This window comes from Pristiophorus japonicus, chromosome 3, assembly GCF_044704955.1.
Source record: "Pristiophorus japonicus isolate sPriJap1 chromosome 3, sPriJap1.hap1, whole genome shotgun sequence".
Lineage (NCBI taxonomy): Eukaryota > Metazoa > Chordata > Chondrichthyes > Pristiophoridae > Pristiophorus > Pristiophorus japonicus.
This window is the reverse complement of record NC_091979.1, coordinates 267626394-268203109: the sequence shown is the minus strand read 5'-3', so window position 1 is coordinate 268203109 and position 576716 is coordinate 267626394.

The window sequence follows — 576716 nt, the reverse complement described above, 5'->3', positions numbered from 1 at the left end:
TGACACCAGTGTGTTTGCTAATGAGAATCTTTTGAGCTGACATGTTCAGAAGAAGAGGAGAACCGTTGAAGTGATGCTAGGCAGATCAGGCTATCTAAGAAGTGCTTCATGTTCTCCCGCGTTCCATATATTTGCAGGGAGAGGTGAATTATTTCACTTTGGCCAACATTGAGCTGGAGGAGGTTCTCAGAGGAAGCTGTGCTCGCAGACCCCCAATGGCTTCACTCTGAATACCTGATTAACTGGATCGCTCTTCGAAAGCATCTCAGTCGCCGCATGTCCTGCTGTACGTGGTACTGTACAATAGATGGCGCGTCAGGGTGATGAAGAACCAGCTTTGCCTGATTGATCACAGCCACCATGATGCCTCCAAACAATTCTGCAGGCCCTGGTGAACGTGGCTGCCAATGATCTTGGGGCCTTGTTTACATAGAACCTGGGTTGGCAGAGAGACTGTGCCAAATTTTGCTCGAACAACTGCAACTACCGTGCATCGGACGGCTGCCACATGCGATGGTCAGATGTGGTCAGAAATGTGGCGACATGTCTTTGCAGGCATGCTGCAATGGATGGTGCCATAGAATGACACAGAAGCTAACCCTCAGTGCAAGCACCTGATGGAGCAGAACCTCAACTTCTACAGCAAACAAACAAGAGAGTGGAAGCTGGGCTGTTTCTATTACTTGTCCGTAAACAGATACCTGCACCAGCGTTCCCGTTCCCTTCTGTTTGCCTACCACTGATTATTCTGTGCTCCTTCAGCCCTGGCAAAGGCTGCTGCTGGGTTGAGAAGCCTTTCAAGAGTCTCCAAAGATTTTCTAACTGTTTGTGCCACATTGTGATACTCCCGTTTTAATTGTCTGCACCTCTTTAAACTTGACTTAAATGCAGTTTTCCTCTCCCACCACCCCTCTCATCCCTCGACCCATCTGAGTGTGCACTTGATGCTGTGAATGATGGAGTAGATGGGAACGATGCGGGAGTTAGATGGTGAAGGTGGTCGCTCAGCATTTCCGATGGGTTCCCACCCCCGCCTTAACTTACTTGAAAACAGGCACAGGAGGGCCACCCGTACCGGCAGGTGGGGGCCTGCCTTACATTGGAAATTGGTGGCCCGATGATGTCATCAGTGCCACAATGCCATTGTAACTTTGATTTGAGAGGCCCACTCGGAGCCAACCCCGAAAGACGAACAATGGTGGGAGTCGAGGAGTGGCCGGAAGAGGCCAAGGTAAGTTTACAAATGTGACTTTTTTGTGGAATGCTTCCAGGATAGGAGCAGCAAACAATAGCGTGTTTAATTATGTATTACTGTTTTTCTTGACAACAAGCCTGTGTAACAAAACCCTAAATTAATTTGTGAATCTGCAAGAGTAAGTTTAAATTACAGATTGAACCTGGCAATAAAAATGGAAAAGTGGCCATTCCAATGACGAATGCAAATTGGAGTTTGGTGGGGATTGTGTTTGGGGATTGTGTTTGGTGGGGATTGTGTTTGGGGATTGTGTTTGGTGGGGATTGTGTTTTGGGGATTGTGTTTAGGGATTGTGTTGTTTGGGGATTGTGTTTGGGGATTGTGTTTGGGGATTGTGTTTAATGATTGTGTTTGGGGCTTGTGTTTGGGGGTTGTGTTTGGGGATTGTGGTTCGGGATTGTGTTTGGGGATTGTGTTTGGTAGGGATTGTGTTTTGAGGATTGTGTTTGGTGATTGTGTTTGGGGATTGTGTTTGGGGATTATGTTTGGTGGGGATTGTGTTTTGGGGATTGTGTTTTTGGGGATTGTGTTTGGTGGGGATTGTGTTTGGGGATTGTATTTTTGGGGTTTGTGTTTGGTGGGGATTGTGTTTGGGAATTGTGTTTGGGGATTGTGTTTACGGATTGTGTTTAAGGATTGTGTTTGGGGATTGTGTTTGGTGGGGATTGTGTTTAGGGATTGTGTTTGGGGATTATGTTTGGGGATTGTGTTTGGTGGGAATTATGTTTGGGGATTGTGTTTAGGGATTGTGTTTGGGGATTGTGTTTGGTGGGGATTGTGTTTTGGGGATTGTGTTTGGGGATTGTGTTTGGGGATTGTGTTTGGGGATTGTGTTTGGGGATTGTGTTTGGGGATTGTGTTTTTGGGGATTGTGTTTGGTGGGGATTGTGTTTGGGGATTGTGTTTAAGGATTGTGTTTAGGGATTGTATTTGAGGATTGTGTTTGGTGGGGATTGTGTTTAGGGATTGTGTTTGGGGATTGTGTTTGGGGATTGTGTTTGGTAGGATTGTGTTTGGGGATTGTGTTTGGGGATTGTGTTTGGTGGGGATTGTGTTGTTTGGGGATTGTGTTAGGGGATTGTGTTTGGGGATTGTGTTTGGGGGTTGTGTTTGGGGATTGTGTTTGTGGATTGTGTTTGGGGATTGTGTTTAGGGATTGTGTTTTGGGGATTGTGTTTGGGGATTGTGTTGTTTGGGGATTGTGTTTGGGGATTGTGTTTGGGGATTGTGTTTGGGGATTGTGTTTAGGGATTGTGTTTGGGGATTGTGTTTGGGGATTGTGTTGTTTGGGGATTGTGTTTGGGGATTGTGTTTGGGGATTGTGTTTGAGGATTGTGTTTGGGGATTGTGTTTGGTGGGGTTTGTGTTTGGTGGGGATTGTGTTTGGGGATTGTGTTTAAGGATTGTGTTTAGGGATTGTGTTTGTTGATTCTGTTGTTTGGGGATTGTGTTTGGGGATTGTGTTTGGTGGGGTTGTGTTTTGGGGATTCTGTTTAGGGATTGTGTTTGGGGATTGTGTTCTTTGGGGATTGTGTTTGGGGATTGTGTTTGGGAATTGTGTTTGGTGGGGATTGTGTTTGGGAATTGTGTTTAACGATTGTGTTTGGGGATTGTGTTTGGGGATTGTGGTTGGGGATTGTGTTTGGGGATTGTGTTTGGGGATTGTGTTGGGTGGGGATTGTTTCCCATTGCTGATGTTTGGGGGAAGAAGCACTCTGTTATGTATATAGACTTTATAATTGTGTATGGCTTGCCACCAAAGGGTGCACCTGTAGGAGACACAAGGGGCACCTGCACACCTCGTGCAAGCAAGTATAAAAGGTTGTCTGCCATGCTGTTTTGGCACTCTGGAGTTTCATTAAAGAGACTGTCACATCAGTTTGAACTTGCAGTATACAGTCTTGTGGAGTTATTCTGAACATAACAATTGGCGACGAGTAACAGATCACGAACTTTCACGCGCCTATGGCTGCCGTTGGTATTCTTGAGAAATTTGTTGAGGGTGATGATTGGGAAACCTTTGTTAAGTGTCTTGACCAGTACTTCGTTGTCAACGAGCTGGATGAGGACAGTAAACCGGCCAAGTGCTGGGCGATTCTCCTCACCGTTTGTGGATCCACGGTATATAAGCCTCATCAAAAATCTGCTCGCACCGATGAAACCAATGGAAAGGACATATGTGAGTTGTGCACGCTGGTTTGGGAACACCTCAAGCCGAAGGAGAGCATCTTAATATCCAGGTATCGCTTTTATACGCACCACTGCTCCGAGGGCCAGGACGTGGTGAGCTATGACGCGACCGAAGACGCCTTGCGGAACCGTGCAAATTTGCTGGATTTTTGGGGGAAGTGTTGCGGGACATTTTCGTGCTTGGAATTGGCCACGAGGTCATTCTTCGCAAGCTGCTGGCTGCCGAATCCCCAGATCTGAGCAAGGCCATCACGATAGTCCAGGCCATCACGACATGTCCACGAACGATAACACTAAACAGATATCATTGCAGCATCGGAACTCACCGGCATAAAATAACGCCTTCAGCAGGCAGTAATGTACAGGGCAGGGCCCACATGCCTGCAGATGCCAGACCTAGGATGACTCAGAGTCTGCCGTGGGGCGTGAATGTGAATCCATTAGCACCATGTTGGCGCTGCGGGGGTAATCATAGAGCCCATCAATGTCGATTCAAGCACTACGTGTGCAAAGGCGGAACAATGGGGCACCTCCAGCGAATGTGCAAACGTGCTGCGACTCACCACGTGGCAGAGTCGGCAGAAGATGACGGATCATGCTGAACGAGTAAGAGAGGCAACTCAACCCGAGGCTGAAGAGGAAGTGTATGGGGTACACACCTTTACCACCAAAAGCCCTCTGATAATGTTGAAAGTCAAATTAAGTGGCATTCCAGTTTCCATGGAATTGGACATGGGGGCGAGTCAGTTAATTATGAGCCAGAAGCCTTTTGAGAAACTGTGGGGCAACAAGGCACAAAGGCCAAAACAAGCCCGATTTATGCAAAGTTGCGCAATTGCACCAAAGAGCTCATTCCAGTCATTGGCAGTGCGGCAGTGAAGGTATCGTACGATGGAGCTGTGCATGATTTACCACTACGGATTGTACCAGACGATGGCCCAATGCTGTTCGTCAGAAGCTGGCTAGGAAAGATCCGATGGGACTAGGGTGACATCAAAGCACTGTCTTCGGTGGATGATGCCTCGTGCGCTCAAGTGCTAAACAAATTTCCGTCGCTATTTTGAACCAGGCATTGCCAACTTCACAGGCGCCAAAGTGCAGATCTATCTAGTCCCTGATGCATGGCCCGTTCATCACAAGGCCCATATATGATGCGGGAGAAAGTCAAGATCGAACTGGACCGACTCCAATATGAAGGAATCATATCGCCAGTCGCGTTTAATGAGTGGGCCAGTCCAATTGTTCCGGTGTTGCAAAGTGATGGCACGGCCAGAATCTGCGGGGACTACATGGTAACGATCAACCGAGTCTTGTTACAGGACCAGTACCCACTACCCAAAGCAAATGACCTGTTCGCAACGTTAGCAGGGGGGATGTCGTTCACCAAGTTGGATCTAACCTCTGCTTACATGATACAAGAGCTGGCTGAAGCTTCGAAAAGATTGACGTGCATCAACACACACAAAGGACTGTTCATATACCACAGATGCCCTTTTGGGATTCGCTCGGCTGCTGCCATTTTCCAGAGGAATATGGAGAATCTGCTGAAATCGGTTCCGTGCACCGTTGTGTTTCAAGGTGACATCCTGATCACTGGTCGTGACATCACCGAAAACTTGCACAACCTGGAAGAGGTTCTAAAGCGACTGGACAGAGTGGGACTCAGGCTGAATTGCTCCAACTATGTTTTCCTGGCTCCAGAGGTCGAATTTTTGGGGAGAAAGATTGCGGCGGACGGCATCACACCCACAGACTCTAAGATGGAAGCCATCAAGAATGCACCCAGACCACAGAATGTGACGGAGCTGCGTTCGTTCCTGGGACTCCAAGTATTTTGGTAACTTTCTACCCAGGTTAAGCACTTTGCTGGAACCTTTGCATTTATTGCTATGTAAGGGTGACGACTGGGTTTGGGGTAAATCTCAAGAGACAGCCTTTAATAAGGCCAGAAACCTGTTATGTTCTAACAAGTTACTTGTATTGTATGACCAGTGTAAACGTTTAGTACTAGCTTGTGATGTATCTTCGTACGGGGTCAGTTGTATGTTACAGCAAGCAAATGTGTCAGGCAAACTGCAACCGGTCGCATATACGTCCAGAAGTTTATCTAAGGCTGAAAGAGCCTACAGTATGGTTGAGAATGAAGCATTAGCATCCGTATATGGGGTTAAGAAAATGCACCAATACCTATTTGGACTCCGGTTCGAGCTCGAAACCGACCACAAACTGTTCATTTTGCTGTTTTCAGAAAGCAAAGGTATTAACACCAATGCTTCGTCCCGCATCCAAAGATGGGCACTAACGTTATCTGCGTATAACTATGTAATCCACCACAGACCAGGCACTGAGAACTATGCTGATGCCCTCAGGTGGCTACCATTGCCCACCACCGGGGTGGAAATGGCGCAACCCGCAGACTTGCTTCTGGTAATGGATGTTTTTGAGAGTGAGGGGTCACCTGTCACGGCTCGCCAGATCAGGACCTGGACTAGCCAGGACCCTGTGCTATCACGTGTAAAAAAACTGCGTCCTTAACGGGAGCTGGTCGGCTGTTCCTGGGGAAATGCAAGACAAAATTAAGCCGTTTTACCGACGCAAGGATGAAAAGACCATCCAATCGGATTGTCTCCTATGGGGGAATCGCGTGGTTTTGCCAAAAAAAGGGCAGGGAAACGTTTATACGCGACCTGCACAGTACTCACCCAGGCATAGTCATGATGAAGGCTATCGCTAGGTTGCACGTTTGGTGGCCCGGCATTGACTCGGAATTGGAGTCATGTGTACACCAATGTAACACTTGCTTACAGTTGAGGAATGCACCAAGGGAGGCCCCACTGAGTCTGTGGTCATGGCCCTCCAAACCGTGATCCAGGGTCCACGTAGATTTCACTGGCCCCTTTCAATGAAAGGTGTTCCTAGTAGCAGTGGATGCTTACTCTAAATGGATTGAATGTGTAATAATGTCATCATGTACATCCACTGCCACCATTGAAAGCCTCTGGGCCATGTTCGCCACCCATGGTTTGCCCGACATCCTTGTTAGTGACAATGGACCATGTTTCACCAGCTCGGAATTCAACAAGTTCATGACCCGCAATGGCATCAAACATGTCAGGTCTGCGCCGTTTAAGCCCGCATTCAACCGTCAAATGGTACGGGCAGTCCAAACTATCAAGCAGAGCTTGAAACGCATGACAGACAGTTCCCTGCAGACCCGGTTATCTCGGGTTCTGCTCAGCTACCGGACGTGACCCCACTCGCTTACCGGGGTTCCCCCGGCAGAATTGTTAATGAAGAGAGCACTCAAAACCAGGCTCTCCTTAGTCCACCCGGCTCTCAATGATCATGTAGAAACCAGGCGTCACCAGCATAACATGTACCACGATCGCGCGGCTGTATCGCATGACTATGAGGTTACTGACCCCTTGTTTGTTCTTAATTACGGTCATGGTTCCAAATGGGTTGCTGGCACTGCCTTAGACAAGGAGGGGAATAAAGTGTTTGATGTCAAACTTTTGAATGGACAAACGTGCAGAAAGCATTTGGATCAGACCAAACTGCGATTCACTGACAACCAAGAACAGTTTGAAGAGGACATTACCATTATTGATCCACCAACACACACCCAACCAGTAATCGACCTCGTTGTTAATCACGAGGATGAACCCACCATGCCCGACAGTCCGATCAGACCAGCCGCGCTGCAGTGCAGCAATCATCCGACTGACTCACCCATGCCAGGACTTCAACTCAGGCAATCAACCTGGGAACAAAGGGCCCCCGATCGCCTCAACTTGTAAATAACTTGTGTCTAAGACTTTGGGCGGACGGAGGGGGGGAGTGATGTTATGTATGTAGACTTTATAATTGTGTAAGACTTACCACCAGAGGGCGCACCTGTTGGAGACCCAAGGGTCACCTGCACACCTCGTGCAAACAAGCATAAAAGGTTGTCTACCATGCTGCTTTGGCACACTGGAGTTTCACTAAAGAGACTAAGGTCACATCAGTTTGAGCTTACAGTATACAGTCTTGTGGAGTTATTCTGAACATAACACAGTCAGTTAGATTTCAGATTACTATCATTACAATGGAAGCTAATTTCTGGATCAGCACTCAATAAAAATAAATCCAGAAGGAATATGTCTGACCCTTTACGAGTCGCAGTGAGAGCTGGGTATTGGAAGTGTGGAGACAGAGGTAATACCTCCTAGGTTCGTAGCAAATAATTTTAGAATACGAAGGCCCTTACCATTTTACCAGTGCTACACATCACTTTATATCCATGTTATATAACTTCAAGAAGTCTACATTTCAAAGCGAGGGCGTCATATTTGCTTGACAGAGATGTGTCCTTTTGTTAAAACAGAGCAACGCTATCATATTCAATATTGTGTTATGCTGTTTGGTGAACGGTGGCAAAATCTGGCTTTCTGCTGCCTGATTTACTATGTATAGTTACATTAAACATTGATGTATATAACAAATCAGCTGGGAAGTCTTACACTTGGAAGTCTGAGAAGTCAGAACTTTAAACATAACTCTCCTCAAAACGTTATGGAGGCGGGTGGGGGCGGGAAGGACAAGAGAGATTTTAACACATTATTAAAGCTACAAATGTGGTCACGTTGTTTAATTATGTTGAGAGCTATACATTGTATACTAAATTATTTCAACCACTTTAAAGAAAATTTAAGCCTTAAATAAATGTTTATACTACAGAGAACCCTTTATCTGACTGTTTTTTGATCCATGCTAACTGCATAAGCTTGGAGCTCAAAGAATTCTTTCGGCTTTCAATCAAACCAATTCTTTTTCATGTAACTGTTTTTCTGTGTATCCTTCTTGGTACGTGTTATAAGTTAGACTTATAGAAAAACTCCAGTGAATAATTTTTTTCTGAACTAATAGTATTTTTTTGGAATGAACTCTGCTCCCAAAAAACTCCAGGGCACAACTACAGCTGAAGCCCTCAAAAGGTCAGTGCTTCACGCTTTTTCTCTTCTGAGCTACGGTCAGTGCTCCATTTCTATATCATTGCACCAATATTTTAATGGCCCCCAGCTTTTCTGCTCAGATTTAGCGTGCTCATTTTTTGTTTTCACACATCAGGCAGTACTTTGAGCAGACTAGTAATGGTTCCATTTTGAAAAGGAGCTTTGTGCTGGAGTAGTCGTGCTATCCATCAGATGTGTCATTTCAGGAATGTGACCAGATGTATTGACTTTCTGGCAATTGCATTGGTGCCATCTGGCCTGCTGGAGGCTGAATTTGAAAGAAATGAAAACTGGAGACAAAGTTATGGGAGCCGCATATTGGCTCTTAAATTTAACATTGTCTGCGCTATGTTTATTTTAACAGTTCTTCAAGTTTTCAGCAAATTTAGAAAGGATTGCCAAGTTTACTTCATAGGATAATTGTAGATAGGGTATCCTTTTATGTTTGCATTCTATTCATTTTTGTCCCTGCAGGATTATTCCAGCAATGGTACAGTATGGCCAGGTTTAAAAATATAGACCACACAGAGAAGATGTTTAGCAAAAGTGTGGCCCATAATTGCCAGAATTGATAAGGAACAAGTAAACCGTGAAGAAGCACATAAGGATCTGATAGCCCAGTAGCTTGAGTGAAAGCACTTGACTCCTTACCAGAAGGTCAAGAGTTCAAGTCCAAGAGCTGCTTCTCTCTTGAACTTGCTTTCCTGAACTTCCTCAGTTGTAAACAAGGCTGCTAGACAGTGTCTTACGACTGAGGAAAGAGAATATTGGGAATGCCCAATTCATCCGACTTGAATTGCACTTGATGATTCTGGACTATGGGACATCGCTGATTGTGGTATGAACAAAATATGCCTGTCCTACTGGCTGTCAGAGCATATCTGTTACAAGTACTGAGCCTTCTACTGGGGAAGGGGGAATAGGATATCAAATACATTAAAAACAAAACCTCCAAAAGCACATCCATTCTTTTGTCTATGCATTAAGCAGTTTCTGAACTCAACATCATGATGTTTAAGTAAGTAAACAACAGTTTGTGAAACTCAGTAAATTCAAGACATATGCTGGATATTAGAACCGCACGGAATACAAGCCTCTGGAGACCACCATTAAAGATGATGAACCTCCCTCCCCCTCCCCCCCGCCCCCTGCTCACATACATTATTGTCAGTGTCAACAGACACACCAGCACACACGCTGACCTAGAGAAATGTAAACGTTGACCAATAGCTTCAGAAAAACTAACCATAAAAATCAGGCCTGGGTATAGGCCAATGACATATAGGGGGGAATTTTAACTTCCAAAAATAGGTGGTTTTGGGTCACATGGCATGTGGAAAATCTGAAACTCACCTCCAACCAGCTCACTTCTGGTTTTAATAGAGGGCGGGGGGGGATGTCAACCAACCCGCTCTGGATGTGGGTTGCTCATTTAAATATTATAATGAGGCTACATGCCTCAGAATTAACTACCATTTTAAATTTAGCCCTGGCTGGCCAGGCCCCTGAACTATGGGAAACCCGTCGGCTAAAGGAAGGCAAGGACTGCAGGATCCAGGAGGTAAGTGCCTTTCCAATTACTTGCTGGATCCAGTAACTTGCTTCACCCACCCCCCATGATCGGACACCCCCTTGACCCTTCTGCTCTCCCCCCTGGGGCCCTTCAGAACTCACCCCCGCCAGACGCCGCCCCCTCGAGGCTCCCCTGATCTCCCTTCCCCCCTCCCCAGGCCTCCGATCTAATCCACCACCAACCCTTCCGATCTCCCCCCCCCACCCCCCCTCCCCTCATGAGGCCTCCAGTCCCTCCTTCCCACCTCTCTCCTCTCTCCACCCCAGCTGCGGCCTGGTGCCAAAGGCCTACCTGTCCAACAGCGTGTTATGTCTTTAGTACTCTTATGAATGACTCCACGAGGTCTAGTATTGTACTTAAGCTGTTGTGACCTTAGTCCCATTTAGTGTAACTCCAGAGTGAGGCACAAGCATGGTGGGCAGCCTTTTATACTGGGCCCTGCACACCTATTGCAGGTGACCCTCGGGTGACTATACAGTTAGTATACATGGTCTACCACATGACATCACTTCCCCCTAAGTCTTTCATGCAAATTGACTCGTACATTGACGGTGACCTGGGCTTTGCTCTTCCTGGTTGACCATTGGAGGGTCACTTCTAGCTTGGGTGGGTTGGTAGTGAGATTTGTTGCCAATGGAGGTCCCTGTGATTTCTGGTTGTGAGTCCATGACTACTCCATTCTCCCCCGCCCTCCCCCCCCCCCCCCCCACACAGAGATCAGGCTAATGGCCCGTTACATGCAAGTTGCATTCAAGTTCATCACATGGGTTTTACATTTACATCTTGGTACATTTGTTGGGTGGATTACAGTTGCGTTTCTTTTTGTGTGGTACATTTACATGATCAGTACAGGTATCTCAGTACAGGTACACAAGGACAGTCTCATTCTGGCACGGCCGGATGAGATCCGGGTCATCTGGTGGCGGTGCAGCCCCCCATGCTAGTGGGTCTGTGAGCGAGGTGAGCTCATTTTGCTCCAGTTGCCGGAGCTCAGGGCTCTTGCCGTTACTCCTAGTATTGGGCAGGCCCAAAGACAGCTGTGTCTGTGACCTCCCTGTCCTTTTCGTTTGCATAGCGTCGCTGCTGCTCCCTGGGAAGCAGTCTAAGCGATGGTGGGGCTGCCTCGTCTTGTCTAGCAGTTCGCAGGGGATTGCTGACTCGCTTTCCTTGAGGGCACCGTTGTGAGCACTCTCTAGTTTGGGATCCTGGCTGGTCCAGGTCCCGTTCGGAGGAGACATTGCGGGTGACACTTCGCTCTTGGGCATTGTCATGGTGGTGAGTGGGTTTGTGGGCTGTGCCTTTTCCACCCGGTTGATGGGCGACGGTAGCCGACTGCGAGCATAGGCGCAGTTTACTGTTTCTGGCCCATGGCGGTTCATGCCATTGGGTGCCTGCAATGTTAAACTGATCTGAGGCATGGTATCGCTACCGCTGCCTCTGCTCTCCGGGGATCGTTTACTCTGCGGCTTGTCTACTTCTGTCAGCTGTGGGGACACTTTATGATACATCGTTCTGGTCCCGGGAACGCAGGCTATAGCATTGGGTAGCCCGCTTGACCTGTATACGACTGTTAGATGTTTGCCCGCTACATAAGGCCCCCAAATAATAACTTCACGGTGGGGCGGGCAATAATCAAGGGAATAATGGAGGCATGTGAAAAAGGAATGGCAGTAGTCATGGGGGATTTTAACCTACATATCGATTGGTCAAATCAAATCGCACGGGGTAGCCTGGAGGAGGAATTCATAGATTGCATATGGGATTGTTTCTTAGAACAGTATGTTACAGAACCTACAAGGGAGCAAGCTATCTTAGATCTGGTTCTGTGTAATGAGACAGGAAAAATAAACGATCTCTGAGTAAAAGATCCTCTCGGAATGAGTGATCACAGTATGGTTGAATTTGTAATACAGATTGAGGGTGAGGAAGTTGTGTCAGAAACGAGCGTACTATGCTTAAACAAAGGGGATTACAGTGGGATGAGGGCAGAGTTGGCTAAAGTAGACTGGAAACACAGACTAAATGGTGGCACAATTGAGGAACAGTGGAGGACTTTTAAGGAGCTCTTTCATAGTACTCAACAAAAACATATTCCAGTGAAAAAGAAGGGCGGTAAGAGAAGAGATAACCAGCCGTGGATAACCAAGGAAATGAAGGAGAGTATCAAATTAAAGACCAATGCGTATAAGGTGGCCAAGGTTAGTGGGAAACTAGAAGATTGGGAAAATTTTAAACAACAGCAACGAATGACTAAAAAAGCAATAAAGAAAGGAAAGATAGATTACGAAGGTAAACTTGCGCAAAACATAAAAATGGATAGTAAAAGCTTTTACAGATATATAAAACGGAAAAGAGTGACTAAAGTAAATGTTGGTCCTTTAGAAGATGAGAAGGGGGATTTAATAATGGGAAATGTGGAAATGGCTGAGATCTTAAATAATTATTTTGCTTCGGTCTTCACAGTGGAAGACACAAAAACCATGCCAAAAATTGCTGGTCACAGGAATGTGGGAAGGGAGGACCTTGAGACAATCACGATCACTAGGTGGGTAGTGCTGGATAGGCTTATGGGACTCAAGGTAGACAAGTCCCCTGGTCCTGATGAAATGCACCCCAGGGTATTAAAAGAGATGGCGGAAGTTATAGCAGATGCATTTGTTATAATCTACCAAAATTCTCTGGACTCTGGGGAGGTACCAGCAGATTGGAAAGCAGCTAATGTAACGCCTCTGTTTAAAAAAGGGGGCAGACAAAAGGCAGGTAACTATAGGCCGGTTAGTTTAACATCCGTAGTGGGAAAAATGCTTGAAACTATCATTAAGGAAGAAATAGCGGGACATCTAGATAGGAATAGTGCAATCAAGTAGACGCAGCATGGATTCATGAAGGGGAAATCATGTTTAACTAATTTACTGGAAATCTTTGAGGATATAATGAGCATGGTGGATGGATGTGGTGTATTCAGATTTCCAAAAGGCATTCGATAAGGTGCCACACAAAAGGTTACTGCAGAAGATAGAGGTACGCGGAGTCAGAGGAAATGTATTAGCATGGATAGAGAATTGGCTGGCGAACAGAAAGCAAAGAGTCGGTATAAATGGGTCCTTTTCGGGTTGGAAATCGGTGGTTAGTGGTGTGCCACAGGGATCGGTGCTGGGACCACAACTGTTTTCAATATACATAGATAACCTGGAAGAGGGGACAGAGTGTAGTGTAACAAAATTTGCAGATGACACTAAGATTAGTGGGAAAGTGGGTTGTGTAGAGGACACAGAGAGGCTGCAAAGAGATTTGGATAGGTTAAGCGAATGGGCTAAGGTTTGGCAGATGGAATACAATGTCGGAAAGTGTGAGGTCATCCACCTTGGGAAAAAAAAACAGTAAAAGGGAATATTATTTGAATGGGGAGAAATTACAACATGCTGTGGTGCAGGGGGACCTGGGGGTCCTTGTGCATGAATCCCTAAAAGTTAGTTTGCAGGTGCAGCAGGTAATCAGGAAGGCGAATGGAATGTTGGCCTTCATTGCGAGAGGGATGGAGTACAAAAGCAGGGAGGTCCTGCTGCAACTGTATCGGGTATTGGTGAGGCCGCACCTGGAGTACTGCGTGCAGTTTTGGTCACCTTACTTAAGGAAGGATATACTGGCTTTGGAGGGGGTACAGAAACGATTCACTCGGCTGATTCCGGAGATGAGAGGGTTACCTAATGATAGATTGAATAGATTGGGTCTTTACTCGTTGGAGTTCAGAAGGATAAGGGGTGATCTTATAGAAACATTTAAAATAATGAAAGGGATAGACAAGATAGAGGCAGAGAGGTTGTTTCCACTGGTAGGGGAGACTAGAACTAGGGGGCACAGCCTCAAAATACGGGGGAGCCAATTTAAAACCGAGTTGAGAAGGAATTTCTTCTCCCAGAGGATTGTGAATCTGTGGAATTCTCTGCCCAAGGAAGCAGTTGAGGCTAGCTCATTGAATGTTTTCAAGTCACAGATAGATAGATTTTTAACCAATAAGGGAATTAAGGGTTACGGGGAGCGGGCGGGTAAGTGGAGCTGAGTCCACGGCCAGATCAGCCATGATCTTGTTGAATGGCGGAGCAGGCTCGAGGGGCTAGATGGCCTACTCCTGTTCCTAATTCTTATGGTCTTATGTTCTTATGTTCTTATGTTCTTATGTTCTTATTTTCTTATTGGCTGATTGCAATTTGCACCCGACATCGCTCAACATTTTGCTCGTTACAGCTGGGCTTTTACATTGGTTACCAATTTCAAGCAGTTCATTCAAAAATGGCGGGTTGCTGGCCTCCTTTAAAATGACCTTACTACCTTTACCCCAATTGTCTTCCTTGCATGGAACCACGTGTCGTTGCTCCATTAGCGCTGCACCTCGTGGTTTGAACGCCATCTTTTCCCTGTCCATGATGTCGAGTGCCGTGATCTTCTTTCCCAGGGATTCTGCCACTGAAGCTGGGAAAGCGCCCTCGGATCCAATCTTCCTCCCCAGGAGTCCTGCCATTGAAACAGGGAAGGTGCGTTCGGGTCATCTCGGCCGGATCATCGCCAGTAAGTCGTGATGAGCGGTCTGTGCCTTGGGGGCTGCGCGGATATGCTCTCCGGTGCCTGGTCCCACCGAAGGTGGGGGCTTGCTCTGCTTCTGAGCACGGGGGACGTCGATCGCTGGAGGGATGAAGTCTTCCCAGTTCCAATGAATCTTCCCCATCCATCTTCTTCCAAGTAACGTTGATCCATCACCTGAAACAATGGTAAATTGTGTACCTCGCCATCATGGGATACACTTACATCTGCACTACCAACAACTGATATCAGTTCCTTGGTGTAGGTGCACAGCTTTGCCTGAACCGGGACCAACTTGGGTCGTTCAACTTGATCGTTCCATAGCCTCTCAAAGGCTTCCTGGCTCATTGCTGACTGACTCACGTCCACTTCCATGAAGACTGAAATGTCATTTATCTTGACTTCCATTATCACTGGAGGACAATCTGTGGTGCAGGTATATACTCCATACACTTTGTCCTGGGACTGAGCTGCCTCTCTAGCCATCTCCTCGTAATCCGCGCTGGATTCACAGCCATCTGCTGACTCCTCTTCCACATGGTGAGTCACAGCTCTTTTGCACATTCGCTGGAGGTGGCCCTTTGTGCTGCAGCCTTTCCACACATAGTCTCTGAACAGTTCAACAGTTCTGCCTGTGAAAGGCGCCATTCTATTTACAGTACTTGCCGGGTTTGAGTCATGAGAGTGAGTAATCATCTACTTGGAGCTGTAGCTTGAGGTCATGAACGCCTGGCTGATGTTGTTGGCCTTCTGCAGAGTGACGGTGGTTTCGGCAGACAGTGGCCTATGAAGAAGGGTCTTATGACTGATGCCAATTACGAAGACGTCCCGCAACGCATCGGCGAGGGATGTGCCGAATTCACACGGTGCTGCCAGCCATCTGAGGTCCGCAGCGTACTTCATGATTTCCTGGCCCTCGGGGCAGCAGTGTGTATAAAATCGATGCCTGGCCGTGAGGATACTCTCTTTCGGTTTGAGTTGGTCCTGAATTAGCACTTTCAGCTTCTCGTATTACAATAATTGATTATGAGAAAGTCCATTATACACAGCTTTTTCTCATTAAAATATTGAATGATTAATTAAGGAACTTAAATACAGAAAGAGGTCAAAATTATTTTCTTTCCTCAACCAATTTTCTCCTCTCTCTTTTTGCAGATATAGACTCCATGGATCCATATCTGGTTTAGTGCTAATTAGCTTCCTGAATGTATAGGTTGAGGATATTGTATGGGGCATAACTAAGTTTAATTTGCATTTTGATAACGGAGATATAGTTTTTTCATGAATATAAACAACATTTTTATTTCTGCCCACCACAACGTCTTCTGTTTATAACACTGAGGAAGGTTTACAATTAAATTATTTGATAAGTTCAGTTTTTATTGTATTTTGGATGAGACGTTAAACCGCGGTCCCGTCTGCTCTCTATGGTGGACGTAAAAGATCCCATGGCACTATTTCGAAGAAGAGCAGGGGAGTTATTTATCCCCAGTGTCGTGGCCAATATTTATCCTGCAATCAACATAACAAAAACAGATTATTTGATCATTATCACATTGCTGTTTGTGGGAGCTTGCTGTGCGCAAATTGGCTGCCGTGTTGCCCATGTTACAACAGTGACAACACTCCAAAAGTACTTCATTGGCTGTAAAGTGCTTTGAGACGTCCGGTGATCGTGAAAGGCGCTATATAAATGCAAGTCTTTCTTTATTTCATTTTAATGAGGTATAATTCAAGCATTTAAAGTACTTTATTATTACTCATTATCATTTAAGGTTATTTTATTTTGCTGCTATTTTGAAAGTCTCCATGGGGAGAGGGGGTTCGGTGGGAGGTGGGGGGATTTTCAACTGTCAGCTGCCCATTTCTCACCTGAAAATCAGGCGAATGGCAGAGGAAATCTAGACAGGGCCTTGTGTAGCCATTTGCCCATCTGATTAAAGTCTCAGACAGGCCTTTAAATGGGTACCCAAAACAGGCGGGCAGCTGTTTAAATATTCAAATGTAACGGCGAAGGATTAAATATTAAAATCACTGATAGCTTTGAAACCTAAATAATGCTTATTCCATCATTGAGTTGCAAAGTTAGAGCAAATTTTACTTTTGTGACAATAAAATCAAAAGGTTAAAAGAAAACTATGACCATGTTAGCTGCCATTTGTAGAGAACCCATCAAAGTTCAGTTACTTGCACACATCTTCATTTACCCGACAGTCTCTGTTGTTGAACCATTGAATGATGTTGTGCCAACTGTTACAGGCCACACGAGCGTGAGACAGGGGTTGATAGTGACTTTACTCAAGTTAACTAAGACTTTTAAAAATTGAAATTCAAAGGCTGCATTATAAAAACAAATCCCAAATAAGCTAGTGGAAAATGACATGGTATGACAGTGAGCATGAAATTGGTAACGATCTCAGACTTGCTTTATTCAATCGCATCAAGGTTTACAAACTTCTATGAGAAACGTCATTCAATAGTTTTGTTAAATCATATCAAAAGTAAGTACAAAGCACTTAATGCAATTATCTCGCTTCATAGTCAATAGTAACATATACTGAATGCCTCAGCCTGTAGACTAAATCTTCATCTTCAGTGGTTCCTTGCAGCACATTCTTTACCTGTTACCTAGAAATCCATTCTAACTTTGTAATTCAATAGTGACAATTCTTCACCTGTTCCTTATTTTCACCACACTGAAATTAATATTTACCACTGCAACATTTGCTTCTTGATAGCAATTGTTTATCTGATTCAGACGACAATTCACATTGCTTCGTTAAGTGGGAGTTATTATAGTGTAATGGTGGGTTTCCAACAGCTGCTTTTATTTTATTTTGCATTCACAGACCCTTTGTGTTGAATCCCATGACCTAACCTATAGCGTTCGTTTTCCTTGGCATGTTGATTGATTGCAATGATGATAAAATCATATTAAAAACTTGATTAAAGCAACATTTCATTTGGCAAGGTAGGATATTCAAAACTTTTGTTCCCTGTTTTACAAAGCCCATTGCCCTTCCTCAAAAAATCAATCTGTTTTTAAAAGGTTGGTTTTAATAGGTCAAACAGAATGAATTCGCTTGAAACTTATTATTACTTAACTTAACATACAGTAACTCATTAACATTAAATTGCCGATGCACCACCAGAGTGACTACATTTATTTTTGCATTATGCAGTATGTGCAATAGCAATGAAACAAAATGAAAGAGTGAGGGGAGAAATGGAAGAAAACCGCAAATGTGGGACTTCTGAAATAAAAGCTGAAAACTCTGGAAAGGCACAGCAGGTCAATGGCAGCTGACCTGAAGGTGAGGGAAGATTTACTGCTGCACATTTTCAGAGCACCAAACCTTTCGAGACATTAATAATTATGACAAAGACGCTGATGTGGCCAGTGGAATTATAGAATTCACAGCTGGAGCTGGATGCAGTAATAGTGGTGGTGGGTCAAAATGCACTTTGAGGAAAATCCAAAATGGACTATGGAAAATATTTGTTCATTCTGATAAAATTCAGTAATAACATAGTTGTATATATCATTGCATTCGGCAAACATTTCGTTGACAATATGTTATAGCAGAACCAATTAATTAATAAATCTGGACATTTTTATTCATACATTATAGCCTGGTTGCACAAAGTAGTTTGAAGGGGGGCAAGGTTGAATTTCCAGATGTTGGCAGTTAGGACCTTTTAATGGAGAAATTGTTTATACATTGCAAACTCTTTATAAACATGTAAAATGCTGTAGTTTCCTTTAGGCAAGCCAGTCATACCGGCTGCTCATAAAGTTTAGCAAAATAATCATGGGAAGACCATGATTATCACAGTTTAGCACCTTAACAAGCAGGAAACGAGATTCTTGACCCCCAGGTCCACAGGATCTTCAGATTGTTCAGGGGAATGGTGGTGGGATCATTGCCTGTGAGCAACAGGTTGAGAAATCCTTGAATAGTCACTGTCGAGTGCTCACTGCCTTTGGCTGAATCCTCTTGCGATGTGTAGCCGTTGCTCGTTGGCCTGAGGGGCAAGCTGTTGGCCAGGGTTCAAATATCCTGCTTCTTGAGGCCAAGTTATTTAGATTGTATCTGTTCATGATTTTCAATGATCTACCTGACAAAAGACCACTTTATTTCCGTAAGTTCATAAAAACCTTCCCCCTTGGTTGTCTGCATTTTCCATCCAAGGTTGTCCAGTCTGACCACGGGGCTCCTGGGATAGTAGACTGCACATGGATCACAGCATTTTGGAACCTATACTGTTTATCTCTTTGTTACTGGGACTTCCACAGCAGGCACCATGTTAGTTGTTATTCCTTCTATGGTAAACTGCAGTGCAGTCGATGGTTGAGCTACATGTCAGATATTGGGGTACTTATCTTGAGATTATTCTCTCCAAGCTTCTCAACTTCTCATCCAGTGACCAGTATAGATATTTGCTACAACACCATCAGAAGGAAGGCCAAATGATCTCTGTGCTTACTACTCCCCTCTGTTTGGCCTAAGGTTGAATCTTCAACCTATCCATGACCTCTCCAATGGACATCCAAACCAGTGGAACCATTATTATATCCAGCAGCAGTACTCTGTGATTGCTTCTGTACTACTGATTCACTAAGCTGTGAAGGTCATTCTGTCAGTGCTGGTGTCTGGTGTGATGAAGTGTGTGGAGTAGTACTATTCTGCAAATCTGATGATTATGGGTATGTTGTGGAGGGAAGGAAAAACACAATAGATATCAGTAGGTCACAACAAAAGTATTGCTCATATGCAAATTGCAAAGCAGGTAATGATAGGGCTCAATTTTCCCGGGTAATTTGCAACGTTTTTTTGGCGCACGCCATTTGTTTTGGCGAATTAATTTTTTTCAAAGAGTCCCCCTGCGATCTGCGCTGGCGTAACTGATTTAGTTACAATTTTTCTAGGCCAGTTTTTTTTTATGTCATGTCTCTGCCGGTTTTTATAATTTTTCACAGTTTGGCCAACATTTTTTCCTCCTAGGTCGGCATATCTGGCCACTCCCGAAAAAGCTTCGCGGCACTTAAGAAAACCAGCGCACATTGAGAAATCGGTGCTGAAAGACGCCATTGTTTTTAAATCGAAGATTTTGGAGGGAGTCAAGATCAATAATAAAGTTCAACTTTTTTTTTAACCTGTCAACATAGTAAATGGAAGTTTATTGGATTTCTTTATTTTTACTCACACACACCACCAGCGAACGTCTTGAATGAGGGCAGGAGGGTTGTAGCTTTGGCCGGCAGAATTGGCCCTGTGCCTGGACACAAGGGGCTTGGGGCTCGGCTCGACAACAAGCCGTGGGGGAAGGAGAGAGAGAGAGAGAGCGAGGTGCCGATCGGAAGGCTTCGAGCCCGGGGAGCGAGGTGCCGATCGTAAGGCTTATGCAGACTGCAATGAGTGGGGGAGTGGGGGGGGGGGGGGGAGTGGGGGGTGGTTGGGGGGGGCGGGGGGGAGAGAGGAACAAATAATGGAAATGATTCCGTTTTAATGTAAAATATATTTTATACAACAGTTTAACAAACAGTTCTTTTGTACTTAACTTCACTTTAATAAAATTATTCTTGTATCAAATTTTACTTTAAGATCACTCTTTAAGATCACTTAAAAACTTTAAGATCACGTATAAACTTATGGGGCTAGAACCTGTACTCTTTTTGCATGCTTAATACCCACTTAACGGCCATTTTACCACTGAAATGACATATAACGCCCATATATCGCCCATTTTGGTACAAAATGGAAATTGATGGCCATTTTTAGGAAACTTATCGCCGGGAAAATATATTACCATGCGCCCACTTTTTTTTGGGCGGAATCATCAGAATGGGCGAAATCAACGCCCATAATATTGGCCAGCGTTAATTTCCGCACTGATTTAATGCCGAGATTCAATAATACCGACCACCCACTTTTTTTTGTTGTAAAGAGCATATTTACTGAAACTAGCGGCCATGAGATCGCCCAATGTCAATTTCACCACCTCGCACACATATCGCCCACAATATCGCTCGCCCAATAAAAAGGCCCAGAAAAAGTGGAACTGACCGGAACTAATCACAGCTTTATGGACGCCATGTTCTACATCACATGCCGCATCCTTTAAAAGGCTGCTGTGCTTCAACCTCGGCGGAGTTCGGATGTACTCTGCAGGTTGTTGGAGTTGATGTGAACATCTCTACAAATATCTTGACCATACTGTGTCCGATTGGAATTTAATAGGCGTCTTCGTCGGGACATTCCTTGTTTATGACCAATCGATGGAAAACAGAGAGCTACTGCAATGGGGCCTGTCCTTTCTCACCCTCTCTTGGTAATTAATTACATGCAGCAGACTTGATATCGCCGAAGGAACCATCCACTGCATTATGTGCCCAATGTAAGATATGACAGACAGATGAGGAGGACCAGACATTATACCAACCGCATGTACAAGGAGAAGCGGTCTTACCTCGACTTGCCCGACACCACCTGCCTTCGGAGATTGCGCTTCCACAAAGAGGTTATCACTGAGGTATGCCAACTGATAAGGGCAGATCTGCAGCCTGCCAGCACTATCAGTACTGCACTGTCCGTCGAGGTCAAAGTCACTGTGACACTTTCGTTCTGCGCCTCAGGTTCTTTTCAGGCCACAGCTAGCGACATTTGTGGACTTTCTCAGCATGCCACACATCGCTGCATTAGACAGATCACTGAAGCCCTGTGTGCACACAGGAGGGACTTGATCAGCTTCCCTATGACCAGGGAGGTACAGAGTGAGAGGGCTCTAGGATTCTCCAGAATTGCAAACTTCCCCAAGGCGCAGAGAACAATAGACTGTATGCACATCATGATGCGGGCACCTTTTCAGGATGCAGAAGTTTTCAGGAACTGCAAGGGATTCCATTCCCTGAACATCCAACTGGTTGTCAACCACCAGCAAATTATACTGGCAGTGAATGCTATATTTCTGGGCAGCATCCATGATGCTCACATCCTGCGTGAGAGCACTGTATTTGACTTGTTTAACAATCAGCCACAAGGTCAATGCTGGATGCTTGGTGACAAAGGATATGGCCTCACCACCTGGCTGATGACCCCCCTGCATGACACCCACACCGAGGCCGAGAGGCGATACAATGAGAGCCACAGAGCAACTCGCAATATCGTGGAGAAAACAATTGGAGTACTGAAGGAGCACTTTAGACGCCTGATCCACTCAGGAGGCGAGCTCCAATACCACCCTGAGCAGGTAGCTCAATTTGTAGTGGTGTGCTCCATGCTGCACAATTTGGCTATCAGGAGGGCACAAGAATTGCCTGATGAGTCTGACAGTCCACCTCACCAGAGAGAGGAAGAGGAGGAGGAGGAGGCGGACGCTGACATCGGCCCAGACAATCAGGCTGACGCTGCAGCCATGCCCCCCTCCGCCTGTAAACCACATGAAAGTGCCCGTGGTGGCATGATAGCTGCAAGAGCCTTACTTCAGGAGCTCATCAATGGTCTCTTTGCCTGAAAGAACATTGGTGTTTTTTTACTGCTGGGTGTGCAGGTCATACATCAATGGTGGGCATCACCTTGGTGACAGTTAAAGTTTAAGTTGATAGAAGCTAAGTGTGATTATACCCTTTGATGTTAAGGAATCACCAGCGTGTAATGGTGCAGCTATCTGAGGCAATGCACAACAAGGTTTTGTTAAATAAAAAACATTTAAACCGAACATTAGTCTGAAATCATCAGTACTTCTGTACAAACCAACCCTTTCCCCCCCTCCTCACCCCGCTTCTCCTCCCCACCTCTACCTCTTTCCCTTCCCCTCCTGACTCCAAGCCACCTGGCCGAGGAGGTCCTCAGGTGATGCTTCATTGGGGGGGCGGCGACGGCCGAAGTGCTGCTTGGATGGATACGGGAGAGGATGGTCCCGAGGTGGGAACATGCTCCGAGCCAGAAGCAAGATGTTGCTGCTGGCTCTCATGTGTGGTTGGCAATGGGGGTGCAGCACCTTGGGGTGCAGTGCCACGCTCCGGGACCACTGGGAGCCGTCTGCCACCACTGTTCCTGGCTACCAGCTCCATCCCTTCCATGTTATATCTTATTTTTTGGACAAAAACTCGGTGCCAACTATGTTCTTGGTGCTTAGTAGGCTGTTTGCTGCTGGTGAATCTCCCTCGTGCCTCCCACAACAGTCAGACAAGCACACACCACAGCCACACACGCTTTCAGTGCCTCTGAGCTCCCTCTCTATCTGTTTCCTCTTCTGCGCAGGTCATGATGACCCTTGACCTCCTGAATCGAGCGTTGCCATGCCGTTGCTAAGGACGGCAACACTTTACAACAGAAGGTCAAAAAAATTGAACGCTTACGCCCATTTCATATCGCTCGCGGTAACGCCCATTTTCAAAAATGGAGACTAGGTGCTTTGAGAATGGGCAAGAAGCCGGCGATCTGAAAACCTGTTTTTTAACCACCCACACCAGAAAGATCGCCCATTTTGGAGTGATAAGCACAAAAGTGGAGGTTCTAGTCCATTACCTTGTAAATTTACATAACTTACAAAAAACTTTTAACTTGAGAACAAGTACAACAGTAACAACAATAATAATACCAACAACAACAGCAGCAAAGAAAGGCTACGCCCACCCATCTCTTCTCCACCTTATTCTAAGACCGCCCGCTGCTCTTGGTCTTGGCACTCCACCATCCCTGCCCGCAGTGTTTCTGGGCTTGCTGCCAAGCTTATTCTTTCTAACACCTCGGGTACTGCGCACCTCTTGAGGGTGGGGGACGGGTGGCGGGGTGGTGGGGGGGTGTCGGTAGAAGGCAGCAAGTTGGAAGGCCCGGCTTTGGGCTCTTCAGAGGCTAGTGTGGGGATTGGAGTAGGAGTGGCAGTTGATTCTGTGAATGGGCGCAGGGTCTGGGTTTGTTCCCTTATTGCAGCAGCTAACTCCATCATGCTGTCCCTCATGCGCCCTGACAGTGTCTCAGCTACCTGCAACATTCCTTCCCTCATGGTCAGTGACAGTGTTTGCACTATCTCTGACATTCCCTTTCTGATGGTCACTGACAGTGCATCAGCTACCTCTGACATTCCCTCCCTCATGGCCACTATTCCCTCACTGATGGTCCCGGACATCGTTCCCATTTCTCGTGTCGTTGCTGTTACTTCTCCCAACAGTCCCGCTACCTCATCACTCACCCCACTGATGGTGTCCAGGAGTGATCGGGTAAGGTCAATGCTCTCCGCACACAATGACATAATCTGAACCACATCTGTTAGATCCTGCACCTCAGGATAGCGCGGTCGAGCTCTCCTTCCCCCTCCTCTCCACGGGTGTAGCTCGCACCCCACTGGGACCCACAGCCTGCGACGGCAGGACCCTGGGTGTGCCTCGCTGCATCCCACCAATGGGACCCGCAACCTCGGTAGGTGGGAAACCATGGAATGTCCCACCAGCACTCAAACCACTAGTCATGGAAGGGGCTGTTACCACAATGAGTGGCACCTTCTTCAAAGTCAGTAAAACAGTGGGGGCTTCATCCAGCTCCATCCCCTCCCTCTGACCCCCATGTTCTTGGTTTGGAAGGTTGGATTGGAAGATGTCCTCCTCTTCAGGCTCATCCGTGTCTGAATCTTCTTCTGCATCATCAGGGTTGGCCTCAAATTCTGCAAAATCTAACAGAACAGACAAATGGTTATCAGCAGAAGAGGGGGCAGGATAGGTGGCATGAGTAGGCTCACACAGCACAGGCCAGGCAGCAGGCTGATTTGAAGGACCACAATGAATTTGCAGAACTTACCTTGAATGTGGGCTCAGCTTGTGCAGTGGTGGTTGCTTTTCTCCAGGCAGGACCCATCAAAGCAGTGACCCTCTCTTCCAAGGGTGTCAGTGGGTGCAGATTTGCCGGGCCTCCTCCTGTTCATGTTCTTTCCCTTTTATTATGTGCCACCTTCTTCTGCAAAGATGAAAACCTAACTTTTCAGAGAGGGTGTCTTTCTGTTGGGTAGGACATACTGATGGTCATATTTACAATTGCAATTCCAGTGAATAAATGAAAATATTACTTACACTAACTACTTGACCAAGGTCCTGCCACTTCTTTTTACACTGGCCTCCAGATCTCATGGTGGTCACCATTGCACAGAAATAGCAGCGAACTTAGGGACTGGGAGAAATTTAGAACTCAGCAGAGGAGGACAAAGGGTTTGATTAGGGCAGGGAAAATGGAGTACGAGAAGAAGCTTGCAGGGAACATTAAGGCGGATTGCAAAAGTTTCTATAGGTATGTAAAGAGAAAAAGGTTAGTAAAGACAAACGTAGGTCCCCTGCAGTCAGAATCAGGGGAAGTCATAACGGGGAACAAAGAAATGGCAGACCAATTGAACAAGTACTTTGGTTCAGTATTCACTAAGGAGGACACAAACAACCTTCCGGATATAAAAGTGGTCAGAGGGTCTAGTAAGGAGGAGGAACTGAGGGAAATCTTTATTAGTCAGGAAATTGTGTTGGGGAAATTGATGGGATTGAAGGCCGATAAATCCCCAGGGCCTGATGGACTGCATCCCAGAGTACTTAAGAAGGTGGCCTTGGAAATAGCGGATGCATTGACAGTCATTTTCCAACATTCCATTGACTCTGGATCAGTTCCTATCGAGTGGAGGGTAGCCAATGTAACCCCACTTTTTAAAAAAGGAGGGAGAGAGAAAGCAGGGAATTATAGACCGGTCAGCCTGACCTCAGTAGTGGGTAAAATGATGGAATCAATTATTAAGGATGTCATAGCAGCGCATTTGGAAAATGGTGACATGATAGGTCCAAGTCAGCATGGATTTGTGAAAGGGAGATCATGCTTGACAAATCTTCTGGAATTTTTTGAGGATGTTTCCAATAAAGTGGACAAAGGAGTACCAGTTGATGTGGTATATTTGGACTTTCAGAAGGCTTTCGACAAGGTCCCACACAGGAGATTAATGTGCAAAGTTAAAGCACATGGGATTGGGGGTAGTGTGCTGACGTGGATTGAGAACTGGTTGGCAGACAGGAAGCAAAGAGTAGGAGTAAATGGGTACTTTTCAGAATGGCAGGCAGTGACTAGTGGGGTACCGCAGGGTTCTGTGCTGGGGCCCCAGCTGTTTACATTGTACATTAATGATTTAGACGAGGGGATTAAATGTAGTATCTCCAAATTTGCGGATGACACTAAGTTGGGTGGCAGTGTGAGCTGCGAGGAGGATGCTATGAGGCTGCAGAGTGACTTGGATAGGTTAGGTGAGTGGGCAAATGCGTGGCAGATGAAGTATAATGTGGATAAATGTGAGGTTATCCACTTTGGTGGTAAAAACAGAAAGACAGACTATTATCTGAATGGTGACAGATTAGGAAAAGGGAAGGTGCAACGAGACCTGGGTGTCATGGTACATCAGTCATTGAAGGTTGGCATGCAGGTACAGCAGGCGGTTAAGAAAGCAAATGGCATGTTGGCCTTCATAGCGAGGGGATTTGAGTACAGGGGCAGGGAGGTGTTGCTACAGTTGTACAGGGCCTTGGTGAGACCACACCTGGAGTATTGTGTACAGTTTTGGTCTCCTAACTTGAGGAAGGACATTCTTGCTATTGAGGGAGTGCAGCGAAGATTCACCAGACTGATTCCCGGGATGGTGGGACTGACCTATCAAGAAAGACTGGATCAACTGGGCTTGTATTCACTGGAGTTCAGAAGAGTGAGAGGGGACCTCATAGAAACGTTTAAAATTCTGACGGGTTTGGACAGGTTGGATGCAGGAAGAATGTTCCCAATGTTGGGGAAGTCCAGAACCAGGGGTCACAGTCTAAGGATAAGGGGTAAGCCATTTAGGACCGAGATGAGGAGAAATTTCTTCACCCAGAGAGTGCTAAACCTGTGGAATTCTCTACCACAGAAAGTAGTTGAGGCCAATTCACTAAATATATTCAAAAGGGAGTTAGATGAAGTCCTTACTACTCGGGGGATCAAGGGGTATGGCGTGAAAGCAGGAAGGGGGTACTGAAGTTTCATGTTCAGCCATGAACTCATTGAATGGCGGTGCAGGCTAGAAGGGCTGAATGGCCTGCTCCTGCACCTATTTTCTATGTTTCTATGTTTCTATGTAATCTTCTGCAAGTTGGTTCCAGCGTTTCTTCATTTATTTGGGTGGAAATTTTATGTGACCTCTGCTGGTGTCCAGCTCCTGTCATCTGTTCTCAATCACAGTAACTAGTGCCTCCACTTCTTCCTGTAAGAAATTCTTAGTCCTAGCACCGCGTTGCATCTTGTATTGCTGCAGCTATAATTTTTCTAATGCTCTCACACAGCACTCCTTACAGACACAACTGGCTCTTTAAAAATGGTCAATTGCCAACTCGAAGCTGTACTGCACATGCGCGTCCATTGTAATGACATCAGAAACGTATTTTTTTTCCACGCGTGCGCAGAAGGCATCATTTTTCAGTGCAGACAGCAGGCTCCACCCCCCCACCCTCCACCCGCGAGGCGACTGGACATGCTGCGCGGCGCCAAATTCGAATTATAGATCAGGGAAACTTTGGCCAATTATTTCCGACACATTTCTGGCCTAGAAAAATGGGCGTAACTCTGGCAATATGCCAGAAAACGGGCTTGGGCAAAATTGAGCCCGTTACCTCTAAAGCAAGCAATGATGAGTGATAACATGCTTTACTTTTTTTAATGCATTTTGCATATTGGTTTTGGTAAAATGTACAAGTTGATACTGACAGGAGGACATTTGTTTTATATGGCTATTTTGGCCTCAATCACTCTCCAGGCAAAAGAGCCCACCATGGCTTATTCAGTTGATGTCAGAACTTCTTTTGGCGTTATGAAGACTTTCTGTTGTACTGAAGCTGGAGACACCTTTTGTTCAAGATACCCTCCAAAATTTATCACTAAATCCCAATAAATTTATCAAGTCCCAATGAAGACGAAATGAAAGGCAATATAGGAAAATAGTGATTCCCACTCTGCTGAGTTCCTGATTTTCACAGGGAGGATGAGAAAATCAGAGATTCAACCTCCTGGCAGTCTCTTTAGAGCAGAATTACCACTGGAAATGGAGCTACAGGCCTGGAAGCAGGTTGCCTCCTAGCTTTTTCAGCTGCAGGTGTTGTGTGGTTTAGGGAAACCAGAGAAGAGAGAAATGAGTCAAAAGGAGATTCTCGACACATTTTAAGGAAGTAGTGTGCAGTTTTTGAGGTGAAAGTGCAGGCATATTAATCTGATGAATAAATCTTTGGATCTGTGATTTTGCTTATGTGGTATTACCTCCTGCAGACTGCAGTGACTAATGATTAAACTGAGCTGAAATACATAGAAGATAGTTTTTACTCAGGGCTTTTTGTGCTTTTTAGTTCCCACTTTCTACCCTGATACTAACTTTAAGGAAAGTGAAACTCCAATGAGATCCTAGCTTACACGGGAAGTCGTCACTGTAAGCTCCTTCCATTTAATTTATCACAACAACAAACTTAAAACTAACCATGTTTTTCAACGACTGTCATGTGAATTAGATTTTTCTGTCAAACCTATTTTTTTAATAAAATTGGCCTTTTATCTATAAGTGAGACACAAAATTACCCCAATTTTTTACCCGATATCCTTTCCCTTCTCACAAATAAATTGCAGCTCAACAAACAAAGTTGTACCAACTTTGGAATTCATCTTCCTTCCATCAAGCAAGTACCGCTGAGGATCGGGGGAGATACAACACTGTTCTACACTGAGTATTCCCTAGTCAACAAATGAACTTATCATCACTCGGAAAGCAGCCTGTCCCATCTTGATATACAGGGCTGTTAAATAGAGCAACACAATGAGGTTAATTTTGGAACATTGTACTACTGGCAGGTGTCCACAGGAACAAGAGCAGAGGCAGCAGCAACTTGAGACTGGTGAAATCAAATAGTATCAGAGACAAACCAGCCACACTAGGAACATAGAAACAGGAGTAGACCATTCATTCAGCCCCTCAAGCCTGTTCTGCCATTCAATGGCGATCTGCACCTCCACTCCATTTACCCACCTATTACCCTTACTCAACAAAAGAATATTGATATCAGGCTTGAAAATTTAAATTTCAATTGACCCAGCATCCACAGACTATTGGCGGAGAGCGTTCCAGATTTTCACTACTCTTTGTGTGAAAACGTGCTTCCTGATTTCACTCCTAAATGCCCTAGCTCTAATTTTAAGATTATGCCCATTTGTTCTGGATTCATCCACCAGCGGAAATAGTTCCTATGTAGCTACCCTATCGCATAACCTTAATCATTTCAAATACCTTAATTAGATCGCCCCGGAACCACCTAAATTCCAGGGTATACAAACCATAACTTAACCCTTTAAGCCCTGGTATCATTCTCGGGAATCTACACTGCACCTCTTCTAAGGCCAATATATTTTTCCTGAGGTTTGGTGCCCAAAACTGAACGCAGTAATTTCCCTATTCAGTGGGTAAACTGGCAACTTTTAAGCCACTTGAACATGTTAGAGGATTAGCACTGAAGAAACCTGCAGCTAACTGGAGCTGCAGTGATGCACAGTTCTAACTTGCTGCAGGAAGACCTGTAGCCACACGTCACTGTCTGTACAGCAGTTAAGGCCACACTATACTTGCCTTTTATGTTATTGGCACCTTCCAGTTTCCACCAACAGTAAAACCTGCAAATTTGTCAGTTTGCTGTCCAGTACTGTGTCAAGGAAATTACTGACACCCAATTGCATCAGGCAGCCATGCATATCAATATTATCCTGGATCCACAGCAGCAGAAGAGATAGACTGACTTTGTCAACGTCAGGTTTTCTGAGGGTATAGGAAATTGTATCCATGTAGCCTTTGGAGACCCACTGACAGTCTGGGGGCTTGCATCAACCACAAGGGATTGTGCTCCCTGAATAGCTGATCATGCATGATTACGCAAGGCCAGATCTCCTGACCATTCCCATTATGCCTTCATTTTGTGACAATTCCTGCGTGCTCCTTCTTTTCAGTGACGTTCACAGGACGCAAGGATGGTCTTTGGGGAGGGGGAGGGGAAGGGCGATCGCTATGCTGTGCTAATGTGGCTCACGGCTCAGGGACGCTCTTTCTGAGAATAGGAACAATGAGGCATGTGTTGGAATGAGGTCTGTTATACAGCTGACCTTTGAGGTCTTGCAGTAGTGTCTCCACAGCCTGGACCGGTCAGGGTGCTTTATAATATACCCTTGAATATGTCTGTAAAGTCATGACAACCTGCTGTATGCTGCACAACATTGCGAAGGAGAGGCCCTCCCCTTTGTGAGGTATCACAGCTGGAGCTGGATACAGATGAGGAAGATTGTGAAGATGATGAAGAACAAACAGCTGCAGGTGATAGTTTGCCACAGGGAAGATATATTCGCCAATCAATGAATTATTTTCTCATTGAATTACATACTATAGTACAGGTTACAACCCAACTGAGAAGCAACGACATATTCATCAACTATTTATAGTAACACACTACAGGGTAAATTTCATAAACTCTTGCTCCTGCTGAAGAGCTTTGTGCACCAGGAGCACACGTGGGGAATTCAGGTGTGGAGATCATTGAGACCTGAAGGATCTTCCATTAAAACAATAACATTAACAGAATGAAAATCCTGTGGGTCCTGTAATCCTCTGCTCCTGGATTCCCAAAACAAACCCCTGCCATGTGGAGCTCTGTGATAGGAGCACATATTCATAAAATCTCTCCTTATGTTCCTTCCTTTTGTACTTTTCACCAGTGTTAAATATCCTCATACCTGATCTGGTTTTCCAATTCTGTCTGAGCTCGCAGTTTCATGAAAATGCTCCTCCAAGTATATTTTTCATACACAAAGCCCATAAAATAGCTTTCAACACCCAGGCATGCCTTCTGGCAGCTTCAACAGTCCTATTTTGCAACCACCAATCGATTGTTCAGATGTCTCCCCATTTAAGGGTAGAACTTGGACCTTGTTGCGCTCATATTACACGCTATGCTGCGCTAATGTGGCTTATGGCTCAGGGCCGCTCTTTCTGAGAATAGGAACAATGAGACGCATAACCTGGGCAGAATGAGGTCGAGTTTTGGGAACCAATGTCCTGTGCCCCATGGACACCTGAAAGTCAGCTGATCCGATATTGACTCAGGTTATTTTGCTGTGGCTGCTCCACTCCTACCCCTCCCGGGACTTATCTTCAGGACGCTGCTGGTGAGAATCATAGAATCATAGAAATTTACAGCACAGAAGGAGGCCATTCAGCCCATCGTATCCATGCTGGCTGACAAAGAGCTATCCAGCCTAATCCCACTTTCCAGTTCTTGGTCTGTAGCCTTGTAAGTTACGGCACTTCAGGTGCATATCCAAGTACTTTTTAAATGCAATGAGGGTTTCTGCCTCTACCACCCTAGCAGGCAGTGAGTTCCAGACCCCCGCCACCCTCTGCGTGAAAACATTTCTCCTCAAATCCCCTCTAAGCCTCCAACCAATGACTTTAAATCTATGCCCTCCGGTTATTGACCCCTCTACTAAGGGGAATAGGTCCTTCCTATCAACTCTACTCTATCTAGGCCCCTCATAATTTTATACACCTCAAAGAAAACAACCCCAGCCTATCCAATCTTTCCTCATACCTGAAATTCTGCAGTCCAGGCAACATGCTCATAAATCTCCTCTGTACCCTCTCTAGTGCAATCATGTCCTTCCTGTAATTGGTGACCAGAACTGCGTGCATTACTTTAGCTGTGGCCTAACTAGTGTTTTGTACAGTTCAAGCATAACCCTGCTGCTCTTGTATTCTATGCCTCGGCTAATAAAGGCAAGTATCACATATACCTTCTTAGCCACCTTATCTAACTGCCCTGCTACCTTCAGGGATCTGTGAACATGCACTCCAAGGTCCCTTTATTCCTCTACACTTCTCAGTGTCCTACCATTTATTATGTATACCCTTGCCTTGTTAGCCCTCCCCAAATGCAATGAGGCAACTGACCCGATACTCATTTTTTTCCAATGGACAAGCTGCCTGTGGAGTCACGACGGGCATTGCCGGCTCGCTCAATTAATATTAATGAGCCCCAAAGCCCAATGTTGGGCAGGCTTCAGGTTACCAGTTTGTGTCTGAAACCAGGCACTGACACATTTCTACCTCTAAATCTGCCTACAGTAGAATGTGTTACAGAGATTTAGATATGGCCACGTTCAATAAAAAGTCCGAACACCATTTCAGTGATTGTTCATGTAATGTGCAGTGGCCTTTACCTTGTGTAATATAATGGTCAACAGTGCTTCCCTTTCGTACTCTGTACTGATGTCCCATGTGGTGTCCCTTGTGCTTTGCACCGAGGTGACTATGGAAGAGGCAGGTGCTGTGGCCTATAGGGAGATCTGTTCTTTAATTCTCCTACTTTGTGATGGGATGACACCTTTAGATGTGAAGGTCACACCAGGGTCTGTAGTTGTGCCTGCGATGTGGGCTACTGCACTGGTGGCCTGCATTGTGTGTGAGTACAGAACATGGAGGCAATTTTAACCTTACCCGCCCAGCCGAAACCAAGGGGGTGAGCATTTAAAATCACCCAAATGACTTACCGGGAGCCGCTGGTAGCTGACAGGTTTGTATTGTAACCTGTTCTCTTGAGCAAGCGGGAAGGACGTCCATCTAAAGCCCTAACCCTAATCCTAACCCTAAATGCAGGGGTTCTTTTTAACCCGACTGCAATGTTTACTAGGGGGCCTGGGCGGGAAATGGCAGTGGATTTTCTGCTAGGCCTATCTAGCATGGAAATGGATTGGGGCCAGATTTAAAAAAATTTGTTTGGGACTACCCTTCATAGGAATGCTGGGTGGTCCTCCTCCTCCTCCTCCTCCTCCTCCTCCTCCTCCTCCTCCTCCTCCTGCTCCTCCTGTTCCTGCTCCTCCTCCTCCTCCTCCTGCTCCTCCTCCTCCTCCTCCTGCTCCTCCTCCTCCTCCTCCTCCTCCTCCTCCTACTGCTCCTCCTCCTCCTCCTCCTCCTGCTCCTCCTGTTCCTGCTCCTCCTCCTCCTGCTCCTCCCCCTCCTCCTCCTGCTCCAACTCCTGCACCTCCTGCCCAGGTGGTGGTAACAGCTGGTCACTCACCATCGCAAATTTATGCAGCAGATGATCACAACTCTGGCTTTACAGCCAATTCATAAGAACATAAGAACATATGAAACATAAGAAATAGGAGCAGGAATAGGCCATACGGCCCCTCGAGCCTGCTCCGCCCTTTAATACGATCATGGCTGATCCAATCATGGGGGACTCAGCTCCACTTTCCCGCCTGCTCTCCATAACCCCTTATTTCCTTATCGGTTAAGAAACTGTCTATCTCTGTCTTAAATTTATTCAATGTCCCAGCTTCCACAGCTCTCTGAGGCAGCAAATTCCACAGATCCACAACCCTCTGAAAGAAGAAATTTCTCCTCATCTCTGTTTTAAATGGGCGGCCCCTTATTCTAAGCTCATGCCCTCTAGTTCTAGTCTCCCCTATCAGTGGAAACATCCTCTCTGCATCCACCTTATCAAGCCCTCTCATAATCTTGTATGTTTCGATAAGATCACCTCTCATTCTTCTGAATTCCAATGAGTAGAGGCCCAGTGTAATCACTGTTGTAATTTGTGCAAAACTGGATCCCAGAAACAGCAATGTGATAATTACTAGATAATCTGTTTTTGTTATGTTAGGTGAGGGATAAATGTTGGCCAGGACACAAAATAGTAACATGGGATCTTATACATCCATGGTATAGATGGTAGATGGTAGATAGGTTTAACGTCTCATCCTTGGATAGTGCTGTAACCCCAAAGCACTGAGCTGAGTGTCAGCCTGGATTTTGTGTTTTTGTTATGCTGATTGAGGGATAAATACTGGTCAGGGCACCAGGGATAACTCCCCTGTTCTTCTTCGAAATAGTGCCATGGGATCTTTTATGTCCACCTGATTGAGCAGACGGGACCTCAGTTTAAGGTTTCATCCGAAAGATGGCACCTCCGACAGTGCAGCGCTCCCTCAGCACTGCACTGGAATGTTGGCCTAGATTTATGTGCTCAAGTTTCTGGAGTGTGATTTGAACCCACAACCTTTTGACTCAGAGGTGAGTGTGTTATTCACTGAGCCTCAGCTGATACTGCATGTCAGAAAAGGATAGCCCTCGTCACCCAGTAGCTAGCCTGTGACCTGATTGTCTTGTTGGAATAAAGGCGGCAAAGAGGACTAGTGCAGAATGAACGAATCATGACGGATGCCAGTAAGCCGGGCACAGATCTGCATGATGCGCTGCCTGTGGTCGCAAACAAGTTGGAAATTGGGGGAGTGGAATCCCTTTCAGTTCAGAAAGGCTGGTGATGGGGAAACATGTTGGGTAATGCGGGTGCAATCTATGGCACCTTGCACTTTGGCAAAGCTTTCAATTGGGCGAAACTTAGTGCTCTCTCTCATCCTGCTTCGCTTTGTCCATTGGGAAAGTAATATAGCAAGCCTTGGTGACCTCCCTGAACAGCAAACTGGAAGATGTCGCTGAGGTCACCTGCTGCAGCCTGGAATGACCCTGTAGCATAGAAGTTAAGGACTACAGTGAGCTTGACAGCCACAGGCAGGGCTGTCCATGCCTTAGTTCGAGGCTCAAGTTGTGGCGGCAGTTGATGGCATAGCTGGGTGACAGCCTCCTTGGTGAAACGAATTTGCCTCAGATATCGCTCCATAGTGAAGTTGAGGGACGACAACGTGCTCTCTGAAGACCCGCTGTGGGTATGGCCTCCTGTGCAGTTCCCTGCTGCTCCAGCTCTCCCCTGTGTTCTTGGCTGCTCCCTCACTCAGCCTCCAGCCTGAAAGGCAGACCAACCAGACCACCCGTGACTGAAGTAAAACTGTGGGGAAGCCAGAAAAAAGCAGTCCAGCACTAGCAAAAACTTCTTGTCAGAAGTCAGAAATGAGTTGTAGATGACAGAAAATAGGCACAACAAAAACGTTAACCAGTAGCCTAAAGGGCCAGACTAGCAACTAACCTATGTGTAGTGAATGAGCCCTTTAAGTAGCGCTGCTGAAGCGTTCTCGCTTCCTGGGTGCCACGAGATGCTGAGTGGGTTATCACATGGGGAGAAAGGTGCTGGGGCAGACCAATGTCACAAAGGAGTCCTATTACAAGCGTAGGATCCTTATTTAAAAATGATAATGAGGCCTTCCATGCACGTGCCCTGGACACCCATAAAGGAGCCCGATCCAATATGGCTGGAGGCATAAATCCGACACGGAATGAGCGCGTGTGCACTGCCCGACATATTGGATCCTTAGATGCCTGTTTTACACCTGTAAAACAGGGGTAGCACAATCGAATTTCTAGGTGCGTGAGTCTCAAACTACAGTGTCCCTGGGAATTCAAACGTAAATAGCCCATTTAAAAAGGGCATTGCTTGCTATCATTTGTTTTTAGCTACTTTAAACAAAGGAAAACCTGCGTCAAACTCATTTAGTGAAGAGGTGCTGTATTCAATATTTGATTTAAACTGTTTATGGCCAAAAGAGTCTGAAGTTTATTTGAACTGTGCCTGCTCATTGTTGTAACTGCAGAATGTACTTGTGTCACTTCAGCTAGCAATCTTTTTTGTTGTCTTGCCAAGCCACTTTTTACTTTATCACCACTGTGTTCTGGACAGTGTTAATATTTTAGACTTTTCCTGTTTAAAAAAAAAAGTTCTTAACATTTTCCAGGACCCACCAGGCTCTAGTGGAAGTCGGTCTGCATTACCTGAAATGGCAAAAAAAATGAGGCTGTTTATAGAACACTTTTATTGCGGAGACAGTAGTTATTTTTCTCTGCTCGGCATCGGCTGTCTTACAAAGGTCTCAAAAGTTATCCAAATGATCAAAGCTTATTTCTTGAAATGATTCATTATTTGTGAAGTATCAAATATTTGTTCTTTCAGAAATTGAATTTTAGTGTAGCAATATCATTTTTATTGGTCTCTGAACAAAGCTGACTGCTGATATATGTCATACTGCTGTCATTGTTCATTTAATTTACTCAAACTATGTTGAATTTTATGACAAGTCTGGGATATGTTAAACAACCAGTTTGTAGCTCTGAAATCTGAGAGATTTAATCCCTGCCATTGCAAGTCTGAAGTATTGCAATTTAACATTCGACATCCTTTTATAATTCCAGCATTCACAGAAACACAATGGTATAAGGACATAACTTAAAACTTTTGTGTATAATGATAGGGGATATTTTAAAAAGTTCCATACAAGTATTTTTACCAAGTGTATGGATTTTTCTAAAAGTAGTGCAATGAATTTAGAAGTGAACACTCCTGAATGTTGTCAGAGCAGCAATTGCTTCAGGAGCTTGCGTTACACATCGAATGAAAACAGTGTCCACTTTTTTGGGCACAGATGTGACAGCATTAAATGACTTGTGACCTTATTTTTTTCTGTAATTGGAATTTGTGCTGGTTTTAGTATAAAAACAAACCCCGCATAAAACAAAACGCCAAGAATTTACCAAGATCAAAAAAGCAAAGTAAAAAAACAAAACATTTTTCTGCCTTGAGAAAATGAAAGAGATGCCATTGTCTGAAAAGGGTCTGATCAGAGACTGGTCATGTGGCACAAGATTAGGAGGAAAAATAATAATAAAATACCCTGTATAACAAAATATCTGCAACCACCCAGAGCTGTGGAGAAGCTGCTGCTGATTGTACAGAACAACCTGCAGATCCTATCCTTGGATTCTGAAGCATCTCTAAACTAAGGGAAAAAAAAGGCACCAGAGAATTAAATGGTATGGGGAGGTTTGTGTAGCAACAAGTGCTTGGGACAGAAAAAAAATGCAAACTGAAATCAAAATCAAAATCGCTAAGGTTTGAAATCTCTGTTTGAAAAGAGGAAAGGAAAGGTTATCGCATCAGTTGGAGATCCTTTTCAGAAGAAGCAAGTTAAGAAAGCCCCTCTTGTAGCACTGACCAAAGCTAACAGTGCAGAGCAAGAGACTGATTTATTAAACAGTATCACAATGAGGCAGCTCGTTTAATAATAGGATGTTCACAAGATGGGAAAAAAGTACCAGATAGGCAAAGTGTGATAACTTTAGACACCACTACATAAGCACACACTATAAGATGGCTCTTAACAAGAACTATGATCACATGCCCTTGCCACATGACCTTTTATTATTACATCAGTAGTCCACTAGGTGGAGCTCTATTAACCTTCTCCTTCCTTATTGAAACAGTTAATCATAACAAAATAATCATTATACATAACTTGCATGGTCTACACAACAAATATATGAACTTATTTTTACATATTTACAAATCAAACTTAATCACTGGTTTTCTGCTTCGAAGAGGATACCTTCATTCTTGAACAGAACATTCCACTCTTGTTGTAGGACTTAGACTCTTAGACTCATTCTAGGCTGAGCCTGAGGAGAGTTTTTCTCTAAGGGCAGCCTTTGATCTACATTTGGACTCTCTACACCTTCAGACTGTTTGTCTGCCTGACTCGGATTCAGACTTAAATTCTGACATTCTCTTGGACTTGTTTCCAGTACATCTGATGTAGGCTTTGCTACTGGTACTCTACTTGTAACAAGACTATCTGACTTATCAAAATAAATTGAAACATCCCAACTTTCAACTCCTTCCACATCTATAGGTAAAATATGATCAACGTGAACAAACCTAATCTTTCCATGATCAAACAACTTGACCAAATATGTGCGAGGGCCACATATTTTCACTGCTGTTCTTGGTAACCACTTTAACCATTTATGGTGATGTTTCTTCACTCTCACCTTCTGATTCAATTTCACACTTCTCTCTCTTATTCTACCTGTATCATGACTCTCTTTCTGCCTTGATTGTTTCTCTTCTACTGACTGTGCCAAGTTTGGCTTTAACAACGAGAACCGGGTCTGTGGCTGTCGTTTGAGAAGCAACTCTGCTGGTGTTCTACCAGTAGTGGTATGAGGAGTATTCCAATTAGTAATCAGAGATTTTGCCAGTTTGTGGTCCAACGACATCTGCCGTTTCCTTGGATTTGAATCCAACATTTGCTTGATGAAGGCACATTTTACAATTTATATTGTGCTCTCTGCTGCACCATTTGCAGCAGGGTGGTATGGTGGAACTTTGGTATGTTTCACACCGTTCTGCTCATGAACTGTACAAATTCTTCTGAACAAAATTGTGGTCCATTATCAGACACAATGGGCTAGAAATTCGGCAGGTTTGCGCCCATTTAGCGCCATGGTGAAGCTGAACAAGTAATTTTTTTTGTGCTAAACGAGTCGCACAAAATTTAATGCCTGATCGGAAAATTCGGCAGCGGTTTTGCACCGGTGTTAAAAATGAATCGCCCCGGCCTTTTTTTTTCCATTTTTATGACCTCACTCACCATACAATGCCGTGCTATCACCATAGGCGGAAAATTCACTGATATCTCCATTTTTATTGCCGGCCTAAAAACACATCTGAAAAAATTAAATCTTACCAGGTCGGATCCAGGGGCCACTCAGCGCTAACGGTGCCATCTTGAAAAATGGAGCAGAAGTTCATTGCATAAAAGGATTTGGAGGGAAGGCTGCATTTTACACAATAAGCTTTATGTGAGTTTATAGTTCGTTTTTAAGGATATTTAAGGACATTTAAAAGAATGGGGGCTATAATATATCTGCCATTATTCCTGGCTGCTTTTTCTATGCAGCAGCGAGCTGGAAGAAGGCTTATTCAGAAGCATTTTGAGCGTAATCAAAGAGGTTGCAGACATATGGTAAGGAGGCCTTAGCCCCCATGAATTTACAGGCACAGTGCGTTCAAAGGCTGCGCTTCTGAAAACAGGTGGTCACAGAGATATGCCAGTTGATAAAGGCAGACCTACAGCCTGCCAGCACCAACAGGACTGCACTGCCCGTCGAGGTGAAGGTGGCTGCGGTACTTGCCTTCTATGCCTCCGGCTCTGTTCAGGCATCAGCAGGGGATATCTGCTCCACCTCGCAGCACGCTACATATCGCTGCATTTGCCAGGTGACTACTGCACTGTATGCACGCAGGATAGTCTGTATAAAGTTCCCAATTACCAAGGAGGCACAGAATGAGAGGACTGTAGGTTTTGGACGAATTGCTGGCTTCCCCAAGGTTCAGGCTGCCATTGATTGTACACACATCACCCTGCGAGCATCTTTAGAGGATCTAGAGGTTTATCGAAATCGAAAGGGATTCCACTCCCGGAACGTACAGATCGTCTGCGACCATACTCAGCGCATCATGGCAGTCAATGTCCAGTTTCCAGAGAGCATCCACGATGCTTTCATCTTGCATGAGAGCAGTATCTCATACCTGTTTGAGCGTCAGCCACAAGGCCAGAGCTGGATGCTGGGGGACAAAGGTTACTGCCTCGCCACCTGGCTCATGACTCCCCCTCCGGAACGCTCAGACACAAGCCGAGCATCGCTATAATGACAGCCATATAGCCACACGCAACATCGTCGAACAGTCAATTGGAGTGCTCAAGCAGCGCTTCCTGGACCACTCTAAGGCTGCCTGCAGTACTCCCCTCAGCAGGTCGCTGAGTTCATTGTGGTGTGCTGCATGCTACATAACTTATCCATCAAGAGGGGACAGCATTTGCCACTGGGGACTGCAGGACCACCTCAGGAGAGAGGGGGGAGGGATGGTAGGAGGAGGACCACGAGGAGGACGAGGAGAAGGAGGAGGATGAAACATAGAGGCATAGAAAATAGGTGCAGGAGCAGGCCATTCGGCCCTTCGAGCCTGCACCACCATTCAATAAGATCATGGCTGATGAGGATGAGGACGAGGAGCCTGGCGATGAACCTATGCCGCCACCCCCACCACCACCACAGGGGAGGCCTCGTGGAGCTTTCACCACTGCAAAAGCCTTACGTCAGCAGCTCATAATTCATTGCTTTGCCTGAACAGAGAACGGCACGTTTGACCATTGCCTGCCCACTCTATCCCACCATGTTGACTATTCCCCCTCTTATTCTGCAAATGAGACACTACACAGGATTGGTTAAGGTGAATAAAAGAATGTATTTAACATACAGGAACTGAATAAGATTTACTAAGCATTGTAAATGTATTTTGGAAACTGGAATAAAATGTATTAAACATTATTGTGAACTTTTAATAGCTTAACAGAATTGGGAAACTTTGAAAATTTTTATAAAATAGCAACAACAACAAAACAACGAAAGAACAACCCCTGCACCGAGCGTCTTTTACCTGCGGCCTCTCCTCCCCCCCTCCCCACCTCCCCCCCGCCATCCTAACCCCCCTCCCTCGCACCCTGACTGTACCCAGGGTGGTATCAAGATGTCATGCAGCAACACAGCCAGAGTCCTCCTCTAAAAGGGGGGTAGACAATGGCATGTGTGGATCCCCTGGAGAAGCTCGGGGTATGGAAGGCCCGGCTTCTGAGTGGCGAGCCTCTTGCTTGGCCTTGCCACTCACAGGTGATGTGGGTCTGGGTTCTGTGACACTGGGGACTGCAGTGCCAAAGGTCGAGACCATCAATTGGGCGTGGTCATTGACAGCTGCGACATGCCCTTGTGTCCGTCGATAGAGCCGCCGCAATGCTTGTGGGAAAAGCAACCAAGATCTCCAGGAGTTGTTGGCTGAGCTGGATGCTCTCCTTGGACAGTCCCCTCATGTCCAGGTGCGTGTCTGCCTATCTGTCAGCAGACCGGCTTTGCCGACTCACCCGCCGGAGAGACGGCAGATGGGATTCAACCCTGGGAGTGTGTGGCTGCACACATTTGGACCCGTGACCTCGGATTGGCCAAAGCCCGAGAATGTGTCTCCCTGGTCAAAGCGACTGGCCGCAGCTAACAGAGGTATCGATTGCATCGCCCCCACCCCACCGGAATAGCTTCCTGAGTTTCCTCCTCCCGTGGAGGTTCCTCGTCCTCGGTGTCTTCGTGGTCCCCCTCCTCCACCCCCATACGATAGGCTGAGGTGGAGGCTTCCATTGGTAGATTTGGCGCCTCCTCATCTAGAAATAGAAAACAACAGATGAGTGGTTAGCAGCAGGGGAGGCGATTTGAAGGACCGCAGATACTGCATTATATGTAATCCAGAGACACTGCATCACATTGCCCCAACCCTAGCCCACAGACATTGCATCACATTGCCCCAACCCTAGCCCACAGACACTGCATCATATTGCCCCAACCCTAGCCCACAGACACTGCATCATATTGCCCCAACCCTAGTCCAGAGACACTGCATCACATTGCCCCAACCCTAGCCCACAGACACTGCATCACATTGCCCCAACCCTAGCCCACAGACACTGCATCATATTGCCCCAACCCTAGCCCATAGACACTGCATCATATTGCCCCAACCCTAGTCCATAGACACTGCATCACATTGCCCCAACCCTAGTCCACAGACACTGCATCACATTGCCCCAACCCTAGCCCACAGACACTGCATCATATTGCCCCAACCCTAGTCCATAGACACTGCATCATATTGCCCCAACCCTAGTCCATAGACACTGCATCACATTGCCCCAACCCTAGTCCACAGACACTGCATCACATTGCCCCAACCCTAGCCCACAGACACTACATCACATTGCCCCAACCCTAGTCCACAGACACTGCATCACATTGCCCAAACCCTAGCCCACAGACACTGCATCACGTTGCCCCAACCCTAGCCCACAGACACTGCATCACATTGCCCCAACCCTAGTCCATAGACACTGCATCATATTGCCCCAACCCTAGCCCACAGACACTGCATGACATTGCCCCAACCCTAGTCCACAGACACTGTATCACATTGCCCCAACCCTAGTCCACAGACACTGCATGACATTGCCCCAACCCTACCCCACAGACATCGCATGACAATGCCCCAACCCTAGTCCATAGACACCGCATCACATTGCCCCAACCCTAGCCCACAGACACTGCATCATATTGCCACAACCCTAGCCCACAGACACTGCATCACATTGCCCCAACCCTAGCCCACAGACGCTGCATCATATTGCCCCAACCCTAGCCCACAGACACTGCATCATATTGCCCCAACCCTAGTCCATAGACACTGCATCACTTTGCCCCAACCCTAGTCCACAGACACCGCATCACATTGCCCCAACCCTAGCCCACAGACACTGCATCATATTGCCCCAACCCTAGCCCACAGACACTGCATCACATTGCCCCAACCCTAGCCCACAGACGCTGCATCATATTGCCCCAACCCTAGCAAACAGACACTGCATCACATTGCCCCAACCCTAGCCCACAGACACTGCATCACATTGCCCCAACCCTAGTCCATAGACACTGCATCACATTGCCCCAACCCTAGCCCACAGACACTGCATGACATTGCCCCAACCCTAGCCCACAGACACTGCATGACATTGCCCCAACCCTAGCCCACAGACACTGCATGACATTGCCCCAACCCGAGTCCACAGACACTATATCACATTGCCCCAACCCTAGTCCACAGACACTGCATCACATTGCCCCAACCCAAGTCCACAGACACTGCATCACATTGCCCCAATCCTAGTCCACAGACACTACATCACATTGCCCCAACCCTAGTCCACAGACACTGCATCACATTGCCCCAACCCTAGTCCACAGACACTGCATCACATTGCCCCAACCATAGTCCACAGACACTGCATCACATTGCCCCAACCCTAGTCCACAGACACTACATCACATTGCCCCAACCCTAGCCCACAGACACTGCATCACATTGCCCCAACCCTAGTCCACAGACACTGCATCACATTGCCCCAACCTTAGCCCACAGACACTACATCACATTGCCCCAACCCTAGTCCACAGACACTGCATCACATTGCCCCAACCCTAGTCCACAGACACTGCATCACATTGCCCCAACCCTAGTCCACAGACACTGCATCACATTGCCCCAACCCTAGTCCACAGACACTGCATCACGTTGCCCCAACCTTAGCCCACAGACACTACATCACATTGCCCCAACCCTAGTCCACAGACACTACATCACGTTGCCCCAACGCCGCCCGGGGATTTTGCAGGACTTACCCTCAGTTTTGAACAAGGGGTCAGCACCAGCACAGGTAGTTGACCTCCCTGAGGCACCGATCAGAGCTGCCACGCGCTCCATTTGGCCCCTCGAGCCTGCTCCGCCATTCAAGAAGATCATGGCTGTTCTGATCATGGACTCAGCTCCATTTCCCCGCCTGCTCCCCATAATCCCTTATCGTTTAAGAAATTGTCTATTTCTGTCGAAAATTTATTCAATGTCCCAGCTTCCACAGCTCTCTGAGGCAGCGAATTCCACAGATTTACAACCCTCTGAGAGGAGAAATTCCTCATCTCTGTTTTAAATGGGCGGCCCCTTATTCTAAGATCATGCCCTCTAGTTCTAGTCTCCCTCATCAGTGGAAACATCCTCTCTGCATCCACCTTGTCAAGCCCCCTCATAATCTTATACATTTCGATAAGATCATCTCTCATTCTTCTGAATTCCAATGAGTAGAGGCCCAACCTACTCAACCTTTCTTCATAAGTCAACCCCCTCATCCCCAGAATCAACCTAGTGAACCTTCTCTGAACTGCCTCCAAAGCAAGTATATCCTTTCGTAAATATGGAAACCAAAACTGCATGCAGTATTCCAGGTGTGGCCTCACCATTACCTTATATAGCTGTAGCAAGACTTCCCTGCTTTTATACTCCATCCCCTTTGCAATAAAGGCCAAGATACCTTTGGCCTTCCTGATCACTTGCTGTACCTGCATACTATCCTTTTGTGTTTCATATACTAATACAGTCCTTTGTTTAATGGCCCTGGAAGTTGCACGTGGTTCATGAGGAAGACATCGAAGTGCAGAAACATCTTTTAAGATCTCAAAAAGCAGTCTTAATAATGTGTAATGATCATTCATGGCAAATAAGATGCAACGCTAAGCCTACCTATACCAACATGTGTCAGATTTACAATTTAAGTAATGAACGAGTGCATGAATAAAAATATTACTTACTCTCACGATCCTGCAATGGTCATTGAACTTTTTCCTACATTGTTGATAGTCCCTCTTGGTATTATCGACTGCTCACTGACTGATGATGTATCTATCTCTTTATCTAAACCTGGCCACCATAAGTAACTGTTTGAAAACTCTTGGTCAAGCACATTCCCAGGTGTTGGTCATGAAGATCTCCTAACAATTTTGACCTGAACTTACTTGGGATAACCACTCTTGCACCCCACATTATACAATTTTTATCCGCTGACAATTCAATCCTACGAACAAAGTATGGATGAATATCTTCCTCTGATACTTAGTTTGGCCATCCATTTGCTATGTAATCTTAAACCTTTAACATAACTGGGTCATGTTTGGTAGCTCTACCAATCTCTTCAGCTGTGACTGGCAGCTCATCAATGTATGAAAAATAGAACACTTCTTATCTATGAGGCTATTAGAGGCAAGCTCTGAAACTGATCCTTGTATGGTGTGGTGATCATCGGTATGGTGATACTTCCGACAACAGGGATTTGCTCGCCTGAATAACCTCGCAGCTCTATCTTCGATTTCTCCAGTCAAAAATCACACAACTTTTCGCGATATAACAATTCCGGTACTACGCTCACGGATGCACCAATGTCGATTTCCATGGGTATCTTGGTTCCTGCAACATCTACTTGGATGACAATACTTCGCGAATCGCTGTTAGATACCTTTGTGCTCCTGATGATGTGTATCTCCAGAACTTCCTCGTCCTGATGCTTCTCTTCAATGCTATATAGTGTGTGGCAATTTCTACTTCTAGCATTGAAAATCGGTTTACTCTTCAGTCGGCAAGCTTTCACAAGATGCCGAGTTCTCTTGCAGCAGAAACACTCTGCCTTCAGATATGGACAGCTTTGAGCAATGTGTTGTCTCAGGCACCGATAGCATGACTTCAATACACTGTTACCTTGGCCAGTTGCTGAGGCCTTGGGCCCCAACTGCCTTTTACTTTTAGCCTGCAGCCGATTCACCTCATTTGTCTGACGACTTGAAATGGCTCGAATATTGGAGTATCGGTCAGCCATATCCATCGACATAGCTGTCTGATAAGCTAAATCAAAAGTCAAATTAGGGGTTGTCAACAATTTCCTTCTGATTCCTTCATTTTTCAACCCACAACCAACGCGGTCATGCAATGCTCAGCCCTGAAAGTTTTTTAAAGCTACAATATATCACTGATACTCTCGTCATTTAATTGATTTTGTGTTCCAACGCGATAACTTTCAACAATTTCCAGGAGCTCAGGACTGTCGTGCTGTTGAATCTCCATCAGTGGCGTGTCCTTTGGCTTGAGGGGAACAAGCACATTTTTCAGGGTTTAATACATCTCGGGGCCTGCTTCAGTCAAGAAAATAGCCCGTTTCCTTTCTAAAACCATCTGGTTATGGTGCACATCATCGGGGACTTCATCGATACTATTCGCGGTGAAAAACATTTCTAGCCATTCCACATACACTCCGAAAGTCTTTCAGTCGCGATGGAACTCGCCCAAGCGCTCTATTATTCCCATAGGTGTGGCCATCTGGACTCTGATGACATCACACTTGTACAGTAGAATGTCATTTCCTGAGGTCGTGGTTAAGGCATATTGATGGGGCAGAGTGAACACATGCATCTAACATATGTAGTAACTGCTGGGAATATTTGATGTTATAAGGTGGAAACGTTGCTGAAAGTTCCCATTAATGACAGCCCGCACCTTGAGCTTAAAAAAGAAAATCACAATTCTATGTTGCATTACTGATTTTGCAAATAAACAGAATTTGCAAACAAGTGTTGAGCCCTGATACATCATATGTTCAATGTTTAACTTTTAAAATTAATACTATTTCATATGGTTGTGGAATCACTCCTGTGTAAAACAAGTAGAGCAATTAAAAATGAATGAGGTAGAAATTCGTTATGGCCTGTTTGCGCAGCGCAAGCTCCGACCAGCCTTAACGAATTTCACAATCGGGTCCTAAAACAGGTGCAGGATCCTCATTTCAATATTTAAATATGGCCTGCGCTCATTTCAGGCAGCTGCCAGTACTCGCTAAAGAAGGCCCTGACAAATTTAGTCATGGCCCGAACACATGCAGATCGAATGCAGGCCGATTGATGCACTGCTAAAATCGTCATTATTGCGCCCCTTTTATGGGCCCAAGTTTCCACACGATAAAAAACGGGCGCCCCTCCGACCTGGACGCCCGTTTTTCACGCCACAAAGTGCGCCTAAAAAAACCCTCCGTATTCTCCACCTCCCTGCAGGTCCTCTGGCCCTCGGTGCGGCGCAGCAGGAGCTGTAGGGGGCGGAGCTAGGACCCTGCGCTGAAAACAGTGCCGGGAGCTCTGCACATGCGCGCTACAGTAGGCACGCAAGTGCAGAAGCTCCAGGCGCCCGAAACTGTGTGGGAGGGGCCCGAAGCACGCAGCCCCTAGCCCTGGCCGAATGGCCTCACTGGGGCTGCGTGAATAAGGCTCCTCCCACGGCCAGCTCCTGCTTCCTGCCGACTCCCGCTCCTGCTTTCCCCCCCCCCCACCCCGACCCGCCTGTTGCTGCCGCTCCTGCTTCCGCCCCCCCCCCCCCGACCGGACCGGACCCGACTCGACCCGTCTGCGTCTGCCGCTGCCGCTCCTGCTCCCACCCGACTCTACTCTCGCCCCCGGACTGGATCCGACCTGACCTCCCCCTCCCCGACCTGACCTCCCCCTCCCCGACCTGACCTCCCTCCCTCCCTGACCTGACCTCCCTCCCTCTCTCCCTCTCTCCCTCCCTCTCTCCCTCCCTCCCCCTCCCTCTTTCCCTCCCTCTCTCCCTCTCTCCCTCCCTCCCCCTCCCTCTCTCCCTCCCTCCCCCCCTCTCCCTCCCTCCCCCTCCCTCTCTCCCTCCCTCCCCCTCCCTCTCTCCCTCCCTCCCCCTCCCTCTCTCCCTCCCTCCCCCTCTCTCCCTCCCTCCCTCCCCCGACCCGAACCGAACCTCTCTCCCCGACCCGACCCAACGCCACCTGCCTCTGGTGCTGGGGACGGGCCCTGCCCGAAATCTCGGGCCCGGCCCATTCAGCCTTCGGTCCCGACGGCAAACCGCTTCCTAAAGGCCTGCCTGAAGAACTTTCACACAGGTAGGAACATGGTTTATTTAATCTTTTCTTTGCTTATAAATGTTTATTCAGGTTGGATTTATTTGTATAATATTTGTATAAGTATAACTAAGGATTTATTGTAGAATTTAATGACTTTTCTTCCCCCCCCCCACTCCCCCCCCACCTCGTTCTGGACGCCTAATTTGTAACCTGCGCCTGATTTTTTTATGTGTTTCAGTTCTACAAAAATCTTCACTTGCTCCATTCTAAGTTAGTTTGGAGTACGTTTTCACTGTGGAAACTTTGAAATCAGGCGTCAGTGGCTGGTCACGCCCCCTTTTGAAGAAAAAGTTCTGTTCCAAAGTAGAACTGTTCTACCTGACTAGAACTGCAGAAAAAAAATGTGGAGAATTGCGATTTCTAAGATAGTCCGTCCTCCACCAATTGCTCCTAAAAATCAGGCGCAAATCATGTGGAAACTTGGGCCCTATGACTGTGAAAGAAGTGCAACGATGTTGACTTTTTCCTCCAAAGACCTCAGAATGCTGATTCTGGGTAAATTAGCTTTTCTGATCGCTAAATTAATTTTCATTAACACACTATAATCACAACATTCTTATGAAATAAGAACTGACTGTGTATAGTGGATTGTAATCTTATTTTCAAATTGAACAGCTAAACATAATTTGTATGGGCGCAGATTTCTATTCCTTCCACTTTACTACTTCCTTGTTATCCTCATGATGGGCTACTGGTCTGTCGGTGCCAACAGCCCTCCAGCACTTTGAATAAATGAGAATTCTTCATATGGTGAGTGCTAGCAGGCTATTTGGCCGTGGGAAGCCATCACCACTGAGTTCAACTATCCTCATCCACAGTAGCAAAAAACATAGGTTATATAACACAACCAGCAAATTACACTACACACCAGTAGAGTTGTTTAGTTAGAAGAGTTCGTAATTCTTACCAGTGTCAATTAGAAAACGCTTGCTAAAATATACGGGCTGGTATTTTCCGCTGCGTAACTGTTAGAGAGAGGAAATAGGAGAAGATAACAGTATCTTGGCCAAGATGGGAGCAGAAAGTTGGTTCCTACAGTATCTGGTAATAAGTCCATAAGTGGTACTCATAGAGCTCTACCCAAACCTGTCCATAGTGGCATGATGAATAGAAAGTGAAAAGTATGATGAGGTTCCCAAGTTATAAGAACATTTGAACATTAAAGCAAGTTAATTGAAAATGGCATCACATATCAAGCTTGATTAGATGAGAATTATAGCAACGACATTGTCTTACTCTGTGCCAATGATACCAATCAATTGGTCCAATTTACAATGAAGCTTCATTTCCTCAGTAACTATAGGAACCAAGGGATTACAGAATTAAACCATCTCTATTAATATTAATATAATATTAATATTATTGACAAGTTGCCAACATAATTCCTGTCTGGGATTCTAATCATGGAATTTGCATTTAAAATATCCCTTATAATTCATAGATAACTTGAATTTACCTAATTCTTGCTCAAAGCTCTCTCAAAATGATTTCTGAGAAACCATTTATAATTTTCGAAACAGCTCTTGGAAATCATTCTAGAAGATTGTTCCTACCACTTTTAGAAACCTATATACATCCAAGATTGATACAACTGGTGAGGCGTGAGTCCGGGGATCAGCAGAGGCCTATAAAAGGCCGCGAGAGGCGTCGGGAGTTCGTTGGTGAGGCGTGAGTCCGGGGATCAGCAGAGGCCTATAAAAGGCCGCGAGAGGCGTCGGGAGTTCGTTGGTGAGGCGTACTTGTGCAGCTACAAGGAGAAGGCAAAAAGAAGTAGAAAGAAACAGAAAGGTGACGTCACAGCCTAGGGGGTAAGTGATTGGCTGGTGATTGGTGAGTAGTTTTTCTTTTTCTTTTTTAGATCAGTCAGTAACTTTTAACATTGTTGTTGACAATTTAAGTGTATCTAAGGGTTAAGTCATGGCAGGAGAGCTCGGTCGGGTGTTATGCTCCTCCTGTACCATGTGGGAACTCAGGGACACTTCCGGTGTCCCTGACGACTACGTGTGCGGGAAGTGTATCCGCCTCGAGCTCCTGACGGTCCGCGTTGCAGAATTGGAGCTGAGGGTGGATTCACTCTGGAGCATCCACGATGCTGAGAATGACGTGAGTATCATGTGTAGTTAGTTGGTCTTACCGCAGGAGAAGGGTCCTCAGCCAGATAGCGAATCGAAGACCAGCAGGAAGAGTAGTGCAAGGAAGGTAGTGCAGGGGTCCCCTGTGGTCATCCCCCTGCAAAACAGATACACCGCTTTGAGTACTGTTGGGGGGGATGACTCATCAGGGGAGGGTAGCAGCAGCCAAGTTCATGGCACCGTGGCTGGCTCTGCTGCACAGGAGGGCAGGAAAAAGAGTGGGAGTGCGATAGTGATGGGGATTCAATGGTGAGGGGAATAGATAGGCGTTTCTGCGGCCGCAACCGAGACTCCAGGATGGTATGTTGCCTCCCTGGTGCAAGGGTCAAGGATGTCTCGGAGTGGGTGCAGGACATTCTGAAATGGGAAGGAGAACAGCCAGTTGTCGTGGTGCACATTGGTACCAACGACATAGGTAAAAAAAGGGATGAGGTCCTACGAAACGAATTTAAGGAGCTAGGAGCTAAATTAAAAAGTAGGACCTCAAAAGTAGTAATCTCGGGATTGCTACCAGTGCCACGTGCTAGTCAGAGTAGGAATCGCAGGATAGCGCAGATGAATACGTGGCTTGAGCAGTGGTGCAGCAGGGAGGGATTCAAATTCCTGGGGCATTGGAACCGGTTCTGGGGGAGGTGGGACCAGTACAAACCGGACGGTCTGCACCTGGGCAGGACCGGAACCAATGTCCTAGGGGGAGTGTTTGCTAGTGCTGTTGGGGAGGAGTTAAACTAATATGGCAGGGGGATGGGAACCAATGCAGGGAGACAGAGGGAGACAAAAAGGAGGCAAAAGCAAAAGACAGAAAGGAGATGAGGAAAAGTGGAGGGCAGAGAAACCCAAGGCAAAGAACAAAAAGGGCCACTGTACAGCAAAATTCTAAAAGGACAAAGGGTGTTAAAAAAACAAGCCTGAAGGCTTTGTGTCTTAATGCAAGGAGTATCCGCAAAAAGGTGGATGACTTAACTGTGCAAATAGATGTTAACAAATATGATGTGATTGGGATTACGGAGACGTGGCTCCAGGATGATCAGGGCTGGGAACTCAACATCCAGGGGTATTCAACATTCAGGAAGGATAGAATAAAAGGAAAAGGAGGTGGGGTAGCATTGCTGGTTAAAGAGGAGATTAATGCAATAGTTAGGAAAGACATTAGCTTGGATGATGTGGAATCTATATGGGTAGAGCTGCAGAACACCAAAGGGCAAAAAACGTTAGTGGGAGTTGTGTACAGACCTCCAAACAGTAGTAGTGATGTTGGGGAGGGCATCAAACAGGAAATTAGGGGTGCATGCAATAAAGGTGCAGCAGTTATAATGGTTGACTTTAATATGCACATAGATTGGGCTAGCCAAACTGGAAGCAATACGGTGGAGGAGGATTTCCTGGAGTGCATAAGGGATGGTTTTCTAGACCAATATGTCGAGGAACCAACTAGGGGGGAGGCCATCTTAGACTGGGTGTTGTGTAATGAGAGAGGATTAATTAGCAATCTCGTTGTGCGAGGCCCCTTGGGGAAGAGTGACCATAATATGGTGGAATTCTGCATTAGGATGGAGAATGAAACAGTTAATTCAGAGACCATGGTCCAGAACTTAAAGAAGGGTAACTTTGAAGGTATGAGGTGTGAATTGGCTGGGATAGATTGGCGAATGATACTTAAGGGGTTGACTGTGGATGGGCAATGGCAGACATTTAGAGACCGCATGGATGAATTACAACAATTGTACATTCCTGTCTGGCGTAAAAATAAAAAAGGAAAGGTGGCTCAACCGTGGCTATCTAGGGAAATCAGGGATAGTATTAAAGCCAAGGAAGTGGCATACAAATTGGCCAGAAATAGCAGCGAACCTGGGGACTGGGAGAAATTTAGAACTCAGCAGAGGAAGACAAAGGGTTTGATTAGGGCAGGGAAAATGGAGTACGAGAAGAAGCTTGCAGGGAACATTAAGGCGGATTGCAAAAGTTTCTATAGGTATGTAAAGAGAAAAAGATTAGTAAAGACAAACGTAGGTCCCCTGCAGTCAGAATCAGGGGAAGTCATAACGGGGAACAAAGAAATGGCAGACCAATTGAACAAGTACTTTGGTTCGGCGGTATTCACTAAGGAGGACACAAACAACCTTCCAGATATAAAAGGGGTCAGAGGGTCTAGTAAGGAGGAGGAACTGAGGGAAATCTTTATTAGTCGGGAAATTGTGTTGGGGAAATTGATGGGATTGAAGGCCGATAAATCCCCAGGGCCTGATGGACTGCATCCCAGAGTACTTAAGGAGGTGGCCTTGGAAATAGCGGATGCATTGACAGTCATTTTCCAACATTCCATTGACTCTGGATCAGTTCCTATCGAGTGGAGGGTAGCCAATGTAACCCCACTTTTTAAAAAAGGAGGGAGAGAGAAAACAGGGAATTATAGACTGGTCAGCCTGATCTCAGTAGTGGGTAAAATGATGGAATCAATTATTAAGGATGTCATAGCAGCGCATTTGGAAAATGGTGACATGATAGGTCCAAGTCAGCATGGATTTGTGAAAGGGAAATCATGCTTGACAAATCTTCTGGAATTTTTTGAAGATGTTTCCAGTAAAGTGGACAAAGGAGAACCAGTTGATGTGGTATATTTGGACTTTCAGAAGGCTTTCGACAAGGTCCCACACAAGAGATTAATGTGTAAAGTTAATGCACATGGGATTGGGGGTAGTGTGCTGATGTGGATTGAGAACTGGTTGTCAGACAGGAAGCAAAGAGTAGGAGTAAATGGGTACTTTTCAGAATGGCAGGCAGTGACTAGTTGGGTACCGCAAGGTTCTGTGCTGGGGCCCCAGCTGTTTACATTGTACATTAATGATTTAGACGAGGGGATTAAATGTAGTATCTCCAAATTTGCGGATGACACTAAGTCGGGTGGCAATGTGAGCTGCGAGGAGGATGCTATGAGGCTGCAGAGTGACTTGGATAGGTTAGGTGAGTGGGCAAATGAATGGCAGATGAAGTATAATGTGGATAAATGTGAGGTTATCCACTTTGGTGGTAAAAACAGAGAGACAGACTATTATCTGAATAGTGACAGATTAGGAAAAGGGAAGGTGCAATGAGACCTGGGTGTCATGGTACATCAGTCATTGAAGGTTGGCATGCAGGTACAGCAGGCGGTTAAGAAAGCAAATGGCATGTTGGCCTTCATAGCGAGGGGATTTGAGTACAGGGGCAGGGAGGTGTTGCTACAGTTGTACAGGGCCTTGGTGAGGCCACACCTGGAGTATTGTGTGCAGTTTTGGTCTCTTAACTTGAGGAAGGACATTCTTGTTATTGAGGGAGTGCAGCGAAGATTCACCAGACTGATTCCCGGGATGGTGGGACTGACCTATCAAGAAAGACTGGATCAACTGGGCTTGTATTCACTGGAGTTCAGAAGAATGAGAGGGGACCTCATAGAAATGTTTAAAATTCTGACGGGTTTAAACAGGTTAGATGCAGGAAGAATGTTCCCAATGTTGGGGAAGTCCAGAACCAGGGGTCACAGTCTAAGGATAAGGGGTAAGCCATTTAGGACCGAGATGAGGAGAAACTTCTTCACCCAGAGAGTGGTGGACCTGTGGAATTCTCTACCACAGAAAGTAGTTGAGGCCAATTCAATAAATATATTCAAAAGGGAGTTAGATGAAGTCCTTACTACTCAGGGGATCAAGGGGTATGGCTAGAAAGCAGGAATGGGGTACTGAAGTTTCATGTTCAGCCATGAACTCATTGAATGGCGGTGCTGGCTAGAAGGGCTGAATGGCCTGCTCCTGCACCTATTTTCTATGTCTATGTTTCTAAATGCTCCTGCGAGGTGCCTTGGTATGTTTAACTACATTAAATGCAGGCTAAAACCAATCTATTCTAAACCTCCAGGACCACAAACTTCAAACAGGTCGAACCAATGAGTAAGAAATAAGACCGAGTACTGGGGTTTGATGGCCTCAGGGTCTGCAAGTGCCGCTGAAGCCACAGGTTGGACACATCTGGTCTAAATTGCTTCACTACTGAATTTTTTCTGAAGGAACAGTATTAATCTCTAGTTTAAATATTCACCGCCTTCAGCGATCAAAAACCTCCTTTTCACTGGCAGAGTTTTAGTTCAGATTCCAGCAGATAGGCAGCCATAAAACAGCTCCCAGCATTTAAACTACTAAATTCAGCTTCCTTGTCCAGCACCAGCCTCATCGACAGAAGAAATCACCAGTATAAAAGCAGTTAAACACTGACGCAAATTTGTAGTTCAGTGGTATTACTTCTTTGTTAACCCTTGTTGCATGTAGCCAACTTCTGACTGCAAATTTAAATATGCAGTAAGTTTACATTCTTTAAGCAACATCTCAAAAACACCTTTCCCAATAGAAAAGAAATATGTTCCGTCACTCTCCATCGTTTTGACCTGTAGTGATGATATTCTGCTTTCCTAGCCAATTGTCTACGTGTTTAGACAATGATTGCACGACTTGGAAGTACCTCAGTATCCTATGAATGCTATCGTGCAGCCAGCCTGCTGAAATTGCTGAATGATGTGTGGCTTCCCATTGTTTTGAATTGGAAGCAGACTTAGTTTCGTTGGACTGCAGGTTTATGAGGTATATCGTCATTCAGCATACGAGACAGATATGCACTGATCAAGTCTAATGTAGAATGATTGCCAGTTGACAATGCAAAGTATCTATATTAACTGTATCTGTGATTAGCCATGACTGATCAGAAATAAGGTATGCTAAGACTCTCGGAGCTCACAAAATCAGCTGGACAACAGGACCCAGGGAGGAGAGTGAAAGGAGGCCAAAAACCAGTAGAAGCTGCAAAGAGAAAATGAGAAATAAGGATTACAGAATCAAAATAGGAAAATAAAAACAGTAAACCGTGACAAATAAACAACAGTTTTAAAAAAACGAAGAAAATGTGAAACACTAGGAGGTCAAAAGAAAAAGACAAGCAGAAAGACAGAGATAAAGAAATAAAGAAAGACTTGCATCTATATAGCGCCTTTCACGACCACCGGATGTTTCAAAGAGCTTTACAGCCAATGAAGTACTTTTGGAGTGTTGTCACTGTTGTAATGTGGAAAACTAAAGAAAAGATGAAGGATGAGGAAGAGTAGTAGAAAATGAGGGAGCAATTGGAAAAAATAGTAAAACGACAATAAGTTAGACAAAGCAAGGAAAAAAACCAAATAAATAAAAACTATGGTTAAAACAAACAAAGACAAGAACAAAAAAAACAAGAAGGTTGAGTAAGATGAAGAAATGAAGTCATAAAGTACTAAAACAATGGACTAAACTAAATCAGCCAATGGAATGCGCATCTACTTTCAAGCATGCTTTTGTTTTCAGGTTTTTTTCTCAAGTGTTGGGATAGAAATTGGAATTAGGTTGTAGGGAGCCAGTTGCTATAGAATCAAACCATTCAACTACATGACCCTGACCAGCATTTGATTTAAAAAAAAATCTAAAAATACAAGCCCTATCCAAGGGAGCTTTGCACTATACCTGTGAGCCCATCTCATCCACAAACCATCTAATTATCTCCTGGTTTTTATTACTGGTGTTACTTACACCAGATTTTGAAATATAAAAACACCTCGGCAATCATTAAAGAAACATTTGAGTGCTTTGCTGGTGGGACTGTCAGGCCTTTATAGATGGATAATCTAAGATGTGCCAAATGGTCCCTCCTATATGTTAGAAAAATGTTGTGAACTTGTAAACTTTGGTAACTCAGATAGTATTAGTAGGGAGTCAGTCCAATTTGCTCCTATATGTCTAATCACACTTTAAAGACAACTAGCTGTCTGTTTAAAATCTTACGACAGTCAGTTTTCACCTCATTGAATTTAACAGAGAACTTGGATGATCTCAGTGTGGCTGATATTACCTACAATAGCAAAAGCAATCTGTTCCCAAAAACAGAGCCCCATCTGCTAGGACAGCATTTTGGGAAATTGTGTGTGCGCTCCCCAAAATATTCTTTCCACGGACAAATCCCCAATGTGCACTCATGGTGGGCGAGGCTCTACAACGGATTGCAGTTTTGGAAAATTACCCCTATAACGTTGGCAAAGATAGAGCAAGAGAAATATGGGAATAGACTTAAAATACCTGAAATGGAGTAGGGGAAGCATGGATGGAGATAGAGCGACACCATTGAAGAGAGGGAAGGAAAGTATAACTCCCTTTATCCATTGCACTCACTTTCACATCTGCAAATCAAAATCCCACCTCAAGAGTTGTATCAACAGCAACGTACATTGTATAGTGCCTTTCACATGCCAGAGTGTTTTACAAGAAGGTTGGGGCTCCCAAGCAGGAAGAGAGGATTAGGAGAGCTAAGCCAAAGAGGTAGGATTTAAGGTGGCATTTGAAGGTGGGTTGAGAGGCAGTAAGGTTTAGAAAAAATGTATCCTGTATCTTTCGATGAATTCATATCCCTGTGCAGACACATACCCTATTTATATTAACATTCTGAAACAGCGTTGATCCTGGAGGCTAAAGTGGCCAACGAAAAAATGGCAGCTGCAGCTGTAATGCTAATCACCTGAAGGGCTCTTACTCCCATCTGTTCAGGTAGCTAAGTCATTTTCCTGCCCCTCACCTGTATGGAATTTTCACAGACATTGGGGGAATACATTTCCCAAAAGTGGGTGCAAACCACTGCTGTTTATTTGATTTAGAATGAAAATATTACTGTAGGCGAGCTGAGTATTTGAACCCAGTTGAGTCAAGCATTGCTTCACTGCTACTTGCAGAGGGGAGCCACTGTATGTTTTAAAAAAAATCTGTTGTTGTTTTAATAAAATGCTTTTTGTCCCACTCCACAAAAGACCCACACTCTATCTGAAGCTGCTAACACCAATGATGACTGATGTGGCCCGAGGGAGCCAGGTGGAGAGACTGGGAGATCGCAAACAACTGAAACATTGATAGCAGCAGCTTTAATTTGATCAAATGCTCCAGGCTGGCACTTTCCCTTCAATACAAAGCAGTTTTGGATGTTTATCGGTACAAAACTAACAGGATTATCCCAATCTGATTCCGGAATCCGTAAAGCTGCATGATGGGACAGTTTCTCCAGGGAGTGTCTTGCACTTTGCACCACGTAAAGGACAGCTCCATTACAGCATGACGTTAAATTTTGAATGTTTTTAGGTTGGATCTCCAGACTACTTTATAAACCTTCTATTTAGTCCTTTTAATATTAATTGGAAAAAAACACTGTTCATAGTATTATGAACAGCACTGCTCATGCTCACTGAGGGGGCTAAGCATACAGACACAGAGCAGTCTGTTAAGGGGCAGAATGCTTGTTGCGCCCCACAATATAAGCTAGGCGAGGTCAGTTATGCTTCATGCTCTACAGTTGTGGCTGTCTGACAGGTAACACAACACAACATAACTGAAGCCCTAGTGGATTATCGCTGGCGATACCTTCAATGCAATCAGGTATTATTTGATTTAGAAGCTTCTTGACCCACCTATTTGGTTGGAGTGGTGCTGTCTACTCACACACTGAAACATAGAAACATAGAAACATAGAAAGTAGGTGCAGGAGTAGGCCATTCGGCCCTTCGAACCTGCACCACCATTCAATATGATCATGGATGATCATGCAACTTCAGTACCCCATTCCTGCTTTTTCTCCATACCCTTGATCCTTTTAGTCGTAAGGGCCACATCTAACTCCCTTTTGAATATATCTAACGAACTGGCCTCAACAACTTTCTGTGGTAGAGAATTCCACAGGTTCACAATTCTCTGAGTGAAGAAGTTTCTCCTCATCTCAATCCGAAATGGTTTACCCTTTATCCTTAGACTGTGACCCCTGGTTCTGGACTTCCCCAACATCGGGAACATTCTTCCTGCGTCTAACCTGTCCAATCCCGTCAGAATTTTATATTTCTATGAGATCCCCTCTCATTCTTCTAAATTCCAGTGAATACAAGCCTAGTCGATCCAATCTTTCTTCATATGTCAGTCCTACCATCCCGGGAATCAGTCTGGTAAGCTTTCACTGCACTCCCTCTATAGCAAGAATGTCCTTCCTCAGATTAGGAGACCAAAACTGCACACAATTCTCAAGGTGTGGTCTCACCAAGGCCCTGTACAACTGCAGTAAGACCTCCTTGCTCCTATACTCAAATCCCCTCGCTATGAAGGCCATTTGCCTTCTTTACTGTTTGCTATACCTGCATGCTTATCTTCAAAGACTGATGTACTATGACACACAGGTCTCGTTGCACCTCCCCTTTTACTAATCTGTCACCATTCAGATAATAAACTGCCTTCCTGTTTTTGCCACCAAAGTGGATAACCTCACACTTATCCACATTATACTGCATCTGCCATGCATTTGCCCATTCACCTAACATGTCCAAGCCCCCCTGCAGATTCCGAGCATTCTCCTCGCAGCTCGCACTGCCACCCAGCTTAGTGTCATCTGCAAACTTGGAGATATTACATTCAATTCCTTCGTCTAAATCATTTATATATATTTTAAATAGCTGGGTGTCCCAGCACTGAACCCTGCGATACCCCACTATTCACTGCCTGCCATTCTGAAAAGGACCCGTTTATTCCCATTCTTTGCTTCCTGTCTGCCAACCAGTTCTCTATCCACGTCAATACATTACCCCCAATAACATGTGCCTTAATTTTGTATACTAATCTCTTGTGTGGGACCTTGTCAAAAGCCTTTTGAAAGTCCAAATACACCACATCCACTGGTTCTCCCTTATCCACTTCCTTATTCACTCTACTTGTCAAGCACGATTTCCCTTTTATAAATCCATGCTGACTTGGACCAATCCTGTCACTGCTTTCCAAATGCGCTGCTATTACATCTTTAATAATTGATTCCAACATTTTCCACACTACCGATGTCAGGTCTATAATTCCCTGTTTTCTCTCTCTCTCCTTTTTTAAAAAGTGGGGTTACATTAGCTACCCTCCAATCTATAGGAACTGAACCAGAATCTAGAGAATGTTAGAAAATGACTACCAATGTATCCACTATTTCTAGGGCCACTTCCTTAAGTACTCTGGGATGCAGACTATCAGACCCTGGGGATTTATCAGACTTCAGTCCCTTCAATTTCCCTAACACCATTTCCTGACTAATAAGGATTTCCCTCAGTTCCCCCTTCTCGCTAGACCCTCGGTCCCCTAGTATTTTTGGGAGGTTATTCGTGTCTTCCTTAGTGAAGACAGAACCAAAGTATTTGTTCAATTGGTCTGCCATTTCCTTGTTCCCCATTATGAATTCACCTGATTCTGACTGCAAGAGATCTACATTTGTCTCCACTAATCTTTTTCTCTTCACATATCTACAGAAGCTTTTGCAGTCAATTTTTATGTTCCCTGCAAGCTCACTCTCATACTCTATTTTCCCCCTCCTAATTAAACCCTTAGTCCTCCTCTGCTGAATTCTAAATTTCTCCCACTCAGGTTTGCTGCTTTTTCTGGCCAATTTATATGCCTCTTCCTTGGATTTAACACGTTCCCTAATTTCTCTTGTTAGCCACGGTTGAGCATATTCCCTTTTTTATTCTTAAGCCACACAGGGATGTATAATTGTTGTAGTTCATCCATGTGATATTTAAATGTCTGCCATTGCCTATCCACCATCAACCCTTTAAGTATCATTCTCCAGTCTATCCTAACCAATTCACGTCTCATACCGTCAAAGTTTCCTTTCTTTAAGTTCAGGACCCAAGTCTCTGAATTAACTGTGTCACTTTCCATCTTAATGAAGAATTCTACCATATTATGGTCACTCTTCCCCAAGGGCCCCTGCACAACCAGATTGCTAATTAATCCTCTCTCATTATACAAGACCCAGTCTAGGATGGCCTGCTCTCTAGTTGGTTCCTCGACAAATTGGTCTAGAAAACCATCCCTTATACACTCCAGGAAATCCTCCTCCATAGTATTGCTACCAGTTTGGTTAGCCCAATCAATATGCAAATTAAAGTCACCCATGATAACTGCTGTACCCTTATTGCACGCGTCCCTAATTTCCTGTTTGATGCCATCCCCAACGTCCCTACTACTGTTGCTGGTCTGTACACAACTCCCACTAATGTTTTCTGCCCTTTGGTGTTTCGCAGCTCTACCCATATAGATTCCACATCATCCAAGCTAATGTCCTTCCTTAATATTGCGTTCATCTCTTTAACCAGTAACGCTACCCAACCTCCTTTTCCTTCCTGTCTGTCCTTCCTGAATATTATGCTGCTGAAATGTATGCTGCTAACCCAAATCTCAAAGATGGCCAGGAGCCAGCAGAACATTCCACCTTTAAAGGAAGAATACCTGAATGAACATGTTACTTATTTTTATGTCTGTATAAATTTTTCTGAATTAATATAATAATAACTGCCAGCCACAAGCATGTACACACAGAATTTTAAATCAGTTCCACTTCCCCTGTGATAAATGGCTGGCATTGATTCATTAATTATGAAACATTGCATTGCTGCCTAAACTTGTGGAAAAAGTCTAATTAGGGCCAAGTCAATGGATAATTCAGCACAAGCTGAATAACGAGAAGGGCTGGAGCCTAAATGAGCACTTGCCACCCACATAAGTACAATATATCTATCCCCGAGTCATTCTTTAGAAAATTTATGAAGTGCTATCCAGTCTAACAATGCAACATTATTTACTTACGTATTTTCAGAATTTTATGCGATATTATCTATTCTAATTAATTATGTACCCTTTCAAATTATATCCACTTCATTATATAGGCTCTGAAATACTCGTGGAATACTCGTGTGTAAATACTAACATATTCAGCTAAAATGCTAGTGTGTAAATACTAACACATTCGACTAAAATTAATGGTAATATGTGCAGAGCAAAACACTCCAAAAGCATAACTATCTCTGCAATTACAAATTCCGTCAGCATTCAACACAATAGTATAGCACGGTATGATTTCAAAGCCACAGTTTTCTGTTTTCTGGAGACAACTGTCCCTCATTTGTTTGTATGGAAATTCAAGAAATAGATAGTAATAAGTAGGATTTTTCATTAATGTGCCATTTTGCAACATTGTGAAAAATGTGGGAACTGACCATTTAATCAGGCCATCCACCCCCATATGCTAAAGTCTAGCCAATGTAAGTAATATCTTCATAAAGTCTTAAGCAGTTTTATTATTAAAAATATTCATCAACATTTCATTATGGAATGGTGCATAACTAAAGAGAGTGAAAAAATAACTTGCAAAACAAGAAGGACTCCCTAAGAAGCATATAACAATATTAGGAAAATTCAGCTAAACTATTAACAGGTCTGCATTACGTTACTGTAAGGACATATTTGGGGGAAAATTGCGGTCGGAGGCTTCCTTCGGATGAGCACCTCCGACCCGGAAAACTTTTGCGAAAATACCTGGTGGTCACGGAGGAACCTTTAATTCCAGTCGGAAGCCTTCATTCCATGCGCAGCGTACGGGGAGATGACTTCTCCGTACGTAGGGATATACTGGAGTCACATGGGCCTGGACCACCAATCACTAGGTAGTATTCTCATTGATAAAAGTGGGATCTCCGTTTATGCGAGATCCCATTGAGAAAACACTCCTAAAACAAGAAGCACAGCATAATAAATAAAAAAACACCTCACATATTTAAAATTAATTGAAATTAAATGTAATTAAATGTTTTAGAAAAATAATATATAAATATTTTGGAATTTTTTTAATGTGTTTTAATAGGATTATAAGTATAAAAATGTATGATTAAATTTAATTTTATATGTCTTAAAACTCTCACGCTGGCAAAAATAAGCTATATACCTGCTTTTACCAGGCGTAAAAGTTTGAAGAACATTCGCTGGGCATGAGATGGGCAAATAGCCCAATCTCTCCCGCGCGGATGTCCTTCTCCCGGGGATGGGGAGGATCTGTCAAGAGAAATCTTGACAGATCGGAAAAGCCGTTTTTTTAGCGACTGTGCATCTCGCCCCGAAAACTGGCTTTTGCGAGGCCCCGCCGGGTCCATGCACACTTTGAACGGGCCCGGCAAGGGTGGAATTTTCGGCACAATATCTGATCGTTTTTCTTTGCAGTTCACATCTGTTCATGCCATACATCATTATCCAGTCTAAAGAGTAGACAGGTGCGAGGAAATGCTTAACAATAAACAGGGTTAACTTGATTTCTACTTTTACCTCCATTCATTTTAGGAAACAAGCACGTCCCTCTGAAAGCACAGATGAAAGTAAAACTCACCATGGGTTGACATTCTTGCAGGCTCCATTTTGAATTTGCATCAAATTCCTGTGTGCATTATTTTAAAACCGTCGTTAACCTATTCATTTTGAATGATTAAGACTATATTAAAAATAGCACTTGGAAGAATTTGATGTGACTACTTTAGCCAGTGTGCTAAAAATAGTGCATGGGAGTATCTCAACTCCCAATGTGAGAAATGTCAGGCAGAAATCTATATTCCATTGCTCCATGGCACAAGGCACTAGAGAAGCACCATGTTATGCAATCACATCAGCCAGCAAAGCACATCTCTTTGTCAACAATTTCTCTTTCAAAAGCCAAAGCTTGTTATTTATAAAATTATATAAAATTGTTAGCACATCCCTTAAAAGTTGAAATACGAGCACACAAAAGTTTCCACTATAAATACAGAGTCAAATGCCAAATATAGATGGATTTCTGAATACAAGAAAACTTTAATCTGACAGAAATTTTTTTATATTAAAACAGTGTGGCTTTATGGAGAACTTCAGGAAAATGTTTTTCATATAAAAATCACAAAAAAATGACTAACAACCAATGTATTTCATAGTGCATCATTATTATGATATTCTAAATACTATTTAGATCTCATTTTAAGAGCAGTTTAATGTAATCTAAAGCCAATACAACAAAGTACTGGAGAACTTGTGAAGAAAACTTTCCCAGAGAGGATTTTGTGATGTAACAGAGTATGTCTGCAAGTTCGATCACTGGTGATGCACAGGACATGTTTAGGAGCTGATTTCCAGATGTACTAAACCAAAATGTTGAAGCCATCACCCAGAAGCTCAATAATATTAGACAACTATTAAAAATAATTAGCTAATATTGGAACGACTATTTTAGTCTTAGATGTAATGGCGAACTGCCTTCATATATGTATGTTTTTTTAGGCTTGTGTATTGTCCTGCTTATGGTATACACATGTTAAAGTACATGATACTCCACTTACCAATCAGGGCAAGTGATTGTGAGACACAGTAAAGATGGATCTATCATTTCCTATTGATGATAGGGACGATGAGCAGATCAACGAGAAGAAAAAAGAGTCAAAGTACGATAGCATGAATATGAACAACACAGGACACATGTGGACTCGAAGTATATTAACAATTCTTGGAGAGATAAATATACTACCAGAATAAAACAATTACCAAATTGGTATCAATATATACAGACAGAAATGTGTGAAAAACCAACCTTAAGATTCAAACCACGGGGTAAATTTTCACCTTAATGGCATGGTCTGTAATTTGGCAGAGAAGATCACCCGGCCATTATGGACCACCCCCACCCCCCCCACCGATTTAATTCACGTAATTTCTGACCATCGCCCATGCGGTGAGGATGAAATTCATCCCCATTAGAATGGAAACAAATCCAGTTAAATTCTAGCAGAAAATATAATGTCATTTACAGAATGAGGTCTCAATTATGTAGGAAAGTAAATAGTAGATTCACAACAAAAGCGCAAGAAAAACGGGTCTCTCAAAGGGACATATCCCACAGTACTGTATTAATGGAATCTAACAGGGAGCGAGGTTGTGACAAAAATAGAATTCTGGTCTTGCTAGTTAAACATAGAAAACAGAGAAAATAGGTGCAGGAGCAGGCCATTCAGCCCTTCTAGCCTGCATCGCCATTCAATGAGTTCATGGCTGAACATGAAACTTCAGTACCCCCTTCCTGCTTTCTCGCCATACCCCTTGATCCCCCGAGTAGTAAGGACTTCATCTAACTCCCTTTTGAATATATTTAGTGAATTGGCCTCAACTACTTTCTGTGGTAGAGAATTCCACAAGTCCACCACTCTCTGGGTGAAGAAGTTTCTCCTCATCTCGGTCCTAAATGGCTTACCCCTTATCCTTAGACTGTGACCCCTGGTTCTGGACTTCCCCAACATTGGGAACATTCTTCCTGCATCTAACCTGTCTAAACCCGTCAGAATTTTAAACGTTTCTATGAGGTCCCCTCTCATTCTTCTGAACTCCAGTGAATACAAGCCCAGTTGATCCAGTCTTTCTTGATAAGTCAGTCCCACCATCCCGGGAATCAGTCTGGTGAATCTTCGCTGCACTCCCTCAATAGCAAGAATGTCCTTCCTCAAGTTAGGAGACCAAAACTGTACACAATACTCCAGGTGTGGCCTCACCAAGACCCTGTACAACTGTAGCAACACCTCCCTGCCCCTGTACTCAAATCCCCTCGCTATGAAGGCCAACATGCCATTTGCTTTCTTAACCGCCTGCTGTACCTGCATGCCAACCTTCAATGACTGATGTACTATGACACCCAGATCTCGTTGCACCTTCCCTTTTCCTAATCTGTCACCATTCAGATAATAGTCTGTCTCTCTGTTTTTACCACCAGAGTGAATAACCTCACATTTATCCACATTATACTTAATCTGCCATTCATTTGCCCACTCACCTAACCTATCCAAGTCACTCTGCAGCCTCATAGCATCCTCCTCGCAGCTCACATTGCCACCCAACTTAGTGTCATCCGCAAATTTGGAGATACTACATTTAATCCCCTCGTCTAAATCATTAATGTACAATGTAAACAGCTGGGGCCCCAGCACAGAACCTTGCGGTACCCCACTAGTCACTGCCTGCCATTCTGAAAAGTACCCATTTACTCCTACTCTTTGCTTCCTGTCTGACAACCAGTTCTCAATCCACGTCAGCACACTACCCCCAATCCCATGTGCTTTAACTTTGCACATTAATCTCTTGTGTGGGACCTTGTCGAAAGCCTTCTGAAAGTCCAAATATACCACATCAACTGGTTCTCCTTTGTCCACTTTACTGGAAACATCCTCAAAAAATTCCAGAAGATTTGTCAAGCATGATTTCCCTTTCACAAATCCATGCTGACTTGGACCTATCATGTCACCATTTTCCAAATGCGCTGCTATGACATCCTTAATAATTGATTCCATCATTTTACCCACTACTGAGGTCAGGCTGACCGGTCTATAATTCCCTGTTTTCTCTCTCCCTCCTTTTTTAAAAAGTGGGGTTACATTGGCTACCCTCCACTCGATAGGAACTGATCCAGAGTCAATGGAATGTTGGAAAATGACTGTCAATGCATCCGCTATTTCCAAGGCCACCTCCTTAAGTACTCTGGGATGCAGTCCATCAGGCCCTGGGGATTTATCGGCCTTCAATCCCATCAATTTCCCCAACACAATTTCCCGACTAATAAAGATTTCCCTCAGTTCCTCCTCCTTACTAGACCCTCTGACCCCTTTTATATCTGGAAGGTTGTTTGTGTCCTCCTTAGTGAATACCGCCGAACCAAAGTACTTGTTCAATTGGTCTGCCATTTCTTTGTTCCCCGTTATGACTTCCCCTGATTCTGACTGCAGGGGACCTATGTTTGTCTTTACTAACCTTTTTCTCTTTACATACCTATAGAAACTTTTGCAATCCGCCTTAATGTTCCCTGCGAGCTTCTTCTCGTACTCCATTTTCCCTGCCCTAATCAAACCCTTTGTCCTCCTCTGCTGAGTTCTAAATTTCTCCCAGTCCCCGTGTTCGCTGCTATTTCTGGCCAATTTGTATGCCACTTCCTTGGCTTTAATAATATCCCTGATTTCCCTTGATAGCCACAGTTGAGCCACCTTCTCTTTTTTATTTTTAAGCCAGACAGGAATGTCCAATTGTTGTAATTCATCCATGCGGTCTCTAAATGTCTGCCATTGCCCATCCACAGTCAACCCCTTAAGTATCATTTGCCAATCTATCCTAGCCAATTCACGCCTCATACCTTCAAAGTTACCCTTCTTTAAGTTCTGGACCATGGTCTCTGAATTAACTGTTTCATTCTCCATCCTAATGCAGAATTCCACCATATTATGGTCACTCTTCCCCAAGGGGCCTCGCACAATGAGATTGCTAATTAATCCTCTCTCATTACACAACACCCAATCTAAGATGGCCTCCCCCCTAGTTGGTTCCTCGACATATTGGTCTAGAAAACCATCCCTTATGCACTCCAGGAAATCCTCCTCCACCGTATTGCTTCCAGATTGGCTAGCCCAATCTATGTGCATATTAAAGTCAACCATTATAACTGCTGCATCTTTATTGCATGCACCCCTAATTTCCTGTTTGATGCCCTCCCCAACATCACTACTACTGTTTGGAGGTCTGTACACAACTCCCACTAACGTTTTTTGCCCTTTGGTGTTCTGCAGCTCTACCCATATAGATTTCACATCATCCAAGCTAATGTCTTTCCTAACTATTGCATTAATCTCCTCTTTAACCAGCAATGCTACCCCACCTCCTTTTCCTTTTATTTTATCCATCCTGAATGTTGAATACCCCTGGATGTTGAGTTCCCAGCCCTGATCATCCTGGAGCCATGTCTCCGTAATCCCAATCACATCATATTTGTTAACATCTATTTGCACAGTTAATTCATCCACCTTATTGCGGATACTCCTTGAGCCACATTGAGCCACATAAGCAGATATGAGGAGAAGTGAGCAAAAGCTTGGTCAAAGAGGTAGATTGTAATGAATGTCTTAAAGGAGGAGAGAGAGGTAGTAAGACGGAGAGGTTTAGGAAGAGAATTCCAAAGCTTAGGGCCTAGGCAGCTGAAGACATGGCCACCAATGGTGGAGCGATGAAAATCGGGGATATGCAAAAGGCCAGAATTGGAGGAGCGCTGAGATCTTGGAGGGTAGTAAGGCTGGAGGAGGTTACAGAGATGGGGAGGTGCGAGACCATGGAGGGATTTGAAAACAAGGATGAGAATTTTAAAATTGAGGTCAGCAAAAACAGGGTGATGAGTGAACATGACCCGTGTGCTGCGAGTTAGGATATGGGCAGCAGAGTTTTAGATTAGCGCATCTATGATGCGAGGCCGACCAGGAAAGGATTGGAATAATCCAGTCTAGAGGTAACAAAATCATGGAAGAGGCTTTTTAGCAGCAGATGAGCTGCTAGTTGTGTGTTGGTGGATAAACCTAAATCATAAAACAAATTAATGAGAAAATGAATGTAAACCTGAAGGCTCCATGGTATGTACAAAATTTGGCAAAAACTTGAGCATCCTTATTTTAGACAACTGCAGCTGCACATAATATTTTACTGGAAACCACGCCAAACAATTATCGGGCAGTGACTAAGCAAAATCTTTAAACATTTTCTGATTTTAACAAAATGTATAGTGTTAATGTGATGATACCTTAGTATACCTAAAGGTAGAGAGACCAAAATTTGATAATCATGGAATGCATTCAGCCCATTATGCCTGTGCTGGCTCTGTGAAAGAGCTATCCAATTAGTCCCGCTTTCCTGCTCTTTCCCCATAGCCCTGCAAATTTCCCCTTTTGAAAATTATTGTTTAATCTCCTTCCACCACCCGTTCAGGCAGTGCATTCCAGATTTTAACAACTCGCTGCGTAAAAAATACTTTTCCTCATGTTGTCTTTGGTTCTTTTGCCAATTTCATTAAATTTGTGTTAACTGGTTACTGACCCTTCTGCCACTGCAAACAGTTTCTCCTTATTTACTCTATCAAAACCCTTCATGATTTTGAACACCTCTATTAAATCTCCCCTTAACCTTCTCTGCTGTAGGAGAACAACCCAAGCTTCTCTAGTCTCTCCAAGTAACTGAAGTCTTGCATCCCTGGTACCACTCGAGTAAATCTCCACTGCACCCTCTCTATGGCTTTGACATTCTTCCTAAATTTTGGTGTCCTGAATTTGCCACAATACTCCAGCTCGGGCCTAACCAGGCTTTTATAAAGGTTTAACATAATTGCTGTTGTACTGTGGGCTCTATTTATAAAGCCGAAGGTCAGATATGCCTTTGTACCAGCCTTCTCAACTTGTCGTGTCACCTTCAAAGACGTGCATCCCAGGTCTCTCTATCCCTGCACCTTGTTGAGATGCTTCTTATTGAGGGGACAACCAGATGCTTTTTTTTAATCGCAAGATTCAGTTAGATTCATTTCACTGTTTCTGCGGTTTTAACTCAAAAATCAAAATAGATTTTTTTTGTGGGTGGTCTTATTAACAAAATGGATTGATTTTGGTTCAAGTTCTGTTGTTCCACAGAGGCACAAATAACATCAGCACTGTGCTTTCAAAATGACTTTCAACAACAACCTGTATTTATATAGCGTCTTTAACTTAGTGAAGCGATCCAAGGCACTTCACTGGAGTGATTATCAGGCAAAATTTGGCATCGAGCCATATCTGAAGATATTGGGACAGTTTGGTCAAAGAGGTAGGTTTTTAAGGAGTGCCATAAAGGAGGTGAAGGAGTCGTAGCGGAGGTGCGGCAAGTGTTTTTGTGGCGGAGAAGCGGTGAAGGATCGTGATGGAGGTGTGGCGAGAGATTGTGGCGGAAGTGCGGTGAATGAGGGTACAGGGCCCAGAAGAGCCGAGGGCCCAGGAGCAGCACGGGCCAGCCCACACTGCGATATGTGTGCGCACTAGGTCCGTGCAGTAGAGCAGGTCTCCAGTTGTTCTGGTTAACCCTTGCCGCTGGATAAAGGCCTAGCTCTGTCAAGCCCATGTGGTGGCTGGTGTGCAACGGTCACCACACGTTAAAAAAAAATCCATGCACAGGCATCTTCCAACCTCTCAATTAGAGTTCAGGACGGGAACATCAGGTCCTTCATTGAAACATCTGTGAACTCATGTGGAAGCAAGTCATCCTCGTTCGAGGAACTGCTTATGATGATTCCTGCACCCCTTTTAGCATTGTACTATTTAGTTTATATTCCATCTCCTCACTTTCTCTACCAAAATGAATCACTTCATACTTCTCTGTGTTAAATTTCATCCACCATGTGTCAGCCCATTTCAACAGTCTGTATATGTCCTCCTCAAGTCTGTTACTATCCTCCTCATTGTTTACAACATTTCCGAGTTTTATATCATCTGCAAATTTTGAAATTATGCCCTGTATACCCAAGTCCAGGTCATTAATATATATCAAAATCATAGGCAGTCCCTCGAAATCGAGGAAGACTTGCTTCCACTCTAAAAGTGAGTAGTTAGGTGACTGAACAGTCCAATATGGGAATTACAGTCCCTGTTGCAGGTAGGACAGATAATCGTTGAAGGAAAGGGGGGGTGGGGAGTCTGGTTTGACGAATGCTCCTTCCGCTGCCTGCGCTTGTTTTCTGCCTGCTCTCGGCAACGAGATTTGAGGTACTCAGTGCCCTCCCGGATGCTCTTCCTCCACTTAGGGTGGTCTTTGGCCAGGGACTCCCAGGTGTTGGTGGGGATGTTGCATTTTATCAAAGAGGCTTTGAGGGTGTTGTTATGTATGTATAATGTATGTACTGTAACACTAGACCACTGAATGTATCTTCACACTGTATACACCATACCTGTACCACTAGAGGGTGCTACTGGTGGAGACCTAAGGGTCACCTGCACATTGCAGGTAACCAAGTATAAAAGGGAGCTCACCTCATTGTGTCCGCACTCAAGGAACTGCAATAAACGGACTAAGGTCACTACAGTTCAAGTACACTACCCTTACCTCGTGGAGTCATTATTAGAGTGCTTGCATATACTACAGCTGCCGACAAGTTTATGAATTTCCTTGCACAACATGTCTAACCTAAGCAACTTTCAACAATTCGCTGATGGAGAAGATTGGGGTGCCTTTGTGGAAAGGCTCGAAAACTTCTTCATTGCAAACGACCTGGCGGGAGACGCACCGACCTCGCTGGCTGATAAGTGCAGAGCTATCCCGCTCAGCAGTTGTGGGCCCACTGTCCATGGCCTTGTCAGGGACCTGCTAGCCCCAGAGAAGACGACAACCAAAACTTACGTGGAGCTCATAACAATAATACAGGAACAACTGAAACCTAAAGAGAGCATCCTCACAGCCAGACATCGGTTCTACACCCACCGGCGGCCCGAAAGCCAAGAAATTGCAAAATATGCTGCAGACCTGAGACGATTGGCTGCACCGTGTGATTTTGGCGACCACCTCACCGAAGCACTGAGGGACATCTTTGTTATTGGAATCGGCCACGAGGGCCTCCTCCATAAGCTGCTCTCTGCGGACACTACGGTCACCCTGCAGAAGGCAATCAAAGTGAGCCAGGCATTCATGATTTCGGCCTGCGATTCCAAGAGGATGATAGCTCACCCCCAGGACTCTAACCCGATGAGTACAGTGAACCGAATGGCGCCTTTCAGAGGCAAGGTTGCTGCTCCAAGACCCACAACCCTGAGTCTGTCACATGGAGCCAACTGGCTAGCCCCATACTGGTGCTGTGGAGGAAATCACAGGGCCCACCAGTGCCGATACAAAGAATATACTTGAAAAGGCTGTAACACTAAAGATCATCTCCAGCGAATGCGTAGAAGAAATTTTACTCACCGAGTCATTGAAGAGTTGGCCGATCACCCGGGCTCCAGCGCTGATGAAGACGAAGAGAGAGTCTATGAAGCGGTTCAGCTCCTGGAAGACGTGTACGGAGTGTATACCTGCTCCACCGAGAGTTCCCTGTGGAAAATGGAAGTAGAAATCAACAGTGTTCCTGGTATGTATGTAAACCTGTAAATACCATGTCTAATCACCAGAGGGCTTATTCCCTGGAGTCCCAAGGGATCCCACAATCCCTTGGGAGTAGCTGTATATAAGGAGGCCCCACAGGCTGGAGAGGCACTCTGAGATCTGTAATAAAGGACTACGGTCACACCTTATTTTGAGCTTGCAGTATCTAGTCTGACTCTTTATTCAAGACATAACAGTTCCAGTCTTGATGGAGGTCGACGCAGGGACGAGCCAATCTCTGATGAATCAGACGGCCTCCGAGAAACTCTGGGACAATCCCGCCAAATGACCCAAAATGCTCCCAATCCAGGCGAAGCTGCTCATTTACACAAAAGACACCATCCCAGTCATTGGCAGTGTAGATGTCCAGGTGTCCCATGGCGGCGCGATGCACAAGCTACCTTTGTGGATTTTTGCTGGTGATGGTCCAATGCTGCTGGGAAGAAAATGGATGAAGCAAATCCAAATCTGTTGGAGCTGGGAAAGCCTCCAGGCCCTGGCGATCGACGTCCTACGTGTTCCCAAACTTGGATCCATCACAGCACCTGGAAATCCTACCGTCCGACTTGACTGGATGGCGACAACACAGACTGCACAATTCAACGGCGAGATGATCCAACCTGAACGACCAGACCTCACCTTCCAGGCTCCAGTAGCAGGACTCCGAGGGAAGAAGATCGGTGCAGAAGGCAGATTCCCGGCTTCCGTGGCAGAACCTGGGGAGAAAAGGATCACCGCAGCCTAGCTCGTGGAGAGAAAGAAGATGGTGCCCGCACCACGAGGTGAAGCATCTGAAATCAAGATGGATGCGACCAGACCACAAGGGGTAGCGTTGATCTAGCAACACATGATTCCGAGCAGCGAACCAGATTGGGGTAAAGATTGCAAGGCCCTCTTAAAGGAAACCGACAACTCATCACAATTAAAGGGACAGTTCCACTCTTTTACAGCGATGCTGGTGACACTAATATGAAAGATGCAATCAACAAATGCAAGTATATAAACATACTGTTGAACAGTGATGCTGGTAATACTAATGCAAAAAATGTAACTAACAAGTGCAGGTATCTAAATGTAACCTTGCACAGAGATGCTGATAGTACACGGGAAAGTGATGTAATTGACAAATGCGAAAGTATAAAGACAAATAACAATATAAAGTTGTCTGATTGCGGTTGGAGCCAATGTATCATAAATGCTAATGATGAAATGAGATATGATGCACGCCGACAAAGCCAAAGGTAATCCCCGTGGGAAGCACCCAGGTCCAGCGGGCTACCCGATCATGTAGCCTGCGCCTCCGGGACCAATGTGATACCCCAGGGAGGGTGGCCACACACACAGTGGGAACATACCCACTGTAGGGCCAACGATCAATGGACGGCACAGGCACCACCACTGGCACCCTGCCCCAGATCGGCCCTACACCCCTGGCCCAGCGCCAGCACCGGGAGCAAGAGACCAGACTTCCACCACCGCTGAAGGGCAGCAGGGAGACCCTGCAGCCCTCAAAGGAGGACAGGGAGGCCACACACTCCTGTGGCTCTGCCCACCACTAAACATCCTCATCCACCTGCACCCACAACCCAAGGATCAGACTGCAATACCACGTATGTACCCTACCCATAATATGTACTTGCTCCACCACTGATGAACTCTAAAACAGTGACATAACCAATCTGAATCTTTATTCTCTGTACAGGTATGCCAATGCAGATGTTGAGCCACACACATGGTCTATGTATGGGGGGGGGTGGGGGGAATGGATATCTGTAGCCATGGACACATGGATCACACCCAGAGCCCACACAACCCTCACCACATCCTCCAACTGTCCACTGCCGACCACTTCCCAAGGTCATGGCAATAAGGACTGGGGTGTCCACAGGGAGAGAGCCATTCCCAAGCAAAGACAAAGTGCAAGGGCTTTAGGCACTCAAGTCAAGGCCAGACAAGTCAAGTGCAAAAGCCTGTGGCAGAAGACTTAGGGGGGAGTGTTGTTATGTATGTATAATGTATGTACTGTAACACTAGACCATTGAATGTATCTTCACACTGTATACACCATACTTGTACCACCAGAGGGTACTACTGGTGGAAACCTAAGGGTCACCTGCACACTGCAGGTAACCAAATATAAAAGGGAGCTCACCTCATTGTGTCCTCACTCAAGGAGCTGCAATAAACGGACTAAGGTCACGACAGTTCAAGTGCAATACCGTTACCTCGTGGAGTCATTATTAGAGTGCTTGCATATACTACAGGTGTGCTTGAAATGTTTCCTCTGATCACCTGGGGCTCGCTTGCCATGTAGGAGTTCCGAGTAGAGTGCTTGCTTTGGGAGTCTTGTGTCAGCCATGTGGAGAATGTGGCCCGCCCAACAGAGCTGATCGAGTGTGGTCAGTGCTTTGATGCTGGGGATGTTGGTCTAATCGAGGACACTAATGTTGGTGCATCTGTCCTCCCAGGGGATTTTCAGGATCTTGTGGAGACATCGTTGGTGGGCATTGGTCCCAACACTGACCCCTTGGGGAACACCACTGCACTCCAGTCTGAAAAATAACCACTCACCACTACATTCTGGATCAGTTCCTATGGAACTGGAGGGTAGCTAATGTGACACCACTTTTTAAAAAGGGAGGTAGAGAGAAAGTGGGTAATTATAGACCAGTTAGCCTGACATCAGTAGTGGGGAAAATGTTGGAATCAATTATTAAGGATGAAACAGCAGCGCATTTGGGAAGCAGTGACAGGGATCGGTCCAAGTCAGCATGGATTTATGAAAGGGAAATCATGCTTGACAAATCTTCTGGAATTTTTTGAGGATGTAACTAGTAGAGTGGACAAGGGAGAACCAGTGGATGTGGTGTATTTGGACTTTCAAAAGGCTTTTGACAAGGTCCCACACAAGAGATTGGTGTGCAAAATTAAAGCACATGGGTATTGGGGGTTATATACTGACGTGGATAGAAAATTGGTTGGCAGACAGGAAGCAGAGAGTTGGGATAAACGGGTCCATTTCAGAATGGCAGGCAGTGACTAGTGGAGTGCCCCAAGGCTCATTGCTGGGACCCCAGCTCTTTACATTATACATTAATGATTTGGATGAAGAAATTGAGTGTAATATCTCAAAGTTTGCAGATGACACTAAACTGGGTGGCGGTGTGAGCTGTGAGGGGGATGCTAGGAGGCTGCAGGGTGACTTGGACAGGTTAGGTGAGTGGGCAAATGCATGGCAGATGCAGTATAATGTGGATAAATGTGAGGTTATCCACTTTGGGGGCAAAAACGCGAAGACAGAATATTATCTGAATGGCGGCAGGTTAGGAAAAGGGGAGGTGCAATGACACCTGGGTGTCATGGTTCATCAGTCATTGAAAGTTGGCATACAAGTACAGCAGGCGGTGAAGAAGGCAAGTGGTATGTTGGCCTTCATAGCTAGGGTATTTGAGTATAGGAGCAGGGAAGTCTTATTGCAGTTGTACAGGGCCTTGGTGAGGCCTCACCTGGAATATTGTGTTCAGTTTTGGTCTCTTAATCTGAGGAAGGACATTCTTGCTATTGAGGGAGTGCAGCGAAGGTACACCAGACTGATTCCAGGGATGGTAGGACTGACATATAAGGAGAGACTGGATCAACTGGGCTTTTATTGGAATTTAGAAGGATGAGAGGGGATCTCATAGAAACATATAAGTTTCTGACTGGACGCGACAGGTTAGATGCGGGAAGAATGTTCCCGATGTTGGGGAAGTCCAGAACCAGGGGACACAGTCTTAGGATAAAGGGTAGGCCATTTAGGACTGAGATGAGGAGAAACTTCTTCACTCAGAGAGTTGTTAACCTGTGGAATTCCCTGCTGCAGAGAGTTGTTGATGCCAGTTCGTTGGATATATTCAAGAGGGAGTTAGATATGGCCCTTACGGCTAAAGGGATCAAGGGGTATGGAGAGAAAGCAGGAAAGGGGTACTGAGGGAATGATCAGCCATGATCTTATTGAATGGTGCAGGCTCGAAGGGCCTAATAGTCTACTCCTGCACCTATTTTCTATGTTTCTATGTTTCTCTGCTTTCTGTCCCTTAGTGATTTTTGTATCCACCTAGCCACTGCCCCTTTAATCCTATAGGCTTCAATTTTGCTAAGAAGCCTATTATGTGGTACTTGTCAAATGCCTTTTGAATGTTCATATACACAACATACACAATATTACCTTCATCAACCCTCTTCATTACTTCATCAAAGAACTCAATCAAGTTAGTTCAATCAATATTATAGAGTATTAATGGCCACCTTTTACATGGATACAAGGAAGAGGCACATGTAACTATCTGTACCAAAAAGTTTCATGGCTGGATACAGAACAACCTCCCAACAAAGCCTCCACAAACTGGATTGTTAAATTGTTTTCAAACGTTTTCTGCAAAAATGAATTTGACTGGGTTAAAAGTAATTTTATTTAGCAAGTACAAAAGCAAAATACTCCGGATGCTGGAAATCTGAAATAAAACCAGAATATGCTGCAAATGCTCGGCAGGTCAGGCAGTATCTGCGGAGAGAGAAACAGAGTTAAGGTTTCAAGTCGATAACCTTTCATCAGATTTAACAAATGTTCATTATAAACGGCAGCCATTAACATGATTTTCAGGCTACATGCAATGGAAGTTTGGGAATAGGCATCACAATTAGAAGCTTCCATAGGGGTGGTGCTCAGAGTGCTGATAGTTTGGATATCAATCAACTTGAAGGAAGTTTCAGTCATGTCTAAGCTGCAAGGAGGAGGGTGGAGATATATGGCCCAGAATGTCCGTTCGGTTGCACTGTTTTTTCAGTGCAATTTGCCCAAAATCGGCAAAACTAATGCAAAAGATTGTGAATTTTAAGTGCACATTACATCCTGCTCAAACTGAGTTTCCGCGATCTTTTGCACTAGTTGAAAAAAATATCGTGCAAGAAGCTGGCCCCGGCAACATCCCCAGGGTGAATTAATCGCCATGGGAAGTTTCTGCTATTTGCGCTCGTTTGCAGGCCTTCGAAGAGACTCTAATAATTAAGCTGGATCTTGTGGGCGCAAGGACACGAATAGGCATGTTTTAAAAGCTTTTGAATGTAATGTTTTTGATTTACTAAGAAACTGACTACTGTACCTCAAAATAACTAGGAAATGGTTCGGTATATTTTTTAATAGTCATTTTCAGTCATTTAAAACTGGGTTATTCACAGGTGATGGATTGACACTGTGAGATGCTTATTTTTTGCGATTAAACCCATTTTCAGCTGTGTTAACTTAACTGCATCAAGTTATCACTCTTAAATATACGAAGGAATAGTTTTTAAAGCAAATTTAAAATAAAAAAATTATATAAAAACGTTGCCTGATTGCATTGGTTCATGGCAGAGTTTGCGTTTGACAATATGCAAATGAGTTTGAGCAGCAACTGGAAAAAAAGCACTTCTCAAAACTAGGGCAATTTAGGGCGCAATTTGCACCAATTTTGCCGATTGCGCCCAAAGCGGAAACTCAACCCTGTAACATTTAGTATAGTTAGTAGGCGGGTAGTAGTGGGAACGTCCTCAGTTCACTCTTCCTACCAGCTTCACTTTCTGTGATGTAAGGATGTTAGGTTGCTATTCAATGAACTAAAACCAGACTGCAAAGCGTCCATTTTTCTTCTGTAGCTGAATTCTTGGAGTACTACATGTCTCCTTTCTACCTCAATGTGTGTTTATAGGGATAGGGGCTGAGGAAGTAACTTTCAGTCCCTCTGTATGTTCTTCATGAATCAAATGAAGACATGTTCCTTTCTGAGATAACGTTGTGGAAGATCCTTGAAGTGAGGTGTCATCCATTAGGCCTGCATGTCTTTGGCCTGTGTTGCAACCCTCATACAGTGACTGACCATGTTGTTACTGGATTCCTCTCCCCTGTTCCAACTTTGGCAGAGCAACGGTGTTTTTTTCAAGCTCTTCAAAGTGAACTTGGATGTTGATGAGCCAATGATCTGTGTGGGTGCAAACTGTGTATCTTTTGTAGAAAATTTGTTTTAAAAGAATTCAACATGACATTGAAAAGCATACTCCCTAAACATAATCTGAGTGGAGATAATATTGTTTAATATACAATATATGTGTTACTGTAATATCGCCAATAAATTATTTCAGTCCATAATTACATTCCTTGAAATTATATTTAGCTAATAGATTAATTGTTTATGGATATAGCAGCCTGATACAAAACATAGCCTAATGCACTTTGCAGCACTTTCTCAGTTTGCATTATATAATGGAAGTCCAGCATTTGGAATAACAGTAACAGTATCGATAGACCACCCTGGCAGCTTGTACTGGTGTTTGTCAGGAAGAGAGGGTGGAGAGGATGACATAATTGCTAGAGTAGTTGGTTAGGTTCAACATAAGAACACAAGAAAAGTCAGGGGTGAGAAAGGCAATTCTACCCATCAGACCTCACCCTGCTAATGCACTCTCCCTACCACGGCATTTTTTGTATTTTGAGTAATTCCAGTGTTTTTGCCTCTACTTAAATCGTGGAGCAACATTAAGGTGAAGGAGGTCCAGTATCACGGGTCCCCACCTCTACTTCCTGTGCTAAGTGCTTGGAGAATAAGCATTCCCCGGGTGAGAATCACAGGAGAAGTAGCCTCAGAATGTTTACTCTGCCTTAAATCAATGGCAATTCTCAGCAAACCTTACTGTTTCTAAGGTTTTATTTTTTGGTAATTATTTCTATGATTAGTGATGGAGGTTTCTCATCTCAACAGTCAAGTGTTGACTCTCCTGAAAGATGCTTTCTTTACTGGTATTTCATCACCATTTCACTCTGTTTACCATCAGCAATATTTCAGGATTGTTGATCAAAGTCAAACAGCTATTTCTAGTTGTTAACTTGATTCATTTTCATAATTTAATTTTGGTTGGATGGGTTGACTTACAGATGCATTTGACTTAGCACTACAGTGGTCATGAAAGTGGGAAAGCTATGATGTCAGACAGTTGGTATAACACTTGGGGGCCGAGTTTCAACAGGCCACCACCCGCTGCCGCCGACTGCCACCCACTGCCGCTGACATTCCTCCCCTCCTGCAGATCCGCCCAGTGCCACTTTCGAGGTGGCCTGGAGTGGGCAAGAGGAGAGAGCCACCGGGAACTGCCCGCTGACGTCAGTGGATGGCCGAGTGGTGCAACTGAGCTCCCAGCCGCCGAGCTCCCAGATTCCTGCGGGTGGGAGTCGGTGGGACTCGGTGGCAGAACGGGGCTGGAACGTTGGCTGGAGGCTGGTCTGTCCCCGATGGCAAGCCTGAAGAACCTGAAAAAAAGGTAAGTGAATGTTTTTTAAAAAAAAATTCAACAGTGACTTACCTGGATGGGGCCCCCTGAAGGTCTTCGGATAGTTTTTATATTTTTTATTTGTGATTTTTTTTTCAGGTCTTCCACCCTTCGTGGGCCCGACTCCATCCTTGGTGGCACTTGGGCGGCAAGCGCCTCTGCCGCCGAGAATGCGACCTCCCGCCCACTGCCGCCGAGATTGGCGGCGTACGTCTTCCATTTGCTGCCCGCCGACCTTCGAGGAACCTTCTTCATGAATATCCCACCCAAAGTACTGTCCGATACCTCGCCGGCTATCGGCGGCACTTTGGGCGGCACTTGGGCGGCGGAGGCCTTGCTGAAAATCGGCGCCCTGGTCTACTGGCTGAATGGTCTTAACACTTGATATTGCATAATGCAGTACTTAAAGTAACCACTACCTTGATAAGGGGAACATGTCAGCTGTGGCTCAATGGGTAGCACACTCACCTCTGGGTCAGAAGGTTGTGAGTTCAAGTCCCACTCCAGGGACTGGAGCATATGAATCTAGACTGACACTCCAGTGCAATGCTGAGGGAATGCTGCACTGTTGGAAGTGTCGTCTTTCAGATGAGATATTAAACCGAGGTCCCGTCTGCTCTCTCAGGTGGACATAAAAGATCCCATGGTACAAATGGGTATGATCTTATAGCCATTACCGAGATGTTGCAAAGTTAGCATGACTGGGAACTAAATATTCAGGTGTATTTGACAAGCCAGAAGGACAGACAGACAGAATGGAAAAGGAGGTGGGGTAGCACTGTTAATAAAGGATGAGATAAGTGTGTTAGTGAGAAACGATATTGGCTCAGAAGATCAAGATACTGAATCAGTTTGGGTCGAGATAAGGAATAATAAGGGGAAAAAGTCACTGGTGGGTGTAGTCTATAGGCCCCCTAACAGTAGCTACACTGTTGGACGGAGTATAAATCAAGAAATAATGGAGGCTTGTAATAAAGGCATGGCAATAAATCATGGGCATTTTTAACCTTCATATTGATTGGACAAAGCAAATTGGCCAGGGTAGCCTTGAGGAAGAGATCATAGAGTGTATCTGGGATAGTTTCCTTGACCAGTATGTTAAAGAACCAACTATCTTAGATCTGGTACTGTGTAATGAGACAGGATTAATAAATGATCTTGTAGTACAGAATCCTCTAGGAATGAGTGACCATAACATGGTTGAATTTCAAATTCAGTTGGAGGGTGAGAAAGTTGGTTCTTAAACCAGTGTCCTTAGCTTAAATAAAGGAGACTATGAAGGCAGAGTTGGCTAAAGTGGACTGGGAAAATAGATTAAAGTATGGAGCGGTTGATGAGCAGTGGCAGATATTTCATAACTCACAACAAAAATATATCCCAATGAGAAGGAAAGACTGTAAGAGAAGGGATAACCATCTGTGGCTGACTAAGGAAATAAGGGACGGTATCAAACTGAAAACATGGGCATACAATGTGGCCAAGACTACTGGGAGGCCAGAGGATTTGGAAACTTTTCAAAGCCAGCAAAGAACGACTAAAAAAATGATAAAGAGAGGGAAGATAGATTATGAAAGTTAACTAGCACAAAATATAGTAAGAGTTTCTACAGGTACATAAAAAAGAAAAGAATGGCTGAAGTAAATGTTGGTCTCCAAGAGGATGAGACTGGGGAATTAATAATGGAGAACAGGGAAATGGCAGAGACGTTGAACAAATATTTTGTATCAGTTTTCATGGTAGAAGACACTGAAAACATCCCAATCGTGGATAATCAAGGGGCTACAGGGAGGGAGGAACTTAATACAATCACTATCACTGAAGAAGTAGTACTTGGTAAAATAATGGGACTAAAGGTAGACAAGTCCCCTGGACCTAGTGGCTTACATCCTAGGGTCTTAAAAGAAGTGACTGCAGAGATAGTGGATGCATTGATTGTAATCTACCAAAATTCCCTAGATTCTGGGATGGTCCCAGTGGATTGGCAAACCATAAATGTAATGTCCCTTTTTAAGAGACAGACAAAAAGCAGGAAACTATAGACCAGTTAACCTAATATCTGTCGAGTCCATTATTAAGGAAGCAGTAGCGGGACATTTGGAAAGTCAATCAAGCAAAGTCAACTTGGTTTTATGACAAATTTGCTGGAGTTCTTTGAGGATGTAATGAGCAGGGTGGATAAGGGGGAACCAGTGGATGTGGTGTACTTGGATTTCCAGAAGGCATTCGATAAGGTACCACATAAAAGGTTACTGTACAAGATAAAAGTTCACGGGATGGGGGTAATATATTAGCATGGATAGAGGATTGGCTAACTAACAGAAAACAGTGAGTCGGGATAAATGGGTCATTTTCCTGTTGGCAAACAATAACTAGTGGGGTACTGCAGAGATCGGTGCTGAGTCCTCAACTATTTACTATCTATATTAATGACTTGGATGAAGGGACAGAATGTAATGTAGCCAAGTTTGCTGATGATACAAAGATGGGTGGAAAAGCAAATTGTGAGGAGGACACAAAAAATCTGCAAAGGTATATAGACAGGCTAAGTGAATAGGCAAAAATTCGGCAGATGGAATATAATGTGGGAAAATATGAGGTTATCCATTTTGGCAGAAAAAATAGAAAAGCAAATTATAATTTAAATGGAGAAAAATTGCAAAGCAGTACAGAGGGACTTGGGGGTCCTTGTTCATGAAACACAAAAAGTTAGTCTGCAGGTACAGCAAGTAATCAGGAAGGCAAATGGAATGTTGGCCTTTATTGCAAGGGGGATAGAGTATAAAAGCAGCAAAGTCCTGCTACAACTATATAGGGTATTGGTGAGGCCACACCTAGAGTACTGCTTACAGTTTTGGTCTCCGTATTTACGGAAGGATATACTTGCAACTTGCATTGGAAGCTGTTCAGAGAAGGTTCACTAAGTTGATTCTGGGGATGAGGGGGTTGACTTATGAGGAAAGGTTGAGTAGATTGGGCCTATACACATTGGAATTCAGAAGAATGAGAGGTAATTTTATCGGAACATATAAAATAATGAGGGGGCTCGACAAGGTGGATGCAGAGAGGATATTTCCACTGATGGAGGAGACAAGAACTAGAAGGCACGATCTTAGAATAAGGGGCCGCCCATTTAAAACAGAGATGTGGAGAAATTTCTTCTCTTAGAGGATTGTAAATCTGTGGAATTCACTGCCTCAGAGAGCTATGGAAGCTGGGACATTGAATAAATTTAAGACAGAAATAGACAGTTTCTTAAATGATAAGGGGATAATGGGTTATGGGGAGTGGGCGGGGAAGTGGAGCTTAGTCCATGATCAGATCAGCCATGATCTTATTGAATGGCGGAGCAGGCTCAAGGGGCCATAATGACCTACTCCTGTTCCTATTTCTTATGTTCTGATAGTAAAAGGAGGTAGTGGAGATACTGGATGGGATAAAAACTGATAAAGAGGAGGTACTAGAAAGGCTGTCGGTACTTAAAGTAGATAAGTCACCAGGACAGGATGGGATGCATCCTAGGATGCTGAGGAAAATTAAGCTGGAATCACGGAGGTACTGGCCATATTCTCTCAATCCTCCTTAGATATATGGGTGGTGCCAGAGGACTGATAAAATGCAAATGTAACATCCTTGTTCAAAAAAGAGTTTATGGATAAATGCAGCAACTACAGGCCAGTCAGTTTAATCTCTGTAGTGGGGTTGCTTTTAGAAATGATAATCAGGGAAAAAATTAACAGTCACCTGGACAAGTATGGATTAATTAAGAAAAGCCAGCATGGATTTGTTAAAGGCAAATCGTGTTTAACTAACTTGATCAAGATTTTTGATGAAGTAACAAAGAGGGTTGATGAGGGCAATGCGGTTGATGTGGTGTACATGGACTTCCAAAAGGTGTTTGATAAAGTGCCACATAATAGGCTTGCCAGCAAAGTTGAAGCCCATGGAATAAAAGGGACAGTGGCAACATGGATACAGAATTGGCTAAGTGACAAGAAACAGAGTCGCAGTGAATGGTTGTTTTTCATACTGATGGAAGGTATACAGTGGTGTTCCCCAGGGATCGGTTCGAGGACCACTGCTTTTCTTGATGTATATTAATGACTTGGACTTGGGTGTACAGGGCACAATTTCAAAATTTGCAGATGACACAAAACTTAGAAATATATTGAACAGTGAGGAGGATAGTGATAGACTTGAAAAAGACAGAGAGGTTGGTGAAATGGGCGGACATGTGGCAGATGAAATTTAATGGAAAAAAATGCGAATTGATACATTTTGGTAGGAAGAATGAGGAGAGGCTATATAAACTAAAGGGTACAATTCTAAAAGGGATGCATGAACAAAGAAATCTCGGGTATATGCACACAAATCGTTGAAGGTGGCAGGGCAGGTTGCGAAAACGGTTAAAAAAGCATACAGGATACTGGACTTCATAAATAGAGGCATAGAGTACAAAAACAGGAATTTGTGACGAACCTTTATAAAAAACTATTTCGGCCACAACTGGAGTATTGTGTCCAATTCTGGGCACCACACTTTAGGAAAGATGTGAAGGCCTTAGAGAGGGTGCAGAAAAGATTTATGAGAATGGTTTCAGGGGTGAGGGACTTCAGTTATGTGGATAGACTGGAGAAGCTGGGGTTGTTCTCCTTAGAGCCGAGAAGGTTGAGAGGAGATTTGATAGAGATGTTCAAAATCATGACGGGAAGATAGAGAGAAACTGTTCCCATTGGCGGAAGGGTCGAGGACCAGAGGACAGAGATTTAAGGTGATTGGCAAAAGAACCAAAGGCAACACGAGGAAAACTTTATTACACAGCGTGTGGTTAGGATCTGGAATGCACTACCTGAAAGGGTAGTGGAGGCAGACTCAATTGTGGCTTTCAAAAGCGAACTGGATAAGTACCTGAAGGAAAAGAAATGTGAGGAAATATGAGGAAAGGGCAGGGGAGTGCTCTTGTAGAGAGCCAGCATGGGCTCGATGGGCTGAATGGCCTCCTTCTGTGCTATAACCATTCTATAATTCTATGATTACTGAGCAAATAATAAATATGGCTAAATTCATATGTACACAGTCAGTATATTGTGAATAAATAATTGTGAGCCGACTGACAAGAACAAGAACAGGAACAACAACTTGTGTTTAAATAGCACCTTTAACGTAGTGAAATGTCCCAAGGCGCTTCGTGTGAAAGAAGGGAGAAAATATGATAAAAAAAAAAGAAAAATTCATCAAATAAAATTAACATGAACATTTAGGGCTGGATTTTCGGTTTGTTGCTCCCTCTGTTTGCGACCCAGAAGGACAGTAATGGCGGCCAAAATCACGTCTGTATGGGCGGCCAGTTTCCAGCGCCCTGTTGGGGCATTCGGTGCGGGAGTTGCAGGGCATGGAGCAGTACCGCCCGGGAGAGGCGAGCCGGTCGGTGTGCAACGCCCCTGGTTGCGACACCGTTTTGAAATTTGTTTTGGACGCAATCCGTAACGCCCCGTAGTGCGCCCTAGTGGGATCGCCCGGGAAAGTTGTCCGTCCGAATTGTAGCGGCCGCAGGGAGGGAAGGAATGTCTACCTGAGGTAAGTGTGATTGTTTTTTTACTCTTTTATTTTTGTGATTCATGTTGATGTGGTGTCAGTGAGGTATTGGGAATGTTTTTGATGTTTTTTGTGCCGACTTTTTCCCCCCCCCCCCAGGGAAGCCCCTCTTAGGGCGCTCTGAGGCCGGCTGTTTAGCTCGGAATCTTCAGTTGCTCAGATGGCCTAGCTCCCTAAAAGAGGTGTGGAATGCCTCTCTTAGCGCTCTGATCTACACTCGGGGCTCAGCTGATAAATTTTGCTGCTGCAGATGCAAGCCATTTCCCGACGCAAAACTTACCACTCCGCCTGGATTAATGCCGCAACAGAGACGTGATCAAATTTTCACCCCTTAGATTCTAAAAAATTAACAGAAAAAATTATTCTATTTAAATTGTTATTTTATTAGAAAAAGGTTCCTGGTGATTGGTGATGCAGCTTGAAAATAAAATGAGAGTTTAGTGGAGGCTCATGTCGTCTTTCCTTTGGTTACACATTGAGCCCTGTAGGAGCTGACAGTCTGACCTATCTGCCATTTCAATGATTACGGTCACAAAGCTTTGAACGGGGTGTTCCACCTGTGACAAAAGGTGGTAGAGACTTTGTTTGTCTATATTCCTCAGCTGTTCATAGAATGTAGCTTTCTCACTTTCACTGAGCATAAAGCCAAGTTCATTCAAATGTTCCATGAAGCTCCATCTCGCCAGTCATTTTTTAAAATCTAACCAAAGGTAATAAAAAGATAACATAATAATGAAATTATCTATACAATAAAAAATGTCTTGCATCAAGCATCTCTGTCACCCTTCAAAGTATCACACTTACAAATGTCAAACTTCCACTTGATTGGTTCAAATGCTATATTGAAAGAACAGTGACAAACCTCATCTACCAATAAGCAAGTAGCAACTTCTTTAAAAAAAACAAAGAAAGCCACTCAGTTTCTTTTGACTTTGATAATCTGTTTTCAGCCGAAGACAGGAACCAGGGATTTTCAACCATATGCAAATTTAGAGTCAAACTTAATTCTGAGTGTGCCTATTTGCAGCAGTTAAACTGTGTAGCCTTAAAAGAAACAGGCTTCTTTAAACACAGCTCCACCTTAGCAGAAAGCAGCTTTTCTTGAGGCAACCCCTTTACATTTCTTAGAAAATGGCTGTCAAAACATAAACAAACTTTTCATTATCATATAATACATTGTGCATTACATGGTATAACCCTCACTGTTGTTAAGCCTTCTGATTTACAGTGAGCAATGCCATAGGCAATCTGCTAGTTAAAAAATTATATTTAGGATTACATGGTACTCAATTTAATTGAATTAGTGTTCAGGATGATGAGGTTAAAAATAATCTCCTTAATAATATGGCATATATAATTCAGAATTATTATAACTTTGCCAATGTTACAATATTTAAGACCAAGTAAAATGCACCCAGAAAAAATACACTGTAGCCAGTATGAATCCAGCACATTTATCAAATTAACATTTAGGAGTCTCGGGTTGGGTACCAGGGCAGCACGTAGAATCATAAAATGATACAGCACAGAACAAGGCCATTCGGCCCTGCGTGCCTGTGCCGGCTCTTTGAAAGAGCTGTCCAATTAGTCCCACACCCATGCCCTTTCCCCATAGCCCTGCAATTATTTCCCCTTCAAGTTTTGAAAATTATTATTGAATCTGCTTAAGGGATTGCATTCCAAATCATAACAACTTGTCTCTGGTTCTTTTGCCAATGAACTTAACTCCGTGTCCTCTGATTCACGACTATTCTGCCACTGGAAACAGTTTCTCCTTATTTACTGTATCAAAACTATTTATGATTTTGAACACCTTGATTAAATCTTCTCTCAACCTTCTCTGCTTTTCGAGTATCTCCACATAGTTGAAGTCCTGCACCCCTGGTACCATTCGAGTAAATCTCCTCTGCACCCACTCTCAGGCCTTGACACCCTTCCTAAAGTGTGGTGCCCAGAATTGGATAGAATACTCCATCTGGGGCCTAACCAGTGATTTATAAAGGTTTAGCATGATGTCCTTGCTTTTGTACTCTATACCTCTATTCATAGGGCTGCTTAACCCTCAGTGACAGACATCATCATTGGCAGTCCCTCGGAATCGAGGAAGACTTGCTTCCACTCTTAACATTAGTTCTTAGGTGGCTGTACAGTCCAATACGAGAACCACAGTCTCTGTCACAGGTGGGACAGATAGTCGTTGAGGGAAGGGGTGGGTGGGCAGACAGACAATGGGGTAGATTTTCAGCTTGCTGCTGGGCATAAAACTGGAGTTATGATTGGCCGGCCATTATAGATGTTGTCCAATGTTCATTACCATTGGAAATAAAAATCAGGCTGAAACGATAATTTTACTTCCAGGCGGCACATTGAAATTCTTCCCCAATATACTTAAACACCATTATGATATTTGTGGTTACCAATGAAAATGAACAGTTATTTTAATTCGTTGACCTGTGCCCAGGGTTAAGGACCAGATTAACATTATTTTCTCGATGTAGCAGATTATTTTCCCCATTATTATACATTTTTACCTCAGTGTAATATATTACATCACTGAATGAGCCAATATTGAAAGAGCTACATGAATTGCTCTGTATGAGGCCGTTGCAGATCCTGTTCTGTGCATTATTGCACCTATTAAAAGGGTTTTACTAGAATACAAGGAAATTGAAATCAGATGCTGCTGAGTGCACCATTATTGGTATCAGTTTTCAAATTAAATGCCGTTAAAATGCAATCGCTTCCTGTTTATTTATTGAGCTGTTAAAGACAGTTTAACTCTAGTTCCATCCATTAGTTCCGTCTACTTTCATGATATTGTTTTATCTGGTGTGAAACACAGGCTGCATTGTAGAAAGTTCATGACACATGTTACAGATTTAACTGGCATATATGTATTGGACATAGGTTAATTTTAGTTTATCAGTCTCAATCACTACTGAGGAAGCTTAACAAGATTTTTTAATACTGCATTCCACTTTAGTCATGTTTGCTAAATGAAAATTATAACTACAATTTTTGACTAAAGTAATTTATAAAGTTCATACCCTATTTTTATGTTACAAAGTTTTTATACTAAATGAGTTAACTGTTGTTTCTAACTATTTGAAGCTTTATTTTCTAAAAATAGAACAGTACGATTATCTGACTTGAGCCTGTTTAAAGTTATAATAAGGAGTTATATTTAGTTGTCAGAATGTTGTTCTCACAGTTTATGTGAACTTTTAAAATTGATTTGCAACCATGTAATTCCTTCTAAATATCTATTTTTATCATATTCATTTTCAATGAATTTAGATTCCAACGCACTCCTGGCTGGCCTCCCATGTTCTATCCTACGTAAAATTGAGGTCATCCAATACTCGTCTGACTGTGTCCTAACTCGCACCAAGTCCCGCTCACCCATCACCCCTGTGCTCCTGGTTAAGCAACGCCTTAATTTCAAAATTCTCATCCTTGTTTTCAAATCCTCCATGGCCTCGCCCCTCCCAATCTCTGTAATCTCCTTCAGCCGCACAACCCCCCAAGATATCTGCGCACCTCTAATTCTGGCCTCTTGAGCATCCCTGATTATACTCTCTCAACCATTGGTGGCCATGCCTTCTGTTGCCTAGGCCCTCAGCTATGGAATTCCCTGCCTAAACCTCTCCACCTCTCTACCTCCCTTTCCTCCTTTAAGACGCTCCTTAAAACCTACCCATTAAAAAAATCCACGCACAGGCATCTTCCATCCCTTCAATTGGAGTTCAGGACTGGAATATCGGGTCCTTCATTGAAACATCTGTGAACTCATGTGGAAGCAAGTCATCCTCGTTCGAGGGACCGCCTATGATGATGATGAAAACTTACCTCTTTGACCAAGCTTTGGTCACCTGCCCTAATTTCTCCTTGTGTGACCCGGTGTCAAATGTTTTGTCTCATAATACTCCTGTGAAGTGCCTTGGGACATTAAAGGCATTATATAAATACAAGTTTTTGTTGTTGTTGTTATAGATGTCATTAACATCATATTTATTCCATTACAAATGTACATTTTGCATTTTTCTTCTCTTTCTCCCTCCACTTTTAACACTTCATGTCTGCACCTCTTCTTCAATGTCCAACTAGTAACCATTTCCCTGGATACATAAATGCTCATTGCCATCCAACTCACCAACGGGCATCCTTGATTGGAATGGGAAGTCCTAGCACAAGAGCAGATTTAGAAAGAGTGGAGCTTTATGGATTAGGCTGCACTTTGTTTGCATGACCTGTTTCTTTTAGTGCGCGGTCCCTTTAAATTTCCGCGCATACTCGGTATTTACAATGGAGAGGCCGGTGAGTGGCCTGCGCAGGGACTTGGAGCGAGTATCGGTTAGTGTTCTCTTGGAAATAGAATTAGTATATTTTAGACATGTGGTTAATCATTTCTTTTCTTTCAATTTTCTCATGGGGGGTGGGAGGGCGGTTAAGGGTTACTGAATTCCACAAGCCTTAAAAAGTAAAAAAAAATACATCTATTTAAAATATATTTTCTGAGGAAATGATGGTGTTTTTCCAATGCAAAATATAGAAATTACGGTCAAAATAGTATTTCTGATGCTACATTTATTGCAACTCTGCCTCATCACCCTCCAAAGCAATGTGTACAATCAGACCACCAGTAATGATTTGTACCACACAATTGCATTGCACAGTGCAAATACAATGCCTAAAGGGTAATATAATTCAGCCCTTGAAGTTTAGAATGTGTCACACGTTTTATAGAAAACAATGAACCACACATGACCTAGGCTGCAAATTGTGAGACATTCCTGTTTTTTGTCACACTGTGGTACTTGTATCATCGGAGTTTATTTTAACAGACAGTCTGTTTAATAAACCTTCAGCAAACTGGTATTAATCAAAGTACAGACGGCAACAAAGCTCAAATACAGTAAAATGTTTAGGCGTAGGATATTAAATTACATTTTTACATCAGGTTTGTCTCTCAAATCTCATTTTATTAACACAGCTGTTGATAAATATTATACATTTATAAATGCTGTGTATTTGCACCGCTGACACATTTTATTTCCTTAATTCATTTTCAACTCCTTCTACCTTTCCAATTCTCTGGAATTCCTTCCGTAAACCTCTCGCCCTCTTCACCTCCCTCTATTCCTTTAAAAGCCTTCTCAAAACCCAATCCATTTTACTCAGTCACACTTCTCTTCCTTGCTCAATGTCTGTTTTTCTAGCATCTATCCGTGAAGCACGTTGGAATATTAAGTACCTTATCTAAATGCAAATTGTGGTCGTTGGAATGTTGCACTTTTGTAATAGAACAAGATTTATACTTTTACCCTGTTTAACTGCCCACCGTCCACAAGAATCTGGATTTTGACAGATTGTTTGCCTATGGGGGACATCTAAGCTGACCTAAGCCCGACTTTACTCTCGAAACAAAAGATTTTAAGCTAGAAATGCAGTCAATGGAACTGAATAGCAGGCACTGCGTATAATGGGCGGCCAATCCGATACTGTCCGTTTAGCTCCTCAGCGCGATGAATTCCTCGACCTTTATGCCTACTGTTCTGTGGCCCATCGTGCTGAAGCACCAATGTGTCACGCCACTATGCTACCAATTGGACATGATTTCACAAAAAAATTCTATCCCTTGCCCCTCTCCCTGTTAAATTTAAATTTTTTTTTAACCTCATTTTGGTTTCATTGCATTCACCCGCACCATTCTATGGCTGAGCACCTTGGGATGTTTTGCTATGTTAAAGATGCTACATAAATGCAAGTTGTGGTTGTTGTTGTTGAGCAGGTAGCCAGGCAACCTGCTCCCAGGCACTGTTATTACTGCTCTTCTACTGGGACATAGACCAGAGTGACCCAGGATGACTCTTTGCTCTGTGGGAGTTGGCTAACCTCTGCTCCCTGCTGTCACCAATGACAACGTTAGGAACGCACAGTATGTGGAGTCACAGGACTGAACTGCAAGATTTTAAACACAATCTAATTCAACTAATTTAAATGGGTATTATTTCCTTCTGCAGGTGCACCATTCACTATACCAGTGACAAACTCACACTGAGTCCGCGATTTCGCCAATTGAGGCGACTCCGGGCGGCCAAGGTCTTCAGCGAGGTTCGGTTCCGCTCCTGTCTGCAGCCCGCTCTCTTCAAGTGATTTTACCTTGATGGGACTTGTTAAATCCGCCCAACAAGGTTCCCGCCAATTAAAAGGAAGTGGGTCTGACGATGTCATTTGATGACGTCACCAGCTGGTTTTCTTAAAGGGACCATGTACACATTGATTTTGACTGTTGTGCTGTCAGTGTTCTACAGCATTGAGGTGCTGCAAACACTGACAAGTACTGCACAGAGGTACACAGCTGCACCCGGGCTCTCCCATGACTCCCGCCATATGCTTATGGAGAGAATCACAGGATGCAGGGAGGTTCTCTTCCCTTCGAATGGGTGGAAGAGACCTCCCCAGGACAACAAAGCAGCCTGGCTGCATGTTGTAAGGAGGGCACAAGTAGGGATGCCATCAGGAGATCCTGGCTGCAGTGGCGCAAACCTTTCAATGATCTATTCTTGCACATCCTTACTCACAGATCAGATCAGCCATGATCTTATTGAATGGCGGAGCAGGCGCGAGGGGCCAAATGGCCTACTCCTGCAGTTTAGTTTTCATATTTCTTATGTTCTGATGTTCACACCAACTTACCTTGCACCTCCACCCATCCCTCTCTCTCTTATCTGCATAATCGATTCCTATCTCACAAGCCACCCCTCACACTCCCCCTCATCCTAGTCCAATCATACCTATTAACAACACAAGGGTATTAATGTGTTCCTAACACAGATGAGGCTGCACACAGGGAGGTTAAAGTAACAGTGACCTCAGCCTTTAATAAGACACTCCAGATTGAGGAACAGGCCTTCGGGGCCGGCTTATATACAGTGCTCCCAAGGGATGCTGGAATCCCTTGGAACTTCAGGGGATGAGCTCCCTGGTGGCGGAACATAGGAGTGCATGCTTTACAGATACACAACAGGTATGTACTTGGGTCTTTTAGCCAATGTTCATGTAAAGTTTCTGTTGATGGGAAATCTTTATTTTCAACACTTTGCTTTCTTTCACAGATTTGTGTGAATCTTTGGAAGTCTCTTAGTGAATTGCAGTTAATGGTGAGACATAATGGTACCCCCGTGATGGTGATGAGTGTGAAAGGAATGGCTTGGGATGCTTTATGGAGCTGGTTTGGGGTGGTGCCAACCTGGCGCATCATGTGGCAGCGCGTGAAGTAAATCTGGCCATGGTGAGGCCATCCCTGGCCTCCTGAGCAGCAATGTGGTCAGGTGCTAATGCCCTGTGTCCTGTGCAGCATCAGTGAATTGCGGAGAAGGTTGGTGGTGTTTTTGGTGCTGCTGGTGTGCCTGGTGGTGTTGGTGTTGAGGCTGATCGTGGTGGGATTCTGAGGACCAAGGTGAGATTTTTTCAAGGGAACCGAGGCTGATGGAATAGGTGGCAGCTGAAGTTGAGATGATAGCAGCGATCTGTCTATGGCGAGAGAGGTTGTTCCAAGGAGGTGACAGTTGATGGAGAGTTTACTCTAAGCACTTCCAACCTGCATAAAGCTCAAAAGTTTTTCCCAAATCTTGAAGGCTCCAGCTTCTAACATTGGAAAATGAACAGCTGTGAAATGATAGCCTTTATACCACATTTGCAGCTGTCAATTATTCAGAACAATGTATACTCATTGAAAACCCGACCTACATACCTGGCATTGATCCTCGAGTGCCGTGAACTGTGTAAAAACGCTGGAAAAATGGTAAGTAGAGGGGAAAATTGTCTTTAATTGGCTTTCAACTAGCTCTTAATGATATAAATTGCCTCCCCCGCTGCTTGGTGTCGGGTCTGTTAAGCACCGACAGACCCAACCCCTGGGAGACTAGTGTGGAGAAGTGTAGGCAGCGGGCTCCCGACCCGCTGTCAATCAGTTCCATTTTGACAGCTGACCCGCCTCCAAACCCACCCTCTCACGCTGGTAAAATTACAGTCTAAGTTTCTTGGTTATCCAGATTACAAATACTGAAATCAAAATTGTCATTTAGCTTCTTTAACCAAGTCCAACAGCTAATATAACCTCATAAGCCAATATCCCTGTTGTTTCTATTGAATATCATTCAGTTGGGTAGTCCAGATTTGGGCTCTATTAATGAACTCCATTGTGGACTGTAATAATAGTTTAAATTAATAACTCGCATCACAGCTTCTTCTCGTGTATAAATTATTGTACTTTTGGAGCTAAGTTTCAGATTATTAGCTGAAACTAGGCATGAGAAATGTACTCCCAACCACAATCTATGTGTACGAAGGCCATTTGGCACTGTACTTTGGAACCCTCCCTCCAAACAAACAATAGCACTTTGTGACAAAGATGGTAAGTATTTTAATTTAAAAATAAAAGGTTATGTAGCAGCTCACAGAAGAAGTGATTAGTTTGCTTCACAGCATTGTTGCTTGTGTTTTTGCTGGAGTTGTTGCTTCTAAGTGGATAAAAAGGATAAATACAATTAGTTGAAACTTGTATGGAGCTAGAAATGTGGCAAAATAAACCCAGTGTGACTCAAGTGTTGACCAGTTTGGATTCATTTGGATTGCTGTTTCTCCCATGCCCTGTTTTGGTTGACTCGGATAGATTCAGGCCAACGTATAATATTTGCGTTTTCTGAAGCTGCAACCCTTAATTCAAAACAGCTTATAATGTTGGAGACTAAAATTTAAAAAAATCTGCAAATAAGTACTGGGAATCTGAAATAAAAACAGAGAATGCAGAAATACAGTAGGTTTGTTAATAGACATACCACCATTTTGATTGTAAACCCTTCATTGGAACTGGACGCTAGGTATCGAACAAAACAAAAAGGACTAGGCACATGGGGGAATGTGTACAACAGGTAAAAAAAGTTAACATTAAGTAGTGCTGATTCTTGGTCACAGAAACACTGTTGAGAAGTTTAACGGCTTGTACACAGACTTTTTGAAAGCTGGAAAGTGGTAGAAACTGGTGGCTCATGTACAAAAGCAAAATACTGTGGATGCTGGAAATTTGAAATAAAAACAGCAAATGGTGGAAATACTCAGCATCTGTGGAGGGAGAAACAAAGTTAACGTTTCGGATTGGTGATCTTTCGTCAGAACTGGAAAAAGAACATATACAAGGATATCCAGATATCCAGATATCTCGGAGATATTTAACGTCCCTCGAACCACGGCTCTCGCCGCATCTTGCGATCCACGCTCAATGCTATGTGCTGCCATATGCACGCTCCTACCTCACACTTCAGCAGCTCCGACTCACTCTATCTCAAAGCTGCCCTGGTCTGCAGTTCCACTTCATCCTTCGCCTCATCCGGCGCTTTAACAAAAAAAACTTATTTTCTTCTTTTCAGGTGTCAAGGATCACAAGCTTCAACAACTCTTGGACACCTACGCCTCTCCGGAACCTTCTTCCCTTTCACTTTCCTCTGACCCCATCCCTTCTTTCAATTTCACCCCCTGCGATGTTTTCACTAACCCCGCTGACCTTTCCCTCTCTGACCCTAAATGTTCAGTCCTCAGAACAGGTCCGAGCTTCATCCCCTCAATGAATTTCGAGCTCGGTATGACGCTGAGCTCTTTTTCCGTTGCCTTCGACTCCTTGTCCGCTTCTTTGGCCAGGAATCTTCCCCCCCCCCCCGGCACAGCTGATCTTTTCTCCCTTTGTCAGAATTCCCGATCTACCTGGATCCCTTCCTCTGGCCTCTTGCCCGCTCTAGATCTCTTCATTGCGAACTGCCAACGGAACATCAACCCGTGTCAATTTCTCTGCTCCCTTCACTCACTCCAACCTACCTTCCTCTGAATTTGCAGCACTCTGTTCTCTCAGATCCAACCCCAACATTGTCATTGAACTTGCTAACAAGGGTGGCACTGTTGTTGTTTGGTGTATCGACCTCTACCTTGTGGAGGCTGATCGCCAACTCTCTGACACCTCCTCCTACCTCCTCCTGGACCATGACTCCATTACCAAATATCAAGCCATCATTTCCAAGACTGCCACCGACCTCATCTCCTCTGGAGATCGTCCCTCCATGACTGCCAATCTCATAGTTCCCCAACCTTGCACAGCCTGTTTCTACCTCTTTCTCAAGATCCACAAACAGGACTGCCCCGATAGACCCATCGTTCCAGCTTGTTACTGCCCCACGGAACTGATTTCTTCCTATCTTGACTCTGTTTTTCTGACCTTGCCCAGTCACTTCCCACCTACACTGTGACTCCTCCGATGCCCTCCGTCACTTTAACAGTTTCCAGTTTCCTGGCCCCAACCGTCTCCTTTTCACCATGGACATCCAATCCTCTACATCTCCATCCTCCACCAGGATGGCCTGAGGATGCTCCATTTCTTCCTTGAATGGAGGCCCAACCAGTCCCAATCCACCACCCTCTTCCGCCTGACTGAACTTTTATTTTGACTCCATTCACTTCCTCCAAATTAAAGGTGTTGCTATGGAAACTCGCAAGGGTTCCTGCTCTCGCCCTGAACTAGAAAATTTCATTCACTTTGCTTCCAATTTCCACCCTTCCCTCACCTTCACATGGGCCATCTCTGACTCTTCCTTTTCCTTCCTCGAATTCTCTGTCTCCATTTCTGGGAATAGGCTATCAACAAACAACCACTACAAGTCCACTGACTCCCACAGCTACCTGGACTACACTTCCTCCCGCCCCGCTTCCTGTAAGGACTCCATTCCATTCTCCCAGTTTCTCCGTCTCTGTCGCATCTGCTCTGACGATGTCACCTTCCACACTAACGCCTCTGATATGTTTTCCTTTTTCCTCAACCAAAGATTCCCCTCTACCATGTTTGACATGGCCCTCGACCATGTCTGTTCCATTTCACGGCCTTCTGCTCTCATCCCTTCCCCTCCCGTCCAAAACCACGGTAGGATTCCCCTTGTCCTCACCTTTCACCCCACCTGCCTCCATATTCAATGGATCATCCTCTGCCATTTCCACCACCTCCAGCATGATCCCACCACCAATCACATCTTCCCCTCCCCTCTCGTTTCAGCATTCCGAAGAGACCGCTCCCTCCACGACAACGGTCCACTCCTCAATCACCCCGAGCACCCCCTCACCTTCCCACGGTACCTTCCCGTGCAAACGCAGGAGATGCGACTCCTGCCCTTTTACCTCCTCCCTTCCCACTGTCCAGGACCCCAAACATTCCTTCCAGGTGAAACAGCGATTTACTTGTACTTCTTGCAATTTAGTATACTGTATTCGCTGCCCACGATGTGGTCTCCTCGACATCGGGGAGTCCAAATGCAGATTGAGTGACCGCTTTGCGGAACACCTCTGTTCAGTTCATAAGTGTGACCCTGAGCTTCCAGTCGCCTGTTACTTTAATTCTCTGCTCCACTTCCACTCTGACCTCTCCGTCCTTGGCCTCCTACACTGTTCCAACAAAGTTCAATGTAAGCTCAAGGAACAGCACCTCATCTTTCATTTAGGCACTTTACAGCTTTCTGGACTAAACATTGAGTTCAAGAATGTCAGACCATAACCTCTGCCCCTATTTTTTCACATGGCAGCTGTTGATAATTCTGCCATTCCCATTTACGCTTCTTCTAGACTCATCTTTTGTTTCTTTACTTGTCCCATTACCATCTCCTTTTGATTTGTACTATCATCCCTTTTGTCATTTAATCACTCCTGCTTTCCACCCTTCCTTTTTGTTCCCTTTTGTTCTTTCCTTCTCTTCTCCTTTCCCTGCACTTGCTTAAAATGTGCTACATCTTAACTTTTTCCAGTTCTGACGAAAGGCCATCGACCTGAAACGTTAACTCTGTTTCTCTCTCCACAGGTGCTACCTGACCTGTTGAGTATTTCCAGCATTTTCTGTTTTTAAATACATAGATTATCTCAGTGAGGCAATTAAGACATATTAAAACTGAAAAATGTGTGAAAATAGTTTAGTAAGAAGGTGAAAGGCCATGGACATGATATACAAAAACACACCTCCAAAATGAAAGGGAATGAAGTGCAAGGTAGGTGTGAGATATGGGCATGAAAATAGAAGTATTAACTATGGGTTGAACTGACTAAAATCTTTGTTCAGACCAGAGGGTTGCTGATTGCTCAAGAGAAAGATGAAATACTATTACTTCCCCTATACTATACTATACTGTTTCCCCACGTGGGGGAATCTAGAACTAGGGGGCATAGTTTCAGAATAAGGGGTCGCCCGTTTAAGATGGAAATGAGGAGGAATTTCTTCTCTCAGAGAGTCATGAATCTTATGAATTATCTACCTCAGAGAGCTGTGGAAGCTGATTCATTGAATATATTCAAGGCTGAGATAGAAAGGTTCTTGAACTATAGGGGAGTTGCGGATTATGGGGAACAGGAAGGAAAGTGGAGTTGAGGCCAAGATCAGATCAGCCATAATCTTATCGAATGGCGGAGCAGGCTCGAGGCCATATGGCCCACTCCTGCTCCTAATTCTGACATTCTATTCTTGAAACATATGTTGAGGCTAAAGATAGGGAGGTCAGGGTAGGAATGGGAGGAGGGAATTGAAGTGGCAAGCTACAGGAAGGTCAGGTTCACAAGTGCAGATGGAATGGAGATATCCAGCAGTATAGTTCACCGATCTGCCATTGCCCCACCTGCAATATGTAGAGATCACAAAGTGCAGCAAGTACAATATATTGTGAAGGGCTTGTGGCAAAGGAAACCCGTTTGATAGACTTTCAGACACGCTTTATTAGAAAGTATCATGACATCCAATGCATCAGATGTATCTCGTTACAGGTTTGTATGGCCTACAATATGGAATAATAATTCCTGTACATATGTACATCTAGTTGCTCAATCACCCAACACAAAATGTATGGATGCAAATTTTTCCCCAATACAATCTATGCACTGTTTATATGAGAGCTTTGTATTAATTAATACACTTGTATGTTACATATTTAAAGTTTCTTTAATGAAGTAAAAAAAATCTAGTTTATTAGTCTATCATGTATTACTGTTATATTTTTGAGACTTTTAAACTCTTTTTTACTTTTGATTATTTTGGCTCCTGTGTCTTAGTTCACTCTTCTGGGCGAATCCCAACTCCCCATAACTTTAAGACTCTCTATCTTCACCTTGAGATTCAGATAAGTCTTCAGCAATATGCCTGGGAAATAAACAGCAAATCCACCAGTTAGTTACTTTTAACTGCTGGATATATTCTTTTTGTGCTCAAGTCCCACTCCAGGGGCTTGAGCACAATAATCTGGACTGACACTCCAGTGCAGTGCTGAGGGAGTGCTACACTGTCGGAGGTGCCGTCATTTGGATGAGACCTTACACTGAGGTCCCGTCTGCTCTCTCAAGTGGACAAAAAAGGTCCCATGGCACTATTTCGAAGAAGAGCAGGGGAGTTATCCCCGGTGTCCTGGCCAATATTTATCCCTCAATCAACATCACTAAAACAGATTATCTGGTCATTATCACATTGTTTGTGGGAGCTTCCTTGTGCTCAAATTGGCTGCCGCATTTCCTACATTACAACAATAACTACATTTTAAAAGTACTTCATTGGCTGTGAAGTACTTTGAGATGTCCAGTGGTCGTGAAAGGCGATATTAATATCCAAGTCTTTCTTTTTTTCTTCACTTCCAGTAAGATATCACTTCAAAAAAAGTACAGCATCTCAGCAGTTCTTGTTTAATGAATATTTTACAAAAACATATAAGTAACAGTCATTCAATATAGAACATAATAACATATAAATAGAAGCAGGAGTAGGCCACCTGGCCCCTTGAGCCTGCTCTGCCATTTTATAAGATCATGGCTGATCTGATCATGGACTCAGCTCCACTTCCCTGCCTGCTCCCCATAACCCTTAATTCCCCTGTCTCTCAAAAATCTGTCTACCTCCGCCTTAAATATATTCAATGACCCAGCCTGCACAGTTCTCCAGGGCAGAGAATTCCATAGATTTACAACCCTCTGAGAGAAGAAATTCCTCCTCATCTCAGTTTTAAATGGGCGGCCCCTTATTCTGAGACTATGTCCCCTAGTTTTAATTTCCCATATGAGTAAAAATATCCTCTCTGCATCCACCTTGTTGAGCCCCCTCATTATTTTACATGTTTCGATAAGATCACCTCTCATTCTTCTGAACTCCAATGAGTGTAGGCCCAACCTGCACAACCTATTCAACCTCCTCATCTCCGGAATCAACCTAGTGAACCTTCTCTGAACAGCCTCCAATGCAAGTATATCCTTCCTTAAATACGGAGACCAAAACTGTACACAGTACTCCAGATGTGGCCTCAATGATACCCTATACAGTTGTAGCAGGACTTCTCTGCTTTTATACTCTATCCCCCTTGCAATAAATGCCAACATTCCATTTGCCTTCCTGATTACTTGCTGTACCTGTAGACTAACATTTTGTGTTTCATGCACAAGGATCCCCAAGTCCCTCTGTACTGCAGCACTTTGCAATTTTTCTCCATTTAAATTATAATTTGCTTTTCTTTTTTTTTGCCGAAGTGGATAACCTCACATTTTCCCACATTATACTTCATCTGCCAAATTTTGACTCACTTACTTAGACTGTCTATATCCCTTTGAAAATTTTTTGTGCCCTCCTCACAATTTGCATTCCCACCCCTTTTTGTATCATTAGCAAACTTGGCTACATTACACTTGGTCCCTTCATCCAAGTCATTATAGATTGTAAATAGTTGAGGCCCCAACACCGATCCCTGCGGCACCCCACTGGTTACTGTTTGCCAATTGGAAAATTACCCATTTATCTTGACTCTGTGTTTTCTGCTGGTTAGCCAATCCTCTATCCATGCTAATATATTACCCCAACCCCAGGAAATGTTATCTTGTGCAGTAATCTTTTATGTGGCACCTTGTCAAATGCCTTCTGGAAATCCAAAAACACCACATCCATTGGTTCTCCCTTTTACACCCTGCTCGTTACATCATCAAAGAACTCCAGCAAATGTGTCAAACATGATTTCCCTTTCGTAAAACCATGCTCACTCTGCTTGATTGAATTGTGCTTTTCCAAATGTCCCACTACTGCTTCCTTAATAATGGACTCCAGCATTTTCCCCAACGACAGATGTTAGGCTAACTGGTCTATAGTTTCCTGCTTTTTGTCAGCCTCCTTTTCTAAATAGGGGCTTTATATTTGCTGTTTTCCAATCTGCTGGGACCACCCCAGAATCCAGGGAATTTTGGTAGATTACATCCAATGCATCCACTATCTCTGCAGCCACTTCTTTCAAGACCCTAGGATGTAAGCCATCAGGTCCAGGGGACGTGTTTGCATTTAGTCCCATTATTTTACCAAGTACTACTTCTTTAGTGATAGTGAGTTAAGTTCCTCCCTCCCTATAGCTCCTTGATTATCCACTCTTTGGATGTTTCAGTGTCTTCTACCATGAAGACCGATACAAAATATTTGTTCAACGTCTCTGCCATTTCCCTGCTCTCCATTATTAGTTCCCCAGTCTTATCCTCTAGGGGACTAACATTTACTTTAGCCATTATTTTCCTTTTTATGTACCTGTAGAAACTCTTACTATCTGATTTTATTTTCCTAGCTATATGTTTAGAATAGAAATCCCTCTACCGAACTCCTCGAATGAACAAAATAATTTAAAAGATTGCAAATCTAAGAACTAGACTAACCCTTTGGAAATAACTTTAAAATAATACTCCATTGTTTCATTTCCTAGTATTTCTTACCATGATGGGAGCTTAATTAACCTAAATCATTACTTGGATATTCAAACAATTTTTCTCTCTTTCAGCAGTTTCAAACAGATTGAAAATCTCAGAGAAGGAACCAACCAGGTTCATTGGGGTCAATATTAACCTCCCCACGATGGGCGGGAGGTTACAAAATGAAAAATAGTGTAACACGACCCCAACCTGCTGTGTGCACGCCTACTGCCATTTTTACGGTGGCGGGTTGCGTGGTGTGCATACGTCCCACTTTCGAGAGGTGGTACCCTGCATTATAATATTTAAATCAGGCTCCCACAGTGCAGTTGATTTAAATTTAGCGCTGGCCAGCCGGGTTTCATGGGGCCCTGGGGCTAAAAGGAGATGGGAGCTATCGCTTCATGCAGGTATGTGCTTTTTACAAACCTGCTTATGAATCAGGAGGAGCAGGTGTGCTCTCCCAGCTCCTCAAGCAAACCCTCTGCTGATTGTCGCCTCTTCTCGCTGCCGACTCCCCTCGCCCCTGCCTACCCCTATTTAAACCAGCGACCTTTGCCTCACTCCTGATTGCTGTGCTCCGAGCCCTCACACAGTGTCCCGATTTTTTTCTGATTGTCAGGGACCATCCCCAAGGTCCCCGGCTGATGCCTTCTGCCACTGGCTTTCCCGGGGGCCAAAATAGATCAGCGAGCACAGGAGTGATGGGTGAATGGGGCTTGGTGTGTGTTCGGATACGGGCAGCAGAGTTCTGGATGAGCTCAAGTTTACATAGAAATATAGACATAGAAAATAGGTGCAGGAGTAGGCCATTCGGCCTTTCGAACCTGCACTACCGTTCAATAAGATCATGGCTGATCATTCCTTCAGTACCCCGTTCCTGCTTTTTCTCCGTACCCTTTGATCCCTTTAGCCGCAAGGGCCGTATCTAACTCCCTCTTGAATATATCCAATGAACTGGCATCAACAACTCTCTGCGGTAGGGAATTCCACAGGTTAACAACTCTCTGAGTGAAGAAGTTCCTCCTCATTTCAGTCCTAAATGACTTACCCCTTATCCTTAGACTGTGTCCTCTGGTTCTGGACTTCCCCAACAACGGGAACATTCTTCCTGCATCTAACCTGTCCAGTCCTGTCAGAATTTTATATGTTTCTATGAGATCCCCTCTCATCCTTCTAAACTCCAGTGAATACAGGCCCAGTCGATCCAGTCTCTCCTCATATGTCAGTCCAGCCATCCCGGGAATCAGTCTGGTGAACCTTCGCTGCACTCCCTCAATAGCAAGAACATCCTTCCTCAGATTAGGAGACCAAAACTGAACACAATATTCGAGGTGGGGCCTCACCAAGGTCCTGTACGACTGCAGTAAGACTTCCCTGCTCCTATACTCAAATCCCCTTGCGATGAAGGCCAACATACCATTTGCCTTCTTCACCGCCTGCTGTACCTGCATGCCAACCTTCAATGATTGATGAACTATGACACCCAGGTCTCGCTGCACCTCCCCTTTTCCTAATCTGCTGCCATTCAGATAATATTCTGCCTTCGTGTTTTTGCCCCCAAAGTGGATAACCTCATATTTATCCACATTATACTGCATCTGCCATGCATTTGCCCACTCGCCTAAACTGTCCAAATCACCCTGCAGCCTTTTAGCGTCCTCCTCACAGCTCATACCGCCACCCAGTTTAGTGTCATCTGCAAACTTGGAGATATTACACTCAATTCCATCATCTAAATCATTAATATATATTGTAAAGAGCTGAGGTCCCAGCACTGAGCCCTGCGGCACTCCACTAGTCACTGCCTGCCATTCTGAAAAGGACCCGTTTATCCTGACTCTCTGCTTCCTGTCTGCCAACCAGTTCTCTATCCACGACAATACATTACCATGTGCTTTGTGCTTTGATTTTGCACACCAATCTCTTGTGTGGGACCTTGTCAAAAGCCTTTTTAAAGTCCAAATACACCACATCCACTGCTTCTCCCTTGTCCACTCTACCAGTTACATCCTCAAAAAATTCCAGAAGATTTGTCAAGCATGATTTCCCCTTCATAAATCCATGCTGACTTGGACCAATCCTATCACTGCTTTCCAAATGTGCTGCTATTTCATCCTTAATGATTGATTCCAACATTTTCCCCACTACTGATGCCAGGCTAACTGGTCTATAATTACCCATTTTCTCTCTCCCTCCTTTTTTAAAAACTGGTGTTACATTAGCAACCCTCCAGTCCATAGGAACTGATTCAGAGTCGATAGACTGTTGGAAAATTATCACCAATGCATCCACTATTTCTAGGGCTACTTCCTTAAGTCCTCTGGGATGTAGACTATCAGGCCCTGGGGATTTATCGGCCTTCAATCTCGTCAATTTCCCTAACACAATTTCCCACCTAATAAGGATATCCTTCAGTTCCTCCTTCTCACTAGACCTTCGGACCCCTCGTACATCCGGAAGGTTATTTGTGTCTTCCTTTGTGAAGACAGAACCAAAGTACTTGTTCAATTGGTCTGCCATTTCTTTGTTCTCCATTTCTTTGTTCCCCATTATAAATTCACCCGAATCCGACTGCAAGGGATCTACGTTTGTCTTCACTAATCTTTTTCTCTTCACATATCTATAGAGGCTTTTACAGTCATTTTTTATGTTTCCGGCAAGCTTCCTCACGTACTCTATTTTCCCTCTCTTAATTAAATCCTTTGTCCTCCTCTGCTGTATTCTAAATTTCTCCCAATCCTCTGGCTTGCTACTTTTCCTGGCTAATTTGTATGCCTCTTCCTTGGATTTAACACTATCCTTAATTTCCCTTGTTAGCCACGGTTGAGCCACCTTCCCCGTTTTATTTTTACTCCAGACAGGGATGTACAATTGTTGAAGTTCGTCCATAAGATCTTTAAAGGTTTGCCATTGCCTATCCACCGTCAACCCTTTAAGTATCATTCGCCAGTCTAATCTAGCCAATTCACGTCTTATACCATCAAAGTTACCTTTCCTTAAGTTCAGGACCCTAGTTTCTGAATTAACTTTGTCACTCTCCATCTTAATAAAGAATTCTACGATATTATGGTCACTCTTCCCCAAGGGGCCTCGCACAACAAGATTGCTAATTAGTCCTTTCTCATTACACATCACCCAGTCTAGGATGGCCAGCTCTCTAGTTGGTTCCTCGACATATTGGTCTAGAAAACCATCCCGAATACACTCCAGGAAATCCTCCTCCACCGCATTGCTACCAGTTTGGTTAACCCAATCAATATGTAGATTAAAGTCGCCCATGATTACTGCTGTACCTTTATTGCACACATCCCTTATTTCTTGTTTGATGCTGTCCCCAACCTCACTACTCCTATTTGGTGGCCTGTACACAACTCCCACTAGCGTTTTCTGCCCTTTGGTATTCCGTAACTCCACCCATACCGATTCCACATCATCCAAGCTAATGTCCTTCCTTACAATTGCATTAATTTCCTCTTTAACCAGCAATGCCACCCTGCCTCCTTTTCCTTTCTGTCTATCCTTCCTAAATGCTGAATACCCTTGGATATTGAGTTCCCAGCCTTGGTCACCCTGGAGCCATGTCTCCGTGATGCCAATCACATCGTATCCGTTAACTGCTATCTGCGCAGTTAATTCGTCCACCTTATTCTGAATACTCCTCGCATAGAGGCACAGAGCCTTCAGGCTTGTCTTTTTAACACACTTTGACCCTTTAGAATTCTGCTGTAAAGTGGCCCTTTTTGTTTTTTGCCTTGGGTTTCTCTGCCCTCCACTTTTACTATTCTCCTTTCTATCTTTTGCTTCTATCTCCATTTTATTCCCCTCTGTCACCCTGCATAGGCTCCCATCCCCCTGCCATATTAGTTTAACTCCTCCCAAACAGCACTAGCAAACACTCCCCTTAGGTCTTTGGTTCCGGTCCTGCCCAGGTGCAGACCGTCCGGTTTGTACTGGTCCCACCTCCCCCAGAACCGGTTCCAATGTCCCAGGAATTTGAATCCCTCCCTTCTGCACCACTGCGCAAGCCACGTATTCATCTGAGCTATCTTGCGATTCCTACTCTGACTAGCACGTGGCACTGGTAGCAATCCTGAGATTACTGCTTTTGAGGTCCTACTTTTTAATTTAACTCCTAGCTCCCTAAATTCGCCTCGTAGGACCTCATCCCGTTTTTTTTACCTATATCGTTGGTACCTATATGATCCACGACAACTGACTGTTCACCCTCCCTTTTCAGAATGTCCTGCACCCGCTCCGAGACATCCTTGACCCTTGCACCAAGGAGGCAACATACCATCCTGGAGTCTTCGTTGTGGCCGCAGAAACACCTATCTATTCCCCTTACAATCGAATCCCCTATCACTATTGCTCTCCCACTCTTTTTCCTGCCCTCCTGTGCAGCAGAGCCAGCCATGGTGTCATGAACCTGGCTGCTGCTGCTCTCCCCTGATGAGTCATCCCCCTCAACACTATCCAAAGCGGTGTATCTGTTTTGCAGGGGGATGACCGCAGGGGATCCCTGCATTACCTTCCTTGCACTGCTCTTCCTGTTGGTTTTCCATTCCCTATTTGGCTGTGGATCCTTTACCTGCGGTAAGACCAACTCACTAAATGCACTATTCACACAATTCTCAGCATCGTGCATGCTCCAGAGTGAATCCACCCGCAGCTCCAGTTCCGCAATATGGTCTGTCAGGGGCTGCAGGTGGATGCACTTCCCGCACATGTAGTCATCAGGGACACCGGGGGCGTCCCTGATTTCCCACATGATACAGGAGGAGCATAACACGTGTCCGAGCTGTCCTGCCATGACCCTATGGAGGGTGGAATATAGGAGGCTGGCCAGGAGAACATTGGAATAGTCAAGTCTAGAGGTAACAAAGTCATGAATGAGGGTTTCCACAGCAGATGAGTTGATGGTAAAGCCGATTGATGTTACGGAGGTGGAAGTAGGCAGCCTTGGTGATGGAATGAATATGTTGTGCGGAGTTCATCTCGGGGTCAAATACAATATCAAGGTTGCGGAGTCGGTGGCTAAGGAATGGAGTTTGTGGCGGGGACCAAAGACAATGGCTTCGGTCTTCCTAATATTTAGTTGGAGGAAATTTCTGCTCATTCAGCACTGAATGTCAGACACACACTCCGGTATTTTGCTGGCACTCAGAGGGCAGGGTCGGAGGTGGGTCCACTGTCAAAATAGAAAACATGAACCCGCCTCCATGTCAGTTTCCCAATTGCCGGGCCTGCCTGTGCTTTGCAGACCTGACACTAAGTGGTGGGTGAGCCAATTGAACATAAGAACATAAGAAATAGGAGCAGGAGTAGACCATTTGGGCCCTGAGATCATTAAAAGGTTTGCACCACTGCAGCCTGGTCCTCCTGATGACATCCCTGCTTGTGCCCTCCTGGGCAATGTGCAACCAGGCTGCGTTGGTGTCCTGGGGAGATGTCTTCCACCCATTGGAAGGGTAAAGAACTTCCCTGCATGCTGTAATTCCCTCCATAAGCACATGGAGGGAGTCATGGGAGAGCCTGGGTGCAGCTGTGCACCATTGTGCAGTGCTCGTCAGTGTTTGCAACAGCTCAATGCTGTAGAACACTGAGAGAACAATTGTCAAAATAAAGTTGGCCACGGTCCCTTTAAGGAAACCGGCTGATGATTGACTGGGAAGCTTGCTGGGTGGGCTTTACAAGCCCAATCAGAGGAAAGTTGTGGTGGAAACCAGCATGGAGCGGGGCTGGAACCCATCCTCGACATCGCTAGTCTCGCTCCCGACCCGGAAGGGGAAATCGTGGCCTTACTGTGAGAAATCCGAGACAGTGGATGTTGTAACCTTAGATGCTCTAATAATGACTCCACGCTTCAATGTGTTGTACTTGAATTGTAGTGACCTTAGTCCTTTATTTGTTAACTCCAGAGTGAGGATCACACCTGGTGGCCTGCCTTTTATACTAGGCCAGGCACACCTGTACAGGTAACCTACAAGTCTCGCACTGGTGGCACACCTTGTGATAGTACCAACAGTAGCCATGTACGACACATGACAGTGGAGGGGTTGAGAGAGGTGGAGCTGGGTGTCGTCAGCGTACATGTGGAACCTGACAATGGGGGGAAAATTGCGGTTGGAGGCTTCCTTCATACGAACGCCTCTGACCCGAAAAAAATCTACGAAATTACCTGGTTGTCCCGGAGCAACCTACGATTCTGGTCATAGGCCTAGATTCGCTGTGCAGCACGTGGGGAGATGTCTTTCAGGTATGTGCGTATAGGCTGGAGTCACGTGGGCCTGGACCACCAATCACTATGCAGTTCCGTTGGGAACTCCGTTTGTGCACATTCCCATTACTATCAATGAGAAAAAAAAACTAAAACAACGAAACACAGCACAATAAATAAATAAAATACCTCACATATTTAAAATTAATTGAAATTAAATGTAATTAAATGTTGTAGAAAAAATATATATTTTGGGGAATTTTTTTAATGTGTTTTAGTAGTGTTAAAAATAAACTTACCTTAATTGACAGGGTTTTTAATATAAAAATGAATGCTTAAATTTATTTTTTATATGTTTTAAAACTCTTATGCTGGTAAAAGTAAGCTAGCGCCTATTTTTACCGAGTGTAAAAGTTTGAAGGACATTCGCTGGGCATGAGTTGGGCAAATAGCCCAATCTCTCCCACGCGGATATCCTTCGCCTGGGGATGCGGAGGATCTGTATGGAGAAATCGTGACAGATTGGAAAAGCCCGTTCTTGGCACATGCGCATTGCGCCCCGAGAACCAGCTTTTGCGAGGCCTTCCTGAGGCCTGAACGTTTGGCCCAATATGTTTTCGAATCATGTTTGCCGAGGGGCAGTAAGTAGATGAATAAGTAGATGAGAATCATGCTGCCGAGGGGGCCAAGGATAGATCCTTGGGGGATCTTTTGGGGACTCCAGAGGTAACGTTGCGGGAGGAGGAAGAGAAGCCATTGCAGGTGATTCTCTGTCTACGACTGGATAGATAAGAATGGAACCAGTCATGTGCAGTCCCACTCATTTGGATGACGGAGGAGAGGCATTGGAGGAGGATGGTGTGATCAACCGTGTCAAAGATTGCAGACAGGTCAAGAAGGACGAGGAGGGATGGTTTACCATTGTCACAGTCACATAGGACATCATTTGTGACTTTGATGATGTCTGAATTCGTACTGTGGCCGGGCTGGAAACCAGATTGGAGAGATTCAAACATGGAAAGATCAGCACAGATTTGGGAGGCAACAAGACGTTCAAGGGAAAGGAAAGGGAGGTTGGAGATGGGGCAGAAGTTTACAAAGACAGAGCGGTCAAGGATGGATTTATTTTTGAGGGGAGGGATGCTGACGATAGATTTGAAGGGGAGGGGGATAGTACGCAAGGAGAGAGAACTGTTAACAATGTCAGCTAATATGGGAAGGGAAGTTGGGTGGGCAGCAGTTTGGTGGGAATAGGATCTAAACTTTAATTGTTTTTTTAAACTGTTTATGGACGGTGATTAGATTTAAATGGAGAGCCAGTAAACTAGACATAAATAACTAATTATTGTAACAAATATCTACATGCTACTGAACCTCAGCTTTATTAATTACTACATAATATAATGTTTCATATCTAAAAATAATAATGTTGGATGCATTCTAGAAACTTTCAGGAACTTCTCTCAAATGATCAATTACAAATGGGCAGAGTAAATTACAAATGTGTTTTTTATCTGGTAAAAGGGAGAGCTACACATAAAATAAGAACTGTTACAAGTTTATAACTTGATAAACTGAATTAAGTACTTATGCCTTTGACTGTATGTAATTTTCCAGGTTGTATCCCAAAGCACACAGCTTTTTAAGCAGTCATTTTTATAGTCAAGGTGCCAAAATAGGAAAAAAAGAGATTTTAATTCTCGATAGCAAAAGGTCAGACCTAATCTGATCTTCTAAAAAGTAAAATTGATAATCTCACTCCAAAATAAATTCTTCAATGTTTAGCCATTTTGAAATGGAATTACTTTTACAAAGCACGCTCATTAAGATGGCATCTGTACATAGTGGATTTGAATTTTACAGTTTTGAAAGTCTGCCAATATAGAGTTGCAAAAAGATAAATTACACCTTTAAAGTTTTATTCCTTCAAACTCCTGGGCCTGTTGTTTGATCAAGAGTTTTTTTTTATTGAATTGTGTTGTAATAAGAGCTGTATGTTTTACATACAAATGAAATGATACAGCTACTATGCCTATGATACAGTTTCACTTCAGGTTAGAGTTCAAGTCTTGGCTGGTTGCCTATGAAAGCTATTTTGTGAAAAAAAAAATAGAAGTCAGGTACTGAGGCAGAGGTCTAGGCCAGACATTCATTCCATTTATGGCTTATTCCACCCCACCATTAATTGTAGGTCCCCTGCAATAGCTTCGAGCAGAAATGCAAACATATAACTTTATCTAATCTGATTGGCATAGAAATCAGCAGTTATGTGCCAAACCCAACGGAAAAAGTGGATCATTGTTTTGAGTTTCGACCAACATACTTATGAGAAACTCAGAACTAAATGGCTGTAATCTACTGTATACTAAGTTAACATTTATAGAGCAGGTCATGGTATCAGATTCAACATTTTATTAAATGTCAAATTAAAATAAAACAGCTAGTAAATGTATTTCTTTAAATAATGTAACATTAGGAGTAGCCTTGTTGATATACCAGCTGCAATAGTGAATTGTTACTTAGCTATTAATCAGAAATGTTAGTATGTTTACACGTAAGACCATAAGAAAAATTGAATTCAGAAAGACCATTTGGTTCATCAACCCTGTTCTTCCCAAAGCCCAGGTAAAATGGGCTCTTTGATGAACTCTATCCCTCCCATTTAACCTTCAGAGTGAAAGTTCTGCATAAATATTCCCTGATTATCAAAGGTAATTCAGCAAGCCTCCAGAGTGTATCCATTTCCCTATTTCTGGTGTTCAATGCTGGCAACTGCCCTTCATGGGTAACACTGCTCCATCTACATAATGCCAGCATCACAGAAGTCCATTGTGTCTCGTGGTGTATCTGACCATATCAATCCAGATAAATCTAGTACTGTTCCCTGCTAAATATTTATCCAGCTTCTTTTTGGGAGCATACATTGATAATTTTGGCACAGAGCTTAATTCCACTGATTGAGTGGTTATGATATCTTTTGACAAATGTGCACTTTTTTACATTCTCACTGTTAAATTTAATTTGCATTTGGTCTGCCCAGTTGCATAACTGATCTAAATCCTTCTGCAATTCCGAAGCTGAATTTTCTATGGTATATTTTCCAATTGGCACAGTGCACATATGATCACTTAACACACTTGTACTACATTTATGTGCAATATATTTAGACAGATCTTACATTCAGTTTTGATATCCAAGTCATCTATGTGGATTGGAGAGAATTGGGTCAAACCTCCTACCTCTGTAAAACACCTCACCTCATTCTGATATTATGCAGATAAAAATTCAACTTTGGCAGGCCCACAAAACAGGTAGTAATAGAAACATAGAAACATAGAAAATAGATGCAGGAGTAGGCCATTCGCCCTTCGAGCCCGCACCGCCATTCAATAAGATCATGGCTGATCACTCCCTCAGTACCCCTTTCCTGCTTTCTCTCCATACCCCTTGATCCCCTTAGCTGTAAGGGCCATATCTAACTCCCTCTTGAATATATCCAATGAACTGGCATCAACAACTCTCTGCGGCAGGGAATTCCACAGGTTAACAACTCTCTGAGTGAAGAAGTTTCTCCTCATCTCAGTCCTAAATGGCCTACCCATTATCCTAAGACTATGTCCCCTGGTTTTGGATTTCCCCAACATCGGGAAGATTCTTCCCGCATCTAACCTGTCCAGTCCTGTCAGAATTTTATACATTTCTATGAGATCTCCTCTCATCCTTCTAAACTCCAGTGAATAAAGGCACAGTTGATTCAGTCTCTCCTCATATGATAGTCCAGCCATCCCTGGAATCAGTCTGGTGAACCTTCGCTGCACTCCCTCAATAGCAAGAACGTCCTTTCTCAGATTAGGAGACCAAAACTGAACACAATATTCCACGTATTGGCTACCCCTTATACACCCCACCCGAGTTGCCTTGAAAAATTGGTCAGTTTGTATAACGGGCAACTGATCCACAACTGCCCGTTAATGCTGCCCCATCAAAACTGAATTTTAATTCCTACATCTCTCGCGTTTACTCTTGTAATTACTCTAGGGCTTCTCCCCTAGATTCCTCTGGATATTAGTTTAACTAGAAATATTACATGTAAGACTTTGACAAAAGCTCTCTGAAAGCTGAAATAAACTACATCATAGTAAGTCACACAGGATAGTTGCCAATTGATGAGTAAATTCATCATTGGCCTCAGAATCTAATTACACTAGACAAATAAACTCACCTGTGCCTTAAGGCATAAAGCCCAGGATCATGTCGTTCCTCCTTTTCTCCAATAGTGTCTGTACATCCTTCACAATGATACTTGGATTAGGTTATGAGGAAAGGTTACACAAATTAGGGTTGTATTCCCTAAAATTTAGAAGGTTAAAGGGTGATCTGATCAAAGTTTTCAAGCTATTAAGGGGAACAGATAGGGTAGATAGAGAGATTCTATTTCTGCTGGTTGGGATTCTAGGACTTGGGGGCATAATCTAAACATTAGAGCCAGACCTTTCAGGAGTGAAATTAGGAAACACTTCTACACACAAAGGGCCCAATTTTTGGCCAGTACAAATTTCTGGTGCACTCACCAAAGGTCCGCCACTTTTGTGGAGCGATTAGGGCGCCATAAATCTTCAGGCCCATTTTGGCCGCTCCCCAGCCTCTCCCCGATGGTGGCGCAGTGTGGCAACTCGATTCGGGGGCGGAGCCAGGTTCCGGAGCTGAAAACAGTGCCAGGACCTCTGCACATGTGCGCTAGAGTGTGCACGCATGTGCAGTAGCTCCTTGCAGCCCGATGCTGTGTGGGAGGGGCTGAAGCACGCCGTCCCTATCCCGGGCCGAGTGGCCTGCGGCACTCTCTGATATTGAAGGATCGCAGACCGGTGCGAGCATTGACTTGGTGCAGAGCCAGGATGGCAAGGAGAATTCATAGGACACCGAAGAAGAGATCATTGACAGCCAAAAGTGCCCAGTGTGTGCGGTCGTCTTCCCGCTCAACCTGGAGGACTTTGATTTCGAGCAGCACATTGTGAAGCACTTTGTTTACGAGTGTCCAGTGTGCCAAAGGACCTTTCCAGAGAACAGACAAGCTGCCTCTGAAGACCATGTGCAGTCCCATTTTATGAAGGTCAACTGAGGGGCAAACAACAAACCAGTTTTGAGTTCTACTTTATAAAGATGCCGTTGAGACTAGCCTTTCCTCTCCCTCCCCGCCTCCCGAACCGGCCCGCTGCCTTGCCTGGCCAATTTCAACTAAAGGTAGGATTTAATACTATTTTTTAATTGTTGTTCAATTGTTTACCGTATTTTTATGTAGTTAGTTGAACTTTTATATTGAATGTTTGCTGCTTGGTGCTTGATGCAGGTCCTACCTGTGCCGATTTAACTGCCCGCAAGGTTTTTCAGAGCTGGCCACATACGCTGACCTAAGTGGATTTGGAGTAACTTTTGCTGGCCAAAATGGCATAAATGGCCAAAACTGGCGTAAGTGTCTGGGAATGCCTGCTTTTAAAAAAAAAACTGAACTAAAAATAATCGTACCTAACTGACTTACTCTGGAGCAAATATTTTGGGGAAAATGCCATTTTTTAACTTACGCCAGAAAAAACAACTTACTCCAAAAAAATTGATGCAAGTCATGGCCAAAATTGGGCCCAAAGGGTGGTAGAAATTTGATACTATCTTCGACAAACGACGATTGATGCTGGATCAATTGTTCATTTTAAATCGGAGATTGATAGCTTTTTGTTAACCAAAGCTATTAAGGGATATGGGCCAAAGGTGGGTATATAGGGGTCATTTTTTTTGGAGCAACTAATTTAGAATGGAGTATCTTAGAAATTGCAATTCTCGGCGTTTAGTTTGCTCCAGTTCTAGTGAATTAGAACAGTTTCATTTTAGAACAGATTTTTTTTCAAAAGGGGGCGTGTCCGGCCACTTACGCCCGTTTTGTAAGTTTAAGCAGTAAAAACTTACTCCAAACTAACTTAGAATGGAGTAAGTGTAGATTTTTGTACGTTCAGAAAAACTTTGCCTGCACTTAGAAAATCAGGTGTAGGAAACGAGAGATGGGAGGGAGGGAAGTTTACAAACATTAAACACTTCACTTTTACAAATAAAGAGCCATCATCAATAATAAATGATAAATAAATCAATAAATCAACCAATAAATCAATCAAAAAAATAAAAAAATAAAAAAATCAATAAATAAAAAATTAAGTTTCTACTCACTGACTGCAGCTCCGGGAGCTCTCCAACAGCGTGCTGGGATGGGATTCCGCCAGTGTCTCTCTCTCTCTCTCTCTCTCTCTCTGTCAGTGTCTCTCTCTCTTTGTTAGTGTCAGTGTCTCTCTGTATTTCTGATAGCGAGGGGTGGGGGGAGGAAGGGGGGAAGGGGGGTAGGGAGAGGAGGGGGGGAGAGGAGGGAGGGAGAGGGAGGGGGAAGAGGGGGTAAGAGGGGGAGGGAGGGAAGAGGAGGGAGGAGGGAGGGAAGAGGAGGGGGGGAGGGAGGGAAGAGGAGGGGGGGAGGGAGGGAAGAGGAGGGGGGAGGGAGGGGAGAGGAGGGGGGAAGGAGGGAGGGGAGAGGAGGGGGGAGAGGGGGGAGGGAGGGAGGGGGAAGAGAGGGGGGGTAGCTGGAGAGGGACCTGAACGGAGGCGGGGTGGGGGAGCCGGAGCGGGACTTGAACGGGGGAGGGCAGGGGGAGCCGGAGTGGGAATTGAACAGGGCGGGGGGGGGGGGTGAGTCGGAGCGGGACTTGAACGGGGGGGGGGGGCGGGGGAGGGAAGCTGGAGCGGTACCTGAAGCTGAAGAGGAGGGAGGCCAGAGTCCGATCTTCGCCGCCCCAGTGAGCCCATTCGGCCAGGGCTAGGGACGGCGTGCTTCGGGCCCCTCCCACACAGCCTCGGGGGCCTGGAGCTACTGTACATGTGCACTGTTTTCAGCGCAGGGACCTGGCTCCGTCCCCGACCCATTGTGCTGCGCCATGCCAAGCACGAAGATGTCTTGAGGGGACCAGAGAATCACAAGGTAAGTTTTCAGCGCCCTTTTTCTTCCAGAAAGTCGGCGCACCTTATCGAGATGCGCCGTTTTTCCAGAGGGCGGAAACTTGGGCCCACGGAGTTAGATCACAGATCAGCCATGATCTCATTAAATGGTGGACTGAATGGCCTACTCCTGTTCCTATGGGCTCAAGTTTCGGCCTGAGTTGCTCCTATATTTTTGGAGCAACTGGTTTAGAATGGAGTATCTTAGAAATTGCAATTCTCGGCATTTAGTTTGCTCCAGTTCTAGTGAGTTAGAAGAGTTTCATTTGAGAACAGATTTTTCTTTTCAAAAGGGGGCATGTACGTCCACTTACGCCTCTTTTGCAAGTTTAGGCAGTGAAAACTTACTCCAAGCTAACTTAGAATGGAGTAAGTGTAGATTTTTGTACGCTCAGAAAAACCTTGCCTAAACTTAGAAATCAGGCGTAGGTTACAAATCAGGCGTAGGGAATGGCGGGGGTGGGGGGCGCGGGGGGTGAAGGGAAGTAATTAAATTCTACAAGCATTCAACAGTCTCACTTATACAAATAAAGAACCATCCTGAATAAAAAATCATAAATAAAGCAAATAAAAAATACATTAAATTTCCTATCTGTGTGAAGCAGCAGCAGCAGCCCTCGAGCTGCGGAGCTTTCGGCCTTTCATCCAGGAGACAGGGGCGGCGTCAGTCCAATGATGGCAGCCCAACGACGGCAGCAAGCAGCCTTTGAGCTGCGGAGCATCAGGCCATTCGGCCAGGAGACAGGAGTGGTGTTAGTCGCACGACGGATGGCAGCAAGCAGCTTGTGTCTCACTGCACACGCGCGCATGCTCCAGCGCGCATGCGCAGGGCTGCCGGCACGACGTCGTCTTCTCGGATGTAGCCCCGCCCCCTGCAGTCTCAGAATCGGTGCTCCGCGTTGGCCCCGCCCCCCACAGATCTCGCCACACCACGCCGAGCTGGACAGGAGCAGCAGGGAACCGGAGAATAGCTCCATAAGTTTTTGACGCGCTTTTGAGGGCGGAAATCAGGCGTGGCTTGCGGGGCAGTGTCGTTCTAGGCGCGCCCCGAAACTTGACCTCAATGTTCCTATGTTCCTCGTGCCATACAACCATAATTCTGTGTGGCTAATGATTTGTCAACTGGTTTTGTAGCATAAAGGCTTTTGTTGTATAAATAGTTTTATTTGTCAACAAAGATAAGAATAATGACTGGATCTGAACACAAAAACATGACTAATGTGTCATAAACAAACACTCAGGCTTAATCCAGTAGTATTTTTTGTGATTTATTGGCATAGTGTAAACATAAGTAGGCATTTTCAAGCCTTAATGCCTAAATTTCAGATTTGTGAACATTAACAAATTTTCATCAACATTGACAACCTAAATAGTGAGTAAAGTATCTCCTGACACGTTGAATTATCTACTGAACTGGTTATTAAAACACAAAATTGATAAACTTGTGAACAGCAAATAGATTTCAATAAATAAGATCATAAAGTTTCTTTTGAATTAGATGTAGGAAATCAGAGACACAGCTCTTTAGAGTTCTAATGTGCTGCACCACAATGGGAAACATTATATTCTTTGGAATTTAATTTAGAATGTCCTTATCTGTAAAAATGTTTTATTCCTTTCTTTAGAAAATGATAACAAGGGATACAATGTGGCCAAGACTAGTGGGAAGTCAGAGAATTGGGAAACTTTTAAAAGCCAGCAAAGAACGACTAAAAAAATGATAAAGAGAGGGAAGATAGATTATGAGAGTAAACTAGCATGAAATATAAAAACAGATAGTAAGAGTTTCTACAGGTACATAAAATGGACAAGAGTGGCTAAAGTAAATGTTGGTCCCCTAGAGGATGAGACTGGGGAATTAATAATGGAGAACAGGGAAATGGCAGAGACGTTGAACAAATATTTCATGGTAGAAGACACTAAAAACATCCCAATAGTGGATAATCAAGGGATTATAGGGAGGGAGGAACTTAATACAATCACTATCACTAATGAAGTAGTACTTGGTAAAATAATGGGACTAAAGGTGGACAAGTCCCCTGGACCTGATGGCTTACATCCTAGGGTCTTAAAAGACATGGCTGCAGAGATAGTGGGTGCATTGATTGTTATCTACCAAAATTCCCTGGTCCCAGCGGCCTGGAAAACCGCAAATGTAAAGCCACTATTTTAAAAAGGAGGCAGACAAAAAATAGGAAACTATAGACCAATTAGCCTAACATCTCTCATTGGGGAAAATGCTGGAGTCCATTATTAAGGAAGCAGTAACGGGACATTTGGAAAAGCATAATTCAATCAAGCAGAATCAGCATGGTTTTATGAAAGGGAAATTAAGATTTGACAAATTTTCTGGAGCTCTTTGAGGACGTAACAAGCAGGGTGGATAAGGGGGAATCAGTGGATGTGGTATATTTGGATTTCCAGAAGGCATTCGATAAGGTGCCACATAAAAGGTTACTGCACACGATAAAAGTTCATGGAGTTGAGGGTAATATATTAGCATAGATAGAGGGTTGGCTAACTAGCAGAAAACAGAGTCCGGATAAATGCATCATTTTCATGTTGGCAAACAGTGACTAGTAAGGTGCCGCAGGGATTGGTGTTGGGTCCTCAGCTATTTACAATCTATATTAATAACTTGGATGAAGAGACCGAGTGTAATGTAGCCAAGTTTGCTGATGATACAAAGATGGGTGGGAAAGCAAATTGTGAGGAGGACCACAAAAAATCTGCAAAGGGATATAGACAGGCTAAGTGAGTGGGCAAAGATCTGGCAGATGGAGTATAATGTAGGAAAAAGTGAGTTTATCTATTTTGGCAGAAAAAATAGAAAGGCAAATTACAATTTAAATGGAGAAAAATTGCAAAGTGCTGCAGTACAGAGGGACCTGGGGGTCCTTGTGCATGAAACACAAAAAGTTAGTCTGCAGGTACAGCAAGTAATCAGGAAGGCAAATAGAATGTTGGCCTTTATTGCAAGGGGGATAGAGCATAAAAAAGCAGAGAAGTCCTTCTGCAACTGTACAGTGTATTGGTAAGGCCACACCTGGAGTACCGCATAAAGTTTTGGTCTCCGTATTTAAGGAAGGAAAGACTTGCATTGGCGGCTGTTCAGAGCAGGTTCATTAGGTTGACTCCGGAGATGAGGGGGTTGACTTATGAAGATAGGTTGAGCAGGTTGGGCCTATACACACTGGAGTTCAGAAGAATGAGGTGATCTTATTGAAACATATAAGATAATGAGGGGGCTCGACAAGCGGGATGCAGAGAGGATATTTCCACTCGTAAGGGAAATTAAAACAAGGGGACATAGTCTTAGAATAAGGGGCCGCCCATTTAAAACTGAGATGAGGAGGAATTTCTTCTCTCAGAGGGTTGTGAATTTATGGAATTCTCTACCCCAGAGAGCTGTGGAGGCTGCGTCATTGAATATATTTAAGGCGGAGATAGACAGATTTTTGTATGATAAAGGAGTCAAGGTTTATGGAGAGCAGGCGGGGAAGTGGAGTTGAGGCCAGGATCAGATCAGCCATGATCTTATTGAATGGCGGAGCAGGCTCGAGGGGCCAAATGGCCTACTCCTGCTCCTATTTCTTATGTTCTTATGTAGATCCCAACACCTCATGTACTTTACTGGCTCAAGGCTGAGCATATGATTATTTTCTTGTCTACCTTTACATATTGCTTCAAGCACTCTTTTTGCTGTATCTATTGTTTGCTTCATTTCCTTGCACTTAACATTGCCTTTATACTTTAGTTCCACTTTTAACTATGAACACTAAATAAAGTGAAGTAGGATGAGGATAAATATAAACCACAAAGAAGGTGAGAAAACAACATGGAGAATTGAATGTTACAAATGATGAGGGGAAGGGAAGAGTAGGAAGAAAGGCAGAAATGTGGAAGAATGAGAAAAATAATGAATATATAGGTGATAGAATTTGCTAAGGGGAAATTGGAAGAGACCTGGAGATGCTAGTTGATTAGTTGCTCACCATTTCCCAACAATAAACACAATGAATGAGGTGCTGGTTTTTTTGCCAAATCAATGGAGTTTGAATTACCAGAGCATAAGACAATTGCTCAGAACCTACAGGTAGTGCAGAGAGCAAGGAGGTATCAGAGGGAGGACATATGAGAAACTCTTTGGGCTGGGGCCCTTCATCCTTGTAAAGGGATGTATTAGAAAGGCCCTGATACCTTTGCTAGGGTACAGAAAGTAAATATAAGAGCATGAGAAATAGGATCAGGAGTAGGCCATTCGGCCCCTCGAGCCTGTTCCGCTATTCAATAAGATCATGGCTGATCATTGACCTCAACTCCACTTTCCTGCCCGATCTCCATATCCCTTGATTCCCCTAGACCCCCAAAATGTATCTATCTCAGCCTTAAATATATTCAGATACTCAGCATCCACAGCCCTCTGTGACAGAGAATTCCAAAGAATCACGACCCTCTGAGTGAAGAAATTCCTCCTCATCTCTGCCTTAAATAGCCTACCCCTTGTCCTGAAACTGTGCCCCCTAGTTCTAGATACTTCAGCCAGGGGAAACAACCTCTCAGCATCAACCCTGTCAATCTCCTTTAGAATCTTGTATGTTTCAATGAGATCACCTCTCATTCTTCTAAACTCCAGGGAGTATAGGCCCATTCTACACAATCTCTCATCATAAGGCAGCCCTCTCATCCCAGGAATCAAATGCTGGAATCCATTGGAATCCCTCTAGTGAACCTGCATTGCAACGCCTCCAAGGCAAGTATATCCTTCTTTAGATAAGGAGACCAAAACTGTGCGGAGTACTCCAGGTGTGGCCTCACCAAGGCCCTGTACAATTGTAGCACGACTTCCTGACTTTTTTCCTCCTGCAATAAAGGACAACATGCCACTTGCCTTCCTTATTGCTTGCTGTACCTGCATGCTAGCTTTCTGAGTTTCTTGCGCAAGGACCCCCAAATTTCTCTGAACACCAACATTTAAAAGTTTCTCACTATCTAAAATATATTCTGTTTTTCTATTCTTCCTATCAAAGTGAATTTCGTCACATTTCCCTACATTATACTCCATCTGCCACCGTACTGCACACTCACTTAGTCTATCTATATCCCTTTTCACAGCTTACTGTCCCACCTAGCTTTGTATCATCAGCAAACTTGGATACATTACACTCGATCCCTTCATCTAGATCACTAATATAGATTGTAAATAGCTGAGGCCCCAGCACTGATCCTTGCTGCACTCCACTGGTTACAGCCTGCCAACCTGAAAAAGACCCGTTTATCCCTGCTCTCTGTTTTCTGTCCGTTAATCAATCCTCTATCCATGCTAATACATTAGCTCTAATCCCATGAGCCCTTATCTTGTGCAATAACCTTTTATGTGGCACCTTATCAAATGTCTTTTGGAAATCCAAGTAAAGTGCATCCACTGGTTCCCCTTTATCTACCCTGCTAGTTACATGCTCAAAAAACTCTAATAAATTTGTCAAACATGATTTCCATTTTTTAAAACCATGTTGACTCTGCCTAATCATGGTATGATTTTCTAAGTGCCCTGATACCACTTCTTTAACAATGGATTCCAGCATTTTTCCATCGTTTGATGTCAGACTAACTGGCCTGTAGTTCCATGTTTTCTCCTTCCTTTCTTTGAAAGCGGTGTTACATTTGCTACCTTCCAATCCGCTGGGGCCATTCTAGAATCTAGAGAATTTTGAAAGTTCAAAACCAATGCATCCACTATCTCTGCAGCCATCTCATTTAGAACCCTAGGATGCAGGCCGTCAGATCCAGGGGCTTTGTCGTCTTTTCGTCCCATTAGTTTCTCTAGTACTTTTTCTCATAGTAATTATATTAAGGGCTGGATTTTCGGCTTTGATGTTTTTGGGGCGATAATGGCGGCTGGGAAGGAAAGTTAGCTCCCGGGAATAGTTTGCGCCTTGGTAATTAAGTTGGGGCAGCTGGGCCCTGCATCAGGGGGTGCAGAGCTAAGGGAAGCATTGTACACCTCTGTTGGGCACGAGGATGGGAAACTCCTGAGCCAAACAGCCGGGCTCCGAGAGATGCCTGGGGCGGGTGGAACCTAAAAAAACCCACAAAAACATTCCCAAAACATTGCCCACGCCACCACAACACAAATCTGAAAAAAAATTTAAACAAAAAACAATCAAGCTCTCCTAAGGAGTCCATTACTCACCTCTTCGCCGATGGGATGGTTTGGGCGATTTTCCAGGCGGTCAGTGCGAGGTGCGCTTTCCAGCGGGCAAGAGTCAAAACTTGCACCGGTGCCGCAACTAAGGGCATTGCACAGCGCGCAGCTCTTCCAGGTAATGCTACTCCGTGTCGCAGCAAAACCAAACCTGAGGATCACTGTGGGGTGCTGGAGGCTGACCGCCTGGCCAAAACACCTCACCACTGCCATTGCCGCCGCTCCGGGGCAAAAAACGGAGCTGAGAAGACCTGAAAATCCAGTCCTAAGTTCCTCACCCTCATTAGACCCTTGGTTCCCCTCCATTTTAGGTATGCTTTTTGCATCTTCTACTTTAAAGACAGATATAAAATATTTGTTTAACGTTTCTGCCATTTCCTTATTCCCCATAATAATTCCTCCTGCCTCAGCCTCTAAGGGACCAATGTTTACTTTTGTTATTCTCTTCTTTTTTACATACTTGTAGAAGCTGTTGTTACATTGCTTGCTAGTTTCCTCTCATACAATACCTTTAGATACACCAGGGTGGCAGGACAAGGTGGCACAAGAGCACGTCTAGGACAGTAGGTAGTATTTCTGTACACAAAGGGGTGAATGAGCTGCCAGCAAGGAACTCTGGATTTATTTAATAAAATGCTGGATGTTACAATCATGAGGAGGTAAGGTTGGAATTATGGAAGGATGATATAAAATGGGCCGAATGGGATTTTTCATCTGAATCTATCGTGTGAAAACAATAAAAGCACAGTGAGAATAAGAGGTCAAAAAGGAACAGACATTATTTTTTTTTTAAAGGAAAACACAAGATAGATACAGAGAGAATGAATAAGGAATAATGAATGAGAAGCCTGGCCAAGATATTCAGAAGCTGTAGTAACCTAAATTCCCCGTTTAATGAAAGAAAGCTGTATTCAGTTGTCGATCAACAGTTGAATTGGTTCAGACAGGAATAGTTCCCCACCTCGGTTTTTAGAACCTTTGCTCCAAAAGTTGTACTGTAGCAGAAATCCAATTAAGTTAGAACATAAGAACATAAGAACATAAGAACATAAGAAATAGGAGCAGGAGTAGACTATTTGGCCCCTCGAGCCTGCTCCGCCATTTAATAAGATCATGGCTGATCTGATTATGGACTCAGCTCCACTTTCCTGCCCGCTCCCCAGAACCCTTATCGCTCAAAATAAGAACATAATTTAATGCTTCTTACATCCTGCATCACTCTGTAGCAGGTCTAAAATGTGAGAAACTTGAATTGAAATTTAGATTAAAATTTTTAGAATCTAGAACCTGAAATTTGGATTTCTAAAAGAGCCATCCTGCAGAATTATTACAACAACAACTTGTATTTATATAGTGCCTTTAACGTAGTGAAACATCGCAAGGCGCTTCACAGGAATATTATGAGACAAAAAAAATTGACACTGAGCCATGTTAGGAGAAATTAAGGCAGGTGACCAAAAGCTTGGCCAAAGATTTAGGTTTTAGGGAGCGTCTTGAAGGAGGAAAGAGAGGTAGAGAGGCGGAGAGGTTTAGGCAGGGACTTCCAGAAATTAGAGCCTAGGCAACAGAAGGCATAGCCACTAATGGTTGAGCGATTTATAATCAGGGATATTCAAGAGAGCAGAATTAGAGGTGCGCAGACATCTCAGGGGCGGGGGTGGGTTGTTTGGCTATTTTAAGCTTTGGACTTTCTGCTTTAAAGCACTTTAAAACCATGAAGGTTTTCTAACAATTTATAGTACAATTTACATTTTAAAGATGCTCGCAGTGGAATTGCTATACAGGTTCTTAAATAGAGCGACTTATCTTACAATTTCACCCATTACCTTTTGCAGCATTGATTTGGATTGGTTGGGGTAGACATAATCACTAGGAATTTACCTGGGGGTGTTTCAGATCAGCAGTTGTAACTTCATCTGAGTTCATGGGTAGAAACCAGATCGATGCATAAACAGGGTTTCCATCAATCGGTGTCCAAACTATAGCCTGCGGGCCAGTTATGTCTCTGAGTCCCATCAGACTGGCCTACAAAGCCCAGGCAACTCCGTTTGCATGTATATTTTACTCATTGGTTCGTCCTGTTTGAATCTTTTGGGCTTCGAGGTTTGGAATGGCTGTTCTTAGTGCTGTTGTCTTATTAGTGGACACATCTTATTGGTTGAACATCAAGATATGTCGGTATCAGCAACTTGCAATGTATGCAAAATTATAAGAACACAGACTTCAACTTTATATGTGTCTTCTGAAGGTCTATGTTATGCACCTATGTAGCCCACAAAGATAAAACTCTAGGACACCGCTGGATCATAGGAATAGTGTATGGCTTACCATTAGTAAGAAAAACAAAAGCAAATCAAAAAGTACCAAAGCACCTAATTGTGGGTGAGTTTCTCAAGTTGAAAAACAACATTTGGAAACAAAACATTAATTTTCACTTTGCATCTGTTGACAAGGCACTTCGAAGTGTGGTGTGCACAGTTCTGCTGCAATGATATGGCTCTGCCGACAATGTGCTTCAATCTCTAATTCAAACAAGCCCTCCGTACTACAGCATGCTATTTTCAATTTTTGTAGACTCAGTCCTAAAAAAAAATCAATTACCATAATCTGTTTTGTTGTTTGCCACATCCTGTAGGGCCCTCTCATCCATGTATTCACTATTCCAGACGGAGTTGAACACAAATGCGAGGTATACAGGATCAGTATGAGATGACTCATTCAGCAATTAGCCCTCCTTCCCTGTGGCAAGCTTGGCCTCTAGTCAATGCTGAAATCAAATGATTGTTGGGAAAATAAAATTGATTTCATCAGGACTCAATTAAATTTGATGCTGTACCATGTTAACACCAGGCATTAGTAATCACTAACACACCAAAGAAGATGATGATTCAAAAGGGCAGTATGTGAAGCTCTAAAGTGCCAAGCCTTTCATTCCCTACACGCTGAGGCTCCAGGACCTGGACAGTACTATTCCGTAGGTTTCCATGACTGATGAGAACTTTGGGGAATTGAGTGCATTTGTGCCCAAATTTGCCAATTGTCATTCTAAAAATGACCAGAGATTGATTTTAGTTTGGTCTGATAACCCATCTATTTCATTATGGTGCCTATGTTCAATGTGGGAAAGGGGGGTGCTTGTAGTTGTTCTGGTGGAATTGGACTTCACCCAGTCCCATTATTTACCAGTCTGCACAAAACAGGAGAAATAATAGGTGTTCAGGATTATCCCTCATTCCACATTGCAACGCGATGAGTCCAGTCAACATCAGAGAAGCCATCAGGTGGTGAGTCAGGAGTGTGAACCCACATTCCTTCACTCCATTAGTCAATGCACTGGCCACTAGAATAATTCTGAAACACCTCTGTGCTGTGGCCTAACATCCATTGGAAATTGGACGGGTTACCTGAGGTCTTATACTTGGCACCCTGAAAGCAATCTGAGAGAAAAAAAACATTCATCCTACGTGTCTAGAATGGATGCAAATCCAAGTTCTAGAGATGAGAGATTCTAACAACTTGTCCAATCCCAATTAAAAATTCCTGGCCAAGTGGCCAGTGATAGCAGCCAATGACTTGTCTAACATTCTCACCTATGTAGGTTCAAGCGCTAATATTGGTTTATACGCAGCCTGCTAGTTAGTGTGCAAAGTATCATTCATGTCGCTAATGTAGTCTGTTTTCCCATTGACTGGAGGAGGGGAGAGTTGATGAGACCCCAACTAATCCATATTCAGCCACGTGGCTAGTATTGACAGATGAAGGAAATAGTAGCAAACATTTCTGCCGCACTACTGGTCAGAACTGATTGGCTGTAGGAACGGAAGCAGTAAGAATTCAAATGTTCGAAAAGCAGAGATGTAGTTATATTAAGAAACAGGACAAATTTTTTCCTAATTTCCGTCTGAAAATAAAATGATGTGCTACATCATCTTTTTAAGGAGAAACTGGATGATGTTCAGTCTTTTATTGAGAGAGTCATAACATGCAGATCATAAGGTTAGTTCTTGCTGCCTGATTTCAGATTGACTGGAATAGAAGTCATTCTCATGGACAATGGCAGGCAGTGACTAGTGGGGTGCCACAGGGTTCAGTGCTGGGACCCCAGCTATTTACAATATACATTAATGATTTGGATGAGGGAATTGAGTGTAATATCTCCAAGTTTGCAGATGACACTAAACTGGGTGGAGGTGTGAGCTGTGAGGAAGACGCTAAAAGGCTGCAGGGAGACTTGGACAGGTTAGATGAATGAGCAAACGCATGGCAGATGCAGTATAATGTGGATAAATATGAGGTTATCCACTTTGGTGGCAAAAACATGAAGGCAGAATATTATCTGAATGGCGGCAGATTAGCAAAAGGGGAGGTGCAGCGAGACCTGGATGTCATGGTACATCAGTCATTGAAAGTTAGCATGCAGGTCCAACAGGCGATGAAGAAGGCAAATGGTATGTTGGCCTTCATAGCTAAGGCATTTGAGTATAGGAGCAAGGAGGTCTTACTGCAGTTGTACAGGGCTTAAGTGAAGCCTCACCTGGAATATTGTGTTCAGTTTTGGTCTCCTAATCTGAGGAAAGACGTTCTTGCTATTGAGGGAGTGCAGCGAAGGTTCACCAGACTGATTCCTGGGATGGCAGCACTGACATATGAGGAGAGACTGGATCGACTGGGCCTGTATTCACTGGAGTTTAGAAGGATGAGAGGGGATCTCATAGAAACATCTAAAATTCTGACAGGACTGGACAGGTTAGATGCAGGAAGAATGTTCCCGATGTTAGGGAAGTCCAGAACCAGGGGACCTAGTCTAAGGATAAGGGATAAGCCATTTAGGACTGAGATGAGGAGAAACTTCTTCACTCAGAGAGTTGTTAACCTGTGGAATTCCCTACCGCAGAGAGTTGTTGATGCCAGTTCATTGGATATATTCAAGAGGGAGTTAGATATAGCCCTTACGGCTAAAGGGATCAAGGGGTAGGGAGAGAAAGCAGGAAAGGGGTACTGAGGTGAATGATCAGCCATGATCTTATTGAATGGTGGTGCAGGCTCAAAGGGCCGAATGGCCTACTCCTGCACCTATTTTCTATGTTTCTATGTTTCTATGTTTCTAAAGAAGCTAATTATTCAAGTGTGCTTCACTTGCATTTAGCAAAATGCGAGACCTCTGATAGATAATTATATACGAACAATAAAATTCTGATTTTCATCTACACTAGAAGAATGTGCTCATATCAGTTAGCCTGGTTGGCGGGCTATATCCATATGTCTGGTCCACAATAATGCAGCCTTATTTTATCTTGGAACGAAGCTAGACAAAGGAAGAGATTACCAAACATAGCAAACAGACATTGGGCTGCAAAGTGATCCTGTGGAGGAACCAAAGATCAGAGGATAACATACAACAAAATGAGGGAATATACAGTTAAAAAAAAGTAAGGCTTTTGAATGTTTCACTTTGTTCTTCTTCACTCTGATGACTGGACACCAGTTTGAATCTTTCCAGAGGTGCTGGGTAGATGAATATTTCATAGTTTATCGATGATTCGTCTCACATAAAGCCTTCCTCTCAAAGAGAAATATCATTCAATCCATATCAATCTATGTGACAAACAACTAACACTTTGAACATCAGTCGCTGTTAGCCCACAGCTCTGTGTTCAAGCAGCTATACTTTCAGGGCAGGAATGAAGTCCAGGTCTCAATGCCTCAGCACTGCTCAGTATGATCAATATTTATATATAAGAAAGGGAGAAAAAGATCTTGCATTTATTCGCCGCTTTTCAGTCCACAGAACGTAAGCAACTCTTTGCCAATTAAATACTTTTCAAGTATAGTCACTTTTATTTTGTAGGCAAATGCAACATTTATCCATTTAATCCACTGCCAGAATAAAGCTTTAAGCTACTTTCCTTCATTCATCCTATCCTATCTGTGATATGCTGTGATGTCAAACCAGTTTATAGGTTGTTTGAACTTCCAAATGTCTGTCTGTATAACTTCTTAATTTCTATCCGGGATCGGCCCATATGCCTTAATATTGAACGTGGCATCACAATTTGAAGATGATATAACAACGCGGTGATAAATAATTTACGAGGTTGGTAAAGAAGTTGTGAATGGAAGATATAGAAACAGCATTGGGTTGAATTTAATCTCAATAAATTAATAATGTGTTAAATAAGAGTTAATTGTAACTGCTGATTTTTTTTTACTGCGGTGCCATTTCCATGCAACTTTACTCAGTGTCCAATCATTGAGATCTAATATTAACATAGCACAGAGCAGCTAATCTGATCACACCTGCTGTAAAGCTGTTTAATCACTTTTTAATCAGCATTATTGGTATGTAAGGATTACAAAAAGTACACTGTGTAAATATAGCTGTGTAGTGAGCAAACTTGAAGCGCAATAGAGAGAGTAAGGCACAGAAAGGCCAAATGTACTGACAATGTCCTGCCGATTATATTGATAGCGAGGGAAACAATGAGTGACCTTTACAATGCAATAACTCACACCTAATATACATGGGAAGTTATAAGAAAGAAAAGAGCCAAAGTGATTAAGAATGATGATTGTCAGTCATTTTACACTACTGCATATGGGTTTGAATCACAATGACCTTACTTAGCTATGTAGAGAAAGGACAAGTATCTTACTTTGATTTGCAATTATTCTATATAACTGTATATGGGTATTAAAAAAGAAAGAACTTGCATTTGTATAGTGCCTTATCATATTGTCAGGATATCCCCAAACTTTAAAACTATTGGATTACTTTTTAAGTTCTTTTGCCCACCTGGAGCTCGCTTGCCGTGTTGGAGCTCTGAGTAGAGCGCTTGTTTTGGGAATCTCATGTCAGGCTGTATGGCCCATCCAGCAGAGCTAATTGACCGTGGTCAGTGCTTCGATGCTGGGGATGTTGGCCTGAGCGAGGACACTGACGTTGGTGCGCCTATCCTGTCAATGGATTTACAGGATCTTGCGGAGGCAGCGTTGATGGTACTTCTCCAGTGTTTTGAGGTGCCTGCTGTACATAGCCCATGTCTCTGAGCCATACAAAGCCTCCTTGAAAAAATGTAACATCCTCACCGACACCTGGGAATCCTTGGCCCAAGACCACCCCTAGTGGAGGAAAAGCATCCGGGAAGGCGCTGAACACCTCGAGTCTCTTCGCCAAGAGCAAACTGAAGCCAAGCGTTGACAGCGGAAGGTGCGCACGGCAACCCAGGCACCCCACCCACCCGTTCCTTCGACCACCGTTTGCCCCACATGTGACAGAGACTGTGGGGCAAAATTCACCATCCCCGAAGGGACGGCTACCGCGGAGTTTGGGTGGTTGATTGAAAAAATCGATTGGTCACCGCGGTCGGGTACTTTTCCCTCCCCGAGCCATATTCAGTTGTAAAGGTAAGTTCTGCAGCGGTGAGCTCTGCAGCGTGTGGGCCACTGAAAAGTGGCCAGGACAGAGATTTTCAGCTGCAAAGAGGTAAGACTTTTCCCAGCAGTGCCCCTGCGAGGTATTTGATGCGGTGCTCAAACTGGACGCCGCTGGAGTGCTGCCGCGATCGGGGTCTTTTGGTAGGGAAATACTTATATTAATTTTTGTGTTTTTATTTCAGATTCCAACATCCACTGTACTTAACTTTTAATAGTTTTATTAATTATTAGTGTTTTTATTTCAGATTACATCATCCACTGTATTTATCTTTTCATATAATTTTATTAATTGTTTTGGCTCCATTTAACCTGCTGAGTGCTGCTCAGAGGTTTGCACATACCCCTGTACTTTTGTACAACTTTCTGGTCTGACTCTTTAGTGGAGGCCTGTGGGCTGCAGAGATCTGCTTGGCAGGGTTCACCCTGAGGAGTGTTGGGAGGGCGACACCTGGTACACCTGCTCAGAAGCAGGGTGGCACACAGGAGAAGGCGTCATCATCAGCACTGTGCAGAGAAGCAGCAGGCAAGGGAGGCAGCAGCCATGATTCATTCATTCTGCGCCAGAGCAGTGTGCCCGCTGCCTTGACCGGCCCGAATCAGGATTGCGGTTGGCTGCTTAGGGACAGGGGATATCCCGTGTCCACTTGGCTGCTCACTCCACTGCGGAACCCCAGGACAGCACCAGAGCATGCATACAATGCCGCTCATTGTGCCACCAGGTGCATCATCGAGCAGTGCATAGGCATTGTTAAGCAGAGGTTCTGATGCCTGGACCGCTCTGATGGCACCTTGCAGTACTCTCCTCAACGGGTCTCCATCATCATTGTGGCCTGCTGCATGCTGCACCTGAGGGGACAGCCGCTGGATGTCGAGCCAGCAGTACCACCTGAGGAGGTAGAGGAGGCGGAGGCACAGGAGATGGAGGATCCCCATCACCCCAGCGCTAGGATGCGTCGACCTATCACCACCCTGGAAGGGCTGGGTGCAGACTTGCCAGCATCCTCCTGGGAGGGTGCGTCCTCACATATATGGAGGTGCCTGACACCTCTCCTGCAATCTCCCTCCATGCATTATGTACTGGCGGTCTGCCACGTCTCCCCGCATCAGGAAACAGTATTCTTCTTCTGTCCTCCACACCATTCATCAGTGTTTCCAGCTCCATATCAGTGAACCTGTTGGCTCTCCTTGCACCTCTTGCACCAGCCATCCTTCCAAAACTCCTTGCCCCCTCAGGGCCTTGCTGCAAACCTTGGCCTTTAAAGAGGCCAGGGAGCAGCTGGCTCATTAGAAGCCCTTACCTGTATACTGAATTTCTCAGTGGTGATAACGCTCAAATTAAGACAGCCACACCGCTGAAAAATCCACCCTGGAAGGGTTCATTAGCGCTGGAACCCATTTGTTCACTTTTGGAGCTGAATATGGAGTGGCCCAGCCATGAAACAATTTTGGCACTAATGGCCCCAAAAAGGTGGGGGGAGCACCAGCTTTCCAGTGGTACTAAATTTTGGGCCCTGTAGGTCCCACATTGGACTCTTCAGTCACCTGAGAACTCATTTTTAGTGTGGAAGCAAGTCATCCTTGACTCCGAGGGACTGCCAGGATGATGATCATCATGATTACTTTTTAAGTGTAGTCAGTGTTGTTATGCAGGAAAATACGGTAGCTGATTTAAGCACAAGATCTCGCGAACAGCACATGAATGAATGACCAGGTAACCGGTTTTTGGTGGTCTTGATTGAGGATGGAAATTTGGGCAGGACATTGGGAGAAATGCAGCAGTACAAGCTCCCTGGTGTCTTTGGACCTTTAAGTAGACTTAAAGGGTGGCTGTTAGAAGTCAAGGGATACCCACTTCAAACTTGGCTTATGACACCCGTCAGAAACTCGAACAATGAAGTGCAACAGTGCTACAATCAATGCCATATGATCAGCGGATGTGTGATTGAACAAGCCATCAGCATGCTGAAGATGCACTTCAGGTGCCTAGACAGATCTGGGGGCATCCTTCAGTACGCACCAGATAAGGTCTCCAGAATGGCGTGCTGCGCTCTGCACAACATTCTGCAGCAGCAAGGTTTGGACCTGCAGGAGGAACAAGGCGAAGAGCTCACATCCTCCTCAGACGATTCGGAAGGGGAAGAGGAGTGCTATTGCAGAGGGGAGGAGTCCCAAGTGGCAATAGAACAAATTATTCTTGTGGAGTCTAAAGGAGAAGAGCTGCTCCTCCTGGCCCCACAAAAGTTACCTCTTCACCCTCTTCCTCCTGCCCTCTTGGTGTTACTGAGCAATGGGGTCCTATGTACATCATTGGACCCCAATTTTCATGGTTTCAAGAGCATGGCTCAGGCAGGTGCCTCATCACCCATGTAAACTCCAGAGGCAATATGGCGGGGGTGGGAAGCGAGCAAGGATTGGGTGGAACATCCACCACTGCGATTTTAACTCCAGTACTGCCCCATTTTTACCAGGCTGAGAGAGTTAAGATCTGCACTCATTTATCCCTGGGGATTTATTTGTTTTGAGCATATTTAGCTTGGCTCAGATTGACATCTCATTTGTAATGAAGTCATTGATTTTACTTGGGGTGCCTTTGCCTTGAGAGGGCATGTTGCTCATATCTTTTGTCCTTCTGCCTGTCTATGCCTGGCTAGATGTTGCTGTGTCCTCACCCACTCTCAATGTGGTGCCGAGCATCACTGCACATAAAGACATTTATCAATCCCTTCAGAGTCTGGCTTAAAAGAACTCTGTGAGGGTCTATGACGGAGGCTCTGAAAGCATCTGAAAAGAATCTCTGGATGCAATGACTTGATCCTTAGCTATTTGATTGAGCAACCTCGGCAATCAAGTATTTATTTTCCTCAGCTGAACAGGGATATAGCTTCTTGTTGTGTGCAGCAGTTACTCCTGTTCCACGACTTGAGCCATAAAACCTGGAAAATACAGTAAAACCTAGTCCTGTGGAACAAAAAACTAGGTCAGTAAATGCTAACATCTGACTGGAAGTTGGCATTAATATTAACATGACATTTTTCGTTTAATCTAGAATAACGAAGATCTTATTCTGCATAGTGGGATGTTTTTCTGTCTTGGCGCTATTTAAAATTATAATAGCAGCAACCACAAATAGTCCTCAAGTAAGTCCAAGATATCCTTCAGTGGATTCTTGTGTAAAGTGGAATGAGAGAGATTTGTACGGGAGATAGTACACCCACTGAGGATTGCATGCCAGAGGGGCTCTGAGATTTCAACAAAGTGACTTCCTGCAAAAATTAAACAAAAGGAAATATGTTTCTCCTCAAAAGTTACATGTTACGAATAAGGTTACATAGCTAATGAGGCATAAAACCTAGTTAGTCAAATATTGGGTCTTTTGAATGGTAGATGCTATTGCCTAATGTTATGGGAAATTATGCTTTTCTTGCCAACTAAAAATAGCCACTTACAATATATAAATGATTAATTATACAAATGATGCTAATGATTAAAATAGATCATCTAAGAAATAAGCTGCTGTAAAATCTTTGCCAAATGCCCCTGTTTCAGTGCCAGATCTTCTTGAATTAAACCTGCAGTTGTACTCTACTAGTGGTCTGAGATCAGTAGCTAGTAGAGTGTGAAGTACAGTGGCCAAGACTGGAGTTATATTTCAGTCTTTCCCTAGCTGTGAATTGCACTCTGTCCACTGGAAGAGGGCTCTGCACATTCAACAGTTATTTGTTAATGTTAGGAAAAATAGGTGACCATGTCCATCTTATTATTATGAAAGCTCAATGTCAAGGAAACAAAGCACTTGCATTATTATAATGACTTTTCATTTCCTCAGAAAATCCCAAAGCACTTTATAACCATTGTGGCAGCCAAATTATACACAGCAAAGCCCAATGACAACAATGAAATGACTGACCTGATGGCCTGTTTTTGCTGGTACAGGTATTGTTTAAGTGAACAATGTTGGTCAGGACTCCAGAAGAACTCCTTTAATTCTTGGAATATCACCATGGAATCTTTTAATCTGCTTGAGCAGGCAAAAGGAGCTTTGTTTTAAAGTCTCATCTGAAAGATTGGCACCTCTAACATTACAGGTATTTTCAGTACTCCACTGAAACATTTGCTGGGATAATAAGTTAATAAAATGTCCAAGGGAATCCAACCTGAGCAGTTTCTAAAAATGCCTTCACTTTACTGGAGTTGTAGTGCATATGGTGTTAATCCCAAGAAGTGTGAGACTACTTCGCTGTTGAACTTTAGGTTGTTCCAGAGTCCGATCAGGACCTGAATCTGGTGTTGTGCAGTAATGTTTTCAACAATGCACAGTCAAAACTGCTTCATATCAATATAAACATGGCAGTAAAACTTCTTATATTTCCGCAATTGCAAAATTATATTTATTGGAGTGTAATTTTAATTAATTATCCCTCTCTCTTCATCTTGAATTGTTAACATATTCATTTGATTGAAATTGTATAGTACAGTGTGTTCCTTCAAATCTCACTACACCGGTAAAATGATTGTACATTTTGCTCTTGTTGTGTTATAGTAATTATAGCAAACCATCGTCCTCCAGCTCATACAATTCATCAGCCACAAAGTTCAGCTATGCAATGCTTTCAATAATTTCTGACAGTTAGCCACATATAACATGTAACCAAGGGTGCAGTCTGACCATATCCTTTGCTGTTACTATTTATCACCATTCATATCTCATTTTGCCTAGTTCATTTGATTAATGCTGAGTTTTGTTCCAAGACAGATAGATGATTGCTTTATTAATTCTTGGAAGAATTAGCACGTAGCCATACTTGCAGGCTTAAATATTATAAAGTAGAGCTCCTCGATAGCTCCATGGGTAAATCCATCACATAATGTGTCACTGAGTCAGACAAACCACGGAAGACCAAAGTTCAATCCCTGTTCTATGCTGAGTTAGTAAATAGAATAGATCTCATCCAAGGCAGTAGAAGGATACTACAATTGGACTTAATGTCCTGAGCTAGAAAGGGATAAAGGCAGCTAGGGCTTCCATTCACATGTACTGTCCAGCAACGCCTGCAGGAGGTACATGTGTGTGAATATCAGATGAATACCTAGGCTTGCAAATGAAGATTGGCCACCCATGGTATCCTAACATGAGCCAAAAAAGGAAATGTAAGGCTTTCATTTGTCATGAGCTCTCCGATCATCTCCCAAGTAGAATACAAATCATATTTCATGGCTCCACATCATATATTCCATATATATCATATCTAACTAGGCAGACTAGGAGAAACAAGTATAGGGTAAATAAGATCAGAAACATGAATGCATGGCTCAAAGATTGGTGCGGGAGAAATGGGATTCGGTTCATGGGGCACTGGCACTAGTACTGGGATAAGAGGCAGCAGTTCTGTCGGGATGGGCTTCACTTGAACCATGCTGGGACTAGTGTCCTGGCAAATCGAATAACTAGGGCTGTAGATAGGGCTTTAAACTAAATAGTGGGGCGGGGGGGAGGGATCAGGTGAGTGGAAATTTAAAAAGTCAAAGAGAAAGGAGAAGGAAAAAGTGCAGGGTAGCGATAGGGGTAATGATAACCAGAGTATGATAGGAAGGGACAGAGCATACAACATAAGAATGCATTAGAAAGTGGGGTCAGAGTAGGCATTCATAACAAGATAGATGAGTTGACGGCACAAATAGAAATAAATGGGTATGATCTGATAGCCATCACAGAGACGTGGTTGCAAGGTGACCAAGGCTGGGAACTGAATATTCAGGGGTATTTGTCATTTCGGAAGGATAGGCAGAAAGGAAAAGCAGGTGGGGTAGCTCTGTTAATAAAGGATGAGATCAGTACAGTAGTGAGAAATGATACTGGCTCAGAAGATCAAGATGTAGAATCAGTTTGGATGGAGATAAGAAATAATAAGGGAATTAAGTCACTGGTGGGAGTAGTCTATAGGCCCCCTAACAGTAGCTATACTCTCGGACAGAGTATAAATCAAGAAATAATGGAGGCTTGTAAGAAAGGTACGTCAATAATCATGGGCAATTTTAATCTTTATATTGATTGGATAAATCAAATTGGCAAAGGTAACCTTGAGAAAGAGTTCATAGAGTGGCTAGTTTCTTAGAACAATACCTTGTGGAACCAACCAGGGAGCAGACTATTTTAGATCTGGTAATGTGTAATGAGACTGGATTAATTAATGATCTGATAGTAAAGGATCCTCTTGGGAAGAGTGATCACAGCATGGTAAAATTTCAAATTTAGTTTGAGGGTAAGAAAGCTAGGTCTCAAACTAGTATCCTAAAGGCAATTACAAAGTTATGAAGGCAGAGTTGGCTAAAGTGGACTGGGAAAATAGATTAAAGGGTAAGGTGGTAGATAAGCAGTGGCAAACATTAAGGAGATATTTCATAACTCTCAGCAAAGATATATTGCAGTGAGAAAGAAAGAGGCTAAAATTGGCCCTTCTCTTAAGGCTTGTTACTGCCGGAAATTAGTGGCCATGCTGATGGCCGCCGATTTTTCATGGAATAGGCACCATTTTTAAAATTTCCGCTCCTGCGGTTTCCCGGCGGTGACCCGCTCCCCACCCCTACCACTCTGCTGCTGCTGATCTGTCCTAAGTGCTTCATCAAAGTGCGCACCACCCATGTTCCCCTCCCGACAGTAAAATTCCGCTGAAAAAATCTTCCTCCCGCCGGGCGGTGCCAAAAGCTGCTTTTTTCTGGTGGTGCAGTCCTTGTAAAATGGCGGTGAAGCTCCTATTCCCGTTGCTGCCATGTTTTTTTATGTTGGCCGACTACTATATCGGCATGACAATTATGCCCCCGGGTTTGGCCGTGCCGCCAACAGGCAGCCTGGCACCCCTTCTTGGGTGCCAGGCCGCTGGCCCAGCCGAAACCCTCCCTGGTGGCCCAGTGAACCAAACGGAAACAATCGCGCAGGCTCTTCCCTTTAAGTGAAGGGGACTTTGAACAAATATTTTGTATCGGTCTTCACGGTAGAAGACACTAATAGCATCCCAATAATTGATAATCAAGGGACTATTGGAAGGTGAAAACTTAAAACGATCACTATCACTGGAGAAAAACTACTAGGTAAACTAATGGAACTAAAGGTGGATAAGTCCCCTGGACCTGATGGCTTGCATCCTAGGGTCTTAAAAGAAGTGGCTACAGAGATAATGGATGCATTGGTTGCAATCTACCAAAATTCCCTGGAATCTGTGAGGTCCCAGTGGATTAGAAAACTGTAAATGTAACGCCCCTATTTAAAAAAGGAGGGAAACAGAAAGCAGGAAACTATAGACCAGTTAGCCTAACATCTGTAATTGGGAAAATGCTGGAGTCCATTATTAAGGAAGTATTAGCAGGACATTTATAAAATCATAATACAGCATGGTTTTATGAAAGGGAAATCATGTTTGACAAATTTGCTGGAGTTCTTTGAGGATATAACGAACAGGGTGGATAAAGGGGAACCAGTAGATGTCGTGTATTTGGATTTCTAGAAGGCATTCGATAAGTTGCCACATAAAAGGTTACTGCACAGGATAAAAGTTCACATGGTTGGGAGTAATACATTAGCATGGATAGAGGATTGGCTAACTAACAGAAAGCAAAGAGTTGGGATAAATGGGTCATTTTCCGGTTGGCAAACTGCAACTAGTGGGGAGCCACAGGGATAAGTGCTGGGGCCTCAACTAGTTACAATCTATATTAATGACTTGGATGAAGGAACCGAGTGTAATGTAGCCAAATTTGGTGATGATACAAAGTTAGGTGGGAAAGTAAGTTGTGAGGATTCTGCAAAGATTCTGCAAAGGGATATAGACAGGCTAAGTGAGTGGGCAAAAATTTGGCAGATGGAGTATAATGTGGGAAAATGTGAGGTTATCCACTTTGGTAGGAAAAATAAAAAAGCAAATTATAATTTAAACGGGGAGGGATTACAAAATGCTGTGATACAGAGGGATCTGGGAGACTTTGTACATGAAACACAAAAAGTTAGCATGCAGGTACAGCAAGTAATTAGGAAGGCAAATGAAATGTTGGCCTTTATTGCAAGGGGGATAAAAGTAAGGAAGTCCTACTACAACTGTCCAATTGGTGATACCACACCTGGAATAGTGTGTACAGTTTTGGTCTCCTTATTTAAGGAGGGATATACTTGTACTGAAGACAGTTCAGAGAAGATTCCTGAGATGAAGGGGTTGGCTTATGAAGAATGGTTGAGCACATTGGGCCTATACTTCATTGGAGTTTAGAAGAATGAGTGGTGATCTTATTGAAATGTATAAGATTCTGAGGGGGCTTGACAGGCTAGATGCAGAGAGGCTGTTTCCCCTCGTGGGGGAATCTAGAACTAGGGGACATAGTTTCAGAATAAGGAGTCGCCCATTTAAAATGGAAATGAGGAGGAATTTCTTCTCTCAGAGAGTAATGAATCTTTGGAATTCTCTACCCAGAGAGCTGTGGAGGCTGGGTCATTGAATATATTTAAGGTGGAGATAGACAGATTTTTGAACGATAAGGGAGTCAAGGGTTATGGGGAGCGGGCAGGGAAGTGGAGTTGAGGCCAAGATCAGATCAGCCTTGATCTTATTGAATGGTGGAGCAGGCTCGAGGGGCCAGATGGCCTACTCCTGCTCCTATTTCTTATGTTCTTATGTTCTTGTGTAACAAGCAAGTAGTGCAGGGCTCCCCTGGGAGTGTGGAAGTCACAAACCAGTATTCAGAGTTGAATAGCAGTGAGGATGATGACACCTCTGGGTAATGCAGTCAGAAGCAAATCCATGCACCATGAGAGACTCGGCTGCATAAGGGGACACAATAAAGTGTAAAAATGCAGGTGATATAAGGGATTCAATAGTCCGGGTTGGGGGGATAGTCAGGTGTTTCTGCAACCGTAAGCTTGCATCCCGAATGGTGTATTGCCTCCCTGGTGCCAGGTAAGAATATCCAACTGGAAGTATGCCAATTTCAGTGATTTGAGAAGAGATCTAGTAAAGGTGGAAACAAAGATTGACCAAGGAACTAGTAAATGAGCAACGGCAGGCCTTCCAGGTGGAGATAATTCGGGTACAGACCAAGAATATTCCCAAAAGGAGGAAAGATGGGGCATCCAAAGTTAGAGCTCCTTAGATGACAAACTTGATCGAGATTAAAATAAAACAGACAAAGGAGGTTTATGACAAATGTCAGGTACAGAATTCAGTAGAAAACAGGGCAGAATACAAAGCGTGCAGGAACAAATTGAAAAAAGAAATAAGGGCAAAGAGAATATGAGAAAAGATTAACAGGTAATATAAAAGGGAACCCAAAAATCTTGTATAAACATATAAAAAGTTAAAGGACAGTTAAAGAAATGATGGATCTGATTAAGGACGAAGAAGGCAATTTCTTGTGAAGGCAGAGGGCATGCCTAATATACTGAATGAGTACATTGCATCTGTTCACCAAAGAAGAGGATGAAGATAATGTTGCAGTAGGGGAAAAGGGACTAGAGATATTGGATAAGCTAAAAATCGATAGAAAGGAGGTGCTAAATAGGTTGGCATCGCTCAAAGTTAACGGCCCGAAAATTGCAGCCGCTCCGGGTGCTTACAATGTGCGCACGCACCCGAAGAGGCCTCGCAAATGCCGGTTCTGTCATTGAAAGTTGGTATGCAGGTACAGCAGGCGGTGAAGAAGGCAAATGGTATGTTGGCCTTCATAGCTAGGGGATTTGAGTTTAGGAGCAGGGAAGTCTTACTGCAGTTGTACAGGGCCTTGGTGAGGCCTCACCTGGAATATTGTGTACAGTTTTGGTCTCCTAATCTGAGGAAGGACGTTCTTGCTATTGAGGGAGTGCAGCGAAGGTTCACCAGACTGATTCCAGGGATAGCTTGACTGACATATGAGGAGAGACTGGATCAACTGGGCCTTTATTCACTGGAGTTTAGAAGGATGAGAGGGGATCTCATAGAAACATATAAGATTCTGACGGGACTGGACAGGTTAGATGCGGGAAGAATCTTCCCGATGTTGGGAAAGTCCAGAACCAGGGGACATAGTCTTAGGATAAGGGATAGGCCATTTAGGACTGAGATTAGGAGAAACTTTTTCACTCAGAGAGTTGTTAACCTGTGGAATTCCCTGCCGCAGAGAGTTGTTGATGCCAGTTCATTGGATATATTCAAGAGAGAGATAGATATGGCCCTTACGGCTAAAGAGATCAAGGGGTATGGAGAGAAAGCAGGAAAGGGGTACTGAGGTGAATGATCAGCCATGATCTTATTGAATGGCGGTGCAGGCTCGAAGGGTTGAATGGCCTACTCCTGCATCTATTTTCTATGTTTCTATGTTTCTATGTTTTGACAGATCGCATGCATCCGTGGGAGAAGGACATTTGTGGGCAGAGATTTGGGCTATTTGCTCAACTCTTGTCAAGCAAATGTCCTTCAAACTCTTATGCCTGGTAAAAGCAGGTGTATAGCGTATTATTTTTACCAGCGTAAGAGTTTTAAAGCATAGAAAAATTAAATGTTATTAATTTTTATATTAAAAACCCCACCTATGAAGTTTATTTTTAACACTATTAAAAAAAATGTTTTTTAAATGAATGCATTTTTTACCCCTAGAACATTTAATTGAATGCAATTTCTATTAATTTAAAAAAAGTGAAGTTTTTTTTATTTATGTTTGTGTTTTATTTGATTTTTGGGATATTCTCATTGATAGTATGCTCGGAGCTCCCATTACTATGAATGAGAATACTACATTGTGATTGGTGGTCCAGGCCCATATGATCCCAGGATATGCATACGATCCTGGAAGACATGTTCCCGTCCGCTGGACTGCGAAACTAGGCCTCAGAGTGCAATCCTACGTTCCTCCGGGACCACCAGGTATTTTCGTTAAAATTATTTCGGTCGGAGGAGTTTGCCCGAAGGAAGCCTCCAACAATTTTCCCCCCAACAAGTCACCTGGTCCAGATGGGATGCATCCGAGGCTGCTGAGAGAAGAAAGGATGGATATAGCAGAAGCTCTGATGACAATACTTCAATCTTCCTTGGATATAGGAGTGGTGCCTGAGGACTTCAAATGTTACACCCCTATTCTAAAAAGGGGAGAGGGATAAACCTGATAACTATAGACCCATCAGACTAATGTCAGTGGTGAGAAAACTACTAGAGGCCATTGTCAAGGACACAATTAATTCTCACTTGGAGAAGTATGGTTAATTAGCAGGAATTGTTAAAGGCAAATTGTGTCCAACTAACCTGAGTTCTTTGATGTAGTAACAAGAGTGATGATGAAAGGTGGATGAAATGCAGTAGATGCTGTATATATGGGCTTTCAAAAGATATTAGATGAAGTGTCACGTAACAGACTTATTTGGCAAATAGAAGCACATGGGATTAAAGGGACGCTGATAACTTGGCTAAAGGCAGAGTAGTAGTAAACGGATGTTGAGAGATGTATGCAGTGAGGTCCCCCAGGGGTCGATATTGGGACCATTGCTTTTATTGTCATATATATATATGACATGGACTTGGGTATAGTGAGTACAATTTTGAAATTTGCAGATGATACAAAACGTGGCAACTTAACAAATAATGAGGAGGATAGTAACAGACCTCAGGAGGACATAGACATACTGGTGAAATGGGCAGACACATGGCAGATGCAATTTAATGTAGATATGTGGATAACGTGCTTTGGGAGGAACAGCATTTAGTGGCAGAATAGACTAAACAGTACTATTTTGAAGGGGTGCGAGAGCACAGGGACCAGGGGTGCATATTCACAAATCTTTGAAGGTGGCAGGGAAAGCTGCTATTGCAATTTTTTTTATTGGTTCATGGGATGTGAGCGTTGCTGATAAGGCCAACATTAATTGCTCTTGAGAAGGTGGTGGTGAGCCGCCTCCTTGAACCGCTACAGTCCGTGTGGTGAAGGTACTCCCACAGTGCTGTTTGGGATAGATTTTCAGGATTTTGACCCAGTGACGATGAAGGAACGGCAATATACTTCCAAGTCAGGATGGTGTGTGACTTGGAGGAGAACGTGTAGGTGGTGGTGTTCCCATGTGCCTGCTGCCCTTGTCCTTCTAGGTGGTAGAGGTCGCGGATTTGGGAGGTGCTGCCAAAGAAGCCTTGGCGATTTTCTGCAGTGCATCTTGTAGATGGTACACACTGCAGCCACAGTATGCCGGTGGTGGAGGGAGTGAATGGTTAAGGTGGTGGATGGGCTGCTTTGTCCTGTTATGGTGTCAGGCTTCTTGAGTGTTGTGGAAGCTGCACCCATCCAGGCAAGTGGAGAGTATTCCATCACACTCCTGACTTGTGACTTGTAGATGGTGGAAAGCCTTTGGGGAGTCAGAAGGTGAGACACTCACTGCAGAATATGCAGCCTCTGACCTGCTCTTGTTGCCACAATATTTATATGGCTGGCCTAGTTATGTTTCTGGTCAATGGTGATCCTGAGGATGTTAAGAAAACATATAGGGCCCGAAATTGGTGGACAAACCGCCCGCAGACCGCCGACATACTGCCCAAAATCACGAAATTGATCGAAAAATACCAACATACCGCCCACATACCACCCGGCAGAAAATTAATCAGTGACATACTGCCGGCCCCTGCACACTGACGACACACCGCCCAAAATTGCCAAATTGATGACTTACCACCGACATACCGCCGACCCTGCAGACCGCCCTGAAAAGATGGTTTTAAGTCGATCTTCAGTCAGCGGTTTGCATCTTCACCTGTGAAATTTTTATTTATCTGTCACCCTCCCAGTCTCTCCCACCCCCTAGTCTCTTCCCCCCCCATGCCCCACAGCGATCAGTTTCCCTCCCCCCCCACCACAGCGATCTGTCCCCCGCCCCGCAGCGATCTTCCCCCTCAAGAAGCGATCTCCCCCCAAGAAGCGACCTCCCTCATAAGTAGCGATCTCAACCCAAATAGTGATCTCCCCCCCCCAAGAAGCAATCTCTCCCCAAGAAGCGATCTGAACCCAAGTAGCGATCTCCCCGCAAGTAGCGATCTCCCCCACAAATAGCAATCTTCCCCCCAAGAAGCAATCTCCCCCCATAAGCAATCTCCCCCCCCCCCCCCAAGAAGTGACTCTTCCCCCCGCCACATACCTGCACAGCGCCCTCAGGCCGGCGATCTCTGTCGATTCTGGTCTGTGTCTCTCGGGGGGGCGGAGCTTTGCAGCAGCATGCGCATGCGCAGAACTCGGGACCCGAAGATTCCCGAGTGAAAAGGACTCACCGCCCACACACCGCCGGCTGCACTCCGCTCCGCCCATTGCACTCCGCTCGGCATACCATCGAGAAAAAACTGATGAAAATTGCACACACTCCGCCCCAGCGGTACCTGGCGGTATAAAACGACATGCCACCTGCATACCGCCAAGAAATGGGCGGACGACCAATTCCGGCCCCTTGGGATACTTGGCTTTGTAAATACGGGCATTGAATACAAAAGCGAGGAAGCCATGCTTAATGTGAATAAATGTCTGATTTGGCCCCAGCTGGAGTATTGTGTACAATTCTGGGTGCTACATTTGAGGAAGGCTATTAAGACCTTGAAAAGGGTACAGAGGAGGTTTACCAAGATGATTCCAGGGATGAGGGACTTCAGTAATATAGGGAGTTTAGAGAAACTGGGATTGTTCTATTTGGGGAGACCCAGTAAGGGTATTAAAAATTATGAGGGGTTTGATAGAGCATGTAGTGAGAAACTGTTTCCTGTGGCGTGGATTGGAAACCAGAGGTCATAGATATAAATAATTAGCAACAGAACTAGAGGGGAAATGAGAAGATTTTTTTTCACACGGAAGATTAAGGTCTGGAACCCATTATCTAAAAGGATGGTGGAAGCAGATTCAATAGGAACTTTCAAAAGGTCATGTACTTGAAGATGACTAATTTGCAGGGTTATGGGAAAAAAGCTGGGATATGGGACTAAATTGGACAGCTCTTTCAAAGAGCCAGCACAGGCACAACAGGCTGAATGGCTTCCTTCTGTGTTGTAAGATTCTATAATAACAATCCTTTCTTTGTTGCTTTTATTGGGGGAGACTGTACGGAGTAGGTCTTGTCTTCACCTCCTGGGCAGTAATCTGGCAGAGTGAATCACCGGCCCATTATAGAGCCTGCCTGCTTTCAATGCAATGAAAATCAGGTGGGTTCTATAACGGCTGGGCAATCTGATCTGCCAGATCACTGCCCAGGCAGTGAATACAAATATTTACCCCAAGTCTCAATGGTATTAGTGAGTTTGCTACCAGGTAGAAGTGTTTCTCCAGTGAAAGAGGGGATTATGAGCCATTTTCCTGTCCAGAGGTCAGTTATGTGCCACTCAGTGGCTTTATAAAAGATGGGCTAATGCAATACTGCTGTAGTTTCACCTTGCAACCTTCTACAATACTCAAAAGTATACATCTCCCAAAAATCATGTTCAAATGAATGTATGTGCCAGATTACAATGCTTCTGTTGTTAAAACCCATGAAATGAAAATTTAACTGAAAACTGCAGTTATTCAGTGTTATTTAACACATTGGATAAATATTCACAGTATTTCAAGATTTGATCTTGTGAATGGTAACTCTGTGATCACAAAACCTCTGCTGCTTTATTAAAAGGTATATATGTAGGGTCAATACAAGTAGAAAATGGATATATGTAACCCAGGGCATTATTCAAGTGCTGGCAGATTAGAACAGAGAATTGAAATGCATAACCTACACATGTGCATGCACTTCCATTGGTTTAATGACCACGGGTGAAATTTTAATTTTAAAGCTACATTATCCTTTTTGTCTACTCTGCATAGGTTTATTTTTAACATCTCAGTTGTCTTACAAAGTTCACTTGTGTGCATATATACATTAAATTTGACTCCTTTCTTTTTGCCTCCGCCTCTCACATCTAGCACTTAAGGCCGATTTTCATCAAGGCCTCCGCCTGCCCAAGTGCCGCCCAAAGTGCCGCAGATGGCCGCCGAGGTACCAGACGTATACTTTGGGCGGGATATTCATCGCGAAGTCCCTCGAAGGTCGGCAGGTGGCAAATGGATGACGTATGCCGTCAATCTGGGCAGCAGCGGGCGGGAGGTCTCATTCTCGGTGGCAGGGGCGCTTGCCACGCGAGTGCTGCCAAGGATGGAGTCGGGCCCACGGAGGGTCAAAGACCTGAAAAAAAAAACAACAGTAAAAAATAAAAAAACTATCCGAAGACCTTCAGGGGACCCCATCCAGGTAAATCACTGTTGAAAATTAAAAAAAAAAATGTTCACTTACCTTTTTGTCAGGTTCTTCAACCTTACCGTCAGGGACAGACCAGCCTCCAGCCAGTGGTCTACCCCCATTCTGCCACCGACTCCCGCCTGCAGGAATCTGGGAGCTTGGAGGGCGGGAGCTCAGTTGCGCCACTCGGCCGTCCGCTGACGTCAGCGGGTGATTCCCGGCGGCTTTCTCTTCCCGCCCGCTCCAGGCCACCTCCAAAATGGCACTGGGCAGATCTTCAGGAGGAATGTCGGCGACAGTGGGCGGCAGTCAGTGGCAGCGGGCGGTGAGTGTTGAATTTCGGCCCCTTAATAATTTTGCAATGGCTCCACTCCTGGCACAGAGAGCCTCATCGTCGATGGGCATAGGTTGGAGAAACGGGGCTATAGTGTGTTGTTCGATCTATGACCCAATGCTTGTGTCTAGTGTAGCTCTGCGCCAGCACCGCAGACTAATAACATTTCCCCCCTCCACCACCCCCGCCCCCCCCCATCACCCCGCCATCCCCACCAAGAGGCTGGGCAGCCAATCCACTCCCAAGATTGGAAAAGTGTTTTGTCTCTCTGTAGAATTGCCTCATCTCCAATTGCAGCCAGCTCCCGTATTAATCTTGCGGACTTCCGAAATTTGTGCTATGGGGATTGAGACGCGAATATTAGGCTGCGACAGGGTACATTATGCTGCCTGACATGCCCAGGAAGGGAATGGGATGGGAATTGGTCCCACTTACTTATATGCAACACATATAAATAAATAGTAATAATGCCTTTACCAATTTTCTAAGTAATGATCTGTGGAAAATTGAAAAACTAATAATGTTCAGCAGTTGCCTGGTGGGACAGCACATTAGAAAACTGATATGCTGCACTGAGGTGGTAGTACATGACCCTATACCTGCACTTCCTTCATAACCACTGCCATTGCTGGTCTTTAGTTGATTTCCCAAGAGATATCCTTAATTTTCCTTTTGCCATTGAGGTTAAGAATTACATGTAGACCTCTAGGGGAAAGTTAGTGAGGATGTGATTTAAGACTGAGATGTAAATTCTGCCTCTTGGAGTCTAATGGGTCTGAATTTTCTGGCAAAATAACAGCGTGTTTAAGGCGTTTGCCATTAGTGTGTGTAAGTCATCCAGCAATTTGTGGCAAAAAAAAGATATTCTGTGAGTTGCAAATGGCCACAAGTTGCTGGACGATTTGCACCTCCGCACCATTAACCTCGCAAAAACGGCAGCTTGCCATCAACCTCGCCATGATTGTCAAGAAATTGCTGCATTTGAGCATTAATTACCAATTAAACTTGCCGCAGAAAGTTAGGGCTGGTACTTAACAGCGTAAGGAACCTTTTAATGACGAGGTACACTTTCCTGCAATGCCACTCAACCTCTCTGGCTAAAAAAGAGAACAATTGAAACTGTGGAATTTACTTCCTGCAGGTAGTAAATTGTCCTTGGAGCTGTTTAAATGTTTTAATTTAATCTTTTTTCTTACTTTTTCTTTCTTACTCTTTTTTCTCACCCACAGTCCAGTTTTTCTTTCCCTCTCTTTATTACTCTTTCTGTCCCCTGAATTGACTCTAATTCAACCTATTTCCTTTTCCGTTGTTCCTCAGTTTCTTTCTCAATTCTTCATTTTCATTGGTTTAGGAGATATACTGTTGGCCCTGTTGTTCACCAGGTTCCAGATGCCCTGCTATCAGCTCGCACTTCCAGCAGTTTTGAGACACGCAAATTTTTTGAGCTGAAGGGTGAGGGAAAAAATTTACCTGACGGGGCATGCCGTGAGATGCCTTACTCCAGAGAATTCTGGGTCAATACTTTGTGTTGTAGTTCCCAGGCCAACCCACTGCATTCACTGCTCACCAGCAAGTGAAAGGAAAGTTTCAGTAAAGTGGACTCTCAATTGAAGTTTTTGGGGCTGGAATTTCGGCTTTTAGGATTTTGGGGCATTAATGATGGTGGTCCTGATACCGCCTGGAAAAAGTTTGCACCTCAGTCAGCAAAATTGGGTAGCTGGGCCCTGAGTGTGAGCTGTCATGTATTTCACCATCTTGCAATGACAATAGTTATGTAACTGTAACTCATGCACACTGTACCTGTACCCTTGAAATGCACACCCTGACCACAGGGGGCGAGCTTGCGGGAGACACTCCTCACCTGGGTTTCCAGGTATAAAAGGCGAGGTCCCACCCAGGGTCAACACTCCTTGGTCCTGGGAATAAAGTGAAAGTCACAGAGTGACCGTGTCTGATATATACATGCCTCGTGAGAGTTTGTAATAAGGTGCAGAGACACTATATTTGGCGATGAGAAACGGGAATCACTGAACCACGAGGATGGCCACCGGTGGCACAGAGGAACGTTACTGTGTGGGTGAGGACTGGGACGACTTTGTGAAAAGACTCCAGCAGAGCTTTGTCACAAAGGACTGGCTGGAAGAGACAGCGGCTGACAAGCGGAGGGCGCATCTACTGACCAGCTGTGGTCCACAGACGTATGCGCTGATGAAAGACCTGCTCGCACCCCAAAAGCCAGCGGACAAGTCCTTCGAAGAGCTCAGCCAGCTGATCAGTGAGCATCTCAAGCCGGCAAGTAGCGTACACATGGCCCGGCGTCGGGAGGGTCAAAACGTCTCGGACTTCGTGGAGGAACTGCGGCGTTTGGTCAGTCTCTGCAAGTTCTCCGATGCCTGCAGGGGGGAGATGTTAAGGGACTTTTTCATCGAGGGCATTAATCATGCCGGCATTTTCAGGAAGTTCATAAAGACCAAGGACCTGACTTTAGAAGGGGCAGCGTTGATAGCTCAGATGTTTATGGCGGGGAAGAGGAGACCAAGCTAATTTACGCACGCAGCCCTGGTTTTAACATTGCGATGAACCAGGGAGTTAATGTTGTAAAAGTGATACAGAACCTCGCAGGCAGGCAAGGGCAATTTGACACCGCCCAGGCAGGCAAGGGCAATTCGACACCGCCCAGGCAGCAACAAGCTACAGGGTGGGCCCGCAACATGGACAATGGAAAGGGGATCGGCAATTCACGGCATCACGAGGAACAATGCATCCCGTAATGGGACCATTAACACCCTCCATCAGAGTGCTTAGAAACAGCCAAATGGGCCATCAGAGAGGAATGCCTGGGAATAGTTCTTTTGTTAACAGCACTCTCAGCTTCATGCTGGAGGTGTGGGGTAGACACACTGCCAAAAGCTGCAGGTTCCAGCATTATACCTGTAGGATTTGTAATGTCAGTGGACACTTGGCCAGGATGTGCAAAAAGGCAGTAGCGAGGCTAGTCTGCGAGACAGAGGAACCAGATGAGGGGTTTGTAATGCAGGATGAGGCCTGGGGAACAACCATGGATGCTAAAGTTCAGAGAGTTCATGTGGCAGACGTCCATAGCTCATACACTAAAACGCCACCCATGATGATGAAAGTCTTACATGGAGCTGGATAGCTGGGAGCTAGCCAGTCACTTATGAGCGCCCAACAATTTGAGAGACTATGGCCACACAGAGCTAGCAGGCCCAAACTGGAACACATTGAGACGCAGCTACGTACGTACATCAAAGAGATCATCCCAGTGCTGGGCAGTGCAAACTTGGTGGTAACACATAATGGATTACAGAACCGACTGCCACTCCGGATTGTTCCGGGAAATGGCCCTGCACTTTTGGGGAGGAGTTGGCTAGCTGAGATGAATTGGAAATGGGGGGATGTGCGCGCCATTTCATCTGTGGAGCGAAGTTCATGCTCGCAGGTATTGCAAAAATTCGAGTCACTCTTTCAACCCGGTGTCGGAACATTCAAGAGCACTAAAGTAGTGATACACATCACTCCGGACGCCAGACCAGTGCACCACAAAGCCAGAGCGGTGCCGTACATGATGCGTGAGAAAATTGAAAGTGAACTGGACAGGCTGCTCAGAGAGGGCATAATTTCGGCCGTTGAATTCAGCAACTGGGCAAGTCCCATCGTTCCCTTCCTCAAAGCAGATGGCTCGGTTAGGATTTGTGACAACTACAAAGCCACCATCAACCGAGTGTCCAATACCCGCTTCCGAGAGCGGAGGACCTCTTTGCCACGCTGGCAGGTGGAAAGCTGTTCACGAAGCCGGACCTTACTTCGGCCTACATGACTCAGGAACTGGCGGAAGATTCCAAGCTTCTGACCACCATCACGACGCACAAAGGGTTATTTGTCTACTACAGGTGCCCGTTTGGCATTCGTTTGGCAGCGGCTATCTTTCAGCGAAACATGAAAAGCTTGCTCAAGTCCATCCCTGGAATGGTCGTATTCGAAGACGACATCCATATAACGGGTCGAGACACCGAGGAACACCTCCGCAACCTGGAGGGGTGCTACGGCAATTGGATCGGGTAGGCTTGCGGCTGAAAAAGGCCAAGTGTGTGTTTTTGGCCGCAGAGGTCAAGTTCCTGGGCAGGAGGGTTGCCGCAGACAGGATCCGGCCCACTGAATCAAAAACTGAGACGATTCGCCGGGCGCCCGGGCCCGGCAACACGTCGGAGTTGCGATCATTCCTGGGACATTTGAACTATTTTGGGAACTTTCTGCCAAACTTAAGCACATTGTTGGAGCCATTACACATGCTCCTCCATAAAGGTTGTGAATGGTTTTGGGGGGATTGTCAAGAACGGGCTTTCAATAAGGCGAGGAACCTGCTGTGTTCCAACAAACTGTTGACTTTGTATGACCCCTGTAAAAAACTGGTTTTAACATGCGATGCGTCATCCTATGGGTTTGGGTGTGTGTTGCAGCAGGGTAACGATGACGGCCGACTCCAATCGGTGGCTTACGCCTCCAGGTTGCTCTCCCAGGCAGAGCGTGGATACGGCATGGTCGAGAAGGAGGCACTCGCGTGTGTGTACGGCGTGAAAAAGATGCACCAGTACCTTTTCGGTAGACAGTTCGAGCTAGAGATGGACCACAAGCCGTTAACATCCCTGTTGTCCGACAGTAAGGATGTCAACGCTAACGCGTCAGCTCGCATACAGCGATGGGCCCTCAGGCTGGCTGCGTATGACTACACCATATGGCACCGGCCAGGCACCGAAAATTGCGCTGATGCACTCAGCAGGCTCCCACTGGCCACCACCGAGGGGGCGTTGGAGCAGAGCGCCGAGATGGTCATGGCCATTGAGGCTTTTGACACTGCGGGCTCCCCCATCACAGCCCGCCAGATCAAACTCTGGACCAACAGGGACCCCCTCCTATCCATGATAAAGAAATGTGTCCTGATTGGGAATTGGGCGCCCGCACAAAGGGCGTGCCCCGAGGAAGTCAGGCTGTTTCAGAGACGGATGGATGAACTCTCCATCCAAGCCGACTGCCTTTTATGGGGCAGCCAGGTAGTCATGCCCCAGAAAGGAAGGGAAGCGTTCATCAGGGAACTCCACATCGAGCATCCTGGCATCGTGTTAATGAAGGCCATTGCCCAGTCACATGTATGGTGGCCGGGGATTGACTCAGTTCTGGAACACGACGTGTGCTCAGCTGAGCAATGCCCCCAGGGAGGCTCCACTCAGCCCATGGCCCTGGCCCACCAGGCCATGGTCACGTATTCACGTGGACTATGCGGGCCCGTTCATGGGGAAAATGTTCCTGATCGTAGTCGATGCATACTCGAAGTGGATCGAGTGCATCATATTGAACTCGTGCATGACATCCATCAAAGTGAAGAGTCTGCGTACGGTTTTCGCTACCCACGGCTTGCCGGACATCCTGGTCAGCGACAATGGCCTGTGTTTTACCAGCCATGAATTCCAGGAGTTTATGTCGGGCAATGGGATCAAGCATGTCCGGACAGCACCGTTCAAGCCGGCTTCCGATGGCCAGGTGGAACGGGTGGTCCAAGTCATAAAGCAGGGCATGCTACGCATCCAAGGACCTTCCCTTCAGTACCACCAATCCGCCTCCTGCTGGCCTACAGGTCCCGGCCGCACTCGCTCACGGGAGTCCCGCCAACGGAATTCCTCTTGAAACGCACGCTCAAGACATGGCTGTCCCTCATTCACCCAGACCTGGCAGACATTGTTGAGGGCAAGCACCAGTCCCAAACCGAGCTCCATGATCGAGGCTCAAGGGGGAGGTGTATAGAAATAGATGACCCGGTATTTGTTCTTAACCATGCTTTGGGACCCAAATGGCTTGAGGGCACCGTAATTGGCAAAGAAGGAAACAGGGTCATGGTGGTCAGACTAAACAATGGGCAAATATGCCGCAAACACTTGGACCAAGTAAAGACAAGGTTCAGTGCAGACATGGAGGAACCGGTAGAAGAGCATGATGAGATAGCACCCACACCACTGCCAGCGCACGAGCAACAAAGACAGCCCTCAGCATGCACAGTCCCTGCGGCCAGCCCAGACAGGCCGGAATCACCTCAAGTGACAGAGATGCGTGCTGAGGCTCAGCCACCAGAGCCACAACTGCGGCGCTCCACGAGAGTGCGTCGACCATCCGATAGATTTAACCTCTGAAACTAAAAGACTCAAGGGGGGAGGTGATGTCATGTATTTAACCATCTTGCAATGACAATAGTTATGTAACTGTAACTCATGCACACTGTACCTGTACCCTTGAAATGCACACCCTGACCACAGGGGGCGAGCTTACGGGAGACACTCCTCACCTGGGTTTCCAGGTAGAAAAGGGGAGGTCCCATCCAGGGTCAGCACTCCTTGGTCCTGGGAATAAATTGAAGGTCACAGAGTGACTGTGTCTGATATATCCATGCCTCGTGTGAGTTTGTAACAAGGTGCAGAGACACTACATGAGAGGAGTGGTAAGGGAGGCACTGCACACCTCTCTTTGGGCACTAGGCTGGCTGAGCATGCGAAAATCCCGAGCTAAAGAGCCGTTCCGGGAGCACTCTAAGAGAGGCCTGGGGAGAAAGAAAACTCATCAAAAACATTCCCAATACATGGCCCACGCCACCACAACATAAATCGCAAAAACAAATAAAAGAAAAAACAATCACACTTGCCTGAGGTGGACATTACTTACCTCACTGCCGCCGGTATAGGTATAGTTCGGACCGCGGTCACAGCAGGGTGTGTTACACGGCGCTACGGGTCAGGCGGGACTCCAAAATCGAGCCGTTGTCGCAACCAGGGGCATTGCATACCGGCTCGCCTCTTCCAGGCGATAATGCGCCGCGCCCCGTCCGTAACCAGCCCCCAAAAACCGCGGCGGGTCGCTGTAAGCTGGCCACCCACCCAGAAGAGCTCACTGCCACCATCTGGGGCGAAAACAGAGGCAGAGAAGACTGGAAAATCCAACCATAGGTGTCAGTGGGGCATGAGAGAGGCATAGAGAAAATTTGGTGTATAAATGGTGCATATAGCCCAATCAAAAAATATACTGCAGCTTTTGCTAATTTGCTAATTTACTTTTAAATATTTGCTTTGAAAATCGGTCAGAAGTTCTTATAAATTTTTCAACTTTAATGTACTTATTAGTCTTGTTTTGCTGTGATGTTAGTTCCAAACTTGGCAAGAGTCTGATTCTAATTTACTGATAGAAGTTGCAACCCAGAATAACATGCCTTTATCCTTAACGTATAACAGTAGCGCAGATCTCCATAGCTTTCTTCTTTTTCTTTGGGCTGCAGTATCATTTTACAGTGAAAACTGTTCAAAGACTGAAGTCAAACAAAATTGCTCAGGCAGTAAGAGAAGCTTGTTCTGTTCTTATGTTTGCGTGTGCACCAGTTAAATAAATATTCCAGGAGAGAATCAGGTGTCAGCTACATGGACCTCAGAGCGTGCCAAGTTCACCACATGTTAGCAATGTCTGCAAGGACAAAATGCATTTTCCACCACAGTTGCACTTCAGGCGAAGTGTTTGCTAGGATGCTAAACACCGACTGGTAACGTACAGAATTTAGAACCATTGCGCTCTATCCACGAGAGCTCTTCCATCAGGTTACACCTAGTCAATTGCTGTCCTAAGGCTTTTCATCTGGTTTTAAGTATGACAGCAGGCCGTAAATGCTCAACTCCTCCTCTTTTCCAAGGTTTCAGATCCTAGTGAATGACTCTTCAACCTTTCTTAGGAAAAAGTCAAATGTCAACAGTCTAATGTTTCTTTAATAAAATTCTCCTGTATCACATTTCCCTGCTGGCTGCCCATTATTGTGAATCCCTTTGTTGGCTGGTGTAGGTTTGCTGTGACTAATAGGGCTCTTTTCAGCTCACTTTATCAGCACGAACACAGGTTAATTAAGCAGTGAATGGTTTGATTGGGAGATGTCACAACATAGCCTTTTTGAGCACTTGCACGGGCAGTGCAGCCAAGAGATTGCATTCCAATACAGTGAGGAGGCGAAATTGCCCGCGCCCCGATTGGGGGCGGTAACCTTCCGGGGACGGGACTTTTAGTGCCCGGCGCGGAAGGCCCGTCCCCGACACTGAATTGGGCCTACCGCCCCTCAAAGGAAGCGGAGCGCTATCTCTGGCGCACCACTTCCTTTGGGAGCGGGTGCCAGGGCGCTACGATGGCGCTGAGTCAAGCGCTACGTGGATGCTCCGTACAACGCACCTCCCCTTTGATTAAAAGGGAGGATCGCTGTGCACTCTGCAGGTCGTTTGATGGCTGCCACTGGGCCACCAGGGCAGCATGAGAACCAGGCCAGCAGTCCACCACCCGAGACGGAATGCCGGGCTGCACGATGGCGGCCTGGACCACACTCTGGCGCCCTCCCCTTTAATCAGCGCCCTGAGACCGGACATCTGCCTGCTTTGCCACCCCCGTGAGGCAATTTCCGATGATGTTATCGCCGGTTGCGTGGCGGCCCGGGGCGCTAACCGCGGGGTGCAGCGCAGCACCTCCGAAACCTCCTGGGCAATTTCCCGGGAGGCGGTAGTGCCCCCCCCTCCCCGCGGGTGAAAACTGCCTTGTGCTAATGGGGCTATAAAAAGGGGCACTTTCGCCCTCTAACACTATTAACTGGACATTACTTCAGACTAGGATCTGCTACCTCATCATGGGCTCAATTTTCCCCAAAGCATTTTTTTGGAGCACTTGAAGAGTTACGCCCGATTTTTTAAGACCCAAGTACGGCAAAAAAAATGTGTTGTAAGTTTCCCCTTAGGATCTCTCCATTTTAGCGTGGCCTAACCTGAGTGGGGTGGAGCCTTGATCTGCCATGATCAGCCATGATCATATTGAATGGTGGTGCAGGTTCGAAGGGCCGAATGGCCTACTCCTGCACCTATTTTCTATGTTTCTATGTTTCTATGTGCCCAAAAGATCAGGCTGCCATGGTAACCTGTCAGTTCTCCTGCTTGCCGCTGAGTTCTGTCAGTTCTCCTGCCTGCCCCTAGCCCTGGCCGAGTGGCTTCCCGGTGCGATCTCTTCATGCTCCTACCTGCCGCTGAGTTCTGTCAGTTTTCCTGCCCGCCCCTAGCCTTAGCTGAGTGACCTTCCTGTGTGATCACTTAGTGCTCCTGCCTGCTGGTGATTTCTATCAGTTCTCCTGCCCGCCCCTAGCCCTGGCCGAATGGCCTCCCTGTCCGCTCCACCGCCCCTAGCCCAGGCCGAGTGGTCTCCTCCCTCCCGGTCAAAGGCTTCCCCCCACCCCCTCTACCTCCCCCACCTCTCTCTTCCTCCCCCACCTCTCTCTTCCTCCCCCATCTCTCTCTCCCCCTCTCTCTTACCTTTCCTGCTGCTGCTGTCCGAGCATCTGCTGCACTTACCTGCGCCGATTTCTTTAACTCTCCGCTAGGGTTTTCTGAAGTGGCCACATACGCTGGCCTAAGTAAAAATGGAGTAACTATTAGCTGGCCAAAGTTGTCTAAATGGCCAGAACTGGTGTAGGTGGCTGGTAACGGCCCCTTTTGAGAAAAAAAACTAACCTTAAAAAAAACCTAACTAAGTGAGGTACGTTGGTGCAAATTGATTGGGGAAACTGGGGATTTTTAAGTTACCCAGGAAAAGCAGCCTACTCCAAAATAAACGGAGCAACTCCTGGGGAAAATTGAGCCCATTACGTTGTTACACCATGCCCATTTTGATGGTCAGTTATTTTGTTTCTTTGGACATATGTCTGTTGTGATCATATAAAACAGCAATTAGCATCTGCAGTCTAGTGTTCAGAGTGACAAAAATTGAATGTTATATTAATGCAGCTGTAATTTTGTTGTGACTTCCCCAGTGTGTACAAATGAAACGCTCCTGCTCTGATTGTGAGTGCATGGTCTGGGCATGGATACAGAAGCTGATGCTTTCAAAACAGAGGCAGTCTTAATACACTGGCAAATTAGTCATGTTTTACCATATCTGTGAAATTATGAAAATGTAAAAAAAAAGTCGGCCATGAATTAAAAGATCTCTCATTTCAACTTGCAGTTGCTCCAGCATCACAAACCATTGTTTTTATTTCAAAAGCTACTTTTAATCTATTTCACAAGCTTATGTGATAATAATGCTATGAGGTTAATAGTAGATTCTCAACTGATGTTTTATATTAACGGAGTGCTGTCATTGACAGACGCACCACCCCCCCACAGTAATATAAAGGAGTCTGGAGTCTTGACATTTTCATGAGTTTTGAATAGCGTATGTAAGCTGAGTGACTGATTGAGGATGAGAAAGGGGATACGTTGTTGGGTGATAAAGGGCATACTGCTGCAGAGCATAGGTTTAGAATGGTCAATGGCCTTGATGTGTTACCTTGTGACTCTCAAAGCCATGGAGCCACCGATGAAATATAGATTACTTTATGAATAACAACAGCTGAATTGAGATGGGATGGCTACTGTTGCAGATTCTACTGGACAGTTTGACACTTACTTGTAGCAAGAATTGTCTGTTCTTGCTATTGAGCAATGCATGCCATCAATAACTTCTGAAGGGGAGATCTCTGGCATGCAAAGTCTGAATAAAACAACAGCATCTCTCAGGAATGCTCTTACTGATGTAGGCTAGTTATTGAAGTCCATACTTTATGACTGGACCACTGCCAGCTTTAGTGGCCCTTAAGCCAAAGAATACAACCATGGATAAGAGACTCAGAAGACTCATTGAAAATCCTGGGCATGTGATAGAAGCAGCAGTGGTCATGCAGGACACACAGCCGGAATAGGACAGAATATTCCTGGCTCAGAATTATGAACATTTGTGACATAATCACATCGAGGTAGCCGGGCAATGGAATATGAGGGCTCCAAGGGATCCCTCAGGAATCCACCACCTCTACTTGTATCACATATAAGTGGAGTGCAAGGTGCCGGACTAGACCACAGGTACATGCAGAACAAAGGTTATGCACAGCGGCAGATCCAAATATTGGCATTCACTCCTTACACCTACACTATCCCTGAAATAAAATGATCAACAGTGTAAATGCTACTTTCATGTGTCATCTATTTATACTGCATTTTCATAATTTCACCTTATAGTATCAGCAAGCTCCAGTGTAGGCTGGAAAATGGATGGAATGATATATTCATAACTGAGCGATTTATGTGCCTCTATTTCCAGGCACAACCACAACTGAAAGATTCATCGACAGGATTGCGACTCCTCTGGGATACTTTGGTCTTTGCTTGGTCAGTGAAGGTCAATATCTTGCTCATCTGCTTTCCCTTTCTCCTCCTCTTTCTGAGACCCATCTCGAAGCTGCTCATCTTCTCCAAGTCTCTTTCTATGGCAATATTCTGCCGCAGGCAACCTACTACGATTACTCTGTCTAGCAGTTTAGGTTGGCACTGCAACACACCACCAAGGCAATTTAAACATGTGAAATATTGCTTTAATAGTTTAAAAGTATGTTCTACAATCCTTCTATAATGTACCTCAGTAAAATCCTTATCCTGGGAGGTCCTAGGGGTGTGGTGGGAGAAGGAGATTCTGCAAGGGATGTCAGCAGTCACATTGTGAGCGGGTAGCTCATGTCTCCCAGGAGCCTATGTGGCAATCTGCTTTCACTCTGCAATAGCGCAGCCTCTGATTCCATCAAGATGTGAGTGCCATGGACACTGCCAGGAAAATGAGCACTAACTAGCATCGTTTTATTCCTGTTGTTGCATACCATTGATACATTAAGTGAGCAGTAATCCTTTCTATTCACAAAGGAGCCAGCATTGTGGTGAGATGCACAGATAGCTTTTGTGAGTTCAATCAATGCTGCTTTATACCCAGGGAATGCCACACATGTGAAAAACATGTGTCAGTCTGCCTCTCCAATGGCACTGCACAACTGTACATATGAAGAAGCGTGCTGAAATAGGGCCTCTGTTATCCCTTTTGTGCTTTATTGAACTGCACGTGGATTTGAACATTGGCCTAGAAATTGCAGTCGGAGGCTTCCTGCGGGCGGATGCCTCCTTCTTGAAATATTTCTACGAATTTACCTGACGGTCCCAGAGGTACGGAGACTTGCAGTCTTGGGGCCTGCGTAGAGGCTCGCGTATTCCAGGGACTTAAGTGCTTCATACGCGTCCTTGGGATCACGTCTGCCGGCCCAACCAATCAACTCACCATAAGTATGACTGGGAAAATCCCAAAAACACACAAGCACTTAAAATATATCTTTTTTTAAATCACTCATTTAAAATTAGTCAAAATGTGATTTAATTCATTATTTAAAACAAAAATATAATTTTTTGAAAATAAATTTACATATTTTAAAGGGTCTAAAAATAAATGTACCATAGAATTTTAAATGTTTAAATTATGGAAAAATTGTATTTTCTGACCTTTAAAAGTCATATGCTGATAAAAGCAAGCCTTAATTTCAAGGGCATTCGCTGGGCAGAGGTTGGGCAAATAGCACAGGGAAGCCCTTTACCTTCGGATGCGGCAATCTGCCAAGAGGATTCTTGACAGACTGCAAGTTCCAGGTTAGGCCCATGCGTTTCGCATGCCTAAACCCGGACTTAGTGGGGCCCCAACAGGCACGTGCACACCTCATACGCACTCATAGGGGCCGCAAATTCAGGGCCATTGTCTTCATTTGGTGTCTTTATTTAATTGTTTAAATGGCAAAAAATGTGAGCCATTTTTGTTCCCTACCATATAGCTTCACTGCTGTTATTTGTGAGTGTTGTTATTATTATTGTACGGCACGCTGAGCATTGTAGTTGCACAGATGCCACTGATGTGACAAATTCCAAGGTTATTGCCACTTCCCAGTGCTGTTGTGTACAAGATGGTGGTGATGGTTCTGAGATGCTCGTGATGGAGAGTGCAGCCTTGTTGTGACCTCCTCTTCCTTGATTCCACCTAAGGTTGCCAACTCTGGTGGACATCTTCCCTGGAAGATTCCTCCCATGATCTCTTGCCTCCTGCCTCCAACTGCCCTGCCCCCACACTCTCGCCATTGTTCACTGAATTGCTCATCCTGATGATGCATCACTTTCCAACAGCAATCGGAAAGTGAGTAGACTCATTACCCGATTAGATGATTCTTCACTGTCAATCAACAGCCATGACCAATATTTTTTATAACTGATAAACAAAAGTCTTCAAAGACAATTTAAAGAAGAAATTCTCCTGGGTTTGCTCGCAGCAGTGTTCTGGAGATTAGTCTTCGATTACTGGGGGCCCCTGGATGGAGTGTCGGAAACCCTAATTCCGCCCTCAGCACTTAACTGCTGAAGGCCTTGGTCTCGGCTGAGGCCTTTAGTTGAGCATCAATTATGTTCACTCTACTCTTGCTGCACCTGCAGTCCCACTGCTACACAAGCAGAATTATTCTCTTCTGTAGGGCAGGTTTCTTTGTGGCATTTGCGATCTCGCTGGGAGCCTGTAGCCGGATCCCTGTAATTGTTAATTAACTAACAATTAACATGAAAAAACAATTTAACCTTGGGTTTGTGAGTTAACTATGAGTAATGTTTTGAGTGTGCGCTACAGTTAGACAGTACTTTAAAGGGTACATGCAAATTTATTGCTCCTAACCACGTTTGTCTGATGGGTTGTCATTAACTCACACAATTAGACTCCGCTGTGTACCCTCTTCTAAATCATTAAACCTTCTTGAGTGTGCGTCTCTGAGCCGAGAGCTGCTTCAAATCATGATTGATGATGATGATGATGATGATTGCTGTCATTAGGCTTATTGCCCTGAGCAACCACCCTGCTGCTCTTGGGACTTGGATGTCTATGTGAAAAGAAAAAGCATGGCACACGATGTGATATTTTACACAGCACACCACACTCACTGCTTTCCATTTACTAAAACACATTAGCACAATTAAGATACACGATTGCATAATGCAAGAGTGTAGTCATCTCCTTCACACTGTGCGTGCCCAGGCCATGCGTAGACACCCACACCACGAACTCTGAAAGTGAGAAGTGATTTGGGGAGTTATTTTGGTGAAAGGATGAAAACAGGCGCTAAATGGGTGCTGTACTAATAAGGCACGCCTGTTTGAAAGTCTGGTTTTAGCACGCAATTTTGGTCCTAATTGCTGATGTACCATAATTTTAATTTGCCTGGTTGTGCTTAAACAGACGCCTACAAGTTTAATACTTAAGCGCTGATTAGACATAATTTTTGTGGAGCAGTATATGTGGGCTCCATTCATCCACTTCCATTGAAGGTGTGAACTGTGCTGGCTGACACACAGCGGCACAGTTTAGGATGGCTCAGGGACCAAGTGAGAGGCGCACAGGTTCTCGGACACAGCACTGGTGGTCTCGGGGAGGAGGGATGTTCTGTACCCGCAGGGGGGAAGGAGTCCACCTCGCCCTCCTGTCCTTCTCTCCGGCAGTAGTTGGTGCTGCTCTGCCTGGCCTCATGTCCTTCTCCCATTCCTTCTGCAGACCAAGGGGAATCCCAAGCAAAATGCCAATGACCAAGCACTCCCTTTCTCCTGGTGACTCCTATAAGGTAGAGTAGCACAGCACCTACTCTTTTTAGGGGAATTCCTCAGAGAATTTCCAGAATAAATGTTAATAAAGTGTTGGTGAAGTCTTGACAAAGTGTCCCATAAAGTCTCCCAATGTGTTTCAAAAGTCCTCTTCAAATCTCCAGCAGCAAGTGAACAGTAAAAGGTGATATACCTTCAGGTGGCGCTCAAAATCCTCTGCAACTACTAATTTACTCCCAATCAGTTGGTCGTTGTTAGGAGAGGGCGTTAGGTCAAGCACTTTCCATCAAAATGCCATACAGCCTCCTTAATGAGCGCTCACAGGCAATTTAAATGGCAATCAGCCCGTTAGTAATGCTCTGGTGGCCGTTCCTTGCACAAGCTTCAACTCCTTTACCAAGTTGGCGTCGAGCTAAATGTGGGCTAAACTGGTGTTTCAGCTTACGACCCCATCATGGCCACTTCGGAGGCTCTTTAGCATCTAAAGTGTCCGGGGAAAATCGCCCCCTTTATCCGTCGTTTGCACCTACAAGTTCTGTTGCCCTGTCTCCTATTGGAGGCCGACTTCTGCAGCACAGAGAACAGTATGCCTTCTAGAAGTCAAAATTTACAGCATGCATTAGGTAAGGGTATCATAGGCTATGGAGCTCAGGTGGGTAAACGGATTTGAGGTACTAATCAGGCATGATCTAATTGAACGGTGAAGCAGACTTAAGGGGCTGAGTGGCCTACACCTGTTCCTATGCTCTTATGTGTACATTGAATGAGATCCTGTACTGATCACTTTACCTGCATCAGATTTTCATGGCCTTATGCACAGTTTATCAGAATCTAAATTACTTCAGGAACAGAACTTTGTAAAGTGGACAGAGTGTATTGTAATAGGCAATTGTTAATATCTGTAATGGTAACTATCTGCACCGTTCTGTTTCCCTTACTGGTCCTGCTCTACCACTTATTAACAATCTTCATTAGGTCCTGAAATGTGGCAATTTCATCAGATTGATGAGCCAATTTTCTAAAATATACTGCTTGTACAGTTCACACTTTGAACTTGCTTTGCTGCCCATAACTGCAGCCTGGTTTATTCACCTTCATCCTCATTGCTCACCCTCAGTTTTTCTTTTGGTCAGCCACCTTTTGTTCAGGTGTTTTGGGTGGGTGACACTTTTGCTTTCACTACCTGTATGATTGATTCCATACTTTGCTTCACTGTCCTCTTTGTGGTTTGACCTTCCAACTTGAAAGGAGCATCTTGCTGAATTTCAGTTGTTGGCAGGGAATTGTTTGTGAAGAGGGCTTTGTACGTTCTCTGCTGTCCCTCCTCTCGCCCAGATAAATTCTGAATTCTACAGTTGGATTGACGCACAGTATGTTATTTGCATTGTTTAAGTGCCTGTTTAGGTAATTATTAACAACAATTTACACATTTATAGCATGCTTGCGTAAAAAATGCCCCAAAGTGTTTTCTACAGCACAGAAAAGATAAATACCAATCAGGAAAAGAAAGTTGGCTACAAAGGAGAAATAAAACGTTAATCGATGGAGAATAATGGACATGTAAAAGCATGAAATATAAAAAGTAAAAGGCAAAATTTAAGAAGCTAATATGTGTTTTCTAATACAAAACATGAAGAACCTATTGTTTTTCAAAGGGACAAGAACATTCATGTAATTAAATAACTGAATAGATTCTCTCAGGAGACACATTATTAAATGATTGTTTAGGTTCCATTCAAGATATTCCCTCTGTATTATTCAGCTTTGGATAGTTTTACAAAAACATCACAAAGCAGAAAAAGTGATCTGACAATTTCTAAGTCACTATTCCTGAGTGGTGACTTGGACTGTATAGTAGGAACCATAGCAATATCGACACAACATAAATCATTGCTTTTGACAGCATTTACAGATTAACATTTAGAAACGATCTCTAAAATGGCTGCCGTCTTAACTCGGGTAAATAACTCATTAGGAACATTCCAGTAAGTTACAGAATTAACTGCTTAACCTTGAGAGACCAAGAATTCTGCACACTCGGTGCCTTTTACATCCAAAAACCTGGATCACATTTTTAGAACATGCACTTAATAAAATAACGTTCATTAACATTATTCAAAACATTCCAAGATTGTCACACAGATGCAGGGGTATTTATAAAGTCTACTAAATGAGCCATGATACATTTTGTAAACATGTACTTTCAAAATTGGCAATACTCTGATTGATATAATGTCTCCAAAATTGAAATATGATGAAATGGGTTCAACATTTGAAGTACAACTGTATATGATTTCAGCTTCACAAGAATTCACCTTGTAGGACTGCTGACTGTTTTTATGGGGGACAGAATGTTGTTATCTCTTCAAGCACTATCCCGCTTTAGTTGATGAAAGTCAATCTCCAACAGAACTGTCCATTTCTATGGGTCAGTTCCAATTGCACAGGTTATAGTCCTATGGGTCACCTCTGATATATAAATAATTGCTGTAGCAACACTTTCATTGGAGATTGTAATATGAGGAAGATTTGAAGTAATTACTTTTCTGATATTTTCAAAGATTCCTGAATGCCGAAAGAGGATAAGCTCAGTTGTGTACCTTACTGTCTGAGGGTAAAAGCGATCACATTCTGTCAGTTACTGTGTGGTATCATAGCCCATTGAGGCTTGTGTTAAGTACACTTGGCAGTTGTTTTGACAACAGAGGAGAAACATAAACCAATTAGATTTCAAGCACATTTGATTTTCCAAGTGCACATACAAGCGGATTGCTATTTCAGCTATTGGGAACATGGAATAAATGAAAGCTCACTGTGGAATGATTAACATGTCAAATAGCAGAACAGTGGGAACTTTATATTACACGTTTCAGACCAGTGCACCACCACTCTTGGTCGGAGACCAATGTCAAAACTATGGATCAAAGTATAATCGCTGTATTATTCCCAGCTTTCTTGTGACAAAACCCAACTATCCAACTATTCAACACAAGCTAAACAAATGCAGGTTAACCAACCATTTCATGTGCCATTTCTTTTTACCTGAATCTGATTTAATTCAGGATTCAGACGTAGCTTACTCTCCCTTATATCTTCACTTTACCACTTATTTGTGCAAAGTGATACTGACCATGCTTCTCTGCATGTGTTTCTGGTTATTTTCCCTCTCCAGCCATTAATTTCTTACTGTCGTAGTGGCTGTTCTGATTCTGGGACTACAGCAACAAAGACAGATGGCATTTTAAAGTCATAATTTAATGCTTAAAATTCCTGGTGGTTTGGAGTTTTGGGAAGAAGAGCACCATCTGATCTTGGTGTTCTGGTGGGAGCATCTTCTCTGGCAGAGCTCGCAGGCAGATTCAGCTGGGAATTATCTCCTTCCATTTCCTAGGGATGTTGGAGCACTGTATCTGGTTCTGATTCTCTGTCATGCAGAGGCGAGTACGTTCCTTATATTTCTGAACAATTTACTGGTGACGGCTATATCCATATTTGAAGGTAATCTAAGAAAAGGCACGATTTGACATTTAGGATCAGTCTTCACCTATGCTTTTAAAAATGCCTACATGTTACAGGCGCTGAAGTAGAATCACAGAAAAACGAGACTACTGATTTATTCTGCTAGCCTGCTGGTTAGACTGTAAGGTTTCTGACGCACACCTCACAGATCACAAAGAACTCATTTCATACTTCACCTACAGAAAATCACAGGATCGTGTTCTTTTTCAGAGGGCTGCATTTAGTTGTTGGTCAGCTTCATAATCTGCAGAAGTAAATTCAGTTTCAAGTTAAATTTATGAAACACTGTTGTGATTCCAGCTTTCTGAGCAAAACCTGAACTCAGGAAGAAAGCTAAACTAAACCAGACTGAGTCATTTATTCTTGTAATTGGAGCACCCTTTAAATTGAGCTGAATCAGTTAACTCTTGTCCCAATGAAAGCCAATTTTCTTTATTTGTTCTTGGAATGTGAGTGTTGCTGGCAAGGCCACATTTATTGTCCATAATGTGGCCTTAACCGAAAAAAAAAGCGTGGAATTTGCATTTGTAACGACGACGAAACTATCAGCGTTCACCATCATTACTGTATAAAACTGACAGCAATTTCTGGCATCGTACGTGCTCAATTAAATGCGGAAATCCAGAAGTTGCTGTCAGAGATACCCCGCTCCTCCACAGGGTGTGCTGTTGCAGTATTCGCAGAGCCAATCAACACAGAATCAGTGAATTGGCGTGAACTTCAAATTTTTACGCACTATTCTCGCTGTAAGAATGATTGAAAATGTTAAGCCTTGTTGAATGAGGTGCAACTGAGTTTTTAATGGCGTACCACGTCATAATTAGCATATATTAGCATGGATAGAGGAATGGCTAACGAACAGAAAACAGAAAGTCAGGATAAATTATTCATTCTCGGGTTGGCAATCAGTAACCAGTGGGGTGCCACAGGGATCAGTGCTGGGACCCCAACCATTTACTATCTATATTAACGACTTGGAGGGAGGGACTGAGTGTAACGTAGCCAAGTTTGCTGATGATACAAAGATGGGAGGAAAAGCAACGTGTGAGGAGAACACAAAAAATCTGCAAAAGGGTAAGTGGATGGGCCAAAATTTGGCAGATGGAGTATAATGTTGGAAAATGTGAGGTCATGCACTTTGGCAGGAAAAAAATCAAAGAGCAAGTTATTAGTTAAATGGAGAAACATTGCAAAGTGCTGCAGTACAGCGGGACCTGGGGCTCCTTGTGCATGAAACACAAAAGGTTAGTATGCAGATACAGCAAGTGATCAGGAAGGCGAATGGAATCTTGGCCTTTATTGCAAAGGGGATGGAGTATAACAGCAGGGAAGTCTTGCTACAGTTGTACAGGGTATTGGTGAGGCCACACCTGGAATACAGCGTGTAATTTTGGTTTACATATTTACGAAAGGATATACTTGCTTTGGAGGCAAATCAGAGAAGGTTCACAAGGTTGATTCCAGAGATGAGGGGGTTAACTTATGAGGAAAGGGTAGGTTGGGCCTCTACTCATTGGAGTTCAGAAGAATGAGAGGTGATCTTATCGAAACGTATAAGATTGTGAGGGATTTGACAAGGTGGATACAGAGAGGATGTTTCCACTGATAGGGGAGATTAGAACTAGAGGGCATAATCTTAGAATAAGGGCCGCCCATTTAAAACTGAGATGAGGAGAAATTTCTTCTCTCAGAGGGTTGTAAATCTGTGGAATTCGCTGCCTCAGAGAGCTGTGGAAGCTGGGACATTGAATAAATTTAAGACAGAAATAGACAGTTTCTTAAACGATAAGGGATATCGTTATGGAGAGTGGCAGGGAAGTGGATCTGAGTCCACGATCAGATCAGGCATGATCGTATTAAATAGCGGAGCAGGCTCGAGGGGCCATGTGGCTTACTCCTGCGCCTATTTCTTATGTTCTTATAATTACTGCTGAATAACCTCTCTGGCCCGGAAAAAAACTATTTTATGTGCGGAGTGTAATTCCCTCCATTCCTTAATAAAAAATTCCATGGTTTAAAAAAAAATTAAAAATATTTTTTTTAAAGTTTGTTTATGATATTTCAGCTTCTACCTTGTGTCTGGTAGAAGAATGGGTTTTGTCCCAATTTTTATTTTGCTTTCTGTAAAATTATTAAAAAGTGAATAATAATCTGTGCTTTTTACGTCTTGGATTGCTGTCTGTGAGAATTCTTCAATCTGATTGGTTGCTCAGCCTGATTAATGACTTCACTGTTGCTGGATGCCATAGATCCCCTATAGGTGGCGCCAGACTGAATGTCATATCAGAATAAGGGAAATAGACGCTCTTGAGGCCGCTCCATCTTTTTGGGCAGCTTTCTTCGAGATCAACGGCTAATGCTGTCCCTTTGCCGCTGAGCGCAAAATCTGGGCCATAGTATTCTTGTTATAAAATGAACATGAAATATTAGCAAATTATACTTTAATAGTGATTGGGAATAATGGTGCCCTACTTGAATTCCATCTTCTAAAAACAAATCAAGGAAGCATGTCCAAATAAACAGCATCTTTCTTGTAAGAAATCCCTACTATTGCCTTCAACAATTTTCAAAATACAAGAGTGGCCAGGGGCTTTGCCCTCAGGACCCCTACATGGGTCTTTGCAGCTGAACACCATCAGGGCCCTTGTGCACTCCCCATTCCCTAACTCCGGGCAAAATTTGGAGAGGCTTTCTCACTAATTTCAATACTTAATGATTGACACTAACTTTTCTCCAGACGGAATGGGGTTGCTTTTAACTCGGAGCGGGATCGGTGGCTGGGGATGGGTGTGGTGGAGATGGCGGTGAGGGGGACGGGGACCAAAGCGGGCAGCGTACCTGGAAGTCGGAAACAAAGCAAGGCCCAGCCAGTTTTAACTAACAGGCTCTCATCACATTGCAGTGATAAGAGGCCTGCCACCTCGGCGGGAATGACAAGGTGACGGAAGGGAGGAAATAATCCTCGGCAAAGGAAGTGAGGGGGAGGGTTCCTGAATGGTTGCTGCTGGGGCGAGGAGGTAAGTCTGGGGCAAAGGAGGCCCTAGGTTGCGTCATGGGACTAGGAGGAAATTTTAAGAACAGTTTAGCAATTGTATTTACCTGGGCCTCTGACGCTTGTCGCTGGCTTTCACTGGCAGCTGAGGAACTCAATGCATTCAATGCATTTGTAGTTAAATTTGCATTTGCGAAAGATATCATCGGACGAGGCCCTCGTCTGCCTTTAGTGTCAGCCTCGGCCGACTGGAAAGTTGCCAAAGATAAAATGGTGCCTGGTGGGAATGTGGTGACATTGAGCCAGTAAGTCTACTCGGCCACTTTTAACTCTTCCCATGCACCATTCCTTCCCGCCGTTGAAAATCAGCCCCAATGATGCAAACACTTTTAATGGCATGTAAAGTAATTCACCTTCTCAAAATACTAATTACAAATATCTGGGGAAATGTTTAATATTAAAGGAGCATAGTCAGGTAGATTTCATTCCTGCAACAGCCAGGGAGAACCTACTCCCAAAACCTCAACAATGCTTTAATTTGAGAGACTGAGGGATAGTTCACACACTGGAGCACAATTGCTATCTGCTTCAGCACTAGCTTTTGCAATGTGTTTTTTTTTGTCTTTGCAGCATGATAAAAATAGTTTTCTTTAACCAGATGTGTTCAGTAAAATGATATCCTCATTGCATCACTAGTTACGTCACTACTCTATAAACATGGCAAACTGTCCTGCCAAGCACTGATCCAATGACAACAAGCAGTCTTTGTGCATCTAATCTAAGGGTTGCTATGTTCATGAGATTGTGGTTTCCAACAATAAGAAGAACAACAACGATTTGCATGATTAGACTCTTTAACAGAGAAAACCTTCCCAAGGTGCTTCACAGGGCCCTTACATTTTTAAAAAGTGGATACTGAGCCAAAGAGAAATTAAGAGGGGTGACCAAAACCAAATAGAGATGGGTTTTTAAAGACCGGCTTAAAGGAGTAGAGGGAGATGAAAAAGCAATGGGGTTTAAGGAAGGAGTTCCCAAGGGTGCTGCCTAGGTAGCTAAATGCACACTCGTCATGGTGGGGTGAAGGGAGAGGGGCTGCACAAGGAAGCAGTGTCAGAGGGATGGTGAGGTCAGGGTGGGTGTTGTAGGGCTGGAGAAGATTACAGAGATAGGGAGGGCCATTAAAGAATTGAAACATGCCAATGCGAATTTTAATTTTGAGGTGTTGGGAAATCAGGAGTAAAAGTAGGTCAGTGAGGATAGGGGTGATGAGTGAGTGGGACTTGGTATGGAATATGTTATGGTCAGAATAACTCCACAAGACCGTATGCTGTAAGCTCAAACTGTTGTGACCTTGGTCTCTTTAATGTAACTCCAGAGTGAGCAAGCAGCATGGTAGACTGCCTTTTATACCTGCTTGCCCGGGATGTGCAGGTGACCCTTGGGTCTCCCACAGGTGCGCCCCCCAAAAGTCTTAGATACAAGTTATTTACAAGTTGAGGCGATCCAGGGCTCTATGTTCCTTGGTTGACCGCCTGAGTTGAAGTCCTGGCATGGGTGAATTGGTCGGATGATTGCTGCACGACAGCGCGGCTGGTCTGATCGGACTGTCGGGCATGGTGGGTTCATCCTCGTGGTTGACCGCGAGGTCGATTGCTGGTTGGGTGTGTGTTGGTGGATCATAGATGGTAATGTCCTCTTCAAACTGTTCTTGGTTGTCAGTGAATCGCAGTTTGGTCTGATCCAAATGCTTTCTGCACGTCTGTCCATTTGAAAGTTTGACAACAAACACTCTATTCCTCTCCTTAGCTAAAACAGTGCCAGCAATCCATTTGGGACCATGACCGTAATTAAGAACAAACACAGGGTCATTAAGCTCAATGTCACGCGATACAGCTGTGCGATCGTGGTATACGTTATGCTGGTGACGCGGGTTTCTACATGATCATTGAGATCTGGGTGGACTAAGGAAAGCCTGGTTTTGAGTGCTCTCTTCATTAACAATTCTGCAGGGGGATCACCAGTAAGCGAGTGGGGTCAGGTCCGGTAGCTGAGCAGAATCCAGGATAACTGGATCTGCAAGGAACAATCCGTCATGCGTTTCAAGCTCTGCTTGATAGTTTGGGCTGCCCGTTCTGCTTGACCATTGGATTTGGGCTTAAACGGGGCAGACCTGACATGCTTGATGCCATTGCGGGTCATGAACTCATTGAATTCCGAGCTGGTGAAACATGGTCCACTGTAACTAACAAGGACGTTGGGCAAACCATGGGTGGTGAACATGGCCCTGAGGCTTTCAATGGTGGCAATGGAGGCTTAAATGATGACATTATTATACATTCAATCCATTTAGAGTAAGCGTCCACTGCTACTCGGAACATCTTTCCTAGAAAGAGGCCAGTGAAATCTACGTGGACCCTGGACCAGGGTTTGTAGGGCCATGACCACAGACTCAGTGGGGCCTCCCTTGGTGCATTGCTCAACTGTGAGCAAGTGTTACATTGGTGTACGCATGACTCCAATTCCGAGTCAATGCCGGGCCACCAAACGTGCTACCTGGCGATAGACTTCATCATGACTATGCCTGGGTAGGTACTGTGATGGTCATGTATAAACGTTTCTCTGCTTTTTTTTGGCAAAACTACGCGATTCTCCCATAGGAGGCAGTCCGAATGGATGGACATTTCATCCTTGCATTGGTGGAATGGCTTAATTTCGTCTCGCATTTTCCCAGGAACCGCCGACCAGTTCCCATTAAGGATGCAGCTTTTTACTCGTGGTAGCACAGGGTCCTGGCGAGTCCAGGTCCTGATCTGGCGAGCCATGACGGTGACCCCTTGCTCTCAAAAGCATCCATTACCAGAAGCAAGTCTGCGGGTTGCGCCATTTCCACCCCGGTGGTGGGCAATGGTAGCCGACTGAAGGCATCAGCACAGTTCTCAGTGCCTGGTCTGTGGTGGATTACATAGTTATACGCAGATAACGTTAGTGCCCATCTTTGGATGCGGGACGAAGCATTGGTGTTAATACCTTTGCTTTCTGAGAACAGCGAAATGAGCGGCTTGTGGTTGGTTTCGAATTCGAACAGGAGTCCAAATAGGTATTGATGCAATTTCTTAACCCCATATACGCATGCTAATGCTTCTTTCTCAACCATACTGTAGGCTCTTCCAGCCTTAGATAAACTTCTGGACGCATATGCAACCGGTTGCAGTTTGCCCGACACATTGCTTGCTGTAACACGCAACCGACCCCGTACGACGACGCATCACAAGCTAGTACTAAACATTTACACTGGTCATACAATACAAGTAACTTGTTAGAACATAGCAGGTTTCTGGCCTTATTAAAGGCTGTCTCTTGAGATTTACCCCAAACTCAGTCGTCGCCCTTGCATAGCAATAAATGCAAGAATTCCAGCAAAGTGCTCAACCCAGGTAGAAAGTTACCAAAATAGTTGAGGAGTCCCAGGAACGAATGCAGCTCCATCACATTCTGTGGTCTGGGTGCGTTCATGATGGCCTCCGTCTTTGAGTCTGTGGGTCTGATGCCATCCGCCAAAATCTTTTTCCCCAGAAATTCGACCTCTAGCGCCAGGAAAACACACTTGGAGCATTTCAGCCTGCGTCCCACTCTGTCCAGTCGCTTTAGAACCTCTTCCAGGTTGTGCAAGTGTTTGGTGGTGTTGCGACCAGTGATCAGGGTGTCGCCTTGAAACACCACGGTGCGCGGAACCGATTTCAGCAGACTCTCCATGTTCCTTTGGAAGATGGCAACAGCCGAGCGAATCCCAAAAGGGCACCTATGGTTTATGAACAGTCCTTTGTGTGTGTTGATGCAAGTCAATTTTTTCGAAGGTTCAGCCAGCTGCTGTGTCAGAGGTTAGATCCAGCTTGGTGAATGACTTCCTCCCTGCTAGCGTTGCAAACAGGTCATCCGCTTTGGGTAGTGGGTACTGGTCCTGTAACGAGACTCGGTTGATTGTTACCTTGTAGTCCCCATAGATTCTGACCGTCCCAAAGCTTTTCAACACCGGAACAATTGGACTGGCCCATTCGTTGAACTTGACTGGCGATATGATCCCCTCTCGTTGAAGTCTGTCCAGCTCGATCTCGACATTCTTTCGTATCATATATAGAACCGCTCGGGCCTTGTGATGAACGGGTCGTGCATCAGGGACTAGATGGATTTGCACTTTCGCGTCTGTGAAGTTGCCGATGCCTGGCTCAAATAAAGACGGGAATTTGTTTAGCACTTGGGCGTACGAGGCGTCATCCACCGATGACAGTGCTTTGATATCATCCCACTTCCATCGGATCTTTCTGAGCCAGCTTCTGCCGAACAGGATTGGGCCATCGCCTGGTACAATCCATAGTGATAAATCATGCACAGTTCCATCGTACGATACGTTCACTGCCGCACTGCCAATGACTGGTATGAGCTCGTTGGTGTAAGTGTGCAACTTGGTGTGAATTGGGCTTAGTTTTGGCCTTTGTGCCTTGTTGCCCACAGTTTCTCAAAAGCCTTTTTGGCTCATAATTGACTGACCCATCCCTGTGTCCAATTCCATGGAAACTGGAATGGCGTTTAATTTGACTTTCAACATTATCGAAGGGCTTTTGGTGGTGAAGGTGTGTACCCCATACACTTCCTCTTCAGCCTCGGGTTGAGTTGCCTCTCTTACTCATTCAGCGTGATCTGCGCCGGATCGATCATCTTCTGTCGACTCTGCCACGTGATGAGTTGCAGCACGTTTGCACATTCGCTGGAGGTGCACTATTGTTCCGCAGCCTTTGCACACGTAGTACTTGAATCGACATTGATGAGCTCGATGATTACTCCCGCAGCACCAACATGGTGTTAATAGATTCGCATTCACGCCCCACAGCGGACTCTGAGTCATTCTAGGTCTGGCCTCTGCGGGCGTGTATGCCCTGCAATGTACAGTTCTGCCTGCTGAAGGCGTTATTTTATTCACAGTACTTGCCAGTGAGCTTCGATGCTGCAAAGATATCTGTTTAATGTTATCGTTCGTGGCCATGAAAGCCTGGGCTATCGTGATGGCCTTGCTCAGATTTAGGGATTCGGCAGACAGCAGTTTGCGAAGAATGACCTCGTGGCCGATTCCAAGTATGAAAATGTCCCGCAACATTTCCCCCCAAAATCCAGCAAATATGCACGGTCCCGCAAGGCGTCTTAGGTCGGCGACATAGCTTGCCATGTTCTGTCCCTCGGAGCGATGGTGCATGTAAAAGCGATACCTAGCCATTAAGATGCTCTCCTTCGGATTGAGGTGTTCCCGAACCAGCGTGCACAACTCTGCATATGTCTTCTCCATTGGTTTCATCGGTGCTAGCAGATTTTTGATGAGGCCATATATCGTGGACCCACAAATGGTGAGGAGAATCGCCCTGTGCTTGACCACGGTCTCTTCCATCTCCCGCTCGTTGGCCACGAAATACTAGTCAAGACGCTCAACGAAGGCTTCCCAATCATCATCCGCAACAAATCTCTCAAGAATACCAACGGCAGTCATAACTGCGTGAAAGTTCGTGATCTGTTATTCGTCGCCAATTGTTGTGTTCAGAATAACTCCACAAGACTGTATACTATAAGCTCAAACTGTTGTGACCTTGGTCTCTTTAATGTAACTCTAGAGTGAGTAAGCAGCATGGTAGATTGCCTTTTATACCTGCTTGCCCAGAGTGTGCAGGTGACCCTTTGGTCTCCCACAGGTGCACCCCCTGGTGGCAAGTCTTACGCACTAGTAAAGTTTACATACATAGCAGAATAGAATACGGGCAACATAGCTTTGGATGAGCTGAAGATTACAGAGGGTGGAGGATGGAAGGACGGCCAGGAGAGCAATTAAATAGTCACGACTAGAGATGACAGTGGATGGATGAGGGTTTCAGCAGCAGTTGAGCTGAGTTAGGGGGAGTGGGGAATAATGTTGCAGAGGTGTAAATTGGCCGTCTTTGTGATGGACAGGATATAGGGTCGGAAACTCAGTTTTGGCTTGATTAGGATGCTGAGGATGTGAACAGACAGGTTCAACCTGAGGTAGTGGCTCTTGTCTCCAGCTGAGTAATGAGTATTAAGGTTGTGCTCCATTAGTGATGCTGTACAATGATTATGGCACATGCTCACCCTGGATACGGAGTCCAGCTCCACCAGAGACAATGCATTGCATAGTCTGTAATGGTTACCATGACCTTGAAACTCTGCCACAGGCTGCATCTGTGGACACTTGTAACATCTTGTCAATTGTCTATACACAGATGCATAAATTGCCATTGATTTAAAAAAAATTAACCATTGCCCACTGCTTCTCCTGTATGTCACCCCAAACTTTTCAGAGCTTCCTCCTCGTGTAGTGGCTGTTCTCTGTCATTGATTATGGATCACTTTGCCTTTGAGAAGAAAGCAGAGACTGCGAAGCCCTCCATCTTTTTTAATTTGTTTGCTCTGGGGATGTGGACCAGCCAATAGTTTCCCTGAGAGTACTGAGTCAACCTCCTCAAGTGGGAGTGGAGTCACATGTGGGCCAAGCTCAGCGGGGTGGCAGGTTCTCTTCCTTGAAGGGCATTAGTGAATCGCTTGGATGTTTATAACAACCTAGCGGGTTCTGATGTAAGGTCATCGATCTGAACCGATAACTGTTTCTTGCTCCACAGATGCTGCCTGACCTGCCGAGTGTTTCCAGCTTTCTCTGTTTTTATTATAGTTCATGGTTATTTTTCTGGTGCCAGTCACAAATTACCAGATGTATTGAACATACTTTCATAACCTACCACCTCTGGGTTGCTGGGTCTAGTAGCATAACCACCAGGCTACTTGTTAGTTTATGGTAACCCACCTATCAGTAAGCATTCCATAATGGGAGTTTAAAAAAGTGTAAGAAATGTCCGACTGCTTATCTAGTGAGGCAGTCACTGTTTCCCTTCAGGTTAGGAAATGCACTTCTCCAGCAACATCACCACAACAAAAATTTAAGCCTTGTGTTCAGAGAGGGAGGAGAGAAAAGAGAGAAAACCATGCACCATGTCATAATGATGTCATGAGCAAGTAATGTAATGATCGCTTGGGTTCTTCTCTGCCTCTGTACTGAGTGACTCCTCATCCTTGGTGATTTAAATCTCCACCTGAACTTACCTTGCTATCTCTCCTCTGATTGCCCTCCTGTACTCCCTAACCTCTCCCTCCATAACAACTCTCCTATCCATATTCATGGTCACCCCTTCAGCCGTGATATCTCACATGGCCTCTCTACTCCCATCGTCTCGATCACCTCTGACCACTTCCTTGTGTCCCTCACCACCCACATCCCCCCTACCTGTACAAGCCTCACTTCCTTCTGTGTCCACTCCTAGAATAAACTTTCCATAGGTCATGGACAACTGCATTTTCCAGCTCCCAACCGTCTAGCCTTTGGCCCTTCATTCACCACAATACTCCAGCAGCCGTTGCTCTGCTCAACCACTTATTCACCTCCAGCTTTGATGCTCTTGTCCCCAGTGAAACCTTTACTCTCTCCCACTCTCCTAGTATACCTTTTAATCTTCCCTCTCTTAAGTTCAAGGGGTACAGACTTGAGCGTATCTGGCATACAACTCACTTAGCCATCCATCACCAGACCCGGCTGGACCATATTAACACAAATCTCCTCTGCCAAAACTATTAACTCCTCCAGGATCATCATGGACAGCAGAGGAGTTACAGGTGAGGAGAGGGTGTTAATGGCAGATTTTCTTTTCTCCATGAACAACACTCTCCTTAAACCCCCTCTCTCCTAATCCCTCCACAGTCAATTCCAATAACCAGCACAAGGAGCTGATGGACATCATTACCTAGAGGCCATAAATATAAGATAGACATTAATAAATCCAATAGGGAATTCAGGAATAACTTTTTTACCCAGAGAGTGGTTAGAATGTGGAATTCGCTATCACAGGGAGTAGTTGAGGCGAATAGCACAGATGCATTAGGCAAAGCTAGAGGGAATAAGGTGCAGAAGGATATGTGGATGGGGATAGAAACATAGACATAGAAAATAGGTGCAGGAGCAGGCCATTCAGCCCTTCCAGCCTGCACCGCCATTCAATGAGTTCATGGCTGAACATGAAACTTCAGTACCCTCTTCCTGCTTTCACGCCATACCCAAGTAGTAAGGACTTCATCTAACTCCCTTTTGAATATATTTAGTGAATTGGCCTCAACTACTTTCTGTGGCAGAGAATTCCACAGGTTCACCACTCTCTGGGTGAAGAAGTTTCTCCTCATCTCGGTCCTAAATGGCTTACCCCTTATCCCTAGACTGTGACCCCTGGTTCTGGACTTCCCCAACATTGGGAACATTCTTCCTGCATCCAACCTGTCCAAACCCGTCAGAATTTTAAACGTTTCTATGAGGTCCCCTCTCACTCTTCTGAACTCCAGTGAATACAAGCCCAGTTGATCCAGTCTTTCTTGATAGGTCAGTCCCACCATCCCGGGAATCAGTCTGGTGAATCTTCGCTGCACTCCCTCAATAGCAAGAATGTCCTTCCTCAAGTTAGGAGACCAAAACTGTACACAATACTCCAGGTGTGGCCTCACCAAGGCCCTGTACAACTGTAGCAACACCTCCCTGCCCCTGTACTCAAATCCCCTCGCTATGAAGGCCAACATGCCATTTGCTTTCTTAACCGCCTGCTGTACCTGCATGCGAACCTTCAATGACTGATGTACCATGACACCCAGGTCTCGTTGTACCTTCCCTTTTCCTAATCTGTCACCATTCAGATAATAGTCTGTCTCTCTGTTTTTACCACCAAAGTGGATAACCTCACATTTATCCACATTATACTTCATCTGCCACGCATTTGCCCACTCACCTAACCTATCCAAGTCACTCTGCAGCCTCATAGCATCCTCCTCGCAGCTCACACTGCCACCCAACTTAGTGTCATCTGCAAATTTGGAGATACTACATTTAATCCCCTCGTCTAAATCATTAATGTACAATGTAAACAACTGGGCCCCCAGCACAGAACCCTGCGGTACCCCACTAGTCACTGCCTGCCATTCCGAAAAGTACCCATTTACTCCTACTCTTTGCTTCCTGTCTGACAACCAGTTCTCAATCCACGTCAGCACACTACCCCCAATCCCATGTGCTTTAACTTTGCACATTAATCTCCTGTGTGGGACCTTGTCGAAAGCCTTCTGAAAGTCCAAATATACCACATCAACTGGTACTCCTTTGTCCACTTTATTGGAAACATCCTCAAAAAATTCCAGAAGATTTGTCAAGCATGATCTCCCTTTCACAAATCCATGCTGACTTGGACCTATCATGTCACCATTTTCCAAATGCGCTGCTATGACATCCTTAATAATTGATTCCATTATTTTACCCACTACTGAGGTCAGGCTGACCGGTCTATAATTCCCTGTTTTCTCTCTCCCTCCTTTTTTAAAAAGTGGGGTTACATTGGCTACCCTCCACTCGATAGGAACTGATCCAGAGTCAATGGAATGTTGGAAAATGACTGTCAATGCATCCGCTATTTCCAAGGCCACCTCCTTAAGTACTCTGGGATGCAGTCCATCAGGCCCTGGGGATTTATTGGCCTTCAATCCCATCAATTTCCCCAACACAATTTCCCGACTAATAAAGATTTCCCTCAGTTCCTCCTCCTTACTAGACCCTCTGACCACTTTTATATCCGGAAGGTTGTTTGTGTCCTCCTTAGTGAATACTGAACCAAAGTACTTGTTCAATTGGTCTGCCATTTCTTTGTTCCCCGTTATGACTTCCCCTGATTCTGACTGCAGGGGACCTACGTTTGTCTTTACTAACCTTTTTCTCTTTACATACCTATAGAAACTTTTGCAATCCGCCTTAATGTTCCCTGCAAGCTTCTTCTCGTACTCCATTTTCCCTGCCCTAATCAAACCCTTTGTCCTCCTCTGCTGAGTTCTAAATTTCTCCCAGTCCCCAGGTTCGCTGCTATTTCTGGCCAATTTGTATGCCATTTCCTTGGCTTTAATACTATCCCTGATTTCCCTAGATAGCCACGGTTGAGCCACCTTCCCTTTTTTATTTTTACGCCAGACAGGAATGTACAATTGTTGTAATTCATCCATGCGGTCTCTAAATGTCTGCCATTGCCCATCTACAGTCAACCCCTTAAGTATCATTAGCCAATCTATCTCAGCCAATTCATGCCTCATACCTTCAAAGTTAGCCTTCTTTAAGTTCTGGACCATGGTCTCTGAATTAACTGTTTCATTCTCCATCCTAATGCAGAATTCCACCATATTATGGTCACTCTTCCCCAAGGGGCCTCGCACAATGAGATTGCTAATTAATCCTCTCTCATTACACAACACCCAGTCTAAGATGGCCTCCCCACTAGTTGGTTCCTCGACATATTGGTCTAGAAAACCATCCCTTATGCACTCCAGGAAATCCTCCTCCACCGTATTGCTTCCAGTTTGGCTAGCCCAATCTATGTGCATATTAAAGTCACCCATTATAACTGCTGCACATTTATTGCATGCACTCCTAATTTCCTGTTTGATGCCCTCCCCAACATCACTACTACTGTTTGGAGGTCTGTACACAACTCCCACTAACGATTTTTGCCCTTTAGTGTTCTGCAGCTCTACCCATATAGATTGCACATCATCCCAGCTAATGTCTTTCCTAACTATTGCATTAATCTCCTCTTTAACCAGCAATGCTACCCCACCTCCTTTTCCTTTTATTCTATCCTTCCTGAATGTTGAATACCCCTGGATGTTGAGTTCCCAGCCCTGATCATCCTGGAGCCACGTCTCCGTAATCCCAATCACATCATATTTGTTAACATCTATTTGCACAGTTAATTCATGCACCTTATTGCGGATACTCCTTGCATTAAGACACAAAGCCTTCAGGCTTGCTTTTTTAACACCCTTTGTCCTTCTAGAATTTTGCTGTACAGTGGCCCTTTTTGTTCTTTGCCTTGGGTTTCTCTGCCCTCCACTTTTCCTCATCTCCTTTCTGTCTTTTGCTTTTGCCTCATTTTTGTCTCCCTCTGTCTCCCTGCATAGGTTCCCATCCCCCTGCAATATTAGTTTAACTCCTCCCCAACAGCACTAGCAAACACTCCCCCTAGGACATTGGTTCCGGTCCTGCCCAGGTGCAGACCGTCCGGTTTGTACTGGTCCCACCTCCCCCAGAACCGGTTCCAATGCCCCAAGAATTTGAATCCCTCCCTGCTGCACCACTGCTCAAGCCATGTATTCATCTGCGCTATCCTGCGATTCCTACTCTGACTAGCACGTGGCACTGGTAGCAATCCCGAGATTACTACTTTTGAGGTCCTACTTTTTAATTTAGCTCCTAGCTCCTTAAATTCTTTTCGTAGGACCTCATCCCTTTTTTTACCTATGTCGTTGGTACCAATGTGCACCACGACAACTGGCTGTTCTCCCTCCCATTTCAGAATGTCCTGCACCCGCTCCGAGACATCCTTGACCCTTGCACCAGGGAGGCAACATACCATCCTGGAGTCTCGGTTGCGTCCGCAGAAACGCCTATCTATTCCCCTCACCATTGAATCCCCTATCACTATCGCTCTCCCAATCTTTTTCCTGCCCTCCTTTGCAGCAGAGCCACCCACGGTGCCATGAACTTGGCTGCTGCTGCCCTCCCCTGATGAGTCATCCTCCCCAACAGTACTCAAAGCAGTGTATCTGTTTTGCAGGGGGATGACCACAGGGGACCCCTGCACTATCTTTCTTGCACTGCTCTTCCTGCTGGTCTTCCATTCCCTATCTGGCTGTGGACCCTTCTCCTGCGGTAAGACCAACTCACTACACGTGATACTCACGTCATTCTCAGCATCGTGGATGCTCCAGAGTGAATCCACCCTCAGCTCCAATTCCACAACGCCGTCCGTCAAGAGCTCGAGGCGGATACACTTCCCACACACGTAGCGCCCAGGGACACCGGAAGTGTCCCCGAGTTCCCACATGGTACAGGAGGAGCATATCACGTGGCCGAGCTCTCCTGCCATGACTTAACCCTTAGATACCCTTAAATTGGTAATAACAATGTTACAGTTCACTTACTGATATAAAAAATAAAAGAAAAGCTACTCACCAATCACCAGCCAATCACTTACCCCATTGGCTGTGACATCACTTTTTGATTACTTTCTACTTCTATTTTGCTTTCTCTCCCGCTGTAGCTGCACAAGTACGCCTTTATAGGCCGCTCCCCTCTCACCAACTGCTGCTGGCTCTCGATCTCCCGCTGGGCCTTTATAGGTGGTTCCCCTCTCACCAACTGCTGCTGGCTCTCGATCTCCCGCTGGGCCTTTATAGGCCGCTCCCCTCTCACCAACTGCTGCTGGCTCTCGATCTCCCGCTGGGCCTTTATAGGCCGCTCCCCTCTCACCAACTGCTGCTGGCTCTCGATCTCCCGCTGGGCCTTTATAGGCCGCTCCCCTCTCACCAACTGCTGCTGGCTCTCGATCTCCCACTGGGCCTTTTATAGGCCGCTCCGACGCTGCTCCCGCCTCTCACCGACTGCCGCTGGCTCTCGATCTCCCGCTGGGCCTTTATAGGCCACTCCCCTCTCACCAACTGCTGCTGGCTCTCGATCTCCCACTGGGCCTTTTATAGGCCGCTCCGACGCTGCTCCCGCCTCTCACCGACTGCCGCTGGCTCTCGATCTCCCGCTGGGCCTTTATAGGTCGTTCCCCTCTCACCAACTGCCGCTGGCTCTCGATCTCCCGCTGAGCCTTTATAGGTCGTTCCCCTCTCACCAACTGCCGCTGGCTCTCGATCTCCCGCTGGGCCTTTATAGGTCGTTCCCCTCTCACCGACTGCCGCTGGCTCTCGATCTCCCGCTGGGCCTTTATAGGCCGCTCCCCTCTCACCGACTGCCGCTGGCTCTCGATCTCCCGCTGGGCCTTTATAGGTCGTTCCCCTCTCACCAACTGCCGCTGGCTCTCTTATCAGTTTGGTGCAGTCCAGTCTGTGAGTGAGTTCCTCTGCTGGGCCTCTCCTCGGGATAGGTGAAGAGGTGTGTGAGGAGGTTCATGTGAAGCATAAACACCGGCATGTACCTGTTGGGTCAAAGAGCCTGTTTCTGTGCTGTAAATACTTTGTAATACTTTGTAACTTTGTTATTTTCACTAAGTTTGAGACCATCGATTCAGTTGCTCCTGTCGCATCTCCCTTACCCACCAAACCAATCGCTCCCTCTGCCCTGGTCTTAACCACACCTCTATCTCTAGTTTCTCTCATAACTCTTCTCATGGCTTCTCCAGCTCATCTTCTCTCTGAGACCCACCTCCTGCTCCTTTGACTTCATTTCTATTAACCTGTTGACCACCCAACATCCCTTCGTGGCCCCATGCTAGCTGACATTGTCAATGGTTCCCTTTGCTTCGATACCATCCCCCACCATTTCAAATCTGCCATTAACATACTCGCCTCAAAAAACTCACCCGTAACTCCTCTGTACTTGCAAACTTCCGCCCCATCTCCAACTTCTCTTAAACACGTTGTTGCCTCCCAAATCCATGCTCATGTTTCCCTCAACTCCATGTCTGAATCTCTTCAATCAGTGTTCCTCTCCTGCCACAGCAACAAAGTAGCCCAAATTAAAGTCACAATGACGTCCTCTGTGACTGTGACGTACTATTTCCCCCCCCCTCCCCACCCCCCGCCAGTCTCGACCTCCCAGCAGCCTTTGACATCGTCATCCACACTATGTTCCTCCTCTAACGCCTGTCCTCCTCAACTGAATGGGACTGCCATTGCTAGGTTCTATTCTTACTTATCCATTCATAGCCAGAGCATCTCCAGAAATGGCTTATTTTCTTCCCTTGCTAGTATTATCCTGTAAAAAGCTGTAACTGATGTAAGAGGAAGGCCCTAGCCCATACTATAGTTAAAACATTGAATAAAGGAAAATTAGACAGTCTGGCAGAAAGGAATTATTTCGTATAACCTTGATGGGAAAGCCAACAGGTAGGTCCTGCAGGTCAGGAAATAGCGCTACCCAGGCAAAAGGACAACCTTGGAAGCTCACCCGTGAGGAATGAATTGGGAAATGGCCTATCTTGGGCATATAGCCAAGGGCCATTAGGGGGAATTGTAAGGGATCAATTGTAGCAGAAAGAAAGGTGGTCAGAACACAATGCTGAAGGTGGTGAACCAATCAGTATTAGGTCTGAGAAATTGCCTATGTATGTAACACATGCTTATGTAGGTATAGCACACTTATAATGCATTAAAATTGTATCCTTAACCTTATTAACACATACAAGTTAGCAGTTACAATTTTGATTAGAAGTCTCTGAGGAAGAAATAAGACAGCCAGTATTTTGAGAACAGTTACTTCAAGAGACATGCAGACTGTGGGAATAATGGAACAACACAATGATGGGAGATGGACAGTTGCATATGCCACTCAGAGTCGACAAATCAATGTAACTCCACTGATAGCAATAGACCTATTGATGATTTTATAGGAGAGTATCTCCTCTCCAAAGCCTGTATAAATTATACTCAAAACCTTATGTATTTTGAAGGTTCCATGACCGAACCTTCCCTTGCATTGCTCGAAATAAAGCTGGTTAAACCTGAGGTTTACTTCCGTGGTCATTATACAGAGGGTGAAGGGCGAGGTGTCGATTATCTATATCAGGTAGTCCGCCCTGAGGGAGAGAAGCCTTCCTTTTACCCCTACAATTGGCGCTGCGAGCAGGGTACAGACCCTCCGACCTGGATGATGTGACAGCTAGCAATGGCAGTGGGTATGATTTTGTACCACCTGCAGCTGTAGCATTGACGGGGAAGGAGGTAATCTGTATAAAGAACTAGAAAGGGGGAATCTGTTGAACAAAGTTATAGCGAACCATGGAAGGACAAAAACCAAGGTTAGGGATAGGTGTATTGCCTGAAAAAGAAGGACTACAACCTAAAAAGGGGGGGTGGGACCCCAGGATGTTTAGGAAAACTGGCCAGTGGGATAAAATGAAGACCAAGGGGGGTCTCTGAGATATGGACCAAAAGAGTCCTGGGTATACATGCTAAAAGGAAAACAAAGCAGTATTGTTAGTCTGGCCAGATGTTAGAGGGGTCCAAAATCTTGGAAACAGCCCATGGAATCTGGTAGAGGGGTAACTGTATCCAGACGAAAAAGTGTTTGCGATTAAGTTGCTGAAAAAACATAGGATAAGCTGTATTTGGTATGAATGTCTGTCTTTAAGGGAAAGTGTTCGCGTGGAAGCTTGACTGTTGAATTCACAAAGGACAGCCTGGTTTTATCAAAAGATAAAGATGCAACCTTGAAAGCTACAGCTGTTAAAAAGGAAAACAAATTGAGCGAATTTGGAAAAAAAGTGTTTGCGATTGTCTTATAATTTTAAATTAACAATTTCACGGAGACACAAGCCCTCTGTGTAAAATACAAAAATCAATTTGAAGAAAGGAGATATAAATAGAAAAAGACGTAACTTACTAAATACTAGTTGATATTGGCTGTGAAAGAAATATTGGTTTGATTGGAGGGTAATTAACCAATGAAAGCCGAATTTTCATAATGGCCACAGTGAAATCTCAGCTTTGTTTCAAAGTGTGAATATTGGAAAAGAGATAAAAGACACTCTATGTTGATAATGATTCTAAATTACGAGAAAATTTCACTACAGTAAAGAAAAATTTAAATTTGGGGTTTGAAAAACTGTTTCAATATGGATGGTGCTTATCGAAGAAAAGTCCTGAACAGTCTAAACAAGCAGGAGGGTTTTGAAAATAACGAGAGGAAAAGATCTCAGCAATGTGAACTCAGCACAGGAAGGAAAAAAAAAGTGGGAATTAGAAAACGTTGCCGAATTTTAAATTCTTAAAAAAGATGGAACCGGCACAGAAGTTTAGCTTTTGTGCCGAGAGAAATAAAACACAAGATTTGCTCAGTGAACGGGACCTTAACAAAAAACGAAATGCTGGAATGTAAATAGCTTGTGTGAAAATGTAAAAAGTGTGGCAGTTGTTTTGACTATGATTTACAGAGCTAAGAAAAATAAGCCACAATTGCCAGTACTTATTTTAAATTGGATTTCAGTAAACAAAATAACTATTAAAAATGTGTGATCTTGTTTTAAATCAATTAAAAAAATCTTGGACAAGTATTTGAATTGGAAGTTTAGTAACAATTGGAGTTTAATATAAAATGCTGTCTTTCCTGATGAAAATGTTTTATTTAAAGCTAATTATGACAGCTTTACTAATGATTTCTGCTGTTTTAATGGATTCCTAATTTCTAAGCAAGTTTTGAAGGCACAAAGACTTGGGAAAAAATTCTGATACCGGGAAAGGTTTAAAAACTTACGTGAAGTCATGTAATGACATCAGGTCTTTTTACAAACCTGCAAATGAGTTAACCTTTTCCATTGACAGCTGTTTTATACTGGACATTATTAATTTGGGTTTATTAATAAAAGTGATAGATACTCAAACAAAACAAATTCAAGAGTTAGAAGCTAAAATAAATAAACTGGAAGAGATAAAAGACGGATAGTACAGTGCACAGCCGTAGGAAAAAAATGCAAAAATTCCTCAAGCACGGCATGTTTAAAGATGAGCTAGGAGAAGCCCATCAAAAGATAATTAAGTTGAGATTTAAAGTGGGTCATGATTACGATGAAACTTTAGAGTGGGCAGAACACGCAGAGGAGTTAAAGTCAGAACAAAGGGAGAAGATAGCAAAAATAGCAGCAGAGACGAAGGGGGAGGAGACATCCCCCGCGCAGCTCCCCTGATATGTTTTAGCTGCAATAAGGGAGGAGGCGCAGGAAGGCAAGGCCCCCCAACAGCAAAAAAGGGAGCACCCTTTTGCAGTATGTGGATGATATCCTTATCCCGCCCCCCCGGGACGGTAACAATAAAAGACAACTGTAACAACCATGCAGGATGGATCATTACGCAGGGAAAGGAGCATCAGTGTAGGCCGACAGGAGAAGACGGGGGAAGTAGTCAGGCTTGAGGAGGCAGACATGGATCTATATGTAGATGGGTCTCGGCGCTACGTCAACGGGACACCACGGACGGGATGGGCCGTGGTAGATAGCAGCGGACAGATTAGAAGGGAAGGATGGCTAGAAGGGGGCTTATCAGCTCGAGTGGCTGAATTGGTGGCTGTCATCGAGACTCTGAGGATGGAAAAATAGTAAACATCTATACAGACAGTCGGTATGCCTTTGGATTACCGATCAACATCCACAGGGGCCCAACAAGGGACCGACGGGATATGGAGGAAAGATGGTAATGTGGTGGCCCCGGAATGCATCCGGGGAGCCTACTAAATTTATGCCACAGGTATGTCCATACAGGTAGAACCAACATGATAAGCTCGATGTCCAGATGCTGGTGGTGGAAGGGAATAGGTAGAGATATAGAGGACCACTGAAGAAGGTGCGTGACATGCGCAAAATACAACCCAGGGGGGGAAGTAAAGGTCAGAATGGGACATCAGCCCCAACTGAAAGGACCCTGGGAAAACTTGCAGATAGATTTTACTGGACTGTTACCCAGCAACAAGGGGAAGACATACTACCTAGTGATAATAGACCAGTTTACGAAGTGGGTAGAAGCTTTCACCACTAGAATTTGTTCATCAGAAACTGTGGCCAGGACCCTAGCAGAAGAAATAATACCCCGATGGGGAATGCCACTATAGCTGGACTCAAATCAAGGTACACACTTCTCCCATATCATCCCGAATCTTCCGGATTGGGGGAGCGAATGAATAGGACCTTAAAAGCAGCCCTAGCCGAGGCAATTGAAAAGACTGGAAAGGGATGGGTAGACAGGTTACCCCGAGTACAGATGAAGCTCAGGGCAACCCCTAGTCGGATGACAGGACTGATACCCTTTGAACTAATGAGACTGCCAGAAGTCTTGGTTTCAGGAAGCGAGGATGTAGGACCATATAAAGACAGGATACGGAAATTTGTAATGGAACTCTGTAAGCGATTACATGATTTAAAGGCACAGGCTAGAGATCAGCAAATAATCAAGGATTTAGCGAATGACACTAAGGAACAGAAGGTCCAAATACCCCAAATGGGCAGACAGGTGAAGGTAAGGATTACCCCAGAGAGGTCCAGGCTCGCACCCAAATGGACCGGACCCTATCAGGTAATAATGATAAGTTTTGGTAGTTATAAGGGGTATCAACAAGTGGAAACACTGGACCCAGTTAAAAAAGCATGGTCACTAACTAACCGGTGACGACCAGGAAATATTGTTTTTTTGCAGGACTGTAGTGCTCGTGGAAACAACATGGGGTAACGCAGCCTCATATCAAGGACAACAGGCTGAGGGATGGCAAGGCCTGTATCGCAGGGACTCTGGCGACATTAGTTTAATAAAGAATCAAAAACACTGATGCGATGGACGGAGCAACAGTAGACTTAAATAACGGGCATTATACAGAACAAGCCTATGTAATACTTGCCTGCTACAAAGAACAGAAAAAATAAATGGTGGGATAGTCAAAATAAAAACAAAACAGAATAAGCCTTCCTTTTACCCCTACACCGCATTTCGGGAGGTCAGGGGTCATCCACACATGCGCAGAAGGCAAAGGGCGAAAGAGCAGAAAGCAGAGAGCAGAAAGCAGAGAGCAGAGAGCAGAGAGCAAAAGGAGATGACAGACAGCCAGTGACTTAATTGAGAGATATAGAAGAAAAATGTCATTATCAGATGACAACATGATGTGGTGAAGGGGCGGAAGAGGGCAAAACCCTTTTCAGACGAGGCCAACGAGGCTCTCGATCAGGAGGTGCACTCCCGGTAGGTCCAATTAACCCGGGGTGGGCGTGGAAACCTCCACCCCGGGCCTACCACAAACTGTGGAGCGAGATCGCCGATGTGTCTCCGAGGTGAGGGGGGTCAGACCAGTGCCGCAAGTGCTGGAACAGCCTGGTTGCTTCGGCAAAAGTAAGTATAGATTTTATATTGTAATGATTCAAATTGTAATTATAATGATAAATATCCAGGATTGAAATTAAGCTTGTTATTCTTACATATATTACATATATTCCCTGCTAAGATCTGGACAGGGCTATGAACCTGCACCCTTTTTAAGTCTCTCTGGCTGCTGTCACTTACACAGTGACCCAGCATGGACTAGGGGAGAGCTGCCCTTGCTCACTGTCTGCTTTGGGACATTCTCCTGTCATTGCTGAGTTCACCAGCTATCCTGATTCCCACCACCCCCGGGGGCTCTTCAATGGAGGTTGTAGTCGAGATGTTTGTGTCAAGCATTAGAGTCTAAACACGATACGCAGCAGATGCTCCGGGAGATGCGTGCGCAGACCACCTCCGTCGATGCCTTGCAGCATGCCATAGTGGCGGGACATGGCACTGAACCCCAAGGTGCCACCGTTCGACATACCACCAGCACCAGCACACAAGCGCTTCTGACTCGGAAGATGATTGCAGCTTTGTCTTCCCATCCAACACCCCAACAGCAGATTGAGCCACCGTCACCACCACCCCACCCCCTACCCCATGGCAGGAAGACTTGCCGATGCCCGCTGCACCCAGGGACCAAAACGGGCGGGTGGGGTTAAGACACGGGGGGTACAGGACCTGGAGGGAAATGTGGAAGCAGATAAGGAGGGGGTGCTTTATTGTTTTTATTATATTGTTATATTTTTGATATTATTTATTGTTGTTGTTTTTATTGTTGGTTCACTGTTGGGGTGTGGTTTGGAGGGTGGGTGGGGGGTGGGGGGGGTGTTACATTGAAATAATTAATACATTTTGTTAATTCAATAAAAAAAAATTATTTCACTTTACAATTGTGCAGTGTCTTTTAATAACAAAAGTTAAAGTAAAACATGAATGCAACTGTTGTAAAACAATGGCCAGGCCAGACCAGGCAAGGATGAAACGTAACTCAATGCAAATGCAACTGTCTTTCCAGAACCGTAATTGTAACTGTAACTGTGACTGTTCCTAATGTAAGTTTATGCAAAGCATTCATTTTGTGAGCTGCTGCACAACAGCTTTGCAGCCGCGTAACTCCCAAGGGGTTTTTCCAGTCTTGCCGCGGAGGGAGTGGGATCATAGATTCATTGCCAGGAGATTGTCCTCCCTGAGGTCCTCACCAGCCTCCTCCTCCTCCTCCTCCTCCTCCTCCTCGTCTGCCTCTTCCGCCTTCATTCTCTTCTGAGGTGGACCGGCAGCCCCATCTGGCAATTGTTGTCCTCTCCTTATAGCTAGGTTATGCAACATGCAGCACACCACAATAAACTCAGCGACTTCCTCAGGGTGGTATTGTAGGCTGCCTCCAGAGTGGTCCAGGTATCTGAAGCACTACTTCAGCACTCCAATTGTCTTTTCGACGATATTGTGTGCAGCTATGTGGCTTTCGTTGTAACGCTTCTCGGCTTCTGTCTGGGGATTATACAGGGGGGTCATGAGCCAGCTGGCTAGGCCATATCCTTTATCCCCCAGCATCCACATGACCTTGTGGCTGACTGTTAAACAGGTCAGAGACAGTGCTCTCACCAATGACATAGGTAATTCTAATAAAGAGGTTCTGCTGAGAGAGTTTGAACAGCTAGGGACTAAATTGAAAAGCAGAACCACAAAGGTAATAATCTCTGCATTATTACCTGAGCCACAAGCAAATTGGCATTGGGTCAATAGAATCAAGGAGATGAATGCGTGGCTCAGAGGTTGGTGTGGGAGAAGTGGGTTTCGATTCGTGGGGCACTGGCACCAGTACTCGGGAAAGAGAGAGCTGTTCCGTGGGGACGGACTACATCTGAACTATGCTGGGACCAGAGTTCTAGCGAACTGACTAACTAGGGAGGTAGATAGGGATTTAAACTAAATAAGGGGGGGTGGGGGAAGGTCGGTGCAGTAGAGAGCAATCTAGAATGCTAAAGAGAAAAGAAAAAGAAGCAATACAGGAAAGTGATTGTGTTAAGGATAACCAGATTATGTCAGGAAGGGACAGAGCATACAAATAAAAGAGTGCACTAGCAAATAAGGCCCATGTAAGAAAAAATCGTGATAAGACAAATAGGGCTATAGTACAAAATAATGTTAAGATGTCTAATAATGTTAAAAAGACGAATTTAAAACCATTGTATCTGAATACATGAAGCATCTGTAATAAGATAGACGAATTAACAGCGCAAATAGATGTAAACAGATACGATATAGTTGCAATTATGGAGACATGGTTGCAGGATGACCAGGGTTGGGAACTGAATATCCAAGGATATTCGATATTTAGGAAGGACAGGCAAAAAGGAAGGGGTGGGGGGGGGGGAGGGGGGCGGAGGGTGGCGGTGTGGTGTTGTTACTAAAAGATGAAATCAGAGCAGTAATGAGAAAGGATATTGGCTCAGAAAATCAAGATGTAGAATCAGTCTGGGTGGAGCTAAGGAGCACCAAGGGGCAGAAAACATTGGTGGGAGTTGTCTATAGGCCTCCAAACAGTAGTGGTAGTGTAGGGGATGGCATCAAATAGGAAATTAGAGATACATGTAGCAAGGGTACTACAGTAATCGTAGGTGACTTTAATCTACATACAGACTGGCCAAACCAAATTAGTAATAATACTGTGGCAGATGAATTCCTGGAGTGTGTACGAGTATGTTGAGGAGGCTCCTAGGGAACAGGCTATCCTAGATTGGGTATTGTGTATTGAGAAGGAGTTAATTAACAGTCTTGTTGTGCGGGGTCCTTTAGGGAAGAGTGACCATAACATGATTGAATTTCTTATTAAGATGGAAAGTGAAGTAGTCCAATCAGAAACTAGGGTCCTAAATCTAAACAAAGGAAACTACGAAGATATGAGGAATGAATTGGCTATGATAGATTGGGAAGATTCATTAAAAGGCATGACGGTGGACAGGCAATGGCTAATATTTAAGGAACGAATGCATGAATTGCAACAGTTATACATTCCTTTCTGGCATAAAAACACAAAAAGAAAAATGGCCCAACCATGGCTAACAAAAGAAATTAAGGATAGTATTAGATCCAAAGAGGAGTTATACAATGTTGCCAGAAAAAGTAGCAAGCCTGAGGATTGGGAGCAGTTTAGAATTCAGCAAAAAGGACCAAGAGATTGAGTAAAAGGGGAAAAATAGAGTATGAGAGTAAATGTGCAAGAAACATAAAAACCGACTGCAAAGGTTTCTACAAGTATGTAAAAAAAAAAAGATTAGTAAAGACAAATGTAGGTCCTTTACAGACAGAAATGGGAGAATTTGAAAGGGGGAACAAGGAAATTGCAGAACAATTAAATAAATACTTCGGTTCTGTCTTCACGGAAGAGGGCATAAATAACGTCCCAGAAATGCTCGGGAACCAAGGGTCTAGTGAGCAAGAGGAATTAAAGGAAATGATAATTAGTAAGAAAATAGTGCTGGAAAAACTAATGGGACTGAAGGCAGATAAATCCCCAGGGCCTGATGATCTGCATCCCAGAGTACTAAAAGAGGTAGCCATGGAAATAGTAGATGCATTGGTTGTCAACTTCCAAAATTCTATGGATTATGGAGCAGTTCCTGCAGATTGGAGGGTGACAAACGTAACCCCACTATTTAAAAAAGGAGAGAGAGAGAAAATGGGGAACCACAGATCGGTTAACCTGACAGTAAAGTGGGGTGGGAAGTAAAATGGGGGTTGAAGCAAAAGATAGAAAGAAGAAAAGTAAAAGTGGAGGGCAGAGAAACCCAAGGCAAAAATCAAAAAGGATCACATTACAGTAAAAGTCTAAAGGAACAAAGTGTGTTAAAAAGACAAGCCTGAAGGCTCTGTGCCTCAATGCATGGATTATTCATGATAAGGTGGACGAATTAACTGCGCAGGCAGCTATTAACGAATATGATATAATTGGGATTATGGAGACATGGCTCCAGGGTGACCAAGGCTGGGAACTCAACATCCAGGAATATTCAACATTCAGGAAAGATAGACAGAAAGGAAAAGGAGGTGGGGTGGCGTTGCTGGTTAAAGAGGAAATTAACGCAATAGTAAGGAAGGACATGAGCTTGGATGATATGGAATCTGTATGGGTAGAGCTATGGAATACCAGAGGGCAGAAAACGCTAGTGGGCGTTGTGTACAGACCACCAAACAGTAGTAGTGAGGTTGGGGACAGAGTCAAACAAGAAACTAAGGATGCGTGCAATAAAGGTACAGCAGTTATCATGGGCTAACCAAACTGGTAGCAGTACGGTGGAGGAGAATTTCCTGAAGTGTATTAGGGATGGTTTTCTAGACCAATATGTCAAGGAACCAACTAGAGAGCTGGTCATCCTAGTGATATGTAACGAGAAATGACTAATTAGCAATCTTGTTGTGTGAGGCTCCTTGGGGAAGAGTGACCATAATATGGTAGAATTCCTTATTAAGATGGAGAATGACACAATCAGAGACTTGGGTCCTGAACTTAAGGAAAGGTAACTCAGATGTTAGAGACGTGAATTGGCTAGAATAGACTGGCGAATGATACTTAAAGAGTTGATGGTGGATAGGCAATGGCAGACATTTAAAGATCACATAGATGAACTTCAACAATTGTACATCCCTGTCTGGAGTAAAAATAAAACGGGGAAGGTGGCTCAACCGTGGCTAACAAGGGAAATTAGGGAGAGTGTTAAATCCAAGGAAGAGGCATATAAATTGGCCAGAAAAAGCAGCAAACCTGAGGACTGGGAGAAATTTAGAATTCAGCAGAGGAGGACAAAGAGTTTAATTAGGAGGGGGAAAATAGAGTATGAGAGGAAGCTTGCTGGGAACATAAAAACTGACTGCAAAAGCTTCTATAGATATATGAAGAGAAAAAGATTAGTGAAGGCAAACGTAGGTCCCTTGCGGTCAGAATCAGGTGAATTTATAATGGGGAACAAAGAAATGGCAGACCAATTGAACAAATACTTTGATTCTGTCTTCACGAAGGAAGACACAAATAACCTTCCGGAAATACTAGGGGACCGAGGGTCTAGTGAGAAGGAGGAACTGAAGGAAATCCTTATTAGTCGGGAAATTGTGTTAGGGAAATTGATGGGATTGAAGGCCGATAAATCCTGATAGTCTGCATCCCAAAGTATTTAAGGAAGTGGCCCTAGAAATAATGGATGCATTGGTGATCATTTTCCAACAGTCTATCGACTCTGGATCAGTTCCTATGGACTGGAGGGTAGCTAATGTAACACCACTTTTTTAAAAAGGAGGGAGAGAGAAAAAGGGGGAATTATAGACCGGTTAGCCTGACATCAATAGTGGGGAAAATAGTGGGGTTCAATCATGAAATAGCTACGCATTTGGAAAGCAGTGACAGGATCGGTCCAAGTCAGCATGGATTTATGCTTGACAAATCTTCTAGAATTTTTTGAGGATGTAACTAGTAGAGTGGACAAGGGAGAACCAGTGGATGTGGTGTATTTGGACTTTCAAAAGGCTTTTGACAAAGGTCCCACACAAGAGCTTGGTGTGCAAAATTAAAGTACATGGTATTGGGGGTAATGTACTGATGTGGATAGAGAATTGGTTGGCAGACAGGAAGCAAAGAGTCGGAATAAACGCTTCCTTTTCAGAATGGCAGGCAGTGACTATTGGGGTGCTACAGGGCTCAGTGCTAGGACCCCAGCTCTTTACAATATACATCAATGATTTAGATGAAGGAATTAAGAGTAATATCTCTAAGTTTGCAGATGACACTAAACTGGGTTGTGGTGTGAGCTGTGAAGAGGATGCTAAGCGGCTGCAGGGTGATTGGACAGGTTAGGTGAGTGGGCAAATGCATGGCAGATGCAGTATAATGTGGAGAAATGGTGAGGTTATCCATTTTGATGGGAAAAACATGAAGGCAGAATAATATCTGAATGGCGACAGATTAGGAAAAGGGGAGGTGCAATGAGACCTGGGTGTCATGGTACATCTGTCATTGAAAGTTGGCATGCAGGTGCAGCAGGCGATGAAGAAGGCAAATGACCTGTTTGCCTTCATAGCTAGGGGATTTGAGTATAAAAGCCAGGAGGTCTTGTTGCAGCTGTACAGGGCCTTGGTGAGGCCTCACCTGGAATATTGTGTTCAGTTTTGATCTCCTAATCTGAGGAAAGACGTTCTTGCTATTGAGGGAGTGCAGCGAAGGTTCACCAGACTGATTCCCGGGATGGCAGGACTGACATATGAGGAGAGACTGGATCAACTGGGCCTTTATACACTGGAGTTTAGAAGAATGAGAGGAGACCTCATTGAAACATATAAAATTCTGACAGGACTGGACAGGTTAGATGCAGGAAGAATGTTCCCGATGTTGGGGGAGTCCAGAACCAGGGGTCACAGTCTAAGGATAAGGGTTAGGCCATTTAGAACCGAGATGAGGAGAAACTTCTTCACTCAGAGAGTTGTTAACCTGTGGAATTCTCTTCTGCAGAGAATTGTTGATGCCAGTTCGTTAGATATATTCAAGAGGGAGTTGGATATGGCCCTGATGGCTAAAGGGATCAAGGGGTATGGAGAGAAAGCAGGAAAAGGGTACTGAGGTGAATGATCAGCTATGACCTTATTGAATGGTGGTGCAGGCTCGAAGGGCCAAATGGCCTACTCCTGCACCTATTTTCTATGTTTCTACATCAGTAGTAGGGAAAATGCTGGAGCCTATTATAAAGGATGTGATTACGGCACATTTAGATAATATCAATGGGATTAAACAAAGTCAATATAGATTTATGAAAGGAAAATCATGTTTGACAAACCTAATGGAGTTTTTTGTGGATGTAACTGATAGAATAGATAAAGGAGAACCAGTGGATGTAGTGTATTTGTATTTTCAGAAGGCATCTTTGATAAAGTCCCACATAAGAGGTTAGTGTGCAAAATTAAAGCACATAGGATTGGATGTAATGTATTGGCAGTGGGTTCTGGGTGTGGTCCATGTGTCTATCCATCGCTACATGTATCCATTTCCCCCCCCACATGTAGATCATGCTTGTCGCTCATCACATTCATATACATTCATATACATTCAAGTACAGAAAAGGAAATTTGCATTTACATCATTGCATTTGTGGTACAGTTGTAAGGCAAGTACATTTGACTGGTGAGATACATTGATGGTACATCTTTGGGATCCGTGCATGGGTCAGCACTGGTGCGTGAGCACAAGCTAGTTCCAGAGCTGCTGGATGGTGTCCAGGCAGCCTGGTGGCGGCGCGTTGCCTGGTGCTGGCAGTGGGAACCCGGTTGGCTCGAGTTGTCCGCTCTCGGGGTTTTTGCCGTTGCTCCTAGCGTCGGGCAGGTTCACAGATGCCTGTGACCTCCCTGTCCTCTTCTTGCGCCCGGGTCGCTGCTGCTCCCAGAGGAGCAGTCATCTAGAAGTGTACAGGAAACTGCTGACTTGCTTGCCTGGGAGTTATTTGGTTTGGGATCCTGGCTGGTCCCGGTCCCAACTGGGAGAACCACCGCGGGTGACCCCTCGCTCCCGGGCGTAGCCTTGGCGGTGATGGGGTCTGGGGGCTGCGCCTTAGCACAGTCTGCTCTTTCAGACTCGTGGCGGTTGGTGCCATCGGGTGTCTGAGAGGTGGAGCCGATCAGGAGCAGGGTATCGATACCGGTGCCGTTGCCCTCCTGAGATCGCTGCTCTGCAGCTTGTCTATTTTAGCTGCTTGTGGCATCAGCCTGGTCCCAGGGGCACAGGCTACAGCATCAGGTAGCCCGCTGGACCTGTGTGCTTCTGATGGGTGTTTGCCCGCCACATAATCAGTTAAAATCCTGCATCGTACAACGTTTCATTGCTTATTGTAGATAAACTGTAGCTCCGATCTCAATCGCCCGACTTTTCTTTGCTTATTACATGTATAAAACTCTGATCATCAATTACAAACTTTACATTTAGCTCACAGTTGTTATTACATTGTGTGAGAATTTGGGACTGTCCCTTTAAGTGTGGTGGGTTGCTGGCTTCCTTTAAGAGAGCCTTGTTATCTTTACCCCAATCCTCTTCTTCGCTTGATACCACGTGTTGCTCCATCAGCGCTGCACCTCGTGGTCTGGCTGCCGCCATCTTTTCCTTCAGCCCTTCACCTCATGGTTTAAGCGTCATCTTTCTTCCATCCACGATGTCGGCTGCTGTGATCCTCTTCTCCCCGGGTTCTGCCACCGAAGCTGGGAAGTCGCCTTTGGATCCGATTTTCTTCCTCCGGAGTCCTGCCACTGGAGCCTGGAAGGTGCGTTCGGGTCGTCTCAGCTGGATCCTCTCCACGCAGTCGTGCTAAGTGGTCTGTGCCTCGGGTGCTGTGCTGGTCTGCTCTCTGGTGCCGGATCCAACCTCACATGGGGGCTTGCTTTGTCTCTGAGCATGGGGGACGTTGATCACTGGAGGGATGAAATCTTCCCAACTCCAATAGATCTTCTCCATCCACCTTCTTCCGAGTAGCGTTGGTCCATCACCTGCAACAATGCACAGGGGTAATTTGTACACCGCGCCATCATGGAGTACCTTTACATTTGCACTATCAACGACTGGGATAAGTTCATTGGTGTAGGTGAGCAGCTTTGCTGGAACCGGGACCAACTTAGGTCGTTCAGTTTGATTGTCCCATAGCCTCTCAAAGGCTTCTTGATTCGTTACTGCCTGGCTTGCCCCCGTGTCCACCTCCATGAAGACTGGAGCACCATTTATCTCGACTTCCATTCTCAACGGAAAACATTCTGTGGTGCAGGTAAACATTCCGCACACCTCATCGTGGGGCTGAGCTGCCTCTCTGACCGCCTCTTCATAATCCGCACTGGATTCATGGCCCTCTGCAGACTCTTCATCAACACGGTGAGTCGTATTTCTTTTACACATTCACTGGAGGTGGCCCTTTGTGCTGCACCCTTTGCATACATCGTCCTTAAAACGGCACAGGTGAGCCCGGTGATTTCCTCCGCAATGCCAGCACGGTGCTAACCAATTAGCCCCCCTCGGCGGACTCAGAGTTAAGGAACTCGGGGGCCTCTTCGCTCTCCCCTGAGCAGATTCACGTTCTACAGTCCAGCCTCTAAAAGGCGCTAGTCTGTGTACAGTACTTGCTGGGTTTGAGTCCTGAGGATGAGCCATCCGCCTAGAGCCGCAGGTCGAGGTCATGAATGCCTGGCTCATGGTGATGGCCTTCTGCAGTGTGACTGTGGTATCTGCAGGTAGTAGTCTGTGAAGAAGGCCCTCGTGGCCAATTCCGATGACAAAGATATCCCGCAGTGCTTCGGTGAGGTGTTCGCCGAAATCACACTGTGCCGCCAGCCTCCTGAGGTCTGCAGCATATTTTGCGATTTCCTGGCCTTCGGGCTGTCAGTGGGTGTAAAACCGGTATCTGGCTGTGAGGATTCTCTCTTTGGGCTTGAGTTGTTCTTGGATCAACGTTACAAACTCTTCGTACGTCTTGGTCGTTGTCTTCGCTGGTGCCAGCAAGTCCCTGACGAGGCCACAGATGGTGGGCCCACAACTGGTGAGCAGGATAGCTCTGCGCTTATCAGCCAGTGTGGCCGGGTCATCGCCTGCCAGGTCGTTTGCTGTGAAGAAATGGTCGAGCCTCTCCACAAAGGTGTCCCAATCATCACCATCGGCGAACTGCTACAACGTACCAAAGTTACATTTTCACTTGAAAGTCCGTAATCTCGTCACCAATTGTTATGTTTTTAGATGCTCTGATAATGAATCCACGAGGCAAAGTATTGCACTTGAATTGTAGTGACCTTAGTCCGTTTAATATAACTCCAGAGTGAGGATACCACATGGTAGACTCCCTTTTATACCTGGGTACCTGTGGTGTACAGGTGACCCCTGGGCCTCCACCAGTTGCGCCCTCTAGTGTATACAGTGTGAACCTTGTTAATGGTACCTCCGGTAAACAAGTCTCCACCTTATGCAACTATACAGTGACTACACAGAGAGTATATCTATAGTGTACATATATAACAAAAAAGCACTTAATTAACTCACAAATTATAAACCCCTTCTTTAAGCAGCCTCTCACTTCCTCCGACATTCAAAATGGCATCCGTAGTGCCGAGTTCTGTAAGGAACGCAGCTTTTCTCCAGCAATGCCCAACGATGTTCAGCGATCTTCTCAGCGAGTGATCAGCCCGGCGATGTGTGGGTGATATGCCGAAAGTTGCGCAGGGCGATGCGTGGATGATCACCTCGGCGATGTGACACGAAAGTCGGTCTGGCAATTTTCCGGTGATGTTCCGGCCCAATTTTCCACTTTTTAAGCGAACTGGGCAATAGCCTGCCTTTTTGGGCGATATATGGACACTGGCCCAGCGACCTCAAGTGGAAAGTCGAGCTATGGGCTCTTCCCCAGTAATTACACAGTTAAATTCCTCACGAAAAGTTGGATCCAAAGGGATTAGGTGTATTGTGTATCTGTAAAGCATGCACTCCCATGTTCCACCACCAGGGGGCTCATCCCCTGAAGTCCCAAGAGATCTCAGCATCCCTTGGGAGCACTGTATATAAGCCGGCCTCTAAGACCTGTTCCTCACTGGAGTGTCTTATTAAAGACTGAGGTCACTGTTACTTTAACCTCCCTGTGTGCAGCCTCATCTGTGTTAAGAACACAATAACTGGCGACGAGGATGGGATTCCAACGCAAAGATGCAGCAAACTGTGAGCATCCTGGAGAAGTTCTGGGAGGGTGAGGACTGGGAAGCCTATGTCGAACAGCTAGACCAGTACTTTGTAGCCAACGAGCTGGACGGAGAAGAAAGCACTGCAAAAAGGAGAGTGGTCCTCCTCACAGTCTGCAGGGCACCGACCTACAGCCTCATGAAGAATCTTCTGGCTCCGGTGAAACCTAATGATAAGTCGTATGAGGAGCTGTGTACACTGGTTCGGGAGCATCTTAACCTGAGGGAAAGCGTGCTGTGGCGAGGTATCGGTTCTACACGTGCCAGTGATCTGGAGGTCAGGAAGTGGCGAGCTATGTCGCCGAGCTAAGGCGACTTGCAGGACAATGTGAGTTTGATGGCTACCTGGAGCAAATGCGCAAAGACTTTTTTGTACTGGGCATTGGCCACGAGACCATCCTACGAAAACTTTTGACTGTAAAGACACCGACCCTCAGTAAGGCCATTGCGATAGCGCAGGCGTTTATGTCCACCAGTGATAACATCAAACAAATCTCTCAGCCCATGTGTTTACCCCATGTGTTCGGGGTAAAGAAAATGCATCAGTACCTGTTTGGCCTCAAATTTGAGCTGGAAACTGATCACAAACCCCTCACATCCCTGTTCACTGAAAACAAGGGGATAAATACTAATGCCTCAGCCCGCATACAAAGGTGGGCGCTCGCGCTATCAGCGTATAACTATACCATCCGCCACAGGCCAGACACCGAGAACTGTGCGGGTGCTCTCAGTCAGCTATCATTGCCCACCACGGGGGTGGAAATGGTGCAGCCTGCAAACTTGTTGATGGTGGCGCAGCCCGCAGACTTGTTAATGGTCATGGAAGCGTTTGAAAATGATAAATCACCTGTCACGGCCCGCCAGATTAGGACTTGGACCAGCCAAGATCCTCTGCTGTCCCTAGTAAAAAACTGTGTGCTACATGGGAGCTGGGCCAGCATCCCCGTTGAAATGCAAGAGCCAACCAAGCTGTTCCAGTGGCGAAAGGACGAGCTGTCCATTCAGGCAGACTGCCTGTTGTGGGGTAACTGCGTAATGCTACCAAAAAAGGGCAGGGAGATGTTCATCTCGGTTCTCCACGGCACACACCCGGGTATAGTAATGATGAAAGCGATAGCCAGATCCCACGTGTGGTGGCCCGGTATCGACTCTGACTTTGAGTCCTGTGTACGGCAATGCAGCGTATGTGCTCAGTTGAGCAACGCGCCCAGAGAGGCATCACTAAGTTTGTGGTCCTGGCCCTCCAGACCATGGTCGATGATCCATGTCGACTATGTGGGCCCGTTTCTCGGTAAAATGTTCCTGGTGGTGGTGGATGCATTTTCAAAATGGATTGAATGTGACATAAAGTTAGAAAGCACTGCCACCGCCACCATTGAAAGCCTGAGGGCCATGTTTGCCACCCACGGCCTGCCTGACATACTGGTCAGTGTCAACGGGCCATGTTTCACCAGTGCCGAATTTAAAGAATTCATGACCCGCAATGGGATCAAACATGTCACCTCGGGCCCGTTTAAACCAGCCTCCAATGGGCAGGCAGAGTGGGCAGTACAAACAATCAAACAGAGCCTTAAACGAGTGACAGAGGTTCACTCCAAACCTGCCTGTCCAGAGTACTGCTCAGCTACCGCACGAGACCCCACTCGCTCACAGGGGTGCCCCCGGCTGAGCTACTCATGAAAAGGACACTTAAAACCAGACTCTCGCTGGTTTACCCCAACCTGCATGATCAGGTAGAGAGCAGGCAGCAACAAAATGTAAACGATGGTCGCGCCACTGTGTCACGGAAAATTGATCTGAATGACCCTGTGTATGTGCTAAACTATGGATATGGTCCCAAGTGGATCGCGGGCACAGTGATAGCTAAAGAAGGGAATAGGATGTTTGTAGTCAAACTAGATAATGGGCAAATTTGCAGAAAGCACCTGGACCAAACGAGGCTGTGGTTCACAGACTGCCCTGAACAACCCACAGCAGACACCACCTTTTTCGAGCCCACAACACACACCCAAAGGATCAACGACACCACGCCGGACCAGGAAATCGAACCCATCACGCCCAACAGGCCAGCAAGGCCAGGCTCACCTAGTAGCCCTGCAGGGCCAACAACACGCCAGCCCAGTGAGGGCACAGCCAACACACCAGAGCAGACATTTGTACCGAGGCAGTCCACCAGGGAAAGAAAGGCTCCCGACCGCCTCACCTTGTAAATAGTTTTCACTTTGACTTTGGGGGGGCGGGGGCGGAGGCGGAGGCGGAGTGATGTTGTGTACCTGTAAAGCATGCACTCTCATGTTCCGCCACCAGGGGGCACATCCCCTGAAGTCCCAAGGGATCCCAGCATCCCTTGGGAGCACTGTATATAAGCCGGCCCCTAAGGTTTGTTCCTCACTCTGGAGTGTCTTATTAAAGACTGAGGTCACTGTTACCTTAACCTCCCTGTGTGCAGCCTCATCTGTGTTAAGAACACAATAAGGTGTAATTAGGGTTTTAACAGGGCATTGCCTATTGAACAAAGGTTGTGGCCCTGAGAAACTCATTTTAATTTTGTGCAGTAGCAAATTTAGCCATTTTAATAAAAATAATTTTTAAGAAACTTCAAAAAAAATTCATTTTTTAAAAAACGTTTGTTCATCTTTATTTCAGGTTTTTCTTTTCCTCATGCGAGAGCCCCCAACCTTTGTTTAGCTCTTTCTAATTATTTTTTTTAAATTTAGGGGGTGAAATTCATTTCCGCCCCTTTTGGCCTCGTCTTTAATCATCGCCCCGGTTGTGGCCGCCCGCCCGATCTGCGCCTCCTACAACTGCCGGTGTTTTCGTCCAGTGCTGTTGCAGGAGGCGGAAGTGAATTTCTGGTCCAGGGCGCTAACGTGGCGATACGCACAGTGTGACGTCACTATCTCTCGGCACAGGAGATCGGGGCGCAACCCCATTGTGCCGCGGCGAAGCTCCCGCCCAATATGGTGGGAGGTGATGTCAGCGCCATGCCCGGTCGCAAAGTCATTTGTGCTCTGTTAGCGCCCCCTCGGGGATACTAACGTGAGGCGCAAATGCACCCAATTTCTCCCCCTTACAAGTTTAAGAGCTCACTAATTTCCTTGTTCGCAGTCTGTGAAAATTCTGTGTTTTGATTGGATGCTTAAACAGCTTGTTGACGTCACAGCAGCTCGCGCTGTGGGATTCCCAGTGTACGACTTTGATCTGAATTACGCGTTGGAAACCCAAACTTCTCGACACAGAGATCGCGAGATCGTTGTTCGAAGCTTACCTCGGGGCCAATGGCAAACGCCTTTGCTTCGCCGCTGCCTGCAGATTCCAGGCCGTTATAATATTTGAATTAGGCTCCCATGGTGCAGTTGGCTACCTGATTTAAATTCAACGGTCGCCGGCTGGGTTTCCCAGGGCTCAGGAAAGCCAGCAGCTAAATGGAGACCGGAGCAGCTGGCTGCAGAATGTAAGTGCTTTTTAAAGCACTGATTGTGAGCCAGGAGGAGCAGAACCTTCTGCCGCGATCATAAGAACATAAGAAATAGGAACGGGGCAGGCCATTTGGCCCCTCGAGCCTGCTTCGCCTTTTAATAAGATCATGGCTGATCTGACCATGGACTCAGCTCCACTTCACTGCCCGCTCCCCATTACCATTTATTCCCTTATCGCTCAAACATCTGTCCATCTCTGCCTTAAATATATTCAATGAACCAGCCTCCACAGCTCTCTGGGGCAGAGAATTCCATAGATTTACAACCCTCTGAGTGGAAATATCTTTTCTGCATCCACCTTGTCGAACCCCCTCATTACCTTATATGTTTTGATAAGATCACCTCTTATTCTTCTGAACTCTAATTAGTATAGGCCCAACCTACTCAACCTATCTTCATAAGTCAACCCCCTCAATTTCGGAATCAACCTAGTGAACCTTCTCTGAACAGCCTCCTATGCAAGTATGTCCTTCCGTAAATACGGAGACCAAAACTGTATGCAGTATTCCAGGTGTGGCCTCACCAATACCCTGTACATTTGTAGCAGGACTTCTCTGCTTTTATACTCTGACCCCCTTGCCATAAAAGCCAACTCTCCATTTGCCTTCCTGATTACTTGCTGTACCTGCATACTTTTTTGTATTTCATGCACAAGGACCCCCAACTCCCTCTGTACTGCAGCACTTTGCAATTTTTCTTCATTTAAATTATAATTTGCTTTTTTATTTTTTCTGCCAAAGTGGCAAACCTCACATTTTCCCACATTATACTCCATCTGCCAAAATTTTGGCCATTCACTTAGCCTGTCTATATCCCTTTGCAGATTTTTTGCATCCTCCTCACAATTTGCTTTCCCACCCATCTTTGTATCATCAGCAAACTTGGCTACATTACACTCGGTCCCTTCATCCAAGTCATTAATATAGATTGTAAATAGTTAAGGCCCAGCACCGATCCCTGCGGCACCCCACGAGTTACTCTTTGCCAACCGGAAAATGACCCAGTTATCCGGACTCTCTGTTTTCTGTTAGTTAGCCAGTCCTCAATCCATGCTCATATATTGCCCCCCTCAATCCTGTGAACTTTTATCTTGTGCAGTAACCTTTTATGTGGCACCTTATCGACTGCCTTCTGGAAATCCAAATACACCACATCCACTGGTTCCCCCTTATCTATCCTGTGCATTACATCCTCAAAGAATTCCAGCAAATTTGTCAACTATGATTTCCCTTTCATAAAACCATGCTGACTCTGCTTGATTTAATCATGCTTTTCCAAATGTCCTGCTACTGTTTCCTTAATAATGAACTCAAGCATTTTCCCAACGACAGATGTTAGGCTAACTGGTCTATAGTTTCCTGCTTTTTGTCTGCCTCCTTTTTTAAACAGGGGCGTTACATTTGTGGTTTTCCAATCTACCCCAGAATCCAGGTAATTTTGGTAGATTACAACCAATGCATCCACTATCTCTGCAGCCACTTCTTTTCAGACCCTAGGATGCAAGCCACCAGGTCCAGGGGACTTGTCTGCCTTTAGTCCCATTATTTTACCGAGTACTACTTCTTTTTACGATAGTGATTGTATTAAGTTCCTCCCTCCCTATAGCCCCTTGGTTATCCACTTGATCATCTGGCACCCCCCCGCAAACGCCCCCCCCCCCCCGCCCCCCAGCCTCTGATCTTTACCGCTCTCCCTCCCTTCTGATTTGTGGGCTCTCACCCTCACAATCTTTCCCGATTGCTAGGGACCATCCCCAATGGTCCCCGGCTTTCCCAGCTGCCAGCTGACCATCCTGTCAATCTGGCTGGCTGTTGGGCGGGAAAGGGATATAGAAAAAATTATAATGGGGTCTTGCTGTTAAATTTGGGAGGAGCTCCGCATCCCTGGTATTTCCAGGTTTCCCACCCCCTCCTCCCCCGTTACCGCGTTCCCCGGCTCCCTCCCCACCTCCCCATAATCATCGGGGCAATGGGGTCAGCCTCCACATGTTGACGATGCCCAGCTCTACCTCTCCACCACTTCTCACAACTTCTCCACTGCCTCAGTGTTATCAGACTACTTGCTTGATGAGTTGCTATTTCCTCCTTAAACATTGAGAAGACCAAAGCCATTGGGCCTGAATTTGCGGTCGCGGTTGCGCAGGTTGTTCGCAAGTGCCCCTGGGATCACGTGGAGCGGCCCAACCAACAAAAGAAGAGGAATCCGTTTTCGTACGGAATCCCCATAAGCATGAATGGAGATCACATAAAAAATTACACACCAATTAAATAAAAAAATTACATATTTAAAATGAATTAAAATACAACAACAACGTGTATTTATGTAGCGCCTTTAATGTAGTGAAACATCCCAAGACGCTTCACAGGACTATTATGAGATTAAAAAGTTGACATTGAGCTGCACAAGTAGAAGTTAGCGCAGGTAACCAAAAACTTGGTCAAAGAAGTATATTTTAAGGAGCGTCTTGAAGGAGGAAAGAGAGGTAGTGAGGCGGAGAGGTTTAGGCAGCGAGTTCCAGAGCTTGGGGCCTAGGCAACAGATTTATTTACCATTTAATTAAACAATTAAAACAAAAATTACATTTTTTGAAAAATAAATGTAAACATTTTAAAAGAAAGATCTGCATTTATATAGCGCCTTTCACGACCACCGGACGTCTCATAAGAACATAAGAACATAAGAATTAGGAACAGGAGTAGGCCATCTAGCCCCTCGAGCCTGCTCTGCCATTCAACAAGATCATGGCTGATCTGGCCGTGGACTCAGCTCCACTTACCCGCCCGCTCCCCATAACCCTTAATTCCCTTATTGGTTAAAAATCTATCTATCTGTGATTTGAATACATTCAATGAGCTAGCCTCAACTACTTCCTTGGGCAGAGAATTCCACAGACTCACAACCCTCTGGGAGAAGAAATTCCTTCTCAACTCGGTTTTAAATTGGCTTCCCCGTATTTTGAGGCTGTGCCCCCTAGTTCTAGTCTCCCCGACCAGTGGAAACAACCTCTCTGCCTCTATCTTGTCTATCCCTTTCATTATTTTAAATGTTTCTATAAGATCACCCCTCATCCTTCTGAACTCCAATGAGTAAAGACTCAGTCTACTCAATCTATCATCATAAGGTAACCCCCTCATCTCCGGTATCAGCCTAGTGAATCATCTCTGTACCCCCTCCAAAGCTAGTATATCCTTCCTTAAGTAAGGTGACCAAAACTGCACGCAGTACTCCAGGTGCGGCCTCACCAATACCCTGTACATTTGCAGCAGGACCTCCCTGCTTTTGTATTCCATCCCTCTCACAATGAAGGCCAACATTCCATTCGCCTTCCTGATTACCTGCTTCACCTGCAAACTAACTTTTTGGGATTCATGCACAAGGACCCCCAGGTCCTTCTGCACCGCAGCATGTTGTAATTTCTCCCCATTCAAATAATATTCCCTTTTACTGTTTTTTTTCCAAGGTGGATGACCTCACATTTTCTGACATTGTATTCCATCTGCCAAACCTTAGCCCATTCGCTTAGCCTATCTAAATCTCTTTGCAGCCTCTCTGTGTCCTCGACACAACCCGCTTTCCCACTAATCTTTGTGTCATCTGCAAATTTTGTTACACTACACTCTGTCCCCTCTTCCAGGTCATCTATGTATATTGAAAACAGTTGTGGTCCCAGCACCGATCCCTGTGGCACACCACTAACCACCGATTTCCAACCCGAAAAGGACCCATTTATCCCGACTCTCTGCTTTCTGTTAGCCAGCCAATTCTCTATCCATGCTAATACATTTCCTCTGACTCCGCGTACTTTTATCTTCTGCAGTAACCTTTTGTGCGGCACCTTATCGAATGCCTTTTGGAAATCTAAATGCACCACATCCATCGGTACACCTCTATCCACCATGCTCGTTATATCCTCAAAGATTTCCAGTAAATTAGTTAAACATGATTTCCCCTTCATGAATCCATGTTGCGTCTGCTTGATTGCACTATTCCTATCTAGATGTCCCGCTATTTCTTCCTTAACGATAGCTTCAAACATTTTCCTCACTACAGATGTTAAACTAACCGGCCTATAGTTACCTGCTTTTGTCTGCCCCCTTTTTTAAACAGAGGCATTACATTAGCTGCTTTCCAATCCGCTGGTACCTCCCCAGAGTCCAGAGAATTTTGGTAGATTATAACGAATGCATCTGCTATAACTTCCGCTATCTCTTTTAATATCCTGGGATGCATTCCATCAGGACCAGGGGACTTGTCTACCTTGAGTCCCATTAGCCTGTCCAGCACTACCCCTCTAGTGATAGTGATTGTCTCAAGGTCCTCCCTTCCCACATTCCCGTGGCCAGCAATTTTTGGCATGGTTTTTGTGTCTTCCACTGTGAAGACCGAAGCAAAATAATTGTTTAAGGTCTCAGCCATTTCCACGCTTTACAGCCAATGAAGTACTTTTGAAGTATAGTCACTTTTGTAAAGGGGCTAAAATAACCTTAACTTATATTACAGGTGTTTTAATGTGTAAATAGTTTTTTAAAATTATTTTTATATTAATTCAAACTCTTACGCTGGTAAAAGCAGATCTTGCACTTGCTTTTACCAAGAGTGTAAGAGTTTCACGGGCATTTGCTGGCCAGTAATTGGGCAAATAGCCCAACTCTCCACCCCGAATGCCCTTTTCCCGGGTTGCAATGGATCTGTGAAGAAGATTATTGACAGATTGCAGGGTCGAAATTGCCCTCCGCCCGAAACGGATCGCACCTACCGCTTTTCAAGTGTTTCGGCCGTCCCAATGCATGGGACGGACAATCTGGAGAAATGCAGGTATTTTGTTTCCGTTCGGTTGGTGTCGGGAGAGGGGCGGAAGTGCGGGCGGGTTGGAATACCCACCACTAGTGGGCGGAAGTGGGGGCGTCATCGAGCTGGCGGGTCACAACGTTCCCCCCCACCCCTCCAGTTAAAGGGGAGGTCCGCTGCAAATTCTGCAGCTTCTTTAGTGGCAAAGACTGGGCCATCAGGGAAGGTTTCAGCTGGGCCAGCGGCCTGGCACCCAAGAGGAGGTGCCAGACGGCCTGTTGGCGGCCCGGCCGAACCCACGGGCATACTTGCTGGCCTAACCTAGCAGTCGGCTGACAATAAAAAATAAAATGGAGTCGCCAGCAATGCCACCTTCCCTTTGAGGGCAGACATGCTGCCCAGCCACAAAAAGGGCACTGTCAGAAAAAGCTGTCAGTGGCACTGACCGGCGGCGCTGCCGCTCCCGCGGGGCAATTTTGGAAAGGGTGGTCGGTAAGGAGTCGGCACGTGCATGATGCAACTGGAAAACGGGCAGGGCGGTCCCCTACATCACTCCAAAACTAAAGGAGGGCAATATCCAAAATGGCGGCCTCTCCGCGGCAACTCGGCAGCCAGTCCGCACCGACACGTGGCCGCCACTTTCAGGCGGTCATGGGCCTTATAGAAAGGGGCAATTTCGGCCCTGCAACTTCCGGATTTTTACGCATGCACTTTGCACACAAAAACCCGGAACTTGTGCGGCCCTTACAGATGCATATGTGCCAATGTCTTCAGCCTGTATCATTAACTCCGTACCTCACCACCGATTCCACCCTCCTCCCCTGCCACTGTCTCAGATTGAACCAAACACTTTGCAACCTCAGCATCCTATTTGGTCATGAGCTGCGGTTCTGACCCCATACCTGCTTTATCATAAAGACCTCCAAGTAAGTAACAGCGCCCACTTTTGTTCCGCCTCAGCCCATCTGCTGCTGGAACTCTCATCCGTGCCTTTATCTTTGACTCTTGCATCCAAATCAGAAAGTTGCACATTTGAAGCCCCACTCCACGACCTGAGCACATAATCTAGCCTGACTCTTCAGTGCTGTATATTGGTGTTGCCCTCTTTTCAATGAGACTATAAACCGAGACCCTCTCTGCCTCTTAGGTGCCACTATTTGACAAAGAGCAGGACAGTCCCTTGATGTACTGGTTAACATTTTCTCCTGTGACTAATACCATAAAAAAACAGATTATCTGGTCAATATCTCACTGCTGTTTGTGGACCTTGCTGTCTGCCAATTAGCTGCTGCATTTCTCTACATTACAGTTCAGAAGTACTTAATTGTCTGTGAATTGCTTTGGGACATCATGAAGTTGCAAATAGTGTCATAAATGATAGTTATTTCCTTCTTTTACAGGGGAGACCTCAGGTACATAGGCGACATTTGCAGTTGGAGCATCTGCCAGGAATTGTCCTATTGAGGACGTTAAGTTATTGAGGCCCAGAGTCCAAAACATGGTAAAGGGAGGTTTCAACACTCTTGGAAATGCACTAACCATTAAAGAGAGATTCAGAAATCTCGTAGTAGTGCAATGGTCTCATGCTGCACTCATTTATCAATTTGCTACAGTCAAAACTTGGCCTCCATTTGCAGACTTGAATGTAGAGGCACAGAACCAGATGGCTAACTCTCAAGTTACCCCAGCCCTTTGCCAGCATTTGCTTCTGGTAAATAACAGGGAAAGCACCCAAAATTGGCTCAAAAACTGGAAACAAAATGATAAGCTGTAAGTGGGGACTTTTCAGGCTGGAAAAGCTTACGAGTATGGTGCCTTAGTGTCTGTCTCGGGTTCCTTGGCAATTTTAATCCATTAATGACTTGGATGGGATTATATTGAGCAACATCTCCAATTTTGCAGATCATACAATAGGATACAAGCCAAATAATGAACGGTGCGAATAGGTTTCGACAGATTTAGAATTTTTAAGATAGCTAGTAGCAGATACAATTTCATGTGCCTGAGTGTAAAATAGCTAGTATGGCAGCAAGGAACCAAAACGGGGAATATCTGCTATCTAGAAGAATGGTGCAGTGCACCGATCAGGAATGAGGTGAGAAGGTTCTGATAAATAAATCTATCAAAACACCAGCACAATGCTTAGCTGCAATAAAGAAAGGTAAATAAGGTATTGTGTTCCATTAGCAGAATAAGAGTATAACTCAATGTATAATTACTGTCTAAGGCATTGGCCAGGCCCTATTTGGGGAGTTATGCACAGTTCTGGTCATCTGCTCATAAGAAGGACATTAATGTGCATTGGAGGAAGCAGTGCAACAAATATAAGAAATTTAGGGGAAGTTGGATTTGTTTGTTTAGATCTTTCTAACTTTACTCTTTGTATAATGCAGTAACAACAAAAAAGGGAACATTTTGTTCTTAGCTTCACGTAGTTAGATTTTCAGTTTTTACGCATATGTAACGTGTGAGTTATTGTCGACGTGTTACTGATAAAAGAATAAATAAGGGCAGCTTAGCAGTCAGTTTGGGCCCCCAAAAATATTCTTTTAAAGTTGAAAATGAAGGGATGTATCATTTTACTTCAGACTCAGACATGTTAGATGTTTGCCAGCAAGGTGTCGACCTGTCAGCTGTCAAGTCAAGTTCACTTTGTGGTCATGCAGCTTCCGCACTGGAGTATTGAATTCGCAACAAGGAGACCCAAATTCAGGTTCCCAGTCCCTAACAATACTTGTACTTGGGCTTCCCATGAAAGGCATATTTGTCAGTTTTGACTGGGTTATCTAGCACAAGTCCTTCACTGGTGAGCCACATCTCCAGATAGTTCTAGCAGGTTGTAGGGTTGTAGGTTGTAGTCCCCTGGGAGGACAGACGTACCAATGGAAAAATATACTAGCTTTGGAGGGGGTACAGAGACGATTCACTCGGCTGATTCCGGCGATGAGGGGGTTACCTTATGATGATAGATTGAGTAGACTGGGTCTTTACTCGTTGGAGTTCAGAAGGATGAGGGGTGATCTTATAGAAACATTTAAAATAATGAAAGGGATCGACAAGATAGAGGCAGAGAGGTTGTTTCCACTGGTCGGGGAGACTAGAACTAGGGGGCACAGCCTCAAAATACGGGGGGAGCCAATTTAAAACCGAGTTGAGAAGGAATTTCTTCTCCCAGAGGGTTGTGAATCTGTGGAATTCTCTGCCCAAGGAAGCAGTTGAGGCTAGCTCATTGAATGTATTCAAATCACAGATAGATAGATTTTTAACCAATAAGGGAATTGAGGATTATGGGGAGCGGGCGGGTAAGTGGAGCTGAGTCCACGGCCAGATCAGCTGTGGTCTTGTTGAATGGCGGAGCAGGCTCGAGGGGCTAGATGGCCTACTCCTGTTCCTAATTCTTATGTTCTTATGTTCTTATTAATGTTGGGGAAGTCCAGAACCAGGGGTCACAGTCTAAGGATAAGGGGTAAGCCATTTAGGACCGAGATGAGGAGAAACTTCTTCACCCAGAGAGTGGTGAACCTGTGGAATTCTCTACCACAGAAAGTTGTTGAGGACAATTCACTAAATATATTCAAAAAGGAGTTAGATGTAGTCCTTACTACTAGGGGGATCAAGGGGCATGTCGAGAAAGCAGGAATGGGGTACTGAAGTTGCATGTTCAGCCATGAACTCATTGAATGGCAGTGCAGGCTCGAAGGGCCGAATGGCCTACTCCTGCACCTATTTTCTATGTTTCTATGTTTCTATGTTCTCGATCAGGCCAACATCCCCAGCATCGAAGCGCTGACCACACTCGACCAGCTCCGCTGGGCGGGCCATATTGTTTGCATGCCTGACACTAGACTCCCAAAGCAAGCGCTCTACTTGGAACTCCTACACGGCAAGCGAGCCCCAGGTGGGCAGAGGAAATGTTTCAAGGATACCCTCCAAGCCTCCTTGATAAAATGCAACATCCCCACCAACACTTGGGAGTCCATGGCCAAAGACTGCCCTACGTGGAGGAAGAGCATCCGGGAGGGCGTTGAGCACCTCGAGTCTCGTCGCCAAGAGCATGTAGAAAACAAGAGCAGGCAACAGAAGGAGCGTGCGGCAAACCAGGCTCCCCACCCACCCTTTCCTTCAACCACTGTCTGTCCCACCTGTAACAGAGACTGTAATTCCCATATTGGACTGTACAGTCACCTAAGAACTCACTTTTAGAGTGGAAGCAAGTCTTCCTCGATTTCGAGGGACTGCCTATGATGATGAGTGCTGATTGCATTTGTGCAGATATTTGCAGGCTGTGCCCTCCTCAACCAAGGAAGGTAACAGAAACAGGGGAAGGGAAGATCCTACTTTTGTTTTTAATGCTTTACAGGTTTTACTATTTAAATAGTTGACAGTATTTTACAAATATATACTAATGAATTCTTTTTGTCGCCATTATCATCATTTGACAGCGCATTATTTATGTACGTCAGAGAGTAATTCTTTATTTTTTTCCCCTTCAATCTTTGTACTCATCAAGGTGGGAAAGGCCAGTTCAGATGCAAGGGAAAAAAACGGCAAATTCTAGAAATCTGCAGTGGAATCAAAAATGCCAGATACACCAGAATCTGAAAAGAGAAAAGCCTACAGACCATTTTGCCTATAGACCATTTGCCAGGACTTCTGGGACTTGGGCACATAAATCTAGGCTGACACTCCAGTGCAGTCCTGAGGGAGTGCTGCACTGTTGGAGGAGCCGTCTTTCGGATGAGATCTTAAACCGTTCTGCCTTCTCAGGTGGATGTAAAAGATCCCATGGCACTATTTCAAAGAATAGCAGGAAAGTTATCCCCGGTATCCTGGCCAATATTTATCTCTCAATCAACATAACAAAAACAGATTATCTGTCATCATCACATTGCTGTTTTTGAGAGCTGTTGTGTGCAATTTGGCTGCCGCGTTTCCCACATTACAACAGTGACTACACTCCAAAAGTTCTTCTTTGGCTGTAAAGCACTTTGAGACATCCGGTGGTCAAGAAAAGCGCTATATAAATGCAGGTCTTTTCCAAGTTCCAAAAGAAACATTATCCTGCCTTTTCTGATCTTCCATGTATTTTCAGCATTTTCTGTTTTGCATTTGAGAGCTTTTAGTGCAGGGAAATGGAGCATTTTCTACCTTTGGACACCTAATATCAGCAACATGCACTCCCTGGTCAGGTACTGTCTAACTCGGTCCTAATAATGTGCTTTGAACCAAACCTCCAGAAGAACACTTAATGTACTCGTGGCCAGGTACATTTGATGCTAAATGAATGGAATCTTTGTACTTTGGGCCCATGCCCAACAGGAACTAGGTGGACACCGCATAAATTCATTTCCCATAGAACCCTAACAGTCAACAGAGAGAAGAGACTTCTGCCCCATAGGATTGGACTGGGCTCAAACTTGGGACCCAGAGGTAAGAGGACAGTGTGCTAATTCTAGCTGTCTGGCAGTCCTCTAACCTCACAAGCAAGATCCTGCTTAGAAAGTCTGCCTTTTCATAAACACATTGATTGCAGTCATTCAATATGTAAAAATGTTTTGACCTTGCATCTATACTTAATATCCAGAGCAGAAAACAGCAAAAAAAAGGTCATGAGAGTTTTTATAAAATTAACCGTGGGATGTTAAGATGTTCCAGCTCTGAAATAGTTCCTTTCAGTTTTGCAAAGCTTCACCTTCAGGCACATGCCTAGGCATACAGGCCAAGAAATGTGCAGACAATAAGACGGGTTTTTTCCTGTTAATCTCTGCCGTTGGGTGTACACACCTTTACTAACATAAAGATTCTTTGTATGTTGGGGAGATACTTGCAGTACTGAAACATCAATCAAGACAAATTGCTTTTGACAGCAGTTTGACCTTTTAAATACCTTGCTAAGTTCTTTGTTTAACTCTTGGTACATATTATTTTAACAGTAAAAAGGATTTGGTAACACAATTATTATAAGAATTCACCAGTCAGGCCCATGGGAGCACTTTAAATGAAAATAATGTTTTTTCTCTCTCTTCTAAACAACATTTACTGATAATTTAATATGCTTTCAAATGCAATTCCAAAATTACAGATGCAGCAATTGCCTTTTTAAACAAACTGTAAAAATACTTGACGCCAGTAAGATCAGACTGGAGTGGCCTCCGATCTGTACCAACTTGCACAAAGTCCAGTCCCACAGTCTCCATCTCCTGCTGAATGCAGCTGTTGCATTGACCCTGTCCATTCAAACTTCAGTAACTTGTACACAAACCCAGCAATGTCAGAAACATTATCGGGGTTCTCTGATTTGTCAGCTGAAACTTTAGTGGGAGCACTGTGAGCGATGTAAATGGGAGTGGGCGGGATTGGGGTGGTAAGTTCAGCCCTGGGGCATCCTCCCTATTCCTGTCCAGCCTGGCCGTTTCCTGGGTCAGCTCCGGTGCATTTCCATTGGAATGGCGATTGGTGTAAATCCCGTGTAATTAACGGGAAATTAGAATGCAGCTGGTAAAAAGACAATTCTGGCTAAACACTGGAGCAGCAGACTGGGGAACACGCGGGTATGTAAGGGGTCGTGCTTGGCCCGCTCACTTGACTCTCAGCTCATTTTATTGCACGTCTCATCAATCTTTGTCTGACACTTTTCAAGAATGTCTACACACAGCCAAACAAGGCAGCAGGGCATGAGGCGCAGGCACAGAAGACAATGCCATCGTTTTACCGCGCCTGACCTGCAAGCGTTCCTCGTGGTAACTGACGTCGGGACATACAGACTGCTGGGTGAACCCGACCTCATGGGCACTCACCTGAAAAGAAGATTATTTGAAGACCATCAAACCTATGTGCAGGCTCTGAGGTTATTCTCCAAGGGTGTGCAGCAATTGACAAGTCATTTGTGGGGGATAACAGGGAAGCTTTCTCTTTGTTGCAGGCACCAATGAAGAATGTGGCAGCTTCACTGGAATCTGCAGCAGATCTCCAGCTAAGAAAAGGCCAGGAACCAGTCATCTCCACAGAAGCTCACGTTTAATGCTCTGGTGGCAATACGGGAAAGAACAGCCATCATTCTGCATAGCAGCTTCCAGACCATCATCATCATAGGCAGTCCCTCGAAACGAGGATGACTTGCTTCCACGCCAAAAAAGCATGAGTTCACAGGGTGTTTCAATAAAGGACCTAATTTTCCAGGTCCTGAACTACATCCTGAAGGGTGGAAGATGCCTGTGCGTGGATTTTTTTAATGTGTGCTGACCATTGCACACCAGCCACCACACGGGCTTGACAGAGCTAGGTCTTGGTCCAGTGGCAAAGGGTAAACCATGATGGCTGTGATGTATGCTGTTGTCTCTCGGGGCTTTCAGTATCTGCAGACTGCCATTGCCAGTATCAGCTGTGGCTCAGTGGGTAGCACTCTCTAGGTGGGAGGGGCTAGGAGTGAGCAGGTGCTGCTGATTACCGCAGGAGTTGGAGAGAATGTGTAAAAAGTTGGTGGTGGGTTTTTGGATTGCTTTTTCTTACAAATTTTAGGGCCTTTTTGGCCCATAAACATCAGCCAGATGGCAGGTGAGGGACCAGGCCCCTCAAAGGACAATGTTCCCAGTGTGAATTTAATCAGGGGAGAGAATGTCTTGAGAAGGGAGAATAAAAGGCCCAAAGATTTGGGCCGGGACCCCAGGAGGTTTGGAAAAGAAAACACGGTGGTGGTTCACTGCTAGGATAAGGAGATGCGAGCTTGGGATTTCATCCAGGTAGTACATGAGGACTGCGGTGAGGGAAGTTGCTTTGCTTGCCGACCAAAGCCGAATGTTGGATTCGAAGTGATGGTCAGTGGCCGAGAGAAGGTGGAAAGACTTTTACTGAGCCTGAAGGTTGGTGAGAAGTACTTGGATGTATCTTTGCTGTATTCCGAAGAGGTGGTAGTTTTATTCTTAAACCTGCCAGTTTATGTTGAGGACGATGTGCTGATAAAAAAGTTGGAGTTGTGGGACTTTAAACTTTGCTCAGTAATAAAGAGGAGATACTATCCTGGAACACGGGTAGCCGATGGAACCCGTTATGTAAAAGTATGGTTCCCAGAGGGCTGCAGTCATTACCCTATAGCATGAAATTCGAGACAATGGAAGGAGTGCAGTACTTCCGGGTTCTGCATGATAACCAGGTGAAGGTTTGCTATTACTGTCTTGGACATGAGCATTTAGTAAGAAACTGTCCAGGCCTGTACTGTTATAACTGTGGCAAGTCTGGACACATCGCTCGGAACTGCAAGGCAGTGAGCTGTGCAGTTTGTCGCAAAGGCCCCACCCGCTGTGAGTGTGAGGCAGAAGGAAGCTCCTTGAACGACAAGGAGAAGGAGCAGGAGGTGTGAGTGGAGTGGCCAGAAGAGCGGAGCAGGCGGAGGACACAGCCGCCGAACGGAATGAGGAAAGAGCGCAAGAAGAGGCAGAAAATTGTGGAGCAGAAAACAGGATGGAGATGGTGGAAAACACACTAAGTATGGTGGAAAAGGACAAAGTCAGCGGCGGACATCAAGGGTCAGGGACAGTGGCGAGCAATAATATGGTTCGCTTTTTGATGTCCGTGGGGGTAGCAGAGGCGGGTGTGGGGTGCGGGGGTAAGTGTAAGTACTCCAAAGAGAGACGGGGAGTTGTACATCTTGGGGAGCAGGAGGGGGCAAGACCAGGAGAGGGTGCAACAACTGCCCAAAAGGTTGGGAAGGAGCATGAGAGGCGGGAAGGGCCAGAGATTAAATGATGATGGGGGGATTATCAGGTACACTTCTTTTATTAGGAGCATTGATTACATTGGTCTCGATTAACGTGAACGGACTGAGGGGGGAGAAGAAATTGCAGCAGTTGTTGCAATGTTTTAAAGGCACTGACCTATTGTGTCTCTGTAAAAAACCTTTTGGGATGATCCTAGAAAGAGCTCGGAAGGTTTGGAAGGGAGAAGTGTTTGCAAGTTGCGCAAATAATAACCATAGAGGGGTGGCTGTTTTAGTGAGTTCGTTCATAAAAGAGAATGTTGCATTGGTGGACAAAGACACTAAGGGGAGATTTTTACATCTCAAGGTACAAATGGATGAATTGAATTATGATCTCTTTAATATCTATGCGCTGAATGACCATTGCAAGTGTCGTGAGCTTTTCGGTGGTTATTCACAGAGGTGGAAAACCCTTGTATAGTGAGAGATTTTAATGTATTTTTATCTTGGATGGACATTTCAGCCCAGGATGATAACTCCAGAGAGATGATTGTAAAAATGATGGCAAATTTAAATTTGAGAAACTTATGGAGGGATTGGAACCCCATAAAAAGGGAGTTCTCCAGAAGAGATTGTGTGAGTGATGTTTTAAAACAGAGCCGAATAGATTTTGTGTTAATGCAGGAAGGGTTAAGTTCTGAGGTGATGGAGATTTATTCTAAAAAAGTATTTTTTAGTGACCACTTGGCTTTGGTTCTTAAAATTAGGAACAGCAGAGATAAGATCGGTCCAGGGGTGTGGATTTTAAACAATCAGTACTTGAAAGAAATTGCTTTTAAAGAAGGAATTTTAAATATAATAAAGCATGCTCGGAAGGAACCTTTATTCTTGAAAGAAAAAAGAGTTTGGTGGAACAATTTCAAATATGAGGTAAAAGTTTTTTCGGTACGTTATGGGAAAGAAAGAGCAACAGCTAACCGGTGTCAAGAAGAGAATATAAACAGAAGGTTTACAGATATCTGTAAAGCTGTTGATGGAGGGGATAAGGGAGCAGAGACTAAGTGGAAGGTTTTAAAGGAAGAGTGGGAATTATTGCAAGCTGAAAAATGCAAGGGGGCCATTCTCCGCGCAAAGGCTAAAGATGCATTAGAGGGAGAAAGATGCACTAGATATTTCCTCGAGCAAGAGAAGTTGTGACAAAGGTTATCATTAATTGGAGAGTTGAAGGTTGGGGAAAAGATCATTAATGAAAGTGGGGAGGTTATGGGGGCGGTTAGTAGCTTTTATCAAGAGTTTTATACAAAAGAAGACATTTCCAAATTGGCAATGGAGAAGGTTTGTGCTTTTATTGAAGAGAGTTTAAATGAGGATGAGAGAAGCATGTGTGACAAAGAAGTAGGATTAGCGGAAATAAAAGTAGCAGTAAGTGGAATGAAGGGACTAAGTGCAGAATTTTATAAAGAATTTTTAGAGATTTTAAGTGCATTAGTCTTAGAGGTTTTTAAGGAGATTAAAACTGAGGGAAGCTTGACCCCATCTATGAGGAGAGGTATCATAAGCTTAGCTTATATAAATAAAGGGGATAGAAGGGATCTGAAGAATTGGAGACCCATCACATTATTAAATGTGGATTATAAGATCTTGGCGAGGGTTATGGCAAATCATATGAAGGAGGTGATGGCGCAGATAGTTTCGCCCTGTCAGTCCTATGGAATCATAGGCTGAGACATCGCTGACTCTGTGGTCTCATTCCAAGATGCGATAGAACTCATGGAAGAGAGTGGGAGGGAAGCTTATGTGCTAAAGGTGGATCAGGAGAAAGCCTTTGATAGAGTCTGCCACGAGTTTTTATTGATGGTTTTGGAAGTATTTTGTTTTGGGAAAGATTTCATTGAGTGAATAAGGATTTTTTATTCAAACACATATAGCAGTGTTAAACGTAATGGTTTTTTATCCAAGTATTTTCCAATACAGAGATCAGTGAGACAAGGTTTTTCCCTGTCCCCATTGTTGAACACATTGGTAGCAGAACCATTAGGTTACATGCTGTGAAAGGAGCAAGGCGTAGTCGGGATTGCGGTACCCAGTTCCGGGCAGGTGTCGGTCATACACCAATATACAGGTGACACAACCTTAACGTTGAGAGATGGGGAGTCAGTGAGGAAAGCTATGGAGTAGAGGAGGAGTGTTGTAGAGTTTCAGGAGCCAGAGTAAATTATAGTAAGTCCCAATGCCAGGTTGTGGGAAGGAGCAGGGGGGAGTGGTTGGAGGAAAGCCCTTTTAAGATGGTGGAGGTTTTAGAAGTTCTGGGGGTTTACGTGGGGTGCAAGAAGGATAAGGATGAAATGGATTGACTAAATTGTGAACCGAAGGTTATGAAAATTTAAAAGATTTTGGGAAGATGGGAAAGAAGGTGGTTGAATGTGCAAGGAAGAGCGACAGTGGTGTCAGCTCTCCTGCTATCTAAACTATCATACTTACTGATGGTGGAGGATATTCCTGAGTGGGTGGAAAAGTCTATCCAAGAGGCTTGTGTAAAGTTTTTATGGGAAGGGAAACCAGCCTTGGTTGCTTACAATACCATAATTGGACAGCGAAATCAGGGAGGACTCAATTTCCCGGATATTGATTTGAAGAAAAAATCCTTGAGAATGAAATAGGTGAAGAGATTTCTTCAGAAGTCAAATACAAGTTTTTGGAAGAGTTGTTTACAGCAGTTTTTAAAATTAAGTGGGATAGGAGGACAGGGAATATTTTATATGGAATGCAACATGTTTTACAGTATGTTTTTGAAATCGATTAAACCTCTCCCTAGGTTTTATAAGGGGGTTGTAGACACTTAGGCCCAATTTTTTTAAAGTGTGCAGTTTATGCCCAAAGGTGCTGAGGAATTTTTGGAACAGCCCTTATTTTTTAACAGGTGGATCAACATTGAAGGAGAGGTATTGTTTAATCAAGCTTTTATAAAAGCTGGTATTATATATGTTAAAGATGTATTATATGAGGTAATTCCAGGTTGGTTGCCGGAAGTGGTAGTGAGGGGCATAGTTTGGGAGGAGGATCAGGAGGTAGAGGAAAAAGCAATTAAAATCATGTATGAGAAGATTGTGAGGATAATGCCATAGGACTGGATGGAAGAAATAAATACGCAAATCTCCAAAGGAGTTATAATGCGTCCTGCTTTTCCAAGCTTTCTGCTGGAGAAACGGGAGGAGTTGGTCCAAGTTGACAATTCTAATATTTGAGATTTCTATGGGGTATTTAGAGAATGGAGATTTAAGACACCTGCTGGTCAGGAGTTTTGGCAGAATATAAACCCACAGCTGGACTTCAACAGGATTTGGAATGGAGTGTGGGCGAATTTTAAATGTCCAGAGTGGATTGAACTGGAATTCAAATTGGCTCATAACTGGATTTTTATCATGATAGTCTTATGTAAGATTGGGCGAGTAGAGGTGGCAACTTGCCCAGTGTGTGGGACGCGGGATGAGACTCTGTCCCATTTGCTGGTGTTATGTCCGCAGTTAAAGGATTATAAGTACTATCTTCGACAGTTGCGTGAGGTTTTCTTGCTGGATGAGGACCAAAGAGCAAGAATGGGAGTCCCGTGGAACTCAACTTTGAGATGGGGATTGCAGGAGAGTCTGTCCGAGTCTAGCAGAGTGGCAATTAATTTAAGGTTCAGTTTGGCTAGATTTGTGATTATGCTCTGTTTTTTAAGGGGAGAATAAACCTAAAAGAGTATTTTAAATATAAACTAAAAGATCATTCATTATAAGGCTCTGTGGATGTTTTATTCAGAAAATAATTTAAAAATAGTATTTTATGATCAATTTGTAAAGTACAATAGATTATTTTATGTTACAGGAGACAAATTAAACTTCAGTTTTTGATGTTAATATGTGTTGAAGGAATGGCCGTGCAGAGAGGCAGAATGTATTTGTATGATACAATGGAATGATCATGATGTTGTATATGTTCATAATGTTCAATAAATATTATTTTTTTTAGTGTGGGTAGCACACTCACCTCTGAGTCAGAAGGTTGTGGCTTCAAGTCCCACTCCAGGAACTTGAACACATAAATCTAGGCTGACACTCCAGTGCAGTGCTGAGGGAGGTGCCATCTTTCAGATGAGTTATCCCCGGTATCCTGGCCAATATTTATCCTTCAATCAACATAACAAAAACAGATTATCAGGTCATTATCACATTACCGTTTGTGAAAGGCGCTATATAAATCCAAGTCTTTCTTTATTACACCAGTGATCTCACTGATCAGTGGGGACACAAGTCCAGGGCCAAGTAGTATGGCAACAGCTGGAGTCCACCTGCTTCATATTGCTGTCTCTCAGGACAGTGCATGCCGGGCTTCCGGCCTTTCCTCGAAGAGCACCGCACTCAGTGGAACGTGCGAGGTGATACCAGGCTGCCCAGGAATAAGATCCAAAGACACATCTAGCAACTGCTCTCTGCCATGTGCAAGAGTCCATAAGAGAAGGGCTACCTCAGTCACCAGAGCCTTTGGTAGAGGAAGAGCAGCCAACTAGCTCTTGTGATACTGGCCCTGAGGTTGTACCTCACAGAAGCGCTAGAATAGGTCAAAGAAAGACATGTGCAGCCACCTAGGGGGAAGCGCAGTTACAGGAAAGAGTAGGTTGACCCCTGTTCATCGTGAACTTTGTTGTAATGTATTAGAATGGCACTGAGGTTGTGCATTGTTATTCATGGAGGTTATAGTCATACAGCACGCGCTACACTTATTTGATTGCTGACTTATTCATTCAGGTGATGATTATGCAGGGAAAAAAGGGTTGATGTGTTGTCATGTTCAATGATGGGTACTGGATTGAGAGAATGTCCCTTTATTTGAAAGTGTTGGATAGAAAGTTAGGCTCTGGTGTCGGATGTAGTCTGTGTAACACAAAAGAGAAGATTTCAGTGATAACCAGCTCTGGTGGCCCTTGCAGCAGTTACCGGGGAGTCCTCTGAGTGCAGGCCATTGTCATTTGCTCCTCTATGTAGTCCCAGCTCCAACAGAGCCAGGGCCTCCGAACCAGCAATATCAAATTCCAGCCTGATTTCATTGTTGAGGCTGTGAACGACCCAGCTGGCTATAACTATTCATGACACGTGATCTGGAGCATCCAGCAGAGCCCTTCCCGCCTGCCCAGACAATGAAAGCATGGTCCTCTCAGTAACCAACCTTGTACAGGCACCTGCCTCAATTGTAGTGCTTCTCTTCTGCTGTTCAGATCACAATTAATGGGATCATTATCCATGGGAACATGGCTTTGCCAGCCAGACACTATCAGTTGACTTGATTTTCTACCCTGACCAGGTCAGGAATGGCTGAAATTTGAAGGGTAAAGGCATCGTGGCAATTCCAGCATATCAGCTGAATGGTCCCATTTTGTTGCTGCCTTGCTGGGATGCCAAAGATGATGAATTCCTCAGCTCTCCTGTAAAGAGCATCAGTGATCTGATGACTGCATGGCCCGTATTGGAACCCTGCTGATAGTGTAGCCTGAAATGATCCCGTGCTATAAGAGTTGAGTGCGGTGGGCGAGCAGTGTGGCAGCTGAACGTAGCAGTGGGTCCTGTAACTCGGGAATCTATATGAAGAATTGAATGTCAGGGATAACATTGTTGTATTCTCGTGATAATTTTACCCATCCATACTGAACATTTACTATACACTGTTCCTGCTGTTTGGACTAAGTTTACGAATTCCTGCCACTGTCTTCCATGACTAGTCTTTATTATTATGGGATGGAAGTGGGATTGGAAACAGGAGCTGTTCTGATTATTCACCCTACTGATGCACTTATTGGTTGCAGATACACAGAGCTCCTTTGAAGTGAGGATATGCTCCCATCTGAATATAAAACTACTGGGTAAATTTTCGCTTTGAACTTAACTAACTTAATAGAACTGATAGCCAGCTCGTTGTAGAACACTGAAAATGGAATGAAAATCGGGTGATCTGCTCCACCAGTCTTCCACCCAGGGGCTGAACAGAAACATTATCTTCTACCATTCTCAATGAGGTGCCTGTTTATGGGACGGCTTTATTTGATATATCTGCGTGTTTGTTTTATATGTACACTTATGGAGCAGTGGGCAAGTACAGTATCCTCATGCCTTGGGCAACCGGGGTTTAAATCTAACCCAGATGCAGGTCACTACCCTTCTGCTGATAGCCAGATCCGATGTGAAATGAATTTGGCCATCTCAACTCAGGTCCCAGTAGGTTCTAGGCCTAGGTCCCAAACTGTTCATAATCCAGTACTATACCAATTTCATTCAGACAGGTTGCAGATGGGATGCTATGACAAATGGAAAGTTCCCAATAGCCTATGACTTGTTGGTTTTCTGAGGGTGGGGTTAATGCACATTTTCGGGGAAGAATAAAGAAAGCTGGGCTTTGCATTTAGCCTGTGCTATTCCTGACATGGAGCTGCTAGATACTGCTACTGAATGACAAACGTGAGAATAAGTTCTATTCCCCAGCACTAACATCCATTATTTTAATCAGCACAAGAATCCAGCAAAAACATTGAATAAATCTACATGCATATGTAGTGCCATGTATCTTACATTATTATATATAACTGTATCCTAACATGCTATACATGACTGTAATAAGATATGACCTGTAACCACCAGCATACCTTACCACCAGGGGTGCACTTGCAAGAGACAGGTATATAAGGACAGGTCTCAGACAAGTGCAGCATTCCAGAGCTGTGAAATAAAGGTGCAGATCCAGAGTGACCTTGACTTCACTACATGCCTTATGTGAATCTGTACTGAGGGGACAGGACTTTACAGTGGCGACGAGTTACGGGATTACAGAATCCACAGAATGGCGAACAATGGATCAGATGAAAAGTACAATGCGGGAGACAATTGGGAGGACTTTATAGAAAGGCTTCAGCAAAGCTTTGTAACCAAAGACTGGTTAGGCAATGATAAGGCAGGCAAGAGAAGAGCCGATCTCTTGACCAGCTGTGGCTCGAAAACATACGCTTTAATGAAGGATCTGTTGGCACCCGAGAAACCAGCAAGCAAGTCGTTTGAAGAATTGAGCACATGGTAAGAGACCACCTGAAGCCAGCGAGCAGCTTACACATGGCCAGACACAGGTTCTACAACTACAGACGCTGTGTAGGCCAGAGCATACCCGACTTCGTGGCGGAACTTCGGAGGTTGGCTAGTTTATGTGAGTTCTCCGATGAACTGAGGAGAGAAATGCTGAGAGACTTTTTCATTGAAGGAATAGGCCATGCAGGCATATTCCGAAAGCTCATAGAGACCAAGAAACTGACCTTAGAGGCAGCAGCACTGGTTGCACAGACATTCTTGGTAGGGGAAGAAGAAACGAGGTTGATTTACAATGCAGGTAAGACAACTAACGAAATATCGGAACAAGAAGTTCACAGCACTAAACAAGCTGCTACCCCCACACACAGACAAAACCGGGAGAACAGGCTCTCGACAGCAGGCAGAATCCATCAAGGGCCACAGGAATGGCTGTTCACACAATGCAAGCAATCAACTACAAACTGAGAGAAGCTCAAAAGAGATCAGCCAGACGCAGCTCATTCTTTGGGAACACTTTGAACAATGGAACAGGTCTGTGCTGGAGGTGTGGGGGTGGGCACTCGTCAAGGGGATGTCGATTTCAGCAGGCTGTTTGCAGAAATTGTGAATATACAGGGCATTTGGCCCGGATATGCAAAAAAACGGCAGCTCGGCTGGTATACGAATCGGATGGGTCGGAAAGCGGACCAGAAGATGGTGGGGACTATACCCGGGACACCGATGTACAGCGGGTCAACACGATCAATGGCCGCTGCTCCTACAATAGGACGCCTCCTATAATGATGAGGGTCCTACTCAACGGGATATCTGTCAACATGGAGCTGGATACGGGAGCGAGTCAATCTCTCATGGGCGCTCAACAATTTGAACAACTGTGGCTGCATAAAAGAGACAGACCAAAACTCACAAGGGTCGACACCAAACTAAGGACCTATACCAAAGAAATCGTACCAGTCCTCGGCAGCGCCATGCTCTCTGTCACACACAAAGGGACAGTGAACCGACTTCCCCTGTGTATTGTCCCCGGAGACCCCCCAGCACTGCTGGGGAGAAGCTGGCTGGAAAAACTAAACTGGAAATGGGATGATGTCCATGCCATGTCATTAGAGGAACGGACCTCCTGCTCAACAGTTATAAAGCGATTTGAACATCTCTTTCAGCCAGGTGTGGGCACTTTCAAAGGGGCCAAAGTCAAAATCTACATCACACAGGATGCTAGACCGGTCCATCACAAGGCCAGAGCTGTACCCTATGTGATGAGGGAAAAGATTGAACACGAACTAGACAGGCTTCTGCAGGAAGGCATTATATCACCTGTGGAATTTAGTGACTGGGCAAGTCCCATCGTCCCAGTCATGAAGCCTGATGGATCCGTACGAATCTGTGGGGACTACAAATCTACCATAAACAGAGTCTCCCTACAGGACCAGTACTCGCTGCCCAGAGCGGAGGACTTATTTGCCACATTGGCTGGAGGTAAACTTTTCTCAAAATTAGACCTCATATCTGCGTATATGACGCAAGAATTGACCGAGGAATCCAAGCTACTCACCACCATACCAACACACATCGAGGCCATTTCATGTACAATCGATGCCCATTCGGCATCAGGTCAGCAGCTGCCATATTCCAGCGCAACATGGAAAGTCTGCTCAAGTCCATTCCGGGGATGGTTGTATTTCAAGACAACATACTTATCACGGGCAGGGACACCGACTCCCATCTCCGTAATTTGGAGGAAGTACTAAAGCGGTTGGATCGGGTAGACCTACGAGTCAAGAAATCCAAGTGCCTGTTTCTCGCACCCGAGGTTGAATTTTTGGGCAGAAGGATTGCCGCTGATGGAATCCGCCCAACAGAGTCCAAAACAGAAGCAATTCGCCTGGCACCCAGGCCCCGGAATGTCTCAGAACTGCGCGCCTTTCTCGGGCTACTCAATTACTTTGGGAACTTTATGCCGAACTTAAGCACGCTGCTGGAGCCTCTCCATGTGCTACTCAGGAAGGAGTGCGATTAGTTTTGCGGGGATGCCCAGGAACGTGCCTTCAATAAGGCACGCAACCTTCTGTGTTCTAACAGTGTTTTGACTTTCTTTGACCCAGGTAAAAAGCTAGTTCTCACATGCGATGCGTCAGCATATGGGGTCAGATGTGTTTTGCAACATGTCAATAGTGCGGGCAAATTACAACCCATAGCTTATGCCTCCAGGTCACTTTCGCGGGCGGAGCGCGGGTACGGAATGGAAGAGAAGGAGGCGCTCGCGTGCGTGTACGGTGTCAAAAAGATGCACCAATACCTTTTCGGGGCCAAGTTCGCATTAGAAATCGACCACAAGCTCCTCACATCCCTCCTATCTGAGAGCAAGGCAATAAACGGCAACGCCTCAGCGCGAATTCAACGGTGGGCACTCATGCTGCGCAAAATGTTCCTTGTAGTTGTAAATGCATTTTCAAAGTGGATCGAATGCACCATTTTAAACTTGAGCACAAACTCCACCACTGTAGAGAGCCTCGCAACCATGTTTGCAAAGCATGGAATCCCTGACATATTGGTCCGTGACAATGGTCCGTGCTTCACCAGCGCAGAATTCAAAGACTTTATAATTGACCACGGCATAAATCATGTCAAGACGGCACTGTTCAAGCCGCCCTCCAACGGCCAGGCGAGAGAGCAGTGCAAATCATTAAACAAGGCATGCTTGAAATTCAAGGTCCCACGCTGCAGGGTCGCCTGTCGCGACTGCTGCTGGCATACAGATCCCGTCTGCACTCACTGACTGTGATCCCCCCGCGCAACTGTTGATAAAAAGGACTTTAAAAACAAGGCTCTCATTAATCCTCCCAGACATGCACAAAATCGTTGCGGCAAAGTGCCGTAAGCTGACTGAGTACCATGACAGAAATTCGAGGGGGAGATGGAATGAGATAGGAGACAAAGTGTTTGTACGAAACTATGGCAGGGGTCCCAAATGGCTTGCAGGGACAATAACAGGCAAGGAAGGAAACAGGCTACTGGTAGTACAAATGGACAATGGCATAACCTGCCGGAGGCATGTAGACCAAGTCAAAAGCAGATTTACCAACAACACTGCGGAACCAGAGGCAGACTACAATGTGGAACTCGCACCACACCTGGTGGACAGACAGAGGGAATAACCTGAGGAAAGGGCAATCGCAACAGACAGCCCAGGCGAGTCAACAACAATCACACCAATCGAAACAGACAACCCAGGCGAGATACCAGCAACCACACCCAAAGAAAAACAGACACCAAGGCAAACAACTGAACCACAACTCAGACGCTCCACGCGAGAGCGTAGACCACCTGAGAGACTAAACCTATAAAGACAATAAGACCTTGGGGGAGGGTGATGTCATGTATCTTACATTATTATATATAACTGTATCCTAACATGCTATACATGACTGTAATAAGATATGACCTGTAACCACCAGCATACCTTACCACCAGAGGTGCACTTGCAAGAGACAGGTATATAAGGGCAGGTCTCAGGCAAGTGCAGCATTCCAGAGCTGTGAAATAAAGGTGCAGGTCCAGAGTGACCTTGACTTCACTACATGCCTCGTGTGAATCTGTACTGAGGGGACAGGACTTTACATGTAGTACCAAAGAGAAATTGATATAGTGATCACATTATAGTTAAGACACCTTTTTGGTGTTGAAGGTCTGTTCTCATTGCTTTTTGCTGGTTGTATTGATATCTACCTGGTTAGCCCCATGTTTCTGCTTCTTATCACTTATACATTGATAGTTTCCTTGTCTGTGAGGTTTAATTTGCACAGTACAATTCCCTCTAAGCAGGACGTGTTTGAACCTGATTTGAACAGAGATCTGTCGCAACTGCTTCTGAAGTGAAGATTCAGTGTCATTGGCAATCATTTGCAAGTGCTTATTAGTTGGATGTTATGGCCATCATGCATTATTTCGAATTTAACAAATCCATCGCCTCTTGGCTGAAAGTACATTCAATGTTAAAAATTCCATTTCATCAACGTGATGGCTTTGCATAGGCAAAACAAAGCTTCTGATGTGCTTAGTAGGGTTGAGCTCAGTCATGGTTGTCAAAAACACTGATCACTGCAGTGGGATGTGAGCATTAAAACTTAAGCTCTTTGAGAACATTTGTGATTAAACGGAAGAGTTTTACTCCCCTTTTTGAAAGAATAGTTACATTTAACAAGGTGCAACAGTCGTGTTCAGACAGTCAGGAAACGCCCATCCTAAGCACTGAGCAAAACTTTGCTCTGCAGCATGAATATTTTTCCCTGCCATTTGCCTGGATTTTGTTGTTGTTTTTAATTAAAATATTACGCAGTATTTTTAGAGATGTGAGGGGTACATTTTGGTCTGGACCGCAGATCAGGTGGACACTGGGCGGGGCATCTGCTCCTCTCGTCCAATGACATCAGCGAGAGGCCCGAGCAATTTCGATGATTAGGCCTCATTTAAATAGAACAGTGTCGCTGCTGACGATAATCACGCTGTTTATAGACCGCTCGCTGTTTGAGAGGGTGGGAGATCAGCAGTGCAGATGCTCACTATGTTTTTATTTTCTTTATCTACCAGTTGTGGACCTCAGTTCTGTGCGCACAAAAGATCTAACTGAAGCCACTATTATCTGCATCCAGGGACCAAAGGAAACGCTTTTCTTATTTGAAAAAAAAAATACATGTGGAACAAATTTCTGTCCATATTGGAAGGGAATGGAAGACGTTTAACAAATTCCCGCATACATAATAGAGTTGGGTGTTGGACTTGTGATGTTTAGCTAACTCGGAAAGGGGTTGCGGGGGAGGGCTGTGAGGGAGGCTCCTGGGTTCTGGCAGTACTACAACAGTTCTGCATTGTGCCAGCACTGGGTGAGGGGTACCCGCGAATGAATGGCAGCACTATGAAGTAGGGTCCCAGGTCTGTCAGCAGTGAAGAGGGATGCTTAGGGCGTGGCAGCATTGTGTAGTTTAGGTCAAGGTCTGGAGGCCTTCTATTCCAGGCAAAATTGGGGGATGGGGTCTCGAGGTTTGGCAATAATGGGAGGGAATTTTGGGATCTGTCAGCACAGAGAGGGGGGTAACAAGGTATGGCAGCATGGGACAGTGGGCGGTGGGTGGGGTAGCTGGATGGAGAATCAGTGTCTCATCCGCCTCGATCTAGCCTTCCCACTCTACCATTATCCTCCTACACTACTGATCAGTTTCAGCTGCCTATGGGGTGGCTAGTTTTGGTCAGTGGTAGCATTCTCATGCCAGAATTTGACCACATAATCTAAGCTAACACTTCAATGCAGTACTAAACGAATGGTGCATTGTCAAGAGTGCTGTTTTTGAATGAGACATTAAATCAAAGCCCGGTCTGCTTCTTGAAAGAAAAGAAAGAACTTACATTTTTTTAAATGGAACTCTTTGAAAGAAGAGCAGAGATTTCTCCCAGTGTTTTGGCCAACATTTATCACTCAACCAGCACAAATTAATCAGTCTTCTCCTTTCATATGTTAGTAGCAAAGCAAATCAAACATCAATATCCAAGTTGGAGATCCAGGCCAAAGCTTCCGGTGTAACAGTGTGAATATCTTGTAGGCTGCCTGCGAATTTCCTCTGAGGTCAGTGCTCAATGATGTGCTCCAAGGTCTGATTAGGAGCTTCACAGTCGCATGATACAGTTGCTTTAATCTTCCATCTATGGAGAAGGAGGCAGCATCTATCATGACTGGTTCTGAGGCGGTTGATGGTTGTCCAATGTTTGCGAGGAATGTTTGATCCTTCAGGTTGTACTGTGGGGTCCTCTATAAGGAATCCATTCCGTAGGTCACAGTTCTTCCAAGCATTTCACCATCGGTCGTCAAGGCTGCGGGAAGGGCTTTGGCGATGGTGCAAAATGTCCTTCTAGAGTTGAGATGGGTTGGTGGAAGGTTGTTCAAGTCGGCCTAGATTGGCTTGTCTTTGCTGGTGTAGCAATTGTATTCTCTGGAGACTGCATATTCGCGGCGTAGGTGTGATGGTGCGATGTTTGCAAGCACGGGCAGCCAAGGTGTTGGTGTCGACAAAAGTGTGCCGGTAATAATTCTCATGGTAGAATTCAGCTGGACATCAACGGATTTGACATGTGGACTTGATAGCCATGTCGGAGAACAGTACTCCGCTGTAGAGTACACCACGGCGAGTACTGCCGTACGGAGGGTTTGAGCGTTTGCTCCCCATGTGGATCCGGCAGGATTCTGGATCAAGTTGACCCTACTCTATAGTTTCTTCCCAAGGTTCTGGAGCTGCAGTCTATATATGACCAGTTATTCATCTCCTTGCTGTTGTGAGGTCTTCCCATGTGCTAATTGGCTGCAGTGTTTACCCATAAAACAACAATGATCCCACTGTAAAAGTAATTATTTGGTTGTGAAGCACTTTGGGATATCCTCTGGATTTAAAAGGCATTATATAAATGCGTTTTCTTTTCCTTTATTCTTCTTTTCGCGGTTGGCACTAGAATGTTGCAAGCAGGCTGGAGAATCATGGCCGCACAGGAACTGTGGGAGCCAGGGAACGAGTGGGAAGTCTGGCAGCAGTGGGTTGTGAAAGGAGACTTAGTCACAAAGTATTTGTTGTGTGGTAATAACTGGAATCTATCTAAATTGTTTACAATGGGAATTGTGCTTGCAATGGTTGCCTTCTGTACGTGGTAACGACAAAAATGTATTTTGTAAGACTTATGTTTTGTGAACTGATACCTCTGATGACCTTTAGCTAACATATGGATGGAAAAGTTGTCTCCCCAAGAGACAGTGGACTTGGAAAACAATCAAAAAAGATTGAAACAAGCCAGTTGTCCCTCTGATGAGAGTGACATTTCAATGTCAATGAACTCGTATTCAGTTATGTTATTAATAAGGACCAAGTCAACTGATCTGTTGCAGGAAAATAAATGATATATTATCTGTGTTTCTTATTATTTCTTCATAACATAATGAATTTAAACACAAATATTGAAACTGGATAAATAAATTTATAGGATTTAATTAGTGTGGGAAAATAGCCTTTATCTTTTTATAGTGAGAATTCCATCCAACAACCTAAATTAAGCTGTAATTGCGCCATACTGTCACAAACATTTTTTTATCTCTTTTCTTTGGCACATTCTATGTCCAAAGGATGTGCACAGATTGGTAAATATTTTAAAAAGTAAATATTTAGCAGCACCAAATAACAAGTTAAGTCAACTCTGTTTATTTTTTCTTCAATTATGCTGACTTTCCCATCTTACCCCATTTCTTGTGCAGGGACCCATTCTGAGGTACAGTTTCAGCAGCAGTGGGAGCCCTCCAGTGCCTAAGCCGAGTGATCATTCTTCATGTAGAGACTTGAACAGCGAATATTAGTGGGCTGTTCACCCATGAAGGACATCACCGGGGAATGTAATACTACCCGAAGCTGAAGTTTATGTACTTGCATTTTCAAGTAGTGGCTAGTGATGAGAACATAAGAACAGAAGAACATAAGAAATAGGAACAGGAATAGGCCATACGGCCCCTCGAGCCTGCTCCGCCATTCAATAAGATCGTGGCTGATCTGATCATGGACTCAACTCCACTTCCCCGCCTGCTCCCTATAACCCCTTATTCCCTTATCGTTTAAGAAACTGTCTATTTCTGTCTTAAATTTATTCAATGTCCCTTCTTCCACAGCTCTCTGAGGCAGCGAATCCCACAGATTTACAACCCTCTGAGAGAAGAAATTTCTCCTCATCTGTTTTAAATGGACGGCCCCTTATTCTAAGATTATGCCCTCTAGTTCTAGTCTCCCCCATCAGTGGAAACATCCTCTCTGCATCCACCTTGTCAAGCCCCCTCATAATCTTATACGTTTTGATAAGATCACCTCTCATTCTTCTGAATTCCAATGAGTAGAGGCCCAACCTACTCAACCTTTCCTCATAAGTCAACCCTCTCATCCCCGGAATCAACCTAGTGAACCTTCTCTGAACTGCCTCCAAAACAAGTATATCCTTTCGTAAATATGGAAACCAAAACTGCACGCAGTATTCCAGGTGTGGCCTCACCAATATCCTGTACAGCTGCAACAAGACTTCCCTGCTTTTATACTCCATCCCCTTTGCAATAAAGGCCAAGATACCATTAGCCTTCCTGATCACTTGCTGTACCTGTATGCTATCCTTTTGTGTTTTATGCACAAGTACCCCCAGGTCCCACTGTACTGCGGCATTTTGCAATCTTTGAGGAAGGGGAACTCTGAGCAATTTTACTCTCCTTAGCTTGGTGACATTAAGGCTAACCATATACGTTTTTCCACACCTTTTCCAATGCCTTAACATTAGCTTCAACAGACATTTAATTGTTTGTATACTATTCTGTTCCATGCTAATCCTCCCCCCCCCCAAGAGAATTGAATACTAGCAACATTTTAGCATTGCTGAACACATTAATCTCCATTTATCTTGAACAGTGAGCCACATGACTTTTTCACCTCTGATTGTGCTGCACCCATCATTAAACACTGTGAAGAATACAAGAATAAAAACATTCTATGAGCAAAGGACATCCAAATATTAATGGTTATACAATATGAAAGCATGGAAACTATTAAAATCCTTTGTAAAACAATGCCTCGCTATTTGAATGCTAAATAATTTAGAAGTTTCCAAATAAATGGTGACGAATTTCACTCGGAGTGGGAATTGGGCAGATGGGGATCGCTCAACCCCGCACTCGGGTAAGTTGTGGGTTTTAGGAGAACAATTGGGAAGGTGGGATGCCTAAGGCAGAGGAGTCCCAAACATTCCTTGTGGGGCATATGGGAGTATTTTGGTCCTCCTTGTTCCACAAGGGACAGAAAAAAAGAGTTAAAAAAAGAACTTGGCTCTTTGGGTATCTTCCAGCCTCAAATCATCTTCCCACTAACTTCACCTAGCGAGAAAGCCATGACTTAGACTATTGGCTGAAATAGCATTTGGAACTGATGCTGTCATCGGACCCTGATCTGCATATTTAAAGAAGGATTAAGTTTTGTTGTAATTGTATGTAACTAATCATTTTTCTCGTTTCATTTTTGTGTATTACCTTTAATTTAGGTTTCTTATAACTGTGTATTCGATTTCAATAACTTTTGCCATGTTCCTAAGCAATGGTTATATCTTTATATTCCTGTTTACTACAGAGTTCATCTGCACAGGAGTATTTAACCCTTGTTTACTTTTAGTGTACTGAAAGTGATTGAATCAAAAATTCTAAATATAAGTTTTTATATGGCTTCCCAGACATTAAGGTGGCTAATGATTCATAACCCAAAGCGATTAAGGGTTGAATCCAATGATATAGAACACAAACTTTCAGTGATTCATTTAGGGGTATACTTAGTGTTAACCGGAATGATAAAGTAGATGTGACTAAGCTAGTTAGGAAAAGCAGTAAAGGACTCTTGCTTCTCTTGTTTTCATTAGTCTCAGTTCTACTCACAGCCTGAACCCCCAAAACCCTGCTTGTTCATGGCTGTGAGGGTCCTTTGCTAAATATTATGCATATTTGTGTTGGGGTAATAGAAATAAAGGCCCCAAGTTTCCACATGATTTGCGCCTGATTTTTAGGAGCAACTGGTGGAGAACGGACTATCTTAGAAATCGCAATTCTCCACATTTTTTTTTTGCAGTTCTAGTCAGTTAGAACAGTTTCACTTTGGAACAGAATTTTTTCTTCAAAAGGGGGCGTGTCCGGCCACTGACGCCTGATTTCAAAGTTTCCACAGTGAAAACGTACTCCAAACTAACTTAGAATGGAGCAAGTGAAGATTTTTGTAGAACTGAAAAAACCTTGTCTACACATTAAAAAATCAGGCGCAGGTTACAAATTAGGCGTCGGGAACGAGGTGGGGGGGAGGGGGGGGGGGGGGAAGTCATTAAATTCTATAATAAATCCTTATTTATACTTATACAAATATTATACAAATAAATCCAACCTGAATAAAAATTTATAAGCAAAGAAAAGATTAAATAAACCATCTTCCCACCTGGGTGAAAGTGCTTCAGCCAGGGAGAATGCTGCAGCAAGCCTCACAAGTTGAGGCAGCCGTTCGTTCCCAACGGCAGAAGAGAAGAAGGAAGCCATTCGTTCCCGACGGCAGGTGGGGGAGGAGGAAGCCATTCCCGACGGCGGGCGGGGGTGGGGGGGAGGGAGGGAGTGCAGGCCCGACCGACCGAACGCAGCGGGGAGGGGGAGGAAGCCGTTCCCGATGGCGGGCGGGGGGGGGGGAAGGAGACAGTGAGAAGGCTGCAGGAAGCCTCACAAGTTCAGCAGCCATTCCCGACAGCAGAGGGGGGAGGCCGTCGGGAAACGGCTGCCTCAACTTTCTGAGGCTTCCTGCAGCCTTCTCACTGCCGCAAGAAGCCTCAGTGCTGATGGCAATATGCTTTTATTAAAAAATGTTCAAAAATTAAACAGCTACAAAGAACTACAAAAATGGCCGAGTGCCAATGTTTCCTTCACACTGCGCGTGCGCGAACGCTCCAACGCGCACGCGCAGGGTTGCCGGCAGGAAAAAAACTAATTTAAATAGTACCCGCCCCCTCCCACTTACAAAATCGGCGCGAGTGGTAGGCTCCGCCCCCCTGGGCGCCACGCCAAGCTGACATGGAGCTGCAGGGCGCTCCAGAATCGCGTGTTTTTTTTCCGGCGCCGTTTTCGGCGCGAAAAACGGGCGCCCAGCTCGGAGGGGCGCCCGTTTTGTAGCGTGTGGAAACTTGGGGCCAAAGAGTCAATTCCCATTCATGACAAAAGTAACCATATAGACAGGTGAAATCAGCATAGCTAGCAGTTATTAGTGAAAATAATCATTGGTGAATTTAGGAATGATGCAAGTGAAATTGGAATTTTGGAATTCTTTGGAATTTTTTACCCTTGAGGGCTGTGGAGGCTCAGTCGTTGAGTATATTCAAGAGAGAGATCGATCGATTTTTGGATATTAGGGGAATCAAGGGATATGGAGATAGTGCAGGAAAGTGGCGTTGAGGTAGAAGATCAGCCATGATCTTGTTGAATGGCGGAGCATGTTCAAGGGGCCGAATGGCCTACTCCTGCTCCTATTTCTTATGAAACAGCTGCATTGCTGCCTTCTGGCCTGACATAACTTCAGAAGGTAGCCCTCCTGACTCCACCCTACCTATCTCACCAGACCCAAGTCTGCATAGTAGCCCTTCACATCTGATCCTATTGCTGGAGACAGTATTCCCTACTTGACTGACCTCTGGTGCCAGGCCGCCTCATTTAACCCATTTCCTGATGATCCCCTCCTCATCCGACTTAACTTCTGATGTCAGTGTTCATCCTATGACCTGATTCCCAATGGAACCATCTCACTTAACTTAATCCTGATGATAACCCTTTTGTGATCAATTTCCAATAGCAGCCTTCGTCACATAACCAGACACCCACTGTTAGTCCTCCTCACCCAACCTAACCATCAGTGGCACTTCTCGTCACCTGAATGGAGCTTTCTCCACCAACTGACTCTTGATAGCAGTGTTCCTAAACTAACTTGGCTCCCAATGATAGCCCTCTTCACTGGCTCGATTTTTACAGGCTGTTCACACTCAAACTAATGAACTTACAGAAGACAAATAGTGACAAGTTCATTCATTGCAGTGTATAAGTCATGTATTAATTTTATTCTTATCTAAAAACTGCAGGCACTTATAATGCAATCACCCATATATACTCAGCCTTTCCATTTGTGAGTGATGGACTTTTTAGCTTTAAGTTTATTCAAGTGAATCAGTGAGCTGCCAGTGGAAGTTGGATCTAGTGAGGAGGTAGCCTATGGCAGTCAAAGCTAATGAAAAGTTGGGCAGAAGTTTGCTTTGGTAAAAAGGGCTGACATTGAGAGTTAGATTGGATTAAGATGGCTAACCGTGGAGGGGAGGGGTGGGGGGGTTGGGAGGGGGGCGCTGTGGTTGGGCTACATTTTCATAAAATCTTATTTGTGCCAATCCCACTGACATTTACTCACCTAAGAGTTGGATTTAAGATATTTTGGTCCTAATTAATTTAGATGCATTGGAGATATTAAAATGCCAATTTTAAAGTGAGTCGTGAGTGGCTGGTTTTCTGTTACTATTAAATTCTCATTTCATTAATTCACTGGAGAACATAGGGTCACCAGTCATCTTGATAGTAGCTATTGATATATTGGAAATAACCATGTAAGAAAACGTTTCTTCTCAAAACAGGAAAATATCCCTTGATAGCCACACACGGTTTCCAAGCACCGTTGGTGAGTAGATTACACAATGAATAAATGTTAGAGGCAATTATTTATAGGCATATCTTTGTTTCCATCTAACTGCACTATATTATGTACCAGAGTGGATCCAATCATTCCACTTTGTTTGACAGGTTCTACAATTAAGTGCACATGATACTTGAGAAAATCAAGTTCACAACTATATATTTCAATGTATAACATTTCCATCACAGTTCTGAATGCAAGGCCTTATTGTGTAATCAGGATGGAATGACTTTCCTCTGCTTTACACCCCACGGGTGCAACTATTTTCAGGATATTATGCAGAGGACAATGGCGTGAACCCTTTATGCCAGATCTGTGCCCCATTTGCACTACACGTGCATTTCTGGTCACAGATTAGGCAGAGATGGAGTCATTGTGCCTGAAATAGGTTTTACTATTTGGATGACATTTAAAAGGGCCGCAAGTGACATTTTTTGTGTGTCCATATCCCACATTGTCACTAGTTGCAGATCATGTTCAGGCACACCCATCCATTTTAGTTCGCAATGATGCATTTCAAATGCTCGGTAATTGCAAGAGATAAGCATCAGCTGCCATTGAAAGCGAGAAAACAATTTTTGGGCATTGAGGTGAGAACATTTCTAAAGGTTGCTGTTGCTGCACTGTTGGCAGGAGTTTCCAAGGAGAGCTGGGGAGTTCTGTGCTCCCAGCATGGCTATCCCACTTGGAGTCCATTTGTACATGTGCTTCTTGGAGGACGAGGAGCTTGAGGAAGAAGAAGCATATTTGGATGCCAGGGGAGCGAAGCTTCATTGCAGGAGGAAGGTACTTATTCACTATTACTCTACCATCCAAATAAAAAGACCCTGTAAGAATTATCTGCACCTTTCAATGGAGAATGCTTTCGGCCCTATGATTCATCAGAGAGGCAGTGAAGAGCTGCACACCATCCTGCTGAGGAATTTGCAGCCCAAATTTAGGCAGGGGTGGCACCTGCAGTGAAGGTGACAGCACCTTTTTGCCTTGGGCTCTTTCCAAGGGAGCAATCAGTAACATCAGTAGGTTTGCAGTGTATCATTGCATTAAACAAGTGACTGATGTTTTGTTTGCCAGAGCATGCAGGTCCATAATTTTCTCCAGGGGGCAACAGAGAGTAAAATGAGAGAGCCAGAAGTTTTATTGAACGGCACGATTCTCAAATGTCCAGGGTGCCATTAATGGGATCGATATAGCTCGACATGATGGGCCCCAGATATCAATATCCCTGCCAGCTTCAGCTGTGGATGCATGTGACCTTACCCTCCAGCCAGGTGCTTCCTGCTCCTCGTGGACCGCCTGCTGCTGCACACATGTTCAGTGGATCCTCCAGCCTCCAAGCCAACTTTCTAAATCCTCTCGGTAAATGGAGCCGTGCTGGGCGTTAAGTGATGGCTTGTAAGGTAAGATGCTGGGACAGTGCAAGTAGGAAGGTCCTGAACAAGCTTATTCTGCTATACCTGCAGAGATGGAAAGAGAAAAAGTGTTTGGAGCACATCTTTATAACCTTATTGACAAGTATCCTTCATCAAACAGCTGGCATGAAGCAGCTGATCCATGTAAGCTTGTTTCTTGGTGATTGTGTGACTGAACAGGATGGGGTTTAAAGAGAGATTAAATGTTATATTAAGGGTGGGTTCGGATAATACCTCCTGCTTCTCCATCTCCTGCTTCCTTCTCCTCCAAATCTCAGCTCGGAGTTTAGAGGGCCTGCTCTTTGGGGTCAGAGATTGCAAGATTGCTGTCACCACCCTCCCACTTTTGGTTGCCAACATCTGCCTCTTGTTATAAGCTGCCTCCTCTTACAGATGCAGAAGCGTGCATTGTTTATGTGATATTATTAGCATGGCATCTGTGTGTGAAGGTGGTCTCTGTAGGTACTATGGAGACAGGAACGTGTAGCATGAAGGAATTGGCAGTGGGTTGTGCTGGGCAGCCTTCTGCTGAAGGAGATGGTCCGAGGCAAAGGAGATCCTGGAAAGTGCACAGTGCAACGTCATGGACGCCCAAGGGAAGATGGCGAGAACGGGAAAGAATGCCTTGATCTGAAAGAAGGGCTCAGGATTGCCATGATTTATACAGACCATGAACAGGAGCTGGTATTGCGGATACCTTGCCCCTCCTGGTGAGGTTGTTGAATCCTTCCTGACACTGCAGCAACAACCCTTGAACAATACGGCTGGCAGTATTGCTGTCCATCACCTCCTGCCATGCTCCTCGCTCTGCAGTTTTAGAGGCCCCATGGCCATAGTATGCAAATGACTTGAACCTGGAAATACGGGTAGTTTCAGGTCCATAGCCAGCGCACCACCCGAGTTGTGCGAGAGTGGTCGGGCGCATAAAAATCAGATCTGTTGTTTGTGAGTTGATTACTATATATATATGTCTGTATATTAGATGAAACAGGTTGTTAAACATGTTAAGAGGATGTGAAGGCCTTAGAGAGGGTGCAGAAAAGATTTAGGAGAATGGTTCCAGGGATGAGGGACTTCAGTTACATGAATAGACTGAAGAAGCTGGGATTGTTCTCCTTAAAGCAGAGAAGTTCGAGGGGATATTAGATAGATGTGTTCAAAATTATAAGGGGTCTGGACAGAGCACATAGAGAGAAACTGTTTCCATTGGCAGAAGGGTCGAGAACCAGCGGACACAGATTTAAGGTGATTGGCAAAAGAACTAAAAATGTCATGTGGAAAAACTTTTTTTATGCAGCGAGTGGTTAGGATCTGGAATGCGCTGCCTGAAAGGGTGATGGAGGCAGACTCAATCGCGGCTTTCAAAAGGGAGTTGCAAGAAAAAAATATTGCAGGGCTACGGGGAAAGGGCGGGGGAGTGGGACTATCTTCCATGCTGTAACCATTCTACGATTCTATATTCACAAGTTAATTTCAAAATGATTACTGTTATATATGTATACTTGTATTTACTCTGTACAACCCTGGAGACCCAAGGAATCCCATAATCCCTTGGGAGCACAGGTATTTAAGGAGGCTTCACAGGTTGGTGAGGCACTCTGGAGACCTGCAATAAAAGACTACGGTCACACTTTACTTTGAGCCCACAGTGTTCTTTCTCCATATATAACAACTGGCGACGAGATACAGATAGCGAACCCAATGATGCAGAGAACAGTGGACATCCTAGAGAAATTCTCGGAGGGAGATGATTAGGAAACTTTTGTGGAGCGACTCGACCAATACTTTGTGGCCAATGAGCTAGATGGGGAAGAGAGCGCTGCCAAACGAAGGGCGATCCTCCTCACCATCTGTGGGGCACCAATGTATGGCTTCATAAAGAATCTGCTCACTCCAGCGAAATCGTATGATGATTTGTGTACACTGGTCTGAGAGCATTTGAACCCGAAGGAAAGCGTTCTGATGGTGAGGTACCGGCTCTACACCTACAAAAGGTCTGAAGGCCAGGAAGTGGCGAGTTATGTCGCTGAGCTAAGACACCTTGCAGGACATTGTGAATTTGAAGGACATTTGGAGCACATGCGCAGAGACTTTTTCGTACTTGGCATTGACCACGAAACCATACTTCGCAAGCTTTAGACTATAGAGACCCCGAACTTGAGTAACGCCATAGCGATAGCCCAGGCGTTCATTGCCACCAGTGACAATACGAAGCAAATCTCTCAGCACATAAGTGCTGCTACAAGTACTGTGAACAAAGTGATGTTGTTTTCTAATCGTAACGTATAGGGCAGGTCACACATTCCTGCAGCTACACGTCCGCGGATCTCAGTCCATCATCAAGGGTGATGAATGCAAGGCCATTAACACCTTGTTGGCGCTGCGGGGGTGATCATCCCTGATTCAAAGAGTACATTTGCAAGGGTTGTGGAACAATGGGACACCTTCAACGAGTGTGCAGGCGAGCTGCAAAGCCTGTTAAATCTGCAAACCACCATGTTGCAGAGGAGGACAGATCCACAGAGGATCACGACGAACCAGAGCCTCAGATCGAGGAGGCAGAGGTACATGGGATACACACATTCACCATGAATTGCCCTCCGATAATGCTGAATGTTGAACTAAATGGACTCCCGGTGTAATGGAGCTGGACACGGGTGCGAGCCAGTCCATCTTGGACAAAAAGACTTTCTAAAGGTTGTGGTGCAACAAGGCTTCAAGGCCAGTCTTAACTCCAGTTCGTACGAAACTAAGAACTTACACGAAAGAACTGATTCCTTTAATCGGCAGTGATACCGTAAAGGTCTCCTACGATGGAGCAGTGCACAAGCTACCACTCTGGGTGGTACCGGGCGATGGTCCCACGCTGCTCTGCAGGAGCTGGCTGGGAAAGATACGCTGGAACTGGGACGACATCCGAGCTCTATCACCCGCTGACGACACTTCGTGTGCCCAGGTCTTAAACAAATTTCCTTTGCTGTTCGAACCAGGCATCGGGAAATTCCAAGGAGCAAAAGTGCAGATCCACCTAATTCCGGAGGTGCGACCCATCCATCACAAGGCGAGAGCAGTACCGTACATGATGAGAGAAAGGGTAGAGATCGGGCTAGACCAGCTGCAAAGGAAGGGCATCATTTCGCCGATCAAGTTCAACGAGTGGGCCAATCCTATTGTCCCAGTCCTCGAGGGAGACGGCAACATCAGAATCTGTGGCGATTACAAAGTAACTATCAATCGTTTCTCCCTGCAGGACCAATACCCACTACCAAAGGCCGACAACCTCTTTGCAACGTTGGCGGGAGGAAAGACGTTCACGAAGCTGGATCTGACTTCAGCCTACATGACGCAGGAACTGGAGGAATCATCGAAGGCCCTCACCTGCATCAACACGCACAAGGGTCTTTTTGTTCACAACAGATGCCCGTTTGGAATCCGATCGGCGGCGGCGATATTCCAGAGAAACATGGAAAGTTTACTGAAGTCGGTCCCGCACACCGTGGTCTTCCAGGACGACATCTTGGTCACAGGTCGGAACACAGTCGAGCACCTGCAGAACCTGAAGGAGGTTCTTAGTCGACTCAACCGCGTGGGGCTCAGGTTAAAACGCTCAAAGTGCGTTTTCCTGGCACCTGAAGTGGAGTTCCTGGGAAGGAGGATTGCGGCGGACAGTGAAGACGGAGGCAATCGAGAATGCACCGAGGCCACAGAACGTGATGGAGCTGCGGTCGTTTCTGGGACTCCTGAACGACTTTGGTAACTTCTTACCGGGTCTCAGCACACTGTTAGAACCACTGCATGTCTTACTACGAAAAGGGGATGAATGGGTGTGGGGCAAAAGCCAAGAAAATGCCTTTGTAAAAGTGAGACAATTGTTATGCTCAAACAAATTGCTTGTGTTGTATGATCCATGTAAGCGTTTGGTACTGGCATGTGATGTGTCGTCATATGGTGTCGGGTGTGTATTGCAACAAGCTAATGATTTCAGGAAATTGCAACCGGTTGTTTATGCATCCAGGAATCTATCTAAGGCTGAGAGAGCCTACAGCATGATTGAGAAAGAAGTGTTAGCGTGTGTCTATGAGGTAAAGAAAATGCATCAATACCTGTTTGGGCTAAAATTCGAATTGGAAACTGACCATAAGCCACTTATATCCCTGTTCTCTGAGAATAAAGGGATAAATACGAATGCATCGGCGCACATCCAGAGATGGGCGCTCACGTTGTCCGCATACAACTACGCCATCCGCCACAGGCCAGGCACAGAAAACTGCGCCGATGCTCTCAGTAGGCTGCCATTGCCCACCACGGGTGTGGAAATGGCACAGCCCACAGATCTAGCCATGGTTATGGAAGCATTTGAGAGTGAGCGATCACGCGTCACTGCCCGGCAGATCAAATTCTGGACAAGCCAGGACCCCTTATTATCTCTAGTCAAAAGCTGTGTGTTTCACGGGAGTTGTTCCAATGTCCCAGTGGAAATGCAGGAAGAGATAAAGCCATTCCAGTGGCGCAAAGATGAAATGTCTATACAGGCAGACTGCCTTCTGTGGGGCAATCGAGTAGTGGTTCCCAAGAAGGGCAGAGACACCTTCATCAATGACCTCCACAGTACCCACCCAGGCATCGTAATGATGAAAGCAATAGCCAGATCCTACGTGTGGTGGCCCAGTATCAATGCAGACTTAGAGTCCTGTGTTCACAGATGTAATATATGCTCGCAGTTAAGCAATGTACCCAGGGAGGTGTCACTAAGTTTATGGTCTTGGCCCTCCAAACCGTGGTCTAGGCTACACATCGACTATGCAGGACCCATTCTTGGGTAAAATGTTCTTTGTGGTTGTAAACGCGTACTCCAAGTGGATTGAATGTGAGAAATTGTTGGCTAGCACGTCCGCTGCCACTACTGAAAGCCTGCGGGCCATGTTTCGCACACACGGCCTACCCGATGTCCTGGTGAGCGACAACGGGCCATGTTTTACCAGTGCTGAGTTCAAAGAATTCATGACCCGTAATGGGATCAAACATGTCACATCTGCCCCGTTTAAACCAGCGTCCAATGGTCAGGCAGAGAGAGCAGTGCAAACCATCAAGCAAGGCTTGAAGAGGGTAACTGAAGGCTCACTGCAGACTCGCCTATCCCGAGTCCTGCTTAGCTACTGCACGAGACCCCACTCACTCACTGAGATCCCACCTGCTGAACTGCTCATGAAAAGAGCACTTAAGACAAGGCTCTCGTTAGTTCACCCTGATCTACATGAACAGGTAGAGAGTAGGCGGCTTCAACAAAGAGCATACCATGATAGCGCAAATGTGTCACGCGAGATTGAAGTCAATGATCCTGTATTTGTATTAAATTATGGACAAGGTCCCAAGTGGCTTCCCGGCACTGTCGTGGCCAAAGAGGGGAGCAGGGTGTTTCGGGTCAAACTTTCAAATGGACTCATTCACCGGAAACACTTGGACCAAATTAAACTCAGATTCACGGACTATCCTGAGCAACCCACCTTGGACCCTACCTTTTTTGATCCCCCAACATACATACCAATGGCAACCGACACCACGGTTGACCACGAAGCAGAACCCATCATCCACAGCAGCCCAGCGAGGGCCCAACAAATGATTCAACAACACCAGCTTTCACACCGAGACGATCAACCAGGGCAAGAAGGGCCCCAGATCGACTCACATTGTAAATAGTTGCACTATTGACTTTGAGGGGGAGTGTTGTTATATATGTTAACTTGTATTTACTCTGTACAGCCCCCAGAGGGCTCATCCCCTGGAGTCCCAAGGGATCCCATAATCCCTTGGGAGTACAGCTATTTAAGGAAGCTTCGCAGGTTGGAGAGGCACTCTGGAGACCTGCAATAACACTTTACTTTGAGCTCACTGTGTTCAGTCTGACTCTTTCTCCATACACAACAATTACAACTTAAACCGTTGAATCTACTAACGTTTTCGTAAAGAGATTGCCAAATGGTTCAATAGACTAATTCAGAGATGTTGAGAAAACAAAAGAAAATGATTTTGAGCCATGAGGTGGTATGGGAGGCCAAGAAGTCCTACTATTCTAAGAATACATCTTGAGCTGTTTTGTTCTGCTTAGCCAACTGGATGGAGATGTAGCCCATGTTCCCGTGCAATGGTTTATAAGAGAAAGCCACATGTAATTGAGGATACAGTTTCAGATTCTGCTTCTTTTCCTTTCCACATCAGCTGTGGGACAGAGTCCAGAGTTTTGTTGCTCGAGCTGTTGGCCCACAGCTTAGTCCTGGCACCCTGCCCATCAGTCACAGGGAAAATGGGTGCCTGTCATCATGAACTTTTGTCAAGCTTCTCTAACAAAATAACATTATCTACCAGTAACTTGGGACGAATTGTGGAAGAAGTATTTATTTGATTCAAATTGCCTTGCTTAACACTACAGTGAGTGAAGCCTGATAAAACTGCTCAGATCAGGTATATTGTTGAGATTATTTCCATCACCATTTGTCAGATTAATCTGCAGCATAGCATGTAGCCTGGACTAGACTGAATGATAACCTGCTTTCACTTCTGTCTAGCTTTGGAACTTAATAATAGACTGGGAATTCGAGCTTACCCTGGCACAGAAAGAACACTTTAATTTCAGGGCACTCTTCTGTGTATTTTTTCAGAAGAAGGAGGCATGCTAGTAACTGACTATATAACCAAGTTCAAGAGAGATTTGTTTAATTAAATCTTTTAGAATAGCAAAGTTAGTAAAAAAAAAAATCAATATTAGCCAACAATCAATGGATGTTATGTGTCACCTCCTAATAAGAAAGAATAATCTATTGGGAATTTGCCTTCATTTTTACTTTGTTTGGAGACAAGCATCTTATTGTTATGTCTTGGCAAATTCATTAATATTTCATGACAGTGTTAGAGAACTTTTTGAGCCAATATCTGCGTTGACGTTGAACAGGTTTTAACAGGATACAGAATGCCTATAAAACACCTCCACCAGGAATTTCCTCAGACGTTCTCCCGATCAGCCATTGCAACTTTGGCAGAAGATTGGCATTGACCCCGTTTTCATGGTGCATCGAAGGTTTTCGCTGAAGTTAAGGTGGATGATCGGGAACCCCCCCCCCCCAGGAAATTCCTGCCGTTTGTTCGGTGAATGCGATGCTGTCTAACTGTTTGACAGAATTACCTTTGTCCAGGCGTCATGTTCATATGTTCTAAGCTAGCCTGGGCCGTCAAGATTGGCTCCACAACTGCCATTGAGAAGGGTGATAGGCCTCTTGCTACTGGGCGGTCGTGCCTGCAGCTGCCTGGGCCCTAAGCTCTGGAATTCCCTCCCTAAATTCACCACCTCTCTACCTCTCTCGCTCCTCCTTTAAGATGCTCCTTAATACCAACCTCTTTGACCAAGCTATTAGTCATCCTAATATCTCCTTATGTGGCTCAGTGTCAAATTCTGTTTATAACGCTCCTGTGAAGTTCCTTGAGACATTTTACTATCTCAAAGATGCTATATAAATGCTGGCTGCTGTTGTTGGGCATACTGGCTTTCAAAGATTTTCTCCTGGGCCGTGATTGCGAGGACTTTTAATGTAGGGACTTTCCACCCCCAGTCCCCACACCCGCCACGCAACCGGCTTTGTGAGGGATGGCAAAGGCTCTGCTCTTTACAAGGCCCTGCAGGAACTCCCAGTGCAAGCCAGGACCTGGGCTATTTTGCCGCTTTTCTGCCAAACTCTTGCCAGATAACTTTTAAGTAGTGTATCTACAATTGTGCCGAAGCATTGTTAACTCATTTTGAAATGTAAGCTTCATTTCACTGTTGGACACAATTTTGTAAGCTATGGCATGATAAGTATAGTTTGTTTCTTAAAAGTAAAAGCTACTGTTTTCAATAAGTTCACACAAAAGTACATATTGTATTAAAGCAAAGATCTAACTCAAATGCTGTGCACTCACAAAATGCTAAATATCAACTACAAAATTATTTTGAGTGCATTGTCTGCAAACAATTATCAGTTCTTGGGGCTATACCATAAAACATTGCTCATAGCTCCTTGACTTACTTGGACCGCCAAGCCATATAAATACTGTAAAGTGATGACACAGCTCATATGGAAGTAGGAGGAACTCAGGCAAGTAAGGAGAACTGTTTCCCCAGTAACTCCAGCGACAGTCCAGCGAATTTGATGTTGACAACATTTCACACGGCTTCCAACTCGAGCTTATCGACCTGCAATGTGATGTATAGTCTTAGGATTAGGGGTAGGCCATTTAGGACTGAGCTGAGGAGAAACTTCTTCACTCAGAGAGTTGTTAACCTGTGGAATTCCCTGCTGCAGAGAGTTGTTGATGCTAGTTCATTGGATATATTCAAGAGGGAGTTAGATATGGCTCTTACGGCTAAAAAGATCAAGGGGTATGGAGAGAAAGCAGGAAAGAGGTACTGAGGGAATGATCAGCCATGATCTTATTGAATGGCGGTGTAGGCTCGAAGGGCCGAATGGCCTACTCCTGCACTTATTTTCTATGTTTCTATGTTTTTCTATGAAACCCTGTACCCCAGAACTTTAGCCCCAACTAACATTTAGCCCCAGGAAACAGCAAGACAGGTATTTATAGAGAACCACCGAATCCATGGTTACGGTGGACTTCACTGCACCATAACAACTGCAAGGTCCAAAAATATATAACATGAGTTCTATGTGAAGAATTACTGACTAAAACACAATTCCAATTTCAGCTTTGCCCTCATGGTTCATACCATCATACGAATCTCTTAATTACACTATCACCTTGTAATATATTTTAATGCAACTACTATTCTAGTATTTGTTATTAATTACGATTTTTTGATTATAATTAAGGCAGTGTAAAGAATATAAAGCCCTTTCCCAAAAACTATAGCATCCTCTAGCAATGATTCTTTTTGGTGTTTATTTCTGTCGCAAACTCTAATTTTAATGCTCATTTTCATATTTCAATTCAACACATAGGCCAACCTACATTTGGCAATACACGATGCACATTCCCATATGTGTTTCTTGTCTCTCTTTCTCTCGTGCTTGTGTTTTTTTTCTTGCTTTCTTTTCTCTCACTGCATAATTAGGATTCAAGAAACTGAGTAAGGGAGCTTGATGGAAATCATGCTATGAATAATCTAGTGTTTACATTTAAATCGGAAGATCATGCTTCTGGCGTGAAGCATTTTGTGAGGAAAACTAAGTTATTTGATTTGGTGATAATAACAGCTATGGACCTCATCAAACTATCCCTGTTAGTGATTAAAGTCTGCAAAATGTTTTTTTTCCCACACTATAAAGGAGGACAGGGTTAAAGCATAAGTTATTGCAGCCTTTTATTATTGCTATTCCATTGCTGCCATAGGAGGAAGTTTGACATAAATGAGCCTGAATTTTATTTTATGCAAGCAGCCATTGGAATGACACTTTTTATTGTCTTCCCATGAAGATATCTTACAATAACACATCAATCTAACTTTTACACTGAATTACTTATATTACCATCAGTACCTTGTTTTACACTATTTGGTCAGATTTGCCAGAGTTTGTTGAGAATGGTTAAGAAAAAGGGAAAGAACTAGATGTAGATGGTGATAGAATCATAGAAAATTATGACACAAAAGCAGGCCATTCGGCCCATCATGTCCATGTCGGTTGGAAAAGAGCTACTCAGCCTAATCCCACTTTCCAGCATGAGGTCCGTAGTTCTGTAGGACACTGCTCTTTAAGTGCACATCCAAGTACTTTTTAAATGTGATGAAGGTTTCTGCCTCTATCACCCTTTCAGGCACGAGTTTCAGAGCACCAACACCCTCTGGGTGACATTTGTTTTCCTCATCTCTCCTCTAATCCTACCAACTACTGTAAATCCATAACCTTTGCGCATATTTGGCTCCCTATCCTCCTTTTTTTTTAAACAGCCCCCCATCCCCACCCTCCCAAACTTATGTAACTTGTTTTCTCTCTTTTTCCCATGGCAACTGGTAATTATTCTGCCATTCACACCCTATCTAGACTAACCATTTCCTAACTTCTGCCATCACCATCTCAAGTCGGCCCATCATCCCTTTTGTCTCTCTAATCTCTCCTGTCTTCCACCCTATTACAGACCTTCCCTTTTGTTCTTTCTCCCCCTCCCCCTTTCAGTGCTCCAATGTTCATTTCAAACATTCACCAGTTCTGATGAAGGGTCATCGACCTGAAATGTTAACTCTGTTTCTCTCTCCACAGATGCTGCCTGACCCACTGAGATTTCCAGCATTTTCGGTTTTTATTTCAGATTTCAATATTCGCTGTATTTTGCTTTTGTACTTTAAATCTATGCCCCCTCGTTATTAACCCTTCTGCTAAGGGAAACAGTTCCTTCCTATCCACTCTATCTTGGCCCCTCATAATTTTCTACACCTCAATTAAATCTTCACTCTGTTCCAAAGAAAACAACCCCAGCCTATCCAATCTTCCTCATAGCTAAAAGTTTCCAGTCTTGGCAACATCCTGGTAAATCTCCTTTGCACCCTCTCTAGTGCAATCACACCCTTCCTGTAATGTGGTGACCAGAACTGTACGCAGTATTCAAGCTGTGGCCTAACTAGAGTTATATGCAGTTCTAATATAACTTCCCTGCTCTTATATTATATGCCTCGGCTAATAAAGGAGAGCATTCTGTATGCTTTTTTAACTACCTTCTTGACCTGTCCTGCTACCTTTAACGATCTGTGGACATACACTCCAAGGTCCCTCTTTTCCTCCACATCACTCAGTATCCTCCCATTTATTGTGTATTCCCTTGCTTTGTTGCCCCTCCCCAAATGCATTACCTCACACTTTTCCGGATTGAATTCCATTTTCTATAGCTAGGAGGATGTACGTTCACTTAGCTCGGGGTTTGACACATTGGGACTGAAATTCAGCTCCCAATAAGACCCATTACTGCCCTTTTGCAGCGGCCAAGCGGTGGAGTCGAGCGGCTGCTGGTCGACCATGCATGCGTCATCAGTGCGCGCACCGCTGGGACCCCCCACCTCCTGCAAAATTTAGCCATAAAAATCTTATTGCAGCTGAGCGGTGCTCCCAACAGCTTTTTCTCTCGATGCATCTTGTATGGCTCTCTCTCTGCCCTGGCTGTGCGGCGGCTATTAAAGGCAAGGGCCCAATGCCGTGGTCATCATTTTATTTTTTTTGCTGGTCGACTTCCATGTCGGCCGGACTATTGTGCCCCCCGGGTTCGGCCGGACTGCCAACCACTCTTGGGTACCAAGCCGCTGGCCCAGCCAAAACCCTCCCTGGTGGTCCAGTGTCCGATCGCGACTGATGGGTGATTCTCTCCCCTTTAAAGGAAGGGAGAGATGTGGTGACGCAGACGCGCAATGACGTCACCACTGCTCCGCTGCTGAGTGACAGCGGTACAGAATCCGCCCCGCCTCCCCTTCCGCCCCTCACCAGCGCTTACTGCCGTACTCCTGCCCCCTTTATGACCAACTTCCTGGCCAATTCAAAAAAAAACAAAGAGCTGAATGTCGCGAAAGAGGGGACCTCTTCTGAAACGGCGGTAAAAACTCTTTTAAAAAAAAAAGGTAGGTGTGCCAGCAGGACTGAATTTCGGCCCCATTGCCTTTTAGTGTTTGGGATGGAAATCATTGGGAGGAGGGGTGCAACATGGTGAAATATTCTGAAGCTCCAACACACAGTTCTGTGGATGGAATTCTTCACATGGTGAATTCCTAATCTCAATCATGTCATAGTGGCAATACTACAAGGCTAGGTACTCATTACAAGAAGATGAAAACAGACGTCCCATCACGCAATGACATTCACTCACCCTCCCGGGCAGCTGACATTGATAAAGGCCCTCTCATCCAAGAAAGTTGTGCCTTCATGAGAAAGACGAGGAAAAAGCAATGAAATATCATCTCAAAAAATAATCTCTCGGACTTCCAGAAAATCAATTGATATGGAGGAACTTAGAAGCAAAGAAAAATCAGAGAGCAGGTAAATTGACTGGAAACAATGGAAATAAAAGTACCATGTTTTCCCCAGGGAAATTCAACGGGTGATTTAAAGCAAAATGAAAAAGATATTGCTAATCGTGTATGTGAGAACAGCGCATTCCTGGCAAATAATTCAATGCTGGCAGTTATATGTATCAGACTTCAAAATAGTTGAGAGAAATGGAGCAACAGCAGTCTGATAGAGGTCAGGAGAACAGCTGTGTTTTAAGGACCCAGCAGTTGAAGATAGTGGTGTCAGATCAACAAAGAAAGCTGGACTTCCACAAAAACATGGCCCAGAGTAAAAAAATACATCAGGCTGGTTGGATTCTCAGAAGATGCGAAAGATTGGGATTCCTTTGGATTCACAATCAAGACATTGTGTGAATTATAGCCAAGCATAGGAATGAAGAAAGAAAGACTTACATTTATATAGCACCTTTCACCACCACCGGACATCTCAAAGCGCTTTACAGCCAATGCAGTACCTTTGGAATGTAGTCACTGTTGTAATGTGGGAAACACGTTTAATATGTCTCTTACCTCATGCCCAGTGCCATTGCTATGAAATGCTTAAGATTTGTGGATAATCATGCAATTTAGGGTACGAAAATGGCTATTATGTGGAACAAAGAGAATTTTCCCGCATGATTTGCCCAATGAAGTTCAGTACGGAGTTTACAGTGCTAAGCATAGGTTGTATATAGAGAATATTAAATATTCCATGTTAGTTAGAGTCCAGCTGTGCATGGAAAATAAAATTGACCTAATTAAAATCATGACCCGGATAAACTTTCACTACTTATATGCTTCTGCTCCTGGTTGGTTTGCTGTTCATCGGTATTCTATTGCCGTTTGAGTTTGAAAAATCCTTGAGTTTGCCTTTACTTCTGAAGGCTGTGGTGGAGATAGGGTTCTCAACCAAATATTGGATACTGCTAATGTGTTATTTTTTAGTTGGTTTCTCCCATTTATTGTTAGAGGGTACTGTGGCCAACTGAAAAAACAATTACATTTAATTATTACTGATCTTTTTGCGTAAACAGGGATTATTTGAGACAGAGGTCTAGGTGCACTGTGCAATCAGTAGGGCAACTGTTTTGGCATGGCATGACGTTACACGATTTTCTACCTGAGTACTGTAATTTTGCACAAGTCCTGAGGCAGACAAAATGCTGGTTATACAATATTTGCATCTGTGTTTAAGTAGCATAGATTCCAACTTGCACAATTTGAGTTGGCTCATGCTTCAATCTCAATCAATTCCAGCTAATACACAACGAGCACCAGAGATAAATACATATGTGTGCAAGCCTTCCTAAGTCTACTTCCAATGTGGAACTGTGATTAATTAAAGCAGATCTATTTAATACCGAACTGCCTGAGAATTCTACAGGCTATTGTTGGAGAGCACCGTGACATTATCATACTCCTTCTGAAAATGTCACTGAGCCAGTGCATTATGGTGCCATATGGTAGCTTTCCTCAGAATGAATAAATTCCCCAGCTGCCATGGTGAGATTTGAACTCTTGTCTTTGAGATTATTAATCCAGGCCTACTTGATTGATAGTCCAGTAACATTACCACTATGCTACCATTCTTATCCTTAATCCAATGCTTCTCCGAAGTACCACCTGAGCAGCAGGAATGCTTGTGTCAATATGAGCCTCTCAGGACTGAGATGGCCCTCATCTCATGGTAGCTATGTCCGACATTTAAATCCGGCAGCATCGTGCTCTTTCCTGCCCCCACGCAAGTGAGCTTCCAGTGAGAGGCATTTTCAATACCTGCGACGCATCATCATTGTTCTAATTACGGCAAGGTCAGAGGTCATGATGTCAGGTGGGCTACAGTACTTCTGGAAAGACTGCACTTCAAATAGGTTTTGATTACTGAATCAAAGAATGACCTGAGTGAATCAATTATTGGATGGTCATTTGGAAGATAAATGGTTAAAATAAACGTGATGTACAGTGACAGATGCCTTTCAAGATAAAATAAGAATGATGCTACTTAAGATAATTTACCAGTTTAATAATTGCAATCAATCAAATTACAAAACTCACTGAGGCAACAGCAGACAATTCACAGACATCAATCATGTGACTCCAGATGGGATTTCAGGATTATATTTATGTTATGACATATTTTAATTAATTACTTGTGAAAAAATTCTATGTACCGAAACTACATAACATCACTTAAAAATAATTTATTTTAATTCATTATCTGTATACATTTGTGATGTATGGTTCAATAAATGACTAAAAATATCCATTAACATAAATATAGTTACGAGTATGGTCTCACAGCTTTCTACAGCTGTCATCCATTGTTTCTGAGTCCATTAGAGCTGATGTTGCTCTTCAGTGAACGCCTAGTTTACTATGTAAAGATCATAACCTTCCTTAGTATGCTAGTATGATATATGGTGAGGATATAGCTTTCATGTGAATATAGATTGTGTTATCTTAAGTGTGCATGCACTTTCATAATGCGGGATAACAGCCCTGTAAAATAGCACAATTCTCCTTCATTCCTTACACATTAGAAAAAAGCCAATTTTAAACAGTTCCATTATTGGTACTCCACTAGGAACTTCCCTGACTGGCTCAGAATTAACCATTAAATTGTTACAAGCCAGCTGGAATATGAAGGAAGCATTAGCGTACCCATTCCTCACGCATGATAAAAATTACATTTAATTATACAACTACTGAAAACGTCTACAAAAAATGTTTTTTTGCTTATGTTGTACTTTGTCTTCATTATTATTAATGTTTTATTCACTGACTATCTTTATTGGCTACATGTGCACAAACACGTCGATTAGTATGGCATTTTGCACCTCCAGAGACACAAGTATAGCAGATTAAACATTAGAAGGTTATCAATAAGTTCACTTAGTAACTCTGGTATCTATTTTAGAAGGCTGGTAATCCGATGCTTCAGGCAATTACCTGTCGGTAAATGTCTTCAAATACTCCATACGCAGAAATGTGAGATGACCAATAAGCAGTAGTTTAACATCATTCTGGCAATAAATTAAGACACCCAATCAGAACTCAGCTGGGATAATCATCAGTCAGAACATTAACAAGCAGGAAATGAGCTTCATGACCTTTATACGATACCATGGAGGCAGTAATAGAAACATAGAAAATAAGTGCAGGAGTAGCCCATTTGGCCCTTTGAGCCTGCACCACCATTCAATATGATCATGGCTGATCATGCAACTTCAGTATCCATTCCTGCTTTCTCTCCATACCCCTTGATTCCTTTAGCCGTAAGGGCCATATCTAACTCCCTTTTGAATATATCTGATGAACTGGCCTCAACAACTTTCTGTAGTAGAGAGTTCCACAGGTTCACAACTCTCTGAGTGAAGAAGTTTCTCCTCATCTCGGTCCTAAATGGCTTACCCCTTATCCTTAGACTTATCCTTAGAAGTGCTACTTCGAAAAGTGCAACTTTATGTTACATAAAACAAAATGGCATGTTTTAGTGAAGTTGAGGGAACTGTCATTGTAGAGCAAGAACTGCTGAGGAGTCTAATGATCTTCAACATGAAGAACCTACCCATTCACAGTACAAGAAACATGCCTGAGGGAAAATAACAAGGTCCGAGAGGAATTTCCCAGATTTGTTTTCCCCAAATTGACCTGTTTTTTAAAATCTGTTTTTTTTTGCCTCTCCCAGGAGATCACATGGTTTTGGATGGGGTGGAGTGTATATGTTGTGATACACAAGGTATCGCAATTGCGTGGGACAGATTTGATGGACCAGATGGTCTTTACCTGTCCGTCATTGTTCGTATGTTTGTAGTTGTATACTGTCTATGTGAGAGAGCTCTTACTTTTGGTGGGCCTTTTCAATTCCATTGCCCCTGGAACTGATCCAGTTATGAGCATAAATGACCTATGATGTAAATAGGAATGTGATTTCCATATGAAACAGGATCTATTGCCTGAAACAGACAGGTGCTTTGGATACCCGATGATAGACCCCTTTGGAAATGGAGCCAGTGTATCGCCAACGTAAATGAGGCAGTAAAGTTACCGACCTTGTTTTGAGGCTGTTGGCAGTGAAAATCAATCCCTCTAACTACAAACATGAGCTCATCAAAGCTAGTCCTGACCTTTGCAACACGTTGCTTCTTGTTGCTGCTATGCAAGGACTGTCTACTCTTTCTTTACAAAACAGAGGATATTGATAAGGAGGTAAATCTTGAATTTGTTAAAAGTGAGATGATAGACATTCTAATAAAAGTATTAGTGAAGTTAGTTATGCTAAAGGAGGACAAAGTACTAGGAATTGAAGAGATATCTCCAAGGATCTTGATGCATTTTGGGGGTCCAGGTTCAGAAGATATTAAAAGCAGCAGCCGAACTGGGTAAGACTTCAAAAAAAGCTAATAGAATACTGAGTTTTATGGCAAGAGGTATAGAATATAAAAGTACAGATGCAATGGTGAAATATATAAAACATTAAAGTTCACAGTTGGGATATTGCATGTGGTTTTGGGCTCCACACAATGGGAAGGATATTGAGCCAATGGAGAGGATACAGCACAGATTCACTAGGATGCTGCCTGGTAAGAGGAAATACAAATATGAAAAAATAATTGAAAGATTATTGCTCTTTTAGTTAGAACGGAATAGATTAAGGGGTGATTTGATAGAGTTGTTTAAAATTAAGAAGGGATGGATAGAGTACAGTGAAACCTACAAAATTTACAAACTGGTGTCAGCTTTTTTTTAAGCAGGTGTCCTTATTTTCAAAATGGTCATGTACTGTAACAATTTTCAGTAAAATGGGGAGTTCTTTATCCAGCATCCATAGCGGTAGAGAAACGTCTCTATCCTTGGAATAGATTTACACAAGTGTTCAATCCCTGAGAGAGTGGTTTCTCTGCCGCTATGGATGCTGGGTAAAGAACTCCCCATTCCACAAAAGCCATTTCTTTCATAAAACCTGCTGCTGCCTCACGCTGCCCTGTGTGTCCCGTGTTTTAAGTTGTAAAAGGGCTTAGTACATTGAACGCTGTCCGTAGTCCATAATTTGTGAGTATCCCTGATTTCAGAGTGCCTCTTGTTATTTGGGGCTCTCTAAGTGTTTTTTTTTTTGCATGTGTCTGTTCTTTGGAAATGTCTGTTTATACAGGCTTTACTGTCGATGGAAACTGACTGTTTCCAGTGATTAGGTCCAGCACAAGGAAACATCGATATTGAATTAAATGTGAGATTTGGGGCAAAGAACACAGAAAAATTTAGTTACATAAGGGTTGTGAAGCTGTGAAATGTATTACTCACGTGATTGAAGCAGCGACCATATCATAGCATGGTTAGATAGGCGATTGAAGGAAAGGAGAATAAAGAGATCTGGGTACAGGGTGGGCGTGTGGGAGTAGGACTACGGCTCATGTGGAGGATACATGTCTTGTTTCAGTGTTGTATTTTCTGTAATTCTTTGTATGAGAGAGAAAGTTCCTCTCCATCAACTCCCCGCCTGGCTTCTGTGTATACAATGGCGTGGCAATTGCTGGTCCACCACTCCACCATTCCAAGTGCAGCGGATCCTAAATTGCAGCGACAGGGTAATTTGCATAGCCAGGTCGGGCTAGGGTGCCTGCAACGGCACATCAACAGTGCCCACCCCAGCTGCAGCTGATCTGAAATTTTACGGTGGAGGAGTACCTTACCATTCCACCTGAGGCCAAATAAGTTGAACAAAAAACCCCACTTTTTTTTTAAAGTCTTTGGCTCATGCAGGGCCCAAAATGCTACAAGAGAAGTTATTCTAGTAAATATCTCAATTGGCATGAGTTCCGCTGACCCCTTTCAAGGGCATGAAGAGAGGAACCAGTACCCTCACCCAACCCGCTCCTTCGATGTGGAGAGGGAGAATGATGTGCTAAAGATCTGCCCATGACCACACACACACACACCATGGAACTTCACAGAAGTAATTATGAAAGAAAATGTAAAACCGAGCCAGGTAAGATATTCGGACAGATGACCAAAAGCTTAGTCAAAGAGGTAGGTTTTAAGAAGCGTCTTAAAGGAAGAAAGAGAGATGGAGAGGTTTAGGGATGGGATTCAAGAACTTGGGGCCTAGGGAACTGATGGTGGAATGATTTTAAATCGGGAATGCGCAAGAAGCCAGAATTGGAGGGATGCAGAGATCTGAGGATTGTAGGGCTGGAGGAGTTTATAGAGATCGGGAGGGGAGAGACTATGGAGGGATATGAGAATTTTAAAATTCGAAGCCTTGTTGGACACGGAACCAAATCCAATTCAGGCCACACTGGCAAAATCTAATTTGCTTCATTGTGAATGATAAAATAATTCTAAACATTGACCGGAATCTTCCCAGTCCTATAAGTGCGAATTTGGAGGTGGGCCCGCTGTCAAAATGGCCCTGATTGATCCAACACCAAGTAGTGGACCAATTAATTAAGGTAGTTGAATGCTACTTAAGAGGATTAAAAGCAGGCACTTACAATTTTACCAATCTTTTAACGAGTTTGCCATCGCTCGAGGAACACACCAGGTAAGTGGAGTCGGGTTCTCAGTGAATAGCTTTGGCTAGTTGACAGCTACAAATGTGGTATTAAAGCTATCATTTCACAGCTGTTCACTTTTTAACGTCAGAGGCTGAAGCCTTCAGGATTTGGAAGAAACTTTTGAGCTGTATGCAGTTTGGAAAGTGTTATGTATGTAAACATTGTAACTGTGTAAGACTTGCCACCAGAGGGCGCAACTGTTGGAGGCCCAAGGGTCACCTGCACACCTCGTGCAAGGGAGTATAAAAGGTTGTCTGCCATGCTGCTTAGGCACTCTGGAGTTGTATTAAAGAGACTAAGATCACATCAGTTTTAGCTCACAGTACTCAGTCTTGGGGAGTTCTTCCATAATTAACAATTGGCAACGAGTAACAGATTACGAACATTCACGTGGTCATGGCTGCCGTTGGTATTTTAGAGAGAATTGTAGAGGTTGATGATCGGGAAGCCTTCGTTGAGCGTCTCGACCAGTACTTCGTGGCCAACGAGCTGGATGGGGACGATACAGCGATCAAGCGCAGGGCGATTCTCCTCACCATGTGTGTGGGTCCACAATATACGGCCTCATCAAGAATCTGCTAGCACCGGAGAAACCAACGGAGAGCACATATTCAGAGTTGTGTACACTGGTTCGGGAACACCTCAAGCCGAAGGAGAGTGTCTTAATGGCCAGGTATTGCTTCTACACGCACCACCGCTCTGAGGGCCAGGACGTGGTGAGTTATGTAGCCGACCTGAGATGCCTTGCGAGAACTTGCGAATTTGCTGGATATTTGGGGGAAATGCTGCGGGACTTTTTGTGCTTGACATCGGCCACGAGGTCATTCTTCGCAAGCTGCTGTCCGCCGAATCCCTTGACCTGAGCAAGGCCATCACGATAGCCCAGGCATTCATATCCATGAGCGATAATACCAGACAGATATTTTCCCAGCATCGAAGCTCAGCGGCAAGTACCGTGCATAAAATAACATCGCTAGCAGGCAGAACTGCATATGGCAGGGCTTACATGTCTGCAGCTGCAAGACCTAGGATGACTGAGTCCGCCATCGGGCGTGAATGCAAATCCATCAGTACCATGTTGGCGCTGCGGGGGTAATCATCGAGCCCATCAATGTCGATTCAAGCACTAAGTGTGCAAAGGCTGCGAAACAATGGGACACCTCCAGCGAACGTGCAAGAGTGCTGCGACTCACCACGTAGCAGAGTCGGCAGAGGATGATCGATCCGGCGCAGATCACGCAGAACAAACAAGAGAGGCAACTCAACCCGAGGAAGATGTGTATGGGGTACACACCTTCACCACCAAGAGCCCTCCTATTATGCTGAAAGTCAATTTGAACGGTATTCCGGTAACAATGGAGTTGGACACGGGGGCGTGACAGTCAATTATGAGCCAGAAAGCTTTTGAGCAACTGTGGGACAACAAGGCACAAAGGCCCAAACTGAGCCCGATTCAGACAAAGCTGCGCATTTACACCAAAGAGATCATACCAGTCATTGGCAGTGCGGCAGTTAAGGTATCGTACGATGGAGCTGTGGATGATTTATCACTGTGGATTGTACCAGGCGAAGGCCCAACGCTATTCGGCAGAGGCTGGCTGGGAAAGATTCGATGGAACTGGGACGACATCAAAGCGCGATGATGCCTCGTGCGCCCAAGTGCTGAGCAAGTTTCTGTCACTATTTGAACCAGGCATCGGCAACTTCACAGTCACCAAGGTGCAGATCCATCTAGTCCCCGATGTAAGGTCTGTTCATCACAAGGCTTGAGTGGTTCCATATATGATGAGGGAGAAAGTCGAGATCGAACTGGACAGACTTCAACGAGAGGGAATCATATCGCCAGTTGAGTTCAACGAGTGGGCCAGTCCGATTGTTCCGATATTGAAAAACGAAGGCATGGTCAGAATCTGCGGAGACTACAAGGTAACGATCAACAGAGTCTCATTACAGGACTAGTACCCGCTACCCAAGGTAGATGACCTGTTCGCAACATTAGCAGCGGGGAAGTCGTTCACCAATTTGGACCTAACCTCAGCCTACATGACACAGGAGCTGGTTGAATCTTTCTAAAGATTGACTTGCATCAACACGCACAAAGGACTGTTAATATACCACAGGTGCCCTTTTGGGATTCGTCGGCTGCTGCCATCTTCCAGAGGAACATGGAGAGTCTGCTGAAATCGGTTCCGCGCACCGTTGTGTTTCAAGACGACACCGGTCGTGACATCACTGAACACCTGCACAACCTGGACGAGGTTCTAAGTCGACTAGACAGAGTGGGACTCAGGCTGAAATGCTCCAAGTGTGTTTTCCTGGCGCCAGAGATCGAATTTTTGGGGAGAAAGATTGCGGCAGACGGCATCAGACCCACAGACTCAAAGACAGAGGCCATCAAGAATGCACCCAGACCACAGAATGTGACGGAGCTGCTTTCATTCCTGGGACTCCTCAACTATTTTGGTAACTTTCTACCCGGGTTAAGCACTTTGCTGGAACCGTTGCACATGTTGCTATGTAAGGTTAACGACTGGGTTTGGGGTAAATCTCAAGAGGCAGCCTTTGAGAAGGCCAGAAACCTACTTTGTTCTAATAAGTTACTTGTACTGTGTGACCCATGTAAACGATTAGTGCTAGCTTGTGATGCATCTTTGTACGGGTTCGGCTTTGTGTTACAGCAAACTAATGTATCGGGCAAACTTCAACCGGTTGCATACGTGTCTAGAAGTCTGTCTAAGGCTGAAAGAGTCTATAGAATGGTCGAGAAAGAGGCATTAGCATGTGTATGTGGGGTTAAGAAAATGCACCAATACCTATCTGGACCGGTTTTGAGCTTGAAACCGACCATAAACCGCTCATTTTGCTGTTTTCAGAAAGCAAAGCTATAAACACCAATGCTTCGTCCTGCATCCAAAGATGGGCACTAACATTGTCCACCTATAACTATGTTACCCACCACAGACCAGGCATGGAGAACTGTGCTGATGCCCTCAGTTGGCTACTATTGCCCTCTACCGGGGTGGAAATGGCGCAGCCTGCAGACTTGCTTCTGGTCATGGATGCTTTTGAGAGTGAGGGGTCACCCGTCACTGCTCGCCAGATCAGGACCTGGACCAGCCAGGATCCTGTGCTATCACTTGTAAAAAGTTGCGTCCTCAATGGGAGCTGGTCGGCTATTCCCACGGAAATGCAAGATGAAATTAAGCCATTTCACCGACGCAAGGATGAAATGTCCATCCAGTCGGATTGTCTCTTATGGGGTAATCATGTGGTTTTGCCAAAAAAAGGCAGGGAAACATTTATACGCGACCTATACGATACCCACCCAGGCATCATCATGATGAAGGCTATAGCCAGGTCACATGTTTGATGGCCCGGCATTGACTCTGACTTAGAGTCATGTGTAGACCAGTGCAAGACGTGCTCACAACTGAGCAATGCACCAAGGAAGGCTCCATTGAGTCCGTGGTCATGGCCCTCCAAACCGTGGTCCAGGATCCACGCAAATTTTGCTGGCCCCTTTCTCGGAAAGATGTTTTTAGTTGTAGTGGTCGCTTACTCTAAATGGATTGAATGCATAATCATATCATCCAACACATCCACTGCCACCATTGAAAGCCTCCGGGCTATGTTCGCCACCCATGGCTTGCCCGACATCCTTGTCAGTGACAATGGACCGTGTTTCACCAGCTCGGAATTCAATGAGTTTATGACCCGCAATGGCATCAAGCATGTCAGGTCTGCCCCTTTTAAGCCCGCATCCAACAGTCAAGCGGAATGGGCAGTCCAAACTATCAAGCAGAGCTGTGTACCTGTAACATTGTACATATTTCTTGTTGGTGATTATCTTGTGCCAGTTTCTCCCTCAAGCCATGCATCTGAAAGAGACAATTGGTGCAAGCAGATCTCCTGCTCTATGCATCCACCTGTGCAACGTTTTACCAGTTACCAAGGGGTTTACTAGGATGGTTGTTGTTTTTGTATCTTCACACTCTTCCCTTGGAGAACAATGTGAAGTAGTGGGAGAATTGGCAGACTGATTAACAATCTAACAGGTTGTGATGTGAGCACTACTTCATCGCAACCATCTTTATACCAGTCAGTAGGGTGGTTATCCCTGTGTGGCTGGGGGTTTTTATGGGCTCACATGCCCCATACGATGTGGGGAGGGGGAGTGTGGGACACCCACCAGACATGAGCACCCCACTGGATGTCGAGCCAAAATTTAAAGCGGGAGCTCCAGTCTCCACTCACTGTCTGGAGCGGGGTTCAAACCCTGCAACTTTTGGCTGAGAGGTGGGAATGTTAATGGTCGTGAAGACTCTTTATGAAATATTTTCCTTTCCCTGAGGTGCCTATTTCTTTTGGCCAGCACACCTGATCATCTCGGGAGTTTGAGGAATTGTGCTTGAGTCTCGCCACACTGCTGCTCTAAGCATTGTTGCTCAGTGCTATTAGGCCACCCATCCTTTAGAATGGATTGAGTATCTCCATGTTTGGAGTAGACATCGGGTCTATTCTAATGCGTTAGAGTCAAAACCTAGTGCATGGTTATCATCAACTGTCATACAAAATAAATGAAACTATTATCTAGAGAGAAATTGCTGCCAAATTCATCCTTCATCTTGTGATAGTCGAATTTGTAATTTGGAAAAGGAACCTGAGCAATATCTCACAGGATAAAAGGAAATAATTTATCTAAGTTCTAAATGTATTCTGATATTTAGAAACAGCCAAAGAACGAGTAGATCACCCAGTGTTTAAGAATAGCACTAGACTGCTTAACATGCCAATAATGACCACTGACAGTTGGATGTTTTAGACTTCCCAGCTTGGATGCTGCAGTTTACGGAGGCTCATTCCACAAGTGTAGTGTTTCACACAGCTCAACAGCAGATGCACTGGATTAGACTCTGAATTCTTTGCCTTAAGGGACATTTAGTGTTGCATAATTTATTTTCTAAGTTTGCTACAATTTTAAAACAGGTTGATTTTAACCCACCCGACCTGGTGGGTGCGGGGCAGGGAGATCATTAACATAGTGCAGTTGGAACTGGGATGGAGCGGCATATCCTAGTGCACTATTTTAATGATCCCCCTGCCCCGCACCCACCAGATCGGGTGGGTTAAAATCAACCTGTTTTAAAATTGTAGCAAACTTAGAAAATAAATTATGCAACACTAAATGGCCACTTAGGTGGCTGAGGTGCATGCTGAAATAGGCGAGAACTTGGTGAATCGAGTTCTATTATGTCAATGGGACCCTGATGGCATTTTAATCTGGGCCTGAGCGCGGAAGGTGTTGTGGCTTTCCTGCCAGGTGAAGACAGGTCGGCAGCTGTCGGGGGGAAAATGAAGAGGCCCTCCAGGGTAAGTGGGGGGGAAAACTCTCCTTTTGTGGGGCCAGGAGAAGCAAGCGTATTCCTCTTTGGGCCACAAGGAAAGTTGCGGCCTACACTGCCCCAGACTCCCCTCTCCTGTGGGATCCTCCTGAAACACTTAATCCTGCCCCCCAACTTACCTGCTTGCCGGGGAGCCTTCGTTTGGTGCCGGCTGGCAGCCTCTGGCTGCCCAAACCTCCTCTCCTGCCTGCCAGATTCAGGTGGGCTGCTGACCAAGGCCTGGGAATTAAAATACCCTGCATCTCAAACTTAAGCTTGTGAGTGCATTGTGCACTTGCCTTGCCCCTCAAATGTCCTGAAACCCACTGGGAGGTTAAGATTGACCCCAAGGATTTAGATATGTTGCGCAATACAATTGTCCCCTTTGCTGTAAACATGTGTTCCTGCATCCAAGATATGCCTCTTTCTGTTTCATCTGTTACTTCAATAAAGTTAACAATTCACTTTTTGTGAAACTAGAGTTGGGATGCCATTTTCCACCCTGTGTCGTCAGGGCAGCAGAAGGGTTTACTTGGACAGATCGCATAACTGATTTCAACTGCTCAAGCAGTTGATTTAAATTATTTTAATCAACTTTTCATCAGATGGCAGTGGACCTGAGCATTGGTGGCTGAGTATTCACACTCAGTTACCATTTAAAGAGGCTGTAAATCAGCTGGAAATTTGAATTCAGGGCCTGGTGTTTACTTCCCTTCACGTTTATGGGATCGATGCGGAAAACCTGAAACTATTCACAATTTTGAGAAACTACTTTGAAAAAAGGGCCAAGAATTCAGTCGGAGACTTCCGTGGGTGAATGCCTCCAACCAAATTTATTTGACAAAAGTACCTAGTGGTCCCAGAGAAACTGTTACGTATGTAATAACTCGATAGACGGAATACTGCAAACTCACACAGGTGCGAACCTGGCTCAACTTTATTCGGGCCCAAAGTGCCCACATTACATGGTGGCTTGCTTTATATACCTGGCCCGCACACATGTGCATACAGCCCAATGACCCCTGACAGTGGCACCCCCTGGTGGCGAGTAACCCCAAGCATACATACATGACAACATCCCCCTTCAAGATCTTAGTATGAGCTGTTGGGGAGGATTTAAACTAATATGGCAGGGGGATGGAAACCAATGCAGGGAGACAGAGGGAGACAAAAAGGAGGCAAAAGCAAAAGACAGAAAGGAGATGAGGAAAAGTGGAGGGCAGAGAAACCCAAGGCAAAGAACAAAAAGGGCCACTGTACAGCAAAATTCTAAAAGGACAAAGGGTGTTAAAAAAACAAGCCAGAAGGCTTTGTGTCTTAATGCAAGGAGTATCCGCAATAAGGTGGATGAATTAACTGTGCAAATAGATGTTAACAAATATGATGTGATTGGGATTACGGAGACGTGGCTCCAGGATGATCAGGGCTGGGAACTCAACATCCAGGGGTATTCAACATTCAGGAAAGATAGAATAAAAGGAAACGGAGGTGGGGTAGCATTGCTGGTTAAGGAGCAAATTAAGGCAATAGTTCGGAAGGACATTAGCTTGGATGATGTGGAATCTATATGGGTAGAGCTGCAGAATACCAAAGGGCAAAAAACGTTAGTGGGAGTTGTGTACAGACCTCCAAACAGTAGTAGTGATGTTGGGGAGGGCATCAAACATGAAATTAGGGGTGCGTGCAATAAAGGTGCAGCAGTTATAATGGGTGACTTTAATATGCACATAGATTGGGTTAACCAAACTGGAAGCAATACGGTGGAGGAGGATATCCTGGAGTGCATAAGGGATGGTTTTTTAGACCAATATGTCGAGGAACCAACTAGGGGGGGAGGCCATCTTAGACTGGGTGTTGTGTAATGAGAGAGGATTAATTAGCAATCTCGTTGTGCGAGGCCCCTTGGGGAAGAGTGACCATAATATGGTGGAATTCTGCATTAGGATGGAGAATGAAACAGTTAATTCAGAGACCATGGTCCAGAACTTAAAGAAGGGTAACTTTGAAGGTATGAGGCGTGAATTGGCTAGGATAGATTGGCGAATGATACTTAAGGGGTTGACTGTGGATGGGCAATGGCAGACATTTAGAGACCGCATGGATGAACTACAACAATTGTACATTCCTGTCTGGCTTAAAAATAAAAAAGGGAAGGTGGCTCAACCATGGCTATCAAGGGAAATCAGGGATAGTATTAAAGCCAAGGAAGTGGCATACAAATTGGCCAGAAATAGCAGCGAACCCGGGGACTGGGAGAAATTTAGAAGTCAGCAGAGGAGGACAAAGGGTTTGATTAGGGCAGGGAAAATGGAGTACGAGAAGAAGCTTGCAGGGAACATTAAGACGGATTGCAAAAGTTTCTATAGATATGTAAAGAGAAAAAGGTTAGTAAAGACAAACGTAGGTCCCCTGCAGTCAGAATCAGGGGAAGTCATAACGGGGAACAAAGAAATGACGGACCAATTGAACAAGTACTTTGGTTCGGTATTCACTGAGGAGGACACAAACAACCTTCCGGATATAAAAGGGGTCGGAGGGTCTAGTAAGGAGGAGGAACTGAGGGAAATCTTTATTAGTCGGGAAATTGTGTTGGGGAAATTGATGGGATTGAAGGCCGATAAATCCCCAGGGCCTGATGGACTGCATCCCAGAGTACTTAAGGAGTTGGCCTTGGAAATAGTGGATGCATTGACAGTCATTTTCCAACATTCCATTGACTCTGGATCAGTTCCTATGGAGTGGAGGGTAGCCAATGTAACCCCACTTTGTAAAAAAGGAGGGAGAGAGAAAACAGGGAATTATAGCCCGGTCAGCCTGACATCGGTAGTGAGTAAAATGATGGAATCAATTATTAAGGATGTCATAGCAGTGCATTTGGAAAGAGGTGATATGATAGGTCCAAGTCAGCATGGATTTGTGAAAGGGAAATCATGTTTGACAAATCTTCTGGAATTTTTTGAGGATGTTTCCAGTAGAGTGGACAAGGGAGAACCAGTTGATGTGGTATATTTGGACTTTCAGAAGGCTTTCAACAAGGTCCCACACAAGAGATTAATGTGCAAAGTTAAAGCACATGGGATTGGGGGTAGTGTGCTGACATGGATTGAGAACTGGTTGTCAGACAGGAAGCAAAGAGTAGGAGTAAATGGGTACTTTTCAGAATGGCAGGCAGTGACTAGTGGGGTACCGCAAGGTTCTGTGCTGGGGCCCCAGCTGTTTACACTGTACATTAATGATTTAGACGAGGGGATTAAATGTAGTATCTCCAAATTTGCGGATGACACTAAGTTGGGTGGCAGTGTGAGCTGCGAGGAGGATGCTATGAGGCTGCAGAGTGACTTGGATAGGTTAGGTGAGTGGGCAAATGCATGGCAGATGAAGTATAATGTGGATAAATGTGAGGTTATCCACTTTGGTGGTAAAAACAGAGAGACAGACTATTATCTGAATGGTGACAGATTAGGAAAAGGGGAGGTGCAAAGAGACCTGGGTGTCATGGTACATCAGTCATTGAAGGTTGGCATGCAGGTACAGCAGGCGGTTAAGAAAGCAAATGACATGTTGGCCTTCATAGCGAGGGGATTTGAGTACAGGGGCAGGGAGGTGTTGCTACAGTTGTACAGGGCCTTGGTGAGGCCACACTTGGAGTATTGTGTACAGTTTTGGTCTCCTAACCTGAGAAAGGACATTCTTGCTATTGAGGGAGTGCAGCGAAGGTTCACTAGACTGATTCCCGGGATGGCGGGACTGACCTATCAAGAAAGACTGGATCAACTGGGCTTGTATTCACTGGAGTTCAGAAGAATGAGAGGGGACCTCATAGAAACGTTTAAAATTCTGACGGGGTTAGACAGGTTAGATGCAGGAAGAATGTTCCCAATGTTGGGGAAGTCCAGAACCAGGGGACACAGTCTAAGGATAAGGGGGAAGCCATTTAGGACCGAGATGAGGAGGAATTTCTTTACCCAGAGAGTGGTGAACCTGTGGAATTCTCTACCACAGAAAGTTGTTGAGGCCAATTCACTAAATATATTCAAAAAGGAGTTAGATGAAGTCCTTACTAGAAGGGGAATCAAGGGGTATGGTGAGAAAGCAGGAATGGGGTACTGAAGTTGCATGTTCAGCCATGAACTCATTGAATGGCGGTGCAGGCTGGAGGGGCCGAATGGCCTACTCCTGCACCTATTTTCTACGTTTCTATGTTTCTATGTTTCTATGTCTCTTTACAAGTTAAGATGGTCCGGGGCTTTCCACTCACGAATTGATCGTCTCAGTTCAACTCCAGTTCTGGGCGAGCATTCTGAGTCAGTTATGACTGGAGGCTGGGTAGCCAATTTGATGGGAGTGGCAATGACCGTGTCAGAGATTGAAAGTCCAGATTCATTGATGAAGGTGGAGTCCTCTGATGAATGAATATAGGTTGGTTGTTCACTGATCGTATCTTCCTCAACTTGTTCCAATTCATCCGTGTGCCACAGCTTTATCTGATCAACATGTTTCCTGCATGTTTGCCCATTCTTGAGCATGACAATAAGCACTCTGTTACCCTCCTTGGCCGTAACAGTACCGGTGACCCACTTGGGACCTTGACCATAATTTAGCACATATACAGGATCGTTAACAGAAATGTCGCGTGACACAGCAGCACAATCATGATACCACTGCTGATTTCGACGTCTGTTTTCAACACGATCGTTCAAGTCAGGATGGACGAGAGAGAGCTTGTGTCATGTTTGTAATCTTCACATAACTGTAACCAATATGTAACAACACTGTACATTGTGTACAACTGTGAAATACACACCTTGACCACAGGGCGTGAACTTGTGGGAGACACTCCTTACCTGGTCAGCCAGGTACTTAAAGGGAGGTTCGACGCAGGCTCAGCACTCCTTGGTCTGGGGAATAAAGGTGCAGGTTATGAGTGACCTTGTCTGCAGTATATGCCTCATGTGAATATGTTCTAGAGTTGAGAACTCTACATCTGGTGACGAGAAACGGGAATCATTGAACCACAAGGATGGCCACCGGTAGCAGAGAGGAACGTTACTGTGTGGGTGAGGACAGGGACGATTTTGTGGAGCGACTCCAGCAGACCTTTGTCACAAAAGACTGGCTGGGAGTGGAAGCGACTGACAAGCGGACGACGCATCTACTGACAAGCTGTGGGACAAAAACGTACGCGCTGATGAAAGACCTGCTTGCACCTCTCAAGCCGGCCGACAAGTCCTTCGAAGAGCTCAGCCAGCTGATCAGCGAACATCTGAAACTGGCGAGCAGCGTACACATGGCCCAGCACCGGTTCTACACACACCGGCGTCGGGAAGGGCAAAACGCCTCGGACTTCGTTGCAGAACTGAGGCGCTTGGCCAGCTTCTGTAGGGGGGAGATGTTAAGGGATTTTTTCATTGAGGGCATTAGCCATGCCGGTATTTTCAGGAAGCTTATTGAGGACAAGGACTTGACTTTGGAAAGGGCAGCTTTGATAGCTCATACCTTCTTGGCGGGGGAAGAGGAGACCAAGATAATTTACACAAGCAGCCCTGGTTTTAACGTTGCGATGAACCAGGGAGTTAATGTTGTAAAAGTGATACAGAACCCCGCAGGCAGGCAAGGGCAATTCGACACCGCCCAGTCAGGCAGGCAAGGGCAATTCGACCACCCAGGCAGGCAGGCAAGGGCAATTCGACACCGTCCAAGCAGGCAAGGGCAATTCGACACTGCCCAGGCAGCAACAGGCTCTAGGGTGGGACAGCAACAGAGACAATGGCAGGAGGATCGGCAGTTCACGCCATCAAGAGGAACAATGTGTCCCGTGATGGAACCATTGACACTCACCAACAGAGTGCTTAGAAACAACCAAGGGGACAATCAGAGAGGAATGCCTGGTAACAGCCCCTTTGTGAACAACAATCTCAGCCAATGCTGGAGATGCGGGGGTAGACATACTGCTAAAAGCTGCAAGTTCCAGCAGTTCACCTGCAGGAACTGTAATGCCAGAGGACATTTGGCTAGAATGTGCCGAAAGGCTGCAGTGAGGCTAATCTATGAAACAGAGGAATCAGATGAGGGGTCTGCAATGCAGGATGATGTCTGGAGCAAAGCCATGGATGCTGAAGTTCAGAGGGTTCATGTGACTGACATCCGCAGCTCATACACCAAAACGCCACCCATGATGATGAAAATTTTATTGAATGGCATCCTGATGCACATGGAGCTGGATACGGGAGCTAGCCAGTCCCTTATGAGCGTCCAACAATTTGAGAGACTATGGCCACACAGAGCTAGCAGGCCCAAACTGGAACGCATTGACACGCAGCTACGCACGTACACCAAAGAAATCATCCCAGTGCTAGGCAGTGCAAACCTGGTGGTAACACACAATGGATCACAGAACCGCCGGCCACTCTGGATTGTTCTGGGAAATGGCCCTGCGTTTTTGGGAAAGAGCTGGCTAGCCGCGATGAACTGGAAACGGAGAGATGTGCATGCCATTTCACCTGTGGAGCGAAGTTCATGCTTGCAGGTCCTACAAAAATTCGGGTCACTGTTTCAACCCAGTGTCGGAACGTTCAAGGGCACCAAAGTAGTGATACACATCACCCCGGATGCCAGACCAGTGCACCACAAAGCCAGAGCGGTGCCGTACGTGATGCGTGAGAAAATTGAGAGTGAATTGGACAGGCTGCTCAGAGAGGGCATAATTTCGCCCGTTGAATTCAGTGACTGGGCAAGTCCCATCGTTCCTGTCCTTAAAGCGGATGGCTCGGTCAGGATCTGCGGCGACTAAAAAGCCACCTTCAACCAAGTGTCGCTGCAGGACCAATACCCGCTCCCGAGAACGGAGGACCTTTTTGCCACATTGGCAGGTGGCAAGCTGTTCACTAAGTTGGACCTCACCTCGGCCTACATGACTCAGGAACTGGCTGAAGAATCCAAGCTTCTGACCAGCATCAAGACGCACAAGGGATTATTCATCTACAACAGGTGTCCATTTGGCATTTGTTCAGTGGCCGCAATCTTCCAGAGGAACATGGAAAGCTTGCTCAAATCCATTTCTGGCACAATCGTATTCCAAGACGACATCCTAATAATGGGTTAAGACACCGAGGAACACCTCCGCAATCTGGAGGAGGTGCTACGCCGACTGGACCGGGTAGGCCTGCGGCTGAAAAAGGCCAATGTGTGTGTTTTTGGCCCCAGAGGTCGAGTTTTTGGACAGGAGGGTTGCCGCAGATGGGATCCAGCCTATCGAATCCAAAACGGAGGCGATCCGCCGGGCGCCCAGGCCCGGCAACACATCAGAGTTGCGATCGTTCCTGGGACTTTTGAACTATTTTGGGAACTTCCTGCCTAACTTAAGCACATTGTTGGAGCCGTTACATGTGCTCCTGCGTAAGGGTTGTGACTGGTTCTGGGGGGACTGTCAGGAACGGGCTTTCAACAGGGCGTGTAACCTGCTTTGTTCTAACAAACTGTTGACTTTGTATGACCCCTTGTAAGGGGTTCTCAGGGAGTGTTGTTGTGCCTTGGGTGTCTCTCTCTGGGCTTCTGCCCTCACAGCTTATGCCTGGCCTGTGAGGTACCCTGAGTGCTGCAAGAGCACCCCTGGAGAGACTGTGTCCACAGCTTATGAAGGGGGTTTTGAGACTCGTGCATCCCCATAGCTTATGCCTAGCCTGTGAGGCACCTGTGAGTGTCAAACACTCCTAACCCCTTCTTCCCTAGACTGTGACACACAGTTGAGCGTTTTCGAGGTGCTCCTAGCTTCCCTTACACTGTTCTGACATAAGACTCACGATCAGGAGATGTAATACAATAGAACTGAGACAAGGTGATTCCAAGAGGAACTTAGGCTTCCAATTTATTTGACAAGGTGTATCTCAACAAACAGCAATACACCAACAAAACAATCCCCCTAAATCCCACTAAATGGACACAATGAAAATCTTTACACAAGTACAAAGCCCAACCTCCCGCCTTTCCTGGCCTAACTGAGTTGGGAGTTCTGGGGACCAGAGGTTATACTCACTACTGCGCCTTCTGCAAGTCTGGTGGTTTGTTTCTTCTATCTTCGGTGTCTTCGGACACTGGTTTTCCTTCAGTGTCGAGAGGCTTGCTGGTTGTTGGATCACGAGGGCAGGGAACCACACACACTACGTCAGAAACCCCTTTTTATAGCCAGATTATCCAGTCCGCCTCTCCTGCTTAAATCGATTCTTCCCATTGGTGGGCTTTGTGATTTTGAAAAATGCAGCAGTTTTAGATTATTGTGGGTTTTTTTCCACTGATGTTAACCTACTCAAGGTTTGAGTAGATGTTAATTGGGTTGGCCTCCTGTAGCCATTGTGTAGGCCCTTGGTTTGTTTTGGGTTCCCGAGTTTTCTGAAGGTCTGCATAATTTCCTTCCATAGTGTAGACATGGGGAAGACAATAGTCCGATAATGGCTGTGAGTCAGTCCCACAGTTTTCGAGCAAGTGCTCTCCCATTGACTTGAAAGCCTCATGCTTCAGGCTTGACTCTGTCCCACCATTGGTCCTCCGGTGTCCTCCCCCGTCCAATCACTGCTTTGCCAAGGTCAAACTGTATCGGTTTCAATTCACAGCACAGACTGATCCCACAGCCCTTTTCCTTCTGGGTAAAATGAGGGGGTTTTCATCCTCCCCTACACCCTGTAAAAAACTAGTTTTAACATGCGATGCATCATCATACGGGGTTGGGTGTGTGTTGCAGCAGGAAAATGATGACGGCCGACTACAAACGGTGGCTTATGCCTCCAGGTCGCTCTCCCAGGCAGAGCATGGGTATGGTGTGGTCGAAAAGGAAGCACTCGCGTGTGTGTACGGTGTGAAAAAGATGCACCAGTATCTTTTCGGCAGACCGTTCGAGTTAGAAACGGATCACAAGCCGTTAACATCCCTGTTGTCCGACAGCAAGGCTGTCAATGCCAAGGCGTCAGCTCGCATACAGCGATGGGCTCTCACGCTGGTTGCATATGACTACACCATACGGCACCGGCCAGGCACCGGAAATTGCGCTGACGCGCTCAGCAGGCTTCCACTGGGCATCACCGAGGGGGCAGCGGAGCAAAGCGCTGAGATGGTCATGGCCGTTGAGGTTTTTGACACCGAAGGCTCCCCCATCACAGCCCACCAGATCAAACTCTGGACCAACAGGGACCCACTCCTATCCATGATAAAGAAATGTGTCCTGACTGGGGATTGGGCGCCCGCACACGGAGCGTGCCCTGAGGAGGTCAGACCGTTTCAGAGACGGGTGGATGAGCTCTCCATCCAAGCCAACTGCCTACTATGGGGCAGCCGGGTAGTCATGCCCCTGAAAGGAAGGGAAGCATTAATCAGGGAACTCCACAGTGAGCATTGTGCTAAAGAAGGCCATTGCCCGGTCACATGTATGGTGGCCGGGGATTGACTCAGACCTGGAACACTGTGTTCGCAGGTGCATGACGTGTGCCCAGCTGGGCAATGCCCCCATGGAGGCCCCACTCAGCTCGTGGCTCTGGCCCACCAGGCCATGGTCACGCATCCACGTGGACTATGTGGGTCCGTTCATGGGAAAAATTTTCTTGATTGTAATCGATGCATACTCGAAATGGATCGAGTGCATCATATTAAACTCATGCACGAAATCCATCACCATGGAGAATCTGCGCACGGTTTTCGCGACCCACGGCTTGCCGGATATTCTGGTCAGCGACAATGGCCCGTGTTTCACCAGCCATGAATTTCAGGAGTTTATGTCGGGTAATGGCATTAAACATGTCCGGACAGCACCATTCAAGCCGGCTTCCAATGGTCAGGCAGAACGTGCGGTCCAAGTCATAAAACAAGGCATGCTCCGTATCCAGGGACCCTCTCTTCAGTACCGCCTATCGCGCCTCCTGATGGCCTATAGGACCCGCCCGCACTCGCTCACGGGAGTTCCGCCAGCGAACGCCTCATGAAACGCACGCTCAAAACGCGGCTGTTCCTCATTCACCCAAGCCTGGCAGACATTGTTGAGGGCAAGCGGCAATCCCAAACTGAGTGCCATGATCGAAAGTCAAGGGGGAGGTGTATAGAAATGGATGACCCGGTATTTGTGCTTAACCATGCACTAGGACGCAAGTGACTTGAGGGCACCGTAATTGGTAAAGAGGGGAATAGGGTCATAGAGGTCAGACTAAACAATGGGCAGATATGCCGCAAACATCTGGACCAGGTAAAGAAAAGGTTCAGCATGGACACTGAGAAACCTGAAATAGACCATGGGATGTCAACCACACCACTGCCAGTGAACGAGCAACAAGGACAGTCAACAGCATGCACAGTCCCTGCGGCCAGCCCGGACAGGCCGGAACCAACTCAGGCGACAGAGACACATGCCACGGCTCAACCACCAGAGCCACAACTGCGGCGCTCCACGAGAGATCGTCGACCGCCTGAAAGACTCAATCTTTGACCCAAAGACATGAGGGGGGAGGTAATGTCATGTTTGTAACCTTCACACAACTGTAACCAATATGTAACAACACTGTACACTGTATACAACTGTGAAATACACACCTTGACCACAGGGGGTGAACTTGTGGGAGATACTCCTTACCTGGTCAGCCAGGTACTTAAAGGGAGGTTCCACGTAGGCTCAGCATTCCTTGGTCCGGGGAATAAAGGTGCAGGTCATGAGTGACCTTGTCTGCAGTATATGCCTCGTGTGAATATGTTCTAGAGGTGAGAACTCTACAGCTTGGTCTTGAGACCTCTCCATCAATAGTTTAGCAGGAGAGACCCCGGTAAGCGTGTGGGGTCTTGTCCTGTAACTAAGCAATATGCATGACAAGCGAGTCTGCAGTGAACCCTGAGTTACACGTTTCATACTCTGCTTGATTGTTTGGACAGCACGTTCTGCTTGACCATTAGAAGCAGGTTTGAATGGTGCTGACCTCACATGTTTAATACCATTGAGTTTCATGAACTCTTGAAACTCCAGACTTGTGAAGCAAGATCCGTTGTCGCTAACAACAATGTCAGGCAGACCATGAGTAGCAAACATGACACGAAGGCTCTCAATGGTAGCTGTGGATTTATTTGATGACATGGTTATACACTCTATCCATTTGGAATATGCATCCACAACAAGAAACATCTTACCCAGGAAAGGACCCGCAAAGTCGATGTGGATCCTCGACCATGGTTTGGATGGCCACGACCACAGACTCAGCGGAGATTCCGCTGGTACTTTGCTTAGCTGCGTGCAAGTGTTGCACTGATGCACACATGATTCCAGAGCAGAGTCAATTCCAGGCCACTATACGATGACTTTCATCATGGCAATACTGGGATGAGTGCTGTGTAGATCACGAAAAAAATTTCTCTCTACCTTTCTTAGGCCTAACAACATGATTACCCCACAGTAAACAATCTGACTGAATGGATAGTTCGTCTTTGCGACGGTTGTAAGGTTTGGTCTCATCACACATTTCCATAGGTATAGCAGACCAATCACTACTAAGGGCACAATCGATTAAAATCGGGTCCTATCTGGTCCAGGTCCTGACTTGTTGAGCAGTGACAAGGATTCCTTCACTCTAAAAAGCATCCATAACTAACAGTAGATCTGCAGGTTGTGGCGTCTCCACCTCTGGTGTGGGCAAAGGCAGACGGCTCAGTGCATCGGCACAATTCTTGGTGCCAAGTCTATGGCGAATTACATAATCATAGGCAGACAATGTTAGCGCCCACCTCTGGATGCGGGACGATGCATTGGTATTGATACCTTTGTTTTTTGAAAACAATGAAATGAGTGGCTTGTGATCTGTTTCGAGTCCAAAACGAAGACCAAACAGGTACTGATGCATCTTTTTAACCCCATACATGCAGACTAAAGCTTCTTTTTCTACCATGCTGTAGGCTCTTTCCGCTTTTGACAAACTTTTCAAAGCATATGCAACAGGTTGTAGTTTACCCGACTCATTAGCTTGTTGGAGCCTTTGCTCGCTCCAACAAGCTAATGAGTCGGGTAAACTACAACCACGGCAAACGAGCCAAAGGTGGGCAGAGAAAATGTTACAAGGACACCCTCAAAGCCTCCCTGATAAAGTGCGACATCCCCACTGCCACCTGGAAGTCCCTGGCCATAGACCGCCCTAAGTGGAGGAAGTGCATCCGGGAGGGTGCTGAGCTCCTCGAGTATCGTCGCCGAGAGCATGCAGAAATCAAGCGCAGGCAGCGGAAACAGCGTGCAGCAAACCAGTCCCACCCACCCCTTCCCTCAACGACTATCTGTCCCACCTGTGACAGAGACTGTGGTTCTCGTATTGGACTGTACAGCCACCTAAGAACTCATGCTAATAGTGGAAGCAAGTCTTGCTCAACTCCAAGGGAGTGCCTATGATGATGATGAGCTTGTTGGAGCACGCAGCCAACCCCATATGATGAAGCCTCACATGCTAATACTAGACGCTTAATATACCAGCAACTTGTTAGAGCAAAGCAGATTTGTAGCTTTCTCGAAAGCTCTATCTTGAGACACACCCCAAACCCAGTTGTTGCCTTTTCTGAGCAGCATGTGCAGTGGTTCTAATGAAGTGCTCAATCTAGGTAGGAAATTACCGAAGTAGTTGAGTAGATTAAGGAATGAACGCAGCTCCATCACATTCTGAAGCTTGGGTGCATTTTTGATGGCCTTGGTTTTCGAGTCCGTAGGCCTGATGCCATCAGCAGCAATCTTCCTCCCCAGAAATTTGACTTCCGGTGCACTTCGAAAGTTTCAGCTTGAGTCCCACTTTGTCCAGACGATGTACAACCTCTTCAAGGTTGTCCAGGTGTTTGGCAGTGTCACAACCTGTGACCAGAATGTCATCTTGAAACACGACAGTTCTAGGGACGGACTTCAATAGGCTCTCCATGTTCCTTTGAAATATGGCTACAGCCGAGCGAATTCCAAAAGGATACCTGTTGTAGATAAACAGTCCTTTATGTTGATGCACGTAAGTTTCTTCGACGTGTCGACGAGCTCCTGTGTCATATAGGCCGACGTCAGATCCAGTTTAGTGAACGACTTCCCATCGGCTAGCGTTGCAAACAAGTCATCAGCCTTCGGTAACGATTACTGATCCTGTTTCAAAAATCGGTTAATCATGACCTTGTAGTCTCCACAAATCCTGACAGTGCCATCACTCTTCAACACAGGTACAATGGGACGGGCCCATTCATTAAATTTGACCAGTGATATGACCCCTTCATGTTGGAGTCTGTCCAGCTCAATTTCGATCTTCTCCCTCATCATGTATGGAACAGCCCGAGCTTTGTGATGGATGGGTCTTGCACCCAAGTCCAGGTGAATCTGCACCTTGGCTCCCGTGAAATTGCCGATGCCTGGTTCAAACAGCGAGGGAAACTTGCTCAGCACTTGAGCACACGAAGTGTCATCCACCGATGACAATGCTTTGATATCGTTCCAATTCCATTTGATTTTTTTCGAGCCAATTCCTGCCGAACAGTGTTGGCCATTTCCTGGAATGATCCATAACGGTAGATCATGAACCACACCATCATACGACACCTTGACTACTGCACTGCCATTCACCAGCATGAGTTCTTTGGTGTAAGTAAGCAATTTTGCATTGACTAGACTCAGCTTAGGTTTCACAGCCTTAGTGTCCCACAGCTTGTCGAATGTCCTTTGGCTCATTATCGACTGACTCGCACCCGTGTCCAATTCCATCGATACTGGCACGCCATTTAGTTTCACATTAACCTTTATCGGTTGGCTCTTCGTCAGGAACGAATACAGTCCATACACTTCCTCGGGTATCCAGGTGGTGAGTAGCAGCATGCTAGCTCAGATGTGGACACATTCGCTGAAGATGCTCCACTTTTGAACAGCCTTTACAGATGTACTGTTTAAAACGACACTGACGATGCTGATGATGCCGATGATTGCCCCCACAACACCAAAGGGGTGAAATCGGATTCGTACCCGTTGGCGGACTTTGAGCAGCTACAGGTTTCACATACGCAGTCGAGTAGGTCCTGCCATAGCAGCTCTGTCATACGACGACACAATCTTGTTTACAGTACTTGCCGTGAAGCTCCGAGTCTTCGATGATATCTGCTTTAAATTATCATTGTTGTCATGCATGCCTGGGCAATCGCGATGGCCTTGCTGAAATCCAGCGTCTCCGCAGCCATTAACTTCCGGAGGATCACCTCGTGGTTGATTCCTATTACGAAGAAATCTCGCAGCATGTCTCCCAACGTGTCTTCAAACTTACATGGCCCAGCAAGATGTCTTAGGTCGGCGATGAATTGCGACACATCCTGGCCCTCAGAACGAACATGCGTGTAGAATCGATAGCGAGATGATGATGCCTTCTTTTGGTTTGAGATGGTCGCGTACCAGAGCGCACAATTCCTCACAGTCCTTGTCTGTTAGGCGTGCAAGCGAGAGGAGATTCTTTATGAGGCCATAGATTTTCGGACCGCAAACAGTGAAGAAAACCGCCCTGCGCCTAACTGCGTCCGTATCTTCTTCCATTTTGTTGGCCTCGAAATACTGGTCCAGGCGATCGATAAAATCCGACCAGTCCTCTCCCTCCACGAATTTCTCCAGAATTCCAATGGTGCTCATTTTGCATATGAAGGTTCTTGAGTTACCTCATCCCCAAATGTTATGTATGTAATAACTCGATTACGCGATAGACTGAATACTGTAAACTCACTCAGGTGCGAACCTGGCTCAACTTTATTCGGTGCCAAAGTGCCCGCATTACATGGCGGCTTGCTTTATACACGTGTGTACAGCCCCATGACCGTCGACAGTGGCGCCCCCTGGTGGCTAGTAGCCCCAAGCATACATACATGACAGGAACGAACACTTCCGGTCTAAGGCCTAGATGCGGGGCCCAGCGCAGAGGCCTAACCTGGGATCATGTGGGCCTAGACCACCAATCACAATGTAATATTCTTATTGATAATAATGGTGAGTTCCCATTACTATCAATGAGAATACCCCCAAAAACACAAACACAACACAATAAATAAAAAAGCACCTCATATATTTAAAATTAATTGAAATGGAATTAACTTAAATTTTTTTGAAATATTTTAATAGGGTTAAAAATAAACTTACCTTAATGGGCATGGTTTTAATAGAAAAATTTGTGATAACATTTTTTTTTTCTATTTTTTAAAACTCTTACGCTGGTAAAAGCAGGCCTTATGCAGGGCAAGAATTGGGCAAATAGTCAAATCTCCGTTTGTGAAGGCCCTTCTCCCGGGAATGCATTGGAACTGTCAAAAGAAATTTTGACAGTTCGCAAGTGCCGGATTTCGGTGCATGCGCTTTGCACACCTAAACCCAGAACCTGCAGGGCATCGTGTGCACACTGTACGCATCCGGAGAAGCCGCAATTTCAGGGCCAAAAGCAAAGCCTGGCTGGTTGGTATTGCCATAAATGGGACATTTTTCTCTGGGTTTGTGATTATTTAGCTGCTGCAAGCAGTGTGTAAACTGATAGCTGTCGTTTCAGAAAGTAATCAAGTATGAAGTCCACCCTTTGATCCTCTTAATTGATCAAATCGTCTGTGTACTTTCTTAATCCTCTTGCACTGAAAAAGTGATGGTTTTTGCACATTCAAAAGCAGGTCCTTTGATGCTGTCCCATACAGTGATATTTCCGTTGGTTGTGAACAGCAATTTTACTCTGTCTAGAGAGGATTAGATTGACTGTCTACAGCTGATGTAACAGTAATTCTTCTCGACCTTGTAAGTATTGACATGTTCATTTGACATGTATTAAGTGCATTGTTTTAATTGCTTCTGCAGATTTAAATAGAGGTTTATTGCTTGTTGAAACCTGATGTGCTCTGCTGAGACAGTGAGGAACTAATATCGATGCAATCCATATTTATAAGAGCATCTTCAGTTTTCAATTAGAGCTGATGAACATTTGCTGGTTGTGCTTTCTCATTGAGATTCTAATTTCAAATGTCAAATAATGGAATTTAAAGAAGTGGACAACAATGTGAAATTTGTGTGACTTTTCAAGAAGAAGGTTTCTTGATTACAACTGGTTTGGTCATTCCTATGAGCAATCCTATGTTCTGGTCAGTTTTTGACCAATGTTTCAAACTTGACTTTAGCATAATTGAAGGTACCTTGTGAGAAATATTCCTAGCCTGGGTTGAAACAGTTGTTATTTTATACATCTGGTTTCTTCATCTAATGAGAACATTTCCTCAATATTTTGAGGCAATAATAAATCTGAAAAACATAGGTTTCTGTGTTTGCTGCACCTGGCAACTGAGGGTTGACCAACTGATTGGCCAGATTAGCACAATAAGTTTGTGTGTTAAGTTCTGTTGTGTTTCAGTGTGCTGCTCGAAGATTACAATAACACCACAATTGCAACCAACTCAAGGTGAGCTTTTAAAAGTTGGAATTGAAAGGAAAATTTAAACCTTTATTTTTAAAATTTTGGTAAAAGGTCAACTAATTGGATGTCACTTCCTTAAGAATGTAGCTAGAATTTCTTTTCAAATTAATCAACTTAGACTTGCTCTCGGGTTTAAGCAAAGGCAGTCTGTCAGCAATGTAATGTTGTTCCTTTCACGTTGGTTGAAAGCCTTGCTGGTGGGCCTGAAATCAGTGTGCATTTTTCACCTTGCTCTACATTTTGCTGATCTTGAAAAGTGACCTCGTTCTGTTTTCAACCATTTTGGAACTGGTTAAAGTGGTTCTCGTTCCTCTTGAAGTAAGCCATGTCCCATTCAACCCCAATGACTTGCTGTTGTAATGTGGGATCTTAGAAATGCGCTAATAGGGGAAGCTATTAAAATAAATCCTATAAACACACAATTTTTGGATATAGACTGATTGGAAAAAAAAACATTGTTCTTGCAAGAACCTTTGTGCCAAATCAGTAAATTGGTTGTTATTAAAATGATTTGTGATAGAAAAGCTGGACTCGATTAACTTAACCTCAGACAAACCTTTAATGCCAATGATACTGTAGAAACAGAATGCTGATCTGTCAGTATATCACCAAAAATTGCCAAAAATAAAATCATAATAGTGGCCGGTGCCCAGTTATCAGCTTGAGCCAATTGTTTTCCAAATGAACTGAATAGTGCCTTTAACAACTTCAGGGGTATAAATTTTCTAGTCCCCATATGTAGTGGAATTGTAAACAGTTTCTTTGCTGGTGCATTTAAGATGTCACGACACATAGATATCAGAATAATTCTTGGAACATCATTGGGCCGGATCTGCTCTGAGTGGCTGTCCGTTAACCTTGCACTTGCCCTTGCACTTTCGATGGACTTTTGCACAGCAAGTTCCTGTCAGCCAACGATCTAAAAAGCGCAGCGCCCTCTACAGAGCATCTGGGACCTGTGTCAATGGAACAAACAACTGTATGTCTCCTTAACCAATCAGATTGAAGAATCATTAATAAGCAGCATGGAATCTGAACCAGGAAGTGTCAGTTAGAATATTGAATTCAATATCAAATGAGAGAGAAATTTAATAAAAACAATCTCCAACAATAATTAAAAGCTGAATAAATGAGATTCCACACTTTCAGTGCCAGGGAGGTTGTTTGGCAGTAATTAAGACTTACCACGCCATTAAAAAAAAACTTGTGCTAGAATGGACAAGCCCTAACTTTATTTTGACGAGTTTAGTTCACGTCGGAGGCAAGTATAGTACCTTCACACCATTCACTGTATATTAATGATGAGTCAGATGCCATTTTTGCAAAGCTTTTGGAGGAGCAGGGCATCTCCGTCAGCAACCTCTGGATTTCCGCTTTTATCTGCACATGTGCTGTCGCTGGAGGTTGCTGTCTGATTTCCACGCAAATAATGGTGAACGATGTCTCACCGTTAACTTTACAGCAAAATCTGGCTCATTGAGATTGTTCCACTAATACAGTGTCATATCTTTGGAGAGCACTCAACACACAACCTGTAAGATGGCAGCAGGTTCCGGAATCTTCTGACCTGCTGGTCAGGTGACCTGCACTTTATTAAACAGCACCAGCTGCAGTAGCACAGGCATCCACAGTGTGGAGCTACAGACAATACACTTCTCCCTCCTTAATGAAGAAGTTATTATAAGAAATGATCATCATACATAACTACCACGGTTATACATAACAAAGGATATGAACTTATTTTGCCATATTTACAAATCAAGCTTAACCACTTGTTTTCTTCAGATTCCATGCTGCTTATTAATGAGTCTTCAATCTGATTGGTTAAGGAGACATACAGTTGTTTGTTCTATTGACACAGGTCCCAGATGCTCTGTAGAGGGCGCTGCGCTTTTTAGATCGTTGGCTGACAGGAACTTGCTGTGCAAAAGTCCATCGAAAGTGCAAGGGCAAGTACAGGTCAGAAGATTCTGGAACCTGCTGCCATCTTACAGGTTGTGTGTTGAGTGCTCTCCAAAGATATGACACTGTATTAGTGGAACAATCTCAATGAGCCGGATTTTGCTGTAAAGTTAACGGTGAGACAGCGTTCACCATTATTTGCGTGGAAATCAGACAGCAACCTCCAGCGACAGCATATTCGAAGAGGATACCTTCACTCTCGAACAGAACCTTCCAAACATGGTGTCGAATTTAAACTCATTCGAGGCTGATCTTGAGGGAAGTTTTCCTCCAAGGGATGCCCTTGATTTCCATTTGAAGTCTAACTTCAGACTGTTTGTTTTCCTGACTCAGACTCAGACTTAAATTCTGACTTTCTCTTGGATTTGCTTCCAGTACATTGGATTTAGAATTTGTTACTGGTGTATCAAAACAATCTGATGAGTCAGAAATAATTGAATCACTCCCACTCTCAACTACTTCCATGTCTGTGGGTAAAATATGATCAATATGAACAAACCTAACCTGTCCATTATCAAACATCTTGACCAAATATGTGCGAGGATCTCATATTTTCACGACTCTTCCTGGCAACCACTTTACCTATTTATGGTGATGGTTCTTCACTCTCACCTTCTGATTTAATTTCACCCTTCTCTCTTTTACTCTACCTCTATCATGATTCTCTTTCTGTCTTAATTGTGTCTCCTCCACGGACTGTGCCAAATTTGGTTTCAACAACGAGAATCTGGTTCATGGCTGTCGTTTGAGAAACAACTCTGCTGGTGTTCTACCAGTAGTTGTGTGAGGAGTATTACAATAAGTTATTAGAAAATCAGCCAATTTGTGGTCCAATGACAGCTGTCATTTCTTTGGATTTGGATCCAACATTTGTTTGATGAGGGCATGTTTTACAATTTATTCAGTGCGCTCTGCTGCACCATTCGAAGCAGGGTGGTATGGTGGAACCTTGGTACGTTTCACACCATTTTTGCTCGTGAACTGTGCAAATTCTTCTGAACAAAATTGTGGTCCATTATCTGAAACAATTTATTCTGGGAGGCCAAATGAAGAAAATAATCTTTGCAAAATGTCTAATGTTTTATTTGTTGTTATTTTCCACATTGGAAATGCCTCGACCCACTTCGAATGGCTATCAATCACAATGAATAATTGTCCTTCTAACTCAGCAAAATCAATATGTAGCCTTTGCCACCCCTAGGAGGCCATTTCCATGGCTGTAATGGTACTGATGGTGGTTGCTTGCTTATCGATTGACATGTCGTACACTGACTTACGAAGTACTCTATATCTTTATCAAGATCTGGCCACCATAAGTAACTGCGTGCAAAACTCTTGGTCAAGCACGTTCCCAGGTGCTGGTCATGGAGATCTCCTAATAATTTGGACCTGAATTTATTTGGTATAACCATTCTTGCACTCCACATGATACAATCTTTATCGACTGATAATTCATTCCTACGAATGAAGAATGGTTTGGCAATCCGTTTGCAATATAATCATACACCTTTGACATAACTGGGTCATGTTTGGTTGCTCTACCAATCTCTTCAGCTGTGACTGGCAGTTCATCAATGTACGAAAAATAGAACACCTCTTCCCTATCGGGTGTAACTTGTGATGGGGAAGGCAATCTAGACATAGCACCAGCATTACTGTGATCAGCTGATCGTCTATATTCAATGTCATATGTATATGTTGACATAATCAAAGCTCATCTCTGCATTCGGGCTGCAGTTAATGTTGGACTGGGGACTTTGGATGGAGAATGTCATGGGCTTATGGTCTGCAATGAGAATATATTTACGACCATACAAGTATTTGTAGAACTTCTTGACCCCAAAAATTAATGCCAAAGCTTCCCTTTCGATTTGTGCATAATTACGCTCACCGGCACTGAGAGTGCGTGAAACAAAAGCAATTGGTCTTTCCTCCCCACTACGTAATACATGAGAGATCACTGCCCCAACTCCATATGGAGAGGCATCACATGCTAGCTTGATCTCCTGAGATATGTCATAGTAAACTAACATGGTGCTCGCTACCAAGTTGCTTTTACACGCGTTGAATGCTGTATCGCATTCTTTTGACCACTTCCAATGGACCTGTTTTTTTAATAGTTCATTCAGTGGATGTAATACTGTAGCCAAATTTGGTAGGAACTTCCCATAATAGTTCAAAAGACCCAAAAATGATCGAAGTTCAGTGACATTCTTGGGAGTGGGTGCAGTTCTGATTGCATCCAGTTTTTCATTGGTTGGATGTAAACCACCTTTGTCTATTCTGTACCCTAAGTACTCCACTGAGTTTTGAAATAACTCACACTTGCGAGCAGACACACGTACTCTGTGCTTCTCTAGCCGTTTGAGGACTTCATTCAATATGTTATTATGATTTTGCCTATTTGGTGCTGAAATTAATATGTCATCTAAATAACATACTACCCCTTCAATACCTTGCAAAATCTGGTTCATTACCCCTTAGAATTTGGCAGGAGTAGCCCATATACGCCTAGATGGGTATTTATAGTCAAGCATGACTTGGACTCCTCATCTAGTTCAAGCTGTAAGTAGGCATTCGTAAGATCCAACTTTGAGAAAATCTGACCCCCTGTCAGTGTTGTGAACAAATCTTCTATATTAGGCAATGTATTGGGGACATTACCCTCTAGAACCTTGTTTACGGTTACTTTATACTTACCACACAATCTTACCTTACCATTGGACTTAGGTACAACAACAATGGGTGTAGCCCAATTACATCGATCTATCTTAGAAATAATGTTCTCAGTCTCTAGTCTTTTGAGTTCTTGCTCAACTTTCTCCTTGAGTGCATATGGTACGGAACGTGCCTTGCAGTAAACCAATCTAGCGTCCTTCTGTACCCTGACACTCGCCTTGAAGCCTTGGATTGGACTGCCCGTTTCACAGAACACCTTCGGATAATTCTTGATAACATCATCCTTTGATGCAAATCTCATTTCAACACGAAAAATCTCACCCCAATCCAGCTTCAGTGATCCCAACCAATTTCATCCTAGTAAGGCAGGCTTGTCTCCTGCCACTACTATTAGAGGCAAGCTCTGAACTTGATCCTTGTATTTCACCGGTACAGTGATACACCTACCACCAGAATGTTCTCTCCTGAGTAGCCTCACAGCTCTATCTTGGCTTTCTCCAATGGGAATTCCCACAATTTGTCAAGGCATAGTGACTCCAGTACTACACTCACGGATGCACCTGTGTCGATTTCCAAAGGTATCTTGAATCCTGCAACATATCTGTGGATTATGATACTTTTTGAATCGCTGTTAGTTAACCTCGTGCTCCTGATGACGTTTAACTCTAACATCTCCTCGTCCTGTTGTTGTTCTTCCATGCTATGTAGTCTCTGGGGATTTCTGCTCATAGTTTTGAAAACTGATTTACCCTTCAGTCGGCCGGCATGCCTTCGCAAGATGCCCAGTTTTCCTGCAGATGAAACACTCTGCCTTCACATATGGACAACTTTGAGCAATATGTTGTCCCAGGCACCGATAGCAGGACTTCAATCCTCTGTTACCATTGCCAGTTTCTGAGACTTTGGGGCCCAACAGTCTTTTACTTTGAACCTGCAGGCGATTCACGTCAGTTATCTGATGACTGAAATTAGTATGAAATTCTTGGGAATATTGGTCAGCCATACTCATCGACCTAGCTGTCTGACTTGCTAAATCAAAAGTCAAGTTAGGCGTCGTCAATAACTTTCTTTTGATCGCATCATTTTTCATCCCACAAACAAAGCGGTCTTGCAATGCTCGGTTCTGAAAGTCCCCGAAATTATTGTGAATAGATAGCTTTTTTAATGCTACAATGTACTCACGATATTTTCTTCGACCTTCTGATTTCGTATTCCGAAACAATAACTTTCAGCAATTTCTAACAGAACAGGGTTGTAATGAATCTGTTTCAGCATTGTATCCTTTGGCTTGTCAGGCACAAGCAAGTTTATCAGTGTTTCATATAACTCGGGCCCGGCCTCAGTTAAGAATATAGCTCTTTTTCGTTCCAACACTGTCTTCATTACTGGGAATTTTGATGATATTATTTGCAGTGAAAAACCTTTCTAGCTGATCCACATATGCTCTGAAACTTTCACAGTCACATTGAAATGCCCCCAAATGCCCTATAACTCCCATAGGGGCAGCCATTTTGACTCTGGCAGTTTAACCTTGTGCTCGTAATTTACCTCGAATTTGTAGCTCTTTCCAAAAACAGGGAAGCTCTCAAGGTCTCTCTGTCGGCTGGCTGAATCCTTCACCAACAAAAATTTCAGCTTTGTATTATCCGATTACATCCCATTCTTGTCGCCAAATGTCATATCTTCGGAGAGCACAGAACACACAACCTGTAAGATGGCTGCAGGTTCCGGAATCTTCTGACCTGGTCAGGTGACCTCATCAGGTGACCTGCTCTTTATTAAACAGCACTAGCTGCAGTAACACAGGCATCCACAGTGTGGAGTTACAGACATTACACACAGGAACATAGGAATAGGAATAGGCCATTGAGCCTCTCGAGCCTGTTCCACCATTCAATGAGATCATGGCTGATCTGTGGCCTAACTCATATACCCGCCTTTGGCCCATACCTTTGGTTAACAGCTATCAAGTTAAGAAATATCGTAATTTCTGTTGCAGGTACGTCCCCATGATCTTGATGATTGCGCTGAGTGCATCAACATCCCATTGGAATACTGTAGGATAACTGCTTCATCCTCCTGCTGCAAGGGCTTCAGCTATTTTGTCCGACCATGCCTTTCAACAGAGAGGGCTGCAATCTTTTCCCCTCATGTGCAGACTATTCAGTTGCCCTGGCGTCTTTCTCCATAGCTAGACATATTTTGATGAATGGAGCCAACTTCTCCTTGTTTCCTCAGAGATTCACTCTGGTGATTATTTGGAAAGTGCTTCCAACTTGTGCTAGATATGTCAAAACCACTTTATTCTCTACTTTTAGATCACGGCTAATATGTTTCTGATTCAACCTTTTTTTTTTGAAATATGGGACAAGAAATAATTTTGAAAAGGATCCAAGGGAAAGAAAAAAAGTTTTAGCCTTTCCAATGTTCATTCATTGTTTTAAAAACATTGGAACATTTCATCATTTTGTTTTTAAGCAATTATGTCTTCCATTCCAACACATGTTTTTGAAATATTAGCCCTGATTTTAACTGCCGGTGGGAGTTGTTTGGGCAGGGATAAGGCTGACTGATGATCATCCGGCCCTCTACAACATGAAGCCTGGGAGATTCTCACTCCTGGGCTTCCTGCATGGACTGGTTAGTCTCCCGCCTGAACCTGGCCAGCAGCGTTACCTGGCCAATGGCTGGGAGTGGGATTTTAGGTGACAGGAGGCCACTGCTGGGTAGTGCCATCTGCACCCATGCAATGAGCTTGAAGATGAATGAATGAGCTTTGCCAATTTTTAATGTTTACAGAGGGCAGGGCAGGTAGAACCATCTGCTTTCCCGTAACATTGAAAAGCATTTTTAAAGTGCAGCTTCACAATGGGCCAAAGTTATGCTGGACACAGCGTAAACTCCAAGTCGTGTGAGACCACTACACATTCAGGATTCACATTGGGAACCTGACTCCCGAGGTACCCTGACTTTTTTTCCTGATGCATAGGTGACTGTTTTGCATCAATTAGAAAGTGCAGTATAATTGGACCCTTAGTTTTAGTATGAGGGAACTCATGGACTTCATCCGATCGGCTGCCTCTGCCTCTTCCCTTGCTTCCCCTATTCCACCGGGCCGAACTTCCTTGAAGGTCGCCCCTGCCCTAGCCCTGAGCTCACATCTTTCTCCAGTTTCTCTCCGATCTCCCCTCATGAGCTTTCCGAGCTCATCCTGTCCATGAGCCCCACTTCCTGCTCCATTGACTCTATTCCCAGTAAACTGCTGACCACCCAACTTCCTTTTCTGGCTCCCATGTTAGCTGACATTGTTAACAGTTCCCTGTCCTCAGGTACTGTCCCCCTCTCCCTCAAATCTGCTGTCATCACGCCTCTCCTCAAAAAATCAACCCTCGACCCCTTTGTCCTTGCAAACTATCACCCCATCTCCAACCTCCCTTTCCTCTCAAGTCCTTGAACGTGTTGTCGCCTCCCAAATCCGTGCCCATCTATTCCGCAATTCCATGTTTGAATCTCTCCAATCCGGTTTCCGTGCTTGCCACATTACCGAAACGGCTCTCATCAAAGTTACAAATGACATCCTTTGTGACTGTGACAAAGGCAAGCTATCCCTCCTCATCTTCTTAAATTGTCTGTAGTCTTTGTCATCCTTCTCCAATGCCTCTCCACTGTCGTCCAGCTAGGTGGGACTGCACTTGCCTGGTTCCATTCTCATCTATCTAATCATAGCCAGAGAATCACCTGCAACGGCTTCTCTTCCCACTCTCGCATCATTACCTCTGGTGTCCCCCAAGGACCTGTCCTTGGCCCCCTCCTATTTCTCATCTACATGTTGCCCCTTGGTGACATCATCCGAAAACACAGCGTCAGTTTCCATATGTACGCTGATGACACCCAGCTCTACCTCACAACCACTTCTCTCGATCCCTCCACAGTCTCTAAATTGTCAGACTACTTGTCCGACATCCAGTTCTGGATGAGCAGAAATTTTCGGCAATTGAATATTGGGAAGACCGAAGCCATTGTTTTCGGTCCCCACCACAAACTCCATTCCCTAGCTACTGACCGCATCCCTTTCCTCAACTGTCTGAGGTTGAACCAGACCGTTCACAACCTTAGGGTCATATTTGACTCTCAAATGAGCTTTCGACCACATATCCGCAGCATAACTAAGACCGCTACTTCCACCTCTGTAACATCGCCCATCTCTGCCCTTGTATCAGCTCATCCACTGCTGAAGCCCTCATCCATGCCTTTGTTACCTCTAGATTGACTATTCCAATGCACTCCTGGCTGGCCCCCCACATTCTACCCTACGTAAACTAGAGGTGATCCAAAACTCAGCAGCCCGTTCTGAACTCGTACCAAGTCCCGCTCACCCATCATCCCTGTGCTCGCTGACTTACATTGGCTCCTGGTTAAGCAACGCCTTGATTTCAAAATTCTCATCCTTATTTTCAAATCCCTCCATGGCCTCACTCCTCCCTACCTCTTTAATTTCCTGCAGCCCCACAAACTCTTGACGTCTGCTCCTCTAATTCTGCCCTCTTGAGCATCCCTGATTATAATCGCTCAACCATTGGCAACCGTGCCCTCAGCTGCCTTGGCCCCAAGCTCTGGAACTTCCTCCCTAAACCTCTTTGCCTCTCTACCTCTCTTTCCTCCTTTAAGACGCTCCTTAAAATATACCTCTTTGATCAAGCTTTTGTTCACTTGTGCTACTTTCTACTAATGTGGCTCGGTGTCAATTTTTTTTCTCATAATACTCCTATGAAGTGCCTTGGGATGTTTCGTTACCTTAAAGGCGCTATACAAATTCAAGTTTTTTAGTTTGTAAGCCAGCTGCATGTATCACTTGTATTATGATTTGAAATGAGTGGAGTATGAAACTTTTCTATGTAAAACATCCCATCCTCCCAATGACTTATTTCTTTAAAAAAATGCCATACTCAAATAAAATCTGTTCAATTATGTTGCTTTGGCCTTGTGTTCCATTGAGATTTAAAAAAATTATACAAAATGGTACAAATTGAACAAGGTAACAGTTGTACTACTGGATCAATATTTGCTTTATTAAAGCCTAGTGAAAGAGAACGATCGGTAAACTTGTTTGTATCTCAGTCATCCATTGGGCTGGATTTTGGGCGTTTTGTGATTTCGCCTGCTTCGGGGTGCAAATCGCGGCAAAATAAAAATTTTAGCTCCAGGTTAGCGTTAGCGCCAGAGTGCGCAACTTTCGCCAAATGAAAGTACATGACGAGCATTAGCGCTAACTCCGGTGATAGACCATACAATTTGTCCGCCAGAGCCAAGAAGTTCCGGCCCTAACAAATCGGCCGTCTGCACATGCGCGATTTTTTTTTTCTTCTTCCCGCGCTTCTGGTCTGCTGTTCAATCGCAAATGCAGGGTGCGGCCGTGCGCATGCACAGTCCACCCAGGGCTGAATTATTCGATTTTGATGAAGGAGGAGGAGGACAGCAGATAGCATGCCAGGACAATTTTCACAAGAGGCTAATAAAGCTCTTGTGGGGACTGTGGAGAGGAGGTGGCAGGAACTACACAGGAGGGGTGGATCTCGACCAGCGCCATCCATTTTTATTAGAATCTGGAGGGAGATTGCTGAGGAGGTCCCTGCCTCAGATACAGTGATGAGAATTGGCACATAGTGCTGGAAAAAGTTTAATGATCTTTCGAGGGTTGTGAGAGTGAGTACAATTTTTATTGATGCACTCCTTTATTACTTAAATCTGACACACTATTTATTCTCATGCTGTTGCTGTCTCTCAGCACTCTGGGTTGCCTCCTAAAATGCATGACACATAGGTAGGCTTAATGTGACACCCTATTTGCCATGAATGATCGTTACACATTATTAAGATTGCTTTCTGAGATCTCATAAGATGTTTCCACACTTCGATGTCCTCCTGATGAACAGTTGACATGCGGGTACAGCAGGCGGTGAAGAAGGCAAATGGCATGTTGGCCTTCATAGCGAGAGGATTTGAGTATAGATGCAGGGAGGTCTTACTGCAGTTGTACAGGGCCTTGGTGAGGCCACACCTTGAATATTGTGTATAGTTTTGGTCTCCTAATCTGAGGAAGGACATTCCTGCTATTGAGGGAGTGCAGCGAAGGTTCACCAGACTGATTCCCGGGATGGCAGGACTGACATATGAAGAAAGACTGGATCGACTAGGCTTATATTCACTGGAATTTAGAAGAATGAGAGGGAATCTCATAGAAACATATAAAATTCTGACAGAATTGGACAGGTTACATGCAGGAAGAACATTCCCGATGTTGGGGAACTCCAGAACAGTTTAAGGATAAGGGGTAAGCCATTTGGGACCGAGATGAGGACAAACTTTTTCACTCAGAGAATTGTTAACCTGTGGAATTCTCTACCACAGAAAGTTGTTGAGGCCAGTTTGTTAGATATATTCAAAAGGGAGTTAGATGTGGCCCTTATGGCTAAAGGGATTAAGGGATATGGAGAGAAAGCAGGAATGGGGTACTGAGGTTGCATGATCAGCCATGATCATATTGAATGGTGGTGCAGGCTCGAAGGGCCGAATGGCCTGCTCCTGCACCTATTTTCTATGTTTCTATGAACCACGTGAAACTTCCAAGGCCATTAAACAGAGGACTGTATTAAATGCACACAGTATGATATAAGTACTTTGGTGGCTATCTGTGTGTGCCACAAGAGCAGATGGACCCTCTGGTAACCATTGTCACCTTTGCAGGAAAAGAATTTCCACAACCGCCGGGAACAGGTACGGACAGGCGGCTGTCCACCTCAGACCCTGCCATTCACCAACCTCGGAGAAAGTGGCAGGCCTCATCGGTGTCTCAGGGAGGGCAACTGCCACTGGGGTGCTGACCCCCGCTTGTATACTGAGGATAAGTCCTACACACTTTGTGGCTGGGTTGGGGCAATGTGAAGCAGTGTCTGTGGACTAGATATAATGGATTCGTGGCGGTCCTTTAAATGAGCCTGTGCTATGTGACATTCCTCATGTCACCCTGCCCCCTCCCCTACTGCTAACCAATCGCCCATTGCTTTCTACTTCCAGGTGACCAATCACAGGCGCCGCATCCCTCGAATCAACCCTCCACGTCAGTCCATCATGTGGAGGAGGAGGAGAAAGAAGAGTTGACAGAGCAGCCGACTCCGGGGAGGTAAATGCACTCTACACCTCTTTCTCCAGTGACAAACACCTCGTCCGAGGATGATGTAACTTTCCCGAGTTTTGAGACCTCAGAGGCTCCTGGGATTAGTGGCGTGCAGCAATGCAGTTCTGGGGTGGAATCCCGCATGTCACCTCTCCGGAGGGTGAGTCGGCAAAGTCGGTCTGCTGACAGACAGGCAGACGTGTAACTGGACATGGTGGGACTGTCCAGAGAGAGCATCCAGCTCACCCATCAGCTCCTTGATGTCCTGGGTAGGATTCCCGTGATCATCGATAATCTCACTGCGCCCATTATGGACGTAGGGTCGCAGATTGTTGGTGCGAGACGCGAAACCTGCGAAGCCATCAGTGCCCACACGAGGCTGGTAGCCTCCACCAGTGACACTGGAGTCCCGGAGAGTGTGGCGAGCAGCCTTTCCGAGTTCCCCAGTGTGACACCCAGACCCACCCCCACACCACCTGTGACTGGCGACGCCGGTGAAGAGGCTCACCAGTCAGAAGCTGGGCCTTCCACGCCACGAGCTGGTCCAGTGTCTCCCCAGGAGGCGTCTCCAATATCTCTCCCCCCAACACAGCAGAACTCTGACAACGTTGCTGTACGCTATCGTGGTGCCACTTTGGGTACGAGGAGCAGGCGAGGGAGGGAGCTAAGGGTAAGGGGGGCGGGGGGTGGGGGGGAAAGCCGGTGGTAAAAGACAGCGGGGCAGGGGTGTTGTTCATAAGGTTGTTGTTTAATCATACTTTTATCACAATTGATGTTATTTTATTAAAGTTTCAATGTTTGCAAATTATGTTAAAGTTATAAAAGTTTACAATGTTTCATAAATTCTTTTGTTCACCGTAACCATTCCTGTGTAGTGTCTCATTTGCAGAATAAGAGGGGGAACAGTCAACATGTGGGGTAGAGTGGGCAGGCAATGGTCAAACGTGTCGTTCACTCTTCAAGCAAAGTATTCAATTATGAGCTGCTGACGTAAGGCCTTTGCAGTGGCGAAAGCTTCACAACGCCTCCCCTGTGATTGTGATGAGGGTGGCGATGGTGGCATGGGTTCCTCGCCAGGCTCCCCTCCCCTCTGTCCTGAGGTGGTCCAGTGATCCCTATTGGCAAATTCTGTCCCCTCATGATGGCTAAGTTGTATTGCAGGCAGCACACCACAATGAATTCTGAGACCTGCTGAGGGGAGTATTACAGGCAGCCTCCAGAGTGGTCCAGGCATCGGAAGCATTGCTTGAGCACTCCAATTGTCTGTTCGACGATGTTGTGTGTGGTTGCATGGCTCTCATTATAGTGATGCTCGGAATCTGTCTTGAGGGTTCCGAAGGGGGGTCATGAGCCAGGTGGCGTGGCCGTAACCTTTGTCCTCGAGCATAAAGCTCTGGCCTTGTGGTTGATGCTGGAACAGGCCTGAGACATTGCTCTCATGCAAGATGAAAGCATCATGGATGCTCCCTGGATATTGGCCATTGATTGCCAAGATGCATTGACAATCTGTACGTTCATGGAGTGGAATCCCTTTCGGTTTCGATAAAACTCTGAATTCTGTAAAGGGCGATGTGCGTACAATCAAGGGCACCCTGAACCTTGGAAAAGCCAGCAATTCGTGCAAAACCTACAGCCCTCATTCTGTACCTCCTTGGTCATTGGGAAGTTTATGAAGTCCATCCTGCGTGCGTACAGTGCAGTAGTCACCTGGCAAATGCAGCAATGTGTAGCGTGCTGCGAGATGGAGCATATGTCCCCTGCTGATGCCTGAAAGGAGCCGGAGGCATAGAAGGCAAGCGCCACAGTCACCTTCACCTCAACGAGCAGTGCAGTCCTGTTTCCGCTGGTAGTCTGTAGGTCCACCTGTACGAGCTGGCATATCTCTGTCAGCACTTCTTTTCGGAAGCGCTGCCTTCGAACGCACTGTGCTTCAGAGAGCTGCAGATATGAGTACTGTTCCCTGTAAACTCATCGGGGGTAAGGCCACCTCCCCATACGTCTGCGACCTCTTCCATTACATTCAAAATTATCATCAATAAGCTTTCTTGCAGCTTGACACCGTATAGATATAGCAGCCAGGAATAATGGCTGACATAGCATAGCCATCATCTTTTAAAATGTCCTTTCAAACAAACTATAAACTCACATAAACTTCACAATGAAAAGTATGCAGTAATGGAGTGTTCTCCTCCCAATGCTTTTACTCACTCAGAACTTCGACTTTCTACTCCTTTTCCAAGATGGAGCCATTAGCACTGGGGTGCAACTGCTTTTGCTGGCGGGTTCCTGGGTGGACGCTAAATCGGGCGATATGCTCGAAAGTTCCGCCTGGCGCGCTAGCGCAGTGATGCACAACGATTTACATCATCCAAACGCTGAAAAGAGCGGGCAGGTGCTAAGTTTTAGTGCCGGCGCAAAGCCATTGCCAAAAATTCTGCCCGGGCGCAAAATCTTGTGCGACTCGTTTCACGCCAAAAACAATCGTTTGTGCGCACCGCCCATGCGCTAAATGGGGCGAAATTAGCCGAAAATCCATCTCCTTGTGTTTGTCTTTTTTGTCTTTAAACTGGGTCTCTTTTCTCTTGAACAAAGAAGTCTGAAGGGTGACCTAATAGAGGTCTTTAAAATTATGAATGGTTTTGATAGAGTGGATACAGAGATAGATTTAGATGAGGAAAGACGTGTAGAGGCTCGAGTGGAGCATAAATGCCGGCATGGACTGGTTGGGCCGAATGGCCTGTTTCTGTGCTGTATAAAAAAACCCTGAAAATTTGTGATATCATAAGAAATAGGAGCAGGACTAGGCCATTCGGCCCATCGAGCCTGCTCTGCCATTCAATATGATAATGGCAGATCTTCTACCTTAACACCACCTTCCTGCACCCCCCCCTCCCCACCTTATCCCTTGATTCCCTAAGTATGCAAAAATCGATCAATCTGCCTTGAATCCTAGGAACAAACATGTTTTGTGGAGCTGTGTAACATCATGAAATTCCATTTCAGTACCCTGAATGGGGAATGCTGCTTATGGCTTATTGCCCACCATTCATGGAATCACATTAATGAATCCTAGCTGTCCCCGGTAGATCTGTTCAAGATGTACGTTTTCTTTGTGCACTCTTCTAAATGACTAAAATCAAAGCATTTTTACAGACAAGTCAGTTAGATGGGGGTGTTTCCCAATAGCAGTTCACTTTGTGATGTGAACGCGCTTGACGGGAGTGTGCATGGAAGGATTGGAACACTGTGAATCAGCTCATTGACTAACACAACTGATTCTGCAATCTGTGTTCCTTTCAGGCAAGACTCCATGCTGGAGTGCACCTTGCAACCTTTGTCGTGTAGTACCGGAGCTGGTTGTAAAGAATTGGGCTTTCTGCAAAGCCAATGAGCTGGTGGATTTGAAGCAGGCAGACTTGTACACCCCACAAAAGCATGCGATGCTGATCCGGAGATGTTTTCTAGGGTCAGCTAATTTGAATATTGCATATAATTCTGGTCGCCATGTTATAAAAAGGATATGGAGACACTGGAGAGGGTGCAAAAAAGATTTACAAGGATGATACCAGAAATGCGAGGTTATACCTATAAGGAGAGGATGTCTTTGAGGGGTGACCTAATCGAGGTCTTTAAAATTAGGTTTTGATAGAGTAGATACAGCGAGCGTGTTACCATTTGTGGGGAAGAGCAAAACTTAAGGTGATCAATATAAGATAGCCACCAAGAAATCAAATGGGGAATTCAGAAGAAACTTCTTTACCCAGAGAGTGATGAGAATGTGGAACTCACTATCAGAGGCAGTGATTAAAGCGAATAGTGTAGATGCATTTAAGGGGAGCCTACATAAGCATATGAGGGAGAAGGGAATAGATGGTTATCGTGATAGACTTAGATGAAGAGAGATGGGAGGAGGCTCAAGTGGAGCATAAATGCCAGCATGGACTGGTGGGGCCGAATGGCCTGTTTCTGTGCTGTATATCCTATGTAATCCAATGAATATTGACTGGGAGATTCCTGTTCCTGTCAAGCATTAGCCAGAAGCAATGTATGAACGGTGGGGCTGGGATGAGGGGAGAGGGGGAGTGGTGAAGGGGAGGACAGGAATTTGTGACTGGATTGATGACTAAAGTGTTTGTGCGCAGGAGAAAAAGCTGGCAAAGGAGCCAGATGGGGGAAGATGGCCAACCAAAAGAGAGGAAATTCTGTTTGTCAATTTTACTGAGGATGAGCTGGAGGTATTGCTGGCAGAAGTAAGGAGAAGAAGAAAGAGTTTCTTTGGAGGAGGGGAGAAGGGGCCGTTTGGTCAATGGCAGCAGCAAAGTTGAAAGCGAATATCTGGTCATCGGTACCACCTCCTCCAACCCCCACATGGAAGCAAGAAATGTAATGATCTGACTAGCATGAGCATGAAATACCCTTCTGCCAAGACATCTCAGGCATGTACACTCATTTCAGGCCCAAATTGTTAAATTGGTTTGCTCGTGTCGGAGCTTGCTCTGCTCTTCCAGTTACGCTATAGGATCTTTATGTCTACAGAAGATGGAAGACCGGACCTCATCCAAAAGAAAGCACCTCCAACAGTGCAGCACTCTCCCAGTACTACAACAGACTGTCAACATACAGTAAAAGACTTGAAAGAAAGACTTGCACTTCTATAGCGCTTTTCATGACCACTAGACGTCGCAAAGCACTTTTCAGCCAATGAAGTACTTTAGGAGTGTAGTCACTGTTGTAATGTAGGAAATGCGGCAGCCAATTTCTGCACAGCAAGCTCCCACAAACAGTAATATGATAATGACCAGATAATCTTTTTTTTTTGTTATGTTGATTGAGGGATAAATATTAGCCAGGACACGGGGATAACGTTCCTGTTCTTCTTTGAAATAGTGCCATGGGATCTTTTATGTCCATCTGAGAGAGCAGATATTGGCTCAGAAATTTCTCTGGGGGTCTTCCCGCAGGCAATTGCCACCTTGCTGGATATTTTTTACGAATTTACCTGGTGGTCTAGGAGGCGCCCTGATTTCCAATGGGGAGGCCTTCTCCTCCCATGCTGCGATGCGCGCTCCCATCCAGAGGGTCCCGATGCAGAAGATGCAGTCACGTGTGACTGCTCAGCCAATCAGATAAGTATTTTACAGGTTCCCATTAATAGCACTGAAACGCGCATAACTATAAGTTCTCAGTGCTATTAATGGGAACAAAAGCAATCACACAAAATAATAAAAAATAAAAAACAGACCACACATATTTAAAATTAATTGAAATTAAAGTTATTATGTCTTTTAAAAATAAAATATTTTCCCGATTTTTAAAAAGTTTTAAAAATTATGGTTAAAAATAAACTTACCGTAGTGGGGAGGGTTTTTAACAATAAACTGTATTTATAATTTTATTTTACAATTGTTTTTGTGTGTTTTAACACCTGCTTTTTCAGGCGCAAGATTTTTGAGGACATTTGCTGGGCAAGATATGGGTAAATGGCCCAATCTTGCCCCTATAAATGTCCTCGCTCCCGATCTGGCTACGATCGGTCAAGCTCCAGCTTGACAGATCAGAAAAGCCGGTTTTCAGCGCATGTGCATTGCGTGCTGAAAACCGGCTTTTCCGATGCCTTCCCGGGTCCGTAGAAACTTCGTACAGGCCCGGGAGGCCGGAATTTCCACGCCATTATGTGCTTATAGCTTCAGCCCATGACCTTCTGATTCAGAAGTGAAAGCTACCACTGAAACAAGGCTGAAACAAAATCTGCTTCCCTGCCTCTCCCAGGAGATGATGTGACGACTGGGGAGGGTGGGTCGGAGATCACAATACACCATGATTTGGTGTAAGTTACGTAAACGTAGCCCTGAGCCTCCATTCCTAAAGCTGTGCAGGCGTTGGGGAGAGTTGGGCAGCACTACGAATAACATCGTAAGGATGCAGGGACCTCATTTCCATCCCAGTGAACGTGAATGAGCACGAGCGTCTCTGTCATGGCAGAACAGAGAGAAGAGAACTTCAGTGGTACACCTGTGGTGCTTCTCCAGGACTACACGATTCTACGACGTCTTGTGCAGCACCCCACCCTCTTTCACTACTTCTCCAGTGTGAGATGTGCAGAAGGCCCAGGCCATTTCCTCCACTGCATGTCTGTAGCTGACTGGGTACGGATTTAAAGATCAGAATTAAAATATTGCCTTTCAAGGCTTCAGTCTCACCTCTTTTCAGATCGATCAGTTCATTCATGGAACAGAGTCGTACACAAACAGCACTCTGGCTGTGTTCGGATTCTGAGGATAGGCACCTGGTGTCCATTAGTGTGTCAGACCCCAAATCTGCCAAAATGAGTTCATGTGTGATTTTAACCAGTTTCTGCCTGCAGCAAGCTTTTTGCCTAAGTGGGTAGAGTTAAGAAATGAACCAGGGTCACAATGGTGAAAGGTATCCACCTTAGGCTATTAAACTATAAAAAAAATTAAGCAGGCAGGTGCGGTCTAGCTGACAGTGATGAATAGAGAAGTATTCTGTGAAATACAAAGAGCTGACAAACCTAACAAAAACATCTGCTACAAAACGCTCAATCCATTACTGTTTAATTACTGCAAAACTGTCTTGCAAAAAGCAAAAGAAAAATGCAAGAAATATAACCAGCAGTGAATTGGTTGAAGAGTCAGTGTGGTATGGTCCGGATTTTGTGGTCAGCGGTGAACGAAAGGCGTTGCCGTTCACCTCGCTGACAGCTGCCCACAGAGTTCTCCGAGCTTTAGAGTGCAGACTTGCTCCAAGCCGGCGTCTGATCCAGCGCGGCGCCCTCTGCAGGAAATCTGTGGCGTCTGTGAACAGCGAAAGAAAAGGCCAAGCTCTTCAACCAATCAGCTTCAAGAATCCTCAATGAGCCATGCTGGGGCCGAAATTGCCCCTCCCGATAAGGCCGCCTGAAAGCGGCGGCCATAGGATGGCGCGGAATGACCACCGACCCTCCGCGGAGGGGACGTCATTTTGTAAATTAGCCTTCGTGAGTTTTGGAGCGATGTCCGGGACCGCTCCACCGGTTTTCCCGTTGCGGCGTGCACGCGCCGACCCCTTACCGACTGGCGGGGACCCCCTCGCGAAATTGCTCCTCAGGGAAATAGCCCCTCTGCCCATATTGCCCGTGGGAGCGGCCTTGCCGCCGGTTGGTGCCCCCGACAGCTCTCTGTGGCATGTCGGCCGGCCGCCCTTCAAGGGGAGGGCACACTGCCGCCGCTGCTATGTACTTTTTTGTCGGCCCGGCCTGCCAGGTCGGGCCGACAACTATGCCCCCGGGTTCAGCTGGGCCGCCAACAGCCGCTAGCCCGGCTGAAACCTTCTCTGGTGACCCAGTGTACCTAATTTAAAAGTATGCAGAGCTCACATCGGCCTTCCCCTTTAACTGAAGGGGAGAGACGTTATGACATGTTAGTGCGACGCTGATGACTGGTCGGGTTGAGAGAGGTGGTGGAGAGGTCGAGCCGGGTGCTGTCAGCCCACATGGGAAACTGAGCCCTATGACTATGGAAGATGTCGCAAGGGGCACCATGTAAATGAGGAAGACGAGCGGGTTACGATAGATTGTTGGGGCAATCTCTCGAGCTAAAGGTATGGGCAGGAAGAGAAGCCATTGCTGGAGCTGCTCTGACTATGATCAGAGAGGCAAGATTGGAACCAAGGAAGGGCAGTCCTACTGATGGGAAATGCAAGGTTGAACTTTATGGGGAAAGATGGTAACCTCTGTGATGCAATGGTGACGTGAATATTGGCTGATGCTACTGATCCCATTAGAAGTCTTGTGTTATTGATCACTTTTGCTTCCATTGAGGGTGTTGTCTAGACATCGATCTTTGGCTGTAGATCTCATTTCAGTCCCAATCAGGAACCTATTGGAGCACAGCCTCCATAAAACTGTTATGGCTAAAAATTCAGTATAGCCCGGTTTGAGGTGACACCGCCTGGCTGCTAACTTTAGCGCCGGGCGATGTTTACCATCTCCAACCGGATATTCATTTTTAGCATCCAAATGGGGAGTGAAGCGTTAACTGAAGCCTTCCACACTCCTCTTGGGGCGTTAACTGGGCAGTAGCGTGGGAGCGCTACTGAAGTTGAGGTGCTAGGATACCGGCATCCTTGCGGCCTAAAGAGGTGGTGAGGTGGACCAGGCAAAAACTGCAAGGAAATGGAAGTAACGTTAGCAACAGTCTTCGAGGGGTCAGAAAGGTAAGTAACTGTAAATAAAGTGCAATCTGAACACTTACTGGGTCAGTCCTACAGATATCGCCCTGGGATCCTCTTTGCAGCGCCTGATTTCCCTGTCAGGAGTAGCGCCCGGTGCTACGGCAGGCAGAAGTAGTCAAGTTGGTGAACACAGCGCTAAGAGAGCATTGCACGCGCATGACGTCACCAAATGGGTGTTGTGAGAGTGCGCAGTGCTAAATGACAGCGCCGCGCCTATACCACCAGTGAAGTTCGTGGCAGGCTGTCATAGTGCGGCGCTCGGGCGGCAGGTGCCTAGCGGCCCATTAGCGCCCCTCTCATGCTAAAGACCATGAATTTCTAGCCCTTATTCTTTAAAATACTGCTAGCCAGCATGGCTGCAATATTCATACTGCATTGGGTAGTAATCAGTCTTGAAGGGCTGGTGCCCACTGTGCTCTCAAACTAGGGCAATTCCTGCTCCTCCTCCAAGTGTCCAGCAACAAGAAACTTGTCATTCCAACCATGTCACTTTGTTGACCAAACGGCTCCAGTCTGATTATTTATTTATCGAAGTAATCTCCTGCTCTGTTCTAAGCTAGAATCCTGCCAAATCCCTCTGATGCTATAATACCAATTTCTATTCTGCAAAATTAGCCTGTTGTATGATTAAAGTAAATCCTGAATAAATTTACATTATCCCTCTTGATTGTTGCTTAACAAGCCAAAAATATTAATGAGTGCTGCGCCCGTGCCTTAACTTGTGCTCAGTCTGTTTCCTGAAGCAATTTCTGCAGCATGCACAAAGATTAGGACCCAGTCCATTAACACTAAAGCACAAAATGACTATATTCAAATACATAATTAGTGCATGCACCAACTGTAACACAGAAAACAAATTCACCCACAAGAACAGTTTATTTACAGCACTTTTTAAAATCAACAACCCTTTTTATTTAATTTTTTAAAAAACAATGAAATAGACATTTTAAAACAACAACAACTTGTATTTATATGGCGCCTTTAATGTAGTGAAACATCCCAAGGTGCTTCACAGGAGTATTATGAGGCAAAACATTTGACACCGAGCCACTAAAGAAGAAATTAGGACATGACGAAAAGCTTGGCCAAGAGGTAGGTTTTAAGAAGCATCTTCAAGGAGGAAAGAGAGGTAGAACCGCAGAGAGGTTTAGGCGTGTAATTCCAGAGCTTCGGGCCTAGGCAACAGAAGGCACGGCCACCAATGGTTGAGCGATTATAATCAGGAGAATTAGGGGAGCGCAGATTTCTTGGGGAGGGGTGTGGGTGGCAGTTGTAGGGCTGAAGGAGATTACAGAGATAGGGTGGGATGAGGTTAGGGAGGGATTTGTAAACAAGGATGAGAATTTTGAAACCGAGGCGTTGCTTAACTGGAAGCCAATGTAGGTCAGCGAGCACAGGGGTGGTGGGTGAGCGGGACTTGATGCAAGTTGGGATATGGGCAGCCGGGTTTTGGATCACCTCTAGTTTATGTAGGGTAGAATGTGGGAGGCCAGCCAGGAGTGCGTTGGAATAGTCAAGTCTAGAGGTAACAAAGGCATGGATGAGGCTTTCAGCAACGGATGAGCTGAGGCAAGGGCGGAGACGGGCGATGTTACGGCGATGAAAATACCCGGTCTTAGTTGTGCTGTGGATATGTAGTCGAAACCTCATTTCAAGGTCAGATGTGACACCAAGGTTGCGAACAGTGTGGCTTAGCCTCAGACAGATGTTGCCGAGAGGGATGAAGTTAGTGACTAGGGAATGGAGTTTGTGGCGGGGACTGAAAACAATGATTTCGGTCTTTTGCAATATTTAATTGAAGAAAATTTCTGCTCATCCAGAACTGGGGGTTGGACAAGCAGTCTGACAATTTAGAGACAGTGGAGGGGTCAAGAGAAGTGGTGGTGAGGTAGAGCTGGGTGTCATCAGCGTACATATGGAAACTGATGCTGTGTTTTAGGATGATGTTGCCAAGGGGCAACATGTAGATGAGAAATTCATTCAATTCATTCCTAATGCCCTTGGGTATTTTTTTTGTGGTTCAGAAATGGGAAGGTTCAAGGATAGATCCTTGCGGGACACCAGAGGTAACGATGCAGGAGGGGGAAAAGAAGCTGTTGGAGATGATTCTCTAGCTATGATTAGATAGATAAGAATGGAACCGAGCGAGTGCAGTCCCACCCAGCTGGATGGTGGTGGAGAGGCATTGGAGGAGGATGGAGTGGTCAACTGTGTCAAAAGCTACAGACATATCAAGAAGGACAAGAAGGGATAGTTTGCCTTTGTCACAGTCACAAAGGATGTCATTTGTGACTTTGATGAGAGTCGTTTCGGTATTGTGGCAGGGGCGGAAATACCAAATTTAGCAACATTTAAAAACCCTAACAGGAGATGGTGATCATAGGGTTCCTTCTCATCTATTTTTATGTATCCTTCAGACAGAAACCCATTCTGAGAAAGCACACTACAGGCTGGATGTCATTTGATCTTACCTCCCTTGTTCTCGCCTCTTCTTGATGCCGTTCCATATTAATGGGCTATAATTGAGGGCTTACTGTGTGAGTGTGAGCCTGGACCCCTATATTTTCTGGTCCAGTGCAGCAAGGGTTCAATGTGCCAATCTACCTTGATGCTTCTTTCTAAGTGTACATTTTCAGTTTTTCCATCGAATTATGATTGTCACAACTTGATAAGAGAAATAAAACTAAGGGTTAGAAATTGGACCTCATTGTGCTAGAAACCAGGACCAGTTTCAGGGACCAACATCCTATGCCTAAAGTACCCCTGGAAAGACGGCTAGCCTGATATTAGGTCATTTTTCAGGCATCCCAAGCATAAATGAATTTCCGCTAATAACAATCCTAATGGAACAACGCAGTGTGAGGCAAATTATGAGAAACCTAACTTTACGATGCAGTGATGTTGTGATCTCATCTATTTGCTAGTCACCACATGACTCAGTGCCAATGTTCTACAGTGTTTTCCAAATGTGTTTGCAACAATAATTGGAACCTTTAACACAAAATATAACTTTTCTTAACTGGATTACGCCCTATTCAATTCAGAGGAAGCATCTTGACATCTGCATAACACTAAGCACTATTGGTGTGTTTACATTTTTGGGGAAGACAGATGAAAAGTCATGAAATACCTCTGCTTCTCCATCTTTGCTCCAGATACAGTGCTCTTGAAGCTATCATTCACAATGGGGCATCTTTTATTAAAAAAAAAAGACATTTTGGGGGAGAAATTGGCCTGGTTTGCGCCTCCTGGTAGCGCCTGCGGGGGGCCATAATGGGGCACTAAGGGGTTACCGATCGTGTGCGGCAAAATCACCAATCTCCATGAACTTCCCTGGTGGTCTACGCTGGCGCTAACACCGCCTTGATCTGTAGCACCCCGTAGATCATGATGTCATCTGGTGCATAGCGCCCCGTTACCGCCCCAGATGCAATATTCGCTCGCATCCCCTTCAGCGTCGCCGGGAGTCAACAATGGCAGCTGCAGGAGGCATTGCCACCTCGGCTGGCTGCTTGGGGAGCACTAATTAAAGGCAGTGGTGATGGTAGGGCAAAATTTATTTATGTCCCCATTCTGGTGCTTCCTTATGTCCTTTGCCCCCTCGATTGCACAGCCCTGCACTCTCTCTTACAGTGCTTGGGGATGCTATGCACGTAGCTCCGGTGCGTGGCCCAACATAGCATGTAAATGCATTGGTCCTTCCTTTTAAGGGAGGGAAGGAGCCTGTAAAGACGGCAACGCTGCACTGAACATTGCTCAGCACTCCGCCGATACCGCCCCTCTCATTCCCTTTAGCACGCTAAGGTGGTAGAGCTCAATTTAACACAGCACTTCCCTCTTGGAGCACTAAAGCGGAAGTTCCCGTTTGCTGCAAATCTTTTTCGCTCGGTGATACTTTTGCGCTCCCTAAAAAGTTATCGCCCCGAATGGGCGTGAGCCCTTGGTTTTATTTTTGTTTGTGTCAATGTGTATAAAATGTACAGTCACATTTATGAATCCAAATATTTGCATGTGGGCCTGGTTGTAGTTCAGAGGGCACTGTTCTTTGTCAGTCACATACAAGAAATAAATAGAATACATTTGATATTGAAATTGCAGTGATTAGCTACATGCTTCTATAATGGACCGATGCAATGTCAAGGGCTTCAGGATATGTTACCGCTTAAAAAGATTGAAGAAGCAGCAGCAGTTGTGTCTGGAGCCTTTCAGAAGGCAGATTGACATGGGAACATTCTCCAAATAAATCACCTGCTTTTGGTTTTACAGACATGGAAAAACCTTGGGTAGACCACAGCAGTATTGGGCACAGTTTTGGACAGCTCATTATAGGATAGATATGGAGAAAAACAAAATGGGTCCAGCAGAGATTCACTAGGATGTCATTCAAGATGAGATATTACGGTTATGAAGAGTGACTTGAGAAGTTAGGGTTTTTTCACTGAAACTGAGGAGGTGAGGGGTGAATCGTAAAGATTGCTAAGAAGAACTATGAAAGAGTAAGTAGTGACAGATCATTTTCATTGGGCAGCAATACAGTGAAGAGAGGGCTCAAATTTAAGAGTAAAATTCTTTAGATGGTAGATAGTTAGAATATTTAAAGTTGATTAAAGTGTAAGATAACTATATTAAAACTGCATTGCAGTCATTTATCGTGCAGCAAGTATAGCTCTTGTTGCACCAACGTCCCTGGTGGTCTGAGCGTAACTGAGTTCAGGGGATGCTGTTGGTGAATCTACGCTGCTTCCAAATGATGATGATGATGATGATGCTACTTTAACGATGAAGAGTAGAACTTTTTTGATAATCAGGTCAATTTTTTGGAGCAATGTGAATCAAAGGATCAAACATTTGTAACCAGTATAGGCTGGAGACTGAATGCCACCTCTGAAGAGAGGAGTGGCCAACTATCATTGCACACTGGACTGGCCCGAAATTAAAGGACGAGCTACACAAACCTTTAGTGCAAAGGAGGGTATTTCTTCACCCATTTAACCCTCAAGGAGACTCAGCATGTCCCTTCTCATGCTAGATATGTCCCAGGAATTCTGTAATGATCCCCATTAGTGAAATATTGATAACAGGTCATTGCAGATGAGTTAAAATGAAACACTGCAAATCTAGCATATTCTGAATTTTGAAAAGTACATTTTCAGTGTTTAACTTTTGTGGAGCCAACATGATATTCCGTGGTCTTCTGTGATTTGGCCATATGCGCTGGTTGCTGCACCACATTTCCTGTTTTTTTTGAGACATATACTATATTCAACGGATCTCAGGCACTTTCATTGTTCAATAAACAAAATCTTAAATCCGACAGGATGTTTTAGCGAGAAGAGCTGGCTCCACAATAAAAGCCAGTTATATTTCTAATTTGTGTCAGCACTGTTTATTACTTAATTGCTTATTTTTCTGCTTGATATGTTCTGAATTGTGTCTTTTGTTTCGGTCTTGCTTCTTCCTGAATTGTCATTAATCTTTGTCAGACACGCAGAACGCAGTGATAGATGCCAATATACGTAAACACAAAGGAGCAGAAATAAGTCCGTGTTTGTTTTGGAACATTAACCCATTGAAAACTGCAGCACTCTTTCTGCACAAGGTGAATATACTAGCAATTTATGTTGGGATTTCCCAGATGTTGGTGTCTTATAGCAATGGTTTTGCCTGGTAGAAAGAGTCATTGCTCGATTAAAACAATTTTCCTGGCACTGTCCACAGGGACAGCCACCACATTTCGAGCATTAAGCAGCTGGTGTGCAATGCCCCTGGTTGCGACACCAGCTCGATTTTAGGCTCCAGCCCGATACATAGCGCTCTGTAGAGTGACGTGCTGGGACCGCCTGTGAAAGCTGGTGGTCCGAGCTGTAGTGGCTGCAGTGAGGTAAGTAACGCCGACCTCTGGTAAGTGTGATTGTTTTTTATTTTATTTTCTTTTGCAATTTATGTTATGGTGGTGTGAGGTATTTATTGGGAATGTTTTTGGTGGTTTATTTTTCCAGATTTCCCCCCCCCCCCCGCCCCCCCGCCACCCCCAGGCCTCTCTTAGAGCGTTCCAAGGCCGGCTGTTTAGCTGGGGATTGTCTGTTGCTCAGCCGGCCTAGCGCCCTAAGAGAAGTGTAACATCTCCCTTAGTGCTCCGCCCCACACTCAGGGCCCGGTTGATGAATTTTGCTGACTGAGGCGCAAACTGTTCCCAGGTGCAAACTTTACCGCCCCACCGCCATTACCGCCCCGAAATGAGCAGAACTGAAAATCCAGCCCTTAATCTTTTATTAATCACTGATGTTAGGGGAAAATGGAAGGAACACCTGTCATGTATCTTACATTATTATATATAACTGTATCCTAACATGCTATACATGACTGTAATAAGATATGACCTGTAACCACCAGCATACCTTACCACCAGAGGTGCACTTGCTAGAAACAGGTATATAAGGACAGGTCTCAGGCAAGTGCAACATTCCAGAGCTGTGAAATAAAGGTGCAGGTCGAGAGTGACCTTGACTTCACTACCTGCCTCATGTGAATCTGTACTAAGGGGACAGGACTTTACAGTGGCGACAAGTTACGGGATTACAGAATCCACAGAATGGCGAACAACGGATCAGATGAAAAGTACAATGCGGGAGACAATTGGGAGGACTTTATAGAAATGTTCCAGCAAAGCTTTGTAACCAAAGACGGTGAGGTGACCATAAGGCAGCCAAGAGAAGAGCCCATCTCTTGACCAGCTGTGGCTTGAAAACATACACTTTAATGAAGGATCTGTTGGCACCCGAGAAACCAGCAAACAAGTCGTTTGAAGAATTGAGCACACTGGTAAGAGACCACCTGAAGCCAGCGAGCAGCCTACACATGGCCAAACACAGGTTCTACAACTGCAGACGCTATGTGGGCCAGAGCATACCCGACTTCGTGGCGGAACTTCGGAGGTTGGCTAGTTTATGTGAGTTCTCTGATGAACTGAGGAGAGAAATGCTGAGAGACTTTTTCATTGAAGGAATAGGCCACGCAGGCTTATTCCGAAAGCTCATAGAGACCAAGAAACTGACCTTAGAGGCAGCAGCATTGGTTGCACAGACATTCTTGGTAGGGGAAGAAGAAACGAGGTTGATTTACAATGCAGGTACGACAACTAATGAAATATCGGAACAAGAAGTTCACAGCACTAAACAAGCTGCTACTCCCACACACAGACAAAACCAGGAGAACAGGCTCTCGACAGCAGGCAGAAGCCATCAAGGGCTATACTGGGAACGGCCGTTCACACCTCATCAACCCACAATGCGAGCAATTAACTACAAACTGAGAGAAGCTCAAGAGAGATCAGCCAGATGCAGCTCATTCTTTGCAAGCAGCCTGTGCTGGAGGTGTGGGGGTGGGCACTCGTCAAGGGGATGTCGATTTCAGCAGGCTGTTTGCAGAAATTGTGAATATACAGGGCATTTGGCCCGCATGTGCAAAAAAACGGCAGCTAGACTGGTATACGAATCGGATGGGTCGGAAAGCGGACCAGAAGACGGTGGGGACAGTACCCGGGACACCGAAGTACAACGGGTCAACATGATCAATGGCCACTGCTCCTACAACAGGACGCCTCATATAATGATGAGGGTCCTACTTAATGGGATATCTGTCAACATGGAGCTGGATACAGGAGCGAGTCAATCTCTCATGGGCGCTCAACAATTTGAACAACTGTGGCCGCATAAAAGAGACAGACCAAAACTCACAAGGGTCGACACCAAACTAAGGACCTATACCAAAGAAATCGTACCAGTCCTCGGCAGCGCCATGCTCTCTGTCACACACAAAGGGACAGTGAACTGACTTCCCCTGTGGATTGTCCCCGGAGACCCCACAGCACTGCTGGGGAGAAGCTGGCTGGAAAAACTAAACTGGAAATGGGATGATGTCCATGCCATGTCATTAGAGGAACGGACATCCTGCTCAACAGTTATAAAGCGATTTGAACATCTCTTTCAGCCAGGTGTGGGCACTTTCAAAGGGGCCAAAGTCAAAATCTACATCACACAGGATGCATAGATCGGTCCATCACAAGGCCAGAGCTGTACCCTATATGATGAGGGAAAAGATTGAACATGAACTAGACAGGCTTCTGCGGGAAGGCATTATATCACCTGTGGAATTTAGCGACTGGGCAAGTCCCATCGTCCAGTCATGAAGCCTGATGGATCTTACGAATCTGTGGGAACTACAAATCTACCATAAACAGAGTCTCCCTACAGGACCAGTACCCGCTGCCCAGAGCGGAGAACTTATTTGCCACATTGGCTGGAGGTAAACTTTTCTCAAAATTAGACCTCACATCTGCGTATATGATGCAAGAATTGACCGAGGAATCCAAGCTACTCACCACCATCAACACACATCGAGGCCTTTTCATGTACAATCGATGCCCATTCGGCATCAGGTCGGCAGCTGCCATATTCCTGCGCAACATGGAGAGTCTGCTCAAGTCCATCCCGGGGACGGTTGTATTTCAAAACGACATACTTATCACAGGCAGGGACACCAACTCCCATCTCCATAATTTGGAGGAAGTACTAAAGCGGTTGGATCGGGTAGGCCTCCGAGTCAAGAAATCCAAGTGCCTGTTTCTCGCACCCGAGGTTGAATTTTTGGGCAGAAGGATTGCCGCTGATGGAATCTGCCCAACAGAGTCCAAAACAGAAGCAATTCGCCTGGCACCCAGGCCCCGGAATGTCTCAGAACTGCACGCCTTTCTCGGGCTACTCAATTACTTTGGGAACTTTATGTAGAACTTAAGCACGCTGCTGGAACCTCTCCATGTGCTACTCAGTAAGGGGTGTGATTGGTTTTGGGGGGGACGCCCAGGAACGCGCCTTCAATAAGGCACGCAACCTTCTGTGTTCCAACAGTGTTTTGACTTTCTTTGATCCAGGTAAAAAGCTAGTTCTCACATGCGATGCATCAGCGTATGGGGTCGGATGCGTTTTGCAACATGTCAATAGTGCGGGCAAATTACAACCCATAGCTTATGCCTCCAGGTCACTTTCACGGGCTGAGCGCGGGTACGGAATGGACGAGAAGGAGGCGCTCGCTTGCATGTACGGTGTCAAAAAGATGCACCAATACCTTTTCGGGGCCAAGTTCGCGTTAGAAACTGACCACAAACCCCTCGCGTCCCTCCTATCCGAGAGCAAGGCAATAAACGCCAACGCCTCGGCGCGAATTCAACGGTGGGCACTCATGCTGGCGTCCTATGACTATACCATAAGGCACAGACCAGGCGCAGACAACTGTGCCGACGCGCTCAGCAGGCTACCCCTGGCGACCACGGAAGGGTCTGACGAACAGGACTGTGAGATAGTCATGGCAATCAATGCCTTTGAGTCCACAGGTTCGCCATGACGGCTCGCCAAATCAGAGTCTGGACGGCCTGCGACCCCACATTATCTTTAGTAAAAAGATGTATCCTAACCGGTGACTGGGTAGAGGCTCATGATGCCTGCCCCGAGGAATTAAAACCCTTTTACAGGCGCATGCATGAGCTATCACTACAAGCAGACTGCCTGGTGTGGGGCAGCCGAGTTGTCCTGCCTCTGTGAGGCAGAGAGGCATTTGTCCGGGAGCTCCACTGCGAGCATCCGGGGATTGTTCTCATGAAGGCCATAGCCAGATCCCACGTCTGGTGGCCTGGTATTGACGCGGACTTGGAGCTCTGCGTCCGAAGGTGCACCATTTGTGCCCAACTCAGCAATGCCCCCAAGGAGGCTCCACTGAGCCCCTGGCCCTGGCCGACCAAACCATGGTCGCGGGTGCACGTAGACTATGCGGGCCCATTCATGGGCAAAATGTTCCTCGTAGCTGTAGATGCATTTTCAAAGTGGATCGAATGCACCATTTTAAACTCGAGCACAACCTCCACCACTGTGGAGAGCCTCGCAACCATGTTTGCAACGCACTGAATCCCTGACATATTGGTCAGTGACAATGGTCCGTGCTTCACCAGCGCAGAATTCCAAGACTTTATAATTGACCACGGCATAAATCACGTCAAGACGGCACCGTTCAAGCCAGCCTCCAATGGCCAGGCGGAGAGAGCAGTGCAAATCATTAAACAAGGCATGCTTAAAATCCAAGGTCCCACGCTGCAGGGTCGCCTGTCACGACTGCTGCTGGCAGACAGATCTTGTCCGCATTCATTGACTGGGATCCCCCCCGCGCAACTGTTGATGAAAAGGACTTTAAAAACAAGGCTCTCATTAATCCTCCCAGACATGCACGAAATCATTGAGGCAAAGCGCCATAAGCTGATTGAGTACCATGACAGAAATTCGAGGGGGAGATGGAATGAGATAGGGGACAAAGTGTTTGTACTAAACTATGGCAGGGGTCCCAAATGGCTTGCAGGGACAGTAACGGGCAAGGAAGGAAACAGGCTACTGGTAGTACAAATGGACAATGGCAAAACCTGCCGGAGGCATGTAGACCAAGTCAAAAGCAGATTTACCAACAGCACTGCGGAACCAGAGGCAGACTACAATGTGGAACTCGCACCACACCTGGTGGACAGACAGAGGGAACAACCTGAGGAAAGGGCAATCCCAACAGACAGCCCAGGCGAGTCAACAACAATCACACCAATCGAAACAGACAGCCCAGGCGAGATACTAGCAAAGAAAAACAGACACCAAGGCAAACAACTGAACCACAACTCAGACGCTCCACGCAAATATGTAGACCACCTGAGAGACTGAACCTATAAAGACAATAAGACCTTGGCGGAGGGTGGTGTCATGTATCCTACATTATTATATATAATTGTATCCTAACATGCTATACATGACTGTAATAAGATATGACCTGTAACCACCAGCATACCTTACCACCAGAGGTGCACTTGCTCGAGACAGGTATATAAGGACAGGTCTCAGGCAAGTGCAGCATTCCAGAGCTGTGAAATAAAGGTGCAGGTCCAGAGTGACCTTGACTTCACTACATGCCTCGTGTGAATCTGTACTGAGGGGATAGGACTTTACAACACCAATGTTCTTTTAAATAAATAAAAGTTCTCATCTCCTACACACAGTTGGAAATATGTCTTCAATTGGTCAAACTCCTACAGTGTTCTTTTACACCATTTCGATGCTTAAGAATACATACTTTTTTCCAGCAGCAACGAGTCAAATGCTACTCTTCCATCTCTTTATTTCATTTATTAAACTGAAGATGAGAAACTTCAGTTCTATAAAAACTGCCATTCCACTGGCAGTGAAAATCAACTGTACTGAATAGTGCAACTGAGATCTAGTGGTGGCCTTGTTCTCATCACTTTCTCACATAAATCCCAACCAGTGAAATCTACTTTGTCCACAATTGACACTATTACATTATACTGCTTTAGAAATTTAACTCATGATCACCTGTTTTGTGCCTGAAAAATGGGCGAGGCAGCAGTTGAAAATTGGGGTGGGGGAGCAGACAGGGCAGCTGAGCTGTCTCATTGACCGTTAAAGGATGCTCAAAAGAAAGACCCAGGAAAGCAGGAAGACTCCTCCTGGGCCCCACAAAAAAAACTCCAGCCTACTGACGGTCCGATCAAGACCCTCCCCGGGATTGCTTTACCCGCTCCTCTCAGACACACTCTGCCAACTGGTTCAGCATTTGAGACCGATAATTTTCTGCCCTCCCAACTGGCAAGGTGCCAAATAGGCAGCATTTAAATGAAAGACTTGCATTTATATAGTGCCTTTCACGGCCACCGGATGTCTCAAAGCACTTTCCAGCCAGTGAAGTACTTTTGCAGTGTTGTCACTGTTATTGTAATGTCCTTACGCACTACTATAAATTCACACGAGACACACTCTGCAGACAAGGTCACTCTGTGACCTGAACCTTTATTCACAGGACCAAGAAATGATGACCCTGCGTGGGATCTCCTTTTATATACCTGGATGACCAGGTGAGGAGTGTCTCCCAAAAATTCACCCCCTGTGGTCAAGTTGTGCATTTCTTAGGTGTATACAGTATGCAGTGTTATTATGAAGGTTACAGTTACATAAAGGTTACATACATGACATCACCTCCCCCCCCCACTCCCATAATGTCTTATGGGGTCAAAGATTAAGTCTTTCAGGCGGTCGACGCTCTCTCGTGGAGCGCCGCAGTTGGGGCTCTGGTTGTTGAGCCTTGGCATGCATCTCTGTCACCTGTGGTGATTCCGGCTTGTCCGGGCTGGCTGCAGGGACTGAGCATGCTGCTGAATGTTCTTGTTGCTCATTCACTGGCGGTGGTGTGGGCAACATCTCATGATCTTCCTCAGGTTCCTCAGTGTCCATGCTGAACCTTTTTTTTACTTGGTCCAGATGCTTGCGGCATATCTGTCCATTGTTAAGTCTGACCACTATGACCCTATTCCCCTCTTTGCCAATTACAGTACCCTCAAGCCACTTGGGCCCCAAAGCGTGATTAAGAACAAATACAGGGTCATCGATTTCTATACATCTCCGCTTTGAGTTACGGTCATGGCACTCATTTTGGGACTGGCACTTGCCCTCAACAATGTCTGACAGTACAGGATGAATGAGGGACGGCCGAGTTTTAAGTGTACGTTTCATGAGTAGTTCCGTGGGCGGGACTCCCGTGAGCGAATGCGGTCGGGACCTATAGGCCAGCAGGAGGCGCGATAGGCGGCATTGAAGGGAGGGTCCTTGAATCCGGAGCATGCCCTGTTTTATGATTTGGACCGCACGTTCCGCCTGGCCATTGGAAGCTGGCTTGAACGGTGCCGTCCTGACATGTTTGATGTCATTACCCGACATAAACTCCCGGAATTCATAGCTAGTGAAACACGGGCCGTTGTCGCTAACCAGGATGTCTGGCAAGCCGTGGGTCGCAAAGACCGCACGCAGACTCTCCACAGTGGTGGATGTCATGCACGAATTCAATATGATGCACTCGATCCATTTTGAGTACGCATCAACAACAATGAGGAACATTTTTCCCATGAACGGGCCCGCGTAGTCTATGTGAATACGTGACCATGGCCTGGTGGGCCAGGGCCACGGGTTGAATGGGGCTTCCCTGGGGGCATTGCCCAGATGGGCACATGTCGTGCACCTGCGAACACAGTGTTCCAGGTCTGAGTCAATTACCGGCCACCATACATGTGACCGGGCAATGACCTTCATTAGCACAATGCCTGGGTGCTCGCTGCGGAGTTCCCTGATGAATGCTTCCCTTCCCTTCTGGGGCATGACTACCCGGCTGCCCCATAGTAGGCAGTCGGCTTGGATGGAGAGCTCATCCATCCATTGTGAATGGTCTGACCTCCTCAGGGCATGCTCCGTGTGCGGGCGTCCAATCTCCAGTCAGGACACATTTCTTAATCAAGGATAGGAGGGGATCTCTGTTTGATTTTGATCTGGCGGGCTGTGATGGGGGAGCCTGCGCTGTTAAAGGCTTCAACGGCCATGACCATCTCAGTGCTTTGCTCCGCTGCTCTCAGTGGTAGCCAGTGGAAGCCTGCTGAGCGCGTCAGCGCAATTTTCGGTGCCTGGCTGGTGCCGTATGGTGTAGTCATACGCAGCCAGCGTGAGAGCCCATCGCTGTATGCGAGCTGACGTATTGGCATTGACAGCTTTGCTGTCTGACAACAGGGATGTTAACGGCTTGTGGTCCGTTTCTAACTCGAACCTTCTGCCAAAAAGGTACTGGTGCATCTTTTTCACCCCGTAGACACATGCGAGTGCTTCCTTTTCAACCATCCCACCCCGTTCTGCTTGGGAGAGCGACCTGGAGGCATAAGCCACAGGTTGTAGTTGGCCCTCATCATTACTCTACTGCAACACGCACATAACCCCATAGGATGATGCATCACATGTCAAAACCAATTTCTTACAGGGGTTGTACAGAGTCAACAGCATATTAGAACAAAGCAGGTTCCGCGCCCGATTGAAAGCCCGTTCCTGACAGTCCCCCCAAAACCAATCGCAACCCTTACACAGGAGCACGTGTAGCGGCCCTAACAATGTGCTTAAATTTGGCAGAAAGTTCTCAAAATAGTTCAAGAGTCCCAGAAATGAATGCAACTCCGATGTGTTGCTGGGCCTGGGCGCACGACGAATCGCCTCTGTTTTGGGTTCGGTAGGCCGGCTCCTATCTGCGGCAACCCTCCTGCCCAAAAACTCGACCTCTGGGGCTAAAAACTCACACTTGGATTTCTTTAGTCACAGGCCTACCCAGTCCATTCGGCGTAGCACCTCCTCCAGGTTGTGGAGGTGTTCCTCGGTGTCTGGACCTGTGACAAGGATGTCGTCCTGAAATACGATTGTTCCAGGGATGGATTTGAGCAGGCTTTCCATGTTCCTTTGAAAGATAGCGGCAGCTGATCGAATGCCAAACGGACACCTGTTGTAGACAAACAGCCCCTTGTGCGTGGTGATGGTGGTCAGTAGCTTGGATTCTTCGGCCAGTTCCTGGGTCATGTAGGCTGAAGTGAGGTCCAACTTGGTGAACAGCTTGCCGCCTGCCAGCGTGGCAAAAAGATCCTCCGCTCTTGGAAGCGGGTATTGGTCTTGTAGTGACACTCGGTTGATAGTGGCCTTGTAGTCGCCACAGATCCTGACCGAGCCATCTGCTTTTAGGACGGGAACGATGGGGCTTGCCCAGTCACTGAATTCAACGGGCAAAATTATGCCCTCTCTTAGCAACCTGTCCAACTCACTCTCAATTTTCTCCCGCATCACATACGGCACAGCTCTGGCTTTGTGATGCACTGGTCTGGCATCCGGGGTGATGCGTATCACTACTTTGATACCTTTGAAAGTCCTGACACCAGGTTGAAATAGTGACTTAAATTGCTGTAGGACTTGTGAGCATGAACTTCGCTCCACAGATGAAATGGCGTGCACATCCCCCCATTTCCAGTTCATCTCGGCTAGTCAGCTCCTCCCCAAAAGCGCGGGACCATTTCCTGGGACAATCCAGAGTGGCAGCCGGTTCTCTGATCCATTATGTGTGACCACCAACATTGCACTGCCTAACACTGGGATGATCTCTTTGGTGTACATCCGTAATTGCGTGTCAATGTGTTCTAGTTTGGGTCTGCTAGCTCTGAGTAGCCATAGTTTCTCGAATTGCTGGACACTCATAAGTGACTGGCTGGCCCCTGTGTTCAGCTCCATGCATCCCGGGATGCCGTTTAATAGGACTTTCATCATCATAGGTGGCGTTTTGGTATATGAGCTGTGGATGTTGGCCACATGAAGCCGCTGAACTTCAGCGTCCATTGCTTTGTCCCAAGCATCAACCTGCCTTGCAGACCCCTCTTCTGGTTCATCTGCCTCGTAAATTAGCCTCGCTGCGGGCTTCCTGCACATTCTGGCTAAATGTCCACTGAAGTTACACTTTCTACAGATAAATTGTTGAAACCGACAGGTTTTTGCAGCATGTCTGCCCCTGCACCTCCAGCATGAGCTGAAATCATTGTGAACAAAAGAGCTGCTACCAGGCATTCCTCTCTGATTGTCTCTTTGATTACTCTTGAGCACTCTGTTAATGGATGTCAATAGCCCCATCCCAGAACGCATTGTCCACTGTGATGGCGTAAATGTCAGTTCAACCTGTCATTGTCTCTGTTGAGGACCCAAACTAGAGTCTGTTGCTGCCTGGATAGTGTCGAATTGCCCTTGCCTGCCTGCGGGGTTCTGAGTCATGTTTACAATGTTAACTCCCTGATCCATCACCACGTTGGAAGCAGAGTTGCGCGCGTATATTATCTGGGTTTCCTCCTCTCCCGCCATGAAGATCTGAGCCATCAATGCCGCCGCTTCCAAGGTAAAGTCATTGGTCTCAATTAGCTTTCTGAAAATCGCAGCATGACCAATGCCCTCAATAAAAAAATCCCTTAACATCTCCCCCCTGCAGACGTCTGTGAATTTACAGAGGCTGGCCAAGCGCCGAAGGTCCGCAACGAAGTCCGGTATGCTCTGTCCTTCCCGATGGGCCATTTGTATACTGCTCGCCGGTTTGAGGAGCTCACCGATCAGTTTGCTGAGCTCTTCAAAGGTTTTATCCGGCGGCTTCTCAGGTGCGAGCAGGTCTTTCATCAGCGCATACGTCTTAGTAGATGCGCCCTTCGCTTGTCAGCTGCTGCATCTCCCAGCCAGTCCTTCGTGACAAACATAAGAACATAAGAACATAAGAATTAGGAACAGGAGTAGGCCATCTAACCCCTCGAGCCTGCTCCGCCATTCAAAAAGATCATGGCTGATCTGGCCGTGGACTCAGCTCCACTTACCCGCCCGCTCCCCATAACCCTTAATTCCCTTATTGGTTAAAAATCTATCGATCTGTGATTTGAATACATTCAATGAGCTAGCCTCAACTGCTTCCTTGGGCAGAGAATTCCACAGATTCACAACCCTCTGGGAGAAGAAATTCCTTCTCAACTCGGTTTTAAATTGGCTCCCCCGTATTTTGAGGCTGTGCCCCCTAGTTCTCGTCTCCCCGACCAGTGGAAACAACCTCTCTGCCTCTATCTTGTCTATCCCTTTCATTATTTTAAATGTTTCTATAAGATCACCCCTCATCCTTCTGAACTCCAACGAGTAAAGACCCAGTCTACTCAATCTATCATCATAAGGTAACCCCCTCATCTCTGGAATCAGCCTAGTGAATCGTCTCTGTACCCCAGTGAAGTACTTTTGCAGTGTTGTCACTGTTATTGTAATGTCCTTACGCACTACTATAAATTCACACGAGACACATTCTGCAGACAAGGTCACTCTGTGACCTGAACCTTTATTCACAGGACCAAGAAGTGATGACCCTGCGTGGGACCTCCCTTTATATACCTGGATGACCAGGTGAGGAGTGTCTCCCAAAAGTTCACCCCCTGTGGTCAAGGTGTGCATTTCTTAGATGTATACAGTATGCAGTGTTGTTATGAAGGTTACAGTTACATGAAGGTGACATACATGACAGTTGTAATGTTGGAAACGCAGCAGCCAATTTGTGCACAGCAAACTCCCACAAACTGCAATGTGATAATGACCAAATAATCTGTTTTTGTTATGTTGATTGAGGGATAAATATTGGCCAGGACACTGAGGATAACTCCCCTGCTCTTCTTTGAAATAATGCCATGGAATCTTTTACGTCCACCTTCGAGGGCAGACGGGGCCTCAGTTTAAAGTCTCATCCAAAAGATGGCACCTCTGACTGTGCAGCATTCCCTCAACACTGCATTGGAGTGTCGGCCTAGATTTATGTGCTCAAGATCTTGGAGTGGGACTTGAATCCACTAACTTCTGACTCAGAGGCGAGTGTGCTACCCACTGAGCCACAACTGACAAATGAGGCCTCAATTTGGCACGGGCCTATGGCCACAAGTCGAGTTTTCTCCCCATCAATGAATAGGTCTGGTGAAAACAAGTGAGTTGTATGAAAAATGAGAAGATTTTTCATTATTCCTAAGAGTTTACTCATCAAGTACTTTAGTCTAACTCATACTTTGACTGGAGGTGCAATGCTGCATTAACTGGAGGGAAGATTACTTTCTCTCAGAGAAAATTACATGTGTGTCTGAAGCCACAGTCTGTCTTTGTTAATCATCAACACATCTGAATATGACTAGCCCTTTTGCAAGGACTACAATGAACACTGTTACCAGCTAAATTGGTAGATAGTTTCAGGAGCCATTGTGAGGAACACTTCTGTTTCCTTGCCAGTTCTCTGCAAAGATCTTTGTATTAATTTAAGGTAACATGATACTGGAAATCCATAGAGCCTTTGGCCAGCTTTAAAATCTATATCCTGTAATTCACTGCATATTAATTTTAATTTGTGTTATTTATTAGCTTCGTAATATCGTGGGGCCTAGTTTGTTATTCAGTGGCCCTAGCATTATATTAAGTGCCAAGTCAGCTGACTTTGTGACAGGCTTGTATTGTGGAATCAAATCAGTATTTTAAACGTTTTGGCAAAACTCCATGCTAACTTGCAAACATTTGCCAAGACAACCATTTTGAATTGTGCACACAAGAGAAATAGCTGCAGCAATTGTGCTACTCTCCTGAAATAAATTTTATTTATTTACTCAATTAAAAAAAATATATTTGCATGTATGTCGCACTCTATCTTCCCTTTCTGATTTTACTGACCGATTCACCTGTTGTGGCAGGTATGGCATCCATCAAATGTGCTTTAGTCTAAACAGGAATATATTTTGTTTTTAAGGCGTAAACATTCAATTATGCTAATCACATCCTGAAGTAAAATACAGATTATCATGTATATTAGTGGAGCAAACCAGTGACAAACCAGTGCATTCCGTCTTGTCTCAGGAGATGTGTTTGCAAGTCTTGGTTGAGTCGGTTATCACTTGAGACTACCTTCTGAGGAGTTGCTCACGATTGGTGATGATGCTGACTGTCCCTGTCGACAGGACTGTCCTTCCCTCCTAAGTATGGAGGAATGTGTGACTATGGGGTGAAAAAAACAGCAATACAAGAGTATTAAAATATATAAGTTTGAGAAAGGAACGTATTTAATATGATGCAGAATCTTTGATTTTGTTGGTAAACATTGTTTTGCTTAACTGTATACATGTGAAGTGGTTATTTTTTTTAATCATTTCATAAACAATAAATCATGTAGAATAGAAATTATTCAGTGCAATAGATCACATCTTGAATTGAGCATGACATTGAAATGTTTTTGGCGTTCAGCGTGGAAATTGTCAACCACCTTAGAGGTAAATGATATTAAGACGATTTGATTAATGTGGGATTTTATTTTCAGGAAAAGATGAATCACACTTTGCATAATTTATCAAAGACAGTTCCCCATGAATTGCATTTATTGAAGGATACATTTGCCAACTTATAAAGATCCTCAAATAAAGTTTGTGTTCCATTTGTACCTTGATAATTTGATCAATTCACAACTAATAATAAGTAGCAATCATATCCGTTATTCAGATTTATTAGGTTAAACTAAATTGGTATGATTAAAAAGAATGAAGAAAATGCATTAGAAAGTTTCTCTCATTTTATACTAAGGATTCAGCTCCAACCTTTTCTTTGCCATCCTTCACTCCCCAGCAGCAGGCAATCTGTTGGCATACTTCTGCCAACTTTGTTTGGCAGTTCTTGAGGAGCGAGATGTCCACATTAACTTGACTGCCAAGTGGACGGTGGTGCGTCCAGCCCTATGGGATGTACCAAATTTCTGCTCCGTGTCTCCTGGACAATTCTGCTAAGACTGGGACCCCGCAATTTGGTGACTCAGAAGTTCAGATCCACAGTCCACAAGGGAACACATTACAGCACCAATGCGCTATAAGTTCTATCTATTTGTTTGGCAAGGATATCCCAATAACTTGCCTTTTATTATTACAGTGAAAATACAACATCTCTTGGAAAGCCATATTACAAAGAGGGCATTTTTTACACTTTATTATTTGGGCTGACACAGGCATTTCTTGTTAGAGGAGAAGCTGATATTAAACAATACACTGACAAAATAAAGAACAACATAGAAGCCATTTACAACAACATTGAAATACTTTCAGTGACTGTACCATAAAGAGAATTGATTTTTTTTTAATCCACTTAATTCAACACGGTCTGCCTATTTAAAACAAACTAGCAGATCTCCTGTGGTGTTGCTCACGGTGAAGTGGTGTATTCTCTGCATGATAACGATCAGGGTGTTTATGCCATTTCAATGGATAACATCAGTGCCACTGATGTACAGTGACTGAATAAATCGTTCCATTTTTATTAAATGGTATTTCTGTGATTTGTTTTTGATGGTTAGGCTGTCAAATTCAACAACTCTGTTGATTATTTAGGGAAAACAATAAATAAGTGGGGTGTGTGTTTCCGTGTTTCTGTATTTCCACATTTTCGCAAGAGTTCTCCTATTTCTCTACTGTAACTTAGGCAGACCAATATGTGCGATCTTTACAGGTGCCCAAACTAATACAGCACCAAGCAGGGATTAAGCTTTATCTGACCAACTATTGATGATCTTATTCGGAGGCTATCCTTTTCTTGGTCTGGGTTAACAATTCAAAACTTACCAGTCATCCAGTTATTAGCTAGTAGGGAAAGGCACCTTTTTACTGATATAATTGGATGAAAGATATTTCCCACCATCTCCATGTGTGTGGTTTGGGTGCATCTAGAGGATGAGGGTGGGACTGCATTCTTTGAGATTTGAAAGAAAAACTTGTATTTATACAGCATCTTATCACATCTTTCAAATGTCCCAAAGCAGTTAACATAGAATGAATTACATTGTGCAGTTGGCAAATAGCAATTTAGTACACAGCTACCACTTGGAAAGTGGTGATTTTATCCCACCAACAGCAAACAACTTGGTTCCAGACCTCATTACAGCCTTGATCTAAATATAGACAAAAGAGCTGAATTCCAGAGGTGAGGTGAGAGTGACTGCCCTCGACATCAAGGTAGCATTTGACAGAGTGTGGCATCAAAGAGCCCCAGTAAAACTGAAGTCATTGGGAATCAGGGGAAACCTTTCCACTGGCTGGAGTCATACCCAGCACAAAGGAAGATGGTTGTGGTGGTTGGAGGTCAATCATCATAGGCCCAGGACATCACTGCAGGAGTTCCTCAGGGCAGTGTCCTAGGCCCAACCATCTTCAGCTGTTTTATTAATGACCTTCCCTCCATCATAAGATCAGAAATAAGGATGTTCTATGATGACTGCACAGTGTTCAGTGCCATTTGCAACTCCTCAGATAATGGAGCAGTCCATGCCTGCATGCAGCAAGACCTGGATCATATTCAGGTTTGGGCTGATAAGTGGCAAGTAACATTTGCACCATGCGAGTGCCAGGCAATGGCTATCTCCAACAAGTGAGAGTCTCACCACTGGCCCTTGACATTCAATGGCATTACTGTTATATATGTGGACTTGTATTTACTCTATACAGCCACCAGAGGGCTCACCCCCTGGAGTCCCAAATATCCCATAATCCCTTGGGAGCACAGGAATTTAAGGAGGCTTCACAGGCTGGAGACCTGCAATAAAAGACTAAGGTCACATTTTACTTTGAGCTCACAGTGTTCAGTCTGACTCTTTCTTCATACACAACAGTTACCATCACCGAATTCCCCCACCATCAACTTCCTGGGGGTCACCATTGACCAGAAATTTAACTGGACCAGTCACATAAATACTGTAGCAACAAGAGGCTGGATAGTCTGCAGCGAGTCTCTCACCTCCTGACTCCCCAAAGCCTTTCCACCATCTACAAGGCACAAGTGAGGAGTGTGATGGAATACTCTCCACTTGTCTGGATGGGTGCAGCTCCAACACTCAAGAAGCTCAACACCATCCAGGACAAAGCAGCCCGTTTGATTGGCACCCCATCCACTACCTTAAACATCCACTCTCTCCACCATCGGCTTACCGTGGCTGCAGTATGTACCATCTACAAGATGCATTGCAGCAACTCACCAAGGCTTCTTTGGCAGCACCTTTCACACCCGTGACCTCCACCACCATGAAGGAGAAGGGTAGCAGGCACAGAGGAACATCACCACCTTCATATTCCCCTCCAAGTCATAAACCATCCAGACTTGGAAGTATATCGCTGTTCCTTCATCATCGCTAGGTCAAAATTGTGGAACTCCCTCCCCAACAGCAGTGTGGGAGTCCCTTCACCACACAGACTGCAGCGGTTCAAGAAGGCGGCTCACCACCACCTTCTCGTGGGCAATTAGGGATAGGCAATAAATGCAGGCCTAGGCAGCGACGCCTACATCCCATGAACTCATTTTTAAAAAAATGAATTGAATGACTAGTTAATCTGTTTTTGAAGGCATTGGTTGAGGGAGCAGTGTTGGCCAGTAGAGCTCCTTACTCTTCAAGTAGTGTTATAAGATATTTGATATCCACCTGAACCACTGGAGTTCAGAACTGCATCAACCTGGAAATTTAAATGAAAACAAATTGACATTTCTCTCCTATCCCCAACATTTGTCTCTGATTATCTCAACTTCCTTTCAAGGTACCTGAAACTATAAATTCCTGATAAGCATAGCTTTTAATCGCCTGGACTGAGAACACCACATCATCTCACAAATAGTATGATTTCCAGCTTGCTGACCTAGTTAAAATAGACATTTTCAGGCAGGTGCATGGATTAGTTCAATGATGGATTATCTGTATTCATTCTGTAATCACTCATCTAACTTACTGGCTAAAACACGGAATTCCTAAGAGATTACATTACAGAAGCGTGACAGATTACTGGTCATCCACTTGGCCCTCTACTGGTCCATTTAATTAAGGTTAACTGGGCTGAGATCCCAACTCTGCATCATAAATGCCTAAAAGCAAATGTAAATATCAGGAAATTGAAAGCACAATAAGAATAATCTTAAAATCGTACAAAAATTGCACTCTTTTTACAGTTGATATTTATTGAAGATAAATGCTCATTATACATTGCACGAATTAATGGATCACTTATACTCTGTAATATTTCTGTTACAATCAGCATTGTTCTCATACAAACGCTTAATGGACTTGCATCAAATTCCTCATTGGGATCACGTTTATTTAAATGGATGAACACGCATTCAAATAGCACAGAAAGGAATTTGGCACGAGAATGGAACACAGCTCATAAGTTCTACAATCATATTAAAATTTGCTAACTATTTCTGCCACTGACATGTTGGAAGAGATAATTGGTTGAGACCCCAACACCTGTTATGAGCATCTCATCAGAAAGTAAGGCATGCAATTATATAGCACCTTTCACAACTTCGGGATATCTTAAATTATTTTACAGCCAATTGAAGTGTTGTCACTGTTATAATGTCCTAGACCAGGCCAACATCCCCACCATTGAAACACTGACCACACTTGATCAGCTGCGCTGGGCAGGCCACATTGTCCGCATGCCAGACACGAGACTCCCAAAGCATGCGCTCTTCTCGGAACTCCCTCACGGCAAATGAGTCAAAGGTGGTCAGAGGAAGCATTACAAGGACACCCTCAAAGCCTCCCTGAAAAAGTGCAACATCCCCATTGACACCCGGGAGTCCCTGGCAAAGACCACCCTAAATGGAGGAAGTGCATCCGGGAGGACACTGAGCACCTCGAGTCTCATTGCTGAGAGCATGCAGAAAACAAGCGCAGGCAGCAGAAGGAGCGTGCGGCAAACCCGTCTCACCAACCATTTCCCTCAACGACTATCTGTCTCACCTGTGACAGGGACTGTGGTTCTTGTATTGGACTATATAGCCACCTAAGGACTCAGTTTAAGAGTGGAAGCAAATCTTCCTCGATTCCGAGGGATTGCCTATAGATGATGATGATGTAGGGAAATGCAGCAGTCAATTTACAGACAGCAAGCTCCCACAACCAGCAAAAAGATAAATGATCAGATAACTTATTTTAGTGGTGTTGGCTGAAAGATAAATGTGAGTTAGGCTGCCTTCCCAGCTCTTCTTCAAATAGTGCCTTGGGATATTTTACATCCACCTGTGAAGGCAGATGGGGCCTTGATTTCACAATCTAATCTGAAAGACAGCACTTCCAACAATGCAGCACTTCTTCAGTGCTGTGCTGACGTGTCAACCTAGATTATATACTCAAGTCCTGAAAAAGGGATTGAACCAACAGCCTTCTGACTCAGAAACAAGAGTATTACAGCTGAGCCAAGGATGATAATTAAGCATTTTATAGGCATATCCTTAATTGAGTCTGACTGTATTAGAAACATAGAAACATAGAAAATAGGTGCAGGAGTAGGCCATTCAGCCCTTCGAGCCTGCACTGCCATTCAATGAGTTCATGGCTGAACATGCAACTTCAGTACCCCATTCCTGCTTTCTCGCCATACCCCTTGATTCCCCCTAGTAGTAAGGACTACATCTAACTCCTTTTTGAATATATTTAGTGAATTGGCCTCAACAACTTTCTGTGGTAGAGAATTCCACAGGTTCACCACTCTCTGGGTGAAGAAGTTTCTCCTCATCTCGGTCCTAAATGGCTTACCCCTTATCCTTAGACTGTGACCCCTGGTTCTGGACTTCCCCAACATTGGGAACATTCTTCCTGCATCTAACCTGTCTAAACCCATCAGAATTTTAAACGTTTCTATGAGATCCTCTCTCATTCTTCTGAACTCCAGTGAATACAAGCCCAGTTGATCCAGTTTTTCTTGATATGTCAGTCCCGCCAGCCCGGGAATCAGTCTGGTGAACCTTCGCTGCACTCCCTCAACAGCAAGAATGTCCTTCCTCAAGTTAGGAGACCAAAACTGTACACAATACTCCAGGTATGGCCTCACCAAGGCCCTGTACAACTGTAGTAATACCTCCCTGCACCTGTACTCAAATTCCCTCGCTATGAAGGCCAACATGCCATTTGCTTTCTTAACCGCCTGCTGTACCTGCATGCCAACCTTCAATGACTGATGTACCATGACACCCAGGTCTCGTTGCACCTCCCCTTTTCCTAATCTGTCACCATTCAGATAATAGTCTGTCTCTCTGTTTTTACCACCAAAGTGGATAACCTCACATTTATCCACATTATACTTCATCTGCCATGCATTTGCCCACTCACCTAACCTATCCAAGTCACTCTGCAGCCTCATAGCATCCTTCTCACAGCTCACACTGCCACCCAACTTAGTGTCATCCGCAAATTTGGAGATACTACATTTAATCCCCTCGTCTAAATCATTAATGTACAATGTAAACAGCTGGGGCCCCAGCACAGAACCTTGCGGTACCCCACTAGTCACTGCCTGCCATTCTGAAAAGTACACATTTACTCCTACTCTTTGCTTCCTGTCTGCCAACCAGTTCTCAATCCACGTCAGCACACTACCCCCAATCCCATGTGCTTTAACTTTGCACATTAATCTCTTGTGTGGGACCTTGTCGAAAGCCTTCTGAAAGTCCAAATACACCACATCAACTGGTTCTCCCTTGTCCACTCTACTGGAAACATCCTCAAAAAATTCCAGAAGATTTGTCAAGCATGATTTCCCTTTCACAAATCCATGCTGACTTGGACCTATCATGTCACCTCTTTCCAAATGCGCTGCTATGACATCCTTAATAATTGATTCCATCATTTTACCCACTACCGATGTCAGGCTGGCCGGTCTTTAATTCCCTGTTTTCTCTCTCCCTCCTTTTTTAAAATGTGGGGTTACATTGGCTACCCTCCACTCCATAGGAACTGATTGAGAGTCTATGGAATGTTGGAAAATGACTGTCAATGCATCCGCTATTTCCAAGGCCACCTTCTTAAGTACTCTGGGATGCAGACCATTAGGCCCTGGGGATTTATCAGCCTTCAATCCCATCAATTTCCCCAACACAATTTCCCGACTAATAAGGAGTTCCCTCAGTTCCTCCTTCTTACTAGACCCTCTGACCCCTTTTATATCTGGAAGGTTGCTTGTGTCCTCCTTAGTGAATACCGAACCAAAGTACTTGTTCAATTGTTCTGCCATTTCTTTGTTCCCCGTTATGACTTCCCCTTATTCTGACTGCAGGGGACCTATGTTTGTCTTTACTAACCTTTTTCTTTTTACATATCTATAGAAGCTTTTGCAGTCCGTTTTAATGTTCCCTGCAAGCTTCCTCTCGTACTTTATTTTCACTGCCCTAATCAAACCCTTTGTCCTCCTCTGCTGAGTTCTAAATTTCTCCCAGTCCCAGTCCCCGGGTTCATTGCTATTTCTGGCCAATTTGTATGCCACTTCCTTGGCTTTAATATTATTCCTGATTTCCCTAGATAGCCACGGTTGAGCCACCTTCCCTTTTTTATTTTTACGCCAGACAGGGATGTACAATTGTTGTAGTTCAACCATGCGGTCTCTAAATGTCTGCCATTGCCCATCCACTATCAACTCCTTAAGTGTCATTCGCCAATGTATCCTAGCCAATTCACGCCCCATACCTTCAAAGTTACCCTTCTTTAAGTTCTGGACCATGGTCTCTGAATTAACTGTTTCATTCTCCATCCTAATGTAGAATCCCACCATATTATGGTCACTCTTCCCCAAGGGGCCTCGCACAACGAGATTGCTAATTAATCCTCTCTCATTACACAACACCCAGTCTAAGATGGCCTCCCCCCTAGTTGGTTCCTCGACATATTGGTCTAGAAAACCATTCCTTATGCACTCCAGGAAATCCTCCTCCACCGTATTGCTTCCAGTTTGGTTAGCCCAATCTATGTGCATATTAAAGTCACCCATGATAACTGCTGCACCTTTATTGCATGCACCCCTAATTTCCTGTTTGATGCCCTCCCCAACATCACTACTACTGTTTGAAGGTCTGTACACAACTCTCCCTAACGTTTTTTGCCCTTTGGTGTTCCGCAGCTCTACCCATATAGATTCCACATCATCCAAGCTAATGTCCTTCCTAACTATTGCATTACTCTCCTCTTTAACCAGCAATGCTACCCCACCTCCTTTTCCTTTTATTCTATCCTTCTTGAATGTTGAATACCCTTGGATGTTGAGTTCCCAGCCCTGATCATCCTGGAACCACGTCTCTGTAATCCCAATCACATCATATCTGTTAACATCTATTTGCACAGTTAATTCATCCACCTTATTATGGATACTCTTTGCATTAAGACACAAAGCCTTCAGGCTTGTTTTTTTTAACACCCTTTGTCCTTTTAGAATTATGATGTAGTGTGGCCCTTTTTATTTCTTGCCTTTGTTTACTCAGCCTTCCACTATTGCTTTTTACCTTTCTACCATCTGTTTCTGACTCCATATTACTTCGCCCTGTCTCACTGCATAGGTTCCCATCCCCCTGCCATATTAGTTTAAACACTCCCGAACTGCATTAGCAAATGTTACCCCAGGACATCAGTTCCAGTTCTGCCCAAGTGCAGACCATCCCATTTGTACAGGTCCCACTTCCCCCAGAACTGGTTCCAATGTCCCAGGAATTTGAATCCCTCCCTCTTGCACCACTGCTCAATAAAGTTTGAATGTGTAGCTTGCAAACAAGCAAATTATTGTCTTTTTCAATGTTATTATTGCATCTTATTTATTTCTGTAATGTGTCCAATGTATTTAAAAGAAAACTTTAAGTTGTACAGGAGCTACGGTAGCCTTGGGAATATTAAAAATGAAAGAGATCAATAAAAACAAAGGTTTGTGTCCAGTGTCAATATCATACACGGTAAGCTTCCATTATAGACCCAATTGTTATCACACATACAACTAGAAAGCTTACACCATTCTGAGGATCATTGTAAACTTTCATACGTTGATTTGACTTCTTACTTTTGATCTGGTGTTATCCTCATGGCTCTCGGAAGGACACATTTTGAAACAATTGGGTAAATTTTCAACTTCACCATTTGGGCAGTAATGGGGGAGGGGAACACACGCCCTTTATAAAACCCGTCTACCTTTCATTCCATCACGATTGGGAGAACCCGCTGTACAACCCAGTCCCAGTTGTGAAAGGACAGTGTGATAACCCACTGTAGCAAATCCCAGAGTTTGAAATGGCAGTGTAATAACCCACTGTACCACCCAGTCCCAGAGTGTGAAAGGACAGTGTGCTAACCCACTGTACGACCCAGTCCCAGAGTGTCAAAATCAGTGTGATAACCCAATATACCACCAAGTCCCAGAGTGTGAAAGGACAGCATGAAATTCAGCCCCTTCTTGTCAATGTAAAATGTATTTTTCTTTGGGAAATGAATATAGCAAAGTAAAATTTTGCCACCATATTATTGTATTTAATGGTATGGCAGATGAATATTAATGAAAAGAGAATCTCGGGTTGTCACAGTAGTTCTGTAATGAACATCCAGAATTCTTTTCATTACGGTCGATACAATGCAATGGAATCAACTTGATTTAAATTGCTATAGTGTAAGAAGAGTTGAGGAAAATATATTTTAGAATTTTTCTTGCAGATTTGAATATCCTATTTCTTAGTCCTTCATTTCTGGTGCATTCATGATTATTGAGTAGGTGAAGAAAACTGATTCCTCAATCGCTGAGATCACCGTTGCTTCACAAGTTAATTGGAGGCAGATATACATTATCTCAAAGGCAATCACTGATGCCAAGATGTTACGGTTTTATGAAAGGAAAATTGTGTTTGACAAATCCATTAGTTATTCTGATGATGCCACTAGATATGGGTCTCAGTTGGTTATGTGCATTTCATCAGAAAGAAAGTTATGTATTTATGTAGCACCTTTCACAACTTCAGGTTATCTTAAAGTACTTTGCGGCCAATGAACCATTAACCACTGCACTATGAAAGGAAATTAAATCCCTTTGTAAAATATTATGAACATTTTGTGCAGTGGACTTGCACTTTCAATACTGCCTCTAATCCATTTCACAGAACTCTTGCACCAAAAGAGAAAGGGCTGCTTCAAATGCAGGCACATGGCTCCGGTTGGGGTGGAGTGTAGAATGTGTTGGTGCAAGGGGATGCCGCAGTTGTGTGGGGCGGACTGGTTGGATTTGGTGCTCTTTACCTTTCCGCCATTGTTCATTTGTCATAGGTTTATATGTAACCTTTGGGGCTGCTGACCGAGGGCCGTGTGGCTCTTTGTCGGCCGGCGCGGACACGATAGGCCGAAATGGCCTCCTTCTGCGCTGTGGATTTCTGAGGTAAATGTATTACCAAGTATCTCATTTGGTCCCATTTTTAATGTTGTTTATTCTCCCTCACTTTTTAGTCATTCCTCGGCTATGCAACCTTTCTTTACTGGAAGTGTATACAACCTATTCCCAGGCCTATGCCATTCTTGATCTGGCTTTTGTGGACAATTAAAATCACCCAGGTTAATCACCCACCATCCTCCAGGAGCTGAATATTCCTAATTTTATGTTCTACTGAGTAAGTGCTAAGAACATCTATCCTAAGACAGTGGGAAGGCATTCTTTAGAATTACATGTCAGGTCCCAATAACGTCTTTGGGAACCAACTACAATTCTAACTCGACAGCCTGAGTGGGCATCACTGTGGGTTTTCTGCCAGAGGAAGAGGATCAGGGCCAGAAGAAGCCTCTGGGCCCCACATGGAAAGCATAGGCCTACCTGCCATGGACTCAAACCCCCACTGCCCCCACATCCCCGCCTTCCCACTCACGACACTCCCATGAGACAGTGCCAGCAGCCGATCCAGTCACCCACTGGCCTCCTGGCCAAGCAATTTTCCACGATTTCCCGCTGACTTCCTGCCTGGAACTAGTGGAAAGTCATCCACTGGGATTTAATTGAGATTGAGGAGTCAAAATACTCGGGACTCATTTCTGGAATAGTGGGTGAGTTTCTAACTCACACTGCTGCCCAAAGCTCACCTAGAGATGAAATCGTGTTTGATGTTTTCTGCTTTTATTTAAAATGGGGTAAGAAGCAAAACCACAGTTTCTTTCATGTTTTGTGCTAGGGCTTGTGTTCTGCCCTCCTTCCAAAAAATGAGCAAGAAATTGATAACATTTTACTTTTAAATCTGCTGTTAAGGACTGTTAAAGCCTTCTTAAGGAGCTTTCGGAGGAGGGAAGTACAAATAACCAGGAATTAGTTAAGATGGAGTTAAATCAAGAACTGAGCAGATAAACTTTTGGCCTGTCTCACCATGAATTTTGCAGCAATTATTATATTAACTGGTTCAGTGTTGCTGCTGGTGAGGGAGGAGTGCGGCCTGCACCGGATATTGAAAAGCTCAAGGTTTAGATGTTTAAATAAATGATTACAAGTACAGGGAAGGCAGAGAACTAATCAAAATGAATATAAATAAAATGTTCAATGTAAACATCACAATGAACAATATGAAGTGTAGCTTACCTTCTGTTTCTGATATCAGAACTCTGAGGGTGATTACAAAAATAGAGCAATTACTTTTTATCTAATCTTGTGGATCTATAAATCAGTCTTTTATAATCCAAAAATGACAGTGTCAGTGAATCGGGATGTACATATTCTCTACTCTGCTCAAGTTCCTCCAGTTTCTCACTCTCTGGGGCTGGATTGGCAACCTTGGATATAATTAAGTTAACAAGCTGTTAAACCATTTGAGAGACACAAAATAAGCATTATTGCAGGTGAGCCGTAATTGGGCAATTTTCTGCTGGTAAGGCTAAAGAAATGCCACAAACGAGTTCACGCGGAGACAAACTGAAGTAATTAACATTTCTATACGTTGCCATTAAAATAAATTCACTTCAAGAATTCCTCTTGACAAAATGGGCAAAATTAGCAATTCCCCTGTTGCAAAACATGGGTGTGAAGCCACTTCTTGTTATTGACCCATAGATTCCAGCCCCTCTGGGAGCGTACGACATGCGCACGCGCATGAAGAGGCCCCGCAAGTTCTGAGTTTAGGCGCGTGAAGCTCATGCGTTCTGTTAAAATCGCACACCTTCGCAGGCGGAGATTTGAGCTATTTGCCCCAGCTCTTGTCCAGCGAATGTCCTTCAAACTCTTACATCTGGTAAAAGCAGACATAAGGCCTCCTTTTACCAGCGTAAGTGTTTTAAAAGATAGCAAAAATAAATGTTATTACTTATTTTTATATTTAAAAACCCTGCCCATGAAAGGTTTATGTTTAACACTATAAAAATGTCTTTTAAAACTTCCAAAAATAGATATTTTTTTAATGAAATATTGAATTTAATTTAATTTCTAGTACTTTTTAAAAAAGTGAAGTGTTTTTTGTTATTTATGTGTGTGGTTTTTTTTTTGTTTTTCGGGGTATTCTCATTGATAGTATGGGAGCTCGGATCTCCCATACTATCAATGAGAATACCCCTATGAATACCACTATGAATGAGAATACTGCATTGTGATTGGTGGTCCAGGCCCACGTGATCCCAGGATGCCTAAGGGATACGTGGACCTCTGCGCTGGGCTGCACAGCTGGGCCTCGGAGCGCAAGTGTTCATTCCTCTGGGAAGACCTGCCCGTGGGGAGCCTCCGAACGCAATTTTTGGCCCATTAATGTGTAAAACTGGGCATCTTTTGAGCTGTTTTTCTCTTTTATTCCATCAATGCTTCTGATCTTTACCATAATCACTCTCCGATATTGGAGTGATGGAATACAATTTAGACTTCTTTGGAGTAAGGGATTGTGACGCGGCTGCACCTCCCCGAGGCCGAGTAATCTCCCTCCCGTTACCCGACTGCTGGTCCTGCACACAGAGTGGGACTGGGTTAGTGCGTGCTCCTATGAATGTGTTGTGAAGGTTTGTAATGCATGCTTCATTATAGTGTGTGTGTGTGCCTAGAGGAAGAAACAGCAAGTTGTGTGCAAGGGGCAGAGGTGGTTGATTGAGAGTGCATACACTGTAGAGTTGCCCTGGAGTCTCCAGGAATTTAAGACTAATCTAATGGACAGTGCTGCAAACCACTCGGGGGAAAGAACTGAGCTTCTTTTCAATTTCTTTGAACACTTTTCTAACTAATTAATAACAACTTTTGGGGCTGGATTTTCAGCTTTTAAGATTTCGGGGCATTAATGGTGGCGGGGCGCTCCTGATAGCGCCCGGGAAATGTTTGTGCCTCCGTCAGCAAAATTCGTCAGCTGGCCCTGAATGTGGGGCGGAGCACTAAGGGAGGTGTTGCACGCCTCTGTTAGGACGCTAGGCCGGCTGAGCACGCGGAAATCCTGAGCTAAAGAGCTGGCCTGGGAGCGCTCTGAGAGAGGCCTGGGGAGAAAGAAAAACCTGAAAAAACCCACCCAAAATATTCCCCAAAAATACCTCACGCCACTACAACATAAATTGCAAAAAAAAAAATAAAATAAAAGTTCATCACACATACCTGAGGTGGACATTACTTACCTCACTGCAGCCGGTATAGGTCGGACCGCCCGCTTTCACAGGCGGTCCCAGCACATCGCTCCATGCAGTGCTATGGGTTGAGCAGGAGCCAAAAATCGATTCGGTGTCGTAACCAGGGGCGTTGCACACCGGCTCGCCTCTTCCGGGCGGTAATACTCCATGCCCTGCCGAAATCGGCCCCGAAAACCCCGGCATGGCGCTGGAAGCCTGCCTAGAAGAGCTCACCACCGCCATTGCTGCTGCTCCGGGGCGAAAACTGAGGCGGCCAGGAGCGAAAAATCCAATCCTTGGAGATAGAGGGAAAGGCTGTTTTACTGGGTGGGGCAGTTGGAGGCAGGAGGGTATGTGATGAAACCTCCAAGAATACGTCCGACCAGAGTTGGTAACCCTCATATAATGAAGAGTGAAACAAGTTACCAGAACAGTGTAACCCGATGAAAGCAGAATCTAGCCTGTGCTGATTTGGAGGACATTATCCGGGGTTGAATGTGTGAATATGAGCAGGAAGAGGTGTGGCATAGTCTCGTGTGGTGATTGAGGGAGAAGCAGAGGCAGCAGGGAATGGAAGGATTAGTAGTGTGACTGTGACCGAACCATCGGTTTGTACAAATTTATCGTGACTTTTTTTCCTCTTGTACTCTATGCCCCTACTTATAAAATTCAAAGTGTCATTGACCGTTTTATGACTTTATCGAACTGCTCTTGCATTTTTTGGGAGCTATGAACCCCCAGGTGCCTCTGTCCATCCATACCATGCAAAGTCTTTCTATTGAGTGTATACTCCCATTCCTTGCGTTAGAACCTCAAAGAATTGTTTACATTCTGTTCTATTCCATACGGTGTAGTAATACAAAGCATACTCTAGTCTTGGTATGAGTTGATTTCATAACTATTCATTGATGCTCAGTACACAGTAACATTATTCCAAAATGCACTTCAAATTAATTTCATTCTCAATGAAATGAACATCCATTGAAAGCAGATGATTGTCATTAGAACATTAATGTAGTTTACTGTATTAAAGAGGTGAAAATAAGCTCAAATGTGAATGCTTTTACAATGTTCCATAAGCTTGGATCTAGATAATGGCCTTCCCTAATTAGCAGTGAACATGTTTATTGAAATGATACTTCTGGCTGGGCACGCTGTTTCATTGACTTTTCCTGCGCCAAATATAATTATATGTGAGATCTAACATATCACAGTATGTTTGTGTTATCTCCTATACAACTGATAACTGGCATTCTGTAGCCATGGTTTATTTTTAACAGGATACAAGAGGAAAGGCACAGAATCCATTTTTATATTGAAAGTTTTGTAGGTATCACTGCAATTGCCCACTAGTCCAAGCTCCTTTCATCTTGCAAAATGACAGGACCAGATGATGAAAAAAATAAATCATGGACAAATGGAAATAAGCTTTCTGGCACCAGAGGGACTTAATTAGAGATGATTAATGTCAACAAGCAGTAATATTTGCCAAAACTCAATTTCCATTATTGGGGATCTGATGAAAGTTTGAAGGCATGCTTACTGTATTACGCAATGTGTGTTCTGATCAAGTCCTGCAAAGAGTTCTCAATGAGCAGACTGAGGGTGTGCTCCATTCTTGTAGGGCCGAATGGCCTGCTCCTGCACCTAATTTCTATGTAAAGGCTTATTGAATATGGTGCGCTTAATCCAACAAATTAGAAAAAAACAAATTTGAGCAAAACTGTAGCCTTAACTGAGTGGGGTAACTTTAAACTAATTCGACCGCTGGGTAAGCACTAGGATCAGGTCGACTGCCCATTTTGCACACTGCCAAAAGTAAAACTAAGGCGGGGTGTAAAACGCGGGACTGATCTGTTCCCATCAGTTTCCCATCCGGTAGCTTAGGTTAAAATTACCCCCATTTTATTTCGTTCATTTTTCTGCACAGGGCAATATTCTTGATGAGAGGTGATCTTATCGAAAAGTATAAGATTATGAGGGGACTTGACAAGGTAGATGCAGAGAGGATGTTTCCACTGATAGGGGAGACTAGAACTAGAGGGCATAATCTTAGAATAAGGGGCTGCCCATTTAAAACTGAGATGAGGAGAAATTTCTTCTCTCAGAGTGTTGTAAATCTGTGGAATTCGCTGCCTCAGAGAGCTGTGGAAGCTGGGTCATTGAATACATTTAAGACAGAGCTAGACAGTTTCTTAAATGATAACGAAATAAGGGCTATGGGGAGCGGGCAAAGAAGTGGACCTATGATCGGATCAGCCATGATCGTATTAAATGGCAGAGCAGGCTCGAGGGGCCGTATGTCCTACTCATGCTCCTATTTCATATGTTCTTATGTTGATAAGAACGCCATACTAACAGCAGTAATTGCCATCGGTTCTGTTCTTCACACACACATAATTAATTGAATTATCTTAACAATAAAGATAAAGCTTCCTAATGGCTTGGTGGGTAAACGCACAACCCAGACGGAAACTGAGTTATACAGACCAGAACAATCTCAGGTTCAATCCCCAATCCATTCTGGTCTCAGCCAAGGTATCACTAAGTTACAGAGGAGACAAACTAGGGTTCCTACTCTTGATCACTGACAAGTGAGCTGTGTTGGAAAATATGCTTGTGTCATCATCAGATAAGGACCAGATCTCATTCCGCAGTGATATGTATCACAAAGGACGACTGGCTAAAGACTGGCATTAGAGGACGACCGAAGACTGGCATTAAAGGGCTGCTCACATCTATCAAACTGTACCCTCATACAAGTTAGAGCCTTTCAAGAGAGATGGGGCAAGGGAAGGAAAGTGGTATGTAGGGGAGAAATAACAAAGATAAAGGCAAGAAATAATTAAATTCTTGCATTCTACCATTCTTGTTGGGATGTTTGAATAAATGGCTGAATGAGTCAATGTTGTTCCTTCAATGTGTTCATTCAGTTTTATGGAACAGCTACCAAAGGGCAGAAAACGCTAGTGAGAGTTGTGTACAGACCACCAAACAGTAGTAGTGAGGTTGGGGACAGCATCAGACAAGAAATTAGGGATGCGTGCAATAAAGGTACAGCAGCTATCATGGGCGACTTTAATCTACATATTGATTGGGCTAACCAAACTGGTAGCAATGCAGTGGAGGAGGATTTCCTGGAGTGTATTAGGGATGGTTTTCTAGACCAATATGTCGAGCAACCAACTAGAGGGCTGGCCATCCTAGACTGGGTGATGTGTAATGAGAAAGGACTAATTAGCAATCTTGTTGTGCGAGGCCCCTTGGGAAACAGTGACCATGATATGGTAGAATTCTTTATTAAGATGGAGAGTGACACATTAATTCAGAGACTAGGGTCCTGAACTTAAGGAAAGGTAACTTCGATGGTATGAGACGTTAATTGACTAGAAAAGACTGGCGAATGACACTTAAAGGGTTGACGGTGGATAGGCAATGGCAAACATTTTAAAGATCACATGGATGAACTTCAACAATTGCACATCCCTGTCTGGAGTAAAAATAAAATGGGGAAGGTGGCTCAACCGTGGCTAACAGGGGAAATTAAGGATAGTGTTAAATCCAAGGAAGAGGCATATAAATTGACCAGAAAAAGCAGCAAACCTGAGGACTGGGAGAATTTTATAATTCAGCAGAGGAGGACAAAGGGTTTAATTAGGAGGGGGAAAATAGAGTATGAGAGGAAGCTTGCTGGGAACATAAAAACTGATTGCAAAAGCTTCTATAGATATGTGAAGAGAAAAAGAAGACAAATGTAGGTCCCATGCAGTCAGATTCAGGTGAATTTATAATGGGGAACAAAGAAATGGTGGACCAGTTGAACAAATACTTTGGTTCTGTCTTCACGAAGGAAGACACAAATAACCTTCCGGAAGTACTAGGGGACCGAGAGTCCAGTGAGAAGGAGGAACTGAAGGAAATCCTTATTAGGCAGGAAATTGTGTTAGGGAAATTGATTGGATTTAAGGCCGATAAATCCTCGGGGCCTGATAGTCTGCATCCCAGAGTACTTAAGGAAGTGGCCCTAGAAATCGTGGATGCATTGGTGATCATTTTCCAACAGTCTATCGATTCTGGATCAGTTCCTATGGACTGGAGGGTAGCTAATGTAACACTACTTTTTAAGAAAGGAGGAAGAGAGAAAACGGGTAATTATATATTGGTTAGCCTGACATCAGTAGTGGGGAAAATGTTGGAATCAATTATTAAAGATAATTAAAATAGCAGTGCATTTGGAAAGCAGAGACAGGATCAGTCCAAGTCAGCATGGATTTATGAAAGGGAAATCATGCTTGACAAATCTTCTGGAATTTTTTGAGGATGTAACTAGTAGACAAGGGAGAACCAGTGGATGTGGTGTATTTGGACTTTCAAAAGTCTTTTGACAAGGTCCCACACAAGAGTTTGGTGTGCAAAATTAAGGCACATGGCATTGGGGATAATGTACTGACGTGGATAGAGAACTGGTTGGCAGACAGGAAGCAGAGAGTTGGGATAAACGGGTCCTTTTCAGAATGGCAGGCAGTGACTAGTGGGGTGCCGCAGGGCTCAGTGCTGGGACCCCAGCTATTTACAATATACATTAATGATTTGGATGAAGGAATTGAGTGTAATATCTCCACGTTTGCAGACGACACTAAGCTGGGTGGCGGTGTGAGCTGTAAGGAGGACACTAAGAGGCTGCAGGGTGACTTGGACAGGTTAGGCGAATGGGCAAGCGCCTGGCAGATGCAGTATAATGTGGATAAATGTGAGGTTATCCACTTTGGTGGCAAAAACACGAAGGAAGAATATTATCTGAATGGCAGCAGATTAGGAAAAAGGGAGGTGCAACGAGACCTGGGTGTCATGCTACATCAGTCATTGAAAGTTGGCATGCAGGTACAGCAGGCGGTGAAGAAAGCAAATGGTATGTTGGCCTTCATAGCTAGGGGATTTGAGTATAAGAGCAGGGAGGTCTTACTGCAGTTGTGCAGGGCCTTGGTGAGGCCTCACCTGGAATATTGTATTCAGTTTTGGTCTCCTAATCTGAGGAAGGCCGTTCTTGCTATTGAGGGAGTGCAGTGAAGGTTCACCAGACTGATTCCCGGGACTGACATTTGAGGAGAGACTGGATTGACTGGGCCTCTATTCACTGGAGTTTAGAAGGATGAGAGGGGATCTCATAGAAACATATAAAATTCTGACGGGACGGGACAGGTTAGATGCAGGAATAATGTTCCCGATGTTGGGGAAGTCCAGAACCAGGGGACATAGTCTAAGGATAAGGGGTAAGCCATTTAGGACTGAGATGAGGAGAAACTTCTTCACTCAGCGAGTTGTTAACCTGTGGAATTCTCTACCACAGAGAGTTGTTGATGCCAGTTCTTTGGATATATTCAAGAGTGAGTTAGATATGGCCCTTACGGCTAAAGGGATCAAGGGGTATGGAGAGAAAGCAGGAAAAGGGTACTGAGGTGAATGATCAGCCATGATCTTATTGAATGGTGGTGCAGGCTCGAAGGGCCGAATGGCCTACTCCTGCACCTATTTTCTATGTTTCTATGTTTCTATGGGCCCAAGTTTCCACATGATTTGCGCCTGATTTTTAGGAGAAACTGGTGGAGAACGGACTATCTTAGAAATCGCAATTCTCCACATTTTTTTTTCTGCAGTTCTAGTCAGGTAGAACAGTTCTACTTTGGAACAGAATTTTTTCTTCAAAAGGGGGCGTGTCCGGCCACTGACGCCTGATTTCAAAGTTTTCATAGTGAAAACGTACTCCAAACTAACTTAGAATGGAGCAAGTGAAGATTTTTGTAGGACTGAAAAAACCTGTTCTACACATTAAAAAATCAGGCGCAGGTTACAAATTAGGCGTCCAGAACGAGGTGGGGGGGGGGGAAGGGAAGTCATTAAATTCTACAATAAATCCTTATTTATACTTCTACAAATATTATACAAATAAATCCAACCTGAATAAACATTTATAAGCAAAGAAAAGATTAAATAAACCATCTTCCTACCTGTGTGAAAGTGCTTCAGCCAGGGAGAATGCTGCAGGCATTCGTTACCGCGGGGGGTGAGGAAGGAAGCAGCCGTTCGTTCCTGCGGAGCGGGAGGGGGGGAGGAGGAGTCAGCCGTTCGTTCCTGCGGAGCGGGAGGGGGGGAGGAGGAGTCAGCCGTTCGTTCCCGCGGGGGGTTGGGAAGGAAGCAGCCGTTCGTTCCCGCGGGGGGGGGGGGGAAGGAGACAGTGAGAAGGATGCATGAAGCCTCAGTGCTGATGTGCTGATGGCAATGTGCTTTTATTAAAAAATGTTCAAAAATTAAACAGCTACAAAGAACTACAAAAATGGCCGAGTGCCAATGTTTCTTTCACACTGCGCGTGCGCGAACGCTCCAACGCGCACGCGCAGCGTTGCCGGCAGGAAAAAAACTAATTTAAATAGTACCCGCCCCCTGGGCGCCGCACCAAACAGACAAGGAGCTGCAGGGCTCTCCAGAATCGCGCGTTTTTTTACCGGCGCCGTTTTAGGTGCGAAAAACGGGTGCCCAGCTCGGAGGGGCGCCCGTTTTTTATCGTGTGGAAACTTGGGCCCTATGTTTCTATTGGTCTTAGGATTCCAAACTGTTAGGGAAACTATTGGGACAGCAATTTCTTTGTAACGAACATTAAAAGAAATTCTGATCATGATTAATGTAACCTATCTTTTATATGGAGTGTGAGTCATCTTGTGACTAAGGTGAAAATGACAGCTAAGAGTACGCACAACTCATTTTACATTGACATTTTGCATATTTTATTCTGTCTTGTTACACTCCCTCCCACCCCCAACTCTTGATCACAATTTGAAGCTAGTTGCTGTGGATTTTCTCCACAGTTTGCAGGCATGCCTAGGACACACTGGGCTCGAGGGGCTGAATGGTCTGCTCTTGTTTCTATGCTCTGAATTGTTCATTGTCTCTGGAATTCAGATTTTGGATTTGAAGATTTAAGTTTGGACTCTAATTCGAGCCATCCCAATACCTTCCGAACCGAATATAAATAAATCAACATGCTCATATCTACTATGCTGCATATAGATGTTAAGTAAACATTTCACCTTTGGCTTGTAGGTTTATAAAATAATTGAGTTTTACTTAAATATTTGCATAATTTCTTTAACAATATAATTGAGCAGCCTGTAAAAGGACGGGTGGTTGTTGTATTACTGTCCCTATCATATCGGTCTCTGTTTATTTGGATTTCCATGAACTTTATCATAAGGCTAAGACAAATAAAAGAGAATATTGTTTGGGTTTTGCCACAACATAAGGGCTCCTGTCTCTTGAAAGGCAATGCGGTTAATTTTATATTTATAAAATATGACCCGCAAAGGCCAGAGAACTGCAGCTCAAGAGGAGACATTGTGCAGATATTCACCCTCTTGAATCGAGGTGCAGATTTTCTGACAAAAGAAACCAGATGCTCTGCTCTATGCTCCATCAGTTGAAATGTTCCCCTTAATCTTCAAGGCATGATAATCGTTTCTATAAGAAGATTAGGAGGGTCTCTGACTCTACAGAATGATTCACAAAACTTGCCAAAAAATGGCCTGGCAGATCAAAGCTCCCATTACTTCCTGACTGTTAACTGTGACTTGTACAGCAGGCTTTTTTTGAATATGGACAGACTGGTAACTACTACAGACATTCTGTGATATTCCATCACTCTGCCTGCTGACCTCTTTTAAACCAATTAGTGGGCACCATAACGATAATGCAATAATTTATTTCCTTTAAGAAAGTGAAATTAACAGTTTATTATGAATTATAACTAATTTAGTTTAAACAACACTTCTGATCTGTACAATTTTCATTGACTATTAAAATAAGTGGGATGAAAAAGCAACTAGTTATTAAATTAATCAATTAGGAGTGGAATTAATATACATTTCTGCTTATCAAAAGATTTTTTATGTTTGAATAGAGTTTAAATATTGCGCAAATATATATTGCAAACCAAGGTTTAAAAGATCTATTGTTAACTCTACCCTTTCCAATTCATTTTATTTTGAGCCAGAGTGCAACTCATTTAGGACATTGTAATAAATGTATTTTTTTTCACTAAAATAGAAGGAAAGAAAGACTTGCATTTATACAGCACCTTTCACAACCATTGGATGTCTCAAAGCACTTTACAGCCAATGAAGTACTTTTTTGGGAGTGTAGTCACTGTTGTAATGTGGGAAACGCGGCAGCCAACTTGCGCACAGCAAGCTCCCACAAACAGCAATGTGATAATGACCAGATAATGTGTTTTTTTGTTATGTTGATTGAAGGATAAATATTGGCCAGGACACCGGGATAACTTCTCTGTTCTTCGAAATAGTGCCATGGGATTTTTTACATCCACCTGAGAAGACAGGCGGGGCCTTCAGTTTAATGTTTCATCCGAAAAACGGCAATGCCAACAGTGCAGCACTCCCTCAGCACTGCACTGGAGTGCCAGGCTAGATTTATGTGCTCAAGTTCTTGGAGTGGGACTTGAACCTTCAACCTTCAGACTCAGAGGCAAGTGTGCTACCCACTGTGCCACAGCTGACAAAGTGAAATATAAAAATATTTTTAAGCACATGTATGTATTTGTTTTGAATGCTGTTTATTTGAATAACTGCTACACCCTTACTTTACATACAATTACACTACATAAATGTTAAGCTCAACAGCTGGTGAGCAAATGATGTGGTCTTAAAATGTGGTGATATGCAACGTGGAAGACAAGAAATTGAACTATAAATAATGGGTTTAAAAGTGCAATATCATTATGAAATGTGTCCTACAAGCCACTGATATCATTCAATCAGTCATGCAACATTCTCTGTGCAATACTTGGCTACAGAAATTTTGAAAACAATTACACCAAGGTTCATTCTGTAGGGATAGGACCAGTTTTTCTGACCCTTGCCCTCCCCCCAGAGAACATCTAGGTATCCCGGATACAAATATCAGAAAAAAGGGGCAAGGTCCTGTTTTGCCAGGTTTCCACCCTGTTGCCTGGTCACTTCTCAGCGCTTTGCCACAGCAGTATGGGTAAGATTAGAAGCTCATCATGTAAGGAATGTCAAGCATGAACCCCCATCTTACCGTTCCCTGGTGTTGGGGCTCGAGTGCACCACATTCGTGCCCACATTTCCAAACATACCTTCTGAATTTTCTTAGCAAAAACATAAAGAATACACAATCCTTTCAAAACATGCTCCACTTCACACATTACAAAGCAGTCTGTGGTTACAATGCCATTGGGGTCCTAATGGTGTCATGGGACCCCAAATTGCTAGTATTAATGAGGCTCCTGCCTAAAAAGCAGGCCTACTTAAAGTGGTGTCAGGTTGGAATGGAGTGGTAAGGTTTCGGAGACGATTTTAACTGCATAATTCTGTGGGTGGATTAAATTGCCATTATAGTTTACTGTTTTGGGTATATAGTTCGTTCAACTTGCTTTGTTGATTGAGTGTGGAGTTTATTAATACTCCTAGGTCCATTTCAACTTCAGCCATAGCTATTTTGGTATCTTTCATAGGTTACTTGTGTCACCCAGTTTTTTTTATGTACAGTACGTTGTACTTGTTCATGTTAAATTTCATGTGTTGTTGTTGCCTATTTACATATTTTGTGCAACTTATTTTATAGTTCCTGGACTGTCACATCTTCAGTGTCAGCTGTGGCTCAGTGGGTAGTACACTCGTCTCTGAGTCAGAAGGTTGTGGGTTCAAGTTCTACTCCAGGAACTTGAGCACATAAATCTAGTTTAATACTCCAGTGCAGTGAGGGAGTGTTGTGCTGTCTTTTGGGTGAGACGTTAAACCGAGGCTCCATCTGTCTTCTCAGGTGGACGTAAAAGATCCCATGGCAAGATTTTGAAGAAGAGCAGGGGAGTTATCCCCGGTGTCCTGTTCTTTCACATTAAATTCAACTATCTGTCATAGTTCGGTATCAACTAAGAATTTGACCAGTTGTCTGAATCCAAGTTGTTAGTGTAGGCTAGCAGCAGTTAGGGTCCCAGCATCGATTCCTGAAACACTTACCCCACCCTGATATCACTGCTTTAACAATTACTGCTTTTTATCCTTCAACCAATTTCTTATCCATTCCCAAGTTTTATCTCTAATTCCCCAAAACTTGAGTTTAAGCTTCAGCCTTTCATGTGGTGATTTGTCAAAGACATTTTGCATGGTCTAGGGGAACCATGATGTAAGGCTTTCTGTGGTCCACTTGGGATGTTATTTGGATGAGCAGTGATTTCCTCCAACTAAATAGTGTCAAAACCAAAGCAATTGTCTTCGGTCCCTGCCTCAAACTCTGATCCCCAGCCACCGACTCCATTCCTCTCCCTGGCCATTGTCTGAGGCTGAGCCAGAACGTTTGCAACCTTGGTGTCATACTTGACCCCCGAGATGAGCTTCCGACCACATATCCACTCCTTCACCAATATCACCCTCTTCCACCTATGTAACATTGCCCTTCTCCTCCCTGCCTTAGGTCATCTGCTAAAACCCTCTTCCGTGCCTTTGTTAACTTCTAGTCTTGACTATTCCAAAGCTCTTCAGGCTGCCCTCCCACCTTCCATCCTCCATAAACGTGGGCTCATCCAAAAATCTGCTGCCTATATCCTAACTCGCACCAAGTCCTGTTCACCCATCACCCCTGTGCGACATTGGCTCCTGGTCCAGCAATGTCTCGATTTTTTAAATTCTCGTCCATGTTTTCAAATCCCTCTGAGGCCTTGCCTCTCCCTATCTCTGTAACCCCCTCCAGCCCCACAACCCTCCAGGATCTCTGCGCTGCTCCAATTCTGGCCTCTTGCGTATCCCTGATTTTAATCACTCCACCATTGGCGACTGTGCTTTCAGCTGCCGAGGCCCTAAGCTCTGGAATTCTCTCCCGATACCTTTCTGGTTCTTTACCTCTCTCTCCTCCTTTAAGACGCTCCTTCAAACCTACCTCTTTGACCAAGCTTCTGGTCATCTGTCTTAATATCTCCTTATATGGCTCGGTGTCAAATTTTGTTTGATAACTCTCCCGTACCTTGGGATGTTTTACTATGTTAAAGGTGTTATATAAATGCAAGTTGCTGTTGTAACGAAATGAACTATTTTATCCGTCATGTACTTTTGTTTTGTCTGTTTGTTGTGGTACCTTGGGGTTAAAACCAGTTTTGCTCAAATAAATAATCCCGGCTTGGAGCTATGAATTTCATTCTGATAGTTTATCCATTCCCTGGAAACATCACAAGCCCTCTCCTGATCTCCTAGACCTCAGAATGTAAATTCTATCAGACTGTGGTTTAAACTTACGGAACAAGTTTATGAAAAGTAACAGATGAACAGTTGCAAAGACATCACAGCAGATTACAGTGGTTTACAGAATATTTCTGTTACCTCAAATATAGAAATTAATAAACCTACATAATCCTTCACAAATATTCTGAGTAATCCAGAACATGGGGAAGCATATGGGATGGCATTATTTTGCTTTTATGTGTCAATAATGCTTCATTGCAAAATCAGTTGTGTTGATATCACCTAAAAGCTGCTTACTTTCTTTTGGGGTGGGGGAGAGGGGTCGGGCCTATTAAGATTAAAGGAATTTGCAGGTAGTTGACATGGATTTTAACATTGCAGAGATCTTTTGTATCGTTTAAGTATACGCTTGTTATTTGATTTTCAATTATATATTTTTCATTTCCTTTGTTCCTGGTGAAACTTCAAAGGATTCCAAAAGTATATTCTGGGAAATTGCTTCCAGTTTAGAATGTGAGCCACAGTCTGTGGGACTGGTCTTTGGTACCAACCATGCAGAAATATCTGTGCAAGAAGCCTAGGGGCTGAAATTGGTGAAGGCACCCGCCCACCCAAGTGCTGTCCAAAGGACCGCCGATAGCCGCCGAGGAACCTGATGGCTATTTACAATATGCATTAATGATTTAGATGAAGGAATTGAGTGTAATATCTCCAAATTTGCAGATGACAATAAGCTGAGTGATGGTGTGAGCTATGAGGAGGATGCTAAGAGGCTGCAGGGTGACTTGGACAGGTTAGGTGAGTGGGCAAATGCATGGCAGATGCAGTATAATGTGGATAAATGTGAGGTTATCCACTTTGGTGGCAAAAACACGAAGGCAGAATATTATCTGAATGGCGGCAGATTAGGAAAAGGGGAGGTGCAACGAGACCTGGGTGTCATGGTACATCAGTCACTGAAAGTTGGCATGCAGGTACAGCAGGCGGTGAAGAAGGCAAATGGTATGTTGGCCTTCATAGCTAGGGGATTTGAGTATAGGAGCAGGGAGGTCTTACTGCAGTTGTGCAGGGCCTTTGTGAGGCCTCACCTGGAATATTGTGTTCAGTTTTGGTCTCCTAATCTGAGGAAGGACGTTCTTGCTATTGAGGGAGTACAGTGAAGGTTCACCAGATTGATTCCCGGGATGGCAGGACTGACATATGAGGAGAGACTGGATCGACTGGGCTTGTATTCACTGGAGTTTAGAAGGATGAGAGGGGATCTCATAGAAATATATAAAATTCTGACGGGACTGGACAGGTTAGATGCAGGAAGAATATTCCCGATGTTGGGGAAGTCCAGAACCAGGGCACACAGTCTAAGGATAAGGGGTAAGCCATTTAAGACTGAGATGAGGAGAAACTTCTTCACTCAGCGAGTTGTTAACCTGTGAAATTCCCTGCCGCAGGGAGTTGTTGATGCCAGTTCATTGGATATATTCAAGAGGGAGTTAGATATGGCCCTTACGGCTAAAGGGATCAAGGGGTATGGAGGAAAAGCAGGAAAGGGCTACTGAGGTGAATGATCAGCCATGATCTTATTGAATGGTGGTGCAGGCTCGAAGGGCCGAATGGCCTACTCCTGCACCTATTGTCTATGCTTCTATGTTTCTATGGTACTTTGGGCAGGGCTTTTGTCAAAAAGGTCCTTGAAAAGGCGGCGGGCGGCAAAAGAGGGAATTACGCTGCCAATCTGGGCAGCAGCCAGCGGGAGGTCTCATTCTCGGTGGCAAAGGTGCTTGCTGCCCAAGTGCCATCGAGGATGGAGTTGAGCCCACGGAGAGTCAAAGACCTGAAAAGGAAAATCATCAAAAAAAAAAACATCGCAACACCTTCAGGGGACCCCATCCAGGTAAGTCGCTGGAAAGAAAAAATTCTTAAAAACGTTTATAATCTTTTTTTTCAGCTCTTCATATTCACCGTCGGGGTTAGAACAGCCTCCAGCCAACTGTCCTTCCCCGTTCTGGCGCTGACTCCTGCTCGCATCAATATGGCATCTCGGCGGGCGGGAGGTCAGTTGCGCCACTCGACCATCCGTTGATGTCAGCGGACGGTTCCCGGTGGTTCTCCCCTCCCGCCCGCTCCACACCAAATGGAAAGGGTGCAACTTCAAGAGTAATGTTGGTGGCAGTGGGTGGCAGTGGGTGGCAGTGGGCGGCAGTGGGTGGCAGTGGGAGGCAGTGGGCGGCAGTGGGTGGCAGTGGGCGGCAGTGGGTGGTATGGGTGGCAGTGGCCGGCAGTGGGTGGCAGTGGGCGGCAGTGGGCGGCAGTGGGAGGTAAGGCCATAAATTTTAGGCCCCTAAACTTTTAATAGTCACATCCTCAAAATAGTCCAGGAGGTTGGTCAGCAGGTTATTCTCCTTTTCAATCCAAATTTTATGCTATTTATTTGGTTATCGTAATAAGGAAATTTAGACTTTTTCCTCATTGTAATGTATTTGCTTCATTGGTTCTTTGCTTAAGAATTCATAGCTATACATTGCTATTCAGAACTAGTTGGTTTATTAACAAAGGTTTAACAATCACATCACACATTACCAGTTCATCCACTTGGCTCACAACCGCATACCTCATTGTGGATGACCTAGACCCAAAAAGCTGGGGTTTTATTGAGTCTTGTGAACATCACGTGATTGGCTAAATCACTCACAATGCAACAGCTCTACAAACCTGTGAGCATACTCACAGGTGCATACATTACACTCATGTCTTTATTTTACTGATGTAAGATTGTTGGATCTATGGTTGTCTGAATCGATTTTGTTGTCCTTTTTGAAAATACACACCACATTAGCCTATTTGCAATGTAACAGGAACTTACTTCCGTAGTGTGTATCAACACCTCACACATCTTTTTTGTCTCTCTTAGTACATAGCAACAGGAATAGGCCATTAAACCCTTTGAGCCTGTTCTGCCATTCAATGAGATCATGGCTGATCTGTATTTTGACTCCATTCACCCGCCTTGGTTCCATATCCCTTAATATCTTTACCTACAAAAATCTAGCAATCTCAGTTTTTAAATGTTTAATTCTCCGAGCCTCAACAGCTTTCTGGGGGAGAGAGTTCCAGATTTCTAATACCTTGTTTGTGAAGTGGTCATTCCTGACATCACCCCTAAATAGCCTCATTCTAATTTTAAAGTTGTACCCCTTTGTTCTGGACTCACCCACTAGAGGAAACTGTTTCTCTATCGACCCTATCAAATCCTTTAATTATCTTAAACATTTCAATTAGATAACCCTTCATCATCTATACTCTAGATATGCAAGCCTAGTCTATGCAATCTGTCCTCATCATTTAACCCCCCCGTTATCATTTTGTTGAATCTGCGTTGCACCCCTTCCACGGCCAATATGTCCTTCCTGAGGTGCAGTGCCCAGAACTGAACGCAGTGCTCCAATTGCAGTCTAACCAGAGCTTTATATAACTGTAGCATAACTTCCACTTCTTGGTATTCCACCCTCTTGAGATGAAGGCTAACATTCCATTAGTCTTTTTAATTATTCTTTGTACCTGTCCACTAGTTTTTAGTGATTTCTGTACTTGGACCCCTTAATCTCTCTGGTCCTCCACAGTCCCTAGCTTCTCGCCATTTAGAAAATATCTGACCTATCTATCTTTGGTCCAAAATGGATAATCTTACACTTACCCACACTGAACTCCATCTGCCACAGTTTTGCCCACTCACTTAATCTATCAATATCCCATTGCAATTTTCTACTACTATCTACACTAATTGTGTAACGTAACTTAATATTGTTAGCAAACTTGGATATACGGCTCTCTATTCCTTCATCTAAGCCATTGAGAAATATAATGAAAATCTGAGGCCCCAGTACAGATCCCTGAGAGATTCCACTAGTCACATTCAAGCAATTGGAGTTCATACTCATTATCACGACTCTCTGTCTCCTACCTCCTAACCAATTCGCTACCCACATCAATAGGCTGCCTCTCATTCCATGCACTTTCATTTTTGCCCACAGTCTCTTGTATGGAACCTTATCAAATGCCTTCTTTATATAAATAGCATCCATAGCCACTCCCTTATCTACCATGTTAGTGACCTCCACAAAAAGTTCACCACTAGGTTAGTTGCCATGAGTTACTGTTTACAAATTCATGCTGGCTCTCCCTGATCAGTCCATTTTTGTTCAAGTGTTCAATCACTCTGTCACTAATGACAAATTCCAGTACCCAGGATAAATGCTGTTCATCACCCCCATCTCCATTATGTCAAATATGTTGCAAAGAAGGAGTGAAAAATATAATGTAGTTAAACCGGGTTTTATGTGAGCTTCACGGTCATTAAAGTTTTATTTATTTTAAATGCCTGTGGCAGAAGAACATGCTGTTGAATGTCCATCTTCTATCCATATTGGACTCCCACAATGCTACAATGGATGCCAATTTATTTCATTGAGTGTTCCCATAAACAATTGCACTACTGCAATGTTGTCATCCAAGTCAGGTTTTGATCATAACGAACATTCTGTATAGAGGTTAGAGGTCAAATATCCATATGTTTGATTTAGAGAAACAGAGGGGAAAAAAAGCCTGTTGTAAATATATAGAGAAGAGTTGGATAAATTCCAACCCTGAATTTAACTCAGAGCAGGATTCAGGCATACTGGGTGCGAGCCAGGAAGGAAACCTCATGCAGAGTTCAATCAGAGTCTGGGTCATTTTAACTCCCGGGTCTCATTTGTATATCAGGCTGCTGACCCCGGCCTGAATTTGGCATGAATGGCACCACTTCCGGGAGTTAGGTCACCACCGTGCACCCATGGAATTGGTCCCTGGCAAGATACTTGAGGAAGGGATGGCAGGATTTTCCTTAAGGTTCGTGATCATTGGGGATGGACAAGAGTTTGGAGTGGGGAAGGCCTAAGGTATCCTTGTAGGGCTGGGAGATTGCTCCTCTTGGACCAAAAGGAAATGCTAAAAGTTTTATTTTTTAAATGAACTTACCTGGACAGTCAGCTTTTGTTAACTGGTTCAAGACCATGTGGCCCTTAGTCGGCCTGCGGCTGAAATGGTGTGCACTCCTGGATGATGTTATCGGGATATGACATCGCCATTTAAATGAGACCTCCGCTTATCTATGGCAGGTGGCCTTCCCATGCCTGAACTCATACAAGTTAAGGTGGGAGGCAGGAGCAGGAACGCTTGAGCAATGTAATGCAAACATAGAAACATAGAACATAGGTGCAGGAATAGGCCATTCGGCCCTAACCCACTATCCTAACACTCCACCTGAGTCATTCCTGCCTTTATGTCTGTTTAATTCCCTCAAATGGTTTAATGTACCAATAAAATATTATCAAAGTAATCTCTCAAAAGCCCCCCAAAATCCCTTTTTTTCTGGAACATCATTTGTTATCAGATATATAGGGTTGCTTTAAATCTAAAGAAAGAAAGACTTGGACTTATGACCATATAATCTATTTTTGTTATGTTGATTGAAGGATAAATATTGGCTAGGTGTTGTAGAATATTTAAAGGAAAACACTCTCACTGAGTTCTGTAGAAGTGAAAAGACAAGTTTATTACTTACAAGGGAGAATCGGGTAGTCTCTCACTGAGTTCAGCCACTCACTGAGTTCTCCAACCCGATCTCAAAGATTCACTGAGCTGTGTAGCAGTTATACAGAAAGCAAGTAGGCGTATACATTCATTGTCCATCTACATGACCTTTTTCGGTCAAAGATACAGTCATTGGTCAAATCATACAGTTTGAACAAATAGGCACTTTACATTTTCTGTTAAGACAACAACAGCCTAAGCTTCCTGTTATTGAACACCTCGTCTGACCACAAGTTTTAACTTAGACCTGCTACCACATCCTCTTGCAGGTAAGCTACTGTATGATTGGTCTTGCGAGTTGTTGCCAGGCAAAAACAATTTAACATCTGGGTTTTACCCAGACTGCCCCTACTTACTGGCTTGTCCATTTTTCTAAACAATTTTCCCAGGCTGCAACACTATTCACTATAGTGGGCTCCTAAAAAGCCCCACTTGGCTAAAGCAGGCCCAATTCCTATTTCATTGGGACACTGGGGTAACGCCCCTGCTGTTCTTCTTGGGATCTTTTATATCCACTTGAGAGAGCAGATGGGACCTCGCCTTGGAAAAAACACCTCCAACAGTGCAGCACTCCCTCAGCACTGCATTGGAATGTCAGCCTAGATTTTTCATGCTCAAGTCCCTGAACTGGGACTTGAGCCCACAACCTTCTGACTCAGAGGCAAAAGTGTTACCCACTGAGCCACAGCTGATACTTGTACATGAATTTATATTTGCATGGAGATTGGGACATGCTTTTGAATTTCAATCCAAATTGTTTGCATATATTTGAAAGAGCTGGCACGATCGCCTTCTGTGCTGTATCATTCTATGATTCTATAACTTATAATGTATTTCCCATTACTGTTGGTAACTGATCAAGATCACAGACCAGACCAGTGGTAGTTCCTGTGACAGTACAGGCTGGTCAGCCCGCTGAAGGAAAGAGAAGAGGATGGAGTGTGGTGTTGCTCATTGACCCTTGGAATCATAGGAGCGTAAAGCACATTGGATAAAATATGGAGGTAAGGCAGAGTGGAGATAGAGTGGTCAGATGCAGAGGGTTCATAGGCCAGTCAAACCACGGGTGTAAAGATGGTGGTGATGCACAGGTGGGGAAAGGGGTGAGGCTGAAACAAACCCTTGACCCTTCCAGTCCCATCACCCCACACCCACCAGTGCCTCGCACCCCACACCTCGGTCACATCATGGCTCTTTTCACACACACCATGCCAGCCATCACTTTCCACCAAACGGAAAGGAAAAAATGAGACAAAGACACAGAAATAATGTCAAAGAAAGGGAAATATAGAGAGTAAAGGAAAATAGGAGAGAGACAGGGAAAGAAGCAGCAACCCAAGGAGACAAGTGGGAAAACATACCTTCTAATTTACTGTAAGCAACACCACTGGAGATTCACTAGCAACATATTAACAGTCATAGAGTGCACTTCCCGTTTATCTCACTTTCACAAATGTCACACTTTTATTTTCACACTTTAATTTGCTGCTGTACTTCATTGATTGGCTCAAAGTGAACAGCAGCAAATTGGAACTGAAGAATTGGAAACACTCAAACCAAAAACAAGTAGAAAAGTGCCAATGAAATACTACTGAGAACTTAGGAAAAAATGAATCCTAAATGATCAGCATTCATGCAGCATTTCCTCTCCGCAGAATAAAGAGGTAGGTTAGAGTCTGTGATCAGAAGGATTGCACATTATCTACAGCAGGAGAAGGCTTGATGAGATGAATGACCTTTTATTTAGTTCCAAGCCTTTGTATACGCTTTATTCCTTCTTCTGACATATATCCAGCATTAATGTGTTCTGAATCATATGTAGACTCCTCCTGCATCTTGCCAGCTGTCAAGTGCCAGAATTTCCAGATAGCATGGATGGATTCCCACTAGGGAATCAATTGCAGATCACAAGTAGACGACTAGGAGCCAGACACACCCTATAAACTACCAGAGGTTTAAAAAAGGGATCAGATGGCTGCTTATTACTAAAGTGCTGGGAATCAGAAACAGACTGCCAATAATTTGATGTCTTTCACTTTCTTTAAGCAGGGTTTTTTTTACCCAAAAATAAAATTGTACAGAAATCTTATCTTCATAGCTCTGAAGCAGATGGCAGTTGCTTACCACGCACCACAAAAATAGGAATCTAAGACTTTCCCATTCACTGAGGAACATTTTGTCATTCTCTGCTTGTATTTTGCCGTTTCCTAAAAAGAAATGGGGACATCAGAACCCAAACTAACTAAATTCAGGCATTTGGTAAATGAATATGAACCGGTTAAATTTGGGCCATTTCTTGCTGTACGCTTTAAAACAATGAATGCTATGTTATGCTTCCGTGGAAATACAATAAAATGGATGCTGTGTTAAACTGTCTTCAGATGCCATAAAATGGTTGTGGTACATCCCAAAATATAATAAAATAGGTGCTGCCTTGCGATGTCGTAAAATGGACACTGTTCTGAACAGTTATAAAAATGGTAAGCTCCCCTGATAATACCAATGCTGCAATGACTGTAAGGCTTCATGAGCACAGTCCGCATAATCCTTAGTATAGTTTTATGAAGTTCCCATAAAGTAAGTGTGACCTGCAACACAGAGCAATAGCTGTACAGTTGAATAAAGAGTCTTCTGTAACTTCTGCCCCATGCTTGTGAGTGCAATGAAGAGCATTATTACAGGCTGTGACTTTTCGGTCAGCCCAAGGAGGTTCCAGTGCGGTATTCAGCCAAAGTCACACCCTGAGCCAGTCAAGAAATCTTTGCTGGAAATGACTGAGATAATCCTGGAAGCTGTTATTCAGTTTATTCTTTTTTCCAGTGCCAATTTGGGGGTTTGGGGGGAATATCTTCTAACATTTCATGATTTAAACCATGACACGAGCTGACTTAAATCTCCCCACATTTTTACTTTTCAACATTTGAAACTTGAAAGATAATGGCAATAATTCAAATGGCTATGGTGGAAATAAATAACCGCAAGGATTATTAAAATACATCTTTATAAAGAGGATTTTGTTGCGTTTAACTTTTTGTGAAAATATATTTTTTTACATAGAGACTGCGACCTAATTTGAACTGCTCATTATGGTCATGATGCTCCCTGGAATATGTAATATACACTTGAACACGATGTCTCGTGTCTATTCACTCCCTTTGATTCTCATCACTTAAGAGAGAGCAATCTGGATCAAAGGCTATTCCATTTACTTATCATAATGTTGCCAGACTACAGTGGTATCTTGTTAACCCATCTTAATCTTTGGGAGAAAAGGATCTCATCTGGAACACATAAATATTATTAACTATAATCTTTTTAGATTTGTCTGATAAGATATTTCTAATAGTAGTTAACCAGGGCTATTCTTGTTGGTGAAATATCAGCAGCAGCTAATGGCAGCTTCCAGATTTTCCTTTTCTGATTAGCGCTGGTGGTAGATAACTGCTTGAAAGGATCAATGTAAGGGTTGGCCGGTCTGATAGGGGGTTGGTCGGTGAAACAATTGACCCAGCGTATGATTTATTTCCAGAGTTACAGCAAGTAAATCCAGCTACAGAAGGGCCTTATTTCCATCACTGTACGACTAGATTTTTACACACTCCTGGTCAATGAAAATTGCGCCTCTTCTAATAAACATTACGGGAATTTGAAAGAAAGAGAGCGATTCACAAATAGAAGAGGGAAAAAAACTGAGTCTGAAAACTATCCATCCATCTCTTGGATCAGGGATTAAATCCCAAAGTGATGGGATCATGTCCCTGCTGCCTGTAAGCGTCCTAAGTAAATTCAAACTGGCTAGATTCTAGTGGGCATGAGTCCAATATGAACTTCGAATTACCCATCTATCGGCACAACATGTTGATAATTTGGCTGCTCAACATGAGAAAGTAATAAGGATGGCTGGTGTGAGAATCAAAACTGTAACAAAGGTACAATCGAAGGGGCTTTTCTGAGATTGCCAGAAACTGCCTTAAATAAAAACAGAAAATGCTGGAAATCTCAGCAGGTCAAGTAGCATCTGTGGAGAGAAACAGTTCACGTTTCAGGTCTGTGACCCTTCATCAGAACTGCCTTAGAAACTGACTTTGCTTGTTGCAGGTTCACAAAACATCTGCAGCAAGGACACTTGCAACAACGTAGGGGCAGCACTGCCACTGGTTGGCAAGATCGTAAATGTCTTCAATTGTCCTGCCTGTGGCTCAATCCCCTAGAACTGTAATATTGAGCATCATGCTGCCCATATATGCATCAAAAAGATATTGTGTTGGTCACCGTAGCCGTACTTATATATCCTTTCCCGCTGAACATGACACATATACCCAATGTTGACACATTGGTGCATTTTCCAAACCACATGGGGCCATTGATTGCTGCCATGTGTCCAAACGGAAGCCTTTGAAAGAATGTGAGTGTGTTAAGGCTTTTATTGTACGTTGCATCTTGACTGTGCACCATGCTGGGATATGGATATGCATGAGATACAATGAAAATTTGTAAGGTTGTCTGAAGGTTGAGCATTGAGAGTCTATACTTTGCAACATGTACGTGCTACTGTTGGTTAGTTCGCCACATTCCTTAAAGTAAGATGTCGTCTTCTTCTGTTTTCAGGTACTGCAAATGCAGTAGATCAGTGCATGTCCAAAGATCCCTGAAAGTAACAGGCCAGATGGATAAGGTGGTTAAGAAGGCATACGGAATGCTTGCTTTTATTAGAATACAAGAGCAGGAAGTTTATGCTTGAACTGTATAAAACACTGGTTAGGCCACAGCTGGAGTACTGCGTGCAGTTCTGGTCACCACATTACAGGAAGGACTTGATTGCACTGGAGAGGGTACAGAGGAGATTTACGAGGATGTTGCCAGGAGTGGAGAATCTAAGCTATGAGGACAGATTAGATAGGCTGGATTTGTTTTCATTGGAACAGAGGAGTCTGAGGGGAGACCTCATTGAGGTATATAAAATTATGAGGGGCCGAGATATAGTGGGTAGAAAGGGCCTATTTCTCTGAGCAGAGGGTCAATAACCAGTGGGCATAAAGTTAAAGTAATTGGTAGAAAGTTTAGAGGGGATTTGAGGGGAAATTTCTTCACGCAGAAGGTTGTGGGGGTCTGGAACTCACTGCCTGAAAGGGTGGTAGAGTCAGGAACTCTCACCACATTTAAAAAGTACTTGGATGTGCACTTGAAGTGCCGTAACTTGCAGGGTTATGGACCTAGAGCTGGAACGTGCGATTAGGCTGGATAGCCTTTTGTTGGCTGGCATGGACACGATGGGCCGAAATGGCCTCCTTCCGTGCTGTAAACTTCTATGATTCTATGATTCTACGATCATGTTCAGCCTGGCTGCCTCCTTCTGGCATACCTGGAAAACTGTGGCCCTCTGGGAAGGGTACCCTGGAGTCCCTATCAGGGCAAGCCTTCACACTTACGTAGTGCAGCGGCATGCCAACATTGCCAGTCAACAAACATGGGATTATATGTTTGCTGTTTGGCAAATGGAACAGTGTTTCCAAAATGTTCTTTATTTAAAGAGTTTGAGACCTGTTCCATTTTATTGCAAAAGTTTGAATATATTGGCTTGAGTTTAAAAAGCAAAAAAATGTTCTTTTGGTTGCAAGTAATTTAGTGATTGACTGGTCACCGTTAAAAATTTTCATTGATATTGTAGTGCTTCTTAAATACTACAATATCACTAAGCATTAACAGTATATCAGAAGCAGGCTAAATGCACTCAGATACCAAGAACATAAGCATTATTGTCTCATTGAAGTAAACAATGCTTTCATTTTTATAGAATTGAAATAGTTACCTCTTGTTTGCTGTTCCTTTACCTCCATTGTTGGGGAGACAGGGGAAGTTGGTTGCAATCAGAGTTGGGATGAGTAAGGAGACAGCTTTTCTTAACTTCTCTGACTGACTTCCCTCTTGTCAATTTTCCTCTTGCCCCTAAATCTAGAGGCTTATGTGACTTGGTTTTCTTTGTAACCCATTCCCTCAATAATGGCGTTTTTGACGAGACCTCACCGAGCAAACTCTTGCATCTTGGCCCTTACCCTCGGCAGAAGCATTCCTTACCCTAACTTGACTTCTTTGCGGCCCTTTGGCTATCACTGATCCAACTCCCCTACAGAGTCTACTGCAACTATTGAACCGTTTTTTCAGTGAAGGCTTCAATCTCATGATGTTCAGGATTATCATTCATTTGATTATGCCCAATGGAGAGCTGATTATTGAGGATTGGATGGGGTTGGCCTTGCACCTTATAATGTATGCACCTTGAAGAATGCTCACAGGCTTATGGAGCTGTTGCACTGTGAGTGGCTTAGTCACAAGACTCAATAGAACGCCTGTTGATTGAGTTCAAGTTCTCCACGATGAGGCGTGCAGTTGTGAGCCTGGTGGATGAACTGGTAGTGTTCAGTTTGATTGTTAAACCTTTGCTAATAAACCAGTTAGTTCTTTACAGCAAATGTGTTGTTGTGAATTCTTAAGCAAAGAACCCATGAAGCAAATACACTACACACCTGCTGCTTCAAGGTGGGGTTGGGAAGAAGGCTGCATGTTGCAACTTCCTTCCATGCAGAAATTCTCTGTTCAACTCTGAGAAACGTTGGAGAGCCCAAGTTTGCTTAACAACTTCTCAATGCTTGCCCTGGGAGGGTGTAATGGCAGCATAAACTGGATGGAGGGGTGGAATTTGGAGTGAGAATGGATTCTGGCTGGTCTCCACCCTCTTTTTACCACTTAGCCAAAACTCTGGCAGAGGAGAGGGCATTTCCACCACCTTTCCCTCCTGATATCGATACAAGGGGTAAGACTGGCAGGATGTATCCTGCAGGCATGCCTACTAGATCATCGTTGAAGTGAGTGCCTAATATGATCAATTGCCATCATGAAAGCAGCAAGTGAGAAATAGCTGCCTTATTAAAAAAACATCTACTTTTTGCAGAATGGCCAGTCTCTCAGATGGAACAGCAAAATGCCTCTCTGACATCTTCTCTTTCTTAGGCGGTCCCTCGAATCGAGGATGACATGCTTCCACGCCAAAAAGGGATAAATTCAATGAGTTCACAGGTGTTTCAATGAAGGACCTATTATTCCAGGTCCCGAACGAGATGTTGAAGGGTGGAAGATACCTGTGCGTGGATTTTTTTAATGTGTGGTGGCCATTGCACAGCAGCCACCACATGGGCTTGACAGAGCTAGGCCTTGGTCCAATGGCACGGGTTAACCAAGATAACTGGAGACCAGCTCTGCTGCACAGACCTAGTGCGCACACATATCACAGTGTGGGCAGGTCTGTGCTGCCCTTGGGCCCTCGACTCTGCTGAGCCCCAATCTCTCGCCCCTCCTTCGCCCCGAATGCGCCGACCTCTGACATATCTGCCCAGGGAATGCCTGCCCCTTTTATGTTGATAAACCACCTCCCCGGGATTTGGGATGGTGTCAACGCTGGGGCAGTGCGTCGACCAGAAGTCCCGACCTGCCGCACTACCTTCCTGGAGCGGGGCTCAAGGAATTGGAGCCTCCTGCAATCTCAGTACCTAAGATGGAAATTTGGCTTCTCTGGGTTTGTTGATTTTTTTGAAAATTGGACCCATGGAACCTGTAAACAATGTATATCAGAAATTATTCTACTTTTAGCAATATTAAAAAATAAATGGAGAATAAGTTGTAGGGGATACTGCAATTGGTGTCGGTGTTATTGCGTTATGCAGGAAGAAAGAAACCACGGTTCCTGCTCCAGATTGCTATCCTTTGGTTCCTGCTGGAAAGTGAGCACTGGATGAGGGCAGCATTGGGCTTGATTGTGATCTCTGTTATATGTGTGGACTTGTATTTACTCTGTACAGCCACCAGAGGGCTCTTCCCCTGGAGTCCCAAAGGATCCCATAATCCTTTGGGAGCACAGGCATTTAAGGAGGCTTCACGGGTTGGAGAGGCACTCTGGAGACCTGCAATAAAAGACTAAGGTCACACTTCACTTTGAGCTCACAGTGTTCAGTCTGACTCTTTCTCCATACACAACAATCTCTTGACAGTTTATACAACCTCCCAACACTCACTGCCGAGGCTCAAACATGAAGAATTAACATTCTGGTGAAGTACTGAAGGATTCCCAGCACCGTCCTCCATGACTCTACAGTTTCAGAAACATAGGCTGAAATTTTCCAGGTAGTAGCGGGCGAGATTGGTGGCAGGTCGGGTGGGAAAGTTAATATTTTTGGCAGTGGATCAGGAACCCGCTGTTATCTCGCTCCCACCCGCCTTTCCCCCAGGCGTGTCTGTCATCGCAGACCCGACCCGACCCGACCTGACCAGCAGAGGCGGGCGACTCAATTTAAACAATTATTACCTTGCTGTCAGAGTCTTGAGTGTTTTTAAACTTACCTTTTAAATTTAACTGGATGCCCACGGGGACCACACTGCTCGGGAACCATGTCTGTAAACCTGAGGCGGGAGTTGAGTGACCATTGCTCCAGCTGACTAGTTGACAGGATGAAATGTACTGTAAAAGCTCCCATCTGTCAGCTGATCACTTTCCTCATGCACAAGCTGTTTCTCACTGCATTTGCAACACAGATTGAGTTTTCTGTGGGCTGCAAATCTTTCAAGCAAAGTCTCCATCCAATGTGACCTCATTGGAAGAACCTCTCTCACAATTGACAGATTGCTTCTGTCATCTCTAACGGCACCTGCCATCTATTCCATTAGCATGGGTACCATTTATACTGTCTCACCTTGGTCCTCAGAATCTGCTCATGATCATCCCCAACACCAGCAGCACCAGGCACACCAGCAGCACCAACAACAACAGCACCAACAACAACAACACCACCAACCTTCTCCTCAACCACCTGATGCTGATCAGGACAGAGGGCATCAGTGCTGGACTGCACCGTGCCGGAGGTGATACCCCCAACACAGGGTATACAGACAAAGGATGAGCTTCCTCAACATGACTGAGCAGCAGTGCCAAAGGGGGCTCAGGCTATCACACCAGATCGTCACAGACTTTTGCAGATTGCTTGACCAAGACCTGAAACCCAGAGGATCTGGTGGACATGCCTTACCAAAGTCAGCAGCATCCTCAACTTCTTCACCTCAGGCTCCTTCCAGGGATCTCCAGCAGACATTTGCGGCATCTCGCAGCCGGCCGGCCGCAGATGTATCACACAGGTCACTGATGCCACCTTTGAAAAGTCAGCGAATTATAACAACTTCGCCACTGATGAAGCCAGTGTTACTGAGTGGGCGTTTGGCTTTGCCACTCTGGCTGGCTTCCCACAGGTGCAGGGCATCATCGACTGCACAATCGGCCATCAGGGCATCCCATCATCACCCTGGAGTCTTCGTGAACCACAAGGGCTTCCACTCCCTCAATGTGCAGCTCGTCTGCAACCATAGGAAGATAATCATACATGTGTGTGTCAAATTCCCTGGGAGCTGTCATGACACTTTCGTCCTTTGACAATCCACCCTCCTTCAGCTGTTCACACCTCCAAACAGACTTTCCGGCTGGCTGCTTGGAGACCAGGGCTCTCCGCTGAAGACGTGGCTCATGACACCCTTGAGGAGGCCAAGTACTGAGGCCGAGGAGAGGTACAATGAAAGCCAAATTACCACCAGATGTATCATAGAGTAGACAATAGGCATGCTCAAAATGTGATTCAGATGACTTGGCAGATCTGGAGGAGCCCTTCAGTACACACCAGCCAGAGTCTCCAGAATCGTTGTGGTCTGCTGCGTGCTGCACAAAATAGTGCAACAGCGAGGATTAGCGCTTCATGAGGAGCGAGGCACTGGTGGAAAACGAGGAGGACTGGAGGAGCCTGCAGTGCAGATGACACCAGCAAGTGAGCACATTGCTGCCCAGGAGGCCAGAGATGGTCTCAGCATGGCCAGATTTAGTTAACTTTAAGCAGTACACCCATGCCAGGCCATAAATCATCCCTACAATGACCAATCCATTCCAGTCACAGTCACCACTATTGCTGGAGGGAAAGTTAGGTCTGAGCCCTCACTCCAACTAACTAAGCAACTTCTCATTGCACACACAAATTTGTCCAAGACCGGAAAGTTTTGAAAATAGATACATTTCTGGTAAAGATTAAATTAACAGAAACTTTACAATAACATTGAACAAAACACCCAAGTGATTACCCTTGTGAATCCACGCGTGTGGCATCCTTCTCTTACGCGTTCTTCGACAAGGTGCTTCCCCTGTGGCTTCAACAGAGGTAGAGGCAGCCTGTTCACTTCCTTGCTGCGCCTGCTTAGACATTTTTGGTGGTCGTCCTCTGCGTTTTGGAACTTGTGAGCGTCCTTCCAGAGTCTGTGCAGGGACAGGCTCGGCCATCGCTGTCCGGAGAGGTATCTGGGGCTCTGACTGAGGGGGTGACAATGGGGGAGAAGTGAGAGCACTCAGAGAGGAGCCCCCACTTTCATGTCCCCTCTCACCATCATCCCTCGCATGGGCCACCTGCACTTCCCTTCTAACAAGGAGCTGGAGAGCACCTTGCTGCACATGAGTGGGGCCATAAGGACCCACGTCTACACTGACATCCCTCCTAGAGAGGACATCTATGAGCCTGTAGGATCTATTCTCCATAGATAGCCATCTATCCTCCATAAATACCCATCTATTCTCCATAGATAGCTGTCAATTCTGCATAGACACCATGTGCTCCTGAGAACAGTTTTGGTCTCCTTATTTAAGGAGGGATATAGTTGCATTGGAGGCAGTACAGAGAAGGCTCATGAGGTTGATTCTTGAGATGAAGGGGTTGTCTTATGGAGAAAGGTTGAGCAGGTTGGGCCTATACTTGTTCCTGTAGCTCCAGGTTCCCCCTCTTTCTGGATGGCCCCCTGAGGCTAAGCTCCTGCATGCAGCTGAGCAGAGCTAGGAGAGTCCTGCACCCTCCAATGAGGAATCTCCACTGCTGTCCCTGCTTCCACCATCTGCTTTTGCTCACGTGTGATTTGTGAGACACCAGCTCACAACACTACTGTATGTTGCGTGGCAACCACCGAGGTGTGCATCTCTGCGCTAGTGCCGGCTGCCCCCTCATAGGCTGGAGGCTGCTCTGAGGAGTCATCTTCCTCTTCCTCCTGAACAGTTTGGGGGGGGAGGGGCTTTCGATGGACCTGTGGGAGAGTAAAGAGATGAGTTAGATATGTCCTGTATCATTGGGCACAGATACCATTATGCATGTGATGACCATTCAGTAGCTGCTGACATCAGCCCCCATATGAGTGACTGATGCATGCCATGTAGCTGTATGAAAAGTGATTCTGTCACCAGGTTGCTGGGATGTCCCCCTCTCTCTGTCTCCCACCTCCGGGTGCTCAGGCACTCCCGATTGCTCCAACGCAGCCTCTTCTGCAGTGGTCAGGGTTGTGCATGATGGAGGTCCCCCGCCAGTTCTCCCCCTCTCCCTCTTATTGTGGGCTCTCTTTTCCTGCAAGGAGGGAAAGAAGAGAAGGTTTGAGTTGGAGTGATGGAATGAGTGTAAGGAATGGTTGGGTTACATGTGTAGAGGGTGACTATGATGGATTGGGGTGACAATTCCAAGTGGCCTCCTTGTGTGTTGTTAATTGGTATGATTGCATGAGGATGAAGGTGAGTGTGAGGGGTGGCTAGTAAGATGGGGATGTGATCATGAGAGAGGGATGGGTGGAGGTGCAAGGTATGTTGGTGTGAGTAAGGATGTGCAGGAGTAAGGTTGGGAAGGCAGAGTAATGGGGCTGTGATGAGAGACACAGCAGGATGAAGTTGAGTGCTTTGTACTAATGTTTCCAGATCTAATAAGATCATTGAAATGTTTGCAGCACTGCACCCAGGTCCTCCTCACAACGTTCGTGCTGCTCACCTCCTTGGCTATCGGGAACCTGGCTCCTTTGCTTTGCTGGGGAGTTCTCTTCTGCCCATCAGGAGGGAAGAGACCTCCCTGCGTGCTCTGACTCCCTCCACAAGCACACTGTTTCACACTGTTTCAGTCATTGAAACTCTGACACAGCCATGCTTAGGGATTAATAATTGCCAGATTTGCTAAATTTGTTTTGTTTTACTTTGTTGTACTATGAAACTCTCTTAAGAACATCTTTAAGAGTGTCTTGATTTTGAGGATACCATAAGATTCATTATAGCAACTATCACAGTTATATCAGGAGCTAGAAAATCCAACTGCTTGAGTATTTGAACCAGGGCTTTTGAAGGGGCTTATCAATCTACTGATGAAGTTACCAGGAAAATCTAATAATAGTAACTATATTTATATAGATATAACACTGCTGGCATCATTTATTATCATCCTTATTTTGAATTATTGTGACATTTTCAGTAGGCACAGAGGTAGCTGACCTCAGCAACAGAACCAATACTTTAGCAAATCCTCGGACATAAGCCAGACCTGTGACCTGTATATTTGATTATTCAGCACTCTGATTCCAGTTTACATTTAACTATTCATCATCGCAGCATCTGGCTAACAACATAAAAAACTGATCTTTGTGTGCAAGAATCCCTTCAGTTTTTTCCCCTCCACCAATATTCTCCCCTCTCTTCCTCTCCTAGTGTCAATTCTTGCTATATTACAGCACCAGGTTGGTCATTCTTCACTACTTTGCCCAAGTCGCTGCTTTTCCCGTGTGAGTATAGAGAATGAAAGTTGGAAGGATATTTGACCACAGGGGCCCATCATAGTCAAGCCTGACCCTGTCCTCACTCAAATCGACACGTACACACACACAGCAGGTCGCTAGATAGTGATCTTAATCAAGAACTCTGGGTTCATCAGATTTTCTAGGGATTACGTTACTCTCAGTTTTTCTCTCAATTCCCCCCTCTTTTCCTCCTTTATAGACGGAAGATTGCCTACCTTGGCAGGTGCAGTGCAGGTGGTAGGCATGTCGGGTCCCGAGCCTGTTGCTGTTGCCATCCCGCCCCACAGAATGATTTTGTGCCAATGAGGCCTGTTAAGCCCACACTGCGCGTTGCCCGGCCCAATTAAATGGAGCGGGTCTGGTGACATCATCGATGACATGTTTTCAGCCAATATAATTAAAGGGACCATGGCCGCATTGCATTTGAAGGTTCATCTAGGAGAGTGTACACTCACTGTAATTGATTTCAACTGCTGCACACAGGGGCACAAATGACTGCACAGAGGCAGAGGGCTGCACCAGGTTCTTCAGCCGCAGCCCTACACGATCCAGTCGCTGGAGGACCTCCTCCAGGTTTTGTAGGTTCTCGACGGTGTCCTGACCCGTGACCAATATGTCGTCCTGAAAAACTACCGTGCGTGGTACCGACTTGAGTAGGCTCGCCATAGTTCTCTGGAAGATCGCTGCAGCCGACCGAATTCCAAACGGGCATCTGTTGTAGATGAAAAGTCCCTTGTGCGTGTTGATGCAGGTGAGGCCCTTAGTAAGGTTGCAACCTATGCAGAAACAAATACAAAATAATTGACATTGGGCAATGGGGCACTCTTCGCAGTGTCATCTAACTTCCTTGTTCAATGAGCCTTTAATTTTGCTCAATGAAGCTGGAATGTATTTGCTTCATGGGTTCTTTGCTTAAGAATTCATAGCTACACATTGCTATTAAGAACTAGTTGGTTTACTAACAAAGGTTTAACAATCACACTACACATTATCAGTTCATCCATTAGGCTCACAAATGCATATCTCATCGTGGATGACCTAGACCCAACTGACTGGGGTTTTATTGAATCTTGTGAACATCACATGATTGGCTAAGTCACTCACAATGCAACAGCTCTACAACTATTTTAAAATAACTTTAAATCAGATATACAGATCACAGATCTGGGATTTACCAAAGTATTGGTTCCGTTGCTGAGGTCAACTCCATTTGTGCCTACTGAAAATGTCTCAATATTTCACAATGAGGAAGGTAATAAATTATGCCAGTAGCATTATATCTATATAAGAATAGTTACTATTTGCCCCCTTTTGGTAGGGCACTAGAACCCACAAATTTACAAATGAACTGGGAATTTTGCTAAATTAAATTAAAATTTGGTTGCAGGATGTGATGATGCACTCCAGTCCCTCCGGCGCCCACCTCTCGCGGAAGGCTGTGAGCCTACCGGTGAACACCGCGTGCTCCATCTCCAGGGACACCCTGGCGTGAATGTAGCCGCGGAAGAGAGGCAGGCAGTCAGCTGAACTACCCCCTTGACCACCCGCTGCCTGCCCGGTCAATGGCCACCTTAGCCAGGCCCAGCAACAGTCCTCAACAGCTCTACAAACCTGTGAGCGTACATTACAGAAGTTACCTGGGGATACGGTTTTAACCAGATGAGAATTAGTAAAGAGACAGAGAAACATGTCCTAATAGACAGAGTTTATGTATATTGAAGTTATCATGTCAAATGGTTACTCACTCTATCAAATAACAAAATATATACAGTGAGTTTAACAGTAACCAAAACACAGAGGGCAGAATAAAATGTCTCCGTAAATACAAAAGGCCGGTGAAAAGGTTAAATATACTGCTATCAGCTCTGTCTGACATTGTTGATGTTAAGCCAAGTGTTGTATTGTTTTATAATAGAACTCCAGTGCTTTAAGCTATCTGTCAGATCGGACTAACTTAAATGGGGATGCAGAGTCCTGACCAATCACATAGTCTAGGTTTTGATAAGATGAAGGGTCATAATTCTTTCCCATATATCAATCAGATCTCATTTAATTGAAAGGTTGTTTGAGTTCATCTACTGAAGTGATTCATGTTTAGCAGTTAACAATTTGTCTTTTTGTTGAAAAGCTTATTATTGATAAGCATTTACCCTTGTCTGAATTACACTCAACTGCCAAACAGAAACAATAGTCTTGATAACAATTTTTTTTTGCAAAACCACAAGATTGCGCTTGCTGCAATTTGCTTTGCCCAAAGCATCTGTAAGCTTACTTCATTTGAACTGTGCTACTGTGGGATGTTAATGAAGTTTGCTTGCGTTGCAACATTGTGTGGTTGGCTGTGAGTTTTTGGAATCTTGCATTGGTATTATGCTTTCATAAGCAGGCAACAGACAAGCAGAAACTAGCACATTACTTATTGACATGGAAACTGATTTGTTGTAATTGAACATTGCGAGGAAGTGCCATGCTGCAATTATTGAGTGTTTGTTCACCAACCTATGCAGAGAAGCTGTTGTTCTTTTTTCAGTAAATGAAACACAAAGCAGAGCGTAGTCAGCCTATATGTTGAGTTGCATTTTGTCTTTGTTCCTTCCCATTTTCCTGAAAGTCAATCATAAAATCATAGAATGGTTACAGCATGGAAGATGGCTGTTCGGCCCGTCTAACTCTTGCCTACTCTCAGCTAGTGGCACTCCCCCGTAGCCCTGCAAATTTTTTTCCTTCAAGTACTTATCCAACTCCCTTTTGAAAGATAAGATTGAATCTGCCTCCACCACCCTTTCAGGCCGTGCATTCCGGAACCCAACCACTCACTGGGTAAAAAAGTTTTTTCTTGCATCGCCTTTGGTTCTTTTGCCAATCACCTTAAATCTGTGTCCGCTGCTTCTCGAGTCTTCTGCCAATGGGAACAGTTTCTCCCTATCTACTCTGTCCAGGCCCATCATGGTTTTGAACAGCTCTATCAAATCTCCTCTCAATCTTCTCTGCTCCAAGGAGTACAATCAGAGCTTCTCCAGTCTATCAACACAACTGAAGTCCCTCATTCCTGGAATAATTCTCGTAAATCTTTTCTGCATCTTCACTAAGGCCTTCACATCCTTCCTAAAATATGGTGCGCAGAATTGGACACAGTACTCCAGTTGGGGCCAAACCAGTATTTTATACAACCACGTAGCACTGATGAACACGCCCGAGTAGTGCCCCGGAACTTACCCCAACAGGAAGTGCGGCGTACATGATTTGGCTCCACTTCCTGTGAGAGACGGTAACCGCAATTTTGCGGCAGGGGTGTGACTTCCGCGCCGGGTACAGGAAGTCCTGTCCCTGGTCGATTACCGCCCCCAATTGGGGCACTGGGGAATTTCGCCAATATATCAACCCAATGGTTCTCAAATGGGGCCGTGAAAGTTAAGGACTACCTCATTCCATCAGCTGTATTTATCAAGTTTAATTGTCAGGATACCCTAATGCAGTCATGCCTAAAGTATAGGCCTTGGTGCTGAGGCACCTTGCTCCTGGGAATGTTAAGCTTATCCTGCCTCAATCAGGCTCATCCTTGTGTTCAAATTCCTCCACTGCTTTGCCCCTCCTTACCTCTGTAACTTCTTCCAGCCCTACAATCCTCCAAGAACCCTGTGTTCCTCCAACTCTAGCCTCTGGTGCATTGCCCATTTCCTTCGCCCCACCATTGGCGGCCATGCCTTCAACCGTCGAGGCCCTAAGGTCTGAAATTCCCACATCAAACCTCTTTGTAAAACCACCTCTCTCTCTTCCTCTTAAGACATTGCTTAAAACCTACTGCTTTGACCAAACGTTTGGTCACCTGTCCTAAATGTTTCCTTCTTTGGCTCGGTGTCAATTTCTGTCTGATTATACTTCTGTGAAGTGCTTTGGGAGGTTTTATTAAAAAAAAATAAAGATTTGCATTTGCAAAGTGCCTTTCACAACCTCAGGATATTTCAAAGTGTTTTACAGCCAGTGAAGTACATTTGAAGTGTAGCCACTGTTGTGGGAAACACAGCAGCCAATTTGTGCGCAGCGAGATCCCACAAACAGCAATGTGATAATGACCAGATGATCTGTTTTTGTGATGTTGATTGAGGGATAAATATTGGCCAAAACACTGAGGATAACTCCCCTGTTCTTAGAAATAGTGCCATGGGATCCTTTACCATCACCTGAGAGCAGACGGGGCTTCAGTTTAACGTCTCATCTAAAAGACGGCACCTCCAACAGTGTAGCACTCCCTCAGCACTACACTGGAGTGTCAGTTAGGGTTTTGTGCTCAAGTCTCTGGAGTGGAACTTGAACCCACAACCTGCTGACTCAGAGGCAAGAGTGCCACCCATTGAGGTAAGTCTGACACTAAAAGCGCTATTTAAATGCAAGTTATTGTTATAAACCATGGCTAATGCTGGTGGGTCTTCAGTTCTTCAGGCCATTTTTCTGCACAGGGATAAAGAATGCGGTATTTGTCTTTAAATATCCTGACCATGACTACTTAAATATAATTATTAACATGCCATATTCTCCAATAGTTTTTCTACAGGACTTTGAAATAAATCTCCAAAATGAAAATTTAGTGAATATATAAAAGAGAGTGCTGATGTAGGTCAGAAAACATGAACTGGAGTGACCTAAATAGTTTTCTACTGATTTTAATACAACTACAGCTGAATATTTGTGTTTGACAGTGCACCGACTTTCTGGTCATTGTTGTTTTCTATCTCCAACTGTTTAGATCTGTAAGCAATGTTTAGCTAAAAAGTACACTTTTTAGGGTATCTTACTCTGGCTTTCTCCCCTTTCTGATTTCTCCTGTGTCAAGTGCCTTGTACATGTAAGAGGATAAGGCAGATAATTTGCTCGCAGAAGTTCATCAGTTCTGCTTTTGGTTGTTGGCTAGGAGTTGTGCAAGACCTACCCTCTGATTTATCTTCCCTCCCATGGTGACCCCCAGAAAAGTATGGCTGGGATTGGAACATCAGAGTGGGAATTGAGCCTACACACCTCCCTCCACATTTCTTTTTAAATGAAATACGAGATTATATGTTACAGTTTCCCCTGGATGCCTTGGAATAATATAACCATTGAACAAGCCTTAAACAATAAACATCATCATCATAGGCAGTCCCTCGAAATCGAGGAAGAGTTGCTTCCACTCTAAAAGTGAGTTCTCAGGTGACTGAACAGTCCAATACGGGAATTACAGTCTCTGTCACAGGTGGGACAGACAGTTGTTGGAGGAAAGGGTGGGTGGGGAGTCTGGTTTGCCGCACGCTCCTTCCTCCACCTGCGCTTGATTTCTGCACGCTCTTGGCGACGAGACTCGAGGTGCTCAGCGCCCTCCCAAATACTCTTCCTCCAATTAGGGCAGTCTTTGGCCAGGGTCTCCCAGGTGTCGGTCGGGATGTTGCACTTTATCAAGGAGGCTTTGAGGGTGTCCTTGAAACATTTCCTCTGCCCACCTGGGGTTTGCTTGCTGTGTAGGAGTTCCGTGTTGAGGGTTTACTTTGGGAGTCTTGTGTCCGGCATGTGGACAATGTGGCAATAAACACAATGCTAATGTTCAGTCAGAAGCTTGTAATGTGGAAAGGGAGTTGAAGTCTTTGATTTGAGCTAATGCACATACCCCAATACAATGTCATGACGTCAGTGCACTGAAATGCTTTTTAAAAAAAATTACAGATACTCTTAGCTGATAGATGCAAATAAATATAGAAGGTGTTCATGAACAAATTGCTTGTGTTTTAAAGACTCTGGTAATCAGGTCAAATGTTGGTCAAATGATGGCCTGGGGAACTTCTCTCCGAATCCTGACAAAGTAGCTCCCACCTCCCAGCAGCATCACCCATTGTGGCAGCTCAGAGTTGATCTCCTTATATGGCACTATCTGATCTGCAAACCTTTCTCCATTCCAGATTCTTAGTTCAACTACTCTCAATAAATCAATACATGACTCAACCATCGTAGTGGTTTCAGCAAAGAATTTTGATAAACTATTCAAAGTTCAGGTACTCCCACTAGCTCAGCAGTTGCAGAGTTAGCTCTCAATAAGACAGTCTGAGTGTGAGTCTGCTCATTACATTCTCAGTTCTGGTCCACTGGGCAGAGTGTCTTGTGACAGCAGACTGCTTTATCTGAATAGGAGGGGAAACAAATATTGTGGATGACCATCTATGTGGCAATCATGGATGACAGCCATGAAGGATATCAATCTCTGACAGCCTAATCCTCCAGACCAAAAGAAACATTATGAAGACAAGAGGCCTCATAGGAGAAAGTTGAAAACAAATTGGTAGGAAAGAATTGAACAAAGGGGTTAACATTTAAAGGGGCTGAAATTGCCCCTTTCTATAAGGCCCATGGTCATCTGAAAGTGGCGGCCACGTGTCGGTGCGGACTGGCCGCCGAGTCGCTGTGGAAGGGCCGCCATTTTTTTAATTGCCCTTCCTCCATTTTGGAGCAATGTAGGGGACCGTTCTGCCCATTTTCTCGCCACATCGTACCTACCGGCGATGACCCCTTTCCGAAATTGCCCCACGGGAAATTGTCCCTTTGGAAAATTGCCCCGTGGGAGCGGCGTTGCCTCCGGTCGGTGCCACTGACAGCTTTTGCTGTCGGTGACCTTTCTGTGGCTGGGTGGCACGGCCGCCCTTAAAGGGGAGGTGGTGCTGTCGGTGACTCCATGTTATTTTTTTTGTTGGCCGATTGCCAGGTCAGGCCGACAATTAGGCACCCCCTCTGGGTGCTAGGCCACTGGCCGAAACCCTCCCTGATGGCCCAGTGTTTTCCACTAAAGTGGTTGCAGAGTTCACAGCGGCCCTCTTTAACGCGGCACTGATGACTTGGAGCGTCGGGACACTCCGACCCGCTCCTACTCCCGCCCCGCTAGTGGCGGCTACTCCGACCTGACTGCACCTCCGCCCCTCTCCCCACACCAACACTGCTCCAACTGGAAACATCACCCAAAAAGCTGAATTTCTCCGGATTGTCCGCCCACACATTGGGGCGGACGGAACACTTCAAAAACGGGCGGAGGGCAATTTCGGCCCCAAAATGTCTGATTCAATGTTTAATGTCAGTACTTACATGATGAGTTCATGTTTGGCTTCATTTCTCACAGATTGTTTAATTTGCAGGAGGTGGAGAGAACAGTATTAATGTGGTGACACCACAATGTTTTTCAGTTTAAGGTAGTTAACCTACTGTAATCTATGTTCAGCATGATAGTCCATTGAAGAGCCGAGTATATGTGGTGCACAGTGATCTCAAAAACTGTGTTCCAATCCTCATAGTAGTAAAACACGCTTATGCAAAAGGGTCAGATATTCAAAATGAGCTTGATGGCGTTTAATCATTAAAATAAGGTAAATGTTCTTTTTAATGCTGGAGTGAAGTTGAGCCATTTCCAGCATGTTGCCTTTATAAAATGCTGGCATGCCTTTGCATCAATGTGCTGGAAACACTTTCAGATTACTTCATGAATACTTATTACTGGCACAAAGCAATGCATTTTATGCCAACTAAATGGAATAAATCAATGCCTTGAGGCATTGGAAGGCATCATGCGTTGGTATGGGTGTTGATGCACTGACAGAAAATAAAAATTCTCTTTTTGGGTTCTTTATGGTTAGCCAATCTTGTACTGAAGGAATTTATTTAAAAAAATAAAGCCAAGGAATTGTTCTTTGCGATATCAATACATGACAACTTTTTATAACATTCATATAACATTCCTATGTCTGCTATTTTAGTGAAGGCTTAACCCATTTAAAATAAACAGTCTTAAATGGTTTCAGTTTAGCAGTAAAAATTTATTAGTATTTTAACGGACATACTGGAATGAAATATGGTGCTTTTCAAACAGCCTGTGCCTGAAGCTATCATGGCATCACTGCAGCATTACAACATTGCTACGTTTCCTCGGTTGAGCCCCACTACCCTCAGCAGGAGACTAACATTACATTTTAACTGTTTAGACTTCAACACTATAGAGAGTGTTCTTAGAACAAATATATTTTTGGAGAACAGGCGTCTGTGACAGATTCAGTAATCTGACACCTGAACCAGGAGGATCCACAGTACCCCGGAGCATTGATGATTAATCAGCTAGCCTGGTTCATTAATGTGACCTCGAGGGATATACTTTTCACTGGGGTGTGTGGGAGGGGGGGGGGGAGAGTGCATGATTCTTCCTACTCAGCTCCAGATAACTCTGCAAACCAATGTCCTAATATGTAGGGGGTCCCTGGTTGCTCAAGCAGTGGGAAGCTTATCAGTCTATGTACTGATAAGCAGCATGATTTTAGCTGCTTAAATTCCTGCATTAACCCTGTGATTTCACTTGGACTTCTTTAATTCTTGGCTCTTGCCAACATATACCTGGAGTTACATAAATGTGTGTCGATGAGGTGAGGTGGTGGGATCCTAAGAGGAGAGAGAGTGCACTCCATTATGGATAAATATATATTTTACTTGTGAAGCTTTTGTTGATATGAGGTTTGGAGACTGGTTTCTGCATGTGTCAAACACTCAGTTGACTAAACAATTTTTTCCTGCAGTTTTCAAAATATATGTTGCATGATTACAGTTTATTCTTAAATAAGTTCACTTGTAAGTTTTAGCAATGTAGGTAAAAGAAGATGAAATTATATTTTAACTCGTACAGATAATAAGTTATCTGCCGTCTATTAGCTCAGTCTACTAAGTCCTTCACTGGGGAAAAAAACGATTCTGGCTCATGGTTCTGAAATGTGAAGCAGACTTTTACTTTCCACAACCAAAGACAAAGATGAAGCTATTTCTAATATCTGTTTATAGTAACCATCTGTCAAAAGATGTTTAACTATGTTATTTGTTTGAGAGTTTACTGTTTATTTACATTCAAAATTCCATTATTTCCCATCTGCTTTCTCTGTGCTTACTAAGTTAATTGTCTCATTTACCGTATGCTTTTTATAAGCAAGTCATACAGAGTCTGACTGTGCTTTTACATTTGATACCATCCATACCTTTTGGTAGACCCACACTGGCTTCTCAAATTTAAGAAAACCCAGCAGGAAAAAGACTGTTTCTCTGTCCCAGGGCGAAAAAGGTTGTAGGGCCTTAATAAAGCTTCAAGTTCAGCCCTTTTTCTGGACCCCAGTCTGTGAATCTTGTCAAAGTGATATACTAGATGTGTCTGTTAGGCAGGTCAAATTTCATGTGGAAAAAAATTATGAAAACTATTTCATTCACAATATGAAGCAGCCAGGCCTGAAGCATGAATTAATGAACCATAGAGTTTATTAAGTCAAGGCAGGAAGCATGTCAGACTGAATGAAAACCATACAGGCTGAGCAAGACGACCCTCACTTCTCAGTGGGCGCTGTGCCTGACTGGATGTGAGATATACAAGAAGGGGAAGAAATTCACGAAAGCAGCACTGTACGCGCCTTAATTGAGCTCAAGCACCCTCATAACACTTAAAGAAGGTTTGGGATATGAATAGAAAATTATTATTGACATGTCATTTTAAGTTCCATGAACAATTTGGAGAATAACAGATTGCCGAGAGGGCTTTACAGTCAATTGAGTTTCAGTGACATCATAATACAAGCATCAATATACACATCATCCGACTCCTGTAAACGTGTTGTGTAATTGAGCAAAACCCCAGACATTATATATGGCTTTGGATGGCATTTTAATTTTGTTTTTTTTCTGCTGCTATTGTTGTAGTCAGCTACATTGCTTTCTTGTGTTACAATAGTAATGGAGTTCAAATAAATGCTCTTTTTTTTAAGTCTTGTAACAAGAAAAGATTTTAGAAAATTAGAACTGTAGACCAAGGTTATAATAGAATAGCTGACACCAAGCAAGCATTTTACTGAAAAAGAATTGCCTGCCTTTGTTTTTCTGATTTATACAGTTTTGTATAAGTATTAATGTGTGACAATGTTAGTCATGGAATTATTACAAAATGACAAATACATGATTATAATTTGATTTATAATGTCATTTAAAAGTTTTTTCATAGACAGTACACACAGGAATTCATTGTGTAGCAACAGCGATTGCCGTATTAAGTTGTTACTTAATAATTTAATGGTTACTCATTGAACTGAAATTAAACCCATTTTTCAAGTTCTCATAGAAACAAGTTATGGCAGCTAGCAGGAGGGCACTTTTCACTTCAGAAATCCCAGTGAAGGGACAAAAACCGACAGTGCAGGACACCATAAAAGTTGAAGAGATGAGATAAAATAGTGATTAGCGGGCACCAAGCATGAATTTTAAGAGCCTATAGATTGTAGGATACATAGAAACATAGAAACATAGAAAATAGGTGCAGGAGTAGGCCATTCGGCCCTTCGAGCCTGCACCACCATTCAATAAGATCATGGCTGATCATTCCCTCAGTACCCCTTTCCCGCTTTCTCTCCATACCCCTTGATCCCCTTAGCCATAAGGGCCATATCTAACTCCCTCTTGAATATATCCAATGAACTGGCATCAACAAATCTCTGCGGCAGGGTATTCCATAGGTTAACAACTCTCTGAGTGAAGAAGTTTCTCCTCATCTCAGTCCTAAATGGCCTACCCCTTATCCTAAGACTATGTTCCCTGGTTCTGGACTTCCCCAACATCGGGAACATTCTTCCCGCATCTAATCTGTCGAGTCCCGTCAGAATCTTATAAGTTTTTATGAGATAACCTCTCATCCTTCTAAACTCCAGTGAATAAAGGCCCAGTTGATCCAGTTTCTCCTCATATGACAGTCCAACCATCCCTGGAATCAGTCTGATGAATCTTCACTGCACTCCCTCAATAGCAAGAACGTCCTTCCTCAGATTAGGAGACCAAAACTGTACACAATATTCCAGGTGAGGCCTCACCAAGGCCCTATACAACTGCAGTAAGACCTCCCTGCTCCTATACTCAAATCCCCTAGCTATGAAGGCCAACATACCATTTGCCTTCTTCACCGCCTGCTGTATCTGCATGCCCACTTTCAGTGACTGATGACACCCAGGTCTCATTGCATCTCCCCTTTTCCTAATCTGCCGCCATCCAGATAATATTCTGCCTTCGTGTTTTTGCCCCCAAAATGGATAACCTCACATTTATCCACATTATACTGCATCTGCCATTCATTTGCCCACTCACCTAACCTGTCCAAGTCACCCTGCAGCCTCTTAGCGTCCTCTTCACAGCTCACACCGCCACCCAGTTTAGTGTCATCCACAAATTTGGAGATATTACACTCAATTCCTTCATCTAAATCATTAATGTATATTGTAAAGAGCTGGGGTCCCAGCACTGAGCCCTGCGGCACTCCACTAGTCACTGCCTGCCATTCTGAAAAGGACCCATTTATCCCGATTCTCTGCTTCCTGTCTGCCAACCAGTTCTCTATCCACATCAGTACATTGCCCCCAATACCATGCGCTTTGATTTTGCACACCAATCTCTTGTGTGGGACCTTGTCAAAAGACTTTTGAAAGTCCAAATACACCACATCCACTGGTCCTCCCTTGTCCACTCTGCTAGTTACATCCTCAAAAATTCCAGAAGATTCGTCAAGCATGATTTCCCTTTCATAAATCCATGCTGACTTGGACTGATTCTGTCACTGCTTTCCAAGTGCGCTGCTATTTCATCCTTAATGATTGATTCCAACATTTTCCCCACTACTGACGTCAGGCTAACCTGTCTATAATTACCTGCTATATAATCCAAATATAATTCTTATCTGCGCATAGAATTCCAATGTATAACTTTTTCCTCATTTAATTCCACAGTACAGAATTTTAGATTCTGCTGTTCCAGGTTACAATCCTCATAAAATGATTTGCATTTCATTGTTCTACCTGCTGAATGTTGTTCGTCTACCATCTGCCAGTCAGTTCTCACACTCACACCCTCTTTAGAAAAGATCAAAGTTTGAATAATTAAATTGTTTATTTAGACTCATTCAAAGCACAATTGATTACATCATCTGTAGTAGAAGTAGTACAAATTGGCCATTTTTCATTTGTTGTCTACAGAAAATCCTGGTTCATCACAATCATGACCAAAGGATAGTATTTCTTGGCAAATTAGTTATGCATTTATCAAGATGGAGCTGTACCTGACCTAGGTGGAAGGGTGTGAAGCGTGGATTGCCCTGTGTTAAATAAACCCACTTCAAAGTGTATATGAAGTTTCCAACAGATGGTTTCTTATTCCAGGACACAAAAGTACCTGTTATCAGATTTGAACTGTATTTAGATAAGCTTCATGGAACAAATTACCACATAGGATAGTGTGAGTTATGGCCGTGCAAAATATAGGTCACAAAAAGGAAGATCTTGCAATGCAATATATCAAAATTGATGCACAGAGTAGATGTTTACATTGATTAACCCCATGATAAAGTAGTTTTTTTGCAGTGGAATATAATCTTCCTCTTTTATCTCCTTTTACATCCTGTTAACCCCATGTATTCTCTAGGTGGAGTTATGTGTGTGTGTAGCAGAATGACCAAGGGATTTGGCTCCATTATTAACATAATGGGAAGATTTCTTATTTCTGTATTTCTTAGCAAAATTGTCAAAGAATTCTAAAAGAACGGATGCCTGAAGTTCCTCTTGAGGGTTTTTAGGGGTGGATCTAGGGTAAGAGAAACTTCCACTGTCCCCATGGCTCTTCACTTATTCTGTCCCAGTTACCCCTTATGGGGGAATCTAGAACTAGTTTCAGAATGAGGGGTCGCCCATTTAAAACAGAAATGAGGAGGAATTTCTTCTCTCGGAGGGTCATGAATCTTTGGAATTCTCTATCCCAGAGAGCTGTGGAGGCTGGGTCTTTGAATATATTTAAGGTGGAGATAGACAGATTTTTGTATGATAAGGGAGTCAAGGGTTATGGGGAGCGGACAGGGAAGTGGAGTTGAGGCCAGGATCAGATCAGCCATGATCTTATTGAATGGCAGAGCAGGCTCGAGGGGCCTACTCCTGCTCTTATTTCTTATGCGCTTATGTGGATCCCAGGGTCACAGGCATTTGCCTATTGTGGGCAGGCGTCTGCAACAAGAACAGTACAACTGGAGTACCCACCGATGTAAATGGTCCAAGTAGGTCGAAACATTGAAAAAAATTGCTGCTTTAAAAAAAAATCTACAATCAATTGTTTCAGGAAAACAAGTTTTTAACATTTTAACTCTCTGCTGGACCCAGTGTTGCTTGAACCCATCTGTTGAGCATGGTAGCACACTGGGTGCTTTACTTTATAAAATGAATTCCACGGAATCTGGATAGGTTTCAAGCTCTCTTTCAGTCAAAGTAGGAAAACTTTGATCTGTTATCTCTCAGAACCAGCAGACGTGTACCCTTTGGTGAAAAACACAGAACGTGAGGGATCTTCAATGGCAGCAGTTTTAAATAGATGTAAAGTTTCCACATTTGCTGAGGCCACAGTGTCTGAAAGTCCATGAAGCAGGTAGTCAAATCTCTTTTTCAGGTAGATGTCTTCAAAAATAAAGACGGTTAAGGAGGGGGAATCTATCGAAGAATGGAGTCGAGCTTGCACAACCAGCAGCCTACTTTGTCCTTTTGGAAAGCTCCTTGATGGGCTGTCCCCCAAAAAAGAAAGTGATGATTCTGAAAATATTTGTGGTAAAGAATGGTCAGAAAAACGTTAGCAAGCAATGCTGATAGCCAGTCTACTTCTGATGCTATTTTAATTTCAGGACAATCGAATTTAGCAGATTCAAGAAGAGACGGGCACTTCTCATTATCAAGCGTGACCTTTTGGAAGAAATCTCCTAAATTGCGTATGAACTTCAGGGACACGAGAAATTTGACTCTCTAGAATGAGAAAGAGGCATGATCCAAGCTGAATATGCTGTTCTTGAAATTTAGAGATTAATTTCCTCCCTTGTTTTGCATAAAGCTTCTACAAAGTCGGTATAACGTAATTCTGTAAATTGACAATTAAAGCCACAGAATAGAAGAGGTTGATTAGATTTCAAGGTGTTTTACTGGATAAGAAGCAGCAATGTGGTAAGTTTTTGTCCTTGTGCACATCCTTTGTTGGGCCTCAGTTAGAATACAGAGTCCAGTTTTGGCCTTATTACATGGTGGGGGATATTGAGGCTTTGGAAAGGGTGCAGAGGAGGGCCACAAGATTAATTCCCAGTCTAAGACACCTTAGTTAGCCAGATGGGCTTACAGAGATGGGTCTTTAATCTTTAGAAAAGTGTAAACTCGTGCGATTTGGTGGTGATTTATAAAATAATAAAAGAACTCGATTGAGTTCATGTAGATCAATTGTTTCAACTGGATAGGCTAGGTCGGACTTGGGGTCATGCTAGCAAGTTATGTAAGGACAAAACTAAGTTGGATGTTAGGTGGTTGTTCGTTTCCCAGAGAATAATGGCTCTGTGCACCAGGCTGCCTGCTCGTGCAATGAACACTGATTCACTGCGTTCCTTCAAGAGAGAGCTGGACCTGTTTCTGGCTCGAGCGGAGATCACCTGATACCAGAGGTAGGTATCCTGTAATATAAATCAATAGGTCAATGTGATCTCCTGGACAAGTTTTGATCGTCTAAAGGGGTCGGAGAGGATTTTTTTCCCTCTTGATTGGCCTAGGTTTTTAATCTTGTTTTCTGCCATTCCCAAGAGATTTTATGGATCTGGTTGGGTAGGGAGTATCTGTATCGTGAAGCACGAGGCATTGCAACTATGTGGAATGGGCTAAATTGACCAGTGGGCCTATTCCTGTCTGTCATTTTCATATGTTTGTATGTCCATCCACCATTTTGCAAAACTATTGCCCACCTCGTACTTTGTGGTTAGCGAATGAAGGACGGCTTTCTGTCCTCCAAACAGCCGTGCTTGGTTCATGAAGGTTCTGGGAGGAACTGTGGCAGCCTAGCAATGCTTTCACATTAGGACCATCTGTCTCAAAGCCACCAACGGGAGGGAAATCCAGGCTGGGATTTCAGAAGAGCACTGTGGAAGAATAAATGAGAGTGACAAGATGGCTGGCCAGCAATTGTGAGGGACTCATTCTCTTGACTGGGAATAGGTAACCATGGGAACCAACAAGGGTAGGCTCAGGCATCCAGTCAACAATATGTTAGGTAATAAACATGAGAAAAGAGAACTGTTGCAGAGAGCAAATTCTCTCTGGAGATAAAAAAAATGGTTAAGCGAAGCACTGACATGGAAAAATATGTTACTAAAGGGAACACAGGTCCTGATGTCGTTTGACAGATGTATCTGACAAATTCAGCTCCTGCTGCTTCTTGTAAAAACTCATCCTCTGACTAACTCTGGGACATATTCATCAAGTTTATTGCTGAATTCAGGCCAAGAAAGCACATCTGCGTAGAGACCTGTTAAGATACCATTCATCAATAAAATATTTTCAGGTCCTCCAATTTTATGATTAATGAAAAATCATTGGCAATTTAACCCCCGGACTGCTGGCAGACTGCAAGAAATTCCAGACATCCCTCAGATCTTTTTCAGTTCAGTGCAGTTCATACATCGTTTTTAAAAAGTTTCTAAAAATGTTATCATTCTTTCACAGCCTCCTTGGACCCTTCATTTATTTTGGAGTTGGGTGCAATATTGCAAAAATGGACTTTGACTGAAAACCAGTTTCAAATTCTGTTTTTCAGCCAATTGAGGTATAGAGGTGTTAAGCTCATTTCACTATGAAGCACTGAAAATCTGATTGTTTTTTACCTGGTTTCTGGCTTGCCTTTTACGGAGTGTCTCACCTCCTGACTCCCCAAAGCCTTTTTACCGTCTACAAGGCACAAGTCAGGAGTGTGATGGAATACTCTCCACTTGCCTGGATGAGTGCAGTTCCAACAACACAACACTATCCAGGAAAAAGCAGCCCGCTTGATTGGCACCCCATCCACCACCTTAAACATTCACTCCCTCTACCACTGGCGCACCGTGGCTGCAGTGTGTACCATCTACAAGATGCAGTGCAGTAACTTGCCAAGGCTTCTTTGGCAGCATCTCTCTACCACCTAGAAGGACAAGGTTCAGCAGGCACATGGAAACACCACCACCTCCAAGTTCCCCTCCAAGTCACACCCCATTCTGAGTTGGAAATATATCATCGTTCCTTCATCGTCGCTGGGTCAAAATCCTGGAACTCCCTCCCCAACAGCACTGTGGGCCTACCTTCACCACATGGACTGCAGTGGTTCAAGAAGGCGGCTCACCACCATCTTCTCAAGGGCAATTAGGGATGGGCAATAAATGCTGGTCTTGTCAGTGACGCCCACATCCCATGAATGAATATTAAAAAAATGAACCTCTGCTTGATCAGTCTGAAGGGTAGGTATCAGGCAGAATCACTAGAAAACTATCCAGGAGGCTGTATAATATTACTGTGAACATTTGCATAACCTTTCAATGTTCTTGCATGTTTCATGCAGCAGCTTCCTGACCATGTCAGGCATGCCCCAAGAAATGCACATCAAGTCCAAATGGAGCAGAGCCTCAGCATTAAAGCTCGCTGCCTCTTCTTCCTCTCAACAGCCCAGAAACTGGTGCGGACAGGGCAATAGACAAAGGGAAAGTGGTAGTGTAATCATGTCCATGTGAGGTAGCTCATCCAGAGATGCCACCTTTATCTGCGGTGACCTTTAAAAATGAGAGAATGTTGTAGATTGTCAAAATCAAAAATGAAAGTACACTATGTCTTATTTTATATCTCAGCACTGGAATCAAGTTTAGTAATTATTTCCTGTGTTGCTCTGTTGTAATATGACCAGGTAAGATTAAAACTTGAACATATCTTCATTCAGAATATTACTTACCATTTTTCTCTATAGGGAAACCAACAGGACAATCTCAATCCAATCTTACAAAAGTCAACACTATCTGGTATAATGCAAACTTCGGCATAAAGAAAATTGACAAGTTTAGCAGAGTTTTATAAACTGTGATCTGGGTTTCCCAAACCATCAATTCTACCAATAGGCAGCAACTGGGGCAAAACTGTTCTTGATGATTTTTCACTCCAGCATGGCTGTTATTGGAGATAATGAATAATGTGATTAAAGATAGGAAGGGATCAATTTTTGCCTTGCTATTGGCCCATTTTTAGGCTTAAACGGGACAGTAGCAGGGCAAAATCTATTTTTTAATATTGCTGACATGCCACTGGATCTCAATATAGGAAGCCAGCAGTCCTGCCTGAAGCAGGTGGAGCTCTAATAAATATATGTAAATCAGGATCAAATGATGATGTCAAGATCCCAATGCCATCTTCATCTCTAACCCTGTTGCTACCATTAATCCCACAGCCCATCCACAAACTATGGGCAGTACAAGACATGGATGTTGGATGAGAAATTTAGTATGGTGAGGGACTGAACACTGATGACATGAAGGAAGTGGGAATGCGCCAATGGTTGGCCGTAGCCAGAGCTCGTTGGCAGCTCATTGAAGAATGGTCTGAGCATCCCGGAGAGATGCCATTTGTGGTGCCAGGGACTCCTGGGTGGAGTGTCCAGCTGCAGTGTTCATTGAGGTAACTACATGCTCCATGGATGATTGCAGAATGTCAAAGCCATTTGCCAGAACCGCACATAATTTGGCAATAGACTCCCACACAGTTGCTGACAGGCTGTGGAAGCTTCCTGGCAGGCAGTCCAATGCATTGAGCAATTGAGCTGTTTTCTGGACCGTTCTTTCCATTGGCACTTGCTCCTGCTCACTTGTCCTCTGGGAATTGCCCAGTGCAGACCCCTCTAACTCATTTTCAAAGTTCATGGTGTGTTTATTTCTGCGCTGGAGCTTGGAAGAGCGTGAATGCATGAGAGTGCATCTTCTCTGCCTCAACGTGCACTGCAGCAAAGCCTGAGACATCTGATGGACAGAGAAAGAGGGGAACGGGACAAAGTTTAGCACATAGTGGCAAGAGTATGCAGTAGTTGTTGATAAGTGGCTGTGCAACGCACCACCAGATTGTTTAGCCAAGTATGTGAGTGTGACAGGTAAGGATGAAGCGAGAATGAAGGAGAGATGCCCAGACACGTTGCTGTACATGGCCTCCAAATTTGTCATCTCCACCCTCTCTCTTCCATTTATGGCAATGGTGCCCTCTTCCTTTGGTGTGAGCATATGCATCGACGAAGGGCCTCCTCATGTATTAGCATTCTCCCCCCTATTGAGTGCAAGCTCCCCCTGCAAGAAGAGCGGAAGTGGGTCAGTTTGTGCCGTGTTGATAAGTTTTGAATATGCGTGAGGTAGCTTAGAATACTATGCACGATGAGAGGAAGCAGCAGCTGGCAGGGGAGCAGTTCTGAGGGCGATATCGGTTCTGAGTGTGCAATTCCAAGCAAAAGGAAGTACTGTGAAGTGTCCAGTTGTGATTGGAGGAGAGCATAGAAAAATGGGGGAGGCAAGGTTTGCAAATGCTGGGCCTAAAGTAGGGTGCAGAGAGTAAGAGAGATGTGAAGGGATGTCTTGCCTTGGCAGATCTGGTGAAGTCATTTAATTTCTTCTTGCACTGTTGCCATGTCCTAGGTACAATGTTGTTTGCATTGACCAACTCTGTCATCTGTCTCTATTGTTGTTGGAAGATTTTCCAGGGCACCCAGAACCCATCAGAGGGGAGAGTACCTCCTTTCTACTGCTCACTTGTTCCATGAGGTTAATAGATAACCTAGAGGGCTAGAATATAAAGGGGAGGATGTTCTGGGCACCACACCTTAGAACGGATATATTGGCCTTGGAAGGAGTGCAGAGCAAATTCACCAGAATGTTGCCAGGGCTCAAAGGGTCAAATTATGAGGATAACTTCCATAACCAAGGCTTGGAATATAGATGGTTAAGGGGTGATTTGATTGAGTTTTTAGGATTTTGAAAGGAATTGTTAGGGTAGATAGAGCAACTTTTTACGCTGGTGGGGGAGTCAAGACAAGGGGACATAACCTTAAATTCAGAGCCACTTCATTCAAGGCAAAGCAACAAATGCTGGCCCAATTAATAATTCAAAATCTGAGATCAATAGATTTTTGCTAGCCAAGGATATTAAAGGATACAGAGTTAAGGCAGGAAAATGGAGTTAGGATACAGATCAGCCATTATCTCATTGACTGGTGGAACAGACTCCAGGGCTGAATAGCCTACTCCTGCTCCTATGTTCCTGTTCTTCTTAGCTGGCTTTGTAATGTAAATACTCTATACATCACTGGGGGAATATATTCCTCTGTGACCTTGCCAAGTGTAAATTCAAACTTCTTGCACTTGTTGTCATGCCTACCGAGAGTGTTGTTTCATCACATTTTGCGAGTGATCGCCTTCTGTTTTACTATTTTATTTGAACACAATACAGAATTAGAGCAATTCTCAGTTATTTTAGATCCCTTTATATGATGTTGAATTGAGCAAAAGACAAACAAAGATTGAAGGATCAGAATGTCCAACTTTTGGTTCCCATGAGCTTATGATTGGTGTTAGTAACATGCCTTGACAAAGCTGTGTACGGTAGTGAACCTCAAGGTAAGGTTAATGTTTTGTAGCTCTGCTTGACTGCTACCTTTGGTTGTGCACGCTAAGGTTTACAACTACCATGAAGTAATCTAACTCTATTGTGCTTATTTGTCCCAGGAAATCTGAAAAAAGGAGATATGATGTATGTAAAAATAATGGCCCAGATTTTGCTGATAAAATAACAGAGTGTGAACCGTGTTATTAATGTACAAATCGGCCTGCAACTTGTGGCGAGGAAGAGAAACCCCATAAATTGCGAATCTCCACAAGTTGCCGGATGATTTGCGCCACGCCACAGTTTGCTTTGCGAAAATGGCACCTCACACTTAACCTCCCTGTGAGTTTCATGAAGTTGCTGCATTTGCACGTTAATAGCTCACTAAACTCGCCACAAAGTTAAACGTCTAATAGTTAATAGCGTAAGAATCCTTTTAACAACGTAATCATTGTTAATGACAGCCAATCAACCTCTGGTCCAGAAAGTGAACAATTAAAAGTGTGCAGTCTCATTCCTGCATGTAATAAATTGTTGTTGGAGATTATAAAAATGACAAATTATAAATTTTTACATCTTTTCAATTCTTTTGTCTCTTTTTTCTCTCTCTCTTAATCCAATCTTTCCCTCTCTTTATTTCTCTTTCTGTACCTGATTTGACATTGAATTCACCCACTCTAATTCATCCTCCTTCTTCTGAATGGGCTCAATTTTCCCCGGTCATTTGCGCTGTTTCTTTGGTGCGTGCCACTTTTTTTGGCATAAGTTTTTAAATTAAAGTTTCCCCAAAGAATCTGTGCCAGTGTAACTGAGTTAGTTACGATTTTTTTTGTTTCGTTTTGTTTGACGTCATAGACCTCATGTCTGTGCCAGTTTTTATCATTTTTCAAAGTTTGCCCCAAAAAGATTTCTCCTAGGTCGGCGTATCTGGCCACTCCCAAAAAACCTCCTGGTGAGTTAAGAGAAAGCAGCGCACATTGAAAAGTCGTCACAGAAAGACACCATTATTTTTCAGCGAAGTTTTGGAGGGAGATAAGTAAACTTTAAATATGCATAATAAAGATTCCATTTTTTTACCGTTCAATGGAGTAGATGGAAGTTTGATGGAATTCTGAACTTTTCTTTTTTTTTTAAACTCACACGGCACCACCGAACGTCTTCAAACAGGGCTGGAGGGTCGCAGCCTTGGCCGGCAGAATTGGCCCCGTCCCGGACACAGGGGCTTGGGCCTCAACTACAAAACAAGCCTGGGGGTGGGAGTGGGGGGGTGCGGGGGGGGGGGAGGGAGGTGGCGATTGGAAGACTGCACTCGGCAACAAATGAGCCCAGGGGTTTGGGGGAGGGGGTGGAAGATGCTGTTGAACACAATCGGAAGAAATCGCGAGATTGCAATGAGGTTTGGAGGGGGTTACCGATCACGGCGCTTGCTCAGACCTGGGTGTGGTCCATACAGACCTGTCTTCCTACCATTTTGAGCTTCTTGCAAAGGTAAAATATTATGCATGGGAGCAATACTCACAATGCCATATCTTGTGTGAGCCTTCTGCATCATGGTGCTGCGGAGGAGACAATTGATTCAACGTCATCGCATGAGGAACATCAGAGCCCGTAGAGTGCTGGGCAAGAGGCAGATGGGTATATTGAGACAGGCGTTCGTACCTGCACCTGAGTGATGCAGATTGTGTCAGAAGGCTGCGTTTCCACAAAGAAGTTGTAAGTGAGATCTGTGAGTTGGTGAAAGCAGACCTGCAACTTAGAAGCGTCAGGCTTTGTCAGTTGAAGTGAAGGTTACAGCTGCACTTTCAGTCTATGCATCTGGATCCTTCCAAGCTATAACTGGAGATGTGTATGCCATTTCTCAACATGCGACACATATCTGTATTCGGCAGGTGACTGTTGCACTATATGCCCAGAGGACTGACTACATAAAGTTCCCCATGACTGCCCAGGCAATGCGTGACAGGGCTGTGGGCTTCTCCAGGATTGCTGGCTTCCCAAAGGTACAGGGCTGCATTGATTGTACCCACATCGCCTTGCGAGCACCTTTGCAGGATTCCGAGATGTACGGGAATAGAAAAGGCTTCCACTCCGTTAATATGCAGCTCATGTGTGACCGACATGCATCGCATCATGTCAGTTGCTGCAAGATACCCTGGGAGCACCCATGATGTGTTCATCCTATGTGAGAGCGCTATATCTGCCATGTTTCAGCAGCAGCCGGAAGGGCAGAGCTGGCTACTGGGAGACAAAGGGTTTGCCCTCGCCACCTGGCTCATGGCGCCTCTACGCGTAACCCGGACTGAAGCTGATCGGGAATACAACATGTCGCACATTGTAACGTGCAACATAATAGAGAGGACAATTGGCATCTTAAAACAGTGTTTCTGATGTCTGGAGCATTCCGGAGGCTACTTGTGTAGAGTTGCATAATTCGGGGGAAACCCCCCAAACCCCTAGTGTTTGGACCCATTGGAAAGGAAATTTAATTTGGAACTATCTACCAGAAAGTTTGAGATCCTAAAGTGCACATGGAAGAAACTATGAACTTTAATCGAATTTGGGATTTTAAAGGCAGATTGGGTCTGTGTGGGCAGGGCTAAGAACTAAAAGAACTATCCTTCAAAGAAGTCAGTTTGAGTATTGAAGTGTCTGGGGTATTGAAGCTAAAGCAAATTGTCTGGAGAATTGTGGATACTCGAAAACCCTTCTCCCCAGGAGACATTAACATAGCAACAATTAACCCAGAGATAGCTAACCATCATCTTGACCTGGAAAACCATTCTAGCACATACATAATAACAATGGCACATCTAGCCCGCATGGAAAACCCAAGCACAGATAGACATTGCAAATACGAAAGCTAATATTTCCATTAAGAAAACAGATTTAAAAGATCAACACATCCGACACAGGTTAACATTTAATGGGCTGCCAAAATATGAAATATCAAGCCCGCCAAAATTAAACAAAGACTCATGGCTGATTTGGCGCGAAGATTAGAACAGCTGCAAAGGTTTAATTGGGCCCTGCTTTAACAAAGGGTATACAATGCTATGGTATGCTATACTATGCATCAAGGGAGAAAGGAGAGAGACCACCGCAGCAGTTTTAACAAGCCTCTTCAGCCTCGACGTCCTGCAACCGAAAAGGAAGGAACAACATCACCATCGCGGCAGCAACTGACCAACTGGCCAACGTGGTACCACCAAAACCACCACAATCGACCAACTTCGAAACAAAACTCCGTAAGGAAGAAACCGAAGAATCGAAAGTTTCCACTCTACAACCTAGGCCTGACTACCAACAGGTGAAAACATTACCTAAAGAGACTTTGAACTTATGTCTAATGAAAGAAAGTGGGTACTTACTCCATAGAGCCAAAACGCGCCCTACCGCATCAGTGGACACCACCCAACTGAAGATTGCGCAGTAAGAAGTCTTCTACGACGTTCGGGGTATGGCAAGCAGAACCTACAAAATCCAGCGGACCCCGAAATTGTGAACCACCGCCAACTACCAGTAAAGGATCGGTGAGCATAGTCCGTGTTTGTCCTGGAGTTAAACCTAGTCAGTGTTAGGCATTGGGAGGTGGGAGGTGTATTGTTCACTGTAACCCCTTTGAATGTGTGATGTACTGTTCTTTACTTGAGTGATTATAAGTTTGACATTATATTTTCTTACCTTTAATAAAATCAAAGTTCTTTTGCACCAAACCAGTTGTCTCTTGCACTTTATCACATCCCCCAAATAAAACCAGAGTCTAGAACCCAGGGAGTGGGAGCGATTTGAACCGCTCAGAAGGTCAGAGGTGAACCTGACCCCACATACCACCCCCTACGCTAGCTATACTCCCCTGATATTGTCAGTCAGTTCACTGTTGTGTGCTGCATGCTGCATAACTTAGGCAGCAGCAGCTGGTAGTAAAAGACACACCTGCGGTGAGAGTGGCTGATGATAATGATAAGGAGGAAGATGCAGATGACGAGGAGGAGGACGAGGACGAGGAAGCCATGCAACTATCTGAACCCAGAGCATGACGGTGGAGCAGGGCGGGCCGTTGTGCCCCTTCAACAATTGCTCGAGTCTTGCGCCAGCAGCTCATCCATGATCGCTTTGCTGCCTGAAGGCTCAGCGGCAACTGTTCCACATGGACCATGTTTACTGTTTGGACCTGTTCCATAATGTTGTGTTGTGTTAATGGAACAAATGATGGAAATGATTCTTGTTTATTTCAAAAGTTGTGTTAATAATCAAACAAATAATGTAAATTATTCAGTTATAATGTAAAATATATTTTATTCAAAAGTTTAACAAACATTTGTACTTAACTTAACTTTAATAAAAATATTCTTGTATAAACTTTAAAGTTTTCAGTTAAGATCACTTACTAACTTTAAACTTGCAAATTTACATAATTTATAAAAAACATTTAATTTGAGAACAATAGTTACAACAGTAACAACAATAATAATAACAACAACAGCAGCAGCAAACAAAGGCTGCACCCATCTCTCCTCCACCTTACTCTCAGACCGCCCACCGCACTTGATCTTGGTGAGTCCACTACCCCTGCCCGCAGGCGGTGTCTCATGTTTCTGGTGTTGGTATCAAACTTGTTCTTACTAACATCTCGGGGTAATGTGCACCTGTTGAGGGGGTGGGGGCGGGTGAAGGTGGCAATGCGGAGGGCCCGGCTTGGGGCTCTTCAGAGACTGGTCTGGGGGTTGGAGTGGGAGTGGCAGTTAATTCTGTCAATGGGTGCAGGGTCTGGGCACGTTCCCTTATTGCAGCAGCTAACCCCAACATGTCTCAACGATCTCCAACATTCCCTCCCTCATGTTGAGCAAAAGTTTCTTAACTACCTGCAACATTCCCGTCCTCATGTTCACTGAGAGTGTTTGAACTATCTGTGACATTCCCTCCCTTATGGTCAATGACATGGTTTCAGCTGACTGAGATATTCCCTCAATCATGGTCCCGGACAGTGTTCCCATTTCTCGTGCGAGTGTTGTTACTTCTCCCGACAGTCCAGATACCTCATCACCCACCCCACCGATGGTGTCCAGGAATGATCACGTAAGGTCAATGCTCTCCGCACTCACTTACATCATCTGAACCACATCTGTTAGATCCTGCACCTCAGGAGAGCGTGGTCGAGCTCTCCTTCCCCTCCTCACCCAGGGTGTGCCTCACAGCATCCCAGTGGGACCCGCAGCCTCGGACGGTGGGGCCCTGGGTGTGCCCTGCTGCATCCTACTGAAATCCCCAGCCTCGGACTGTGGGAAACCGTGGAATGTCCCACCAACACTCAAACCACATATCAGGGAAGGGGCTGGCACCTCAATGGGCAGCACATGCATCTCCTCAAAAGTGAATACAACAGTGGGGGCTTTACCGTCCCCCTCACTCCCATGCTCTTGGTCTGGGAGGTGGGATTGGAAAATGTTCTCCCCTTCAGCCTCGTCCTCATCTGAATCTTCTTCTGCATCGTCAGGGTTGGCCTCAAGTTCTGCAAAGTATAACAGAACAGACAAATTGTTAGGAGCAGAGGAGGGGGCAGGGTGGCATGAGTAGGCTCACACAGTGCAGGCAGCAGGCTGATTTGAAGGACCACGATGAATGATAGCACATTGCATCAACCGAAGCGTAGCTGAGGGAGTCATCCCCATGAACAAAAGCATAGCTAGCCCGTGCAGTACTTAACATTTAGCAAAGCCAACTGTGGAATTTGCAGGACTTACCCTCTCCCTCGAGTGTGGGCCCAGCTTGTGCAGTGGTGGTTGCTTTTCACCAGGCAGGACCCATCAAAGCAGCAACCCTGTCTTCCAAGGGAATCAGTGGGTGCAGATTTGCCGTGCCTCCTCCTGTTCGAGTTCTTTCCGTTTTGTTATGTACCACTTTCCTCTGCAATGATGAAAATGCAACTTTTTAGAGAGGGTGTCTTTCTGCTGGGTGGGACATATACAGCTGGTCAAATTTACATTACAATTGCAATTGCATGGAATAAGTGAAAATATTACTTACACTAACCACTTGACCAAGGTCCTGCCATTTCTTTTTGCACTGGCCTCCAGACCTCGGGGTGGTCACCATTGCACAGTAATCTTCTGCAAGTTGGTTCCAGTGTTTCTTCATTTCTTTGGGTGGAACTTTTATGTGACCTCTGCTGGTGTCCAGCTCCTGCCATCTGCTCTCAATCACAGTAACTAGTGCCTCCACGTCATCCTGTAAGAAGTTATTCGTCCTTACACCGCGTTGCATCTTGTATTGCAGCTGTGATTTTTCCAATGCTCTCACACAGCACTCAACATTCTCACACACACAACTAGCTCTTTAACAATGGCCGTTTGCAGACCGGGAGCTGTACTGTGCTTGCGCGCCCATAGGAATAACGTCAAAAACGTCCTTTTTTTTCCTGTGCATACGCAGAAGATGTGGCATAGTTGTTTTGGCGCAGACAGCAGGCCCCACCCCTCGAGGCAACTGGACACGCTGTATGGCACCAATTTTGAAAAATACAGTGGGGAAACTTGGCACAAACATTTTTGGAGTATTTCTGGTCTCGAAAAACGGGCGTAACTCTGGCAATACACCAGAAAATGGCTTTGGGCAAAACTGAGCCCTTTATTCCTCAATCCTAAACTCTCATTGGTTAAGGAGATATGTTGTTTGTCCTGTTGTTCACCATTGCCCCTTGCTGTGCCATTATCAGCTCGCAATTCCAGCAAATGTTTGAACTGAAGTTTGCAGGAAAAGTCTAACTAACCGGGTAATCAGCGAAATGTCCTGCTCTGGGACATTACAGCCCAATAATAATGATTGGAATTCAACTGTGGTGATATAAGCTTGCTGAGGTGTTGCAACCAACATTATTGTGCATGCAATGCAGACACCAGAAACTAGATAAAATGTGGCATTTCCCCTATGTTAAGTAAACTAAATACGTGCTCATATGAAGGTTCAAACAGCCAGTTCCTTCCCAAAGCATAAGGTGAACACGATCTTATCTGTTATCTGATATAAAGAATCAGGCTTATTTAGAAAACAGAAAAACAAAAAACAAAGCATAACTTGGGAATCTGCTGCTCTTTCTGCTGGTGTATGTTTGAGATAAACACCATGGAGAGATTTTATATTAAAACATCACATAATTTTTGCATTTTCAACTATTGACCTTTTTATATAGACCTGCTGCACAGAAGCTCAGAATCCTATGTCTGCCACTAATATACTATTAACCAAATTATTTTACCACCTGTATGTCATCTTAGATGTTGTCATAAGTTGAACAAATAATGTGAATGTGGGGCTGCAATTCAATGTGTGGGTCTGGCTGTTCTTCGCAGGGTAACTTCTGCCTGCCATTTTCACCCTGCCATATTCCTTTGTTGGGCTCACCAGGATGCAGTGCGGACTCCCAGTGGGATTCCTGCCACCAAGCCTGGGCAAAAAACCAAAAATCCTATAAATTTTCAGTGCTACGGGGAAAGGACGGGGGAGTGGGACTAGCTGAGAGCCTATGTGCTGTAACCATTCCATGATTCTAAGCAGAAGCTGGTCACTGCCTACAAGGAAAATTGTGGTGGTAGTTCTTCTGCACTTGAAGAGGCAAATGATATTTAAAGCAGGCAGAAGAGCACTAAAGAGTGGAAGAGGATTTTAGGCCTCGGCTGCACCAGTATTTATACGCAGCGAATGAGGAAGGGGTGAGCAGTGACTGCCCCAGTCGTGGCCGGGGAGAAAAATTGAGGTCCAGCGCGAACACGGTGATATACATTACCCTTCTATTTTCCCATCTGTTCCAGGATTTCTGGCAGAATAGTGGAGGAAAGTCTAGCTCAGGATATCAGTAGAATTGCCCATTGACAGCAGGTCATGCAACAAGGTTGGACATTATAGTAGCAACTTGCATTTCCATGGCACCTCATAGGCAGAGAGATATCTCAAATCACTATGAGTGCCAAACTAAAAGAAGAGGATGAAGAGCAAAAGGAGAAAAAATACAACCGAAAGGTTAGGGGTGGGAGGGCAAAGGAGGGTCAAAGAGAGGATTCCCAGGAGGCATCTGAAAGCAGAAGCAGAAGTGGCAAGGCAACGGGACTGATTAAGGGAGTTTGAGATAGCATTGCTACATTGGCCAAAAGAGCAGCCACCAGAGGCAATGGGGCACAAGGAATAGCGGAAGGCACATGTGGGGACAGGGCTGGAGGAGATCACTGGGACAAAGCCATAGACTGATTGGAAAATGAAGATGAGAATCTTTTGAAGTCAATTTGCAGGGGCATCAGGAACCAGCAGAGCTTAGCAATGGCAGGGCTGATGGAGTGTCGGACTTTATGTTTGTGAGGACACAGGTCTCAGCTCTCTGAATGGGAGGGTGGCTAGGAGAGATCACCAAAGATAAATCTTGATAAAGTGTGCATTAGGGTTTTGTCAGCAGAAGATGAGATGTAAAGGCAGAGGCAGGCGATGTCAAAAAACCACTGCACTATAACTTACAGCTTATGTTTAGGGCTAGATTTTCAGCTCATTTGCGCCTCGATTTGTGACCCGGCCAGGCGTTAAATGCTGTTTTTGGGCATTACGCTGGGCGTCCAAGATTGATTTGGCTATTGATTTGCACCGGCATAGAAACTTACCGCCCCGCCCTCCGTTTTTAGCGTGCTGATGACGTCAACCATCGTGCAATGCTGCGTTAGCACCCTGGATGGAACATTCGGCCTTAACACCTCATTTAATGCCCGCACCAGGAAATGCCTCAAAAAACCAGGTGGTCCCAGAATGTGGCAGGCGTTATCGGCATCATTTTTAAATGGAGGGATGAGGGTCCTACATTGTAGGTCATATTGACTACAACGGTTGCGCACATAATGCTGTATGAAGCTCCAACTTGCAAACTTCACTTTTATCTGCCATTACAGTGACCTTACAACTTCAGTGAGAGAATTAATGGGGGAATTACTAGTTCGCCAGCGTATCCTGCTCCATGCTTTTGCTAGGCAGTGTCAAGCTAGAGGAAGGACTCTTGGCTATGTCGGCCCACGGATGATGAGAGGCCAAAGACATCCGGGGAGGCGCGCTTACCCCACCATGTGTTTACAGGCACCAACGCTCAGACCTCTAGCTTTCTGAGGAGCAGTGTGAGAAGGCTGCACTTCCGAAAGGAAGTGCTGACAGAGATATGCCAACTCCTACAGGCAGACTAATGCCTGCACCGATCTGGAGGCAGCCTTCAATACTCCCCTCAACAGGTATCCAAATTCATTGTGGTGTGCTGCATGTTGCACAGCTTGGCCATCATGTGGGGCCAGTCATAGCCAGCGGGGATTGCATGCCCACCTCAGGAGGAGGAGGATGATGAAGAGGAGCCTGGCGAGGCCCCCATTGGATAGTCACCCCATCCATGGGGGATGCTGTCAGACCAACACTCGCACGTTGCCAGCTCATAATGGACTGGCTCTCCTAAATGGAGGAAACTGAGGGATGGAGCTAATACTGGACATGCTATGTGCCCCCATAAAGACACATTTCCAGTGAATACTGAAATGATGCAGAAGGCACCAATGGCAAATGATGAATCATAAATTATACTGCAACAAAGTCACAAAAACACCCCCACAAAAATAAAATCATACAATATAAAACGTTATGTTGCAGAACACTAAACAACAATGAAACTTCTTTACCACCGCAAGTTTCGGCTTGGGCGCACAAAGTCTGTTGTGTAATGCCTGACTTAACGCCAGCGCTCCTCCAACTTACATTTTCGCCGAAACTTGCAGTCGGAGGTGTTGTGTATCTGTAAAGCATGCACTCCCATGTTCCGCCACCAGGGAGCTCATCCTCTGAAGTCCCAAGGGATCCCAGCATCCCTTGGGAGCACTGTATATAAGCCGGCGCCTAAGGCCTGTTACTCACTCTGGAGTGTCTTATTAAAGACTGAGGCCACTGTTACTTTAACCTCCCTGTGTGCAACCTCATCTGTATTAGGAACACAATAACTGGCGACGAGAATACGAATCCAACACAAAGATGCAGCAAACTGTGGGCATCCTGGAGAAGTTCTCGGAGGGTGAGGACTGGGAAGCCTATGTTGAACGGCTAGACCAGTACTTTGTAGCCAACGAGCTGGACGGAGAAGGAAGCGCTGCAAAAAGGAGAGCGGTGCTCCTCACAGTCTGCGGGGCACCAACCTACAGCCTCATGAAGAATCTTCTGGCTCCGGTGAAACCCACAGGTATGTCATATGAGGAGCTATGTACACTGGTTCGGGAGCATCTTAACCCGAGGGAGAGCATGCTGATGGCGAGGTATCGGTTCTACACGTGCCAGTGATCTGAAGATCAGGAAGTGGTGAGCTACGTCGCCGAGCTAAGGCGACTTGCAGGACAATGTGAGTTTGATGGCTACCTGGAGCAAATGCTCAGAGACCTTTTTGTACTGGGCATTGGCCACGAGACCATCCTACGAAAATTTTTGACTGTAGAGACACCGACCCTCAGTAAAGCCATTGTGATAGCACAGGCATTTATGTCCACCAGTGATAACACCAGACAAATCTCTCAGCACACAAATACTAGCAATGTTCACAAAATAACTGGAACTGTGTTTGCGAGCAGAAATGTATTGGGCAGAACCCACGAGTCTGCAACTGCCAGCAGGCCTCAGGTGACTCAGATGACTCAGAGTTCCCAACAAAGGATGAATGCAAGGCAATTCACACCTTGTTGGCGTTGTGGAGGCTTCCATTCAGCCTATTCATGCCACTTCAAAGGGTATGTTTGCAAGAGCTGTGGAACAATGGGGCACCTCCAACGAGCTTGCAAACGAGATGCAAGCTCTGCAAAACCTGCTAACCACCATGTGGCAGAGGAAGATCGGTCCAAGGTGGATCAAAGCAATTTTGAGCCTCAGCGAGAGGAGGCAGATGCTGAAGTACACGGGGTGCACACATTTTTGACGAAATGTCCACCTGTAATGCTAAACGTAAAATTGAATGGCTTACCCATAGCCATGGAATTGGACACTGGTGCTAGCCAATCCATCATGAGTAAAAAGATGTTTGAGAGACTGTAGTGCAACAAGGCATTCAAACCAGCCCTGAGTCCCATCCACACGAAACTGAGAACGTACACCAAAGAGCTTTTCACTGTCCTGGGCAGTGCCATGGTCAAGGTCACCTACGAGGGCACGGTGCATGAACTACCACTCTGGATTGTCCTGGGTGATGGCCCCACACTGTTTGGAAGGTGCTGCCTGGGCAAAATCCGCTGGAACTGGGATGACATCCAAGTGCTATCACATGTCGATGAGGCCTCATGTACCCAGGTTCTTAAATTTCCTTCCTTTTTTGAGCCAGGCATTGGAAACTTTTCCAGGGCGAAGGTGCGGATCCACTTGGTCCCAGAGGCACGACCCATTCACCACAAGGCGCGAGCCGTACCTCACATGATGAGGGAGAGAGTGGAAATCGAGCTGGACAGGCTCCAATGCGAGGCCATCATCTCCCCAGTGGAATTCAGTGAGTGGGCCAGCCCGATTGTTCCAGTACTCAAAAGTGATGGAACGGTCAGGATTTGCGGCGATTATAAAGTAACTATTAATCGTTTCACGCTACAGGACCAATACCCGCTACCTAAGGTAGATGACCTATTTGAGACGCCAGCAGGAGGCAAGACGTTCACCAAGCTCGACCCGACTTCGGCCTACATGACGCAGGAGCTGGAGGAGTCTTCGAAGGGCCTCACCTGCATCAACACGCACAAGGGACTGTTCATCTACAACAGATGCCCGTTAGGAATTCGGTCGGCTGCAGCGATCTTCCAGAGAAACATGGAGAACCTACTCAAGTCAGTACCACACACGGTGCTCTTTCAGGATGACATATTGGTCATGGGTTGGGACACCACCGAGCACCTACAAAACCTGGAAGAGGTCCTCCAGTGACTGGATCGCGTAGGGCTGTGGCTGAAGAGGTCGAAATGCGTCTTCATGGCAACAGAAGTGGAGTTTTTGGGGAGAAAGATCGCGGCGGACGGCATTCGGCCCACAGACACCAAGACAGAGGCAATCAGGAACGCGCCCAGGCCACAGAACGTCACGGAGCAGCGGTCGTTCCTGGAACTCCTCAACTTTTTTGGTAACTTCCTACCGGGGTTAAGCACCCTTTTAGAGCCCCTACATGTGTTATTGTGCAAAGGTGAGAACTGGGTATGGGGAAAAAAACAAGTAATTGCTTTTGAGAAATCCAGAAACATTTTATGCTCCAACAAGCTACTTGTATTGTATAACCCATGTAAAAGACTTGTGCTAGCATGTGACGCGTCGTCGTACGGAGTCGGATGTGTATTATAACAAGCTAACATTGCGGGGAAGCTGCAACCTGTTGCCTATGCTTCCAGGAGCTTGTCGAAGACCGAGAGGGCCTACAGCATAATTGAGAAAGAGGCATTGGCGTGTGTGTTCGGGGTAAAGAAAATGCATCAGTACCTGTTTGGCCTCAAATTTGAGCTGGAAACCAATCACAAACCCCTCACATCCCTGTTCATTGAAAACAAGGGGATAAATACTAATGCCTCAGCCCACATACAAAGGTGGGCACTCGCGCTATCAGCGTATAACTATACCATCTGCCACAGGCCAGGCACCAAGAACTGTGCAGATGCTCTCAGTCGGCTACCATTGCCCACCACAGGGGTGGAAATGGCGCAGCCTGCAAACTTGTTGATGGTGGCGCAGCCCGCAGACTTGTTGATAGTCATGGAAGCGTTTGAAAATGATAAATTACCTGTCACGGCCCGCCAGATTAGGACTTGGACGAGCCAAGATCCTCTGCTGTCCCTAGTAAAAAACTGAAATGCAAGAGCCAATCAAATCGTTCCAGCGGCGAAAGGACAAGCTGTCCATTCAGGCAGACTGCCTGCTGTGAGGTAACCGTGTAGAGCTACCAAAAAAGGGCAGGGAGACGTTCATCTTGGATCTCCACAGCACACACCTGGGTATAGTAATGATGAAAGCGATAGCCAGATCCCACGTGTGGTGACCCGGTATTGACTCTGACTTAGAGTCCTGTGTACGGCAATGCAGCGTATGTGCTCAGTTGAGCAACGCGCCTAGAGAGGCACCAGTAAGTTTGTGGTCCTGGCCCTCCAGACCATGGTCGAGGATCCACGTCGACTATGCAGGCCTGTTTCTCGGTAAAATGCTCCTGGTGATGATGGATGCTTTTTCAAAATGGATTGAATGTGAAATAATGTTGGGAAGCACTGCCATCGCCACCATTGAAAGCCTGAGGGCCATGTTTGCCACCCACGGCCTGCCTGACATACTGGTCAGTGACAACAGGCCATGTTTTACCAGTGCCGAATTTAAAGAATTCATGTCCCGCAATGGCATCAAACATGTCACCTCGGCCCCGTTTAAACCAGCCTCCAATGGGCAGGCAGAGCGGGCAGTACAAACCATCAATCAGAGCCTTAAACGAGTCACAAAAGGTTCACTCCAAACCCGCCTGTCCCGAGTACTGCTCAGCTACCACACGAGACCCCACTCGCTCACAGGGGTGTCCCCAGCTGAGCTACTCATGAAAAGGACACTTAAAACCAGACTATCGCTGGTTCACCCCAACCTGCATGATCAGGTAGAGAGCAGGCGGCAGCAACAAAATGTAAATGATGGTCGTGCCACTGTGTCACGGGAAATTGATCTGAATGACCCTGTGTATGTGCTAAACTATGGACATGGTCCCAAGTGGATCGCGGGCACGGTGATAGCTAAAGAAGGGAATAGGGTGTTTGTAGTCAAACTAGACAATGGAAAAATTTGCAGAAAGCACCTGGACCAAACGAGGCTGCGGTTCACAGACTGCCCTGAACAACCCACAGCAGGCACCACCTTTTTCGAGCCCACAACACACATCCAATGGATCAATGACACCACGCCGGACCAGGAAATCGAACCCATCATGCTCAACAGCCCTGCAAGGCCAGGTTCACCAAGCAGCCCTGCAGGGCCAACAACACGCCAGCCCAGCGAACACACCAGAACAGACATTTGTACCGAGTCGGTCCACCAGGGAAAGAAAGGCTCCCGACCGCCTCACCTTGTAAATAGTTTTCACTTTGACTTTGGGGAGGGAGTGATGTTGTGAACCTGTAAAGCATGCACTCCCATGTTCTGCCACCAGGGAGCTCATCCCCTGAAGTCCCAAGGGATCCCAGCATCCCTTGGGAGCACTGTGCATAAGCCAGCCCCTAAGGCCTGTTCCTCACTCTGGAGTGTCTTATTAAAGACTGAGGTCACTATTACTTTAACCTCGCTGTGTGCAGCCTCATCTGTGTTAAGAACACAATAGGAGGCACAAACTATTTTCAGGCGCTAACTTTGCACAAACTATTTTCAGGCGCTAACTTTAGCGCCCTGCCATGATTAACACCCCGAAATCCAAAAAACCCAACATCCAGCCCAAAGTATTTTAAAGGGCACCTTGTCATAAAGTCTTTGGCAAATAGTTTGTTTACATCACATAACTCCACAGATTAGATCCGGTAGAAATGTCTTACATTGCCACTTCTGCTTGTTGCCATTGCATGACACTGCTTTTCTGGCTCTTGTCATTCTCCTAAAAAATGTTTGCCAAACATTATTTTTATGGAGACAATATTCCTTTAACTATTTGCACCTCATGGTTTTAATATGCAACCTATCAGGTGTCAGATTTAATTATTTTGCTTTTATATAACCCCCATTAACATTGTCAAGTTTGGGCAAGAGAGAATTTACAGGCACTAAACTCCAAAGCTAAGTTGGCAGCGTAAATGCTGCTAGATTTTGCATTCTGGATGCATGGCCACCATCTATGCAGTGATAGCTTTTATAATGGTGTCCCTCCTACATTACCACAATGTAATGGATAGTCAGTCTGACGTCCGTACCTCTATTCTATGCAGTCAGATCTCATCATCATCATAGGCAGTCCCTCGGAATCGAGGAAGACTTGAGTTCTTAGGTGGCTGAACAATCCAATATGAGAACCACAGTCTCTGTCACAGATAGAGGTGGGAGAGATAGTCGTTGTGGGAAGGGGTGGCTGGGATTGGTTTGCCGCATGCTCTTTCCGCTGCCTGCGCTTGATTTCTGCATGCTCTCGGCGATGAGACTCATAGTGCTCAGCGCCCTCCTGGATGCACTTCCTCCACTTAGGGCGGTATTGTGTCTGTAAGCACTCGAGTAATGACTCCACGAGGTACAGTATTGTACTTGAACTGTTGTGACCTTAGTCCATTTATTGCAGCTCCTGAATGAGGGTACAGGAAGATGAGCTCCCTTTTATACTTGGTTACCTGCAGTGTGCAGGTGACCCCCAGGTCTCCACCAGTTGCACCCTCTGGTGGTACAGGCATAGTGTATACAGTGTGAAGATACATTCAGCAGTCTTATGTAACTATATATTGAGTGTACAGGGTATATACATACACAACATCACTCCCCCCTAACTCTTGTGCCACTGGCCTTTGCACTGTGTGCTCTGGCCCTCCACTTGAGTGCCCAAAGCCCTAGCACTTTGTCTGTGCTTGGGAATGGCTCTCCCTGTAGATCACCAAATCCTTATTGCCACGACATTGGGAAATGGTCAGCAGTGGATGGTTGGAGGTTACAGTGCGGTTTGAGTGGGTTCTGGGTGTGATCCATGTATGTCCATGCCTACATCCATCCATTCCGCCCCCCCCCCATCCCATACATAGACCATGTGTGTGGCTCGACATCTGTATTTGCATACATGTACAGAGAATAAAAAATAAGATTAGTTACATCAATGTTTGGGTTTTGCAGAAGTGGAACAATTACATATTACAGGTAAGGTACATACATGGTATTACAGTCTTGTCCCTGGGGTGTAGGTGTAGGTGAGCACGCTGGTTCCAGAGTAACCGGACTGTGTCCAGGTTGTCTGATGGTGGCGCTGCGCCCCTTGCCAGATGTGTGGGCTTGGATCGCTCACCTGGCTGAGTCTCAGACCCTTCAGCGGTAGTGGAAGTCTGGTCATCCCAGGTCCCGTCGGGAGGGCTGGCGGGTGCTAGCCTCTTGCTCCCGGTACTGGCCCTGGTGACCAGAGAGTACGGCTGATCTGGGGCAGGGTGCCAGTAGTGGTGCCTGTGCTGTCCTCTGATCACTGGCCCTGCAGTGGGTATGCTCCCACTGTGTGTGTCCACACTCCCTGGGGCATCACATTGGTCCCGGAGGCGCAGGCTACATGATCGGGTAGCCTGCTGGACCTGGGTGCTTCCCACGGGAGGTTGCCTTTGGTTTTGTTGGCGTACATGTAGAACCCGGCATCACACATTATTCCATCATTTACATTCATGCTACATTGGCCCCGCCCACAATCACCTGACTCGACATTGTTCGTTGTCTTTACAAATTCACATTTGTCAATTACATCTTTTCCTTGTATACTACCGGCATCGCTGTACAATATTATATTTAGATACTTGTATTCGTTAATTACATCTTTTCCACGTATCCTACCAGCATCGTTGTTCAAAGGTACATTTAGATACTTGCATTTGTTAATTACATCTTTTACATTGTACAGCGATGCCGGTGATACTAAAGAGTTGAACTGTCCCTTTAATTGTTCTTGGTTGCCGGTCTCCTTTAAGAGGGCCTTGCAATCTTTACCCCAATCCGGTTCGCTACTCGGCATCACGTGTTGCTCCCGCAACGCTGCCCCTCGTGGTCTGGCTGCTGCCATCTTGATTTCAGGCGCTTCACCTCGTGATGCGGGCGCCATCTTCTCTCTCTCCACGAGGTAGATTGCGGTGATCCTTTTCTCCCCAGGTTCTGACACGGAAGCCGAGAATTTACCTTCTCCGCTGATCTTCTTCCTTTGGAGTCCTGCCACTGGAGCCCAGAAGGTGAGGTCTGGTTGTTTAGTTGGATCATCTCGCCGTTGGGTAGTGCGGTCTGTGTCGTCACCGCGCAGTCGAGTTGGACGGTAGGATCTTCAGGTGCTGTGATGGATCCAAATTTGGTGCCGCATAGGACGTCGATCGCCGGGGCCTGGAGGCTTTCCCAGCTCCAACAGATTTGGATTTGTTTCATCCATCTTCTTCCTAGCAGCGTTGGACCATCACCAGCAATGATCCACAAAGGTAGTTTGTGCATCGCGCCGCCGTGGGACACCTGGACATCCACGCTGCCAACGACTGGGATGGTGTCATTTGTGTAAGTGAGCAGCTTCACCTGGATCGGGAGCATTTTAATTCATTGGGCGGGATTGTCCCAGAGTTTCTCGAAGGCCGTCTGGTTCATCAGCGATTGGCTCGCCCCTATGTCGACCTCCATCGAGACTGGAACACCATTGATTTCGACTTTCATTTTCAATGGGGAACTCTCGGTGGAGCAGGTAAACACTCCGTACACCTCTTCCTGGGGCTGAACTGCCTCCTCGACTCTCTCTTCGTCTTCATCAGCACTGGAGCCCGGGTTATCGGCCAACTCTTCAGCGACTCGGTGAGTAAAATTTATTTTACACATTCGCTGGAGATGGCCTTTAGTATTATAGCCTTTGCAAGTATAGTCTCTGTATCGGCACTGGTGGGCCCTGTGATTTCCTCCACAGCGCCAGCATGGGGCTGGCTGGTTGGCCCCATGTGGCGGACTCAGGGTTGCGGGTTCGGGGTAACAGTCTTGCCTCTAAAAGGCACCAGTCGGTTCACGGTACTTGCCGGGTTAGAGTCCTGGGGGTGAGTCATCAACCTCTTGGAATCGCAGGCTGAGGCCATGAATGCCTGGCTGACGTTGATTGCCTTCTGCAGGGTGACAGTGGTGTCTGCAGAGAGCAGCCTGTGGAGGAGGCCCTCGTGGCTGATTCCAATAACAAAGATGTCCCTTGGTGCTTCGGTGAGGTGGTCGCCAAAATCACACGGTGCAGCCAATCGTCTCAGGTCTGCAGCATATTTTGCGATTTCTTGGCCTTCGGGCTGCCAGTGTGTGTAGAACCAGTGTCTGGCTGTGAGGATGCTCTCTTTAGGTTTGAGCTGTTCCTGTATCATCGTTACGAGCTCCACGAATGTTTTGGTTGTTGTCTTCTCTGGGGCTAGCAGGTCCCTGACAAGGCCATAGACGATGGGCCCACAACTGCTGAGCAGGTTAGCTCTGCGCTTATCAGGTCGGTGTGTCTCCCGCCAGGTCGCTTGCGACAAAGTAGTGTTTGAGCCTTTTCACAAAGGCATCCCAATCTTCCCCATCAGTGAATTGTTGAAAGTTGCAAAGGTTAGCCATTTTTCACATGGAAATTTGTAATCTCGTCGCCAGTTATTGTGTCTGTAAGCACTCTAGTAATGACTCCACGGGGTAAGGTATTGCATTTGAACTGTTGTGACCTTAGTCCATTTATTGCAGCTCCTGAATGAGGATACAGTAAGGTGAGCTCCCTTTTATACTTGGTTACCTGCAGTGTGCAGGTGACCCCCAGGTCTCCACCAGTTGCACCCTCTGGTGGTACAGGCATAGTGTATACAGCGTGAAGGTAAATTCAGTGGTCTTATGTAACTGTAAATTGAGTGTACAGGGTATATACATACACAACAGGCGGTCTTTGGCCAGTGACTCCCAGGTGTCAGTGGGGATGTTGCACTTTATCAGGGAGGCCTTGTGATGTTTCCTCTGCCCACCTTTGGCTCGCTTGCCGTGAAGGAGTCCCGAGTAGGGCACTCTTTTCCTCAGGTGGCCGAAGGCTGCACTGGTGCACTGGCGATCTAACACGTTGTTGACATCCTTTACTCACATGAATCAAACCCTATCAGTCTCTTGTTGCACTTTGAGGAGTCATACAAACGGAGCTGCTCTGATCTATTTATATCCTACCCATTCTGGTTGTAAATGTTTTCAGGTTTTATAAGTGGTTTCATCTTCTCTATCAATTTTCAGGCTATGCTGATTGAATACAATAGAGGTCTTTAAGTTAAAAAAAAAAGTTTCAATAACTCTCTCCTTTTCACCTCTCTTCTCCTGAAGATTATGGGGCCAACTTTCCTGGCGCTGGATAGAAGCAGGGCAACCAAAGGTAGGCCCACAATTCTCCATTACGGACAGACTGTGTGTGAGGCCCCACCAGTGGTAGTGTGAAACAGTGCTAAATGTGTGAGGCCCAGTGATGGTGGTGTGGAGCCGTGCTAAATGTGTGAGGCCCAGTGATGGTGAGGAACCGTTCTAAATTTGTGAGGCCCAGTGATGGTGTGGAACCGTGCTAAATGTGTGAGGCCCAGTGATGATGGTGAGGAACCGTGCTAAATGTGTGAGACCCAGTGATGGTGTGGAACCATGCTAAATGTGTGAGACCCAGTGATGGTGAGGAACCGTGCTAAATGTGTGAGACCCAGTGGTGGTGTGGAACCATGCTAAATGTGTGAGACCCAGTGATGGTGGTGTGGAACCGTGCTAAATGTGTGAGACCCAGTGGTGGTGTGGAACTGTGCTAAATGTGTGAGACCCCAGTGATGGTGAGGAACCGTGCTAAATGTGTGAGACCCAGTGGTGGTGTGGAACCGTGCTAAATGTGTGAGACCCCAGTGATGGTGAGGAACCATGCTAAATGTGTGAGGCCCAGTGATGGTGTGGAACCATGCTAAATGTGTGAGACCCAGTGATGGTGAGGAACCATGCTAAATGTGTGAGGCCCCAGTGATGGTGTGGAACCGTGCTAAATGTGTGAGACCCCAGTGATGGTGAGGAACCGTGCTAAATGTGTGAGACCCAGTGATGGTGGTGTGGAACCGTGCTAAATGTGTGAGACCCAGTGATGGTTTGGAACCGTGCTAAATGTGTGAGACCCCAGTGATGGTGAGGAACCGTGCTAAATATGTGAGGCCCAGTGATGGTGGTGTGGAACCGTGCTAAATGTGTGAAACCCCAGTGATGGTGAGGAACCGTGCTAACTGTGTGAGACCCAGTGATGGTGAGGAACCATGCTAAATGTGTGAGACCCAGTGATGGTGAGGAACCGTGCTAAATGTGTGAGACCCAGTGATGGTGGTGAGGAACCGTGCTAAATGTGTGAGACCCAGTGATGGTGTGGAACCATGCTAAATGTGTGAGACCCAGTGATGGTGGTGTGGAACCGTGCTAAATGTGTGAGACCCAGTGATGGTGAGGAACCGTGCTAAATGTGTGAGACCCAGTGATGGTGAGGAACCGTGCTAAATGTGTGAGACCCAGTGATGGTGTGGAACCGTGCTAAATGTGTGAGACCCAGTGATGGTGAGGAACCGTGCTAAATGTGTGAGGCCTAGTGATGGTGGTGTGGAACCGTGCTAAATGTGTGAGACCCAGTGATGGTGTGGAACCGTGCTAAATGTGTGAGACCCAGTGATGGTGAGGAACCATGCTAAATGTGTGAGACCCAGTGATGTTGAGGAACCGTGCTAAATGTGTGAGACCCAGTGATGGTGGTGTGGAACCGTGCTAAATGTGTGAGACCCAGTGATGGTGTGGAACCATGCTAAATGTGTGAGACCCAGTGATGGTGGTGTGGAACCGTGCTAAATGTGTGAGACCCAGTGATGGTGAGGAACCGTGCTAAATGTGTGAGACCCAGTGATGGTGAGGAACCGTGCTAAATGTGTGAGATCCAGTGATGGTGTGGAACCGTGCTAAATGTGTGAGACCCAGTGATGGTGAGGAACCGTGCTAAATGTGTGAGGCCTAGTGATGGTGGTGTGGAACCGTGCTAAATGTGTGAGACCCAGTGATGGTGTGGAACCGTGCTAAATGTGTGAGACCCAGTGATGGTGAGGAACCATACTAAATGTGTGAGACCCAGTGATGGTGAGGAACCATGCTAAATGTGTGAGACCCAGTGATGGTGGTGTGGAACCGTGCTAAATGTGTGAGACCCAGTGATGGTGAGGAACCGTGCTAAATGTGTGAGACCCAGTGATGGTGGTGTGGAACCGTGCTAAATGTGTGAGGCCCCAGCGGTGGTGGTGTGGCGCGTGCTAAATTTACCATGGTGAGCTTTGGCAAGCTGAGTTCTTTCCTGTTGGCTCTTTTCAACAGGGACTACTTGATAGAAATCATTAGTGAGGAAGTTCTGCCTCCTCCTCCTTCCTAGCCTGGGGACAGGGAGGACCAACTGTCACTCGCCCACTGCTGCCGGCCGAAGATCGGCTCACTCAGCATATATTAGGAATGCAACTTGGGATGTTCTCTGTCTCTGTACCACACCAGGCAATGCACTTACAAACAGAGCCATCAATTAAATGAGTATATTTATATTAATCAGAAATATAGGACTTTAAGCTTTGAAGCTCTGTGGAGTGAATTTCAACTTTGGCGGTGGCACAAACTGACCGACTTCAATGGAAAAGAAAGACTTGCATGTATATAGCGCCTTTCATGACCACCGGATGTCTCAAAACTCTTTACAGCCAATCAAGTATTTTTGGCGTGTAGTCACTGTTGTAATGTGTGAAATGCGGCAGCCAACTTGCGCACAGCAAGCTCCCACAAACAGCAATGTGATAATGACCAGATAATCTGTTTTTGCTGTATCGAATGAGGGATAAATATTGGCCAGGACACCGGGGATAACTCCCCTGCTCTTCTTCGAAATAGTGCCATGGGATCTTTTATGTCCACCTGAGAGGGCAGAAGGGAGCTCGGTTTAGCATCTCATCTGAAAGACGGCACCTCCGACTGTGCAGCGTTCCGTCAGAAATGCACTGGAGTGTTCGCCTAGATTTATGTGCTCAAGTCCCTGGAGTGGGACTTGAACCCACAACCTTCTGACTCAGAGGCGAGAGTGCCACCCACTGAACCACAGCTGACAAGAAAATCAGGGTGGGATGTAAAACGGGCTGCCGATTCGCTATCACCCATTTTACACGACTGCCAAGTTCAATTTTGATACGTCCTTACTATACAGTGTAAATGCACACGAGGCCCATGCTTGAGAGAAGGTCAGTCTGTGACCTGTCCTTTATTCCATAGCACTCAAGTGATGGAAGTGGGTGGAGCTTCCCCTCTGAAGGTCCAGGTTAGGAGTGTCTCCCACCTAGTGGTCAGTGTTCTCACGGTGTACAATTTAGGTCAGATTATACATGGGTTACAATGCTGGTTGAATACATGACATCACCCCCCCCCCCGCCCCAAAGTCTTATTGGGATCACAGGTTGAGTCTCTCTGGTGGTTTACGCTACCTTGTAGAGCACCTGAGTTGGGGCTCCGGTTGTTGGGCGCTGGCCTGAGTGTCTGCTGTTTGTGGTGCCTCAGGCCTGTCCGGACTGCCCACAATGACTGGGCTCTCCTCCCTTTGGTTCCTGTGTTCGGTCACCTGTGGAGGAGTGAACTCTATATCGTGTTCTTCCTCTGCTTCTTCTATGGGGTTGCTGAACCTCCTTTTTGTTTGATCCACATGTTTGCGGCAGATTTGTCCATTGGTAGGTTTAACTACCAGAATCATATTTCTCTCTTTGGCAACCACAGTGCCTGCAAGCCATTTGGTCCCTGCAGCATAGTTGAGGACAAAAACAGGGTTACTTACATCAATACATCACGCCCTCGCATTCCTGCCATGGTAGTCATATTGTGACTGGCGCCTGCTCTCGACAATTTCTTTCATGGTGGGGTGTATAAGGGATAACCGGGTTTTGAGCGTCCTTTTCATTAGCAGCTTCGCGGGTGGAACCCCTGTGAGCGAGTGTGGTCGGGATCTGTAGGCCAACAGGAGACGTGATAAGGGGCATTGTAGGGAACCCCCTTGGATTCTGAGCATCCCATGTTTGATTATCTGCACTGCTCGTTCTGCCTGGTCGTTTGAGGCCGGCTTGAACGGTGCCGTTCTAACATGGTTAATTCCATTGCCTGCCATGAAGTCCTGGAATTCAGTGCTTGTGAAGCACGGGCCATTGTCGCTGACCAAGATGTCCGGTAGACCGTGGGCGGCAAACATTGCCCGTAGGCTTTCTACCGTGGCAGAGGATGTGCTTGAATTTAAAATGTCACACTCGATCCATTTGGAGTAGGCATCTACTATAACCAAAAACATTTTTCCCATGAAAGGACCTGCGTAGTCCACATGGATGCGTGACCAAGGCTTGGCGAGCCATGGCCAGGGGCTAAGGGGGGCTTCGCAGCTGGGCACACGTGTTGCACCTGCAAACACAAAGTTCCAGATCTGCGTCTATCCCTGGCCACCAAACGTGTGACCTGGCAATTGCCTTCATCGTGACAATGCCCGGGTGCTCATTTTGGAGTTCACTGAACACCTCTCTGCCCATCTGGGGCATGACTACGCAGTTTCCCCACAGTCGGCAATCTGCCTGAATCGAGAGTTCATCCTTGCGCCTGTGAAATGGTTTAAATTTCTCAGGGCATGCCCTGTACGTGGCTGCCCAGTCCCCATTCAGGACACATTTCTTGACTAGAGACAATAGCAGGTCTCTATTTGTCCAGACTTTAATCTGACGGGCTGTCACGGGTGAGCCTTCGCTTCCGAAAGCTTCAACAGCCATGACCATCTCAGCAGCATGCTCGGTAGCCCCATCAGTGGTGGCTAATGGGAGCCTGCTGAGTGCATCGGCGCAGTTTTCGGTGCCTGGTCTGTGCCGAATTGTGTAGTCATAGGCGGCTAACGTGAGTGCCCACCTCTGTATGCGGGCCGATGCATTTGCATTTATGGCCTTGTTGTCGGCCAAAAGGGACGTTAGGGGTTTGTGATCTGTCTCCAACTCAAATTTCCTGCCAAACAGGTACTGGTGCATTTTCTTTACCGCATATACACATGCAAGCACCTCCTTTTCTACCATCACCGTAGCGCCTTTCTGCCTGGGACAGACTTCTGGAGGCATAAGCTACCGGCTATAACTGACCCTTGGCATTGACATGCTGCAACACACACCCGACACCATAGGACGACGGATCGCACGTTAACACAAGTTTCTTACATGGGTCATATAGCGTTAACAGATTGTTGGAACATAACAAATTGCGTGCTCTATTAAAAGCCCTTTCCTGGCTGTCCCCCCAGACCCATTCGCGATCTTTGCGTAGGAGCACGTGTAGTGGCTCTAGCAGCGTGCTCAATTTGGGAAGAAAGTTACCAAAATAGTTCAGGAGCCCCAGGAATGAACGCAGCTCCGTCGTGTTACGGGGTCTGGGTGCTCTCTGGATCGCTTCCGTCTTGGACGCAGTAGGGCTGATCCCGTCTGCTGCTACCCTCATCCCCAGGAATTCTACCTCTGGAGCTAGGAAGACGCACTTCGCCTTTTTCAATCGCAGCCCTATCCGGTCCAGTCTGCGTAGCACCTCCTCCAGGTTGTGGAGGTGTTCTTCAGTATCGTAACCCGTGATGAGGATGTCGTCCTGAAACAAAAACGTCCCTGGAATCGACTTGAGGAGGCTTTCCATATTTCGTTGGAAGATCGAGACGGCCGAGCGAATTCCGAACGGACATCTGTTGTACTCAAACAACCCCTTGTGTGTCGTGATGGTGGTCAGCTTCTTCGACTCATTCGCCAGCTCCTGGGTCATGTAAGCTGAGGTCAGGTCCAATTTTGAAAAAAGTTTGCCGCCGGATAGCTCTCGGTAGCGGGTACTGGTCTTGGAGTGACACCCGATTGATGGTGGCCTTGTAATCGCCACATATCCTGACCGACCCATCCGCCTTGAGCACCGGCACAATCGGGCTTGCCCAGTCACTGAATTTGACTGGCGAGATGATGCCTTCCCTCAGCAGGCGGTCCAATTCGCCTTCTATCTTTTCCCACATCACGTACAGTGCCTTGTGGTGTACTGGCGTCCGGGTTTATGTGAATCACTACCTTGGCCCCCATGAAAGTGCCAATGCCGGGTCAGAATAATGAGTCAAATTTGTCCAGGATCTGTGAGCATGATACTCGCTCCACAGAGGAAGTTGCATTGACATCGCCCCATTTCCAGTTCATGACAGCAAGCCAACTCCTCCCCAGTAGTGCGGGACCGTCCCCCGGGACAACCCAGAGTGGCAACCTGTTCTCCGAATCTTTGTGGATCACGACTACCGTGGCGCTACCTAGCACCGGAATGATCTCCTTTGTGTATGTCCGTAGCTGTGCGTCAATCGGCGATAATTTTGGCCTCCTGGCCTTGGACGCCCACAACTTTTCGAACTGTTTGATACCCATCAGGGACTGGCTGGCCCCTGTGTCTAGCTCCATTGATACTGGGATGCCATTGAGAAGCACGTTCATCATTATCGGTGGCGTCCTGGTGTATGAACTGTATACGTGCTCCACATGAACTCGCTGAACTTCAGCTTCCAGCGATTTCCTCCAGCGTTCATTTCTGCAATTTCTGCAGGTATTTTGCTCACCTCTGCAAACTCCGGCTGAGTGTGTGCCTCCACGCCTCCAGCATGAGTTGCTGTTTGAAACAAAAGGTCCCTTGCCAGTCGATCGTCCCTGACTGCCCCTGTTATTGCCCTTGAGTGCGCCATTAACAGGTGTTGATGGCCCCATTACTGGCCGCATTGTCCCTTGCAATGGCGTGAATCGCCGTTCAACTTGCCATTATCTCTGTCAAACTCCCCCTCTGGGTTCGACTACATGTTGGGGCATGCCCGACTGCCCTTGTCTGCCTGGAGAACTGTGTGCTGCTTTAACAATGTTGAATCTCTGTCTCAACCATTCCTTAACACAGTACCTCTCGTCTGTTCTGCTCGTGGCCATGCTCGCGTGGTTTAACTCCCAGTTTCTCGTCACCATTGATACGTCCTTACTATACAGTATAAATGCACATGAGGCCCATGCTTGAGAGAAGGTCAGTCTGTGACCTGTCCTTTATTCCATAGCACTCAAGTGATGGAAGTGGGTGGAGCTTCCCCTTTTATATCTGAAGGTCTAGGTGAGAAGTGTCTCCCACAAGTTCACCACCTAGTGGTCAGTGTTCTCACAGTGTACAACTTAGGTCAGATTATACATGGGTTACAATGCTGGTTGAATACATGACAAATTTCACCCCCCTGAGTCTTTCCTCAAGTGCACTGCGTACTTTTACCTGTTGAACCTTGTACGTAATTTTCATACAGGTGTCACAAAAAACTGCTCGATATCAACAAAGTTCGAGCAGTTCTTGTTTTCTTGCACCATTTGTTCTACTTGAGTGATGGTTCCAAACAGATACTCCAGTTTTATTGCAGAGAAAAAACTAGCACATTTGTTGGCAGCCCATAAAACGTCAATTTAGACCCAACGTATTTTTTTTGGCTTTATTACTCCAACTGTCATCCCTCTTGCTATTTTCATTGGACTGCCAGATATCATCCCTTGTCAGGTATGTCAACAGCACTTTGCCACAGATGGTCAAAATCTCCAGATATTACAGTGTTATTACCTGAACTTTATTGAGTAAGCCCTGCAAATCATACTTTCTAATCCTTTAAGTACACTGCTAAACCTTTGTAGCTTTCAAATTGTACACGTGACTTCTATCATATACATTTATACAACTGGAGTTCTGTATTTTTTCCAATAAAGGATTGTTACCAAATAGAACTAGAGAAATGAGCAGAACTATCGACTGCCATCTTATTTTCTTTCACTGAGGATTATTTGTTTCTTTTCATTAAAGACAATTTTTGGGGGAGGGTGGGGTTCCTCACTTCCCTTCTGTTTGGCAGGTCTGCCTGTTTTCTTTCAAAAGTCATCATCAAAGCAGTATAGAACTCCTGAACTTTATCTCAAAAAACAATATTGATGTTCCTTGAAAAATGCCTTTTGCGACTGCAATTTTTACAAGCAAGTAAATAAAAGATGGCCGATGATCTCCACATTACACCATATAATCTGCTTTGATTAAACTTTATAGGAAGTATAGGAGTGCATCGAGAAGATACAGAGACAAGTGCAGCAGAATGGTACAATTTTTGATAGTTGCTAAACACATCCAATGTGATGATCGGAGCTTAAAGTGACATTCTAGCAAATGAACAAATTACTCCCAGTTAGGTTAGAAAATAAATTCAGCTGTTGTTTAGTTCCATAAAAGGAAGTTGCTTTTTCTGTTTTTGTCTTGTTTTACTTTTTCTCTAGATTTCAAGGCTAGCTTCTGGTTTGTCTATTTTTCTTTTATGCCGTGCGATGTTATCATACAAATACCGGTTGCATGCGTAGACAAATTCAACAACAACTACAACTTTTATTTATATATTGCCTTTAATGTAGTGAAATGTCCCAAGGCGCCTCACAGGAGTATTATGAGCTAAAAATTACTCATTTTACTCCAATTCCATTTACTTTATATTCTAACTGCAGTGTTAACCAATTTAAAATCAATGGGTTAATGCTTTTGTTAAAATTCTGCCAGAGCGATTGGATATGCATTTGTACAATAAATCGCAGCGCCTAATTTCTATGTTTTCTTTAATCCAGTATTTAATCCATTATCACAGATCCCCTACTTGCAAAGCACTTATTTTGGGCTATTAGCACTATGTGTGAGGCCTATAAATTCTGAACATCAATTAGAATATGTGCAATTATGAAAAATGGTTCATTTGTTGCTGAAGTGGGTGCAAGATTATGCCTTGATGAACAAGCAAATAATGCAATTTTACGTTTTACTTGCGGAACCTTGACTGCACCAATTGCATTATTTTCCATTGTGTTACAAAGTGTACAAAATGCATATTTGAATCACATTTCAATTTACCTTAAGGTACACATCCAGATACGAGGGCCACTAACTTCAGTTTAATGCAGGGGTAGAATGGCAAGAAAATATAAACACACCTCTGGTTTATTTTATTGTGCTTTTAAAAAGAAAATACATTTAATTAAATTTTCCATAAGTTAAATTCTTGCCCCCGAGAAGCAGAACTCTTTAGTTTACTGTTTGATATGGTGTACTTCGAGGGACTTGTATCAAATATGTCTTTATTCAATGAAGTGGAAAAACGCATTTGTAATGAATTACAAAAATGTAAAACATTTTTTTTTAGCAAATTGAGAATCGCCACACAGCGGAATGAGTTGGAGCACCAGATCGCAATGCCAGCGCGAAAGTCACGAACATCGATTCTTTTATTTTTGTCTTTTTATAGAGTCATTCTTTGTTTCGTTTCTGCTGGCAAAAACAAATCAATGATCTCCTGATGCTTTTATTGTCTGAATTTACCATCGTGCCTGAAGTGGTCTCTTACTCATGTTGTTCTCATATATTTGTTGTCTTTATGAGGTTAATAATGAAATGATCTGTGCCCATGATGCAACTGTACATTGGGTGGAGGTGAGCCACAATGTTTGGCACTGAAGCCTGAAGCCTGTTGTGCACCCATATATAGCATGGTATAATGTGGAGTTAAAGCTCCAGCGTGCAGTAGCCTGATTAAGACTGCAAAAAACATGTAAATTGGGTCAGAGTGCCATAATGTGGGCTGAGAGTCTGAACAGAATCGCTGAATTGCTCAGTGGCCCTTTAAAGTAAATGGTGCCTGCTTGGCCATGTTCAGCCATGTTGGTTCCCTGAAGGAGAGCCCGTTTCATAGTTGCAGCACACGATACTTGTGGATGAGAAGGACATTTGGCCCATATTAATATATCCCATCCAAAACAATGCTACACATCTCTCATTGCTGTGTCTAATTGTTTCTCAAATGATTCCAGTGATTTTGACTCCATTACACTGATCAGAAGTCCATTCCAAGTGTTGATCACTCTCTGCGCAAAGGAGAACTATCTGATATCCGTCGGAGGGGCTGGAATTGCCCCTTTCCTTAAGGCCTGTTACCATCGCAAATCAGCGACCATGCTGCGGAGTGGAGTGGCCGCTGACTTTTGTTGGAATGGCTGCTGCTAGCCCGAGCTTTCCTGGCGGTGCCCGATTCCCCCCTTACCGCTCCTCTGCTGCTGATCGGTGTTAAGTACGTCATCTCCGTGTGCATCGCTGATCTAACCCCCCGACGACGACATTCCCCTCGGTAAACCTTCGACCCGCTTGGTGGTGCCTTTTCCACAGTGATCCAGTGAGGCTGTGGCCTTCTGTAGCGATCGTCTGGCTTCCCTTAAAGGGGAGGCTCCACTGCCACTGCCGCCATGTTTTTTTTTGTCGGCCGACTGCCAGGTTGACCCGATAATTATGCCCCCAGGTTCGGCCGGGCTGCCAACAGCATCCTGGCACCCCCTCTTGGTTGCCAGGCCACTGACCCAGACGAAACCCTCCCTGGTGGCCCAGTGGAGCAAAGTTTAAAAGGTGCAGAGGCTCTCCCCTTTAAGTGAAGGGGAGAGCTGTGGTGACGCTGTGCCGCGATGATGTCATTGCAGCGGTGAATAATCACCGCCCCCAACTTCAGCTCCTCAGTTGTTGTCACTGCTGCATTTTTGCCCCTCCGGTGTAGTCACTGCCTCCCATTATGACTGACTTCCAGATGAAAATAAAAAAAACAAAGAGCGGAATTTCCCGAAAGAGTCGACCTGAACCACAGCTGCAGTAAAAAACATTGAAACGGGATGCGTGCACCCCATTTCAGGCAGGGGGCAATTTCTACCCTGTAATGTTATCTTTTACTAGCACAAATAGAAATAAATGGGTATGATCTGATAGCCATTACAGAGAAGTGGTTGCAAGGTGACCAAGGCTGGGAACTGAATATTCAGGGGTATTTACCATTTCAGAAGAACATAAGAACATAAGAATTAGGAACAGGAGTAGGCCATCTAGCCCCTCGAGCCTGCTCCGCCATTCAATAACATTATGGCTGATCTGGTCGTGGACTCAGCTCCACTTACCCGCCCTCTCCCCGTAATCCTTAATTCCCTTATTGCTTAAAAATCTATCTATCTTTGACTTGAAAACATTCAATGAGCCAGCCTCAACTACTTCCTTGGGCAGAGAATTCCACAGATTCACAACCCTCTGGGAGAAGAAATTCTTTCTCAACTCGGTTTTAAATTGGCTCCTCCGTATTTTGAGGCTGTGCCCCCTAGTTCTAGTCTCCCCCACCAATGGAAACAACCTCTCTGCCTCTATCTTGTCTATCCCTTTCATGATTTTAAATGTTTCTATAAGATCATCCCTCATCCTTCTGAACTCCAAGGAGTAAAGACCCAGTCTACTCAATCTATCATCATAAATTAACCCCCTCATTTCTCGAATCAGCCTAGTGAATCGTCTCTGTACCCCTTCTAAAGCTAGTATATCCTTCCTTAAGTAAGGTGACCAAAACTGCATGCAGTACTCCATGTGTGGCCTTACCAATACCTTATACAGTTGCAGCAACACCTCCCTGCTTTTGTACTCCATCCCTTTCGCAATGAAGGCCAGCATTCCATTTGCCTTCCTGATTACCTGCTGCACCTGCAAACTAACCTTTTGGGATTCATGCACAAGGACCCCCAGGTCCCTCTGACCACAGCATGTTGTAATTTCTCCCCATTCAAATAATATTCCCTTTTACTGTTTTTTTTCCCAAGTGGATGACCTCACACTTTCCGACGTTGTATTCCATCTGCCAAACCTTAGCCCATTCGCTTAACCTATCCAAATCTCCTTGCAGCCTCTATGAGTCCTCTACACAACCCGCTTTCCCACTAATCTTAGTGTCATCTACAAATTTTGTTGCACTACACTCTGTCCCCTCCTCTAGGTCATCTATGTATATTGTAAACAGTTGTGGTCCCAGCACTGATCCCTGTGGCACACCACTAACCACTGATTTCCAACCGGAAAAGGACCCATTTATCCCGACTCTCTGCTTTCTGTTCGCCAGCCAATTCTCTATCCATGCTAATACATTTCCTCTGACTCCGCGTACCTTTATCTTCTGCAGAATGCCTTTTGGAAATCTAAATACACCACATCCATCGGTACACCTCTATCCACCACGCTCGTTATATCCTCAAAGAATTCCAGTAAGTTAGTTAAACATGATTTCCCCTTCATGAATCCATGCTGCGTCTGCTTGATTGCAATATTCCTATCCAGGTGTCCCGCTATTTCTTCCTTAATGATAGTTTCAAGCATTTTCCCTCTTACAGATGTTAAACTAACCGGCCTATAGTTACCTGCCTTTTGCCTGCCCCCTTTTTTAAACAGAGGCGTTACATTAGCTGCTCTCCAATCCGCTGGTACCTCCCCAGAGTCCAGAGAATTTTGGTAGATTATAACAAATGCATCTGCTATAACTTCCGCCATCTCTTTTAACACCCTGGGATGCATTTCATCAGGACCAGGGGACTTGTCTACCTTCAGTCCCATTAGTCTGTCCAGCACTACCTCCCTAGTGATAGTGATCATCTCAAGGTCCTCCCTTCCCACATTCCTATGACCAGCAATTTTTGGCATGGTTTTTGTGTCTTCCACTGTGAAGACGGAAGCAAAATAATTGTTTAAGGTCTCAGCCATTTCCACATTTCCCATTATTAAATCCCCCTTTTCATCTTCTAAGGGACCAACATTTACTTTAGTCACTCTTTTCCATTTTATATATCTGTAAAAGCTTTTACTATCTGTTTTTATGTTTTGCGCAAGTTTACCTTCGTAATCTATCTTCCCTTTCTTTATTGCTTTTTTAGTCATTCTTTGCTGCTGCTTAAAATCTTCCCAATCCTCTAGTTTCCCACTAACCTTGGCCACCTTATACGCATTGGTCTTTGATTTGATACTTTCCTTTATTTCCTTGGTTATCCACAGCTGGTTATCTCTTCTCTTGCCGTCCTTCTTTTTCACTGGAATATATTTTTGTTGCGCATTATGAAAGAGCTCCTTAAAAGTCCTCCACTGTTCCTCAATTGTGCCACCATTTAGTCCTTGTTTCCAGTCTACTTTAGCCAACTCTGCCCTCATCCCACTGTAGTCCCCTTTGTTTAAGCATAGTACGCTCATTTCTGACACAACTTCCTCATCCTCAATCTGTATTACAAATTCAACCATATTGTGATCACTCATTCCGAGAGGATCTTTTACGAGGAGATCGTTTATTTTTCCTGTCTCGTTACACAGGACCAGATCCAAAATGGCTTGCTCCCTTGTAGGCCCTGTTACATACTATTCTAAGAAACAATCCCATATGCATTCTATGAATTCCTCCTCCAGGCTACCCCCTGCGATTTGATTTGACCAATCGATATGTAGGTTAAAATCACTCATAACTACTGCCGTTCCTTTTTCACATGCCTCCATTATTCCCTTGATTATTGCCTGCCCCACCATGAAGTTATTATTTGGGGGCCTATAAACTACGCCGACCAGTGACTTTTTCCCCTTACTATCTCTAATCTCCACCCACAATGATTCAACATTTTGTTCATTGGAGCCAATATCATCCCTCACAACTGCCCTGATATCATCCCTTATTAACAGAGCTACCCCACCTCCCTTCCCTTCCTGCCTATCTTTCCGAATCGTCAGATACCCCTGTACGTTTAATTCCCAGTCCTGGCCACCTTGCAACCATGTCTCTGTAATGGCCACCAAATCATACCCATTTGTAATGATTTGTGCTGTCAACTCATTTACTTTATTTCTAATGCTGCATGCATTTAGGTAGAGTGTTTTCATCCTAGTTTTTAAACCATGATTTTTAGTTTTTACCTCTCCTGCAGCCCTTTTATATTCAGTGGTCCTTTTTGTTTCTTGTCTTTGGTTTCTCTGCCCTCCACTTTTACTCATCTCTTTTCTGTCTTTTGTTTTTGTCTCCTTTTTGTTTCCCTCTGTCTCCCTGTATTGGTTCCCATCCCCCTGCCATATTAGTTTAACTCCTCACCAACAGCACTAGCAAACACTCCCCCTAGGACATTGGTTCTGTTCCTGCCCAAGTGCAGACCGTCCGGTTTGTACTGGTCCCACCTCCCCCAGAACCTGTTCCAATACCCCACGAATTTGAATCCCTCCCTGCTGCACCACTGCTCAAGCCATGTATTCATCTGTGCTATCCTGCGATTCCTACTCTGACTAGCACGTGGCACTGGTAGCAATCCCGAGATTACTACTTTTGAGGTCCTACTTTTTAATTTAACTCCTAGCTCCTTTTTTACCTATGTCGTTGGTACCAATGTGCACCACGACAACTGGCTGTTCTCCCTCCCTTTTCAGAATGTCCTGCTCTCGCTCGGAGACATCCTTGACCCTTGCACCAGGGAGGCAACATACCATCCTGGAGTCTCGATTGTGGCCGCAGAAACGCCTATCTATTCCCCTTATGATTGAATCCCCTATCACTATCGCTCTCCCACTCTTTTTTATGCCCTCCTGTACAACAGAGCCAGCCACGGTACCATGAACTTGGCTGCTGTTGCTCTCCCCTAATGAGTCATCTCCCTCAACAGCACTCAAAACAGTGTATCTATCAGAAGGATAGGCAGAAATGAAAAGGAGGAGCTCTGTTAATAAAGGATGAGATCAGTGCAGTAGTGAGAAATGATATTGGCTCAGAAGTTCAAGATGTAGAATCAGTTTGGGTGGAGATAAGAAATAATCAGGGGAAGTAGTCACTGGCGGGAGTAGTCCTTAGACCCCCTAACTAGCTACACTTTCGGACAGAGTATAAATCAAGAAATAATGGAGGCTTGTAAGAAAGGTACTGCAATAATCATGGGCAATTTTAATCTTCATATAGATTGGATAAATTAAATTGGCAAAGGTAGCCTTGAGTTCATAGAGTGCATTCAGAATGGTTTCTTAGAACAATACATTGTGAAACCAACCAGGGAGCAGACTATTTTAGATCTGGTAATGTGTAATGAGACTGGATTAATTAATGATCTCATAGTAAAGGATCCTCTTGGGAAGAGTAATCATAGCATGGTAAAATTTCAAATTCAGTTTGAGGGTGAGAAAGCTAGGTCCCAAACTAGTGTCCTGAACTTAAATAAAGGCAATTACAAAGGTATGAAGTCAGAGTTGGCTAAAGTGAACTGGGAAAATAGATTAAAAGGTAAGAGGGTAGATAAGCAGTGGCAAACATTTAAGGTGATATTTCATAACTCTCAGCAAAGATATATTCCAGTGAGAGAGAAAGATTCTAAGAGAAGGATGAACCATCCCTGGCTAACTAAGGAAGTAAAGGATGGTATCAAATTGAAAACAAAGGCATACAATGTTGCGAAGAATAGTGGAAGGCCAGAGGATTGGGAATTTTTTAGAAACTGGTAAAGAATGACTAAAAAAATATTAAAGGGAGAGAAGATAGTTTATGAGAGTAAACTAGCAAGAAATATAAAAACAGGCAGTAAGAGCATCTACAGGTATATAAAAGGGAAGAGAGTAGCTAAAGTAAACATTGGTCCCTTAGAGGATGAGACTGGGAAATTAATAATGGGAAATAGGGAAATGGCAGCAACTTTGAAAAAATATTTTGTATCGGTCTTCAGGCTAGAAGTCACTAAAAGCATCCCAATAATTGATCATTAAAGGGCTATTGGAAGGGGTAACTGAAAACAATCACTATCACTAGAGAAAAAGTGCTAAGCAAAATAATGGGACTAAAGGTGGACAAGTCCCCCTGGACCTGATGGCCTGCCTCCTAGGGTATTAAAAGAAGTGGCTGCAGAGATAGTGGATGCATTGGTTGTAATCTACCAAAATTCCCTGGATTCTGGTGACGTCCCAGCGGATTGGAAAACCGCAAGTGTAACGCCCCTATTAAAGAACGGAGGGAGACTGAAAACAGGAAACTATAGACCCGTTAGCTTAACATCTATCATTGGGAAAATGCTGGAGTCCATTATTAAGGAAGTAGTAGCAGGGAATTTAGAAAGTCATAATATAGTCAAGCAGAGTCAGCATGGTTATATGAAAGGGAAATCATGTTTGACAAATTTTCTGGAGTTCTTTGATGATGTAATGAGCAGGGTGGATAAAGGGGAACCAGTAGATGTCGTGTATTTGGATTTCCAGAAGGCATTTGATAAGGTGCCATATAAAAGGTTACTGCACATGGGGTTGGGGTAATATATTAGCATGGATAGAGGATTGGCTAACCAACAGAAAACAGAGAGTCAGGATAAATGGGTCATTTTCAGTTTGGCAAACTGTAACTAGTGGGGTTCCACAGGGATCAGTGCTAGTGCCTCAATTATTTACAATCTATATTAATGACTTGGGTGAAGGGACCAAGTGTAATGTAGCCAAATTTTCTGATGATACAAAGATAGGTAGGAAAGCAAGTTGTGAGGATTCTGCAAAAATTCTGCAAAGGGATATAGATAGGCTAAGTGATTGGGCAAAAATTTGGCAGATGGAGTATAATGTGGGAAAATGTGAGGTTATCCACTATCTTAGGAAAAATAAAAAAGCTAATTATTATTTAAATGGTGAGAGATTACAAAATGCTGTGGTATAGAGGGATCTGGGGATCCTTGTACATGAAACACAAAAAGTTAGCATGCAGGTACAGCAAGTAATTAGGAAGGCAAATGGACTGTTGGCCTTTATTGCAAGGGGGATGGAATATAAAAGTAGGGAAGTCCTGCTACAACTATGGTGACACCACACCTGGAGTACTGCGAACAATTTTGGTCTCCTTATTTAAGGAGGGATATACTTGCAATGGAAGCAGTTCAGAGAAATTTCACGAGGTTGATTTCTGAGATGAAGGGGTTGTCTTATGAAGAAAAGTTGAGGAGGTTGGGCCGATATTCATTGGAGTTTAGAAGAATGAGAGGTGATTTTATTGAAACACATAAGATTCTGAGAGATCATGCCAGGGTAGATGCAGAGAGGATGTTTCCCCTCATGGGGGAATCTAGAACTAGGGGGCATTGTTTCAGAATAAGGGGCCGCCCATTTAAAACGGAAATGAGGAGGAATTTCTTCTCTCTGAGGGTCGTGAATCTTTGGAATTCTCTGCCCCAGAGAGCTGTGGAGGCTGGGTCATTGAATATATTTAAGGTGGAGATAGACAGATTTTTGAACGTTAAGGGAGTCAAGGGTTATGGGGAGTGGGCAGGGAAGTGGAGTTGAGACCAGGATCAGATCAGCCATGACCTTATTGAATGGCGGAGCAGGCTCGAAGGGCCAAATGGCCTACTCCTGCTCCTATTTCTTATGTTTATATGTTTTTATGTACTAGTTCAAATCTGTGGCTCCTTGTCCTAGCCCCATAGTTTAATTTCATGTTGCATTCTGGGTTACTCAAATTCACACCATTTACAATCTTGTATACCTGTATAAGATCATATCGATAGACTGAATACTGTAAACTCACTCAGATGCAAACCTGGCTCAACTTTATTCTGGCCCAAAGTGCCCACATTACATGGTGGCTTCCTTTATGTACCTGGCCCGCACACATGTGCATACAGCCCAATGACCTCCGACAGTGGCGCCCCCTGGTGGCTAGTAACCCCAAGCATACATTCATGACAACATCCCCCTTCAAGATCTTAATATCAGTCTTTTTACAAGTTAAGATGGTCCGGGACTTTCCGCTTATAAATTCATCATCTCAGTTCAACTCCAGTTCTGGGCGAGTGTTCTGAGTCAGTTATGACTGGAGGCTGGGTAGCCAATCTGATGGGAGTGGTAATGACCATGTCAGAGATTGAAAGTCCAGATTCATTGATGAAGGCGGAGTCCTCTGATGAATGAATATAGGTTGGTTGGTCACTGATCGTATCTTCCTCAACTTATTCCAGTTCATCCATGTGCTGCAGCTTTATCTGATTAACATGTTTCCTTCATGTTTGCCCAATCTTGAGCCTGACATTAAACACTCTGTTACCCTCCTTGGCCGTAACAGTACCGGCAACCCACTTGGACCTTGACCATAATTTAGCACATACACAGGATCGTTAACAGAGAGGTCGCGTGACACAGCAGCACGATCATGATACCACTGCTGATTTTGATGTCTGTTTTCAACATGATCGTTCAAATCAGGATGGATGAGAGAGAGCTTGGTCTTGAGACCTCTCTTCATCAATAGTTCAGCAGGGGAGACCCTGGTAAGCATGTGGGGTCTTGTCCTGTAACTAAGCAATATGCATGACAAGTGAGTCTGCAGTGAACCTGGAGTTACACGTTTCATACTCTGCTTGATTGTTTGGACAGCACGCTCTGCTTGACCATTAGAAGCAGGTTTGAATGGTGCTGATCTCACATGTTTAATATCATTGAGTTTCATGATCTCTTGAAACTCCAGACTTGTGAAGCAAGATCCGTTGTTGCTCACAAAGATGCCAGACAGACCATGAGTAGCAAACATGAAACGAAGGTCTCAATGGTAGCTGTGGATGTACTGGTTGACATGATTATACACTCTATCTACTTGGAATATGCATCCACCACAACAAGAAACATCTTACCCAGGAAAGGACCCGCAAAGTCGATGTGGATCCCCGACCATGGTTTGAATGGCCTCGACCACAGACTCAGCGGAGATTCCAGCTGCATGCAAGTGTTGCATTGATGCACACATGATTCCAGACCAGAGTCAATTCCAGGCAACCATTCGTGAGACCTGGCGATGGCTTTCATCATGACAATACCGGGATGAGTGCTGTGTAGATCACGTACAAATTTCTCTCTGCCTTTCTTAGGCATAACAACACGATTACCCCACAGTAAACAATTTGACTGAATGGATAGTTCGTCTTTGCGACGGTTGTAAGGTTTGGTCTCATCACACATTTCCATAGGTATAGCAGATTAATCACCACTAAGGACACAATGTTTTACAACTGATAAAATCGGGTCCTGTCTCGTCCAGGTCCTAACTTGTTGAGCAGTGACAGGGGTTCCTTCACTCTAAAAAGCATCCATAACTAACAGTACATCTGCAGGTTGTGGCATCTCCACCTCCAGTGTGGGCAAAGGCAGACAGCTCAGTGCATCAGCACAATTCTCGGTGCCAGATCTATGGCGAATTACATAATCATAGGCAGATAATGTCAGCATCCACCTCTGGATGTGGGACGGTGCATTGGTATTGATACCTTTATTTTCCGACAACAATGAAATGAGTGGCTTATGATCTGTTTCGAGTTCAAAACGAAGACCAAACAGGTACTGATGCATCTTTTTAACTCCATAGATGCAGGCTAAAGCTTCTTTTTCTACCATGCTGTAGGCTCTTTCTGCCTTTGACAAGCTTTTCGAAGCATACGCAACAAGTTGTAATTTACCCGACTCATTAGCTTGTTGGAGCACGCAGCCAACCCCATATGATGAAACATCATAGGCCAATACCAGACGCTTACACAGATCATAATGTACCAGCAACTTGTTAGAGCAAAGCAGATTTGTAGCTTTCTCGAAAGCTCTAGCTTGAGACACACCCCAAACCCAGTTGTCGCCTTTTCTGAGCAGCGTGTGCAGTGGCACTAATAAAGTGTTCAATCTAGGTAAGAAATTACTGAAGTAGTTGAGTAGACCAAGGAATGAATGTAGCTCCGTCACATTCTGAGGTGCATTTTTGATGGCCTTGGTTTTCGAGTCCGTAGGCCTGATGCCATCAGCAGAAATTCGACTTCCGGTGCCAAGAAGACACACTTCGAACATTTCAGCCTGAGTCCCACTTTGTCCAGACAATGTAGAACCTCTTCAAGGTTGTTCAGGTGTTCGGCAGTGTCATGACCTGTGACCAGATTGTCATCTTGAAATATGGCTGCAGCCAAGCGAATTCCAAAAGGACACCTGTTGTAGATAAACCGCCCTTTATGAGTGTTGATGCACGTAAGTTTCTTCGACGGGTCGACGAGCTCCTGTGTCATATAGGCCGACGTCAGATCCAGTTTAGTGAACGACTTCCCACCGTCAGCATTGAAAACAGGTCATCAGCCTTTGGTACGGATCCTGTTTCGAAAATCGGTTGATTGTGACCTTGTAGTCTCCACAAATCCTGACAGCGCCATCACTCTTCAACACAGGAACAATGGGACTGGCCCTTTTTGTTAAATTTGACCGGTGATATGACCCCTTCACGTTGGAGTCTGTCCAGCTCAATTTTGACCTTCTCCCTCATCAGGTACGGAACAGCCCGAGCTTTGTGATAGACGGGTCTTGCACCCGAGTCCAGGTGAATCTGTACCTTGGCTCCCGTGAAATTGCCAATGTCCGGTTCAAACAGCGAGGGAAACTTGCTCAGCACTTGAGCACACGAAATGATGGCAATGCTTTGATATCGTTCCAAGTCCATTTGATTTTTTTGAGCCAATTCCTGCCAAACAGCATTGGACCATTTCCTGGAATGATCCATAACAGTAGATTATGAACCACACCATTATACGACACCTTGACTACTGCACTGCCAATCACCGGTATGAGTTCTTTGGTGTAAGTGCACAATGTGGCATTGACTGGACTCAGCTTAGGTTTCACAGCCTTAGTGTCCCACAGCTTGTCGAATGTCATTTGGTTCATTATTGACTGACTCGCACCCGTGTCCAATTCCATCGATACTGGCACGTCATTTAGATTCACATTAACCATTATTGGTTGGTTCTTTGTCAGGAATGAATACAGTCCATACACTTCCCTCTCGGTATCTCAGGTTGCATATCCAGGTCCGCGCTGGTGAGTCGCAGCACGCTTGCCCAGTTGTGGATACATTATCTGAAGTTGCCCCACTTTCAAACAGCCTTTACAGATGGACTGTTTAAAACGACACTGATGATGTCGATGATTGCCCCCACAACGCCAACAGGGTGAAATCGGATTCGTACCCGTTGGTGGACTTTGAGCAGCTACAGGTTTCACATATGCAGTTGAGTAGGTCCTGCCATAAGCAGCTCTGCCCTATGACGACACAATCTTGTTTACAGTACTTGCCGTGGAGCTCTGACTCTTCGATGATATCTGCCTTAAATTATCATCCGTCGTCATGCATGCCTGGGCAATCGCGATGTCCTTGCTCAAATCCAGCGTCTCTGCAGCCAATAACTTCCGGAGGATCACCTCGTGTTTGATTCCTATTATGAAGAAATCTCGCAGCATGTCTCCCAACGCGTCTTCGAACTTACATGGCCCAGCAAGACGTCTTAGGTCGGCAATGAATTCCGACACATCCTGGCCCTCAGAACGAACATGCGTGTAGAATCGATAGCGTGAGATGATGATGCTTTCTTTTGGTTTGAGATGGTAACGTACCAGAGCACACAATTCCTCATAGTACTTGAGTACTTGTCCATTGGATGTGCAGGCGAGAGGAGATTTCCTGCTGCAGAGAGTTGTTGATGCCAGTTCGTTGGATATATTCAAGAGGGAGTTAGATATGGCCCTTACGGCTAAGGGGATCAAGGGGTATGGAGAGAAAGCAGGAAAGGGGTACTGAGTGAATGTTCAGCCATGATCTTATTGAATGGCGGTGCAGGCTCGAAGGGCTGAATGACCTACTCCTGCACCTATTTTCTATGTTTCTATGTTTCCATGTTTCTTTATGAGGCCATAGATTTTCGCAAACAGTGAGGAAAACCGCCCTGCGCTTAACTGCGTCAGTAACTTCCTCCATTTTGTTGGCCACGAAGTACTGGTCCAGGCGATCGATAAAATCCGACCAGACCTCTCCCTCCACGAATCTCTCCAGAATTCTAATGGTGCTCATTTTGCATGCAAAAGTTCTTAAGTTAACTTGTCTCCAAATGTTAAGTATGTAATAACTTGATAGACTGAATACTGTAAACTCACTCAGGTGAAAACCTGGCTCAACTTTATTCGGGCTCAAAATGCCCACATTACATGGTGGCTTCCTTTATATACCTGGCCCGCACACATGTGTGTACAGCCAATGACCTCCGACAGTGGCCCCTCCTGGTGGCTAGTAACCCCAAGCATACATACACGACACACTGGTTCATGAAAAATTTTAGGTTTGTGATTATGCAAATGAATATTAGCGGAAATCTGAACTGTAACCTACCCAGTATCATTTCAAGCGCATTTTTGGCGCAAATTTCCCTATTGTGCTCAAAGCAGAAACTCAACCCTATGTACTTTTCTAATGAGTCAGATAACTTATTGAAACATACAAGGTTCTGAAGAGGTTTGACTGGGTAGATGCTGAGATGTTGTTTCCCATGGCTGGAGAGTCTAGAACTAGGGGGCACAGTCTCAGGATAAGGGGTAGGCCATTAAAGATATGGATAAGGAGGAATCTCTTCACTCAGAGGGTTGTAAATCTTTGGAATTCTCTGCCCCTGAGGGCTTGGATGCTGAGTCTCTGAATAAATTCAAGGCTGAGATAGATTTTTGGAGTCATGGGGAATAAAGGGATATGGAGATCGGGCGGGAAAGTGGAATTGAGGTCAATGATTAGTCATGAACTTATTGAATGGCAGATCAGGCTCGAGGGGCTGTATGGCCTACTCCTGCTCCTATTTCTTATGTTCTTATTAGATCCTCCAGTCCTTTCTATGGTAGCTCAAGTATCAGTTGTTTTGGAATTCAACCTCTCATCTCCTAGTCCGCAATGCAGCGCACACTCATTTTTAATAATGTATAGTCAGTTGTATTACTGACACCCTAAGCCGGCAGTCATTGAAATTGAGTCCCAGGATGGCTTGTAGTTCAAGTCCACAATTGTAGTCAGTTCTAAACTAGGCTACAAGGGTAAACAATGGACCTGAATTTGCATTCGGAGGCTTCTCGTGGGGAAATGCCTCCGATCCGCAAATAAAATGCTCCCGTACCTGATGGTCTGGGAGATACGGAGACTCGTGGTCCTGGGCCTCTCCGGGTACCTGTCTCAGGGGCGCATGCAGTTCGCAAGCACCCTTGGGATCACATGGGCCGGCCCAACGAAGAAGGGAATCCCCATTCATGGCTTTTACCAGGCGTAAGAATTTCACAGGCATTCGCTGGGTAGAAATAGCCCAGCTCTCCGCCCGCGGAGGCCCTTTTCCCGGGGACGCGGATGATCTGCCCAGAAAATTCTTGACATCGCAAGTTCTGGGTTTTAGCGCATGTGCAGCGCATGCCTAAACCCGAACTTGTGCATCCCTAACAGGGTGCGTGTGCACTTCGTACGCAGCCGTAGGGGTCACAACTTATGGCCCTACATTCTGTTCTAGGATAGAATTCCAACACAGGGAAGTGTGATAATTTACTCTTCATCTCCTCTCTCTACAGATCTGACTGCTCTTGGCCAGTGTCAAAGTCTTGTTGGTGGCAGTGATGTAGAAGTCTGGTGACTGGTCTATCCTGGCCTTTTGATTAAAGGAAGCAAAGGGTCTTGTGAGAAAAAGTAACAGTGAACTTCAGAGAAAAAATACTTTATCTTTGTTGTTTGAAGCAAGAAACTCTTGTTGACAAACACTTCCTGTGTATGGTCCTTACTGCTAATACAGTGGCATGTTTAATATCAGTGAGGATGGCAGTGAGTAAATCAAAGTCACTATAACTGTATAAGCTATAATGGGAGCAATAGGTTTAGATAAAGATTCCATTTCTTTATTTATGTAATGTATGATTCAAACAGAATAGATGTTAGTCCAGATTTAATGTGTTTTAAAACATATTTATTATTTGTCATGGTGCAATCTTTTTTAATGAACCACTCATTACTCACATGCAATGAATAAAGCAGGAATTTCTTAGATTTACAACCGAGACATAAGTTATAATAGCAGGAAAAGCTTACTGCAGCAGAGTCCAAATAAATCAATACCAGATCCAAACCTAATCTTGAGCCAGTCATAGAATTCCAATGCAACAAATCACTTCCTGTTCATGCACGTTATATCTAAACAGATTCAGCTAACGTTTGAGTCACTAAATTGACTGAGTGACCAATATTACAAATTGATACCGAAATAAAAGTGGCACAGTCTCTGGAAAGCCTCATCCAGTTCGATCTTACTGCCTGATCTTAAAGTAACATTTCTTGGTATTCGGTTATACAGTGATCAAGATTCAGTGATAATGGTTTCATAATCAGTATGCAGTACTGAGGAATTCTGGCTGTCGTGTTGTTATTAACTGATGAGAATGAATATGGCCGAGCTCTTTCATGTTTTCGGTTGTAGTAATCTGCAACCTTAAAAAAAAATACAGGAATGCTGTACGTGTGTAAGGGATTAGTCAAGAGCAAGGCAAGTACTGACTAATCCACTGCTGTGGGTTTAGTCAGCCAATGGCATGGCTATTCTGAATCCCTTGGAAAGCTTAAGTAGGTCAGTAATGATAAAACGTGACTGGTAAATTTTCATTTTGAGTAACTGCTTCAGTTTAATAGATGGTAGGACATTTATGTAACTTGAGTAATGTGCTTGACTACTGATGACTGAATAATCTGTTTCTAATAAAAAATTGTATTCATTGAGCAGAATTGCTCACTAGAGCAATTCACAACAAGACATTAGGCTGTTGCTTTTCAAGTAGAAATATATAAGAAATGAATTTCCCTGTCCCTTTCAGAGCTTTAATGCTGCATAATTAGTGCAAGCAATATTTTCAGCAGAAAAATGGGGCAGAAACTATTGCCAATCAATTTTCATCATTAAATTACTTCCCCTGAACTCCTTCGCTCTGTTTGAATCAGAGAATCAGGGAAATTTACAGCACAGAAGGAGAGCGACAAAGAGCTATCCAGCCTCATCCCACTTTCCAGCTCTTGGTCCGTAACCTTGTAGGTTGCGACACTTCAAGTGCATATCCAAGTACTTTTTAAATGCTATGAGGGTTTCTGCCTCCACCACCCTTTCAGGCAGTGAGTTCCAGACCCCCACCACCCTCTGGGTGAAAAATTTCTCCTCAAATCCCATCTAAACCTCCTACCACTTATTTTAAATTTATGCCCCCTGGTTACTGACCCACTCTATCTAGGCCCCTCATAATTTTATATACCTCAATTAGGTCTCCCCTCAGCCTCCTTTGTTCCAAAGAAAACAACCCCAGCCAGTCCAATCTTTCCTCATAATTAAAATTCTCCAGTCCAGTGTTAGAAATCAGGGATGCCTAAAAATGTATAAAACTGTTCCAAATGTATAAATCTGATATGAATGCTGTGTTTAAATCGTTGTTTTGAACTGGAGATGAATTGTCTATTGAAGATGCTCAGAAATGCTAATGTCTTGCTTGGCACCCTGCTGAGTTATAGTATTTTGCACTATGGCAACCATTAACTGTGGTTTTTGAGTTAAAGCTTCAGTTTGTTTATCTATCTTGGAGACAATTTGTATAGAAAAGGCTTAGAATCGATGGAAATTATAAGAGTTAACATAAACATGTTGCTATGTTGTAAAAGAGATAACGGCTCTGGGGCAAGCAGTTTTCTGGTTTGGCTTCATAGGATCAAAGGAGACAAGAGAGATATGAGAGAGATTTCCACAGGAAGAAATCCTGGGTTAGTGTAAACAGATAGTGACATAGGGCCAGAATCTAAGACATGTTTAAGGTGGATTTTTGAAACAAGGATCAACAAAAAAATAGAAGTCTTATTTGATATTAAGCTTTTAGGGAAACCTCTATAGGTCAATAGGTCTTGGCAATATCCAGGGCCAGGTCTACCCCTAAAAAGAGAATAAAAATAATACTTAGAGATCTGTTTTGTACAGATGGCATGAGGGAAGAGTGGAGTCAAAGTTGAGCTGGTCGAACACTTTTCAAAAGTGATCCCATGCTTTCCGAAGGAAGCTCTAGACAGAGAAAGAGACTGCAAGCTAAAGAGAACTGCTTACGTGCACCAGCCGTTTGTCCAATTGGGATAGGTATTAACTATCTGTTACAGTCAAATGTTTTTACTATATAACTACGTGTTATATTCTGTCGTAAACTTTGATTCAACACAATATATCCATCAGATTGGTTTATAGTCTATCCTGATTATTAAAGTGAATAGAGATAGCCTTAACCTGGCATATTCCTAACACCAGGCAACATCCTCGTAAATCTCCTCTGTACCCTCTCTAGTGCAATCACATCTTTCCTGTAATGTGGTGACCAGAACTGCATGTAGTACTCTAGCTGTGGCCAAACTAGTATTTTATACAGTTCAAGCATAACCTCCTTGCTCTTATATTCTATGCCTCAGCTAATAAAGGCAAGTATCCCGTATGCCTTCATAACCACATTATCTATCTGTCCTGCTACCTTCAGGATGTCTGGACATGCACTCCAAGGTCCCTTTGTTCCTCTATACTTCTCAGTGTCCTACCATTTATTGTGTATTCCCTTGCCTTGTTAGCCCTCTCCAAATGTATTACCTCACACTTCTCCAGATTGAGTTCCATTTACCACTGTTCTACCCACCTGACCAGTCCATTGATAGCTTCCTGCAGTCTACAGCTTTCTTCTTCATTATCAACCACATGGCCAATTTTTGTATCATCTGCAAACTTCTTAATCATACCCCCAACATTCAAGTCCAAATCATTGATATATACCACAAAAAGCAAGGGACCCAGTACTGAGCCCTGCGGAACCCCACTGGAAACATCCTTCCAGTCACAAAAACACCCATCGACCATTACCCTTTGCTTCCTGACGCTGAGCCAATTTTGGATCCAACTTGCCACTTTGCCTTGGATCCCATGGGCTATTATTTTCATGGCCAGTCTGCTATGTAGGACCTTATCAAAAGCCTTGCTAAAATCCATATAGACTACAACAAACGCACTGCCCTCATTAACCCTCCTTGTTACCTCCTCAAAAAATGTAATCAAGTTAATCAGACACGATCTTCCCTTAACAAATCCATGCTGACTGTACTAGATTAATCTGTGTTTTTCTAAATGAAGATTTATCCTGTCCCACAAAATGTTTCCAATAATTTTCCCACTACTGAGATTAGGCTGACTGGTCTGTAATTACAGGGTCGAGCCCTTTCTCCCTTTTTAAACAAAGGTACACCGTTTGCAGTCCTCCAGTCCTCTGGCACCACACCTGCAGCCAGAGAGGATTAGAAAATGATGGTCAGAGCCTCTGCTATTTCCTCTCTTGCGTCTCTTAACAGCCTGGGATACATTTAATCCGGGCCAGGGGATTTATCCACTTTCAAAGATGATAAACATAGAAACATAGAAAATAGGTGCAGGAGTAGGCCATTCAGCCATTCTAGCCTGCACCGCCATTCAATGAGTTCATGGCTGAACATGCAACTTCAGTACCCCATTCCTGCTTTCTTGCCATACCCCTTGATCCCCCTAGTAGTAAGGACTTCATCTAACTCCTTCTTGAATATATTTAGTGAATTGGCCTCAACAACTTTCTGTGGTAAAGAATTCCACAGGTTCACCACTCTCTGGGTGAAGAAGTTTCTCCTCATCTCGGTCCTAAATGGCTTACCCCTTATCCTTAGACTGTGACCCCTGGTTCTGGACTTCCCCAACATTGGGAACATTCTTCCTGCATTTAACCTGTCTGAATCCATCAGAATTTTAAACGTTTCTATGAGGTCCCCTCTCATTCTTCTGAACTCCAGTGAATACAAGCCCAGTTGATCCAGTCTTTCTTGCTAGGTCAGTCCCGCCATCCCGGGAATCAGTCTGGTGAACCTTCGCTGCACTCCCTCAATAGCAAGAATGTCCTTCCTCAAGTTAGGAGACCAAAACTGTACACAATACTCCAGATGTGGCCTCACCAAGGCCCTGTACAACTGTAGCAACACCTCCCTGCCCCTGTACTCAAATCCCCTCGCTATGAAGGCCAACTTGCCATTTGCTTTCTTAACCGGCTGCTGTACCTGCATGCCAACCTTCAATGACTGATGTACCATGACACCAAGGTCTCGTTGCACCTCTCCTTTTCCTAACCTGTCACCATTCAGATAATAGTCTGTCTCTCTGTTTTTACCACCAAAGTGGATAACCTCACATTTATCCACATTATACTTCAACTGCCATGCATTTGCCCACACACCTAACCTATCCAAGTCACTCTGCAACCTCATAGCATCCTCCTCGCAGCTCACACTGCCACCCAACTTAGTGTCATCCGCAAATTTGGAGATACTACATTTAATCCCCTTGTCTAAATCATTAATGTACAGTGTAAACAGCTGGGGCCCCAGCACAGAACCTTGCGGTACCCCACTAGTCACTGCCTGCCATTCTGAAAAGTACACATTTACTCCTACTCTTTGCTTCCTGTCTGACAACCAGTTCTCAATCCATGTCAGCACCCTACCCCCAGTTCATGTGCTTTAACTTTGCACATTAATCTCTTGTGTGGGATCTTGTCGAAAGCCTTCTGAAAGTCCAAATATACCACATCAACTGGTTCTCCCTTGTCCACTCAATTGGAAACATCCTCAAAAAATTCCAGAAGATTTGTCAAGCATGATTTCCCTTTCACAAATCCATGCTGACTTGGACCTATCATGTCACCTCTTTCCAAATGCGCTGCTATGACATCCTTAATAATTGATTCCATCATTTTACCCACTACTGAGGTCAGGCTGACCGGTCTATAATTCCCTGTTTTCTCTCTCCCTCCTTTTTTAAAAAGTGGGGTTACATTGGCTACCCTACACTTGATAGGAACTGATCCAGAGTCAATGGAATGTTGGAAAATGACTGTCAATGCATCCGCTATTTCCAAGGCCACCTCCTTAAGTACTCTGGGATGCAGTCCATCAGGCCCTGGGGATTTATCGGCCTTCAATCCCATCAATTTCCCCACACAATTTCCCGATTAATAAGGATTTCCCTCAGTTCCTCCTTCTTACTAGACCCTCTGACCCCTTTTATATCCGGAAGGTTATTTGTGTCCTCCTTAGTGAATACCGAACCAAAGTACTTGTTCAATTGTTCTGCCATTTCTTTGTTCCCAGTTATGACTTCCCCTGATTCTGACTGCAGGGGACCTACGTTTGCCTTTACTAATCTTTTTCTCTTTACATATCTATAGAAACTTTTGCAATCCGTCTTAATGTTCCCTGCAAGCTTCTTCTCGTACTCCATTTTCCCTGCCCTAATCAAACCCTTTGTCCTCCTCTGCTGAATTCTAAATTTCTCCCAGTCCCCAGGCTCGCTGCTATTTCTGGCCAATTTGTATGCCACTTCCTTGGCTTTAATACTATCCCTGATTTCCCTTGATAGCCACGGTTGAGCCACCTTCCCTTTTTTATTTTTACGCCAGACAGGAATGTACAATTGTTGTAGTTCATCCATGCGGTCTCTAAATATCTGCCATTGCCCTTCCACAGTCAACCCCTAAAGTATCATTCGCCAATCTATCCTAGCCAATTCACACCTTATACCTTCAAAGTTACCCTTCTTTAAGTTCTGGACCATGGTCTCTGAATTAACTATGATAAACCACTTAATACTTCCTCTCTCACTATGTCTATTTCATCTAATATTTCACACTCCTCCTCCATGATTGCAATGTCTGCATCACCCCTCTATTTTATGAAAACAGATGCAAAGTATTCATTAAGAACCATACCCACGTCTTCTGCCTCCACACACAGGTAACCTTTATGGTTCCTAATAGGCCCTACTCTTTCTTTAGTTATCCTCTTGCTCTTAATGTATTTATAAAACAACTTTGGGTTTTCCTTGATTTTACTTGCCAATCTTTTTTCATGCCCTATCTTTGCTTTCCTAATTTACTTTTTAATTTCACCCCTACACTTTCTATACTCGGGCTTCTGCAGCATTGAGCCCTCGGTATCTGTCATAAGCTTCCCTTTTTTTCTTTATCCTATCCTTGATGCCCCTTGACATCCAGGGGGGCTCTAGATTTGTTGGTCCCACCCTTTTTCTTCATATTTGCTTGCTTTGAACCTTCATGGTCTCCTCCTTGAATACCTCCCACTGCTCTGACACTGATTTACCTTCAAGTAGCTGTTTCCAGTCCACTTTGGCTAAATCACAGCTTGGTCAAATTTGCTTTCCCCCAATTGAAAACTTTTATTCCTGGTCTATCTCTGTCCTTTTCCATAACTACCCTAAATCTAACTGAATTATGATCACTACCACCAAAATGCTACCCTTTCCACCTGCCCAGCTTCATTCCCTAAAACTAAGTCCAGAACCGCCCCTTCTCTTGGTGGGCTTGCTACGCACTGGCTAAAAAAGTTCTCCTGCCTGCATTTTAAGAATTCTGCTCCCTCTATGCCTTTCACACTAATTCTATCCCAGTTAATATTAGGGTAGTTAAAATCCCCTACTATTACTGCCCTATTGTTTTTGCACTTCCCAGAAATTTGCCTACATATTTGCTCTTCTATCTCCCTCTGACTGTTTAGGGGTCTAAAGTACACTCCCAGCTACGTGATTACCCTTTTTTAGATCTTCAGTTTAACCCATATGGCCCCATTTGATGATCCTTCTAACATATCACCCTCCTCACAGCTGTAATTGTTTCTTTAATCAATATTGCGACCCTCCCCTTTTTAATCCCCCTCTCTATTCCATCTGAAAACCCTGTAACCAGGAATGTTGAGCTGCCATTCCTGCCCTTCTTTCAGCCATGTCTCAGTAACAGCTATAATATCATACTCCCACTTGTCTATCTGTGCCCTCAGCTCATCTGCCTTATTTTCTAGACTTCTTGCATTGAAGTGTATACCAATTAGCACTGCCAACCTCCATTTTTGTCTATTTTCTAGCCTTTGTTTCCATACTCGCTTACTAATTTTCTGCCTTCCATTTCCAGCTTTTCTTCTCTCCCTTCTGAATCTACTCTCAGGTTCACACCCCCTGCCAAGCTAGTTTAAACCCTCCCCAACAGCACTAGCAACCGTTCCCCCACCCCACGAGGATATTGGTACCGGCTCTGTTGAGGTGCAACCCGTCCGGCTTGTACAGGTCCCACCTCCCCCAGAAATGGTCCCAATGCCTCAGGAATCTAAAGCCCTCTCTTCTGCACCATTTCTCCAGTCACACATTTATCTGCTCTGTCCTCCTATTTCTGTTCTCACTAACCCGTGGCACAGGGAGTAATCTGGAGATTACTACCTTTGAGGTTCTGCTTTTTAATCTCTTTCCTAGCTCCCTAAAATCTGCCTGCAGGACCTCATCCCTCTTTCAACCTATGTCATTGGTGCTGACATGGACCACGACCTCTGGCTGTTCACCCTCCCCCCCTCAGAATGTCCTGCAGCTGCTCAGTGACATCCTTGACCCTGGCACCAGGGAGGCAACATCCCATCCTAGAGTCACATCTGCGGCCACAGAAGCACCTGTCTGTTCCCTAACTATCGAATCCCCTACCACTATTGCTCTTCCACTCTTCTTCCTCGCCCCCTGGGCAGCTGAGCCACCCATGGAACTGTGAACTTTGCTTTGGCTGCACTCCCCAGAGGAACCATCGCCCTCACCGGTGTCTAGGATTAAAGACCGATTAGCGAGCGAGATGTACTCAGAGAACCCCTGCTCCGCCTGCCTGGTCCTCCTTGTCTGTCTGACGGTCACCCATTCCCTCTCTGCCTGCACACTCTTAAGCTGCGGGGTGACCACGCCCTGAAACATGCTATCCACAAAGTTCTCGGCCTCGCAGATGCACTGCAGTGACTCCGAAACTCAGAGCTTGAGCTGCTCTAGCTGGCAACACTCGCCGCACATGTGGTCGTTTGAAACTTCCTATCTCTCCGGACAGCCGCAAAGGCTAGGCCTCCAGTCTCTGAGCATCACGCCAGTAGAACATGAGAGGTTACATCAGACTGCGCAGCAAGAAGCCCCGGAGATGCCACATTGTTCTTGAATTGTTAGCTTTTTGGGGGCACGTGTCAGCTTTTTTGAAGCCGTGGCTCAGTATCTGCTTGTTTTCCAGGTTGCATAAATAAATGGCGAAAGCAATTCTCTCAGTCCCAACCTCAAAGACACAAGTGAGTTGTTTCATCTGTAGGGTTTCAATTCTATTTCTCAAACACAACAGCAGTGTTTGTAGAATGACTGGTCTGCCTTATCAGATTGTCTTTCTATTCAGAGTTGGTAAACAAACATTAAAGACTTTTAGCTGATAACAATCTGTAATATTGAATCCATTTACAATAACATTTCTCTATCTTCATCTCGAATGAGAGCATATTAGCCACTTTTGGAGCATTGGCACATCCAACAAAGAGCATCACTGACTGAATATCAATCTTTGCCTTTCTGGATAAGGTCCAATATAATAGGGTCACTCTGTCCTGATGATATTTTGATAGGAGGTTTGGTTTTTGTGGTGCACTCATCTGATTGGAGAATGAGAGACAATAATTAATCAGCAATGAAGTGCCATAAAATGCAGGAACAACACTCCCAAATCTACAGAGATGACCACATTTTGCAGGGAAAATACTTTTGAAGTTGGTACATGGTAAACTTGCAAATCACCAGAACTTTGGACTTGCAAAGTATTCTGCCTGGTTATAAAATGGCTGCCTCATTTGCCCAACATTCAAATTGGCTGCATTGATCATTCAAATTAAAGTTTTTTAAAGCACACTGAATAAATTGCTACGGCATTTTTTATAAATAGGGAAGATATACAATTTTGTTACACTGTACATGCTGACATATACAGAAAAACATACAGAAGAAGAGAAAAGAAAGTTGGAAAGGAGGGGAAAGCATAATCAGAGAGAAGGGTCTTTAGGAGGCTTTTGAAAACAGGGTGGGAAATGACAAGGCAGAAGTTTTGAGGAAGAGAATTCTAGAGAGCAGGGGAAGAGTGGCTTTATGAATGACCAATGATGGCAGGGCAGAAGGAGCAGTAAGTAGGTGGAGAAGCAGGGATACAGAACTGGAGGATATCATTGGGGTAGAGTGGAATGAGATCACGGATGGATTTCATGATGAGAATAAGGATCTTAATATCATTTCTACTGGGCCACAGGGAGCTAGTGGTGCTTGGTAAGGTTGGGGTGATGGGAGTGCAAGTGTGTATCGGGGTTTCTGTCATTCCTCTGTCAAAGGTACAGTGGGCAAACTCCCAGCAATAATTGCAATTTTGCAGAAAGACATCTTAGGCGGTTCAAGAAAGCAACTCAACAACCCCTTTTCAGGACAATAAATAGCAATAAACACCCACATCTCAAGAATTTTTTTAAGTGTGCGCATGAGCGGGGAGGTCTATCGATCACAACAACAACAACTTATATTTATATAGCATCTTTAGCGTAGTGAAACGTCCCGAGGCGCTTCCAGGAGTATTATGAGCTAAAAAATTTGATATCGAGCCGCATAAGGCGAAATTTACGCAGGTGACCAAAAGCTTGGTCAAACAGATAGGTTTTAAAGAGCGTTTTGAAGGAGGAAAAAGAGGCAGAGAGGTTTAGGTAGTGTTGTATGCAATAAGTGTTAGACTGAGTACTGTTTAACTCCAAGAGGTATGACCTTGGCTCTGCTTTATTAAGGCCCAAAATATACAAATGGCCTCCAACAGTGACGCCATCTAGTGGCTAGTGATCTCAAAAGTACATACATGACAATACCCCCTTCTGAGATATTAACACAGTCTTTTACAAATTGAGACGGTCCGGTGTTTTACGCTCCTGAATTGACCGTCTCAGTTCAACTCCAGCCTTGGGTGAGTGTTCAGAGTCTGTTATGACTGGTGGCTGGGTGGTTGACCTGGTGGGAGTGGCAGTGGCCATGTCAGGGATTGAAAGTCTATTTTCATTGAACATGTCAGTGATTGAAAGTCACGATTCACTGATCATCACTGAATCCTCTGATGACTGGGGGTAGGTTGGTTGGTCATCGATTGTCTCTTCCGCTGACTGTTCTGGTTCATCTGTGTGCCGCAGCTTTGTCTGATCCATATGTTTCCTGCATTTTGCCCATTTTTGAGCTTGACAATAAATACTCTGTTGCCTTCCTTGGCCATGACAGTACCAGCGATCCACTTGGGACCCTGACTGTTGTGTATGCATGCCTGTTTACTGTGTGATGTCTGTAACACTGTTATGTAACACTGAATGTAGCCTTACACTGTACACACCTTCCTGTACACCAGAGGGTGCTGCTGCTGGAGACCTAAAGGTTACCTGCACACTGCAGATAACCCAGTATAAAAAGGGAGCTCACAGCTTGTTGTCCTCACTCAGGAGCTGCAAATAAAGGACTACAGGTCTACATAGTTTAAGTATCATACCCTGCCTCGTGGAGTCATTACTAAAGATGCCTACATACACTACATTGATCATAATTTAGAACATATATAAGATCATTTACAGAACTATCACGTGACACAGCTGCGTGATCGTGATACCCTTGCTGACTTTGTCTTCTATATTCAACATGATTATTCAAGGCAGGGTGTACAAGAGATAGTTTGGTCTTAAGACCTCTCTTCATCATTAAGTCAGCAGGTGAGACCCGGTATGCGTGTGTGGTCTTGTCCTGTAACTAAGCAGTATGCATGACAGGCGGGTCTGCAGTGACCCTTGGGTTACTCATTTCATACTCTGCTTTATGATTTGGACAACACATTTTGCTTGCCCATTGGATGCAGGTTTGAATGGTGCTAACCTTACATGTTTAGTACCATTGAGTTTCATGAACTCTTGAAACTCCTGACTGGTGAAGCACGATCCGTTGTCGCTAACAACAATGTCAGGCAGACCATGTGTCGCGAACATGACACTGAGATTCTCAATGGTAACTGTGGATGTGCTGGATGACATGATTATACACTCAAATATGCATCCACCACAACTGAAAACATCTTCCCCAGGAAGGGATCTGCAAAGTCTATGTGGATCCTGGACCACGGTTTGGACGACCACAACCACAGACTTAGCGGCGATTCCTCTGGTGCTTTGCTGAGCGGTATGCAAGTGTTGCACTGATGCAGACATGATTCCAGCTCAGAGTCAATTCCCGGCCACCATACATGAGACTTGGCGATGGCTTTCATCGTTATAATGCCAAGATATGTGCTATGAAGCTCACGTACAAATTTCTCTCTCCCTTTTTTGGGCCTAACAACACGATTGCCCCACAGTATACAATCCGACTGAATAGATAGTTCGTCTTTGCGATGAATGTAAGGTTTGGTCTCTTCGCACATTTGCTTGGGAATGACAGACTAATCATTTTTGAGGATGCAACTCTTCACCACCAATAAAATCGGGTCCTGGCTGGTCCAGGTCTTAACTTGTTGAGCCGTGACAGGGGTTCCTTCACTCTCAAAAGTATCCATAACTAACAATAGGTCCGCCGGTTGTGGCATTTCCACCTCCGGTGTGGGCAACAGCAGGCAGCTCAAAGCATCGGCACAATTCTTGGTGCCAGGTCTATGGAGAATGACATAATCATAAGCGGATAATGTCAGCGCCCACCTCTGGATGCGGGATGAAGCATTGGTATTGATACCTTTTGATACGTCCTTACTACACAGTATAAATGCACACGAGGCCCATGCTTGAGAGAAGGTCAGTCTGTGACCTGTCCTTTATTCCTTAGCACTCAAGTGATGAAGGTGGGTGGAGCTTCCCCTTTTATACCTGAAGGTCCAGGTTAGGAGTGTCTCCCACCTAGTGGTCAGTGTTCTCACGGTGTACAACTTAGGTCAGTTTATACATGGGTTACAATGCTGGTTGAATACATGACATCACCTCCCCCCACAAAGTCTTATTGGGATCACAGGTTGAGTCTCTCTGGTGGTTTACGCTCCCTTGTAGAGTGCCTGAGTTGGGGCTCCGGTTGTTGGGCGCTGGCCTGAGTGTCTGCTGTTTGCAGTGCCTCAGGCCTGTCCGGACTGCCCACAGTGACTGGGCTCTCCTCCCTTTGGTTCCGGTGTTCGGTCACCTGTGGTGGAGTGAACTCTATATCGTGTTCTTCCTCTGCTTCTTCTATGGGGTTGCTGAACCTCCTTTATGTTTGATCCACATGTTTGCGGCAGATTTGTCCATTGGTAAGTTTAACTATCAGAATCCTATTTCCCTCTTTGGCAACCACAGTGCCTGCGAGCCATTTGGGCCCTGCAGCGTAGTTGGGGACAAAAACAGGATCATTTACATCAATACATCGCACCCTCGCATTCCTGTCATGGTAGTGATATTGTGACTGGCGCCTGCTCTCGACAATTTCTTTCATGGTGGGGTGTATAAGGGATAATCGGGTTTTGAGCGTCCTTTTCATTAGTAGCTCTGCGGGTGGAACCCCTGTGAGCGAGTGTGGTCGGGATCTATCGGCCAACAGGAGGCATGATAAGCGGGTTTGTAGGGAACCCCCTTGGAATCTGAGCATCCCCTGTTTGATTATCTGCACTGCTCGTTCTGCCTGGCCGTTTGAGGCCGGCTTGAACGGTGCCGTTCTAACATGGTTAATTCCATTGCCTGCCATGAAGTCCTGGAATTCAGTGCTTGTGAAGCACGGGCCATTGTCGCTGACCAAGATGTCCGGTAGACTGTGGGCGGCGAACATTGCCCGTAGACTTTCTACCGTGGCAGAGGATGTGCTTGAATTTAAAATGTCACACTCGATCCATTTGGAGTAGGCGTCTACTATAACCAAAAACATTGTCCCCATGAAAGGACCTGCGTAGTCCACATGGATGAGTGACCAAGGCTTGGCGGGCCATGGCCAGGGGCTAAGGGGGTCTTCCCTGGGCGCATGGCCCAGCTGGGCACACGTGTTGCACCTGCAAACACAAAGTTCCAGATCTGCGTCTATCCCTGGCCACCAAACGTGTGACCTTGCAATTGCCTTCATCGTGACAATGCCCGGGTGCCCATTGTGGAGTTCTCTGATGAACACCTCTCTGCCCATCTTGGGCATGACTACGCGGTTTCCCCACAGTAGGCAATCGGCCTGAATGGAGAGTTCATCCTTGCGCCTTTGAAATGGTTTACATTTCTCAGGTCATGCCCAGTACGTGGCTGCCCAGTCCCCATTCAGTACACATTTCTTGACTATAGACAATAGCAGATCTCTATTTGTCCACACTTTAATCTGACGGGCTGTCACAGGTGAGCCTTCGCTTCCGAAAGCTTCAACAGCCATGACCATCTCAGCACCATGCTCGGTAGCCCCCTCAGTGGTGGCTAGTGGGAGCCTGCCTAGTGCATCGGCGCAGTTTTCGGTGCCCGGTCTGTGCCGAATTGTGTCATCATAGACAGCTAACGTGAGTGCCCACCTCTGTATGCGGGCCGATGCGTTTGCATTTATGACCTTGTTGTCGGCCAAAAGGGACGTTAGGGATTTGTGATCTGTCTCCAGCTCAAATTTCCTGCCAAACAGGTACTGGTGCATTTTCTTTACCGCATATACACATGCTAGCGCCTCCTTTTCTACCATCCCATAGCCTCTTTCTGCCTGGGACAGACTCCTGGAGGCATAAGCTACCGGCTGTAACTGACCCTTGGCATTGACATGCTGCAACACACACCCGACACCATAGGACGACGCATCGCACGTTAACACAAGTTTCTTACATGGGTCATATAGCGTTAACAGATTGTTGGAACATAACAAATTGCGTGCACTATTAAAAGCCCTTTCTTGGCTGTCCCCCCAGACCCATTCGCGACCTTTGCGTAGGAGCATGTGTAGCGGCTCTAGCAGCGTGCTCAAATTGGGAAGGAGCCCGAGGAACGAACGCAGCTCCGTCGTGTTACGGGATCTGGGTGCTCTCTCGATCGCTTCCGTCTTGGATGCAGTAGGGCTGATCCCGTCTGCTGCTACCCTCATCCCCAGGAATTCTACCTCTGGAGCTAGGAAGACCCACTTCGCCTTTTTCAGTCGCAGACCTACCCGGTCCAGTCTGCGTAGCACCGCCTCCAGGTTGTGGAGGTGTTCTTCAGTATCATAACCCGTAATGAGGATGTCGTCCTGAAAAACCACCGTCCCTGGAATCGACTTGAGGAGGCTTTCCATATTTCGTTTGAAGATCGCGGCGGCCGAGCGAATCCCGAACGGACATCTGTTGTACTCAAACAACCCCTTGTGTGTCGTGATGGTGGTCAGCTTCTTTGACTCACTCGCCAGCTCCTGGGTCATGTAAGCTGAGGTCAGGTCCAATTTTGAAAAAAGTTTGCCACCGGATAGCGTTGCAAAGAGGTCCTCCGCTCTCGGTAGCGGGTACTGGCCTTGGAGTGACACCCGATTGATGGTGGCCTTGTAATCACCACATATCCTGACCGACCAATCCGCCTTGAGCACCGGCACAATCGGGCTTGCCCAGTCACTGAATTTGACTGGCGAGATGATGCCTTCCCTCAACAGGCGGTCCAATTCGCCTTCTATCTTTTCCCGCATCACGTACGGCACCGCTCTGGCCTTGTGGTATACTGGTCTGGCGTCCGGGTTTATGTGAATCACTACCTTGGCCCCCATGAAAGTGCCAATGCCGGGTTGAAATAATGAGTCAAATTTGTCCAGGACCTGTGAGCATGATACTCGCTCCACAGAGGAAATTGCATTGACATCGCCCCATTTCCAGTTCATGACAGCAAGCCAACTCCTCCCCAGTAGTGCGGGACCATCCCCTGGGACAATCCAGAGTGGCAACCTGTTCTCCGAATCTTTGTGGGTCACGACTACCGTGGCGCTGCCTAGCACCGGAATGATCTGCTTTGTGTAAGTCCGTAGCTGTGCGTCAATCGGCGATAATTTTGGCCTCCTGGCCTTGGATGCCCACAACTTTTCGAACTGTTTGATACCCATCAGGGACTGGCTGGCACCCGTGTCTAACTCCATTGATACTGGGATGCCATTGAGGAGCACTTTTATCATTATCGGTGGCGTCCTGGTGTATGAACTGTATACGTGCTCCACATGAACTCGCTGAACTTCAGCTTCCAGCGATTTCCCCCAGTGTCCATTTCTGCAATTTCTGCAGGTATTTTGCTCATCTCTGCAAACTCCAGCTGAATGTATGCCTCCACGCCTCCAGCATGAGTTGCGGTTTGAAACAAAAGGTCCCTTGCCAGTCGATCGTCCCTGACTGCCCCTGTTATTGTCCTTGAGTGCACCATTAATAGGTGTTGATGGCCCCATTACTGGCCGCATTGTCCCTTGCAATGGCGTGAATCGCTGTTCAGCTTGCCATTGTCTCTGTCGAACTCCCCCTCTGTGTTCGACTACATGTTGGGGCATGCCTGACTGCCCTTGTCTGCCTGGAGAACTGTGTGCTGCTTTAACAATGTTGAATCTCTGTCCCAACCATTCCTTAACACAGTACTTCTCGTCTGTTCTGCTAGTGGCCATGCTCGCGTGGTTTAAATCCCAGTTTCTTGTCGCCATTGATACGTCCTTACTACACAGTATAAATGCACACGAGGCCCATGCTTGAGAGAAGGTCAGTCTGTGACCTGTCCTTTATTCCTTAGCACTCAAGTGATGAAGGTGGGTGGAGCTTCCCCTTTTATACCTGAAGGTCCAGGTTAGGAGTGTCTCCCACCTAGTGGTCAGTGTTCTCACGGTGTACAACTTCGGTCAGTTTATACATGGGTTATAATGCTGGTTGAATACATGACACCTTTGTTTTCAGAGAACAGTGAAATGAGCTGCTTGTGATTTGTCTCCAGTTCAAATCGAAGACCAAACAGGTACTGATGCATCTTTTTAACCCCATACACACAGGCTAGTGCTTCTTTCTCTACCATGCTGCAGGCTCTTTCCACTTTAGACAAACTTTTAGAAGCATATGCGACTGGTTGAAGTTTACCCGACACATTTGCTTGTTGGAGTACGCAACCAATTCCATATGACGAAGCATCACAGGCCAATACTAAACATTTACATGGGTCACAATGTGCCAGCAGCTTGTTAGAGCAAAGCAGATAAGTGGCTTTCTCAAAAGCTCTCCCTTGAGATGCACTCCACGCCCAGTTGTCGCCTTTTCTTAGCAGCATGTGCAATGGTTCTAATAAGATGCTCAATCTAGGTAGGAAGTTACCGAAGTAGTTGAGTAGACCCAGGAATGAACGCAGCTCCGCCACATTCTGCGGCTTGGGTGCATTCTTGATGGCCTTGGTTTTCACGTCCGTGGGCCTGATGCTATCAGCAGCAATTTTCCTCCCCAGGAATTCGACCTCTGGTGGCATGAAGATGCACTTCGAGCATTTCAGTCTGAGTCCCACTTTGTCCAGACGATGTAGAACCTCTTCCAGGTTGTTCAGATGTTTCTCAGAGTCACGACCTGTGATCAGGATGTCATATTGGAACACGACAGTTCTGGGAACGGACTTCAGTAGACTCTCCATGTTCGTCTGAAATATTGCTGCAGCCGAGCGAATTCCAAAAGGGCACCTGTGATAAATAAACCGTCCTTTATGCATGTTAATGCATGTAAGTCTCTTCGACGTCTTGACCAGTTCCTGTGTCATGCAGGCTGATGTCAAGTCCAGTTTGGTGAATGACTCCCCCCCCGGCTAGCGTTGCAAACAAATCATCAACTTTCGGTAACGGGTACTGATCCTGTTTCGAAACCCTGTTGATCGTAGCCTTGTCGTCTCCACAGATTCTGACTGTGCCATCACTTTTCAGCACAGGAACAATGGGGCTGGCCCATTCATTAAATTCAACTGGGATATGATCCCTTCACGCTGGAGTCTGTCCAGTTCGATTTCGACCTCCTCTTTCATCATATACGGAACTGCCCGAGCTTTATGATGGACGGGTCTTGCACCTGAATCCACGTGGATCTGCACCTTGGTTCCCATGAAGTTGCCGATGCTTGGTTCAAACAGTGAGGGGAACTTGCTCAATACTTAGGCACATGTATCTTTCTCCGACGACAACGCCTTGATGTCGTTCCGATCGCATCTGATTTTTTCAAGCCTGTTCCTGCCGAGCAGCGTTGTGCCATTGCCTGGGACAATCCATAGTGGTAACTCGTGAACCGCACCATCATAAACACGTTAATTGTGGCACTGCCAATCACCGCTATGAGTTCTTTGGTGTACGTGTGCAACTTGGCATTGACTGGACTCAGCCTAAGCCTCACAGCCTTAGTATCCCACAGCTTGTCGAATGCCCTCTGGCTCATTATTGATTGACTCACCCCCGTGTCCAGTTCTATCGATACCAGCACCCCCTTAAATTTCACGTTGATTATTATCGGTTTGCTCTTAGTTAGGAACGAGTACAGTCCATACACTTCTTCCTCTGGTATCTCGGGTTGCGTATCCGGATCCGCGCTAGTCTGACCATCATCCTCCACGTGGTGTGTCGCAGCACGCTTGCTCATCTGCGTACACTTGCGCTGGAGATGCCCCACTCTCAGATTGCTTTTGCAACTATATTGCTTAAATCGGCACTGCTGGTGCCGGTGATTTCCCCCACAATGCCAACACGGAGAAATCGGCTGCATTTCTGCTGGCGGACTTTGGGCAGCCACAGTTTTCGCATACGCAGTCGGGTAGGCCCTGCCATGTGCCGCTCTGCCGAATGCCAAATCAATCATATTTACAGTACTTGCCGAGTTTCGATTTTTTACTGATATCTGCTTTAGCCTTCTATCCGTCGTCATGCATGACTGAGCGATCGTGATGGCCCTGTTCAAGTCCAACGTTTCCACCGCCAGTAGTTTATGCAGGATCACCTCGTGATTGATGCCGATTACAAAGAAGTCCCACAGCATGTCTGCCAACACAGCCCCGAACTTACACGGTCCCGCTAGACGTCTCAGGTTGGCAATGAATTCCGCTGCTTTCTGGCCCTCTGAGCGAACATGCATGTAAAATCTGTATCGCGAGATGATGATGTCTTCGTCTGGCTTAAGGTGGTCCTGTACCAGTGTACACAATTCTTCATATGTCTTCTCTGTTGGACTCGCAGGCAGGAGTAGATTCTTTATCAGACCATTAACTTTTGGACCGCAAACCGCGAAGAACACCGCCCAGCGCTGATCTGTGTCACCTACCTCCTCCATTTTGTTGGCCACGAAGAACTGGCTCAAACGGCTCACAAAATCTGCTCAATCTTCTCCTTCCACAAATCGCTCCAACAATCCAATTGTGCTCATTTTTTCATGCAAAGGTTCTTGTTGCCTCGTCGCCAAAGTAGTGAGTAGTGAGTAGTTAGACTGAGTCCTGTTTAACTCTAAGAGGTATGACCTTGGCTCTGCTTTATTAAGGCCCAAAAGGACTAATATACAAAATGGCTGGCCTTTTATACTTGGGCTGCACACACGTGGCCTCCAACAGTGACGCCATCTAGTGGCTAGTGATCCCAAAAGTATATACGTGGCAGGTAGGGCGTTCCAGAGCTTGGGGCCGAGGCAACAGAAGGCACGGCCACCAATGGTTGAGCGATTATAATCAGGGATGCTCAAGAGGGGAGAATTAGAGGAGAGCAGACACCTCGAGGGGTTGTGGGGCTGGAGGAGATTACAGAGATAGAGAGGGGTGAGGCCATGGAGGGATTTGAAAATAAAGATGGGAATTTTGAAATGGAGGCGTTGATCACAATGAGATCAGTCCACTGGGGCAAAAATATAAAAAAGGCCTCATGTCACCTCCCCTCATAATTTGAGAAATCAGAGATGCCATCTGAGCTGGCACCTAGTACCGCAAGGTCTCAGAATATTTAAACTCCCAATGAGAATCCAGGGTGCCTGTCACTAAAATCTGCCTGCCACATGTGAGGTGATTCGTAGTTGTTTGTGGAAGGGAGTGTTAATCAAAATAGAATTTTCCATCAGGCAGTCGGGGTTGGGGAAGGGTTGGGAAAAAATGACATCTGTTTCACTCTGTTGTAGGTACGCCTGTGATCTATAAATCATAATGTGGCATTTGCAGTAGTTCTGAATGAGTTTTTTATAAATGCTACTTTATGCACTCCTTCACTTGCTCTGGCATTCACACGGCTTTCCAGCTGCAGGAATGGGCAAGTAACCTTTTCCAAACTTCTCCCAGTGCTGCTCTGATCTTCCCTCCCTCCCTTCCCTTAACACCTCGCTATGTATAAAGTTGGCTTCAACTCACATCGTACCAGTGGGTGCAGTATATGTTGCACAATATCTTGGCGCTCCATATGCGGCACCACTGTGCCGCCTACCAATCTGTAGAGGAATCTGTCATTTGTCCTGCTCTTGGTAACTTTGCTTTCTAGTTCTGGTTTTAATATATTTAAAAGTTCAGTATTTGAAGTAAAGGCTGATAGGGAGAGAAATCTTTTCCTCTTCTCTCAGTTATTGGTAAAAAGTAATTTTCCCATGAAGATCAAGTCTGCTGTTAGAAACACAAAGTCAATGGGCGAGAACCTCCACTTTTATGCTTATCGCTCAAAAATGGGGATTATTTCTGGCGTGGGCATTAAAAAATTGTTTTCAGATTGCCAGCTGCTCACCCAATCTCAAAACGCCCTAGTTTCCATTTTTCAAAATGGGCGTTACCGCTAGCGATATCAAATGGGCGGTAGTGTTAAATGTTTTTGACCTTCTGCCATAAAGTGTAGCCGTCCTTAGCAACGGCATGGCAATGCTCGATTCCCATGATTCAGGAGGTCAAGGGTCATCATGCCATGCGCAGAAGAGGAGACAGAGAGAGAGGGAGCTCAAAGGGACTGAAAGCGTGTGTGGCTGTGTTGTGTGTTTGTCTGGCTGTTGTGCCAGCAGCAAAAAGCCTACTAAGCACCAAGAACATAGTTGGCACCGAGTTTTTGTCCAACAAATAAGATATAACATGGAAGGGATGGAGGAGGCCCTGGAACCGGAAGCCAGGAACACTGGTGGCAGAGGGTTCCCAGTGTTCCCGGAGCGCCGCACTGCACCGCAAGGTGACACATCCCCATTGCCAACCACACGAGAGCCAGCAGCAACATCTTGCTTCTGGCTCGCCGCACGTTCCCACCTCAGGACCGTCCTCTCCCGTATCCGTCCAAGCAGCGGTTCGGCCGTCACCACCCCCCCCCCCCACCCCCCCAATGAAGCATCGCCTGAGGACCTGCTCGGCCAGGCGGCTTGGAGCCAGAAGGGGAAGGGGAAGGGGTAGAGGTGGGGAGGAGAAGCGGGGGGGGTGGGAAAGGGTTGGTTTGTGCAGAAATACTGATGATTTCAGACTAATGTTCAGTTTAAATGTTTTTTATTTAACAAAACCTTGTAGCACATTGGCTCAGATAGTTGCACCATTACACACTGGTGATTCCTTAACATCAAACGGTATAATCACACTTAACTGCAATCAACTTAAACTTTAACGCGTCACCAAGGTGATGCCCACCATTGATGTATGACCTGCACACCCAGCAGTGTGTCAGCCTTGTAAATAACACCAACGTTCTTTCAGGCAAAGCAATCATTGATGAGCTCCTGACGTAAGGCTCTTGCAGCTATCATGCCACTATGGGCCCTTTCATGTGGTCTACAGGGGGGGCGGGGGCATGGCTTCAGCATCAGCCTGGTTGTCTGGGCCGATGTCAGCGTCATCCTCCTCTTCTTATCTATGGTGAGGTGGACTGTCAGACTCATCAGGCAATTCTTGTCCTCTCCTGATAGCCAAGTTGTGTAGCATGGAGCACACCACAACGAATTGAGCTACTTGCTCAGGGTGGTATTGGAGCTCGCCTCCTGAGTGGTCCAGGCATCTGAAGCGCTGCTTCAACACTCCAATGGTTTTTCTCCACAATATTGCGAGTTGCTCTGTGGCTCTCATTGTATCGCCTCTCGGCCTTGGTGTGGGTGTCACGCAGGGGGGGTCATCAGCAAGGTGGCGAGGCCATATCCTTTGTCACCAAGCATCCAGCATTGACCTTGTGGCTGATTGTTAAACAAGTCAGATACAGTACTCTCACGCAGGATGTGAGCATCATGGATGCTGCCCGGAAATTGAGCATCCACTGCCATTATAATTTGTTGGTAGTCGACAACGAATTGGACATTCAGGGACTGGAATCCGTTGCGGTTCCTGAAAACCTCTGCATCCTGAAAAGGTGCCGGCATCGCGATGTGCATACAGTCTATTGCTCCCTGCACCTTAGGGAAGTTTGCAATTCTGGAGAATCCAAGAGCCCTCTCACTCTGTGCCTCCCTGGTCATAGGGAAGCTGATCAAGTCCCTCCTGCATGTGTACAGGGATTCAGTGACCTGTCTAATGCAGCGATGTGTGGCATGCTGAGAGAGTCCGCAAATTTCCAGCAGTGGCCTGAAAAGAACCCGAAGTGCAGAACAACAGTGCCGCGGTGACTTTGATCTCGACGGACAGTGCAGTACTGATGGTGCTGGCAGGCTGCAGATCTGCCCTTATCAGCTGGAACACCTCAGTGATAACCTCTTTATGGAAACGCAGTCTCTGAAGGTAGCTGTGCCATGTGGGAACTCAGGGACGCTTCCGGTGTCCCTGACGACTACGTGTGTAAGAAGTGTATCCGCCTCCATCTCCTGATGGACCGCGTTGCGGAATTGGAGCTGAGGGTGGATTCACTCTGGAGCATCCACGATGCTGAGAATGACATAAGTGGCATGTGTAGTGAGTTGGTCTTACCGCATGAGAAGGATCCACAGCCAGCTAGGGAATGGAAGACCAGCAGGAAGAGTAGTACAAAGAAGGTAGTGCAGGGGTCCCATCTGGTCATCCCCCTACAAAACAGATACACTGTTTTGAGTGCTGTTGAGGGAGATGACTCATTAGGGGAGAGCAACAGCAGCCAAGTTCATGGCATCGTGGCTGGCTCTGTTGTACAGGAGGGCATAAAAAAGAGTGAGAGAGCGATAGTGATAGGGGATTCAATCATAAGGGGAATAGATAGGCATTTCTGCGGCCGCAATCGAGACTCCAGGATGTTATGTTGCCTCCCTGAAGCAAGGGTCAAGGATGTCTCCGAGCGAGAGCAGGACATTCTGAAAAGGGAGGGAGAACAGCCAGTTGTCGTGGTGCACATTGGTACCAACGACATAGGTAAAAAAAGGGATAAGGTCCTACGAGACGAATTTAAGGAGCTAGGAGTTAAATTAAAAAGTAGGACCTCAAAAGTAGTAATCTCGGGATTGCTACCAGTGCCACGTGCTAGTCAGAGTAGGAATCGCAGGATAGCACAGATGAATACATGGCTTGAGCAGTGGTGCAGCAGGGAGGGATTCAAATTCGTGGGGCATTGGAACAGGTTCTGGGGGAGGTGGGACCAGTACAAACCGGACGGTCAGCACTTGGGCAGAAACGGAACCAATGTCCTAGAGGGAGTGTTTGCTAGTGCTGTTGGTGAGGAGTTAAACTAATATGGCAGGGGGATGGGAACCAATACAGGGAGACAGAGGGAAACAAAAAGGAGACAAAAACAAAAGACAGAAAAGAGATGAGTAAAAGTGGAGGGCAGAGAAACCAAAGACAAGAAAAAAAAGGGCCACTGAATATAAAAGGGCTGCAGGAGGGGTAAAAACTAAAAATCATGGTTTAAAAACTAGGATGAAAACACTCTACCTAAATGCACGCAGCATTAGAAATAAAGTAAATGAGTTGACGGCACAAATCATTACAAATGGGTATGATTTGGTGGCCATTACAGAGACATGGTTGCAAGGTGGCCAGGACTGGGAATTAAACGTACAGGGGTATCTGACGATTCGGAAAGATAGGCAGGAAGGGAAGGGAGGTGGGGTAGCTCTGTTCTTAAGGGATGATATCAGGCAGTTGTGAGGGATGATATTGGCTCCAATGAACAAAATGTTGAATCATTGTGGGTGGAGATTAGAGATAGTAAGGGGAAAAAGTCACTGGTCGGCGTAGTTTATAGGCCCCCAAATAATAACTTCATGGTGGGGCGGGCAATAATCAAGGGAATAATGGAGGCATGTGAAAAAGGAACGGCAGTAGTTATGGGTGATTCTAACCTACATATCGATTGGTCAAATCAAATTGCAGGGGGTAGCCTGGAGGAGGAATTCATAGAATGCATATGGGATTGTTTCTTAGAACAGTATGTAACAGGGCCTACAAGGGAGCAAGCCATTTTGGATCTGGTCCTGTGTAACGAGACAGGAAAAATAAACGATCTCCTCGTAAAGGATCCTCTCGGAATGAGTGATCACAATATGGTTGAATTTGTAATACAGATTGAGGATGAGGAAGTTGTGTCAGAAACGAGCGTACTATGCTTAAACAAAGGGGACTACAGTGGGATAAGGGCAGAATTGGCTAAAGTAGACTGGAAACAAAGACTAAACGGTGGCACAATTGAGGAACAGTGGAGGACTTTTAAGGAGCTCTTTCATAATGCGCAACAAAAATATATTCCAGTGAAAAAGAAGGGCGGCAAGAGAAGAGATAACCAGCTGTGGATAACCAAGGAAATAAAGGAAAGTATCAAATCAAAGACAAATGCGTATAAGGTGGCCAAGGTTAGTGGGAAACTAGAGGATTGGGAAGATTTTAAGCAACAGCAGAGAATGACTAAAAAAGCAATAAAGAAAGGGAAGATAGATTACGAAGGTAAACTTGCGCAAAACATAAAAACAGATAGTAAAAGCTTTTACAGATATATAAAATGGAAAAGAGTGACTAAAGTAAATGTTGGTCCCTTAGAAGATGAAAAGGGGGATTTAATAATGGGAAATGTGGAAATGGCTGAGACCTTAAACAATTATTTTGCTTCCGTCTTCACAGTGGAAAACACAAAAACCATGCCAAAAATTGCTGGTCATAGGAATGTGGGAAGGGAGGACCTTGAGATGATCACTATCACTAGGGAGGTAGTGCTGGACAGACTAATGGGACTGAAGGTAGACAAGTCCCCTGGTCCTGATGAAATGCATCCCAGGGTATTAAAAGAGATGGCGGAAGTTATAGCAGATGCATTTGTTATAATCTACCAAAATTCTCTGGACTCTGGGGAGGTACCAGCAGATTGGAGAGCAGCTAATGTAATGCCTCTGTTTAAAAAAGGGGGCAGACAAAAGGCAGGTAACGATAGGCCGGTTAGTTTAACATCGGTAGTGGGAAAAATGCTTGAAACTATCATTAAGGAAGAAATAGCGGGACATCTAGATAGGAATAGTGCAATCAAGCAGACGCAGCATGGATTCATGAAAGGGAAATCATGTTTAACTAATTTACTGGAATTCTTTGAGGATATAACGAGCATGGTGGATAAAGGTGTACCGATGGATGTGGTGTATTTAGATTTCCAAAAGGCATTCGATAAGGTGCCACACAAAAGGTTACTGCAGAAAATAAAGGTACGCGGAGTCAGAGGAAATGTATTAGCATGGATAGAGAATTGGCTGGTGAACAGAAAGCAGAGAGTCGGGATAAATGGGTCCTTTTCCGGTTGGAAATGGTGGTTAGTGGTGTGCCACAGGGATCAGTACTGGGACCACAACTGTTTACAATATACATAGATGACCTAGAAGAGGGGACAGAGTGTAGTGCAACAAAATTTGCAGATGACACTAAGATTAGTGGGAAAGCGGGTTGTGTAGAGGACTCAGAGAGGCTGCAAGGAGATTTGGATAGGTTAAGCGAATGGGCTAAGGTTTGGCAGATGGAATACAATGTCGGAAAGTGTGAGGTCATCCACCTTGGGAAAAAAAACAGTAAAAGGGAATATTATTTGAATGGGGAGAAATTACAACATGCTGTGGTGCAGAGGGACCTGGGGGTCCTTGTGCATGAATCCCAAAAGGTTAGTTTGCAGGTGAAGCAGGTAATCAGGAAGGCAAATGGAATGTTGGCCTTCATTGTGAAAGGGATGGAGTACAAAAGCAGGGAGCTCCTGCTGCAACTGTATAAGGTATTGGTAAGGCCGCACCTGGAGTACTGCGTGCAGTTTTGGTCACCTTACTTAAGGAAGAATATACTAGCTTTGGAAGGGGTACAGAGATGATTCACTAGGCTGATTCGAGAAATGAGGGGTTTACCTTATGATGATAGATTGAGTAGACTGGGTCTTTACTCCTTGGAGTTCAGCAGGATGAGGGGTGATCTTATAGAAACATTTAAAATCATGAAAGGGATAGACAAGATAGAGGCAGAGAGGTTGTTTCCATTGGTGGGGGAGACTAGAACTAGGGGGCACAGCCTCAAAATACGGAGGAGCCGATTTAAAACCGAGTTGAGAAAGAATTTCTTCTCCCAGAGGGTTGTGAATCTGTGGAATTCTCTGCCCAAGGAAGTAGTTGAGGCTGGCTCATTGAATGTATTCAAGTCAAAGATAGATAGATTTTTAAGCAATAAGGGAATTAAGGGTTACGGGGAGAGGGCGGGTAAGTGGAGCTGAGTCCACGACCAGATCAGCCATGATCTTATTGAATGGCGGAGCAGGCTCGAGGGGCTAGATGGCCTACTCCTGTTCCTAATTCTTATGTTCTTATGTTCTTATGTTCTTAGCTGGTGTCGGGCAAGTCGAGGTAAGAATGCTTCTCCTTGTACTTGTGGGGGGTGTAACATCTGGTCCTCCCATCAGTCTGTCACGTCTTACATTGGGCACATAATGTAGTGGAGCATTCTTTCGGTGATGTTGAGTCTGCTGCATGGATTTGGTCATCAAGAGAGGGTGAGAAAGGACAGGCACCATTGCAGTCGCTCTCTGTTTTCCACCGATTGGTCACAAACAAGGAATGTCCCGACAAAGACACCTCTTCAATTCCAATTGGTCACAGTATGGTTAAGATGTTTTTACAGATGTTCACATCAACTCCAACGACCTGCAGAGTACATCCGAACTCCGCCGAGGTTGAAGCATCGCAGCCTTTTAAAGGACGTGACATGAGATCCACAATATGTGATCTAGAACATAGCATTCATAACGCTATGATTAGTTCCGGTTAGTTCCACTTTTTCTGGGCGTTTTTTTGGGCGAGCGATATTGTGGGTGATATGTGTGCAAGGTGGTGAAATTGACGCTGGGCGATCTCATGGCCGCTAGTTTCGGTAAATATGCTCTTTACGACAAAAAAAAGTGGCCGGCCATTAATATTGAATCTCGGCGTTAAATCCGTGCGGAAAGTAATACTGGGCGATATTATGGCCGTTGAATTCGCCCATTCTGCTGATTCCGCCCAAAAAAGTGGGCAGGCGGTAATATTTTTTCTCGCCGTTAAGCGCATGGGGAAAGTAACGCTCGGCGATAAGTTTCCGAAAAATGTCCGTCAGTTTCCATTGTTTGCCAAAATGTGCGATATATGGGCGTTATATGTCATTTCAGTGGTAAAATAGACGTTAAGTGGGCGTTAAGCATGCAAAAAAAGTGTAGCTACTAGCCCAATAATTCCACTCATTTTTAAAAATTCCCTTCAAAAAGTACTGCTAAACTAGGGTATCTCCAATGTTATTGCTCACCAGTGAGTTGGTGGTTGTATTGTTGCAGCCTTACACCCTTGAGGATGTAGTTCGGGTCCTTCATTGAAACACCTGTGAACTCAATCCTTTTTTGGCGTGGAAGCAAGTCATCCTCATTTCGAATGACCACCAATGCTGATGGTATTGTTGCAAAAGAGGTACTAGGTAGTTGTGCCTGGGGCTAGGCCTGTAGAAATGGCTCTGGTACCATCTGATTTCCCTGGCATGCCTTCTTTGTCTTCTTGGTTAAAATCCACAAGGGGACCATTGAAAACAAACCTCACAGCCCTAATTTTATGGGTCCGGGTCAGATGCTTGCATTACGTCCCATCGGCTTTGACTTTCTGTTGAAGTCAATGGAGAATTAAATCAAGTGGGGAGTAAAACAGGTGTCCAACCCCGAACCCGCCCCGCTCCTGCCGTGTGGGCTAGGTTAAGATCGGGGCTACTTGAACTGAAACAGTGGGGTAAAAAATTGACAGTGTACCATTAAGAAATACCTTAAGGGGTGATAACCTTTCTGGTCTTTAACACCCATTTTAAAAGGACAAGAAGGAATGAAGTGGAAAAAAAAAGGAAATCATGAACAGCCTCATTATGCCTTAATTTGCATAAAAATTTGGCTGTCAAAAGAGCTTCCACGCTTACTGTGCTCGAGGAAGACAAGCTCCTTAACTCATTTTTTTTGTCCTTGATTACCCAATTCCCAGGGGAACACTTCTGCTGGCAGACATTTTTACCCGAAAGGCATTTAAAAATGCACGGTGATTTCTTCAGGTACCAGTATGAAACATATCTGAATTTTATATCATCAATCCCTGGCACCAAAATGGGGAAATTATAAATGTCAGTATTTGAAGTGATAACAACAGGGTTTTCTGTGTGCTGGTATTTTAATTGCTGCAATACTACAAAGAATAAATGGTTTGTTCCTTTGAGTCTCCAGTTACTCTGGCCCACCCCACTCATTTTGAAGTTGAGATGTTACCAGGCATGACTATATGGACTCATCTTCTCCACAGGATGACATCAATGTTTGTAGAAAACACCAATTGTGCTTGAATTCTCAAACATTCCTCCTGCTAGAGGAAAACATTTAAAATAAGAGATGCTGTGGTTGCTTCTTTTCGGTAATTGTTTCCCCACCCAAGGGCTTTGGGTTTATGTTGTTTGGCTACATGTCACTCAAAGTAATGGATGATATTAGGGCTGGAATTTTCTGGGGTCCGAGCGGGCGCGATGGGAGGCGGGTCGGGTGGAACATTTGAAATAAGTTGTCACGAGTCGGGAACCCGCCGTCATCCCACCCCTCACGCGCCTTTCCCTCTGGCACGTTTGCTCGTGTGGCAGCGACCCGACTGTCGGAGGGGGGGGGGGGGGGGCACCTAAATCAAATCATTATCAGCTTGTTGTCAGGCCCATAAGCGCCTCTTTTAGTCTGCCTTTCAAATTTTCATTGCTGCCCATAGGATTCGTGCAGCTCGGGAACCATGTCTGCCAGCCCGAGGCGGGAGTTGAGTGGCCATTGCTCCAGCTGATTAGATGCCAGCATGAAATGTACTATAAAAGCTCAGACCTCATAGCTGATCACTTTCCTCAGGCAGAAGCTGTTGCTGACTGCATCCCCAGTACAGGTTTAGCTTTCTACAAGTTGCAAGTCTTTCAAGCAATGTTTCCATCCAGTGTCACCTCATTGGTAGACCCTATCACTCCATTGACAGATTGCTTCTCACATCTCTACCTGATCTGCCATCTATTCCATCAGCATGGCTGCCATTTATACTATCTCACCTTGGTCCTCAGAATTTGGCCATAATCAGCCCCAACACCAACAGCAGCAGGCACACCAGCAGCAGGAACAACAACACCATCAACCTTCTCCTCAACCACCTGATGCTGCACAGGACAGAGAGCATCAGCGCAGGGCTGCACCATGCCGGAGGCAATATCCCCAACACAGGGTATACAGGCAGAGGATGAGCTTCCTCAACATGACTGAGCAGCAGTGCCAAAGGAGAGTCAGGCAATCGCGCCAGGACATCGCAGACATTTGCAGATTGCTGGACCAAGATCTGAAGCCCAGAGAATCTGGTGGAGTCGCCATACCAGTGGCTGTCAAAGTCACCATTTCCCTCAACCCTTTTGCCTCAGACTCCTTCCAGGGATCTGCAGCAGACATTTGCAGCATCTCGCAGTCGGCCACCCGCAGATGCATCACACAGGTCACTGATGCCCTCTTCGACAAGTCAGCCAATTATATCCACTTTGCCACGGATGAAGCCAGTGTTACTTAGCGGGTACTCAACTTTGCCACTCTGGCTGTCTTCCCACGGGTGCAGGGTGTCATCGACTGCACGCAAGTGTCCATCAGGGCACCCCATCATAACCGGAGCTTTTGTCAACCACAAGGGCTTCCACTCGCTTAATGTGCAGCTGGTCTACAACCACAGGAAGATCATCATGCATGTGTGCACCGAATTGCCTGGCAGCTGCCATGACTCATTCATCCTTCGCCAGTTCAGCCTCCCTCGGCTGTTCACACCTCCAAACAGACCTACTGGCTGCATGCTTGGAGACCAGGGCTATCCACTGAAGTCGGGCTCATGACACCCTTGAGGAGGCCAAGTACTGAGCCCAGGAGAGATATAAGGAAAGCCACATTTCTACCAGATGTGTCATAGAGAAGACAATACGCATGCTCAAAATGCGATTCAGATGCCCTGACAGACTGGAAAGTGGTGAAAATAAAGATTTTTATGGTTGATATCACATTAGCGGAAACTTGACATTAACATTGAATGAAGCAGCCATGTGGTAACCCTTGTGAATCTACTTGTGCGTCATCTTTCTCTTATGAGTGCTTCTACAAGATACTAACCCTGTGGCTTCAGCAGAGGTAGAGGCACTTCCCTTCCTTACTGCGACTGCTTAAACTCTTGGCGGACATCCTCTGGGTTGGTCCTGCCAGAGACTGCTCCTCCTGTAACTGGGCAAAGGCAGACTTGGCCATCGCTGTCTGGGGAGGCATCTAGGACTGTGACTGAGGTGTGGCAAGGGGGCATACTGTGTTCCTAACAGAGATGAGGCTGCACATAGGGAGGTTAAAGTAACAGTGACCTCAGTCTTTAATAAGACACTCCAGAGTAAGGAACAGGCCTTAGGGGCCGGCTTATATACAGTGCTCCCAAGGGATGCTGGGATCCCTTGGGACTTCAGGGGATGCGCTCCCTGGTGGCAGAACATGGGAGTGCATGCTTTATAGATACACAACATTAGTGTGTCCCCCCCACCCTCAAAGCCAAAGTGAAAACTATTTACAAGGTGAGGCGGTCGGGAGCCTTTCTTTCCCTGGTGGACCGCCTCGGTACAAATGTCTGTTCTGGTGTGTTGGCTGTGCCCTCGCTGGGCTGGCGTGTTGTTGGCCCTGCAGGGCTGCTAGGTGAGCCTGGCCTTGCTGGGCTGTTGGGTGTGATGGGTTCAATTTCCTGGTCCGGCGTGGTGTCGTTGATCCTTTGGGTGTGTGTTGTGGGCTCGAAAAAGGTGGTGTCTGCTGTGGGTTGTTCAGGGCAGTCTGTGAACAGCAGCCTCATTTGGTCCAGGTGCTTTCTGCAAATTTGTCCATTGTCTAGTTTGACCACAAACACCCTATTCCCTTCTTTAGCTATCACCGTGCCCGCGATCCACTTGGGACCATGTGCATAGTTTAGCACATACACTGGGTCATTCAGATCAATTTCCCTTCACACGGTGGCGCGACCATCGTTTACATTTTGTTGCTGCCGCCTGTTCTCTACCTGATCATGCAGGTTGGGGTGAACCAGCGAGAGTCTGGTTTTAAGTGTCCTTTTCATGAGTAGCTCAGCCGGGGGCACCCCTGTGAGCGAGTGGGGTCTCGTGCGGTAGCTGAGCAGTACTCGGGACAGGCGGGTTTGGAGTGAACCTTCTGTGACTCGTTTAAGGCTCTGTTTGATTGTTTGTACTGCCCGCTCTGCCTGCCCATTGGAGGCTGGTTTAAACGGGGCCAAGGTGTCATGTTTGATCCCATTGCGGGTCATGAATTCTTTAAATTCGGCACTGGTGAAACATGGCCCGTTGTCACTGACCAGTATGTCAGGCAGGCCGTGGGTGGCAAACATGGCCCTCAGGCTTTCAATGGTGGCGGTGATGGTGCTTCCTGACATTATTTCACATTCAATCCATTTTGAAAAAGCATCCACCACCACCAGGAACATTTTACCACATAATCGACATGGATCTTCGACCATGGTCTGGAGGGCCAGGACCACAAACTTAGTGATGCCTCTCTGGGCGCATTGCTCAACTGAGCACATACGCTGCATTGCCGCACACAGGACTGTAAGTCAGAGTCGATACCGGGCCACCACACGTGGAATCTGGCTATCGCTTTCATCATTACTATACCCGAGTGTGTGCTGTGGAGATCCGAGATGAACCCTTTTTTGGTAGCACAACGCGGTTACTCCACAACAGGTGTTCTGCCTGAATGGACAGCTCGTCCTTTCGCCGCTGGAACGGTTTGATTGGCTCTTGCATTTCAATGGGAATGCTGGCCCAGCTCCCATGCAGTACATAGTTTTTTACTAGGGACAGCAGAGGATCTTGGCTAGTCCAAGTCCTAATCTGGCGGGCCGTGACAGGTGATTTATCATTTTCAAACGCTTCCATAACCATCAACAAGTCTGCGGACTGCACTACCATCAACAAGTTTGCAGGCTGCACCATTTCCACCCCTGTGGTGGGCAATGGTAGCCGACTGAGAGCATCTGCACAGTTCTCAGTGTCTGGCCTGTGGTGGATGGTATAGTTATACGCTGATAGCGCGAGTGCCCACCTTTGTATGTGGGCTGAGGCATTAGTATTTATCCCCTTGTTTTCAGCAAACAGGGATGTGAGGGGCTTGTGATCGGTTTCCAGCTCAAATTTGAGGCCAAACAGGTACTGATGCATTTTCTTTACCCCGAACACACACACTAATGCCTCTTTCTCAATCATGCTGTAGGCCCTCTCAGTCTTAGACAAGCTCCTGGATGCACAGGCGACAGGTTTCAACTTCCCCGCAAAGTTAGCTTGTTGTAATACACACCTGACTCCGTATGACGATGCGTCACATGCTAGCACAAGTCTTTTACACGGGTTATGCAATACAAGCAGCTTGTTGGAGCATAAAATGTTTCTGGCTTTCTCAAAAGCAATTACTTGTTTTTTTCCTCATACCCAGTTCTCACCTTTGCGCAATAACACATGTAGGGGCTCTAAAAGAGTGCTTAACCCCGGTAGGAAGTTACCAAAATAGTTGAGGAGTCCCACGAACGACCGCAGCTCCGTGACGTTCTGTGGCCTGGGCGCGTTCCTGATAGCCTCTGTTTTGGCATCTGTGGGCCGAATGTCGTCCACCGCAATCTTTCTCCCCAAAAACTCCACTTCTGTTGCCATGAAGATGCATTTCGACCTCTTCAGCCACAGCCCTACGCAATCCAGTTGCTGGAGGACCTCCTCCAGGTTTTGTAGGTGCTCGGCGATGTCCCGACCCGTGACCAATATGTCATCCTGAAAGACCATCGTGTGTGGTACCTTGAGTAGTCTCTCCATGTTTCTCTGGAAGATCGCTGCAGCCGTCCGAATTCCAAACGAGCATCTGTTGTAGATGAACAGTCCCTTGTGCGTGTTGATGCAGGTGATGCCCGTCGAAGACTCCTCCAGCTCCTACGTCATGTAGGCCAAAGTCAGGTCGAGCTTGGTGAACGTCTTGTCTCTGCCAGCGTCGCAAATAGGTTGTCTGCCTTAGGTAGCGGGTATTGGTCCTGTAGCGAGAAACGATTAATAGTTACTTTATAATCGCCGCAAATCCTGGCTGTGCCATTACTTTTGAGTACTGGAACAATTGGGCTGACCCACTCGTTGAATTCCACTGGGGAGATGATGCCCTCGCGTTGCAGCCTGTCCTGCTCGATTTCCAGTCTCTCCCTCATCATGTGAGGTACCGCTCGCGCCTTGAGGTGAATACGTCGTGCCTCTGGGACCAAGTGGATCCACACCTTCGCCCCGGAAAAGTTTCCAATGCCTGGCTCAAAAAGGGAAGGAAATTTGTTACGAACCTGGGTACATGAGGCCTCATCGACATGTGATAGCGCTCGGATGTCATCCCAGTTCCAGCGGATTTTGCCCAGTCAGCTCCTTCCAGGCCGGGACAATCCAGAGTGGCATTTTGTGTACCGTGCCCTCGTAGGTGACCTTGACCATGGCGCTGCCCAGCTCTTTGGTGAACGTTCTCAGTTTTGTGTGGATGGGGCTCAGGGCTGGTCTGGAATGCCTTGTTGCACCACAGTCTCTCAAACATCTTTTTACTCATGATGGATTGGCGAGCACCAGTGCCCAGTTCCATGGCTATGGGTAAGCCATTCAATTTTACGTTTAGCATTATAGGTGGATATTTCGTCGAAAATGTGTGCACCCCGTGTACTTCAGCATCTGCCTCCTCTCTCTGAGACTCGAAATTGCTTTGATCTTCCTCTGCCACGTAGTGGTTAGCAGGTTTTGCAGAGCTTGCAGCTCATTTGCAAGCTCGTTGGAGGTGCCCCATTGTTCCACAGCTCTTGCAAACATACCCTTTGAAGCGGCATGAATATGCTGAATGGAAGCCTCCACCACACCAACAAGGTGTGAATTGCCTTGCATTCATCCTTTGTTGGGACTGTGAATCATCTGGGTCACCTGAGGCCTACTGGCAGTTGCAGACTCGTGGGTTCTGCCCTGTAACTTTCTGCTCGCAAACACAGTTCCAGTTAATTTATGAACATTGCTAGCACTTTTGTGCTGAGAGATTTGTTTGGTGTTATCACTGGTGGACATAAACGCCTGTGTTATCGCAATGGTCTTACTGAGGGTCGGTGTCTCTACAGTCAAAAGTTTTCATAGGATGGTCTCGTGGCCAATGCCCAGTACAAAAAAGTTTCTGAGCATTTGCTCCAGGTAGCCATCAAACTCACATTGTCCTGCAAGTCGCCTCAGCTCAGCACTTCCTGACCTTCAGATCGCTGGCACGTGTAGAACCGATACCTCACCATCAGCACGCTCTCCCTCGGGTTAAGATGCTCCCGAACCAGTGTACACAGCTCCTCATACGACTTATCTGTGGGTTTCACCGGAACCAGAAGATTCTTCATGAGGCTGTAGGTCGGTGCCCCGCAGACTGTGAGGAGGATCGCTCTCCTTTTTGCAGTGCTTCCTTCTCCGTCCAGCTCGTTGGCTACAAAGTACTGGTCTAGCCATTCGACATTGGCTTCCCAGTCCTCCGAGAACTTCTCCAGGATGCCCACAGTTTGCTGCATCTTTGCGTTGGATTCGTATACTCGTCGCCAGTTATTGTGTTCCTAAAACAGATGAGAGTGCACACAGGGAGGTTAAAGTAACAGTGACCTCAGTCTTTAATAAGACACTCCAGAGTGAGTAACAGGCCTTAAGGGCCTGCTTATATACAGTGTTCCCAAGGGATGCTGGGATCCCTTGGGACTTCAGGGGAACATGGGAGTGCATGCTTTACAGATACACAACAGGGGAGAAGTGTGAGCACTTGGAGAGGTGCCCCCACTTCCATGTCTCCTCTCCCCATCATCCCTCTCATGGGCCACCTGCACTTCCTTGCGAGCAAAGAGCTGGAGAGTACTTTGCTACACAGCAGTGGGGCCATGAGGACCAATGTCTCTGCTGACATCCCTCCCAGACAGGAGGTCTAAGAACCTCTGCCATCTATTCTCCATAGAGACCATGTGCTCCTATGAGTTGAGTATTCGCTGCTCCATGCAGGTGCCCTTCCTATCCACGGAAGAGTCTGCAGTCGCCATCGCCTGCGACATTATGGTGCTCATTTTGGAGATGGACTTCATTCTCTGTACATTTGCACACATCGCAGTCGCAAAAGCTGTCAGAGCCCCTGCACTTCCTCCTGCATCTCCAGGATCATCTTCTTTCTGGCTGGCCCCCCGAGGCTCAGAGTCTGCATCTGGTGAAGAGTCCCCACTGCTGTCCCTGCCTCCACCATCCGCTCTTGCTCACTTGTGACTTGTGACAGACCAGGTGACAACACTACTCTGTCTCACGTGGCACCCACCGAGGTTTGCGTCTCTGCATTAGTGCTGGGTACGCTTATGTCTGGTGATGCTGCGCCCTCAGAGGTTGGAGGTTCCTCTGAGGAGTCGTCTTCCTCTTCCTCCTGAACAGTTTGCAGGGCGGGGGGGGGGGGGGGGCTTTTGATGGACCAGTGGGATGGTAAAGAGATGAGTTAGATATGCCATATGAAGAATAGGTACACAAACCATTATGTGCATGATGAACATTCAGTGGCTGATGACATCATTCCCCATATGAGTGACTGATGTATGATATGTAACTGTATGATATGTAATTTTGTCACTAGGTTGCTGAGATGCCCCCTCTCTCCATCCTCCATCTCCAGCTGCTCAGCCACTCCCGATACTTCTAACGTAGCCTCCTCTGCTGTTGTAAGGGTGGCAAATGATGGAGGATCACCTCCAGTTCCCTCCCTCTCCGTTTTATTGTGCACTTTCTTTTCCTGCAAGGGGGCAAAGAACAGAAGGTTGAGTGAGAGTGATGGGATGAGTATAAGCAATGGATGAGTTAGATCTTCAGAGGGAGACTATGATGGAGTGAGATGGCAATGCCAAGTGGCCTCCTTGTGTGTTGTTAGTTGGTATGATTGCATTAGGATGAGGATGAGTGTGAGGGGTGGCTAGTAAGATGGGGATGTGATAATGTAGATAGAGAGAGAGGGATTGGGTGGATGTGCACTTACAACAACTTGCATTTATATAGCGCCTTTAACGCAGTAAAACGTCCCAAGGCACTTCACAGGAGTGTTATCAAACAAAATTTGGCATAAGGGCATGTTAGAACATGCTTGGTCAAAGAGGTAGGTTTTAAGGAGCATCTTAAAGGAGGAGAGAGAGGTAGAGAGGCCAAGCGATTTAGGAAGGGAATTCCAGAGCTTAGGGTTTGGGTAGCCAAAGGCACAGCAGGCAATGGTGGAGCGTAGGAGATCAAGATTGGAAGAGCGCAGAGATCTCAGAGTGTTGTCGGGCTGGAGGAGGTTACGGAGGTAGGGAGGGGCGAGGCTATGGAGAGATTTGAAAACAAGGATGATAATTATAAAATTGAGTTGCTGCCGGACTGGGAGCCCGTGTAGGTCAGTGAGCACAGAGGTGATGGGTTTGATTGTTTATAGTGTTATCTGCTAATTGAAATAGCATGTATCTGACACAAAGAATGTGTCATATACTGATGTATATAATCACTCCAACTTGTGCTTTATTGAAAAATGTATTTGTTAGAAGTATTGGCCCAGAATTTCCGATGTCCCGGGTCCGTATGAAGTTTCTACGGACCCGGGAAGATATCGGAAAAGCCGGTTTTCAGCGCACAAAGTGCATGCGCTGAAAACCGGCTTTTCCAATCTGTCAAGCTGGAGACAATTGATTCGACGTCATCACATGAGGAACCTCAGAGCACATAGGATGATGGGCAGGTTGCCTTACCCACATCAGGTATATTGTGACAGGCGTTCATACCTGCACCTGAGTGATGCAGACTGTGTCAGAAGGCTGCATTTCCGCAAAGAAGTTGTAACTGGGATCTGTGAGTTAGTAGGAACAGAACTGTAACCTAGAAGTGTCAGGAGGACTGCTTTATCAGTTGAAGTGAAGGTTACAGCTATACTTTCATTCTATGCCTCCGGATCGTTTCAAGCTACAACTGGAGATGTGGGCATCATTTCTCAACATGCAACACATATCTGCATTCAGCAGGAGACTGATGCACGATATGCCTGGAGAAATTACTACATAAAGTTCCCCATGAAAGGGCTTTGGGCTTCTCCAGGATTGCTGGCTTGCCAAAGGTGCATTGATTGTACCCACATCGCCTTGCGAGCACCTTTGGAGGATTCCGAGATGTACAGGAACAGAAAAGGCTTCCACTCCGTTAATGTGCAACTTGTGTGTGACGACATGCATCACATCTTGTCAGTTATGCAAGATACCCTGGGAGCACCCATGATACATTCATCCTACATGAGTGCCCTATATTTGCTATGTTTCAGCAGCAACCAGAAGGGCAGAGCTGGCTACTGGGAGACAAATGGTACAGCCTCGCCACCTGGCTCATGACATCCCTACGTGTAATCCGGACGGAAGCTGACCGGGAATACAACATGCCACACATTGCGGCGCGCAACAAAATAGAAAAGACCATTGGCATCTTGATACAGCGTTTCCGATGCCTGGACCATTCCGGAGGCTCCTTGCAATACTCCCCTGAGATGGTCGGTCAGTTCACTGTTGTGTGCTGCATGCTGCATAACTTAGCCATCATGAGGCAGCAGCAGCTGGTAGTAGAAGACCCACCTGAGGTGAGAGTGGCTGATGATGAGGAGGAAGATGCAGATGATGAGAAGGAAGAGAACGAGGATGAGGGTGAGGAAGCCATGCAAGTACCTGAACCTGGAGCACGACGGCGGAGGAGGGCGGGCTGTCATGCCCCTTTAACGATTGCTCGAGCCTTGTGCCAGCAGCTCATCCGTGATCGCTTTGCTGCCTGAAGGCTCAGTGGCAACTATTTCAAATGGACCGTGTTTACTGTTTGGACCTGTTCCGTAATATTGTGTTATGTTAATGGAACAAATGATTCTTGTTTATTTCAAAAAGTTGTGTTAATAATGGAACAAATAATGTAAATGATTCAGTTATAATGTAAAATACATTTTATTCAAAAGTTTAACAAACATTTGTTTGTACTTAACTTAACTTTAATAAAAATATTCTTGTATCAAAATTTAAAGTTTTCAGTTAAGATCACTTACAAACTTTAACATCACTTACAAACTCCAAGATCACTTAAAGACTTAAGAACATAAGAACATAAGAACATAAAAATAAGGAACAGGAGTAGGCCATCTAGCCCCTCGAGCCTGCTCCACCATTCAATAAGATCATGGCTGATCTGGTCGTGGACTCAGCTCCACTTACCCGCCCTCTCCCCATAACCCTTAATTCCCTTATTGCTTAAAAATCTATCTATCTTTGACTTGAAAACATTCAATGAGCCAGCCTCAACTGCTTCCTTGGGCAGAGAATTCCACAGATTCACAACCCTCTGGGAGATGAAATTCTTTCTCAACTCGGTTTTAAATTGGCTCCTCCGTATTTTGAGGCTGTGCCCCCTAGTTCTAGTCTCCCCTACCAATGGAAACAACCTCTCTGCCTCTATCTTGTCTATCCCTTTCATGATTTTAAATGTTTCTATAAGATCACCCCTCATCCTGCTGAACTCCAAGGAGTAAAGACCCAGTCTACTCAATCTATCATCATAAGGTAACCCCCTCATTTCTGGAATCAGCCTAGTGAATCGTCTCTGTACCCCTTCCAAAGCTAGTATATCCTTCCTTAAGTAAGGTGACCAAAACTGCACGCAGTACTCCAGGTGCAGCCTTACCAATACCTTATACAATTGCAGCAGGACCTCCCTGCTTTTGTACTCCATCCCTTTCGCAATGAAGGCCAACATTCCATTTGCCTTCCTGATTACCTGCTTCACCTGCAAACTAACCTTTTGGGATTCATGCACAAGGACCCCCAGGTCCCTCTGCACCACAACATGTTGTAATTTCTCCCCATTCAAATAATATTCCCTTTTACTGTTTTTTTTCCCCAAGGTGGATGACCTCACACTTTCCGACATTGTATTCCATCTGCCAAACCTTAGCCCATTCGCTTAACCTATCCAAATCTCCTTGCAGCCTGTCTGAGTCCTCTACACAACCCGCTTTCCCACTAATCTTAGTGTCATCTGCAAATTTTGCTGCACTACACTCTGTCCCCTCTTCCAGGTCATCTATGTATATTGTAAACAGTTGTGGTCCCAGTACTGATCCCTGTGGCACACCACTAACCACTGATTTCCAACTGGAAAAGGACCCATTTATCCCGACTCTCTGCTTTCTGTTCGCCAGCCAATTCTCTATCCATGCTAATACATTTCCTCTGACTCCGCGTACCTTTATCTTCAGCTGTAACCTTTTGTGTGGCACCTTATCGAATGCCTTTTGGAAATCTAAATACACCACATCCATCGGTACACCTCTATCCACCATGCTCGTTATATCCTCAAAGAATTCCAGTAAGTTAGTTAAACATGATTTCCCTTTCATGAATCCATGCTGCGTCTGCTCGATTGCAATATTCCTATCCAGATGTCCCGCTATTTCTTCCTTAATGATAGTTTCAAGCATTTTCCCCACTACCGATGTTAAACTAACCGGCCTATAGTTACCTGCCTTTTGCCTGCCCCTTTTTTTAAACAGAGGCATTACATTAGCTGCTCTCCAATCCGCTGGTACCTCCCCAGAGTCCAGAGAATTTTGGTAGATTATAACAAATGCATCTGCTATAACTTCCGCCATCTCTTTTAATACCCTGGGATGCATTTCATCAGGACCAGGGGACTTTGTCTACCTTCAGTCCCATTAGCCTGTCCAGCACTACCTCCCTAGTGATAGTGATCATCTCAAGGTATTCCCTTCCCACGTTCCTATGACCAGCAATTCTTGGCATGGTTTTTGTGTCTTCCACTGTGAAGACGGAAGCAAAATAATTGTTTAAGGTCTCAGCCATTTCCACATTTCCCATTATTGAATCCCCCTTTTCATCTTCTAAGGGACCAACATTTACTTTAGTCACTCTTTTCCATTTTATATATCTGTAAAAGCTTTTACTATCTGTTTTTATGTTTTGCGCAAGTTTACCTTCGTAATCTATCTTCCCTTTCTTTATTGCTTTTTTAGTCATTCTTTGCTGTTGCTTAAAATTTTCCCAATCCTCTAGTTTCCCACTAACCTTGGCCACCTTATACGCATTGGTCTTTGATTTGATACTTTCCTTTATTTCCTTGGTTATCCACGGCTGGTTATCTCTTCTCTTGCTGCCCTTCTTTTTCACTGGAATATATTTTTGTTGCGCATTATGAAAGAGCTCCTTAAAAGTCCTCCACTGTTCCTCAATTGTGCCACCGTTTAGTCCTTGTTTCCAGTCTACTTTAGCCAACTCTGCCCTTATCCCACTGTAGTCCCCTTTGTTTAAGCATAGTACGCTCATTTCTGACACAACTTCCTCATCCTCAATCTGTATTACAAATTCAACGATATTGTAATCACTCATTCCGAGAGGATCTTTTACGAGGAGATCGTTTATTTTTCCTGTCTCGTTACACAGGACCAGATCCAAAATGGCTTGCTCCCTTGTAGGCTCTGTTACGTACTGTTCTAAGAAACAATCCCATATGCATTCTATGAATTCCTCCTCCAGGCTACCCCCTGCGATTTGATTTGACCAATCGATATGTAGGTTAAAATCCCCCATAACTACTGCCGTTCCTTTTTCACATGCCTCCATTATTCCCTTGATTATTACCCGCCCCACCATGAAGTTATTATTTGGGGGCCTATAAACTACGCCGACCAGTGACTTTTTCCCCTTACTATCTCTAATCTCCACCCACAATGATTCAACATTTTGTTCATTGGAGCCAATATCATCCCTCACAACTGCCCTGATATCATCCTTTATTAACAGAGCTACCCCTCCTCCTTTCCCTTCTTGCCTATCTTTCTGCATCGTCAGATACCCCTGTAAGTTTAATTGCCAGTCTTGGCCACCTTGCAACCATGTTTCTGTAATGACCACCAAATCATTTAAAGATCACTTACAAACTCTAAGATAATTAAAAAACTTTAAAATCATTTACAAACTTTTAAACTTGTAAATTTACATAACTTACAAAAAACTTTTAATTTGAGAACAGTTACAACAGTAACAACAATAATAATAACAACAACAGCAGCAGCAATGAAAGGCTGCACCCATCTCTCCTCCACCTTATTCTAAGACCACCCACTGCGCTTGGTCTTGTTGACTCCAACCCTGCCCGCAGGCGGTGGCACAGATTTTCTCGGGTTGGTACCAAGCTTATTCTTTTGAACAACTCGGGTAATGCGCACTTCTTGATGGGGAGGGCAGGCGGTAATGTGGAAGTCCCGGCTTGGGTCTATTCAGAGGCTGGTCTGGGGATTGGAGTGGGAGTGGCAGTTGATTCTGTCAATGGGCACAGGGTCTGGACGCGTTCCCTAATTGCGGCAGCTAACTCTGACATTCCCTCCCTCATGTGCTGTGACAGTGTGTCAACTACCTGCAACATTCCCTCCCTCATGTTCGCTGACAGTGTCTCCGCTATGTGTGACATGTCCTCGCTCATGTTGAGCAAAAGTGTGTCAACTACCTGCCTCATGTTCACCGAGTGTTTCAACTACCTGAAACATTCCCTCCCTCATGTTCATTGTTAGAGCATCAGCTATCTGTGAAATTCCCTCCCTTATGTGCACCGACATTGTATCTGCTGCCTGAGACATTCCCTCCCTCATGTTCCCAGACAGTGTTCCCATTTCTCGTGAGAGTGTTGTTACTTCTCCCAACAGTCCCGATACCTCATCACGCACCTCACTAATGGTGTCCAGGAGTGATCGGGTAAGGTCAATGCTCTCCGCACTCATTGCCATCATCTGAACCACATCTGTTAGATCCTGCACCTCAGGAGAGCAGTGTCAAGCTCTCCTTCCCCTCCTCACCCTGGCTGTGCCTCGCTGCACCTACTGGGACCTGCAGCCTCAGACGGTGGGGCCCTGGGTGTGCCTCGCTGCACCTACTGAGACCCGCAGCCTCAGACGGTGGGGCCCTGGGTGTGCCTCACTGCACCTCACTGAGACCGGTGCCTCGGACGGTGGGGCCCTGGGTGTGCCTCGCTGCACCCCACTGGAATCCCCAGCCTCAGACGGTGGGGCCCTAGGTGTGCCTCGCTGCACCCCACTGGAATCCCCAGCCTCAGACGGTGGGGCCCTGGGTGTGCCTCGCTGCACCTCACTGAGACCGGTGCCTCAGACGGTGGGGCCCTGGGTGTGCCTCGCTGCACCCCACTGGAATCCCCAGTCTCAGGCTGTGGGAAACCATGGAATGTCCCACCAACACTCAAACCACTAGTCAGGGAAGGGGCTGGCACCTCAATGGGTGGCACTTGCACCTCCTCCAAAGTGAGTACAACAGTGGGGACTTCATCCATCACCTCCCCCTCCCCCTCCCCCTCACCGCCATGTTCTTGGTCTGGAAGGTGGGATTGGAAGATGTTCGCCTCTTCAGGCTGTCCGCCTCTGAATCTTCTGCCTCAAGTTCTGCAAAATATAACAGAACAGTCAAATGGTTAGCAGCAGAGGAGGGGGCAGGGTGGCATGAGTCGGCTCTCACAGCGCAGGCAGCAGGCTGATTTGAAGGATCACGATGAATGATAGCACATTGCATCAACTGAAGGGTAGCAGACGGAGACATCAGAATAAATCGAAGCATGGCTAGCCAGCACAGCCGGCGAGAGGCGACAGTCCGGGGTGCGTAGTGGCCTACAAAAGGCCACGAGACAAGGAGTCGGGCAGTGTCGGCGAGAGGCGACAGTCCGGGGTGCGTGGTGGCCTACAAAAGGCCGAGAGTGCAGGAGTCGGGCAGCGTCAGTGAGAGGCGACAGTCCGGGGTGCGTGGAGGCCTACAAAAGGCCGCGAGACAAGGAGTCGGGCAGCGTCAGTGAGAGGCGACAGTTCGGGGTGCGTGGAGGCCTACAAAAGGCCGCGAGACAAGGAGTCGGGCAGTGTCGGCGAGAGGCGACAGTTCGGGGGTGCGTGGTGGCCTACAAAAGGCCGTGAGTGCAGGAGTCGGGCAGCGTCAGTGAGAGGCGACAGTCCGGGGTGCGTGGAGGCCTACAAAAGGCCGCGAGTGCAGGAGTTCGGGCAGCGTCAGTGAGAGGCGACAGTCCGGGGTGCGTGGTGGCCTACAAAAGGCCGCGAGTGCAGGAGTTCGGGCAGTGTCGAGGAGGAGGCGACAGTCCGGGGTGCGTGGTGGCCTACAAAAGGCCGCGAGTGCAGGAGTTCGGGCAGTGTCGAGGAGGAGGCGTGCTTGTACAGCTACAGGGAGAAGGCAAAAAAGAAGTAGAAAGAAATAGAAAGGTGCCGTCACAGCCAAGGGGGGTAAGTGATTGGCTGGTGATTGGGAAGTAGTTTTTTCTTTTCCTTCTTCTAGATCAGTGAGTAACATTTAACACTGTTGTTGCCAATTTAAGTTAATCTAAGGGTTAAGTCATGGCAGGAGAGCTCGGACACGTGTTATGCTCCTCCTGTACTATGTGGGAACTCAGGGACACTTCCGGTGTCCCTGATGACTACGTGTGTGGAAAGTGTATCTGCCTCCAGCTCCTGACGGACCGCGTTGCAGAATTGGAGCTGAGGGTGGATTCACTCTGGAGCATCCACGATTCTGAGAATGACATAAATAACACATTTAGTGCGTTGATCTTACCGCAGGTAAAGGGTCCACAGCCAGATAGGGAATGGAAGACCAACAGGAAGAGCAGTGCAAGGAAGGTAGTGCAGGGGTCCCCTGCGGTTATCCCCCTGCAAAACAGATACACCGCTTTGAGTACTGTTGAGGGGGATGACTCATCAGGGGAGAGCAGCAGCAGCCAGGTTCATGGCACCGTGGCTGGCTCTGCTGCACAGGAGGGCAGGAAAAAGAGTGGGAGAGCGATAATGATAGGGGATTCAATTGTAAGGGGAATAGATAGGCGTTTCTGCGGCCGCAACCGAGACTCCAGGATGGTATGTTGCCTCCCGGGTGCGAGGGTCAAGGATGTCTCAGAGCGGGTACAGGACATTCTGAAAAGGGAGGGAGAACAGCCAGTTGTCGTGGTGCACATTGGTACCAACGATATAGGTAAAAAAACGGGATGAGGTCCTATGAGACGAATTTAAGGAGCTAGGAACTAAATTAATAAGTAGGACCTCAAAAGTAGTAATCTCGGGATTGCTACAGTGCCACATGCTAGTCAGAATAGGAATCGCAGGATAGCTCAGACGAATACGTGGCTTGAACAGTGGTGCAGCAGGGAGGGTTTCAAATTTCTGGGGCATTGGAACCAGTTCTGGGGGAGGTGGGACCAGTACAAACCGGACGGTCTGCACCTAGACAGGACTGGAACCAATGTCCTAGGAGGAGTGTTTGCTAGTGCTGTTGGGGAGGAGTTAAACTAATATGGCAGGGGGTGGGAACCAATGCAGGGAGACAAAGGGAAACAAAATGGAGACAGAAGCAAAAGACAGAAAGGAGATGAGTAAAAGTGGAGGGCAGAGAAACACAAGGCAAAAAACTAAAAGGGCCACTTTGCAGCAAAATTCTAAGAATGGCCGAATGCAGACCAGGAGCTGTACTGCGCATGCGCGCCCATAGCAATCACGTCAAAAACGTCCTTTTTTTTGCGCATGCGCAGAAGGGGGGGACATTGTTTTTTCGGCGCAGACATTAGGCTCCACCTCCCAAAGCAACAGGACAGACTGCGCGGTGCCAAATTCAAAAAATAGAACGGGGAAACTTGCTGCTTATTTTTTTGGAATAGTTGGGGCCAAGAAAAATGGGCGTAACTCTGGCAATATGCCAAAAAACGGCATTGGGGAAAATTGAGCCCGAACAGCTGCCTACTATCAGTTGCTGTCAATATTTTAGCATTGCATATTTCAAATACCATATTCCAAATGGTCATTTCACTTTCTTAGTTGTTGGTTTTCTAACTTTATCCTCTGTGTGTTTGATTTGAACAGCTTCCTTTGCTCCTCTTCCATTTTTGTTCTTCCCCTAATTCTGTAGTCTCCTGTTTACTTCTACATGGTCTGAATTGTAGTACATTTTACAGTAAATTTAGATAGAGCAGATTTCGATTTTCTCTTTTATTTGCACACACTTCTTTATTTAACCTCACTTTCAATTATCTCAATCCATACACATCTAGTGTTGTGCACTCCAGGATTGATGTCTTCTGGAATTGGGGCTTTCGGACAGCGAGTAAATCTTGGATCTTAAATCAAGCCAATTTGAAGCAAATTGTTAATTCTTCACTTTATTTTCTGGGGGTTGTCCATTTCAAACAAAAGCTTTGCAATTAAAGACTAGTACATCTCCTCCATGAAGACCCTCCTGTCACTGGAATCAGACAGTTATGCCATCACAAAGATGAATAGCCGAGCTTAAAATGCAGTAAAACACAGTTCATTGATCCCATTGATTGGAAAGGTTGGAACTTGGTGCCAGCTAGCTCACAGAAGACCAATTATAAGAACAAGAATATAAGAAATAGGAGCAATAGTAGACCATTTGTCCCCTCTAGCCTGCTCCGCTGTTTAATAAGATCATGGCTGATCTGATCATGAACTCAGCTCCACTTCCCCGCCCACTCCCCATAACCCTTTACTCCCTTATCGCTCAAAAATCTGTCTATCTCCGCCTTAAATATATTCAATGACCCAGCCTCCACAGCTCTCTGGGCAGAGAATTCCAAAGATTTACAACCCTCTGAGAGAAGAAATTTATCCTCATCTGTTTAAAATGGTCGGCCCCTTACTCTAAGACTATGTCCCCTAGTTTTAGTTTCCCCTGTGAGTGGAAATATCCTCTCTGCATCCACCTTGTCGAGCCCCCTCATTATCTTATAAGTTTCAATAAGATCACCTCTCATTCTTCTGAATTCCAACCTACTCAACCTATCTTCATAAGTCAACCGCCCTCATCTCCGGAATCAATCTAGTGAACCTTCTCTGAACAGCCTCTAATGCAAGTATATCCTTCCTTAAAAACTGTACGCAGTACTCCAGGTGTAGCCTCACCAATATCCTGTACAGTTGTAACAGGACTTCTCTGCTTTTATACTCTATCCCTCTTGCAACATTCCCAATTATACCCATTTACAAGTCATAGAAACATAGAAACATAGAAAATAGGTGCAGGAGTAGGCCATTCAGCCCTTTGAGCCTGCACCGCCATTTAATATGATCATGGCTGATCATTCAACCTCAGTACCCCACCCCAGCCTTCTGTCCATACCCCCTGATCCCTTTAGCCGTAAGGGTCACATCTAACACCCTTTTGAATATGCCCAACGAACTTGACTCAACAACTTTCTGTGGCAGAGAATTTCACAGGTTCACAACTCTCTGGGTGAAAAAGTTTCTCCTCATCTTGGTCCTATATGGCTTACCCCTTATCCTTAGACTGTGTCGTCTGGTTCTGGACTTACCCAACATCGGGAACATTCTTCTTGCATCAAACCTGTCCAGTCCTGTCAGAATTTTATACGTTTCTATGAGGACCCCTCTCATTCTTCTAAATTCCAGTGAGTATAAGCCTAGCCGATCCGATCTTTCCTCATATGTCAGTCCTGCCATCCCAGGAATCAGTCTGGTGAACCTTCGCTACACTCCCTCAATAGCAAGCACGTCCTTCCTCAGATTAGGAGACCAAAACTGCACACAATACTCAAGGTGTGGTCTCACCAAGGCCCTGTACAACTGCAGTAAGACCTCCCTGTTCCTATACTCAAATCCCCTCGCTATGAAGGCCAGCATGCCATTTGCTTTCTTTACTGCCTGCTGTCCCTGCATGCCTACCTTCAATGACTGATGTACCATGACACCCAGGTCTCGTTGCACCTCCCCTTTTACTAATCTGTCACATAGGAACATAGAAACATAGAAAATAGGTGCAGGAGCAGGCCATTCGGCCCTTCGAGCCTGCACCACCATTCAATAATTCATGGCTGAACATGCAACTTCAGTACCCCATTCCTGCTTTCTCGCCATACCCCTTGATCCCCCTAGTAATAAGGACTACAGCTAACTCCTTTTTGAATATATTTAGTGAATTGGCCTCAACAACTTTCTGTGGTAGAGAATTCCACAGGTTCACCACTCTCTGGGTGAAGAAGTTTCTCCTCATCTCGGTCCTAAATGGCTTACCCCTTATCCTTAGACTGTGACCCCTGGTTCTGGACTTCCCCAATATTGGGAACATTCTTCCTGCATCTAACCTGTCTAAACCCGTCAGAATTTTAAACATTTCTATGAGATCCCCTCTCATTCTTCTGAACTCCAGTGAATACAAGCCCAGTTGATCCAATCTTTCTTGATATGTCAGTCCCGCCATCCCGGGAATCAGTCTGGTGAACCTTCGCTGCACTCCCTCAATAGCAAGAATGTCCTTCCTCAGTTAGGAGACCAAAACTGTCCACAATACTCCAGGTGTGGCCTCACCAAGGCCCTATACAACTGTAGTAACACCTCCCTGCCCCTGTACTCAAATCCCCTTGCTATGAAGGCCAACATGCCATTTGCTTTCTTAATCGCCTGCTGTACCTGCATGCCAACCTTCAATGACTGATGTACCATGACACTCAGGTCTCTTTGCACCTCCCCTTTTCCTAATCTGTCACCATTCAGATAATAGTCTGTCTCTCTGTTTTTACCACCAAAGTGGATAACCTCACATTTATCCACATTATACTTCATCTGCCATGCATTTGCCCACTCAGCTAACCTATCCAAGTCACTCTGCAGCCTCTTAGCATCCTCCTCGCAGCTCGCACTGCCACCCAGCTTAGTGTCGTTGCAAACCTGGAGATATTACATTCAATTCCTTCATCTAATTCATTAATGTATATTGTAAATAGCTGGGGTCCAAGTACTGAACCCTGCGGCACCCCACTAGTCACTGCCTGCCATTCTGAAAAGGACCCATTTATTCCTACTCTTTGCTTCCTGTCTGCCAACCATTTCTCTATCCACGTCAATATATTACCCCCAAAACCATGTGTCTTAATTTTGCACACTAATCTCTTGCGTGGGACCTTGTCAAAAGCCTTTTGAAAGTCCAAATACACCACATCCACTGGTTCTCCCTTATCCACTCCACTAGTTACATCCTCAAAAAACTCTAGAAGATTTGTCAAGCATGATTTCCCTTTCATAAATACATGCTGACTTGGATTGATCCTGTCACTGCTTTCCAAATGCGCTGCTATTAGAGCTTTAATAATTGACACCAGCATTTTCCCCCCACCGATGTCAGGCTAACCGGTCTATAATTCCCTGTTTTCTCTCTCCCTTCTTTTTTAAAAAGTGGAGTTGCATTAGCTACCCTCCAATTCATAGGAACTGATCCAGAGTGTGGAATGTAGGAAAATGATCATCAATGCATCTACTATTTCTAGGGCCACTTCCATAAGTACTCTGGGATACAGACTATCAAGCCCTGGGGATTTATCGGCCTTCAGTCCCTTCAATTTCCCTAACACCATTTCCTGACTAATAAGTGTTTCCCTCAGTTCCCCCTTCTAGCGAGACCCTCGGTCCCCCAGTATTTCCGGGAGGTTATTCATGTCTTCCTTAGTGAAGATAGAACCAAAGTATTTGTTCAATTGGTCTGCCATTTCCTTGTTCCCCAGACCACCAAACAGTAGTAGAGAGGTTGGGGATGGCATCAAACAAGAAATTAGGGACGCATGCAATAAGGGTACAGCAGTTATCATGGTGACTTTAATCTATATATAGAAACATAGAAACATAGAAAATAGGTGCAGGAGCAGGCCATTCAGCCCTTCTAGCCTGCACCGCCATTCAACGAGTTCATGGCTGAACATGAAACTTCAGTACCCACTTCCTGCTTTCACGCCATACCCCTTGATCCCCCGAGTAGTAAGGACTTCATCTAACTCCCTTTTGAATATATTTAGTGAATTGGCCTCAACTACTTCCTGTGGTAGAGAATTCCACAGGTTCACCACTCTCTGGGTGAAGAAGTTTCTCCTTATCTCGGTCCTAAATGGCTTACCCCTTATCCTTAGACTGTGACCCCTGGTTCTGGACTTCCCCAACATTGGGAACATTCTTCCTGCATCCAACCTGTCCAAACCCGTCAGAATTTTAAACGTTTCTATGAGGTCCCCTCTCACTCTTCTGAACTCCAGTGAATACAAGCCCAGTTGATTCAGTCTTTCTTGATAGGTCAGTCCCACCATCCCGGGAATCAGTCTGGTGAATCTTCGCTGCACTCCCTCAACAGCAAGTATGTCCTTCCTCAAGTTAGGAGACCAAAACTGTACACAATACTCCAGGTGTGGCCTCACCAAGGCCCTGTACAACTGTAGCAACACCTCCCTGCCCCTGTACTCAAATCCCCTCGCTATGAAGGCCAACATGCCATTTGCTTTCTTAACCGCCTGCTGTACCTGCATGCCAACCTTCAATGACTGATGTACCATGACACCCAGGTCTCGTTGCACCTTCCCTTTTCCTAATCTGTCACCATTCAGATAATAGTCTGTCTCTCTGTTTTTACCACCAAAGTGGATAACCTCACATTTATCCACATTATACTTCATCTGCCACGCATTTGCCCACTCACCTAACCTATCCAAGTCACTCTGTAGCCTCATAGCATCCTCCTCGCAGCTCACACTGCCACCCAACTTAGTGTCATCCGCAAATTTGGAGATACTACATTTAATCCCCTCGTCTAAATCATTAATGTACAATGTAAACAGCTGGGGCCCCAGCACAGAACCCTGCGGTACCCCACTAGTCACTGCCTGCCATTCCGAAAAGTACCCATTTACTCCTACTCTTTGCTTCCTGTCTGACAACCAGTTCTCAATCCACGTCAGCACACTACCCCCAATCCCATGTGCTTTAACTTTGCACATTAATCTCCTGTGTGGGACCTTGTCGAAAGCCTTCTGAAAATCCAAATATACCACATCAACTGGTACTCCTTTGTCCACTTTATTGGAAACATCCTCAAAAAATTCCAGAAGATTTGTCAAGCATGATCTCCCTTTTACAAATCCATGCTGACTTGGACCTATCATGTCACCATTTTCCAAATGCGCTGCTATGACATCCTTAATAATTGATTCCATCATTTTACCCACTACTGAGGTCAGGCTGACTGGTCTATAATTCCCTGCTTTCTCTCTCCCTCCTTTTTTAAAAAGTGGGGTTACATTGGCTACCCTCCACTCGATACGAACTGATCCAGAGTCAATGGAATGTTGGAAAATGACTGTCAATGCATCCGCTATTTCCAAGGCCACCTCCTTAAGTACTCTGGGATGCAGTCCATCAGGCCCTGGGGATTTATCGGCCTTCAATCCCATCAATTTCCCCAACACAATTTCCCGACTAATAAAGATTTCCCTCAGTTCCTCCTCCTTAATAGACCCTCTGACCACTTTTATATCCGGAAGGTTGTTTGTGTCCTCCTTAGTGAATACTGAACCAAAGTACTTGTTCAATTGGTCTGCCATTTCTTTGTTCCCCGTTATGACTTCCCCTGATTCTGACTGCAGGGGACCTACGTTTGTCTTTACTAACCTCTTTCTCTTTACATACCTATAGAAACTTTTGCAATCCGCCTTTTGACTGGGCTAACCAAACTGGTAGCAATACTGTGGAGGAGGAGTTCCTGGAGTGTATAAGGGATAGTTTTCTGGACCAATATGTCGAGGAACCAACTAGAGAGCAGGCCATCCTAGACTGGGTCTTGTGTAACGAGAGAGGATTAATTAGCAATCTGGTTGTGCGAAGCCCCTTGGGGAAGAGTGACCATAATATTATGAATTCACCTGTTTCTGACTGCAAGGGACCTACATTAGTCTTCACTAATCTTTTTCTCTTCACATATTTATAGAAGTTTTTGCAGTCAGTTTTTATGTTCCCTGCAAGCTTACTCTCATACTCTATTTTCCCCCTCCTAATTAAACCCTTAGTCCTCCTCTGCTGAATTCTAAATTTCTCCCAGTCCTCAGGTTTGTTGCTTTTTCTGGCCAATTTATATGCCTCTTCCTTGGATTTAACACTTTCCCTAATTTCCCTTGTTAGCCATGGTTGAGCCACCTTCTCTTTTTTATTTTTACGCCACACAGGGATGTACAATTGTTGTAGTTCATCCATGTGATCTTTAAATGTCTGCCATTGCCTATTCACCGTCAACCCTTTAAGTATCATTCTCCAGTCTATCCTAGCCAATTCACGCCTCATGACGGTGAAGTTTCTTTTCTTTAAGTTCAGGTTCTAGTCTCTGAATTAACTGTGTCACTCTCCATCTTAATGAAGAATTCTACCATATTATGGTCACTCTTCCCCAAGAGGCTTCGCACGACCAGATTACTAATGAATCCTCTCTCATTACACAAGACCCAGTCTAGGATGGCCTGCTCTCTGGTTGGTTCTTCGACATATTGGTCTAGAAAACCATCCCTTATACACTCCAGGAACTCCTCCTCCACAGTCTTGCTACCAGTTTGGTTAGCCCAATCAATATGTAGGTTAAAGTCACCCAGGACACCCTTATTGCATGTGTCCCTAATTTCCTGTTTGATGCCATCCCCAACCTCCCTACTACTGTTTGGTGGTCTGTACACAACTCCCACTAACGTTTTCTGCCCTTTGGTGTTCCACAGCTTTACCCATATAGCTTCCACATCATCTCCGCTAATGTCCTTCCTTACTATTGCATTAATCTCCTCTTTAACCAATAACGCTACCCCATCTCCTTTTCCTGCCTGGCTATCCTTCCTGAATATTGAATACCTCTGGATGTTGAGTTTCCAGCCTTGGTTACCCTGGAGCCATGTCTCTGTAATCTCAATTACATCATATCCGTTAACAGCCATCTGCGCAGTTAATTCATCCATTTTATTATGAATGCTCCTCGCATTGAGACTCAGAGCCTTCAGGCTTGTTTTTTTTAACACTCTTTGTCCTTTTAGAATTATGTTGTAATGTGGTCTTTTTTGATTTTTGCCCTTGATTTCTCTGCTCTCCACTCTTGTTTTTCTCCTTCTTACCGTTTGCTTCTGCCCCCTTTTTACTTCCCTCTGTCTCCCTGCATAGATTCCCACCCCCCTGCCATTTTAGTTTAAACCCTCCCCAACAGCACTAGCAAACACTCCACCTAGGACATCGGTTCCGGTCCTGCCCAGGTGCAGACCGTCCGGTTTGTACTGGTCCCACTTCCCCCAGAACCGGTTCCAATGTCCCAGGAATTTGAATCCCTCCTCCTTTCACCATTCCTCAAGCCACATGTTCATCTGAGCTATCCTGCAATTCCTACTCTGACTAGCACGTGGCACTGGTAGCAATCCTGAGATTACTACCTTTGAGGTCCTACTTTTTAATTTAACTCCTAGCTCCCTAAATTCAGCTTGTAGGACCTCATCCCATATTTTACCTATATCGTTGGTACCTATATGCATCACGACAGCTGGCTGTTCACCCTCCCCCTCCAGAATGTGCTGCAGCCGCTCCGAGACATCCCTGATCCATGCACCAGCGAGGCAGCATACCATCCTGGAATCTCGGTTGCGGCCGCAGAAATGCCTATTTATTCCCAGATTTACAGGTAGTAAGTATGTGCATGAAGATATGACTTATGCACCAAGTTTTACAGTTAGTTATCAATTTCTCTGTGGGGTCCCTCTGGAATATTGTACCTCCCTTTTCACCATGTTTGTGCTATTGCCTCTGTTGGTGGTCCTAGCCTTAACTATTCTGTTTGTGTGTGGACTTTCTGATGTAAAGATATTTTAAAAGATGCCAAGGCATAAATTATTCATTTTTTTTAAGAAACCTCAAAACATAAGTATATCTCATCACTGAAATCGTGCATTTCAAAAAATAATTATTATATCTTTTAAAATATGAAAATGAATATATTTCTAACAAAGCCACCACCCAAGTGGTTAATGTGTTTGCTTGAAATCTCGGCCTCAGTACTGGGCTTGTGAAGGTTGCTCGAAGGAAACCATTGCTTGGCATACAGCACTCACATACATGCTAGTTTGTCCTTGCACAAGTACATATGGCCCATTTAAACTCAACTACTGGTAATTAAATCAGAAATATTTATGGTCATGATGCACAAAAGTGGTTTTAATTGACCAGAAACCAGATTATTGAATGTAATTTCTTGTGGATCCATGTATGAAGCTTCCCTGGGGGACATTATTTGTGACAGCACGCCGATTTATTCAAAGATATTTGAAACCTTTTAGATCTCATTTTGTGCCGCTAGGGACTGTAGCATCCTGTATAAAATGATCAGTTATTTGAATTTTATCATTTACAAGCTCGAACAGTCTGAAAGAAACCTTACATTTACCAACCACTCACTCAGTGGTGGCTCATACTTTCAATACAAAAGCCATTGCTGAAGCATCTCAGGAGACCACAGTCTCTTTGCTCTTTAGCACTGTCTGAATATACTGCCAGCCAGATTATTATTGCTACTTTTTTTTACTGCTCCTAAACATTAAAGATGTCTGGTATACATTCCAAATAACAGTCTTCCTTGTGATGGAATGTGATTCTGAGTGGAAAAAACTGGAAATGGAAATTGTTTACAAAAAAAAAAGCACATAGGCAATTTTATATTGTAATTCTACCCCCGCTTTCCACCAGTAACGAATTGGATTCCAGAAAAGCAACCACAGCAAAGTCTGTCTCATACACCATATTGAGTGGCACAATTACAAAGAAACAGAGTTATTAGCCCTTTTGTTGAGAAAGTGGAAAATATAGCCCTAGTATTGTCTGGGCTGGCTAAGGAAAGGAACATTAAGCACCAGTTACTAGCAAAGTTCAAATTTGACATTTCCCCTTATTGGCAGTATTCCTCTTCCCTTGTCTATTTGTATTACAGTGTTGCTACTTCACAGCATTTAGGAGGACATTTCATTTCTTTATATGAAAATAAGCCGTCCTTATTGTGAAGAAATTAAGGGGGTCATTTCACCCAAACCCACCTGGCCGGAAGCAGACATGATCAGATCAGCTGTGCGTTTTACATGCTGCCTGATTTATCTTTCTGTGGTGGGTGTGAATCAGGCGGACAATCTTTCCCATCAGGAGGGTTGGATTAAAACTACTTCCAACATTCTCATGAAGATGCTGTTAAATGGACTATTCTGTTATATCCGTACTTCTGATGCAAACTATTATAATTGCTCAACCATTGGTGGCTGTGCCTTCTGTTGTCTAGGCCCCAAGCTCTGGAATTCCCTCCTTAAACCTCTCCACCTCTCTACCTCTCTTTCCTCCTAAAACCTAACTCTTTGGCCAAACTTTTGGTCATCTGCCCTAATTTCTCCTTATGTGGCTCAGTGTCAAATCTTTTGTCTGATAATACTCCTGTGAAGTGCCTTGGGATATTTTACTACGTTAAAGGCGCTGTATAAATACAAGTTGTTGTTATTATTATGGCATCCTTGTTGATAATTATTAAGTTACAACTTTTTGTATGGCTCATTACAAAACACTACCTTCTCTCTGACACCAACCTCAGGAAACAAGCCGGGCCTGCTCCGCTGAGGTTTTGGTGAGATTGCTGCGGCATAACAAGCGGTTGCCGAAAGGTTTTTGTTACCTTCAGGTGGACTGCACCTCCTGGCTCCATAGCACTCCTGAGGGCTTCTGCTAGCCATCGATCACACCCCTCCCATTTTTGTTCTCTTCCTCCACCCCCACCCCCACAGGACTTACCTGAGGGCTGCTACAAGTGAGGCAGGAGGCCCAAATTCAATCCCTCACGTCGGGCAAGCTGTGTCTGGAGGTGGGACAAACGGCAGCACCTCATCTTTATTATTGAAGTGAAGCCTGAGGCCCAATTTTGGGTGAGCCTTGGGCCTTTGGCCTATGATGCACGGTCGCCCCCAGAAACGAGCCTGTAATGTATTTGCTTCATGGATTCTTTGCTTAAGAATTCATAGCAACACATTGCTATTAAGAACTAGTTGGTTTATTAGCAAAAGGTTTAACAATCACACTACACATTACCAGTTCATCCACCAGGCTCACAATCACCTGCCTCATCGTGAATCCCCCGAACCCAACTGGCTGGGGTTTTATTGAGTCTTGCGAACATCATGTGACTGGCAAAGCCACTCCCAACTCAACAGCTCTACAACTCTTCTGAGGAAAACATAATAAATTAAATCAAGTGCCCCCTGATCTGGGGGACACTCCAAACACTTTTCACGTGCCCTTTTTTTTGTTTTGTTTCTTTTGTTTTTATGGTGATTTTTGTGGGGTTTTTTTGGGCACTAAAATCATAACTTTTCCAAGTGCTCCCTATAAAAGGGGAGGGGGACACTAAAAATCCGGCAATTAAAGCAAATTAAATTTTAAAACATATAAAATCAAATTAAAATTTGGTTGCCGGGGGTAACGATGCACTCCAGTCCCTCCGGCGCCCACCTCTCGCGGAAGGCCGCGAGCGTACCAGTGGACACCGCGTGCTCCATTTCCAGGGACACCCTAGCGCGGATGTACGCGCGGAAGAGAGGCAGGCAGTCAGGCTGAATGACCCCCTCGACCGCCCGCTGCCTGGACCGGCTGATGGCGCCCTTGGCCGTGCCCAGGAGCAGTCCTACGAGGAGGCCCTCGGACCTACCCGCTCCCCTCCGCTCAGGGTGCCCAAAGATCAGGAGTGTGGGACTGAAGTGCAACCAGAAATTGAGGAGCAGCCCCTTTAAATAATGAAACAGGGGCTGCAACCTCACACACTCCATAAAAACATGGAACACGGACTCCTCAACAGCTCTACAAACCTGTGAGCATACTCACAGGTGCATACATTACAGAGCCGAAACGCATTTCCACCCCAGTGTTTTGCTGTTTTATACTTATTTTTCATATCAATACCCTCACCTCATAAACATTTAAATGTTGATTGCCAAGAGAACTTGTCCAGCAGTTTGCTTCAGAAAATCACCAACAACAGAACAGCTACTTTTCACCCAGTTTCTACTCATAGATCAGATTCACTTTGAATACTTTGAGCTGAGGTCCATCCACCAGCATGACCTGGACCTTCTCTGCCCAGTGGTATGCATTTGTGTGTCAGGTAGTATTGAAGGCTGCTGAAGATTTGAATCAGAATGTTTATACAAGCTTGATTTCAGTATGTTTTTCTCAGCTATCCGGAAAGGTTGTATACCATGCATTTTCTAGTTGCAAACAAGAGAGCTGACTATGTTACATTCTACTGTGTTTCAGCCTTCTTGATTTGCAGCATTTTCAGTAAATTTGATATCTGACAATTGAGTCCACAACAATAACACAACAAATATAATTCTGAGTTGCATCAATCTTAATTCAAACATGTTATAACGATCCTTAGACAATACAAAATTATACAGATTCCGAAACCAAAGGAGACCTAATTTCCCTGGTACCTCTGTTGATGGATATAAGCTGAACACATCTCTTGGGCAACAGTGTTTGTCAGCAAGCTCAGACTCGCCTAAAAAACAATTCCTGCTAGCGGAACTTTAAACGGAAACTGGAGAGGGGTGGATGCAATCAATCAATGAAGAAACCATATATCTATTTAATTTAAAATCTTGCATCTAGAGTGCTTACTGCATGTTACACCTTTCAGATGTGACGTCAGAGGTATCTCTTTCCTTGGTTTCAAATCCCTCCATGGCCTCGCCCCTCCCTATCTCTGTAATCTCCAGCTCCACAACCCTCCCAGATATCTGCACGCCTCTAATTCTGGCCTCTTGAGCATCCCCGATCTTAATCGCTCCACCATTGGTGGCCGTGTCTTCAGCTGCCAAGGCCTTAAGCTCTGGAATTCCTTCCCTAAACCTCCCTACCTCTCTTTCCTCCTTTAAGATGCTCCTTAAAAACCAACCTCTTTGACCAAGCTTTTGGTCACCATCCCTAATATTTCCTTATGTAGCTTGGTGTCAAATTTTGTTTGATAACGTTCCTGTGAAGCGCCTTGCGTCATTTTACTACTTTAAAGGTGCTATATAAATACAAGTTTTTGTTGTTGTATCCAAAGAGGCCATCAAATATCCCAGTGACTAAATGTGAATGAATTAAGAGCAGCAAAAAGTACCAATGAGGAACACGTAAGAACACTGAGCAATCAAATACCGCAAACATTCTTACATTACAGCAGTGACTACACTCCAAAAGTACTTCATTGTCCGTAAAGCGCTTTGAGACGTTCGGGTGGTCATGAAAGGCGCTATATAAATGCAAGTCTTTGGGCTAGAACTTGGGTGCATTTGGGACCGGGCACGTGCTGACATCAACTCCTACTGTATTGGGTGGGGGTTTAGTGGCGGGCTGCTCTCCTGCGCCCGGAGATCATGTCGTCATTGCCTTGCGCATTGCCCTGGATCCAAAATTCACTTCCGCCCCCTGCAGCAGCACCGGGCGAAAACACCAGCAGCTGCAAGAGGCGTGGACCGGGCGATTATTAAAGGCGAGCTGGCCGAGGTAAATAAAAAAGAACTTACCTCTGCGGGTTCCTGCCCACGATCGTTCAGCTTGAGTGCCGGGCTGATTACGCAGGTTCGCTGCTCCCTTGGTGGTCCAGGTACTTTTTAAATTGCAGAGCCTGCAGCGATGGACCTTCCCTTTAAGGGAAGGAAGGGCCCTTTGTACGCGGAAGGGCTGCACGGCCCAGTGTGCAACGCTGCTGAGCTTTCCACCCTGCCCGCATCCTTTAGCGCTCCAAGAAGGAAGTGGAGTGCTTGATTCCTTCCTTCCTTGAGCGTTATAGCCAATTTTTTGAGAGCGGGGAAACATTAGCGCCTGGCACAAAGTTTCCCGGCTTTCAAAAGTTACCGCTCCCAAACGGGGTGATATTGAATTTCTCCCCCTTTCTTTCTTTCAATAGTTTTCAAATGTACAATCAGCAGGAACCAGAAAACTGATCAATCAAAACAAGAGGAATTCTCAAGGCAATGTTCATCTTACCAGTTTAGAGTGCTTAAAAGAGCTAAACTCCCATCTCTGTAGAGATGAAAAAGGAAAGAAATTTAAAAAAAACAACAATACAAAAAAATTGAGAAGTTGTAAAACAAACCAGTGTTGTTAACTAAGTGTAACAAAAGCAACCCAAAAAGCCAAAAACAAATCCCACCTCTCAGTCACTCCCAAACCAAGTCAACATGCCCTTAAGAAAAAACATTCTCAAAGGCCAGAAAATAAGGTTATTACTTGCCTACAATGGTGGCATCACTTTCCTGGGACAAAATGAAGGGTACGGGAAACCCACCATCATCAGTATAACTTTGGACCTTCTAATGAGCTTGATACCATTGGAAACCTTCAGTGACGGCAGTGTAACCTGATCACAAAAAGGTGGCACAATCTGTGGAGTTTTGTACTTGTGGAATTTTGCAACCACCCTGCTCCACGAGTATTATGCACATGCACAGCCAGTACATTGCACTTTAAGATTTTCCAATAAGATGTCTGATGTAATAAAGGCATAACAAATTACAACATTGAGAAGAAAATGATCAAACTACAAGTACAGTTGACTTTTGTGTGTTAGAAATGTCTCCAGCAATACTTTCCATTGAAGACCTGTCCCTCTCCGAGAAGCCAGAGGTTGGAGTTCATGGGCCTTCAGTCTGGGCTATCAGTCTATCAATTGGCTCAAACAAATAGTGGACTACAACTCCCACTCTGTGCAATCAATCTGTACACTCCAATGCAGAGAGTACTATTGAGGCTGCTTCCCTCCCGAGTTTAATGAATATCACCACATTTTGGATGTAAACATAACACAGAAGAATTTTATTTTATATATGATTGAGACTTACCATTCAGAGAGCTGTTCGTAAGCCCTTTCCACTTACCCCTCTCTATTTAACTCTGGAAAAATCCAGGAAGTGCATTATTAAGACGTGTGAATACTGGGAAGATAAGTGTGTTTTTTTAAAGTATGAAAACATCAAAACAATGTAAAGCATGACCATTTGAACTTTATCTGAGGTAACTTTGACAGGAAAGACAATTAAACTAACCAAATACCAAAGGTTATTTGTTTCTCCAATAACAGCATGTTATATGCAAGAGTTTTATTTATTTACCTAACTATGGCATGGAAGGGGAATGCACTTATTTATTTATTTATCTCTTATAGTAGGTAAGTAAAACACTATGGCCTAGTCCTTGTGGTTCTCGCCCCATTGGTTTTCCAGTGGATCTGGGTTCAGAGATTGAAGGAAGAAGCTTCAGATGCTTTGAGAAGACTCCTGTGCAAATCCTTTTCAGAGTGTGGCCATGCACAAGCCCCAGGAGGAGGGCACAAAATGTTAAACATTTTTCAGGCAGCTTATAGACGGATTGCTTCCTCATGCTAAGCTTGTGACCCCAGTTCAGCATGACTCCCCATACAGAGGTCGGGGAACCTATTGTGTTCCTAACACAGATGAGGCTGCACACAGGGAGGTTAAAGTAACAGTGATCTCAGTCTTTAATAAGACAATCCAGAGTGAGGAACAGGCCTTAGGGGTCGGCTTATTTACAGTGCTCCCAAGGGATGCTGGGATCCCTTGGGACTTCAGGGGATGAGCCCCCCGGTGGCAGAACATGGGAGTGCATGCTTTATAGATACACAACATCACTTCCCCCGCCAAAGTCAAAGTGAAAACTATTTACAAGGTGAGGCGGTCGGGAGCCTTTCTTTCCCTGGTGGACCGCCTCGATACAAATGTCTGTTCTGGTGTGTTGGCTGTGCCCTCGCTGGGCTGGCGTGTTGTTGCCCTGCAGGGCTGCTGGGTGAGCCTGGCCTTGCTGGGCTGTTGGGCGCGATGAGTTCGATTTCCTGGTCCGGCGTGGTGTCGTTGATTCTTTGAGTGTGTGTTGTGGGCTCGAAAAAGGTGGTATCTGCTGTGGGTTGTTCAGGGCAGTATGTGAACAGCAGCCTCATTTGGTCCAGGTGCTTTCTGCAAATTTGTCCATTGTCTAGTTTGACTACAAACACCCTACTCCCTTCTTTAGCTATCACCGTGCCCGCGATCTACTTGGGACCATGTCCATAGTTTAGCACATACACAGGGTCATTCAGATCAATTTCCCGTGACACAGTGGCGCGACCATCGTTTACATTTTGTTGCTGCCACCTGCTCTCTACCTGATCATGCAGGTTGGGGTGAACCAGCGAGAGTCTGGTTTTAAGTGTCCTTTTCATGAGTAGCTCAGCCAGGGGCACCCCCGTGAGCGAGTGGGGACTCATGCGGTAGCTGAGCAGTACTCGGGACAGGCGGGTTTGGAGTGAGCCTTCTGTGACTCATTTAAGGCTCTGTTTGATGGTTTGTACTGTCCACTCTGCCTGCCCATTGGAGGCTGGTTTAAACAGGGCCAAGGTGACATGTTTGATCCCATTGCGGGTCATGAATTCTTTAAATTCGGCACTGGTGAAACATGGCCCGTTGTCATTGACCAGTATGTCAGGCAGGCCGTGGGTGGCAAACATGGCCCTCAGGCTTTCAATAGTGGCGGTGGCGGTGCTTCCTGACATTATTTCACATTCAATTCATTTTGAAAAAGCATCCACCACCACCAGGAACATTTTACTGAGAAACGGGCCCGTATAGTCGACATGGATCCTCGACCATGGTCTGGAGGGCCAAGACCACAAACTTAGTGGTGCCTCTCTGGGCACATTGCTCAACTGAGCACCTACGCTGCATTGCCGTACACAGGACTCTTAAGTCAGAGTTGATACCAGGCCACCACATGTGGGATCTGACTATCGCTTTCATCATTACTATACCTGGGTGTATGCTGTGGAGATCCGAGCTGAATGTTTCCCTGCCCTTTTTTGGTAGCACTATTACCCCACAACAGGCGGTCTTTTTGCCGCTTGATTGGCTCTTGCATTTCAATGGGAATGCTGGCCCAGGTCCCATGCAGTACACAGTTTTTTTTACTAGGGACAGCAGAGGATCTTGGCTGGTCCAAGTCCTAATCTGCCGGGCCGTGACAGGTGATTTATCATTTTCAAATGTTTCCATGACCATCAACAAGTTTGCAGGTTGTGCCATTTCCACCCCCGTGGTGGGCAATGATAGCCGACTGAGAGCATTCGCACAGTTCTCGGTGCCTGGCCTGTGGCGGATGGTATAGTTATACACTGATAGCACGAGTGCCCACCTTTGTATGCGGGCTGAGGCATTAGTATTTATCCCCTTGTTTTCAGTGAACAGGGATATGAGCAGCTTGTGATCGGTTTCCAGCTCAAATTTGAGGTCAAACAGGGACTGATGCATTTTCTTTACCCCGAACACACACCCTAATGCCTCTTTCTCAATCATGCTGTGGGCCCTCTCGGCCTTAGACAAGCTTCTGGAAGCATAGGCGACAGGTTGCAACTTCTCTGCAACATTAGCTTGTTGTAATACACACCCGACTCCGTACGATGATGCGTCACATGCTAGCACTTGTGTGCTGAGAGATTTGTTTGGTGTTATCACTGGTGGACATAAACGCCTGTGCTATCGCAATGGCCTTACTGAGGGTCGGTGTCTCTACAGTCAAAAGTTTTTGTAGGATGGTCTCATGGCCAATGCCCAGTACAAAAAGTTTCTGAGCATTTGCTCCAGGTAGCCGTCAAACTCACATTGTCCTGCAAGTCGCCTTAGCTCAGTGACGTAGCTCACCACTTCCTGACCTTCAGATCGCTGGCACGTGTAGAACCGATTCCTCGCCATCAGCACGCTCTCCCTCGGGTTAAGATGCTCCCGAACCAGTGTACACAGCTCCTCATACGACTTATCTGTGGGTTTCACCGGAGCCAGAAGATTCTTTATGAGGCTGTAGGTCGGTGCCCCGCAGACTGTGAGGAGGACCGCTCTCCTTTTTGCAGCGCTTCCTTCTCCATCCAGTTCGTTGGCTACAAAGTACTGGTCTAGCCGTTCGACATAGGCTTCCCAGTCCTCATCCTCTGAGAAATTCTCCAGGATGCCCACAGTTTGCTGCATCTTTGCGTTGGATTCGTATTCTCGTCGCCAGTTATTGTGTTCCTAACACAGATGAGGCTGAACACAGGGAGGTTAAAGTAACAGTGACCTCAGTCTTTAATAAGTGTGAGGAACAGGCCTTAGGGGCTGGCTTATATACAGTGCTCTCAAGGGATGCTGGGATGCTGGGATCCCTTGGGACTTCAGGGGATGAGCTCCCTGGTGGTGGAACATGGGAGTGCATGCTTTACAGATACACAACAGAGCCCACCTGCAATATGCTACTGACCCTGGGACTGCAAATAGACCACAGTGAGGGACACATCTCCATGGCAGCGGACATAAAACCCCACTAAAGATGTGCCCCAATCAAAAATCTAGGGGTATTTATTTCTGTACTCAATTTATTTTTTTATTTTTAACCATGTGCAATGCCATGGATGATTCGCTAGTATATATTCATTGTGGCTGCAGCACCATTATGGTAAATTATATTGTGAGCATACTACTTTTCCCATTTTAACAACAGCAATAACACCTTGCATTTATATAGCACCTTTAAAGTAGTGAAACGTCCCAAGGCGCTTCACAGGAGTATTATGCGATAAAAAATTTGACACCGAGCTGCATAAGTAGAAATCAGCACAGGTGACCAAAAGCTTGGTCAAAAAGGTCTGTTTTAAGAAGCGTCTTGAAGGAGAAAAGAGAGGTGGAGAGGTGGAGAGGTTTAGGCAGGGAGTACCAGAGCTTGGTGCCTAGGCAACAGAAGACATGGCTACCAATGGTTGAGTGATTACAATCAGGGATACTCAGGAGGGCAGAATTAGAGGAGCACAGACATCTTGGGGGGTTGTGGGGCTGGAGAAGATTACAGGTATAGGGAGGGGCGAGGCCATGGAGGGATTTGAAAATAAGGATGAGAATTTTGAAATCAAGGTATTGCTTAACCGGAAGCCAATGTAGGTCAGCGAATTTTAAATATGTTTGTAGCACAACATTTCTCGAACCTCATCATTCAGGTGCAGGGACTGCTCCCAGTGCACCCACCCCACCCCCACATACACACACTCCACCACATGCCCGTTATTCAACTGGGCTGGGAACTCAACATCCAGGGGTATTCAACATTCAGGAAGGATAGACAGAAAGGAAAAGGAGGTGGTAGTGTTGCTGGTTAAAGAGGAAATTAATGCAATAGTAAGGAAGGACATTAGCTTGGATGATGTGGAATCGGTATGGGTAGAGCTGCGGAATACCAAAGGGCAGAAAACGCTAGTGGGAGTTGTGTACAGACCACCAAACAGTAGTAGTGAGGTTGGGGATGGCATCAAACAAGAAATTAGGGATGCATGCAAAAAAGGTACAGCAGTTATCATGGGCAACTTTAATCTACATATAGATTGGGCTAACCAAACTGGTAACAATACGGTGGAGGAGGATTTCCTGGAGTGTATGAGGGATAGTTTTCTCGACCAATATGTCGAGGAAGCAACGAGAGAGCTGGCCATCCTAGACTGGGTGTTGTGTAATGAGAGAGGACTAATTAGCAATCTTGTTGTGCGAGGCCCCTTGGGCAAGAGTGACCATAACATGGTAGAATTCTTTATTAAGCTGGAGAATGACACAGTTAATTCAGAGACTAAGGTCCTGAACTTAAGGAAAGCTAACTTCGATGGTATGAGACGTGAATTGGCTAGGATAGACTGGCAAATGATACTTAAAGAGTTGACGGTGGATAGGCAATGGCAAACATTTAAAGATCACATGGATGAACTTCAACAATTGTACATCCCTGTCTGGAGTAAAAATAAAACAGGGAAAGTGGCTCAACCATAGCTAACAAGGGAAATTAGGGATAGTGTTAAATCCAAGGAAGAGTCATATAAATCGGCCAGAAAAAGCAGCAAACCTGAGGACTGGGAGAAATTTAGAATTCAACAGAGGAGGACTAAGGGTTTAATTAGGAGGGGGAAAATATACGTTTGAGAGGAAGCTTGCATGGAACATAAAAACTGACTGGAAAAGTTTTGATAGATATGTGAAGAGAAAAAGGTTAGTGAAGACAAACATAGTTCCCTTGCAGTCAGAATCAGGTGAATTTATAATGGGGAACAAAGAAATGGCAGACCAATTGAACAATACTTTGGTTCTGTCTTCACTAAGGAAGACACAAATAACCATCTGGAAATATTGGGGTCTGAGGGACTAGCAAGAAGGAGGAACTGAAAGGAATCCTTATTAGTCAGGACATTGTGTTTGGGAAATTGATGGGATTGAAGGCCGATAAATCCCTAGGGCCTGATAGGCTGCATCCCAGAGTACTTAAGGAAGTGGCCCTAGAAATAGTAGATGCATTGGTGATCATTTTCCAACATTCTATTGACTCTGGATCAGTTCCTATGGACTGGAGGGTAGCTAATGTAACACCACTTTTTTAAAAAGGAGGAAGAGAGAAAACAGGGAATTATAGACTGGTTAACCAAACATCAGTGGTGGGGAAAATATTGGAATCAATTATTAAAGATGAAATAGCAGAGCATTTGGAAAGCAGTGACAGGATCGGTCCAAGTCAGCATGGATTTTTGAAAGGGAAATCATGCTTGACAAATCTTCTGGAATTTTTTGAGGATGTAACTGGTAGAGTAGACAAGGGAGAACCAGTGGATGTGGTGTATTTGGACTTTCAAAAAGCTTTTGACAAGGTCCCACAAAAGAGATTACTGTGCAAAATTAAAGCACATGTATTGGGGGTAATGTATTGACGTGGATAGAGAACTGGTTGGCAGACAGGAAGCAGAGAGTCGGAATAAGTGGATCCTTTTCAGAATGGCAGGCAGTGACCAGTGGGGTGCCACAGGGTTCAGTGCTGGGACACCAGCTATTTACAATATACATTAATGATTTGGATGAAGGAATTGAACGTAATATCTCCAAGTTTGCAGATGACACTAAGCTGGGTGGCGGTGTGAGCTGTGAAGAGGTTGCTAAGAGGCTGCAGTGTGACTTGGACAGGTTAGGTGAGTGGGCAAATGCATGGCAGATGCAGTATAATGTGGATAAATGTGAGGTTATCCACTTTGGTGGCAAAAACATGAAGGCAGAATATTATCTGAATGGTGACAGATTAGGAAAAGGAGAGGCGCAACGAGACCTGGGTGTCATGGTACATCAGTCATTGAAAGTTGGCAAGCAGGTACAGCAGGCAGTGAAGAAGACAAGTGGAACGTTGGCCTTCTTAGCTTGAGGATTTGAGTATAGGAGCAGGGAGGTCTTACTGCAGTTGTACAGTGCTTTGGTGAGACCTCACCTGGAATATTGTGTTCAGTTTTGGTCTCCTAATCTGAGGAAGGATGTTCTTGCAATTGAGAGAGTGCAGCGAAGGTTCACCAGACTGATTCCCAGGATGGCAGGACTGACATATGAGGAGAGGCTGGATTGACTGGGCTTGTATTCACTGGAGTTTAGAAGAATGAGAGGGGATCTCATAGAAACATACAATATTCTGACGGGATTGGACAGGTTAGAGGCAGGAAGAATGTTCCTGATGTTGGGGAAGTCCAGAACCAGGGGTCACAGTCTAAGAATAAGGGATAAGCCCTTTAGGACCGAGATGAGGAGAAACTTCTTCACTCAGAGAGTTGTTAACCTGTGGAATTCTCTTCCGCAGAAAGTTGTTGAGGCCAGTTCATTGGATATATTCAAAAGGGAGCTAGGTATGGCCCTTACGGCTAAAGGGATCAAGGGGTATGGAGAGAAAGCAGGAAAGGGGTACTGAGGGAGAATGATCAGCCATGATCTTATTGAATGGTGGTGCAGGCTTGAAGGGCCGAATGGCCTACTCTTGCACCTATTTTCTATGTTTCTATGTTTCTATTATAGGCCCTTGTTTCTATGTAAAACTTATGCTGAACTTACACCATATTCTGAAATTCATGTGATTGCGCCACGGGAGATCCATTAGTATCAACACATAATATATTAAAAGTAATACCTCATCACAATCCAGACATTGCATTTTGTTGAATATATACAATATTATACCTAAAAAATACCTTTTTGATAAAATACTTTGTAAAGTTTCCTGAACAAATAACGATTATATTATTGAGTCATCTGAACATGCAATTACTTAACAACAATTAGACTTTCATGCCTTTAAGGTGACACGGCTCCACTTTAATAAGATAATATATTGTGCATTACATTGTATAAAATTGCTGTCCTGATAAAACAGCATATCACCTGCAAGCAACCCCATGGAAGTTTAATTCATAATATTAATGTGTTGAGCTACTTACCTCACACTTCAGATGTCACATTTTTCTACACATTCATGTTTCTGTATCACACTTTAAGAAATATAGAGAAAGAAAGACAGTCATGTACTATTGATTTCTTTTGACCTTGAGGAAAAGCCCATGATTTAGAAAGTATTGCCAATCTACAAAGAAACTTCACTGGTAATTAGCCTCTAGCTGACTTCAGGACTTCCTATTTGCAGCAGTTACATTGGGCTCAAAATTGGCCAGGAGTTGCTCTGTTTTTTTAGGAGCAACTTGATTTTTCTGGAGTATCTTAAAAATCCACATTTTGCACATTCAATTTGCACCAGGGTAAGTGAGTTAGTTAGGATTTTTTTAGTTACTTCTTTTTTCAAAAGCTGGCGTTACCAGCCACCTACACCCGTTTTGGCCATTTAGGCCACTTTGGCCAACCAATATTACTTCAAACTTACTTAGGCCAGTGTATGTGGCCACTTGTGGCCGCTTGCGGAGAGTTAAGAAATCAGCGGAGAGTTAAGAAATCAGTGCAGGTAGATACATCGGAGGCCAGCAGAACTTAATGACTTGACTAAAGAATGTGAATAGGATCAAACAGCTATACAGGACATCATATGACAAACTTCACAAAGTTAATTTACTATACAACAGAAGTATTCATGGAAGCTTAAACTACAAAAATAAAAGAAGTAGAAGATAGTTGAATTAAATTGCCCTAATCTCACAACTAATTTAAATAACTATTTGTTTGCAATGATTATACTGGGCCAAAATTGAGCCCATATTATCTAAATAAAGTCTACTTCAATAAATAAGATATTCTCTCAGTGTTCCTCCATCACTTATGTTCTTCTTTTACAATAGCACCAGGTAAATAGGCTTGACAAATGGTCACCACTATTCACAAAACATATTTACATAATTTTTTCAAACTATCCAAATAAAAAATAGAGCAGGTAAGTCCTACCCTACCCTCATCTTCAGCCCGGGAAGGCAGCGGGCCGGCCTGTGGCGGTAGGCCACTCGGCCTGGGATAGGGGCAGGACGCACCAGCAGCCGGTATGTTGATGTCGATGATGATCGGATCCCACGCTGCAGCACGCACACTGAGAGGCTGGGGGCAGGAGCTACTGTGCATGCGTGCACACTCCAACGTGCATGTGCAGACGTCCCGTCACTGTTTTCAGCACGGGATGCTGGCTCAGCCCCCGAGCTGACTGGCCACGCTACGCGAAGACCCGGGAGAGGCCGGACAGCGTCCAAAGTGGGGACCGATTTTTTCGGAGCACTTTTCAACGCAGAACAGCAGCGCATCTCCGGTGAGTGCGCCGACAAAAGGGGTGGGCCAATTTTGAGCCCATTGTCAGGTCTTAAAGGGAAGTTTCAGCTTATACACACCTCACCTTAGCAGCAGAATAATACACACTGTAATTCTCCTCTCCTTCTAAAACACCATGGGGTAGAGCTTCCGCTTGGTTGCACTGTTTTTTTCCATTATCGGCAAAACCCATGTGAAAGATCGTGGAATTTTAAGCGCAAATTATGTTTAGCACAAATCGAGTTTGTGCGATTTTTTTTTTTGTGCGAGCTTAAAAAACATTGCGCTAGAAGCTGGCCCCGCCCACAAAACTGGCCGGGGTGGATTAATTACCATTGGGAGTTTCCGCTAATTGTGCTCGCTTGCGGGCCTTCGAGGAGACTCCAAAAATGAAACTTGATCTTTTGAGCGCAAGGAAACTAATAGGAACGTTTCAAAAGATTTTGAATGGAATTTTCTAAGACCCTGTGCCCCAATATAACTAGCAAATAGTTTTGTATATGTTTTAAGTCATTTTCAGTCAATTAAAATCAGGTTAGTCACAGGTAGTTTATTGACACTGTGATTTAAAATGCTTCTTTTTTGCGATAAACCCATTTTTGGCTGTGTTAATCAAACTGCACCAAGTTACCACTCATAAATATATCAAGGAATATTTTTTAAAGCAATTTTTTTTTTAATTGTGTTTTAAAACTCTGCCCCATTGTGCTGGTATTGAGCAGATTTTAGGTTCGGCAATATGTAAATGAGTTTGAGCAGAAACTCGAGGAAAAAAGCACTTCTCAAAATGGGTGTAATTTTGGGAGCAATTTGCACCCGTTATACCGATTGCGTCCAAAGTGGAAACTCGACCCTCATATTCTTTGACTTTGTGCAATGCTATGGGAGATCAGTGAGTATATGATCGAGTTGAAACAGCTGTAAATTCTGAACAAATTGCCTCCCCTTTTAGATTCCCTTCTATTGCCTCAAGTGTCACATTTTCATTTCAGCCAGGTGACTAGGCTGCAGAGTGGCAACTGCAAAAACCTCTCTGCTCTGGGATAGACTTGGATATTTGTTTTCCATAGTGTGACGTTACCTACCAAGGACCGGATATTCCCGGATCCCATCCACATGGTGCAGGGGGACCCGGGAGATGGTGGGAAACCTGGAAGTTCGGGTTTCCCGGCACGCTGTGGAGTTTTAACTCCACGGTGTGCATGCGACGGAAAGGGTGAGTTCCCCGCCCAGATTTCAGCCTGATTGACAGGCTTGCTTCCAGTTGTGCAGGGGAAACATGGAGACCACAGGACCAGGCAGGTGCTGGGCCCAAGATGGTTCATGGTGGGGGGAGGGTGGATTACAAGCCGTGGGGGAGGGTCCGACCCCCGCCCCCCCCCGAGGCAGGGTCTGATCAACGACCCTGGAGGGGTTACGATTCCCGACCCCGGGGAGAGGGCGAGTTCAATCCCGGGGGGCGGCGGGGGGGGGGGGTGTTCAGATCCCTGGATCCCTGACCCCGGGGGGGGGGGGGCGAGTTTGATCCGGGGGGGGGGAGCGTTCAGATCCCGACCCCAGGGGGAGGGCGAGTTCGATCCCGGGGTGCGGGGGTGGTCCGATCCCTGACCCTGGAGGCTACTGATGGGGTAACTTGCAGGGCTGGGAGGAAGCAATCCTGCTTCTCCCGGCCCACAAGGATTGCTCCCCGAGGCTGAGGCCATCTTGTTGCAGCTATCAGAAATCCTGAGCCTCAGCAACGGGTTGACAGCTTGCCCCCCCCCCCCCCTCCGCCCCCCATTCCGCCTGAGTGAAAGGTGAAAGTGGGCAGATTGGAAGGAGGTTGGGTTCGGGTTTTACATTTTTACAACTTTCAGTTCCTCCCATGCCTCCAACCCACCCGCTCCTACCTGTGAAAATCCGGCCCGAGCTTTTATTCCCTCACTCCTCTCAGATAATGTATGGTTAGTTTCAGAAGAAGCAATCTTACCCCAGAAAAATGTCACATTATTTACAGATATGAATGAACTTGTATTGTGGGGTAGTTAACACTTTTAGGAGGATGATTGAAAACAACCTGTGTAGGGGAAAATGAGACAGAAATCGGGACAATACGATTCAATTAAAACAAATGACATTCATTTTTACCTTACTGTCAATGATGAAGGACATCAGGAAAAGTAACAAAAATTTTAATTAACTAGCGAAAGTTAATTTTGCCATAAATAATATTTTTGTAACACTGCTGTATGAAAAGGTAATACAATTGGGTATGGATCAGTTCCATCAATCACAATATAGTTTATCGTGCGTAGAACAGATGTTTTACATTTACAGACTTTAAAGCAAAAAAAGCGGATAATTTATGAACTTACAGCTAACTAACAGGAAACAAGGGATTGTTGCAAGTTTACATTATAACTGTTACAAAAACAATAGTATAAAATAATGCTTTGACATTATTTGTATAGCAACTGTATTTTGGTTCAATCACTGTTACTTGGGAATGATGGAAAGATTTAGAAAGTAAACAGTTCCTATTCCTCGACTTAAACGAGGCAATAAAACACGAAGGAGCTTGAAGAGTGCAGGAGTAAGGTCTATACAAATGGATAAACATTCAGGGGAAGCAGATTGCATGAGGAAGCATTAGTGAATGTGAAGGTGTGAGTTTATTATGGTTAGTAAATCACCAGAAACTCTTTTAATGAGACTCCCTTTGTCCTACACAAATTCGTCTGACCACATTCTGCTCTCACTTTTGCTGAGCTGGGTAATATTCCAGTCAGTGAATGGAACCTATTTTCACAATTCCATTGGTACCTTCACTCTTCCTATGTGAGCATTGGAAGAGAAAAACCCTGAAAATGTATACAGCAGGCCAGCCAACATCTTACACAGAAAGACAGGATAGCAAATCTGCTGGCGGGGGGTCGGGGAGTGGGGGGGGACGAGACCTTTCACCATAAAACATATGAACCGTAGTTAGTTTTAATAACACATAGGTTTGGTATGAATGTTACTATTTTACTAATAAGTAAAGAAATGACCTAAACCACAGGGTAGAAGTAAACGTGAGATGAAATGGATTTCGGAGTGCCTGATTCAGTGAAATATACTTTGTTATTCGAGAGACCAAAATAAAGCATAGCTCTGAGACCATGTTTGCAGTCATACTCCGTTTACATTGGTAATCCAATAGCATTGACTGTTGAAATCTAATAGTAAAAATGTGGAACAAAGATGTCAAAACAGTTTTGATGCCTGGAGAAATGTAAAAAGATTAAAGTCTCCCTCCAGAACTGCAGAAGGCCTGAGTGTTTTACCCTTCCGTAATAGTTATGTCATGTTGGTATGAAACCCAGGGCCAACAGTGGTATTCATATTTATAATACCAGTACAAGAGTTTCCCCTGGACTCAAATACTCACTGGATTCACAAACTTGACAACTTTAATGGAATATTACTTAATGATGACGTTTCAAACAATTTAGCACTTGCTTGCATCTTTTAAAAACATACTGGTCTAACGACATGGCCTTTAGTAAGTTCCACATGTGTTGCCCAGTTGTGCATTATTTGACCACTTTTGACCTCATTTGCTTTACACTTCACAGTAGCAGGTAAGATTGCATTCCTTATGTGTCGTCTTTGCACCCGTATCAAATTATTCCTTGCGAAACCTATAAAACAATGTTTTTAACGTTGTTTAATTTCTTTTAAAAACCACATCCATATATAATTTTGATAACTTTTATTTGTAGGTTTAAAAAAATATTTTTGATACAATAAATTAAATAAGAGAGGCTTCAAAGCAGTAATAAAGCAAGCCACAAGATGATGTGTGATGGACTGTTATACTACATGTATGGACTTATCATCCGTGGTTTACAGATCTCAGATAGCATTACTATAGCTTCATTTGAAAATAGCCTGAAGACATCAACTCTTTCCTCTCGCTCACCTGTCACTGGTTATTCTCTCTCCTCTCCGCTGATTGCTATCTTTTATGTGAAGGATTCACCTAGTTTCGCCATCTACCATCTCTGCTGTTCCTCCAGTCTGTCTGTTCTCGGGGCTCTTTTCTTCCAACTGCTCATCTTTGGACTGAGCTTTCCGATGTGAGCAATGAGATACCTGAATGCCCAGTATCCCACTGACCTCTGATGCAGCATTACTGTACTGAGCTGCCATAAATCCAAGCTTCGTGCAAAATAAGACTGATCAAATCCAAAGTATTTTAAAATTAAAATGAACCGTTTTCATGTTAGACAGTACAGCAAACTTCAAGTGAAAAAGAGTGAATTCCAGAACTGAATCGTTTCTATTATGACCATCATAACTCACTCATGCCTGTGTTGTTTGTGAGTCCTGCTTCCTCTGGAAATTTACAATCTGTTTTCTATAGATTACCAGACCCAGAATGCACAGTTAGCTATATGCATTATATAGACAAAATGAGATCAGTATGATACAACAACAACAACTTGCATTTATATAACGTCTTTACCACAGGGAAATGTCCCAAAGTGCTTCACAGCAATATGATGAGATGCAATATTTGACACCAAGCCGCATAAGTAAAAATTAGCGCAGGTGACCAAAAGCTTGGTCAAAGAGGTAAGTTTTAAGGAGCGTCTTGAAGGAAGAAAGCGAGGTATAGAGGCTTAGGGAGGGAATTCTAAAGCTTGGGGTCTAGGCAACAGAAGGCACGGCCAATTGTTGAGCGATTATAATCAGGGATGCTCAAGAGAGCAGAATTAGAGGAATGCAGACATCTCCGGGCGGGGGGGGGCGGCTGGAGGAGGTTACAGAGATAGGGAGGGGCGAGGCCATGGAGGGATTTGAAAATAAGGATGAGAATTTTGAAATCGAGGTGTTGCTTAACCGGAAGCCAATGTAGGTCAGCGAGTACGGGGTGATGGGTGAGTGGGACTTGGTGCGAGTTAGGACACGGGCTGCCAAGTTTAGGATCACCTCTATGTTTACTGTTAAGTTCAGAATTACTCCACGAGGCTGTGTTGTAAGCTCAAACCATTGTGACCTTGGTCCCTTTAATATAGCTCCAAAGTGAGGCAGCAACATGGTGGCTTGCCTTTTACACCTGCTTGCACCAGGGTACACAAGTCACCCATAGGTCTCCCACAAGTGTGCCCTCTAGTGGCAAGTCTTACACACAGGTGAGGTTCACAAACATAACATCACTTCCTACCAAAGTCTGGAGTACAAGTTATTTACAAGTTGAGGCGATCTGGCGGTCTGCGTTCCCTGGTTGATCGCCTGAGTTGACATCCTGGCATGGGTGAGTTGATCGGACCATCGCTGCACGGCAGCTTGGCTGATCTGATCGGATTGTCGGGCAAGGTGGGTTCATTCTCGTGGTTGACAGTGAGGTCAATTGCTGGTTGGGTGTGTGTTGGTGGATCATAGATGGTGGGGTCTTCTTCAAACTGTTCTTGGTAGTCCGTGAATCGCAGTTTGGTCTGATCCAGGTGCTTTCTGCACGTTTGCCCATTCAACAATTTCACAACAAACACTCTATTCCCCTCCTTGGCTAAGACAGTGCCAGCAATCCACTTGGGACCGTGACCGTAATTTAGAACAAACACCGGATCATTGACTTCAATGTCACGCGAGGCCGCCGTGCGATCATGGTACACGTTATGCCTGTGCTGCCGGGTTTCTACGTGATCACTGAGGTGTGGGTGGACTAAGGAGAGCCTGGTTTTGCGTGCTCTCTTCATTAACAAATCTGCAGGGGGAACCCCCGGTAAGCAAGGTCCGGTAGCTGAGCAGGACCCTAGTTAACCAGGTCTGCAAGGAGGCATCCATTACGCGTCTCAAGCTTTGCTTGATGGTTTGGACTGCACGTTCCGCTTGGCCGTTGGATGCGGGCTTAAATGGGGCAGACCTGACATGCTTGATGCCATTGCAGGTCATGAACTCGTTGAATTCCGAGCTGGTAAAACATGGTCCATTGTCACTGACAAGGACGTCGGGCAAACCATGGGTGGCGAACATGGTCCTGAGGCTTTCAATGGTGGCAGCGGACGTACATGATGACATTATTATACATTCAATCCATTTTGAGTAAGCGTGCACTGCTACTAGAAACATCTTCCCTAGAAAGGGGCCAGCGAAATCTATGTGGAACCTGGACCATGGTTTGGAGGGCCATGACCACAGACTCAGTGAGGCCTCCCTGGATGCGTTATTCAGCTGTGAGCAAGTGTCGCATTGGTGTACGCATGACTCTAATTTGGAGTCAATGCCGGGCCACCAGACGTGCGATCCCTCATCATGACTATACCTGGGTGGGTACTGTGAAGGTCACGTATAAACGTTTCACTGCCCTTTTTGGGCAAAATCACGCGATTCCCCCATAGGAGACGATCCGACTGGACTGACAGTTTGTCCTTGCGTCGGTGAAAAGGCTTAATTTCATCTTGCATTTCCCTGGGAACCCCCGACCAGCTCCCATTGAAGAGGCATCTTTTTACCAGTGATAACAGGGGGTCTTGGCTGGTCCAGGTCCTGCTCTGGCGAGCCGTGATAGGTGACCCCTTGCTCTCGAAAGCATCCATTACCAGAAGCAAGTCTGCGGGTTGCGCCATTTCCACCCGTGGATAATGGCAACCGACTGAGGACGTCAGGGCAGTTCTCTGTGCCTGGTCTGTGGCAGATTATATAGTTATATGCAGATAACGTTAGTGCCCATCTTTGGATGCGGGATGAAGCATTGGTGTTGATACCTTTGCTTTCTGAGAGGAGTGAAGTAAGTGGTTTGTGGTCGGTTTCGAGCTCGAACCGGAGACTAAATAAATATTGGTGAATTTTCTTAACCCCGTATACACAGGCCAACGTTTCTTTCTCAACCATATTGTAGGCTCTTTCAGCCTTGGATAAACTTTTGGACACATATGCAACCGGTTGCAGTTTGCCCGACACATTTACTTGCTGTAACACACAACCGACCCCGTACGATAACGCATCACATGCTGGTACTAAACGTTTACATGGGTCATACAATTCAAGTAACTTGTTAGAGCATAGCAGGTTTCTGGCCTTGTTAAAGGCTGTTTCTTGAGATTTACCCCAAACCCAGTTGTCACCTTTGCATAGCAACAAATGCAAGGGTTCCAGCAAAGTGCTCAACCCCGGTAGAAAGTTACCAAAGTAGTTGAGGAGTCCCAGGAACGAACGCAGCTCTGTCACATACTCTGTCATATTCTGTGGCCTGGGTGCATTCTTGATGGCCTCTGTCTTGGAGTCTGTGGGTCTGATGCCGTCTGCCGCAATCTTTCTCCTCAGAAATTCGACCTCTGGCGCCAGGAAAACACACTTGGAGCATTTCAGCCTGAGTGCCACTCTGTCCAATCGTTTTAAAACCTCTTCCAGGTTATGCAAGTGTTCGGTGGTGTTGCGACCAGTGATTAAGATGTCATCCTGGAACACCACAGTGCATGGAACCGATTTCAGCAGACTCTCCTTGTTCCTCTGGAAGATGGCTGCAGCCGAGTGAATCCCAAAGGGGCATCTGTGGTACACGAACAGTCCTTTGTGCGTGTTGATGCATGTCAACTTCTTTGATAGTTCAGCCAGCTCCTGTGTCATGTACACGGAGGTTAGGTCTAGCTTGGTGAATGACTTTTCCCCTGCTAGCGTTGCGAATAAGTCCTCCATTTTAGGTAGCGGGTACTGGTCCTGTAACGAGACTCGGTTGATCGTTACCTTGTAGTCCCCGCAGATTCTGACCGTCCCATCGCTCTTTAGTACCGGCACGATTGGACTGGCCCACTCGTTGAACTCGACTGGCGATATGATTCCCTCTCGTTGAAGTCTGTCCAGCTCGATCTCGACTTTCTCTCGCATCATATATGGGACTGCTCGGGCCTTGTGATGAACGGGCAGTGCCCCAGGAACAAGATAGATCTGCACTTTGGCGCCTGTGAAGTTGCCGATGCCTGGCTCAAACAACGGCGGGAATTTGTTTAGCACCTGGGCGCACGGGGCGTCATCCACCGAGGACAGGGCTTTGATGTCGTCCCAGTTCCACTGGATCTTGCCGAGCCAGCTCCTGCCAAACAGCATTGGGCCATCGCCTGGTACAATCCATAATGGTAAATCATGCACCCTTCCGTCATACGATACTGCTGATAACAGGTATGAGTTCTTTGGTGTAAGTGCGCAGTGTAGTGTGGATCGGGCTCAGTTTTGGCCTCTGTGCCTTATAACTCCACAGTTTCTCAAAGACCTTCTGGCTCATAATCGATTGACTCGCCCCCGTGTCCAATTCCTTGGAGACTGGAATGTCGTTAAGTTTGATTTTTAACATTATCGGAGGGCTTTTGGTGATGAAGGTGTGTACCCCATACACTTCCTCCTGATCCTCTGGTTGAATTGCCTCTCCTGCTCGTTTAGCGTGATCCGCTCTGGATCGGTCGCTCTCTGCTGACTTTGCCACGTGGTGACTCCAAGGTCGCTTGCACATTCACTGCAGGTGTCCCATTGTTCCTCAGCCCTTGCACACGTAGAGCTTGAATCGACATTGATGGGCTCTGTGACTCGCAGCACCAACATGGTGTTAATGGATTCACATTAACACTCCCCAGCAGCCTCCGGGTCACCCTGGGCCTTGGCTCTGCAGTCGTGTAGGCCCTACCATGTACAGTCCTGCCTGCTGAAGGCAATATTTTAAGCACAGTACTTGCTGGTGAGCTTCGATTCTGTAAAGATATCTGTTTCATGTTGTCGCTCGTGGATGTGAAGGCTTGGGCCCTGCTCAGGTCCAGGGATTCGGCAGACAGCAGATTGCGAAGGATGACCTCGTGGCCAATTCCAAGCACAAAAAAGTCCTGCAACATTTCCCCCACGGATCCTGCAAAGTCGCACTGCCCCACAAGGCGTCTTAGGTCAGCGACAAAACTCGCCACGTTCTGGCCCTCAGAGCGACGGTGCGTGTAAAAGCGGTACCTGGCCATCAGGATGCTCTCCTTTGGCTTGAGGTGTTCCTTAGCCAGTGTACACAGCTCTGCATAGGATTTGTCCGTTAGTTTGACCAGTGGCAGCAAATTTTTAAGGAGGCCATATACCTATGACCCACATACGGTGAGGAGAATCGCCCTGCGCTTGATCTCTGCTTCAGCCGTGTCCAATTTGTTGGCCACAAAGTACTGGTTGAGGCGCTCAACGAAGGCTTCCCAATCATCACCCTCAACAAATCTCTCAAGAATACCAGCAGCAGCAATTTCCGTGTGAAAGTTCATGATCTGTAACTCGTCACCAGTTGTTAAGTTCAGAATTACTCCACGAGGCTGTGTTGTAAGCTCAAACCATTGTGACCTTGGTCTCGTTAATATAGCTCCAAAGTGAGGCAGCAACGTGGTGGCCTACCTTTTATACCTGCTTGCACCAGGATACACAGGTGACCCATAGGACTCCCACAGGTGTGCCCTCTAGTGGCAAATCTTACATACAGGTGAGGTTCACAAACATAACATTTACGTAGGGTAGAATGTGGGAGGCCAGCCAGGAGTGCATTGGCATAGTCAAGTCTATACAGCAATTAATGGTGTGAATTAAATAAAAAGAGCAGCAAATGGGCAAAACAAGCAGTAGATGATGCACAAATAAAAATAACAGTGTCACAATAACTGTTAAGAGGTCTCAGGGTGAGTGAAAAGGGGACGAGCCAATTGTGATACCTATAGGCAGATTCATGCACTGAAGAAGCTGTATTTAAAGTAGGACTGTCCTACTGCTGAAGGGCTGTGATTGCAAGGTCATGCTGTCTCTTTTTGTTAAATAATGTTTGAAATACCATGAATGTATTGAGAAATCTTAATGTGATCAGCTGCTTTAAAAACAAATGCATCAAAAAACAATAAAGGTGATAATGCTGTTTTAACGTTCGCAATAAAACAAAATGAAATTAATGTTTTGCAAGATCTACGCTCCAAATTTTAAATGGATTTTTTTTTCTCTTTCAATTTGATAACATTCTTCCAGCACAACATATATCACAGCAAGACTTGTGAGTTTTGGAATAATTTTGCCATTTCAGATGATTACAAAATCATACTTTAATCTTTCTTATTTCATTTATTATTTGTGTAGAGTAAAGCAGATGATCTATTCAAATTGTAAAACTGTACAAAGGCAATTGCCCATTTATACAGTGCTTGGAATGTAGAAAGCATCACAAGAAGCTTTACATAAGCGCAAGGAAATAAATGGATGCAGAGCCAAAGCTAAAAAAAGAAAGGACTTGCATTTATATAGAACCTTTCAGGACCTCAGATGTCCCAGTGCTTTACAGTCAATTAAGAACATAAGAAATAGGAGCAGGAGTAGGCCATTCGGCTCCTCGAGCCTGCTCCGCCATTCAATAAGGTCATGGCTGATCTTCTACCTCAACTCTACTTTCCTGCACTATCCCCATATTCCTTGATTCCATTAGTATCCAAGAATCTATCAATCTCTGCCTTGAATATACTCAATGACAGAACTTCCACAGCCCTCTAGGGTAGAGAATTCCAAAGATTCACTGCCCTCTGAGTGAAGAAATTTCTCCTTATCGCAGTCCTAAACGGCCAACCTCTTATTCTGAGACTGTGACCCCAGGTTCTAGACTCCCCAACCAGGGGAGTACTTAAGTACTTTTGAAATGTTGTCACTGTTGTAATGGAGGAATCATTTATTTATTTATTTATTTATTTATGTATTTATTTATTTATTTATTTACTTATTTAGGAGAGGTTGGGGGCGACGATAAAAAGCTTGGTCGAAGAGGGAATTCTAAGATAGGGCTTAAAGGAGAAGAGTTCTCCTTTAGAGGGGTTTAGAGAAGGAATTTCAAAGCATGGGACCTACCAACTAAAGGCACAGCCACCAATGATGGAATGAAACGGGGCTGCAAAAGAGGCTGAAGTCAGAGGAACTTAGAGTTTGACACTGGAGGAAGTACAGAGATAGGGAGGGGCAAAGATATGGAGCAAGTCAAATTTGAGGGTAAGAATTTTAAATTTGAGCTTTTGGGGGAGCAGGAACTCAGTAGCTCAATGAGGACAAAGGTGATAGTTGAGCAAAACTTGGTATGGGATAGAATATGTGCAACAGTGCTTTGGATGAGCTGAAGTTTATGGAGGGTGGAGACTGTCCAGGTCACCAGGAGACCACTGCATAGATGAGTCTGGAGGTGACAAAGACATAGATGGGTGTTTCAGCACCAGATTGCCTGAGGTGGGGCCAGAGGCTAGCGATGTTATGGAGGTGGAAATAGTTTGTGTTATTTATGCAACCTTATGTAACCAGCATTCTACCACCACCAGATGGCGCATCTGTTGGAGTCCCAAGGGATCCCAGCATTCCTTGGGAGCACTGTATATAAGCAGGCCTCCCATGCTGCACCAACACTCTGGAGTTAGAATAAAGAGACTAAGGTCACACTTACTTACGTCTACAGTACTCAATCACATTACTTTATTATGGACGTAACAACTGGTGACGAGATAATGAATCATCACTCGAAAATGCAGAGAACTGTTGGTATCCTGGAGAAATTCTCAGAAGGGGACGATTGGGAGGCCGTCGTGGAGTGACTCGACCAATACTTCGTGGCCAATGAACTGGAAGCGGAGTGTGAACGCTGCCAAACGAAGGGCGATCCTCCTCTCCGTCTGCAGGGCAGCAACCTATGGCCTCATGAAGAATCTTCTTGCTCCGGTGAAACCAACAGCCAAATCGTATGAAGAACTGTGTATGCTGGTCCGGGAGAACCTAAATCCAAAGGAGAGCGTTCTGATGGCAAGGTATCGATTTTACACAAGTCAATGGTCTGAAGGCCAGGGAGCTACGTCGCCGAACTAAGACGCCTTGCAGGACATTGCGAATTTGATGGATTCCTGGAGCAAATGCTAAGAGACTTTTTTGTGCTTGGCATTGGCCATGAGGTTATCCTTCGCAAACTATTGACTGTTGGAACACCGAATCTGAGCAAAGCCATAACGATAGCCCAGGCATTTATGTCCACCAGCGATAACACTAAACAAATTTTGCAGCATAAAGATGTTCCGGCTAGTACTGTACACAAAGTAACATCGTTTTCAGGCAGGAATGCATATGGCAGAACGTACACGCCTGCAGCTGCACGACCTCAGGTTACTCAGAGTCCGCCATCAAGCGTTAATGCGAGGCAGTTAACACCTTGTTGGCGCTGCGGAAGTGATCATCGAGTCCATCAATGCCCCTTCAAACACTATGCGTGCAAAGGCTGTGGAACAATGGGACACCTCCAGCAAATGTGCAGACGAGCTGCAAACCCTGCAAACCACCACGTTGCAGAGGAAGACCGATCCATGGCGGATCAAACTGAACTAGAGATTCAAACCGAGGAGGCAGAAGTGTACGGGGTACACACCTTCACCACGAAATGTCCACCGATCATGTTAAAAGTTGAACTGAACGGAATTCCAGGATCCATGGAATTGGACACGGGTGCAAGTCAGTCCATCATGAGCAAAAAGGAATTTGACAGGCTGTGGTGCCACAAGGCACACAGGCCCAAGCTGAGCCCCATTCACACCAAGCTGAGAACTTACTCTAAAGAGCTGATCCCTATAATTGGCAGTGCAGCAGTAAAAGTCTCCTATGATGGAGCAGTGCATGAACTCCCGCTATGGATAGTACCAGGCGATGGCCCCATATTGTTCGGCAGAAGCTGGCTGGGAAAAATCCGCTGGAACTGGGACAACATGCGAACACTTTCGTCCATCGACGATGCCTCATGTGCCCAGGTCCTGAGCAAGTTTCCGTCGTTGTTTGAGCCAGGCATCGGAAGCTTCTCGGGGGCGAAGGTACAGATCCACTTGATTCCCGGTACACGACCCATCCACCACAAGGCAAGTGCGGTGCCATATATGATGCGAGAGAAAGTGGAGATCGAGCTGGACCGGCTGCAATGAGAGGGCATCATCGCACCGGTGGAGTTCACCGATTGGGCCAGTCCGATTGTTCCGGTTCTCAAGGGCGATGGCACGGTCAGAATTTGCGGGGACTATAAAGTACCGATTAACCGTTTTTCGCTGCAGGACCAGTACCCACTACCCAAGGCAGACAACCTATTTGCGACGCTGGCAGGAGGGAAGACATTCACCAAGTTGGACCTGACCTCGGCCTACATGACGCAGCAGCTGGAGGAATCGTCGAAAGGCCTCACCTGCATCAACACGCACAAAGGTCTGTTCATCTACAATAGATGCCCATTTGGGATTCGATCAGCCGCGGCTATTTTTCAAAGGAACATGGAGAGTCTGCTAAAGTCGGTTCCGCGCACCGTGGTTTTCCAGGACCACATATTGATCACAGGTCGGGACACCATCGAACACTTGAAGAACCTGGAAGAGGTTCTAAGTTGGCTAGATCGTGTGGGACTCGGGTTGAAACGCTCGAAGTGTGTTTTCCTGGTGCCAGAGGTCGAGTTCTTAGGGAGAAGAATCGCAGCAGACGGCATCAGACCCACCGATGCCAAGACGGAGGCCATCAAGAACGTGCCAAGACCAGAGAATGTGACGGAGCTGCAATGTAATTGGGACTCCTCAATTATTTTGGTAATTTCCTACCCGGGTTAAGCACCTTGCTAGAATCTCTACACGTGTTGCTACACAAGGGAGATGACTGGGTATGGGGGAAATCACAAGCGACAGCTTTTGAGAAAGCCCGAAATCTGTTATTTTACAACAAACTGCTTGTCCTGTATGATCCTTGTAAATGTTTAGTGCTAGCTTGCGATGCGTCTTCGTACGGGGTCGGGTGTGTGTTACAACAGGCAAACGAATCGGGAACATTGCAACCGGGCGCTTATGCGTCCAGGAGTTTGTCCAAGGACGAAAGGGCCTACAGCATGATTGAAAAAGAAGCTCTGGCATGCGTTTACGGGGTAAAAAAAATGCATCAGTATCTGTTTGGGCTTAAGTTCGAGTTAGAAACTAAACATAAGCCGCTCATATCGCTATTCTCGGAGAGCAAAGGTATCAATACCAATGCCTCTGCTCGCATCCAAAGATGGGCGCTCACGCTGTCTGCATATAATGATGTAATTCGCCACAGGCCAGGCACAGAGAACTGCGCTGATGCCCTCAGTCGGCTACCATTGCCCACCACCAGGGTGGAAATGGCACAGCCTGCAGACTTGCTCTTGGTGATGGATGCAATTGAAAACGAAATGTCACCCATTATGGCCCACCAGATCAGGACCTGGACCAGCCAGGATCCTTTACAGTCCCTTATAAAAAACTGTGTCCTCCATGGGAGCTGGTCCAGCGTCCCAGCAGAGATGTATGAAGAGATCAAGCCGTTCCAGCGGCGTAAAGACGAAATGTCTTTTGTGGGGTAATCGCGTGGTTTTGCCAAAGAAAGGCAGGGAAACGTTCATACGCAACCTACACAGTATCCACCCAGCCATAGTAATGATGAAAGTTATAGCCGGATCCCATGTGTGGTGGCCCGGCATCGACTCAGATTTGGAGTTTTTCGTGCACCAATGCAACACTTGCTCTCAACTGAGCAATGCACCCAGGGAGGCAGCTCTAAGTTTGTGGTCAAGGCCCTCCAAACCTTGGTCTAGGATTCACGTTGACTTCGCTGACCCTTTTCTAGGCAAAATGTTCTTGGTTGTGGATGCTTATTCAAAATGGATTGAGTGTGTAATAATGTCTGTAAGCACGTCCACTGCCACCATCGAAAACCTACGTGCCATGTTCGCCACGCACGGCCTGCCTGATGTCCTTGTCAGTGAAAATGGGCCGTGCTTCACCGGCGCTGAATTCAAGGAATTCATGACCCGCAATGGGATCAAGCATGTCACATCTGCCCCATTCAAGCCCGCATCCAATGGCCAGGCAGAACGGGCAGTCCAAACCATCAAGCAAAGCTTGAAACGCGTGTTGGAAGGCTCCCTCCAGACCCGCCTGTCCCGAGTCCTGCTCAGCTACCGCACCAGACCCCACTCACTCACCGGGGTTCCCCCAGCCAAGCTGCTCATGAAAAAGGCGCTCAAAACAAGGCTCTCTCTCGTCCACCCTGATCTCCATGATCATGCCGAGGGCAGGCAGCATCAACAAAGCATGTACCATGATCGCGCAAATTTGTCACGTGATATTGAGGTCAATGACCCTGTATTTGTACTCAGCTATGGACATGGTCCCAAATGGCTTGCTGGCACTGTCATAGCTAAAGAAAGGAGTAGAGTGTTTCAGGTCAAACTCGCAAATGGACTAACTTGCAGAAAGCATTTGGACCAAACCAAACTGCGATTCAAAGACAGCCACGAGCAACCTGAAGAGGACACCATCAACTTCGATCCTCCGACACATACACAAGTGGTAACCAACATCACGGTTGACCAGGAAGCTGAACTCAGCATCCCCAGCAGCCCAGCAAGGCCAGCTACACAGCAGCCCAGCGAAGAACCAACCAACTCACCTGCACCTGCATTTGTACCGAGACGATCAACTAGGGAGTGAAAAGCCCCAGATCGTCTCACCCTGTAAATAAGTGTACTATTGACTTTGGGAGGGAGTGATGTTATGTATGTAACCCTATGTAACCAGCATTCTACCGCCACCAGAGGGCATATCTGTTGGAGTCCCAAGGGATCCCAGCATCCCTTGGGAGCACTGTATATAAGCAGGCCTCCCATGCTGTGCCAGACTCTGGAATCAGAATAAAGGAACTAAGATCACATTTACTCACGTCTACAGTACTCAATCACATTACTTTAGTCTGGATATAACAGTCTGTAGCTGGAGGAAATTGCAGCTCATCCGAGATTGGAGACTGCGATAGCAGAGAGGCAGCAGAGTCGGCGAGAGAGATGGTGGCAGGGTAGTGATTGTTGTCATAGGTGTATTTGTGGAAGGTGACCCCCTGCCTGCAGATGATGTCGCCGAGGGGCAGCACATAGATGAAAAGGAGGAGGAGGAGGCCAAGGAGGCCTCCTTGGGGTCTCTCAAGGTGATAGTGTTGGAGTGGGAAGGGAACTCATTGGTAGAAAAGCTCTGGGCAGGTAATCGCGAAACCAAGTGAGGCCAGTCGTACTGAACTGGACAATTGGAGGAGGGAGTGGTCAATCATGTCTATAGCTGCAAAGAGGTGCACCACAGTTATAGTGACAGGAAATAGCATTCAGGACTTTGGTTGGTGCCATTGCGATGCTTTGGAGGGGCAGAAAACTGATTAGAGGGATTCAAACAGGGGGTTGTGAGCGAGATGTGTACCGATCTGGGAGGCAATAACACATATGAGGACTTTGGAGAGAATAGAGAGATTGACGATGGAGCAGTAGTTTGAAAGGATAGAGGGGGCGAGGGTGGCTATGTTGCTGAAGAGGGTGATGATGATGGTTTCGAAAGCGAGGGGACCTGTACCTTAGCAGAGGGAATCATTTATAATGTCAGTTAGCATGGGAATAAGGAAGGGAAGTTGGTTGAGCAACAGCTTAAGGAATTAGGTTGTGGGAGCAGGCGATGGATGTGATGGAGGAGATAACTTGGAGAGAGTATGAGGGTGGTGGGACAGAAACTAAAGGGATTGATGTTTAGGGGAGGAGGGGCCTGAGGGATGGAGATGTGTCTTGTTGCATAAGGGGAAAGGAGTAAGCAGCAAAGACAGCTGAATGGTCTCTATATTTTGGTGACAAAGAAGTCTATGAGCTCCTCTCATTTGTTGGAGGTGGAGGAGCAGGGGAGGAGTTTAATGAGACGATAGCTACTGGAGAAAAGAAGCCGGGGTTATCTTTGCTCTCCAGGAGGATTCTACTGTAATGGACGGTTTTGCCAGTGGAGAGTGAGGCTTGATAGAGATTGATGTGATCACTGCCAGGCCTGGTGATGATGGCTGAGCCAACTGTGCACCAGATACAGTTAAGTCTGCACCTTTTGCACATGAGGAACGAAGATGGGAAGATGTAGTGGGGGAATGTCCAGGATGGGACGTATTGAAGATTCTGCTGAGGACAAGAGCATTAAAGGTAGATGTGAGAGAATGGCTGTGTCCCACACTGCGATATGTGTGCACTCTAGGTCCGTGCAGCAGAGCAGGTCTCCAGTCATCATGGTTAACCCTTGCCACTGGATAAAAACCCAGCTCCGTCAAGCCCTTGTGGTGGCTGGTGTGCAACAGTACCACACGTAAAAAAAATCCACGCACAGGCATCTTCCACCCCTTCAACTGGAGTTCAGGACTGGAACATCGGGTCCTTCATTGAAACGTCTGTGAACTCATGTGGAAGCAAGTCATCCTCATTCAAGGGACCGCCTATGATGATGTTGATATCAACAGCTATCAATGTATTGTGGTGGATAGAGGCCCAAAGTTGGAAGTTTGAAAACTGCAGTTTAAATGACTTGGCAAGAATTTTTTTTCCAGTTGTGGGCACAGAAGAAAGTGGGGTTAGAAATGAGTAGGACAATGTAGATGGTGAGGGATACAAGTGGTTGGAGATGCCCTTGTCAGTGATCGCGAATTAGTGACTAGAAATGGAAAGAAGTCGGGATAAATGGTTCATTCTCTGGTTGGCAACCAGTAACTAGTGGGGTGCCACAGGGATCAGTGCTGGGACCCCAACTATTTACAATCTATATTAACAACTTGGAAAAAGGGACTGAGTGTAACGTAGCCAAGTTTGCTGATGATACAAAGATGGGAGCAAAAGCATTGTGTGAGGAGGACACAAACAATCTGCAAAAGGACATAGACAGGCTAAGTAAGTGGGCAAAAATTTGGCAGATGGAGTATAATGTTGGAAAGTGTGAGGTCATGCACTTTGGTAGAAAAAATCAAAGAGCAAGTTATTATTTAAATGGAGTAAGATTGCAAAGTGCCGCAGTACAGCGGGACCTGGGGGTACTTGTGCATGAAACACAAAAGGATAGTATGCATGTACAGCAAGTGATCAGGAAGGCCAATGGTATCTTGGCCTTTATGGCAAAGGGGATGGAGTATAAAAGCAGGGAAGTCTTGCTACAGCTGTACAGGGTATTAGTGAGGCCACACCTGGAATACTGTGTGCAGTTTTGGTTTCCATTTTTAAGAAAGGATATACTTGCTTTGGAGGCAGTTCAGAGAAGGTTCACTAGGGTGATTCCGGGGATGAGGGGGTTGACTTATGAGGAAAGGTTGAGTAGGTTGGGCCTCTACTCATTGGAATTCAGAAGAATGAGAGGTGATCTTATCGAAACGTATAAGATTATGAGGGGACTTGACAAGGTGGATGCAGAGAGGATGTTTCCACTGATGGGGGAGACTAGAACTAGAGGGCACGATCTTAGAATAAGGGGCTGCCCATTTAAAATTGAGATGAGGAGAAATTTCTTCTCTCAGAGGGTTGTAAATCTGTGGAATTCGCTGCCTCAGAGAGCTGTGGAAGCTGGGACATTGAATAAATTTAAGACAGAAATAGACAGTTTCTTAAACGATAAGGGGATAAGGGGTTATGGGGAGCGGGCAGGGAAGTGGAGCTGAGTCCATGATCAGATCAGCCACGATTTTATTGAATGGTGGAGCAGGCTCGAGGGGCTGTATGGTCTACTCCTGTTCCTATTTCTTATGCTCTTATGTTCTAAGTGCAGGATCAGAGAGGAAAAGATTAGCTCAGTGAAAACAGAGGAATGCAATTATTACTCAGCAGTTGTTTTCCATAAATCTTTGTCTAGTTTAAAAGTAGCTAACGAAATAAATACGGAAAATATACTTGAATTATTGTGTTGTGTTGAATAATTAAACATTAGTTTTGAATACCAAGACTAAATATCAGGCTTTGTTGACAAGAGATGGAATGGAAGCATTTATCTTCATTAACAGCCACAGGCTCATTTATACTTTTGATATGCCATGAAATAGAACTCTATATGCCCTAATGCCAGAAAACAAACACATTTTCAACATTTGGACATTAAATCAATACAGATTGAATTGTGCCATTGGAGCTGGAGATGTAAGATAACAAAAATGAATGCAATTTGTCAGAACCCACAATAAAAGTGTGGCGCAGCTCTTTTGCTGCTGTGCTACTAATATGTTGCGAACTGTCTTTGGATTAACACATTAGAGTTCAATATAGGCTTGACATGGTTCCAGCTGTGATGTGTTAGTCATCGACTTGCCTACAGGATAATGTGGTGGCATTCTGGCCCTTACACTCCAAGGCTATGTGGTATTTTTTTTAACAAAGAGAGAGAGAAGTAAATTCTTGTCAGCACTTAAAGGAAAGGAAGTTCGACAAAAAACTAACAAGTAATTACTTCTATATTTTACGTTGATTTGAACCTTGAACTAATGGTATCTGTTTCCGCTCTGTGATCCAATGGGTGAGCTGGCCACTAACATGTCACAGCTGGAGCTGAGGTAAACTGAAGAGCTGATTAACCCCCTGAGGATTGAGATACACTGTTAGTCACCACATGAGGACATCAGCTTTTCTCAGTTTGCTCAAGAAAAATGTGTCAAAACCAGGAATAAATCCTCTTTGATTTTTTCTCTCTCATCATATTAACTGCTTCAGATGTTTGAACTGATAGATAACATTAAAATATTTATAAAAAAGGTTGAGAATGTTTAGCAGACAAAATGACTGCTCAAAGGCAAAAGTACTTGCAGTAATTCCCCAGTCGTTCTGATCAGATTCCTGATAGGTTCACTAGAACATTTAAAACTGGTAATTGGAGCGATAATTCTGATGTCGTATCCAAGTGTAACTGAGTAATGAATTATCAGTTTATAATACAGCTACAACAGTTAGGGAGGGGTGTTAAAGCATGTAGGGCTGTTCCCGCTGTCCTCCGACCTCCGGGTCTCCCATCGCCCTCCGACCTCCGGCTGTCCTCCGACCTCTGGGCCTCCCGCTGCCCTCTGACCTCCGGCTATCCTCTGACCTCTGCGCCTCCCGCTGCCCTCCGACCTCCGGCTGTCCTCCGACCTCTGGGCCTCCCGCTGCCCTCCGACCTCCGGCTGTCCTCCGACCTCCGGCTGTCCTCCGACCTCTTCTGGGCTCCGACCCCGCTGTTGGGCTCGACCTCGCACCAAGAGACGCCAACCAATCAGCTACCTGGGATGCCGTGACACGCGATTTGTCGTCCATTTTGCCTTCACCGCACTCTCAGGCTGGCATGCGCTGCTCCCTGCGGTGGTTGGCTCCTGCTCCTGCCCCTGCTGTTTCCACCAGCTTGGGTCAGGTTGGCGCTGCTCTGTGTCCTGGGCCGCTGAGCTTTTTATCCCCGGTGTTGGTGTTTCTGCCCCTGCTGTTTCCACCCAGCTCGGGTTGGGTCGGCGCCACTCTGTTTCCTGGGGCACTGAACCGGGCATGTGGTAGCCGGTGTGCAATGGCCACCCCACATTAAAATAATTCACGCATGGGCATTTTCCACCCTTCAAAATGAAGTTCTGGACCTGGAACGTCAAGGCCCTCATGTGTTATATATGTGAACTTGTATTTATAGCCACCAGAGGGCTCATCCCCTGGAGTCCCAAGGGATCCCATAATTCCTTGGGAGCACAAGTATTTAAGGAGGCCTCATACGTTGGAGAGGCACGCTGGGGACCTGCAATTAAAGACAAAGGTCACACTTTACTTTGAGCTCACAGTGTTCAGTCTGACTTTTTCTCCGTACATAACAACTGGCGACGAGATACAGGTAGCGAACCCAAAGATGCAGAGAACAGTGGGCATCCTGGAGAAATTCTCGGAGGGCGATGATTGGGAAACTTTAGTGGAGCGACTCGACCAATATTTCGTGGTCAATGAGCTAGATGGGGAAGAAAACGCTGCCAAACAAAGGGTGATCCTCCTCACCGTCTGTGGGGCACCAACGTATGGCCTCATGAAGAATCTGCGCACTCCAGTGAAACCCACGGAAAAATCGTACGGTGATTTGTGCACACTGGTCCGAGAGCATTTGAACCCAAAGGAAAGCGTTCTATTTCGAAGTACTGGTTCTACACCTACAAAAGGTCTGAAGGCCAGGAAGTGGCGAGTTATGTCGCCGATCTAAGACGCCTTGCAGGACATTGCGAATTTGAAGGACATTTGGAGCACATGCTCAGAGACTTTTTTGTACTTGGCATTGGCCACAAAACCATACTTCGCAAACTTTTGACTGTAGAGACCCCAACCTTGAGTAAAGCTATAGCAATAGCCCAGGCGTTCATTGCCACCAGTGACAATATCAAGCAAACCTCTCAGCACACAAGGGCTGCTATGAGTACTGTGAACAAAGTGATGTTGTTTTTGAATTGCAACGTGCAGAACAGGTCACACATACCTGCAGCTGCACGTCCGCAGATGTCTCAGAGTCCACCATCAAGGGTGATGAATGCAAGGCCATTAACACCTTGTTGGTGCTGCGGGGGTGATCATCATTTCCATTCATGCCGATTCAAAGGGTACATTTGCAAGAGCTGTGGAACAATGGGACACCTCCAACCTATGTGCAGAAGAGCTGCAAATCCTGTTAAACCTGCAAACCACCATGTTGCAGAGGAGGACAGATCCACGGAGGATCACTATGAACCAGAGCCTCAGACTGAGGAGGCAGAGGTACATGGGGTGCACACATTCACCACGAATTGTCCCCTGATAATGCTGAATGTTGAACTAAATGGACTCCTGGTGTCAATGGAGCTGGCCACGGGCGCGAGCCAGTCCATCATGGGCAAAAAGACTTTCGAAAGATTGTGGTGCAGCAAGGCCTCAAGGTCAGTCTTAACTCCAGTTCGCATGAAACTAAGAACTTACACAAAAGAACGGATTCCCATAATCGGCAGTGCTAATGTAAAGGTCTCCTACGATGGAGTGGTGCACAAGCTACCAATCTGGGTGGTACCGGGCGATGGTCCCAGGCTGCTCGACAGGAGCTGGCTGGGAAAGATATGCTGGAACTGGGACAATGTCCGAGCGCTATCGCCCGCTGACGACACTTCGTGTGCCAGGTCTTATACAAATGTCCTTCGCTGTTCGAACCAGTCATTGGGAAATTCCAAGGAGCAAAAGTGCAGATCCACGTAATTCTGGGGGCGCGACCTATCCATCACAAGGCGAGAGAAATACTGCACATGATGAGAGAAAGGTTAGAGATCGAGCTAGACTGGCTGCAAAGAGAGGGCATCATTTCACCGATTGGGCCAATCCTATTGTCCCAGTCCTCATAATTTCCACTGGGACACTGGACCAGCTCCCGTGGAGCACACAGTTTTTGATTAGGGACAATAAGGGGTCCTGGCTCGTCCAGGTTTTGATCTGCCGGGCAATGACATGTGATTGCTCACTCTCAAATGCTTCCATAACCATGGTTAAATCTGCGGACTGCACCATTTCCACCCCTGTGGTGGGCAATGACAGCCTACTGAGAGCATCGGTGCAGTTTTCTGTGGTGATTACAAATCTGTGGAGAATCTGTGGCGATTACAAAGTAACTATCAATTGTTTCTCCCTGCAGGACCAATACCCACTACCAAAGGCCGACAACCTCTTTGCAATGCTGGCAGGAGGAAAGATGGTCACGAAGCTGGATCTGACTTCAGCCTTCATGACGCAGGAACTGGAGGAATCATTCAAGGGCCTCACCTGCATCAACACGCAGAAGGTCTTTTTATTTATAACAGATGCCCGTTTGGAATTCGATCAGCGGTGGCGATATTCTAGCGAAACATGGAAAGCTTACTGAAGTCGATCCCACACAAAGTGGTCTTCCAGGACGACATCTCGGTGACAGGTCGGAACACAGTCGAGCATCTGCAGAACCTGGAGGAGGTTCATAGTCGACTCAACCGTGTGGGGCTCAGGTTAAGACGCTCGAAGTGCGTTTTCCTGGTGCCTGAAGTGGAGTTCTTGGGAAGGAGGATTGCGGCAACGGCATCAGGCCCACCAAGGCAAAGACGGAGGCAATCGAGAACGCACCGAGGCCACAGAGCGTGATGGAGCTGCGGTCGTTTCTGGGACTCCTGAACTACTTTGGTAACTTCTTACCGGGTCTCAGCACACTGTTAGAACCACTGCATGTCTTACTATGAAAAGGGGACAAATGGGTTTGGGGCAAAAGCCAAGAAAATGCCTTATAATTGTGAGAAAATTGTTATGCTCAAACAAATTACTTGTGTTGTATGATCCATGTAAACGTTTGTAATCCATATACTAGCATGTGATGCGTCGTCATATGGCGTCGGGTGTGTATTGCAACAAGCTAATGATTTTGGGAAACTGCAACCAGTTGTTTATGCATCCAGGAGTCTGTCTAAGGCTGAGAGAGTCTACAGCATAATTGAGAAAGAAGCGTTAGCGTGTGTCTATGGGGTAAAGAAAATGCATCAATACTTTTTTGGGCTAAAATTCGAATTGGAAACTGACCATAAGCCACTTATATCCTTGTTCTCCAAGAGTAAAGGGATAAATACCAACGCATCGGCCCGCATCCAGAGATGAGCGCTCATGTTTTTTTTTTTTTGAAATTCGTAACCAATCGTTCCAATTCTTTGTCAAATCACAAACGCCAGAGGTCACCTTGCACACGCCAAGGATCACTCTGCGCCAATGCTCTTAGCCAAAAGGCCTAGAGCCACTGCACCGTTCCTGGAAGTACTGCAATACCAGGTTCGTGCCATGGAGGTGGATGGGTCAGGCCCCCCACACACCTCCGTGGAGGTGGATGGGTCAAGCCACCCCACCCACCTCCTATTTCCAAAAAAGCAAGCTTATACCTTCCTGATCCAGGGAGAACCACCTTGGGGTTATGGTGGTTACTCCCCTGTCAGGTCAGTTACGCATGATCTTAGCCAAAAGGCCGAGCTCATGTTGTCCAAATACAACTACGCCATCTGCCACAGGCCAGGCACAGAAAACTGCACCGATGCTCTCAGTAGGCTGTCATTGCCCACCACGGGGGTGGAAATGGCGCAGCCCGCAGATCTAGCCATGGTTATGGAAACATTTGAGAGTGAGCAATCACATGTCACTGCCCGGCAGATCAAAACCTGGACGAGCCAGGACCCCTTATTGTCCCTAGTCAGAAACTGTGTGCTCCACGGGAGCTGGTCCAGTATCCCAGAAATGCAGAAAGAGATAAAGCCGTTCCAGCGATGCAAAGATGAAATGTCTATACAGGCAGACTGCCTTCTGTGAGGCAATCGAGTAGTGGTTCCCAAGAAGGGCAGAGGAACCTTCATCAATGACCTCCACAGTACCCACCCAGGCATCGTAACGATGAAAGCAATAGCCAAATCCCACGTGTTGTGGCCCGGTATGGATGCGGACTTAGAGTCCTGCATTCATAGATATAATACATGCTCGCAGTTAAGCAATGTACCCAGGGAGGCGCCGCTAAGTTTATGGTCTTGGCCTTCCAAACCGTGGTCTAAGGTACACATCGACTATGTAGGCCCGTTCTTGGGTAAAATGTTCCTTGTGGTTGTAGACGCGTACTCCAAGTGTATTGAATGTGAGATAATGTCGTCTAGCACGTCTGCTGCCACTACTGAAAGCCTGCGGGCCATGTTTGCCACACACAGCCTACCCGATGTCCTGGTGAGCGATAACGGGCCATGTTTTACCAGGGCTGAATTCAAAGAATTCATGACCCGTAACGGGATCAAACATGTCACATCTGCCCCGTTTAAACCAGCATCCAATGGTCAGGCAGAGAGGGCAGTGCAAACCATCAAGCAAGGCTTGAAGAGGGTAACTGAAGGTTCACTGCAGACTCGCCTATCCCGAGTCCTGCTTTGCCACCGCACGAGACCCCAGTCACTCAGTGGGATCCCACCTGCTGAACTGCTCATGAAAAGAGCACTTAAGTCAAGGCTCTCGTTAGTTCACCCTGATCTACATGAACAGGTAGGGAGCAGGCGGCTTCAACAAAGTGCATACCATGAGAGCGCAAATGTGTCACGCGAGATTGAAATCAATGATCCCGTATTTGTATTGAATTATGGACAAGGTCCCAATTGGCTTCCTGGCACTTCCAAAGAGGGGAGCAGGGTGTTTCGGGTCAAACTTTCAAATGGACTCATTCACCGGAACCACTTGGACCAAATCAAACTCAGATTCACGGACTATCCTGAGCAACCCACATCGGACCCTACCTTTTTTGATCCCCCAACATAGATAGAATAAAAGGAAAAGGAGGTGGGGTAGCATTGCTAGTTAAAGAGGAGATTAATGCAATAGTTAGGAAGGACATTAGCTTGGATGATGTGGAATCTATATGGGTAGAGCTGTAGAACACCAAAGGGCAAAAAACGTTAGTGAGAGTTGTGTACAGACCTCCAAACAGTATTAGTGATGTTGGGGAGGGCATCAAACAGGAAATTAGGGGTGCATGCAATAAGGTGCAGCAGTTATCATGGGTGACTTTAATATGCACATAGATTGGGCTAACCAAACTGGAAGCAATACGGTGGAGGAGGATTTCCTGGAGTGCATAAGGGATGGTTTTCGAGACCAATATGTCGAGGAACCAACTAGAGGGGAGGCCATCTTAGACTGGGTGTTGTGTAGATGAGAGAGGATTAATTAGCAATCTCGTTGTGCGAGGCCCCTTGGGGAAGAGTGACCATAATATGGTGGAATTCTGCATTAGGATGGAGAATGAAACAGTTAATTCAGAGACCATGGTCCAGAACTTAAAGAAGGGTAACTTTGAAGGTATGAGGCGTGAATTGGCTAGGATACATTGGCGAATGACACTTAAGGAGTTGATAGTGGATGGGCAATGGCAGACATTTAGAGACCGCATGGATGAACTACAACAATTGTACATCCCTGTCTGGCGTAAAAATAAAAAAGGGAAGGTGGTTCAACCGTGGCTATCAAGGGAAATCAGGAATAATATTAAAGCCAAGGAAGTGGCATACAAATTGGCCAGAAATAGCAATGAACCCGGGGACTGGGACTGGGAGAAATTTAGAACTCAGCAGAGGAGGACAAAGGGTTTGATTAGGGCAGTGAAAATAAAGTACGAGAGGAAGCTTGCAGGGAACATTAAAACGGACTGCAAAAGCTTCTATAGATATGTAAAGAGAAAAAGGTTAGTAAAGACAAACGTAGGTCCCCTGCAGTCAGAATAAGGGGAAGTCATAACGGGGAACAAAGAAATGGCAGAACAATTGAACAAGTACTTTGGTTCGGTATTCACTAAGGAGGACACAAGCAACCTTCCAGATATAAAAGGGGTCAGAGGGTCTAGTAAGAAGGAGGAACTGAGGGAAATCCTTATTAGTCGGGAAATTGTGTTGGGGAAATTGATGGGATTGAAGGCCGATAAATCCCCAGGGCCTAATGGTCTGCATCCCAGAGTACTTAAGGAGGTGGCCTTGGAAATAGCGGATGCATTGACAGTCATTTTCCAACATTCCATAGACTCTCAATCAGTTCCTATGGAGTGGAGGGTAGCCAATGTAACCCCACATTTTAAAAAAGGAGGGAGAGAGAAAACAGGAATTAAAGACCGGCCAGCCTGACATCGGTAGTGGATAAAATGATGGAATCAATTACTAAGGATGTCATAGCAGCGCATTTGGAAAGAGGTGACATGATAGGTCCAAGTCAGCATGGATTTGTGAAAGGGAAATCATGCTTGACAAATCTTCTGGAATTTTTTGAGGATGTTTCCAGTAGAATGGACAAGGGAGAACCAGTTGATGTGGTATATTTGGACTTTCAGAAGGCTTTCGACAAGGTCCCACACAAGAGATTGATGTGCAAAGTTAAAGCACATGGGATTGGGAGTAGTGTGCTGACATGGATTGAGAACTGGTTGTCAGACAGGAAGCAAAGAGTAGGAGTAAATGGGTACTTTTCAGAATGGCAGGCAGTGACTAGTGGGGTACCGCAAGGTTCTGTGCTGGGGCCCCAGCTGTTTACACTGTACATTAATGATTTGGACGAGGGGATTAAATGTAGTATCTCCAAATTTGCGGATGATACTCAGTTGGGTGGCAGTGTGAGCTGCGAGGAGGATGCTATGAGGCTACAGAGCGACTTGGATAGGTTAGGTGAGTGGGCAAATGCATGGCAGATGAAGTATAATGTGGATAAATGTGAGGTTATCCACTTTGGTGGTAAAAACAGAGAGACAGACTATTACCTGAATGGTGACAGATTAGGAAAAGGGGAGGTGCAACGAGACGTGGATGTCATGGTACATCAGTCATTGAAGGTTGACATGCAGGTACAGCAGGCGGTTAAGAAAGCAAATGGCATGTTGGCCTTCATAGCAAGAGGATTTGAGTACAGGGGCAGGGAGGTGTTGCTACAGTTGTACAGGGCCTTGGTGAGGCCACACCTGGAGTATTGTGTACAGTTTTGATCTCCTAACCTGAGGAAGGACATTCTTGCTATTGAGGGAGTGCAGTGAAGGTTCACCAGACTGATTCCCGGAATGGCGGGACTGACCTATCAAGAAAGACTGGATCAACTGGGCTTGTATTCACTGGAGTTCAGAAGAATGAGAGGGAACCTCATAGAAACGTTTAAAATTCTGATGGGTTTAGACAGGTTAGATGCAGGAAAAATGTTCCCAATGTTGGGGAAGTCCAGAACCAGGGGTCACAGTCTAAGGATAAGGGGTAAGCCATTAAGGACCGAGATGAGGAGAAACTTCTTCACCTAGAGAGTGGTGAACCTGTGGAATTCTCTACCACAGGAAGTTGTTGAGGCCAATTCACTAAATATATTCAAAAAGGAGTTAGATGTAGTCCTTACTACTAGGGGGATCAAGGGGTATGGCGTGAAAGCAGGAATGGGGTACTGAAGTTGCATGTTCAGCCATGAACTCATTGAATGGCGGTGCAGGCTAGAAGGGCCGAATCGCCTACTCCTGCACCTATTTTCTATGTTTCTATGTTTCTATGTTTCTACACACCAGTGGCAACCGGCACCACGGTTGACCACGAAGCAGAACCCATCATCCACAGCAGCCCAGCAGGACCCAGCAAATGATTCAACAATACCAACTTTCACACCGAGATGATCAACCAGGCGAAGAAGGGCACCAGATCGACTCACATTGTAAATAGTTACACTATTGACTTTGTGGGGGTGTGTTGTTATATATGTAAACTTATATTTATTCCCTACAGCCACCAGAGGGCTCATCCCCTGGAGTCCCAAGGAATCCCATAATCCCTTGAGAGCACAGGTATTTAAGGAGGCCTCACAGGTTGGAGAGGCACTCTGGAGACCTGAATAAAAGACTAAGGTCACACTTTAATTTAAGCTCACAGTGTTCAGTCTGACTTTTTCTCCATACATAACATCCTGGGCATCGAGAACAAGCTGAAGCCAGGCTTAAACAGCGGAAGGAGCGCATGGCAACCCAAGCACCTCACCCATCCATTCCTTCAACCACCGTCTGTCCCACCTGTGACAAAAACTGAACGTCCTGTATAGGACTCATCAGCCACATGCAAATCCATTTTTAGTTGGAAGCAAGTCACCCTCGACTCCGAGGGACTGCTGAAGAGAGGATTGTTAGTACAGTAGCTTCACTGACAGAACACACAACCTATTATGCTGGGATTCAAATTTGAATCTCAGTCTTAGCTAACATTCAAACACAGCTATCTGTAAAGAGCTGGTTCATGAGTATCTGACAGTGTGCCCTGTGATAACAGAATGGCCTATTGCAGGAGAGGACAAATCAGCTCGGGAACCAATCTCGACACAAAAGTGCATTTCCTGTTGGCTGAAACAATTATGAGGTGGACAGGCATCTCAGATACAGACACTGCTGTCAGGGCTGCATACGACTGTTATAAGGCTTATAGGATGCAAATCCTTTGCCACTGCAATTATTAAAACTAGTGAAAAGTAAAAGATTTCATGAGGGATATACTGATGAGGCAGACATTCAGGCCATTTTAGCTCATGCATCCAGAAAAAAAACCTTACATTTCCTCCCATCACACTATGTAATTGTAACTTGAGTGAATCCAAAGTTTTTCATCTTGATTACACTACTTGGAAGACTACCCTAAGTGCTGCTAACTCTTTGTGTGAAGTAATGTTTCCTGAATTTGGCATTTCACCAGCTTCAAGGCATGGCCTATTGTTCTATTATCTTGGCTTACTTTGAATTGTTCCAGGTTTACCCTAATGATGCAACTAAATAGCTTGTTTGTTTTCATAAGGTCCTTTCTCAATTGCTTCCCATTCATCAGTTGCCACCTATGGCCCAAAATTCAACCGTGACTCGCTGGGCTTTGCCCTGGACAAATCTCTTCCCTGACTGGTACACGATTACATACCACCCACCACCTCCCATCCAAAAGGAAAGAAGAAAACATCAGAACTAAAAAAGAGTGAGGAGCAGAAAACGATAGAAAGAATAGCAGAAAAGGTGACAGAGAGAGAAAGAGAAGTGGAAAAGACAAAAAGAAACAGAAGAGAAAATTTCCCCGACTCATAATGAGTTGTTTCATGTTGAAGGTGAGGTTAGATTTCATATTTTGAATAATTTATCGTTTATCTCCACTCTCCTCCTTCAACTGGAAGAAGAGGATCGGGATCTTGAAGTTAGATACTGTAAACACTATACTCCATTGACAGAAGATGCACTTATTGAGGGTTTGGATCGCTGCACTCCCTCCCCCACCCAACTCTTACTGCCCTCCACGTACAAAACTTCCATGGGTTAGAAATTCGGCAGGTTTGTGCCCATTTTACCACCGTGGTGGGGCGGAAAGTGATTTTTTAGGGGTGGTAAACACGGCACACAAATTTTAGCGCCTGGCCGGAAAATTCGGCAGCGGTTTTGCACTGATGGTAAAAATTATCGCCCTCCAGTTTTTTTTAACCATTTTTATGATGTCAATCAGCATGCAATGCTCCGCCATCACCGTGGGCGGGAAATTCGCAGATACCGCCATTTTTACCACCCGCCCAAAAACACGCCCGAAAAAAAATCAAGTCTTACCTGCTCGGACCCACAATGCACCCAGCGCTAACGACGCCATCTTGAAAAATGGAACAGAAGTTCAGTGCATAAAAGGATTTGGAGGGAAGGCTGCATTTTATACATTGAGGTTTTTGTGAGTTTGTAGTTCATTTTTAAGGCTACTTGAGGACATTTACGGATATTTGAAGACATTTGAGGACATTTAAAAGAATGGGGGCTATAATATCTGCCATTATTGCTGGTTGCTTTTTCTATGCAGCATAGAGCTGGAAGAAAGCTTATTCAAGAGCATTTTGAGTGTAATCAAAGAGCTCGTAGATGTATGGGGAGGAGGCCTTACCCCCCACGAGTTTACAAGGAACAGCGCTCATACCTGCAGCTCTCTGAGGCACAATGCATTAGAAGGCTGCACTTCCAAAAAGAGGTGGTCACAGAGATATGCCAGATGATAAAGGCAGACCTACATACCAGCAGCATCAGGACTACACTGCCCGTCGAGGTGAAGGTGACTACAACACTTGCCTTCTATGCCTCCGGCTCCTTTCAGGAATCAGCGGGGGACATCTGCTCTATCCCGCAACACGCTACACATTGCTGCATTCTCCAGGTGAGTACTGCACTGTATGTATGCAGGATGGACTTTATAAAGTTCCCAATGACCAAGGAGGCACAGAATAAGAGGGCTATAGGTTTTGAACGAATTGCTGGCTTCCCCAAGGTTCAGGGTGCCATTGATTGTACACACATCGCCCTGCGAGCAACTTCAGAGGAGCCAGAGCTTTACTGAAACCGAAAGGGATTCCACTCCCTGAACGTACAGATCATTTGCGACCATACTCAGCGCATCATGGCAGTAAATGCCCAATATCCAGGGAGCATCCATGATGCTTTCATCTTGTGTGAGAGCACTGTCTCAGGCCTATTCGAGCATCAGCCACAAGGCCAGAGCTGGATGCTGGGGGTCAAAGGTTACGGCCTCACCACCTGGCTCATGACCCCCCTCCGGAAACCTCAAATAGCAGCCGAGCATCGCTATAGTGACAGCCATATAGCCACACGCAACATCGTCGAAAAGACAATTGGAGTGCTCAAGCAGTGCTTCCGATGCCTGGACCACTCTGGAGGCTGCCTGCCATACTCCCCTCAACATGTCTCTGAGTTCATTGTGGTGTGCTGCATGCTACACAACTTGCCATCATGAACGGACAGGATTTGTCACTGGGGACTGTGGGATAACCTCAGGAGAGAGGGGAGGAGGAAGAGGAGGTCCATGATGAGGATGAGGAAGAGGAGGAGGAGGAGGAGCCCGGCGATAAACCCATGCCACCACTCCCACCACCACCACAGGGGAGGCCTCGTGGAGCTTTCGCCACTGCAAAAGTCTTATGTCAGCAGCTCATAAATCAACGCTTTGCCTGAACAGTGAATGGCACGTTTCACCATTGCCTGGCCACTCTATCCCACCATGTTGACTATTCCCCCTCTTATTCTACAAATGAGACACTACACAAGAATGGGTAAGGTGAACAAAATAATTTATAAAACATTTGTAAATTTATGAAATATTTGTACATTCTTGAAACTTTGTAAACTTTAATTTTGAAACTTAAATAAATGTTGAACTTGAACATAATTTGTAAAACTTTTCAAACTTTTATAAAATAATGAAAACAGGAAAACTACAACAAAACAACAACAACCCCTGCACCGAAAGTCTTTTAACTGCAGCCACCTTCCCCCCCCCATCCCCGATCTTAACCCCACTCCCCTTTCCCTTCTTGCCCCTACCCGCGTTGGGACGAGGATGGTGTGCAGCAAGGCACGCAGGGCGCTGCTGTTATTGGGGGAGAGACAATGGAGATGCCATTGGACCCCCTGGAGAAGCTCAGGGTGTGGAAGGCCCGACTTCTGAATGGCAAGACTCTTGCTTGGCCTCCCCACTCACAGGTGCTGTCGGTCTGGGTGGTATGACACTGGGGACTGCAGTGCCAAAAGTTGAGACCATTAATTGCCTCAGGGCATTGACAGCCTCGGTGTTCTCCCGGATCGTAGCTGCAATCTGCGACATGCCCTCCCTCATGACCACAGATTGTGTCGCAGATTGTGCTGCGATGCTGCCAGAAATGCCACCCAGGGCCTGGAGGAGCTCTCGACCGAGTTCGACATCTCCCTTGACAGTCCCATCATATCCAGGTGTGCGTCTGCCTTACTTTCAGCAGGTCGGCTTTGGCGACTCAACCTCCGAAGAGACGGCATACGGGGTTCAACCCTGGGGGTGTGTTGCTGCACACGACTTGGACCCGCTGCCTCGGAATGGACGAAGCCTGTAAATGTGGCTTCCTCTGAGGAACTTGTGGCCGCAGCTAAAAGTGGTGCTGACTGCATCGCCCCCTCCATCACCCCCCCTCCACCCCCACCACTCCCAACACCCCCACACAGCTTCCACCCGCCCCCGGCAACAGCTTCATCCTCTTGTTCCTCCCATGGCGGGTCCTTACCCCTGCCCTCATCTTGCTCTTCGACCCACACACAATGGGCTGAGGTGGAGACTTCCATAGGAGGATGTGGCGCCTCAGAGTCCTTATCTGCAAAACTGAAAACAACAGACAAGTGGTTAGCAACAGGGGAGGGGGCAGGGTGACATGAGTAAGGTCACATAGCGCAGTCTTATTTAAAGGACCACCACTGCTGCATTATATGTCATCGAGAGACACTGCATGACATTTCCCCAACCCTCGTCCACAGACACTGCATCACATTGCCCCAACCCTATTCCGCAGTGTTGTGTATGGAGTGTGACCGTAGTCTTTTATTGCATGTCTCCAGAGTGCCTCTCCAACCTGTGAAGCCTTCATAAATACCTGTGCTCCCAAGGGATTATGGAATCCCTTGGGACTCCGGGAAATGAGCCCTCTGGTGGCTGTACAGAGTAAATACAAGTCCACATATATAACAACATTCCCCCCCAAAGTCAATAGTGTAACTATTTAAAATGTGAGTTGATCTGGGGCCTTTCTTACCCTGGTTGATCATCTCGGTGTGAAAGGTGGTGTTATTGAATCATTTGTTGGGTCCTCGCTGGGTGCTGTGCAGATGGCCTTGCTGGGCTGCCTGGTGTGTTTGGCCCTGCAGGGCTGCTGTGGATGATGGGTTCTGCTTCGTGATCAACCGTGGTACCGGTTGCCACTGGTGTGTGTGTTGGGGGATCAAAAAAAGTAAGGTCCAAGGTGGGTTGCTTAGGGTAGTCCGTGAATCTGAGTTTGATTTGGTCCAAGTGTTTCCGGTGAATTAGTCCATTTGAAAGTTTGACCCGAAACACCCTGCTCCCCTCTTTGGCCACGACAGTGCCGGGAAGTCACTTGGGACCTTGTCCATAATTTAATACAAATACAGGATCATTGACTTCAATCTCGCGTGATACATTTGCGCTATCATGGTATGCACTTTGTTGAAGCCGCCTGCTCTCTACCTGTTCATGTAGATCAGGGTGAACTAACGAGAGCCTTGTCTTAAGTGCACTTTTCGTGAGCAGTTCAGCAGGTGGGATCCCAGTGAGTGAGTGAGGTCTCGTGCGGTAGCTAAGCAGGACTTGGGATAGGTGAGTCTGCAGTGAGCCTTCAGTTACCCTCTTCAAGCCTTGCTTGATGGTTTGCACTGCTCTCTCTGCCTGACCATTGGACGCTGGTTTAAACGGGGCAGATGTGACATGTTTGATCCCGTTGCGGGTCATGAATTCTTTGAACTCAGCCCTGGTAAAACATGGCCCGTTGTCGCTCACCAGGACATCGGGTAAGCCGTGTGTGGCAAACATGGCCCGCAGGCTTTCTGTGGTGGCAGTGGACGTGCTAGCCGACATTATCTCACATTCAATCCACTTGGAGTACGCATCTACAACCACAAGGAACATTTTACCCAAGAACGGGCCTGCATAGTCAACGTGTACCTTAGACCATGGTTTGGAGGGCCAAGACCATAAACTTAGCGGGTACATTTCTTAACTACGAGCATGTATTATATCTGTGAATGCAGGACTTTAAGTCCGCATCGATATCGGGCCACCACACGTGGGATCTGGCTATTGCTTTCATCATTACGATGCCTGGGTGGGTACTGTGGAGGTCATTGATGAAGGTTCCACTGCCCTTCTTGGGAACCACTACTCGATTGCCCCACAGAAGGCAGTCTGCCTGTATAGACATTTCATCTTTGCGCCGCTGGAACGGCTTTATCTCTTCATGTATTTCCATTGCGACACTGGACCAGCTCCTGTGAAGAACACAGCTTTTGACTAGAGATAATGGGCCCAAGTTTCCACACGCGCCTAGAACGGCGCAGTCCCGACCTGGATGCCTGTTTTTCGCGCCACAAAGTGCGCCTAAAAAAATCCTCCATATTCTCCACCTACCTGCAGGTCCCCTGGCCCTTGGTGCAGCGCAGCACGAGCTGTGGGGGGGCAGAGCCAGGTCCCTGCGCTGAAAACAGTGCCGGGACCTCTGCACATGCGCGCTACAGTGGGCACACAAATGCAGTAGCTCCAGGCGCCCGAAGCAGGCAGCCCCTAGCCCTGGCCGAATGGCCTCACTGGGGCTGCGTGAATAAGGCTCCTCCCACGGCCAGCTCCTGCTTTCCACCCCCCGCCGACCAGACCCGACACCCGCTCCCCCCCCCCCCGCCCCTGCCTCCGGACCCGACTGCCCCCCCCCCGACTGGACCCGGCCCCGCCCCCCTCCACCGACTGGACCCGACCCCCACCCCCTCCCGACTGGACCCGACCCGACCCCCACCCTCTCCCGACTGGACCCGACCCCCCCCCCCCAACTGGACCCTACCCGACTCGAGCTCCTGCTCCTGCTCCCCCGCCCCCCCGACTGGACCCGACCCGACCCGCGCTCCGGCTCCCCCCCCCCCAACCCCGACTGGATCCGACCTGACCTCCCCCTCCCCGACCTGACCTCCCCCTCCCTCTCTCTCCCTCCCTCTCCCCCCCTCTCTCCCTCCCTTCCCCCCTCTCTCCCTCCCTCCCTCCCCCCCTCTCTCCCTCCCTCTCTCTCCCTCCCTCCCTCCCTCTCTCTCCCTCCCTCTCCCCCCCTCTCTCCCTCCCTTCCCCCCTCTCTCCCTCCCTCCCTCCCCCCCTCTCTCCCTCCCTCTCTCTCCCTCCCTCCCTCTCTCTCCTTCCCTCCCTCTCTCTCCCTCCCTCCCTCTCTCTCTCTCCATCTCCCTCCCTCCCTCTCTCTCCCTCCCTCTCTCTCCCTCCCTCTCTCTCCCTCCCCCCCTCCCCTCCCTCTCTCTCCCTCCCCCCGACCCGAACAGAACCGAACCAAACCGAACCTCCCAGACCTGACCCGACCTGACGCCACCTACCTGTAAATCTGGTGCTGGGGACGGGCCCTGCCCGAAGTCTCGGGCCGGACCGTTCAGCCTTCGGTCCCGAAAGGCCTGCCTGAAGCACTTTCACACAGGTAGGAAGATGGTTTATTTAATCTTTTCTTTGCTTATAAATGTTTATTCAGGTTGGATTTATTTGTATAATATTTGTATAAGTATAAATAAGGATTTATTATAGAATTTAATGACTTCCCTCCCCCCCACTCCCCCCCCACCTCGTTCTGGACGCCTAATTTGTAACCTGCGCCTGATTTTTTAATGTGTAGAACAGGTTTTTTCAGTTCTTCAAAAATCTTCACTTGCTCCATTCTAAGTTAGTTTGGAGTACGTTTTCACTGTGGAAACTTTGAAATCAGGCGTCAGTGGCCAGACACGCCCCCTTTTGAAGAAAAAATTCTGTTCCAAAGTGGAACTGTTCTACCTGACTAGAACTGCAGAAAAAAAAATGTGGAGAATTGCGATTTCTAAGATAGTCCGTTCTCCACCAGTTGCTCCTAAAAATCAGGCGCAAATCATGTGGAAACTTGGGCCCAATAAGGGGTCCTGGCTTGTCCAGGTTTTGATCTGCCGGGCAGTGACGGGTGATTGCTCACTCTCAAATGCTTCCATAACAGTGGCTAGAAACATAGAAACATAGAAAATAGGTGCAGGAGCAGGCCATTCAGCCATTCTAGCCTGCACCGCCATTCAATGAGTTCATGGCTGTACATGAAACTTCAGTACCTCCTTCCTGCTTTCTCGCCATACCCCTTGATCCCCCGAATAGTAAGGACTTCATCTAACTCCCTTTTGAATATATTTAGTGAATTGGCCTCAACAACTTCCTGTGGTAGAGAATTCCACAGGTTCATCACTCTCAGGGTGAAGAAGTTTCTCCTCATCTCGGTCCTAAATGGCTTACCCCTTATCCTCAGACTGTGACCCCTGGTTCTGGACTTCCCCAACATTGGGAACATTCTTCCTGCATCTAACCTGTCTAAACCCGTCAGAATTTTAAACGTTTCTATGAGGTCCCCTCTCATTCTTCTGAACTCCAGTGAATACAAGCCCAGTTGATCCAGTCTTTCTTGATAAGTCAGTCTCACCATCCCGGGAATCAGTCTGGTGAATCTTCGCTGCACTCCCTCAATAGCAAGAATGTCCTTCCTCAAGTTAGGAGACCAAAACTGTGCACAATACTCCAGGTGTGGCCTCACCAAGGCCCTGTACAACTATAGCAACACCTCCCTGCCCCTGTACTCAAATCCCCTCGCTATGAAGGCCAACATGCCATTTGCTTTCTTAACCGCCTGCTGTACCTGCATGCCAACCTTCAATGACTGATGTACCATGACACCCAGGTCTCGTTGCACCTTCCCTTTTCCTAATCTGTCACCATTCAGATAATAGTCTGTCTCTCTGTTTTTACCACCAAAGTGGATAACCTCACATTTATCCACATTATACTTCATCTGCCATGCATTTGCCCACTCACCTAACCTATCCAAGTCACTCTGCAGCCTAATAGCATCCTCCTCGCAGCTCACACTGCCACCCAACTTAGTGTCATCCGCAAATTTGGAGATACTACATTTAATCCCCTCGTCTAAATCATTAATGTACAATGTAAACAGCTGGGGCCTCAGCACAGAACCTTGCGGTACTCCACTAGTCACTGCCTGCCATTCTGAAAAGTACCCATTTACTCCTACTCTTTGCTTCCTGTCTGACAACCAGTTCTCAATCCACGTCAGCACACTACCCCCAATCCCATGTGCTTTAACTTTGCACATTAATCTCTTGTGTGGGACCTTGTCGAAAGCCTTCTGAAAGTCCAAATATACCACATCAACTGGTTCTCCTTTGTCCACTTTACTGGAAACATCCTCAAAAAATTCCAGAAGATTTGTCAAGCATGATTTCCCTTTCACAAATCCATGCTGACTTGGACCTATCATGTCACCATTTTCCAAATGCGCTGCTATGACATCCTTAATAATTGATTCCATCATTTTACCCACTACTGAGGTCAGGCTGACCGGTCTATAATTCCCTGTTTTCTCTCTCCCTCCTTTTTTAAAAAGTGGGGTTACATTGGCTACCCTCCACTCCATAGGAACTGATCCAGAGTCAATGGAATGTTGGAAAATGACTGTCAATGCATCCGCTATTTCCAAGGCCACCTCCTTAAGTACTCTGGGATGTAGTCCATCAGGCCCTGGGGATTTATCGGCCTTCAATCCCATCAATTTCCCCAACACAATTTCCCGACTAATAAAGATTTCCCTCAGTTCCTCCTCCTTACTAGACCCTCTGACCCCTTTTATATCCAGAAGGTTGTTTGTGTCCTCCTTAGTGAATACCGAACCAAAGTACTTGTTCAATTGGTCTGCCATTTCTTTGTTCCCCGTTATGACTTCCCCTGATTCTGACTGCAGGGGACCTATGTTTGTCTTTACTAACCTTTTTCTCTTTACATACCTATAGAAACTTTTGCAATCCGCCTTAATGTTCCCTGCAAGTTTCTTCTCGTACTCCATTTTCCCTGCCCTAATCAAACCCTTTGTCCTCCTCTGCTGAGTTCTAAATTTCTCCCAGTCCCCGTGTTCGCTGCTATTTCTGGCCAATTTGTATGCCACTTCCTTGGCTTTAATACTATCCCTGATTTCCCTAGATAGCCACGGTTGAGCCACCTTCCCTTTTTTATTTTTACGCCAGACAGGAATGTACAATTGTTGTAATTCACCCATGCGGTCTCTAAATGTCTGCCATTGCCCATCCACAGTCAACCCCTTAAGTATCATTCGCCAATCTATCCTAGCCAATTCACGTCTCATACCTTCAAAGTTACACTTCTTTAAGTTCTGAACCATGGTCTCTGAATTAACTGTTTCATTCTCCATCCTAATGCAGAATTTCACCATATTATGGTCACTCTTCCCCAAGGGGCCTCGCACAATGAGATTGCTAATTAATCCTCTCTCATTACACAACACCCAGTCTAAGATGGCCTCCCCCCTAGTTGGTTCCTCGACATATTAGTCTAGAAAACCATCCCTTATGCACTCCAGGAAATCCTCCTCCACCGTATTGCTTCCAGTTTGGCTAGCCCAATCTATGTGCATATTAAAGTCACCCATTATAACTGCTACACCTTTATTGCATGCACCCCTAATTTCCTGTTTGATGCCCTCCCCAACATCACTACTACTGTTTGGAGGTCTGTACACAACTCCCACTAACGTTTTTTGCCCTTTGGTGTTCTGCAGCTCTACCCATATAGATTCCACATCATCCAAGCTAACGTCTTTCCTAACTATTGCATTAATCTCCTCTTTAACCAGCTAGATCTGGCGGCTGCGCCATTTCCACCCTCATGGTGGGTAATGGCAGCCTACTGAGAGCATCGGTGCAGTTTTCTGTGCCTGGCCTGTGGCGGATGGCGTAGTTGTATGCGGACAACGTGAGCACCTATCTCTGGATGCGGGCCGATGCGTTGGTATTTATCCCTTTACTCTTGGAAAACATGGATATAAGTTGCTTGTGGTCAGTTTCCAATTCGAATTTTAGCCCAAAAAAGTACTGATGCATTTTCTTTACCCCATAGACACACGCTAACGCTTCTTTTTCAATCATGCTGTCGGCTCTCTCAGCCTTAGACAGACTCGTTAATGTAGTTTCCCGAAATCATTAGCTTGTTGCAATACACACCCGAAGCCATATGACAACGCATCACATGCTAGTACCAAACCTTACATGAATCATACAACACGAGCAATTTGTTTGAGCGTAACAATTTTCTCGCTTTTACAAAGGCATTTTCTTGGCTTTTGCCCCAAACCCATTCGCCCCCTTTTTGTAGTAAGACATATAGTAGTTCTAGCAGTGTGCTGAGACCCGGTAAGAAGTTACCAAAGTAGTTCAAGAGTCCCAGAAACGACCGCAGCTCCGTCACGTTCTGTGGCCTCGGTGCGTTCTCGATTGGCTCTGTCTTCGCGTTGATGGGCCTGATGCCGTCCGCCGCAATCCTCCTTCCCAGGAACTCCACTTCAGGTGCCAGGAAAATGCACTTCGAGCATTTTAACCTGAGCCCCACGCGGTTGAGTCAACTGAGAACCTCCTCCAGGTTCTGCAGATGCTCGACTGTGTTCCGACCTGTGACCAAGATGTCGTCCTGGAAGACCACGGTGTGCGCGACCAACTTCAGTAAACTTTCCATGTTTCTCTGGAATATCGTCGCCGCTGATCAGATTCCAAATGGGCATCTGTTATAAACAAAAAGACTTTTTGCGTGTTGATGCAGGTGAGGGCCTTCGATGATTCCTCCAGTTCCTGCATCATGTAGGCTGAAGTCAGATCCAGCTTCGTGAACGTCTTTCCTCCCGCCAGCGTTGCAAAGAGGTCGTGGGTATTGGTCCTGCAGGGAGAAATGATTGATAGTTACTTTGTAATCGCCACAGATTCTGACGATGCGTCTCCCTTGAGGACTGGGACAATAGGACTGGCCCACTCGCTGAACTCGATCGGTGAAATGATACCTTCGTGTTGCAGCTGGTCTAGCTCGATCTCTACCCTTTCTCTCATCATGTACGGTATTGCTCTCGCCTTGTGATGGATGGGTCGCACCCCCGGAATTAGGTGGATCAGCACTTTTGCTCCTTGGAATTCCCCGATGCCTGGTTTGAACAGCGAAGGAAATTTGTTCAAGACCTGGGCACACAAAATGTCGTCAGCGGGCGATAGTGCTCGGACGTCATCCCAGTTCCAGCGTATCTTTCCCAGCCAGCTCCTGCCGAGCAGCGTGGGACCATCACTCGGTACCACCCAGAGTGGTAGCTTGTGCACCGCTCCATCGTAGGAGACCTTTATGGTAGCACTGCCGATTACAGGAATCAGTTCTTTAGTGTAAGTTCTTAGGCTCGTGTGAACTGGAGTTAAGACTGGCCTTGAGGCCTTGTTGCAACACAACCTTTCGAAAGTCTTTTTGCCCATGGTGGACTGGCTCGCACCCGTGTCCAACTCCATTGACACCGGGAGTCCATTTAGTTCAACATTCAGCATTATCGGGGGACAATTCGTGGTGAATGTGTGCACCCCATGTACCTCTGCCTCCTCGGTCTGAGGCTCTGGTTCGTTGTGATGCTCCATGGATCTGTCCTCCTCTGCAACGTGATGGTTTGCAGGTTTAACAGGCTTAGCAGCTCGCCTGCACACTCGCTGGAGGTGTCCCATTGTTCCACAGCCCTTGCAAACGTATCCTTTGAATCGGCATGAATGGAAACGATGATCACCCCTGCAGTGCCAACAAAGTGTTAATGGCCTTGCATTCATCACCCTTGATGGTGGACTCTGCGACATCTGCTGACGTGTAGCTGCAGGTATGTGTGACCTGCCCTGTACGTTACGATTCGAAAACAACATCACTTTGTTCACAGTACTTGTAGCAGCACTTGTGTGCTGAGAGATTTGCTTAGTATTGTCACTGGTGGCAATGAACACCTGGGCTATTGCTATGGCCTTACTCAAGGTTGGGGGTCTCTACAGTCTAAAGCTTGCGAAGTATGGCTTCGTGGCCAATGCCAAGTACGAAAAAGTCTCTGCGCATGTGCTCCAAATGTCCTTCAAATTTGCAATGTCCTGCAAGGCGTCTTAGCTCAGCGACATAACTCGCCACTTCCTGGCCTGCAGACCTTTTGTAGGTGTAGAACCAGTACCTCGCCATCAGAACGCTTTCCTTCGGGTTCAAATGCTCTCGGACCAGTATGCACAAATTATCGTACGATTACTCAGTGGGTTTCGCTGGAATGAGCAGATTCTTCATGAGGCCATACGTTGGTGCCCCACAAACGGTGAGGAGGATCACTCTACGTTTGGCAGCGCTCTCGTCTCTAGCTAGCTCATTGGCCACGAAGTATTGGTCGAGTCGCTCCACAAATGTTTTCCAATCATCTCCCTCCAAAAATTTATCCAGGGTGCCCACTGTTCTCTGCAACTTTGGGTTTGCTATCTGTATCTCGTCGCCAGTTGTTGTGTATGGAGAAAGAGTCAAACTGAACACTGAGCTCAAAGTAAAGTGTGACCTTAGTCTTTTATTGCAGGTCTCCAGAGTGCCTCTCCAACCTGTGAAGCCTACTTAAATACCTGTGCTCCCTTTATGGGATCCCTTGGGACTCCGGGGAATGCGCGGTCTGTTGGCTGCACAGAGTAAATACAAGCCCACATATATAACATGCAGACACTGCATCACATTAGAAACATAGAAACATAGAAAATAGGTGCAGGGGTAGGCCATTCAGCCCTTCGAGCCTGCACCACCATTCAATAAGATCATACCTGATCATTCACCTCAGTACCCCTTTCCTGCTTTCTCTCCATACCCCTTGATCCCTTTAGCCATAAGGGCCACATCTAGCTCTCTCTTGAATATATCCAATGAACTGGCATCAACAACTCTCTGCGGTAGAGAATTCCACAGGTTAACAACTCTCTGAAGAAATTTCTCCTCATCTCAGTCCTAAATGGCTTACCCCTTATCCTTAGACTGTGTCCCCTGGTTCTGGACTTCCCCATCATCAGGAACATTCTTCCTGCATCTAACCTGTCCAGTCCCGTCAGAATTTTATATGTTTCTATGAGATCCCCTCTCATCCTTCTAAACTTAATTGAATACAGGCCCAGTTGATCCAGTCTCTCCTCATATGTAATTCCTGCCATTCCGGAAATCAGTCTGGTGAACCTTCGCTGCACTCCCTCAATAGCAAGAACGTCCTTCCTCAGATTAGGAGACCAAATCTGAACACAATATTCCAGGTGAGGCCTCACCAAGGCCCTGTACAACTGCAGTAAGACCTCCCTGCTCCTATGCTCAAATCCCCTAGCTATGAAGGCTAACATACCATTTGCCTTCTTCACCGCCTGCTGTACCTGCATGTCAGCTTTCAATGACTGATGTACCATGACACCCAGGTCTCGTTGCACCTCACCTTTTCCTAATCTGCCACCATTCAGATAATATTCTGCCTTCTTGTTTTTACCCCCAAAGTGGATAACCTCACATTTATCCACATTATACTGCATCTGCCATGCATTTGCCCACTCACCTAACCTGTCCAAGTCACCCTGCAGCCTCTAAGCGTCCTCCTCACAGCTCACACCACCATCCAGCTTAGTGTCATCTGCAAGCTTGGAGATATTACACTCAATTCCTTCACCTAAATCATTAATGTATATTGTAAATAGCTGGGGTCCAGCACTGAGCCCTGCGGCATCCCACTAGTCACTGCCTGCCATTCTGAAAAGGACCCGTCTATCCCGACTCTCTGCTCCCTGTCTGTCAACCAGTTCTCTATCCACGTCAATACATTACCCCCAATACCATGTGCTTTAATTTTGCACACCAAGCTCTTGTGTGGGACCTTGTCAAAATCCTTTTGAAACACAAATATACCACATCCACTAGTTCTCCCTTGTCCACTCTACTAGTTACAGCCTCAAAAAATTCTAGAAGATTTGTCAAGCATGATTTCCCCTTCATAAAACCATGCTGACTTGGACCGATCCTGTCACTGCTTTCCAAATGCGCTGCTATTTCATCTTTAATAATTGATTCCAACATTTTCCCCACTACTGATGTCAGGCTAACCGGTCTATAATTATCGGTTTTCTCTCTCCCTCCTTTTTAAAAAAGTGGTGTTACATTAGTTACCCTCCAGTCCATAGGAACTGATCCAAAGTCGATAGACTGTTGGAAAATGATCACCAATGCATCGACTATTTCTTGGGCCACTTCCTTAAGTACTCTGGGATGCAAACTATCAGGCCCCGGGGATTTATCGGTCTTCAATCCCATCAATTTCCCGAACACAATTTCCCACCTAATAAGGATTTCCTTCAGTTCCTCCTTCTCATTAGACCCTTGGTCCCCTAGTATTTCCGGAAGATTATTTGTGTCTTCCTTCGTGAAGACAGAACCAAAGTATTTGTTCAATTGGTCTGCCATTTCTTTGTTCCCCATTATAAATTCACCTGAATCTGACTGCAAGGGACCTATGTTTGTCTTCACTAATCTTTTTCTCTTCACGTATCTATAGACGTTTTTGCAGTCAGTTTTTATGTTGCCAGCAAGCTTCCTCTAGTACTCTATTTTCCTCCTCCTAATTAAACTCTTTGTCCTCTTCTGCTGAATTCTAAATTTCTCCCAGTCCTCAAGTTTGCTGCTTTTTCTGGCCAATTTATATGCCTCTTCCTTGGATTTAACACTATCCTTAATTTCCCCTGTTAGCCACGGTTGAGCCATCTTCCCCGTTTTATTTTTACTCCAGACAGGGATGTACAATTGTTGCAGTTCATCCATGTGATCTTTAAATGTTTGCCATCGCCTATCCACCATCAGCCCTTTAAGTATCATTCACCAGTCTATTCTAGCCAATTCACGTCTCATACCATCGAAGTTACCTTTCCTTCCGTTCAGGACCCTAGTTTCTGCATTAACTGTGTCACTCTCCATCTTAATAAAGAATTCTACCATATTATGGTCATTCTTCCCCAACCCAGCCCGGGGATTTTGCAGGACTTGCCCTCAGTTTGGAAGATGGGCTCAGCACCTGTATGGGTAATTGACCTTCCGCAGGCACCGATTAAACCAGCCACCCGCTCCTCCAGGTCTGTTAAGGGATGTGTTTGGGACGGACCGCAGCCTGTGCGTAGCTACTCCTGGTGATTATGGGGCAACTTTCCCTGTAAAAATGAAAATAGGAATGGTTACCAGAGGGCCCTTCTGCTCTTGTGGCACACACAGATAGCCATCAAAGCACTTATAACATACTGTGTGCATTTAATACATCCGTCTGGTTAATGGCCCTGGTCATTGCACGTGGTCCATGAGGAAATCATCGACGTGCAGAAACATCTCTTAAGATGTCAAAAAGCAGTCTTAATAATGTGTAACGATCATTCATGGCAAATAAGGTGTAACACTAAGCCTACGTACAGCAACATGTGTCAGATTTACAATTTAAGTAATCGAGGAGTGCATCAATAAAAATCTTACTTTCATGACCCTGCAATGGTCATTCCACCTTTTCCTGTACTGCTGGTGGTCCCTGGGAATGTCATCAACTGAGGAGACCTCCTCAGCAACACAGGTTCAAAACCTCCTTATAACGGCTGGGGGAGGGGGGAGGGATTTACTTCAACCCCTCCTATTAAAAACTCTCCCCCATCTTCTCTCAATTGCTGTTATCAATGCCTCATTGGCATCAGAACTAAATTCCCTGGCCCTCTGCCTACTATGATCAATCTGCTGTATCTTCTCTTGTCTATGAAAAATGGCAGATTGAGACCTGGATGTACTGCGTGTGCGCGGGCGCACTCTGACACGTGACCAGAATCATAGGAAAAAAAAATTGGAAGAAAAAAATCGATGAAACAAATATATTGCGCAAGGTCCCTTTTTTATTCAGATCGCTGAATTCGGCTCCGGTGCACAAATGCAGTTGTACAAGGTCGGATTTTACCGCTACCACTATCACTGGTCACCGAATTTTGCGTCCTCAGTAGTATTCCGGCGCTAAAAAAAAATAAAAAGCCACAATTATTGCCCAAAAAACGGTCATAGCACTAATTATGGAATTTCTAACCCTATGCTAGATTTTCGGTATTCGGAAAACGGTAGTCTAATGTCAAAATTAGCCTTTTTGCTGCGTTACCGTTTTTAGGCCGAACTTTCGGCCTTTACATCTGCGCCAGTAAAGGAGGCGTTGCATGATGATTCGTGGTGCAAATTGTGAGTTTCAGCAACTTTAGTCTGAGACCAGGAGTACTGGGAGGGGGGAAAAAACAAAAACAAAAAAATTTCCCCAAAAATTCCAAAAAACACTGAAAAAAAAACATTTATACGAATATTATCTATCGATTCACTGAAAAAAAAATAAAGGGTTCAATTTTCCCCAGTGATTTGCGCATTTTTTTGGTGCGCGCAGCTTTTTTTGGCTTAAGTTTATAAAATACAAATTTTCCCAATCACTGTGCGCCAGCGTAACTCAGTCAGCTATGATTTTTTAGGTTCGTTTTTTTTGAGTCATAGGGGGCGTAACCTGCCACCCGTATCAATTCTGGCCATTTAGGCAAATTTGGCCAGATCCGATTTACTCCAATTCTTCTTAAGACGGCTTATGTGGCCTCTGTAGAAAAACCTTCTGGTGAGTTAAGAAAATCGGCACAAGTAAGTAAATCAGCGCAGCAGATGCCCGGATAGCAAGAGAGGTAAGAGAGAGTGGGAGAGAGTGGGGGAGGGGGGAAACCTTTTGGGCATAGTTAGGGGCAGGGGCCAGGAGGGTGGAGGCCATTCGGCCTGGGATAGGTGCGGGGACCGGGACCAGGAGGCCACTCGGCCAGGGATAGGAGCAGCGACTGGGACCGGGAGGTCATTCAGCCAGGGATAGGCGCGGGGACTGGGAGGGAGGAGGCCATTCGGCCTGGAATAATTTAATGGAGGTAAGTTGCTGCAATGTTTAATCTGCTTGTGCAGGTTGCTGTGAGCTGACTGTATGTTCCACTTTCCAGCCTCAGCCCTCAGTGTGCCCCTGGTTACCGTGGCAACCCGATCTTTTTGGCACAGATCCTTGGGCTCCACCCCCAAAACTGAACGACAGACTAGGCGGCGGCAAAATGAAGAATTCAAACAGGGAAACTTGGATGTTTTTTTTTTTGGCGTACTTGGGCCCCCAAACAACAGGCGTAACTCTTCAAGCATGCAAGAAAACCGCTTTGGGGAAAATTGAGCCCTTAAAAATTTGAACTTACCTTTTTTGCAGGTTTTCATATTTACCGCTGCTGGCAGGGCTGCACCGACAGTACGGTATGTGGAAGCGCCGCCACAAAGAGGTGCCCGAGGATCCCGCCGGCCGGGTTTTCGGCGCGGAGGGTCAAATCGCGGCGAAATCCCGGTCGCAAACCTGGCGAAAATACGGCCGTTAAAGGATAATTGTCCCATTCAACATCCCTGTTGGGAAGCCTCACTCACTGAAATTGTGGACCGGAACTTCGGGTGCACTCTACACAATTTCTGACCATTAAATTAAATGGAAATCATGCACCACTCCCCTAAATTTTCAATATGTGATGCCACAAAACAAGGCTCATGGCTGAGAGCACAAAGCCAGCCAAGTCCCTCGTAAATGATCGTATTGGAAAGTGCGGCTCTTTAAAATGCTGGCGTTGACTTTCTCAAGAACTGTGTTTATTTTTGCTCCACAGATAAATCAGATGGAATCATCCGCAGCACCTGCAAATTGATAGATTAATGGAGTATCATCTGGGAGAATCAGAGGAGTCATCCCTTCTGCAGCTTGATAGCAGTTCTGACCAGGCTATTGCTCAGTTGGAGCAGGGTAAATCAACAGTTAAAAGGAATTAGAAGACACTTTCCGTGCTCCTAACTGAATCAAAAACAGATTGCACCAAGAGATCACTATAGATGCATTTGTTTTACTGCCACTTACCCTCTTCAAAAGCAATCATCAGTAAAGCCAGATTTTATAACTAAAACAATATTTCTGAATATATTATACACTTCATATTAATTTGATCTCAAAATATCTGTGCTTTCCGATACAGGCTCCAATTCTGTTGAAAAGAGGCCATCTATCCTGAATCATCATTATAATATAAAGCAGGTGCTGGCAGTATTGTGCCATTGCCAGTACAGAGTGCATATTGAATAGCAGATACCTGGGAATAAGACACAAGGGTATCGCTTTATGAACAGGTTTAGTTGATGTTAGCCAACCATACAAATAGGGTCATAGTTAGGCCTTGAATTTGAAAGGGCAGAGAATGAGAGACAGGAACTAAAGATTTACCTCAAAGGATTGATGGATTGTGTTAAAATACAATAGAACCTGAATAAAATAGCGGCTCGTATCATCTTCCGTTCCCTCTAATGATACTCTCGCCACATAAGAGCAAAGATCAAGAAGTTTGTAAACATTTGGACCCCGAGATTTAGTTTTAACTCGATGTATATTTTGTATATCATGTTGCTGCAGCTTGTAATTCATTTTAGAATTACAACGTTGATCATTTTTGAATGTGTTCCAGGGCTTCTTGCTCTTCTCAACCACCATTCTACTATCTCAGTCCAGTTGTGATTGATGTTCGCACGGCTTTGTGAATCACTGTTCCTGCACGTCTGCGAGAAAATAAGTTGCAGCAGAATTCCACGTTCAATATTTAACAAAGGATTGCCATGCACAGGAGAGAAGGTTATCCATTGTACGGTGTAAATGGTTTGGGAGCATTCCAGGGAGTCAGTCTGCTTGTGATCATTTGCAGGACTATAAAATACTGGAAATGAATCACATTATACATTGTCACAACTAAGTTATTGAAACAATATTTCCACTCAGCAAAAAAAAAAATTCTAACGAGCGTTGGGAAATGTATTTCTAGTGAATTTCTCCAAGTCGTTTCTCAAATGAAAAAGGCCTTAGACTTATTTTCTGGATGTTTTAATTGCCCTCAAGTGTCTCATTTATTGCCAACAGGCCCATGCTGTCCTTACTGACAGAAAGCTGGTGTGCTGCAAATTGCATAGTTCACTTAGAATACAAAAGAAAAATGACCTGAATATATGAAGCACTACTGCAACTTTTCCTTTTCTCCACACGGTGGAGACTCGCATACGACCACAGGAATGGATTCCAGGATATACCTCAGCCACTCATTAAAATTATTTAAATAATTTAAAATTACTTTGAAAAGTTAAATCTTACTTACTTTTAAATGTAACTGTACTTCATAGGAAATAATATTTTGACATCTGTATAAACCTTTATAGTGTCAACTGTGGCTCAGTGGGTAGCATCCTGATCTCCTGAGTCAGCAGGTTGTGGGTTCAGGTCCCATTTCAGGGACTTGAGCACATAAATCTAGGCTGACACTCCAGTGCAGTGCTGAGGGAGTGCTGCACTGTCGGAGGTGCCGTCTTTCGGATGAGACGTTAAACTGAGGCCCCATCTGCTCTCTCAGGTGGACATAAAAGATCCCATGGCACTATTTTGAAGAAGAGCAGGGGGGTTATCCATGGTGTCCTGGCCAATATTAATCCCTCAATCAACATAACAAAAACAGATTATCTGGTCATTATTACATTGCTGTTTGTGGGAGCTTGCTGTGTGCAAATTGGCTGCTGCTTTTCCCACATTACAACAGTGATTACACTGCAAAAGTACTTCATTGGCTGAAAGTACTTTGAGATGTCTGGTGGCCGTGAAAGGCGCTAAATAAATGCAAGTCTTTCTTTTTGTTACTGTAGTGTTTCTCGTCTGCAAATTTCTCAAAACATGTTTCTGTGTCAGCAGCCAGAAATATCAATTTTAAACTCTAAAATATGGATACGTTTAAAATGTGCTAAAAAGAAGGATATTTAAAGTGTTGGCGGGCAAGTGTATTTTTAATTGGTCAGGCGTGAGTCTGGCATGATTGATACTGTCTCACTATGTTTAAGAATCTCCAATTCAAGTTACAGAAATATTTAACCCATCTTTAAGGTTTCTTCTTTCTATGTGGAGTGCACATTCTTTCCCCCAGGGGATCAACTGATTACCTAAGTCCAGAGAGCTAGGAGTAAGAGCCAAGGCTTGCACAAGCGTGCTGTTGATCGGACTCAGACAGCCTCAGACAATTAGGGAGAGCTGTCCTACAGCCTAGTTAAACAACAGTCTGACATAGATATGATTCGAAGAGTTTAGTTGTGACTATCAGCCAATGTCTCTGGCTCCTCCATCATTACCCCTGGGCATGTCCTGTCCCATTCAAATTTCCGCATGCAGGGTTTTTTCCATTTAAAAGCCGTTGAGCGGCCTGCGCGGGATCTTCAGACCATTGGGTGGCCGCGCAGCTTAACGGGAACATTGCCTGGGAGTCCTGAATATTTACTCCAGACCTCATGACTTCTCATGGTGTCAGGTCAAACAAGGCCAAGGGAGCCATGTGCTGATCGCCACCGACCACAACTACTCAACTGACAAATGAATACTTTTCCATCTTGAACCACTTAGAGGAAGCAGAGGGAAGCAAGGGTAGAGTGCGTGCGTGACTTCAACATGCACCAAAAATAATGGTTTGGTAATAGAGTACAATCTGTCTGAGTCCTGAAGGACATTGCTGCTAAACTGGACCTGCATCAGAAGGAAGCAACATCAAGGTGTAACCTGCTTGACCTGGTCCCCACTGAACCTGTTCCTGACCTATCAGACCATGATAGCACTGGTCGGACTAACCACCACAAAGTTCTTTTGAAGACAAAGTCTTACGTCCACACAGATTACATCAAGTTCAGTGAGGAAAAAAATCCACTTCAGACCTCATCACAGCCTTGATCTAGACAAGTTAACCAGCAGCCTAAAAGGACAAACCAGCAACTAATGTAGTGGATAATCCCTTTAAATAGCGCCACTGATGGGTGAAGAGAAAGAGATTAGTGAAGACAAACGTAGGTCCCTTGCAGTCAGAATCAGGTGAATTTATAATGGGGAACAGAGAAATGGCAGACCAATTGAACAAATACTTTGGTTCTGTCTTCACCAAGGAAGACACGACTAACCTTCCGGAAATACTAGGAGACAGAGGATCTAGCGAGAATGAAGAACTGAAGGAAATCCTTATTAGTCAGGAAATTGCGTTAGGGAAATTGATGGGATTGAAGGCCGATAAATCCCCAGGGCCTGATAGTCTGCATCCCAGAATACTTAAGGAAGTGGCCCTAGAAATAGTCGATGCATTGGTGATCATTTTCCAACAGTCTCTCAACTCTGGATCAGTTCATATGGACTGGAGGGTAGCTAATGTAACACCACTTTTTTAAAAAGGAGGGAGAGAGAAAACGAGGAACTGTAGACCGGTTAGCCTGACATCAGTAGTGGGGAAAATGTTGGAATCAATTATTAAAGATGAAATAGCAGAACATTTGGAAAGCAGTGACAGGATCGGTCCAAGTCAGCATGGATTTATGAAAGGGAAATCATGCTTGACAAATCTTCTAGAGTTTTTTGAGGATGTAACTAGTAGAGTGGACAAGGAGAACCAGTGGATGTGGTGTATTTGGACTTTCAAAAGGGTTTTGACAAGGTCCCACACAAGAGATTGTTGTACAAAATTAAAGCACATTGTATTGGGGGTAATGTATTGATGTGGATAGAGAACTGGTTGGCAGACAGGAAGCAGAGAGTCGGGATAAATGGGTCCTTTTCAGAATGGCAGGCAATGACTAGTGGGGTGCTGCAGGGCTCAGTGCTGGGACCCCAGCTATTTACAATATACATCAATGATTTAGATGAAGGAATTGAATATAATATCTCCAAGTTTGCAGATAACACTAAGCTGGGTGGCAGTGTGAGCTGTGAGGAGGATGCTAAGAGGCTGCAGGGTGACTTAGACAGGTTAGGTGAGTGGGCAAATGCATGGCAGATGCAGTATAATGTGGATAAATGTGAGGTTATCCACTTTGGTGGCAAAAACGTGAAGGCAGAATATTATCTGAATGGCGGCAGATTAGGAAAAGGGGAGGTGCTACAAGACCTGGGTGTCATGGTACATCAGTCATTGAAAGTTGGCATGCAGGTACAACAGGCGGTGAAGAAGGCAAATGGTATGTTGGCCTTCATAGCAAGGGGATTTGAGTATAGGAGCAGGGAGGTCTTACTGCAGTTTTACAGGGCCTTGGTGAGGCCTCACCTGGAATATTGTGTTCAATTTTGGTCTCCTAATCTGAGGAAGGACATTCTTGCTATTGAGGGAGTGCAGCGAAGGTTCACCAGACTGATTCCCGGGATGGCAGCTCTGACATATGAGGAGTGACTGGATCGACTGGGCCTATATTCACTGGAGTTTAGAAGAATGAGAGGGGATCTCATAGAAACATATAAATGCAGGCAGAATGTTCCCGATATTGGGTAAGTCCAGAACCAGAGGTCACAGTCTAAGGATAAGGGGTAGGCCATTTAGGACTGAGATGAGGAGAAACTTCTTCACTCAGAGAATTGTTAACCTGTGGAATTCTCTACTGCAGAGAGTTGTTGATGCCAGTTCGCTGGATATATTCAAGAGGGAGTTAGATGTGGCCCTTATGGCTGAAGGGATCAAGGGGTATGGAGAGAAATCAGGAAAGGAGTACTGAGGTGAATGATCAGCCATGATCTTATTGAATGGTGGTGCAGGCTCGAAAGGCTGAATGGCCTACTCCTGCACCTATTTTCTACGTTTCTGTTTCTATGTTTCTATGTTCTTCCTGCCTGTTCGCATCACGAGTTGCTGCACGAGTTTAACACGTGGCGAGTCAATTGCTGGGGCAGGCCAATATCATAAATGACATTTAAATATTTTAATCATTGTTTGACATATATCCAACATACCCACGGAGCAGCCTGATCCAATGTGGTGGACAGCACACTTCCAGTGCAGAATGAGCGCATGCATGCCGCTTGCCACATTGGATGCTAATGCACCCATTTTGTGCCTGTAAAATGGGCGTGGCTCCAACAAGTTTCTTGGGCTATGCCTCCACAAGAAAGTACAGAGGAATTGAGTATATTCTAAATGATGACTTATGAAATATAAGCAGTATATAAGCTAAAGATCCATTCAATAACCACCCAATTGCTTGGTGCGCCTCGTTATATTTTTCTCTGTATGGGATTTGCCACATTATTTATCAATCAAATGAGGAATGACAAAAACAAAACATTAGTGAAATACATTCAAAGTGGTTCACAGAAATGATAAACGCATGCCTGCTACCCACTGTCCTGCAGATCTTCAATCTTAAATTTCCTGACTAATTGGATTTAGCATTGATGAAAGAACCGTGTCTGTGGGTGGAGACGCTGCAACACATCTCATTATACTTAATCATCATAGTCAGTCCCTCGGAATCAAAGCAGACTTGCTTCCACTCTTACCATAAGTTCTTAGGTGGCTGTACAGTCCAATACAAGAACCACAGACTCTGTCACAGGTGGGGCAGATAGTTGTTGAGGGAAGGGGTGGGTGGGGCTGGTTTACCGCACGCTCTTTCCATTGCCTGTGCTTGATTTCTGCATGCTCTCGGTGATGAGACTCGAGGTACTCAGTGTCCTCCCCGATGCGCTTCCTCCACTTAGGGCGGTCTTTGGCCAGGTGTCAGTGGGGATTTATCAGGGAGGCTTTGAGGGTGTCCTTGTAATGTTACTGCTGCCTACCTTTGGCTCGTTTGCCTTGAAGGAGTTCCGAGTAGAGCGCTTGCTTTGGGAGTCTCGTGTCTGGCATGCAGACAATGTGGCCTGCCCCGCGGAGCTGATCAAGTGTGGTCAGTGCTTCGATGCTGGGGATGTTGGCCTGGTCGAGGACGCTAATGTTGGTGCATCTATCCTCACAGGAGATTTGTAGGATCTTGCGGAGACATCGTTGGTGGTATTTCTCCAGTGACTTGAGGTGTCTACTGTACATGGTCCATGTTTCTGAGCCATACAGGAGGGCGGGTATTACTACAGCCCTGTAGACTATGAGCTTGGTGACAGTTTTGAGGGCCTGGTCTTCAAACACTCTTTTCCTCTGGTGGCCGAAGGCTGGAGCACTGGAGGTGGTGTTGGATCTCGTCGTCAATGCCTGCTCTTGTTGATAGGAGGCTCCCAAGGTATGGGAAATGGTCCACGTTGTCCAGGGCTGCGCCGTGGATCTTGATGACTGGGGGATAGTGCTGGGGGATAGGCTGGTGGAGAACCTTTGTCTTGCTGATGTTTAGCGTAAGGCCCATGCTTTCTTATGCCTCAGTAAATACGTCGACTATGTCCTGGAGTTCAGCATCTGTATGTGTGCAGACGCAGGCGTCGTCCGCATACTGTTGCTCGAAGACAGAGGTTGGGGTGGTCTTGGACATGGCCTGGAGATGGCGTAGGCTGAACAGCTTCCCATTGGTTCTGTAGTTTAGTTTACTCCAGCGGGGAGCTTGTTGACTGTAAGGTGGAGCATGGCAGCGAGAAAGATTGAGAAGAGGGTTGGGGTGATGACGCAGCCCTGTTTGACCCCGGTGTGGACGTGGATTGGGTCTATAATGGATCCGTTGGTAAGGATCACGGCCTGCATGTCGTCGTGGAGCAGGCGAAGGATGGTGACGTACTTTTGGGGGCATCCGAAACGGAGGAGGACCCTCCATGGACCCTCAAGTGTCAAGGGCCTTTGCAAGGTCGAAGAAGGCCATGTATAACGGCTGGCACTGTTCCCTGCATTTTTCCTGTAGCTGTCGCGCTGCAAAGATCATGTCCATTGTGCCCCATAGGGGACGAAATCCACACTGTGGCCCCAAGTTTCCACATGATTTGCTCCTGATTTTTAGGAGCAACTGGTGTAGAATGGAGTATCTTAGAAATCGGAATTCTCGTCATTTAGTTTGCTCCAGTTCTCGTCAGTTAGAACAGTTTCACTTTGGAACAGAATTTTTTTTTCAAAAGGGGGCGTGTCCGGCCACTTACGCCTGTTTTCAAAGTTTCGTCAGTGAAAACTTACTCCAAACTAACTTAGAATGGAGTAAGTGAAGATTTTTGTACGCTCGAAAAAACCTTGTCCACACTTTAGAAAATCAGGCGTAGGTTACAAATCAGGCATAGAGAATGGTGGGGTGGGGGGGGTGTTTAAAGGGAAGTTTACAAACATTAAACACTTCAGTTTTACAAATAAAGGGCCATCATCAATAATAAATGATAAATACATCAATAAATCAACCAATAAATCAATCAAAAAAAATTAATAAGAAAATGTTTTATTTTTTTTTTAAATCAATAAATAAAACATTTTCTACTTACCGACTGCAGCACCGGGAGTCCTCCAACAGCGTGCTGGGATGCCCCCCTCAGTGTGTCTCTGTCAGTGTCTCTATCTCTCTGTCTGTCTGTGTGTGTCTCTCATTCTCTGTCTGTCAGTGTCTGTGTTTCTGACAGCGAGGGGAGGGGGGTAGAGGGAGAGAGGGGGGGAGCAGAGGGAGGGAAGGGCGAGAAGGGGGAGGGAAGGGGGAGAAGGGGGAGGGATGGGGGAGAAGGGGAAGGGATGGGGGAGAAGGAGGAGGGGGGGAGAAGGGGGAGGGATGGGGAAGAATGGGGAGGGGGGGAGAAGGGGGAGGGGGGAGAAGGGGGGAGAAGGGGAGAAGGGGGAGAAAGGAGCTGGGGGGGAGAAGGAGATTGGGGAGGGGGAAGGAGATTGGGGGGTAAGGAGATTTGGGGGGGGAAGGAGATTGGGGGAGGGAAGGAAATTGGGGGGGTGGGGGGGAAGGAGATTGGGGGGGGGTGGGGAGGGGAAGGAGAAGGGGGAGGGAGGCTGAACGGGCCAGGCCCGAGACTTCGGGCAGGGCCCGTCCCCAGCACCAGATTTACAGGTAGGTGGCGTTGGGTCGGGTCGGGGGGGTGGTGGGAGGGAGGTCGGTTCGGTTCGGGTCGGGGGGAGGGAGGGAGGGAGAGGGAGGTCAGGTCGGAGGGAGGGAGGTCAGGTCGGATCCAGTCCGGGGGCGGGGGGGGGGAAACGGGTGTCGGGTCCGGAGGCGGAGGCGGGGGGGGGGAGCGGGTGTCGGGTCGGGTCCGATCCGGGGGGTGGGGGGGAGCGGGTGTCGGGTCCGGAGGCGGGGGAGGTGGGGGGGGGGGGGGGAGCGGGTGCCGGGTCCAGTCCGGGGGCGGGGAGGGGGGGGAGCGGGTGTCGGGTCCGGTCCGGGGGCGGGGGGTTGGGGGAGCGGGTGACAGGTCCGGTCCGGGGGCAGGGGGGGGGGAAGGGAGGTCGGTTCGGGTCGGGGGGGAGGGAGGGAGAGGGAGGTCAGGTCGGGTGGCGGGGGGGAGGGAGCGGGTGTCGGGTCCGATCCGAGGGCAGGGGGGGGTGGGGGGCAGAGGCAGGGGGGTGGGAGCGGGTGTCAGGTCCGGTCCGAGGGCAGGGGGGGGTGGGGGGCAGAGGCAGGGGGGTGGGAGCGGGTGTCAGGTCCGATCCGAGGGCAGGGGGGGGTGGGGGGCAGAGGCAGGGGGGTGGGAGCGGGTGACAGGTCCGGTCCGGGGGCAGGGGGGGGGGGAGGGAGGTCGGTTCGGGTCGGGGGGGAGGGAGGGAGAGGGAGGTCAGGTCGGGTGGCGGGGGGGAGGGAGCGGGTGTCGGGTCCGATCCGAGGGCAGGGGGGTGCGGAGGCAGAGGGGTGGGAGTGGGTGTCAGGTCCGGTCCGAGGGCAGGGGGGGGCGGAGGCAGGGGGGGGGAGCGGGTGTCGGGTCCGGTCCGGGGGCGGGAGGGGGGGTGGGGGGGAGCGGGTGTCGGGTCCGGTCCGGAGGTGGGAAGCGGGAGTCGAGTCGGGTCGGGAGGAAGCAGGAGCTGGCCGTGGGAGGAGCCTTATTCACGCAGCCCCAGTGAGGCCATTCGGCCAGGACTAGGGGCTGCGTGCTTCGGGCCCCTCCCACACAGTTTCAGGCGCCTGGAGCTACTGCACTTGCGCGCCCACTGTAGCGCGCATGTGCGGAGGTCCCGGCACTGTTTTCGGCGCAGGGACCTGGCTCCGCCTCCTACAGCTCCTGCTGTGCTGCGCCGAGGGCCAGAGGGCCTGCAGGGAGGTGGAGAATCTGGAGGTTCTTTTTAGGTGCACTTTGTGGCGCGAAAAACGGGCGTCCAGGTCAGGACTGCGCCGTTCTAGGCGTGGCTCGAAACTTGGGCCCTGTGACTCTGGGAGGAGCTCCTCAGCCACAGGGAGAAGACGGTTGAGGAGGACTCTAGCGATGACTTTCCCATTGGCTGATAAAAGGGAGATTCCTCTGTAGTTGCCGCAGTCGGACTTGTCCCCTTTTTTAAAGATGGTCACGATCACTGCATCTCTAAGATCTCCTGGCATGCTCTCCTTCCTCCAGATGAGAGAGATAAGGTCATGTATGCATGCCAGTAGTGCCTCTCCACCATACTTCAGTGCCTCAGCAGAGATTCCATCCGCTCCTGAAACCTTGTTGTTCTTAAGCTGCCTAATGGCTTTTTCTACCTCCTGCAGTGTTGAGGTTTCACTGAGGTGGTGGCGAGTAGCATGCTGCGGGATGGAGTCGAGAACACTCGACTCAAAGGCAGAGTCTCGGTTGAGGAGATCTTCGAAGTGCTCCTTCCAGTGGGCCCTGACTGCCTAGGTGTCTATGAAGAGTGTTTCCCCGTTTTTGGCCAGCAGTGGGGTGGGGCCTTGGGTGTTTGGACCGTAGGTGGAATTGACTGCGATGAAGAATCCTCACACATTATGGCTGTTGGCCAGCTGCTGTATCTCCTGTGCCTCTAACAGCAATCTTCCGATGATTGGGCTTGTTAAGCCCGTCCTGCGGGAGTCCCGGCCAATTAGCAGGAAGCCGGTCTGATGACATAATTTGAAGACGCGTTATCAGCCAGTTTTTTTAAAGGGACCATGGCCAAATATTTTTTGACAGTTTTCTTTCAGTGTTCTACGGCATTGTGTTGCTGCAAACAGCCCCCCAACCTGCCGGAACACCTCCCCAGGTCGGGCTATAAAAAAGCTGGAGCGTACCACTACAATTTCCAGCGCGAGTTGTTCCAAGCGTGCAACATTTTTGAGGTGGGTGACTGGGTGACTTCATCAAAGCCCAGGTCGGCGTTTGGAGCGTGGGCAGGAACATTGGCAGGGCCCAGGTACAGCGGAGGAGCGGGAAGCTCAGGGCGGAAGAGCAGCGAGAGATCGTGGTGGAGGAGCGGTGAGAGCTCGTGGCGGAGGAGCGACGAGAGATTGTGACGTAGGAGCAGTGTGAGATTATGGTGGAGGTGCGCTGAATGTTTTTGTGTTGGAGTAGCGGCGCGAGATCGTGGCGGAGGAGCAGTGTGAGATCGCGACTGAGGTGCAACGAATGTTTGTGGTGGAGGAGCGGTGTGAGATCATGGCGGAGGTGCGGCAAGTAAAGGTACGGGGCCTAGAAGCGCCGAGGGCCCAGGGGTAGCACGGGCCAGCTTACACTGCGCTATGTGTGCGCACTAGGTCCGTGCAGCAGAGCTAGTCTCCAGTCGTCCTGGTTCAACCCTTGTCACTGGATAAAGGCCTAGCTCTGTCGAGCCCATGTGGTGACTGATGTGCAACGGTCACCGCACGTTAAAAAAATCCACGCACAGGCATCTTCCACCTCTTCAATTGGAGTTCAGGACTGGAACATCAGGTCCTTCATTGAAACATCTGTGAACCCATATGGAAGCAAGTCATCCTCGTTCGAGGGACCACCTATGATGATGATGTGCTTTCTCCATCCATCACCTGTTCTTTAGGTCCCGGGTTTTTTGTTGGACCTCAGCCTTGAGCCGTCTGTAATGTTGCTTTGCTGTTCCGGAGTTGGGTTGTTGCTTAAGCCTCAAAAATGCCCTGCATTTGCGATCTATTAGCTCTTGGATCTCCTGGTCATTCTCATCAAACCAATCCTGGTGTTTCCTGGTTGAGTGGCCGAGCGTCTCTTTGCAGGCACTGGTTATGGAGGCCTGGAGGACAGACCAAGCACTGTAGGTATTCTGTGTCTCGGGGTCATCAAGGCACGCCATTATACTTAATGCATCACATACCACCTGAACATTTTGCTATTCAATACAGATGCCCAGGTACAACTGATGTAGCCTGGGCCGTTGTGAAAGCTATACAGTAAACAAGGCCAATTCAATTCTCATTTGCTACTCAAGTGTTGATGAAAAACTGATGCCAAGGACAATGCTCCTGCTCATTTTTGCTTGATTGACACTGCGGGAGATGGAGACTAAAGGTAAAGTATATCAGTACTGTAGTGGCCTCTACTAGCATTTGATAGGGTGTCATTTGTTGGAACATAGCTCTTTTTGGAACTGGATGACACAGTAGGTTAAGAACACAGTCTTAATTTCTGTAATCATTGGTCGGGACAGGCACAATGGGCCGAATGGTCTCATTCTGTGCTGTATCATTCTAGGATTCTATGATTAAGTTGCCGGTTTTGTTTGCCTTGCAACCGATTGCAGTATAACTTTTTTTTAAACTGCAAGCCAACTTCTCAAAGCTGGTCCCTACTGTGCACAGCAGCCTCAAGCAATGATGTCAACTCAATGATGCAATTGCTCAAACTTTACCGTATATACATGGTTTTATCATTCTACGCTCTCTTACGGGTAATGTTAGGTTCCAATTGTGCATGCACGCTACATATAAACTGCTAGTTAGATGAGCTGAGCAACTGATTGTTAGATACTGACAGATTGTGGTGGTGGAGAGTTATGATTTGTCAATAAGCTTTCTCTGCTCAAAAGTTCTGCTGTTAAAATGTATCCTGGAGAGAATAAAAGCACTTCTTTCATGAACTAATTAGTGTTTTATTCGTATTAGTCTAATTTACTGCATCCATTAGTCAGGGTCATATTACTGAACCACCTCATAAACCACTTATTACGGAGTGAGTGCAAATGTTGTAAATGATTAATCGTGACTCACACAGTAACAGCTGAAAACTATTTTCCAAACCCTCTAAAGATATTCCCAATGTCCTTCCTGTTTAGCTACTTTTACCATTTCATTAGTTTGGAATTATGAGTATTTTAGTGATGCAAGTCATTCTTCTACCAAATTAGTCGCTGAATCAATAGTTTGAAAGATTAAAACATGATGACAAATTCTTGTAAGTTATTGATTTCAGCAGATGCAATAATTCCATGTAAAAGGGGTTTAGGCAATCTCAACTCAGTTCCTAATGGCTGCACGCCCACAACATAATATTGTCCTTACTTTGGTACAAATTGCCAAAATAACTGCCAGCCATGGGCTGCCTGATGCGGGAAATAGAAGCACCCGACAAGAACTCCGTTCAGTTTAACAGTGGTCAGATTTTTTTAACTTCCATTTTCACCTCATTGCTGGTGAGCATGCCCTGCATTAATCAGCAAGAGAGACAATACCCTTATAGAACAGGGCTGCTTTTAAAATGGCTTTGTGCTATGAATTGGACTTATGAAACACTCAGTTCAGCTGTTTACTTGAACTTCTCTGTACAATATTGTTTGTAACAATCATCAACTTCAATAAAAATAAAAGTGACTACAATCCTTTACGCGCTACATGCTAAGAGGATGCACACATATCCACTTGTGGGGAAGAGCAAAACTAGAGGCCATCAATATAAAATAGTCACCAAGAAATCAAATAGGGAATTCAGAAGAAAATTCTTTACCCAAAGAGTGTTGAGAATGTGGAACTTGCTACCGCAAGGAGTGGTTGAGGGGAATAGTATAGATGCATTTAAGGGCCGATTAGATAAACATATGAGGGAGAAGGGAGAGAGTTATGCTGATAGAATTAGATGAGGAAAGACAGGAGGAGGCTCGTGTGGAGCATAAACACCGACATGGAGTGGTTGGGCCGAATGCCTGTTTTTGTGCTGAATATCCCATGCAACCCTATGTAATATTATGAATATGTATTCAGTACTGGTATATTGGTTCTTATAGTCAAGGCTTAATATGTCATTTTCGTCTTCATTGAACAACATTATATTGTAGTTGCATCTTTAACGATCTATTTTTTCCTTCTTTTTATTACTCCACTGCAGCCATTCACTGTTGCACTCTCAACTTTTGCACTCACTTCAGCTAGTGCCAATACTTCTTTCTAATGATGAAAGAAAAGATGGACTTCTGCAGGGTAGAACTGGTTCTGACAGCTTTTCCTTATCCACATATCCTGCTCCCCCTAATGTGACGATATCATAAGGGAACAGTAGCATAGTGGTAACATTACTGGACTAGTAGTCCAGAGACATGAATTCAAATCTCACTATGGCAACTGGGAATTTAAATTCAGTTAATTAAATAAATCTGCAATAAAAAGCTAGTATCAGTAATGGTGACCAAGAAACTACCGGATTGTTGTAAAAAAACCCATCTGGTTCACTAATGTCCTTCAGGGAAGGAAATCTGCCGTCTGGCCTATATTATGACTCCAGACCCACAGCAATGTGGTTGACTCTTAACTTCCCTCTGAAATGGCCTAGCAAGCCACTCAACTCAGTTGTACACAATTGCTATGAAAAACAATAATAAGAATAAAACCGGATGGATCAACCTCAGCACTGCCTACGGACATGACAACGGCGCACCCTGCTCACCAACATCAGGGAACTTGTGCCAAAATTGGGAGAACAGTGTTCAGTGCCATTCGCAACTCCTCAGATAATGAAGCGGTCCACGCCCGCATGCAGCAAGACCTGGACGACATTCAGGCTTGGGCTGATAAGTGGCAAGTAACATTTGCGCCATACATGTACCAGGCAGTGACTATCTAAAACAAGAGAGAATCTAACCACCGCGCCTTGACATTCAACGGCATTACCATTGCCGCATCCCCTGCCATCACTATTGACCAGAAACTTAACTGGACTAGTCACATAAATACTGTGGCTACAAGAGCAGGTCAGAGGCTGGGTATTCTGTGATGAGTGTTTCACCTCCTGACTCCCCAAAGCCTTTCCACCATCTACAAGTCAGGAGTGTGATGGAATACTCTCCACTTGCCTGGATGAGTGCAGCTCTAACAACACTCAGGAAACTCGACATCATCCAGGACAAAGCAGCCCGCTTGATTGGCACCCCATTCACCACATCAAGCATTCACTCCCTCCATCACCGACGTGCCATGGCGGCAGTGTGCACCATCTACAAGATGCACTGCAGCAACTTGCCACGGCTTCTTCGGCAGCACCTCCCAAACCCGTGATCTCTACCACCTAGAAGGACAAGGGCAGCAGGCACATGGGAACACCACCACCTCCATGTTGCCCCCCAAGTCACACACCATCCTGACTTGGAAATATATCGCTGTTCCCTCTTCGTCGCTGGGTCAAAATCCTGGAACTCCCTCACTAACAGCACTGTGGGAGTACTGTCACCATATGGATTACAGCAGTTCGTGAAAGCGGCTCACCACCATCTTCTCAGGGGCAAATTAGGGACAGACAATAAATGCTGGCCTTGCCAGCGATGCCCACATCCCACGAATAAAATTTAAAAATTAAAAAAATACTAGCTGCACAATGCACTCAGGCAGAAAACTGCAGAGATTACTTCAACAAGACGACGGGCGTTTCACTGTCAAGCAATCAGTGCAGCCTACATTTTGAGCCTGTTGTCCCCTAGAATGAGGGTCCTAATTCAACCAGTAGAGCTGCCAAACTTTGTTCAAATGCAATTCAATTCACCAATCTGGTTCAGTTCAAATCCAACGCAACCAAATCCACCAGTCCTGTACATTCACTTATTTTTGATCTTCATGATGTTACAAATTTGTTCAAAATTAGAAAATGTTAATGATGTAGAAGAGGTCATGTTGAAAATTATAATCTTCCCAGTCTACAACAATCTGACAAAATCTAAACTGTGTAGGTTCATTGAAGTTGCATGTTCAGCCATGAACTCATTGAATGGTGGTGCAGGCTAGAAGGGCCGAATGGCCTACTCCTGCACCTATTTTCTATGTTTCTATGTTTCTATATTGTCCAAAGGCACCACTGCACCAGCATCTCTTCCACACAATCCTGGAGGAGGGACAACAGAAGAACCCTGAACAAAAAAAAAACACTTTAGAAAAGAACACTTAAGAAAATAAGGGTCCAAAATTCAGTAGCGCCCCGTTTGGGGGCGGTAACCGAGGCGAGGTGGGACTTCCTGCACCAGGAGCGGAAGTCCCGCCCCGGCAGCAAAATTGGGATTACTGCCCCCGGGAGGAAGTGGAGCGCAATATTGCACGCTCCACTTCTTCTCAGGAGCAGGACTGGGGCGCAAAGCGTGGGAGTTTTCCAGCTGGCGGGAGCACAGGGCCCTCCCCTTCCGTTAAAGGGGATGGCACGCTGCAAAGTCTGCAATGAGGTGAGGGGGCCATCACTTCACTACCGGGGAGCGGGGTGCCAAGGCAGCAGCCCAGCACAGAAGTGGAGTAGCGGGCAGCAACACGGATCCCGCAAATTTGTCGACGCAAGATCATGGAAAAAAAATTGGGCGCCACATCTCTCCTTAGCTATGACGCCCACTGCAAATTCAGGGCCAATGTTTTGTAGGTCAGGGAGCCAATGTCGGTCAATGAGGACAGGAACGATGGATGAGTGGTTCATCATCATCATCATCATAGGCAGTCCCTCGAAATCGAGGAAAACTTGCTTCCACTCTAAAAGTGAGTTCTCAGGTAACTGTACAGCCCAGGGAATTACAGTCTCTGTCACAGGTGGGACAGAGAGTGGTTGAAGGAAAGGGTGGGTAGAGAGTCTGGTTTGCCGCAAGCTCCTTCCACTGTCTGCGCTTGGTTTCTGCATGCTCTCAGCGATGAGACTTGAGTAGCTCAGCGCCCTCACTGATGTTTTTCCTCCACTTAAGGCGGTCTTTGGACAGGGAGTCCCAGGTGCCGGTGGGGATGTTGCACTTTATCAAGGAGGCTTTGAGAGTGTCCTTGAAATGTTTCCTCTGCCCACCTGAGTCTTGCTTGCCTTGTAGGAGTTCCGAGTAGAGCGCTTGCTTTGGGAGTCTTGTGTCGGGCATGCGGACGATGTGGCCCGCCCAAAGGAGCTGGTTGAGCGTGGTCAGTGCTTCGATGCTGGGGATGTTGGCCTGAGTGAGAACACTGACTTTGGGTGCGTCAATCCTGCCAAAGGATTTGCAGGATCTTGCGGAGGCAGCGTTGGTGGTACTTCTCCAGCACTTTGAGGTGTCTAATGTATATGGTCGACGTCTCTGGGCCAAAGAGGAGGGCGGGTATCACTAATACCCTGTAGACCATAAGCTTGGTGCCAGATTTGAGGTCCTGGTCTTCAAACACTCTCTTCCTCAGGTGACTGAAGGCTGCACTGGCACACTGGAAGCGGTGTTGGACCTCGTCATCGATGTCTGTCCTTGCTGATAGTAGGCTCCCGAGGTATGGAAAATGGTCCACGTTGTCCAAGGCCGCGCCGTAGATTTTGATGACCGGGGGGGCAGTGCTGTATGGTGGGGTCAGGTTGGTGGAGGACCTTTGTCTTACGGATGTTTTCGTACGCCTCGGTGAAGGTGCGCCGACCCAAGCGTTGTCCACATATTGTCGTTCGATCTAGCCTGGAGGCGACGAAGGTTGAACAGGTTCCCATTGGTTCTATAGTTTAGTTCCACTCCAGCGGGGAGCTTGTTGAGAGTGAGATGGAGCATTGCGGCGAAAAAAATCGAGAAGAGGGTTGGCACGATGATGCAGCCCTGCTTGACCCCGGTCCAGACATGGATTGGGTCTGTGGTGGATCCGTTGGTCAGGTTACAATCAAGTGATACAACTAACAATACCAGCTAACTTGAAAAGCTATAGTAACAATTACCACAGTAGATGTTTGAGGTATAGCTGTTTGGCGATCATACCCATTTGAACAGTAAATCCTGTATTGCCATGTAGCACGGTTCAGCTCTTCTCTAAATTATTCTGGATATAATTTTGGTAAAAACTATTCCCTCTATATGACCAACAGCCTTTTGATGATGATCATGCTATTTCCAACAAATGTTTTAAAAGTCAAAAACAGCTTACCCCTCAGGTAAAATTGTAATATTCCTGCTGAAACTGATACGTTTGTCAAGTTCACATATTTAAACTTTATCAAAGATTTTACTGGATCCTAAACTGATATTTCAGAGATCCTGGTCTGGTTAAGGACACACCAGTAAAGGCTAACCAAGCTTTCTCTTTCAGTGACGCAATCTTTAGCATTTTCCTTTATTATTAAAATTACGTCTTGATCTGAACATTGTGAAAATTGTGATCTATTTGAAAAGTGGGAAGCAAATTTAAGAATGGCATTTCTAACACTAACTATGCAACAAAATAACAATAATTTGCATTTACACAGTGCCTTTAATGTAGTAAAACATCCCGAGGCGCTTCACAGGAGCATTATCAAACAAAATTTGACGCCAAGCCACATAATGAGATATTAGGACAAGTGACCAAAAACTTGATTAAGAGGTAGGTTTTAAGGAGCGTCTTAAAGGAAGAGAGAGAGGCAGAGAGGCTTAGGGAAGGAATTGCGGAGCTTAGAGCCCAGATAGCTGAAGACATGGTCGGCAATGGTGGAGCGATTAAAATCGGGGATGCATAAGAGCTTTTGGGGGATGGTAGGGTTGGAGGAGGTCATAGAAATAGGGAAGGGTGAGGGTAAGAATTTTAAAACTGAGGCATTGCCAGACCAAGAGCCAATGTAGGTCACCGGGGGTGATGAGTGATTAGGACTTAGTTACTTAGACAGGCTAGGTTATGGAAAGCGGAGTTTTGGATTGAGTTCAGGTTTACAGAGGGGGGAAGATGGTACACTTCACTACACAATCATAACCATTTATAAAGTAAGGTGTTCAGACAGACTATATAGAAACATAGCAACATAGAAATCTACAACGCAGAAGGAGGCCATTTTGGCCAATCGTGTCCGCGCCGGCCGACAAAGAGCCACATGGCCCTCGGTCAGCAGCCCTGAAGGTTACATATAAACCTATGAACAATGAATAATGGTGGAAAGGTAAAGAGCACCCAGCCCAATCAGTCCGCCCCACACAACTGTGACACTCCTTACACTGAAACATTCTACACTCCACCCCAATCGAAACCACGTGATCTCCTGGGAGAGGCAAAAAAACAGATAAAAACCCAGGCCAATTGGGGGGAAAAAATCTGGGAAAATTCCTCTCCGACCCATCCAGGTGATCTAAACCAGTCCAGAAGATCACCCTGGCCATATTCGATTCCCATCAGTATCTGCACCAGCCAACAAGAGATTATCTAGTCTAATCCCACTTTCCAGTTCTAGGTTTGTAATCCTGCAGGTTACGGCACTTCAAGTGCCCATCCAAGCACCTTTTAAATGTGGTGAGGGTTTCTGCATCCACCACCCTTCCAGGCAGTGAGTTCCAGACCCTCACAACCCTCTGCGTGAAGAAGCCTCCCCTCAAATCCCCTCTGAACCTTCCACCAATCACCTTAAAACTATGCCCCCTCGTAATTGACCCCTCCCACCAAGGGAAATAGGCCCTTGCTATCCACTATATCCAGGCCCCTCAAAATGTTGTGCACCTCAATGAGATCTCCTCTCAGCCTCCTCTGTTCCAATGAGAACAAACCCAGCCTATCCAATCTGTCCTCATAGCTAAGATTCTCCCTTCCAGATTCCAGGCAGCATCTGAGTAAATCGGGTGCAGAGGAGATTTACTTCCTTCCTATAATACGGCGACCAGAACTGCATGCAGTACTCCAGCTGTGGCCTAACCAGAGTATTATACAATTTAAGCATAACCTCCCTGCTCTTGCATTCTATGCCTCGGCCAATAAAGGCAAGTATTCCATATACCCTTCTTAACCACCTTATCCACCTGGCCTGCTACTTTCAGGGATCTGTGGACAAGCACTCCAAGGTCCCTTTGTTCATCTGCACTTTTAAGTAGCCTACCATTTAATGGGCCCAAATTTCCCCAAGAGTTGCCCCGTTTTTTTTGGAGTAAGTAGCATATTTTGGAGTAACTTAAAAATCGCAAATTTCCCCATTTAACTTGCTCCAATGTAAGTCAGTTAGTTAGGTTTTTTTTTTAGCTTACTTTGTTCTCTCCAAAAGGGGGTGTGACAAGCCACTTACTCCTCTTCTGGCCATAGAAGCAAATTTGGCCAGCTGAATGTTACTCCAAACTAACTTAGGCCACTTTTGTAGGCACAGAAAAACCTCACCTACATTTAAGAAATCAGCGCAGGTAGCCAGAGATAGCAGGGGGGGAGGGGTGGGGGGAAGGTGAGTTAGAGGATTCCAAAGTTCTAAAGACCTTTACAACATCAGCACAATATTACAACATCTTCAGCACAACAGCTGCACAACATCACCACAAATAAATGAAAGATAATAGAGTAGTCCTACCTTGCCGACTGCAGAACGCACTGGCTAGCCCTCCCACCAGGGCTAGGGGCGGCAGGCACGCATGACTGTAGGGGTGAGGGATTTTTACTTTTTACAGTTGACCCTAAATGTTGCGTGGTCCTAATGGAGGATGATTCTGTTTTGATGCAAAATATCTTTTATTGTAAATTTTACAGTGCACTTCAACGATACCAACAACACTAACAACAGGAAAGAAAGTCTGCACCCATCCCTCACCCAAATCTCAGGGAAAGTGCACTTCCTTTTCCTTATAGGATCGGTGATGGTGGTGTTAGGGGCCCGGCTTGGGTCTGACCGGTGGCTGGTGCGTGGAGTGAAATGGGAGTGGCATTTGAGTATCCGGCCTGTGTGCCCTTATTGCAGAAGCCAGCTCCCTCATGGCATCTGCCATCATCTGCACACCCTCTGAAATGCCCGCCCTGATGTCCCGTCTTAGTGCAGAAATTTCACCCGATAGTGTGGCGGCCTCATCACGCACCCCACTGACGGCCTCCACAAGTGATCTTGTGAGGGCATTGGTCTCCTCACCCAATGAAAAATACCTGATTAACTTTTGCTGAGGGCTGCCTCTCAGGAGAGACTGGTCGGCTTCTCCTTCCCCTCGCCGTGGTTCTGCCTAGTGGCACCCCTCCAGTGCGAGGCGCAGGCTGGGACGGTGGGGGACTGGGTGTCCCAAGATGCATTTCCCGACTGCCACTCGGACCCGCAAACCTGGAAGGTGTGAACCCATGGAAGGTTGCCAAGGAGCTAATGGAGGGTTCTGGCAGTGTGATGCCCTGCGATATGCCCTGATCCATATCGCGGTCAGCATTCTCCTGAGCACACATTTCTATGGACCCCTTCCTCCCCCTACCCACCTTGGTCTGGAGCCCACGCATCTGGATCCTCAGGATCTTGAGGAGTGTCATCTTCTTCTGCAAAAGACAACACAACAGTCAAATGGTTAGCAGCATAGGAGGGTGGCATGAGTAGTCTCATGCATAGCAGGCCAGTCAGCAGGTTGATTTGAAGGGTGACTATGCATTTTAATGACTCACCCTTACCCTCCCGTGTGGGTCCAGCTTCTTTTTCTGCCGATGCGAGTCAGCAAGGCAGCAACCCTCTGTTCCAGGGGTGTCAGTTGGTGCAGATTTGGCAGACCTCCTCCTATTCTAGTTCTCTCCCTCTTGTTGTGAGCCAATTTCTTCTGCAAAGATGAAAATATTAATTGTCAGACATAGTGCGCTTCTGATGGGTGGGACACATTTTCCACTGCAATTCAATTTAAAGATGAAGATATTACTTACACTCACTACTTGACCAATGTCCTGCCATTTCTTCTTGCACTGGCTTCCAGATCTTGCGGTGTTGACCCCAGCGGAGAATTCTCCAGCAACGAGGTTCCATCTTTTCCTCATTTCCTTGGGGGAGAACTTTGACGGACTACTCTTGCTGATATCCAGCTCCAGCCATTTCTACTCAATAACCATCACTAATTTCTCCACTTCCTCATGGAGGAAATTCTTGGTTCATCTTGCACGCTCTTGCATCATTCGTCTATTGGACTCAAACGCAGGTAATGTTCAAAAATCACACTCACACCTCTCTTACCCTATCCAGCTCTCCTTTCCACTCCCTCAGCCACACAAAAATCAATATTCAAAGCTCACCTTTATGCTCCATAACCACTTATTCTGAGGACGTTCTCCCTTTAATTAGCCGATTGCCAAGCTTCCTGTTACACTGCGCATGCGCGCAAACTGAACCGCCCATTGTGCATGTGCGCACACTCAAACGGTCATGCGTGCCCCTTCCGGCATTACACGACACACTGGGCCCAGGGCCTGAGCCCCGCACCCCCCCCAGACTCTACTGCGCGACGCCAATGGATCCGGACAACGAGGGAGCGACCAAATTCAGAGGTAGTTTCTTGGCACTTTTTTCCCTCCAGGAAGTCGGCACACCACATCAAAATATGCCGCTCTAAGCGGCTGGGGAAATTTGGGGCCAATGTGTATACCCTTTCCTTATTAGCCCTCCCAAAATGCATTACCTCACACTTCTCTGAATTAAATTCCATTTGCCACTGCTCTGCCCACCTGACCACTAGATTGATATCCTCCTGCAGTCCATGACTATCCTCTTCATTATCAACCACACGGCCAATTTTAGTGTTATCTGCAAACTTCTTAATCCCTATAAGAAGTTTGCAGATAGGGATTAAGAAGTTTGCAGATAACGTCCTATATTCAAATCTAGATCATTGATATATACCACAAAAAGCAAGGGACCCAGTGCTGAGCCCTGCAGGACCCCACTGGAAACATCCTTCCATTCACAAAAACATCCATCAACCATTACCCTTTGCTTCCTACCTCTAAGCCAATTTTGGATCCAACTAGCCACTTTGCCCTGGATCCCATGGGCTTTAACCTTCGTGACCAGTCTACCATCTGAAACGTTATCAAAAGCTTTGCTAAAATCCATATACACTTCATCGCATCACAGTAAAACTCTTTTGTAGTTGGAGTTATTGTAAATAATTTGAAATAACATGCAAAGAATGCAAATGTTTCTTGTTTGATTAGCCTTGTGTACTAAAGATGACTTCAGGGATGACCTAAGTGCCGATCTCTCAGAACTTGATAGCTCATGCCTGCACAGTAAACACTTTTGTAACACATGCTGTATTTGTCAAATCAGGCAATAATGGATGAGCATATGGCAGTTTATTGCAGGTTTTACTGCAGGACTATATACCTTTCAGTTCATTATTGGCATTAGATTGTGGTTATTAATTTTTATTTGCAGGATGAAAACTATTATTCTGGGATCCATCTGATTTCACAACAGCAGCTGTAATGCAGCGCAATAAAACAGTGTGAGGATCATTGAAACCATGTAGGTAGTATAGTAAGGCTGATAATGCTTCTTTCCCACTTTCCTGATGTCAGTTTATAACCCGTTAAACATTAGAATAATTTTATACATCTCTCTCCGCCCCCCCCCCCCCACCCCCACCAATAAAACCCAATTTCTCGATGCCTAAGCATCACAGTGACTGCAGTAATTACGAACTATCTAGCCTTTGCTGTTGGTGCTGGTATGTGAGATTCAATTTACTATAGGTTGCAGCATGTACAAGCCTCAGGGAGGTCTTCCCATTGTTCCAAGGTGCATGAGTCATACAGGATTTAGCTCAGCATTCAGTTTGTATCCTAAACACAGAGCGTTTTTTTCTGGTGGACAACAAAGAAACTTGTGTAAAGTTTCATTCAAAAAGGGGATTGACTGTCACCAGCTGAGGTCAATCTCGTCAGTTAGCATTTAGTCATCTGTGAATAAGGCATGTTCATTTCCATCCGCTTGCCACACACATTGATTATTTTTTTTCAGAATTTACAGTTTGATTTATCGTGGGCATGACATAAGGTTTATATTAATGTATAAAAGTACATTGTCAGCCTGGGAGGCCTTCAGTGTTGAGTGTTGCTTCAAAACTTGAATAAATTAAAAGAGCTACTAAGTGGAACAAAAGCCATTGCAAAAGGAGTTTTCTTCACATCCATTGCTGTGATTTGAATGCTCTATTTGATCTCACTGCCTGGTCGGAATGCAATTTGAATGGCCAATCCTGTAAGCAAAAGCTGACCCATGCCTATGTGAGGACACTCACAGTTTAGAGAGGCAATACCAGGCGAAAAGCAAACTACATAAATGCCACCACAAAGGTGTCTTATTGTACAAACACGAGACATTCCACAATTTCGGTTCTTAAAAGATTTTTTAGTGCACTGGCTTGCAAGACAGAAATGTAATTATTTAGCTTGGGTGGTGTTCAAAGTTATGATGGCAATGGAGTTCGAATTTCTCTTCAAATAATATTCTAAATCATTTCTTTGCATTTTTGAAGTTGTTCCAAAGGTTTGTCAAAATGTCGATCACTGCAGGCTCCGTGACAATGCTGATTGCCCCACTGAGCTTTTGTCACACAAGGTGATGGATCTTAATTACCTGTGCTTTGATGATGTGAGATTGATTATTCCAACTGGGCCCTAGTCCGAGACCATATAAGGCCAGTGCTCCCAGCAGACCCTGTAGGACTTGTGACAAACTTGAATCTCAGTTTTAGAAAAGAAACAATAATCAGCAATGAAAAATATTTAAACCGTGGGTAAAAAGGGTACAAATCAAATGCTTTCCAGTAAGGGAAAAAGGAGTTTATTAAAGGCTGGGATTCCATGGATTAATGGGGACATGGATCAAATTTGAAACTAAAATCGAAACATTTAGGGGTCGAAATTTGGTTTGTTACGTCACCGGTTAGCGCCAGAGAGGGGCGGTTAACGGGCGGCTAAGGACTTCCTGTCGCTATGGAGCGGGATCCTCGCCTCCCGAAAACTGTCGTTGGCCGGTGGGGGCGGTGCCAAGAGGGACCAACATGGTGACATCATCGAGCGTGCAATGCCCCTTTGGCAGCGTGGCTGCAATATTAGGCCGGTTCGGCGGCTTCACCGGCAGGTGTTTGTACCGACTAGAAAAGCTGTTGGTACATCGGGGATCCTGGGGCGGTACTGTCCAGACATCAAGGTAAGTTGCTAACTTACATTTTTCAGCATATATTTATTAATGGCACCAGTGGGAAAGTGTGGGTGTGGGTGAATTAAATTTTCGAAAACTTTGATTTATTCAGCTTTATCCGCTAGCATGCTGCCAGCCAACCGTCAGGACATTGAGTTGGTCTCGTGGGGTACCGCTCCAATGGCGCCCGAGGACCAGAGTGCAACGCCTCTTTTAGCACTGCACTCTCATCTTTGGGGAAAAATACTGAATTGGGCAATTTGAGGCGGTGATTACTGCCTGGCAGTAAAATTACTCTTCAGGCGGTGTCACTGTTATGTATGCAACACCTTGTAACCAGCATTCTACTGCCACCAGAGGGCGCATTTGTTGGCGTCCCAAGGGATCCCAGCATCCCTTGGGAGCACTGCATATAAGCAGGCCTCCCATGCTGTGCCAGCACTCGAGTCAGAATAAAGAGACTAAAGTCACACTTACTCAAATCTACAGTACTCAGTCACATTGCTATTTGAGACATAACAACTGGTGACGAGTAATAGATAACGAACCATCATGCGAAAATGCAGAGAATTGTTGGTATCCTGGAGAAATTCTCAGACGGTGATGATTCGGAAGCCTTCATGGAGTGACTCGACAATACTTCGTGGCCAACGATCTGGAAGGGAATGAGAACGCTGCCAAACGAAGGGCGATCCTCCTCACCATCTGCGGGGCAACAATCTATGGCCTCATGAAGAATCTTCTTGCTTCGGTGAAACCAATAACCAAATCGCATGAGGAACTGTGTACGCTGGTCCGGGAGCACCTAAATCCGAAGGAGAGCGTTCTGATGGCAAGGTATCGATTTTATACATGTCAACGGTCTGAAAGCCAGGAAGTGGCGAGCTATGTCACCGAACTGAGGCGCCTTGCAGGACATTGCGAATTCGGTGGATTCCTGGAGCAAATACGAAAAGACTTTTTTATGCTTCGCATTGGCCATGAGGTTATCCTTCACAAGCTATTGACTGTTGAAACACCAAATCTGAGCAAAGGCATAACGATAGCCCAGGCATTTATGTCCACCAGCGATACCACCAAACAAATTTTGCAGCATAAAGATGCAACGGCAAGTACTGTACACAAAGTAACATCATTTTCAGGCAGGAATGCATATGGCAGAACGTACACGCCTGCAGCTGCATGACCTCAGATGACTCAGAGTCCGCCATCAAGTGTGAATGCGAGGCAATTAACACCTTGTTGGTGCTGCGGAGGTGATCATCAAGCCCATCAATGCCGCTTCAAACACTATACATGCAAAGACTGAGGAACAATGGGATACCTCAGCGAATGTGCAGACGAGCTGCAAACCCTGCAAACCACCACGTTGCAGAGGAAGACCGATCCATGGCGGATCAAACTGAACTAGAGACTCGAAACGAGGTATACATCTTCACCATGAAATGTCAACCGATCATGTTAAAAGTTGAACTGAACGGAATTCCAGTATCCATGGAATTGGACACGAGTGCGAGTCAGTCTATCATGAGCAAAAAGGCCTTCGAGAGGCTGTGGTGCAACAAGGCACAAAGGCCCAAGCTGAGCCCTATTCATACCAAGCTGAAAACTTACAATAAAGAGCTGATCCCTGTAATTGGCAGTGAAGTAGTAAAAGTCTCCTATGATGGAGCGGTGCACAAACTACCACTATGGATTGTACCAGGAGATGGCCCCGCACTGTTCAACAGAAGCTGGCTGGGAAAAATCCGCTGGAACTGGGACGACATCCGAGTGCTTTCATCTGTCGACGACGCCTCATGTGCCTAGGTTTTAAGCTAGTTCCCATCATTGTTTGAGCCAGGCAACGGAAATTTCTCTGGGGTGAAGGTGCAGATCCACTTGTTTCCTGATACACGACCCATCCACCACAAGGCACGTGCGGTGCCATACATGGTGCGAGAAAAAGTGGAGATCGAGCTGGACAGGCTGCAACGAGAGGGCAACATCGCGCCGGTTGAGTTCAACGAGTGGGCCAATCCGATTGTTCCGGTTCTCAAGGGCGATGGCATGGTTAGAATTTGTGGAGACTATAAAGTAACGATTAACCGTTTTTCGCTGCAGGACCAGTACTCGCTACCCAAGGCAGATGACCTATTTGCGACGCTGGCAGGAGGGAAGACGTTCACCAAGTTGGACCTGACCTCGGCCTACATGACGCAGGAGCTGGCAGAATCTTCGAAAGGCCTCACCTGCATCAACATGCACAAAGGTCTGTTCATCTACAATAGATGCCCGTTTGGGATTCGATCGGCCACGGCTATTTTTCAAAGGAACATGGAGAGTCTGCTAAAGTCAGTTCCGTGCACCGTGGTTTTCCAGGACGACATATTGATCATAGATCGGGATACCATTGAACACTTGCAGAACCTGGAAGAGGTTCGAAGTCGGCTAGATCATGTGGGACTCAGGTTGAAATGCTCAAAGTGTGTTTTCCTGGCACCAGAGGTCGAGTTGTTAGGGAGAAGAATCGCGGCAGACGGCATCAGACCCACCGACGCCAAGACAGAGGCCATCAAGAATGCGCCGAGACCACAGAACGTGATGGAGCTGCGGTCGTTCCTGGGACTCCTCAATTATTTTGATCATTTCCTACCCGGGTTAAGCACCTTGCTAGAACCTCTACATGTGTTGCTGCGCAAGGGAGATGACTGGGTATGGGGGAAATCATAAGAGCTGCTTTTGAGAAAGCCAGAAATCTGTTATGTTCCAACAAACTGCTTGTTCTGTATGACCCATGTAAACGTTTAGTGCTAGCTTGCGATGAGTCTTCGTATGGGGTCGGGTTACAACAAGCAAACAAATCGGGAACATTGCAACCGATCGCTTATGCGTTCAGGAGTTTGTCCAAGACCTACAGCATGATTGAAAAAGAAGCTCTGGCATGCGTTTACGGGGTGAAAAAAATGCACCAGTATTTGTTTGGGCTCAAGTCAAGTTAGAAACTGACCATAAGCCGCTCATATCGCTATTCTCAGAGAGCAACGGTATTAATACCAATGCCTCTGCTCGCATCCAAAGATGGACGCTCATGCTGTCTGCATATAACTATGTAATTCACCACAGGCCAGGCACAGAGAACTGCGCTGATGCTCTCAGTCGGCTACCATTGCCCACCACCGGGGTGGAAATGGCACAGCCTGCAGACTTGCTCTTGGTGATGGATGCATTTGAAAACATAAAGTCACCCGTTACGGCCCGCCAGATCAGGACCTGGACCAGCCAGCATCCTTTACTGTCCCTTGTAAAAAACTGTGTCCTCCATGGGAGTTAGTCCAGAGTCCCAGCGGAGATGCATGAAAAGATCAAACCATTCCAGCAGCGCAAAGACGAAATGTCCATACAGGCAGACTGTCTTTTGTGGGGTAATCATGTGGTTTTGCCTAAGAAAGGCAGGGAAGCGTTCATACGCGACCTACACAGTATCCACCCAGGCAGAGTAATGATAAAAGCCATAGCCAGATCCCATGTGCGGTGGCCCGGCATCGACTCAGATTTGGAGTCTTGCGTGCGCCAATGCAACACTTGCTCTCAACTGAGCAATGCATCCAGGGAGGCACTGCTAAGTTTGTGGTCATGGCCCTCCAAACCATGGTCTAGGATCCACTTTGACTTCACTGGCCCGTTTCTCGGCAAAATGTTTTTGGTTGTTGTGGATGCTTATTCAAAATGGATTGAGTGTGTAATAATGTCTGTAAGCACATCCACTGCCATCATCGAAAGCCTACGAGCCATGTTTGCCACGCACAGCCTGCCTGATGTCCTTGTCAGTGACAATGGGCCTGTGTTTCACCAGTGCTGAATTCAAGGAATTCATGACCCGCAATGGAATCAAGCATGTCACATCTGCCCCGTTCAAGCCCGCATCTAATGGCCAGGCAGAACCGGCAGTCCAAACCATCAAGCAAAGCTTGAAATGCGTGTCGGAAGGCTCCCTGCAGACCCACCTGTCCCGAGTCCTGCTCAGCTACCGCACAAAACCCCACTTGCTCACCGGGGATCCCCCTGCTGAACTGCTCATGAAAAGGGCCCTCAAAACAAGGCTCTCTCTAGTCCACGCTGATCTCCATGATCATGCCGAGGGCAGGCGGCATCAACAAAGCATGTACCATGATCGCGCAAATTTGTCACGCGATATTGAAGTCAATGACCCTGTATTTGTACTCAACTATGGACATGGTCTCAAATGGCTTGCTGGCACTGTCGTAGCCAAAGGGAGTAGGGTGTTTGAGGTCAAACTTGCAAATGGACTAACTTGCAGAAAGCATTTGGATCAAACCAAACTGCGATTCACAGACAGCCACGAGCAACCTGAAGAGGACACCACCAACTTCGACCCTCCGATACACACACACGTGGCAACCGACATCAGGGTTGACTACGAAGCTGAACTCATCATCCCCAGCAGCCCAGCAAGGCCAGCTGCGCAGCAGCCTAGCGAAGGCCCAACCAACTCACCTGCACCTGTGTTTGTACCAAGATGATCGACGAGGGAGCGGAAAGCCCCAGATCGTCTCACCCTGTAAATAAGTGTACTATTGACTTTGGGGGGGGGGCGGGAGTAATGTTATGTATGCAACACCTGGTAACCAGCATTCTACTGCAACCAGAGGGCGTATCTGTTGGAGTCCCAAGGGATTCCAGCATCCCTTGGGAGCACTGCATGCTGTGCCAGACTCTGGAGTCAGAATAAAGAGACTAAGGTCACACTTACTCAAGTCGACAGTACTCAGTCACATTGCTTTATTTGAGACATAACAGTCACCACCTCAAAAACGGTGGTACTGAATTTCAACAGCTTAGTGCTTACAGGGATAATAATAAAAAACAAAGAGCCAGAACAAATATAAAGAATAAAGGAAAGCTACAAAAAGAGAGATCAGAAAGGGTAAGAACGTAAGAACATAAGAAATAGGAGCAGGAGTAGGCCACTTGGCCCTTCTAGCCTGCTCCACCATTCAATCAGATCATGGCTGATCTGATCCTGGCTTCAACTCCACTTCCCTGCCCGCTCCCCATAATCTTTTACTCTCTTATCGCTCAAAAATCTGTCTCTCTCCACCTTAAATCTATTCAATGACCCAGCCTCCACCGCTCTCTGGGGCAGAGAATTCCACAGATTTACCGCCCTCTGAGAGGAGAAATTCCTCCTCGTCCCAATTTTAAATGGGCGGCCCCTTATTCTGAAACTATGCCCCCTAGTTCTAGATTCCTCCATGAGTGGAAACATCCTCTCTGCATCCGCCTTGTCGAGCCCTCTCATTATATTACATGTTTCAATAAGATCACCTCTCATTCTTCTGAACTCCAATGAGCACAGGCCCAACCTGCTCAACCTTTCTGTTATGTCTTTAATACTCTTATGAATGACTCCACGAGGTCTAGTATTGTACTTGAGCTGTTGTGACCTTAGTCCCATTTATTGTAACTCCAGAGTGAGGCACAAGCATGGTGGGCAGTCTTTTATACTGGGCCCTACATACCTATGCAAGTGACCCTCAGGTCTCCCACCGCAGTGCTCTCTGATAACACACCCTATGTGACTATACAGTTAGTATACATGGTCTACATACATGACATCACTCCCCCCCAAGTCTTTAATGCAAATTGACTCGTACATTGATGGTGACCCGGGCTTTGCTCTTCCTGGTTGACCATTGGAGGGTCACTTCTAGCTTGGGTGGGTTGGTAGTGAGATTTGTTGCCAGTGGAGGTCCCAGTGGTTTCTGATTGTGAGTCCATGACTACTCCATTCTCCCCCCCACACACACACAGAGATCAGGCTAATGGCCCATTACATGCAAGTTGCATTCAAGTTCATCACATGGGTTTTACATTTACATCTTGGTATATTTGTTGGGTGGATTACAGTTGCGTTTCTTTTTGTGTGGTACATTTACATGATCAGTACAGGTATCTCAGTACAGGTACACAAGGACAGTCTAGTTCCAGCACGGCCGGATGAGATCCGGGTCGTCTGGTGGCGGTGCAGCGCCCCATGCTAGTGGGTCTGTGAGCGAGGTGAGCTCATATTGCTCGAGTTGCCGGAGCTCAGGGCTCTTGCCGTTACTCCTAGTGTCAGGCAGGCCCAAAGACAGCTGATGTGTCTGTGACCTCCCTGTCCTTTTCATTTGCATAGCGTCGCTGCTGCTCCCTGGGAAGCGGTCTGAGCAAGTGAGCGTTTCATCTAAGTGACAGTGGGACTGCCTCGTCTTGTCAAGCAGTTTCCTTGAGGGCACCATTGTGAGCACTCTCTAGTTTGGGATCCTGGCTGGTCCAGGTCCCGTTCGGAGGAGCTGTTGTGAGTGATCCTTCGCTCTTGGGCATTGCCGTGGCGGCGAGTGGGTTTGTGGGCTGCGCCTGGACGACGGTAGCCGACTGCGAGCATAGGTGCAGTTTACTGTTTCTGGCCCGTGGCAGTTCATGCCATCAGGTGCCTGCAATCTTAAACCCATCTGAGGCAGGGTATCGTTACCGGTGACTTCTTCTCTCCGGGGATCGTTTACTCTGCGGCTTGTCTACTTCTGTCAGCTGTGGGGACACTTTATGATACATCGTTCTGGTCCTGGGTACGCAGGCTATAGCATTGGGTGGTCCGCTGGACCTGTATACGACCATTAGGTGTTCGCCCGCTACATTGGCTGATTGCAATTTGCACCCGACATCGCTCAACAACATTTTGCTCATTACAGCTGGACTTTTACATTGAACTGCTTGAAATTGGTAACCATTCAAAAATGGCGGGTTGCTGGCCTCCTTTAAAATGGCCTTACTACCTTTACCCCAATTGTCTTCCTTGCGTGGAACCACGTGTCGTTGCTCCATTAGCGCTGCACCTCGTGGTTTGGACGCCATCTTTTCCCTGTCCATGAAGTCGACTGCCGCGATCTTCTTTCCCAGGGATTCTGTCACTGAAGCTGGGAAGGGGCCCTCGGATCCAATCTTCCTCCACAGGAGTTCTGCCACTAAAACCGGGAAGATGCGTTCGGGTCGTCTAGGCCAGATCATTGCCACGCAGTCGTGATGAGCGGTCTGTGCCTCGGGAGCTGCGCAGATCTGCTCTCCGGTGCCTGGTCCCACCGAAGATGAGGACTTGCTCTGCCTCTGAGCACAGGGGACGTCGATTGCTGGAGGGATAAAGTCTTCCCAGTTCCAGTGAATCTTCCCCATCCATCTTCTTCCAAGTAATGTTGGTCCATCACCTGAAACAATCCACAATGGTAACTTGTGCACCGCGCCATCATGGGATACACTTACATCTGCACTACCAACAACTGATATCAGTTCCTTGGTGTAGGTGCGCAGCTTTGCCTGAACCGGGACCAGATTGGATCGTTCAGCTTGATCGTTCCATAGCCTCTCAAAGGCTTCCTGGCTCATTACTGACTGACTCACCTCCGTGTCCACTTCCATGAAGACTGGAATGCCATTTATCTCGACTTCCATTATCACTGGAGGACAATCTGTGGTGCAGGTATATACTCCATATACTTCATCCTGGGACTGAGCTGCCTCTCTAGCGATCTCCTCGTAATCCGCGCTGGATTCACAGTCACCTGCTGACTCCTCTTCCACATGGTGAGTCACAGCTCTTTTGCACATTCGCTGGAGGTGGACCTTTGTGCTGCAGCCTTTGCACACATAGGGCCCAAGTTTCCACAGGATAAAAAACGGGCGCCAGAAAAAAAACGCGCTATTCTCGAGCGTTCTGCAGCTCCTTATCTGTTTGGCGCGGCGCCCAGGGGGGCGGAGCCTACACTCGCGCCGATTTTGTAATTGGGAGGGGGTGGGTACTATTTAAATTAGTTTTTTGCCTGCCGGCAACGCTGTGCGTGCGCGTTGGAGCATTCGCGCGTGCTCAGTGTGAAAAAAAACATTGGCACTCGGCCATTTTTGTAGTTCTTTGTAGCTGTTTAATTTTTGAACATTTTTTAATAAAATCACATTGCCATCAGCACTTGCAGCCTTCTCACTGTCTCCTTCCCCTACCTCCCCTCCCCTGCGCGGCAACAAGCCGCTGTCTCCTTCCCCTCCCTCCCCTCCCCTGCGCGGCAACAAGCCGCTGTCTCCTTCCCCTCCCGCCCCTCTCTCCACGGCAACAAGCCGCTGTCTCCTTCCCCTCCCTCCCCTCCCTCCACGGCAGCAAGCCACTGTCTCCTTCCCCTCCCTCCCCTCCCCTGCGCGGCAACAAGCCGCTGTCTCCTTCCCCTCCCTCCCCTCTCTCCACAGCAACAAGCCGCTGTCTCCTTCCCCTCCCTCCCCTGCGCGGCAACAAGCCGCTGTCTCCTTCCCCTCTCCGCGGCAACAAGCCGCTGTCTCCTTCCCCTCTCCACGGCAACAAGCCGCTGTCTCCTTCCCCTCCCTCCCCTCCCCTGCGCGGCAACAAGCCGCTGTCTCCTTCCCCTCCTTCCCCTCTCTCCCCTCTCTCCACGGCAACAAGCCGCTTTCTCCTTCCCCTCCCTCCCCTCCGCGGCAACAAACCGCTTTCTCCTCCCCCGCCCTCCCGCTCAGCGGCACGAACGGCTACAGAATTCTCCCTGGCTGAAGCACTTTCACACAGGTAGGAAGATGGTTTATTTAATCTTTTCTTTGCTTATAAATGTTTATTCAGGTTGGATTTATTTATATAATATTTGTAGAAGTATAAATAAGGATTTATTATAGAATTTAATGACTTCCCCTCCCCCCCACCTCGTTCTGGACGCCTAATTTGTAACCTGCGCCTGATTTTTTAATGTGTAGAACAGGATTTTTCAGTTCTACAAAAATCTTCACTTGCTCCATTCTACTTTAGTTTGGAGTACGTTTTCACTGTGGAAACTTTCAAATCAGGCGTCAGTGGCCGGACACGCCCCCTTTTGAAGAAAAAATTCTGTTCCAAAGTAGAACTGTTCTACCTGACTAGAACTGCAGAAAAAAAAATGTGGAGAATTGCGATTTCTAAAATAGTCCGTTCTCCACCAGTTGCTCCTAAAAATCAGGCGCAAATCATGTGGCAACTTGGGCCCCTAGTCTCTGAACCGACACTGATGAGCCCTGTGATTACCTCCGCAACGCCAGCATGGTGCTACTCGACTTACGTTTGCACCCCTCAGTGGACTCTGAGTTAAAGGACTCGGGGGCCTGTACGCTCTGCCCTGGGCAGGTTCACGTTCAGCAGTTCTGCCTGTGAAAGGCGCCATTCTATTTACAGTACTTGCCGGGTTTGAGTCCTGAGAGTCAGTCATCATCTGCTTGGAGCTGCAGCTTAAGGTCATGAACGCCTGGCTGATGCTGTTGGCCTTCTGCAGAGTGACGGTGGTTTCGGCAGACAGTAGCCTGTGAAGAAGGGCCTCATGACCGATGCCAATTACGAAGACGTCCCGCAACGCATCGGCGAGGGATGTGCTGAATTCACACGGTCCTGCCAGCCTTCTGAGGTCGGCAGCGTACTTTGCGATTTCCTGGTCCTCAGGGCGGTGGTGTGTATAAAACCGATGCCTGGCCGTGAGGATGCTCTCCTTCGGTTTGAGTTGGCCCCGAATTAGCACTTTCAGCTCCTCGTATGACTTGGTCGTTATCTTCTCATGTGCAAGCAAGTCTCTGACGAGGCCATAGACCACGGGTCCACAACTGGTCAATAGGATAGCTCTGCGCTTATCTGCTGGCGTGGCCGGATCATCGCCTACCAGGCCATTTGCTACGAAATATTGATCGAGCTGCTCCGTAAAGACTTCCCAATCTTCACCCTCTGAGAACTTTTCTAATGCACCAACGTTAGTCATTTTTGCGTGAAAGTTCGTAATCTCGTCGCTAGTTGTTATGTCTTTAATTATTTAAATGGAGAAAAATGACAAAATGTTGTAGTACAGAGGGACCTGGGGGTCCTTGTGCATGAAACACAAAATGTTAGTATGCAGGTACAGCAAGTAATTAGTTATGTCTTTAATACTCTTATGAATGACTCCACGAGGTCTAGTAGTGTACTTGAGCTGTTGTGACCTTAGTCCCATTTATTGTAACTCCAGAGTGAAGCACAAGCATGGTGAGCAGTCTTTTATACTGGGCACTGCACACCTATGCAGGTGACCCTCAGGTCTCCCACCGCAGTGCTCTCTGGTGGCACACCTTATGTAACTATACAATTAGTATACATGGTCTACATACATGACACTTTCTTCATAAGTCAACCCCTTCATCTCAGGAATCAATTGAGTGAACCTTCTTTGAACTGCCTCCAAATGCAGTACTCTCAGTGTGGCCTTACTAATACCCTGTAGAATTGTAGCAGGACTTCCCTGCTTTTATACTCCATCCCCCTTGCAATAAAGGCCAACATTCCATTTGCCTTCCTGATTACTTGCTGTCCCTACATCCTAATGTTTTGTGTTTCATGCACAAGGACCCCCAGGTCCCTCTGTACTGCAACATTTTGTAATTTTTCTCTATTTAAATAATAATTAGCTTTTTTATTTTTCCTGCCAAAGTGGATAACCTCACACTTTCCCGCATTATACTCCATCTGACAAAATTTTGCCCACTCGCTTAGCCTGTCTATGTCCCTTTGCAGATTTTTTTGTGTCCGCCTCACAACTTGCTTTCCTACCCATCTTTGTATCATCAGCAAACTTGGCAACATTACACTCGGTCCTTTCATAGAAAATAGGTAACATAGAAAATAGGTGCAGGAGTAGGCCATTCGGCCCTTCGAGCCTGCACCACCATTCAATAAGATCATGGCTGATCATTCACCTATAGAAACATAGGTCATTAATATAGATTATAAATAGTTGAGGCCCCAGCACCGATCCCTGTGGCACCCCACTAGTTACTGTTTGCCGACCGGAAAATAACCCATTTATCCCGACTCTCTGTTTTCTGCTAGTTAGCCAATCCTCTATCCATGCTAATAAATTACCCCCAACCCCGTGAACTTTTATCTTGTGCAGTAACCTTTTATGTGGCACCTTATCGAATGCCTTCTGGAAATCCAAATACATCACATCCACTGGTTCCCCCTTATCCACCCTGCTCGTTACATCCTCAAAGAACTTCAACAAATTTGTCAAACATGATTTCCCTTTCATAAAACCATGCTGACTCTGCCTGACCGAATTTTGCTTTTCCAAATGTCCTGCTACTGCTTCCTTAATAATGGACTTAAGAAGGAATCCTGGGGGGGGAATATAAAGGACAATTAAACAAGCTTTCAATAGGCACATTAGTGGTAAAGTCATAGGTTATGCTGCTAAGAGATGAAGGAGGCAAGCTTGTAGAGGAGAGTGAGGGAATGATAGGGAATCTAATAAGTATTTTGCGTTGGTTCACTCAGAGAAGGTGGATATTGAAGTTGTAGAACAATCAAAGGTGGGTAGAGAGATTATTATTCAAAATGAGCTGGTACTAAATAAATCATTTAAATCTAAGGTAGACAAATAAATGGGACGATGTGGTTCATACCCAAAAATCCTATAGAAAGGAAAATTGTGCCTCAGCACTCATGGGTGACAAAACAGAAGACAGAAATAAGCCAGGAAATTGTAGCCATTTAGTCTTAGTTCAGATTATTATAGTTTCATAATACTGTGAAATGCCTTGGGATGTTAAAGGTGCTATATAAATACAAGTTGTTGTTGTTTATAATGTGGGATGAAATTACTAAATACTTGGAGAAACATGAGTTAATCAAATACTAGACAGCATGGGTCTTCTAAAAGGAAGGTCGTGCTTTGTGAAATGTATTAAATTCTTTGAAGAACTAACAGAGAGAATAGGTAAAGGAAATGCAGTGGAAATGGTTTATAAGGATTTTCAAAAAGCATTTGATGAGGTACCAAATGAGAGAGTGATGATAAAGATAATGCCCATGAAATTAAAAGCTATATGTCCAGACAGATGGTTCAAAATGAAAAAGCATAGAATAAAGGTAAAGGGAAGTTTCTCAGAGAAGAAAGGTGGGACAAGCAGAGTTTCCGGGGGTCTGTGATTGTGTAACTCTTATTTATATACATAAATGATCTGGGGCTAGATTTTCCACTTTTTTGCATGCTTAATGCCCACTTAACGGCCATTTTACTGCTGAAATGACATATAACACTCATATATTGCCCATTTAGCCACAAAATGGAAACTGATGGGCATTTTTCGGAAACTTATCGCCGAGCATTACTTTCCCCATGTGCGTAACAGCAGGAAAAAATAATACTGCCCGCCCACTTTTTTTGGGCAGAATCATCAGAATGGGCGAAATCAACGACCACAATATCGCCCATAGTTAGTTTACGCACGGAATTAACGCCACGATTCAATAATACCGACCGCCCACTTTTTTTGTCGTCAGGATAATATTTGCCGAAACTAACGGTCATGAGATCGCCCAGCCTCACTTTCACCACCTCGCACACAATCGCACACAATATCGCTCGCCCAAAAAACCGCCCGGAAAAAGTGGAACTAACCGGATCTAATCACATCGTTATGGATGCCATGTTCTACATCACATGTCGCATTCTTTAAAAGGCTGCTCTGCTTCAACCTCGGGGGAGTTCAGATGTACTCTGGAGGTCTGTGGAGGTGATGTGAACATCTTTACCATATTGCGAACAATTGGAATTGAATAGGTGTCTTCATCGGGACATTTATTGTTTGTGACCAATCGGTGGAAAACAGAGAGCTATTGCAATGGGGACTGTCCTTTCTCACCCTCTCTAGATGACCAATTACATGCTACAGACTCGAGATGGCTGAAGGTACACTCCACAGTATTATGTGCTCAATGTAAGACGTGACAGACTGATGAGGAGGACCAGATGTTACACCCCCCCCCGCAAGTACAGGGACAAGGATTCTTACCTCGACTTGCCCGACACCACCTGCCTTCGGAGACTGCGCTTCCACAAAGAGGTTATCACTGAGGTATGCCAGCTGATAAAGGGAGATCTGCAGCCTACCAGCACCATCAGTATTGCACTATCCGTCAAGGTCAAAGTCACCGTGGCACTGTCATTCTACGCATAGGGTTCTTTTCAGGCCACAGCTGGCGACATTTGCTGTCTGCCTCAGCATGCCACACATTGCTGTATTAGACAGGTCACTGAAGCCCTGTGTGCACACAGGAGGGACTTGATCAGCTTCCCTATGACCAGGGAGGCACAGAGTGAGAGATCTCTAGGATTCTCCAGAACTGCAAACTTCCTCAAGGTGCAGGGAGCAATAGACTGTACGCACAACACGATGCGGGCACCTTTTCAGGATGCAGAGGTTTTCAGGAACCGCAAGGGATTCCAGTCCCTGAATGTCCAACTTGTTGTCGACTACCAGCAAATTATACTGGCAGTGAATGCTAAATTTCCGGGCAGCATCCATGATGCTCACATCCTGCGTGAGAGCACTGTATCTGACTTGTTTAACAATCAGCCACAAGATCAATGCTGGATGCTTGGTGACAAAGGATATGGCCTCGCCACCTGGCTGATGACCCCCCTGCGTGACACCCACACCGAGGCCGAGTCGGGTCGGGGGGTCTAGTAAGGAGGAGGAACTGAGGGAAATCCTTATTAGCCGGGAAATTGTGTTGGGGAAATTGATGGGATTGAAGGCCGATAAATCCCCAGGGCCTGATGGACTGCATCCCAGAGTACTTAAGGAGGTGGCCTTGGAAATAGTGGATGCTTTGACAGTCATTTTCCAACATTCCATTGACTCTGGATCAGTTCCTATGGAGTGGAGGGTAGCCAATGTAACCCCACTTTTTAAAAAAGGAGGGAGAGAGAAAACAGGGAATTATAGACCGGTCAGCCTGACATCGGTAGTGGGTAAAATGATGGAATCAATTATTAAGGATGTCATAGCAGTGCATTTGGAAAGAGGTGACATGATAGGTCCAAGTCAGCATGGATTTGTGAAAGGGAAATCATGCTTGACAAATCTTCTGGAATTTTTTGAGGATGTTTCCAGTAGAGTGGATAAGGGAGAACCAGTTGATGTGGTATATTTGGACTTTCAGAAGGCGTTCGACAAGGTCCCACACAAGAGATTGATGTGCAAAGTTAGAGCACATGGGATTGGGGGTAGTGTACTGACGTGGATTGAGAACTGGTTGTCAGACAGGAAGCAAAGAGTAGGAGTAAATGGGTACTTTTCAGAATGGCAGGCAGTGACTAGTGGGGTACCGCAAGGTTCTGTGCTGGGGCCCCAGCTGTTTACACTGTACATTAATGATTTAGATGAGGGGATTAAATGTAGTATCTCCAAATTTGCGGATGACACTAAGTTGGGTGGCAGTGTGAGCTGCGAGGAGGATGCTGTGAGGCTGCAGAGCGACTTGGATAGGTTAGGTGAGTGGGCAAATGCATGGCAGATGAAGTATAATGTGGATAAATGTGATGTTATCCACTTTGGTGGTAAAAACAGAGAGACAGACTATTATCTGAATGGTGACAGATTAGGAAAAGGGGAGGTGCAAAGAGACCTGGGTGTCATGGTACATCAGTCATTGAAGGTTGGCATGCAGGTGCAGCAGGCGGTTAAGAAAGCAAATGGCATGTTGGCCTTCATAGCAAGGGGATTTGAGTACAGGGGCAGGGAGGTGTTGCTACAGTTGTACAGGGCATTGGTGAGGCCACACCTGGAGTATTGTGTACAGTTTTGGTCTCCTAACCTGAGGAAGGACATTCTTGCTATTGAGGGAGTGCAGCGAAGGTTCACCAGACTGATTCCCGGGATGGCGGGACTGACCTATCAAGAAAGACTGGATCAACTGGGCTTGTATTCACTGGAGTTCAGAAGAATGAGAGGGGACCTCATAGAAACATTTAAAATTCTGACGGGGTTAGACAGGTTAGATGCAGGAAGAATGTTCCCAATGTTGGGGAAGTCCAGAACCAGGGGTCACAGTCTAAGGATAAGGGGTAAGCCATTTAGGACTGCGATGCGGAGGAACTTCTTCACCCAGAGAGTGGTGAACCTGTGGAATTCTCTACCACAGAAAGTTGTTGAGGCCAATTCACTAAATATATTCAAAAAGGAGTTAGATGATGTCCTTACTACTAGGGGGATCAAGGGGTATGGCGAGAAAGCAGGAATGGGGTACTGAAGTTGAATGTTCAGCCATGAACTCATTGAATGGCGGTGCAGGCTAGAAGGGCCGAATGGCCTACTCCTGCACCTATTTTCTATGTTTCTATGTTTTTATGAGAGGCGATACAATGAAAGCCACAGAGCAACTTGCAATATCGTGGAGAAAAACCATTGGAGTGCTGAAGCAGCGCTTCAGATGTCTGGACCACTCAGGAGGCGAGCTCCAATACCACACTGAGCAGGTAGCTCAATTCATGGTGGTGTGCTCCATGCTGCACAACTTGGCTATCAGGAGGGGACAAGAATTGCCTGAAGAGTCTGACAGTCCACCTCACCACAGAGAGGAAGAGGAGGACGAGGAGGCGGACGCTGACAGTGGCCCAGACAATCAGGCTGACGCTGAAGCCTTGTCCCCGTCTCCACCCCCCTGTAGACCATATGAAAGGGCCCATGGTGGCATGATAGCTGCAAGAGCCTTATGTCAGGAGCTCATCAATGAGCGTTTTGCCTGAAAGAACGCTGGTGGTATTTACAAAGCTGACACACTGCTGGGTGTGCAGGTCATACATCAATGGTGGGTGTTATGTATGAATAAAGAGTCTGACTTGATGCTGTGAGCTCAAAGTAAAGTGCGACCGTAGTCTTTTATTGCAGGTCTCCAGAGTGCCTGTCCAGCCTGTGAGGCCTCCTGAAGTACAGGTGCTCCCAAGGGATTGTGGGATCCCTTGGGACTCCAGGGGATGAGCCCTCTCGTGGTTAAACAAGGTATTTACAGGTTTGCATGTATAACAACGCTCCCCCGCCAAAGACAATAGTGTAATTATTTACAAGGTCAGTTGATCTGGGGCCTTTCTTTCCCTGGTTGATTGTCTCGGTGCAAATGCTGGTTTTGGTGAGTCGCTTGTTGGGCCCTCGCTGGGCTGCTGTGCAGCTGACCTTACTGAGCTGCCTGGTGTGGTGAGTCCTGCTGGGCTGCTGCGGGTGATGGGTTTTGCTTCGTGGTCAACCGCTGTGTCGGTTGCCACTGGTGTGTGTTGGGGGATCAAAAATGGTAGGGTCTAATGTGGGTTGCTCTGGATAGTCCATGAATCTGAGTTTGGTTTGGTCCAAGTGTTTCCTGTTGATGAGTCCATTTGAAAGTGACCCAAAACACCCTACTCCCCTCCTCGGCCACGACAGTGCCAGGAAGCCACTTGTCCATAGTTCAACACAAATACAGGATCATTAATCTCAATTTCGCATGACACATTTGCGCTATCATGATATGTACTTTGTTTAAGCCGCCTGCTCGCTACCTGTTCGGGTAGATCAGGGTGGACTAACGAGAGCCTTGTCTTAAGCGCCCTTTTCATGAACAGGTCGGATTCCAGTGAGCGAGTGGGATCTCGTGCGGTAACTAAACAGGACTTGGGATAGGCGAGTCTGCAGTGAGCCTTCAATTACCCTTTTCAAGCTCTGCTGGATTGTTTGCACTGCTCACTGCCTGACCATTGAATGCTGGTTTGAACTGGGCAGATGTAACATATTTGATCCCATTGCGGGTCATAAATTCTTTGAACTCGGCACTGGTGAAACACGGCCCGTTGTCACTCACAAGGACATCAGGCAGGCCGTGCGTGGCAAGCATAGCCCGCAGGCTTTCAGTGGTGGCAGCGGACGTGCTTGCCGACATTATCTCACATTCAATCCATTTGTTGTGTGCATCTACAATCACTCGGAACATTTTACCCAAGAACGGGCCTGCATAGTCGACATGGAGGGCCAAGACCATAAACTTAGTGGTGCCTCCCTGAGTGCATTGCTTAACTGTGAACATATGTTACACATGTGCCCGCAGGACTCTAAGTCCGCATCGATACCGGGCCACCACACGTGGGGTCTAGCTATCACTTTCATCTTTACAATGCCTGGGTGGGTACTGTGGAGATCATTAATGAAAGTGTCCCTGCCCTTTTTAGGCACCATTACCCAATTACTCCACAGAAGGCAGTCTGCCTGTATAGACATTTCATCTTTGCGCCGCTGGTACGGTTTTATTTCATCCTGCATTTCTAATGGGACATTGGACCAGCTCCTGTGAAGCACATAGTTTTTTTACTGAGGACAGTAAGGAGTCCTGGCTCGTCCAGGTTCTAATCTGTCGGGCGGTAATGGGTGATTGCTCACGCTCGAATGCTTCCATTACCATGACGAAATCTGCGGGCTGTGCCATTTCCACCCCGGTGGTGGGCAATGGCAGCCTACTGAGAGCATCAGCGCAGTTTTCTGTGCCTGGCCTGTGGCGGATGGCGTAGTTGTATGCGGACAACGTGAGCGCCCATCTCTGGATGCGGGCCGATGCATTCGTATTTATCCCCTTACTTTCAGAAAAGAGGGATATCAGTGGCTTATGGTCATTTTCCAATTCAAATTTGAGTCCAAAGAGATATTGATGCATTTTGTTTACCCCATAAACACACGCTAATGCTTCTTTTTCAATCATGCTGTAGGCCCTCTCAGCCTTAGACAGACTTCTGGATGCATAAGCAACCGGTTGCAATTTCCCAGAAACATTAGCTTGTTGCAATACATGCCCGACACCATATGATGACGCGTCACATGCTAGTACCAAACGCTTACATGGATCACATAACACAAGCAATTTGTTTAAGCATAACAGTTTTATAGCTTTTATAAAGGCATTTTCTTGGCTTTTACCCCATACCCATTTGTCTCTTTTACGCAGTAAGGCGTGCAGTGGTTCTAACAGTGTGCTGAGACCCGGTAAGAAGTTACCAAAGTAGTTCAGGAGTCCTAGAAACGATCGCAACTCCGTCACATTCTGTGGCCTCGGTGCGTTCTCGATTGCCTCCATCTTCGAATCGGTGAACCTGATACTGTCCGCCGTGATTCTTCTCCCCAGGAACTCCACTTCAGGCACCAGGAAAATGCACTTCGAGCGTTTTAACCTGAGCCCCATGCGATTAAGCTGACTAAGAATCTCCTCCAGGTTCTGCAGATGTTCGACTGTGTCCCGACCTGTAACCAAGATGTCGTCCTGGAAGACCACGGTGCGCGGGACTGACTTCAGTAAGCTTTCCATGTTCCTCTGGAATATCGCCGCGGCTGATCGAATCCCAAACGGGCATTTGTTGTAAATGAAGATAACTTTGTGCATGTTGATGCAGGTGAGGCCCTTCGATGATTCCTACAACTCCTGCATCATGTAGGCCGAGGTCAAGTCCAGCTTCGTGAACGTTTTTCCTCCCACCAGCGTTGCAAAAAGGTCGTCTGCCTTTGGTAGTGGGTATTGATCCTGCAGAGAGAAACAATTGATAGCTACTTTGTAATCACCACAGATTCTGACGGTGCCGTTTCCCTTGAGGACTGGAATAGGACTGACCCACTCGTTGAGTTCAATCAGCGAAATGAGGCCCGCTCATTGCAGCCGGTCCAGCTCGATCTCCACCCACTTTCTCATCATATATGGTACTGCTCTCGCCTTGTGATGGATGGGTCACGCCCCCGGAATTAGGTGGATCTGCACTTTTGCTCCTTGGAACTTCCCGATACCTGGTTCGAACAGCAAGGGGAACTTGTTTAAGACCTGGCACATGAAGTGTCATCGATGGACGAGAGCGCTTGGACATTGTCCCAGTTCCAACATATCTTCCCCAGCCAGCTCCTGCCGAGCAGCATGGGACCATCGCACAGTACCACCCAGAGTGGTAACTTGTGCACCGCTCCATCATTGGAGACCTTTACAGTAGCACTGCCAATTACAGGAATCAGTTCCTTTGTGTAAGTTCTCAGTTTAGTGCGAATGGGAGTCAGGACTGGCCTTGAGGCCTTGCTGCACCACAATTTATTGAAGTCTTTTTGCTCATAATGGACTGGCTCATGCCCGTGTCCAGCTCAATTGACACCGGGAATCCATTTAATCCAACCTTCAGCATTATTGAGGGACACTTTGTGGTAAATGTGTGCACGCCATATACCTCTGCCTCCTCGGTCTGAAGCTCTGGTTCATCGTGATCCGCCGTGGATGTGTTCTCCTCTTCAACATGGTGGTTTGCAGGATTAGCAGGATTTGCAGCTCGCCTGCACATACATTGGAGATGTCCCATTGTTCCACAGCCCTTGCAAATGTACCCTTTGAAGCGTCATGAATGGAAACGATGATCACTCCCGCAGTGCCAACAAGGTGTTAATGGCCTAGCATTCATCACCCTTGATGGTGGACTCTAAGATGTCTGCGGATGTGCAGCTGCAGGCATGTGAGGCCTGCCCTGTATGTTACGATTCGAAAACAACAATACTTTGTTCACAGTACTTGTAGCAGCAGTTGTGTGCGGAAAGATTTGCTCAGTATTGTCACTGGTGATGATGAACGCCTGGGCTATTGCTATAGCTTTACTCAAGGTTGGGGTCTCTACAGTCAAAAGTTTGCAAAGTGTTACTTCATGGCCAATGCCAAGTACAAAGAAATCCCTGAGCATGTGCTCCTAATGTCCAAATTCACAATGTCCTGCAAGGCATCTTAGCTTGACGACATAACTTGCCACTTCCTGGCCTTCAGACTTCTTGTACGTGTAGAACTGGTACCTCGTCATCAGAACTCTTTCCTGCGGGTTAAGATGCTCCCGGACCAGTATGAACAAGTCATCATATGATTTCTCTGTAGGTTTCGCTGGAGGAAGCAGATTTTTCATGAGACCATACGTTAGTGCCCCGCAAACGGTGAGCAGAATCGCCCTTCGTTTGGCAGCGTTCACTTCTCCTTCCAGCTCGTTGGCCACGAAATATTGGTTGAGTTGCTCCACGAAGGTTTCCCAATCATCTCCCTCCGAAAATTTCTCCAGGATGCCCACTGTCCTCTGAATCATTGCGGTGGTGTTCGTCAACTGTATCTCGTCGCCAGTTGTTATGTATGAATAAAGAGTCTGACTAGATACTGTGAGCTCAAAGTAAAGTGTGACCTGAGTCTTTTATTACAGGTCTCCAGAGCGCGTCTCCAGCCTGTGAGACCTCCTTAAGTACACGTGCTCCCAAGGGATTGTGGGATTCCTTGGGACTCCAAGAGGTGACCCTCTGGTGGTTAAATAAGGTATTTACAGGTTTACATATATAACAGTGGGCATCGCCTTGGTGACAGTTAAAGTTTAAGTTGATTGAAGTTAAGTGTCATTATACCCTTTGATGTTTAAGGAATCACCAGCGTGTAACGGTGCAGCTATCTGAGCCAACAAGGTTTTGTTAAATAAAAAACATTTAAACTGAACATTTGTCTAAAATCATCAGTATTTCTGTAAAAAACAATCCTCCCCACCCCTACCCCTTCCCCTTCCCGTCCTGACTCCAAGCCGCCTGGCTGAGGAGCTCCTCAGGCAATGCTTCATTGGGCGAGGGGGTGGGGTGGCGGGGGGTGACAGCCGAACCGCTGCTTGGACAGATACGGGAGAGGATGGTCCCAGGTGGGAACGTGCTCTGAGCCAGAAGCAAGATGTTGCTCCTGGCTCTCATGTGTCGTTGACAATGGGGGTGCGGCACCTTGGGGTGCAGTGCTGCGCTCGGGGACCACTGGGACCCTCTGCCACTAGTGTTCCTGGCTACCAGCTCCAGGGCCTCCTCCATCCTTTCCATGTTATATCTTATTTGTTGGACAAAAACTTGGTGCCAGCTATGTTCTTGGTGCTTAGTAGGCTTTTTGCTGCTGGTGAATCTCCCTCATGCCTCCCACAACAGCCAAACAAGCACACACCATAGCCACACATGCTTTCAGTCCCTCTCAGTTCCCTCTCCCTCTGTCTCCTCTTCTACACATGTCATGATGACCCTTGACCTTCTGAATCGCAGGAATCGAGCCGTTGCTAAGGACGGTGACACTTTACGGCAGAAGGTCAACGAGATTTAACGCTACCGCCCATTTCATATCACTCGTGGTAACGCCCAATTTCAAAAATGGAGACTAGGTGCTTTGAGAATGGGCGAGAAGCCGGCAATCTGAAAACCCATTTTTACCGCCAAGCCGGAAATAACGCCCATTTTTGGGTGATATGTACAAAAGTGTAAAATCTAGCCCCTGGACTTAGAGAATAATAACTACATTTGCTGATGGCACAAAATTGGAAGGTAAATTATATAGGATATACAGCCCAGAAACAGGCCATTCGGCCCAACCAGTCCATGTTGACATGTATGCTCCACTCGAGTCTCCTCCCGTCTTTCCTCATCCAGCTCTATCAGCATAACCCTCTATTCCCTTCTCCCTCATATGCTTATCTAACCACCACTTAAGTGCATCTATAATAGTCATTTCAACCACTCTCTGTGGTAGAGAGTTCTACATTCTAACCACTCTCTGGGTAAAGAAGTTTCCTCTGAATTCCCTATTGGATTTCTTGGTGACCAGCCTATATTGATGGCCTCTAATTTTGCTTTTCCCCACAAGTGGAAACACTCTCTCTCTGTCTACTTTATCAAAACCTTTCAAGATTTTAAAGACCTTTCTTAGGCCACCCCTCAGCCTTCTAGAGAAAAGAGACCCAGCCTGTTCATCCTTTCCTGATAGGTATACCCTCACATTTCTTGTATAATCCTTGTAAATCTTCTCTGCACCCTCTACATCCTTTTTGTGGAAGGATTATTGTGAAGAAGATGATGGAAGATTGTAGGAGGACAGAGGTAGGTTAGTAGAATGGGAAGATAAGTTGCAGTTTAATGTTGGAAAAATGTGAATATGTTTTGGAAGTAGAATAAAGAAAAGATACATGCATTAATTGGGAAGATTGTAAATGGAGTAAAGCAATCTTGATGTACAATGCAAACTTGTTGAGCCAAAAGGATCATTTCTGTGGTGTAACATTCTGTGGGTTGATGGCACTGAGCCCCCTAATTGCTGTGCTTTTATGTGTGTGCCTGTGTGTGTATATATAGAGGTTTGTGGCTATAGCTTGGAACAATGCAGTCTGTTACCATAGCAACGCATATGCACATGGTGGTTGAGACATGGGACATTAGCATACTGTTTCTCTAAATTATTATGACCAGGATATTGAAGAAAAAAAATAACAACATTACGGAAGAACAATCTCATTCCTACAGCTGTAGAAATTAGAACTACTTACACAATTTGCATTTTGTGATACAGGTGAAAAGCAGAACACAAAAATGGAGAGTAGCAATAATCTATAATTATTTGAAGCAATTGGAACCGCTTACCCAATACATTAAGATACCCATTTTATTTACTACATCAGTTTACTTATCATACACATTTTCAATTAATTTTACTTTAAAATGTAGCAAACTCTTAAAGCTACAATAATATTGGATAAGTTAATTTCCAGTGAACAGTGAAGCGGCTGTTTGCTGATCCGATAACAGGGTAAATGTTCTATTTTGATGAAAAACTGGTGCCATGACGGACCTCATGGCATTCCCAGAGATCACATCTCATTATATATGCATGATGAGCATTGGACCTTACTGTAGAGTTCACTAATAGCAGAAGGTAACATGGGTGCAGCCGTCAAATCTGCAGATGATGCTGAAAGGGCACCTTAACTGATGCTGGACAGAGAAGGGCAAATGGCTGCAGTAAGAAGCAGCTCAGCTCTATTTGTGTCAGATAGTCCTGGAACAGAGGCATTCCAATTGGAATAGCAACCAAAAATCTGGTAGCCTAAACTCTTGGGCAAAAGCTTCTTAGAATAACAACAAAAATAGCTGTGAAAATAACCGAGCACAAATCTAAAGAAAAATGGCACCCACTGTTAGTCTTTAAGTCAGACAAGGCTGAAGCGTTTGCAACCATCTTCAGCCAGAAGTGCCGAGTGGATGATCCATATCGGCCTCCTCCTGTGGTCCCCACCATCACAGAAGACAGTCTTCAGCCAATTCAATTCACTCCACGTGATATCAAGAAACGGCTGAGCGCACTGGATACAGCAAAGGCTATGGGCCCCGACAACATTCCGGCTGTCGTGCTGAAGACTTGTGCTCCAGAACTAGCCGTGCCCCAGCCAAGCTGTTCCAGTACAGCTACAACACTGGCATCTATCCGACAATGTGGAAAACTGCCCAGGTATGTCCTACCCACAAAAAGCAGGACAAATCCAATCCAGCCAATTACGACCCCATCAGTCTCCTCTCAATCATCAGCAAAGTGATGGAAGGTGTCATCGACAATGCTATCAAGTGACATTTGCTCATCAATAACCTGCTCAATGATTCCCAGTTTGTTGGGTTCCGCCAGGATAACATTACAGTCTTGGTTCAAACAGGGACAAAAGAGCTGAATTCCAGATGTGAGGTGAGAGTGACTGCCCTTGACATCAAGGCAGCATTTGACTGAGTGTGGCATCAAGGAGCCTTAATAATACTGAAGTCAATGGGAATCAGGGGGAAAACTCTCCACTGGTTGGAGTCAGACCAAACACAAAGGAAGATGGTTGTGGTGGTTGGAGGTCAATCATCGCAGCCCCAGGACATCGTTGCAGGAGTTCCTCGGGACAGTGTCTAAGGCCCAACCATTTTCAGCTGCTTCATCAATGACCTAACCTCCATCATAAGGCCAGAAGTGGGGATGTTTGCTGATGACTGCACAATTTTCAGTGCCATTCGCAACTCCTCAGATAATGAAGCAGTCTATGCCTGCATGCAGCAAGACCTGGATGACAATCAGGCTTGGGCTGATAAGTGGCAAGTAACATTTGCGCCACACAAGTGCCAGGCAATGACTATCTCCAACAAGCGAGGAGTTTAACCACCACCCCTTGACATTCAACAGCATTACCATCACCAAATCTCCCACCATCAACATCCTGGGGTCACCATTGACCAAAAACTAAACTGGACCAGCCACATAAATGCTGTGGCAACAAAAGCAGCTCAGAGGCTGGGTGTTATTCGGCGAGTATCTCACCTCCTGACTCCCCAAAGCCTTTCAAAAAAACATAAGAACATAAGAAATAGGAACAGGAGTAATCCATACTCTCTGATGCAGCGAATTCCACAGATTTACAACCCTTTGAGAGAAGAAATTTCTCCTCATCTCAGTTTTAAATGAATGGCCCCTTATTCTAAGATCGTGCCCTCTAGTTCTAGTCTCGCCCATCAGTGAAAACATCCTCTCTGCATCCACCTTGTCAGGCCCCCTCATAATCTTATACGTTTCGATAAGATCACCTCTCATTCTTCTGAATTCCAATGAGTAGAGACCCAACCTACTCAATCTTTTCTCATAAGTCAACCCCCTCATCCCCAGAATCAACCTAGTGAACCTTTTCTGAACTGCCTCCAAAGCAAGTATGTCCTTTCGTAAATATGGAGACCAAAACTGCATGCAATATTCCAGGTGTGGCCTCACCAATACCTTATATAGCTGTAGCAAGACTTCCCTGCTTTTATACTCCATCCCCTTTGCAATAAAGGCCAAGATACCTGGATGGGCAATGACTGACATTTAGAGACCGCATGGATGAACTACAACAATTGTACATTCCTGTCTGGTGTAAAAATAAAAAAGGGAAGGTGGCTCAACTGTGGCTATCAAGGGAAATCAGGGATAGTATTAAAGCCAAGGAAATGGCATACAAATTGGCCAGAAATAGCAGCGATCACGGGACTGGGAGAAATTTAGAACTCAGCAGAGGAGGACAAAGGGTTTGATTAGGGCAGGGAAAATGGAGTACGAGAAGAAGCTTGCAGGGAACATTAAGGCAGATTGCAAAAGTTTCTATAGATATGTAAAGAGAAAAAGGTTAGTAAAGACAAACGTAGGTCCCCTGCAGTCAGAATCAGGGTAAGTCATAACGGGGAACAAAGAAATGGCAGACCAATTGAACAAGAACTTTGGTTCGGTATTCACTAAGGAGGACACAAACAACCTTCCGGATATAAAAGGGGTCAGAGGGTCTAGTAAGGAGGAGGAACTGAGGGAAATCCTTATTAGTCGGGAAATGGTGTTGGGGAAATTGATGGGATTGAAGGCCGATAAATCCCCAGGGCCTGATGGACTGCATCCCAGAGTACTTAAGGAGGTGGCCTTGGAAATAGCGGATGCATTGACAGTCATTTTCCAACATTCCATTGACTCTGGATCAGTTCCTATCGAGTGGAGGATAGCCAATGTAACCCCACTTTTTAAAAAAGGAGGGAGAGAGAAAACAGGGAATTATAGACCGGTCAGCCTGACCTCAGTAGTGGGAAAAATGATGGAATCAATTATTAAGGATGTCATAGCAGCGTATTTGGAAAAAGGTGACATGATAGGTCCAAGTCAGCATGGATTTGTGAAAGGGAAATCATGCTTGGCAAATCTTCTGGAATTTTCTGAGGATGTTTCCAGTAAAGTGGACAAGGGAGAACCAGTTGATGTGGTATATTTGGACTTTCAGAAGGCTTTCGACAAAGTCCCACACAAGAGATTAATGTGCAAAGTTAAAGCACATGGGATTGGGGGTAGTGTGCTGACGTGGATTGAGAACTGGTTGTCAGACAGGAAGTAAATGGGGACTTTTCAGAATGGTAGGCAGTGACTAGTGGGGTACCGCAAGGTTCTGTGCTGGGGCCCCAGCTGTTTACATTGTACATTAATGATTTAGACGAGGGGATTAAATGTAGTATCTCCAAATTTGCGGATGACACGAAGTTGGGTGGCAGTGTGAGCTGCAAGGAGGATGCTATGAGGCTGCAGAATGAC